This window comes from Pelmatolapia mariae, linkage group LG18 (assembly GCF_036321145.2).
Source record: "Pelmatolapia mariae isolate MD_Pm_ZW linkage group LG18, Pm_UMD_F_2, whole genome shotgun sequence".
NCBI lineage: Eukaryota > Metazoa > Chordata > Actinopteri > Cichliformes > Cichlidae > Pelmatolapia > Pelmatolapia mariae.
In genome coordinates, this window is record NC_086243.1 from 17,143,419 (window position 1) to 17,709,852 (window position 566,434).

At 40.7% G+C, this 566,434-nt stretch overlaps 14 protein-coding genes and 1 long non-coding RNA gene across 37 annotated transcripts; 6 read left to right on the forward strand and 9 right to left on the reverse strand.

Annotated features, from left to right (window-relative positions):
* The first annotated feature begins 21,657 nt into the window (after positions 1-21,657).
* LOC134616715 (histone-lysine N-methyltransferase 2C-like) lies at positions 21,658-107,118 on the forward strand. 6 transcript variants are annotated; one of them, XM_063461672.1, is made up of 61 exons: positions 21,658-22,401; positions 37,733-37,921; positions 48,582-48,670; positions 54,195-54,339; positions 55,131-55,337; positions 56,564-56,673; positions 56,832-56,941; positions 57,653-57,815; positions 57,943-58,114; positions 60,099-60,213; positions 63,010-63,185; positions 63,339-63,691; positions 67,151-67,228; positions 67,434-68,149; positions 69,498-69,620; positions 74,616-74,732; positions 74,888-74,992; positions 76,297-76,401; positions 76,492-76,673; positions 77,062-77,226; positions 77,328-77,434; positions 77,553-77,624; positions 77,750-77,962; positions 78,699-78,818; positions 79,038-79,163; positions 79,261-79,391; positions 80,402-80,594; positions 82,363-82,455; positions 82,741-82,788; positions 83,834-83,974; positions 84,513-84,545; positions 84,788-84,931; positions 85,026-85,167; positions 85,269-85,504; positions 85,709-85,782; positions 86,863-87,060; positions 87,295-89,283; positions 90,016-90,323; positions 90,422-92,010; positions 92,181-92,292; positions 92,394-92,460; positions 92,580-92,640; positions 92,783-93,015; positions 93,615-95,252; positions 95,514-95,702; positions 95,954-96,118; positions 96,231-96,360; positions 96,477-96,624; positions 96,716-96,900; positions 97,334-97,470; positions 98,862-99,141; positions 99,520-99,659; positions 101,075-101,188; positions 101,279-102,395; positions 102,492-102,628; positions 102,717-102,859; positions 102,975-103,149; positions 103,260-103,376; positions 103,471-103,544; positions 104,930-105,038; positions 105,188-107,118. In XM_063461672.1, exons 2-61 carry the CDS (start codon positions 37,734-37,736, stop codon positions 105,278-105,280), a joined length of 14,940 nt encoding a protein of 4,979 aa, XP_063317742.1. In that variant the 5' UTR covers positions 21,658-22,401; position 37,733; the 3' UTR covers positions 105,281-107,118. The 6 variants fall into 6 exon arrangements, with proteins under 6 accessions (XP_063317742.1, XP_063317743.1, XP_063317745.1 ...); XM_063461673.1 differs by having other exon boundaries at positions 95,957-96,118; XM_063461675.1 differs by having other exon boundaries at positions 86,863-86,961.
* Positions 107,119-111,256: 4,138 nt separating this feature from the next.
* On the forward strand, positions 111,257-137,589 carry LOC134616550 (5'-AMP-activated protein kinase subunit gamma-2-like). 4 transcript variants are annotated; one of them, XM_063461412.1, is made up of 16 exons: positions 111,257-111,490; positions 112,769-112,834; positions 114,465-114,720; positions 124,270-124,496; positions 126,785-126,836; positions 129,217-129,323; positions 130,966-131,047; positions 131,569-131,627; positions 131,711-131,756; positions 133,075-133,129; positions 133,236-133,362; positions 133,749-133,914; positions 134,015-134,052; positions 134,135-134,281; positions 134,371-134,464; positions 135,514-137,589. In XM_063461412.1, the coding sequence occupies exons 1-16, from the start codon at positions 111,407-111,409 to the stop codon at positions 135,543-135,545; spliced, it is 1,638 nt and encodes a 545-aa protein (XP_063317482.1). In that variant the 5' UTR covers positions 111,257-111,406; the 3' UTR covers positions 135,546-137,589. The 4 variants fall into 4 exon arrangements, with proteins under 4 accessions (XP_063317482.1, XP_063317483.1, XP_063317484.1 ...); XM_063461413.1 differs by lacking the exons at positions 111,257-111,490; positions 112,769-112,834; positions 114,465-114,720 and adding an exon at positions 117,606-118,164; XM_063461414.2 differs by lacking the exons at positions 111,257-111,490; positions 112,769-112,834; positions 114,465-114,720; positions 124,270-124,496 and adding an exon at positions 126,226-126,286.
* Positions 137,590-139,352: 1,763 nt separating this feature from the next.
* Positions 139,353-166,880, reverse strand: LOC134616706 (apoptosis regulator Bcl-2-like). Its single transcript, XM_063461658.1, has 2 exons — positions 165,763-166,880; positions 139,353-142,981 (listed from the first exon to the last, which is right to left on the reverse strand). Exons 1-2 carry the CDS (start codon positions 166,309-166,311, stop codon positions 142,844-142,846), a joined length of 687 nt encoding a protein of 228 aa, XP_063317728.1. The 5' UTR covers positions 166,312-166,880; the 3' UTR covers positions 139,353-142,843.
* Positions 166,881-167,569: 689 nt separating this feature from the next.
* kdsr (3-ketodihydrosphingosine reductase) lies at positions 167,570-174,266 on the reverse strand. Its single transcript, XM_063462646.1, has 10 exons — positions 173,811-174,266; positions 173,083-173,172; positions 172,762-172,818; positions 172,480-172,545; positions 172,311-172,406; positions 171,345-171,536; positions 170,907-170,990; positions 170,674-170,757; positions 170,458-170,559; positions 167,570-170,359 (listed from the first exon to the last, which is right to left on the reverse strand). The coding sequence occupies exons 1-10, from the start codon at positions 173,997-173,999 to the stop codon at positions 170,240-170,242; spliced, it is 1,080 nt and encodes a 359-aa protein (XP_063318716.1). The 5' UTR covers positions 174,000-174,266; the 3' UTR covers positions 167,570-170,239.
* A 288-nt stretch (positions 174,267-174,554) lies between these two features.
* On the reverse strand, positions 174,555-184,185 carry vps4b (vacuolar protein sorting 4 homolog B). 2 transcript variants are annotated; one of them, XM_063462868.1, is made up of 13 exons: positions 184,071-184,185; positions 181,270-181,381; positions 180,903-181,003; positions 178,956-179,067; positions 178,493-178,640; positions 178,336-178,394; positions 178,037-178,156; positions 177,742-177,898; positions 177,442-177,590; positions 176,692-176,773; positions 176,390-176,609; positions 176,169-176,309; positions 174,555-176,067 (listed from the first exon to the last, which is right to left on the reverse strand). In XM_063462868.1, exons 1-13 carry the CDS (start codon positions 184,089-184,091, stop codon positions 175,966-175,968), a joined length of 1,524 nt encoding a protein of 507 aa, XP_063318938.1. In that variant the 5' UTR covers positions 184,092-184,185; the 3' UTR covers positions 174,555-175,965. The 2 variants fall into 2 exon arrangements, with proteins under 2 accessions (XP_063318938.1, XP_063318940.1); XM_063462870.1 differs by lacking the exons at positions 180,903-181,003; positions 181,270-181,381; positions 184,071-184,185 and adding an exon at positions 179,960-180,210.
* A 1,160-nt stretch (positions 184,186-185,345) lies between these two features.
* On the forward strand, positions 185,346-244,106 carry LOC134617573 (laminin subunit alpha-3-like). Its single transcript, XM_063462863.1, has 77 exons — positions 185,346-185,826; positions 186,390-186,542; positions 197,667-197,784; positions 198,994-199,112; positions 199,218-199,388; positions 200,931-201,031; positions 201,773-201,888; positions 202,676-202,794; positions 203,181-203,271; positions 204,613-204,744; positions 206,485-206,535; positions 206,652-206,699; positions 207,693-207,827; positions 208,352-208,486; positions 209,175-209,309; positions 209,449-209,501; positions 210,003-210,102; positions 210,896-210,948; positions 211,041-211,146; positions 213,336-213,435; positions 213,543-213,699; positions 214,314-214,452; positions 214,613-214,755; positions 214,889-214,992; positions 215,083-215,239; positions 215,689-215,852; positions 216,012-216,120; positions 216,210-216,307; positions 216,799-216,997; positions 217,170-217,296; positions 217,557-217,705; positions 218,140-218,255; positions 218,496-218,707; positions 218,833-219,037; positions 221,182-221,326; positions 221,422-221,562; positions 222,028-222,189; positions 223,052-223,153; positions 223,243-223,326; positions 223,545-223,775; positions 227,704-227,817; positions 228,495-228,613; positions 228,705-228,785; positions 228,901-229,001; positions 229,088-229,141; positions 229,241-229,392; positions 229,810-229,920; positions 230,013-230,115; positions 230,323-230,484; positions 230,614-230,810; positions 231,080-231,196; positions 231,441-231,595; positions 231,761-231,902; positions 232,027-232,126; positions 232,206-232,322; positions 232,424-232,594; positions 232,711-232,862; positions 232,991-233,182; positions 233,262-233,410; positions 233,544-233,706; positions 233,802-233,929; positions 234,206-234,350; positions 234,460-234,555; positions 234,701-234,867; positions 234,965-235,082; positions 235,181-235,321; positions 235,440-235,570; positions 235,779-235,913; positions 236,029-236,149; positions 238,459-238,592; positions 238,727-238,904; positions 238,989-239,150; positions 239,239-239,404; positions 240,441-240,595; positions 240,850-240,943; positions 241,040-241,159; positions 242,878-244,106. Exons 1-77 carry the CDS (start codon positions 185,563-185,565, stop codon positions 243,018-243,020), a joined length of 10,230 nt encoding a protein of 3,409 aa, XP_063318933.1. The 5' UTR covers positions 185,346-185,562; the 3' UTR covers positions 243,021-244,106.
* On the reverse strand, positions 238,748-244,975 carry LOC134617577 (uncharacterized). The gene is made up of 3 exons (XR_010091545.1): positions 244,934-244,975; positions 242,859-243,016; positions 238,748-238,845 (listed from the first exon to the last, which is right to left on the reverse strand). It is a non-coding gene; the product is annotated as an uncharacterized LOC134617577 (long non-coding RNA).
* A 422-nt stretch (positions 244,976-245,397) lies between these two features.
* LOC134617574 (tetratricopeptide repeat protein 39C-like) lies at positions 245,398-255,541 on the forward strand. Of its 4 annotated transcripts, XM_063462864.1 has the most exons (14): positions 245,398-245,765; positions 248,472-248,520; positions 250,011-250,139; positions 250,310-250,424; positions 250,920-251,319; positions 251,798-251,966; positions 252,082-252,175; positions 252,255-252,362; positions 252,452-252,561; positions 252,651-252,774; positions 252,854-252,951; positions 253,129-253,233; positions 253,344-253,382; positions 254,814-255,541. In XM_063462864.1, the coding sequence occupies exons 1-14, from the start codon at positions 245,623-245,625 to the stop codon at positions 254,901-254,903; spliced, it is 1,773 nt and encodes a 590-aa protein (XP_063318934.1). In that variant the 5' UTR covers positions 245,398-245,622; the 3' UTR covers positions 254,904-255,541. The 4 variants fall into 4 exon arrangements, with proteins under 4 accessions (XP_063318934.1, XP_063318935.1, XP_063318937.1 ...); XM_063462865.1 differs by lacking the exons at positions 245,398-245,765; positions 248,472-248,520; positions 250,310-250,424 and having other exon boundaries at positions 250,034-250,139; XM_063462867.1 differs by lacking the exons at positions 245,398-245,765; positions 248,472-248,520; positions 250,011-250,139; positions 250,310-250,424 and having other exon boundaries at positions 251,185-251,291.
* Positions 255,542-256,361: 820 nt separating this feature from the next.
* On the reverse strand, positions 256,362-281,877 carry LOC134616285 (oxysterol-binding protein-related protein 1-like). 2 transcript variants are annotated; one of them, XM_063461024.1, is made up of 27 exons: positions 281,743-281,877; positions 281,543-281,628; positions 281,367-281,441; positions 281,028-281,139; positions 280,825-280,910; positions 280,237-280,381; positions 279,973-280,040; positions 277,980-278,024; positions 277,570-277,643; positions 277,197-277,260; positions 276,944-277,045; positions 276,730-276,849; positions 276,385-276,463; positions 274,702-274,808; positions 267,721-267,889; positions 265,680-265,869; positions 263,327-263,402; positions 262,412-262,546; positions 262,084-262,181; positions 261,779-261,961; positions 261,571-261,678; positions 261,245-261,334; positions 260,921-261,047; positions 258,766-258,882; positions 258,553-258,676; positions 258,375-258,465; positions 256,362-257,547 (listed from the first exon to the last, which is right to left on the reverse strand). In XM_063461024.1, exons 1-27 carry the CDS (start codon positions 281,864-281,866, stop codon positions 257,445-257,447), a joined length of 2,898 nt encoding a protein of 965 aa, XP_063317094.1. In that variant the 5' UTR covers positions 281,867-281,877; the 3' UTR covers positions 256,362-257,444. The 2 variants fall into 2 exon arrangements, with proteins under 2 accessions (XP_063317094.1, XP_065325610.1); XM_065469538.1 differs by lacking the exons at positions 274,702-274,808; positions 276,385-276,463; positions 276,730-276,849; ... (9 more) ...; positions 281,543-281,628; positions 281,743-281,877 and adding an exon at positions 273,894-274,152 and having other exon boundaries at positions 265,680-265,925.
* Positions 281,878-294,127: 12,250 nt separating this feature from the next.
* Positions 294,128-299,493, forward strand: LOC134617464 (histamine H3 receptor). Its single transcript, XM_063462713.1, has 3 exons — positions 294,128-294,374; positions 295,041-295,207; positions 298,741-299,493. Exons 1-3 carry the CDS (start codon positions 294,128-294,130, stop codon positions 299,491-299,493), a joined length of 1,167 nt encoding a protein of 388 aa, XP_063318783.1.
* Positions 299,494-308,123: 8,630 nt separating this feature from the next.
* On the reverse strand, positions 308,124-396,260 carry LOC134617028 (zinc finger protein 521-like). 5 transcript variants are annotated; one of them, XM_063462179.2, is made up of 9 exons: positions 396,127-396,260; positions 388,261-388,314; positions 381,246-381,446; positions 352,369-355,880; positions 352,149-352,233; positions 351,800-351,832; positions 325,215-325,346; positions 319,305-319,420; positions 308,124-308,984 (listed from the first exon to the last, which is right to left on the reverse strand). In XM_063462179.2, exons 4-9 carry the CDS (start codon positions 355,522-355,524, stop codon positions 308,955-308,957), a joined length of 3,552 nt encoding a protein of 1,183 aa, XP_063318249.1. In that variant the 5' UTR covers positions 355,525-355,880; positions 381,246-381,446; positions 388,261-388,314; positions 396,127-396,260; the 3' UTR covers positions 308,124-308,954. The 5 variants fall into 5 exon arrangements, with proteins under 5 accessions (XP_063318249.1, XP_063318248.1, XP_063318246.1 ...); XM_063462178.2 differs by having other exon boundaries at positions 388,261-388,317; XM_063462176.2 differs by lacking the exon at positions 396,127-396,260 and adding an exon at positions 395,426-396,119.
* A 20,983-nt stretch (positions 396,261-417,243) lies between these two features.
* On the reverse strand, positions 417,244-428,353 carry ss18 (SS18 subunit of BAF chromatin remodeling complex). Of its 4 annotated transcripts, XM_063461766.1 has the most exons (11): positions 428,190-428,353; positions 427,631-427,707; positions 427,451-427,535; positions 425,518-425,674; positions 424,115-424,345; positions 423,473-423,643; positions 423,072-423,149; positions 421,523-421,645; positions 420,065-420,195; positions 419,577-419,639; positions 417,244-418,820 (listed from the first exon to the last, which is right to left on the reverse strand). In XM_063461766.1, the coding sequence occupies exons 1-10, from the start codon at positions 428,256-428,258 to the stop codon at positions 419,622-419,624; spliced, it is 1,140 nt and encodes a 379-aa protein (XP_063317836.1). In that variant the 5' UTR covers positions 428,259-428,353; the 3' UTR covers positions 417,244-418,820; positions 419,577-419,621. The 4 variants fall into 4 exon arrangements, with proteins under 4 accessions (XP_063317836.1, XP_063317834.1, XP_063317835.1 ...); XM_063461764.1 differs by lacking the exon at positions 419,577-419,639; XM_063461765.1 differs by having other exon boundaries at positions 417,244-419,639.
* Positions 428,354-428,952: 599 nt separating this feature from the next.
* On the forward strand, positions 428,953-432,320 carry psma8 (proteasome 20S subunit alpha 8). Its single transcript, XM_063461459.1, has 7 exons — positions 428,953-429,165; positions 430,519-430,645; positions 430,803-430,927; positions 431,118-431,240; positions 431,334-431,453; positions 431,695-431,757; positions 431,839-432,320. Exons 1-7 carry the CDS (start codon positions 429,064-429,066, stop codon positions 431,929-431,931), a joined length of 753 nt encoding a protein of 250 aa, XP_063317529.1. The 5' UTR covers positions 428,953-429,063; the 3' UTR covers positions 431,932-432,320.
* Positions 432,321-454,910: 22,590 nt separating this feature from the next.
* On the reverse strand, positions 454,911-467,743 carry kctd1 (potassium channel tetramerization domain containing 1). Of its 2 annotated transcripts, none has more exons than XM_063461597.1 (5): positions 467,527-467,743; positions 461,650-461,828; positions 460,830-460,974; positions 459,353-459,658; positions 454,911-456,985 (listed from the first exon to the last, which is right to left on the reverse strand). In XM_063461597.1, exons 1-5 carry the CDS (start codon positions 467,533-467,535, stop codon positions 456,824-456,826), a joined length of 801 nt encoding a protein of 266 aa, XP_063317667.1. In that variant the 5' UTR covers positions 467,536-467,743; the 3' UTR covers positions 454,911-456,823. The 2 variants fall into 2 exon arrangements, with proteins under 2 accessions (XP_063317667.1, XP_063317666.1); XM_063461596.1 differs by lacking the exon at positions 467,527-467,743 and adding an exon at positions 462,640-463,239.
* Positions 467,744-478,092: 10,349 nt separating this feature from the next.
* On the reverse strand, positions 478,093-481,154 carry LOC134616603 (aquaporin-4-like). 2 transcript variants are annotated; one of them, XM_063461496.1, is made up of 5 exons: positions 481,073-481,154; positions 480,066-480,483; positions 479,759-479,923; positions 479,018-479,098; positions 478,093-478,370 (listed from the first exon to the last, which is right to left on the reverse strand). In XM_063461496.1, exons 1-5 carry the CDS (start codon positions 481,144-481,146, stop codon positions 478,146-478,148), a joined length of 963 nt encoding a protein of 320 aa, XP_063317566.1. In that variant the 5' UTR covers positions 481,147-481,154; the 3' UTR covers positions 478,093-478,145. The 2 variants fall into 2 exon arrangements, with proteins under 2 accessions (XP_063317566.1, XP_063317568.1); XM_063461498.1 differs by having other exon boundaries at positions 480,920-481,126.
* Positions 481,155-566,434: the final 85,280 nt, after the last annotated feature.

Here is a 566,434-nt window from a genome sequence, read left to right on the forward strand (position 1 = left end):
AACCTTTACTGCAAATTACGGAGTTGTAGAAAAGTAGCATGTTACACCTAAAGGTGCACAGTTTAGGTCAGGTCACAGGTGGGCAATTGCAAAATAGTTGTAAAGTTACTTCTTGATATAACCTGCTATTTACAAAAAGTCAAGACATTTCCAGAAAAAATGTCCATATATTCCAGAAAAAAAAATATACACACACACACACACACACACACACATATATATATATATATATATATATATATATATATATATACACAAAAGACAGGTGGAAGTATAAAGAAGGTGTGTGGTACAAGGTATCAAAGCATTCATTTACAGATCTGCACCATGGACGGCAGTCAGGCAGCTCTGTGGTGGTGTTAATGGAAGAACAGGCAAGGGGGCTCTAAAGCCACAGGAGACCAATTACAGTTGTTATGCTGTTGTGGAAATGCTGAAGTGGAGTAGAGGTTTCAGACCAGGAGCTGAGTTACACTGAACCCAAATAAATTGGAAATCAGCGAGATGGAATCGAGTGGGTGGAGGCTGAATGAAGCAAATCTGCATAACAAACATGCTTTATGGTGCTTCTTCCTTTTTTGTCTTTTTCTCCATTTTTATGACCCAGCTTTGTAGTTTTATCACCAGCTGACAGACAGGCTAAGGTTTGAATGAAACACTGTAAAGAGCTTCCAGAGGTCATTCTCCAAGCCTGTTATCACCGTAGTAATCTTCAGTTGTGGTAAATAGCCACACTTTTGGTCTAAGGTTTGCACAAAGTTAATCTATTGTGTATTAAGTTATGCATTTTGTACTGATCATTGATTCTCTGGGTATAACAATGAGAGCTTTACTGTTTTATAGCTTATTCCTACAGTTTCAATAAAAAAGGAGGAAACTGATGGCCATAGCTGTGTAGATAATAATGATAATTATCAACGTATCTCCAGTGATAACTTAATTTATAATAGCTGTATCTTCCTCTGTTCCCCAGTGTATCATGTCAGTTGATTGTTTTTAGCAAGAAATCAGCTGACTATTACAAAGTATCACTGCTCCCGAGAGCCTGTCATCATGAAACCATTTCCTGTCAGATGGTATATGAGAGCAGTGTAAATCCCATGCTGCATTTTCAGATCTTGTTTCAGACCCTTTGGTCTATAAGCACTTTATTTAGATGAGGCTAAAAATGCTGCAGACATTTATCAAAACAGACGTTAGGCAGGACAGGATAAAGGTCAGACAAAGGATCCTGATTTTGTTTTAATCTGCAGAAAAATAAACCAAATTAAAGAAATGAAAAGAAAATCTTTGAGGAGATTTTAACATTCCTACAGTTTTGATAAGGATAAGACGGAGCCACAGATATCTTCTAAGGTGAATTAATTTCCAAGTTGACTTTATGGGTTTTGCATATAGCTTACTTATTCTGTCCCATCCTCTGAAACTGCAATCTACACGGAGAATAAGTCATTGAATTCTGCCTGAAAATCCAATTTTTCTCCTAGCTGGCCTTCCCTGTTTCTTATTAGAATATCAACAAATTTCACCACATGAGCTCTGAGGCAAAAAATAAAAAATAAAATAATTCCCTGTTTTTTTTTTTTAACACCACTGATTTAATGGACCTGAGGGATCTCTGGGGTTGGTGGTGTACATGTGGGCAACACTGGCAGCATGTGGAGAGCCAAACCCTGGAGTGATAACAACCTGAAAGAACAGAGGAAGCAGTGTTATCAGCTTAAAAACCTCCTCCACTTAATTATGTGTGGGCTACTGAAGGTCTGACACGAATGCCATAAGACCGAATACAGTTAGCAGCAATACTGCAGCGCTTAACTTGCCTTTTCACTGTACCACTTCTCCTGGAATTACTTAGCACAGCTGCCTCAGGAACATGGGTCATACAGTGATTATAAAATCCATTCTTGGTGGCTAACTTGGCGAGGGGCACTTTAGAGGTTGACTCACTTCCAAAATAACCCACTTGAACACAGGAGTAGAACAACTACAATTGATCCATAAAGTACCTCTGTTAAAGTTTACAACCGTTCAAATTCAAATATGTTTTCGTTTCCAGTCCAGCTTTCCAAACTTTGCCATCTCCTTGTCTAAATCACCAGACCCTATTTTTCCTACTGAAGTTATAAATTTAAGAGAATGACAGAGAGTGATAAGTATATACATTTATGAAAAGACTATTTAAAGCAGCCTATTTGGGGCATTAAAGAGTATTTACAGCAAAAGGGTACTTTATCAAAGACTGACTCATATGCACTAGCCTTTTTATTAGGTACACCAATTCAACTGCTTGTAAGTCCAAATATCAGATCTGTGCTTCCAGTTGATAGAAAGGAAACAGTAACTCAAAAAAACACTTATTACAACCAAGGCATGTAGAAGAGGATCTACGTGCACCTTGATCGTTAAAGCAGATCGACTATAGCAGCAAAAGACCACACCAGGTGGCACTTCTGTCAGTTTATCGCTATAAACTGATATGTCCATATTGATATGATAGTCAACCGCTATCATGTCAATATGGACCAAAATATCTGAGGAATGTCATTAAGAATTAAGGACCCTTAGAAGGCAAATGAGGGGTCCAACTTGGTACTAGCAAGGACTACCTAAGAGACTAGCTGGTTAATATAAATCCAATCTATCAATAATTCAGTCTATCAATGACTCTATAGAAAAGTACCAAAATCAGCCTACTGGCATGCATAGAGCTCACAAAAATTCTTACATTTAACACTTTGTTTATTATGTGTCCAACTATTTCTCAAAGTGATATGTGTGATGTGGAAACAGAACCATCAAAAACCCAACATGGACTGCTTCCTCAGCTAGAGCAAATGCACACAGTTTCCAGGAATGTCCAAAAATGACTAAATCGACTAGTATTTTAATCAATGACCAAAATATTTCACAGACATAATGCATTCCCTCACCCTCCACGCTGGCTTAAAATATCACAGCTCGCTTTTGCACTGCACTTAACCTAAACCTAATTTTACATTTTATCCTTAAATAGTTCTCTGAAAGCTTTATAACATGCACACACACACACACACACACACACACACACCTTGCATCAGCTTTCAGGGTCAGGTCTCAGACTTCTCAACCACTTTATCTCAGGCTGTGGTCAAAAGACACATGTAAACTTCCTGTGGTATTGCCTTTCAGCAGTTCTACATAGCTTCTGTTTACCAGTTCACCGACTTCCATTACAGAGCTCCTGTTTACCAGCCTCCTGATCTGCATATAGTAATTAACTGACCCCCAAAAGGCAACACTCTCAGAATTTATATAAAAATCATGCACACAGACTGCTACTCCACATCCGTATATTGAAATTGAATTGTGCATCTTCATCTTTTTCTGGTGCCCGGTGGATAGCGAAACCTCCTCTCCTAAGCGCTTTGTTGCAGAAAAGATGAGAATATGTGTGTTTGGGGAGATACAAAATGGGGCTGTCTGTATTAAAATAAACACTTCTCTGTATTAGAGGCAGCCAGAGTTAGAGAAGCATAAAAAGGCACCTCACACAAATAAATGTGGTTTATATCGTGGAAACCCTTCTGAGCAAGTGAAGATGCTCAACTGTATAACAATAGAATTGTTTGTTGTGAGCCACTCAAATTTGCTTATGAGATTTTGTCATTGCTTTCATGCGTCAGTGCCCTGTACGGTACACATTCATTACCTAGAGTGTAGTATGACAATTTTACATCAGTGTTAGGAATTCCCAACCCAGAGTTAGCGCTTCATTGTATTCAAGGGATAAATCATGCCATTAGTGGCTATGCTGTTTCACAACACCACAAGGTATATGCTGGCCCAGATTAATCATCAAAATGAGGCAACAATTCAATAACCTCCACACAGTCGGTGTGCAAACTGTCAGATTTTATTATGGAATTTGTCAACGCACGGATGAGAGGAGACACAAAATAAGCCAGCAAGAGATTTGATTTGAGCAGATTTGTGTGGGCTCACAACATTGTGTTTTGTAGCAAAGAGCTAAGCAAACAACATTACGTGCACACACTCTGAGTAAGTGGCTGTCACGTAAGGTACACGTAGCATGGCTAAATCTCCCCCTTTTCTCATCTAAAGCTGCAATCCCAGCAATTTACTATAGCAGCAACTCTTTTAAATGCTCTCAATTACAGCCATCAAGAGGCCAAAGTGTCATCTACACTCCAAGCAGATCTGCACATAAAGGTAACTGTGGTGCTGTTGCGCCATCACATTATTCTGCAGACACCCACCTTCATGCATTACATGGGTAGCACATTACGTGTGCTTTATGAAGCAATATTATGAAGAGAAAAGTGAACCAAATATCTCACATTGACAGAAATGCTCAGCGCACACAAAGGTCTACATATTCCAAGTCAGAAACAATTACTCATCATCAAAGCCTTTTGTCTCCATGCGCTTTGTTGTTTTGACAAAGAGAGGGGGACCATTCATCACTGTGAATGGATGGATACGCCACAAATGTACACTGTAGCGTACTTCAGCGTGTTCAGCCATAGTCAATGCAGCTGGATCTTTGGATTTGAGACAGTGGGGGTTTGTGGTTTATGATTTATGATTCTCTGGGAGAGGAAAACAAACCTGTCCTGCATGTGTAAACGTTTTAACTGTGGGAAAGAGCAGCTCTGTTCAGTTAGTTAGTGAAACACATAAGCAGCACCACTGCATTGTGTGAGTATATCTCACTTTTGGTGAACAAGTGTAATAGGGATTTATAAACTCAGGGGTTATGAAAAGTTGAGAAAAGGAACAGAAAATATATTGCTGCTACACAAATTTTAGACTTTTCCATCCAGTTATCATGTATATGAAATTTTAATGATTCAGAAACTGAGAGTGAATAAACTAGAGAGCAAGTAAGGCACACAGCGCAATGTGAACAGCATCCAAACTGGAAAAAAAAAAAACCTTTCCCATCATGTATTTCAAGGTATTCTTTGGAAAAGTACTTTGTTTTATTGGATATATAAAGAGGGATGGGATGGTGATGTAGTGGATATCACTGTTGCTTCACATTGCTGGTCATTTGAGGCCTGTCTGTAAGGTTACTTCAGCTCCCAGAGCTGGAAAATGAAGCAATTAATTCACAAGTGACAACAACACTGTAACAACATGTCCACTAGTGGCAATTTGAGGCTGGCTCCAAAAATAAGCATAGTTTTCCTCTCCAAAACAACTCTAGTGAATTTTACCTGGATTGGGGGTGTAGTCACTTTGATTGACAAGTGTCCTGACACAGCTTAGTTTATGCAGTTGGGATCTGCTAGGCCTGATCTCTAGTTTAGGTCACTGAATGGGACTTCTCAATCATGTTAGTGCTTTTTGGGGCATTTTTGAAGTATTATCTGACTAATGTTATGACTCGTGACTATCCACCAATTTTCTTTTACTTATTCAATCTAGGGCCGCAGGAAGGCTGGCAGCTTATTCTTAGCTGTCATAGGGGGAGAGGCAGGGTAGACCTTGAGCAGGGTACCGGTCTGCACAGAGCTAATACAGTTCTGTGGTCAGACAACCATTCATGCACACATTCACAACTTTGGTCAATTTACAGCCATCAATTAACCCATGGATGTTAATTGGTGCATGTGTGTTTTCGGACTGTAGGAGGAAGCCAGAGAACATGCAAACTCCACACAGCAAAGCTGAATCCAAACTCAAGACTTTCTGGGTGCTAGTGCTAACCAGAGCACCACTGTGCCATCCTGCTAATTAGCAGATATTTGTGTCTGTGCATTGCACTCATCTGGACCTAGCTTAACAACAAAGTTAGCTAACGTTAGCTAACTGAGTAAATTACCAACTCATCCAAATAAGGTCACTTAAATTTCAAGATATGTCGTAGCATCATGATCTAGGGCTATTTTCCTGCCAGTGGTACTGCTACATTGTACAAGGTGGGTGGAATAACAAAGAAAGAGGACTAGTTCCAGATTCTTTAACTTCACCACAAATCAACGACTACATGTTTGAAACTTGGATACAACTGAGTGTTCTAACAGGACAATGATCCCAAACACATAGATAAAACAGGCTAAAACCGAATGGAGCGTTTTTGTATTTCTGAACTTGTATGTATGCTTTTGACCCTCTGTGCCCCCCCCTAAAAAAAAGGATTTTAAAAACCCTAAATTACAATAATCATAATTTGGGGCTTGTAAACATTTGACCACAATTGTACACCAACTGAGACAAATTTTCTAAATCATCTCCCTCTTATTGACATAAAAGTTTCAAGGATCCTAGAAATCAGTTTTGGTATTCTCCTCAGCCATAGATTGTTTACTACTACCTACTATTTTCTGGGACTGTTTTTGGTCAGGGCACTCTTTTTGTCTAAAGATTACAGAAGATCTGGACTGTTTTCTGACTGAGATTATATTTAACATTTTAGGTTATGATCTCCCAAACAAGGCTCTGTATAAATTTGTTGTTGCTTTGGGTGAGATACAGGTTCGTTACCTGCCTCATCAAACTTTTAAGTGATCCCTTGGTAGACAGCAAAAAGAATTCTGGCAATTCCCTAATGGACTTGGGTACCATGACTTATTTAGCAGCCTTACTTTCAGTCCAGCAGCTGAATTTGGGATAGTTTTCACCCATTTCATGTCGGTCCACTGCATCTTTCCTTGGACTGTAAAATACCATGTTACATGAAGCCATCCACCTTGGTCTTTGAAAGTAACCTTATTTAGATATCTTGTAGTCCTTTCCTAATCAGTTTATTCTATAGTTTCACTTACCTTTGAGGATTTACTTAGATATTAACTTTACACCAAACAACCAGACAGTAGTTACGTAACTTATATCTGGTTCCAAGCAAAAACAATAAAGCACTATCTATTCCTTTTTATATAGATTTCTGAGTTTTGCTGACCTCAGCATCTTCTCCCTGACAGACTTTGTAGCTTTGGGAAACACAAACCACAAACACTAAAACAACAGTGACATCCAAGTATATACTGGCTTAGAACTGACTCGATAAATTATTGGACTCTAACTTTGTTTGGGGGGGGTTTGCAGCTAGATTAGAGTAACATGATGATGAGGATAGATATTTCAATCCTTGAGTAACATGAATACTTCCTGCAAACCTCATTTCCTAAGAGTAGATACCACATTATTGAAAGATAGACTCTCTTCCCCAGCTGATAGATTTACAGATACATTTGCTGGTTTCAAGAAAACTGGTTTGTTTTGAAAGGGTGGCTTTGTTCCCCTGGGAAACAGGGACCCTTAAATCTGACTGTAAAGGAGAGGCAAAGTTAACAAGATGGAGATTGATGAAAGCATAATCTAACACTCTAACAGTCATTCAACTGTCAACTTGTCAATGAAAGGTCGAGCTAATTAATGTGCTCTGTTCCACAGTCTAGGGGGCACAGCTGTAACCAGAAATTTGGCAAGACTGCAGCAGTAATATGAGTGAACAAATTTGTCCTCATAATTTCTGTCTTATTTTGTGTTTTTTCGCCTCACAAACAGAAGAATATGATAATTACTTTGACAAAGTCAGAGTTTGTGTGTGTCAGGGTTGAGTGAACGGACTCAAGTGCAAACTTCTGATTTGAACCAAACAGTCTTTATTTACAACACCCAGTGAACTATAGACAAATGTGAGGGAAATGGACAGGGATCAACAGGACAGGAAGGGAAAGCACTCCACACTCTCTCGTAGATCCACACTGTTCGTTCCGTGCACTCACTCGCTCCAGTCTTCAACTCGCTCCACAGCTCAGCCAAACACTCGTGCTCAGGTATCAGTATATAAGGGAGGTTCAAGGGACAGGTCCAGGAAATCTATTTACACAAAGACGAGAGATCATCTCTAATTGAAAGCTACTAGGAAAACACGAGAAATTGTTCAGCCTTGACTACACTAACGTGCGTTGTACAACAGTCCAGCAACGAGAAGCACTGAGCCACCATCTTAAGAAGCAGCCAGGGAAAGCAGGATGATGAGCCTGCAGGTGTGTGATTACTCACAGGCGCGTGGGCCAAAGGCAGGAACCTGCAATGAGCTCCGCCCAGGCAGCGCGAACACAGGAGAGAGAAAGCGAGAGAGCAGAACCCAAAACGAAAATGCATGTAGCCTTTCTGGATCGGCCGGGCAGACACAGGGACCGTGACAGTGTGCAGCCAAAATCTTTCATTATCTTGGAAAATCTTCTGGTTCTTATTTATTAATTTAATGACTATAGGCCTAAATAATATATGTTGTGCGTGGCTAGCTAAACTGTCCGCTTATGTGTGTGTCCAGAAGGTCTGTTTGGCATTTACAGCAACCTCCAACTCCACTGATGAGTTTACAGCAGTATAGAAAAAAGGCTTGTTTGTGATCGCTGGAATGTAAGATTAGCCAATAAGTTCAATACCTGAATCTAGTCAGCATGGGGGGGGGGGGGGGGGGGGGGGTCCAGTAACAAGGGGGACTATTCAATAAACGTGCTGAAAAGGCTAGAGTGAGTAGAAAATGTTAACATTGGTAGCTTTGATAAAAAGCTGCTTTTTAAATAGCAAACACCAAATTATATTATTATTAATGGTGTTTACACTGTTAACCATTTTAGTTTATGTAAACATGCCAGGAGCTTCCACCATAATCCTGCTTATTAATAAAGTCATCCTCAGGACCACGAATGTCATCCTGTGGAAAACTAAGCACACTTCACCTTTAGCAGCAATAGCTTAAACTAATTGTTTTCTGCTTGACTATCAGTGTCTCACATTGTTGTGGAGAAATTTTGGCCCATTCTTTACAACTCTGTTTCATTTCATTGAGGTGTGCAGGCAATAATTTATGCGCAGGTCTTTTATGGCTCTTTTATTTTTTTTAATGCTACCACAGCATTCATTCAGGTTGAGGTCTGTACTTTGAATGAGCCATTGAAACACCTGGGTTCTTTTCTTTTTCAGTCAGTCTCTGTTGTAGATTTGCTCCTGTGCTTGGAATCGTCCTGTTGCATGAATCTATTCCGATCGAGCTTTAGTTGTCGGACACATGGCCTCATGTTTGATTTATATTTGATTGGTATGCAGAACAGTTTTTGGTCCACTCAATGGTTCCCAGGTTCCCAGGTCCTGTGGCTGCAAAACAAGCCTAAATCATCATGCTTCTACTACCATCCTGGATAGTGGGTATAAGGTGTTGGTCCTCATATGCTGTGCTGATCTCCACTTTGGTTTAATCTTTCCAAAGGACATTGTTCAAGAAATCTTGTGATTTCTTCACATGCGATGTTGCAAACACAAATTGTGCTGCAATTTTCTTTTTAGAGAGAAGAGCCTTACTGCTGCCAGCCCTTTAACATGCTAACTGAGGCCTGCAGAGTCTGAGATGTAGCGCTTAGGTTTTATTGCAGTTTCTCTGAGCACTGCACAATCTGACCTTGGGGTGAATTTTCTGGGACACCCACTCTTGGGAAGACTGGCAACCGTCTTGAATGTTTTCCAGTTGTAAATAAACTTTCTCTCTGTAGAATGATGGACTTCAAATTGGAAATGGCCTTATAACCCTTTGCAGATTGATGGGCAGAAGCAATTGTTTTTTCTAAGATCACTGCTAAAATCTTTCCTCATTGCTGCTGTGTTAACAGACACCTGAATGCTTCAGAGCAGCAGACTCACAAAACTCGCTCACACTTGCTGCTGATCAGTTAATCAAGTGCATTTCATTAGCAGCATCTAACTTCTACATACCCTCTTAACTCCAATGGAAGCAGTAAGGGTCCACTTAATTCTTCACTTTCTGTTTCTCTTTAATATAAATGGACTGTCTCTGATTGCCATACATGGCTTTTGTCCATTCCTGACATGGAAGACATAGTGGTTTTTGCAAATCTCTTCTAATAAATACAGGATTTTGCACTGCAGTTGAATCATATTATTGCTGGTTTTATTTATCCAATATGGACAGTTTTACTGCCAACAAACAGTAATGCACGCCCTGCTGAGTTGTGATATTTTACTGGGCTCTTATAATCCAGTGCGAGAATTTACAGAATTATTTTGTTTCTTACTTTTAATGGAAACAAAATAAACTGTGCTTACCAAATCCTGAGGGGAAACCAAAGGTGATCTTTTAAAGGCTAAAAAACTGTGGTACAAGCTCTCAATGGAGATTTGGTTGACCACTAAAAGGGACAGCTTTTGACTGGCTCTTTTAAGGGCGGTTTTGCCCTGTGGTAGACTGGCAACTTGCCCAGGTCAGGGCTCTTACCCAGTGAGTGCTTATTTGGATCCTGAGCAGGCAGATGGATGGCCACTGAGATCCTCCTGTTGGATTTCACATTCTCGCCGCAAAAAATGCCAAACAGATGCATTTCTTCAGTTTTCGCTACACATCACAGTTGAATTTAATTATGTTAACATTTCATTAAAATTCAAGAAGCATACACGATCATAATTACTCAATTAAGCACAGAAACTCAGGACAGTTTTTTTCTCTGCATCACCTTAATATCACAGTTATTAAACATTCTTATATTATTTCTGAAACTGTGCTCAGTCCGTGACAGTAATGAGAAGAAACCGAATGCCTGTAAATTTCCAAAACACCACCCACACTTCATCATCGGTCATTCTGGTGTAAACAAACTACATGACAGCTTGATTACACAAAATATGAGCAGCTACATTTCCTGTCTTGTATTCAGCAACACATCTGCAGCAAACTGTGACAGATTTCTCACTTCAGCACAGGCTTATTACCAGGAATCATATTTCTGAGGAGAAATATGATATATATATATATATATATATATATATATATATATATATATATATATATATATATATATATATATATATATATATATAGCACAGAGAAGGATGGATTGACAATGGAACAAGTGTGATCTCCACTCTAATGCTACAGACTTGTTCCAAAAGCATTGACGAGCATTGCTGCAATGAATGCTCAATGAATCTGGACTCGTATTATTCTGGGAAATAGACATTAGACACAGACATATCCAGTTTCCTTTGATGTGTTTGAGTATTTATTAAAATGTCCCAGGTGGTTGTCACAATGGGGAAATAAATTACAGAAAGGTTTGACTGACCTTGATGTTCCTCAAAACTTTAAATAAACTACAAAAAAGGGTCTGAAAATGATGAAGTTTGGTCTTGACCTTATATAGAGTGTGTGACAAATTTATCCTAAAGTTTAATATTTAAACAAAATAAATAAATAAAATAAAATAAAAAAACAATAATAAGTGTGAGAAATATATGAGCAATTGTGATCTGCCAGTGCTTCAGCGGTGGAAATCATAGTCAAATATATAAAAGTACTATAATCTGTGTAAATGTAAAAAAAGAAAATTGAAGCTCCAAGCTCTTCCAAATCCAAGTGTTGAAATCCATCACTATGGATCTTTAGAGATGAGGTGCTTGGGGGAAGGTCCAACTGGGAGGAGACCCTGGTTGTAGGCCAAGAACACACTGGAAAGATCATGGTGCTCGGTTGGCTAGGGAACGCCTCTGAGTCACATCAGAAGAGCTGGAGGAGGTGGATGTCAAGAAGGATGTGTGGGCATTTCTACTTAAACTAATTCCCCCATGACCTCGACCTGGGTAAGTGGCAGAATATGGATGGATGAATGTGAGTCCATAACTCTGGCTGTCCAATCTGTGAAAGATGCCACCATTATAACTCTGACATATCAAAGTAATGTCATATCAACCTACAAAGATAACTTCTTGATCATTTCCACTGGAGTTTTCTTTAAACACTTTCAGGAAAGATTTGTCCTTCTTATTGCAATTTTAACATGAAAGTGTATAGGCATATTAATCAAAATGTGAAAATGCTCCTTTAAGTGTGAGTGGTGCAATCATAAAGCAACCCCTTCCAAAATAAATAAATATAAAACTGAGTTGAATTAGTATGACACTGTTGCTCATGGGAATAATTTGTGATACTGTTTATTGTAATGTTTTTGATGACTAATACTACAATACTGAGCATAATGAGTAGACTTCAAAGACATCTTTTATTGAATAACAGTGCCTGCAGTGGCTGAACACTCTCCACCCTCACCCTGCTCTACCCTGAGTGACTGATAGCTTTGTACTGTCAATGGGCTTGGCATCTCAGGGCTAAGACCACCTCAATCTTTTCTGTCACATTCACCTCACTACCCAATATGGCTGGAGGACATAGCATCAGTTCTGGTGTCTCACGGCTCACTACCTTTTCTCCCAGGATTATAAGGCAACTTGCAGCATAAATTCATCTCCTCTATATTGCTGCAGCATGCTTGAGAAATTCCATAAAGCATTATTCGAGTCAGATAACGGATTTATGGATACAAGAGGCCACCCTATGAGCCACATGACCAAAAACTGTGATATATAAAAGAGATAATGCAAAACAAAAGGTTTTTACGGTTGACGCATTTTCATGATAAAAAGAATGACTATGCAACAACATCGTTAGCCTTCTACCACAAACAACTACTCAAGAAGAGGAAAAATATAACACTTCTAATGATTTACAGTGAAGTGGATTAATGTCTGACTTTTGTTCTCCTTTCTTCAGAGTGCTCAGAGCAAAAACAGAGAAGCATCTCACCTTCGTGCATTGCTACACCACCAGGATTATTGTACAGTGCTCTCTGTGTCTCTGGAGAGTTAGACTGGACCAGAGAATCCAGGATATTAGAAAACTCTTAGAGTGGATACTAGTGTGAAGTGTAGAGCAGAGTGGGATTTGACCTTGGCTTTAATAGGGCCTCTTGGGTGTGCCTGTGAGGGAGCTCACTGCGCTTTGCTGATTTTTTTTTTTTTTTACTATTATTAAAAAAAAGTGGAGAGGGGCAAAGTCTCTCCGCAGCGGGACTTAGGGACAGTTTGAGCAGGGAAGAGAAGAGATGACAACCTGGAGATGCTGTAAAACAGAGTGAAACACAATTTTCTACCAGATAAATTGTTGTTTTTATTGCAGGTCAAATGTTTTCATGCTGTCACATCAATGAATGATTTCTGGAGCAAATCGGGACATTGTTTGTGGATCAGTGCTATTTCAGTTTATACTATTTTTTGTTTCTTTGCCTTTAAATAGGCTCACCGCTTCTGAAGTGCCTTTATGCACTGCAGTCTTTACTTGACATAAACAGTCTAAAAGTGTGACCCGTCAATTTGTTTAGTAAAACAAATTATAAAGCCGCCAGGAGCCCACAGCAAAGAGGATTACATCAAAAAGCCACTCACCCACCATTTCATTAGTTATACCTGTTTGATTGTTCTTAACCCTTATCATATCAATATGGACCAATATCGCTGAGGAATATTACCAGCACCTTGGTGAATCTGTCCCATAAAGAACTAAGGCAAATCTGAAGACAAAAGCAGGTCCAACCTGGTACTAGCAAGGTGTACCTACTGAAGGGTGCATATTTGTAAGTACTGTTTCACCATTTACACACACACAAAAATGTGAAGTAATTTTATTCAAAAAAAATCTTTGTGCAGTTTTTAAGAGTTTGTGCAAATCTGTACAAACACCAATAATTCCAAAATACTGTTTTAAGGTCTGCAGCTCAACGTTTGTACTTTCCTTTGGTTTTCTAGTGACCCTAACATGCGATAATGAATACAATTATGTTGCTGTTAAACATGCTTAGTGGGTAGCTGGACACCAGAGGTTTACTGACTCTGAAAGAGGTCACTGTCGTCTAAACTAAGGTGACTTATACAACTCATATAATAGGAATGAAAACCCATTATATTGACTTGTCTGTCCACGTGCGTTTCCTGCTTTGTCCATGTGCATGTGATGCTTTAGCATTTCACCAGTCTGGTCAGACTGTTAATGGCTTTGTGTAAGTGGATGCTGGGTAGTTCACATTGAATTCACTGAGTTCCCGCTGCTCTTGGTTTTTTCGTTGCATAAACATCAGTGTCTGGCTGCAGAGCACTGACAGCAGAGACTCATTTCTGCAGAAAGCAGTGAAGCAGAGAGCGGTGGGATCTTTGATGACACCGCTGTAAAGTGAAGGAAAGCGGATAACAAATGAATTTTTGTTTAATATGCAAACAGTTCAACACTATTTTATTAAATAAAAAGCTGTGATAGTTTAATCATATTTCCAATGCAGCTCGCTTCTTTGCTCTCTTCCCCTTGTCCTCATGTCCTGATCTTCCGCTTTATATTCCCCCATGAGACTTTTGCATAAGACTACTGAAAGCTTTTGCGAAAAGTTCCAAAACTTGAAACTTTAAAATGATCAAACAGCTTCTCTTCATCTTCTACTTATGCACTTGTGTTACTGAAGTATGTCCTGTAAACTGGCTTTCCACTCCTACAAGAAGAAAAAGGCAAACTCTGTCTTGTCTGCGAAGACCTGCTAATTTGGTTTTGTCTGGCTCCTTGGATGCGAACATCTGAGTTTCAGATATCAGAGCACGCAGACTGATTTCATGGCACACCATCCCCCCCTTTAGCCCCTTCTTTCTTTCTCTATCCTTTCTCTCTCTCTTAGCTCTTTGGCTATATTCCCCTATGATTATAAATAGATTCTAATTAGCTCCTCCAGCCATGGGCAATAGAATTGTTCATCAAGTAGGGACTGCACTCAGAAGACTTTATACATTAAAGCTTTTGCAAAAGTCAGAAGAATAGCAAATCCCCTCTGCCTCAATTTAATTTTTTCTGCAAAGCAGGGATTAATTTTCCCATATTTTATCAGTTCACATATAATTCGCCGGTGCAATCAATTTCCCTCATGGTTCAAAAGGACTAAAAAAGGTCAACCTGACCTTATGATTGAAAGTCATGCAAAATCAGAGAATGCAGATGTGGTACGAGGCTGGTTTTTAGAGCTGTCTTGCCACCACTGACATGAAGGTTTAATATTTCAGTTCACGAAATGTGTCCCCTCATCAATCAGTGATGAATTAATAGATTCATTCTGACTTCTTTTGCAGCTTTTCAGTGTCTGAACCAAGCATCTAAGCACACTGAGTGCACTTTCTAATATCACTGAGACCTAAAACTTTTCTTTCGCACTTCTTTCCACTTTATTCAAAGCTTGTCAAGACCAAAGACTTGATGTCTGAGATATGTCTACAAGAAGAGATAGATTAATTCTTTCCCGCTCTCTCTCATATCTGCATTACCAATTCTGCCTGTTTAATGTATCAAGTCAAACAAATTCTTTCTATAACTTCTTAAAAGTGGACTTCTTTGTTCTTTAATTAGACTGTAATGAAAGCCTTCTTTCTTGTAAGGTAGAAGTTCTTCCACACTGGGCTTCAGCACCAAGTTATCAGAGGAAATTATGATGCAAATTTGTCTGTGAAATATTTAAACATTTTATCTCTTTGAAATAAAAGATTAAAACAGATTCCATATCCAGATCTAACTGAAGCATGTGTACTCTTTGTGGTTTTCGCCACTCACGCTGAGTCTAATTTTTTTTACTACATACTATGGTTTTGAAATGTGTTCTGCGTGCAGCTATAGGAAATTATTATCTAGCTGTGCAGTGAACTATTGTGGGTTCGATTCAACAATAGCTGTTCTTCTGCAGAGAAAGAGCTCAGCCAGCATTTGGTTTCATGTTTCTTCTCTCTTCTATTATATTAATATGATCCATCTGCTCACCTGGTAGCTGTCTGTCCTTTTACTCTGCAGCTGCCTCCTGCTCTACCTTAGGCAGCACTGGTGCTTTGTTTCTAAAAGACTCCTAAAAGAAATACACGGTAAAACTGAAAAGCAGGATGGTTGTTATCTGAAATACTGATATTATCAGCAGTTTTTTTTTCTAGTTGCAGCAGCAAAAATAATGATCTGCTTCTTTTTAAACATTTTCGCAAATAATGTTGGCCTGTTTGTTTTTTAAATATATTGCTGAGTCTATGTCGATTATATTTCTCAGTAATGGTGTCTTTTATATACATACGGGTTGTCCTACATAGTAGCTCATGACACATAACAGTTTGCATGCAATGGTCTGTAAACTGCACGTATAACATGTATATTGAAAACAGCAGCCGACATAAACAGGCAATTATTTTGCAGGAACAACATAAAAAAAAAACCACTGCAACACTTTATACCCAAATGATGACTTGCAAGGCTAGCAATGTGATGGCTGAATAGCCTAAAAAAAAGCCTATTCTATCTTGCAGTCACAGTATTCTCTTGAAAATTAGTTCTTAATGCTGATAGCCAAAGGGCACCAATTAAGCTCAACAACCAGAAAAGAGCTCCTTGAGCATTTATCCATTCGCCATGACATTATGCTTTGTTTTGCTGATGTGACTTATTGTATTAAAGCACATTTATCTGCTAATAATTATATATACCTACACCATAAATGTACACTCGAGATGAGGAAATGTGCATGAAGACAAACTGAGTTTGAACGGTTCACCTGGCCATCGGTTACCTGAAGAGAAGCAAAACTTTGTGAAGATGGCACACAAATGTTTGTCTTAGAGCACATCTAATTATCTCTTGTCATTAATATTGCTTTACATTAATGGACAGGATGCTTGTCATTAAACACCATAAAATAAATAGATAAACAATAGCAAAAAAAATTAAAATTGAAGAAAATATAAAATATGTTGTATTGGTAGAAATAAAACAGACAGGGTGCATTTTTCATGTTAAATTATAGTAGGCAATTTGATCCTGTTACTATTTCCAGTGTTGTATGAAACAGTAGAGCCATGCTGCCCTCTGTCTGTAACATACCAAAATACTTCTTTATCCCACACTAATGAGCTTTTTGGAGCATTTTCACCATGTCTAAGCTTTGCAAATGAAATTACATGCTTGTTAAATCTTAAAGAATAGTTTATATATCTCATATGGTGGTAAAGCAGGATTCTTCACTGTGTAAGTGGCTAGTGTGTGTAGAGCAACAAATATTAAAGAGGTTTTTGTGTTTTATTTGACATAAAAGAGCTGAAAGGGTTGCTTGTTTATTACATCAGGGATTTTTATGGAAGACGTTTTGACACGTGGCAGAAATAACCACAGGTGTAAATAAAAAAATCAGTGGTTTGGGGGTGCTGCTTTTGTTTGCGCTAGCACACTATTACACTGAAACATAGCCAGTGTTTGTCACACTACAAATGCATGTACTTTTAGTGGCATGATGAGTCAAGCTATATGCTGGCCAGAGGGATGATTTTTGACAAAAGCTGCGTGATCTCTTTAAATTTAAATTCACTTCCAGTATAAAACATGATGTTACTGTCATTATTGCTTTCACTGCATACGAAAACAGTTGTTTCAAATCAGTATTAAGTACAGAGTCGCTCTAGTAATTACAGTCTTGAGTCTCTGTGGATCAGTCAGTGCTGGGTTTGTAAATGTAGGAATTAGGCCAACAGGAGTATCAGCGATGCAATGCTAAACAGGAGCTTGGTGTTTTCAAGGTAATTAGGTCAATGGGTGGTTAACGGTGTGAACGTGCACCCACACAAAGGTCACATTTTAGAAAGCGATACCAATGAGTGTCGTGTCTCATCCTTGTGTGCTGTCAGGAAATACTGCTGACCAGAAATTTGACTTCACAAAACCTGGTCCAATATACATTACGTTAAGCTATCTCAGCAACACATGTCCAGTTCTGGAAAAAAAATGTTTTTACAAATTCTTTGAATAGATGAAACTAAGATTATGTAGTACCCAGTAATTACGGAGAAGTAAAGGAAAAGTTCAAATGATCCAAAGTGTAGCCTGTTTGTGTCTCATCTGTCAAACATGTTGGGGGAAATGTTAAGGCATGGGCATGTATGGCTGCTAGTGGAGCCAGGTCGCTAGTGTTTATTGATGATGGGACTGCAGGTTAAATTGTGAAGGATGAAATGTGAAATGTACAGGGCTATACTCACTGCTCAGACTCAGCCAAATGCTGGAAAAGAGCGGACAATGCTTCACAGTGCAAATGGATAATCACTCAAAGAATGCTGCAAAAGAAACCCAAAAGTTTCTTGAGGCAAAGAAATATGATATTCTTCAATGGCAAAGTGAGTCACCTGATCTCAACCCAATAGAACAGCTTCTCAGTCACTTAAGACAAAACTAAAGGCAGAAAGACCCACAATTACAACTATATTAGTTTATCTAATTACATTTGAGCCTTTTGAAAATGAAGGACTACATATAAAAATGGCTCTAATTCCTAACCAGTTAATGCAAAATGTTTGGTAAACCCTATGAATTAAAGCTGAAATCCTACACTTCCATCAGTCCATTTTCTTCCATTTATCCAATTCAGGGTCGGAGGGGGGCTGGAGCCTGTCCCAGCTGCCACAGAGGCAGGGTACACCTGGTATAGGTTCTCACTCCCGGGGCGTAGCACACCGACGTTTTGTCACGTCCCGCGGCATTCCTGAGGAAAGCGAAAGGTGACCTTCCGCGTTCTTATGGTCCGCCCCGGGTTATGGATGATTTCCAGTGGAATGACGGTCCCGCGGTAATACACGTTCCAGCCATGTATTCCAGCCCTAAACCTAACCATAACCATAACCATAACCTAGTCATAACCCTATTCCTAACCTTAACCAGCACTGAAATGACGTAAAATAGTGTTTTCCAAAGCGCTTTTAAGAAAATGAACGAACATGTGTAGATTGAGTCCAAACGGTTCTCATGTTTTCTCATTTTTCCGATCTCGTCATTTAGGAACGTGTTGGGTACCCGAAAGCGTAAAATGTTGACGATTTGTCACCTAGCGTACAATATTACGCTTAGGGAGTGAGAACGTGTTGATAGGTTGCGAGTTTATCACAGGGCTAACACAAAGAGACAGACAACCATTTACACTCACATCTATGAGCAATTTAGAATTACCAATTAACCTAATCCCCCTAACTGCATGTTTTGGACTGTGGGAGGAAGCCAGATTACCTGGTGAGAACCCACAAAAACGCAGGGAGAATATCCAAACTCCACTCAGAAAGATGGCGATAAACCCTGAACCAACAGCATCCCACCATGCAGTCCTGAATAAATATATGTGTATAAGCAAAAAATAATCAGAAACCCATCATTTCTTTGTTTTACTTCCAAGGAGCAAAACTTTTTTGTACATTTTCTTAAGGTCAGTCAATGTTTTCAATCACTTTCAGCCCAGAAGAATGTTATTGTTTGTTACAGCACTTAATACCCACCTATGAATTGTTCATGTATAAAAAAGGCATCTAACTCAAGGGATGAACTAATGTAAACTTTCCAAAGAGCCAGGTATAAATTGTATATTTCCAAACTTTGTTCCTAGCAGCCTGACATAAAAACACATATTTTGTTTATTATTTTTGTTGAATCTAAGCAAAATCCTCAAAGACCAGTTGCCAAAAGGTTGGAATGTGTCTGTATGGTGTGCAGTTTGTTCTTCAAAAAATCTGAGGAAACAGAACAAGTGGAGGACAGCAGAAGAAGTGGCAGACCTAAAAACAAACAAACAAACAAACTCTGCAGCAGATAAACAGTATCTGAAATCCATATTGTTAAGAAACAAGAACAAATCTAGCATATACCTGACAAAGGACCTGAGAGATGCATCTAATCCTGCAGTTGATCCATCTACTATTCACTGAAGCCTCAGAAATTGAAGGGTAGTTGTTAAGGAACAGAGAGAGAAGAACGAGGTATGCAAAATTACACAAGAACTGGACTTAAAATCACTGGCAACAGGAGTGATAAAAGCAAATTTGACATTTCTGACTCAAATTGTTAGAATAATGAATAAAAGTGCCATCAGATTTTGATAGACTGTGCAGTACCATCTGGAAAGCATCTGACTGGCAACTGCTTCTTTTTTTCCCCCTGTCCTGCAGCCAAAGGTCCATCCTACTCAATGGCCTCAACAGACAAAAACATTATTATAAATGAGTTAATGGCACATTTAAAAATGAAGCATCACACCATTAAAACTAGCTTCTCCTTCAGAGTGATCATTTTAGTGCTTGGAAATAAAGACTGTACTTGAAGGCAGTGCTTCACAATGTCCATATATCCATATATTGACCACTACAAACCTATCATCTATCTTAAATTCATGTGAAATCTACTCTCCCATTTGTATTTTCCCTATATTGTAGATGTTCAGGTTAGTCTCTCTCTCCCCCCCCCCCCCCCCCCCCCCCCCCGCCCTTTGTTCTTGTCTATATTTGCTTGATGTATTGTTAGCATTATCAGGTTCCATGCTTTTAGGTTGCCTGTTTAGCTGTCTCTTGCATATGTGATAACACACACACGTATTATAATACACAACTTCTATTGTGCTGTTAGACAAATTATTCTAGATTTCTGACTCTGTAGCCCAGAGCTCACTATTGAGAGTAAACAAACTAATGAGTGATTATGTAAAGGAGAAGCCCAGCTTCTGTGCTGCTTTGCATTGTCTCTGTAATTCTACTGTAAGGACGAAAACCATTCTTACAGAGCACACTCCCTCATTTGGTGTGTTGATACCAGTGATGGTGGCTTGTCTAACATGCAAATACTCTCACTGATGATCAGTGGAGTTAAGAGTTAATTACTGCAAACACAATTGCACATATCTGCGTTATACACACCATAAAAGCCTCTACAGTCATTATATTTCTCTGATTTTCCGAGTGCTTGCTTTAATTTGCCACTTAACCATTTTTTCACTGCGCGATTTATATGAACTATGTCGAAATGATTGCTATCAATAATAATAATAATAATAATAATAATAATAATAATAATAATGGTGAACACGTTAGATTAGCCAGCAGGGGGAGCTCTCAGTTTAGGAAGGAGATGCCAAGGTTTACCATTTAAAGGAACAGGGCTGCGTTTATTTCCAGTTAATTTTCTGAGGGGCTTCACTCGAAGAAAGTCTCGTAAGTTGTAGTTAAGTGAGCCTTAAAATCGAAAGCAAAATCTAAGCAGAGACACAACATTCTCTGCCTCTATTATATATTATGTACAGCCGCTGAAAGCCGACCCCTGGGGGCTTTTCCGAAAGTTAACCCCTGAATGTACGGTCGGTCGGCCGGTTTGTTGAGTACCTTTATCTAACACATAATGCAACGCTTAAATCTGTATACTGGGCGTGTGTGTGTGTGTGTGTTTAGGGGGGTGTAAAGCAGGAGTAGAGACGCCGTCGTATGGGAGCAGCTGAGGTACATTCGCACCCAGCCTAAACCACCAGCTCCATGGCGTATTAAAGTTAATCCATTTTTGTGTATTTTCCCCCGGCTATGAGGAAGCCTTCCGACTGTTGGATTCTCTATAGCTACAGCTGGCAAAGATTTGCATGAGCTCAAGCACCAATGGTTTTTACCAGCTCCAACTCCAACCGGGTAAAAATCCAGACTCCATCTTTTCGGGCCCGCGCTAGCCATTATTTTATTTACTAAATGCTTATATCCCTCCGCAGGGTCAGAGAGTATTTTGAAGAAATTGTAAAATGGTTTGTCTCTCATTTCTCATCGCGTCTTCTCAACGGTCTTTTTAAACACGCCTCACACTCGCGAAACATCCCTTTCTCGGCGAGCCCCGTCGATTCTGAAAGATTTGTGCGCCGTAGTTGTGCTGTTCGGGGGGAGGAGGAGGCGGATCTAGTTTTTGAGGAGCCTGGAGAGGGGGGCTGTGCTTCGGTGCCACTTATCATTAGATATGGCCACCGTTACAGAGCGCCCCGAAGCGTCATCTTCAACTTAATTTTGTGCTATTTCATAGTCATTTTGCAGCTCGGTCAGTGCGGCAGGCGAGATGTTGTTTTTGGCAAGCTAATGTTTGTTTTTACATGTCTTTTGGAGGCGGTTGTTACTGCGTGGCAGGATGACTGTGAGTCTCTCCTAAACTGGCCGCTTGGTCCCGCAGCTTGTCGCAGCTGAAGAAAATAGAACCAGTTGCCAACCCCCAGCGGTCGGCATCCAGCTTTTTTTTCCTATTGCTTTGCGGGTCGCTACACTTTCCCCCGAGGATTCCTACTTAAAGTTTGGCTCACGGAGCGTTGACTTTAGCAGCCGCTTGGATTTCGAGGTGGTTAGGTTTACACGTTAATGGTGAAATTATTGGCTGTAGACTTGGGTGGCTAACACCAACTAGCTATATAAGCCGAACTCGTGCGACGACAGCTGTCATTGGAGAAAGGAAAGTGATCCCCGCAGATGCGTGCGCCAATGAAGCGGTTTTCTGTTGGATTTACATCATCCGCTTCTCCATCAAATGGGCAAAGTTGGGAATAACATTGCAGCGCTGGAATATAATGATATGCGTTGTGCATTTTTGAGAACTGCGGTGTTGCTTCATTGGAGAGAGGCTAGCTAGCTCCATTAGCTTGCTAGCTAGCTGGGTGATAAGTGCGACGTTTCATCCCCCTTATTTTGGACATGAAGAGGATAACTCTCTATTCATAGGGCTGGAAGGTAAGCTATATTTGCCTCTTCGTCTTTTTCCTTCAATGTAAGCTGAGTTTGTTGGGAATTTACCTTTTCACGTAAGGCTGAGCCAACCTTATCCTTCTCCAGTCTGATGTTGGGGGTTTGTCGCCGCCTTGGCTTTCATGACTCAGACTATTCAACGGAACGGCACATTCAATTGAACATTTCATGGGTGCTATATAAGCAAATATTAACACATTTACTGCATTATTCAGTGCAAATACACACAGCTAACGTTAGTTGGAAGCTAAAAGGGAAAAAAATCAGAACCTGGGTGGTTGTGTAACCTATCATTTTCACTTTTTGTGCATCATTGTAGTTCCCTAGAATAGTTCCGTTTCATTGAATAGACCGAGCCTTTGTGTGTGTGTGTTGGGCTCAAATGCTCCCCTTTGCCTTGCACCCGGTTTGAAGCTGACTATAAGGAGGGGTAGTGTTTTTAAGGTTGCTCGACAAGTTTTCTATGAGCCATGGACATGTTTAACACTAGCACTGAGAAACAAAGGGGTGAAGCGTTTTTTAGTGTTTTGGCGTAGGCGTTAGTCGCATGTATGAGTTGGACAACTAACTGCAACCATAGGTAACCTGTTTGCTATAGATGGCCCTCTCTTTTAAAGTTGTCTCTAAAGCCAGTCCTCCTTCGGTTGTTAACTATGATAAATGGCTTCGTTTCTTTTTCCAATTTCTGTTCAATTTAGTCGACATCAACGTTACTTTTATCTGTGGTCGACGAAGAAAAGGCGACAGAGTTGAGCACAACAAGCTAGCAGTCGTTAGCTGGATGCAGCTGCTTTGTGCCCAAGCTTCGGTCAACAAAAGCTAACGCTAGCATGTTTTTGGTTGCTCCCGTGGTGGTCGTGACTGCCTTGTAGTCACCGGATCTTAACCTCAGATGCCCCAAGTAAAGTTCTCCTCATCACCTTTGAGCGTTTGCTTGTTGTATAAAAATGCTCCTTATCCGACGACTTCTTATCATATCAGATCCTACAGTGTTTAAAGAGACAATGTCTTCAGTTGTTTTGTTTTTTTTTGTTTTTTTGTTTTTTTTTTTAAATCTCAGAGGTAACATTCCTAACTTGGCGTTTGTGCAGTCTCAACATTTTTATAAAGGGTTTGTATTTCGTGTTCAGTTTTGGTGTTGGACGACCTCTTAAAGGCTGTTGAAGTCAATATAATTGATAGAAAGATGTTGGATTGCCACAGACTAGCAGCGAAAGGTGGTGTGTGTCAAAATGAGACCTCTTCTGAGTCACTGAAAAAGCCTAACTAATAATTTAAGCCATTTCTGACCACACTGTCTGCAGTGTTTAGCACATGAATAGGCATGGATGGCACTGAATTTAAAAAGGTTTATAATAAATTGTGCCGTGTTAAACACACATATTAAATCTGGAACTGCATGTATCCTCATTGACATTATTATACAGATGTGCAGTACCTGTTACTGCACATAATGGGGATTGATAAGACACAATTTTATGTTTCACTGAGCAAAACACTGTGCTTCTGCAGTTTGGAATGAGTTTGCTTTTATAACTTAGTATGTGTCACAAAAATTTGCACATTTTCTGTCTGTGCGATGCTTATTTAAAAAAAAAAAAAAAAATGACCAAAAGTGTTTGATGTTGATACTATCAGGTACGTGGTTTACCCTAGATATAAGCTGGGGTTTCAGTATACAGTTGAGTGCTTGAGCTCAGTCAAGTTTTGAGTGAGAAGAGCTAGGCTCATTTTAATGAATTATATAATCAACTGCTTCAAATCAGTCGCATCCTGTGGATGCACTCAAAATTGTGGCGTCTTGGACTATAGCTGGAGATGATGGTCTTTGTTGTGCTTTGCTGCCTGGGTAAGCTCAGTGTAGTGGTACATGAATGAGCCAGTTCTTGTAAAAATAGCGCTGCAGTTTGCAGTCGTTTTCTGCAGTAGAAGGACGACTGTGGTTGCCACCTGCAGTCCAAGACAGTGGCGATGTCTTAGTAAGGACTTAAATAATATAAATAACCAGCTTTGTCATGAGCCAGCATGACAAGGAAAACTATGTTGCTGGTTTGAGATTGTCTGCTGGTAAATCAGTGCAAGATTCGACATAACCTGTGGACGTGTAGTCAAAGGAATATTGGGCAAGTTTATTTCCCAGGTACAGGTTCAGTTACGGTGTTTCCACCAGTCACAGTTAACCCATTAACCTCCAAGACAAATTGGCTGAAGTGAATGCTCACTAACAAGTATTTCACTTTTTCTTTCTTGCAGTCATTATTTCCACATTTAGAGGGTCATTAATGAAAACGTATGCAAAAGACAATGCTGGTGGTGCTGGATTAAAAAATGACAGCTTTTCACTCACATTTGTGACTAAAGAAAGATGGATGTGGACTGTAAGGCCTTAAGATCACGTGTATAAATAATAATAATAATAAAAAAAAATTAACATTCAGCCCAAGAACCTTCAAAACTTTATTAAATGGTTGATAAAGCAGTGGAGATGACGAGCGGCATCATCTCCTTTGTGACATTCACAGTGGGCAATAAAGAGTCAATGCTGTGACCAAAGCAATCAAGAAAAGGTGGAATGAGAAAAAATTTTTCCAGAATTGACTGCAATATCACTCGTTGCTGAACTTAAGGAAAAAGAAAAACTGCTCGATCCTTAAATTTGGCATACATTTTGTGAAGTTGGACGAAAGCTCTCTCTCTCTCTCCCTCTCCCTCTCTCTCCCTCCCTCTCTCCCATGATTGTCATATGGCTTCTTCGTAATCCAGTGGTGGTCCTTACTTGGAAAGTAGTATTGTGAGATCCCCATAACTGATACATCGCTATTGTTGTACATTAAGGTTTCCAGCAGTATACAAGGGATTTAAAATTGGCTTATTTTTGTTTTTCACAGTCTAGTAAAATATACAGGGGCTCACTAAAAGACTCATCTTCTAGCCTGGGGGCTAGTGTTGTAAATGAGAAATGTTACGGTTGACACTGCAATGATGTTGTCCTTGCATACATTAAAAAAATGAGTCACTATGTATCGTTGAGCAGTTCTTAATATACCTGAGCAGTCCACCCAAGGGGGGGGTGTGTGTGTGTGTGTGTGTGTGTGTGTGTGTGTGTGTAAAACATAGTACTTTCTCAGATTTCCTCACAAGCCACTTAACTTTGTCCTTGTCCACATTGACAATGAAAGCCATCAGCCATCATTGTGTGAACTTGGTTAACACAACAAGGTATTGCAATGAAGTCAGTTTTTGACAGTGTTGTGCTCACAATACAGTACACAGTACAAGCTATTATACATCCTGTATAGACTGCAGTATTACTTATACGGAAGGCAAGTCTGGTCTTTGTGACCTAAATGGGCTGGGCAGGATGAGCATCTGGAAATGGCCACTGAGAAGGTCATAGCAGTGTAATATTATTTCAGATAAACAAAGATCTGTGCCTCTCGTACAACCATGTTACTTTCAATAATGAGAAAAAGACTTGTTCTGCAACACTTACTGTAGCCAGATTCATGTGTTCATAATATTCATGTACACATGCAGACCAGATCCAGATCTACACAAGCATCTACCACAGCAGTGCTTATGCTGACATGGAAATTTATGAATTTCCATTAAGTCTTAGTATGCTGCTCAACTGAGAAGATTTGTATAGAAGATGTGTGTCCAGGCAAATGCTAGTAACTGGTGATGAATTTATTTAAAAAAAAAAAAGAAAAAAGAAAACTAAAGAGTGGAGGAAGATAATAAATGCAAATGTGTTCTTATGTTGCACTAGTATCACTGAATGGTTTGAAGTGGCAGTCTCAAGTATCTTCATTTGAGTGTCTTTTAATTCAGTCTGGCAGTCCATCGGCTATTGACAGGATGTGCAAAGCATGGCCCTCTGGCCACTGGGCATCCTTGATAACATTTTAAGCGGCTCACAACCACAAGGAAAGGATGCACTACTAAAAATTTAATTCATCCAATTTTCACATTATAGTAGAGCAGCAAAAAACAAGACCAAGGGAGCACACCCCTTCAATTTCATCTCTTTTGCTCTAGTTGACATAGTAGACTACAGCTAATATCAGAATGGAACAGCCACCTCACTCATGATTAAGAAGCTATGAACAAGAGAGAAAAATTTACAAACACCAGGGATGCAACAATATTTGGATCAGATGGATCTAAGGTTGTAAAGCGTCTAGATTAATTGACTTCTTGACTAGTAAATGATTATTACACGTGCACAGGCATATAGTTCACTAGGCTTGTACTGTAAATATGCTCAGCTACTAAAACTGGGATATCTTTTTCGGTAATATGATTATGCTCAAGGTGCAAGGGATTGGTGGCATTACTTTTGATCCACAACATTTTTTCTTTTTGGTTTATGTTGTATTTACTAAAGCATAAAATGTGTCCAGACAATGGACATGGTGCTGTTATTTGGTACACACTGCTCAAGTTGTCCATCTGCTCTGTATTTCAATTTTCCGTACTGCACACTGGACTGGAGTTAAGTGAGAACACACTCGGTAGTATGTTTTAAAGAGAACAGTGCATAATAACGAAGTATTAACAGAATTTAATAAAAAATTAAATGACAGACATGGTCAAGATTATGTGGATTAGAGGTTCTAAATGTTGGTTTTGTTGAATTGCCCAGCCACATATCAGTGTGATCCTTAGATAAGTGATGATCTTTGCAGCTGATATTTTAATTTTTATTCTTGCTTATGTTCTGTGTTTACTCTGTCATGCTGCTGCTGCAGTGCATGAGTTGCTAGCAGTGTAGCTAATGTATCATAGAAGACACTTAAGAGCTGAAGGCGATCAGTTGGACCGCTGCACCACCAGCAGCTTTTCTTTGTATATTTGGAATACTTTTTGGCCTAATTGTCTATTGTACTCAAGCGAGTTGACGCATCTCATGAGTTCAGAACACGCCAGTACGTTCGCTCCTCTCTTTTGCTGTATATTCAGTGTAATGCTTCTTGCATGTATGGTAACATAATGTTTTATCATCAACTCCATTAATATTATTTCAGCACCACTTCACAGGCAACGTATTGGAAAGAAGAACTTAAAGCGCGAAAAAAAGAAACTAGTGTGACTGTAAATGGCCATAGTGCACTGTAATGATTTTCACACTGAACTGAAGTGAAACTAATGCAAATAAATTTGGTGAATATTTTAAATGAATAAAGAGAAAATAAATTGGATGTTGGACCTGTCCTTTATTATTTTACCAATAAATACAAATGCAATAAAACTCTATTCTTGAATGTATTTTTTTCATGTTTTGTTGCAGCATTTACTTTTGCTTGATGTTGGCTTACACATTAAAGGACTTCAGCTTATAAATTTAGCACTTGTACTCTATATGGGCAGAAATCTGAAATCAACCTGTCAGAAATTGAAAAAGTTATCTCAGTAGAGCAGGGCGATATGACCAAAAATATTTATCACGATATACGTTTGAAAATTTGCGATAACGATATAACTGATGATACAATTGACACTAGACACAATACTTCACAACTCCACAACTTTATTAGTGCAAAAAAAAAAAAAAAAAAATCAATGTATTTTCACTTAAACAAGCAGCTGTTTTTTTTTTTTTTTATGTGCATTAAAGTTATATAAAAATTTAACAGTGCAAATGCAAATTCCATGCTGACAGTTTAACCAAAAGGCATTTCCAGTGGAAATTGGCCGACATATCCTCAGCATAACCATGTATAATATCCACAAAACTTAAGAGGTTATACACACACAATACGGTAATATTATGTTGAAGCACAGTACGTATCACTCTGCGAGGCTCTTGCCTACGGTAGCCGTAATGCTCTGACAATTCATCAAGCGGTGCGGGTTCGTAGCTTAGTAAAGTCGTACTAAAACATTTGACAGATTTTCGAGCGCCGTGTACCATGTAAAATCGTTTCGAGGTCAGTAAACACAACCAGAATTCATACATAAGGCACACGGGATTATAAGGGGCACTGTCGATTTTCAGAAAAATCAAAGGATTGATTTTTAAGTGTGCCGTATTTTCCAAAACACACAGTAATAACGATGGCCCGCTAGCATGCTCTACCAAAAATGGTGCTTTGTTGTGTATCTGACGGACGAAAGCCAAACCAGTTCCACACCACTGAAGTTGCAGCATTTTTACAAACCAATTCTGATTCATCCGTTTCATTCAACGTTCCGCTTTCGCCCTTCTCATTCTCCGTCACCGCCATGCTTTTTCCGCCATGTGCGTATAAAAACAAAGGCACTGCGCATGCGTGTTTTACCCATATTCTATCGCGATATTTCATTTTCTTATCATTGCCCAACATTATACCGGTATTACCGTGAAAGGTATGTTATGGCCCAGCCCTATATCTCAGTATATCCCAAACAAACAATGAAAAAAGTTTGATCTATAGATTTAAATAAATGAATACATTTTTCATGTGCCCTTATATCATATTCTGGCTCCTTAAAATGTCAGTCACTAAAAAACTAAGATATGCTGGGCTGTTTTCTGATGGCTTAACCTCTGGAAACATCAGCCAGTGTGTTAGGGGTTCCAGTGTAGCAGGGGGGATGTCATAATTGATTTCCACCAGTGAGTATTTAATTGAGCACTGTCACTACAATTTATTTGAGTAGTAGTAGTAGTAAACATATCTGAACTAACATCACTCTGATGGATGTATCAGGGGACAACCTGAGGTTCAGTATCTTGTCCAAGGATTCTTCGATATGCAGACTGGAGTAACCGGGGAATCGAGCCACAAACCTTCTGATTGGTAGACGACCTGACACAGCTTCTCCGAACTATAAAGTGGCATTTAAAACACTTGTCATAACATATTGGCTGAAGGCTTCTGCTCTTTGGCCAATGCATTTTTTTTTTTTTTTTTTAATTTACTTTCCACATTGATATCACCACATGAAAGCAAAATGTGGTTAGTCAGTATTGGAGTGGCTGTGGCTCAGGACATAGAGCATTTTATGTACCGTATTTTTCACACTATAAGGCGCACTTAAAATCCTTTAATTTTCTCAAAAATCGACAGTGCGCCCTATAATCCAGTGTGCCTTATGTATGAATTCTGGTTGTGCTTACTGACCATGTATGTGGTACATGGCACTCAAAATCTGTCAAAAAAAACGTTTTAGTACGACTTTGGTAAGCTACGAAGCCGCACTGCTTAATGGACTGTCGGAGCATTACGGCTACCATAGTCAGGAGCCTCGCGGAGTAATCTGAGTCCAAAACTCCGTCCGCTTCAGGTACCAAAGTCAAACGAACACTGCAGCATCACAGTGTTAAAAACAGTCTAAATTCGTTCATCTTTAATAAAATTATAAATGTTCTGACTGAGAGATTTCTGAAAAAATTTAAAACGTACAGCTCTGCTATCACTTCCAACATAAATGAAGACAGAAAACTAAACAGCAGTGACTTTTCTTAGGGTTACTGAAGTTGGACTAGCTGGTATATAATGTGCTACGTGATCGCTAGGGACACAGCTATGTTAGCATAACATAAACACAGTGAAGCTGGAGAATGAATGCTAACTTTTTTCCACTCGATAAAAGTTAACGCAAGGGTTCGCGATGGTTAGGGACAAATGCAATCGCATGACAGGATGTTGTTAACGGACCAACCTTCAGTCAGGAGAACAACTGAGATGATCCATCCACAATACGAGGTTTGTCATTAATATACTGCAACAACATGGGAATAGAGCAGCTGTGAGAGAATTGAACATTAATGAATCAATGGTACGGAAGTGGAGGAAGCAAGAAAAATGGGTTGAGTAAAGTTTGAGTTATCTGACTGTTTTGTTTCGCTTAAGGTGCACCGGATTATAAGGCACATTATGTATGAGAACAGACCCGTTCATCGACAGTCCACCTTATAATCTGGTGCGCCTTATGGTCCGAAAAATACGGTACAAATCAGAAGGTTAGTACTTCAGTCCCAGACTCCTTAAGTCCACATGTTGAGGACAATGCTATTGAATTGCCTCTGATGTAGCCAACAGAGTTTGTGTGTGCGTGTAGATACAAAGTAGGGCTGCAACGATTCGAGTAACACACACACACACACACACACACACATATACACACACACACAGAAGAACAAAGAGGCGGAGCTGTTACTGAGATGGTGAGCTCAGGCTGAGTGAAAGATAACAAGTTTCTAGCGTCCAAATCAGCAGTGCTGTTCCTGTAATCGCCATTAAAACCTTCACTGGGAAAAAGCTAGTGGGAGTGCTTCCTCAAAACACCTAATCAACAACCTCTGACTTGAAGAAAAGCAAACTTTGAAGATGCTCCATCCATGGCTGTTTGTTTTAACCTAGTCTGACAGCATGTTAAAACTATACAGCTTGATGTCAGCTGTCCTATTTTACATGGAAGACATACGTGCAACAAACAGTGCTGAGTCTAAAGGGGTGCATGGGGTGTACCAGACCATAAGGCTTTTGTAACATTTTCAGATTTAAAGTGAAATATAATATTGTATTAATGAAATTGATTTAATATTTAAAAATGTGAAAATAAAAGCTTTTTTTCACAAGCCAATAAAAATGTACATGGACCAGTAAAACTCGGAGCCACTGACCTGGGGGTTGTTAGGTTGGCCACAGAATTATTATTAATATGACTTAATGACTACACCATCATAACATTTGTTTGTTTGTTGTTGTTTTTTAACAGATGTTGATTGAAGTTAAACTTCAAAACACTGCAGTTACTAAAATGGAAACAAATGAGCGTTTCAAAACCTGTGGGTTTTTTTCAATAATTATTATTGCTCATTAATAAGAAAAAAAGTATTTTCCTAATTCTTTCCAATTAATCAATAAATAGATTACTCAATTACTAAAACAATCAAATGCTGCAGCCCTAGTATAAAGAGGTTAAAGCTATTGAACAAAGCTATATGAATGTGTGTGTACAGGGGTGAATGTGGTTTGTATTTAAGAGTGCTGAGAGTAGAAAAGACATCTATAACTTGGACTACTTTGATTACAGATGGAAGCGCGAAACTTGATACCTATATATTTCAGAGTCAGCCTGTTTTTTTTATTGCATGCCAATAGATCTTTTCTTTAATTTAGCAGCACTGAGCGTTCCATGATTTGATGTCAGATATATATCCGCCACATTGTCCTGTATGTGCCAATGTGGAAACAATTTTTACAATTTTTTTTTTATATAATCAGGGCTGGCTACCTTTCATGTTTGAATTGATACAGGTACTTGGAATTTGGTACCCCTAACAAATGGTGCTCTTTTTTGGTTCTTGTTTTAAAACAAATTCAAATTCTTCTCTTATAAAATAATTCCATAATTATTGGCTGAAACTTTTTTTTTATTGATAAGATTGTACACGCTACACTGTTGCCAGCTGCCTCGGTTAGTTTTATGACAGTGTTCCTGTTACAGTGTTTGCATATTATATTAAATGGTAATATTGGCCTACTGTTAGTTATGGTCACAAATCAAGATTTTGGACATACTGTACCACATAATGTGTTTACTGTAAATAGCGTGCTGATGAAAAATTTCAGTGCAGCCAGTGAAAAAATGTTATATGATAAGTTAATATGACAATCAATGCAAGAGGGGGAAAAAAGCCTAAATACCTGATTAAGCTGTCAATATCTCTTTTAAACTTTTGGCCATCATTCCAGGGTTCGTAGTTAGCTGCAGGTCCTTTGTTGAATTTGCTTTCAGGCTGTCAAATATAACACACTCTTCAGCTTTTAGATGTATTTTGTGTTTGACCAGGTATTTTCTCAGACTAGAAGTGTTGCCATAACCAGCTTTGCATTGTGTGCTACAGATGTTGTGAGGTTGAGTTTTAAAAAGTGTAACCACGGCTGAGACTGCTTCTAACTCCCCATCGCCATTGTCCTGTCCGGTATCGATTCTTCACATGTCACAGGACTGATGTCATGCACCCTCGCTCTCTTTCTTCTTTTAACCCAGTTATGCTCCGGTGCCAAAATTTACACTGATTTAGTGTGAATCAATACTCAGTAGAGCTGATAAAACTCGGTTGGTACCCTAACAAGTAGTAAGCTGAAAAATATTTTAGAGTATATATAAGAATGGTATTGTCACAGAGTTGTTAGGCTGAATGGCTGTGACACCATTGTTTACAAACTCTCCAATGTCTATAGCATATATAGCAGGGTGTACATCATAGCTTTAGACTGAAGTGTTTGTTTTTTAATTATTTATATTTTAATTAAAAGTTGCTCACAAGTTTTTAAAGTACATTGCTTTAACGCGTTAATGCGTTATTGACTATTTGTTTTCTTTTTAAGTATAACCAAGTGTGTAGAAAACTGCAGAAAGACATACCTTTTGTTAAACGTCTCCACTATTTTAACCATAACGCATGAGAGGTGCTGACATTTTTGATCTGCCACTTCTAAATTCATCTTCCTGTGATCAGCTATATTAATCCTCCATGCATCTATTATTATTATTATTATTATTAATAAAAATAAAAACATATTTAAATAAAACAGCTACTCTGGGACTTTTATTCTTTTAGATGCTGACAGTCAACCCAGTATTTTTGTTCCAGCTGTACAGTTTTTCTTATGAACTGGTTTTAAAATTTACCAGAAACATCAGGTTTGCAGGAACCTAAGCATGGTTATAAATGGTCTATCAAAACTTAAATTCATTTATTTCTAGTCTTACTAGAATTGTAGTCCATTTACCACTACAATCCTGCCATCTCAAAATTACTTTGTATTGTTAAATACAAGTAAAGGGCAGTATTCCCATTGTTTACCATTGAGTGCTTTGTAGTGGCTTTTCCTTCAGTGTGTGGGTTGCAGAGAATAGAAAATGTGGACTGGCTGTATGTGGAGTGATTACAGATGGCTTTGAGTAAGAAGTAGAAATCCTACTGCACTGTACTTACAGTAGTCAAAAGCTAACAAACAATTTTTGGCTCAGCATTGAATTTTTTGATTTTCTCTAAGCCCCTAGTTTGCTTCTACTGAAAAACTGTAATCTTGGTGTGGTTGAGATGTCTCTGGTCAGATAAGCCACCTCAAAAATGCTTAAAACCAATTATTTGAAATTATGTAATCAAAAGTCCTAACATGAATTCAGTTCATTTTTTAAAAATTGATTTGGACACAATAAGGCACAGTGACAACACTAAAGCAGTGTTATTAAATGCTACTGAAGATTGAAATACAACATCAGGCTTCTACAGCTAGATGGGTGTTATAGATTGGAGACATATCCTCACTGGTTGTGTCTTTTTTAAGTTTTTTTTTTTTTTTTAAGGTTTTAACTGTGTTAAAACAGATCTGCAAAGATACAAGAAGTTTCTGGAAAATGAAAATGCCCAAGAGCATTCATCATTCATCACCATTCATTGTTTTTAAATGGAAGTTTGGGTACACCAACCAGAACTGAAGCACCTATCAGGTCTTTATATCAGGATGGGTAGACTGAAGCTGTGCCTTGTTAAAAATGTAGTTTTGCATGCTATACGTACTGGAAGGATACTGCAATACTCTGCTGTTTTTAAAAACACAAATTTATGACTAATACCAGTGTTTGAGAAATGACAGTGTTCCAAAGAAAGTTGTAATTTCTGCATTTTATGTGCAACAGCAGCGCAGTGTTTTCCTGAGCGCACTTACTTCTTTTCCCTGCAGGCATAGTGGGCGGGCTAATGCTGCAGCTATCACAAAACAAGACACACAGTTCCCAAAACAAGTTTCTTGCATACTGTTTACAGCTAGCCAACAAAGTGAATGCATAGGATACACTGAGTAGTAGATGGCAGTTGGGGTAAGCTCACAAACATCTCTGTGAAAGTTTTTTTTTTTTTTTTTAAACTGAGATAGACCAAAGAAGCCAGCTTTACATTCGCCACCTTTTTTTTCTAAAGGATTCAAAAAGAAGAGGGAATGTGATAACTATTGCATATTGTACATGAGTCAAAGAAATTATTATAAGCTAAATCTTCACCATTAAAGTTTGGTGAGCTTATTGGCTAAGGTCAGTGTCAACTGTTTGGTTTCTCTTTTGGCTAAATGGTGAATGAAGCAACCATGTATACAAATCGGGTGTTCGCAGGTATTCAGGTCAAAACAAAAGTTGTAAATGATCAATTTGTGTTCAATAAGTTCTGTTAATGGTTAGCATGTCAGTTTCTTTTACACTCTATTGTATGTTGTTAACTTTCCCGTGTGTGCTTTTTTTTTTTTTCCTCCCCTTTTTGCCCTTGCCTCTCTGTGCTCTTCTTTCCCCTCTATCCCCCCACCAATCACAGCAGATCCCTGAGCCTGTTTTTTGGAGGTCTCTTCTTGTTAAAAGGAAGCTCTTCCTTCCCACTTGTTACCAAGCATGTGCACTGATTCATGGGGGGGGGGGGTCCCCTAATATATTAGGGTCTTGGGTCTTCACCTTGCCATGTAGAGCACTTTGAGGCAGCTTTAGATGGGAGTTGGCACTGTATATAAAAGTGAATTGTCAGACATGCTCTTGTTTATGAAAAAGAGAACATCAGCAAGAATCTAAAAATAGCAAATAATCTAGAGTTGCCTGTAAAAATAACAAACTACGTGGTATTAACTATAAGTCTGGTACTTCACGTTGATGAAGCTCAAACCCAGGATTGTTACTCTACAGACTTAAAGTAGATAAATGACCCGGGGTACCCCCTTGGCAGAGGTCAGTTTTTTTCTTTCAAGATAATTAACCAGGTATCGCGTCATAGTTTTGTTAATGTAACAGTTTTGCATGACCACCTGCTGGAAGTTTGGTTGCAAATCCAGTAGCATGTTTGGTGGAAACTAGGCACTCATTATAACTTAATAATACCTTCATTTTGAAATTGTATGCATGTGCACAAGACTGATTTCCTCTCTCATTTTCAGCCATAAATGAGTATGCATACTCCTTCAATTAGTAATTTACATATAAAAACAGTGTTGCAGTTACAAAACACAATAATGAAAACAAAAGCAAAGATGATGCATTTTCACAGAATTTGTGAAGAGGACAGGAATGGTGTTTATGGGGGAAAAAACCACAAAAGAACTCAATTCTAAGTATTTGGTCTATGTTGAGATTGCAATTATTAAACACAATTTCTACCATTTAGTAATTTGACTGAAGGGGGGGGGGTTGTCAAGATATTGAGGGTTTTTTGGGGGGATTTTTTAAGACAAAATTGTGATAACACTTGGGGGTAGGGGTGGGCGATATAAACGATATACGATAGAAACGATATAAATTTGGCCAACGATAGAGATTTTGACTATATCGCTCTATCGCGATAGCGCATGTTGATGATGTCATCAAGCTGCGCCTGTTTTGGTCAAAAGCATCGCAGCGGCTACAACCATTATCATCTGAAAATTATGCCGGGCGACAGTCATAGCAAAGAAATGAAGCACTTTTGAAATAGTGGGAAAGCCAAAAACTGCGCTTCCTCCACTTCCGTAACATTGATTCATTAATGTTGAATTCTCTCGCAGCTGCTCTATTCCCATGTTGTTGCAGTATATTAATAACTAACCTTGTATTGTGGATGAATAATCTCAGTTGTTCTCCTGACTGAAGTTTGGCCTGTGTATAGCATCCTGCTATGCGATTGTATTTGTCCCTAACCACCAGAATCCCTCACGTTAACTTTTATCGAAAAAAAGTTGGCGTTCATCCTCCAACTTCAATGTGCTAATTTTATGCTAACATAGCTGTGTCGCTAGCAATCACGTAGCACAACATTATATACCAGGTAGTCCAACTTCAGTAACCCTACAAACGCCACTGCTGTTTAGTTTTCTGTCTTCATTTATGTTGGAAGTGGTACTAGAGCTGTACATTTTAATTAGTTTCAAAAATCTCTCAGTCAGAATATGGTATGTCATGTTTAGGTGTAAACTAGCGAGCTAACTTCCTGTTAACTTCTAACTCCGTTAAATTGAATAAATTCTGTTTTCATGGATGCATTTCATGGATAAACTTAATTGTTACACCTGATAAAGCAGCAACGCTGATGATTTTATTAAAGATGAAAGAATTTAGACTGTTTTTAACTCTTAGTGTTCGTTTGACTTTGGGACCTGAAGGGGACGGAGTTTTGGACCCAGATTACTCCGCGAAGCTCCTAACTACGGCAGCCGTAATGCTCTGACAATCCATCAAGCAGTGCGGCTTACCAAAGTTGTACTAAAACATTTTTAACAGATTTCTGCACGCCAAAATCAGTTCGAGGTCAGTAAACACAACCAGAATTCATACATAAGACACACTCTCGATTTTTGAGAAAATTAAAGGATTTTAAGTGTGCCTTATAGTGTGGAAAATACGTTATACAGAAGAAAAGAATATATCGCGATATATATCGTTACCGCACGTGCTTTAAATTATATCGCGATATGAATTTTAGGCCATATCACCCAGGCCTACTTGGGGGGGTTAGTTGCACAGTCTTATTGGTAGAGACCTCCAAGTATTAACAGAGCAGCCATTTTTCCATAGGAAGCCACTTACAGCACACTTATTCAAACTGCCCCAAAATAATCAAATGCTAGCAAATACATTTGATAAAATCACAAAGAAGTAAAATGAAGTAAGCAGTTATCCATAAAAGTATGTTGTCAAATAGATTAATTTCAATAGCTGCGTGTTAGCAGGAAACACTGAAATTGGTGCTGTTTATAATAAGGCAAGGCAGATTTTGCACTCACTATTTCAGACTTAAATTACTCTAAAAGTACAAATGTGTTACCTACACATCATCATCACACTTTTTTCCTTTATCAGTTCCAGTTTATGTGTTGGGAGACGTACTCATTTTTTCCCTTTTTGGACACACCTTATTTATACCCTGCTCCAGGCAGAGCGCAGACCCAGAGCAAATAGAGGATCTCTGGAGAGACTTGAATATAACTATGTGCATCAAAACCTAGGTGTGCTGAGCATGTATCATTCCTAAGTAGACTTTGAGTTTAATATTGCTACCAGGGTCTGATTTTCAGTAACATATCAGAGTAGTTGTATATGAAAAGATGAAATCAATTTAATTGTCTGAACAAAATGCAGAAAATTTGAAAGACTACGAAAGCTTTCTGACTACGCTGTTTGAGTTTACAGATAAATCAAAAATTATTCAAAACACAGGGACTTCCATGTTTATCAGTTAAAAATAGCGTCTTAGACATGTACTATATTAAAACCTGTTAATATAAATTCAGATTAGGTGCAAATCAGCATCCGTTTTGCTTTTTTCCAAACATTGCTTACCTCGTCTTTCTTAACGGTTTTTCAGAATGTCATCAGAGGATAAGACTGTGGAGCCCTCTGACCAGGGACCCTCACCGCCATCAAGCAGTGTAGGGGCCACGTCCACAGGAAGTCCTGCCCACGCAGACAAGCGACCACGTGGCAGGCCGCGCAAGGATGCTGCTGCCCTCCTACCCCAGGCACCACCCTTATCCACGTCTAAGAACAGAAAAAAGTAGGTTTTTACCTTCGACATTCAAATCAGTTTGTATTTTTAAAGCTCAGGGAATTACTTATTCTTGCTGAATTGGTTAGCATTGCTAGTGCAGTAACTTTATGTAATACTTTTTGTAAGCAGTGGTCTGGTGCCGGACCTCCTCTATAAAATGCTTAGGTTTAGACTTTAAATTAGTCTTGAAATACTTCTTGACATTGGATTCGTAAGATGTGCGGAGCCAAAAAAAAGAAGTGTGAATCCCATATTTTTTTCAAACTTTATATATTTTAAATATCTGATATTACCTGCTTCACCATTTCCCCTTAGTGACAGCGCAGGTAAGGGTTTAGAGACATACCCGTATGTCTCTCATATTGGATTTTCTTAATTATCGTCCTCTTAAATCCAGAATCTAATTTAAGATCCTTCTCATTGCATTTAAGCTTTTAAATAATCAGGCCCCATCTTATCTCTAAGACCTTTTAGTACTGTATCACCCCATTAGACCACTTTGCTCTCAGACTGTGGGCTTACTTGTTGTACCCAGGATATTTTAAAGTAGATTGGGAGGCCTCTCTTCTGTGGAACCAGCTCCCAGTTTGGATTCTGGAGATAGATACCCTCTCTACTTTTTAAGATTACGTTTAAAACTGTTTGATCTTATAGATAAGGCTGGATCATGTAACCCTGAACCCTCTCTTAGTTACGTTGCAATCGGTCTAGGCTGCTTCCTATAATGCACTAAGCGTTTCTTCTTCATTCACTTTTTTTCCCTCTCACTGTGTTTATACACCACTCTGTATTTAATCATTAGTTTTGGGGATTTTCTATTTCTGTCTCTCTTCCATAATGTGTTTTTTTTCCTGTCTTCCTCCTCTTACCCTAACTGGTTGCATAGATAGCTGCCTGTCCCTAAGCCTGCTTTTTTTTTAAAAGTTTCATCCTTCTAAAAGGGTTTTCTTCCTTTCCACTGTCACCAAGCACTTTTTCTCATGCAGTCATCTGAATTTGGAATTTTGTCTTTGTTTTTGTAAGGTCTTTACCTAACAATATAAAACACCTTGATGCTTTATGTGATTCAGCACTATATAAATAAAATTGAATAGGGAATTACTTATTCTTGCTGAATTGGTTATTCTTGCTGAATGCAATCACAACAATGATTAAGGGTGTTGAACCTGGGCAACATTTAATATTTGGCCAAAAATAAGCCTTGGGAGTTTGTTGCTGTTGCAATGGGTACAGTGGAGTAGATCTGCAGTGTTCACCACAACCGAGAATTCATATGCGTAAATGATTACAAATGCATGGTTTTCTTCTTAAACTATTCTTGTGATCAAAGTTTAGAAAATTAGGCTACAGTTCTGTAACAGACATTTGCAACACAGAGTGAAAAATAAATTTAACTTGCTGAATCGGACTCGTTGACTTTCGAAAGTCATGTATGGTATTTAAACCCCTTTACTTTTACATAACACTGTAAACTTGATAACTAAACCCCAGAAAACTATGCAAGATGTTATAAGATAGTTGTGGTGAGACTTACCGTTGCACTCCTGCCACCATGTACATCACTCGCTGTGAAATTTTACAGTAAACCTAAGAAACCATAGTAACAGTGGTAACTTAAAATCTTTCACTAGTTATTATTTTTATGTATTTATTATTCATGGTAAGTTAAGTACACAAAAACCAGCTTTGGAAAAATGGGTGATCTTGCCTTTTTTTTATTATTGCTTCTCCTCCAAATTCTGTCAGGTGTCATGAGCTTAAATACCCCATTCTGTGTTACTGCTTATTAAATCCAGTGCTTACCTGGTAAGAGACAGCATTAAAAGTTAATCCCATGTTATTAAACAAAAATATCAAGGTGGTGCATAGGAAGCATTGGGGAAAAAAAGCCCTCAGTTTAAATCTGAAAATGGTCCTTATACTATATGTGGCATATTTAAAGTGGTCTGAACCTACTTTTGGCTGCTCCTATTTGAATCCAAAGGGATTTGTGTTTCCTCCTGGAATTAAAGTGGGGGCCTTTTGCAGTGTACTCAATAGTACAGTGGTTGACCACTTCTTACTTAAAGTATTCTGAAACTACAAAATATTTTATGGTCATTCTAGCATTGCATAAGTTACTACTTTAAGTCCTTTGTAGAAGTCCTTGGGGTTTTAGCAGCTTGATTTCACGTAATTCCACCACAGATGTTTAGGCTCCGTGCAAGGTGTCCTGCTTCTCTGTGACTTCCTTAGCAACATACAATGCAGCTTAGAGCTGTAAAATAATGCCCGCAAGGTTCTTAACTCTCTCCTCAGTCTGTCCTCTCATTCAATCTTAATACCCTGCTCCCAATGGATCGTTTAATCTGCAAGTATCCAGACGATACATTAATGCCACAGTAGAAGGATGACCAGGGACACACTTGAAATACTTAATGTTGTTTAACTGGTCACAAACTAACCATCAGCAGTTTTATTTATATCTTTGTAATGGCTAGGGTTTTGTTAAGAATCAAGAATAGAATTACAATTTGTATATATTTTAAAGTATGTCATTATTTCTGCAGAATAGGCTGCTGATTACACACTTATTTAGCTCTGCCACAATTATTTATCCCCTCTCAGATTTCATTTAATTAGATACAGACACCTCCTGAAAGCTAAATTGCAAGCTCATATTCCATAAAACACCCCCAACACAGTGATTACAGCTTTGTGAATTCAGACAATTTACTCCATCCCGATTTCTAATTACCGTTGGTCATAAAAGCCTACAGGCTAATGAGGAATGCCTGGTCCTCTAAACTGTACTGTAACTTGTAATCGAACCATGGTGAACACTTATAACGTCATTCGAGACCAATGAATTGTTCTCATAGGCTAATCAGCTTATTCTGTGGTGTATGTTTTAATTTTAAAATTGTCATAGATAAGTGTGATAAGGGTATTGACTTGTGACAAAGGTGGACGCTCTATAAATCGCTGTTGTAGACCTGATTGGTTAGAATTTACTAGATTTGCTTATGCTCCATCTGCTAGTCCATCTCTTCCAGAGCAACATGATCCTTGTCGGGTTTTCCAGGCAGCACTGTGCTAGCTGGGACTACTTACCAGAGCATTATTTTCACCTTTTCTTTTTTTTTTTTTCTTCTTTTCCCTGTCTCTCTCGCTCGCTCTCCCTGTGGTAGGACTGTGGGGGGAAGTTGTGCAGGGTATGGGGCCCAAACACTAGTCTTTTGCATTTGTCAGTGACATAACTGGCTGTCTGAATGCTGGAATTTGATCTCATTAGTTCTGCATAATATAATATACAGCTTGATGCTGTGTGGTGGTCTGTGCGAAGACGTCACTGCCAACAGCTATGTTTTCAGGTTGTGATCGTAGTGCTTATAACTGCTCATATCAATTTGGGCTTGGTTTCTGCTATTAGATACTAGAAATATTTGAAAGATAAAAATTTTATTTAATGAAAATTTTACTAGATAGTAGTAGTAGTAGTAGTAGTAGTAGTAGTAGCAGTTGGCCATGTACTAAGCATACTACATGTAGGGCTGCCACGATTAGTCGACTAGTCACGATTACGTCGACTATCAAAATCGTCGACGACTAATTTAATAGTCGTAGCTGTGTCCAAATTCAGGAACCGCTTCCTCCTGTGCCCGCATTTGTAGGCCGATTACGTTACAGCGACACGACAAAGACTGTCCAAATTCGAAGACTCCGACAAATGTGCCCTTCATTTCCCCAGATTTGAAGGATGGGTCGGGTGTATACTTCGTGGCCCAACTTATCCCAGAATTCATAGCGCGGCCCAGCTCAGTTTCCAACAATGGCGGCAGCTAGTTAGTTTTAATATTACTCTTATTATACTTTCTGGGTCACAAAATAAACATTTAACACAGGCGAGAATGTAGCTGTGTAAACTTCAAATATCTGCTCAGTTTATCAAGACACCACATATTTTCAAAAGCGCTCCGACGTTTTCGGAAACGTCTGTTACTCACCAGCTCAATAGCTAGCCGGGGTTCAAGGCTCACTAGAGCCGGTGAGAACACCGGACTCCCGGCAAATCGTTTTCAAACCCACTGCCGTCTTTCGCTACTCAGGTTAAATATGATATATAAGTCACTTAGATAACTTAAAAATGTTATTGTTTGGCTTTTTTTACTATTTTATTTGTTCCTGAGTAAATTGGTTTGGCTGAGATTAAAGTTATAGTTTTTACACAGCTGAATAAACGTCAAGCAGACAACTGATTATCAGAAGTGTGAGATGCTTGAGAATATACTCCGGTGTCCTGTTATATTTTAGATAGCAAGGAGCAGACGGCTGAGTTTATTAAACTCCACCGAAACAATCTGCAAATTTCATTAAAATTTAATAAACTATTATCTTGTCTTTATTTTTAGCTAGCACATACCTTAAACACTTAAAGCTGTAAGCTAATGATAGTTATATAAGAGCACATGCATGCTGGTGCAATAAGCTGTACGTTTTACGTCCAATGGATGCATGATCTGATTAGTCGACTAATCGCAAAAATAATCGGTGACTAGTCGACTATCAAAATAGTCGTTTGCAGCAGCCCTAACGACATGGTCATCTCATAAATGGTTTGATGCTCTTTTATACCTTTATACATCTTTAGCTGGTTATTGGTATGAACATGAGTTTTTTTTACATGTGTTCTTACCATATTGACCAGGTTTGAATAATATACATTCACTGGACAATTTGTTAGGTACGCCTACCCAGTGCTGGGTAAGAGCCCATTTTAGCTTTAGAAGATTTGGTCCATATTGACACAATAGCAGGACACAGTTGCTGTAGATTCTTCGTCTGCATATTTCTTATAGAGATATCCTGTTCTACATGAGACCAAAGGTGCACTTTTGGATTGAGATCTGGTGACTGTGGAGGCCACTTGAGTACTGTGAACTAGGGCTGGGCCATATCATACCCTTCACGGTAATACCGGTATAATGATGGGCAACGATAAGAAAATGAAATATCGCGATAGAATATGGGTAAAACGCGCATGCGCAGTGCCTTTGTTTTCATACGTACATGGTGGAAAAAGCATGGCGGCGATGGAGAATGAGAAGGGCGAAAGTACATCATTTTTGGTAGAGCATGCTAGCGGGCGTCGTTATTACCGTGTTTTTTGAAAAATATGGCACACTTAAAATCTGAAAATTGACAGTGCCCCTTATAATCTCGTGTGCCTTATGTATGAATTCTGGTTGTGTTTACTGACCTCGACATACTGTGCTTCAACATATTACCGTATTGTGTGTGTATAACCTCTTTTTAAGTTTTGTGGATATTATACATGGTTATGCTGAGGATCTGTCGGCCAATTTCCACTGGAAATGCCTTTTGGTTAAACTGTCAGCAAGGAATTTGCATTTGCACTGTTAAATTTTTATATAACTTTAATGCACATAAAAAACAGCTGCTTGTTTAAGTGAAAATACATTGATCTTTTTCTTTTGCACTAATAAAGTTGTGGAGTTGTAAAGTATTTTGTCTAGTGTCAATTATATCGTCAGTTATATCGTTATCGCAAATTTTCAAATGTATATCGTGATAAATATTTTTGGTCATATCGCCCTGCTCTACTGTGAACTCATTGTAATGTTCCAGAAACCCAATTAAGATGATTTTGAAACGTTCCTTGTTGTTCTGTTGAAAGTAGCCATGGTCAACAATAGAACTCGGACAGGCTGTGGTGTTTAAATGATGCTCAGTTTGATACTAAGAGGACCAAAGAGGGACAAGAAAATATCTTTCTCGTCATTAAAACCAGTCTGAACTGTTACAAGGCAGGATGGATCCATGCTTTCATGTTGTTTATACCAAATTGTGGTTCTGTCATCCAAATGTTGGAGCAGAAATCGAGACACATTAGACCAGGCAACATTTTTTCCCAATCTTTGTGAGCCTGTGCGAACTGCTGCTGTAGACCATCTGCCTCAAGGTTTGACATGTTATGTCTTCAGAAATGCTCTTCTGCATACATTGGCTGTAACCAGTGGTTATTTGAGTTAGTGTTGTCTTTCTATCAGCTGGAAACAGTCTGGCCATTCTCATCTGACCAATGGCATCAACAAGACAATGCATTTGATCAACAGTTTCTGGTATACACAGTCTAGGGCTGTGCTAATAATACCAGCATAATTTTTTTATGTGGTTTTTTTTTTTTTTTTTTTTTTTTTAAGTGTCATATCATGATATCATTACTATAGCAGCGTCCTACACTTATATTCCGTAATGCACACAACAATGAGGCACACCCAGACATGTCCGACAGGCAGACAGCCAGGTGTCCGGCTCTGATGACAATTTGGTAACAACTGAGGTCATTGAAAAAAAACCAACAAAGCACAGTACTTTAAAATTATTTGTGCGAAAGCTGGAAACGACAAACTTGTTTCACTACTTGAGCCAAAAAACACAGAGTACGACCAGGCTATGACAGAGGAGATGCTATCAGCTGGTGATGTACGACCCAAATGTAAACAAATGACTCACCCAAGCATCGTTGGAGCACTCGCTAGTTAGACTTCTTACAACAGGAAGAGCAAACGGTGGATGGGAATCACTGATGCAGTTACATATTGTTTAGCCAAGTAAATGACAGCAATTCAAATGGTGGAAAGGGAGGAAGGAAGAAGACATTTTTCATTTTCTATTATGTGGCAATACTGTGCAGGCTGCTGATGAACGACAAGTTATCTTAACTTAGATATTATTAAACTAAAGTGTAAAGCAGTCATATTATACTTAATATTTCCAGTGAAAATGCTACCTAGGCTAATTTTGTGCTTACATTTGATTTGCGCTGTGTCACTACTATTGTACTATAATGCTGCTGCTGGCAGCTTGTTTTAATAGATCCACACTTTAAATTCGATAGTCTGTTATCGTTGACAGCAAGTCATTGGTAAAGAAGAACTGAAAATGCCCTTTAGGTTATTTGTACTAGTAAGTGCTGTTACCTGCAAGCTACAGTCACCACTATAAAGCTCTTCAGTAATTTCTTTTTTTTTTCTCAGTATCCACTGAGATTAATTTAATTTTTATGCTCATCTTATTCTTAAAATAAATGTTGTTCCTTATAAGAGAACCAGATACCATTTTGCTGTAAGTCCACTGTGCATCCAGTGAAAAAATTAACACCGTACCCTCTGATTTATTTATTTATTTATTTTAAAGGGAAAAAAGTGTTGAAAAAATAGTGAATTATGAAAACAAATCAGAAAATGAGCTGTTCTGCTTGTGGCAGAGTTCCACTCATGTTTCATGTTGGGACATTATCTTATTTTCTCCTGTAAGCCAATTTGTTGCTTCTAGTCTTCCAAAAGCAATAAATGAGTAACTACAGACTGCTGTCTTTTGATCTTGCAAGACCAGAAGAGTCTCGTCATTAAAATATCAACATAAATCAAAAATCATCCAAGCTGTGCAAGCCACTCATCAATCCATCTGCTATACTGGGATCCAGGCTGTGACAATCTACTGTAATGCCATCATGCAGACCCTTTCCAGACAGTTGAAGCAGTAAGGCCAGTAAAGCAGACATCTCCTTCCACTCCCTGGTGACATCCAGCCGCTGATACCCTCATTTGTAACGATTTGCATAAAGACAAGCTGACTGCGACTTTTGCTATTGCTTTGTACTTAGCTACTGTTTGATTTTTAAAGATAACAAAATTAAAAACTGAAAAGTAAATTTGTTCAGAATAGCATTAAACAATTAAATTGATATAGAATAGTTACTGAGAGAGGCCATCCACCGTTCCTGATTACATCTACACCGACTTCCATATGATCCTGAACTACAGTAGTTGGTTCATCCTAGGCCATGTAATAGGCTATAACAGAGTTGTCTGTTAAAATGCAGTGTTTTGTTTCTACATTAAGTTATATATGTTTGACTCAAGCTCACAGGTAATTGTTTTTAGCCAAGGTTTGCTAGAGGCTTCTTCTGTCATTCCCCATGGAAGTCATTTAGAAGGAGGGGTTGATTTGGCATCTAGCCATTTGTGATTTTTCTCTCCAGTGACACTGAAAATTACCCACCCCCACCCCCAATCTCCTCCCTCACTTCCCACCCCCTGGATCCTCCTGAGTACCCTGGAGACATACTGCTCTCCTTTGGGCTGTGTTTGTTCTCCCCACTTAGCATGCTAGCACTCGGTGTTGCTATTTAATTTGTATCCATGACAATTATCCCCTCCACATGCTGCTTCCAAGATTAGGTTAACCGAGCTTGCGTTGAAGGGATGCTGACGCTGGCAGATATTTACATACTGTGTGTACAAGCAAGGTATGAGTTGGTGTGTCTGTGCGTATGAGTTGGCACACAACGCCTGTTTGTAAATGTACACGTGGTTGTCTGTTTGCTGACATGGCACATACAGTGAAATATATGAAAGCTGGAACTTTCTTTGTTAGAAAAGTGTGTTGATACTAAGGACTTCTTTAAAAGCTAACATTACACATATTATGATGGTTCATAGACAATCACCTTAAAGGGCTAGAGGTGAGAATTTTAGTTACAGTTAAACTGAGTAATCCAAAACCTGGTCCAGCGTGGTTGTATGTGGGGAAAATGGTTAGGTGTACAGATCTGAGAGGCTGTATTGATAAATAAATGCATTTCTTGGATGTCTGTTTTATTAAACAGCCCTCTTCAGATCATGCCAAAGCATCTTGGTTGGGTTAAGACTCTTTTCGCTATTGTTAAAAAAAGCATACATTTTATTTTTCAACTATTCTGTTGTGTATTTATCTGTATGCTCTAGGTCAATGTCTGTTTCACTATCCAGCTGCTCCCCAAGCTTCAGGTTATTGTCTGCTACAATAATATTCTGTAATTTCTTTCTTTTTTTAATTGCCTCAACACTTCCAGGATGTCAGTCCCCGAGGTTGCAGAGCAGTCTCAAACTTTCCATGTTTCACAGTGACCTTTTTAAAATTTGAGATGTGTATTTTTCTTTTTTTTAAATTTCTGCCCTTTCATTAATTTATTTCCTGTAGAGTTTTCTGCTGGTGTTTTACTTATTCTCTTGACCTCATGTTCAACTGCTTCAGCATTATTGGGCTCGGTGTGATTGGGGTATCTTTGCAGAACACCCTCTCCTCAAAAATTATCGCTAATCCTAAACTAGTTGTACACAATTTAAGAACATGCTGGCCTTAAAGGTACAGTAAGTTGTTTTTTTTGTTTGTTTTTTTTAATTTGACCTTTTTTCTTTTCTTTGTTTAAATTTAATAGAAAAAATTGTGGAATGAGCATCAACTTGTGGAAGCCACCATGTTACTTGACTACCTTGAATACAGTGACCAAGATGGTCATCGTCCTTCTGTCTAATTGGGTTTTATGTATGTGGATAGAGACCAGCCACTTACAAGTTAGTTTTAATTTAAAGATCACAAATAGCTCTTTCAAACTCTATATGACTATTTAACATTTGTACATGAATGCTTTCGTCATCTCTTTCTCATTGTGTCTTTCTCTTCCTTAACTACTGATCTGTCTTCTCCCTCATCTCCACCTCATCCTCTTCCTCCTCACCTCAAGCCTCATCTCCTGAACTGAAGTCAGGGCTCTAACACAAGAAAAGGTGCATAAATATAAACATTTATTCCAGATATTGTTGCAGTTAGTTATTGTGAGTAGCAAACTGAACAACAAACTAGCTAAACGACAACAGCTGGTTGTTGCATTTTGCAGCACTGACCGTGAATGGTTGCTTAGTATGACTGTCATACCATAGTGTATGACTAATTCATGCAGAAATCCAGGTAATTCCAAAAGCTTTACAAACTCTTTCTTTGAGTTCCCCCAAACCAGTAAGTGTAGATTAGTTTTTCTTTAACCAAATTCATCTTATGACAGCCAGCAACCATTCACTAACCAGTTGGGGTAATGCGGATTTCTTCCCTACTAACTGGTGGTTTCCAGGGGGTTACCAGCTAGTCTCTATACTGGTGTGACTGAGGGCCATTTATACTTGCTGTTGTTGCTCTCCTCTTGCTGAAAGTGATGTCACAATGGCTGGTGTGAGACACTTTTTGGTGTCGTTTCAGTTTGCTGTGCACCTCATGTGTCTTTTCTAACCTTGCGTTGGTCATGCAGCTGGTTTGAAGACACAGCTTATGCAGAGTTGGATGTTGCAATAGTGTGAAAAGATGAAACTTTCTGGAGGACAAATTGATTTCTTTGCTTCCTCTACATGTTTTGCCTCCTACTATATGAGGAGGTTTTGTCTGAGTGGCATCACCTATCATTCAGCAAGTCTGGCATGACATCAGCGCCAGTAAAACAGTGGCTGTGATGACGTCACTGTGATGCTACCATTGTGGTTACCATAAATAGGCCAATAGCGCCATCATCACTGAATTGCCCATTTATTTTCATTGCCTCTATGTTTTACCAGAGTTTCTCCTTGCAGCTGTAACACGAATATGTATGAAACACCCCACCAGTACCACCCTTTTGCCTTACCCATGACTTCAATGCCTCCATTAAAAATCAGTGAAAGCTATGACGATATTTAATTAATTCATGACTAAACCACCACTCCCCCGTCTCGAGGTGAAGTTGTGTAGTTTTAATGTCTTATTCCTTTTCACTTCCTCGGTTTCTTTGTTTTGTTTTGTTTTCTTACTCCAGGGGTCGCACCAGAGGGAGAGTTGTTGTGGATGAGGAGGACAGCATGGATGGGACTGAGATAACAGAGTCCATAGACCCTCAGGACACAGGTGAGACTTTGTTTTTGATCTTTTATATACACATTGGTTTTACTGAGAGTGATATATGACTTGAACCTGTACCCCAGGTAGCCTCATGCCGTGCTTTGAAGGGTATGTTAGTAAAGGTAGATGAGTCTCCTTCTCCTGGAGAAGGATGGATGAGAGCTTTTTCTTAGCACCCAGTGCCTTTTTTTCAGGGCTATAATTGAATGGGTTTAGCTTGAGCTGTGAAGCTGTAGTGGGTGTGTATTTTTTCTTCTCCCCTTACTGCTTCCATCTCTCCTCTTGCTCTGAGATTGGCATTGAGGTGCAGAGGGAAAGAGCCCAAGGCTAATGCCCTCTAAAAGCTTTTTAAAATCCCATCAGTCTCTCCAGACCCATTTATGTGCCTTTTTTTATGTGTGTACATCACATCATGTGACCATGCCTCCCATTCTGATACATTTCAGTGCCGCCCTGTTGCTGAGCTGAAGATAGTTGGAAATGTGACGCTGTCAATGACTTGCCTTTCTTCTGGTATCATTTACCTTAGAACAAACAAAGGCAATATTTCAGAGTTTAAAACCCTTCAACATTTTTTTTTTGTAAATGATGTTATGAAATAACCAAGCATTCACTTTGCCTTTTCAGTCTACCGCCATATGCACTTAAAACTCAGTGGTTTCCTCAGTGGCTCTCTGCCTCTGGGCTTTTGGCAAAATGAAATTTGTGACTCTGTGCAGTCTTGTCCTTAAAGTGATATGTGCTGAGGTCAAGCAGAGTATATCAGAGCCTTTTAAATGCATTGTTTATTTTGTCTGTCTCTGTATTGTTATACTTAGAGGTCACATAGCTCACATTTTCAATATACATTACCATTAAAACAGTGTGATTGCATCTAGGGAATGGGTAGAGAAATTAACGACTGTTAAAGTGATAAGCCTTGGCGTTATCAGTTTTGATTATGGTACTAGAGAGATTATAATGCTTCTTCTTTTTCTTTTTTTCATTCCAATCCCCCGAAAGAGACCCCTCTCTCTCAGATAGTGTGGGAGAGGCATGGAAAGCTGCAGTACTGAGCAGAACATACTTACTCTTGGTGACAATGGCAGCGATTTACTTTAAATTTGCTTTAAATTTCCCCCAATTCAATGCTGCCAGGGCTCGTTTCCGCAAGTTTGTGTTTTGAATGGCCAGGTGGAAATGTGTAGTCTGTCAAAACATCAAGAGTATAGTTTTTGAATGCCAAGGTTGCTCCTAATTTTACTCACCCTTTGGTCTATTATGTATACTAGCATCCTATGCCTACATAGTTGTGTTAAAGTAACTGATCCATTAGCATTGGTCAGAGTAGTACTGTCACCTATCAGTTTTTGTAATCTGATCCTACTTAACAGTAGGTCTGCACAGTTGATGAAATTTTAATCTTGGTCACAATTTTATTTTTGCAACAATTAAATGAACACGATTGATTGAATCTGAAAATGCTTGCTTCGCAAAACAAACATAAAGCGAAAGCAGCAAACGTGCCACTAAATCAGCGCCTAACTATATGCCTCCACTCTGGACAAGTGAATAAACATCTTACATGTCTGCAAAGATTATTATTTAATTGACAGGAATCTAACACAATGTAAACGTGAAACTCATACCCTGTTTTAAGTGCTGCTGCAGTTTAAAAAAAAATATATATATATATATATATATAAATACATATATATATATATATATATATATATATATATATATATATATATATATATATATATATATATATATATATATATATAAAAAACACCCAGCACGCCCCTACGGGCGGTTTATCCTTCAAGCTCGGGTCCTCTACCAGAGGCCTGGGAGCTTGAGGGTCCTGCGCAGTATCTTAGCTGTTCCCAGGACTGCGCTCTTCTGGACAGAGATCTCCGATGTTGTTCCCGGGATCTGCTGGAGCCACTCGCCTAGCTTGGGAGTCACCACACCTAGTGCTCCGATTACCACGGGGACCACCGTTACCTTCACCCTCCACATCCTCTCGAGCTCTTCTCTGAGCCCTTGGTATTTCTCCAGCTTCTCGTGTTCCTTCTCCCTGATGTTGCTGTCATTCGGAACCGCTACATCGATCACTACGGCCGTCTTCTCCTGTTTGTCTACCACCACTATGTCCGGTTGGTTAGCCACCACCATTTTGTCCGTCTGTATCTGGAAGTCCCACAGGATCTTAGCTCGGTCATTCTCCATCACCCTTGGGGGCATCTCCCATTTTGACCTCGGGACTTCCAGGTTATACTCGGCACAGATGTTCCTGTACACTATGCCGGCCACTTGGTTATGGCGTTCCATGTATGCCTTGCCTGCTAGCATCTTGCACCCTGCTGTTATGTGCTGGATTGTCTCAGGGGCATCTTTACACAGCCTGCACCTGGGGTCTTGCCTGGTGTGATAGACCCCAGCCTCTATGGATCTTGTACTCAGAGCTTGTTCTTGTGCTGCCATGATTAGTGCCTCTGTGCTGTCTTTCAGTCTAGCTTTGTCCAGCCACTGGTAGGATTTCTGGATATCAGCCACCTCCTCTATCTGCCGGTGGTACATACCGTGCAGGGGCCTGTCCTTCCATGATGGTTCCTTGTCTCCCTCCTCTTTCTTGGGTTTCTGCTGCCTGAGGTATTCACTGAGCACTCGGTCAGTTGGGGCCATCTTCCCAATGTATTCTTGGATGTTCGTTGTCTCATCCTGGACTGTGGTGCTGACACTCACCAGTCCTCGGCCCCCTTCCTTCCGCTTAGCGTACAGCCTCAGGGTGCTGGACTTGGGGTGAAACCCTCCATGCATGGTAAGGAGCTTTCTTGTCTTTATGTCAGTGGCTTCTATCTCCTCCTTTGGCCAGCCTATTACCCCAGCAGGGTACCTGATCACGGGCAGGGCGTAGGTGTTGATAGCCCGGATCTTGTTCTTACCGTTCAGCTGACTCCTCAGGACTTGCCTGACCCTCTGCAGGTACTTGGTGGTTGCAGCTTTTCTAGCAGCCTCTTCATGGTTCCCATTCGCCTGCGGGATCCCCAGGTACTTGTAACTGTCCTCTATGTCTGCAATGTTGCCTTCTGGTAGTTCGATCCCCTCAGTTCTGACTACCTTCCCTCTCTTTGTTACCATCCAACTACACTTCTCCAGCCCGAATGACATCCCGATGTCATTGCTGTATATCCTGGTAGTGTGGATCAGTGAATCGATGTCTCGTTCACTCTTGGCATACAGCTTGATGTCATCCATGTACAGGAGGTGGCTGACAACCGCTCCGTTCCGTAGTCGGTATCCGTAGCCAGTCTTGTTAATGATCTCACTGAGGGGGTTCAGGCCTATGCAGAACAGCAGTGGGGACAGAGCATCTCCTTGGTAGATCCCGCACTTGATGGTGACTTGTGCTATGGGCTTGGAGTTGGCCTCTAGTGTTGTACGCCACATCCCCATTGAGTTCCTGATGAAGGCTCTTAGGGTCCTGTTGATCTTGTACAATTCTAGGCATTCCAGTATCCAGCTGTGGGGCATGGAGTCATAGGCCTTCTTGTAATCAATCCAGGCAGTGCACAGGTTGGTCAGTCTGGTCTTGCAGTCTCGGCTGACTGTTCTGTCTACCAGTAGCTGGTGCTTTGCGCCTCTGGTATTCTTGCCAATCCCTTTCTGTGCCCCGCTCATGTATTGAGCCATGTGCCTGTTCATCTTAGCCAATATGATGCCTGACAGGAGCTTCCATGTAGTACTGAGGCAGGTTATTGGTCGGTAGTTGGATGGGACCGGTCCCTTCTTGGGGTCCTTGGGGATCAGGACCGTCCGACCTTCGGTTAACCATTCCGGGTGTCTCTCGTTAACTAGCAGCTGGTTCATTTGTGCTGCCAGACGCTCGTGGAGTGCAGTCAGCTTCTTCAGCCAGTAGGCGTGAACCATGTCGGGCCCTGGTGCTGTCCAACTCTTCATACTGGAGACCCTTTCTTGGATGTCTGCCACTGTGATTGTTACTGGACCCTGTTCAGGGAGGTCGCTATGGTCTGCCCTCAGATCCACTAGCCACTGAGCATTGCCGTTATGGGTTGCGTCCTTCTCCCATATGCTCTTCCAGTATTGCTCCGTCTCCAGCCTTGGTCGTGCTGTTCTCTTATTGTTCCCTTGCCACTGAGAGTACACCTTTGCTGGTTCTGTGGAGAACAGCTGGTTTATTCTCCTGCCTTCTATCTCTCTGGTGTACCTCCTCAAGCGGCTGGCCAAGGCTGTGAGTCGTTGTTTGGCAGTTTCCAAGGCCTCAGGTATGGACAGCTTGCTGTATTTCTTATGCACCTTCTTTGTCGCACCTTTCTGCAACTCCGTTAGTTGGCTAACCTCCCTCCGTGCTACTTTGATCTTGCCCTCTAGCCTCCTTCTCCATGGAGGGTACTGCCCCTTGTGGCTGTTCAACTTGTAGCCAAGCATCTCACTGATCACTGCTGCCGTAGTGTTATATATATATATATGTATGTATATATATGTGTGTGTGTGTGTGTGTATTTACTTATTTATTTTTTCTTTAGTTAATTTAGTTGAATAAAGAGGACCAATTTTAGTTTGATGCAAAGATTTGTACATTGGTACATTAGCAGAAATGTAGGACGACATGGATGTTAAAGCATTGTTATGTTTACGTGTGGCAACAGCATTATGTCAGTAATTGTGATAATTATCGTGCCCATAATTGTGCAGCCCTGCTAAACAGGATAACACAACTTTTTTTTAATTTAACAAATATAATGAGCTATTATCTAAAAATGAGGCGGAAAAACAACAATCAGTTTAATCAGTTGATGTCTTGTAAAAAATAATTGTAAAACATCCATTGCATATGCACTCAGTTATTAGTAGGGTAAGTAGTAGTAAGCCTAGTATGAATTTTGCCTTTTTTTAATTCCTTTGGATGACACAATCATTGTGGCATTAGCCTAATTACATGCCAATGAAATATTAATAACATTTTACATGGCCCAAAGTCTCAGTGAGAGGTACTGCTGGGAGTTGTTTTGTATGATTAGCAGAGTGAATTGAGGGTTTCGTCAATTAAATTAAAATTAAAAGCAGTCGTGATATGTCAGATAGGAATCTAGGATTGAACTTTTTTTATTCCCCCAAAATATTAATTCTAGCTACTTGAGATATTTTGACAGCCATGCCATCTCTTTTATTCCCTCCTTCTATTGTTATCACTATTCTGTACAAGACCTTGATGTTCCCACTGAGTTTACTGTAATCAGTGCTTGAGCATATGGTCCCCATATTTTACCATCCATCTTGCTAATAAAGGCTGTGTTTCTGACCTGGAGGAAAAAGACTAGAATATAACCAACCTGTCCTGTAACAGCCTGTGTCTGTCAGGGGCTGTATGCTAAACATGCAGTCATAATTGGCAGTGAATTGAGGAGCATTTACCAGCACAGAGGCAGATGCATTGGAACAATTCAGTGCTTAGCTGTTTCTCTACTCCCTAACAGATCTTTTCTCTTTTTTCCTTCCGTGTCTTTTTTATTTTTACCATCAGAAACACAAATCCAGCCGGTGGAGACTGTGGAAGTGACCAGTGAGGTGCCAGAGGAGGACAGGCCCTCTTCCCCTCTGGCCCAGAGCCCTCTAGCCGAGAATTCAGCAGGACCATCTGTCCCAACAAGTAGAGAAGTCAAAAGCAGGTTAAAAAAACTTTTCACTTTCCCAGAATCGCTGTTTTTGAGAAATAAAGAACCGTGCATGCATGTGTGTGTGAGACTCTGTGTGTACCTTTTTACTTTTTAAATTGTTTTTATGAATGAATAAGCACAGGTCTGGCACATACTAGACACATGCATGGATGGATTAGGTGGGAGTCATCAGCAGGTAGAGGCAGCCCTTTTCCTCCCAGGTGCCACTTTGTCAGAGGTTGTAATCAGTCTTCTGGCCTGTCTGTTCTATCGATGTTGGTGATGGAAAGCAGATCAGGAGCCTCTCCTGGGAACTTATTAACAGTACAATCTCAGCACTTAATGTGATAAATATTTGCTGCTTGCTTTATTACTCAACTTTCCAGCTCTTGGCCACTGTTCTGCTGCTTTTCTGTTTACCACTTTGTCTCCAAGATGGCTTTCTCACTTAAAATGTTGATTGTTAGCACATCCAAATATCTGTAGTATAACCGGACTTGTCTATCTGCCTTTTTGTTTTCTTTCTTTTTTAAAAAATTACGAGGTCTGTGTTACTTAAATACATTATAATTTTTACAAGTTGTCTGCTTATAGCAGTATGTGTTTGGGAGACTGTGTGTGTGTCTATGTGTGGTGATAGTCTGTCTGCTTTGCTTTGTGAAGTTTTATGTATATTGCAGCACAGACAGTCCCAGTGCCACAAGAAGGAGGCCTTAATTCATGGTGACATGTATGGCACTGTATTAAGTCACAGTAGGTATATATAATTAAACACCCTCTACCACCCATTTTCTTTCTTTTAGTGAGCGTCTCTGTGCCTTCTGTTACTGCGGTGGTCGTAGCCTTCTGGGTCAGGGGGATCTACAAGTATTCACCGTCACGTCTCAGCTTGAAGCACTCTTCAGCCACAAAGCTGATGGGAGCTCAACAGGCGATGGCAGCGATGGTGATAAAACTGCTCAGCCAAAAATGGCCGAGGAGACCACCTCAGGACAGAAGGAGAAGAAGAAGTAAGTAGGCCTGGCTGACACTGTTGTCACAAATAGTTTGGCTGCCATTGTTGGTTAGGAATAAGACACAATCTGTAATGCTTCCCTGTCATGAGTTAATGAGCTGCAAGAAATGAAAATTTGCTAACAGCTTACTTCATTGTTCTTTTTTGTCCTTGGCTTCTATACACTGATGTTGCTGTGAAATCTTGTGAAAGCTGTTAGTCTGATCAAAAAGATTTTTCTTTTAGTTGACTTGAATTTGTTATCCTGGTAATATGAAGCAGTAGTGGTGGTTAATATGGTCACACCTAACATACACACCCAACTGTCAGTATTCCCCAGGCCATGAGATGCCAGATCAGGCAAAGGTTACACAAGAGCCTTGTGTTTGTATGCACACACATGCAAATCATACAAATAAAAGACCCTCCCTGCGCTCAATTGGACAACTGCCTGATTTGTTTTGGTCCTTTGAAACCAGTTGGTTGTCTCTCTGGGTTCACAGTACTGTAATGGCCAGTGACAGCATTATGGGTTTGGCAACAGGCCAAGCCAACCAGTAGCTGGTGTGCTGTTTGTGTGATTGGTCATTGAGCCCTTAGCTGTGCCTCATGGAGGCAGATGATGGAATCCAAGGGAGAAGGAAATTATAGATATATCATAATATATCATTTAGACTAAAAATTAAGAAAAAAAAGAGATTAGGAGAGAATACCATTTCATATTTGCTAATAAAACTGTAAGGAATAGGTTCCCACCATGTTTCCAGAAACCCCCATCTTGATTTTGGCTGTTAGTTGTTTCCTGGAAATCCTTTTAAATGTTAATGCTCCCTCTCCACGTATTCTACATCCTATGCTGCTCAATAGTTGAAGCCAGGGAGTTGGAGAAACGCATCTCTTTCAACAGATTTTATGAGACAGAACAGCCAGCCTCTTGTGCACACGCTAAAAAAGATGGCCCTCCTTCCCGTCCTCCTCCTCTTCATCCACCTCCCTCCCCCACAGCTTTTTACTTGGACAGACATTTTTCCCCCCAGCTCATTCTCTGTCTTCATTTCTTTGCTTTTGTAAAAACGGCACATCATTCTCTACCTTTATGTCTCTGTCCTCAATTTATTCTCAAGTTGATTCAGGCTGTCCTTCTCTTGCATAGTGCATTTTTAAGCTGTTCTCTACATTAAAAAAAAAAATCTGTGCTGAGATTACTTTTTTTTTTTTTTTAAACCTTTTTCTTTGTTCCAGTGGGTCTGAAGGCTGCGAGGATGAGCCAGACCCAGCCAGTCGATTTTGGAACGAGCTTTCTCATGTCGGCCTTCCAGAAGATCTCAACGTCCAGTCTCTCTTCGAGTCAGGTGTGGCTAATGGACTCAGCCTATTTCTACATCCCATTTTTAACAGTATTTATTTGTACTTTTAATGGAGAGTTAACAAGTGTACATGCTTTATATGCTAATACTGAATTTGTCTCTGATTCAGTTATTTGTTTGTCACATCCGTCTTTAAATTGTAGGGCAATGCTGGGCACATCAGAGTTGTGCCTTGTGGTCCGACGGTGTTTGCGAGGGCGAGGGACAATCTCTGCTTAATGTGGACAGAGCCATTGACTCAGGGAGCACAAAGGTGAGTCAAGGGAGAACATCCGTGGACTAATGGGTGTTAACACCATCTTAATGTGTTGGGGCAGCAGGGGAGGGACTGATTCAGTGAAACACAACAAAGCTGATGGATCAGACTGGCTGGTAAAGGTCGGCCTGGCAGCGTGGATCTCTCAGCTGTGAAATGGAAAAGGTCACACCACTCAACAGGGCTGAGCTCTCATGGCAGCTTGGCTCCTAGCGGCAGAAGTGGTACTACTTAAAGAGCTCTGATTCTTTTTTCGCTGCCCATCGTGTGTGCAACCCATTAGTAGTGCTGCCACTTGATCTCCAAGTGGTTACTAGTACACACTCATGGAACTCAGAGAAATGGAATTGGGGTGAGGTTTTCTAGCCTGATCCATCAGGTAGCTGAAATGGCACTTTAAACAGGTGTCTTAATCCAAATAAACAGTTTCCCAAAAAGATACTAAAGATAAAATAATCCAGAAAGAAGAAGTGCTACACATCAGATCTGACAGGTATTCTTTGATGTGGCAGGTTAAAGTACAAAACAAAAAAAACATAGGAGCGAGCACCTTTCTGTGATGTGGTTTTATTTTTATTTTTTTAATGTGAAATCAGGCATTTATATCATTTATAGACCATTTAAACATTACGTTTGTTAGTGTTTAAGAAATGTGTTTTAGTTGGAGAAAAGGGAGGCATATTTTAAGATTGCTATTTTTCTCCGCAGCACTGTGCATACTGTAAGCGCCTTGGAGCATCCATTAAGTGCTGTGCTGAAGGATGTGCTCAACTCTATCATTACCCCTGTGCGGGGGCAGCTGGGACTTTTCAGGATATCAGAAGTCTCTCACTCTTATGCCCAGAACACATTGAATTGGCCACTCACAAATGTAAGTTCAGAAAAATTTGATGTGTCAACTCTATAGGAAAATAACGTAATGTATATTTAACAAAACTAAGACTAAATTGCATTGTATAAACTTTTCTTGCCTTCTCTTTTCATTCAACTGTCCACAGTTGTAGATGATATAAATTGCGTACTATGCGATAGCCCAGGGGATCTACTGGACCAGCTCTTTTGCACCAGTTGTGGTCTGCATTACCATGGGATATGCCTGGACATGGCTGTGACCCCTCTAAGGAGGGCAGGTTGGCAGTGCCCTGAGTGCAAAGTCTGCCAGACGTGCAAGTGAGTCACTTCCCCTCCCCTCTAAATAACGGTTTTCCCTACTTTGCACTTTGTTTTTTGTCCTTTTTGTTTACTTTTTTCCTTTCTTAATTTCTGTAAAGCTACCAGGCTTCATGCTTACTGCTTGTTTGTTTACCTCTGTGGTTTGTGAGGAGCTGACTGGACGTTGTACCCTGAAGCTCTGTCTTATAACCTCTGACCTTATTTAAACAGCACAAGAGCTCTGTTTGCAACCAGGCCTGTTTGCCTGGGGTAACCACTGTCTATTGAGTATTAAATATTGCATTACCATCCTGTAGCTGCATATTTATATTTTTCAAAATATGTTGAGCTTTGCGATGCAGTTTTAGATAGTGTAACTGATTAGTTTAAAGATCTTTTTACTTCAGCCAATTCATTGGCATTATGGACAGCGCAGCAACTTCTCACACCATCTTTGCACAGCTACATGCTTCAGGCTACTGTAAATCAGCTTGACAAATATTTCAGCATACTAGCATTTCTTTGCTAACATTAAGTAATGAAAAAAATTACATCATCAGCATATAGCTATAGCTTAAACTCAGCACTGGGTATAACAGTACAACTAGCAAAACTAGTAATCAAATGTCACTTCATTTGCTAGTGTGAGCAAAAGTGGTGATAGAGATGACTTTGTTTTATTTAAAGCTATTAATAAATTGGGTGTGAAGCGGTCTTTCCTGTTAGCTATTTTTTTCTTTCTATTTTTTTTCTTACCTTCAGCCTCCTGAACAAGGGGCTTGCGTGAAGTTTCATAATTATTTGTATAGCAATCTAACATGGAAATCTTCCTTTCAGTCACACATCAGTTCTAATTTTGGCTATAATCGGCTAATATTAGCCATTTGCTATTTGTATCAAAATTTGTAATGGCCCATGAAAAGTTACATTGCATAGTTTGTGACCAGATGGCACTCTGCAAATTCGGTGTTGCCGATACTCACTCAGAAACCCGCAAACACAGCACTAGACTGATTAAAGCAAAGGTGGGTACAACGTAAATGAATAAATAAATAACTACACATAAAAAATATTAGGGAAATCTGTCTACCACTGATATCATGCAGAGGGCTCTTACTTCTAAAAATATTTCCAATGTTGTTAAACTTTTGATTAAGTTAATATCCTTAGACGGTGCCACCTGCTGGATTATGTTAACATTAGCTGTCTAAATGCTGACAGTGTTAAGGTTTTTTGTTAGGAAGATATGATTACTTCTTTTCCTTCTTCTTTTTCTTGTCATTCTAACTCAGATTTCACAATAACTGAATATTACCATGTACACAATTTAGCACTTGTAATGTTCAGAGATCCACTGATCATTTGGCTAGTGACCGGAAATAATCTGTTTCTGATCAACCATGACTGGTGGCAACGGGATTTTGAATCACTTTCTGTTTTGATCTTATTAGCCTGCTACAGTCTGATGGGTCAGTGTAATTCATATAGCTGTATGAATTGCTTTGTTTTTTTGTTTTTTAAACATACTTTCAACGTCAACGTAATATCCTTACAATTTATGGAAATGTATGGTTTATAGAAATAAATATATATCTTCACAATAGCCTGTATTTTGCAAGTGTACAGTCTGGAAGTCTTTATTAGCTCTAACTCGCACATAATGTTCCCAGTTTAGTTGGTGGTGTTTAAATGAAGGGAATAGGTTAGAAATCCCCACACCAAATAGTGATTTGGAGGTATAATTGGAAAGTGACCCGGACTTAAAAAGTTACTGCATTTGATTTATACTTGGATAGGAGCAAAGAACTTGTAAGCTAGTCAGGGAGTTCAACTGCAGATGCAGTAGGACAGCTGTGGTCGGGTCTTGCAGGTCTTAGCAGAAGAAATAGATTAAAGAAGGAAGCATAGAGCTATATCATTACAAATGACATTGTCTCATCGTATTAGACAAAAATAAATAAATAAAGCTCAACCCTAAAACCTTTTTACTGTCTCTTTGTAGGAATCCAGGAGAGGACACTAAAATGCTGGTGTGTGACATGTGTGACAAAGGGTACCATACCTTCTGTCTGCAACCTGTTATAGACTCTCTTCCCACCAACGGATGGAGATGTCAGGTAGGAAACAACTAATGGGTAATGTTGAACTTTTTTTTTTTAAATATTAAACCGAAAACAAAGAAAAAAAAAAACAGGCTTGTAAGTAAAAGTATTTGCACTAGATTAAAGTGTTTCAAATAACTGCATTGATTCATCTGGTGCAATCACAAAATTGAACAATACAATTAAATGGAAAAAAAATTAAGTTAGTTGGACCTTGCACAGAGAATATGACACCCACGAGAATGTAACTTTTTGATGGTTTCAATTTGTGCTTTCTGTGGTTACGAATGACTCAGACCAGCTGATCATTTAAAGACTTCAGTTCAGCCTCAGCGCTGGAAGATAACACTATGTTTGTGTGCATGCTCATGCACAAATGGTGTGCTTGCCACTCAGCTGGCTGGTTAGCACACCGCCTAATATGTTTTTTTGCAGCACCAGTTTGAGTAGGGCACGTCAATAGAGACAGCGGGTGATGCAAGGTCTTTACTCTTGGTTCTCTGTTTGACTCAGCACAGGGGCATTTCACCCACACACACACACACACACACACACACACATCCTTGGCACTTGCTTCTCCGGAGCACTTGCCTACATCCTATGTCCCCACTCATGTGGTAGTTTTGTTCTGAGCGTTGTCGTCTCACTCAAGTAGAAATCAATGAAAAATGAGTCATTGTTCCAGTTTCGGTGTTCTGTGAAGTTCCTGTGATGTGGCTTTAAGTATGAACACTAGAATCGTTGACTGCATACCATAGGAAAAAGGCTTACCCGAGCTCAGAGGCTAGTTAGCCGAGTAAGCCGCTAATTTAAAGTAAGTGCATACAGTCTTGTTAAAGGCAAGTTTTAATGACTGTGTCTTGTGGAAAAGTGCTCACAATATAAAATCTCATTTTCAATCTTTTTTTTTTTGTTGTTGTTGTTTCTGAAGATAGAATACAAAAAATTCTACTATACCCCCACCCCCATCCCACAGCAACTCGAACTACATTAATACCCCAACCTCTTAAACCCAAAGGGTCATTTCTGAGGTTCCTGCTCGAAAATGACATCCTCAAAATTAATAGAGTATTTCTCTGCAATTACAAACTCTGTGTTAACAATCTTGCTATCAAAGTAAAGCTAACATTTGCAAGACTTCATCAGTGGTATAAATATAACAGCAGATGCTACTGTGTCAAAGTAATAGAGGATGAAACACAGAAAAATACGATTTTTTTTTCCTCGCCTAATTTTTTTTTCTGCGTGTGTATTTATAGAATATAACCCCTTTAAAAATATGCTGTGGTACACAATAAATTCCAGAAAATCCTGAATCAACAAATGGACATTATCTGTGCTAAGACTGATCTCCCAAAGTGAAACAAACCACAGTTACAGAGTTACAGAGCTAGGCGTTTTGCGATTTGGCACGTCTTGGCAGAATCTATGACAGCTGAAATCTCTGTAACCAGGTAGAAAAGGGAAATAATAATAATAATAAAAAAATAAATATATATATATATAAATTATTATTAAATTCAACTTAATTTTTTTTTAAATTATTTAATAAGCAAATGTAGCCCCAGCAGAGGGGTTCTTTCAGAGAGTAAAAATTTGAATGTTAATATGTCAGCAAAAATTCTATGTGTTGGTGTGTGTTGGTGTGTTGCATGTCAGTGGATAAAGTCAGTCGTGGTGTAATGATTATCTTGGAATACAATAATAGTAATAGTCCTTCTTCATTTCCTGTTTTAAATGAACAATGACACTCAAGTGACGTACTAGGGGAATGGAAACCAAGTGAGCTTTTTTGTAATCCCAACACAACTCTGCTTACTGGTTCATATTGTTGGTGTGTATACTCCCTTAAAAACACTGGCTGCTATTTATTTGCTCAAGTTAAATTGTGTTTCTGTCACTCACAAAGCTGTGCTCAACAAGCCATTCCACTGACTCTTGATGAGGACTGCAGCTTTAATCATAAGTTTCAAGTAATTTCTCCCCCTCATTCAAACTAAACTTTACAGGGGTTACTCAGCGTGCAAGCTTGATTGATTGGCGAACAGTAAAGGCAATGATTGTGTTATCCTGTTTGAAAAAATATACACATTTTCCTGTTATTTTGGGCCATATGATAAACAGAAATGTCTATGCTTGAGTAAATTAAACCATTTACCAAAACTGTGTTGCCAAAAATGTCTTCTCTGCAGGAAAGGGTGTGTGTATCTGTGTGCAGGGGAAAAAGAAAGCTGGAAAATATAAAAGGTTGATTACATCTGATAATTGTCTGTTTAAAAAGAATCAGCCAGAAACGCTGCTCAGATGTCCTTCATGTTTTGATTATTGTAATCCGACTTGGATTCCAGCTCTTGGCCATTTCTAGCACTACTTGGCAGTATCCTGCAGTTTTGTGGCTTTAACCTGAATATTTTGGTGCCAGGATTTTAAAGTTTTGTGCTCTTAATCAAAAATAATAATAAAAAAATATAAATGCTTACTGATGAAATAATTCAAATGTGGAATATTAATAAAAGTGCTTTTTGAAAAGTTGTCCAAAGTATTTTCCTCGTCAGAAAATTGCCCAGTTTATCATTTTCATCAAACACTATTTTTATTTATGTTTTTTCACGGTCTCCTGGTCTACCTTTAGATTTTACATTGTACAAATCTTTATATACTCACACTGAGATTTTTATATGTTTACACTGAACTCTGGGTATGTACAGGTTTCATGCTTGGTTCCCACTCCATGGTTGAAATGTCTAATCAGTGTAGCAGAAGCACTGAATTCATACTACACTTATTTATTCATGTTCATTTTCTCCTCAGAACTGCAGAGTTTGCCTCCAATGTGGAACGCGAACTAGCGGGCAATGGCACCACACCAGCCTGCTGTGTGAGAACTGTGTCCAAAATCAGGACCCTGCCCTGTGCTGTCCTATGTGTGCCTGCATTTTGGACCCTGAGCACCACAAAGACGTAGTATTCTGCCACACTTGTAAAAGGTAAGGGACTTACTCCTTTTTAATCCTTATTTACTATGGTGTACACTGCTGTTTCATGGTAACATGGTGAAACACTTGGATAGCATACTGATAGTTCAAATTTTAGGATTGCCCCATTAGACACTCTCTTAAATTCCTTTGCACTCCTTTCAGATGGCTACACCTGGAGTGTGAGCGTCAGAACTCAGGCCAAGCAGAAATCCACCCCAGAGAGGACTATGTTTGTTCCAACTGCAGGTCTCCTGCTGCAGAGCAGGCGCTACATCCAGAGGATATGGACACCGGCCCAGAGCTCAGCCCTCAGCCAGCCTCCATGCACACAAACTCTGAGACTGGCCTACAGCTGGCTCAAAAGCACACAGACCTAGAACTTGGCAATCAGCTGCCTCCTGAAATGCACAAAGACCCAAAACCGGAATTACTTGCTGTTCCATTGCACTCGGATCCAGAGCATCTACAGGCTACTGTCCAGGAGGAGAAGCTGGCCACATCAGACACGAAGCCTGGTAGGTCTTTGTTCCAGGTTAGATTATACACAGATTACACTAAGATCCTTTCACCTTGTCTTTTGATATCTTGAAATCTTTTATTTTCATCTGTGCTCAAATGTGTCCCTCATAAGAATCTAATCTGTTTATCACCTTGTTAATCATATCTTGTTATTGCAAGGACAAGGAAAGTTATTCTTTTGATTATATGAAATAGCAAACACCTAGGTTATATGATTAAGTATGAAAGACAGTCTTTGTCTTTGTAGTTGAGGATTCATTGACTCAGCCTCTAGCCACGCAGAAGCAGTTGAAAGTCTCGGCTATGAAACATCAATTTGTGCTGTAACATCAGTACTGATGAAGTTTTGAAAGTCGCAGTTGTTGCAGATGAAAGTACTGAAGAGTTGTTTGGGCAAACACTAAAGAGAAGCACTCTCTCTTTTATTTGGAGGCCTTTATGAGGACTCCCAAATAAACAGATGGTGTCCTACCAGCAGCAGATTAAAGCAACTCTATAGCCTTTGTAATTCTGTGTTTTGAAAATGTAAAGTACTTTGTTTCCCCATACTGTCTCTGGGGAAGATTATATGTAAGGCCTGTCACTATTAATGAAGAACTGATCATCTGCTTTACTTCAAGGAGCACCTATTTTTTTCCAAATATTGCTAGCATGCATCAAAATTTAACATAAAACATTTCTACTTGAGACGGGCACCAAGTTGACAGATTTTGCTTGAGCTTTAAATAAACTTTGCAGGTAACAGCCTAACTTATCAACTTGGCAAAATTTGCTAGTGATTCTTCACTGGGGGGAAAAACGTAGCCCATTTACCTTGTGGTTTTCAGAAGCAGGTTATGATGTAATGATGCACAGCAAGCTGTCTCAGCCATGCTGGATTCAAACTGTGGCCTTTGATTTAAGTTCCAAATATGAATGTTACATAGAAACCACTTAGAACATAGAAAGAAGTGCTTGTGTGTATGGGTGTGAATGGGTGAATGAGGCAAGTTGTGCAAAGCGCTTTGAGTGCTCAGAGTAGAAAAGCATTATATATGAACCATTCCATTTACCATTTGTGTTGTAGCTGTACCTCCGTAAGAACTTTCTGTGTTGTAACTGTAACTCTGTAAGAAGAAATTTTTCAACTGATTACATATTGTTTTCAAGTCAACACATTGGCGCCATGGTTAGCACTGTTACCTCACAACAAGCAGGTCCTGGTTTCAAGTCCACCGTCTTTGAAGTCTGGATTTTCTCTCCGTGTCTGCGTGGGTTCTCTACGGGTACTCTGGCTTCCTCCCACAGACCAGAAGATGCAGTTATTGGGGTTAGGTTAATTGGTGATCCTAAATTCCCCATATGTGTGAATGTGTGTGTGAATGGTTGTCTCCCTGTGACTGGTGATGTGTCCAGGGTGTACTCTGTCTCTTGTCCTGTGGCAACTGGGACTGGTTCCAGCCCCCACACGACCGAGGATTAGATAAGTGGAATGGATGTTTTCAAGGCATAACCATCAAAGAGTTTTAGTACTGAACTTGAATTCAAACTTGGTTTTCTACGGACATCCCGAAGCTGAAGCATCATTCATGTAATAATAAAATTGAACTGCATCTGACTGTTCTTCCTGGTAGTTCCATTGTTTGTATTGCATTATGGTGCAAGCTTTATTGCCACTTTAAGTTGCACAGTGTTGGAATGCTTGCATGAAGCTCAGAGCTGCATCTCAATTCTGGTGCCTGTGAGGTTTGCCAGCACTGGAGTGCAATATCAGTGAAATATATGGTTAGCTGGGGTTGCCAGTGGCAGCTCTGCTGCCCACTCTTGTCTAAGCAGCAGACTCCACTGATGAGAGAATGGATTGCAGTAGCATGATGGTGATATCGCTGATCCCCTGACTGCTAACCTGCCTTTGAGCTATATTGGCTCATTCATTCATTATTGCTCACACAGCTTGGCCGCACTGCTCACCATATAAATGTTCTCTCATTTTACTTTTCCTGTAGCTATTCACTGTTTCATTACTGGATTTACCTGGTGAGGCAGTGAGTTACTCGTTGTGGTTTTTAAAGACATGTGGAGTGAACTTGTTATATTGTGCATACATTTTTAATTGTTAACTTTTTAAAGTTAACAGTAAACACAAAACAGTATTATTCCTACCCTTCTCTTAACATGTCATACCCCTTTTACTTAAAAGATAGTGTTTGGGGTTAAAGGCTCTTAAATCAGGTGAACTGAACAGTTATAATTTTTCACTAGGTATTAATAGGACACTTTAAAAAAAGATCTAAACTGTACTTAATTTATGCTCTTTTTTTCTACTTTTTCCTTTTTTAAAAAAATATGTGATGATGACTATGCTGCCAGCTGCCCACTCGTGTAATGCAATTAAAGTCATTAACTGGAGCTGTTCATCACCTGCCAGGATTCACCACCCCTCAGGGTTTAACAACAGGCTTACAGTGACTTAACTGACAGATGCTGTTAGATCCATTCTGTGAATGCAGGCGAGGCCTGACTTTAGGCCTTTACTGCATTAATCAGAGCTGCATGTTTATCTAAACCGTCACCTTATTCACTGTAGGAGATATAGGAAGTAGGGTGTTAATATGAATGTGAATGCGTGTTCAGCTTGGTCAATAGCTGATGGCTGGAGATGGTTGGAGGCCCATCTCTCTAATTGACTCTCTGGCATCAGCACCGGATGAGCACCTGCAAGCTGCACAGTCATGAGCCCAGAGCACACAGACCCTGGGATGTTGGTTGTCATGGTTACTCCCTTCCCTGGCAGAGATGCGTAGCAGGTGCATGTGTGTGTCAGGATCAGTATGACATGGGAACTTGTGGATTGAAATGGTGGGCGCCTCCTTAAGACTAGGCTATCTGTACTGTCAGAGGGTGTCTGGCAGAATACTGGCTCGATGTTTGGATTCCTGATAGCCAGCAATGACTAGTTCTATTCATACCAGACTAGTCAAACGCATTGCTGTCTCTGCTATAAAACCAAATAGAAAGGGGCGTACACATTACAAAACCAAAGTGATGAGAGAAAACAGGAGAGACTATATTAATACCAAAATGAAGTCTGTGATACAAGCTTACCTCATGTGGTTTTTTGCACTGCGACCACTTGTTACCCAAAATCAACTCTTCTGACACACTTCTCACGGTGCTTTCACGAGTGAAAGAAAGTGATATTTGTGTCATTGTCTCAGGAAACTACATCATTGTTTAGTTCTGCTTGTTTTTACCAGCTGATTTGAGATGAGTGTTTTTAGAATTAATGGAAACATAATTTTTAGAGAACTGTCTTCTTGCTGGGTTTCCAAATCCATCCTGTGCATATGGGCTGCTTTCTTTATTCTTTAGCCACTTTAACTTTGTTCACAATATCTTCAGAGTCTTATTCTTGCTTTTAATGAAGTGAGGTGTATTTTATACCTAATCTTGTTAATATTGAATCTGTCTTTTAGACATCTCTGTGGGAGCAGACATAGTAGAGAGGCAGGTTACTGAACCTTCTGTCAAAATTCCAGCAGAAATTAAATCAGGTTTGTACGGGCCACTTATTTATTTACCACTTTACTCATATTGATTTGTATCTAAATAGTTTTTAAAAAGTTTTGGTTAACTACAATGCTTATGGTTTATTATCAAAGATAAAATAATGTGTCAATTGTTTTTTGTTTTTTTTTAAGATGTAAATTTTCTACCAAATCTAAATCTTTGTCATTAATAACCTAATTCCTTCTTCAGAAACAAAACCAGCAGTAAGAGCCCAGCTTGCATCTACAGAGAGTCCTGCGTCTTCAGTGACTCTGAGCCAGGAGTCTATTCCAGCCCAACACTCTACGGAGGGACTACAGACACATGACACCACAGTACAAATCAAACCAGCAAATACTGAGACCTGCCCTGAAAAGGGCATGGTCAACCCCAGCACAAAGGATTTTAAGGCCATCATCTCAACCACCAAAGAACCAGGTACTGCATCAGTACCCTTCACGGACCAACCGATGGTAGTCGCACTACCCCAGCCTTCAAATATGGATGTAGTCAAGGGTTCTTTCCTGGAAACTAATCCAAAAGAACTCAACAGTGATAGGAGAGAGGGTATTTTTCACAGAAACCTGGCAGAGACTGTTAAGCCCTCCACTTCTACATCAGAAGAAATGGACACTACACCGGAGAAGCCAAGTATGCCATTTCCCAGTTTGTCTTTAGAGGAGAAACCCCTTAAAACAACCGTGGAAAGGCTAGCTGAAATGGTTTCTTCACCTTCCCACTCCTCCCCACTGGCTCGAGTGACATCTCCCAGAGAACTAACTCAGACCCAGATTCTAACGTCAATGAGTGACCACAGCAGTGTAATGCCCACCACCACTCTCATAGCATTCACCCCCAAAATTGGGATGGGAAAGCCAGCCATCACCAAGAGGAAGTTTTCTCCTGGGAGACCACGAGTGAAACAGGTAGGAACCTGAACATCATGTCACAGCGACTGTTGATTTTTCTGTCCCCTTCTGTCTGATTCTGTGATGTTCCCTGTCCCACTAATAAACCAGATCAGTGTAGGTTAACAACTGGTGCTTGTATCTTGTGCACTCCTAAATCTATGTGGGTTGGTGTCCTGTGGGTTTATGAAATTAGATTATGTTGGGTTGAAAGAGTTGAAGAAACTTGTGGGGTTGAGTATATGTTTTTCAATGAAATTTTAGGACAACACAGTGAATGGTGCTCTATCCGCTCCTTGCACTCTCTTTACATGAATGTGCACCACAAGATTAGTCACAGTGTTTATGTAAATCTGAGTTGAGTGTGTTTTATTTTCTATAGGAGATGCAATTTTAGAGCTAAATCACATTTTCCTGATGGCCCTCGCTATCTTCCACCTTTGGCATAGCAATCAGTCTCCCTGTTCATCCAATGTCCATGTTGCAAACATCAGTCACTGTCCTATTGAGGATGAGCATTCATCAAATCACATATTACAGTGACCATTGCCATTATCACATCCTATTTATCTCATTATTACACCATCAGTGACAGTGAGTGACTTGTGGCTATATTAAAAAAAACATTTAATCTTATAATATTAGTGTTTAGAGTTTATAATGTAAACTGAAAGCTGACTGTCAGCAAAATAAATTACACTCATGACTGTAATACACTGTGAATGATGCCAGTGAGGGCAGACTAACTCAGTTGGCACCGTTTCTTTCTACATATATCCCATTTCTAAAATCAACATATGAATCCAACTAATTTGTTACACAAGGCCAGGAGAAATCTCTCCCAAAAAATTTGAATGCTGCTTTTCTATTTAGCATGTTTTTATCTGATACACTCGTCTACTGAGGTACTGACGCAGTGCCCCTGTTTTGTCAACATGCCAAACATACTTGGTTGTCATGGCAAGAGGTAACAGGGCCTCCTTTCCTGCTTTATGGTGCCTTGATACCCCTGGCAAATTCTGCTGCTTGAAAAGCAACTAACACAGTGATGCTCTCCAAAGATACTTCTTAAGTTCATGTGCATGAAAGGGTTCGCTTTAACAGAGAATGCAACCTAATAACTCATCCTCTTTCTAGTCTGGCATATCAGATGCTCTCTTGTACCTCTGCACAGTTTGGGTGTGTATTGAGTGATTCCCAAATGGCTACAGTAGGAGCTCACTACATTTCTCTAACATCTTTCTTTGTATGTTTTGTTTCTTTGCTGGCTTGATTTTTAAGTTGCTGCATTTTTTTTCTTTTATTTTTGTCGCCCTCCCTCCCTCTCTCCCTCTCTCACTTTCTCACCCACCCCTCCTTACCTTAGGGTGCATGGAGTCCCCATAGCAGTGTGAGCTCACCCTTGTCCTGGTCACCAGACCAGCCAGAGGGTTGGGACGTCCTAAAGACCAGGCAGTCCTCTGGCAGTCCCGGCTGGAGCATCAGAGTGGTAAATACCATGGCTCACCAGAGACGGCAGGGCAGCAGCTGCCCTCTGTTTGCCAAAGTGACGCGCACTCCCTGAGTGTTCCTGAATGTCACTAATGTGTACTGAAGCCAACAACAACAATTACTGTAATCTTAAAGTGAGAGGGGTAGTCGCATACCAATGACTAAGCTAATGACATTTTTAGGGTGAAAGTGAAATATTACTCTGTACAAACAAGATAATTTTGTGCTTTTACAGATTTTAATTGCGTAATCAAGGGTATGGTATAGTGCTGAAAAGGATTTTATTTTTATTTATTTATGTAATTATTTTTTAACATGCCGCTATTCTGGTGCCAAGCCGAAATTCATGATGTGCAGTTCAAAAATCTCGAGCAGCCTCTTCATTTCTTTATATTTTGCCAGACTTTATTGTTTTTTGTTTTTTTTAAGTGATCATGAACAATTTTTCATCAGCCTTTGTGATCTTTGTTTTCTTATAGTTTGTTTTCTTTGGACATTGGCTGTTTTTTCACTTATTTTCAGTCTAGTGCTTGTACCTGACCATTTCCATATGTTTTTGTTTATTAAGCCACTTAACACTGACCTATGAATCATTCAGGTTTTTAAAAAAGGGACTAGTTCACGGGATGAACCAGTGTTGTTTGCCCACAGCAGATAATTTAGCTAAATGGTAAAAATGGCCTGTATTTGTATAGCGCTTTTACTAGTCCCTAAGGACCCCAAAGCGCTTTACACATTCAGTCATCCACCCATTCACACACACATTCACACACTGGTGATGGTGAGCTACATTGTAGCCACAGCCACCCTGGGGCGCACTGACAGAGGCGAGGCTGCCGAACACTGGCGCCACTGGGCCCTCTGACCACCACCAGTAGGCAACGGGTGAAGTGTCTTGCCCAAGGACACAACGACTGAGACTGTCCAAGCCGGGGCTCGAACCGGCAACCTTCCGATTACAAGGCGAACTCCCAACTGCTAAGAATAAATTTAAATTGTATCTTGTGTCTTAAATTGTATTTGTCAAAGATGACAGTTTTTCAGGCATATTTATGCACCAACAAAATGATTCACAAAGAGCTTTTTGCTAAAATCCTGCCATATCTTACATTGTATGCAGTGTGCCCTTAAAAGCACATTTGAGGAAACTGGTTTGTGGCAAACAAAAGAAAAGTGACAAGGCTAAGGAAGTTTCTACAGTACATGAACAGTATGTGAAAGCCATCTCGCCCTTCAGTTGATCGATATATTGTTCACTCAAGTCTCATCAGAAATGATCTCAGTGGAAGGATGGCTGTCAAACCATTCATAAGGAAGGGAAACTGGGAGAAGAGGTGGAGATAGTCCGTGTTACCTACGAACTGAACTGAAAGTCCTGTAACAGTCTGTAAGTGTAGTCTATAAAGCTGCAATAGGTCTGATGGGGTGATTAAAACCAAATTTTTACATTTTTGGTTCAGATCATTGTCAGTATGATTGGAGGAGGTCAGGAGAGTCATTTTTTAGATGGCTATGGACACTCACTGTTTTACCAGTAAGTGTCCATAGCCGTCTAAAATTATGCAGGCTCTGTCATGGCCATTTTCCTTGTTAAATATAAAGAAACGGGGGTGGCTGAAGACTTTTGCACAGTACTGTAGCTTCTCAGCACTGTATCCCCAATGATGTTTTTTGATACTGCGAGAAGCGCTGTGTAGTACACGGACCCATATTATCTTAGCTGAACACATCAATTAATAACACACAGGATAAACAATGTGGGACACAACATTTTGTAAAACCTAAAATGTAACACAAATAACTCAACATTTTCTAAATGCTGGGTACTGTTAACAGACTATAATGCTATTTTGCTGGTTAATTTTGGAAGGGCTCAATTGCTGCAGTGAATTTAAGAACAGAAAATAAATTTTACGATGAGAATACAGAAAAGGCCAACTAGAGGTGCACCGCAAGAATTTAAGGTCACAAAAGGAGCTGTGTCTACTGGTTTGTTTTCTCTGGTTACATTGCTTCTGTATTTCTTCTATAGTTTGCTTTCTGTGTTCTGAACCTTGTTCAGGTAGATACTCGCAACACATCAAAAAGCCGTTAAGCAGGTGAAAGTGAAGGTAATGCATTACTCAAGGCTTTTTGTTTGCCAGCAGCGGCATAATCCTGGGTGAAGGAGGAAAAAACAAAAAAACAAATGCAGATGGATTCAAAGCTGAAGACAAACAACATTTGAAATGGATATGCATTTGCAGAATAAAGACAGTGGCTAAAACAGTTTAGAGTAATAACAACAATGCATAACTGTTAAATCCTCTTATTTATGCTATTGTAATACAAATAGGTTGTATTTTTGTATTGTACCACTAAAGCTATTAATGACACATGTTTAATGTAACTGGAAAACTGGACATTCTTGTTGTAATTAATAGATCATGGGAGTACAGTCTTTGTAGCAATATGCGGTATTTAACAGGGCTGCACTTGTGCCCCAGAGATAATTATGGTTTGATGGTTAGGGTTAGACATAAATGTCAGAATCAGAAATGCAGTAGGAGCGGACCTTTGCAGAATACAGGTGTGGAAAATGTGTGTGTGTGTGTGTGAGAGAGAGAGAGAAACCTCAAAACAGTTTTTAAAAAAATGTTATAGGGCATTGGGCCCTATAACATAGCAAGGTTTGACACATTTAGCATGTTCTTTTTGTTTTTGTTTTTTTAATTATGTGACATTTAATTATGTGACTGGAGGTATTATTTTACCGTTTTTGGAAAATCTACCTACATTTGGTTCTTGGTGTTAATTTCAGACCTTACACAGAGCAATCTAGCAAGTGTTTGTTTTCGTTTTTTTCCTCTAAAAAATACTTGATGAACCCATCTGTTTATCAACATCAGTCCAAAAGCTAACTTCAAACCATCAGGGCAACATACTGTAGGGCACAGTGCTTGGCGAAGAGGAAAAACCAGCTGTAGTGAGGAGTTTCAAAAGCTCCCACGTAGAGATTTTACCCAGTTGGGTCAGTAAAGTATTTTACATTTATTCGCCAGTTCATTTAGGTGTTTTCTTTCCATCCTCCAGAGCCATCGGCTGTCTTACTTACTTACTTACTTGTAGACAAACCTATCGCTCTCATGTTGATGTTTAGTTTCTGTTAACCAATTTCCACTGGCTCAGTGACCAAGCTACTCTTGTGGAGGACCTTGTATCGTAGCTTCTTCCCAAGGAAGCTGCTACAGCTAATAGTGAAGGTCCTGTCTTGGCAATCAGGTGTAAGCTAAAGGGTGCTGCTATGCTGAGCTCACCAATGCTAGAGAGCAGAATAAGAGCTACCAATTGCACTGAGGGTACGTGTGCATTTATTGGCTAGGTGGTTAGACTTTCATTAGACAATTTTTGCCATCTTTGTAAAGAATACCTAAGAAAACTGTGCAGGCTATCAAAAAAAAAAAGTCTCTTATGTTATGCCTAATGGCACTTTTATGCTCACCGCTTGTCCCCTTGACGTCACATCCGCTGGCGCTTGCGGCCATTTTGGTGTCACTTTGGCTGGTCGTGCACCTCTCGATTTTTGTAACCTAAAGCATTCTGTTGCTGCCACCATGGCTGGGTTAAAGGCACAAGTGTACAATTGTGTCAGTCTTTATCGCCATTTTAATCATATCAGTACGGAAGCTCAGAGGTTCACAGATTATGCAAACAGAGAAAGGGCAACAGTTTGAACGGTAAAGACTTGGTGGAAAAAAACTTCAGTTACAGTCACAAAGCTTAAAACTAGTCAAGATGGATTCTTTTGTGATTGTGATCATGGTCTCATGAGAATCCAGGTGCACTGCACCTGCCTTGTTGCACAGTAGCTGTAAGTGTTACATTTAACCAAACGGGGAGCTGTGGGCAGGGCATTGAGACCACAAAGCGGTCACTACAGATACATCAAAGTTACATGAGAGCCAAAGTAACACATTTTTAGATCAAGATAATAAAATAAAATGGTAAAAAAAATAACTATATAGACAATCTGGGAGAGAGGAGGAACGAAAAGCTGAATATTAGCTCAGATAATTGGCTGATCCTTGCATTGAGTGTTCCATTTCCTCTTTGTCCGCAATGCACTAATTTGTTCTCTGTGTTGTACTTAAACCCATTCAAGTAGCTGTATTTATTAAAGTACATTTTTCCTCTCAGATTTTGACTCTGTGAGAAGTCTAAGCCAGTTTGTTGCCATGGTGACAGCCATTACTCTTGGCAATACTGGGTAAGGGTTAATTTGTACTCTATGGTAGGGGGTATAACTCAGGTTAAATACCATCATACAGTGCGCCTATTAGGAGGAATATTGAATAGGCGGGACCTGAGTTTGGGATCAGGGCCAACTGTGGGATTTTAAGGGCAGGGACTGAGAAGTTCAGTTAAACATAAGTCAGTCATTCGTGATTAGCTAGAGACCTGCTGTCAGAAAGGTGCAAAAGGCAGAGTGGAACTCAGTATTGCTGTAACAGCAGTTCAGAGGCCTCTTTCACTTTCTCACATGCTGGTTGTCTGGCAGAAATTGAAGTGTACCTCTGAAATAACAGTCATTTCCATGAATTATCAAAATGTCAAGAACCAGGTTGATTTTTTTTCTATCATATCGAACACTTACGTGATGATCAAATGTTACATATTTCTGAAATGTAGTTTTGACCCTTAAAACAAGCTGACAGTTCTTTTAAAAAACACATTAAAGCCAAGTATTACTAACAGACTGCAATAGGTAAATTACTCATCGTGCGGGCTGTACTTTCAGTAGCAGCTTTCATCCATCTTTACCTCTCTGGGCAGTAAAAAAAAAAAGATTCAAATAATATATCAGAGGGTAAAAGAAACCTTTAAATCTCTGGCTACTGATCAATTGCGTATGCAAGCATAAAACCAACTTTGGCGCTTTTGTCTGCCTGCTTTAGTTTGTAAAATGTGATGTAGTCATTATCAGAGCTTATATTTTTGGTCTCTTTATCTACAGGGGCGAGGCTCAGGCTTTCCCGGGAGGAGGCGGCCAAGAGGGGCTGGTCTGTCAGGTAGAGCAGGACGTGGCAGGGCCAGAGGGAAAAATGGAGTGAGTCCCAGCATCAACCCTGGGGTATGTGCTGTTTCCGTTTCAGATATTGCACTACATTAAAATTGGTGTTAGTTTTCCCTTCAGCTATAGACCCTAATGAAATATTCCAAGCAGCGTTATCTTTGTTTGTCACACTTTGTTTATTTTGTGGGGGTTTTTTTTCTCCTTATATGCAGGTCACCACAATAGAAAACCCATACCCAATCAAGGAGGAAGAGGAGAATGCAATGCATAACACAGTGGTCATATTTTCCAGCAATGATAGTTTTACGCTAAAACAGGTGTGTTTTTTCTTTATGTTTACACATAAGTGTTCAGACATGGTTCATTTTGAATTTCAGACCTTCAACGTGCAAAAATTCATGGGTTGCAATTCAGTCTGTGCTTAAAAAGATTTTTCCCACTGGAGATCATTAATTCCTGTGGAGATACTGCCTGCAGGAGACGCAGTCAATTATATAACACAGGATCACACTGAAATTTGATTATTTCTTACTTTCTCTACCTCAAATCATATCTGTGTGCGGATGTTTTTCTCTGTAAAATATGAGTGATTGCTGACAGTCTCTGCAAAATATTAATCAAGACTTTGAAGTAAGCAGAAACTATAGGGTTTGTATTATAGTACATTAATTTTTAGAGAATTTTAAGAAGACCGCTGAGGTGCTGCTTATCAGCGCAGCTATTTACGCTTAATGCAATCAGTACTGTCATTCGTGCTTGCAGTCCTCTGACAAAAGAGAGAGGTGTGGAAAAAAATGGAAAAATAAATATGATAAAGTGTGAATGACAAGCTTAGAAAATGGTAAATGGCCTGGTATTTATATAGCGCTTTTCTACTTTACACTCAAAGCACTTTATACAACATTTCTCATTCACCCATTCACACAAGCACTTTTTTTCTACATTTAAGTGCATTCTAGCTAACATTCATACTCATTCATAGCCCAGTGAACACATCGCAGAGCAACTTGGGGTCCAGTATCTTGCCCAAGGGTATTTGGCATGCAGACTGGAGCAGCCAGGGCTCAACCCGCCCACCTTCCAATTAGCAGATAACTTTTTCTACCTTCTGAACCACCCCACCCCAAAATGGCTGCAGTAGGCAGTTTTCTTTCTTTTTTAAAAAAAAATGGAGTTTCATTTCACTTTAGAAAAGTATGTTATTGTATATGTATATTGTCACATCTTTGTTCTGCACTGCAGTAGCTAAGCTAAAGGAAGGACAACTGCACAAACAATAACAAGAACAGCCCAAATTATGGGTTGTTCCACATATTTTGACGCTGCCCCCTGGTGACAGTAGACAGCTACAACATGTAGCTCTGCTAAGGACCAGCACATCAACATGCCAGTCTCTTACAAAAGTTTTGTTTTTTTAAATTTAAATACCTTTGTATGTGACAAGCAGACTTGACAAAATGTTTGACAATAGGCAGGAATTCCTATTCTGCAAAAAATGAAGTTAAGCAGCTGCGGATTTTATTTGATTTCATTTGTTTTGTTTTAAGTGGTAGTGTGTTAGGGGTTTTTCTAACCCTTGCTTTGGGAAGTTGGGAAACTCAGTGTCTTTCTTCCTTTTCAGGACATGTGCGTGGTGTGTGGGAGTTTTGGTCTTGGTGCAGAGGGCCGTCTTCTGGCCTGTGCTCAGTGTGGGCAGTGCTACCATCCATTCTGTGTCGGCATTAAGGTATAGTATGTCGCTATTGAGTTTGTACATTAGAAATGGCATTTGGCAAACTGAACTACATGAAACTGTCCCCTTGTCATTTCCCCGTAGATCACCAAGGTGGTGCTAAGCAAAGGCTGGCGCTGTCTGGAGTGTACCGTATGTGAGGCCTGTGGTCAGGCCACAGATCCTGGCCGCTTGCTGCTATGTGACGACTGTGACATTAGCTACCACACATACTGCCTGGACCCTCCACTGCAAAATGTTCCCAAGGACAGCTGGAAGTGCAAGTGGTGAGTAGCTTTATGATCATTACACCAAAATTTGCTTCAGACAGGCAGTAATTTAAATTAAAACTAAACTTTAATGTGGTAATTACTGAAAATGACTGAACATGTTTATTGTTGCAAGCAGCGCAGGCAATTTACCATGTTTTACCCTTTCCTGTTTGCCTTGTAATGCTTACTTGCTTAAGTCTGTTTAAAAATGGTGTACGTTATCAGATACACAAAGAAACAACAAGTGTTTATGGACTGGGATGGAAACAAAGAAAATATTTTCACATTAGCATCATGAAGACAATGTAGGGAGGAGAAGGGATTTTGCAGCACAGATAAAACTGTGTTATCCTTTTTCAAGTAACCTGGGTTAAATTACCTCCGTCCTTCCTGTCTCCTGCAGGTGTGTGTCCTGTACGCAGTGCGGTGCCACCACCCCAGGCCTAAGGTGTGAGTGGCAGAATAATTATACCCTGTGTGCTCCCTGTGCCAGCCTTTCAACATGCCCAGTTTGCTTGGTGGACTACAGCGAAGGCACAATCATCGTGCAGTGCCGCCAGTGTGACAGGTGTGTAGTTTTTCTACGAACCTATCAGCTCTAGAGGATCATTCTCAACCAATTTTCCAAATATAACTGGTTCTTATCAAGACTTTTTTTTGTGTACGCAGATGGTTTCATGCGTCATGTCAAAGTCTCCACTCAGAGGAAGACATAGAAAAAGCTGCAGACAGCAGCTTTGACTGTACAATGTGCCGAACTTTCAAGACCACTAAAGGTGGGAGCACCATAACTTTGCTAAACATATTTTGTTGTTTCAACAAAAAGAGAAAATCAACACACCCTAATTGTGACATTTGTTTGTTTTAATGGCGGCTATGTTGTGTTTCCTACAGTTGTGACCAAGATTAGAGACACCACTGAGCCACTACCAGTAACACATATTGTCACAAAGGCTAAAGAAATTGGTAAGGTCACAAAAGAACAACAGAAAACAAACGATCAACTTGGGTTTTTTTGTTTGTTTGTTTGTTTTTTTTAGCGCACAACCTCAGTTTATTGACTACACACAAACATTTTTTGGTCGTTTCAGATCTGTCAAGGACCTACACCCAGGATGGTGTTTGTTTGACAGAGTCAGGACTTTGCCAACTCCAGAGCTTATCTGCTACAGCGTCACGGCGTAGGAAGCCCAAACCAAAACTGAAGTTGAAGATCATTAACCAGAACAGCGTGGCAGTGCTTCAGGCTCCAGTCGACCCCCTCTCAGAGCACTCTCGTGATGAAGACATCGAGGACAACAGAGGTACATGTCTTCACAGAAGCATCTTTATTTTCAGATGATTATCCAAGGTTTTAACCCTGTTTTCACATTTTCTGCATTTATCTACTTACATATGTGTAAATATGTAGCAGCCGGCTAGTGTTTTGTATATTTTTGGTTGTGTAGGATAAAAGAAAAAAAATATTAGCAGTAATGCCTAGAAAAGCCAAAGATATCATTTTAACCCCAGTGTAAAATTGCAATCGCTGCATGCCATGTTGCCTAGCAACATGACATATTGTATTTTGATGTGAAGGCTGCTATAACATGAGCCGAGAACTAGCTAGATGTGATTAATGAGTAAAGGTATAGGGAACTGTAGATGGATAAAAGATGAATAATTGCAGATGGGATATTCAAAGCAGGGTGTCACTGGACGCCAAACTAAAATTTAGCCAAAAAGCATAGCTTTTCCCTGAGTTAATAGTAAAAGAATTAGCGTAATATTTACTTACATGTATTGAAATTCTCCCTCTTACTCAGAGTTAATAAAATGTTTTAGGAATGAGAATACAAAAAGAGAAGGTGGGGCCTCACTGGAAATTGCCGTCCTGATTAATGGGACTGGTGAACTTAATTTCAATCCGGCTAATATTCTGCCACTAAGTGGAGTTCACAAAGAATTGACCCTGGCACTGTGCTGAGGGGCCTGGCTGGGATGTTTTCTGCTGCAAGGCTGTCACTCACCATCATTGGGCGCTCTGTCTCTCTCTCACAGAGGCGGAGCTCCTAGATTGTGAGGCAAAGTCTGACTCAAGCCTGGAGCGAGAGCCAGCAGAAGATGACTCCAAGGGGGCCGACGGCGGCAAGAAGAGGAAGAGGAAACCGTACCGGCCGGGTAGGGCACCTGATTGAAGGAGACAGCTCCTCTGAAGCGTAAAATGGTGCAGTACATGGCCGACGCTGTAGCGAAGCACTGCCATCTCACGGCCTCTCTGCCGAAAGCTGAATACAATGGACAGTGTATATTTAAAATATTGAAAATTGAGTAACCTTTATAACTGCAAATAAAATGTTTATATGTATTATAAATATATTTCTTATAACTTCTTAAAAGGCATTGGTGGGTTCATGGTCCGTCAAAGAAGCCGTCCAGGCCAAGGTCCGGGCAAGGCTAAACGATCCCTCTGCAGAAAGGATTCTTCTGGCTCTGTATCGGAGAATCTCATTGGAAAAGATGAAGGTTTGTGCACCAGAATTGTATGTGAATCTGTATTTCAAAATAAGAGATAACTGTAGAACTAGAAGAGAGTGGCTATACTTTTTTCTGTTTATTACAGGCTGGCCAGAGGCACTGCCGGATACTCCTGTTGATGAGACGCCCCCCGGACCGGAAGTTCCAGAAAAAATAAAGAAACGATATCGAAAGAAGAAGACAAAACTGGAGGAGGCATTTCCAACCTACCTGCAGGTCTGTCGTCCATGATAGCGTCCATCACTTTTTGCTTGTATATACAGAATTTGAATATATTGTTACATTTCTATATCACGCTAACCTTGTGGAGTATATCTATCATGGAGGAATTTATTTTATAGATTTAATTCTTGATTCTATTTTTTGTTCTTTTTTTAATTTTGGAAATGGATATTAAGTTTAAAAAAAATGTGTATATATATATATATATATATATATATAGATATATATAGATATATAGATATATGTATAGATATATAGATATAGTTTATTATTGTGCAAACGTTCCTCTCCTGTGCAGATTGTCTGATCACGTCATGAAATGGCTGTTAAATGTGTTTTATCTCACCCTTGGGAAGGTTGGGATTTCAAGTGCATCCAAGTACAATGCCTTGAAACCAGATGCAGAACTATTGTGCTTAGTGCTCCTTCTGTGAGCCTTTTTTATTATTTTTATTTAAAGGGGAAAAGCCTAAAGATACTCATATTAGAGGACGGCGTTTTTGATCATACCCTTTAAACGGCTCCTATCTTAGTTGTGAATTGACACACAAAAGCTTAACATGGATGTAACTCCAAGGCTCTGTGTCCCCAGTTAGTATCTGTCTGTCACCTTGTGTTGGCTAAAACATGGATATGTGATGCATTAAGCCACCGGCAGCTGTCAGTGCTGCTCTTTATCCCACCATGGTACAGGGGTGACGGGGGATATTGAGTCTAACCTAAAGGTCTAACACAGTGAAGCTTATTTCATTAGTTATTAAGACAGCACCAGGTTGGGCTTTTAGTTTCTCAGTGCAGCAGGACAGCAGATGACTTATGGGTGTAAGTGGTTGGGGGAGGTTGGCCCGATAAGGTGAGGCCAACAGTAACCTCGCTGTTAGTTTCAAAGCTTTTCTGTTTCACTTAAGTTCACATGGGGTTTAAATGGATGCGGATGGTTTTCTAAGAATGATGTCAAGAAAAATTAGGTGACACTGGCTGGTGTCCTGTGTTTTCATGTTCAGGAGGCTTTCTTTGGAAAGGACCTGCTAGACAAAAGCAAGCAGAGCAGGCAACAGGGGGTCGAATCAGGATTACTGGAAGACGGACAAAGCCAAGTGGAGAGGAAGCATCCCACTAGCAGTTTTCTGGATCCCTCATCAGACCCTCTGCTTAGCGCATCAACAACATCCATTCCCCCCAGACCAGCAGCAGCACGTATGTATATACATTACTTTGGTTCTCCACAGCGAGAGATGTAATGATTCACTGATTCAAAGCATTGTACTGCACTAAATATTTGATATGACCAAAGACAGAGCATGCTCTGAACTTGGCCAGTGCTTTTAAAGAAACAATGCAGGTGTTTGGCAAAGGGTAAAACAGCATATAGTCCATGTTGCATGAAGTTTTAATGAATTTTGTCTCCCTTGTCCTTACTTGGCCCCAATGAGAGTATTAACCGCTTCATGCAGAACTGAATGGGTTTGAAACATGTTTACTGAACACATGTTCAAATTGCATATTCCCCATTCATACATGACCAAAATGCTGAAGGTTAATCTCTGATAATTAGCATTCAGACCCTCGACTGCTTCTCCAACTAAAGCTAAACTAATTAAAGAATACTTAAATTCCAAAAGTAAAGTAAAGAAGTAAATACAGCGAACTTTCAGTTTCTGTTCTCTTTGCAAGCTCGCTCTGTCTTGCTACACTCACTGTGTGTGTCTTGCTCTCTTGATCTTTCTCTAAATTTTTCAAAAAATCGTAAATGCCCTTTATACTGACCTCAAGGATGGCACAGCCAGAAACAGAAGTGTAATATCCTGAATAATAGCAATGTGTTGTCAGGACTGAGTCCAAATAGAAAAGGTTTTTAGCAAATAAACTGCCATAAAATTAAAGATTAGAAGCTTGCCAGTATTCTAACAGTAGTTTAATTTATTATTTAAAGCGCAGTGCAGATAGTTTGTAACTTGCTCCACAGCTTTACATTATTAGCCGCTCCCTGCACTCCAGTCAAATAGATGTGTCCAAGACTGATGACTGTAGCAGAAGTAGACTTAGATTGTGTTTGAAATCAATCAATCCCACCATTTCACTGACAGGTGAACAGGGATGTGGTATGATTGCTGATTCAATTTTCAGTCTTGTTCCAGCCTGTTTAAATACCCAAACTTGATACACTCTGTCCACATATCTGGACATTTGGTAGCTTCTTATGTTGTCACGAATCAAACAAAACACGCGTCTATGAAGTTCTTCACATTTAGTAATTACCTGGCTCTTAGAGAGAAATATTTGATTTTTATTACAAAATTACTGTTTGATTTGACAAATTTGTCATAAACTAGGGTTAGTTTGCTTAATAGGCTGTCATTGTGTTTAAAGGCATCGTGATGACTTGGGAAGTGACAGTAATGAATACTGGATTCCTGAGAGGGTTGCAGATTTTTTTTGCCATTCAGAATCTGGTGTGCCTCATTTAAAAGAAAGAAAATCAGCAGTTTTAACAGTTCAGTAAAATAAAACACTGGAACCTTGACAACTGTGACTTTAAAAAATGGTGATTTATTTATTTATTACACTTTTAATCCAACTTTTTAAGGAAAAAAATAGAGAATTATTAGAAGAGACTATATTATGAGACAAAAAGCTAGAAGTCGAATGACTCACATCAGTCAAGGCCTTCACTGACGAAATCCATGAAATAGAAAACCTTACAGTTCATATAATTAAACTTTATTCTTTAGTATACATTCTTCGGAAAGATACATCTGATATGGTACATTTGGGGTTTTATTTATTTTTTTATTTGTGACATTTTTTTAATGTTTATTTTTAACAGCAAATTCTACATGAGGCATCCAAACAGATGGTTCCAACTCTCATTCATGTCCGTTCATCATCATCAATTATGATTTGTGACAGTTTGGTTTTCTTCCTTTTTTTGTTCTTTTGTTCCTTTTTTTCCCCGCATCTACAGAGACGTCTGAGGAACCATTAGTTGATCTATCTGATGTTCTGAACACTGATGCAGACATCTTGGGAATGCTCGGAAAGCCAAGCAATGACTCTGGTGCGTTATGTATCTCACAGGCAGTCACAGTGGCAAGATCTTATTAATAGTCACCTAGCCGTGGGTATATAAAATAGTTTCACTCCTCAATTAGAAATTTCCCCAAACAGAAACAATCTTTTGCTTTCACCACGTTAATAATTTTTTAATATCACAATATTTTTTTGTTTGTTCACCTTTTTTGTTTTCTTTTTTGTTTGCATCATCTAAAGTGTGTTGTGCTTATGCTGTCTTCACTATTTTTTTTTCCACCCACTCATTTGATCTGGTTTTGGGTTCTTGTAGGTCTTGATTTTTGCCCCTTCCAGGTTGACAGCTCACCTCCTCCTTTTGGTAAGGGTGCTCTGGCCTACTAATCCCTTGCTTTAGTGCATTCTCCCCCTTTTACAGTGTCTCTGTGTCTCTATTTAAGTGTGCATGTATACAAGCTGCTTCACACCAACCTTTTCTCAACCATTTCAGATTGTTTTAACACTCATGAACTGCTTAGTGCTTACCTAACACCGTGCACGGTATTCACTCAAACGCCTAGGGTGTGTGGGTCTTTGTGTGTGAATCTCCTATATCCTAACGCAAGTTCTTATCTGCCTAATCGAAAATGTCTCCAAGATAGCAGAGAAACAAATTGGCAAGGACATCCTAGTATTCAAGAAATGAGCAGTTTAGAACAAGAGGCCTTGGCAAATGTCCTTCCAATTCCTGAAGAAGGTGAAATCCTCAGTTCTCATTCTTGTGGCTTTATGGCAGAAAGTATCTGCAGTTCATGTCCTTCATTCTTTGGAAGAAGAAAAAGAAATACTTTATTTGTCTGAAATATTCTAAGGGCTTATATAATTTCGTTTTTGTACTGCTGTTGCCAACCAATGTTTGCAACCATCCTTGTATTGGTATTTAGTTTTGTGTAGAAGAAATTATTGAAATAATTTAAAGTGTCAGACATTAGTTGGAGAGGAGTGTGTTATGTTGGTAGTCGTGCTTTGATAAATTCTTATGTAATTCACATTGAAAGAAATGTTTCAAAAGAAGCTCCATGGCTTTCTTTTAAAAAGAAATGTCTTAAATGGAAGGCTAATGTAGGGGTTAGAACAGTATTTTCCTTCAGACTTTGTGTACCTTTAATCAGAATTAGTCTGACCTGTCTGAACTTTCACATATCCTAAAACATTCCTTTAAAACAATACAGGAACCCCAAGGAGCTGTAATCATATAGTCTTTGGTCTTGGTTGTATTCCACAGGCTGTTATGACAATAAACATGTTCTCACTTCAGTTCTATATTTCTGATCTCGTTCTTGCTCAGTATTTTGTTGGTTGCTGTGTATGTGTGCACATGTGTCTGTGTTATGATTTGTTTTTGCATTGACTGTGTGTTTCCACAGCTGGTCTGGACATTGGCCCCCTGGCAGACAGTTCCCCAGTGGCGCCCCAGTCTCAGGCAGGCCGGAGAACACCTCGAACCCTCTCAGAGGAACCCCTGGACGGCATTCTCAGCCCAGAGCTGGACAAAATGGTTACTGATGGTCAGTGTGGGAGACCAGGCGCCATGTTTAGCCACAGTTCTAACACAGGAACTTCCCACAGGGATTAAGAACCATTGTTGGTTGTTGCTTTTGGTTTTAGTTCATTGTGATTCAGTTTAACAACACGCAAGAAATTCTGTGATACAGGCAGCGATGACGAAGTCCAGGCATTGTTAGGGATTTAGGAAAACAAGACATCCTGTGTGAACTTGAAATGAAGAGCTCCAATGGGGAGGCCAAGGTTAACATTTTGTTCTTGATTTTGGGTCGCACAGTTTCCAACAAAAGTGAAGTAAAACAGCTGAAACGTTGTTGTAACCGTCAGCTAACTATTTATCCAATATTTATCGGGCATTTTAGTACATTGGGAGTGCAGAGAACAAAGGATCAAAGTTAGTTCTGTGGAAAGTTTCTGTGCATTAGGCCCGTCTTCTTCTTCTGGCTTTTAGTAGAAATTTGCTTTGCAACTTTAAGGCCCTTTGCTTTGGAACTTCAAAATGAATAATAATCTGTTTTTGTTGATTCTTTCTTTTTTCAGAGTCAATTCTCAGCAAACTTTACAAAATTCCAGGTTTGTAATTTTTATCCTTCTTGTGAAAACTTAAGTTTGGTCCAGTTATTTCCCACCTAGCTTAACTGACCTCTAAACTCATGATGAAGTGTTGTAACCAATTTGACCAATATAATGTTATAAAGATTAGTGTAATAAATGTTCTGGTTCCTTTAAAAGCAGTAATGGATTGTTCTCTGACATTGTACGTTACTACATTTCATACACATGTACGCTGACACTGAGCTGTCAAACTTTTTCAGAGCTGGAAGGAAAGGATGTGGAGGATCTCTTCACAGCAGTCCTGAGCCCCAGCACGAGCCAACCACCACCACAGGTGCCTCACCCCCAGGGTCCAGGGCCCCTCCCTGCCACACCTGGCACTAGCATGCCTCACCCCAATGCAGGTACATCATTAGTCATTTTGCCCTGATCAAATAAAAATATTATAAAATGTTTTTAAAATCTGCATCTACTTCACCTCGCAAATCTTGTGTTCAGGGAATCCCATGTTTCCAAGAATGCCAATGATTAATGGTATGATGGGACCAAACCAACGCTTCCCTACAAATCATGGAGCAGGGCCCTGCATCCCAGAAAATTTCTCTCCCCTCAACCGTATGCCTTTCACTGACAATCCGAGGTAAAGTCATGCTTCCCTTTTAACTGTTAATGCATTTCTTTTTCTTCACTCAGCAAAATCAGCAAAGTATAACTTTGGAGCTTCTGTTCTTTGTGTTACAGGGAAAGAAAGTTTAATCAGATGCCTAGAGAGGCAGTTGGTCCATGGCCCACCCCTGCCCATGGCCCTGGCCCTACACCCCCTGGTTCTTTGCCCGAGGGGGACACTGAAGCCATGTCAAATGCCCAAAGGAGTACACTCAAGTGGGAAAAGGAGGAGACACTTGGAGAACTAGCCACCGTTGCTCCTGTGCTATATACTAATATCAATTTCCCCAACCTTAAAGAAGAATACCCAGGTTGGTATATAGCTCTAAAGCTTGAAGGCATTTTCTCTCCTGTTTATGTTTTTATGGTCCAGTTTACATTGTCATTCCTTTTATTTCTGCTCATTTCTGGTTATTGTTTTTATACTGACTGCATTACCTCATACAGTACAAACCATACCTTGTATGCTCTTTGAGAGCTGCTGACTTGACAACTTTCTCCATTATTCTTCCTAGACTGGTCTACAAGAGTGAAGCAAATTGCAAAACTTTGGAGGAAAGCTAGCTCACAAGACAGGGCCCCATATGTGGTAAGATCAATGATTCAATTATCCCATTTAGTTTCAATTAAATCAAAGACGGTACAATGCAGGACACCAAAGTAGCTGCACAGACTTACTAGTATGCAAAAGGCACACTCGTGTATCTGGCCGGTTGCCTTTTGCCAAACCAGTTTGAAATGCAGCCATTCTCTGATGAACTAATTAACAGCGGAAGTCTTGCTCAGAATTAAAGCTCCCTATTGCCTCTGTAATTAAGTTTACTAGAAGCCATTTTACCTGGTAGAGGCCCCTTTTAAAGACCCAGTCTCTGCTTGGCGAGTTTAGATTTTTGGTTGTTGTTGTTTTGTTTTGTTTTTTTAACACTTACCCCTTATCTGTAAAAGGCTGATGGGATATTGTTGACTGTGTTAAATATGCTAACTCGAGAATGGAGCAACGCATGATTTTCAAGTTGATACCATACATAGATGCATCTACTAAAAATTGAGTTTGAATCTTAGTAATCTCAACCTTCAGGTCAAGGTCAGAGCTAAAATTTTCTGAAAATTTTGTGAACACAATAACTCAAGAATGAGGTGACGTAGGATTTTCTACTACATACGTCTTAGACTAGTTTCAATCTCAGTGACCTCGACCTCATGGTCAGAGGTCAACCTTTCTGAAAATCATGTAGGCTTTTCATATTTATGACATAGGTGCATCTATTAGGAGGCTGAGAGGGTAGCACAGGCGGCTGCCAGTATTTTTTATTTGCAATCTTGTTTTAAAACCGCTATTGTGATACATCATCCTGGTTATGAACTATTGAGATACCTAATTTAACAATAAGAAGTTGACCTTCATCATGCTTCATGCACAATATGTAAAGGCTATGCAACCAAAGGATTAAGCATGGCAATCCCATCCAAAACAAATGCCTGCATATCATAAAAATATTATTTTTACTGCTATGAAATAATTATAATTCAGTATTGCGTACTAATGTTTGTAATAGTGTAAGTGGGGGCTACATGGATAACCTTTATTTTTTTCTATAATCTTGTATTTATTAAATCTCTCTAATCTGTTTTTGTTTTGTTTTTCAATTGTGATTGATTTGCTGTTTAGCAAAAGGCAAGAGATAACCGAGCAGCCCTGCGCATCAACAAAGTCCAGATGTCGAATGAGACCGTGAAGAGGCACCATCCACAGCAACAGCCCCCTGAGGTGTTTGATCCCAACATACCACTAGACACAGATCTCCTGTTTAAAGACCCTTTGAAACCAAAAGAGTCAGAGCATGAACAAGAGTGGAAGTTTAGACAGGTAAGAGTGTATGCAATGAAGTCAGTCAGTCGAATGCAGCGGCAGGTCCACTTTATATTAAGACAGCTAAGAAGTGGTGGTTTAGTAAAACACCCCCTAAAGAACTACACTATCCTCCACATTAACCCTGATGACATTGGTGGCTAGTAGGTCCAGCTCTTTTTTGGCATGAGACTGATAATTTATGCACCCCTTTTGTCATCTAATGCAGCTTTTCACTCTGTCCTTCAACAGCAAATGAGGCAGAAAAGCAAACAGCAAGCCAAAATTGAAGCCACTCAGAAACTGGAGCAAGTAAAGAATGAACAACTTCAACAACAACAGCAACAACAACAACAACAGCAAACTAGTCAGTCAGAGGGAGACGCCAACAACAGTGGTAACCAAAGCCCAGCCTCCCAGCCCAGTAATGGCAGCATGTCCCCTATGCAGCAGGTCAACCCGAAAGAGAGCTTTTCCAGGACGCTATCAGGGACACCCACTTCAGGTCCTTCAGAGGATGTGTTCTTGCGACCCCCTCCTCCCCCTCCCTCTGGGCCTTCCTCCCAACCTCAGTCTCCACAAGTTTTCTCACCAGGTTCCTCTGGTTCCAGACCATCATCTCCATGGGATCCATATGCCAAGATGGTTGGGACCCCAAGACCTCCAACTCTCGGACCAAATGCATGTCGAAGAATGCCCATGGAATCTGGTAAATCACCCACCTCCTTGATGGAGCAGCAGGACAGAGGGAGGCCCTCTCCTGCTCATGAATCTTTTGGCTCTCCTACATCAATGACCAGTGATCCTTACGCCAAACCTCCTGACACCCCAAGACCCACTGGTGAAGTTGACCCTTTTCTGAAGCCCATGGGTCCCCCCAGAGGCAGTCAAGCTGCTCAAGGAAGGCCTCCAATGGGTTCTCCTGGCAGAGACCCATACTCAAGGCCAATGATAAGAAATGATGCCTATCAGCGCATGACCCAGAACAGGATGATATTGTCTGACCCTTATTCAAGACCTTTACTCACGCCGATACCTGGAAGCAATGAGTCTGGCTCTGTCCCTCTATTTAAAACACCTATGCCCCCTCCTCAGGCTCAGGATCACTTCAACCGACCAGGCCCACATCCTACTGACAGATACTCCCAGAATCAGCAAACTGACCCCTATGCACAGCCTCCACACACCCCAAGACCGTCAGCGAATGACAACTTTACCAGTCCTCCCAGGATGGGCCAGCATCACCCACAGGGGCACTCCTTTGCTCAGCCAGGACCAATTACTCAAATGTCAAGAAATCCTTATGCACATGCACCTTCCACTCCAAGACCTGACCACTTTACATATGACCCTTTTGCCCAGCCTTCTGGTCCTAGCAAGCAAGCTGCTGACCCTTTCTCTCAGCCTGGAGCTAACCACCGATCCATCAATGAGGCAGGTGCTCAACCTCGACCGTTTTTTGAGCCCTATGCTCGACCCCCTGGCACCCCACGTCCCCATGACAACTATGGTCAACCACCAAACACCCCCAGCCCATCCTCAGATCCCTACTTGCAGGCTCCAGCTACACCTCGTCCTAGTGGAATGAACCAGTTTTCTCATCAGTCTCACCCTGGACAGAGGATGTCGCCTTCCCACTCAATGGACCCTTATGCTCAGCCACCAGGTACTCCTCGGCCATCTGTGGGGGAAAGGTTTTCTAAGTCACCAGGCAGCCTGAGGGGGTCAATGGAGCCATTTACCAGTACACCCGGGACACCAAGGCCAGGGAGTAGTGACATGTTTCCCCAGCCTGGAGTCCCAAGACCAATGCTGAATGATCCTTACAGCCATCCTCCAGGCACCCCGAGGCCTGGTCCTGATGGGCTTACCAGACAAGGGCCAAGACAAGGACCAATGGGAAGCCAGGATCCTTTCTCCCCACCCCAAGGCAGACTTCAAGAGCCCTTCCCTCACCCAGACTTACAAACACCAAAACACCCTAGTGTTTCAGACGATGGATTTACTCAGTCACCCTCAAGAAGACCGAGTCAGACACCTGTCCATGATCCATTTGAACAAGCACCCATGACCCCTCGTCCACAGTCAGAAAAAATGGAAATGAAAGATCAGTCAGTTGTGGGTAACAATGGAGCTGGCCTTCAGGACCCGGTCCAACTGTCCAACAATCCACAAATTCCTGTTTCAGCGTCAGAGGCTCAAACTGTTGCTCTTGCTGAGTGCGATGAAAGACTCAGACAGGTACGTGAACACTGTTTGTGTTGTATTCTGAATCTTATAGTTTTAAACATTAATGTTAACTGTCTAATAATATTATTAATAGCCAGTACCAAATTGGTAAGAACAACAAGAAAACTACACATGTCACTATATTTAGAATATTCAGAAATTGTGTAAAAATACTATAAAGACAACATATCACATTTTGAAACTAAAATGTAATCTTTTTTTAAAAAGTGTGTAATGCACATTTCAGTCTCTTCTTGAACCCCTCTCCATTTATACTTCTAAGTATTATGGGATTCTTCTTGTATACCAATCATGTTACAGATTAAGTTAATTTCCTGTGAGATGTTTCCCTGTATTTTTAAAGAATTATGAGATTATTTTTATAACTACATTGTTGCTTCTCCTCTTAAATTCATGAGTATATTGGGGCAGGGTCAATGATTTCTTTGAACATTTTCAGGTTTAAAAAAAAATACAAATGAAATCATTTACATATCATAGCATGTGTTTGTTTATACTTTACAGTGTCCTCTTGAAAATAGAGGCCTATTTATAAACTTTATCTTCAACACAACTGTTCCAGACAAAATATGGACATACAGAAAACTAAAAGAAATCTCAAATAAAATACTGTTGTGCAGTAGCTATGTAAAAAAACCAAACAAAACCCAAAACAAAACCCAAATCAACTCTTTGAACAGCTAAAAATGATTTTAAAAACTCTTAAATCTTTCAAACTTACAGCGACAACGAATTAGAGAACTGATCATCAAACAGCAGCAGCAGAGGAGTGCCACCCGACAGGAGAGGGGCCCTCAGGAGCCTGCTGGCAACATAACCCCAGGAACGCCACGGCCATGGCCCCAAGAGGGTCCTGCTCAACCAGGGGAAATATTCACCCGGCCTCCTCCGCCTTATCCTGGACAAGGACCTATTAGAGGGCCGATGAGGTTTCCTGGACATTTTCCAGGGGATCAGCGTGTAGCCTTTCCTAATGAAGGTCAAATGCCCCGCGGCCCACATCCTGGAGATTTGAGACATCAGGGACCAAGGTTTGTTTTGTTATTCTTTTAATAACTTTTTGTGTTTCCAAATTTAAGTCTTCCCTTTATGTCTTTATAAGTTTTTTTTTCTTATCCCTCCCCCACAGGTTTGCTTTTCCACCTGGAGCTCTAGGACCTCATGGGTCTCAAGACTTCTTTCCAAGGGGGCAACACCCAATGCAAGATGTCCCTCCTCAAATGAGACGGTCCATGTCTGCTGAAATGGCGAAAAACATGGGAGCAAACCCTATGGGGATGCCCCAGCACTTCCCAGCTCGTGGTATGGCAATGCAGCAGCACAACATAATGGGCCAGCCTTTTATTGAACTGCGGCACAGAGCAGCAGAAAACAGGCCACGCATGCCATTCCCTCCTGCCAACATGCAAGGAAGCAATTTGGATCCCAACTTCCAGAACCAAAGGCCTGCAGGTTTTCCAGGAGCACCCGATTCTAGGTTCCCCCTAAATCAGGGGCCCAGAATGATGGACCCTATGGCTAACCAAACTGGCCATTTACACCTCTCTGTCAGTATGGACAATCTTCATCAGCAAACCCAGATTCCAGGAAGCACACTCAAACAGTCTCCTCTGATGAGGTCCATGAGCCAGCCTGCCTCAAATGAGACTCCAAATATGTCAGCTTCCATGATCCTGTCTGCACCCCCTGCTGGACAGAGTGAGACTGTCTCGGTGACGAGCAGAGAAACTGTGGAGGAGAAACTGGATACAGAAGAATCTGCAGTCAAAGATCTAGAGGACGTGGAGGTAAAAGATCTAGTAGATGCTGACTTGGAAAACTTAAATCTGGATCCTGAAGATGGCAAAGACCTTGATTTAGAGACCAATGACCTACACCTTGATGACTTCCTGACATCTGGGAAATTTGACATCATTGCTTACACAGACCCTGATCTAGATGATATCAAGAAAGACATGTTTAGTGAGGAGCTGGATCTCAGTGATCCTATGGATGACAATACTGATGCCACAGATATCAACAAAAGCGCAAGCACCGTAACCGAGGCTTCTTCCAGTTCAGCATCTGTACTGGCAAAGTCAGAGACTATGGGTGAGCAGTCTGCAGTTGAAGTCAAGCTGGAGGTCCCTTTAAATAAGGACTCAGCTGCTCTGGCTCCTAGGCAGGAAATTAAAGCAGAGGTCAAAGATTGTCAACAACCACCTGATGTAGTAGACCAGCAAACTGCTGGAAATACCTTAATCTCCGATAAGCAAGGAGTGCTCTCTGACTCCACCCCAGTCCTGTCTAGTTTACTCATTAAGCAGCAGCCTGAAGAGCAATCATTAAACCCAATTGTTGAGTCTGTCAGTCAAGGAGGTAACCTCATAGCCCAGCAGAACCAAGTCGCTGATGCTCAACATACCTCTGGACTTACAATGAGTCAAACAATACCTGACACAGTCACTGCAGGAGAGGTTCCCCTGAGTGGCTTTGGGCCAGACCATCAGGTTGGACTAACATCTGGAGTGGACCAGAGCGGTCTCACCCAGGCCCAGCAGACGGTGTTAAACCAGGCAATGGGCCAGAATTCTCAACAACATCGGCCACTTCTACTGGAGGAGCAACCACTCCTATTGCAGGACCTCCTGGACCAGGAGAGGCAGGAGCAACAGCAGCAGAGGCAGATGCAAGCAATGATACGACAGCGCTCAAGCAGCGACTTCTTCCCCAACATTGGTAAATGAATTTATAGCACCGCTTATAGGTGTCACTTTAAGTTAAGTTTAAGGGATTTTTTTTATTTTTTTATTATTATTTTATTTGTTTTGTTGTGTTTTTTTGTTGTTGTTGTTTTCTTCACGTTTTTTGCAGTGTTTATTTCTGACAGTCATTGTTTTAATCTGCAGATTTTGATGCCATCACTGACCCCATCATGAAAGCCAAAATGGTTGCTCTTAAAGGCATCAACAAAGTCATGGTTCAGAACAACATGGGAATGCCTCCCATGGTCATGAACAGGTAAGAATTCCACAAGAATGCGTTTTCTATAGTGAGTAGAAAATAAGATGGTTATATGGGGAGTATACATAATTGATTGGAATGACTTCTGTGTTTCACAGATTTCCACCTGGTCCAGCACCACCTTGTCCTGAAAGTGCACCACTTCCTCCACAAGTTGTTGGACAGGTAACATGAATGTTTGGGTTTTTTTTTTCTTGGTTTTTTGGGGTTGGGGTGGGGGGTTAAACTGTATAATGCTCTTATCTGTTATAACCTTCTTTTTAATATGTTTTTTTTTATCTCAGGATGGAAAATTGACACAAGTAACAAGACCAAGTCCTCCAAATTTCGGACCTGGATTTGTCAGTAAGTTTTCCAGAATCCCTGCTGCCTCACTGTTTTGGGTTTTATAGTCTTTTCAGGCTAGAAATATTAAGATGTTTGTTTTTTATGTTGTCAAGATTGCTAAGAAAAGAGCTTCTTTCTTTTTTTTACCACCTTCTTTCAGACAATGCTCAGAGGGCTCAGTATGAAGAGTGGCTCCAGGAGACTCAGCAACTACTTCAAATGCAGCAGAAGTTTCTGGAAGAGAAGATCGGCGCTCACAGGAAGTCGAAGAAAGCCCTGTCTGCCAAGCAGAGAACAGCTAAGAAGGCAGGGAGAGAGTTCCCTGAGGAGGATGCTGAGCAGCTCAAACATGTCACAGAGCAGCAGGGTGTAGTGCAGAAACAACTGGAGCAGGTAAATGCTTGGCCTGTCAAGCTCTAGTACTGAATTCTTTCAAACCCCCACTCCTCACAGAGACTGGCATGAGCACTGTCCTTTCTTTGATCCTGTGACCAGAGTTTGAATACTTAAAGTATTTCCTGCATCCAAACTGTTTGTCCAAATATTAGAGCAAAACACAGGGTAATGCTTTAATAAGATCTGAATAAGTTTGGAAAAACTTGAAGTGTTCAATGTTCTGAAAGAGAAACACTCACACATGTGTGATCTAAGAGAAACACAATTGTTGCCTTTTGTTTTTGATGTTCACTACCTTCACTTAATTTTTGAAAAATATGATGTCTTCTATTGCAAGGTATTATCTCTAGCTGTATATTATATTTTAGCAGGCATAATTAGAATGAAATATTAGTTGCGATTTCTCAAACTCTCTATGGGTATAGGACACAAACCACAGGCATTTGCTTTTTCTTCACCAAAACATACAGTCTTATGTCTTCACTGCAGCCCTCTTTGACTCTAAAAGTGCACTTGGCTGAGTTAAAATATGAACTTTGTTAAAAGTTATTTTGTGAATTTATAGAAAATAACTTATTTTTTTGACTTTGTCTCAGATCCGCAAGCAGCAGAAGGAGCATGCTGAACTGATCGAGGAGTACAGAGTAAAACAGCAGCAAAACAATATGACACCTATGATGCCTGCGATGCACCCGTTGCCAGGCCCCACTGGCATGGTGCCCAGTGGCCCACCAATGGTCCAGCCTCCTATAAATCCCATGATGCAGATGCCACTTCATCCCAGCCAGCCAAATGTACCTCCACGTATGCCCAACGCACCACCTGGCTGGCATCCCGGTACTTCTATGCCCATGGGAGGACCAGGAATGCCACATATAATGCCTCCCCAGGTACCTATGGGAAATTCAGCCCAACCGCTTCAGATGCCAATGGGTAATGTACCGCAGCACTCTCAAATGCCTTTGGAGCCCCAAGCACCACCTGCTCCTCCAGGTGCCATAAAACCCATGCAGGCAGGTGGTGTGAAGTTTGATGACAACAACCCATTCAGTGAAGGCTTCCAGGAGCGCGAGCGGAGGGAACGGCTCCGGGAGCAGCAGGAGAGACAGCGGGTGCAGCTCATGCAGGAAGTCGAACGTCAAAGAGCACTCAAACACCGCATGGAAATGGAGCAGCAAGGGATGATGGGATCAGATGGGAACATGGCACCACTCTCTCAAATGCCATTTTTTAATGCAGAGCTGCCACAAGACTTCATGCAGCCACAAAGGCCTCCTCTGCAACATCAACAACAACTTGGACCAATTTTTCCTCAGCAGCAGGGCATGCAGCCTGGTATGGGCTCAGCGGCTGGAACATTTATACAGGGTGAGAGGAGAGCCATGATGGGCAATGGCTTGATGCCACCAGAGATGGGGCCTGATAATGTTGCTCTGCAAGGACCAAACTTTCCTCAAGGTCAGCCCAGGCCTCGTCAGTTCAGTGGACCAGGAATGCTTCCAATGCCAGGTGAGGGTCCACCATTTGGGGGTGACTCGTCAACACCTTTACCGTCCAACTTTCCAGGCTCAGGTCAGTCTCTGATTCAGCTTTATTCCAACATCATCCCAGATGAGAAAGGGAAAAAGAAGAGGAACCGCAAAAAGAAGAAAGATGATGATGCAGATTCAGTCAAGACACCTTCCACTCCCCACTCAGACCTTACAGCCCCTCTCACACCATGTGTCTCAGACACTTCCTCTACTCCAACCAGAAATCCCCATCTCTTTGGAGATCAGGACTTGTCCAGGTCCCCTTTACTGGGATCTTCCACCCCCAGTCACTCAGAGCTTGAGCGGCAACTTTCTGGTGGGCAATCTGGACAACCTGCTCTGTCATCAGAAGCAGCGAGGGCCCAGGCGCAGGCTCAGGAACATGACAGAATCCTCAACAACATAAAGCTGGAGCAGACTGATGCTAGTGAGTGTCACGGACCAAAAGAAGGTTCCATTGGCCCAGAAATGAGCTCTGTGAAAGAAGAGGGTAACAAAGGGAGCGTGTCTCCGTTCCCTGCTGGGCAGAGTCCAAACAAAGGAGAAGCTGGTAATGAACTATTGAAGCACCTTCTGAAGAACAAGAGCACACCTCCACCTGGATTGTCTCAGCAGAGATCAGAGGAAAGCCTGCGGTCAGAGGAGGAGGAAACCACTGACTGCAAAACCTTACTGAGGCAAAGCTCCATGGACAGCAGTGGGGTCAGTTTTTGTGTTAGTCATATAGTTACAGAGTGCCGAGGGGGTGATCAGCATAGTGAGTCATTTGCAGGCTAAGTGATTCAGAGTGATTCAGATGGGAGGGTCATCATAGCTAAATTAGAATGAATCATAGCTGTCAGAATATGAATGAGTCATAGTTATGTGTTTGAAAACATCTAACTTGAAGTCATTATGCTGCTCAAGTAATTTTAAGTTTACTCATGTTTTGTTTGTTTTTGTTTTTTTCTGTCTCACCTCCAGGCATACTCAGATGGCACCCCTGACTTTCCTGGACCTCTGCTCCCCGAGCAGAAGAAGAAAGGGAGAAACAAGAGAGCACCAAAAGCAGGAGAAAAACCTGTTTCTCGCTACAAGAAGAGGAAAAAGGAAGGAGATGAAAGGCAACTGATGCACACTGGACCAGACTCTGTAATGACCCAAATCAAACAAGTAAGTTGTTTTTTATATAATACATTTTTTTTTGTTGTTGTTGTTGTTGTACCTGCTCCTCTTCCAATTGATGGGTGCTGTGTGTTGTTAGCTTGAAAGGCTGTAGTCTGAAGGCAGAATGTAAGATTCATTTGAACTTAAAATACTTGAGCACATTTCAGTGATTGTGGTCGGGATGGTTTGTGCAAGAATATATCTGGTCTGACTTCTCTTCTAACCTTCCACCGGTCTGATTGTCTCTGCTAACACAGCAGCTCTCTCTGCTGCCTCTCATGGAGCCTCTGATTGGGGTCAACTTTGCCCATTTTGCTCCCTACGGCAGTGGCCAGCTCAATGGAGAGAACCTTTTGTCTGGTACTTTTGGCAGCGCCTCACTAGATGGAGTTTCTGATTATTATTCCCAGCTGACCTACAAGGTGAGATCTTACTGCTTCACTAAGGGGATACCGGATAAACAAAGGGTGGGTGTGTGTTAAGTGTGTCTGTGGCACTGTGTGCCTGACATTGCATTGCACTTGACTTCTACAGCAGAGTAACTTGAGCAATCCACCGACCCCGCCGGCATCTCTTCCTCCCACTCCACCACCTGTGAACCGACAGAAAATGATCAACGGTTTTGCCACAACCGAAGAGCTGGCCAGCAAAGCCGCTGCTATGGGTAAGCACTCATAAAGGTCCAAGATGGGCTGACCGATTGTGTTTCCATAATCTTAAAATGGGAGCAGAAAATGGAAGGAGGCATTCATACATATTAACCTTGTTTTCCTGTTGCAGTCTCCAAGGGCCTGGTCCCAAAGCCGCTGCATGTTCCATTTAGGAGTGAGGAAGATCTGCTAGCTCGGGCCATCGCTCAGGGACCCAAAACTGTGGATGTTCCAGCTTCTCTTCCCACACCTCCTCACAACAACCAGGAAGAGCTCAGGTAACGGATAAAAAATAGTAGTTCATGATTTATTTGGGCTGCAGTGTTTTAACAGAGTTGCTCATTTATTTATTTATTTTCCTTGTTGTAGTAATCGAGGACAGGAGCCTTGCAAGGAGAGGGACACACCTGACAGCTTTGTTCCATCTTCATCTCCCGAGAGCGTGGTTGGCATGGAGATCAGCCGTTACCCAGACTTGTCTCTGGTAAAGGAAGAGCCGCCATCCCCTTGCCTGTCTCCTGTCCTCCCCATGCTTCCTGCACCTGATGGGAAAGGTAAACGCATATATCTGTTTTATTTAGTTATTTATTTTATGCAGTATATACACAAAGCTCCACTAAAAAGTAAATTCATGGTTTTCACATTAGTGTATCCTCGAGGGTCCATTTGATGTAAATGTGATCATCTTTCCAGGTCTGCAGGGGTCAGCATTCTCAGCATAAAGTCCAAAATTTAGCAATGTGATGACTTTACACAAACACACCAGCTTTGCATCTTCCACAAATGAGATGTTGCACACACTTAACTATGGTGCTCCTTTTCTGGCTTTCCATTATGTTTTTAGTGTGCATGTGCAGAATGTATATGCATAAGAATCCTTTACACTTTGCATAAAAGTATGTGGAAGATGGCTGTCTATGCCTTTGTATGATCAAATTTGAACAGTGCAGCAGTTTTTGAGAGTGGTTTGCTTTTTCAATTCATTAGGGACCCAGATCAAACTGCAGGATGTCAAGACTGAGCCTTCTTCAATGTTCTTTGGCTCCCCCTTTGGCTCCATGTCTAATGATTCCAAACAAGGGATGGTTTCTGTCGCTATCACTCTGAGACCAGCTGCAGCTGAGGTAACAATACTTTACATTTACTGAGGTTAGACAAAAATCTGACATACCGTATTTTCGGCACTATAAGGCGCATTTAAAATCCTTTAATTATCTCAAAAATCGACAGTGCGCCTTATAATCTGGTGCGCCTTATGTATGATTTCTGGTTGTGCTTACTGACCTCGAACCGGTGCTCAAAAATCTGTCAAAAAATGTTTTAGTACAACTTTGCTAAGCTACGAAGGCGCACGACTTGATCGATTGCCGGAGCATTACGGCTACCGTAGTCAGGAGCCTCGCAGAGTATTCTGGGTCCAAAACTCCGTCCGCTTCAGGTCCCAAATTCAAACGAACACTGCAGCATCACTGAGAGTTAAAAACTGTCTAAATTCTTTCATCTGTAATAAAATGATCAGTGTTGCTGCTTTTCCAGGTGTAACAATTAAGTTTAACATCCAGGCATCCATGAAAACAGAATTTATTAAATTTAGAGTTAGAAGTTAGCAGGAAGTTAGCTTGCTAGTTTCCACCTAAACATGATATAGCATGTTCTGAAAGAGAGATTTCTGAATAAATTGCTGTCAGTGACAGTGACAGCAATTTGTGACAGCAGTTTATTTCTAAATAAACTGCTATCACTTCCAACATAAATGAAGACAGAAAACTAAACAGCAGTGACGTTTGTAGGGTTACTGAAATTGGGCTAGCTGGTATATAATGATGTGCTACGTGATCGCTAGCGACACTGCTATGTTAGCATAACATAAACAGTGAAGCTGGAGGATGAAATCTAATGCTTGTTTTGCTTAATGCGCCTTATAATCCGGTGCGCCTTATGTATGAAAACAGACCCATTCATCGACAGTGCGCCTTATAATCCGGTGCGCCTTATGGTCAGAAAAATACAGTAATTTTTTTCCCAGTTCTCTCATTCTATGTCATATCAGACATGTGCATAATCTGGCCACACAGTAAGAGAAAGATAATTATTGCAAGGGTTTGTTTTAAGGAGGATGCTTGTTTTTATTAATTAGAGTCTAATTCTGAGAAATTACAGAGTTTTTAAATAGCTTAATTTTTCTACACACATTATTTTAGGATTATTCAAGTTAATTGTTAATTCTTGCATGTGCAAGATATTTAAAGCTGCATATTAACTTAGCTATCCTAGTTTATTGGCAGATTTCATTTTACATGAGAAAGTAAACTACTTTTAAATCAGCTGATAAGGGCATTTTAGTTCCTAAGAGATTCACTTCTTAATATTAAATCAGAGGAGTAATACAGAAGTCAACATTTAACAGCTTTAAGTGCCTTTTTACTTGGAGCACTTGGGTGACTATGGTGGACAAATTTAGAGGACAACTTGCATTGCCCTAAACTTCTATTTATTTGTTTTATTTATTTTTCAGAATATTACAGGTGTGGTGGCAGCCATTTCAGACCTCTTGTGTGTGAAGATCCCCAGCAGTTATGAGGTCAGCAGCACCCCAGACAGGGGGCCCCTATCTATGGTCAGTGGTCAAAGGGTGGGCCCACATGGCATGGAGCCACGGCCTCCCATGCTTTTCAATGGACAAGGAGACAGTGGAGGACTGCATGGACGGCCGGGACAAATGATCAGAGCCAGTGGACCACAGGGAATGATGCAGCATCAGGCACATCATTTCCGTTTCCATCCCAACAGCCCAGGTAGGGAATAAAACTAAATTAAACAAGAGCATCTCTGATTCCACCCGGTGCAGTAATACAGCCTGTAATTGAAATGTCATGTTTGATTTAAGCTAAATATAATCACTCCCCATGAAAAAGCACAATTCAGCAATACTCTTTCGATACCTAATCACTTCCCTTTAAACATCCAGAGGAGCGCTTATGTTTTTTAACAGTTTTTCGAGTGTACCATTATTTATCTGAGGCTGAAGGTAGCCTACAGTCCAATTCTATAAAGGCTGCTTTATTTTGTTTGCTAAAGTTTGTTTAGTCCAATTAAAGATTCAATCATCTGTAGGTTACTGTCAGAGATGTTAAAAATGGATCTAATTTTGTATCACTTTTCTGTTACATCAGGCAATGCTGGAGCTCGAGGACCTGATCACAAGATCCCTGGCAGCTCTGGATGTAAACCCCAGTGGTGCTGCCACTGTAAGGTGGTGGTTCTGGGAAATGGAGTGCAGAAAGCCATCAAAGACCTCCCTGTTCACATGAAGGTACCAGATGCATTGGCTGCACAGTCATGTATATATTAACTGTGCACACCACCTGTCAAATAAAGGCTAAAAGTTGAAATTATAACCTTTACGGGAAGCCTGAATGTACTGAGGATGTAGTGCTTCTCCATTCCTTACTCAGAGATCAAGGCCACAGATAATAAATTGCTTCTGATCGTCAGCAGCTCTCATGAACAAAAAGGCTTGGATATCTAACGGCGTTTACTAAAGTACACCATATTTTAATATAGTGCCATGTGACAGTTTTGCCCCTGAGCAAAATTTCTGTCACAAGTAAAAGATGAGCTGATTTCCAAAAGGCATTAAGTCAAAGATGACACATGGCTTTAATATTTTAACAAAGATTACTTTTCTATATTTAGTAATTTATTTATTTTTTTAAATTAGACACTCTGCAGGTCAGCATCTGTGGTGCCACAGTTTCTCAATTATCACCTTGTGAAACAGAGTCTAAGAGTCTTCAGATTCAAACTTGTTCTTGTTCTGTCTTTACAGCTTGAACCTCTTAAGGTAGTAATCATTGTGAATAATGAGTCCTGCAGTAGATGCTTCCTTCGGTTGATCTTAATTTTTTTTTAAAATAACGTTCGATGTATACGTGCAGACTTTGCTGTTCTTTAAGTAAATCTGCCCCTTCCTGCAAATTATTCTGCATGCCGCTGTCAATAAAAGCCAAAAGCATGACTCATCAGTCTGTGAACTTAGCAGTTAGTTAAAGCTTTCATTTATGCATCACATAACCTTTTATAATGATGACTGTGTCCAAGCCAAAGCCCAGATGAGCTAGTTAAAATGTGAATTTTTGGTAAAGTTATCCGAGAACTCGAATTTTAGCTCCTTTCCTTTTTACAGCTGTGAAATTGTACAAAATGCAAATTTGCACTAATGTTGCTTGAGATGTTGAAATTATATTTTTGTTTTAACTTTATGCATTTTGGAGATGACTATAGCTTTGATTTGTGTAATGAGTCCCACTGTCAGAAATTTGGATCATTTCAATGTCATGTATACATATAATATTGAGATTACTATATGAGCTGTGATTGGTTGGCTTACCAGATTTTTACGTTGGGGAAATGAAGTATTAAAACTCCTTTCAGCCTGAAGGGCCACACTTATCAATATATTCATATGCACAGCACTGCAATAATACTGAACATATGCTCTGATTATGTAAATCTTTCCTAATGGAGTTAAATAGATTTCAGATCAGTTAGTAGGTTAATAAGGATCCCCTGTGACTTCACTCTTTAGAGTGTTTAGGTTATTTAAATATTGCATAATTTATTTTTCAACATCGCTTTGCCTTGAGTGACTTCCATTAGTCAGATGTTGTCTTACACCTCATTCCTAATTCAGCTTCTTCAAACTTGGACTGATTTTCTTCTCGTTAGGAATCTGAAGGCCGTTTGAAATCTGAAGACGACTTGGTCTTCTGCAGCCACAACTGCTTCCTTCTCTACTGTTCATCACCACCACTGCAGTCCAGATCAACCACAGAAACTAAGGTTTGTACCACTGTAACCCATGCACATCTCTGAGAAATCTGAGTCTTAAAAAAGCGTTTGACATTTTTTTCCCCCTTGTCATCTTCCCAGGAGTCTGTGTCCCTCCTCCCAGCCTCTGAGCAAACGGAGAGCCTTTCTAAAACTCAGCACCAGTACAGTAACAACATGTCCTCGCTGGATGTCCATTGTCTGGCCCAGCTTCAGCCAAAGCAGTCACCCCCCTCTACACCTCCCATCCCCTTCCCTTCAGCAGGTGAGACACCCAAGACTGATGCAAAATCCGATGCCCTCAAAGTGACAGTGAAGCTGAAGTCCAGGCCAAGGTCCCACGACGGCTGGCACCAGGGAAAGAGACAGAAAGGACTCCGATGGAGGAAATGGACTGTCCAGGTGGTGGTGCCAAGAGGGAATTCGCAGCTCCCGGATGAGGATAAGATTGATGAGCTCCTGAAGAAGCTTGGAGCCTCCCTGCGCCCTCCAGTGTCACTCAAGGACCAGAGACGCTGCTGTTTCTGCCATCAGTTTGGAGATGGAATGACTGATGGTCCTGCCAGGCTGCTCAATCTAGATCTCGATGTGTGGGTTCATCTCAACTGTGCCCTTTGGTCGACTGAGGTGTACGAGACTCAAGCTGGCGCCCTCATCAACGTGGAGCTTGCGCTGCGGCGTGGTCAAACTATACGATGCGCCTACTGTCAGCAGACCGGAGCCACCAGCGGCTGCCACCGCCTGCGCTGCACCAATGTCTACCATTTCACCTGTGCCCTGCATGCTCAGTGCACCTTCTTCAAGGATAAGACCATGCTCTGCCATGCCCACAGGCCCCGGGGAACAGCGGGACAAGCTCTGGAGCACGAGCTGCGATGCTTTGCTGTGTTCCGGCGTGTTTATGTCCAGAGAGACGAAGTGCGTCAAATTGCCACGGCTGTGCAGCAGCCCGAGTTAGGTTATACCTTTCGGGTAGGCAGTCTGGTGTTGCATGCGATCGGCCAGCTCACACCGCTACAGATGGCGTCCTTCCATTCCTCAACAGCCATCTTTCCAGTTGGCTATGAAGCTTGCCGCATTTACTGGAGCATGCGCCATGGCAATCGCCGCTGTCGCTACATCTGTTCAGTTGAAGAGAGAGACGGGATACCAGAGTTTACCATCAGAGTCATCGAACAAGGCTACCAAGACATGGTCCTGACTGACACCTCTGCTAAAGGTTTGCCCTCAGGAAAAACAAATACTAGTGTGTCTTTTTGTGGCTGATGAAACAGTTTTAACCAGTTTCTGTTCTTGTCTCTGCTCTTGTCATTAGGAGTTTGGGATAAGGTGCTAGGCCCAGTTGCTGAGAAGAGAGCTGAGTCAGGCACTCTGAAACTCTTTCCTGTTTACCTGAAAGGAGAGGATCTGTTTGGGCTCACAGTTCCTGCAGTTGCCAAGATCACAGAATCGGTTTGTACCTACTTTGGAGGATTTCATCAGCTGCAAGAATTTATAAACATCAACAAATCTCTAAATAATGCTTTTCATCTGGTTTCAGCTCCCAGGAGTGGAGGCTTGTGACAGGTACTCGTTCCGTTACGGACGCAACCCTCTTGTGGAGTTGCCTCTCATGTTCAATCCAGCTGGTTGTGCCCGCGCTCAGCCAAGAGCAAGCTCTCCCTACACCTCAGTGGTGATAAGGTAACTTTGTTTGAAGTAGACATTAAATTAGCTTCCTGGGAACGTTCTGTCTTAAAGTAAATAAGTCAAAGTTAATAAAATGTTCTCCTTCTCCACCTCCCTTCTAAAAATAAAGGCCTCAGCCACAGGCTGTATCCAGCAGCAGTGCCAGGTCTAACCAGAATGTCGCCCAAGGAGAAGGTGGCGCCCCCCATAATAAGCCTCCGGTGGTGCACCCCAGGTCCTCCCAGTACCGCTGGATGAAGAGTGAGTGGCGAGCCAACGTCTATCTGGGCCGCTCCCGCATCCAGGTGAGTCGACCAGATTTAAATTCCTTTTAAACTGTCAGAGTGAGACTGATGCTTTTGGTTTCTATTTCCTGTTGACTAAATGAAAACCTGCTTATGTGACATATTCACAGGGCCTGGGGCTGTTTGCTGCTAGAGACATTGAAAAACAGACAATGGTGATTGAGTACAATGGAACCATCCTCCGAAATGAGGTCGCCATCAGGAAGGAGAAAATCTATAGGTCTAAGGTAAATATCTGTGCTGCAACATTGTTAGCAGAAATTGTGTTTCTTTAAAATGATCTTTTCCAAAAGCTAAGAGCATTTCTTCTCTTCCTTGTAGAACCGGGCAGTGTTCATGTTCCGCATCGACAGCGAACATGTTGTTGATGCCACACTAAATGGAGGGATCGCAAGGTACTCTGAGCTTCCACGAACTGTTTGAGCATTTTCATAAATGTATTTATGACAGTGTAGCATTTCTTTCATACTCACTTACTGCAACAAATGTCATTCAGTGTAGCACACCGATGAGCCACAACATTAAAACCCCTTGCGGGTGAAGTGAGTAACCCTGATGATCTCAGTGCACTGGTATCTGTCAAGGGGGTGGTTACAAGAGGCTGCAAGTGAAGAGTGAGCTCTTGAAGTTAAAGCAGGGAAAAATGAGCAAGCCTGTTGATCTGAGCGACTTTGACAAGAGCCACATTGTTATGACTAGATGACTGGGTCAGGGCACCTCCAGAACAGCATGTCCGGTGGGGTGTTACCTGTTTCCAGTGGTTAGCACAAGTGATGAGGACCTAAAGCACATTGATGTGTGGGAGTAAAGGGTGGCTCTGTGATCCCACAGAAGAGCACCTCCAGCACAATTTCCTGAAAACTGGTTATGGTAGAAAGTTATCAGAATGCACAGCGCTGCACAGGGTTTTCATACTGACCACTATCCACTGCCAAAGGAGGCAAGGGTGTTAACTCGGCTTCAAAGTCCCTGAAATCTCAAGTCTGTTTGAGCATCTGTGGGATTTTTGAGGAAGGAAAAAGAAGTAGTTAGATTTATGGATGGCCAGCCTCACTTCTTACAGGACTTAACTGATGGGCTGCTAAGATGGAACAAAGGTCTTGTGGAGTGCACGCCTCAACGTCTTAAAAGTAGCCTCTCCATATCTGTCTTACCGATATAATCTTCCAGTAAAGTGGCACAGACTCTGCTTTTGTGTGTGGGAGGCTTGTCTGCAAACTGGTACATATTGCAAATGAGCATCAGGGGGTTTTTTCGTTGCTGCTGTAGATGTTGGCCTTTTTTGGATTTTGTTGTCAAAGTGATGGCAGTTCAATTGTATTGTCAAAAGGGCCCAAACATACATGGAACCGGAACTAGAGACTATGTTGGAACAGGTTCATGCCCTTCTTCATAGGTTCTGAAAGATGAGCACTCAGTAGTCAGTACTACTTTGTTATGAGTTCTTGATACTGTCACTGACAAAATCTATCCACAGATATGAAAACCCCTGTAAGGTACTCTAAACTGCCTTCGCGCCTTATTTTGCCATGATGACCAAACACATACTCACAAGTTGGAAACAAAGCTAGTTTCTTTTGAATGTCATAATTGTTTTGTTTTTTTAAATGTTGACATTTTCATCTTATCACTGTCTGCCGCTGCATGTCTGAATCAGCTCACAGAGGCAGCAAATGAGCCTTTAGTTGCAAATAGAATTTGCAATCATTTAAATGTGGTCGGCTATGTTACAGTAATGCTCTAAACGCTGTTTGACGCGTGACTCGTGCTTCTTTTTCAGATATATCAATCATTCTTGTGCCCCTAACTGTGTTGCTGAGGTGGTAACATTTGAGAGGGGTTACAAAATCATCATCAGCTGCATTCGCAGAATTGAAAAAGGAGAGGAGGTTGGTATACACATATAGATTATATATATATATATAATTTTTTTTTCTGTAATTAGAATTTATCCCTGTTCATTTGCATGCATATGTGGGTGTAAATGATGCAGTTGCGATATAGCCATGGACGTTTCTCCCGTGTTTGTTTTCTGCAGCTGTGTTTCAACTACCAGTTTGACAGCGTCGAGGGCCAGCACAAGATTGCTTGCCACTGTGGAGCTCCTGAATGCAGGAAGTGGATTAACTGAGCAAAACGGAAACGACGAACCCAAACGCATTCCTTGCCATAGCGTGTGGAGGATGCTGTGATCTCTGCACAGAATAAATAAGAGACTTCACACTAAAGTCATTTTACGAATGAGCAGAAGGCCTGAGCCCTTGGAGAAATAAATGAATCGGTGTTGGTTCGTCAACAACGTGGAATTAAAAATAGGCGGAGGAAGGGAAATATAACACAGTAGCAGGAAATGACTCGTGCCATATGTGAGGGGCTCTGTTGACGCCTCCGTCTGTATGTATCCGTGTGTTTGTTTGGTGTACATGGGGTGCGGAATCCACCAGCGAATGAGAAAGCACTGTGTGGGGTGCGGCCTTATTGCTTACTAAGGGCAGGCCCTTTTGTTCATACTGTTAATGTATACCGTTTGACTAAATGTAGACATCACTGAATGAGGAATGTACAGCAATGAATACCGCGAAGGGAATATTAACTTGCACTAAAAATAAAAAAAATAAACAAAAAAAACCCATACACACACCCACACACACACACAAGCTTTTAAATACTTGATTCCATGAGTCAGTTTTATCATAGGTCTCTGTCATGTGATTTGTGTGGAATTCGAGAGGTTTTGTATTTATTACTGAGTGAATGAATTTTATTCTCAAAATGAGATCGAGTTAAAAGAAGGCTAGATTGCTATTGTTTTTGAAGATTGAAGAAGACATGCTGTTACTTTTGTATAAATGTACATAAAAAAAACAACAAAAAAAACTATAGGAATAACCGACCAAATACTACCTTAACCTTCTCGATGTTTGGGTGTTTTTAAAAATTGTTTTTGTTCTGTTTGTCATTGAAATTTATTTAAGATGGACGTTATTTCAGTTTGAGAGTATATATTATGATTATTCTGTACAGAATTTGTAATATAACCACAATAATTCACAAAGTATTTTTGTTGTATTAAAAGTACGGTATTGTAGCGTAGTGTTTTGTGACTTACACTTACTTTGACCACTCTCAAAAAAAAGAAATATTTTTGTTGACTAACGTAACAAGTAATCGGTTACAGAATCAAAAAAAAGAGACTCTTCAGATAGTAAAAGATCATTGTGATCTGTTTGCTGTTAATCAGGTTTGATTTTAAAGAACTGTGAATTAGGTTTTAAAACCCAAAAAAACTGCTTTTTAACTTTTTATCACAAATGGAAACAGCAACATGTGTTAACCTGTTTTTTTTTGTTGTTGTTGTTGTTGTTGTTTTTTAAACTTTACTTTTAACACAAATAAGGTGCGAACGTCTAATAATGTTGTGACTTAGACGAACCATTGCGCGACAGAAAGAATTCTATGGAGAACTGTAGGTTGTTCTGCCTTTCGTTTTTGTTTCGTGTTTTTTGGAAAGAGATGGCATCCTGCTTATAATCAGAAATATTTCTTATACTGACACTTCACAAGTCACATGCTAGAAGCAGAGGAGTTTTTGCGTGCACAATTTCAAGTTGACTGTAAAATTTTGGAGACAGTCTTAGAACTTGTAATGTATATGGCATGTATTTTTTTAACTTTCCGAAGACTCAATTGTATATATTTTTCTCAATGAATGGTTGTAACAAAATTGTTTCTTGGATATTTTTTCTTCTCTTGTACAATACATCATCCTGCCAGTGTGTTTGTGCTACATTTTCTTGGTCGTGTAAAGTAGTCATTTCTTTTCTTTTTGTTTTTATTTTTTTCCTTTTTCGTTTCTTTTTTTTCCCGTTGTTTCTTTCTTTTTTTTGAATTGCCTTTTGAAGTGTACAGAGTATGAGGTTTGGAGTTTGTGGAATTGAATTTAGAAACATTTACAAAAATAAACTATTTTACATGTTAGCAATTTGTTTGTGTTTTCAATAATTGCACTTTCTTTTCGTTTAATTAAAGCTGGAAATAGGAAAAAACCATCTTTAACTTCCCAGTCATTGGTGGTTATGTTTATTTAGCTAATTCGTGTTACCCATAGTAAGCATATAGTGCACATTTACACTCACTGGCCATCTCATTTGTTGCATGTTGCTAGCACTGAGTTGGATCCCATAAAGGTCCGTGAAACATTCCTCGGACTTTTCTCTGTATTGGCATGATGCCAACACCACATCCAAAAGGTGCTTTTTTTTTCTTGAGATCTGGTGACTGTGGAGGTGATTTTCATGGTTGAAAAACCAATTTGAGATTATTTAAAGTTTGTGATGTGGAGCATTATCCTGCTGAAAGTAGATTTCAGAAGATGGCTACACTGTTATCATAAAGGGACATGATCTGCAAACAATACTCGTGGAGGCTGTGATGTTTAAATGATATGAGGTACTAAGGGGCCTCAAGTGTGCCCATTAGAATAGATGGCAGGATGGAGTGCTGTGACTGTAGCTCAGGAGGTTGTTTGTTTGATACCTGTTTTGAGCCATTCTACATGCCAAATATACCTGGGCAAGATACTCTACCCCCAAGTTGCTCTATGATGCATCCATTGGAGTGTAAATGTTAGCCAGAAAGCAGTTAAGCCTAGAAAAAGTGCTCGTAAGAAAGAGTGTGAACTGGTGAATGAGGCATGTTGCTTTGAGTGCTGAGGTAGAGTAGAAATGCGCCGTATAAGAACCAGTTCATTTACTATGCTTCATGCTTTGGCCAAATTTGGACCCTACCATCCAAACGTAGCAAAAATTAAGACTCGTCAGACAAAATTTTTTTTATGTCTTCTATTGTCAAATTTTGGTGAGCCTGTGTGAACTGTAGCCCCAGTTTCCTGCTCAATTCTGACAGGACCCGGTGTGGTCTTCTGCTGCTGTAGCCCATCTGCTACAAGTTTGGGGATGTTGTGCATTAAGAGATGCTTTTCTGCTTAGTCATAACAAATTGTTTCTTGAGTTACTGTTGATTTCTTACCAACTACAAGCAGTCTAATTATTTTCCTGTGATATCAACAATACACTTTTGCTCAGAGAACTGCAGTTCTGCAGGAAAATCCCAGTGGATCAGCAGTAACCATGCCATGCTCACAATTAAATCGCCCTCCCTCCCCATTCTGATGCTCAGTTTGAAGAAAGTGGTCAGAGTGGATGTGTGTTCTGTGTTTAGTTCAACCAAAGCTTCAAACATACTAGCAATTAGGCAAATAATGAGTGATAAGCTATGCTGACTTCTAGATATGTTTCTATTCATCAGCTGTAGAGACTTTCATAAAAATCTTTTGTTATGATCACAGACTGTTTATGACTTTATGGACATGTGATCAAGGAAGCCAAAGAGTTGTTCTTCTCAGATTGTTCAGAGTCCACATTAAATGATCCACTATGTCACAACGACTGAATAAACAAACATTTATAAGAGAGGTATTTTTCCTTCTTGGGTCTTCAGTCATCTTGTAGCGATCCCACTTTCTCTCGGAGCCCGGAACCCCCTCATTATGCTAGCATGCAATCTCGATGGCACTAAAACACATGTTAACTTTCAACCAAATTTAGTTAATTGTATGTGCTGTGCTTGCACATTTACTGGGTATCACTGAATCACTCCTGTGGATCTGACTGTTGGTAAAAAATAAAAAAAAACCTGCTACATCTTTAAACCACTCATACTCCATGAGAAACATGTTATATAAACTTTGAGCTTGAACAAAAAAAGCTGAGTTTAATTATAGCTAAAAGCATAATTATATGTTTCATTTTGTGTTTAAATAACATCTTGACACATAGAAGACATGGTGCTAGGTGGCATCTTGGCATGATGGTACGAGTAAGCGGGCAAAACACACACTCTGCTGTGCTGTGCACTCTGCATTTGATTGGTACTTGGAGGGCTCGGTGCTCATGTTCTTAAACTACCCATGTGGATGGACACTAAAACAATAGTACCTATACACCTCATGCAACGTTTGATATAGAAAGATGCTTCACTGTAAGCATGTGGAAATTAAAGACTGCTGTTTACACACTATGTGTTTTTACAGGGAAGCCAAGAAGTATATAAGCTTTAAAAGTTTATCAAACAGAAAACTAAATAAATTCAAGTCAGCATAAGCAACGGACAGTGCACAAGAGAGGTGGAGGCAGGGTGGAGTGGGTGGAGACGAATGTCAGGGGTGATTTGTGACAGAAGAATAGCAGCGTGAAAGAGGTTTACAAAAAATGGTAGTGAGACCTGCTATTGTATAAGTTTCGGAGGCAATGAAAATAACAAAACGACGGGAGGTTGAGCTGAAGATGCTGAGATTTTCATTGGGAGTGAGCAGGATGGTCAAAGTAAGGAATTACTTCAAGAAAAGGACCACTCAGGTTGGATGGTTTGGAGATAAAGTTAGAGAAGCAAGACTGGGATGCACTGGATGTGTGCAGAGGAGGGGCAGTGGATGTACTGGACAAAGGATGCTGAATATGGAGATGCCAGGCAGGAGGAAAAGAGGAAGCCTGCAGAGAAAACTCCTGGATGTATAGTGAAGCTGGGCATACAGAGGAGCATGGTAGGGACAGGGTGAGGTGGAGTCAGGTGTGGCAATGAAGATGATCAGTGACTGAGCAACTGCTGCAAATCACTAAAATGATCCTAACATGTAAATAACCTCAATGCAGTGCATTTACACCTGGTCCTTTTCTGTCAGTGTAAAAAAAAAAACCCCTGCAACAACACATTTAATCCCCGAGATATCTTTATATAAGAAAAAAACCCCAAAACAATTTCAATAGTAAATCCTAGTTTTTATACGTAACAAAGAAAAATGTCTAAATAACAGAAATGTGTAAGATTAAAATGTAAGAAATAAAATTACAGAAAAAGTTCTGGTAGCTTGCTGCCCAGAAAGTTTATTTATTTTTACTGTGGACCCCTTGGGAAAGGAAATGACATTTCTATAGAAATGAGTAGATAGAGTAGATAGAGGGGTAAAAAGTCAAAACAGGAACTTGTTGGTCATTTAATTGTTTATTTATTACTTACTTAGTTTGGTTTAGTGTAAATACCCGCGGGGGAGGTCTTTATCAATAGCAGAAGCTGAAAAACTTCAGAAAATATACAGCTAAAATTCACAAAATTGTCTCTCCACATTTTACAGAACTCACCAGTGGACCCGATGGAAGTCTTTACCGGGGCGATTCTGTCCCCAGGGCCTTATGTTTGACACCCTTGAGATGCACGTGAAAATAGTAGCAACGATTTATTAAAGTATGAACTTCAAGCACAGAGCTACTACAAAATCAAACAAATGTTTATAACTCCGTTTAAGGACAGAGAAGCATGTTGATATATGTTTTTTTAAATCCCTGCAGCTGTGGAGGTTACCACACAGCTGTCAGGCCTGCATTTAACTTTGAAAGAAACACGGAAAGAGTAAGATAAACACGCTGTAAGATGCAGGCGGTATAAAGTACCGGTCACGATTCCTCCATTTTATTCCCACTAATTATTGTTGTTGTTGTTGTTGTTTTTAAGCTTTTCATTCATGTCCAGCCAGAATCAGAGTGGCACTGACATCTGTCGGTGAAACATCTGCACACGTGAGCTCCGCGCGCTGTTGTGTCAAATATGTTGTTCCCTTTAAAATGTGTTTGTTAGGGTTTTTTGTTGTTGGTTTTGTTGTTGCCTTTTTCTCGAAGAAGTGCGAAAGAATAACGCTTCAGAAAACCGAACAGTGCCTTGAGATTTACAAATTCACGGACAGCAGCTCCCGGGGCTGTGCGACCAAAGAAGCTACAGGAAGTATAGTTTTTACAGCACTTATCCTCAGACGTGAAACAGCGGAGGCGTTTCTTTTCTCTGTAGATTTAATACCGAAGCGAAAAGGACCGCGGGAGGTCTCACTTTCCTCTTCTGGGGAGGGGGTGGGGTTAAATACAGTGTGACATAACACCTGTAAGCAGTCCTCGCTGTTGCACGCCTTCTTCTAATTTTTTTGTGAACGTGTGTGCCCTGCCTCTCTTTTTTCACGGCCAAACCTACTTCCTGGTGGATGAGGCAGCTCCTCAGTGTTGTCGAGGCTAAAGGGAAGGTGGAGGCGGCTGTAGACGGTGTGCAGACGCGATACAGCAGTTTTTTTCCCAGTACACTTTATTAGTAGTATTTTGTATTTTTATTTTTTTAAGGTGTTGCGCGTTTGCAGGAAAAAAAAACCCCAAAACAAAACATGGGAAGCACGGTGATGGAGTCCAGCAAGGGGAGCTCAAAGAAAATACCAAAGAAGAGGAGAAGTCTGCGGATTAACATGCCAGTGAGTCGGTGAAGTATCAAATAATTTGGCTTCTTACTGAGACTCTGTGGTGGGGTGGGTGGGGTAAAAGGCTGGAACTTTGAGTGGGCTTTAGCCGATTTCGGTGCATCGCAGTCTGCGAGCGCACGCGACGCATAAGAGCGTGCGTGACTGACAGTTGTCTCTGCGTCAGGACTTGGTTAATCTGGCCTAATGGCATGCAAACGCTCCCTATAAACACTCAGAAACGTGTTTTGCCTCTTTGCATTGAGCATGTGCAGCAGTTCTACCTTTATTGTGATTGTAGCCAGCTCCCATGTTAGGGCTGCAACTATTGTTTACATATCATGTTTACAAAAATTTGTTATTATGCCAATAATAATTGTGGGGAAAGAAAAATCCCAACACAGAGTCCCTGGTGAGATCCTGTTTTTCTCATGCAAACCCAACATTATTCGGTCTACTCTGGCACAAAAACAGGCGATGACACTGCTGATCTACTACGGCCCTGATTTACAGTTTTCTCTGTTTATTAAACTGGGTAATAACTATTTGCAATTGTGTAATCATTTTCTGCACAAGCTCCACAAAGCCTAGTTGTTATTGCGGGAGGCTTTATAGCTTTATTGTACCTCATGTTTCAAAAAAAATTTTGATCACTCTGTCCTGACAACTGCTTATCTCCTGGTAGCATTTATTTTTGCATGGATCCACTATCAGATCCAGTGTGCTGCACAATTTGCTCGAGAATAACAAATGGACAAGTGCAAAATTTCAGCTTTATAGGCTGGAAAAACCTTCCCAGTGTGGCGTAAACCTTATGAATGCAGCTCTGTTTCTGTGGTTAATGCTCAAGTGTTAGATGTTGGAGCTTTCCATCGCTATGTGAACTTCCCCATTCTAAAAAAAATCATGGTGGAAAGTCTATTACAGCTGCATAAAAAATAAAATAACAGTACAGCTCTGCAAACTCGCCTAGTTACGTCTGTGCAGTTAAAACTGCCTTTCTGCAGCAACATGCATGGCATCATCGGCCTGAAGTGGAATGTCAAAACCAGCCCACAGTATGGGGAAGAAGAGTTTTGCCTTTCATTGTCCTGGAGAAGTTTCCGCAGTGGCGAAACATGTTTACCTTCTTTTTGAATGTCAGGCTAAGAGTCAAAAGCAGGTGGGGTTAACCTATTTTTTTCTCACGTAAAAAGCGGACAAAAGGACATAAAGTGTCAGTTTTATGTTTCTGTTGTGTTTTCAGGTGAAGTTTGCTTTATCTCTGACGCTCAGATCTCTTTTCATGTGCAGGATTTCGGGGCATTTAATGCCCCTCAAGTGGAGACGAGTGGCTCAACCAAAAGCGGAGCCCACACGGTACATTTTGAAAGATTTTTGTGAAATGATTCATTCACCTGCCAACTGTTCTTTTTGTTTTCCTGAGCTTGCTTTTCTTGCCACGCATCTATCTGCTCATTAAATGTGAATTTGCAAGAGCAAAATATTAGACAAGGTCATCCTCTCCAATTCTGCCAACCCGCACTGGCTTACAGTAACATTACTCCCACAGTGTCCAGGCATAGCACCAGCACATACAGGAAATTGATTTTTCTAAAAGAAAGCAGTCTCTTCCTACTGTCTCCTCCAGCTGATTTGAATAGGAACCAACTAACCATCCACTGTTACCTCATATCAGCCAAGATGCATATTATCTCAGTAATATTTGCATGGTGCAGGTAAAAACCTGCATCGCCTTGTGTTTTGTAGGAGCAGATCTGTATCCACGCTAAACCCTGATAGCTGGTTCACTTGCCTTAACAAGCTCTTGCACAATGAAAGGGTGAGATTTGTTGGCAAACAACAAAGATGGGTGTGTGCTCTCAGATAGTTAGGGGATTGGTTTGAATAAAAATGTGTTTGTGGAGCAGGACCAGCCCTTAGCGTACGGCAAAACGGAGCTTCTTCTTGATTTCTTCTTCTTTTTGAATTCTAGTATTAATATCAGACATCTTTTTTATGTCCCATTAGACCCCAGTGTTTATTTTCCTTTTCTCTCCACAACATGCAGTTTATCTGTTTCAGTGGGAGTAATTATTCTCCACAGACTGTTACTGCAACACCCCTGTTGCATTTAACTGTTTTCAGTAATAACAGCCCCTGAGCCGGAGATCCCTGCATAATCGAAAGCCTCACTGTATGGCGAGCCCACAAACGGTTAAAAGATTTGTTGTTGGCACATCCAGAGCAGGCAGCCGTCAGCGGTGGGAGGAGGCCCTCTCTGTCTCCAGCTAGATTGGCTGCCATCTCTCGTGTTTTGTTTTGGTATGGGCACAGCAAAGAGAGAAGGATTTCTCCATCTGTTTACACGATATCGACCTTGCAAAGGCACACTCATAAACACAGAAGGCCCAACTGAAAAATATTGTTACCGCAGTTTTAAGTAAGAGGAGTGCTGATCGTCTGATAGTGAATGTTATGGTGTCCTTACTGATTTGTCATATCACGTGGCGCTCCTCCGAACTGCATACCATGGCAACACAACAGAAAGACAGGTTTTGCACGATAAGGCACAGTTCTTTGTAGAAAAACAAATATCTATGCACTCATGCATCACTTTTTCCTGGTTGTTAGAAAGTGTACTGATCAGTATTTTTAGTCTTTATAGTGTCTTTTACCACAACTGTGTTGTGATTGCACATGTGCCTTATTGCACCTTGCATATGAAACTTCTCGTACTGCTCTTTAAGAGACACCATTAACTGTCACAAAGCGGCCAACTATACAAAACTTGTATTTTTTTTTTAAAAAAGGAGAAGTGACCGAAGAAATGCAATCAGCAGCTGTCATTTCACAATAAATCTCTTCACTACATTTGCTTTTTTCAGTACAGCCCCTTGCTTTGCACTGCACTTGCTGTCTCTCATAACAGTGGCTACACGCTTAAACGTAAACCGTGCAATTGCAAATGTGCATAAATAAATAAATCTGCTTTCTTATTATCTCTCAGGGAGAGCGACTCATTCGTTCAGCCAGCCCCATCAAAGGAGGTTCTGCGAAGAGCCCGGACGTCACCACACTGCCTCCGTGTCCCCAGTCTGCTCCAGTTCAATCAAAGCCAAATTCAGGTTCCCCCAAAAGCATCTTCCCTTATCCCTCCCATCAGAACTCCCCTAAGTCCCCTCGTCGACTGAGCTTCAGCGGTATCTTCCGGTCGTCCGGTTCTCCCTCTTCGACCATCAAACTCTTTTCCAGAACCAGGAGAGGTAAGTAGAAATGCAAACACTGCACTGCCTGCAACCTGCTTGTTCATGAATCCATTGTTGGAATCTTTGTTTTAATAGTTTTAAGAATGCATGCAAGAAACTTGTGCAAATATTTGAAGTCCTCTTTTAATGACTCACATAAGCAGAGTTCTAAGAGGAAGACGCTTGTAAAGGAAGTAAGACACAATAGATGAAACTGTCATTTCAAAGATTATTTGGGTTTCCTGCTGTACGTACATGAGGTAAAACCCCCACACAGGAACCAAGGCGTCTGCATTTTCAGTTCATTAGTTCAGATATCTGACTGTTTGTCACAGAACTCCTATAAAATCTGACAATGTCGGTTCACCTCAGGACAAAGTTCAATCAGGTGAGGTGCAGAGAACAATATTTATTTTGTCACACCAGAGAACGGCACACAAAACGGTGCACTCCTTTTGCTACCCGACTGGTTTCAGAGAACCTTTAATTCTCACAATTGCAGATCTAGTCTCTCTCCTATAAATAAATAAGAAATAAACCAAAATAACAAGAAATTTAAAAAAAAAACCACCTGTATAAATTAGACACTCATTCACCGAACCACTCCCACTACCTCTCCCTGTATCTCCTTTTATCAGCTTCCATATTTTGTAGCAATAAGGAAGTGGAGTTTTTGGTTTTCTCTGAGTAGAAAGAGAAAAAGTAACTTCTTTGTTTTGTGCCGCTCTGCAGCCAACAAGGTCACGAGTCTTGTCAGACAGATGGCCGTCGCTTGAGCGCAGACAGACATTCTTCATAATCTCCTCTCAGATGTTAACAACTTTCTCTAGGAAAAGGAAATGGTTGGCTTTGTTTATTATCAGAATTAAGTTATCATCCCCCCCCCCACCACCAGCATTAAGCCGTGCAGGCAGTTTGTTATTAGGTTTCAAGCTCGGCATCCTTGGAGTTTGGAGTCCAGCCACAGTACGCGCATTAAAAAACTCACGAGCTGCATAATGGTAATACTGGTATGCACAAATGAGTAGAAATGAAACAGACTGGGCAGAACAAGGTCTCATTTTATGAAGACCAGATTTAACTGGCACGTCTTCAGCTCTCGTGTCTCCATTTTTTTTGGTAGTTGGTCATTACATAAATTTAAAAAAAACAAAACAACCCACCCTGCCCGGTCTACATGGAAACAGCCCTGCTGGAAGCAAGCATCAAACAGCTAAAAGGATGAGTCATTGATTTTTTGGCTCGTGCAAGTACCCATTCTTCTCTGTTTCCTCGCAAAGGGTCAGTTTGGCAGAGCTGCTGGAATAGCTCTGTTAGAGCCCAGACTGTAAAAGCCGGTGTGCTCCGTTTCCCCTGGAGATTGTTATGGATAGTAACGGGGACCAAAACACACCCCAGCTGCTCCATCCCTCCCATCCCAGTTGCTGGTGATTAGTAGTGTAAGATGTGGTTTGAGGCAAAGCACGCTTCCTGCTCACTAATGATGTGGCTTTAGATTATTGGTGACTAATAGCGACAGAGTATTTATAACTAAATATAAAGTCACTGAGTGGGCACGTGATCTGTTCACTTTTTTTTTGGAGTCAGATGTTTTTGTAGTAACCCCAGTTTTGCCACAAGGGTGCACTGAAGGCCTAGTTTGTCTTGATTTGACTTTCAAACTAGTTCTAATGAACCTTTGTGGTCACCTCTATTATTAACATATTTGCAAGGAAACGAGTATTTTTGCAGACGTTTGTGTGGTCTCGATCATTTACATATATCATTCATCAGGATGCAGGTTTTCATGTTTAGGTGCACTTGCTGCAAATATGACTAGAATGCTTCCTCTTTCCCCGCTGGTCTAAATATGTGTTTTCACGTCGCCTGGACATTGTCAGTCTCTCGCTGCTCAAGGCAAGTGTAGCGCTTTCATAGCCTTATCTGGAAGTGACCAGACTCTCAGGAGCTCCTCACACAGCCATGCAGAGGTTTTTTTTTCCACCCCTCTCACTCTCTCTGTTGCTACTGTGGGCTGCTTGTTGTCGGTAAATAAAGGAAGTAGGGAGTTTCTAAATTCATAAAATGCAGGCCTTACAAGGGCACAATGACTTTATGAAGTCACAGATGAGATCAAAGGACTTTAAGTGCTTTATGGCTTTCACACTTAACTAGCTTCAAAGTGGCTTGAAATGAGTGATTTTCTCTCGGTTTCTCAGTGGAATGACAGCTTTAGTGGCTTTATTCAGTGGCTGTTAGGTGATAATCACTGATATCTGAAATTCATATCAGCCATTGACCCATTGAGCAGATTGGAACACTTGCATAACATGTTAATTGAGATCTGTGCTGGGCATGCTTCAGCTAATGTGGGCAGCAAAGAGGCGGCCATCTGTTAAGGGTAGGAGAGGGTATTGAATGGAAGCTTTCTGATCAGCTGACAGAACATGGGATGTCCCCCTGCTGTCATCTGATGGGGGCTGGCCTCAGCAATCTTAAATGTCAGGCACCCGAAAATTACAACTGCCTCCACAAATGCCAGTGGTGCGTATCCTCCAGCTCTTTGGTGATGTCGAACTGCAGGTTTAGAAGAATTTTAAATGAAGGAGACGTTTATGCAAGGGAACCTTGAGGTTGCGTTATCCCCACTCTCTGTTACGTTGTGTTAAGACGGAGTGAAACAGATGTTCCTGTGCTGAATTTACTCTGCGAGCAGAGGGAGGGCAGTGGCAGACAGGAGGCGGGGAGATGCGCAGCCCGAGCCAATCGGTGGGGTTTCCTTTCCAGACTGGCCTCCTTTTACAGGCTGCTGACACCAGTGCTATATTAAAGTAACATCACCCACAGCTGCACCTGACAACTCACAGCACTGACACTCCTGAGAGCAGGGGGAAATGCGCTGAAGTCTGGCCACACTTGCAATTTGCATCACTCGCAAATGGGAACATTTCTTTGCCGAGGCTCGGTGGAATTCACAGCTTTTCTACTCTCTTCTATCGAGTGTTAGACCTGCTTGCTGCTGGCTCTGTGGTTTGTAGAGTAGCTTGTACTCAGCACTCGCTGTGATTGTCTGTTTTTTTCAGAACTAGAGAGGTACCTCCAAAAAAACAAATGCAATGTGGAACTTGACAGAACAGCTGAGGTTTGTTTTTCTCACATAGTTATATTTTTTACCCTCTCACTGAAGGCATCCAGCTTCCAGAGGACCAACTCCTCCCTAAAAGACACCTTCAAACACAGGCGGCTGGATTTTTTTTTTTTTTAACCTGTACGATTTTGTTCATCTAGCAAATGGAGTGACTCTTACCTGGGGCAGTTTATGGGGCTCTTTTTGTGATGCGGATGGTCATGGTCAAATTTAGCTTAGAGCCCACCACCCACTGTGTTCCATGAAGAGGTTTGGCAGCCTGAGGAGAAGCAAGAAACGGAAGGAGCAAGATGGGCTAGGCGGGAGGCATCAGTCCGAGGCGTCCTACCTGTCTGGTAATGTGTAGAAACATTAGACTAGACATTCAAAACAATTTCCTCTAACATTTAATTTGCTCATTATTTAGTAATTTAAAGTCAGAAAATAGTGAAAAAGAACCATCAGGATTTTTGTAGGCCAACAGCCCAAAACCCAAACCCATAACCTCATAAATGAGATACTGCAGTAAAGAGCGCTAAGTGTTCCTGTGTATAAATATGGCTATCAGCAGGGTGATGTGATATGAAAGTAGTAGTTTAACCTCATTGTCAGGCTAAAACGGTAAATCAGTGCTGCACAAACAGAGCTGTGCTCATTACCTCAGAATATTGGCTCCTGGGTAGCTTTGCCCTAAAATGTTGTATAAATTACTTTTTCATGGATTTTGTCTATGCTATCAACTTACAACTTTAAATGCATGAATAAATGTCTCAATAAATATACTTAACATTGACCGTTCAGGTTATTCTCTTCATAGCAAATTATATTAAATAAGAGCAGCTTTCTTTTTTTTCTTAGTCTATATATGTATGTGTGGTTATTAAGTGTCATTTCATGTGGCCATTAGAGCTTCTCTTAGTGGCTGGTTTCATGGCTGATCTCTGGTTTCACAAAAGCATACCATGCATTCGTGCTAAATAACTGGACACAGGTCAGTGGTGCTAAAGTTATGCAGGAGGGTCTGGCGTGGGGTCAGCACTTAGTGATCGCTTGGCTAAATTCATATACATGCACGTACTGCATTGTGCTTGATTCACTCTGTCTGTCTTTGCTAATTTAGCGATAAAGGTGTGTGTTTTAGTTGTTTCATGTCTTAAAGGAGACCCATTATACTCATGTCCAGTTCCATGAACTCTACTAAAGTATGTCTGCAAAACTTTTTAACTGTTTAAAAACGTGTTTAAAACGTGTCTTATTTCCCTTTAGCTAGCAATGTGAAGTCTCTCGGTTTCATTCACTACCTCTATTCATCTTCCCTTTAAACCAGCTTGGTTCTCATTGGCTACACTGCAAAACAGAAGATTACATCAGCAGGTCAGTGGGTCTTTTGTGCTCACTGCCAAAATCTGTGTACAGATTAAAGAGGAGAAAAAACTTTAAATAATAAGGAAGTCCACTTTAAGATGAAAATGCAAAAGTTATATGTATTTATTTTATTGTGATCCTGTCGTTATGTCATAACGAAGCAATTTATAGGCACTCAGCCTGATATAGCATCGCTTCATTGTCCTTATTTCTGTCCCATATCCAAAGGGAGTTCAGAGTAGCTGCTCCATTTGGAATGTTTCATTAAAATAGTCAGGAAGCATTTCAGCTTAAAGCTTAAGCAGAGATAATCGGAACACACCGAGCTGAATCGTTTAACACATCTCCTTACGTGTGGGTGAATCATTTACAGTTATGTACATCATTCAGGTTTTCACGATTGAACGCAAGCCGTGGAAAACGAGAAGTAATAGAGATGCCAAACGATACCAGATCACCACTGGAGATGTAATGCAGTTTTTGTGATGTGTTTAGTTTGTGTTAGTAAAGCACTGAGGGTCATTTTTGTGGTGTTCAAGTGGCGCTTTATCGCAAACTTCACAGCTCCTGATTTAGAGCCAGTCTGACCTCGGCTGAGTAGACGAGAGGAGCAGAGTCCTCTGTCGTAATGACGCATGTCCATATGTGGTTGTATGAAGTTCACTGTGGGCACTGTGGGCCTCAGCCTGACCCATAGGTCCTTTGACTACACTGCGTAAACCATGCTCATATTAGTCACCGCACCCTTAAGGAGGCAGACACCTGCATGTGAAAATTCTTGTCAGAGCCAATTAGATACCAGTTTGCTACTCCGTAATGCTGCGTACACGAGTTTCTACTGTCAGTAGTACACTTGAGATTTTGCTAACCTATCGAAGACCCCAATTGTCAAATTCTTCTTGTTCCTAGAAAATTAATTTAAACCCTCATGGGTGATTGGTGTCATGACTGCAAATCCCTACCATCTCTACAAGCTACACCTTATACTTTAGGTTTAAAGAACACAGTAGCAGGGGCTCTAACCAATGAGGCTCATATTGCTCTAAGAGTCTTTAATTTGCAAGCACTATGTAATATGAGTCTTGATATTTCTTGCATTTTGACCTGTTTTGTGTAGAGTGTAGAGTAAGTGTCAGTATAGTTCCGCATGACTGTAAGCTGCTTGTCAGGTGCAACTTTAGGGGTTCACTCAAACTGAGAGGATCTGCTTTGGACAAGACGAGCATTAATTAACACATCGTTGCAGTAATTGGGGGGGGGGGGGGGGGGGTTACTTGTCTAAAGGCTGCAGTGCCATGTTGTTTTTTGGAATAAAACTGTTCTTCAAGAACTGAAGTCTCTATCAGTTGACAGGCTGTAGAATGACAAGAGGTTAAAAATCAGAAAATAGTGAAAAATGTCATCGGGATTTTATAAATCACAAGAATATGGCTTTGCATTTCTCTTTTTCGTCTGACTTGCAAACCCAAAACTGTTAAACTTATTATGATATAAAACAAACAAAGAGCATATTCGCATAATTCACATGCTGGAACGAAATCCTGTTTGGTATTTGTGCTTGAAGATACACAAATCAACAAATTAGTGTGTTACTGTGATAAGGAATTGGCACTTTCATTATCAGGTTAAAGAGAGATGATAAATTACTGCTGCTTTTATCTCCCTGCACACATAGATTTTCACTTTTAGATGTAATTAAAAAAAAAACTGTTAGATGGACTGCTTGCAGCAAGGCATCCATTTCCTGTTTCCTGGGTTTGGGCTAGCTGCCCCTTAATAACTGGACTAAAGAGAAGGCTCCCAACCCCGCTGTTATCTGCTCCTGTGGAATGTGCCACAACAGCGTGGCTAAAATAAGAAGGCTACACAGCGGAAGCAGGGCACACCAGAGAGGCCACGCCAACTAAATGTCAAGAGATAGTGTGGAGTGCGCTTGGACAGGCCGAGCAAAAATGTTTGCTTGAAACACTGAGCCTCCTTTAAGAAAAGATATCTTATAACTTGAGTTAATCATTACCAGTATTAGTTTTTGATTATGAGGCATGTAATTACTGACAGAGGCATAAAAGGTTTTTTTGTTTTGTTTTTTTAACAGGTAAAGTAACAAACCCACACCGACGCCAATACACAGACTTTAAAGCTGACTCATTTGAGAATACAGCTTACTAAGTTTACAGTGGTCATGCTTTATTTCCTAGGGATATTTAAATATAAATACTGACTAAGTCGAGCCTGATGCTTGCTTGAAACCGACTGTCAGTAATAACCGTTCTGGACGTCCCGTGCTGTAGGCCTTGTAATCTGAACTGTTTGCTCCACATCATCCATGTCACTCATTGTCTGGCCTCAGAAATATGTCACTGGGATGAGGCCAGTGCAGCGTGAGTGTCGCATGTCACCCTGCGTAAGATCGTGGGCGCCTGATGTGAAAAGCGTGTGTGGTGGCTGTCATGTGACACACACCTACAATCTGACACTTCACCGGGAGGAGCTGCGTCACGGACAGCTGACTCTCACAGTGGAGTTATGTTTAATGTGGCTGCTTATGTTGTAATCGGCGTGGTTATGCTCGAGGGACACAAAGAACAAAAGAAGGACCATCTTTTCTCCAGTTACACTCCTGACACTTTATTAGGTACATCACGCAAATACTAAGCTGGCCCTCTTTTTTGTCTTCAAAACTAATCCAAGAAAATATTTTGGTTCATATTAACGTGATAGTGCCACCGAGTTGCTGCAGATTTGTTGCCTGTCATTCCACCGCATCCCGAAGGTGCTCTATCAGATTGAGATCTGGTGACTGTGGAGGCCGTTTGAGTACAGTGAACTCATTGTCATGTTCAAGAAAACAGTTTAAGATGATCTGAGCTTTGTGACATGGTGCGTTATCCTGATAGAAGCAGTCTTCAGAAGATGGGTACACTATAGCTGTAAAGGGATGACCATAGAACTGCTGTTTTCCATTTTTCTGGCCATTTGTTGTAAACTCTGGAGATGGATGTGTGGGAAAATCCCAGTAGATCAGCACTTTCTTAAATACTCATACCAGCAGCAACCACGCCATGTTAAAAGTAACTTAAATCACTTTTCCTCCCCATTCTGATGCTTGGTTTGAACTTTAGCAGGTCCGCTTGGCCATGTCTACGGGCCTAAATGGACAGAGTTGCTGTTGTGTGATTGACTGATTAGATATTTGCATTAATGAGCAGCTGAACAAGTGTGCCTAATGAAGTGGCTGGTGAGTGTAGATCTGCTCAGCTAAGTCGAGCTGGGTGCTGCCTTCAAAGGATTTTTTTTTTCCATTAGTAGATGCAGATGTCAGCAGCTGTCAGGTCTCTGCAGTCATGTTGAAGAACATGTCACAGGTTTAATTAGAGTTTTGAGTCGTGGTTATAGAGACACAGCCACTTAATTAATGAACTTGAATATACCTCATGAAAGTCTATGACTTATGAGTTAGTATCATTTATATTTAAAGTGTGGCGTAAACATAGGAGTAAAGAAAATTACATTTTCAGTGTACGTGAACAAAAATTGTATTAAAATAGCATTAAATAGCTTTCAAATCCATTTTTATTCTACTTCTGCTTGTGTTTTAATCTGATTAGTTTCAGACATTCACATTTAATTATAACGACATGCATCAAATTCAGCGTTAATGAGTTTCCAATCCAAAGATAAGTAATAGGAGCTCAGCTTTTGGACTCAGGATTCAAGCCTGATTCCCTCTCAGCACAGCAGACCTGGAGTGTGTCTGACTTAAAGTGAGGACGGGAAAAATGTTAACACCAAATACCAAGACACTAACCAGGCTGAGTTTCAGATGGACTAACAAAAACAAAAGACTTTATGCACCCACACAGGTGTTTCCACTTCTTGCTAATTAGACTTCAGCTAGACTGTAATTACATCCCACACAGTCCCGAGAGGACGTCTAACATGACGGAAGAAGTGAAGCCCACAAACACCACCGTGGTCTTTTGTTTGTTTGTAAATGGATAATTCAGGCATTTCTATCTTAGTACCATCCATTTTCTTCTAATTCAGGGACTTGGGAGGGGATCTGCAGCCTATCTCAGCAATCAGAGGTGGGGTACACCCTGGACAGGTTGTACACACACATGGACAACTTAGAATCACCAATTAACCAAACCCCACTAAGTGCATGTCTTTGGACTGTGGGGGAAGACAAAGAATGTACAAACTCCACACAGATGATGGATTTGAACCCAGGACCTTCCTATTATGAGGCAACAGTGCTAACCATACCATTTAAATGTTTTATGGTTATAATATTTACAATGATGAATAGTGTTTTCTTTGTTTTTTTTCACTGTGACCCACATTAGATCAATGGGTATTTAAATTGTGCTTTTCTAGTCTTAGTGACCACTCAAAGTGCTTTAGGCTACCAGTCATATTAAACCATATATTCATACTTTCAGCATTTCAGCTTCCTCGCATCCATGGCCTATATAGAGTCTTTGGCCTGTGGGAAGAAGCTTGATTATTTGGAGGACGTGTATGCACAGGGAGAACATAGAGACTACTGCTCCACCATGCCACCCAGCGGGTGCAGAAACTCTTTTAAGCTTTTCTAGTTCAGTAACTCTTTATTTGATGTCATTGCTGCTTTTCAGGCATAAACTTGAAGATTTGCAGTTGAATCAGTGTCATATTTTTCTTTAATCTTCAACACGATTGCTCCCACTTGTCTATTAAAGCTTGAATATATTGCTAATTTCATGACTGAGGTCGATTTTACAGCTGTCTTTGAAATGTTGATTTTCTAGTGCTGTGTATCCCTGTGTAAAAAACAGGGCCACTAAAGCTTTATCTCAGTATCTGTGTTATTTCTCAGCTCATGGAAATCTCCTAGTTCAGATCGCTTTTGCTCCTCTGCTTATTGCCTATGACAGCGTTGCTGGCATCTGCAGCAGCCACCACTGTAGCGCCTCCTTCTCCACCAGCAATGCTTATCATAGACGTCAATCAGCGCTGCGTCTCGGTGTTGCTGAAAGTGCGGTATGGATTGACATCCAGAGAAACAAGAGATAAGCTGAGATATCTATTTTGGACTCTGTATCTCTCTTCAGCCTCTGGACTCTCTACACCACCCCACACCCCAACCCAGGCATCCAGCCAACCAGTGTTCACCCAGGAGGCCCAGCAGAGCGGCCCCAGCCCTGAACGCCCGGAGCAAAGCTCTCGCTCTCGTTCCCTTTCCACACCTCCGGACACAGGACAGCGCCTCAGCCTTCCTTCTGCTAAACCCCCAATCCCTTCATTGAGCCCTGTGCCACCTTATTCTACCTCACAACAAGTGAGTAAAAAAAGATAAAAAATCTATTTTAAGAATTTATCTTTGACCCAGGGCAATTCAGCCAATGCCTGTGAGCTTTAACTCTTAAAAGAGTGGAAGTTAGAGTGAGTCTTTCAGATGGATTGCTGCACGTTCCTGCACCAAAATAAACAAAACATAAGCCAGACTTCATGTACAGCGTCTCAAAACTCCAGATACAGATCAATGATGCTATAACTATGCAAGGTAGAAGTTTTTGGAGAGAGCGCTACAAGTTCACAGGCATTGACTGAACTGTCTCAGGGATCAGGATTTAACTGCATGAAATATGTGTGTTTAGGTCAACAACAAGGCTACTGAGCCATATCCTCCTTCCTTGCAGGTAAACTATTTTTTGCACCGGTTCAGTGTTGGCAACAAAAAAAGACTCCATGGGAAGCTGATAACTATTTTTTTCCCTTTGTGCCTGAATAACAGTGGCTTGCATGTCTCCCATCTATGAGTCATGTGCTTTGTTTACTCAGAGTCATGAGTTTATCTGCAAAGTGGTGTACAGAAGGCAGAGATGCAAATCCTTTTAATTCAGGTTCGCTTTTCCTCAAGCCTTGCTCTTGCGTCAGCAGGACTTTGTTTGTACCATAAGCTCTGAGCTGCTCTAGCTGCAGGGGAGAGGGTGTAAACATTGTCTTGACATTTAAGCCATAACTCAAACAGCTTTCAGTGTCAGCTAAGCCGCTGCATAATTGACTGTAACCGGAAAAACAGCTGAGAACAAGTTCAGTCTTTGTCACAAGACTTTTCACTGAAGGTTTATTTGGATTCTGGCAGCCTGTGTCTGGATTTTATACCAGATTTCTTTGAGCTAGAGAGGAATTACTCCATCACTCACTGTGCTGCTTTAATGAATAATTATCTGAAGACCCGTCTACTTTGAGTGATTGTGGATTCTAGCCAACGATGGTAAATCAATATTTCATCACCAGTGTTGTATACGGTTGATATTAACACCCAGGGACACACGATTGTGGTTGGAGAGCGATGAGCCGGTGCGGGTCAGCTCCTCTGTGCTTCCTCTGTCATACCTTAAGGGAGACTTGGAAAATAAACGGAAGTTGTTGCAGTTTACCTTTTGGCCAGAAGTAATTAAATTCATAGATCCGTGCTTGTCTGCTTCCCCGTAGTTCTCCTTTAACACAAAAGCGGTGCCTACGGCGATGCCGCAACCAGAGATTTATGAAAGTGCAGGGGTAGTTCTTTTTTTTTTTTTTTGGACAAGAGAAGCGCTGTGTCACCATTGCAGGGCGACACCAGGGGGGAAGGGAGTCGGGGCTGTTGAACATCCACGAGTAGGCATGCGGATGCTCTCCCGTTATGCTGCAGTGGCTTCTTGTGAATATGTGCTTGCAAATTAGGAGCCAGGGGAAATCAGGTATCAACAAGCGCACTTTGAGTATGCAAATATCTCAGCATGACACAGCATATTTTAGGCTGGCTACTGCACTGTGCTGTGAGGGAGAGGGAGTCGGCACAATCTGCATGCCATATTCTCAGGATCCTACTACAAGGACCCCAAAGAGTTGCTTTAGTTCAGCCATGTGTCTTGTTATGTCTGAAGAAATTATCTCTGTGGATGTGACAAAGGAATCCCCAGCTTCTTGCTGCTAAGCAACACAAGGGATTTCCTTATATGGCGAAGCACCCAGGTTGCGCTGCACGGAGGGGTGTGTCCTGAGCGCACGGTGCTTCCTGCTTTCTATCTGTCCCCCCGCCGACTCACCCCCCCACTCTTCGTGCCAGCGACTGTTATTGTGGTGAGTTTAGCAGATTGAGGCTTTAACAATGAATTGGACCGTTTCGTTGCAGCTGGATTACTGCTCACGCGTCTGTGCAGTGGCTGTGTGAGCAGCGTTGGTTTCCTCCGCTGCAGCAAATGGATCAGGACTGTTCCACTGCGAGTTTTTAAGGGGGTGTGTGCGTGTGTGAGAAGTCTAATATTGTGCCGCTAAAGTTGTACCTCCTCCGCGCGAGGGTTCTTATCGCGTTACCTGCGTATATTTAGCGGACCTGTTGTAGGTTTACGTAATCGGTACAGCGACAGGGTCGCACGTCGCGGTTTAGTTTTGGTTGTTTTGCGCACCGCGCTCGGTGCGATCACAGTCTCCTGGGGCAGCTGGGGAAAAAGTCGGCGTCGCTGCTGCGCTCTCACAATTTACAGCAAAGTTTTTGTGTGTGTGCTGCGCTGCTGTGTGGTGGGCTGTGGGGACTTGCTGCGCTCTTCACTTCGAACTTGTGCCTTTGCTCTCTCCTAGGTCTACAGTTTATTCGAAGGCATGCTGGAGAAACTTGATCTAGACGATGATGGTAAGTTACCAATTGCAATATTTGCTGATCCAGTGCTCACCTTTTCCTGTGTGTGTGTTTGTGCGCGTGTGCGCGCTACCTTCACCTCAATTAGTCCTGGCTAGGTATAAAAGAGGGTGAAGGTGATCAACACGTGTTGCCAGATTCAGGTGGATGTACCAGGTTAAAAAACTGTCCCCCCTGTTCGCAGTGCGCGGCGCGTGTGTAGACCTGTTCCCAGAGGGCTAGCTATTCATCCGAATTGTGTCAGTATCACCCTGTTGATTGCCCCCACAGACTGCTTTCTACCGGTGTGCTCTCAAAACGTGTGTTTGCGCGCGCGTGTTATTTGCTCCCCCCCAATGTCTCCTTGTCGTCACTGTTTTAAATGCTGAGTGTTGCGGCAGGGTTGACGAATCAATGCGCATACATTTGCCCAAGAGGCCGTATTATAACCAATAACCAACCAAACTGCTGGGTGCCAGTGTATTGGGGTAATCAAAGGTTACACACACACACACACACACACACACACACACACACACACACACACACACACACACACACACACACACACACACACACACACACACACACACACACACACACAGTCTTCACAGCATGTAGGGGAGGGCTTTAATTAGTGTGCTAACTATGTCATCTCCTTGAAATATAAAACAAATATTTATCGAAATGTTAATGAAAGCTCCTAAACCAACTTAAAATAAAATAAAGACATTTAAATTGACCTTAAGCAACTGAAATAATTTCCATGATTTTACGCGATGCATTAAATCACTTATGAGCTTTTACTTGAACCAATCTGTGAATTTTCTGTCACCACAACATGTTGCAAGGATGTTATCTCCTGCAGTACTTTCCTGTCCATGTTTTCCCACTGTTTGTGTACTTCTATGTTTAAAGCGTAATTATCTCTAAGATGGAGCACTAAAGTGGCTGTAAGTGGTTCAGTCCCGTAATGGTTAGGGTGTGGGTGTGTGTGTGTGTGTGTGTGGGGGGTTTGTTTCCAAGCTCTCCTTTTATACTCCCTGTGAGATTTCCCCCTTCCTCTCTAACTGCGGTGTACGGAAATTAAAATATTACTTCTGTAGTTATCTTCTAAATATTTACTATTAGCTGACAGTGCTGGAGGAGGTTTTAAAACCGTTAGCTCTAAAACCCAATGAAAGCACCTTGTTACAAATAAAATCATATTACTGGCAAACTGTGATTAAATGATTAAAAATAAAAGAAATTGTTCTGCAGAAAAAGTTCCCCGTGAGTGTTACATGGATATTTTAAATACTGTAGATTAATTTGAACACAAAGTAACTCATCATAGTCTGTAGAATCACATGTTTGTAATGTAGCTGTACTGTAGGACCACAAATCTTGAAATAAATGGCTCAGAAACACAGACATGCCTCTTGATATCGAGTTCAGAGTGTGAAGGCTCTCCCAAGTGACGTAGGACAAAATAAAGGATGCACTTTATCAGCAGTCTGTTGCAGAGTACATTAAATATATTTAAAAAAAATAAAATAAAAAGCTTTAGCTGAATTACAAGGCTTGAGCACTGTCTTATCTACAAGGTGACTAAAACTGTTTATAAAAAAATGAAGGTGGTGTCTTAGCAAAATATCTGGTTAAACTTTATTTGGTCCCCCCCCAACTGATATTATACTGAAGGTGGTGGTGGTGGTGGTATCTGCACCAATTCTCTTTGCTTTGTAAAACCAGACATTGTAAGAGCTGACGTCTGGTCTCCATTATCAGAACTTTCTTTCCTAAGGTGCTAAATGAGTTATTAAAGACTATTTTACATTACACTTTTACCTCCTCTAGATTACACATGTTGACCTCGTTGGTTAGTAAGAGAAAACTTGTATTACGCTGATGAATCAGAGAAACCCGTTTACTTGGGGTTGCTAGCTCTGTTTCTACACAAAATACAGACCCTATACAGAGCAAGCAGAGCCAGCTTGCCTGAGATTTATCCACAATGTGCAAGTGCAGACAACTAGAAGAAGCTGTTGGTCTCTGAGCTTGACAAGCTCAGTCCATTTTTAACAGGACATGAAATAACTATGAAATCTAGACGCAACGGTTTTCAGTGAAACCAGATGTAAGCGGAGTTGCGCCTGTTTCCAGAGACAATTGTGGCCACGAGATGGCGCTAATGTAAAGGATGGATGTAAACGGGCATGTGAGCAGCTTTATGACAGAATGCTGTTTTGAGATGAAAGGAGAGAGATTGCTTTCACTTTAGTATGCTTTAAATGATGCCAATTTTTAGATTTTACTAAACAAGCACAGCTTGCTTTGCTTTTTTTGATAGAATGACACTGGTCTGAAAGTGTTTTCACACTGGTTTTATTTTTTGTTTTGTTTTGTTTTGCAGCTGCTGAACCCGAGAGTGATATTTACATGCGCTTTATGAAATCCCACAAGTGCTATGACATCGTCCCCACAAGCTCCAAGTTGGTTGTGTTTGACACAGCACTCCAAGTAAGCACAATAATATACTCTGTCCTTTTGACTGCAGACAAAGCTGTTATGACTTTTTGTTGTTGTTGTTGTTGTTGTTGTTGTTTTGTTTTTGTTTTTTTGTTTTAAAAACCGAAGCAGGCACTCAGGCTAAGTTAATGTTCAATAAACTTAGCTGAAGTATTTTACCTCTCAGCAGTTTCTGTGAAGTGGCTGATCAAACTGTCATAAAGCTGTTAAACACTAATCCTTGAAAGTCTTTGATGTGTAGATCTTTAACTACTAAATGCACTAAGGCAATCCTTATCTAAAACCAAGGAAAACTAATGTCATTGAGAGGTACACTACACAAGAGACTTTGAGTACTGTTTTACTTAACATGATAATAAGGACTGCAATGCAGGATTAATTTTCATGTATCTAATCTTATCAAGGTGGTCAGTCTGTGAAATACTTGGATAGCTCTTCATGACATATTAAAATGTTGTGGTTTTGACAAAAAAAACACTACAACACCTAAAAGAAAACCTATACACTTCATTAGGTACACCTGTTCAACTATTAATGCAAATATCTAATCACTCAATCATATGCCAGCATCTCAGTGTGTTTAGGTATATAGACATGATCAAGGTGACCTGTTGAAGTTATGCATCAGAAAGGGGAAGACAGATGACTTTAATGACTCTGAAGGTGACATGGTGGTTGGTGACAGATGAACTGGTCTGAGTATTTCAGAAGCTGATCTCCTGGAATTTTCCCACACAACAGTCTCTAGAGTTTACAGAGACTGGTCTGGAAAAAAAGAAAATATCCAATGAGAAGCAGTTCTCTGGGTCAAAATGCCTTATTCATGTCAGGTCAGAGGAAAATGGGCAGACTGCCTTAAGCTGATAGAGAAGCAAAAGTAACACAAATAACCACTCGCTACGTAAAATGTAAGAATCTCTGAGCACCACAGGTTGAACCTTGAAGCAGAATGCCACACCAGGTGCCACGCCTGTTGGATGAGAACAGAGGCTAAAATTTGTGTGGGATCACCAAAACTGGACAGTAGATGATGGGAAAAATTTTGTCTGGTCTGATGAGCCTTATTTTCTGCTGCAAAATTACAATTCTAGTATCAAAGTTTGGCGTAAACAAGATGAAGTTCAGGCTGCTGTGGTGTAATGGTCTGGAGACATTTTCTTGGCACACTTTAAGCCCCTCAGTAACAATTGAGTGCTTAAACAACACAGCGTACCTGATTATTATTGCTGACCATGTCCATCTTTATGGTCATCTTTATGACCACAGTGTACCAACTTCTATTACCTGCTTCCAGCATCATGTCACAAAACTCAAATTATCTCAAAACTTGTATCTTGAACTTGACTGTTCAAGAAACATGTTCACTGCACTCAAGTAGCCTCTACAGTCATATTTCAGTCCAGCCGAGCACCTTTGAGATGTGGTGGAACAGGAGATTTACATCATAGATGTGCAGCTGACAAAATTACTGAGCAATGTTTCCAGCAGATCCAACCCAGTACTATGAAGGTGTAACTAATAAAATAGCCGGTAAAGGTGTATCGGTTTATGATAGGCGTTAACTCCTAAGAGTTCACAGAATAATAAACAGAACAGTCACCACCTGCAATCAAATTCAACGTTTCTTTGGCAGGTTAAGAAAGCCTTTTTCGCCTTGGTAGCCAACGGTGTGCGGGCTGCTCCACTATGGGACACAGAGAAGCAAAGCTTTGTGGGTAAGAAACTTGACAAATAGGCCTTTCTTATTGTTCACTAAATAAAATACAGTTTATTGAAGGAACTGCTATTTTTATTTGTTTTTTTCGACATTTAAAAAGCTTCCCCTTCAACGATGCAGTCAATTGTGGTTGTATTTGACTTTTACACATTTTACTGTGTGAGTATAAGTTCAAGAGTTTAAGTTCTTGTCATAGAGTTGTATAATAAGCTATAAAATGCAGAAAAAATCCTGTGTTAAGAGTTTAGATGGAAAAAAAGAAAATGAGAAAAACATCTCTGTAAACTTCTGTCACTACAGTGGTGTCAAAAGGCAGACCAGAGGTGAATTGGATTTGCTGTGCTTTATTGAAACGACCTGTGATGAATAATGAATGCAGAGTCAGTGTGAGAATAAAGCTGTGGTGTGCTGTTTAGACCACGCCCTTATAAGCGCTGTCTCTACCCAGCTGCACGCAGGCTTGGCTCTGTGTGTTATTCATTATTTCAATGGGATTTTTAATGCCTGTTTTCATTGCAGGAATGCTGACAATCACAGATTTCATCATCATACTACACAGATACTATAAGTCACCGATGGTAGGTGCAGGTCACAGCTAAGGTGTGTGAGATTTACCCCTCGTTCCACCAAGAAGTACAGTTTTCTTTTGGTTCTCTTTCAGGTGCAAATTTATGAACTAGAGGAACATAAGCTCGAGACGTGGAGAGGTAAGTGCTTGTTCTCCTGTGGTGCATGGATATTGTAAGGGTTTCTTTCATTTTTACCAAAAAGAAAAGATCATTAAAAGAAAAAATGAATAAATACCTGACTTGGACTGAGGCTGAAGGAATGCTGTTTGTCTGTTTGGGAGTGTAGAAAAGATTAAAAAAGAAAAGTCAGTGTGACACATGAGAAAATTCCACCCGACCCAAAACTATTTGTACTTGGTTTGTATCCAGTGACACGCTGATAATAAAAATGAACGAATGTGAATAAGTGCCTAAATAATAATGGCATTGTTTTGGAAAAATGAAACCCCGTTAGACCAAATGATACTCACTGGATAAGACAAATAATGTCAAACTTTCCACTAGAAAGAATAACATACAGTCATGTGAATGCAAAGGTTTTCACAGGACTCTGTGCAGTCATGTGGAAAAACTAAGTACACCCTTACTGTGTACATAGGAATTAAGAGTAGCAGCTGGGTGCTGATAATGAAATGCACTTTATTAATTGATGATCAGTAATTTTGATCACCTCTGTAAAAGCAGATTTGCTTTTACTGGTCTGGAGCATTCAGGTGTGTGTTTAAAACAGTGCTACAGTGGCTCTAGCAAAATGTCCCCAAGGTCAGACTGCGCAGTGCTCAGAGAAACTGCCAAAAACCAGACACTCAGACTCGGGTTTTTGAAAACTCTACGAGCCTCGAGTAGCATGTTAAATGTTAAAGTTCATCACAGTACAATTAGAAAAAGACTGAACATTTATTACTTGTTTGGAAGCGTTGCCAGAAGTCACGCATGAAGGCCAGCGGTCCAACAGCTAAAGCTGGGTCATGCAACAGGAAGTGTTCCCAAACACAGCCGCAAATCTGCAACAGAATGTCTGAAAAAGCACAAGAATAAAGGTGTTGCAATGATTCAAAGTCCAGCCCTCATCCTTATTAAAGTGCTGTGGCAGGACGTTAAAAGAGCTACGAGTACCCACAAACATCAATTAACTCAAACCGACGTTATAAAAAGAAAGTGCTCCAAAATTCCTCCCCAACAATGTGAGAGACTGATAAAGCCATAGAGAAAATAATTACTTCAAGTTGTTAAGGCTAACGGCGATTCCACAAGCTGGTGAATAATGGGGTGTATTGCATAAAATCCTGTGAAAAGTGTTTTTTCATTTGACTGTATGAAAAACAATGAGCAAATAATTAAATTCTTGTTTGTTTGGTTGGGTTTTTTTTTTTTTTTTTTTTTTAATATATGAATGCATATATTGTCTGTGTAGAAGTGATTGTAAGCCACCATTGTTTTGTTTTCTTCCTTGCAGAGGTTTACCTTCAAGCAACATTCAAACCTCTGGTGAACATATCACCAGATGCAAGGTATGTTTTCAGAAGGAATAAAATATGTAATGTCTCGTTACATATTTGTGAGTGAGAGGATTTTTTTTTTTTTTTTTTTTGCAACTAACGTCTGCTGTGCTTGCAGCCTATTTGACGCCGTCTACACTCTCATCAAAAACAAAATTCACCGGCTGCCTGTCATCGACCCCGTTACAGGGAATGCACTTTATATTCTCACACACAAGAGGATCCTCAAGTTCCTCCAGCTCTTTGTGAGTCCAACCCATCAGCTTGCATTAGCATGCATAAGATCAACGTGGTTTATTGATTTGTTTATTTATATAGGTACAAATGCGTATTATGAACTTTAGATGGGCTTTTAAACTGCATACATGATTCAATAAGAAACAAACCTTTTTTTTTTTAAAAATGTTTTAAGCATGAAAAAATCAGAACATAACATATAGACAGAGCAATACAGGGCACAAACTGATTAAGATTATGCAGGCTGGGGACCTTCAAGGTGCTTTCTCTAGTCTTCTCTCACTTTCACTTAATTGGCTCCCCCTAGTGGTCAATTCTAAAAAAAAAGAAAGAAATTGGATGAATTGTTTTGACGTCTTCCTGCCTCTTCACTACGAGTGTCTGTGTTCCTCAGATGTGTGAGATGCCAAAGCCAGCTTTTATGAAACAGACTCTTGGCGAGCTGGGCATCGGAACATACCACGACATTGCTTTCATCCACCCAGACACACCCATCATCAAAGCACTCAACATCTTTGTGGAGCGGCGAGTGTCTGCTTTGCCTGTGGTGGATGACTCGGGTGAGACCACAAACTTCAATACTGGCATACTGGTACCTTTTTATTAACGCAACCTAATCAACTTTATACTAATTAGATTTTTTTGTTCCTTCTCTTATAGGCAAAGTTGTGGATATTTACTCCAAGTTTGATGTGATTGTAAGTTTAAACATACCACATTTTTTGCTTTATCAAATACTTGGGGCATACTGTTGTTTGTTGATTGTGTTGTTGAGTGTAGAACTTGGCTGCTGAGAAGACGTACAACAATCTGGACATTTCAGTGACCCAGGCTCTGAAACATCGCTCTCAGTACTTCGAAGGAGTTATGAAGTGCCATAAAATGGAAACGATGGAGACCATTGTGGACAGAATAGTCAAAGCTGAAGTAAGACACAGAGACGGTGGATTCAGTTCCTCAGGTGTAGCCCCACTGCTGATTTCCAGCTCACCTGTAACTGTGCGTTATTGTTCCAGGTACATCGGTTGGTGGTGGTGGACGAGCGCTCCAGTATCGAGGGCATCGTTTCCCTGTCAGACATCCTTCAGGCGCTGGTGCTCAGTCCTGCAGGTATAGATGCTCAGCATTGCTAGCGTCAACTCCCCCTCTGCCCTGGACCTTGAGCTCTCTCTCCCCACCTGCCCTCTAACCCTGCCCCAGGTAGGAAACACGCCTGTTTGGCTCGCAGCTGGCTATCACCTGTAGCTGGCTATGAAGAGGCATGGTGGCCATCTGTCCGGTGTCCTGTTTGTCCTGCTGGCTGCAGCATTGTGCAGCAGTGTTGTGTGGATTTTTGTGTTTGGACAGAATGCATAGACGAAAAAAACTTGCAGCCGGTTCTTGAGCAAAGTTAAAAGTAAATGCAAGTTTGGTGGTTTTCAGTATACAGTGGCTTTTGTTTAGAAACGAGGAATAATGTGTAAGTAGGATAAAGGGAACCTCTGTTAACAAGGATGAGTCCACGTTAGTATCACACTGGAATTCATCGTACACTTGTGGTACTTCAGTTTTGCAAAGGACTTTCCACTGCGGTCCAAATGTTTGCTCCCTCCAGACACTTTAATGAACTATGTATGCTCTGCTTTGCTGATGTTTGGCTTGTTTGGCCTGCAGCAAGCTCTACATTTAGTATTGATGTGCTTGAAAGAAACTAACATGCTTGCACAGTTATTATTTTATTTTTTTTGTGTGGTTTGTTCAGATTATAACCCCATCAGATAAGAGATGGTGCAAAGTACTTGAAAGAACGCGCAGCACACAGGCCTTCGTCACCTCATAAATTCTGTTTTTTAACCCAGCTCTTATTGACGTCTCTCTCAAGCCGTTTCGGGTTCTTCCTGAGTCTAAACAAAGTCTAGCGGGGCAGTTGTGGAGAGTTTTAAGGAGAATAAAAAATGTTGTTTTGATAAAACAGGAAGTTCAGTTGGCGGGATGTTGTAACAGCAGGCAGAGTTGTGCTCACACACCTGCTTTTATTGACCTTGGTGTGTAACTGCAGTGTGAAATGGTTGTTAAAATGCCAGTCATTGGTGTCGAGCCTAATTCCAAAAATCAAAAGGAATATAAGGATTTAATTAAAGTTTAAACTCCTTCTCCCCCTTCTTTCTTCTGCTCCCCAGATACCTGTAAGGAGGAGAACGCGACTGAATAAGAAGTGGATGTATCAGCTTAAGTGGAGATGTGGTGGGAGTAATTAAATTGAAACATTAAGGTAGGGAGTGTAAGGCTGAGTGGAGCCAGGCTGAAGGTCCCAGATACCCCTGAAACCAATGCACTAATCAAGGCTTGGAACCCAAAGAGCTAGACTGCTGAGTGAAGTGGACTTCTGCATTGAAGATTGATGATTTTTTTTTCTCCTGAATTTCTTCTTTGTTAGTTTTTTTTTTTAACACTGATCAGATACGCACATGTTAAGGGTGTAGACACTGATCAGCTGCAACATTAAAACCACTGATGGGCAGAGTAAATATTGAGTCCAGTGTGTTCTAATTGTGTTTTGGGTCCCGACATTTATGAGGTACATAACATTCCTTGCTTGATGATTCTGCTAAAACGAGACTGATTAGACTCTAAATTAGAAGAAACGAGAGTAGGTCATAGAAAAAGTGTTTGAACGTTTTTAAAAATCTGAGTTTTCTGCATGTTATTGCTGCTTGGGGCGTTCTCATAAACCGAACAATTCAGAGATGCATGAGAAATGTGCGGTCATTTTGTCGTGCATGCCTTCCCTTTAATGAGACCATGCAGTGCAGGTTTGGGTTGTGCTGAAACTGGTTTACAGTTGCTGGAAATTTAACAAGAAAAAAAAAAAAAAAGTGCCAAAGATGCTCATGAGTTGCGTACAGATGCCTCAGATTAGTGGAAAGGGGCTATAGCCATCCACCAACCACCTGAGCAGTTTTGCAAACCAGCCCATCTCTGACCCCCAAGGCAAAAATTCTCAGGAACACTTCAGTAAACTGCTTCCAAACTTCCCAGATCCCAATCTAATCAGTCATCCCTGGGGAGCACAGGTATGACCCTGATCCACCAAGGGTTTGCCCTCATTGTATGATGCCAGATAGAACAGGACACCCAAGGGTCCTCTCTCCATTCTCAATACACTACAGCAGGTTTGGTGGTGTGACGGAGACCTGCCAACAGTATTGGGGACGGTGGTTCTTATGTTGTGGCTGATTCCTGTTAACACAGATAAACTCCATTATGGTCTCTTTCTGGGGAAAGTTTGGAAACGTCAACACGGGTTCTGGCGGGTTTGGGATTCAGTGTTTCGGGTTGTGTCGTTACAATCATGCTGCTGTCATCACAAGTTTAAGTCATGTAGGAAGGCGAGCGTTAACTGGTAGCAAAACCACACGTCACCTGCAATGTGGCCACTTGACGCCATTAAAGAAAGTGTTTGCCAGTGCCAATACAGACCTACTCAATGCCCAATATTTATTTGTGCCTTTATTTTCTTCTCTCTACAGAAATGTATGTTGTAAAATGGGTGCAATGATGAGTATGAATGTGTAATATTGAAGTAGAGTGCAAATTGTACCTGCTTCTTCAAAGGTGTGCATTAACTTGGTTGGTTTGGGGGCGGCATAAATTTAAAACTGTGTCAGAAGCGTCAAGAAGTTCTGTTAAATCTTATTCTTGAAAGAAAATCCTAAATCATGCTGGCGCTGTTACGCAGTGCTCAGAGGGAAGATGCACCCTTCTGTCAGCCAGGAGTGCTTTAAGTCACGAGTGATCAATAAGAGTTAAGTATGGATTTTTATAATGGTAACACCTGGTCCGGGAAAAAGTCTTTTTAAATATTTGAAAAGGCCCTTTTTCTTCCCCCCTTCCCATTTATTTTCAGTAGTTTTGAATCTTCAAATCAGTCTGGTTATCTCAGCTGTAGCTCAACAGGACTCATCTCCATCTTCGAGTGTAAATAGGATCGTTTTCGGGAAATGTGTCACAGAAAGCTTTATTTTTATGAACGCTGATGTGTTTGAAGAGAGACTGCAGGTTTAATGTTATTTTTGTAAATACATTGTGGCAATATCTGTAGGTCAGAGAAACTTTGTAACGGATCAACATGTACTGTAAATGTGCAAGCATGAGAAACTACACTTCAGCAGTATGAATGTTTTTTTGTTTTTTTTCTTTTACTTTTTCTATTTTTCTGGCTGCAGAAAAATAAAGAGACACTGAATGTACTTTGAGCCATGTTTTTCTTTTTTTTTTGAGGGGGGTGGGGGTTTTCATGCGTGATAAGGGTGAAAAAGTAAGATCAAACTTACTTGTGGAGAGGCTAGATGCTCCACGACGTGAACTCTCACAAGACGTATTGATCCTGGAACGGTCGATATTGAAGCTCAACTCGGCTGTATTTTTATAGCATTTTTCATGCGCACATTTCTAGTGCTTCCTCTAGAAATTTAATAATGCAAAAAATGTGAGCTTAAAAATGCTAACATCAAAATGAGACAGCGGTAAGTAAATAAATACAAACTTTCAGCAGCAACAAATGGTAAAATGCTAAAAATGCACACCAATAAAACATGATTTTAAAAATGTATTTAGTAGGCTTTGAATGTAATTACAGGAACTGAAGAAATACAGTTCAGTGTGAAAAATAAGTTGGACAAAAGTAATAAAATGGTGTAAAAATGCTTTTCATTAAATAGTTTGAGTCCTTGCATTCTGATTTAAAAAAATAAATAAGATTTGTATTATTTGTGTATTTAAATATATTTAGATTAGCAGTAAAACTTGTTCCTGAGAAAATGTGTGCGCTCCGATTTGGACACAAGCCTTTGGCACTATGCAAACACATGATCACCTGACCTCTCACACATTTCACAATAGACCGATGTTAGCTCTCAAAAACACTGTTGCAATAGTGTCCCAATTTAACACCCACACCCCTCCAGTGAACCTAAACCCTGAAGTGCAGCATTCCAAGTTGATGTGCTACACATGAGGACGATGCACTCACCGGCCACCTTGGATTGCTTGGACCCCCCTTTTTGCCTTTAGAACTGCTTTAGTTCTTTATGGCACAGATTCAACACAGTGCTGAAAAACATTCCTGTGAGACTTTGGTCAATATTGATATTATGACTGCATTCTCTGTGAAACCTAAAGATGATTGTGTTGGGGAAAATCCTAGAAGATCAGCGGTTTCTGAAAGCCAGCCCAAATGGCTCCCAACAAAGATGCCAAGCTCAAAGTCGCTTAAATCATCTTTCTTCCTCATTCTGATGCTCGGTTTGAACTTCAGCAGGGCTTTTTGATCACATCTACATGAATAAATGCATTGAGGTACTCTACTGTGTGCAGCGTTTACTTACTTGTACACTTTAAAGAAATCAGTAGTTAATAATACCAGAAACTTTGAGTGTCTTGTTTCCTCCTTAAATGAGATTTAGATTCCTGTCTCTCAGATTATTTTTTCCTCTCCTTCAGCAAATGTTTCACTGACCACAGACAGCTGAACTTCCCCAGTGCTGGATGCTGTTGAGGTTCCAGCACTGGAGCCTTTTCTCTTTGTGGCACGCTGCCCTGAGGATATTTTAGAGCAGGGATAGGCAGCCATATGTGCCAGAGTGTGCCCGGAAAAGGATGACTCGTTTTAAAACACAATTTTAACACCCCAGCAGGTGGTGGTCCTCCCTGTATATGTAACCCACTTGGTAAAATCAGCTGCCATTTTTCTTGTAGATGAAGAAACTGTCTGCAGACACACACATCACAAACCCACCGTTGCCTGCGTTGGAAGCTAGTTGAACATATGTGCTGCAGCCACAAGGTGACACTGTAATACAAACTGGCAGCACGAGGCTTCACGCAGTATTTCCACAGTTGATCCCATCCTGGTATGAACAGGACCTCCTCTGCCTCATTCAATATTTACATTTCAATAACAGATTAATGATTTCCACACTGTCTATTTTTATAGATTTATTTATTTATTTGACCTCTTTTGAGGAAGTGGCTTGATTTCAGCAGGAAGTTTTTAATGGTTGCCTCTAAATGAGGCAAAGGTATCATGTGTGGATCTGATGGACTTCCAAATGAGGGGTAAAGCTGGACCAGACTTAATCCAGACAATCTGCTTTGATCTCCCAATCTCCCCTGTGATATCCAGCTCTGGGAAAGCCTCCTTTACACCTTGTAGCCCTAAAGCAGAAGAGGCACAAGGGCTTCACCAACCTCCCCCTCCTCTTCTCACTGCCCATCTTTCTCCCCTTCTTTACACTCACACACACACATATATTCACCATCCACACCCACACTGGACTCTCTTTTGAAAGTCTAGGACTTGATTTAAAATTCCTCTTCAGAGCATGTCATGCATTTTATATGCATGGCGAGTGGGAAAGAGAGAGGAGGGATTGTGGGGGTTTGTGAGGAGGGGGGTTTGGGGGATGATGGGGCGGGTGGGGGCATCCAACCCAAATGAACTTCCCTCCGCTGTTGCTTTCCTCGGGGATATATCTGTACACACCACCATCACCGCTCTCTTTTGCTCCTCGCCCCTCATTTTCTCGCGCCCACTCAACTCTTTCAACATTAGTTTTACTGCATCATGCTTTTCACAAATTCCACCGAACAGCCCGGGCGCCGTAGCCTTTGAAGACAAGTGTGATCAGAACAGAGGCAGGGGGTGTACAAAAACCTGGCCGCAGGGCATTTGGGGTTTTTGCACTCGTGTTTAGCGGCGTATGGAGCAGAGGAGGGAGGCTGACAACTGCAGTGTTTGGGGACAGCTTTGATGTCTGATGGGGTGCGGCTGCTGCTTCTTCTGCACAGTCCTTCACAAGGAGACTGTCACGTTGACACAGCCAGGCTTTATGCAGAGCAGAGCTGAGCCGAGCCGTGATGGATAACAGATAATCAAAAGAGCACAGCCGGGGCGGCTGCTCTTCACCTAAAACATCTCTCTTATTCTGTTTGCTGACTGGCTCCGACACCAAGACGGGAATCAATAAGACACCAAAGCAGCATCAACTCGGACTTCTGCATCTGCTGGAGAAAAATCTGGTTTATTAGGAACAATATGATCCCACTAGCTTATCGTGGATATAGCAGTAAACAACAGAAACACAATTCACTTTTCTTTTTCTTTTTTTCTTTTTCTTTTAAGTGCTACAGTTTTGCGATTATAGACATAAAACAGCACGGAAACCATAGTGCTACATTCATATATGCACAGAGTATAAAAATTACAGTATATTGCTGTTAAAGTCTTCCCATTCCTGCTCATAGCACCCTCAGTTTCTTACACACACACACACACACACTCATACACACACGCTCATACACACATCACAAATCACACTGTGAGCTGTTGTAATGAAAACTGGGTGGTTTTAACGTGAGAGCTGAGACAAGGTTTAGGTCTGGTAGGTCAACATTTTTTACAGATAAGCACTGAGTTATCATTGGAGCACAAGGCTGACAAAAGTTAGGCTAATATAGTACAGTAACACAAGACAAACCCTCCACAGAGAGATCACAAAACCTCACTGGACAGACTCTCAGTGAACTGGAGCGACGTGTTTTCTCCTTTTCGCTATTATGTATTTTTTTTCTTCATTTTTTTTCCTTTTGAAATTAAAGATTAATACAAGTTAACTTTGGTTTCCAGCTCTCTAGGATACTATACTGAAAAATTGTGGCAGTTTAAGCTGTGAGTAAAATCAACAGTATAGCAGCCTTAAGCCGATGATAATACAAAACAGGGGAAAAAAAATCACTTTTTAAAACATGTCTTTTTTTTTCTTGTTATAATAGCAGCCAGGAAATAACATTGTTACAGTGTGATTCCTTAGAAGAAACTGTTAAAAATCTGTGATCTGGTACCTCTGAATAAATAGAAAAATGCTACCTCTTTGTTGTTATTTCTTGCCTGTTCTGTTATAAATATGGTTACGCGTAGCAGATATGCATTGTGTTAAGACATTGTGTCTTTCATCCATGCAACGGCAAAGAAGTTGGAGAGTTTTAGTGATAGAGAAATTTAAAGAAAAAAAAGAAAAGGTTTTCCTCAAGTGACTTGCTGTACAACGAAGTATTTTGGAGGCCTTGAGTGCTTCCAAATTTTCAGTCGGACTGTAACACAAGACAAACATCGATTACAAAAACAGGCTGAAAGGAACCAATCAATGATTTGGGATGCATTTGCAGGCCGGAGAGAGGGGACATCTCAGGTTTCAGCACATGGGACTCCCTGGCTTTGCTGCTGGCATCTCCTCAGTCGTTTGCGAGAAACTGTCCTCGGTTCAGAGTTCATTCTGTGGCAATACCGAGCCACTGTGAGACCTCAGCCGGGGCGAGGTCTGAAACCTGAGCGAGCCCATTCGACAGTAAAAGCAAATTTAAAAAATAAACGATGTCGTGTGCTAATAGTACGAGCTGTGATTATTTATAATTTGTAGGGCAGTGATTTTAGAAAAGGAGTGTGTCAGGAATGCACTCTTAAAACTGTTTATGCAGCAGGAACCCTACTACAGGGTTTATTTTACTTCTGCCTCTTTCTTTTATGCTGTGCTGCACATCTCTCGTTCATCTTTCAGGCTTCTTTTGCATATTTTTTTCTAAAACACTCCACATGCAAACCATTCGATTTGGTTTGCTGCAAAAATTAAAACCCAACACAGGAGCTTTCAAATCGCTGCAAAAGAGCTCAGTCTTCTAGCAGCCTGTCCTCCATCACAGGCCAGGGAGAGCATAATGGAGCAGTGTGTGCTCAGAGTTCACTGGAGCGGTCTGAGGGGTGAAAGCAGTAGACACACACTGCGCTGGTTGTAGCGAGCTGTTTCCATTACACATTCTAAGCAGCTGCTGTTTGGAGGAAGTCCTTTGAAAGACGGCTTATGGGGGTAACTGGAGTCCACAGTTCAAATGGGGTCCTTCACCCTAACGACCAGGGGTCGAGGCTGAGGCCTCGCCCTCCCTGGCATCATCGTCACCATCATCCTTGCACCCCCCCCCCACCCTACATCCTACCGCCACTACTACCACCACGAAGGCCTCCAAACCGAGGACCTACACATGCGACGTCTAAACTAACACTCAACGTTCATGCTATAACTCGTAGAGAAGCAGGCCGAGCAAAAAGAAACAGAAAAAAAGCAAAGGCAAAAACATGCACTCCTCGTTTCTCCGCTGTTGTAGTCAGCTTAGTGCGATTCCATCTAAAATGCATCCTTTGCTCTGTGGGTTTCGCCTCTGGTTTCTTCAGTTGTTTTGATTTGTGAATGTTTTGACACGAAGAGGCAGGGAAGAGGGAGTTTTTTCTGGGAGAGGCTTTGAAGAGATTCAGAAGAGTCTGAAGGTTGTCTCTGAGGGGTCAGGGGCATCTTAAAAAAAAGGTGCAGGGAGGGGGGAAAAAAGAAGGAGAGGCACCAGGAAAAAGAGGAGGAAGATGCTGAGATGAAAAAAGTCGAGCTGATTGAAAAGAGGGCTTGTTCACTTTTGTGTAAGGTATGCTCCGATGGTGAGGCTGGCCGCTCCGAGCGCAGCCAAGCCGAAAACTGTCTTGATGGAGGGCCAGGAGCAACTGAAGACGGAGTCCCTCTGTCTGTCGTACAGCTCCACAAATGCATCCTGAGATGAGAGACAGAGACAACTGATTAGGCTTCTGAATAACATGGTTACCTGCGCATGAATTCTTTTCAAGTTCTTGAATAAGGTTTGCATCTCATAGTTCTTAAAGGAGACATGAGTCACAAATAAATCATTCTACCTTAAAAGAAGGGTCAGCAACTGCCTCAAACAGCCGGTCAGTGCAGGTTTTAACCGAACGCTGCTCAAACAGGGGTTAACTTTGCATTTGACGGGGACTATTTTTAGCAGTCGCCTGAAAGACATTGATTGACTGATATGTGGAATTGCATGTGAAGCTGTCTTAAAATAATCTACAGCTTTCATGCTAGCAGCAATATGGATTGGTATTTATATAGCGCTTTTCTACTCTAATTGAGCACTCAAAGCAGTTTTTATGACAGCCATCATTCACTCTATCATATAGCACTGCCTAAGTGCCTTTTCTAACATTCACACTCCAATGAGTGCATCAGGGCTAACTTGGGGTTCAGTATCTTCCCCGAGGATGCTTCAGCATGCTCTGCAGCTTATTCGGGATTATCTAATCGCTTCTTGACAAGAAAAAGTTGCGGGTAAGAGGCACAAACAAATAAGGCATACTTGAAGGTTGGCTACACATGCATCACTTAAAGGAATAATTCATTGTTGTCTTTGATCTTCTTCCTGGAATTTGTGTGATTACAAGAGAAACACAAAACACTGCAGGCCATATTTAATATCTCATTTTCCTGCCTGTAGTTTTGGTTGCATTTGTCTTAATAATAAGTTAAGTTTCATTCACTTCCATGTATTGAACATAGATTTTATAGGGAAAAAAACTGGTAAATATGATTTTTTTTTCTAATCTGGGTGAAATGACCCTTTAAAATGTAAATCCCTTGGCTGGTGCCAAACATGGGTGGGAAAAGAATGTCATTACACTCATGCTGCAGGCAGATCCACTACTGTTCATCGGCTCTCACACCCTCCTACGCTTTTCATGCACAATGACACAACCCACTCGGAAACACATACTACCCAAACACAGGAATCACCCAAAAAGGCCCATTCGCAATATTTTTTTCTTTCTCTAGCATGCGGATGAACACTCCAGTGCTCAAGCATAAATATATAAAAGCCGCTCACGGTGTCTCAGTGGGTTCTGCTTTCTGCCGCTTAGAGGAGTTTTAAAGGAGGCCTGTTAAAAACGTGAGTGTACACGAGGAGCATCTGTGCAGAAAAGACCGTGGCTGCGTGTCTTAGATGAGGAAATACAGACATCTGCTTATAAGCGGTGACAGCAGGAACAGCTGGACAGGAAGTAATGGTGCTAAGCTAAATGCTCTCCCACACACAGACAGACACACACACGCACACACACACGCACACACAGCAGATTATCTTGAACCAAACGACAATAGAGGAAATTTTAGGGAGCTCTAGGGGACACCTCCTATTGAATATTTTTCTTTTGTTATGAGGCTGACCACATTAGAAGGTGTGTTGTGAAGCTGTACATCTGAGCTCCTTTGAAGTCTCCATCTCTTGAAGTCTCTATCTGTAATTTGATCAGATCTGTGAACAATGGTGAATTGTTAAGTTTGATTCACTACAACATTACTGTGTCAGTTCCCATGGGGATCTATTACCAGTCTATTTTAATCTGTCTGGTTTTAAGTCAATTTACCTACAGTAATTATGCTTTGTGTTACTTTTATTGGAATAAATGTTTTTTTGACCTTGATCTAGTAGAAGATTCATTATACTCTCTTTCGCTAGTGTCACGTTTTAATACACAGCTTCCTTTTTATCAAACAAAAAGCCCACACAGGACTAAAAAAAGGAGGCATCTATTCTGAACTGCTGTAGGGAGACAAAAGCATTTCCTGCTTCCCTTCCTGTCCTGTGGCATTCCTGAGGCTGGGGGCTGGTGACAGAGGGGAGGAAGGATCAGCAGTTTTTTTTTTTCTAGGCCCTCTGATGTCAAAACACGCTGTGCTCCGTAAATCACCCGGCAATATCTTTTACCACACAGCATTCTCTTTGTTGCAGCTGGGCGTTTTAAACTACGCTCCGGGCTAGAGACAGTAGTCTAGGGGAATGCTAACAGCTCGGTGAAACTGTAAGGCTCTTATAAATTAGCTAAATGCTAATTTCAAAAAGTATACTCACTCAAATTGGTAAAGCTATGGTGTGATGCTTACTGGCTGCATCACACTAGAGTGAAATCAGAATGGCACTCAGAATGCATGTGTTGGAAAAATGTACTTTTAAAAGTACTTTTATTGCACCATGTTCATTTATTCATGAGCTGCTGTAACAGGATTCAAATGGCTGAATTGCCACCTCAGCATGCAGTCAAGTTCTATAGTCTTGCTAATGACCTACTAATTTTATTCAGGTGTGTTGCAGCAGGGACACATGTAAAAGCTTGAAGACACCGGACTGGAGTTTGACACCTGTGGCCTAGAGGCTCAGTGTGCAGCACCCTAAACTGACCACTTTAGATTGCTAGGGGATTGCTTAGATTGCTTGGTTGGAAACAAATTGTCCCCAGACAATTGTAGTCTCACTCAACAGACTGGTGAAGGTTTGCTAATTATTTATAATCCCAGATAAATTGCCAACAGGTAGGAATCAGTCTGAGATTAGTCTGTGGTGCTGAGCGCAACTTATCTGTGATGCGTCTCTTTGCAATAGGGAACTTGACTCAGCTGGTTTTCAACTGGTTGTATTCAAAGTTGCCAAACGCCAACTGACTCAGAATAGTCACAGACCTGCTCACCATCTTCAAAGCAAATATTTCAAAGGCAACAAGATTGCAAGTTCAGTGCAAATAGTCACAATAATTTTGGTCATGCCATGTTCTCCGACTGCTGTTTTCCCAAGTGTGACCGTAGCATAACCATCTAACGCCAGGCTGTTAACGTAAAGTAGAGCTGAAGCTGGTTTTCCAGGTTTTCACCAAACAGAAACCAGCAGAGCTGAAAAATGAAGTCAGTAACCACATACCAGGTCAAGACTGTCATGCTAAAATGGTCAATTTTGTAATAGAAATAAACATATTTAGAAACTGCTGCAAAAATAAATGTGATGTCTGTAGGTTATTAACAACTCTATGGCCATGAATTTTTTAAAAACTCACCCTTTAAGTAATATTAAGGCTTAAATTTAAGGCATGGCTGCTGCAGATAACACATCAATGCAAGCAGTATGAAATTATTTTGGCTTGCTGTGCAATTAATTCATTAATTTGACTGTATAGTCACTTAGCAGCAGGTACCTAACACACCCAAATAGTCTACACTTGCACTTTGCTAAGCTAGCTTGCTAGAATAAACTTCTCACCTATTCACCCTGTCATCCAAATACAATCAAACAATCAGCTCCAAACACACAAACAACAACATACAAAACAAGATGGTGGCAGTCATAGTGTTAAAATCAAGCTATGTCCATCTTTCACATACAGTCCATGTAATCTATGTAATCCAAAACTCTGTGTCCATCTATCCAGTAAGTGTTGACACATTTATCCTCTGGGCATCATGAGTGTCCGTCCTAAATTTCATGGCAGTCCATGCAAATGTTTTTGAGATATTTCAGTCTGGGCTAAAGCAGTGTACCAACTGCCGCCATCATCCCTGGAGCCTTGCTGGTAGTGTGGAAAGCAAAATGTCAGGGAGCATTTTTTATTTTGGAGCGCTCTGAACAGTCTCTGCTTTTGAACGATGACACCCGTCTCCCTCTCAGGGATACAGGTATTAATAAGCGAGCAAGCTCTTCAGTCACACCTCTAAGCCGAAGGAAATGTGCTGATTGGCAAAAACACCATCGTGTGTTTTTCCTCACCTACGCCTGGAAAATAACAGTTTGCTGAAACTGTAACTCCAGCCAGCAGCAAGGCACGCATGTGACCAGCCACTAGCAAAGCTCAACAAAATGGCAAACTCATGATGTGTGTCCTTGATATGTCCCAGACAGTCGCCATAGATTATCATCTATTTAAGTCTGAAACAAAAGCTGGCAATTATAGTAAGAGGTTCATATGAGCTGTGATGGATGTTTAAAAGAATCCCACAAGGGCATGGGTGGTAATAACTCCAGGTTGACTCAGGGGAGAGCTGGAAAGCAGGAGGGGGGTGGGGGTGTCAGGTGGATATCATGAGACTGAGGCATGCTCCACTTCAGCTCCTGGAACTTTTTCATCCCCGCATTAGCGAACAGCGCTGCCACAAACATGTGAGCAGTGTGGAAAAACAAACCTTGGCACTTTGTATTTTGGCCCCATTTCTGTTGTTGTGTTGACTGTCATTCTGAAAAGCGGAGTCTTTACAGAAAAATAATGATAAGCAGGTGGGAAAGAGGACACAGGAAGTTGACAGGGACAAGAGAGCACAAAAAAACACGGCCAACAAAAGACTTCATAATCCCCAAAAGCTCATATTTGCCCCGCAGCAAAGCCATCTGCCATCAGCAGCAGGTGTGCATCTGGGAAATAAAAGTCCAGGCTGCAGTTCTCTACAGTATTCATTTTTTCGATCAGTGGCTTTTAAAAGGTCACCCCCAGCCTACAGAGACCCGGGAGTCAATGGGAAAATGCCTAGCCAGGTTTACACACACCCTTTCTTCATTTTTACTGCAAACAATGAATCCTGTTGAGAATTACAAACAGAGCAAAAGAGTTCGACTGAGCAGTGAGGACTTGAGTCTCCCATATGCAGCAGAGGGGTGGCGACTGACTGCATGAGTGTCACGGTTACCCAGGCTGGAAGCTTCACACACAATTTGCTTTTCCCACCAGCGGGAGAGAGTCTATCCTCGACCTCTGATTTGTTTTTCACATGATTTACACCTCTGGGTTTTGCTCAGTGTCTTTCTCATGGACACAAAGAGATTTTACACAGCTGTCTTCTTCGGATGGCCTTACGTTATCTTATGGGCAACAGGAAATACCAAACATTTACCAGATCCTTTGGGTATCACACCCCACACACTGACACAAACTTTTGGGAACGATCCTGCAGCTTCTGTGGAAGATAATGAGTGATCTTGTGCGCTTGACTAGCTCCGTTAAAACTGCAAGCAGCACTTTGCCAAAACAGAAAAATGATTAGACAACTGTCTCTGTTTTGGGAAGCTTCTCTGGGTAATTGCGGGCAGACTGAGAGAAAGGGATGTAGGTTAAAGTTCAACTTGTAATTAAAGTGCCCGTTGTGGCTTCACTGCTATATTCACCTCTGAACTGAGCTTCTCCCCACGCTCTGTTTATTTCCTAAGCGTTCACATAGTAGCGTACTTATAAAATTACATATGCTGCTCCTGCTGCCCTTCTTTCATTTTTTTAATGAGCCTTTTGCAGACTTCTCCACTGCTAATTAAAGTCAAACAAAACTCCCATTTCAGGGGTGGGGGTATGGGAGAAAAAATGCAAGGAAGGCATTAATTTTCTCATAATAGATCTGTTTTGATCAAAATATACACTTATATCGCTCTCTCTTTCATGTGCATGCATTATTATTTCATGAGTGCGAGCGCATATACAGATTCAAAACATCTGAAAAATAATAATAAAAATAAACAGGTCAGACATTATGACAGTGACAGTACTGCAAGCACTTGTCCTGGAGCAAGGTCAGCTTCGATCAATTCTCCAGAGTGGCATCCATTGACCAAAAATCAGATGACGGAGGAGTTTGTTGCAGTACTCATTACCCGTTGAATCCCCTGTGTCAGCAGCAGCAAACAGCTTGGAGCTGAGGACACTGAGCCCTTCACTGCCCTGTGACAATACTGCAATACATGGAAACCACAGCCTCGCAGCCCAGCGTGACAAAGTGGGATGTCGAGCTGTACAAATCCGGCCCAATCAATGCGCAAGTATTTAGTGGATCAGCCCGAGTAACAATAACACTTGCTTCTTTGAAACAAAGGACATACGTATGCAGTGACAACAGATACCTAACTGATGAGTCGCTTATAAAAAAATCGCTTTGGTTTGGCAGCAGTCTATAAAATTAACAAACTGTCACTAATGGTCATTTACCATTGGCTAGATTTGAATGTCATTAATAATAATCATCATTTTGAAGTCAGCCTGAGCATCTTCCATTGCAGACTGCCACATCTGTACATAACAGACTGTGATGTTCGACATCCTTTGAGTCTGAAAAATTAAAGCCAGTGAGGTGTTTGCTTTAAACCTGCATTCTTCCAGGTGGGCACCAGGGTGCGACTCTAAAACATCCAGATTATGTTAAAGTTTATGAGACAATGACCTACTTCTGACTTGATTTATGATGTCAGTGAACAGTTACATGATGAGTTTATGGTCTCAGTCACCAGTGTGAAGTCTTATTTAACACATTATAATGTTACTTTTGTTAATTTTGGCCCTGTATTTAGTAAAAATAATAATTTTTAAAAAGCCAATTACGCATCTGAGTTGAACGTCTTCAATTCCTCAGTCAGATCCATGCCTCATCTGTCATACTGGGTCCAAAAAACCAAGAAGACAATGACCAAAATGCTCAATTTGAGGCTTTTAAACAAAACCTCGAGCAGGCTGATTATGACACAGGGGCTACATCCATTTTATTTTATTTATTTTTTTAATGATCCACGTGTTTTGATTTGCCCGACTATTTATGTGCGATGCCATTCCTGATGCAACCCTCCCCGTTTTTCTTAGCTTGGAGTGCTTAGGAGTGCACAATTGAATTAAATACTCTTGAATTATTGTAAGGTACAATTATAGACCCATAGACAGTTAATTAAGCAATGAAGGCAGTAAAAAAATAATAGAAGCTTTATTCAGTTTGTGCATGCAGCTCCACTAACCTCACCTTGAACTGAATATTATTTTGGTGAGAAAGACTCCACGAAGCTTGTGTAAGAAGCTTGAGTAAACTTTGAAAGTGAAGAGCGTTATTGACTTTCCACACGCTTTTACAAATGAATTGCCATCCTTTGAAACGGCCAGCCAATATGGAAGCCATAGAATACAGAATAATATTGGCCCGACAGAGCGGGATCATGACATGGTACAAGGGAAATTGGAAACCTTTTTTAATATGCCCCCCGCTTGAGCTTCACTGCAAACTCAGGTTTCATACCTTCCGCAGTCATTACGTTCGAGTCAAGCGTAAAGAGAGAAACAATTTTGACGTCGGATGCTACCCCAAAGGCTCATAAATATTCAAATTTGCATCAGCAACAGCGGCTGCAGCATTTGTGTGTTTACAAAACAGCTCCCGCTCCCGTGGGAGTCAGCCTTCTCCACTGGAACATGAAATGTGATCGGCAGTAAATCACCCACACTCCTCGTGACACTGTTTTTTTTTTTTTTTATTGTCTCCATTATTCATTGTCTAAACTTACCAGATAAATGAGAACCGTAACTTTACACAGGAGACTTTGGTTTCTCTGAAGATATGTAATGCTTCAATAAACTTGTTTTTTTTTTGTTTTTTTTAAATCCCATCAATGAAGAGAAGGAGGAGGTGCAAAACCATGGTAAAGCAATTCCAATTTGTACAGGGGGAAAAATGTATTCAGAGGATTTTGGGGAAATATAGACAGATTTTGAATTGACAAGCATTACACGGCCTTGACTGATCAGTTATGTACTCCTTGATTCTTGTTGAGACTATTGATTTTTTTTTACTGAACAGCTTTGATCCAACATGAAATGAAGGACAGGATAACCTTGCAGTCTCAGAAGACTGAAGGCAAGTGCATAGGAGCAGACTGCACTAGCTTTCCCCCTGCACCCAGGGTTTATCAGCAGACTACACCTAAGCTCAAAGTGTATTATACACAATCAATCACTTTTACATGTAAAGCAAAGAGACATCAAAGCTAAGGGAAAGCCACAGAGAGACAATCCTTTCCCCCCCTCACAATAAACCTCTGCAGCTCAGTCAATAGAGTTTTTTTTTTTCATTCTTTAAAATGAGCCAATCTTGTGGTTTGACCTTGAACATTTGATTCAAAATCCTTCATAGCATCCCAAACCTAGGCACAAAGGAGCCCTCAAATAGATACAATGCAGCTAAATGAGGATGTCTGCCTCGTCTGAGGATGTCTGCACTGAGCGCATCCGGCCTACCACGGAGGAGGAAGTGACAGAGTCCTGCCAGATAGAAAGAACGCAACTGCTGTGCAGCTATAAATAACGAGAGGCTTCATCCTAGCCCCTAGTTCAGGGCTTCCCAATCTAATAAAACAAGTCTCATCTCTGCTGCTCGCTCCATTTAAAAGGCCACAGATGACGAGTGAGAGCGCAGAGGATGAAAAGGGGCAGCTGAGTCATCGTCCACGTGTGTGGGTGTGCTTGAAGTGCATTAAACCTGGCTGGAGTGGCTTTTTAGTAAAGACAGGATGTCTGCCACTTGGGAGTCTAAGAGCTCTGTGTTCTTGTCAAGGAAGCTGTGCATAGCACACCCAGCGACACGGTTCCAAATCCATGTAAGCAGCACGCAGGCCAATAAACTGTGGTGCTTTTCTTTTTTACACTATGTGAGTCTTTCCATCCCAGGTCGTGTTGTTCAAATGTTGCACTCACAGGACTGTTAAAGGGGACTTGCATAAAGACCCACTTTGTAAGTGAAAGTGGCATTTAAAACATGCAGAAGGCCTCAATGGAACAAAAGGCAAGGTAAGTATAGGTTAATGATTAGACAGAGAGGCAAAGCTTTTCACCATTCAAATGACTCTATCGGCTTTGAGTCAGCTTTGTATTTGCCGCTCTCAGGAACCAAAGCACCTCTTACTCTAGGAGAGCATGAGAGCCCCTGCAGTTCCAATTTCAACTGTTGAACTATCACTGATTAGTTCAGATAGGAAGTCCTGATAGAGACCGTGGGAAGCAACAGATTCCCAGGTGGCCTATTGCTTCCCCACAAGTCCATGGGAGAGGCCCATTTCCTGTGACGAGGGCAGCGCGCCGCTTCAAGCCTTAAAAGTCAGATCTGCCGACCCCTTTAGACCTTGAGAGCACACAACCAACCTCTTAGAAAGCCACTCCAAAAATAGTGGCTGACTAATCCCAGCTAAAAATGACTACTGTATATGGAGTAATGAGCGGGACGTGCGGGAACACCATCTGCAGCAGGGCTTCAAACTTCACGTGACACGCGTGTGGTGACTAATTGTTCTGAACTTGACCCCCCTCCCCAAAAAATGGAGCCATCTGAAATAATGTGCTCTGCTTTCAGTCACTGTGGTCTTGTGTGTGCAGCTTCTTTGTGTCGAGCCCCTGATGTAACAGAATTACATAATCCCAATGTTCAGAAAGGGGCTTTTCAGACAGCAGTGATAGGCGGTGTAAAGGACCTCTATGGCGTAGTTAGCATTAAGTCACTTTTTGTGCTTAGACGCTGCAGGAATGACATCACTGTCTAGTATGAGACTATGACTTCTCTGTGGTAGAGCCAAGCATGGCTAAATCACAGAGTCTGTTCGGGTAACTAGGAAAGACTCGAGGCAAGCCAAACATGTAGTCATACTAATACCGTGGAGAAAGGGAGGGGGAGCAGCAGGGGAGAACCACAGTTGGTTAGAGACTGTAACTAAGAGATTTGTATTTGTTTTGAACCATTAAGCGACTCCTAAATCTTAGCCCCTAGTATAAGAGGAGGCAGACCATAAAAAGGCAAGTTTTAGAGGGAATGTGATGTTATTTTTCCTTTGATGAAACACCAAGTTGTAATTTAGGAAGCACGGGTAAACAAGTCAAGTGTAACATCATCTAATAGAGAATTAAACGTGTCAGTGAAGGAGAAAGTATTAGAAGATCAAAGCTAGACACCCAGGGCCTCCCGTGGTCTCCTCTTTCATACAGGAGACATCTTGTAAAGTCGGCCCCTAAATGAAAGCTTGTCAGTTTTGGCAACAAGATACCGGAGCGGTTTACGTGATTAGAGTACACTGGGCCAGGTTTCAGGTGTAGCTGGGTTCCCCGTGTTGGCCATGTAAACGAGAGAGGCCAGAGTCTGGGACAGGGCATGCTGTGAGGAGAACAGAGAGCAGCAGATTAAGCATCTCAGATGTCCGATAATGTCAGAGAAAACAATCATCCGTTTGAGGTACGGCTCCCTCAGGAAACGGCTTTGAAGTGGAAGAGAATGGAGCTGAAAAAGCACTGAAAACTTTCCACAAAGTCACAGAGAAGGTATTCACTGCCGGTGGTGGAAAGCACAGCTACATACAGTATGCTGTCACTTCTTAGACTTAAAGCCTGCAGAAAATACTGCAGATTCCTTTCTCTTTAACAATAAAAATAAACAGTTCATAAACAAACAATTCAGCTCTTGCTGCATTTTGATTAAAGTACTGCAAGGCTCTGATTGGTGCGCAGAAATGTGACACTGCCTCTCAGAACCCGTCTCCGGCTCTCCTCAATCTAATTAGAACAGAAAAAAAACACAGAAAATGTGAAATGTGCCTTGTTGAGGTAAACACATTTTCCTTTTATTTCATTTTCCTTTCCGTGTGGTTCTAAAAGCAGGATGTTCACTTTACAGTGTTACTTCAAGAAGAGGGGATTTAAAAAAAAGAAAGTAGAAAAATCATGTGGGGAGACAAAGCAAAACCCGATAAGGGAAGGAAAGCATATTTCCCACAGGCTGAGAGTTAAAGCTCAGAGATGCATGACAAAACTTCTCTAAACATGGACGATGAGGTCATTTTAAAATTTGAAAGGGGGGGGGGGGGGGGGGGGGTGAAAGGAAAGCAATGATTATTCTTACGCAATTCCACTTCCACTCAGAGAATCTGAGAGCAGAGGCCGTATCATGTTTGAGCGTCACCTCTAAAAACAATAAGTGAAAGAAAGAATTCCACTCTCTTTCTTCTCAGGACGGGAACACTGGGGGAAAGTTCATTGACCTCTCTCAGGCAACCAGCTGATTTTCATCCAGGCTGGGGGAGAGGAATGAGTGGAATGCATTGATGTGTGGAAACAAACAACCTCACTTGTGTGTGTGTGCATTTGCCCGAGAGGCTCGATATGAGAAGGAATGAGCCTCGAGTTGAACCAAGTCAGCTGCGAGAAACACGGCTACAGCAAAAACCCTTTGAATTATGTAATGAAAAAGCTTCGGCTAAATCCTTCTCAGAAAATAATTATGCAACGAAAACCCAATCAAGCAGGCAAAGAGCAGAGGTGGACATTACTTCTGTTCTTTTTTCTTTCTCCTTTTACTTTTCATTGCTCTGAACTCAGCATGACTCACAAAGACCTTGCAGAGAGCTAGGGCGTGCTTTTAAAAGACGCATTGTTTGAACTATCTTGAGCAGCTTGGCTCATTCAGAGCTGTGTGACCTTCCCTGTCTGTACGTAAAGACCAAAGGGAAACAAGCACAGCCTACCCGATGAATGATAATAAGTTGCCTATTGTGACAGTGAAAGTCTGGAGTGAAAATGCACAGAAAACTAATGAGGCACATGTCAATTTTATAATGGAGGAGAGTTTCTGTTTCTCTCTGGACTAATCCATGGAAAATGTCATTAATGGGGTTCGGTGCCTGCCTACTGTGAGCTGGCTTGTCTTGAAACTGCACTGCAAGGATAAGATACTGCACCAAAGTCGGGCTTTAAATAATGCGGGAGAAAAACAAAAGCAAACATGCAATATAGGTCCAGCGTTTTTCCACATGTACAGTATGTATTTTTAGGTTTCGGGATATGTAATGCCCATGCGGATGTTTCACGAGTAAATTCCTCTGCTTTAAAGTCAGCAGATGGATCAGCTGAGGATCAGATGATTGTTGAGTCAGATGACTTTAACAAGCAATTTCATCCAAGTGTGCTCTGTAACTTTGGATTGACCTTAGTCTCCTAAATCTCCTTCTTTGTATTTAACAGCTTGAATTCTATTAGCGTCATTATTCTTTGGGCTTTAAACCCCGGTGGCCTGATGTTAATCTTCTGGCATCTTTACTCGTTTTCCAGATATTACCCTCTCCGTCTCAACCTGGCTGCGGCAGATGAGGCCGTAAGAGATAGGATTGCTTTTTTTTATAGCTTTATAAGCCTCCTCTTATTTCATGCCCTTCCATCTGTCCTCATCCTCCTCCTCCTCCTCCAGAACCCTGTTAGCCTCACCTTCTGATCAAAGACACCTTCTGAAGTCCAGGCTTTTAAATTTTTTTTTTTACCCAGGAATATTTTTTAATCTCCTGTCCTCCATGAAGTGCAGGAATGTGGACTCATTATAATTCAAATCTGGAAAACATTGGCGATCAGGGGGTCTGAGCGTGATGGGTTTGGTGGTATCAGAAAATGAGTTGGCTGATCAAATAGTGCCTGCTGAAATTCAGCTGATTAAAAAAAAGAACAAAAAAAGAAACATATCTGTACTTATTTCTTCGTGCATCAGTCCAACCGCCAACTGACTTCAAATGTGAGCAATAAATTAGGCAGTTTACAAGTCAATTTGCAGAGTTGATTAAACTTCTAGTGGTTAGATTTTCCGACATGAACCTCGTCTAGACGGGAGTTAAAACCTTACTATAAAAGCAAAATGAAGCCTGTCACCACTAAATCTTGGCACCATAAAAGTTTGCTCTGGCATAAGTCATCAAATGAGTGCATCCTTAGAACATACACAGACATAAATCGTCACTGTATTGTCAAAAGAAATAGCAAAAAACATGAAATAAAATCCCTAGGAAGAAAAGGAATCACTGTCACTACTACGGTATTCATTTCTCCATGTTTTCTTTGAAGTATCTGTCAGTATTTGAAGATGTAATGACAGCCCAACAACCAATTAAACGTAGAGGCAGAGTAGATTCTGTGAAATTGCTGCAACATAACACCTTGGCAATAGTGGGTTTGCCCCTACCGGCGAGATATCCGTGTCAAAAGTAGCACTCAGCTGTAATATTCCGCGCCAGCTGCAGCATCCTGACAGAAGGTGGTTGTAGATTTGAGAAGATGTCAAGAGAATTTAGGATGGAGACTCTGAAACAATACGTAGAAGCCAGAACAATGCTCCCTTGGAAAAGCTTTTTATCTTCCAAGCGTCATGGGTTTATAGTTTTCTCTGCACTTCAAACCTAATCAGTCGCCATCAAAGGCGATTGCAGCAGGGTGGTGCTGTATGAGCTGTGCCAATAGGGAGAGCTCGCACACCAGCTGAAAGGAGTCAGGAAATTTAAAAAAAATTTAAAAAATGTGCTAAAAGATCTCACCCAGGTCTTTCCACAGAGACACTCTCCTTCAGGATGCATTTTGATAAATCACATGCACATACAATCTGACATTCACAGCTGCTGGTCTGCTGTGTTAATTGAGCCTCTGCTCAGAGAACCATTGCAAACCATTGGAAATGCTGAATCTATACCCCGTAGTCAAATAGATTTCCAAGCATCGGCTGACCTCACTCGATGTCGACTGAAACAGATCAGATTTCCTGTGGGATACTTGCTCTCATGCCAAAAATCATGTTTAGAGACGGGGTGCACAGAATTATTTACTCCAGACCTCCACAGACGAGGCAGAGAAATCTATTTACCATTATCTGGCTGTTGTCATTTTTGGAAGAGCGAGTACTCAACAGTTCAGAGAAGAGTCAATAATGGCATGCTGTTTGGTAATGGCCAGTGGTGTAGCTAGCTGCACCGGGGGAAATCCCAGTGGAGATGGTTGTGGTGTCTGTGTGAGCGTGCACGAGCTTGTGTGCGTTGAGGCTGTATGGCATGGCTAACAGGAAGCTAGGCACCCCGAGGCCATCTGCTCCCTGCCATGGCTCACATGTCACCCTGTGACAACACAGCATTATTGATTCACACTACCACATCCGCTTCTTTGTGTACACACTGATGTGCCACAGCGTATGTGTGTATGTATATGCCCGTGAGTGTGTACACAGCCATTTTGTTGACAGCAAATAATTGATTTCCACTAGCACATCCGCTTCTATCTTTGCCTGTACGTGTGTGGATATCAATGCTTTAAACCTTAAAAGGTCAATTTACCCTGAACCACAAATTAGCAGCTAGCCATGGAGATAGTTTCGCTTTTGTTTTAAATTTACACTTTTCCATGTTTTTGTATCAATAGTAGATTAAATGGCTGCGTGGGATTTGAAAGGTTGAGATTTTACTGTCTAACTTTGCAGTTACCTTTGCCACTATGGAACATTTAAGCTCACTGTTTTGGTTTTGCAACCTGCTCCTTTACTCTTCATTTGCTCCCATCCACCTTGCATCACGAGTGTTCAGTTTACATTCCTTAGATGCCGGAAATATGAGTAAAGACCAATGCTAATCCTGCTTTCTGTCTGCTAAATTTGTAAATGGCAATTAATAACACATTTGTATTGCATTTGCAGCTTGTTTCACTGCTTCACGGAAACGCTGGTAATTATTGCTTTAGTCTTTGCTGCTGCTTTCTATGCCCCAAAATCAATAAAACTGATAAAAAAAATTGGTCTCATAATCTTAAAGTGAAATTTCATAAACTACAGGTCGAATCGCTATTTGAGGGTGCCTTACAGGGGAAGTCAGTTGCTTCTGACTCTCATGTCAAAAAACCCAACTTTCGAGCAGGTAAACATGTTTACAGCCTGGTACAGAAATACTTTGGGGCTTTCTGCCTAATTTCCTCTCTACTGTGTTTATGGCGTTGGTTCTTTTTGGGACATTTTAAAAGCAGCTTTCTTACGTAATGTGACCTTCTGCTTGGTAATTTGTACTAACAACCTGTCCTCTGTGCTTCAGCTTTGGTGAGGGAAATTGTAATATAACCCATACAATGGACATAACTTACTTCCTAACTTAGCTTGATAGCATTAGCATTAGTCTGTGGAAAAATCCAGCAGTAATTGTTGCTAGAGAAAAAAGTCACATGTTTTTCTTTTTTTGTATACCTGTGTTTAGATCATAAACAATGTAAAAGAGCGTGACGTCACTCACTGGTGAGTCCTGATACGAAGCCTTGTACTGAGTGTCTTTTTTGGCAGTGTGTTGAAACCCGATGTGATGATTGAGGGGTGGATTGGGCTGGGTTGTGAATATTATGAGACAATGAGCATACCATGAATATTCCTCCTTTCTGACTCAAATAATGATCATAGTTTACTGAATTGACTCAGTGATTTATTCAAAAGAAAATGAAACTAGCGATTTAGCTCAAAAACTCATCAGGAAAAGGTTTGTTGATGTCAGAGGCTGGGAGAGCTGAGGGCTGTTTTGTCATAGACTCTCACATTCAAGAGTTGGCCGCCATATTGGATGTGACAATCATCGATTGCTAGTGAAAAATTTGTATTCTCTCGTTAGTTGGCTATGGTTACTGTAGTCGAATCCTCAGATCAGTTGCAAAGAAGTTGCAGCACAAAAAAACCTCCTGGTGATTGTTAGGCACAACTTTTACTTTGGATGCAAACCTTCTTCATTCCTGGATTGTGTTGTACTTTTCACAGATTTACTACCGCTTGGAGTGTAGCTAGTCAGTATTTGTAGACAAATCTGTCACTTCATGCAAACTATGGGCAACTGAACCAACATGAACCAATATGCTTGGGACCAAGGAGGTTTTGTGGTTGTCTGTGTCTGTGTGGTTGTGATGGTGGTGGTGGTGGTGGGGTCCATGTGACAGGGACTTTCACAATCATTTTCCCATAAACTCCCATCAACCTCTAGCAATCACTCACATCCTTTCAGGCTGCCAGACGGCTGGTCTGCGTGACTAGGGCCTTATCCACTTGATCCTACTTTGTTACCGTGATTGTCACCAAAAATAAAAATGTTAACATCAAAGTGAAACATCTTCTGCAGCATGTCTTTGTCTTGTCTTCCTCCCCTCACCCCCAACTGGTCGTGGCAGATAGCTGCCCGGTTCAGCCTGGTTCTGCTAGGGGCTACTTCCTATTAAAAGGGAGTTTTTCCTTTCCACTATCATCAAGTGCTTACTCATAGGCTGTTCGTCTGGTTGTCGGGGCTGTCTCTATATTATTGTAGGGTTTTTACTTTACAATATAAAGCACCTTAAGGCAACTGTTGTTGTGATTTGGTGCTTATAAATAAAACTGATTTGATTTGGACTGAATTGAATCAAAACCTTCAAAACCTCAATAGAACCAACATTATTTTGTGACCAGAAGAGACAGCCCCTGTTGGACTGATGGAAACTATTTCGCTGTTGGCTTAAGTGCAACGAAGCAGACAGAAGGGATGGATGTAGTGAAAGAGGAGATGCAGAGGATTGGTGTGACAGAAGAGGATGCTAGGAATAGGGTGAACAATGGAGGCAGATGATCTGCTGTGGTGACCTCTAAAAGTGAACAGCCAAAAGAACGAGACGAACTCCTGGGATTGCTTCGCTTTTCAGATCCAGATACTACATCTGTAGTTCAGATCTTAGATTCTCAGGCTGGAATTAATTCACAGTGAAAGCTGCCATTCATTGGGGGAAACTTAAGACAATCCACTACCTGTTCAACAGGCTTTGTCTTTGTGAGGAGACATACTAGACTTCAAATGACAGTGGATATCGCTGCCCTAGAAATTAACTGAAAACATCAAATCTCTTTTTAAGCCTTTTGGGGGTTTGACCCAAAAATATCTACAGTAGCTAGACAATGGGAGGAACCATTTAACCTTGCCCTATATTGATATGCTGCGCTGCTTGCAAGGGTGTGCCTAGTGGCAAAGTCAACTTGCGTCTCAATAGGCTTCTCATTATCCGGCTCCCACCGTGACAGGAAAGGTGGAAAACTCTTTTATCTGCCATCTCAAATGGTTCATTAGGACATTTTTTCCATGGAGGACGGCGGTGGGTTAGTGATGTGACGCTATCACAGAGGCACACAGGGCAGGGATTTACGCGTAACATGACAATTAGAAGACCACACAAGAGCAGTGATGGTAATGCTTCTATATTTAGAGGCCTCTCACATGTCCCTGCATTTTTAAGGGATCTGGAACGTTACCTGACACTGAAAGCCAGGTCTCTGGGTATTAGTGTGTTTGGGCACGTGTATGTGTGCAAGTTAATACGTCTCAGGTGGTGGGGGTAAGAGGAAGGAAAAGGATGAGGGAAAAAAGAGGAGGGGAAAGAGGATATAATCTCTCAGCTGGAACCCATAAAGCTTTCGGGACATCCATTTAGTGTCCAAGTTTATCTGCTCCATATATTATTTATCACCGTATGCTCTCAGTGGGATGGTAGCGCTTAGCTCAAGCACTTGTCCCTCATAAAACAGGAGCTTAGAAGGTTGAGGTGACTGCTTATTTGAGCAAAAGGGATCAAAAGGAAACAGTAATATGGATGAATTCTCAACTTTCAATCTGTAAACTCGCATAATCCTAGAAGTCCAACACAAAGAGCACAAAATAAAGAAAAAACACTGATGTTAGCTTATGTTCATGAATAACGCATGGTCCACTGACATGACTATCCAACTAAAAGAGCTGGACACTCAGGAAAAACAAAACAAAACAAAACAAAAAATCCAGGTTGTCTCCGTTTTTTTATTTACAGTCCCTGTTTCCCAGCAGACATTCTGCCAGCTCTCCCAAGAAGGCCCAGAAATAACCACAGCACAGGATGGGGTGGAGGGTCTCTGGGGTAAAGGTATGTTGCGGAAAGACGCAAAGCATTAGAATTATATCCCCTGCAAGTGCAACAGAACAGGATTTGTGGCCTGCAATCATGCCGTTTGAGTGTTTTCCATAAACGGCAATGAGACATGCAGCATAGTTGGAAAGGTGAAGATGGAGTGCACGTGACTTACTGCGGGCAAAAGAGTATAATCAGATGAATAGAAATCAAAATGAAAAGTAATTCAGTGCTTCTCAGGGGTTAAATCCACACACGGGACTAAATGCTTGGCTCAAACGTCTTTGAGATGCAGATAGCGAAGAGATTGCTGGAAGAAAAATGTTCTTGTTGGACTGATTGAGAGAGCTGCGGCCCGCAGCAGCCCACGTCTGTAGGAAATGTTCCTGAGATTACAGATGCTGTGCTGATGGGTGTAAACACAGTGGCAGATGGTGAGCAACCGAGGCCTCCCAAGCAAGAGGGGTACAGTACAGGGGAAAATCTTGGCTGCCTCTCGCCACATTAAGCTCCTTTGTGGTGTACAGTCTCCATTACAGAGCTCAAACACATCCAAGGGTAAAGTTGTTGTCAAAATCTCCAAGCTGATTCTTATTTAGTTTGTTTCTTTGTTTGCTATTTACATTTTTGTTGCGTCTCCAGCTGTAGAATGACAGTGTTAATTGACGGGGTGGGAGGGAGAAAGCCTAAAATGCTATTTGCGTGAGTAATCATTTATTCCTCGGTCTGATTGCTCAGAACTAGAAGGCAGCGTTCACACAGTAATGACAGACCAAAACTGATAAACAGCTACAAATTAACGGATGAAAAAAAGGGTGTAACTGAGTGTGACAGCACGCTGCATGACAAGAAGGGAATACTAGCTCAGAGTGGATGTAAGTCAGTCATGACTTACAGAGCTCATTACGCTGTAAAGCATGTGTCCTCAGAGGCAGCGCTGCTTTCACCATCAACATAGACATCTTTGTGTTAGAAAAAGAGCTCAAAGCTAAAAGAAGCATAGCTGAAACAGTTCCTGAATGGCGCCCTGATTAGTATTGACTTGCGTTTAACAGGCTGAGTTTGCATCTAGGAGACGCAAATTGGATGTAAGTGAGACCTGGTCGAGAATTTCTTTTGCTCTCCTGTGAATGGCTGCATGTGCCTCCTTTGTGATTTAGTTTGTTTGTTTGGTTTTTTCCTGGGTTTTTTGTCTCTACTCTGCTGAAACGTCACCTAGATGGAGATTAATGACTTCCTTGCTGTCCCACATCCAGTCAGCCTCAGCAAGGCGCCGTAGCCAGATGCCTGCTATACCATAGCAACATGCTGGTCCCACCCATCGAAGAGCAGACTGTGCTCTGGGAATCCCCCACAGGATGGACCCAACCCAAACTCACATTGTCTTTCATAACACACACACGCACACACACACCTGGGAGACACAGAAAATAGACCACCTGGTTAGCAGCATTCCACAGACACCTGATCTCACTGTTTGAGGCTTAAAAAAAGAAAGAAGGTTTTTCAGTGATTTAGCTCCTTCCTCTCACTTGTTATACAAAAGCAAGGATTTAGAGGCACGTTAGCATATCTGAGGAATATTTCCACAACTTAGCAGTAAATACAGGGAGCACAAAATCATGGCAGTTCCCTCTGATGAATGTGTGGACCCAATTTTACGACATTGTGCAACTACAAGAGAGGCCATGATCATTATTCTTCTGTGGCTTCGACAGCTGAATGTCTGCACAATGACTTGATGCAAATCCATCAAAATAGTGCTGATTTCAAAGGGTAAGAGATAACTTTGACCTACTGGTGGCCACAGGGAAGACTGTAAGAACAATGAGATTCATCCATAACAGCACATACACATTTTTTTTTTTTAGGGAGAATTCAAATTAGGGTTGTTGAGAAAGACCAAGAAGCAATGCCATCTTTAGAGCGTGACTAAAAACAACAAAGATAAAGAAAAATCATTTCTCAACATCATATCTGACACTGCTCTTGGTTAACCTCCAGTTATGAAACTGCTGTTTTTCTCTTGAAGCACAATTTGGCATTTCGCTCCGTGCCGCCCTCTCAGCCAGTCAAGCGTCTGAGGTCAAGCATGTAATTTCGGAACTCGGACGCCGTCTGCCACTTTGTTCAATCACTTGGTATTTACTGCAAGCGCCTGCAAATAAACACAGGTGCGCCACGTGTGGGTGAGTCTGCAGCTTAAATGCAATCGTTCCCTGATTGAGTGCAATTTCTGTCAACAAAAAGGCCGAGTTTCTAACTGAATGTTAGGGACAATGAAAGGACGGTGTGTCACATCCCGGGGTGTGGGAAGCAATCTGTGCTGAATGGGAGCCATTTGGCCCCTCAGCTGAGATTTTGCAAACACAGTCGCCGCTTTGTCAGTTTTTAAAGGGAAGATTTTCGCTGAACTAAAAGTGTATTTGACTCACTCGCAACACTTAGACTCAACAATGATTAGCGGGTACCGCTCACACTATTTTGGGCTTAAATTGTCTCAAAAACAACAGGAAACAGAGGGTGGCTGATAGAAAGCTGTTTCCATACCACTCTTACATGTCAAAATGTCAGTGATAGGCTGATTAGCCACCCACCTTTGTTTTTAGAATGGTGGAAAACACAGCACTCACCTCTTCCACACAATAACACAATGGACAGGGTAAGTGACCATAAATGCAACCTGTCTAAACACACATTTAGCCGTGTTTACCGAGTGTCTTCATTGTTTGGAAGATGTGTAAATGCCATTTAAAAAAGTTTTATTTAGAATTATCAGGTTGAACACTATAACAATCGACAGTGAGCTCATGAGAAACGACTGATTTGTGAAACCTGCTTTATCCTCATTCCTCGGCTACAGCCACCCAGCACGTGAACAGAGTATGTTCCTTGGACAACAGGCGACCCAGGTGAGGTTAATGCAGAAATGTAGCACATGTGTCTCATTGCAGCAATGCAAAGCTTTCACAATAAAACATAATGGATACCAGATCATTTGCAAACAGTGGCAGCCATTGTTTAGTCCCCACTGAGCTCTGCAGCTACAAATGAGGAAACTTAGGTCACATCCTTTCCCCCCCCCTTTTTTTGTACTTCATAGGCTCATTTATAGACTCCTCCTACCTGAAATTTCACCTTTTGTAAAAAAGCTTTTTAAAAAAAAAAAAATTATTAAAAGAAAATTAAGAACTTGCATGACTAAAAAAATGAAAATAATGAAAAGAAGTGTTTAAATAAATGTTGCTAACCCTGACCCTCTGGACAGGTTTTCATGATCTAAAACATCTCCAAAAATCCCCTCTATGCCCTTGAGATCCCTGTTGAGAGATATCTGATTAACAGTCTCTGCATATCCTCTGTGAATTCATAATTCAGGAAGAGGCCAGAACAAAATCAACCCGATGTTTAGCAGACATTCTCAAAAACATACAAAAACACAAACACGTCAGTGTAAAACAGGCCGCCGTTTCGGCTCCGGAGGAGACAAAACATAGCAAAAAACCCCCAGCTTTGTTTCACAGACTGAAAACACAGTTGACTTTTATTACATTTCAACATCTGCAAAGCCAGTTTTCACAAACCCAATCCAGAGTACAGACAACGCTGTGTTTGCAACGTCAGTTATTAAAGGTCATGCAATAACTGAAGCACACACCTCAGGAAATTCCCTACCTGACACCCGTTCAGATGAATATAAATCAACACCGGTGCATGGCTGCATATGCGGAAGCTACAACAGAAACTGAGCCAACACTAACATATTCAGGATTAAACTGTTTTAAAGCCTACTTTGAGCTTAAAACTAATTGGATGAGGTTATTCATTCCCCATACTGCAGACATATGCTTTCAAATAATCCTAAATAATCCTTTGGATTAAAGAACTGTGCCCTTGCTCTCTCTCTCTGTCTGTCTCTCTCCAGTGGATGTAGAGATACAGTCATCTCCACCCAGCTGTAAAACCCAAACTATGATGACCTACATTATTCTACAGTGGGCTCCAGAGACCCCGAGCAGGCATCTCTGCGGCCCCAGTCTGCGCCAGCTTCAAGGCACAGGTCTGAAAAAGGCAGACAAAAGAGTCCCAGCCAAGATGCAAACAGAGGACGGCATGTTAAACACAGTGGCTGCAGATTAGCACTCTGTGTTCTTGGAGGGTCCTCCCTCTGTTGCCTCCCTTTGATATGTGGCACAACCTGCCACCTCCAGGGGCAAGGCAGACTCAAGGGGAATGTTAAACGGTCTAATCCTTTGAGATGAAACATTCGATATGAATCATTGATAAGCCCACTCAACACACGCCCCGTTTTTATGATACCTTCCAGCTAAGATAACCAGGCAGTGCAAACGTTATGCTCTCATTAAGAGCACCTCGGCTAATTAAAGGTTAATTCATTGCAAGTCAGTTTTGGTGGCTACTGAGGTGCACAGGAGGGTTTGCAGCTGTAATAAAAACCTGAAAAATGAATATGACAATGCATGCTTGTTTTAGATTCAATGTGGGCATGCATTCAGCCAGGTGTGTGTTGTGCCCTCCAAAAAAGGCCTCTGATAAGCTGAACCCTGTCCAGTTATGCCCAGAGGCCTAAACACATTAATTCAATAGTTTGCTCTTTGCTGACATGTGTCTGACCTCCTCCCTTCTGCAAGAATGAGGGCCTGCAATGCCTCACGTGACAGCGGGACTGAAGCACTTTCCTGCATGAAGATTCAGGTGGATGGTGAAATGGCCTCTCTCTCCAACACCACACACAGAATCCTGTTTCTTTTTATAACTAAGCTTTTACTTCCCCTTAGATAATAACCTCTGTGCTCCAATGACAGCTGCGCGTCTGCCTCTGCTCCTACAGTTGACAGGGCGGGTTTTTTATAGAGACGCGTCGGGAGGTGTGATAGAGAAACCGCTGTTTGATTGGTCGAGTAAGTTTAACAGTCAACGAGATCAGCCAGTTAGAGCAAGTAAAGTAAAGCCGTTCATCTCGCTCGTTGCCTGACGTGCGTCACGAGATCACCTTAAAAGGGACTTTTAATGATCAGCTACTCATGTGGTTTCGATATTGAGCCCCGTTAAGCCAGATCAAAATGCACTTTTCAGCTCAATCAAACATGTAGGCCTACACTGACCGAACTCACTCACTGAAATTCCTTTTAATCACAGTTAAAAGAGGACTTTTGCGACCCCTTGGCACACTGCTGCAAAGCGCTCAACTACACGGAATCAGACATACCCATCCCCCGTTATCTTGTATCCAGCTGTTAAGAGGTCCATTTAAATACTCCGTCATCCAGTCTGCGATGTTGTCCACCTGGGATGACATCCCCTCGTTGGAAGCGCACTCCACGCACACCGTGCCCCCAAACTCGAAGAAAGCAATAATCCGGCCCCAGTTCACCCCGTCCCGGAACAGTTCGTCTATCACCTCGGCGAACCTCCTCTGCGCCGTGGCGGAGGTGAGATGCAGCTGCCGCGACATCTCCGTGAAGTCCGGCTGGTACAGTCTTTCAAGTTCATCTCCAGCCTCGCGCAGGACTCTGTGGATGCCTGCGTGTGGGTCGGACTGTGGGAGCCGTCTGCAGAGGTGGGTGTTGCTCTCGCCGTCAGGCCCGGTGCTGGCTTCTCGGCACCGGTGGACCAAAGTCGGTGGAGGGTCAGTTATCGATCCGTTATTAGCAGCATCTTCTTCTTGGACAACGCGAAATCCCCACACGTACCCCCGCTTGGAGAGTTTATGGCAGATATACTTTTCCACAATATTGCGATTATACTCGTTCGCCATTCCGGCTCAAATTTGGCACTTTGTATATCCAGTGGTTATCCTAAATAAAATGCATTTTGACCAAATGTGTGCACTGTACAATGCTCTGCACAGGCTCGTCCAAAAAGCTGGGGCTGTATTCAAATAGGTAATGCAGCGAATGATCCCACACAGAGAGGAGATACTTTACTCGTGAACTCGGGGAAAATCCCTTGAACAGCACAGAAACACGCACTAGAAGTCAAAACAGGCTGGTTCCGTGTCAGCAGCAGTCTTCATTTCCCGAATCCTTGGAGGGACACTGGCGACCTTCTCTTTGCATAGAAATCCAATATGCGGAAGAGGTTGGGAGTAGTGTTGTTCTATTTCTGTGCACATCACCCAGACGTGGATGTGTTGCGATTAAAAAAAAATGAATGAAAGCCAAAGTTGTTCACGCCTGAAGGGGTTTTAAAGGCGGCCAACTGTTTTAGCAGCCTTACGCACGAACCAGACGCGGGACTGTGCGCCAGACAAGGTCGGACTGGAGTCCTCTTCCACGATTGCTCCACATATCCTCCGAAGCAGCTCCCTGTTCACCGCTAGTGGGCCGCACTGTTTAGGGAGGTATGCCTGACGTCAGCTGCGGAAAGTCTTTCCTTTGGCTGCTCCAAGTGCACACCAAGAACTGCGCTCAAACCATTTATAGGCCATATTATTATTACTGCATACTGCGTCCTCGTTTTAAGGCAGATCACGTTACCCAGAAAATTATATAAACAAGAATATTTTTAAGATTTAGATATTTTTTATGATCGAAGACAGAAATCTTAAAAGATCACAGGGTTAGGGGCAGAGGACCACCCTGGCGAGGGATTGCTTTGATGTAGTCCAGCCACCCCCTTGTGGACTCACATTTAACCTTACAAGTGCAAAACTGATGCACCAGTCTACATTTTCCCTGTCTTCTTTAAACTTTTCTCATCTTTTTTAAAGCATCTCCCCTATTTGTCATCTACTTATTCTCCAACAGGTCTAACGAAGCATCTAAAGTCCTGCACTCTGCAAACCTGAGAGCTGCTGCTGCTTTGGGAAGTTCCCTTATGAAAAAATTAAATGTCATCCTCTAACAAACAGAATACTTAAAGTCCTCAGTCCTACACAAACCCTGCACTGTCAGAACTTCTGAACCTCGATCATGCTGAGATTAATTTAATTCCCCCCCCCCCATAAGGCAAGTTCAGTCAAATGTGTTTTGAAGCAATTTAAGAAGAGAAAACGACACCCAGGAGTAAAAGGATTTAGGTTTTCTTCACAGGTATTTATTTAGTTTATCATGTAAGAAAATAAGACAAAGAAATGTTCCACTCCTCACATTTTCTTTCAATGGCACACAAGGTGAAGGTGTTAAGCTTTTTTGGCAGAAAGAGTATAAAGCAAAGAAAACAGAAAAAAAGCGTGAAACCAAAGAGTGCAGTATGACTTTCATGTTCAAGACTTTTAAATCCATTGAGCATCTGACAATGACACCATTAAACGAGGGAAACTAGCGTGACTCTTACAGAACTTAAATCTTTACTGTATGTTTAAACATATTGTTAGCAGAGGCTTCATTTGCATAGCTTAAAGTTGTGTTAGTGAAAACAAAACTGCTTTTACGTGAGCTACATGTTCTATCCATCAATGTGTTGCTACCTCAAGGTAAAAAAAAAAAAGAAAAAAGAAAAACCTTCTTAAAGCAATAAATGTACATTTATGGAAAGCTCTCAAGTGCGGGACAGTACGCCTTTAACCAATATCAAATGAGAACATCATCAAACATGAGTCATCCATTCTCACTTTCATGTCTTGGATTTCAGTAAGGCTTCTTTTGTCATAGAAACACTAGAAATTGACCAAACACACACATACACACGCAAACACACAAAACCCCCCAAACAGTTGGCATTTCACACCAAATAAGTCACAAAAAAAATAAAATAAAAAAATCACCCAGTAAACCAATCATCCACTAACGTATGAAGTCACACGTTCTGCGGACGGGTCCACTCTCATAGCGTTCGCTTCATCAGTAGTCACGTCTTAAGGCTGTAGAATGGGCCACATGCTGCTCTCCAGCTTTTATAAACTAACACTAAGATCAAAAGAGCAGCGACATCAAAATAAACCACAAATAAATGTGCTGCGATCTCAAGAAATTGTCTTAACACATTTTGGCATTCAAATATTGGTGTATTTAAAAAATAATGTTCCTATGTTCTGATTTGTATCGCTTTGTTATAAAGTACATTCTCTCCGACTGGACCAAAGGAAGACTTGCGAGAGTCAACATTGTATTTTCTTCTTCCTTTTGCATTCAAAACAATAAGAAAGTCAGATGGTAACTAAGACTTGACAGAAATCAGAAGGGAATCTATATTTTGTAATCTAGAGTTTTGAAGTCCCAGCAGTGCACGACAGCGTCAGTGCATGTAAAAAACAAAAAACAACAACAACAACAACAAAAAAAGAGCATCATAGAGATGAGGGCTAACACTTCCACTCTTGTTCCTCCAAAAGTTTGGCCATTATATAAGATGACTCACCAGCGCCCTCACTAGACGTACAGAGACATGACTCGAACCAGCGAGTCCCGCCCATCTCTGAGTTACACCAACCTGACAGATTATGCATCTTCACTGGGGGTGGCTGAGAATGTGCACTGACACACAAAACTGCAAGTAAAAAATGATACGCTTCATGCTTCCTTTAGCAACTTATTAGTGTTTTTTTTTGTTTGTTTTTTTTAAATTAAACTGACAAGTGCACGAGTGAAACTTAAAATTATGTGCTGGTTTATTTGTTTGTGTATCCCCTCCCACCCTAATCTTACGACTTCATGGCTTCAACCCATAGTACCTGCTTTACTTTCTTCACTTAGCTGGAATGACGAGGAAAACGTTTTTGCTGTCTTTATTCCCGAGACAAAAACTTCGAATGGCTTTACTCTTTCCGGAGGTGGTCGGCTCAGTCACAGCAAACACACTTGCACATCACACGGTTTTCAGCGACAACGCTGCATGTAAAGTTTTGGAATATTATCACTATTATTAATAATAATGATAATAATATGTGGAGATTATTTTATGAATTATAGATTTAAAAAAATTAAAGACAAACATAAGCTCTCTCCTGCCCTTTGATATCACGGAAGAGTACTGTCGTATAATGTATGACCTCAGTTCACGCACAAACACAAACAAAAATATCCCGCAGCATAAACAAAACACTGTGGGTCACGACCGCGTTTAAACACAAAGGTTATTCAGTCAAAAAAGAGAGAGAGAAATAGAAAAAAAAGGGAGGGATCTTTGCCTGCAAAGACCTGAAGAATGTAAAAGGTGGGAAAGAAAGGGCTTATATAGTGAAAACTGTAAAAACTCTCTAAAAGATGGAATCTCTGATACATGCGGCACAATATGACGAAAAAGAGAGTAACAACTATTCTGTTTTCGCTATAGCCTCTGGTGGGGAAAAAAATAAAAAATTCAGGCCATATTTGGCACAACCGGTTAGACGGGCTGTTGCTTTTCTTCTCTGTGGGAACAAAAAAAAAAAAAAAAAAAAAAAAACTGAAGAAGGGAGGCCTAGATACTGGAAACCAGGATGTGAGATTTTTAGTCACCCCTCTTTCCTCTAAAGTAAGACTGCTTCCACAAAAAGAAGCAGGTGGACACATTAAACTGAAGTCACCAGGGGAAAAAATACATCTAAATGGCTATCAAGTCTGTGGAGTAGACACGTAAACATCTGCCACTTTCTTCCATTCCATCTGCTAAAGTTGACATCAGAAATGCTGACATGGCCTTTTGTTTTTTAACCCCACCCCCACCTACGGTTGTGCACTTGTACAGCTGGAGGAAGGGACTAGCTGGGAGGGCAGTGGGTAGAGGGTTGGGGGCATCGGGGTGAGGTGAAGGTAAGGCTGCAGTTACTCCCTCTTATTGGCCGCTTTTGACTGCTCCCTTTGAATCATGCAGCGGCGCACGATGCTGTCAAAGCTCCCCAGGTAAAAAAGTGCGATGGTCCGAAACAATCCCATGGTGACGATCTGTGCGGGAATTTCAAAATAAAAAGGTTAGGCTTAAAATTGCAGATCTGCTGAAGAGCGCTACCTCCTGCAATTTCATATCATGTACAGGGCTGTACCTGCTGGAGACCCTCTGTGATGGAGGTGACGGGTGACATTCCACAGGTGAGCGCTGATAGCATGTAACCATCTGGACCGACAGAGCTGTTGAAGTTCCCCTGCTGTGAGATGAACGAAAAACAAGCAGATACATTTGCCAAAGGAAAAAACAAACAAAATACAGAGCACACATCTCATTTTTAAACTGGGCGCTGAATGTGATCCGAGCTTCTTACCACTGCATCCCTGACAACGATTTTGGCCACTTGGTCTGGTTGACAAACTCCAGAGGTTTCAGAGATTAACTTGGTCTCCAGAGGCTGGGAGAGGAAAGCGGAGAAAGAGAGAGAGGGGTGGGGTAAGACCACGAGCATTTAAGCAGCAGTCTAAAATGTGAAAATAAAGGGAAAACACCTCCAAGAAAATTTACATAAAGAAACAGGAAGTATTTCTCTGTACTGTTGCATACCTTTGTCTTGTTCTCTTCAGCCAGTCCTGGAGTGTCAGTGTCAGGGGGGTATGCCACAGTCACGTAGATATTGTAGGGCTTTATCTGCAGAAGGAAAACAAAGCAATAACTGCCTTAGCAATTCCACTACTGAGACCATGACAACTAACTACATATGTTAACATTTCAACAGCTCTTTGACAAGCAATAAAAGTTAGCCTGAATGCTACCTGTATGTAGAAAAAGTATAATCATTACAGCACTGACGCTAGTGAAATGTCCTTTATCATCATCTTCACTCAAGCTGCAGACACACTGCAAGAGATATGCTTGTTGCATATGATGGCTGGGTGCTTGTGGACACTCCAGGCTCTGGCTGCTTAAGTAAACCTCTAATGCATTTACTCCCAGATCAAATGTCATCATCATGTATGTAGACCATTTTTGCAAAACACATACCTCCATCTGCAGCGACTCTGCAAGGCCTCGCAGGGCAAACTTAGATGGGGAGTAGGCAGTGTAACCAAACAGACCAATCTGGCCCGCCTGGGAGGAAACGAACATGATGCGGCCCATTCTTCGCTCCTTCATGGTGGTTATGACGGCTCGTGTTGGGTAAACGCTGCCCAGGTAGTTCACTTCCATCAATTTCTGGAAACGAAGGCTACATTAATACATACTATAACCAGAGTGTCCATGGTACATTACATAATTGTGGGCAGCTTCAGTCACTTTAAAACCTGAGCAGTTCACAGTGTCTTGATTCACAGCAGGCCAAAGGCCATAAATTTAGCCACTTCTTCAGAAATTCTGACAGTGACACGATTTCTTACCAAGTCACAAATCAAACCTTTTCTAATAAGAACTTAATGTATGACACTCATTTCAAAAGAGCCCATTCCTGCTTTGGTGCACATGTATTATGTCGACAGCCAATAATTTTAGGTAATTTTAAAGAAATTAATGCTCTCGATCAAACCTATTAAATTCTCTGCAGGTTTTTCCATTCATATAAGAAAGAATTGTGAAGCTTCCCAAAGAATATAATGGCCTTCCACCTCAGGTTATAAAAATCTATTTAATCATTTATTTACGGAGGATTTAATTTGCTCATTCATAAAATACATTTATGATTAGCAAATGCCCAGAAGTAACGAAAAAATACACTGAACAGTCCACATGTGTTTCACCTAACCAAAGGCCCATTATAATCAAGGAAAAACCATTCTCATGTGTGATTCAATTTGTAAGAAACAAAACAAAACAAAAAACACACCCCTGCAACACAGCTTTATTATTCTGATCTTTCACCCTGTTGTAATTATCAGCAATGAATAATTGTATACTTCTAAACAGTTTTTAGCACCACTATGAGAAGCTTAAAGTCCTTGGAACTTAAAGAATACAATGACTGCAGGTACTTACTTTAAAACGATCTACCTCCACTTCCTCAAACTTTCCAGAAACTGAAGTTCCAGCGCAGTTCACAAGCATATCAACGGGACCGAGCTTTTCTTGAGCCTGCACGACAGGAAAAAGTCACTGCTGTACTTCTTAATTATTAAAGCTATGTTCCATTAGAGGGTAACACTACCTGTTTTATCACGTTTTCCACTTGACTGTAATCACTGGAAACATCAACTGAGATGCAGAGCACCACCTAAATAAGGAAACCAAGATTTTAATAATGCAAAATGCAATCACTTTTCACAACCTACATATGCGGCGTTTTTAATGATTTATCTTCACTTTAATCATTTCTCTAAGCCTACACATCTGGAAAATGTGTGCAGGAAAGATTATGCATGTAGAAGATGCTTTTAATGAGTTCTTTAATAAGAGGCATCTTTTACTGAAATACATACTGAACCCATACCTGCTTGTCATTGATGGCAAATTTCTCCACTTCCTTCTTTGCCTGAAGCAACTTCTCCTACAGGAAAAATAAAATGCATGTTTACTGTTATACACACAAAAGCTTGCAAATATCATTATGAATGTCATGAACTCCACAACTAAATGAAAACATGTAATAATGCTTCTATGCGGGTCAACTCACGTGCACTTTTGCATGTGAGTGACATGGAACAAGTTCACCTTTAGAGTTTGACTGTGTTTAACAGAGGCGCTCGGACAACAAACAGCCTGTTGACGAGGCTACACGCGAAGGTAGAATCTGCTAAATGTTTGTGCTTACCTCGTCTCGCGCCACCAAAGTGATGAACGCTCCTTGCTTGTAGCACTCAATAGCAATGCATTTCCCAATCCCACTGGAGCCTCCTGTCACCTAAATCAAAGGTCAAACATAGGGTAAATGATAATGCAACTCAGACTGGGGCACAGGTTAACCTGGAAATGTTAATTATGTTACTCAAAAGGTAATGCAGCTTTAATAAAGTTAATCGTTTAAAAAGTCATTTTTGCTACTGTTTTAGCATTAGTGCATAATAAAATTATCCTAACCCCACAATGCTGTCTCTGAGAGTTCACTAGGTACATCAAGGTAAAGCAAACAATATTTACCTTTAGTGGCCTGCCTGCGAAGTATATCATTAACCAAGCTGAATTACCTGAAGTTAGTGGTTACTGCACTGGTTTTATTTCAGTGGATTATACTTTATCCAAGTATAAAACAGGTTGTGAAGTAAGATTGAAGCATTAATTAAAGCAATATTCCTTAGCTCATATGTGGGCGTGTCACGACAGACACCTGACTTTCGCAATAAACTCAGCTACTATTAAATTAAACGATGAAAAAGAAAAAAAAAGTTACGACTTCTTGTTGTCCTTAGGCCAAGTGCGAATACGCCACCTAACGTAAATATAAAGCTATGGCTAACCTTAAACTCAGCTAGGCTAACTTAAACCTGCAGGTATGAGTAGCCGTTAGCGACCGTTACCAGCCAGCTAAACCGTAACACTTACCACGACGTGGGCCCCGTTCAATTTCAGAGGCTTGGGACTAATGAGGGGCGATATCATATATAACAGCAACACAAAAGCAACGATGAAGGCAGCGACAACAAGCAGCATGATGAACGGAAGAAGGAGCCACCAGGAATTGATAAAAAGCCAATCTGTTATCGCTGAGCTGAACCCTTCTTCAGAGGACATGGGTGAAATCTGGCAATCGTTAGCTTGTTTGCTAACTAGCAGGCCAGCTTCTGGGGGTCCGATAAGAGAGCTACGAGGTAGGCGGCGGTGCTGAAAGAGGGGGGCGGCGAAATGCAAACCCCGGAGGAGGAGTTTTTTTTCCCCCCAGAGCTCGGTAGCAGGTCACAGACGTGTAACAACCAGGTTAAAGTGCAGCGGTGAATCTCGGCTCCCCCGTGACAAAGCGCAGTCTACATGAACCAAAACAAATCGAAGTGTTAGCGGACGCCGAACTGTGCTACGTGGTACTTGTAGTTCTAAAGCGTGCAGTTGCTCTCTGGAACCTGCAACGTTGGCTCATCGGGCTTGAACAGCAATTCCCATAATGCAACGCACCACCACTTTTATTCGTAGTATCCGTTTGAGCAATAGCTACACACCCAAATGAACTTGCAGTTTTTTTGACACACGCAGCTTTACATTCATCAGGTAGGCTGACTCTGTGACTTTTTTTTAAACTGGCAACAGCACAGTTGATCCATTACAGGAAAAAAGTAAACAGCTTCTCTTTGTTGCTTTACCTTTTATTTACACTGTGGAAATGAAAAACAGAAAATCATATGCACTGATAACCTCTTCACAAAGAAAAGGCTTGAGAGTTGGCTATATATATATTTATACATTTACAGTAAAATGAAGATATTCCCCATCAAAAGACAGTTTGCACTTCTGAAGGGAAACAGACTAAGGTTGTATATAGTCTCTAAAAGAACTTACACGAAATGTACAAGTAATATACATTTCTTAGCTGTAGTGACAATTCACTTGATACATTAGCAGTAGGACTAAGAAATTTAGAAATAAACCAATAGAAATAACCATTCAGTTGGAACAAAAAAGGCCCTTGCAACTTTTGTAGAAGGCACACGGTGCACACTGCCACTTATGGCTATTTAAAGTTCATGGTTGGAAATGCATTCTATGTTGTCAAGTACACAAGATTTCTCCGTCTGAGCCATCAGTGTGAGGCTTCAACATTTCACGTGGCTTATTAGCTGTGAGGTGCTAAAGCTGTCATAATATAAGGCTTAGTTTTTCGGTTGCTATTACAGATAATTAGTGAATCCTGTGGACAGAAATAAAAAATATGTACAACAGGTATTAAAAAAAAAACAAAAAAAACCTAAACAAACAAAAAAACCAAACAAAAGAAACAAGCTGTGAGACAAAGCAATTCAAAGCTAACAAGTTCTTGAGAAATGAAAGTAATGCTGGTCTGGCACCAATAGTGATCCACCCTAAAAGCCATGTTTATTTCAAATGAATAAACACAATCATAATTTGTGTTGAAAGTGGATAAACAATCCAAAACTGTCACAGAGGCTAATGAACTGCTCGTCCTGAGTATCTTTTTCTCTAAATTGTATCCACCACTGGGAGCCAATGACACCAACAATGCCACAAAATATTCTTTGAACTCATACATATGTTCCTCAAAGTACCACATAGCCTATAAAATGCTTGTTTCTTATTTAAAAAATAGAGACTAAGTCCTTTTCTTCTGAGGTGTACAAGAGAAAGTCTTTCCGTAAAATACATGATTTTGTTTTCAATCTTACTTAGAATAACTGCAGTTAGTTTCTCTAATTTGCATGAGTATTTTGCTCATCGAAAACTTTAATGAACAAGTTAAATTATCTTCCATAGTTGTGTTGATTCTTTAGTCAAGTCAGATGTAGGTGGGAAATCTTTAATCTTCTTTGGAAAATAGTGACTAACAAATAAAACCGAGTCTTGCACCCTTAGTGTGGTTATCAGACTGGCAAAACAATATAGTAATCTCACCCAGTTGACTAACCCTCGTGGTCATGTGAATGGTTAGGATGAGAAAGAAAGAGTGAGGAGGGGGAAAGGGACAAGAACAGTAAAGACACACAATTACAATTCCTTTGCTTTGGTTTCGCTTGGTTTGGCTCAATCACCCAACCTAGCCTTCCTGTCCAAAGTCCTCTGTGAACTTTTTCAGTTTCTCCAGGTCTTGTTCGTTAACTGTTGGCTTCGTGTTGGACAGAGACCTCAACATATCAGGCTGAAAACAGGGTGGGAAAAAGGAAAAGAAAAAATAAAGAAGATTTGAACATGTTCCAATGCGGAAATGTGTGGAAAAATTTGGGGTTTTAATATTCCTACCATGGATACCACAGGTTCCAACAGCTTCTCCCCAGGGACTTCCATCCATGTCATTTCAATTGCGTTTGGATCACCCGGTGAGCAAGGAGTCAGGAGGTCATCTATAGTAACTTTGGGGTCATCTCTTGATGGACCTCGTACCTTATTGAAATTAAATATTTAATTACAACATTCACAGCATGCTACAGTTTAGAATTAAACAGACATTTTGAAAGGCATACCCGTTTGAAGTGGGTTGCTGACTGGACCTTTCGAACAGGCTGCATTAGAGCGTCTCTGACAATAATGCTAATATCTGCTCCTGAGTATCCGTCTGTCTTCTTGCCCAGAGTGTTAAAGTCAGATTCGTTGAGACTGTTGGGGGTGGAGCCCAGATGGAGCTTGAACATGAAGGCGCGGGCGTGCTCTTCAGGCAGTGGGATATAGATCCTCTTCTCAAATCTGTGATGGTTTTATTTGACATCAGTGAGCACACAGGCGAATGACAGCAGAACAGCAACTATAAATGACTAATAATGATTACCTCCTTCTGATGGCTGAGTCTAGAGTCCACGGAATGTTTGTTGCACCGAGAACCAGGATGCCTTCGTTGTCATTTCCAACTCCTGTACAAAAACACAATCAGTGCAAATTAAATATGAGCTTCTCTTACTGTCAAACACCTACTAAAAATCTGCAATCCATAAGATTTCTATTACAGGCCAGCCAAAGAGCAAAGAAGTGGATGTTTAGATACTTCATAGGTTAGAGACATAACATCTGTGCAGCTGGATCAAACCAGCTGGAGTTTAAGTCCAGATTCAAAGCAGATTATGGAAAATTTGTACTAAATGACTTCTAAATTAGACCAGATTGAATTACACTGTTCATATTTCTGTGAACACGCTTTATGCAGTCATCCAGGATTAAGTGGAAACTTTAATATTTCTTAGTAATTACTCTTACCTAAAAGGTAACGTAGCTCTATTATTTATTTTAAGCTATAAAAGAGGGATGTATGGGGTATGATTTTCTTTCATTTTTAAGTTCAGTGTTCAGTAACCTAAATATTTTGAATGCTTATAAGTACCTTATAGTCATTCACCTGATTATAACAACAATTTACATACATTTGGTTATCCCATCATGGTGTCAGTAAAATTTTAAAATACAGAAAGATACTGAAATAGAAAAGTTACTTTACAGGCACAAATATTTCAACCTGAGTGACTTTTTACTGAAAGAAAACATTCATTTCTCCTATTATTTATACATAATTAGTAATCCCCCTTACCTTGCATCTGAACCAGAAACTCTGTCTTAATACGGCGAGCAGCTTCACTCTCATTCTCACTTCTGGACCCGCACAGCGAGTCAATCTCATCAATAAAGATGATAGAAGGTTTATGCTCTCTTGCGAGGCTGAAAAGGTTTTTCACCAACCTGGGAAGCAAAAGGAAAGCTTTTAAGGAAATGAAATGGCAGCCAGAGCTGGCTGCAGCATAGTTTTGTATATTATATTCCAATATTCCACATTATATGATAGAAAGTAAAATCATATGGTTAATTTGTGCTTCTGTGAATTGCTGCTCACTTTTCACTTTCTCCTAGCCACTTTGAGACGAGGTCCGATGAGGAGATTGAGAAGAAGGTTGAGTTGTTTGCCTCTGTGGCGACTGCTTTAGCCAGGTAAGACTTTCCAGTACCTGGAGGGCCAAACAGCAAGATGCCCCTCCATGGAGTTCGCTTTCCTGTCAGTCAAGCAAAGAGGTAATTTAATCTAAATTAGTATGACCACAACATCACTTACTACACTCTGACACACAAATATTTCTTCTATCATTTAAGAACCACACAGTGAAGTGGGTTTCTTATTCACAGAGATTTACCTGTGAAAAGGTGGGGGAATTTGATTGGAAGTATAACGGCTTCTTTCAGCGCCTCCTTGGCTCCTTCTAAACCAGCAACATCATTCCATTTAACATTTGGTTTCTCCATAACAATTGCACCTGGGAAAAGATAAACAGTACATTACTGATAAGCCTTATATTTAAACTAATAAACATGCAAAAATATACATACTGTACAGAGTGGTTTAACATAGAAGCATGCAACACCAGAAGGTTGAAGCCATCAGGTTTCAGTGGTCTTTATATTGATTTATAAAGATTTAAGAAATGTTACAAACCTGAGAGTTGATTTTGGAACTTCTTTTTCTCTGGATCATCACCCTCGTCACTTTCATTTCTGGAGACAAAAGCATATTTTATCTTGATTTTCCAATCATATGACATTAACAGCATCACATGAGCTGATTTGCTCTACTGCCCCGCCCAGTAACACACCCTTTGTCATCAGATTGCGACTCTTTGACAGGCTTAGCAGGGGCCTTATCTTTCTTCTTGAGATACTCTTTCAGCTTTTCTGCTCTGTCCAAGTATTCTGCACATTTTGCCCGGATGCTCTGTTTTGCTTTGTCACCCTGGGCTTCATCTGTCAGAAATCAGCACACACACACACACACACACACAATATACATTACAAAGCAAAACAAAAACAAAACGACAGAAATTATTGAGCAACCTTTTTGCTTTAAAACGAAACCCTTCTTTTAGTACTTTTAAAATTATACAACTATTAGCATTATTCTTACTATCAAAGTGTACAAAACGGCCCACGTTTTTTTTTTAAGTCACATGAAGTCATTTGTCATCTGACCCACAAAAACATACAGGTATCAATGACTATTATCAAACTATGATTTCTGTCATTATCACACATGTGCCATTGTGCTGCCTCATGCCTCACATTTCACCACATGAAGGAAGTACTGAACAGCAGCCTGGTATAGGCGTAAAGCCTCCTCGTAGTTCTGGGCTTTATCCTCCTGAGCCGCCTTGCTGGCAAGATCGATGGCTTTCTAAAATAACAAAGGACAATGTTAGTTCAGTTGAAACTCGTGGCTGTTCAAAAGAATAAAGAACACACAACCTACAAGTCATGTCTTTGGATTATGAGACACATATAGATAATCAAAATAAACATCAAGACAAGAAAAGGACAAGTACCAGCACATAAAGTTGGAACTTTAACTGAGTAAGGAAATAATGACAACAATATTAAAACAATCTACTTAATGTCCCCTAAAGCTCACGTTAGTAAATATACACAGTGGTCGTAATCTACCGTAAAGCTTCACCTGTGCAGCGAGGTGACGCCGCGCGCACACACACAAACACAGTCAAAGCTTTCTTTCACTTCCTTTTAGTGAGTTTATCTATAAAGAGCAACTTCAGCAGAATTTACACGTTCAGAGAACAACCCAGAATACCCCATTTTGCTCTTTAAATTTGATATCTTTTCTGAAGCCATTTAAAACTAGCTAGCAACGTTAAGCTGATTAGGTATCTTGTAGTCCAGTTGTTAGCAACTCACTAATATTATGAGGCTTCCGGCACAATTCAGCTGAAAAAAACAAAACAGAAACGAAAAAAACCCCCAAACCGAATCTTTATAATACACATGGACCAAAGTATCAGGTTTGAGTGGTCAGTATCTTACTTACTACAACACTGACGTCTTGTGGGATAAGCTAGCCAAGTATGCTAATTAGCAGCTAATGTTACTAATGTTGTGTTTTTTAACACCGATGGAAACGTTGAAACCAATCGCAAACCTTAAAAACTAGCCCCGAAGTGTTCCTTACTAGCACCTAGTATACTGTAGCCAATTTATTTCAACGTTTAAACAACTTTATGGCGTTTTTTTTTAGCTATTTTTTAGCCTCCTCTAGGGTTGGTCCCCCAACTTACCTGTAAATTGTTGTTGGCAGCCATAACGGCGGATCACTTGACCAGTAATCAAAGCGAACGTAACACCACCCGAGTAAATTATTTTTTAAAAACTCTACTTAAGAAATCAGCTACACGCGTAGACTGTAAACACGAAAACGAGGTTTCAAGCTGACTTCTTTTCGTGTTTTCGTATCTCTGAACGCTCCCTTCTCAGAGCCGAGGAGGATACTTCCGCATTGAAAAGTCGATACTCGCGTGCACGAAATGTAATGACGTCAAGACGTAGCCTCGATACAGTCATCGTAAACACAGGTCATAGATGCAATTCAGTAACTGCCACCATTCAATGCTGCCTTTTTTTCTAAAACAAAAAACTGCGCTTGTCCTAACTATTTCAGCCCGGTAATTCTCTCCATTATGGTCACTCCCAATGAAAATCTTAACATCTTCAGCTCAGCCTCCTGCCTTTTTGTCAATGACAACACTTCCAAACATACATCATAGCAGTTTTTATATTTCTCTGTAAACCTTCTCTGTTACTGTTATTGCTATCCTTGTCTTAAAAATCACTCTAATCTCCACCCTCTTCACACTGCCTGCACTCTCTTCTTCACCTCTCTTGAGCACTGTTTGTTGCTTTGAATGGCTGACCCAAGGTATTCGACTCTTCCTGACTTAACTTCCTCCACTCCTTGTATTTTAAGACTATAAAGTGAAGACTGGGTATGGATGAACTTTTTCACGTTTCTATAAATTTTGTGCTGCTGTCATGTGGTGTGTGTGTGTGTGTGTGGTTTGTCCTCTTTATATTATTATTATTATTATTATTATTTTTTACAACAAATAAATGTCACTTGAAGTTTTGAAGTGATAGGCAGGACTCTCACACTGCCCCACCCCACTAATTTTTTCATGATCCATTTGTAAAGGGAATATTTTGTGCTGTCATTTCTGTAATGACCTCTTTATTCACTAGGTACTCTTGTAGTTCTTCCGCTCTGTCCAAGTACTGTTTACATTTATCTCTTATCTTCTGGTTGCCATCTTTACCTTGAGGTTCACCTGAAAGAAGAAAACAACAATGAAACAATGGTTTCAGCAAACACGCAAAGATTTTCTCATCACACGTCACAACTAAAAAATGTGTCGGCCTAAAACTATGTAGCTGTTTATGTTTCAGCCAAATTCAGCCAAGAGTTGAGTGTATTCCTTCACTGATGTCCAAAAGTGCAGCTGCCTTCAGAGTGAAGGGACGGCGTATACTGTAATATTTCAGATAACAGTAGGGTGATATTAGCTGCGTGATATTAGCCACAATGGTGACGCACGTTTCAGAATGTGGAGAAAGTACTTGACAGCATGTTGGTAAGAGCGGATGGCCTCCTCATAGTTTCCAGCCTCGTCCTCCTCTGAGGCCTTCTGTGCTACGGCAATAGCTTTCTGAAACGACAGGACATGGATCAATAGTTCAGACCTTGTGTTTCTATTAAATCCACCAGCATAGTTCATTTATGAACCTTAAAAGGTCATAACACCAAAGTGTTCTATGAAGTATCCTGATGTTTCACTATCTGAAGTCAGAAACATGGATTATGAAGGAACACTAACAATAATAAAAACATTGAGGCTTTGAGCTAGTGCATAAACTGGGCAGTTCCAAAGCTGAGTAAATGGAAAGGAAAATATAATTAAATTCTGATACTTTTAAATGTGAAAATCCAAAAAAGTTCATGGCTTTTAAAGATGAAATAACTGTATCTACCCATCTTATTTTAAATTTGGTAATCAATATGCATGCATTCTCTTCTGACTAACTGAGAAACTGTAATTTGTCAGTGTGTTCTCTTAACCTGTGCTGGGTATTAACCATTTATGAAGTAATGAACCATCAGGTTCACACTGCAGATAGACACCCTGAGAGCTCCCTCCATAACCTTGGTCTGAATTTTCTATTGGAATGAACTTCCGTGCATTATTATCATTCTGTAGCTGGAAATGTTTCTTGAATTTATAGAAGTGTTTTCAATTTTGTGTTTCCTGTTCAAAACTGCCAGTGAAACTCAGTCAAGACTGTTGCTGTTATCTGACAATCCCTTAAAGAAATCTCATAAATACAATGTGACTGTACTGTCTTTCATCTATGTGAACAGACCGAACCTTACAATGTAAAACTATGTGGAAAATTAGCAGAGGCTATTGTGTGCCATCCACCTCTAGCTACCCATTCATGTATTATGAAAAGCAATATACACTCAATGGACACTTTATTAAGTACACCTTGCTAGTAAAGGGTTGGACCTCCTTTTGCCTCCATAGCTGTTCTTATTCTTCATGGCATGGATTCAACGAGGTGCTGGAAACATTCCTCTGAGACTTTGGTTCATAATAACGGGATTGTGTCACACAGTTACTGCAGATTTGTCAGCTGCATATCTATGATTCAAATTGGCCATTCCACCCTACCCTAAAGGTGCACTACTGGATTAAGGTCTGGTGACTGTGCAGGCCATTTAAGTACAGAGAAGTCATTTTCATGTTCAAGAAACCAGTTTGAAACGATCTGAGCTTTGTGACAAAGTGCATTATTCTGTGGACATAAAGGGATTGACATGGTCAGCAGCAATGCTGGTGCTTAAACGATGCTCAGTTGATACAAAGTGTTGTAGAAACATATCACACACCATTATATCACCATTACCAGCCAGAACTGTTGATACAAGGAAGGACAGATCCATACTTTCATTTTATTTATACCAAATTCTGACCCTACCACCTGAATGGCAGAGGACACGGATACTCAGACTGGGAAACATTTTTCCAATCTTCTTTTGTCCAGTTATGGTGAACACATGAGAATTAGTATCAGTTTTCCTGTTCTTAGCTGACGGGGGTAGAACCTGGTGTTGTCTTCTACTGGTGTAGCCCATTTGCTTCAAGGTTGGACATGTCTTGTGTGTTCAGAGAGGCTCTTCTGCGTACCTTGGCTGTAACAAGTGCTCATTTGGATTACTGTTGCTGTCCTATCTATGAAAAGCAGTCTGGCCATCAACAAGGTGTTTTTTTTTTCCTGTGTGGTAAATCCCACTAAATACTCTGGCCAACGAGTCTGCCTCCAACATCTACGCCATGTTCAGAGTTGTGTAAATCACATTTCTTCCTCATTCTGATGCCCAGTTTGAACACTGCTGTGTCAAAAGGTGATATCAGATGCTTTTATGTGTTATGCATTTTCTTGTATTGTTAAATAGACTACAGTCAACAAGATTTGTCAGGTGGTTATATATAAAATAAAGAAATTACCTGTTTTGTAAGTATCTCTATGAGTCTGCTTTATTGTACATATGTTATCATATATTTTAAAATAGCAGTGACTAAAAGAGTCTTTACAGAACCATTATATTTGTTGTCATCTCTGCTGCCCTCTTGAGCAGCTCACTCTTAAACATGACTTTTTAGTGTCAGTGAGACTATTTATAAAGGATATATAAAAGTCACTTTGCCAATAAACTGATTGCAGCTTCTACCTCTTGACAGAAATGTTGGTTGTGGCTCAGAATGATTTCACGAGAGACAGATTTGACATTTGTTCCACAGATTATAAACCAACACGTCATTTACGACCGTTTTAATACGGGCTATCATTTTGTTTTGCTCAACACTGCCCCTAAATGCACTGGGTTGCTGCCGTGTGACTGGCTGATACGAGCAATTGAGCAGATTTATCTAATGAAGTGGCCGGTGAGGGTATTTACTGCCTTCATCAGATTTACCAAACAGGAGAAAAATACATTATTAAAACTAGTTAGTTCACTGATTATAATTAACCCTGACTAAAACACCTCGTTACTTCTTTCACGAACTGCCTCTGAATCTGCGGCGCTCATGTCAACCCTATTTTGGGGGCAGTGATGCAGTTAGCTCTGGAAGTGACCTAATGAGGCACACAAATAGAGAACTTAGAAAACAAAGCACGGATCAAAAAGTATCAACAAAGTCAACCGTGTCAAAACGAAACCTGCAAAACTGCAAACATGAAACACTCTCTGTGATTTCCCTCCAGTATGAGAAGAAGCTGCAAACACGTAAGAAACACGACGTTTTCCAGCCTTAAAGTTTTTTTTTAACCTACCTGTAGATTTGTTGGCTCCATGAGGAGTCCCGTACGAATTAAAGAAGCAAAACAGATTCAACACCCGAAACTCTGTTTCGTTTACTCGGCAATGCCAGAAGTTCCTGTTTGCTTATCACCGCCTTAGCATTGTGACACACGCGTCTAACAAAGTAGCCTTGCTAGTCAGCCAGTCAGAAGGAATGGGAACGATGCGGGACACCCCTCCTGTCACTGAGTCACTGTACTTAATTGTTGTTGTGCTGGTTAAAGTCAATACGTGTTGCTGAATCACAGAATCATTGTCCAGCAGCATGAAAAAGCTGGTTCAAAATTTTATTATCTGCTTTCACTGAAAATACTTTAGGGGCGGCCTCACACATAAAAGAAAGTAAATAAAAGTCAGATAAAAAAAGATTTAGATGCAACTCGGTTGCAGTAGTTAAAAAAGGCACATAAATCTGGACGTTCGCATGTGCGAATACGCACTAAAATCCCCTTCTCTGATGCCACATGTGATATATGCTCCACTAGAGGTCGCCCCAAGATCACCGTGCAAGCGTCAATAAGTTCGAGTCATACTGTATAAAAGTTTGTATACGGTCATTGTGAACTCCTAGGGGGGCACTTCGTAGGTTTAGAGCGCGCCAGATTCTGCTGTTCTATATTCACGCGAAAACTATACAAATAAAACATGATATGAGGTTCCGAGTGTAGGCTTAATGTTTTCACAGACAGTTTTTTTTTCTATAAACAGACGTATTATTCAATGATCAGTCGTAATTCAATTTTTCCCTTTTTATACCACACTTCAGAATCCAAAATATTGGATTGTACCCCGCATTATTTAACGAGACAATAACATTAACTGGTGGAAAATGAGATTTAGTGGTCAGCACACTTCACGCTAGCTAAGGGTTGCTACAAAAAATATAGTATATTAATTCCCTGGTTGTCGGCGCTCCACCTGCAGCAGCTCTATTCTCCACCAGCTGGGACCGCCCCACGCTTAGGTCTGAATCTTTCATGTGTTTGGAGATGTTTTGGTTTAAAAGCTCCTAGAAGTCTCACAACAGGGTCACACACAGTGACGTTACACTGTTAAATCCTTTTAAAAAAAGTTTTACACCGAAAAAGGAAAGAAAAAAAAGGGACAAAAGATGAGCTTCTGGTGAATTCTGTGACGGCAGACCTTTGGCCCCACTCAGCGGACCAGCGTCGAGCTCAGACCATCGACCTGACACCTGATAGCTCCAGTGTGCCGCACCGTCTGGTTCAGAGCACGCAGTGCTGTCTGCGTTGAGTTTGGTGACATGCGATGGAAAGAGATTACACCTCCAAGCAGCAGAAGATCCACTTAAAAGCGTCGTTTTGGGATTAACAGACGCGTGAACCCGCTAAAAGAGAGCCCCCACGCGTAACTCGTAGCTCATTAGCGCATTTCATGGAGATCCTTAGATGACAAGACACGCTGCGGGTTGCGCTCAGCAACACGGATCTGTAATTTTGGAACATGGCGAGAGGGATGAGAGGAGCTCATCTCCTCTTTGGATTTTTTATTCTTGGGTTGACGCTTTTCAGGGACGCGGACGGACAACAAACTTTTAATGACTTAACAGGTTTCAGTTTGAATCCACCATACTTTAACCTCGCACAGGGCTCCGGGATCTCCGCTACAGCAACCTGCGGACAGGATGAGGCTGGCACACCGAGATATGATTTATACTGTAAACTAGTCGGAGGGCCTACAAATGGACTTCTTACTCAAAATATACAGGTAAGGAAATAAGCGTTCGTGCATGCGTAAAAGGATGAGGACGTGGTGATTACATTGTAATGTGGGAACTCCTGTAACTAGCGATCCACTCGTCCTTTTAATGGCCCAGTCCAATGCTCCTATTTGTGAGTACTACCAGGAACCCCTCCGGGAACCGTGACAATTAACTGCCCGCCCTGACCAAGTTGCACAACTGCCAGAAATAGTTTTACACCATTGTAGTTGAGTTCCACATTTTCTAAAGGAAATGCCCTTTCAACAGGGGTCTTATTTCCGCAGGAGATCTCCCAGGGCAATAAGGCTTTTATAGCCCTATAATACTATAAAATGTACAGTTTAATAAGAGCGTTCCCAAGCTTTTTCGAGTCAAGAATTTCATTAATCTACATTAAAGATATCATACTTATATGTTTTTTTGTCGTTGTTGTTATTTTGTTTGTTGTTTCGTTGGTTTTTGTTTTTTTAACTTTTGGCAGTACAGGTAAGTCTTTTGCAAGCACCTCCACCATTATTAAACATGTCTGCTAATTGTTTCTGAATACTAACAACCTGATACCTTTTAGGGTCAGTTTTGTGACTACTGCAACTCCGTTGACCCAAACAAAGCCCACCCTGTGACCAATGCCATTGACGGGACTGAACGGTGGTGGCAGAGCCCTCCTCTCTCCAGGGGGATTGTCTACAATGAGGTGAATGTTACCCTGGACCTTGGACAGGTGAGATTATCATAACTTACACTACACATGAACAGATGTCTCCTGGCTGATACCAGCTGTGTGAATAATGATAGCTCAGTGGTGTCAGTAAAACATAGCACCTGAATGTTACAAGGGGAGAAGAGGAACATTTATGTCTTCCTTTGCCATTGCTTTGTGGCTGTGAAATAAGTTATTCCATTTGTGTGAGGTGACAGAGCACCTTTGCTGGTGTGAAATGGGAAGTCTGTTATATTCTTGTACCACTTTATGTCTTTTTGTTATTGGTCTTTGCTTTGTTTTTGCTGCTGCTGATTTATTTTCGATATGCCGGCAAGAAATCCTTTTTTTTTTAAACTGCTCTTTTTTCCCTTCATAAGTATTCCAAAGGTGTAACATGATTATGTTTTCAGTGTGAGCTTCATCACCTCAGCTAGCAGTAATCATGTGAATAATGTGCTGCAGTTGGACTCTTGCCAGGAATCAGATTCACGCCCCTTTAGCTGGAGAGTATGCTTCCATCCTGAGCTGTGTGTCTCTGGCAGGAGTTTGGCTAACGGCCCATAAAACAGCACCTCACGCTCAATTATCCACTGTGAGGAAAGAGAGGAATGCTGTCTCTGGATTAGGGATCAGGAGAATGTAAAATCGAATAGGAGAAGTTCAGGTGGAGGCGTGGACCTCTTACGTGATCAGGGTTTTGACTAGCTTTGGAGAAGACTTCAAAAAAATAAATGAGAGAGAGGAGCAAAAGTGCTCCCCTCCACACGTGTTGCATCTTTGGCTCCCAGTGGGCACTGTGTCAGACAATGGGTGTGGGCTTTTCTGTCTCTGTTTTTAGACAGACTGAGCTGAGCAAAGCTCCTGCATGGTTAAATATAGTCCAAGCTTCCAAGAGGATGGACACATGCAGGGCTTTTAGAGATGTCTGCCTTTAATACGTGGTAATGCTCAGTTTATTTGGGAGCAGGGAAAGCAGTATTATTGCATTATAGGGTTCTAGAAGAGTGTTGCTAGATCTCGGACTGTAACTCAACCAAACAAAACCCTGCCTTCCTTCAATACAACACAATCTTAACTACATATGCACACACAACACACCCGTTTCACCTATCTCACAGTTTTTTCTTTTTTTTTTATCTCAGTATAAGAAGTGCAACTTCAACAGCACGCTTAAGTTTTACGACATGATAAAGAAATGCTGCTCTATTTAATGAAAGAAATCTGTCAGCACGACTCTTTGGGCTTAAATTGTTCAAAAATAAATGTGTAAAATTACAGAAAAAAGTTCTGGTAGGTCGTTGCCCAGACTGTAAATATAAACCAGAAAAATTTTGTTTCTTTATTTGACCGTGGACACATTGTGAAAAACAACAACAAAAAACCCCAAAACTTACATTACTATTGTAGATACTGAAATAAACAAGAACTTTTCTTTTACTTCATTACTTTTTGTAGTATGAAAGACTGTGGGGGAGGGCTTCATCAGTAGGACGAGCTGTAAAATGTATGAAAATGCAGTTAAAAGTCCAAAATGTATGCCTTTCTTTATATTTTCCAAAGATGTCCAGTTGGCTGGGCCGATTCTGGTCCCTGAGCCTTATGTTTAACACCCTTGCTCTAGAATACCAAATCAATTACCTGACCAGGTTACTTACATTCATATATGTGATGTTTGGGGTGTGCTTTATTTACCCTATTGCTGTGTTTCATGGCTTTCTTCCACCATACAAACATAAGCCTGTGCATCATCCAGAAAAGTGCTCTAAGCTGCCGTGTTCTTTGAGTGTTCTGTGTAAAACTTTAATAGCTTTGTAGATTCTTTTTAAATCCATAGGATCAATTGTGTATACAGTGAAATATGTGGGCTAAACTGAGCTGAAAGGGTGCTGTGGTTTCTTTCAAGAGCAACGCAGGTGGCTGTACAGCTCTTAGGAGAGATATTAGATAAAGGTACACTTGATGTTTATGTTAGAATAATGAGGTTCAAAGAGGGGGGCTCTTTTGACAGAGCTGTTTCCGGTCTGTCTCTTTCAAAGACGACCGTTTGAAGCATGGCTTGCCAAGTTTGAAGCTAGACTAAACTGATATAAAGTGACCTGAACGGTTGCTATGATAAATTACACCAGTATCCTGCTGCCTTGGCTTTAATGGCAGTGTGGTTCTGTTGGATACTCTGTCAGTTGGACTAAAATTTAAAGTTTTTATTTTTGCTAACTTATCTAGATTTTTTTATTTGGCTGGAACATGTGTCATCACTGCAAGAAGCAGTCAGGGCATAACTGGGCATTTTCATTTATTGTACTAATAACAGTCTCAGAAACAAAGATTCGGACAGCAAGCGTTTTTTTTTTTTTATATGTAACAATCCAAAGGAACTCGTTATTAGCTGTTTGATAACAGAGTCAAGTCAAAGATTCCTGTGGTGTTGATTCATGGCAAGAGGGGGGAGGCTATATTCAATATCCCGCATACAGAGGAGTCACATCTATACATACAGCAATGTGCAAAAGTTTTGAGCTTCCCCTTATTTATTTATATTTTTCTTACCTGTGTTGCAATTTTTTTATTATTATTATTTTTAGCAATAGTGTTTCAGGCCTTCTGATGGGCTCTCAAAGGTTTTCTTTGAAATCTCGTCCACTCATTTTAAATTCAGTCATTGTTCCTGACTCTTTTCAAAAGAATGTGTTTTGTTTGTTTGTTAAACTGCCTATCGCTGATCTATGAATCATTCAACCATAAAAAAGGCACCTAACTCAAGGGATGAACCAGTGTTGTGTCTACACATAGCAGATAACTTAGCAAAAGGACAGTTTTAAATTGTATTGTATTTCCTTTTGTTACTGTATAAATTGTGTGTCACAAAAACACACAATTTATAATCTACTATCAACAGTAGATGGATTGTGGCTGTCAAGAAGCCACAGGGAAACAGGGAAAAAAAGATATGTCAAATTACAGAAGAACTGAACTGTAAAACAATGGCGACAGGCCTGATGAATCAAAATTTGATTTGAATTTGATTCAAATCATCGTCAGTGTGAGAGGTACAAAGTGAGCATATACAACCATTTGTAAAACCCAAGCTCTGTCATGTTTTGGATCTGCATTTGGGTGTTGGGATCTTATCAGAACTGATGGAAATATTTTGAACCACCATGCAATGCCATCTGGAAAACATCGGATTGATAACAACTTAATTTTTTAGCGTGAAAACTGATCCCAAACATACATTAAAAGCAAAGTGGTTTGTTAGTTGTTTTATATGTATAAAACTGGTTAACTTGAGCAGTAGGCTAATAAGATTTTGGTTATAGTTTTTGTTAAAAACAATTACAAAAAAAGTCCTGGTGTTTAGGACTGATGGACGGTCAACTTAGGCAAAAAAAAGTTTTTTTTGTTTTAACAGCTCCATTGTTGATAATATGTTCTGTGGCCTTTTGCTCCCCTGACCCACAAAAACAGCATCCTCTCCAAGTTCCTCAACTTAACAAAGCAAACACTTCCACAGAGAGGAGCAAGGCTGCGTCTCCATTCATGTAGCAAGTTGGTGCGGAGAGGAAGAGCAAAAATGGGAATGGCTTGCAGGCAAGTCGAGATGAATTTGCATAATATGTAATATGACATTTTTTAAAATAAATTAAATGACTTTTTAGAGTTTAACCATTGCCAGGATTGGGACATTGAAATCCCGGGGATTTATTGTCTTATTACTGAATGAGATTATCCCTGGAAAAATGAATATTGCCTATGCCATCAACAGGAAGCTGACGTTTTTGGTTTACAATAAAAGTCTTGACAGTTATGGATTGTCCTGATATTTGAGTTTTGTCTCAAGACTTTTGTCGCTGCATGGGCATTTCTTTGTATTAAGCCAACTTTTTTTCTCACTTTCTTTACTAAGATCTCTTTTGTATGTTGTATCCCCTCACAGTAATGATTTTAGAGATGTTGGGAAGAGAAACAAGAACTAAGGAACAAAGTTTCTAATGAGAATGTGGAGGTGCAGCATTTACACATCGTGATAAAAGATTACTGATACACCCGTGTTTCTTGGTCCTGACCTCTTACTGCCATTGTACACTTTAAAAATCTCTTTCGATTTTTCACCTTTGTTTTTCAAAAACTCTGGCATGCGTATTTATGACATTATTTATTTTTCGGAATAAGTGACTGTGATGTTTTATCGCTGTATTGGCCTTGGGTGAGGTCTGTGCTGTTTAACTGCCGTTCTGGTTTATGTGGCGCTGTAATCAGGTCACCATATAGTTTGCTTGGGTTGATGATTAAAACTGACTTACAAACTAATCTGAGTCTAACAGACAAAACCAAGACTGAATATTTGGAAACACAATGTGTTTTACCTTTTACCAGTTCTCAGGCAAACATTTGCTAAAACTTTGCACCGCTTTCGTTAACGGCCATAGAGGTCAAATGCTTCTTGTAGCAGGATCGCTTTCTAAATTGCCTGCAGCTAAGCAATCTACACTGCACAGGCCCCCTGTCTCAGACAGGCCAAGGCAAGCTGCTCCCTGTTTTTGTGACTTCTTGGCTTTTTGACCTATGACCCATGACAAATCCTACCTTCAATCAGGAAACGACCACAGTGATCTTCAGTTACTCCCCCTAAACACCTTAATATGATGTTTGGCATCACTTCTTTACTTACTTGTTTAGGAAATTGCTTAGAGTGAATAACTTGGACTATACATAGGCATGTGCAGGTTGCACAGATACACATTTTGTGTTGTGCATTTTTATTTTAGCACATTTTGTCAGAAACATACTTATTATGAATTGATGACTGCAAAAAGTAGCTTCTCTTCCTAGAACCTTTTTCCTTGTGAACCTATTTACAGGGCACAGTAAGTAAGCCATTGTTCCTCTAAATATTTATGCCATGTATCAGGCTACCAGTCACTCCTTTTTTCTGGGGAATGTATTTTAGGAGCCCTGACCACATGTGCTTATCTGCCTGAGTGAACCCAGAGTAGACCATGTGAGGCAAACATTATAGGCCTTGCAGCAGTCTGTCTGATGAGAGTGAGCTGCTTCTCATTGGTAGAAGTCAGGCAGTGACTGAGTGAATATTGGATCCTAGTAGTTTAAATTAGGTTCTGATTAATTGCGTGTTTTGTTTCATTCTTTTTTAGCTTTGAGGCATTTCTTAAGTCGTCTGGTGTTTATCATATTTAAATAGCCCTTAAATAGCCTCTGATTGCAGAATGTCTTGTTATTTGTGATTTGAAGGTTATTAATTTAGAAGGCTTTGGTAGTGTGCACACTGAGACCTTTCACTTTTTAGAAGATGTGAATAAGTTCAAGACCTACGATTTAGCTTTGTAACAAAGTGTTAAGAGAGTGACTCAGGTTAATGCAATGTTTTTGGTTCTGTCTATAATTCAGCAATCGTCAAGAGATAAAGCTTCCAAGAACTCAATTTTGGAGACATTCCCCTGGAACCTAATCCTCTTTCTCGGGGGTTCACCTCCCACAAAAGTTGGTTTGAATGTTTTATTTGCAGCCGTCGCCCCCTTTTGTGTTAGAATCCTTCTAGGCGGTATTGTGTGACATCCTTTCTGTGCTCTCAGACTCTCACAAAAGTTTGGCCCTTTTTAAGCCTTGCTGAAAGTGACCTGGCCTTGTCTTTTCACAAGATAAATGGCTAGAAATAGAGAGGTGGTGTAATTTGGTGGTGAGAAAAGAGAAAACACATAGCATAGAAGTTATATCTGAAAACATTTAATTTTCCTGGCTTGTTGAGCACCCTTGATGCCGTTTAATCTAATAAACATTAATGTACAACCATGCATGATGCTTGCTTGTGTGCATGGATGACCTTCTGGGTCCAGATTCAGTTTGCATGGCTGCACTGCATCTCTTGAAACCATGTTAGAAGCGGATTTGTACTTTGTATAGGCTGTAATCCTAATTGAAGCTGTGATTTGCCTATGTAATCCTGAACAGTCAAAGAAGTGAGTAAATTGCTGTAGAAGAACTGCCTATCTGTGCTTTGTAATAAATATTTCTTCATACTGTATAGTTGGCTCACCCCTGAGACAACATTGGCTGTTACATATCCCGTTTGCTTCGGTGACGATGGAGGTGATGTAAGTGCCTGTCTTTAGCTGGGCTGCCCGAGGCGCCAGGCCAACCCAGCAGATATTTACAACTACACTAACAGTCACACTGCGCTAGTTAGCATTAGCAGAGTGCATCACGGGTGACTGTTGGACAGCAGCTCCTCTTAAATCTGGAGCTGTGATGTGGAAAAGCTTGTGGGGGTTAACGTGGGATCTGTTCACCTTTTCAAGGGCCACGCCACCAGTTTGTACATAGTGATGTTATTCAGTGGTCACAGGTTTACTGACGCAGGCATTGATGCAATGGGAAGTTTCCTAGACCCATTTGACAGGGCTGTTTCATGAATAGCTCACCCATATATACACCCATGTATACTGCAGCACAATGCTGCAACATAGCAGCAGACTTTTACACATCACTACTAAAGCACTGTGTTCCATAAATATTTTTTTTTAGTTTTTTTGCTTAGATTCCAATTTTTGCAATCAGATTCTATCACTTGGTTATTAGATCGCTGATTTCTTCACATTACAGCCAGTTTTGAATTTGCATTGCTTTTAAAACATCCTCCAATAAATAACTACTGTCACACTGGACCCCCTTTTGCCTTCCGAGCTGCCTTAATTCTTTGTGGCACTGAGTCAACAAGGTGCTGGAAACATTCCTCAGAGATTTTGATCCATATTAAAATCGCACAGTTACATCCATGATGCGACTCTCCTGTTCCACCACATCCCAGAAGTGTTCTTTTGAATTTAGATCTGGTGGTTATGGAAGCCATTTGAGTACAGTAAACTCATGCTCAAGGAACCCGATTTAGATTATTTGAGCTTTGTGACATGGTGTGTTATCCTGCTGGAAGCAACAATCAAAAGATGGGTACACTGTGGATATAAAAGGATGTACATGGTCAGTAATTAGGTAGGCTGTCTTTAAATGAAGCTCAAGTGGTTATTTTCTTGGCAAAGTGTGCCTAGAAAATAACACGCCCACCATTACACCACCATCACCAGCCTGCATCTTTAATACCATTCAGGATGGATCCATACTTTCATGTTGTTTCTGACCCTGCCAGTAGAAATTTGAGTTCATTAGACCAGACAACTTTCTTCCAATCTTCTTTTGTCCAACTTTGTTGCTCTTGTGTGAATTGTAGACACGGTTTCCTGTGGCACTTGTTGTGGTAGTGTTATCACCCAACACTTCAATGTTCAACTAGTTGTGCTTTCAGAGATGCTCTTCTGCTCATCTTGGTTGTAACAAGTGGTTATACAAGTTACCGTTGCCTTCCTATAAGCTCAAAGCAGTCTGGCAATTCTCCTCGAATATCTAACATCAACAAGGCATTTTCAACTATGCCTACATGGCTAAATGCACTGAGTTGCTCCCATGTGATTGACTACTTATGTATTTAAGTGAAGAAGCAGTTGAACAGATTTACCTAATAAAGTGGCGACTGAGTGCATAATGTTCAAAGCAGAAGTAGAAATGTACGGCATTATTACCAGAAATACTTCTCGTGCAATTTTTAGCCAACTGCTCGTCGTCACCATATAACTTCTGTCATGGAGACAGAGAAAAACATACCAGACTACCCCCTTCTCCTTCCACAGCCCACCTGTTGCACACAGACAAACAGTTGTACACTGCATTGTTACAGACTGGAGTGCAACTGCTCCATCCCCACTGCACTACAGCGTGTCCTGTCTGGCACGGGTGATCCACTGTAACAGAAGCTGATGCCTCCCCTCCTTTAAATTGCATTCTTCTGATTTTATATCAGATTTTCAGGCGCTCACTGTCAGGATTGTGCTCTCAATCTAGATTTAGTTTTTTTTGGTTGTACCCTTTGGTTGGACTTTGGGATCATGATGTTCAATATTGCTAGCAGTATTGCTAGCTTATGTTTCATTTCCTACCTGTTTAACATTAAAATAAAATAAAATAAAAGACATGGAAATGTTTGACACAACATTTTGATGATTGAGGAAGCTGTGAGAAAACCCTAACCAGTTCATTTTACAGTACACTTCATTTGATCTACACAAAAAGATTATAATTGAAGAGATCCATGTGGCAGGCATGCCTAAAAGGAGTATAACAACCCAAGGGTCATGCAATCACCTCTTTTCTTTTGAGATCTTGTAGTTCTTTGTGAGTGCCGCTCCACAGCTCTAATACCTGAAGGGGCAAGCATGTGTGAAGTTAGAGGGTAGAACCTCTGTGTAGAGGCAACAGTGGGGCTGCAGATCACACTGAATGGTGCAAGTATATCACTTCTGAGCTGTCGCACATACAAAATGGGTTATTCATGTGGACAGTTTTGGGCCTGAAATGTTAAGGGTTGATGGATTTAGGAATGATCTGTGTGTGTGCATGTGTGTGTGTGTGTGTCAGAATTCATTTACACATTGCTACAAGCCCAACAAGGAAAGGAAAATATGTTGTTATGCTGTTAAAAAGGTGTTTGGTCACGAGGGATGTGAATGGCTTTGTTGTTCTGTTGCGTTAATTAGGAGGTTGGAGGAGATCTGGATGCTTTACACCTTATATATATGACATCAGGTCTAGGTCAAGAATTTAAGAAGGGTGGTAAAAAGCGAAGAGGGTAGTTGTCAAACCTGTCAAAGCTAAAACTCTGACCTTTTTGACACCCACCCACACAGTCCTGTGTTGTGGGTGTTGAGAAGTCAGACCTCACGGCAGTACGAAGCTGCAGATGCTGGGAGGGGGAGAGGATGGTGCTTCTCAACTGCCATTCCAAGTGTTTTTTTTACCTCAAGCTTGTCAATGTGTTTCATGTCTTTCGTGCCACTACTCATGCACTTAACATGCCGTTACAGTATTTCATGGTTCCTTCAAACAATACGTAGGTGCTGGACATATTTCAAGAGCATGTGTTTAGACTGGCAGGACACAGTTGGAGAGACAGGCCTGAAATTAAGCAAAGCCATGCCAGGACAGGCATGGCTTTGCTTAAGCAGTTTCCAAGATCACACTGTCTGTTTCTAGCTGTGTTTGTTTCCGGAGAATTCATCTTGCCAACACTCAGTGTTTGGCATCAAGTCAATAATAAGTCCCTGAATCTTTGTGTCATCATCGCATTACTTGTAACTAAACTTTGAGATTGCATAGCGACTTGCAGACTACAGCTCAGTTTGTATCCCAAGAAGCTAGTTTAAATGTTGCACTACCCATCTTGAACCCAAATCTCTGTTGAAACACAGCTGGTGTCCGACTGTTTCAGCACTCTAATTTGGACTTTGGCTTCTTTTTTTTTTATTTTTTGTGACACTGGAGGATCTTGTTGCCATCTTTATCATCACAAGTGGTGGAGGAGATTTTCACTGCTGAACGTTGATGTCAGCAGCAGGTTCCTGTAAGCAGGGACACGCTCTGCTTTGGGGGCATTAGGGGGGAAGGGGAATGTGGCGCTATGTTTGGAATCTGAGATGGGTCTGCGTGCCAGCCAGCAAGTCTCTCGCCACTGCACCGACCCTTTTTCTTTTTTTCTTTCCTTTTTTTTTTACACTCGTGCCATCTCACCCTCCTGACATCTCTTAACGTCACTGCAGCCCATGTGAACCAAACTTCCTGCAGGTCCTCATCAGAACCAGCATGCTGATTACAGGCAACTCCTGCTTCTATTTTTAGATAGCAGCCTGTGTCTCGTGCAGCCGTGCATCTTTTTTTTTTGTTAGTTGCGCATCCTGTTGCATGCGGGTGGAAGTGTTCTCTGATTAATTTTAGGACACACCCTATTCAAAGCTGTGGTTGCAAGTTGTTTTATTTACTTTCCGCTTAGACCCTGATTAAAGACGTTTCCTGATTTGCAAACTGTTTTGTTGTTTATTGGTGATTGTCTGCAATCTTCAGGCAGAAAAAAAAGGCGGACGTTTCCGTAACTGACCTCTGAACTCTCTCACAATCCATCAACCTAAGGGCTTCTTGAACTTGAGGTTTTTTCTTGTCAGTATAATTGTGGGTCCTTTTCGACACAGTAAGTCCACAGCAGATGCATTGCCAGACTTTGCTCTGCTTTGATATGTTTGTATTAGAGCTCCTCGTCTCATGCAAGTCAGTAACTGGAATATTTCAAATGCTTCCTTGGGCTTTCATCAATGTGCTGTGGGATGCTGGACGAGTGTGGGCCTGCCTTCATCCGCCTCGAAGACAGACAGTCTGTAGAAATGTCTGTTATTGAAGTAGTGCACCGCATTATGTAGATGCAGTTACATTCATGAGCATTGCAATGAGTGCAGGTACTGCAGGTTATATGTTTTTGAACCATGCAATGTTTCCGCGTGCCAGCTTTTAGATAAACTCTTTCTAAACCATGCTAAACAAGACGTGGACGGGTGTGGTAGTCAGGTGTAGGCAAGGCCTTTTTGTTGACACTGCAGGTGTCACGTGCAGGATGGTGTCAAAAACGTTTGCGATCCAAGCTATGGCAAGTCCATGCCAAGTCATAACAAAGAGACCTTTGACTGGCGCAAATTACTTTTCTTTTGTACAATGTTCAATCAAGCTGAAGTCACCCGCTTTTAGGGCTTGATAACGATGTTGACGAACTGTAAAGGAAATGTACTGTGGTGAATATCATGGGCCTGACTGAAAGCTCAGTGTTGGCAGAAACCGTCATTGACATCATTCTCTGGCCTCGTGTGGACTGAGTATTCTGATGGGAGGTGAAGATAGAAAGTTCGGGGAAGCATAGGGATCATGTGGGCTGCACCTGCACCTGCACCAGTTTATACACTCTGACAAATGTTGGCCACACAGATAACGCTAAAGCTGAGACTCAAGAATAAAAGGGCTCAAAACAGGAAGTTCTTCCTCGTTCAAAGCCATTAATTCTGTGGTGATCATTTACAGAGATAATACAGCCAAGCTGTTGTTGTGTCCATACATTCACAAGAGAGGAAATCTTCAGAGCTCCAGGTCAAGCAGGGAACTTTGACAGAGCAAGTACAGGAAACTGTATTTTGCCACAATTCATTCTGAACACTGGGCGCTTTTTTATTTACCCTCCTCTTTCCTCTCTCTCTTTTTTTTTAGCTCTTCCATGTCGCATATGTCCTCATTAAGTTTGCGAATTCACCACGTCCTGACCTGTGGGTGCTGGAGAGGTCTGTCGACAATGGGAGAACCTTCACCCCCTGGCAGTATTTTGCACGTAAGTTCATATGTTAATGCATTAAAAAGCTTCTCCTGCGAGCTGGTGCAGTTTTTGTGCTGTGAATCAAATATTGAATCCTCTTGATTGTGGTGCCAACTTGAATCAATTACTCAATTGAGTTTCAAATCAAGGAAACGTGCAGGTCTGCAGAATGCCTTTTAAAATAAATACGTGCCGTTTTCTATTGTTGTCTATAATGATGTAATTAGTGATGACAGATTCTTTTAGACTCTGTTCTCATAAAGGTTTTCTCTGTGGATTAAATAAAAAAAAAACAATTTCAGTCATAAATACACAGATAGGGCAGAGTTTCATGTCTCTGCACTACACAGCTTTGGGCCTTTTTATGGAAAGGATTTAAAATTCAGCCTACCAAAAGCTATCACAGCAATCCAGGGTATTATACATTTCTAGAACTGGCAGAGGCAAAAAGAGTGTGGTCATCATTAACACTATTAGTTATACACGTGTCTTTCCTGCCATGACAAGTCAAAGTGTTTCTGTAAAGAAAAAGGCCTGCGGACAGAGTTAAAACTTTGTACTGCAGTATGTTTAATCAGAGACAGATTTAGACAGGGAGTGGGTGTGAACGAAAACCTTTGATTTAATTTGACTTGTTGAAAACATGCGAGAATGTCAGCTTAAATCTGATTTTGGTGTATTAAAAGTGGCAGGTGGTGACACGCTGCAAATCTGACACTGAACTGCTACCATTTTACATACTTAATGCATATTTTGTATGTGCTGATTGGGGATATCTGAGGGAGGGTGGGATGCGTGCACACAGCTTGCCAGGAGACACAGCTGTGACTCATCTGTTTTACAGTCTCAAGGTTTCTCTTCAAGTTTGTGTTCTTTCAGGAGCTATCATGAGTTAGAGACTATTAGCTTAACCTTGGGTTTTACCTTTAAAAAATATTTATTTCTAGCTGCATAAACACTGCAACTGCATATTATATTATTCCTTCCAGTGTATATATAGAGAGAGAGTTGAGATTATTTAAAATCCCAATTTTTCCATTTAAAATTATACTTCTTTGGTCTTTTCCTTTTGCGTCATGCAAAAGGAACATGATCCTTTTGTGAAGATGCCAATGTAATTTCTTTACATTGACAAGAGAACTAATTAAATAAATAAATGATTTATTATAAAAATATAAAGAATAAAGGGTGTCTTCTTCTTCTTCTTCTTCTTTTTTTTGGCAGATTCAGCACGTGAGTGTATTGAGAGGTTTGGAAAGCAGCCCAATGCCCGTTTATTAAATGATGACGACCAGCTCTGCATCACAGAATACTCGCGGATCATCCCTTTGGAGAATGGAGAGGTAAAATAAAAATGTATTTCTTTCTCCTTTTTTTTTTTGGAGTAAATCAAATAGCTTGATATTGTAATAAGGATTGTAAATGGATTGTAAATTTGTATTGTTTAGATTGTGGTATCTCTTGTCAACGGCCGTCCGGGTGCCAAAAACTTTACCTACTCACCTGCGCTGCAAGACTTTACAAAGGCTACCAATATCCGCTTGCACTTCCTCCGCACCAACACCCTGCTCGGCCACCTCATCTCCAAGGCCCAGAGAGACCCCACCGTTACACGCAGGGTGAGATACACTGAACAACCTCACACTATGGTGTCATGCTGGCAGGCTCTTGTTTCCCATTTGGCCTTTGCAGCACCCACCTGCCAGCTTGTTTTTTGCTGAAACAAGCACACAGGCCTGCCCACATGTTCACCTGTGTTGAGACCCACTGCCAGGTCTGTCTGTTATCTATCATGTGAGTCATCTTGGTAATTCCCTTGATACAGAGTGTAGTGTACAGGACTGTGCAAAATATCTGAAATATCTGTCATAGTGTTTCTTTGAACACTGGCTGGTTTTTCACTTGCTTTCAGTCAAGTCCTTATATTTGACCATTTTTAGAGGAACACCTATAAACAATTCAAGCGTAAAAAGGCACCTATGTTGCAAATAATTATTTGTTTCCATTTCTTCAGTTGAATATATGTCAAAGATAACACACTCTGACAGGAAGAAAAAAAACATTTTATCAGCAACAAGGTGAATCCCAAAGCTCTATTACCCAAAAACTTTGTATATCTCAGCATGGTGTGCAGTGTGTCCTGAAAAAAACTTTGAGGAAACTTGTGGAAGACAAAAGTGGCAGACCTAACGATGAAAGTTATCTGAAAGTTGTGTCCTTAAGAAGGAAAAATATCCTGACCTAGGACCGGAGAGATAGATCTAACCTTTGAGTTGATCCAGCTATTGTTCACTGAAGCCTCATCAGAAATGGTCTTAGTGCAAAGGTGGCTGTCAAGAAGCCAGAAGTACAACAGTGTCTACAGCCATCTGTAAAACATGGTGAAGGCTCTGTCATGGTTTGGTCTTGCATTTCAGCCAGAGGGGTAGGGGATGTCATGTCAAAACTGATAGAATTATGAACTTTAAAAAATAATATCACATTTTGATCCATCATGCAGTACCATCTGGAAAGCATCTGATTGGCAGCAGGTGCCAATGATGATCAATGATCCTAGACACACTGCCAATGCAGTAAAAGCATACCTGGAAAGGAAAACATGCAGTGGAACGCTATCAGTCATGGTTTGGCCTTTCCAGGAGCCTGGACCTCAACGTTATTGACGCAATGTGAGATCATTTAGACAGAGAATGAAACAAAAGGCAGCCAAAATCCAAAGAAATGATAAGAAAGCTTCAGGCTGTGATGAAGAATAAATATGGTGCTACCAAATACTTACTGTCAAGCCTGTTAGAACTAAACAAACCATTTTTTTTGGTTTATGTTTTGGCAAAATATAAAGACATGATGGTTTTGCACAGCACTGTATCTTTGTGATTTACAATTGTGTCTAAAACATCTGTTTAGTTTTCCTTATTCGAACCTTTGGGAATCAGTGATGTTGGCTGCCTTATCTTGTGTTATCTCACGCACTGATTCACCCCATAAAACTAGCATTATCTCATGGGTCATGGTTTAAGTTTGTACTTGTCAGCATGTGTGACTCACTTCTGCTGCCAAGCAGAGCCAGGCATTTGTTCTGGTGTGACTGATGTCGCTAAGTTGCTGATAACATGCTTGGAAATTATGCTGCTGATAACATATTCTTTATTTGCTGACAGTATTACTACAGCATCAAAGACATCAGCATTGGCGGACGCTGTGTTTGTCACGGGCACGCACAGATGTGTGGTGGAGGCCGTAACCCTGACAACCCAAATAGGTTAGTAATACGTACTTCACCTTCAGCTCTAAAAGATACTTGCCTTTATTCAGTGAGCTTTTTGTAGAATTGGGGCTCTTGTGTACAACTATTACAGTAAAGTGGATTTAATTCTGAAAGAAAAGAGGCAAAGATTACAAATGCTGCCTCTAGTGTATGAGGTATAGCATAGATAAGATCAAGAGTGATCACTTCTTTCTGAAAAGCACAATTATGTTGTTTGTGCAGTGACTTCACCATTATAAAAAGCAGTAGATTGTTTTAGTTCCCCTGATTACTGGCTGTGATAAGATTTGGGATAAAGTGCTGCTTTGAACCATTGTAAGCATTAGTACTCTGAAACAAAAAAGTCCAAGAAAAAAGAAGAGGGCAGGATTCGTGGATGCTTCACTAAGTTGGTTGTCTCATCGCTCTCATCGCTGTAATTTCCAGGTGCTGTAAGCGGCTGTTTTCACCTACACAAAGCTTGAACATCAAACGGAAGACAGGAAGAATTAACGCTGAATAGCAGCTGCGCAGATACCAAAACAAGGCTTAAAGCGAAGCAAATTTGAATGTCTATTTGTCTGACTGTCTGAAATAAGATTTCAGAATGAATGTTAGTGCTCCGCTGTGTGTCCTTGAGTTTGTAGATACCCGACTGTGTGTGCCAGTAAATATCAATGTACAGTTGGGACTTTTTCTCTGAAAAGCCATCTTGGCACTACTACTGAATACAGGCGTCTCGTCTCCTTTCTTTAGTCGCCAGTGCGAGTGCCAGCACAACACCTGTGGAGAGTCATGTGACCGCTGCTGCCCAGGATTTAACCAGAAGCCATGGCGCGCTGCAACTGTTGACAACCCAAATGAGTGTCAGCGTAAGTATACATGTACAGTACTTCATTTAGTGTGTAACCAAAACCACACTCTGCTACTCCCCATGCTGTTGGCTCCTTGAATTACTACCCCCAGAGAGGACTGAAGTGTCCTCTTGCCTCTGATATTTAAGCCCTATTGTGGATGCCCTGATATGGTATTGTGGTGAGCCTCAGTGAAGAGCTGGGAGGACATTCCTGATATGGTATGTGTGATGAACAGCACGGTGCACAACTTGCTTCAGGATAACTGGGTTTTGTCTCTTTAGGTAGCTGGTCAATGAGCTTAGTCAACCCTGCGCCGACCTAGATAGTGAGAGCTTATCAGCGAGCCATTCAGTCCATCAGCAGAGCCTTTGCCAGCTGGAATCTAATTGCTTTGCACTGTTGACAACTTTGGCCTTCATGAAACATAACCTTGCATCAGCCACAGAAGTAAAGCAAGGAAGGAAACTTGTAATCCAGTCAGTGCACTCATGCAGTACAAATGCACCCAACCCATTCATAATCATTAATAAGACAGGGTGGATTACAGGAAGAGGATATGCCATCTTGTTTAGTTTGGATTTTATAGTTTCTCTTGATGCTTAACAACCTTGACTTAATATTCCTTTTAAGAGAATGAGTAGCTTAAGGTACTTACAGGGGGAAAGGGGGAGTCAGAGGTAATTTACTGACAGAATAGAATAATACTTGTCTGTGTGTGTGCGTGCGTGTGCGTGCGTGTGCGTGCGTGTGTGTGTGTGTGTGTGTGTGTGTGTGTGTTTGTCTTGGGGGGTTTCCTCCTCAGCCTGCCAGTGTTTCTCCCATGCCTTCGACTGTTATTACGACCCAGAGGTGGAAAAAAGGGGAACAAGTTTAGACACCTTCGGCAGGTTTGATGGAGGAGGAGTGTGCATCAACTGCCAGGTATGTACTGGGTATCAAGTCTAAACTGATTCTTATGTTTGCATGTGTGTGGTTGAAAACAGGATAGAAAGTGAAGTAATATTCCATACTGCGCGTCTCTATATCATTCAAGTCTTTTGCAGAGGATTGGATATTGCATACTTCAGTTTGAAACTTGTGCAACTTGCTGTGTGAGGCCAAAGCAAACGTTCTTTTTGAAACTTTCTAGGAACTTTGTGACCTTCTTTTTGCCAAGATAAATTTGAATTGAGTGTTATGTTAAGATGGAGTGTTATGAATATCAAGTATTGCGTAATGTCCACATAGATTGATGCAAAGCTAGAATCTTAAACTAATATTTTTTTTGTTCAAGACTTAAGTTAATTTTGTTCTGTATCATTCTTTAGCACAACACTGCTGGAGTGAACTGTGAGAGATGCACTGAAGGCTTCTACAGGCCTTACGGTGTACCTACTGAGTCTCCCACCGGATGCATACGTAAGCCACATTTTTGTCTGTGTCACATCAAAATGCTGTTTTAATTTTTTGCATGGATCTGATTGCTACCAGTCTGTTCTGGAGCCAGTGGGGATAAACTTTGGTTAGATGTGTTTAGGCTCATTCTGAGAATTTTATATTATGTTAAATATATTCTGTTTTATTTACAGTGGGGGTGGCTGGATATGGCTTAAACTGGTCTGAATGAGTGAATCAAAATTCCCAGTGCTGCCACAGTTGTAGAGCCATGCGTGAGACATCCTAACCAACATACTGATGTTGTAAAACCTTACTATGTACTGATGAAAAAGACTGTGGAAATATAAGCCTATACTGTTTATGCATGCGTGTGTGTATTTTTGTGGAATCCGTTTTTGCAGCTTCTCTGACATTTTTCAAGATACGACAACAGATAGTTTGGGAATCAAATATTGTCCCACCATGTTGTTATGTGACCTACAACATGTGTGAGCAGTGAGTGAAGCCAAAGTGTATTTTTATTCAAAGAAAGGCTTTAGCACCTCGCTTTAGACTGACACAGATGGCACCACTGTCAAGCACCACTGGCACCGCCGCTTGTTTTATTGCTAAACTGGGCTCTGCCATTGTTTACACTGCTTTAATGGTCCATCACTATTCCTCTTGGTATAAATAGCTGACAGTTGTGTTTGCACATGACAAAGTAGTGGAATTAAAGCGGTTGACCCGAGAGCTTTTAATTTCATCATAAAATACACAAACTCAATTAAGTAGCTTAGTAGCTGAAGGTGTTCAGAGTCAGTAAACGTTCATCATTATTAACTTTTAAGAGCTCTCGTTTTGGGATTTGGGATGGTTGAAAGCTTTCTGTACGTGTTACTTTACTTTGTGAAAATTTTGGGTATTTAACCTCAATTTGTGCTCTGAGTGGGCATCATCATCAGCACTGTTGCCTCACATTAAGAATTTGCTGGTTTCGAATCGACCATGTGGTCGGGGTCTTTTTGTGTGGAGTTTGCAGGATCTGTGTGGGTACTCTGACCTCCTCCCACAGGTTGATGATTCTCATTTGCCCATACGTGTAAATATGAGTGTGAAAGGATAACTGTCTCTGAGTCAGCCCTGCGACAAACTGGTGACCCGTCCAACGTGTACCCCGCCTCCCGCCCAATAGCAGCGGGGATATGCTCCAGTCCCCCCACCCCACCCCGTGACCCTGAAGTAGATAACAGGAAGAAAATAGATGGATTTTACTCTGATGATGCATGTGTTTGTCTATATGTGTATTTTACATCTACATTTTGCACATGTTAACATGGGCACTTTCTTTTTTCTTTCATAAAATCACATGACATCTACCAGCCTGCGGCTGTGACGAAAGAACTACAGCTGGCTGTGAAATGGGCTCTGGATGGTGTATCTGCAAGCCACAGTTTGCTGGAGAAAACTGCGATCGCTGTGCTGATGGACACTATTACTACCCAGACTGCTTTCGTAAGTTTAGTTTTGTTCTCAAATGCTAAGTTAACATTTTGCACAAATGTGCTAAATGCATGATTTTGGTGTTGCATGTTCAAAAATCACAAGACACAAATCTGTCTGCAGTTGCTGCAAACAACAAAAAGGTACAGTTAGTCTTTCCTGTACCTCATTTGAATCTGGACTTGAAGGGAAGACTTTGCTTTTTCATAGAAGGGTACGACTATTCATGGTCAGTTAACCTGAACCTGATCTTTAACAGCTGGAATCATGAATCAACATTGTTTTACTCTCAGATTTCCCCCTGAACAAACACATTTGTCCAAAGCCTTTTGACAGAAGTACATCTTGCAGGAGTACACTTGTGAAGTTATTTCATGATTGCGTATGCCTTACAGGTAGTGGACACATAAAAAAACTTCCCCATCTAATCTCATTGATCTGATCTGCCAACAGATTCAGGAGTCTGCTATGACTGGAGATAAGCTGCTCGATGTTTCATTTTACATTTCTTTCTTCAAGGCGCTAAAGCCATTCTTACAGTAATATTGATCTTTTTCTCTGTCTTTGATTGATAAACCTGCTTAAAACCGGCTTCTGTTGAATTTCCTACAGCACTCGATTTCTCTATTCACACATCTATTTTCAAGCTAATTTAAAGTTATTCATATTTAATTGGAAATTAACCAGTGTGACAACAAAGAAATCTAAAGACTCACATCATTTTTGTCTTATCATCTAATGTTGATCGTCGATATCATCGAAACCTACAATCCTTACACAAACACAGCAACACAGGTCTGTAGTCTCGAGATATGTTTTACTAACACAGAATTTTTAAACATTTGGTCCTTATCATCAGCATGTTAGCACTGCCAAACTAGACTAAACATGTTGACTCGGTCATGAGAGAATTATTTGGGTTTGAAGAGGTGCTTGCTTGGTGTTTTCCGTCACGGCACGAAATGTTTGCAGCTTGTTGGATTTTAAACTGAAGATGTGTAACTTGTACACATAAAATCTGACAACGACAGGTTAATGGCAAACTGTAAAAAACTGTGTAACTGCAGCACCAGCTGAAACATTAACTGCACATCGTCTGCAAATGCTTGAGCTTCGTGTCTGAGTAAGTAAGTAAGTCTGAGTAAACAATACCTAAAATAGTTGAGCGGTTTTACAGGACAAAGGAGCCTATGTCATTCTTTTGTCTGTCCAAAGGTAACAAAGTCTGCCTACCAGTTCCTTTGAAGCTCAGTATTAAATAGGTTACAGTGTGCTTTTTTAAATGCATACACATCGTGTACTTGTAAGAATGGATGTGACAGTGGTGATGTGCTGAACTGTTCAGGCCTTATTACTCCTCCCAAGCCAAGTCGGTGCTTAATCCTTTATAAAATGATGAAAAGTTGTTTTTAGACTTTGTGCAAATCCAGGCTTGTTGTTTCCCCCCTGTGTACAGTTTACATTAAGCGGAGCTGCCTAACCACTGACTTTACTATTCAAATGCAAACATTGCTTAAATCCTCTCGTCTATCTCTTGGCAAGAAAGTGAATAACTTCAAAACGCTGGCGTGGGGGGATGTTTGTTTTTACGTGAGTAGTTTTTGTTATGTGGATTTCAATTACTGCACCAAGAGAAATCCCCCCCCCCCCCCACCCCCCGCAGCAATAAATAAAGTTGACACTTGAGGTTTTACTTCATTACATTTTCCCGTCACTGGAGGTCTTAATTTTGTTCCTCTCTTTTGCAATCAGGATATCCAGTGTACCCAGCGACCACCAAATCTCCTGCAGGTCCCATTGTGGGTAAGATCAGTAAACAGACTTTTGCAGTATGTCATATCAGACTTAGATTGATAGGCATTTTTAAACATCCGCTTAAAATGCTGTTATTACATCCTCTTTATTTTCTCCCTCTATAGGTCCCACTGTTTGCCCTCCAGGCTATTTTGGCGCGCCCAGCTGTCAGCGTGAGTGTGATTAGACCTGATGTGATGTGTCTTCATGGCAGTGCTTTTATTCTCATTGCAACATTGAAAACGTTACTGAAACTTGGCCCTTTACAAAGGTCTTTTATAGGGTACCCTTTTTTAAAAATTCCTGACTTACTTTACTTAGAGGCTTTCAAAAGAGCTTTAGTGGTCTGTATGTGGTGCCACTGAGTCGGACTCTGTTTTGTCTTGATTTAAACTTTAAGAACACGTGTTAGAGGTCAGTCAAGTTGAAGGCTAAATTTGTAGCCCATGTGTAACCTGGCATTTATTGTGTTTAGCTGGTCAAAATACTGGTATAATACATGCAGATAGCATGCAGTTGTTCAGAATAACAGTTCAGTGATCTTACATTTTCTCATCCATCAATGGGACTTTATGTTCAAATAGTCTCATGATAGCAGTGGCCATTTGGGGCTATTTAGTGGAAACTAATAATATTTATAAGTTTCCTTCAAGCTGGGAAATCCATTATCAGTAATATGGCATTGCTATTAAAGTGAAAACCATCAGCCCTTGATTTTTTTCCTCCCACTCAATTCAGCTGTCAGAGAATGTATGCTAACACTGACTTACCTCTAACGTGTAGGCTCAAGAGCCTGTCTTTCAATCAACAGCCTTTGAAAAGCTGGTTTCATGTTTGGGAGCTGCTTAGAGGCAAAGAAAACTATGGTAGTCTCTTGGGTGGCTGTGCCAAGCCTATTCAGAAACCCCTACCGGGCGGGGCCTGGCAGGGGGTGGGGTGGGCACCAGCATAGCTGTGCCACTGTGTGCCACACTATGAGAATAGTTCAACTGAAGGAAGTATTTGTCAGTCTTTTTTTTTTTGGAGTTCCGCTAAAGAAAGAGCTCAGCCTCAATTATAAGCAAACATTATTGTTCCACTAGGAATACACATTTGAATTTCTGTTAAGATTTAATTTGTTTGCTGTTGTTGTTAAATTAAATGCTTCCACTGTGTTTTGTGCGCAGCATGTATTTGTGACTACAGAGGGACTCTGGGTGGGATATGCGATGCTTTAGGCCGCTGCCTGTGCCAGCAGAGCGTAGAGGGCGAGCGCTGCGACCGCTGTCGACCTGGATACCACTCCTTCCCAAACTGCCGGGGTGAGAGAGACGTGTATGCCAACATAGAATTTGAGCCCCGCAGACTGTAAAGAAACACAAAGTCATCAGTGTTACTGGTTAATGATTAGGAAACAGGAGTTTTATTTTAAAAGAAGTGGCCACAAGTGGTTATTATGTGGACAGGAACAAAGGCAGCAAATCAGCGCTGTAAATGTTAATAGGTGTGACTGGAATGACTTAATTACACAGCAGGGATTAGTTTGTCCAGCAATCTTTTGCTTTGCTTCATATTTGGCCATTTTTAAGTCTTCGCTCAAGGTTTTTGACACTTGAACCTTAAAGCTTTAAATGGACCCTCCAGACAATGTGATTTCAGTAACAACTATCAAAGTACATTTGGAAAAATTCGTATTATGTGTGTTTTAGTTGATGTTTACAGATTTTTTGCATGTAAAGATTACTTATTCGGACAGATGTTTTTATAATTGGGACTTTTCTGGGTAAATGTTTATACAGAGCTATAAAAATAGAATAAATTTTGCTTTATTATTTTATTTCTTCAGCATGTCTCTGTGATGGGGCCGGCGTGGCCGACAGCGTGTGCGGTACAAATGGTCAGTGTATTTGTCTCTCCAATTATGGGGGACGGGAGTGTGATGAATGTGCGCCAGGCTACTATGGATATCCCGACTGTGCTGGTAAGTAGGATTTATCCCTCTATGTCTATCAGTATAACTACAGTAGATAAACCACTTGTATACTTTTGACCTCTGCTGATGAGAAAGCTGCTGGGAAAAAAATGTAGCTTCTGGTTTGGTTGGATTTATGGTGGCTTCTTCTCATGACTTTGAAGGAGAAATCCTCCCACGGCTTCCACAAAAATCCCACTCTGCCCTCTCAATTGATTTTTTTAATGCAATTTGCATGACACGATGTTTCACAGAGAGATGGAATATGTGATATTTATAGACCTTTTCCTTCTATGGACTCATATTCCCAAGAATAGACAACTGGGAATCACTTAAGACAATCTGATTCCTAAAATAGACAAGGTCATCTCAAGAGTTTCAATTCCTGTTCTTTTCTTATGAGATTCACTTATCCCTAAGGACAATGGCTGGGGCTCTGGAGGTAGAGCATCATCTACTAATCTGAATTGTTGATGGTTTGATCCCTGTCTCACCCAGTCTGAACCACATGTTACTCTTTGATGCATTCATCTGCATGTGAATGTGAATAGTAGACAGAAAGCACATACATGTGGAAAACAGTGCTTGTGTGAAGGGGTGAATGAGACATGTTGCAGAAAAAGGGCTGTATAAGAAACAGACAACTTACCATAATAATGCTTAGAGTTCTTATGTCTGCTTGTGTAACTGTCCCCAGCCTGCCGGTGTTCACAGGAAGGCTCATATGACGCAACTTGCGACCCGTTATCGGGTCAGTGCCTCTGCCTTCCAGGTGTGGTGGGTCAACTGTGTGATCGTTGCGCCTCTGGTGTGAGATTCCCTCAGTGCTCGGGTAAACACTTGAAATCATCAAACTCATAAAAGTAGTCATTTTTATGGACAGCGGATAGATATGTTATTTAGGTCATTATTGTTTGCTGTTGTTGAGGCTCAGTAATATTACCTTTTCCTTTTTCCTTTTGTCCTTCCAGCCTCCATCAGTGTGTGTAACACAGCAGGAACTGAAGCGTCTGATCCTCGAACGGTGAGCCGCTCTCTGTAAAGTTGCATTTTTCTGTGCATCATGGCCCTATCTGGAACAAGCTTTTATTTTCCTTGCTGATAGAAGTGGTCACAGTGTAAATCCAGTTATGGGTGTGGGTTTGCATTGACTAACAGCCCTACAACTGATAACACAACTCCACATCATCCTGTGCGGTTTCACAAGGAAGTGTTTTTCTGGTGAAAACCAAAGGAAATTAAAAAAGGAAAAGAGGCTTCCTTCCATTATAAAGGGGAAAAACAACACGTAGTATTTATTTAGGCATCTATTGAAGCATTTCTGAGAGTCACCTTTCAGTTTGGAGCATAATGCATACTTAGAAGAAAGAAAGAAATGCTGCCAAGTTTCAGTGTAAAGAAACATCTTTATAGAAAATGCAGGCACTTGCAGTTGATTTTATCGCTCTGATTTTAAGCAAATATAAGGCTTTCAACAGTAGCTACCAGTCTCAACAATTCTCAGACTCCTTATCTGTTGTTTCAGGGCTCTTGCCGCTGCCTAGCAAATGTAGAGGGAACCCTGTGTGACAGGTGTAAACCTCTATACTGGAATCTAGCTGTAGACAATCCCCGTGGCTGTATAGGTAAGTAAAAAGGAATTTGAATAATAAAGGAAAAAGGGAAAAAAACGACAGAAAAATGCTTATTTGGCTTCCATACAGGCAAAATGTCTTAATTCTGACCATATATTTCTCAAGGCTTTTAAATTGCCAGGAACAATCTGACAAGGTACTGATATGAGCTTTGTCCTGTCTTACACGTCAACGTACCTCTATCAACAGGGCTGGTTCTGCCTTTGAAGAATAACACATTATACAGGCAAATCCCTGCTGCCTGCTTCCACTGTGAGATTTCCTCCTGAGATTGCATAAAAAAGTATCCAGTGACACATTAAAAACAGAACGTCTGAACATCTACTTTTATAACCTCTACAAAAACTGCTCCTGCTTTATTCAATTGAAAATTTTTAATATAGTGGAAACTAAGGAGAACAGCTCCTGGCTTTGTTCACATATGTCTGTTGTTACTGCTCTGCTCTCTTGCAAAACTGTTATCGCTACCACGTTCCCTCAATGCTCAAGAAGGAGTGGGGTGGGGTGTTTTTAATATCCCAAGAATGCATCTGGTTGACTGTGGCTGGACATTGAGGGAAAAGTTTTCTTTTTTTCCCCCACTCGGCTGAACGCAAGCTGCGGCCTGAAAAGCTCCTTTGGACCTTTGATGTGCAAATCTCTGAAGGCTGGAGGGTTTTACAATGTTGTGTTTCACCCATGAATTTTACAAAATCCTGCAATCAGTGTCTATTCACTGTAGAGGACCCCCCCCCTCTCCCATTTACATTTTCATAACCTCACCCATTTTTGTCTCTCATACCAGAGTGTCATTGTGACCTGAAAGGGACTCTGAGTGGTGTTGGAGAGTGTGAACAGGTGAGTGTTTTCATGTGGTCGTGTTAATGTCAGCAGTTTGAATAACCGCACATTTGCAGCATTAATCATCTCTTGATGGTCTGCTTGCACAGAAAAGTGGACAGTGTCACTGTAAGCCTAATACATGCGGGCATGCGTGTGACTCCTGCAAAGATGGATACTTCCTGCTGCAGAAAAAGAATTATTATGGGTGTCAAGGTGAGAATGTGTTTCTTTGCTGAACTTCCAACCTTGTTTCTTGCTTACATGTGCTGTATTATTAAAGGATACACTTTAAGAAAGAAAATAGCAACCAAGCATACTTCCTTTTTCGCTGTAGTGAGCCAACCTCAGTGCAACACTGACTATTGTTAGAAATTATTGTGTTGACTGAAAAACAGGTGCCTTAGTGCTGTTTTAAGCTTTTATCTTAACTAGCCAAAAGACTGGTCAGCAACAGCATAATTAATAAGAATTGCTACTCCTGCCACAGTAGTGGGCAGCATTCAGCTAAACTTACAAACAGTGATGACCTAGTGGCTCTTCACTCAAATTTTTAAATTGATATTTGTTATTTCTTGGGGGCTTTTACAGGAATCCCTTCTTGTCCTGCAGTATTGGTTAGATTTTCGTGAAATTAGACTAAGTTACGTTGATTTGACTGTCTGTTAATCTCCTTGACCTCTTAGTGGACTTTAATTCTCATTTCACTAGCTGGGCCCACGTCCTCATTTTAGGTTTGACGGCGTTTTAGTAGGTAAAAGTGAATGTTTTGACATGAATTGAGCTGCGGTTTGAGGAAGGCCTTGAAGGGGACTGGCGATGGCTCCCGAGCCTGGCAGATCCCCATGTACTAAATAGAAGTGAAGAAGTTGAAGAATGAAGAACAAGGAGGGAGGGAGGGTGGGGCACGTAAATGAGAATGATCAGCTTGCAGAACTGGGGGAACCTTTGTTGATGACAGCCGGAAGGAGCGTGTTTGGAGGCGTGGTCCTGCTCCTGAAATTCCTATACATAATCTCCAATCATTTCTGCAGTACAGCCAAGCAAAGACAGCAGAGCTTAAAACTTTGTTTATGTGCATCACATATTACAATAACCTGTGAAATGTGATGGCTCATGTTTTTTTTAGCATAGAAATGAATGACAACATTCAGGGAAATCAGTTAAGAAGCAGATAGACCAAGGCAGGAAGGCACTATGTCTAAAGCTCAAGCTGTATGTTCTATATTTATATTTTGTATATAAAAGATAATTTGTGTATGTAGCCAAACAGGTTTTGGGCTATTTGGTTTGGTATTACAGCCATATCCCTTTTTCTTGTGTGTTTGTTGCAGTTGAAATATGTGCATAATGCACTAATTCTACTTGCTTACTTGCTTGACAAAACTTTTAATAAAACCTCTGTTGAAGATAAACAAGGTTGTTAAGTTTCTCTGTTAAGCCTGAAACTTTTCATTGGATACATTTAAACATTAAATGTTATTGTCCTTTAGTAATAAGAACAACTACTTTATTAGTACATAAGTACTAATACATAGTACTGTACAGATCTCCTCTGAAGTATAGGGACACCAAGACATTTCAATCATCAAAGCTTTTTTTTTTTTATCTTACATTGTTGAAAACAATACTGAATGCAGAATAAAGTTCTTTGATGAAAGTTTCTAAAGGTTAAAATGCACAAATCATCCTTTCTTATGGCTTAATGTGTTAAATATATATTATAATAAAAATAAACGGCAAAGTGCACAGAATATTTTTTATAGGTGAGGTCTGAAAGGTCATGCTTAGTGCAGTTTATTAGGAGTGCAGTGACCTAACCCTGGTGCCGTCTTTGTGGTTTCTGCTCAGACATCCCTTATTTTCATCTCGGGAGGCCCCAAGGTCCGTCAGGGATCTTCTATCTAAGGAAGATAACAGAGGACCTTCTTTTTCTTATGTAAACCAAAGAATATTACAAAAGTATAAATTCTCCCTGTTGAAGAACAGCCTTCAGAAATGTGTGATAGTGCATCCAGTGAGGGCTTGTGGTCGTCTTTGTCCTTCTTGATGCCAGGATGTAGTAAACGTTACTGCTTTGACACCTACGTCTCCTAAAGAAGTACTTCTGTGAAAAGATAGTCTCACAAGGATTTCAAGAACATAAAAAATGTTTTTTCAAAAGACAACCAAATGCTGACATATTTAAATAGTGTAAATTATGTACTTTCTGTAACGCCGGTGATAAATCTTGGCATCTGGTTGAGTGTAAATATTTTCATATTCAGAAGGACAGTTGCATAATATGTGCCCCAAAACAAATCAAACGTATGGTCAGAGAAGAAGCACTGATTTTCAGTATAATATCACATAAAGGAACATGTTTGATGTAGAAAATGATTGCTTTTTTTCTATTCCCTCAAAAGGTTGCCAATGCGATATAGGTGGTGCCATTGGCATGGCATGCAATGACATATCAGGACAGTGCCAGTGTCGGAGGAATATCATTGGCCGTAAATGCACCGAGTAAGACATGGCAGATTTTAATGTCATTAAATTGGGTGAAAATGGTTCTTTTTAACATATTTGCAGCATTTAATCAAACGATTTAACTTTTTTTTTTTTTTTACCAGGCCAGCACCTGGCTACTACTTTCCCACTCTACACCAGCTGAAGTTTGAGGTGGAGGATGGTACCTCACCAAATTCCAGACCAGTACGCTTTGGTTATAGCTCCCAGGAGTTCCCAGACTTCAGCTGGAGAGGTTACGCTGTGATGTCCCCCGCACAGGTTCGTCCATTCAAACTTGTGCATTAATGTATCGGATGCTTTAATGTCATTGTTGTATAAATTACATGAGACTAGTAGAGTGTCTGCCACTTTTGTACTATCACAATTTTCCTTTTCCAGTCTTCTCTGTTACCACTGTGATTCTTTTGCTTTTGCCACTGCACAAATAATCTTCACCTGAGGGCACAGCCTTTTGTAATTTCAGTGCTGATACACGATTGAGGACATCAGCTCTCTTAGCACTAACACTCTCTCTCTTCAGCCAGAGGTGATCTTAATGCTTACTGTTGGCTTTTCTGGACCTTTCCATATTCTAATGCACTACGCCACCCCCCGACATAAGGGGAGAGCACAAGTGCGAGCTTGGATCTTGGTGGTGGATGAAACTGGCTATCAGTTTTGCTGTGACTGTAAGTGAAGGGTCTGCTTTGCTCCTCCTGTTATACTTTCTTCACCTTGCTTGCTGCCTGTTGATTAACGCTCTCTCTTTGCCTGACTTCTCCATCCACCTAACTTCATTTTTAACTTTTGCTTTTCTTTAACATTATTCCCTCGTCATCTACTCAAACCCCTACCCTCGCAGTCAGCTGTGTGTGTTGTTGTCCTCCCCGCAGACTGAAGTCAGAGTAACAGTGCATGTTGAGCCGAAAGATGGGAGGCAGCATTTGTTCCGTGTGGTTCTGCGGTTCAGTAACCCCAGCAGCACCCGTGTGACTGCTAGCATCAAGGCGACCAATAGCAGAGGCACTCCAGGTAAGGCTGCCTCTGAAACTGAATCATCTCCCATACTTCACCATTTAAATGTCATCTCTCACCCGTCATGCATTCTAAATCCGGGCGTGGTGTCTTGATTTGGAAGATGTCTGTTTGTCAGTGTCTGACATTAAAGCCATCTGTGCTCGATGCTCTGCAGGGTCAGAACAGAGTAAAGAAGTAATATTTCCCGTTAGTCCGTCCCCATCCTTCCTCACTGTGCCTGGAGATGGCTTTGCTGAGCCCTTTGAATTGACTCCTGGGACATGGATCATGCACATAAGAGCAGAAGGAGTTCTCCTGGTAAGTTTATAAAGAAATCACTGATGTACAGATGTCATTTTAAAAGTGGAAAATTACTGCTCATTTGGTGTTTTGCATGTTTAAAAAAACAATATATATATGTATTGTCACTCTGTGTCATTGCCTTTATCAGGACTACTTAGTGTTACTACCCCAGGATTACTATGAAGCGCCTCTCCTGCAGGAAAAGATCACTCAGCCATGCACATATTTACCCACCGCAAACAAGGATGAAAAGTAAATTTCATTCGCCACTATTTTTCTCATCTTTCTTGTTGTTGGTAGATTGTTAACTTTTTTCTTTTTGCGTGTGTGGATGTGTCTCAGCTGTCTGTTGTATAAGCACATAGCCCTGGATGGCTTCAGCTCTGCACTGGGCTCACAGGGAACATTCACAACCCGGCGTGGGCGCAAGAGGAGGCAGGCTCGTGTGCGGCGTCTCACCCCCGATCACCCTGAAATGGCTGCTCTCAATGGGAGACAGGTTCAGTATTTTAAAGATGAATGTTAATGTAAAAATTCTGTGTGCGGTGTAAAAACGGTTAAGCTATTAAAAGAAAAAAACAGGTTCCCATTATCTGCGCTAAAGTCCGGAATAAAACCGTGAGACTGCAGTTCAGTTTATAGACTGGATCTTACTTCCCAATGATAATCAATCTGTGAACATTGCATTTCCAATCCAATCCAATTTTATTTATAAAGCACTTTAAAATACCCAGCACAGGAACAAAGTGCTGTACAGAACATAAGTTAAAACAATAGAATAACAGAAAACAGCAAAAATAAATAAATAAAACACATAATACATAAAATACATAAAATGCATTTATATATTGATGTTTGATTTACTTCTTTTTGCGGTTTATGTTTTTCAGTTTTATTATCCTAAAATGCCTGAATGTCTCCCTTAAATAAATGTTCTGTCTCCTCTAGTCTCAGCTGCAGCTCAGCCTGCTTGTACCCCATTCTGGGCCATATATGCTTATTCTGGAGTATGCCAGCGAGGTGGACACTGTCCAAAATGTCAACATACTCATCAGTGGACAATCAGTTGACCCGGTTATGGGCAGGGCTAATATTTACAGCTGTGCCTTCAGGTGAATCCCATACTTGATGCTTTCATAACATTACTTGTAGTAATATTGATTTGATTTAGGTCTTTATTAACTGAATACTTAGCAATATCCTAGAGATAGAAGGTTAAATAATATGTGCACGTTTCATGTACGTGTTGTTGTGTTTCCTAACCCGTGCAGCAATCTGTGTCGAAGTATGGCAGTGGACAACAGAAACCAAGTAGCAGTGTTTCAGCTAAGTCACAGGTCTGAAGTTCTCTTGCAGACCTCCACAGCATCATTCCTTCTGGTAAGTGAAAAGTTTGCCCAAAAGATGCGTCACAGCTTCATATCGAGGCAGCAACATGGAGCCTTAAATACATCTTTTTCTCTGTGTAGTATAAAGTGTACGCGGTTCCTGCAGAGGAGTTCTCCATTGAGTATGTAGACCCTAAAGTCCTGTGCGTCTCCACTCACGGTCGCTTCACCGAAGACACGTAAGTCTTGAACGGACACAGCTGTTTTCCAGGTGTGATTGTATGCATTCCCTGAGGTTGGCAAGCTCACTTACCTCAGGCTGAACTTACAGTCTAACTCAGTCCTCTCTCATACTAAATCGTCTCTGAATGTAATGAGCGGGTTGGATGTTACCGCTTTTCCAGCTGTCAGTGTCTAGCTCTGTTATTTGCTGTGCACGTCACCTTGAGCAGAGAACAGGAAATCTACTCAGAAGGGAAAAATAAGCCAACAAACAAATACTTAGAATTGACTTGAAGGCAGTTGTTGTACTTCAGCGTAAAAATGCCCACAAATTTAAAACAATGAATGCAATAATGGCTTCCGCACTGCTGAGCCTCTAAAATCATTCAGATACTTTATAAACGTTGACCTCTGTATCACGATGAAATTATTTTTTTGCATATTCTTAACAAATAATATGAGAGTGAAAACATGTTGAAGCTGAATTCTTCTTGTTTACTGTGTTTAGCTGGCACTGTGTCCCGAGGCAGTTTGACAAACCCACTTCAGCTTGGATCCTGTATGCAGCCCGCGATGGCCAGCTATTGTCCACACCAGCTGTGGCTCCCCAACAAAGAGAGATTGAGGATTGGAGGCGGAGACGACAGTCTGGGGTGATCCCTGTCCGTGAACCTGAGTGTGATGGGATACTACTTAAATTCCCACAGGTATCACTGTGCCCTTCCTCAGCTGGTTGAATTATTTAGCAGCTTTGCCCCCAAGACATTCAGTTTGTGCTGTCCTGCTGGGTGTTTTTGTTGTTTTTTTTTTATTTATTTACCCAGTCCAAAAGACACTCATTCAGGTTTTCTCATGTTTTTTTTGTTTTTTTTTTCACAGACGGAGATTACTTTCACCCCCAATGTGCCTCTTCCGGGCAGGTATGTGATAATAGTGCATTATCACCAGCCTGAACATATCGCCTTCCCTGTGGAAGTGCGAGTTGACGCGGGCCGTGAATGGAAGGGTGAGTGTTAGAGAGGAATGAAGTCCTTACTGCCTCCCCTTAGATGTTTTTTTTTTTTTTTTACTTTGGCAGTGACTGGGAAATCATTCCCACAGAGGTGTTGATTCCTATTTAAGAGCAGATAAAGTTCCAATGCTCATGAGAAAATGAGCAGAGGCCTTGGATCAGCTCCCCCACATGGCTTTAACAGGGAGATGAGTCACTGTGCGGCGCCCTCTTGTCTTCTCTCTTTACCCATTTAAAATGTCCTTTTCTTGCAGGTATGATAAATGCTTCGTTCTGCCCTGCAGTCTCTGGATGCAGGGAGGTAGTCATCGCTGATGGGCGCATTGCCCTTGACTTTGAGAGAAATCCTTGGCAGCTACCCGTCATCTCTGTGAGGGTGCCACCTAGAAAGACTCTGATTCTGGTCAGTGGTTTGTGTTACGTATTAAACACCATCGCAACTGAATGAGCGAGAAATATAAAAATACTTGTTTACAGTCTGAAGGCATGCGAAGCCTGTGTTTTGCACTAGTGTTGTTCAGGTTGAGGACTTGGCATCCTGAGGTCCTCTCTCCTCAGTGTTATGCCATATCCCCAACAACAACAATGAAACGACTGTATTCTACCTGGCAGTGGCTTGTGGGTTTATAAAGGCTAAGCTTCCAGGCTGTATAAGGCAGGGGGCAGGTTGGGCTATGATTGTGTACTGTTCAGTGTGCTTTAATTTTCCTTCTCCATTAAGCTGAAGCAAATAATAAAAATAGAAATAACTTTAAATCCTTTATCACTCTGTATTACTTAAACAAAGATGTAGGGTATATGAGATTGTTTTTGATATGGTTTCTATCTTTTATTTAGGATTATATCATGTTGGTACCTGATAGCGTTTACACCCCAGAGCTCCTCAGAGAGAAACCGCTGGATAAATCTGAAGATTTCATACAGCAGTGCCGAGAAGAAGGGTTCTATATTGAGTAGGTATCCAACAAATAATGACATAAGCATTCAACAATTTGACACGTTTTTTTTTTTGTGATGATATATAGCTGATGGTTTTAATATATTGATATTCATATATGGGATATTTCATTACCCAAGCTGAGGTAACAGTCTTCAAAACACCAATGTTTTTGGAAATGGTGCCCTCTAGCTGTCATGTTCGAGTATAAAACCACATTTGTATTTAAAAGTAATCTTTGTGTGTGTCATTTTAGCCCAAGAACATCTTCCCAGTTCTGCAGAGACTCGGCCCGCTCTCTTGTAGCAGCATATAACGATGGTGCTCTGCCGTGCGACTGTGACACATCTGGCTCTACAGGAAGCGTCTGTGATGCAGTTGGAGGACAGTGTCCCTGCAGGCCACATGTGATTGGGCGGCAGTGCACAAAGTGTGCCACTGGATACTTCGGATTTCCCTACTGCAGACGTGAGTCAACATTTACCTTTGATTTGTAGTTCTTTTCTTTTTAAGTCATCATTCACTCCTTGTTACTTACTCTCAAAATACAATTTGCATCTAATTTTGTCCTCATTACGCTCCTCTCTGCGCAGCGTGTGATTGTGGCCGCCGACTATGCGACGAAGTGACGGGACGCTGCATCTGCCCTCCTCAGACAGTCAGACCGGCCTGCGATGTGTGTCAGAATCAGACTTTCAGCTACCACCCTTTGCTGGGCTGTGAGAATTGTGAATGCTCCCCAAGCGGCATTGCTGCAAATGCAGGGGCTCAGTGTGACCGCAATACTGGTCAGTGCAGGTGAGCTGAAACCTACACGAAGAGCAAACTGTGCAGGTTACCATATTTGCATTTACCTTGTAAAGGCCAAATAAATCATATTTGAAAGCAACTTTTCCAGCTCTGTTGCTAACTAAGGATAAATGGAAGCTGAGGTTTGTTCTTATGATCTTATGCGATAGTCTTTAAATACTTCATATCATATCATTGACCCCTTAAAGCCTGAAATATGAAATAATTACCAAACAATTCTAATTAAAAAACAAAATGGAGAGTTTGAGCCAAATGTGTTTAAAAAATAATGTTAATTTCCACATACGATTTTTATTTGCATAGTATTTGCTACATGTACCATTTTTTAAAATTGCTTAAAATGTATTGTGCAATTTATGGAAGTTTTTCAGGAAGAAACCCCCCAAAAAACCCAAAATACTGATGATGTAGAAGTCTCAAAAACTCAAATCAGATATGATACAATATGCGTTAAAGGGTTAACATTTGAGTTATTTTAGCTGCTGTTCTGTCCTAGAATCATTGTTAGAGTTCAGTAGGGATGCATCTATAAACATGTGTTCCTCTGAGCAATGTGAAACAACTTCAGCAATTTTTTAATCCACTTAAGACAGAGGCACACACATTGTGTCACTTCATGCCATATTTTCCCCTGTGTCTTTGGACGGTGCCTCCAAAACTCAAAACTTAACAACTAACAAGATCAGGATGAAAACATAATCTAGGCAGAGGTAATATCCAAACTGAAAACTCCAACAAAGTCGAACGGAAAATATCAAACAGGAAAGTGAGTCCATAGCAGAAAATGCTGGAAAAGCCAGGAACATGCCAGTTCATCCATCCATCCATCCATCCATCCATCATCCATCCATCCATCCACCATCCATCCATCCATCCATCCATCCATCCATCCATCCATGCATCCAAAATATTTCAGGAGCACAGCACAATGCTGCTGTGGTTAGCACAGGTTTGAATCCACTTGCCAGCTGTGCTCTTTGGGTGTTCCACTTTGCTTCCACAGTCCAGAGACATTAGTTTCGGTTAGTTTAATTGCTGATTCAAAATTAGTTGCAGGTGTAAATGAGTGCATCGGTGACGTGTCCAGGATGGGATAGCCTCCAGCTTCCCTGCAAACCCTGAATTGGATAAATGGAATAAAAGTGGATAGATATAATTAATTATTTCTTCTTAATTATGTGATTGCGTAGTTTCTCTATTAAACAGCTGTGCTTGTAATGCCTGTCCCTTGTGAGTAACAATCTGTCATGCACTGATTCTTGAGTGGTGCCAAAAAAAGACTGGAATCTGACCTGCAGTTTCCAACAGCAGATATGAAGCATGACAGCAACGTGATTAATGAGATGTTACATCTACAGATGCAGCAGTACATTAGGGGAATGTTGGTATGGGCTGATATCATGAGTATGTGACAAAGAGCCTAATTTATTTTTTAATATTCTTTTTAATTTCTTTACGCAAAATGATCAAAAACAGCACGAGCATCAACTATAGGCTGTTTAAGTTGTTATTTTAAACATTGGTGTCGGCCCTGACTTTCACAGTTCACAGTCCAGTCATGTTGTTGTACACATCTCCTTTTCTGTCAAAAACAGTATCATGAAAAAGCTCTAGGCATTTCAGGTGTTTAGATTCTTATGCAGTGTGATAACATCAGAGAGCATGTCCATGTCCGTACAAACTCATTGTGCAACAGCATATCTAGTCCAAACATATAGCCAGCAAAACGACAACTATGTACAGCGATGAAAACAGCCACGCAAGCTAACAGATAACGCATCTCATTCTTGCCTTAATCTCTAAATCAAATCAGAATGTGAACTGTAAGTTTTTAATGATGTTTGAAGCAACTTGCTTGCCAACTACCTTGAATAACTCCATAAATGTTGCTGTGAGAACTGAAAACTATGCAATGGTTATTTTAAAGGTATCCAGACCTTACTGATAGAGTATTACAATTACACAGTACTGTTTTCACTCTTATAGAAATGTGGAGCTAGAAGTGTAAAGCAATGCATAAGATGTAATCATACAGTTTTCTTTGCCATACAAGCTGTTCAGAGACCATTTCTGTGTTTCAAATGTACACTGAAGATCTTTAATTGTGATTATGTCTCTGCATTTTTACACAGTTGTAAGCCGAGGATTGGAGGCCGGAAGTGTGATCGCTGTGCTCCAGGTTATTATCGCTTCCCTGACTGTGTGCCCTGTGACTGTAATCAAGGTGGAGTTACATCTAATGTGTGTGACCCAGACACAGGAAGGTGTCTCTGCAAGGTCGGTTCAATAAATGAAACGTCTTATTTAAGAACTCCCTGTTTCTTAGTGTTCTTTGTCTGACTTTCTCTTTGTCATTGCCGCCACGTTTGCAGAGAAATGTTGCTGGGGTCAGGTGTGATACTTGTCGGGAAAGGTCCTTCTATTTTGACCCCTCAAACCCTCTCGGCTGTACCAGCTGCTTCTGCTTTGGAGTCACTGACCAGTGTCAGAGCTCCAGCAAACGCAGGGGGAAGGTGTGTTGGCTTTTCTTGCTCCTGCATGTCTACGAATGCCTTTAAAGATTTTCTGCCTGCAGCACCTTTTGGCTGACAGACGTTATGTGGCAAACAATGGGTTTTTTAATAAAAGCTGGTGTTGATCACAAAAGGACCAACTATGGTAAAGCAGATCAAATGGCCACCACGCGATGCAGGTTTTACTGTGAGCTGGGTGCCTTTATAATAGAGCTTTCCTTGTTAGTGTCTCTAAAGTTACTGGATGAACTCATTGACCCATCCACCCGTGTCTTGCGCAAAGTCCTTTTTGCAAGCTTGTCTTGGAAATGGAGTTATCGACTTTGCTAATCTGGTGTTCTGTTTAATAAGTCATCGGTGTGCTCCTATTTTACTAATACAGATAATACTCATTTTACTAACACTACCGTCAAAAATTATCTGGAAAACACAGTTATTATTTTTCTTACATTTCTCTGTTATTAGTTTGTTGATATGCAGGGCTGGCGTTTGGAAAGTCCCGACAGAGAGGAGGTTACATCTGTGTTGAACAAAGCCAGTAACACGGTGGTGGCAGATATCCAGGAACTTTCTCCCGCAGTTCAAACGTTACACTGGGTGGCACCACCGTCCTATCTAGGAAACAGGGTGAGTCAGTGGAGACGTCATGGCGGGGCATGTTGTTTATTGGGAATATGTGCTGCTGTCTAAACAGAGAAACAGATACTAGAGGGCATTTCCACAAAAAATGTTTTTAGTTTTTTTATTCTTGAATAAAACTCTGTTTTATTCAAATCTTCTAATTTTATGATTCTTTTTCTTAACTCTTATCATGCCACCCTGTGTTTTTATTTCTTTAAATTATCTTAATTGTACAGCACCTTGGTCAACAGTTGTTGTTTTAAATGTGCTATATAAATAAATTTGACTTTGACTTTGACTATTGAAAAGTAAACCTATAATTATCAAGATCCATACTAAGAATCTGGCAACCCAGTTGCATTCATGTTTTAAACTTCTTTAACATGATTGAATATGACAATTCACTGAAAATTGTTGTGCATATATACAGTTTTGGAGTAAAGGATCATTGTCGATATTTCAGGTGTGTTCACATTTTTGCATCTTCCAGTTTTTTTTTTAATTTCCAGACATGATTTAATTTTAATTATAGTATTATTATATTCTTTTTAGGTATTTCTATAGTGTTGTATTGCTGCTTTTGCTAAAGGAACATTTTCTCCACCACTCATCATTGTCAGCTAAGACAGGAAGAAGTGCAGAAAGGCTGTCAGCATACATAAACAAAACTCTGAACAAAAATCTTAAACAATTTAAAAGGAGGAATTAAAAGGCCATATGATATCTGAAAAATCACAAGTTTAACCATTACCTCCCAACTGAAAAGGATCTAGGTCGAATATATATATATCAAAATGTCCTTTACACTAACCGTCTATATGCAACTGTCCCTCCAAATTAACTAACAGAAGTCTCTATCCTTTTCTAGGTTTCATCTTACGGTGGTTTCCTGACTTACCAGTCCAAATCATTCGGGATTCCCAGTGAGGGGATGACTCCGATTGGCAAAAGACCTGATGTTGTCCTAACTGTACGTAGTGCTAGTAGTTTTCTTTTCTTTTCTTTTTTTTTTGGGTTACAGTGGCAGTGTATTTATCCATGTCATTATTTTTTCCTCAGGGTCATAACATGACTCTGATCCACACATCTCCACAAGCTCCACTTCCAGACAGGCTCTATCAAGGCAGAGTACAGATGTTGGAGGTAAAGGACTACACTTTCTTATCACCTATTAAATGATGCAGTGTGTTTGTTTAAATTTAGATTTTGAACTAAAAGCAGAGACAGTGGAAAACACATAAAATGTCTAAAATGGAATAATGTAAAATTACTATTAACGCACTACTGTTTTCGATTTTATTATCTCTTTCTCTCCATACTGATTTCTCAGGATAAATCTGTAAACTTTGTGTTGTTTGCAGGGGAACTGGCGACACGCTATCAACAACAGGCCTGTCTCCAGAGAGGAACTGATGATGGTCTTGGCTGGTCTGGTGGGCCTGAGGATCCGAGCCTTGTACTTCACCCAGAGCCAGAGACTCAGCTTGGGTGAGGTGGGCCTAGAAGGGGCCACAACCTCAGGGACTGGAGGTCCTAGTAACTTAGTGGAGAAATGTTCCTGCCCCTCTCAGTATACTGGTGACTCCTGTGAGGTGAGTTTGAAGGCCATCAAATATGTTGTATGAACAGAAGTATTGGGCCACCTCCCTTAATCTTTGCTTAAAAGTTGCCAATGCTTTGCTGACACAGTAACCACAGAGTTCCAGACCTCCTCTCGCATTAACATCAGCACAAAAACTATGTGCTGGGAGCTTCATGGCATGGATTTCCGTGGCAGCTACTCTAGGTGTAATGTGTAGGTGGCCCTGTACTTTTATCCACATAGTGTATTTGGTAGTCTTGCATTCTCCTAGGCTTCCTGTCGTGTTCAGGTCAAATCTGACCGATTTACAACTTAAAACACTCATAAATATTGTGTTTTACATGTGATTGCCTCAAGGCCTTATGACATCCTCCACACTATGCACTTGAACATATAAAAGTGATGATCACCTCTTTCATTGATTTTTCACACACACACACACACACATTGGCCCCTGACCCCCTGAAAGACCCACTGAACGACCTACTGAACGATCCGCTGAACAAGGTCAACTGGGCAAGGTCAAATTTGCTGTTTTATGGACACTTTTCCATTTTCACTCCCTAACCTTAATAAATCTTCACTCCTGATGTACTGAACAATGTTCCATTCAAGTCAGTTAAATTTAAAGTTGATTTATCAGATTCTCAGTGTTGATAAAATTTGTATGCACATAAGGATAAAGAAAAAACGTCATGAAATACCAAATGATGTGATTGAAATATAGCTTTACTATCTGTAGTCCATACCGGTTGTATCCTGTTAAATCTAATATTAAGGAAGGCACGATTGGGACTTTCCTATCATCATTAAGGTAACATGAGTAATATGATCAATGACACACTGATGAGTTAACATATTTTTATGCTTTCCTGGCCATTATTGCTACAAATCATCTAGTGATACAAGCCCAGTTCTGAAAAACTCTGGAAACTGTGTAAAATGCAAATACAAAACAGAACCCAATAATTTACAAATCTCACAATTCTGTATTTTATTCACAATAGAACATATAGAACACAATCTGTTTAATCTGAGACATTTTACTATTTCACGAAAAATATCAGCTCATTTTCCCAACTTCTTTTAGGTGTGTTGCTGCCATAAAGTAGCTCATTTTTTTCTTCAAATAATAAAATGTCTCACTTAAACATTTGATAAGTTTTCTATCTTCTATTTTGACTAAATTATGGGTTGATGAGGTTAACAAATCATTTGAATCTGTTTTTATTTACATTTCAAACAGTGTCCCAGCTTTTCTGGAATTTCTTTGCACTGAAATACTTTTTTTTGATGGTGAATGAGATTAGTTTGGCTTTTTGTAAGCCTCCTTAACTTCTCAGTAGATTTGAATTCAATACAGCGAATCAATGACAAGAACACGTGTCACTTTCTTTCTGTACTTCTGTACTATATAATTTCCTTAGGGATCAATAAAATATTCTGATTCTGATTCACACTTGTGATCGCTCATGAGCTGGGATGAGCAACTACATCAGTAGCTCATCAATTAACTAAGATGTTTCTCCACACGTAGTTTTAACGTTTAGTTTGGCTTTAGTTCACAATAACATTTGTTTAAGAAACAAGAAAGTGTGAAGAAGTGCATTGACTGAAGAGCTGGGCCTCCTTTCATATTTCTAGGTTGCCTTGACATGTCTGGGCCAAGAACCGCACCCTTTACCTCACAGAAAAATGTACCAGGGTGGAATTTGATGGAAAATAACATCCAGAGAGCTGTGCAGTAAAATTATGTAGCCCTGGGCTGGGATACGTGGCGCAATCATGCAGACATAATATTTGTGATTATAAAATTATAATCACTGGTGTGGATACAGCGCAGAGAAATGTAGAAGGGAAAGCTTTCCTTGAATGGAAAGGGGGCTGAGTTGATCCAGAGGCTGATATAGTTTGTGCTTCCCAAACTTGATTTGTGTGCAGTTTTCCACCCAGGAGTGGATTAAACATGATAACAGAGCAAGCGCTTATTAAAGGGGAGTACAACGTGTAAAGGAGAACATATATTATGTGAACTAGGGGAAAAAATGAAAAAGCTTTAGATATGTTGCTTGTTTGTTGAAGTGCTGTTGCCATAGATTACTAACTGCCCTCCTGTGTGTGTGTGTGTGTGTGTGTGTGTGTGTGTGTGTGTGTGTGTGTGTGTGTGCGCGCGCACATGCATGCTTGATCCGCCATCTTGGGTGTGTTGATAGGAAGTTGACTACATGTGCCCAGAGGCTATATGACAACGAGCCTCGCCTTGATGTGTGAGGTGTGTTGCATAGCAACATAGCATTACTCGTAAACCTGAGTGATTTTGCCTTAGTGCACCTAATATACGCGTGTCTGTAAGTACAGCCGGCACGCCTAGTTGTGTCTGCTGTGTGTTTGTGCAGCGTGATTCAGGTGTGAGTTTCATACCTGTGCGGTCTATCGATGTCTAACTAGCCTCCTGGTCATGTATTCTTGCAAAAGCCCTTTTATAAATCACACACGTATACAGAGAATATTACTGAATGGTAATACCGTGCTGAATGTTTTACTTGCTTTTCAAGGCTCTATTACCACAGCCTTTTAACTTTGAAGTAAAGACAGGAATATTGTGATTTTCTTTTTTTCTGTGATGACATCCGATTTCTTTTGTGGGCATTCACATCCTACACCCTGTGAATAGAATAGAATTGAATATAATAGAATGGAATAGAATAGAATAGTTTATTCCAAATATACCTAAAATAACAAGCGAAAAGAAAAACTTAAAAACATTAAGTCTTCATGAATATCTCTATGTCTACAAAATGTGTCTTGAACCATTCTGTGTGTGTGTGTGCGTGTGTGTATGTTCGTGCGTGCGTGTATAAGAGCAGGAATGGGGCAGACACTGCATGTAAGCACTTGCACTTGTGTGTTCTTGTGTCTGCAAACACTCATGCTGAGCTGAGAGGCTGAGTCAGGTAAATGGGTGTGTCTTCTTTGTACCGGTGCGGTTGAGTGCGAGCGTTTGCATTTAAGAGGCAGAGGGAGAGGGTGTCAGATTATTTCACGCGGACTAAACACTGGGAATGTCAGATAGCTCAATGGATAGATATTGGCGTAGAAGGGTTCTGCTCCAGACCCTGATATATTGGACTTTTATTGGACTTTGCTGCGCTGGGCACAGGCCCTTTGACAGGGCAGATCCACCCCAGCACAGCAGACTTCATGACAGATGGGCTCAGAGGATACAATACCCTAAGCTTACTGACCGGGGAACTCAGAGGATTGAGTATCCATCGATAAATGACAGAGGACAGATGCTTCAATATCCTTCTATTGATGACAGTGATGCCAGTTCTCAGATTCAGGTAAAAATCAGAGAGTGTGATGTATGTTATTTATACTTTTACTCTGGGTTACACTGTGTTAAGTGTAGATCCCTAGTCGCTGGAAGACTGTTATCTCTGACCCCAAAGGGCGTGCTAAGAGTTAACCGTTAATCCAAATGAATTCAGATTAACGGCGGTTAAAAGTTAAAGATTGAAAGTTCATTTCTGCCTGAATTTTCACACTCCTTGACACCAAACAGAGCTACATTCATCCTGTGTGATAACATGTTTGCGGTGTTTTATTGAGTTTTAAGTTTTTTTTTTCCATATTGTCCAAAAGGTGTGCAATATGATATGAAATATGGGCAAACAGATTTTTTTAAATTGTTAATAACTAATGGTAGTTTGCAAATTAATGAGTAAGATTTTTGAAAATAATTCTTCAAAAATTACCAAATATCCCTGCCCTCCCCCATGTTTCTCAGTATATTATCAAAGGTATACTCTATGATGTTGTGTTTTAATAATATTAGAGACTTAACTTTAAGTATACTGCCAAAGTTCCTTGAATGTAAAATCGCCTTAAATATAGATGTACTTATATGTCTTCCCATTTGTATTTTTCTTCTTCAGAAATGTCAGCCTGGTTACTACAGAGATGGCAGCAGTCCTTTCCTGGGCCTCTGTGTTCCCTGTGAGTGCAACGGTCTCTCCGATGAGTGTGAAGACAGGACAGGGCGGTGCCTGGTAAGAAATACACTTAACTCTTACCTCCTGGTATGACTCCATGACCACTGGTACGCAGAAAGCAACAGACATGAACAACCAAGAATGACTACTTCAGCCCAGCTGACTCCATTGTGATGCATCGTTTAGTCAGAGTGCAGACCCTCTCACCTTCAGGGCACATCTTTTGGCACACATTTATTACACAACCCTGCTTCCTTTCAGTTGTTGCTGTGTTTGTTTTTAAAAAAAAATCACCATCTAAAGAATTTTTTGTTATGCCTTATTTGATTTCCCATTTTTGTACTTTCTCGCTTACTTTACATAGATGGATTTGCCTTAATGCACTTCCTAAACTAAGCTTTGTCGTATTATTATGATACAACACACTCAAGACTGGGCTTGTGGATACAATGCATGCGTGGATGCACACATTCACAGCCAAATGGACACAACAAGTAAATCAAACACACTACTGATAGTTTTAGCAGAGGCATGTTTTTTTTCCCTCTTTCCCCTCAGATGTTTGCTTCTGTGCCAGTGTAATAAAAAAGGCTTGGTTTCCGGGAGATAAACGTGTCTGTCAAATGCTAGCTGCTGTGTACACACAGTTTTTTTTCCACACATTATATATCCACTATTATCTTTTTAGATCTTCATTCTGCCCTGTTTTAATGGTTACATTATGTGTTTTTCAGAACTGTCGGTACAACACAGCTGGGGATCGATGTGAGCGCTGCAAAGAAGGTTACTATGGAGACGCAGCTCTCAGGACGTGCAGAGCGTGCCCATGCCCATTCACCACTAGCACAAAGAAGTGAGTTAAAAAAAAAATCAAAGCCTAAACTGCTATATTACAATTGCACTTATAATTTTGTGATAAAAATAATCTCCTTGTGGGTCTGCAGTTTTGCGGTAGGTTGCAGAGAGGTGTATGGAAACATCGAGTGTATATGCAGAGCAGGCTACGCTGGTAGCAGGTGTGAGAGGTGAGTGTCCCTGCATAGAGTGATCAGGCTGTTATGTAATTGTGTGCAGTTTAAAACACTGCTGATTATTTCTAATTTGTCTTCTTATTCTTTTTTTGAAATCTCTTTCCCATAGGTGTGCTCCTGGTTACTATGGCGATCCACTGATCCCAAGAGGAAGTTGTCGCCCCTGTAACTGTGCTGGCAATGGCAACAGCTGTGATCCCAGAACTGGAGGTAAGTTTGTGGAACCTAATTTTGAAAAAAAAAAGCTACATTTGAATCATTTTAGTTCGGTTTTTAATGGGTTTATTTTTTCACAGTTTGCAAGAATGCGCTGGAGCCAGGAGACACAACCACAGATGAACAATGCCAAGGTGAATTAAAAGAAAGATTTGAGGCTGTACGGCGTGGCATGCTATTTGCATTAAATTTGGTTTGATTCTTTGCTAATTGCATTTGCTTTTGTATTTCAGAGTGTGATAATTGCGCCCAGACTTTATTACATGACTTAGAGGAGCTAGATAATGACCTGGTAAAGATCAAGGCTGAGCTGGGCAATGCCACTGCCAGCGCCTCCTCTCAGGACAGGCTGAAAAAGCTGGAGAAGGCTGTGGCAGACACCAAGGTAACACATTAGTGTACCGTAGCCCCCGCATATAACTCTGAGAGAGCCATTGGATTGTTTGGAATTTGTCCTTTGCACACTACACACACACACACACACACACACACACACACACACACACACACACACACACACACACACACACACACAAACAATATGGTACAAAATAGGAATATGTTCCAAGATGATAATGATAACCAGTGAAAGTATGTTTTGTTCCACAGTTAAAGACCATTGACGGATTTTTTTGTCATTATTCTTCCACTTATAATTTCTGTGGTACATTTGTCTGCTCCCTTTGTTTCACATATATACAGGCACAAGTGAACAAGTCTTAAAACAAATCTCATCCGCCTCATGTTTCAGTATCTGACTTGACGCCACTGAAATCACATTTTGCTACTGTAACTTTTGCAGGTTCTTGTTAGCAAATTCCGCTCTGACGTCAACACAGAAAAACTCAAAGTTGAGCAGCTGGAAAACGACATGGACACTCTTGAAGACGACATTCGTTCCCTCAAAGACAAGGTATAGGATGCCTAATACGTTGTTAATATTCTTTCATGTGCTGATATGTCAGGAATTGTGTTTGAATGTGTGGGATTGTGTTATGTATTAAGGCTGACCGGAGGGCTTCTGAGGCTGACAATGCAGTCGGAGATGCTGACAAAACCTACAAGAGAGCCGAGGATTTGAAATCAAAGATCGAGCAGCAAATAAAAGGTAACGGGAGCATTACATTCATTGGAAGCTAAACTCTGTCCCTTTTCTTGGCGCTGTCCTGTTGTGTTTTAAACTTTTTTTTGTCCCCCTACTTTGTCCTTTGTTCCGTTTATAATTGGTTCACTAGTTTCTATGATTTTCTAATTTAATGGTACTGTCAGTCCTTTAATATTAACTGCATGTGTGTGTGGTTATGTTTGCTTGAAGATCTACTGAAACAACTTGAGAATCAGGATAAGAGGGGTGATGTGCCTGCTGAAAACTTTCTGCTTTATGAAACTGCTAAGAGAATGGTGAACGAGATGGAAGACAAGAATTTCACTCCTGAGTTGACCGCTGCAAAGAAAGAAAGCGATGAAGCCAAGAAATGTATGACAGACTCAGTAAAACCTTTCAAAATCCCAGAAGCACCTGATTATAACACGTGTTTTCTGAATACTGAAACGGTTAAACATTAACGTCAAATAACATTCCCATTATTTATTCTTTATTCTTCAGTGCTGGACTACATCAAAAATAATGTAAGTAAGCAGTGTGATGAAAATGAGGCTGCAGCGGATCAGATTCGAGGTCTTCTGGAGGGTTACGAAGCCAAACTGAAAGAGCTGGACAAGGCCTTGAAAGATGCAGCGGACTTAGTGAAAAATGCCAATGCCCAGAATGGCCTTAATGCTAAGACACTAGGAGATCTGCAGGTAATAAATAAAAGAGGTGCTAAGAAGCTAATTATTTACAACGACCACACATGCATGTTAACTAATAGTTTGTAACTTTGTGTGAAAGATCCAAGCTGTTTTTTTGTTTTGTTTTAGTAGTTAAATATATCTTGTATAATACTTTGACTCGCATTGTAAATATAAGATATTATCAACACAGTAAAAATGCCTCATGTGTTACTCTTGTAGTATGTTTATTGCAGCAGAGCTGGTCTCTCTAATTGAACTGATTCCTTTGTTACCTACAGAAACGCACCAAAGACTTAAAAAATGAGCGGAAGATAGTCGAGGACCAGATGACCTTGGCCAAGAATGAGCTACAGAAAACAGAAGATTTGTTGAAAATGCTCTTAGACAATAAAACGGTACATTTGGCAAAGCTATATTTTTCTTTTTTTACCTCAAATATTCCATCCACTGAGATTTATGCACTCTCACGCCTTTTATTTACCTGATTTATAATATGAACCAAAACATTTCAACTATGTAGCATACCTTTCATTCAGCTCTTGAACATTGTTTTTGCTTGTGCTCGCGGGTGAGGTCAGTGTTGTTTTGTGGGATTGTGACTTTACCTGCACCCATTCACCTGCCCCTTTTCCTCTGTAGGAGTATGAGCAGCTGGCAGCACAGCTGGATGGCGCCAAGACGGATTTGACCAAGAAAGTAAATGAAATTTCTAAGGCTGCGGCCAAGAAGGACATCGTGGAGGCTGCCGAAGACCATGCTAAAAACCTAGAAAAGATTGCAAAGGATATTGAGGAGTACGTAAACCAAATTTTTAACGAGCAGTTTATTGACATGGAGTCAGCTGTGTGTGATATATAAGATTTCCTGTTTTTTTTTTTTTGTTTGTTTTTTTTAAAGTTTAATTAAATAATTCTCTCTGTGTCTGGGTTGTTTTCTTTCCATGACATCTTGTATAATAGTGCCGTGAAGAATGCAAGCGGACGAACTGAGGTGCGCAACGCGAAAGATGCTATCGAGGCCTACAAGAATATCACAGATGCCATAAATGCAGCCGAGGCAGCTGCTAAGGAAGCCAAAGTTGCTGCAGAGAGCACCTTAAATGTAAGTCAAACATTTAAGTAAATATACAGGCATGCTTTTTGACATGAAGTAAATTCAGTATTAGAAAGGATTTTCAAATGAATACGGAGTCATTTAAAAATATGTCTTTTTTTTCTTGATTTAGAATGTAACAAACCAGAAGCTCACAGAAAAGGCAAAAGAGCTGAAGAGTCATAGTAAAGACCTACTGACTGAGGCAGAGCAAACAGAGAAAGACCTTAATGGTATTCAGTCATCTTCTTAAGTTATCATATTTACAATAACCCAAAAGCGCAGATGCTAATTCTCGGTTTCTACAAACAGACACTGCTGACAACATCACTGACCTGAATAAGCGCATTAATGATGCCAAGAAGAAGAAGAAAGCTCTTGAGAAAGACCTTCTTGATGCACAGGGACAGTTAAAAGACATCACGAGAGGTAGAGTAATGCAAATCATGTGGTTATTTTAATCACATTAAAGTGTTTCTGGTAGATGTAAGATACTTAACTATTTTTTGCTTTTGATTTTTCCCCACCAGATGACATTGCAGCTAAGATAAACGAGGCCAAGCAGAAGGCAGCTTCAGCCAATCAAACAGCCAGTGACACAATGGACAAACTCAACAAAATGAGAAAGGAACTTGATAAGATCGATGTCTCTCCCGGGAGCTCTAACCTAAACGGTATATTGGACGATGTCAACCGGACAGGTGAGATTTGGAAAATTTTCTTTTAGGCCCAGTCAGCAATACTTTTCCATTTTCTTTTTTAATGCACTTTTAGAAAATGTTTACATTTTTTTCTCTCACCTTTCTTGTTTTTCCAGTGAATAATTTGCTAAACACCATCCCATCTCTGACCAATAAGATCTCAACGGTAGAGAACCTGACCTCACAGGTCTCACCCATTAGCAACATATCTGAAAACATCAAAATGCTCAAAGATCTCATTGAACAAGCCAGGGACGCAGCTAACAAGGTAAGGTTGTTCTGTAAATCCAGCTGTGGGTTTTCCTCCCTAGCAAAAGTGAAATATACCTGTTCCCTGTATAATATCTTTACTAGCAGGGCTTCATTTTTCCTTTTTTTCCCATGTGTTTTGTACAGGTTACAGTCCCTATGAACTTCCAAGGTGATGGTCATGTGGAGCTTCATCCACCAAAAAATCTGGATGATCTGAAAGCCTACACAGCCATATCTCTGATGCTACAGAGACCTCCAGGGCGGGGAGATGGAAAACGCAGACGTAGGCAGGCCACAGAAGATGACATGTTTGTGTTATACCTTGGCAACAGAGATGTAAGTATTCCCAACTGCAGATGAACATTTCAAAGCTGTGATGTTTTTTTATTCTGATTTTACAACCTGTGTCTTTCAGTCTACAAAGAACTACATAGGTATGTTTCTGAGGAACAATGAGTTATATGGTGTGTACAAGCTCAATGGAGTTGAGAACGAGATGAAAACGGGAGCAATCACTAGGTCTGGACTAGAGCCTGCAAAATTTGATAGGGTGGACCTGCGCAGGTAAATTGAAAACTTCCCTCTATAAATGCTGTGTCAGCATTTTAAATGGCAACATAAATAAAAAATGTATTAACGATGCCAATATGGTAGATGTGATTAAAATAATTATTTGTTTTTCCCTTTTATGATTTAGAATTTACCAAGATGCAGAAATGATCCTTACCAAAGATATAACCTCAAACAAAGACTCCATACCAATTAAGAACGGCAATCAAGGACGAGAGTCCAAGGATCTCCTGGATCTCAGTCCCGATGAAATTGTTTTCTATGTTGGAGGCTACCCAGCCAACTTCACTGTAAGGAGCACAGATATATAAAACATACTACTATGTATTGGTTTTGCAGCAGCATGGATTTTACTAATACCTTTTCCTGTTTTGCTCCTCATCAGCCTCCAGCTTCCCTCAGATACCCCAATTACACAGGCTGCATTGAATTTTTCTCTCTTAATGACATAGCTGTCAGTCTCTATAATTTCAAAAGAGAAGACAATATTAATAAGGTGACTCCATGCAAGAGGTACGTCATATGATGATTAGTATTGTGTGCAGCTAAACACTACAGTGTCTCTTTCACAGCATTTCATTTTGGGAAACTGCCATTTAACTTGCAGTTTAATCAAGTGTTTAATATCTTTCGTCTTGGTTCTTTATGGCAAAATATAAAGAAATCACGGGTGGCTCAAGACTTTTGCACAGTGCTGCATGTGTTACTATATGCTATTACTCTTAATCAGTGTAAATGGCATTAAGTTTAGCAATAAGTAATAACTGTCTCACTGATTTTCCATAACAGGTATGCTAAACCTCTTGATTCTGACTACTACGAAGGCACCGGATTTGGCCGAGTGGTGGTGGATAATACAGTGGGCACCTTTATCATCAGTATGTCCGTTAATACGCGCTCACAAAATGGCCTACTCTTATATGTAGAAAGTGAGGTAAATTCTGTTCAAGTGAAACTTTAAAAATGGACACACATCTTGATACACTGCAAATAAAATTCTATGTACTCTTTGCAAGAACTTGATTACCTTCTTTGTTTCACAGGACCAGTACTTCTATGTCACCATGGAGGAGGGTGTCATTTTTATACATGGTTCTCTCTTTGAGACATCAGCTTCTAATAAGCAGAAGGATTTCCCGGTAAGATGCTTTTTTTTCTTTTTTTTTTGCAGTCATTCACATTTTGCAGTCATTCACGTTCTTAAGGATTATTACTATTACTTGTCTATTACAATTCAAAGCACTGGTCGTCTGACTGAATTTTGCTGCTATTTGCTTTCTTCAGACAGAAGACTGGGTTGATATACAAGTCTATGTGACAACAAAGAAAGAGTTCAATGTGCGTGTGGGACGTAATGAAGCTGCTAAAGCAAAGCAAAGCAAAGCTGATTTCGACATACAAAACATTAAAGATGTTTATATTGGTGGTGCACCTCAACACTTGAGGGAACGGTATGTGTACGCATGATTCCTCCTTTTAGTTTGTGTTGTGTTCTGTCTCGTTTTCCCACTTTATTGAGAATAACTTTTTTTTTGGTTTCCCATAAAGGCATAACATCACCATACAGCCATTTAAAGGATGCTTGAAGAATCTGAAGCTGAATAGAGGCTTTAAGCCTCTTGATGAAAAAGTGGGCATCATTAAAGGTTGTCCTGTGGAATCGCTGGTATGAAGACAGTTACTGGCATTTATATATCTGCACAAATCACAGCGTGTTCTGTGTAAATTGACACGTTCTGTGTTTTTGTACTTGTGTTCTTACAGAGTGTACGTAAAGCAGAGTTCACTTTAGGAAGCACTCTCTCAGGTAACCTTGAAGGCTTTACTCTGGATAACGACGTGACCATTTCCCTTGGATTTAAGAGCACAGAGAATGAGGGTCTTATTTTGCGAGACAAAAAGCAGGTCAGGCTTCCAACTTATTTTTGACATCTCTTGCAACTATGACATTAAAGACCAGATTTTTTTCACAACAGGTAGAATTAGATCATATACAGAAATGCTTTCCTTGTCTATTTTTCAGGCTAATGGGATTGACCTTGGAATGGAAAACGGCTACGTGACTGTCTATTTCAACAACAAGATGTGGAAATCTACCAAACAGTACAATGACGGACGCTGGCATTACGTGACTGTGACGAAAAGAAGCGGAGGGTATGGAGGAAGCAATGATTTTTCATTCATGATCAATTAATGCAACTAGTTATACTTTTATAGTGAGTGCCGTTTTTGCGATTCAATAAGGACACTGTGGGCACAGCTGCATATACCATGTTGGCGAACACCAGACACATAAATGTAGTTTGAAAAAATATTCTTAATAAATGCTTCTAAAGCATACATGTACAAAAACTTTTTCCAGGATCCGGATGGTTATTGATGATGAGGATGAAGGGCAGGAGGAGAGCAGTGACCACTTCATACCTGACACAAGTGGCTCTCTCGTCCTGGGAAATGAGAATTTCAAAGGCTGCGTTTCCAACCTCTACACAAGACGGTAAAATTCCCTACAAGTTTGAAATACTGTGGTTATGTGCCATGTCATATATATTCATTTTCTTAAATGGGGCTTCTTTTATTTTATAATTCATGGTGATTCCCTGTGATTTCAGGCCAGACAATCTGTACAAGGCTGAGGACCTCAGCAGATTCGAGGCTGACGGAAAGGTTTTAGTGGGTGTGTGTTCTCCCTTGACTCCCGTTCAACTGATGCTGGACCGTAACTCTAAGAAGGTGAGAGATTGTTTTACATGTCCACACACACTCTAATTCATTTGAATAAGTTTGTTGCGTTAACGGCACTAAGTGCACAAGTGGAAAAACCATGGATTTGGATGAAATGATTTCCCTTTTTACAAACCAGATCAACATGTTTTTAAATCCATATAACAAAGCCATATAATGTGATAGCAAAAATGTGACTTTATTAACATGTGAAGCTTGATTTCTCTCCTTGGATGTAAGTTACACCAAGTTTAATATTCTTTTGAAAATTGCTTTAATTGTCTTCACCTTGTTGACAATGTTCACATTATATTTTGCTGCCTCATTTCCAGAGATAAAGAAGAAGGAGTCCTAAGACCTGCTGATGCTGTCAAGAATCTAATACTGATTGAAAAACTGCCTTTGCAAACCACAGTGTTATGTAGCTTATGCACCAGCTCGTTCATCTCCAGTGTACTTCAATAAAAACAAAACTTGCATGAAATGAATGGCATGAATGTTTCAAGTAACCATAATAATTACAAAATGTATTGTATTTCAAAGTTGCTACTCTATTTAATTTAAGTATCTACAAATCTGTTAATAACAACCTTGAAATTGTTTCATGTCTCTTCTCTTTCTTCCACGTAACACTCTAATAATCATTCACAAGCATGTTCCCACTAACTCACTGATGCACAGTTATGACTCGTTATTGAAAATGATGAATATTGCACCCTCACTTATATGATGAAGTGCTGCTTATAATGCTTTAGCAGCTGCTTTCACCTTTAACACCGATAATATCCAATAAAAACAACAGGGATTCATCTGCATTTTCTTGCAAATTCTCCTGTTTAGCTGTTAAAGTTCACGTATTTATTTATGGTATTTGACACAAGGCCAAATAATATATTTCAAATGCTGTTTAAAACACACACCAAACATGAACCCTGGCTGATGTGGACCACCTTAGCCCTGCAACATTTTGTGTGTCGATGTACAGACATGCTGGTCTACACTGTAATAAACTAAATGAGTACAGAAGCATATCCTGGGTTTAGATGAGAGTACCTCACCATGCCATATGTAGAGCTCACTCGTTAGGTACCATTAACATTCAAATCTTTCTTCAAAATCACGAAACTCACACTACTTCTTGTGATCACAGCTGCCCTCGTATGCTCATCCTCACTATAAAGATTTGCCTTTTTTTTTGGTTTGGAGCAAGTCATTCTCTGAAAACCTTCAACCCACAATTATTTTATTGAATAATGAATTCTCATCTGCTGAATGGGTTTAAATTCAGGATAATAATTAATTGACACTACACCCTACACTTCATTTAAAACAAGCAAAAAAAAAAAAAAAGAGAGAAATAACAAAAGGTCAAAATGTTGAAGATGCTGTGTTCTGAAAAAAGGTCATGGTCCACTCGGTTTTCATATTCAATAATTATCCTACTGTTTTCAATATGTAAGCTGGCCCTCATCCATTTTTAAATTTTTATCATATCACAACCTCCTCAGCCACAACAGTGTTGCGCTCCCATTCTCTGCAACTCAAGCGATCCTCTGTTTTTCTTGAATATATGCCAGACTGAAATCACTCAAAACACTGGCAAGCTCCTACTTTTTTTTTACGCTTATGCTGAAAGTTTAATAAGCACAAATCAAACGTGTGTGTAAACAGAAAGATGGTGGGAGTTATGCTACTCCCAAGAGAATGTGGTCATTAAAACTCCAAAATATATCCACCATACTCGCTGCTGTACTTACAGTTATGACCCACCATTTGGCATCAACAGCTACATGTATGAATCGAGTTTTCTGAACTGTTTCTCAATGCGTTGAGTTTACATTCTGCATCACAACAGAAGCCAAACATGTATAAGTAATAATGGATAAAAGATTCTTGACCAAACCATTTTTAATCTATGATTAAAAGCAGATAATGTCGGCAGATTAAAAGTTTTAGAAGGACACATGTGTAATCTTGGAGATTTTTCAATATTTTCTGGCATTTTATTGATCAATAATTGGCTGTAATTAAAGAAAATCAGGAAATCAATTGATAAATAAAGTAATGGTCATCTTCATTCACTAAATTTCACACCTGTGGGTGGGGAAGGACTTTTTTTTTCACTTTCTGAAGATGCAATAAAGCATACATGCAGTATTTTCACGTACAATATAACAGTTATCCTTTTTTTTTTTTAACACATCTTGTACCATCGCTGACACAGTGGAAGCAAAAATCCTGAGACTTAACAAAGGAGTTCTGAGCTGTTAAAAGGAAAACTGTTGCTGAGGGTTTCTGTTGTTTTTGTGTTGTTTTAGGATGATGTGAAATCTGTGAGCAATGAGAGTGTGTCAGCATGTGCGTTACCAGCCATGGATCAACATGCTTATCGCCTTGGAGGGACTGTTAGCAGACTGAGCTACAGCCTTCCTCTACAGGTCCTGCAACCCAGGTAAGTAAACAGTCTGATACACAATCATGCATATGTATAAATCCTTACGTGTGAGATTAATAAATGTAAAGTGTACTTGTTTGAGTTTACCAATTCAAAAGCAGTATTTATTTCTTTTTTTTGGTTCTCCACAGACCGCATTTTTCTCTTGAAGTCAGGACTCGATCGCATGAAGGCATGCTGTTCTTTGCTGCAACCAGAGGAGGGCAATCTCATCTTGCTTTATACATGTCGAAGGGCAGGATCAGGCTTTCTGTGGGCAAACAGAAGATCTTCAACCGAGAAAAGTACAATGATGGAAAGTGGCACACGGTCAGTTCATTGCATTTATATCAACAAAAAAACCCTCCAAATATATAATTGCTTAAAAAAAAGTTAAACACTTTATGATTACAGGTAATGTTCAGTTTGGAAAAGAAGAAATTCCGGCTGGTTGTAGACGGAATTAGAGCTCAGGATGGGCAGCTGACTAATGCAGAGCTGTCATCCATGAAGCAGCAATTCCTGTCCCCTGTCTACTTGGGCAGTACCCCACATTCCCTTCACAAAGAGTTAAAGGTTTAAAACAATAACAATGCAAATTTCACACAACTAATTCAATTTAGTGTCTATTTATTTTATAAATTTGTTATGCTTTCACTTTCAGTCGAAGGGCCTTCCGAAGCACAGTGTGTCTGGTTGCGTACGCAATTTTAAGATGAATGGAGCCCAAATGTCAAATCCAACCGCAAATCATGGTGCTGGCCCCTGCTTTGAGGGACAGACACAAAGAGGCGCTTACTTCTCAGGGAATGGAGCACACGTCGTTGTCAGTGAGTAAATCTTTCTTCACAACAATCTGACAGCTAATCTTTTAAAGTTCAGTTGATTGAGGAACATCATCACAATTTTCTTTTTAATTTTGTAATATCAGATGACTAAATAATAACAATAACAAAATAAACCAGAAAAAGCAATTTCCTAGCAAAAATGCAGTATGAATGCTGAAAATGTGAAAATTGCGCCTGAATTGCTTAAATATATTTGAAATATCAGAAGCTCAACTTGCTGAATGAGCTTAATTGCGTAAGATTACCAAAACATCAGCGGCTTAAGTGTAAAAAGTATGAATACCAAAAACTGAAAAATGTGCTAAAAAAAAAACTAAAAAAGTATAAAGTATAAACTTAAATTTAGAAAGAAAAAACACAACTTGAAGCAGAAGCTCATCAAAATGTCCCCACCTAAAACTCTTTACAAGTACATATACACACGCACACACACTCTCTGTTTCTATGCCAACCAATCAGTCTGAATCTGCTGAACTTGAATCCACCAATCAGGAGCAGCTTGAGTCTGTGTCTGTCTTACCACCAACACACAGAGGAAATTGCTGCTGAGATACCCAGAAACAAACAGGAGCAATATGAAAGTTGTAGATCTGACAAACTTTTGACTCTGTGAGTATAAGAAGATGCTACTGAAGCAGGGCGTGTATTTTTTGTGTCTGTACCGAGAAATGGCAGTTCAAAAAGTGCGTCCATTAGCTTTTTGAAACTCTCTGAAAATGTTGTGAAACTTAAATTGTTACTTTTTGAAAATGGTAAAAAAAATATATATATATATTTTAAAAAATGAGTAAAACCTGAAGAGTCTAAGGTCATGGGATACGTTTAATTTTTGATTTTTTTCTATAGTTCAAAGTATGCTAAACTAGTTTAGTTTCAAAATAGGGTGGGTTTGAAGGGGATTTGAAGATTTCTCCATTCATTTGAAATCACAGAAAAAACAAAAAACGTGCAGAAGGATAGTGTAAATGCTTAAACAGCATTCACACTAATAAATCGTTTTGTATTTTCTGCATTTCAGATGATTCCTTTGTTGTGGGCTCCAGCTTTGAGCTGCTGTTTAACATTCGTCCACGGAGTCTGACAGGACTCCTGCTTCATGTAGGTGTGTACAGCAAGACTCCAAATGGACTGCCGATGGGTCACTATCTCATTATCTATATGCTCGGAGGAGAGGTGAGACCACATATCTGTCATTTCCATATTAATTTTTTTTCAAGCTCAAAGGAACTTATTAGTAGAACAAGGTCTCTTGGTTCTGATATCTTCTGATCTTCTTTATCAAACTGATGTTTTTCTTCCTGTGTAATAAATATGAACCAAGTTTGCCATTTCTGTTCAGCACGCAGAAACAGACACTAAATTCATATTAGACCTAAATTTGCAAGTGTGATTCAAAGTACTGGGTTTGGACATGTTCCTGTTTGTAGGTGGTTGCACGAGTAAACAATGGAAATGGAGAATTCATGGTGTCAGTGAAGCCAAAAGCTTCTTTATGTGATGGAGTATTCCATAAAATTTCAGGTAAAACACCATTAAAATGACTCAAACTGTCTTTAAGACCTGATAGACTTGACATGCATTATACAAAATATATCTATTTATTATTTTTATGTTTAGTAATCAAGAGGAAGAATGTTGTGCAATTGTATGTGGACACACTGGACAACTACAAGATTGGACCACCATTTTCCAATATACCTTTGACCAAAGACCCACTGTATGTGGGTGGCATTCCTGGTAAGTGTAAATCATCTAATTTGAGTGACTGAGTAGTTTTTTTTTTAGTTTTGTTTGAGTCAAACTTGAGCACATATTTAATGAAACTATATTTTTGTACTCACAAGCAGTTCTGGGTTAGACCCTCTTTTGCCTTCAGAACTGCCTAAATTCTTTGTGGCACAAATTCAAAATTTTACTGAAAATATTCCTAATAAATTTTGACCCATACTGCCATGACAGCATCACACAGTAGCTGCAAATCTTTCAGTTGCACATCTATGATGTGAATCTTCAGTTCTGCAACATCCCAAAGATGCTCTATTAAATTCGATCATTTATTATCTGGTTCCTGGAGAAGTCTTTTCAGTACAGAAAACTGTCATGTTCAAGAAACCAGTTTGAGATTATTTGGGCTTTGTGACATGTTATGCTATCCTGCTGGAAGCAGCATCAGAAGCTGGGTACACTGTGGTCATAAAGAGATGAACATGGTCAGGGGACAATACTCAAGTAGGCTGTAGTGTTTACATGATGCTCAGTTGTTACTAGGGGGGGCAAAGTGTTCTAGAAAAATACCCCCCACACCATTACAACACCATTGCTATTGCCAGAACCGTTGATACGAGGCAGGACAGATCCATGTTTTTATATTGTTTATGCCAAATTCTGACCCTACCATCCAAATGCAGTAGCAGTAATCGAGACTCATCAGACAAAGCAACATTTTTCGAATCTTCTATTGTTCAGTTTTAGTGAGTCCATGTGAAGTGTAGCCGCGGTTTCCTGTTCTAAGCAGACTGTAAACCTTCTGTTTCAAGGTTCGACATGCAGTGCCTTCTTGTAGCTTCTGCCTTTCAGTGGACAGCCAGTGCAGTTCTTATTGACCTCTGGATATTTTCTCTTTTTTGTTTCTCTGTAAACTCTAGAGAGGACTGTGAAAGAGAAAATCCCAGTAGATCAGCAGTTTCTGAAAAACTCAGGTTAGCCCATCTGGCACTAACAACAATGCCATGTTCAAAGTCACTTAAATCACCTTTCTTCGCCGTTTTGATCCCAGGATAAATGCTATTTCCTCAGTTCTCAGTCGGAAATTTTTCATAGAATGCCCCTCAATTCGGATTTTCCACTTAAAAAATTTGGAGCTGACCAACATACCATGGGTTATCCAACATGGCGGCACTGAATGTAAACAGTAAAAAAAATGTAAACTTTTAATTTGTTCTGCCACTGTTGTGTATTTTTGACTCACTAAATAAACCAGATGCAGGGCATAGATCAAGCTCTATCCATAAATGTGTTTTTAAAGCACATAAAAATAAGTATTTTGCTGTATTGCTAGTGATATCTGAATGGCTCTACCTTGCTAAGAACCAAAACAAATCCTGTTTTTCCTGGCTTTTTCTGGAACTTCTGACATCCAAGTTCTGAGATATCTGTAACATCGCAGGTGATCTTGACCATGTCTACATGTCTAAATGCAACTGAGTTGATGCCAGCTGATTGGCAGATAGATGGAAGATGTATTTTTGATATGGTAGATATACAAAAAAAGTCATATTGGAGGTACAATACACACCAAGAGATTTGTCAAGACAAATCAAGAGATTTATTGTCTATCCCCTTAATAAAACTTACATCTTTCTTTAAAAAACACTTTAGCTATAGTCTTAAGGTTAAAGCTTAAAATAAAATAGACTGAAACAATAAAATCACTCACCTGTCCGTTTCTGCTGCAGCGATCTTAATGCAGCAGAGGCTTCCTGTCACATCCTCCTTTGTTGGATGCATCCAGGACATGGGGATCAACGGAGAACTGGTCTCCTTCGAAAGGCCGTCAAGCGTGTTTGGTCCAGTCAACGTCAAGGAGTGTCCAGGCTGAACATAAAGATCTCCTCAAACCATCAGTAAACAAACCCTGGGACCATGTCCACCACCAGCTATGTGCAATCTGTTACTATGACAGAGAATGTGTTAGCATGTTGGAGTGCGTGTGTAAGACGATTGCGTTTCAGCGTGAGTGTGTTTGGATGAATGTACGTGAAAAATAAATATATGAGCAGCAGCTTACAGGTTCATAATGTTTGCTGTTAAGTTAAACATGTCTATATTTATTTAGTGTAAAGTCGTGTATTGCCTCACCAATTACAAATGCATATTTTGACGGCTGCAATAAACTCTACTTTGTTGGTCTAGTCAGTCTCTACTGACTATCAAATGCTACTGAATATGCTTGTAAGTGGTCAGTGCTGCGTTACAGTCAGCCCAGCACTTTCAGAAAACAAGTATTGCTTTTGGTGCTGCGAAAGAGATCAAGATTATTAACTGATGTACTTTTGGTTTGCTTGTTGGACTCAATAGCTTATACTAAGAAAAATGATGTTTACACCCATGATTCTCAATTCAGTGACATTTCAGGGGTTGCTAAGCTATTCTGTATTCATAGCCACATGCCAGCATGCAGAATTCTGCATTTTAACTGGCTTAAGAGACATGGACTCTTTGCACATGTTTTCAAACCACATGTTTTTCGCCCCCAGTGTTGTATTACTGTTCTGATGTGATTTTCCATTTTGCATTCCCTTTGCATGAGAATATGGATGTATATCTTACAGTAGTTACACCAGATAACAGCATGTACTAAATTTTGTTTCTATCAGTTAAATAACCAATATACCTAGATGCCATTAGAATAAGTTTGGTCAGTCGTGTTTGGGACCATTGCAAAAGTAATAACAGAAAAAGTATTTTTAGGTACTTATATTCACAAAAAAAGGTGTTTACTTTTCTAAATTGTGCATTTATGCCAGACTTTAAATAACATTATATCTCAATATGATGTAAAATTCATATTAAATTGGGCACACTGTACATGCATTCCTGTCTTGTGGCAACTGATTTGTAAGCCATTATGTAACCTGTCTGATTAATATTCTTTATGAATACCTGTCAGTGCCATAAATAAATAATGGACTTTTGATCAAGGAAACAGCTTGGGAACTGTTAACTTCCACTCATTATGGTTCATACTAAACAATTAATATACAGTGCTGTGCAAACGTCTTGAGCCACCCCTCATTTCTTTATATTTTGTTTCCAAGCAGCCAGACTTTCTAGTAGTTTTTTAAATTAAGGGATGAACTGGTGTTGAGTCTACACATAATAGACAACTTAGAAAAGAATCAATTTTAAACTGTAAGTTTAAGCACTTTTGTATCAGCAGCCTGTTGCAAAACTCATTAGAATTATACAAACTCTGGTTTCGCCTTACTGTAGTTCCATGTATGTTTGTGCATGTTTCAAAGTCCTATTTCCCATTTTCGTAGCAAAATGTAAAGACCAGAAGGTCTCGTCAAGACCTTTGCACAGTGCGGTGAGTTTATTTCTTTTGTAACTATAGCTCATTTTAATATTAGTAAATTATATAGCATTTAGGATACTTTGATTCATATGTGATGTGTTAAAATATGAAACACAATAAAATGTGGCCCTTATAAAATTCACATAGTGTTAGAGTAAGAGCTCACACTGAGGTCTTGTCCTCAGTATTGCTTTAGAGGAAATGAGATATTTTGGGGGGGAAGATGTGGTAAAAGTAAGGAAGTTTTCCTGCAAGTATACTGTGTTAGAAAAGCATTAGGTCTAGCATAAGATTTGAAAATGTAAAAAACCCTGTTAGGGATATATCTGTTAAACGTGTTAAATAAAATGCAAAGTTGAGAAAATATCCATTATTGCCATTGGTAACCACTTGTAATTAGTGAAAAATGTCAAAAAAATGTATGGACTCCTCACCTCTACGTTTTGGCTAAAGACCACGCCCACTCTTATGCTGCCTTCAGGGTCGTTCCTTTTCCTCAGAAATGACAAATAAATTGCGCAAAGTTACGCTTAGCGCAGAAGATACACCATTGCCAGAAAACATAACGGAAAGGAAACTCTAAAATGGCTGCATGTTGAAAATAAATACATAAACAATACATGCGATCTTCCTGATGGACAAAAATGGAAAGGTCGTAGCATACTAAACGCAGGAACAGATGTGTTGATAAATAATTTAACACAAATAAAACCTTTTCTGTTTGTGGTTTGTTTCACCGTTTTCACCTCTGTTTGCATTAATGTATTCAATAGGAGGAATAATCTGTTCTTTTTTTTCATCTAGTTCTGTTTTTCTGCTAAAAATCTTTTTTACGATAGCACATGAAGGCAGCACGTTTCCTGTGCTCACACACAAACCAGCGGTCAGGAGACAGAGTACTGCCGCCCAGCTGGAGGGACGCTGGTTAGCTTCACTCTCTGTTGTAACCGGCTAGTTATGTGAAATAGCGGATTGTTATACGAACGTAAATATGCAAGCATTTGCTCCAAACTGCGCCACCGGTTGAGACTTCTCTGAGTGTAAGTAAACTAACCAGCTATACCGCCCTACCTGCCTCTCTCCGGTCGCGTTCAGTTCCTCACCTCCGATATCGGGTGTCTTAATGGCGGACGCAAAGGAACCAGCCCCGGCGAGCGTGGAGGAGGAGACGGACAGTATAAACGACGCAGAGCTGGCGCTGAAGGGAATCAACATGCTGCTCAACAATGGATTCAAAGAGAGCGACGAGCTCTTCAGAACATACAGGTCTGTGCGTGACTTCTCTTCCTGAATGTAAAAATAAAACAGAGGCGTATGCTTGTGTTAAATGTTATGACATGTGTAGCTAATGTTCCCAAACTTGTGATTGACCAATACAATTACAACTGAAGGCATCAAAGCGTGTGGTCTAAGCTTTGAAAAAACAAAAACAGGAAAAAAAGAAACCCACCACCCGTGTCACGCTTGTCTGGTGGAGAACCATATGATCTGATCACAAGCAGAATTAGTGTTGTTTAAATACCCTGAGCAAATATCCACAACCACAATATGTGACATGTGTGCACATCATTAGATTTGGTGACTGTCTTCATAAATGTCTAAAAAAACAAAGAAGTGCTTGCTTAACAGGTTGTCATTCCTGTCATACCGCTGTCTGGCTTTGAGGTACTTTGTACGCCTTCTTGTGAAATATGTCAACATGGCCCAGCTAGTTCCTCACATCTACAGATGAGTGACATATTAAGGGAAAACAATAACAACAATGTGTCCAGATAAGGTAACCAGGTTTCTGAGATGGTCTCTCGTTTGGTGTTTTGATCCAGAAAGCATACATGAAGAGATCACTGCCATTAAGTGATAGTGCAATATTAAAAGATCCATCGCATCACCTGTAGAGGTCTAGGTTTATATATTTTTACACATACTAATTATTGGATGGCCCCAGATGTCTTGCCATGCTCTGGAAAGCAATGTGTTTGATGTCATTTAGGATCTAAATGCAAGCATTAAACTGGTGAATTATTCTCTTAGTCCAGTAGCACCCATCTCAGCCAAATAATCAGTAGGCATGCGAGAAAACTGCTGCATTCATTAAAAGAGGTCACAAGTTATAAGTGTTGGGAATCCCTGCTCCTGAACCGCACACATCCTTGCAGGATTATACAGTATACACATGCTTCAGCCCTTTGCTTTCAACTTGAATGCTTATGTCATGAAAGAGCAGCTCCTATGGTTCCTGACCCCTGGGGAAAGTGTAAATGTCACCTCGCCCGCTAATTGCATTAAGCTCTAGGTGTCATCCTGTTTTGACTGGATCAGCAAAACGATGGAGGGAAGTGAAAAACACAAACACAGCTGTCTGAGAATGAGCTTTTACTGGCAGTATGTACGAGTTTCTGTTAAAGCTCCCCTGGTACTATTACGTTTGTATAGTATGTTGCACTTATGTGTGGAAGTGGTTCCATTATAAATGATATCCCCATCACAATTACACAGGGATACCTGTACCAAGTCAATTTTCCACAATTGTTTGAAACATTTTGCCGTAATTTGACTGACACGTGGTGCCTCTTGTCTTCAAAGTGAAATATAAGGCTGCTGAAATTTAGTTATCGCACCAAAATGACCACACAGCTACACAGCTACAGATGAAGAACCTAAAAAGGACCTTTGATTTCTGTAAATGATGCAAGTTTTGAAAATAAAATAATATGTGAATTTTTAAGGACAAAGTGTCATAATATTGAATGTCTGTCTAAAAAATGTAGGTCTGTAGCTCTAAAAGATTATTAGTAGTAGCTATAAAATGTGTCAATTGTGACAGGGTATAAGTTTTGACTATAGGGTTGAAATTTCTGAATGTCTTAATTCATCAAAGAGAAAGTTAGTTGATAAGTTTTGCATTAGCTGGCTTGTGACAGTTGTAAAGCTGTGTTAATAGTGTGTAACAGTGTATTATGAGCACCTTTGTTGTGATTATTTTGATGCCCTAAGAGAATTTCAGATGAAGGGCATCTTAAAGTGTGTTAGTTATGAGGGTGAGGCTAAAAATTGCCAATTGGGGGTAGAGGGTAATAGTCAAAGAAAGTCTAATCTGAGTTTCTGCATATTTAAAGGCAACAGCATGCAGTCTGCCTTTTGTGGAAAAAATGGGTCATTCATGGATTGTTTTTCTGAAGAGCTTAAGTGAATGGTAGTGAGTGGTAGTGCAACAGGATACACCATTGCAACAAGTCAGTTTGTGAAATCTCTTCCCTCCTAGCTACTCCACAATCAGCTATAAGTGGTATTATTGTGAAGTGGAAGCATTTAGGAACCAAAGCATTGCAGATGATGTAAAGTTACAGAGTGGGGTCGCTGAGGCACATAATGCATTAAAGTGGCCAACACTGCTGACTCAATAACTGCACAGCTCCAAACCTGCTCTGGCATTACCTTAAGCACAAAAACTGTGTGCTGGGAGCTTCATGGTTTGGGCTTCCATGGCTGACAGCTCCTGTAGGTATAATATGTAGTTGACCCAGTATTATTGTCCATACAGTGTATATGTTTACAGAAAAAAAGATTAATATAGTGACGTTGGTCCTATCTAGTAAACTCAATTTGGTTCCTTGATGTAAAACAACAACAACAAAAAAAAAACTCTATTAAATATCTTTAATCTCAGAATTTCTCAGCTGTTTTTATCAAATGTGACTTTTTTTATTTAGCACTTTAATGTTGGAAAATATCTTGTTTTTTTTCATGAATTAATTTTTCATTGTTTTACCTCTGAATATTCTCCTCCTTCCCATTAGTATTTTTCTAACCTACAGCAGTCCTAATACATTGGCATTATTGATGCATGAAACAGGCCACATACTTTTCATTGTTTCTCCAGTGAACTTTACACTGTCAATCTTTTCACACAATGTGATTTTCTCTAACTTCTCTTATATGTTTGGGGTTGTTTTTTTTTAAACTTTCTTTCAGGAACCACAGTCCTTTGATGAGTTTCGGTGCAAGTTTTGTGAGTTTTCTGGTGAGTGGAAAAGCAACTCGCTGCTATTTTGGTTTGTGGCCAAACTTCTCGAAGATTTTTGTAAATGTTACTTTGGGAGCTTTTGGTTTCATTGTGAGGCTTATGGAAGTTCCCTTGTGTTCCCTTTAAGTCGTTTTAAGCCAGGTCTTATGTTTTGCAAAGAAATTTCTAAATTACTTTTGATCAGCGTTTAACCACATGTTTATATTCACCTATAAAAGTTTAAGAGTTTGACAGTTTGTTCTAAACTTTGCAAGTTTCTGCTGTCATGATTGGATGGCATCATAAACGGGCCAGGTTAGCAGTGGGAGGGATGTCACAAAGTACAAATACTTAATTGCTGTACTGTTACTGTACTGTTTGACTGCCTGTATTTAAACACAAGTATCTTTGTTTGTTTGTTTTTAGTTACATTTTCAAAACAGGCTCGTTATTTTAGTTTTATTTTTAATGCGTTTGGGAGTTATTCTTTCACATCACTGCTCAGTGCGTATGACACAAATGTCATAGAGATGAAAGATGCAAAAAGCATATAATGTATGCATCATTTATAGCCTTATACCATTTTTGTTTAAAGTCACCCATCTACAATGTAGGGAACAGCTACAAATGGAGCTATTTAATTTGATGTGCTTTGTTTTCTCTGCATGATGATTGCATGTGTTGAAGCTCCTATTCCCATCTGTTAATATTATTGTAATATTATATTAACATGACATGAGGCTCATTCATCTTTGGAAAAGGGAGCTGATAGAAGAGCTACTATTTACTTTCATATTTTCCACTTCCTGGTCAGCTGGTAACATCTGAAGTACAGCAATATTTTTTTTAACAAGTCATTAATGACTCCAGAGGACTTCTGTGAGATTGACCCTTAAAGGGCAAAGAGAGAATAAGGTTACACTTGTAGAGCACATCACCACAATGTCTACTCTTGTTTTACTGGGAGAAATTAGAGAGCGAAAGCCCTTACGAGTTGCCAGGCACCTCAGCATGTGAAAAATGAAATTCCCAACAAAAGCTTTGACAGTGGAAAAGGACAGCAGTGTTACTGCAGTCCAAGTAACACAGTCGAAGCAAAAAGTTAGCAGCTGGGTTGTAGTGCTAGAATAATTACCAGAGTTTCTGGTGTATAATTGTACTTCATTAGTAGCCTGACCAATTAAAAATAATCATTCAGAAGTAACTTTATAAATTAAATGTTTTTATTATGTGGCAAAATCCCAGAATTTGGCATTCAATTATTCAATTACCTCTTTATGTTTAAAAAAAAAATTCATTTAGTTTAGCAATAGTGCATACCCTTTATCTTCTACCTGTTTTGTTCTTTCATTGTATGTGTAATTTGTACAAAATCTGTCAATTTGGGACAATTAAATTTAGTTTTCTTTTTTCTTTTTCTGACGCCACCGTCGAGTGTTCAGTGTAAGCGATTTTTCTTGAACCACATGTAAGTAATTGATTACTTTTATCCGGGTTCCTCTTTGCAGAACGCCATGATGACTTTTGAAGAGGAGAAAATGCAAATGGCTTTTGAAGACCTCAAGGCTACAGAGAGACTGTGTGAGAGTGAAAACATGGGTGTCATTGAGACCATTAAAAGCAAGATCAAGCGCAATGTGAGTAAATACTTGATTAAACTGCCTGTATTGTACATCATTATATAGAGGGCGCATTTGTCCCAAAACAAGCATTTCATGTTGGGCCTGTAACGCCAACATGTGCTTGTTAGCTCTCCTGCATGCCTGTCTGTCACCAGCCTGTAAATGTGGGGTGTTTGTGTGGGCAGATGGACTCTCAGAGGTCAGGGGTGGCTGCAGTGGATCGACTCCAGAGGCAGATCATCATTGCAGACTGCCAGGTTTACCTGGCGGTTCTATCTTTTATCAAACAAGAGCTGTCATGTAAGGGAACCTTTGGTATTTGTTGGTTGACAGTGAGACACTCCACGTATCACGTAGGTGGGTGACAAATTAAAGGAAAAAAAACAAAACCTGTCTTTTATGCCTTGGGAAGCTTTTTGCTGGTATGGGTCCACTTGTCCCTTTAGAGGGAAGTGTCACTTGAAATCAGTACAAAGCTGTTATGAAATGTTTTTATTGTGATGGAGGTGGTCTCTCCCAGGTAGCCCCTGTTGCAGGGATACAAGGAGTCACTAGATCTCAATAGCTATGAGAGATTTTGGGCCAGCACTCTTCAGCACCATCATTGAAACACCACATGACAGAAGAATCTTTTAGAAGAGTGGTTTTCAAGTGCTCTAGCCTTCCTGACACTGGCCTCTGATGGCTATGATAGCTTTTCCTTTAATTTGTCATCCACCTTTTATTTGATGTGTTAAATACAAAGAGGTTATAGTAAAGGACTTTTCTCTGATCTGAGCTTCAATCCTCTGACAGCATATATCAAAGGAGGCTGGATCCTCCGTAAAGCTTGGAAGATGTACAACAAATGTTACAACGACATCACACGTCTACAAGAAGGCAGCAGGAGGAGGGGCTCTGAACAGCAAGCGACGCCGTCTTCATCGTCCGGCTCTGCTCTGTCCCACCACAGTCGCTCTCCCTCACCCGGGTCAAGTCCATCACAGAGACTAGATGGCATCAGCCCCGAGGCTCTGGATCGGCTGAAAGGTTCAGTCAGTTTTGGTTATGGCCTTTTCCACCTATGTATATCGATGGTGCCACCGCACCTACTGAAGATCGTCAATCTGCTGGGCTTCCCCGGAGACCGCCATCAGGGCCTGTCAGCACTCACTTACGCCAGTGAAAGTAAGGACATGAAGGCCCCCTTAGCTACGTGAGTGAGTATGTTTGCGTATCCGTATCATGTTTTGTAACATAAACAGTTGTGTGCAGTGCAATAAAATAATGAAAGCATAATTTGTAGAGGACAGAAGGGGAAAAAAAAAGAGATCCCAGTGTGAAGAGCTGTAATAATTGACTGACTCAGGTCCCTGTAGCACAATTTTCCAAATCCTGCTTCATACTGAATCGTTTGAAATTGTTTTTTAGTTCTTGGGTGCCTTGGGAACCATGTTTGTAATCAAGCCTTTAATTAAAATCAAGTGTGTGGGAATTTGGTCATGTCTGCCAAGTTAACAAATCTGTAATATAACCACACTATGCAATATTACTGTAAAATGCTGTGAATCGTATTTCCTCAGTTTTTTAAAAAGCACAACACATTGTGCTGTGTTTTGTGTGTGTGTGTCATTATCATAAATTAGAAATTTGCTATATTCCCTCTCATTACAGTCTCTGTGCTTTTCTTACAGCTTGGCTCTGTTGTGGTACCACACAGTAGTGCAGCCCTTCTTTGCTCTGGATGGCACAGACACACAGTCAGGCCTAATGGAAGCCAAATACATTCTTAAACAAAGAGAGGCTATTTATCCCAACTCCTCCCTCTTTATGTTTTTCAAAGGCAGAGTTCAACGCCTTGAGGTAAAGACATGTGAATACTAAACCTTGTTATCTTTTGCATTTGAAGTAGTCTTCTAACTTGGAGAAGCTCAGTATTGTCTCACTGTAACTCATACTACAAAGTTTCCTTCTGTAGTGCGAGATCAGTAGTGCCTTGAGGTCCTTCAGTAGTGCCTTGGATCTGGCCTCTGACCAAAGGGAAATTCAGCACGTTTGTTTATATGAAATAGGTACTGCCTGGCTCTCATATTTCAAATACGCCTCACTCAGTATTAGTATGCAACATCATTTCTGATCGATTTTTTTTAGGCTGGTGCAGCATGATCGAACTGAACTACAGAGAAGCCTACAGAGCGTTTGACAGATTGGCGACTGAATCTCGCTGGTCCCAGTGCTATTACGCCTATTTAACTGGAGGTAATTACAGCACAGAGCCATAATGCTTTCAGGGTATTTTGTAAGCTCGGTAGTGGATGCTAATCCATATTGTATGTTGTGTGGTGCAGTGTGCCAAGGAGCCACTGGTGATCTGGAAGGAGCCGTTGCTGTTTTCAAAGATGTTCAAAAACTTTTCAAACGCAAGAATAATCAGATAGAAATGTTTTCCATGAAAAGGGTGAGTGTGTAACCAGTTTGTTTCCTGTAGGAATATTATGGTGCTAAGAATGCCACTGATGTGAATATGCACTTTTGTTTTTCAATCAGTCTGAGAAGCTAAAGAGCTCCAGTATATCCAAAGAACTCTGCATCCTATCAGTGATTGAGATTCTGTATCTGTGGAAAGCTCTGCCCAATTGCTCCAATGCCAAGCTGCAGGCGATGGCCCAAGGTACTGCATTCCAAAATAATATCTCGCTTGCATTATGTGCAATAATGCAAAGTGTTTGTAATTTTGATTCGTCCTTTAGTGTTACAGGGGATTGACGACACCTCGTGTGCAGGCCTGAAAAACCTCCTTCTTGGTGCCATAAGCAAATGTCTACATAATACCAAAGATGCCATTCAGGTACTCTTGTGTTAAATTAATTATGCAATTTGTATTTTTGGAAAATTGATACACAGCATGAAGCACGGCCCTCGCCGGCTGCCTTAAAGGATTGTCAAAGTTTGTCCATGCACTTACACAACACAATAATCAATGTTTGTTTTGGTATCATGGCTTTTTTTTTTTTTTTGGAAACAGCATTTCCAGCTGGCTGCAAGGGATGAGGGGGGGCGTCTGAGCAACTCTTATGTGCAGCCCTACTCTTGCTATGAACTGGCCTGTGTGCTGCTGAATTCCCCAGAGGCAAGTTTTTGTGTGTGTGTTTATGTGTGATAGTTAGACAGTCTCTCTTGGCCAAGGTCCTGGAGGAGTTACACTATCGAAATATTTATTTCTTCTTTTTTTTTTTCTAGTCTGCGGGGAAGGGCCGAATGCTAATGCTTCAGGCCAAGGTACAGTAATACTCCTTATTTATTCTCTGCCCTGAAAGGAGGTAATATGTCCTGTTTTTCTGTCTATTTGTTAGCAGCCTAGCTTCCACTGTTTTTAAGATATCATTGTGGCGGGGTGTGGCCTGCGGTGCAGGGCAGGGAAGGCGGACGCGCCTGCACGGCATCCGCAATCATGCCCCGCAGACTTAAATGTTGTACTGGGTCCTGTGGTTGGAGAGGTGGTGTTGATGTGAGTACGGCTGGCAGCGGGAGAGCTGCGGCCGTTGTGTGTAAATGGTGTGCCTCAATAAAAGATGTTGAAAAGCAGTAAAATGCCATCGGGTCTGCTGTGGTCGTTTACAATCATTTTTAAGTTTTGTGTGATGGCAGTTACCAACAGCTTGAGCTGATTTAATTTAGGTGAAAATCTGGTTAAGATCAAGGTCGCACCATATGTGAAAATCAGTACAAAGTTTATATTAGCCATAACTTTTTATTGATCGTCTTCAAACTTCACAACAGCATACTGGGCATTGGAGGACATGAGCACCCATATAGGCTAAGCATTTCACCTTGACCGTCATTATTAGCGCCCAAGGTGAAAAGCTGGTCTTGAAAAACATTTTAAGAAGCCATATCGAGTATAATATGTCATATGAAAGGTCATGAATAGAGCTGTACGACAAACTTGTGATGTCACAGTGATGCCGTAACAGGCTGACATCCTCATATTGTAATGAAAACAGGCTGATGTCAGCATGTTTTATTAATTTTAGTGTAGCCCGTGGTCTTTGGGGCGAGTCGCACTATGAGTGATCTTGTTACTACTTGAAGTAGTTGGTAACAAGTCCTGCCTCATTTGATTAATTAAAAGCAATTAGTAGTGTTTGGATTTCGTCTTATTTCTGCTGCGGGTCAAAGCTTTCTGTATAAAACTGATCAAGTCTTCAGGACGTTTTCATTCTGACTCATCGCTCTAAATCAGATTAAGACACCCACTGTCTGATCAGGTGACAGGATGTCTATTGGAGTCCTGCTTGAACTTAGTGAGCTGAGTATACTGGCTTTGCATTGACCTAAAGTTTGCCAACACTGTAGCCAAGGCTCTGTATAAGGAATGGATTTAAATGGTCTGAATGCTTGATGCAGTCTCGCCCTGCAGAGCAGTGTTGTAAGTATCTCGCTTGCATTAGCATTAACTTTGTTAGTTGATTGGTAGCTGACACTGAATGAGCACAGATCTCACTCTATTAGCCGTAACAGCCATCTCTGCATGTCTGGGCAGATACATGGTGTCTGAGAGGAGCACAGGAGGAGCCAAGCACTGGGCTCTCTGTTTTTCTTACCTGATTGGTCAGCATGTTCATTGATCTGTCTGTGCTGACTGCAGAGGTTGTTAGAGGGCAGAGCACGACCAAAAGAAAATTCATTTTCATTTTGTTTTCTGTGCAGGAGGACTACGCTGGCTATGACTTTGAGAACCGACTCCACGTTCGTATTCATTCAGCTCTCGCCTCTATGACGGCCTCCGCCCAGCCTTGAAGTTTAATCTGTAATAAATGTCTTTGAAAAAGCCACAATAATGAGTATGGATATTTTCACTTTAAAATAATTTCTTTATACTTATAAGATTCTGAGCCAGTGCATCATTTAGAACACAAACATGAATATTTCACAAGAAAACAGGTACAAGAGGTGTTATCGATCTGTTACTGTACGGCACAATACACTAATGTTTGTTTTTGTCTTCGGGGTTCGTTTTAAAACTAGATGCCTGTTGAATTGAATGAAAACCCGTAGATTTATTTTGTAAGATCTTAGGCATTATTGCTTACACGGAGGAAATGTTTCTTCAGATTCTGTAAAGGCACATATCAAGTATTAAGCATCAAAGCAATTACAAGAAATGACTCTGAAAATGTCTTTAAGAAGCCAATATTTCCACTTCAGTGTTGGTTGTTGACTTTGACATTTGTAAAGCTAATCTATAGGCAGTGTAGTAATCTTTTTTTTTTGTTTGTTTTTTTTTAAAGCACAGCCCCTTTTTAAGCAGTCGTTTTTATCAGTGTAAATATGTCTTGCATAAAGGTTTTAATAAATGTGCCACTTTGAGCGGCTTAAATGCACAACGCTCCTTTCTGCTGCAAAGTTTTTCCTGTATATTTGTTATAATAAAAACAACATTGTAAAACTGAGTATCTGTTTTCATCGACTGTTTAAGTGTCATAGCTTAAAGATGACAAATACATTTCTTCACTGTTGGTGAAGAAATGTATTTGTGCTTCTTTAGTGATCAAAGTAATCATGACGGGCCTCAGTCCTTTCCTGTAGTGGCTTATGAGGCACAGACAATGATGAGGAATCTTTTATCATTCCTCCTCAAACTGCTTCAGATGCCTTCATTTTCCTTCAGATCATGGAAATTGGAAATTTTTTCCTTACTCTGTTTTCTTGTTTTGTGTTAATTTTTTTATCCTGTATTACAGAACTTCCGAGCTTCAACTATGAACTACTGCTATTATATTGTTATTACGTCCATCTTCTTCTGGATATTAAATCCAGGGTCACAGGGGAGCTTGGGCCTATCCCAGCTGTCATAGGCGCACAGACAGTGTACATCCTGGACAGGTCACCAGCCTGTAACAGGGCTAATACTTATTACCTGTTTTAATTCATTGTTCCTTGATGACAGGGTGTCTTGTACCCGAGGTAGCAAAGCAATGCTAAACCATGATTCCCCCTTTATACTAGGTTTCATGGTTCTGATTTTGGTGATGGTGTGCACTGTCTTCTGGCCCTCTAAACATATTTAGATGGGCATCTTTTTGCTAAAAAGATCAACTTTCAAATGGAAACATGCCAAACCAGCACACCACAGAAGATAACTTCTGGGTAATCAGATTGCTTGATTTAGTCATAGCAAATGCCACATTCATGACCATAACCATGTACACAAGAATTATTTTTTACTGCAAAAACCCACAAAACAAAACCACAACGTCATGTTTACATTAAGCTTTTATTTAGCAACAATAGAAATTCTGTTTAAATAACCAAACGAGTGACAACACATCTAAAATGTATACATGTAGCAGCTATTGTTACATGAGTAAATGAATATTCAGTGCTTAACTGTAAAGGAGGTAAGGCTTGCATAGTTGTAGTGATGCACATGCGTTTGAGATAGTTAGATTTCAGTTATATCAATGCACATAGTACTAAGACGATCACCAGTTATTCTAATCTATATCAAGACTTTTACACAAACACACTCACACACTAATCTATAATTGAAGAACCAATGTCCCTGCTTTAGTATAGTTAGGAAAAAAAGTTATGTTTACAGAATCAGGTAGACTTAAGCAATGCTGTTAATTGCTATACACATCTATACAGTACGTAGTATAGGGTTTATTTCATCAGATATTCAAACAAGTCTTCTGGCCATCTTTCTTATATGCTGTAAGAAATAGCTACACACACAGTTTCACTTGACTGTAGAGGTCTACAAATTAGGCAAATTTGTATCACATTCAGTTAATCGCTAAATATCTGCAGCACTCATAACAGGAAGTGAAAACAGAGGCCGATATACCAAAATGATCTATTGTAATACTTCGCACTGCATAACAGTATGTATGCACAAGTGTCAATAATCGTAGCCAAAGGTGATTTTAAGAATCGTCACTCCTCTCGATACTGAAGCTAATGAGGAAAATGTTTTCATGACCAAATATGAATTACGGAAAAACTACAAACAGTACAGCTCAGCTTGCTATTTTAACAGTCCGTCTATCTAACATGAAATATTTCTAAAAATACATTTTTTTTAGAACATGCCGGTATCTCAAGTGGTCAAGAAGAACCACAATAAATAAGCGAAAGAAAGTATTGTGCTTTATTACTCACACAGACCTACTGAGGATTATACGTCTCTGGATTCAAACCGAACACCAACACATTAGCTGTTGTTCTATACTCTATTACATAGTTGCTTATGACCCCCAGTATAGCAGATGAAGTCCAAAGGTGAGAAATCTGTACAGTATGAATGCATGTAGTTTTGCTTTGTTTTTTAACTTCTTAGTAAATGTCAGGCAGCTGAGAGTAATTCCTGTCCCAGTAGCCTTTCAAGTAGAGCCAGTCCTGAGCTTTGTTGTGTGGGTTGGGTCCTTGCTGAAACCACCTGAACAGTGAGAAGATTTAGTATGAGCACAGCACTTGGAAATAACAAAAGGATTAAATAAATACATAAGAGAATGACACACATAACACACAAACACACACACACACACACACACACACACACACACACACACACACACACACACACACACACACACACTAAGCAAAGACAAATTGATGGCAAGGCTCCATCCACGGTGTACAACTTTAACCTCCTAAGACCCGAACTCTTCCACAGCATGCATTTTTAATTCCCCTTTGATATTTGGCCATATTGGGGCCCCATGAATGTAAAAACAAAGAATTACCAGATTTTTTTTTTTATACCTGATTTTTGTTTCTAAGAAAAATGAGATCCACATGAGGATATTAATTTAAAATTTCATTAGAACAGTAGCAGTATGTCCTCGTAATTGGATATCAGGCCCTTGTAGCGCAAAATTGAGTATTTTGGTCTAAATAACCCAAAATGTGATGTCCACATATGTGGATGTTAGGTCCTAGGAGGTTAAAAAGCTGAACAGTATTAAACACCAGACTCTTTATGTGACAGTCTGAAAACACACACGCACACACAAAGACAGACAGACCAAGAGCAACAAAAACATGCATTTGTGCATTTTGTCCTGAGTGTGGTGTAGTGTAGTGCAGCACTTCACATGAGAGAAAAATAACACTCAGAAAAAGCGCAGCAAACCTTGGGCCAAGTGCAGCGTTCCTTTTCAATTATAATAAGTTAAATGCATAGTTAATAGCAGAAGACAACATGGAAGCAATCAGTGAATGCCCACCCACAATCGATTTAAATTTAATTTCTCATTGACTAACCTCACTTTCCATTCCTCTGTTGATTTGGTGCGATTCTTCCGGGCCGTCCTCTGTTTTTCCTCAAGTCTCTTCTTCTCAGCACTTGCCAGATCTAACAGCCGTGGATACAGAAAACTGAATACCACCACAGATTACATTCAGCGGGCTCAGCATAGGAAATCAAGATCACACACTGTACCTATGTCTCCCTTCTCCATGGCGCAAATATCTGGTCTGAGGCGACTGTCTGTGGGAGGTATGACGCCCTCCATGCGCTTGTCTAGCTCGTTTAGCTGCATGGCGAATGTCGAAAATGCGTAGAACTGCAACACGCGCATACACACAAGAAAGAAACTTAAAGCAAAATATTCAAAACTGATCTGACCGATGTCACGTTTATTTCCTTTTGTACCTTGGATGAGTTTTCCGGACGTGGCGTTATTTTCCAGATGAGTTCACTGCCTGGGATGACCTGCACAGTCTCAGTATCAGGTGGAGGCGTCTCTTCAGGCTCCTCATCGACACTGGTCTAAGGCCGCAGAGAGAGACATATACAGTACAGAGCAGAGAAACACAAGTACTTCTGATGTTTTACACTTTCTTTAGTTTTTCTTTTAGTTATTTGACCATTTTAACTTGTTTTATTTACAATCTATGTATTTCAGTTCTAATGTACAGCACTTTGTGTCAGCTGTAGTTGTCTTAAAGTGTTTTATAAATAAGGATGATATGGTATGGTATAATAACTTTTGTCTTGGCCAGCTATTTGATATACCCTCCACGGTACGGCGTTTTGTAAGTCAGTTGGAGGCATTGGTGTGCTGTGGTTATCACAGGTTCTGGTTTCAAACCTGCTAGCACCCTGCGACAGACTTTGACTTGTCCGGTGTGATCCCTGCATCTCACACTATGACAGTTATAATAGGTTCTAGCCCTCAATCTCAAACTGGATAGACTGTTAAGAAATGGATGAATCCACGAGGAAACTTCCACGTTGTTAAACAGACTAAAATACAACACAGTCGACAGATTCTGCTCTGCCACACAAAACAGGTACTATGTAACAGGAAGAATTAGATGTAAAAACATATGTCGGTTGACCTGAAATCATTAACTGAAACAGAAACAGCTGGGTTGGGATAAAAAACTGCACAGTGAAAGCATCATTAAAAAGGCAAAGTTGCTGTAGAAGTGACAGCTTGATCATAAATATAAGATGTTTCTCTCCCAAGCAGACAATTGTAGAAACTGAGTGCAACAGCGAAAGCAAGGTGTCCCTGTGAAACTGGAAGAGATTCAGCAGCGCCATCAGCTGCTGGCAGAATAAAATATTGGGACCCTGGAACAATCTGGTCCAGTTTGTTCAGATGTGCTCTTTAAGCAATACTTGCAGACAAAAAAAGAGGTGCTCTAGACATGACCCCAACAGAAGGCAGGCCACTAAAGGGCTCCCTTAATGATGAATGTCTGCAGGCAACAGTGAAGCATTGTCACAGACCATGTTATTTGCAGGGATTTAATGTTGGCTTATGCATAAAAAAATCACAGTGTCTGATTGCCTGAGTGCCCGTGCCTGAGATCATTCTGCACCATGACAAATTCCCTTAAGGTTCACCCAGTGTCATAAGGAACTGTCTTCAGTGACAAGATCAAGAAGTCCAGCAACCAGTTGGTTCCCACAGAACCCTGATCTAAATATATTACATGCAGCAACATGAAGTAGCTGAAATGGACCAAATAAATAGAACTGTAACAAGTTATGAACGATTCCTGGGATCTGCAAATGGAGCTGTTTTAAGGCCAAATATCAACCAAATTTAGGTTCTGCTTTACTGCACTTGTAGGAATTCATAAAAAATACTCATGACCTTACTTGTTCAAGCTTACTCAGTTATGGGGGACTACATATCTAATCTACAGGTATTACTGTAAAGTCCCAGTAGCATGTTTTTTCAATGCTCTCTATAAAACACATGCTCGTCTTTGTTTTCATACAGACAACACTGTACTGAGGTGGTGTGCACTGCAAAGCACAAACCACCAGAGGGCAGTCTCTACAGGTGGAAGATGCAGCCGAGTTCAGTCACCTGTGCAAAATGGAAACTACCAGTAGTTTAAAAAAAAGGTATCGGTGAGCTAACCAAAATGGACAATGCTGTGTACATAAAACACAAGTTAAACACCGTGAACTGAACTTTAAACAGTAACAATGCACAGCTACACTCACAGGGTGGCTAGCAGTTCCAGCACCATGTCATTAATGATAAAGGTATAGAAAAAGTGACACAGACTAAATACAACAATAATTACATTTTGCTTTATGAGATAAGTGTTTACATCCACCTTATAATATTAACACATTTGAACTAGGAGAGTTTGTTGATTCTAAAGTGCAGCACAAACACTATGGGCTGTAGCCTCAGCAGTTTACCGGGTGAAATATTTAAAAGGTATGAAGGAGTGGGGGGATCATCAAAAACAAATAAACCTACAAGCCCAGTGCCCTAAACTCTGGAAACCAATGGAGACAGAACAAAGGCGCCTTTGAAAGCAGTCAAACGTGATACCTGTTTGTTGCCCTTTTTTTCGTCTGGATTCTTTTTTTCAGTCTTTTTGTGGGCATCAAAAGTCGCAGGGTCTACTGTGTAAAGGCATTCAGTCCATTTGCCATATATTGCACAGAGCTTCTTTTTGCTGCAAACATAAGAAGATGAGATATTAATATATCACAGCTTTAGGTGCAGATAATACCAAGCGCTAACATTCCCATCGTGCAATATAAACTGCGCCACTTTAATATACATTATAAAGTAAATCACAAAGAAACGCTTTATGACAAATTGACTTACTGCTTACAGGCATTACTAAACAGCAATAACTCATGAAGATACCTTTTATCTAGGATGTATCCTTCAACTTTATGCAGCTCTTTTCCAAAGAGGCCACAGGGCTTGAACGTCATGCTGCATCTCTCTCCGGTTCTGCAAGCAAATGACAGCCTCTTTACCAATTCTCTTTCACTTTTCTCCCTCTGCGAGCTGAAGCTTTCAAACATTAATTAACCTGCTCATGCGACTGTCCCAGTTCTGCTTCCATGATCAATAAGCTTAAGGTTTATAAAGTAGATCAACAAGGGAAAAATATATTCCTACATCCAAGTCTCTGTGCATGCAAATGCGTTTCACAGATACGGGGAAAACTGCAATAAATATTTTACTTGTGATTGAGCACTTCCACGCTGCCATACTGCTCAATCCAAAGCTGACCGACGATAATGTTGTGGACACAACAGGTGGGGTTTGTCCAGGTGTAGGCTTCGTTATATCTACAGAGACAAAGAAGCGCTCAGCAAAGGAGAAAAAAAACAATTCCTTACTAAAATAAATCAGAACAGATTTATAAAACAGTCTTCAGTGTGAGCTCACTTGGGTAACTCCAGCGTGATAACTCCCTTGGGCTCAGCTTCTATGCTCTTCCCCCAAAACTTGAGTTTGGGGTAGATGGAACCATGAAAGACAAAATCCTCCTTGAGGCCCTCAGCATGAAAGGCACTAACTGGAGGGTGATGGCTCACTTGCTCAGACATCCACCTAAAGCCCAAATCGTCTCTGATGGCAAGCAGGCGTATGTTTGATACAAGACAAAGCTCATTAACAAAAATACACATGTACAGTAAAGAAAAGCTGATTTGTGTATAGGTGCGCTAATACTGATGAGTCTGCTGCCTTACCTGATTAGCTCATAGGTTTCCCCCAGGAGGGGGTTGAAGGGCTTCCCAGTCCGCTCCCACTGTGACGCTACAGCTGACACAGCAAATGCTGCAACACACTACACCGAACATTGTTTTATGTTAATCAAATTACAGGCAACTAACTCAATATTTGATAGTGCCGAGATGCCACAGCCTCTCTGCACTCATTTAATAATAGTTTAGCACTTTAATGAGAGGATAGTGATTTGATCCCAGTCAGATAATTAAATGTATCACTATTATTAAAAATGCATCTGTTTTGGAGTTTTTGTTTAACTGAAGAAAGGATATATGGCCAGAATGGTACCTTCATCCTCTCGACAGAGTCTGTTGTGGCATTCGCCTGGTGGATGAGGTAGGTGTGCTCCATGTATTCTGTTAGTCGCTGGAGGAAGCTCAGAGGCTCATTAAATACCACAGGCATAGCAATCTTTGATAACTCCTGCAAAGAAGAGTTAGAGAAGATAAAAAAAAGACTACTAGGACAAACATGATATGGTTTCTGCTTTATTAGCAGACTTAAGCCTAAGGAGACCAAAGCACTTGTATATTTTATTCACTCGGTGAATTTTTTGTTTTTTGTGTACTGAGATTTTGTTTCAGTACTTGGTAGAAAAGCATTCTTCAAGTTTACGGGAAAACCTTCAGAACACAAAAAGGCTTTTGTTTTTTGGTCTCCCTGGGAGAGTTTAAACTCAAAATGATTCGGTAACTTAAGAGTGTAGCACTACTATTCATAACCTGAGCTTTCTATTTTTTTGCTTTTGCTTATGTTTGTCCCAATTTGCTCTGTTTTTTGTTATCCTATGTCTGTTTCTGTTATACCCAATTTTATCATTTTGGTAACCACGTAATGGTGTGCTTTTTCTGGCCAGGTCTCCCTTGAAAAAGGGGTAAGTGTCAAGGGCTTTCAGCTCTTTTTTGGGGGAAAAATGAACTGAACTCTCTGTGCTGCACAGAGAGGCTGATTATATTTTAGACTGAGGATGATCAAACCCCACCTCTACACTCCTTTTACACTATATTGCCTCACATTTTGCCTTTTTTCTTTATAAAAGCAACTTCAAAAAAAGCCCTCGCTTTTCATAAATCCTACTTTTTTTTTATATCATATCCTGGTTCTAATTCAACAAACTACATTATAAAAGCTCATATCTACATTAAAACACAGCAAGGAAAATAAAACAAAATATCTACCGGACTGAGAGTGATGTGTTCTCACCATGCCAATGCATTTTTTCAGGATACTCCAGATGCTCACGTCGTTCCTGGAGAACATGGGAGCCGGTAGAGATGTTCTGTGCGAAAGCAATATGAATAACAAAAAGAGGGGTAAACAGAGAGGATTTCCTGTATCACGTGATCCAGCTCTATTAACATATGGAAAATTACAACATCGCTTGTTGTCTCAGCTGTGCAATTCAAAGCAGGCAAACACTGTGGCTTCATGCTAGATGATCTGGCCTCGTCCACACTCCAAACAGCTTTTCTTTTAAAATGCGGCACTGAGCTAAATTCTAAACCTTCACGTTTTGGGTAAAGCGCACATTAAAAACACATAAATCTGTCTCCTGTGTGTACGAAGCTGCACTATTTAAAAGCTTCAGAGCAGACAACTTAGCTCGACCCACCATTTGGGAAAAAGGGTTATCCGACACCTGTAAGCTTTCAGCTGGTCCGTTCAACCTCATGCAATACCCATGAATGCATGTACAGCTGTGTGTGTGCGCACGCTGACTATAATATGTTTTCCTTTAATTTTTCTTGTTGCATATGCAGTTGTCGGGAAACATTCTTCACATAAGAAAGCTAAGATGCAAATTAGATTAAAGTATGTGCTTGTTTTTGTTTTCTTGGTCACTGAGTTCATCTTGCAGCCTTGCCAGCATCTGCAGTATGGACTCTTTTACAGGTATAGTAGCTGGAGGCAGATGGTGTCCTTGTTTAAAGAAAAAAAATGAAAAGAGTGCTGGTCCAACTACACACAAATAAAAGCCATTACTTCAGCTAAATAAACAGTGAGCGGGGAGTGGGGGTTTGCTCCATCTGTAGGATGAGCAGAGCAGTGATGCATGGCAGACCATACTCCTGGCCTATTTTTTGTTCCACTGGCCTCTGCTTCAAAATGTATTAAAGCATGGATGGATTTCTTCATATACTTTATCTACATAAGGCTCTTGAATATTATTTTTTATAGAGGCGCTAAAAATATAACACGTTTACCTTTAAATGGGGAGGAAAATGCTCACATCTATCTTTGATTATTTCCAAAATACAGTTAAAAATGCATTTAAAGGACACTGTGCTGGTCAGCTGAGCTTACTGAAACATGAGCCCACCTGGAAGTGAGGTGTGACGTGCTATACAAGCGAATCTTTAACTACTTTGAAGCTGAAACATCTTACAGCTGGCACTGTGCTCAATTTTCAAATCATTATTTCATATACAAACAGATAATCAGCTACAACACTGTGGTAGTATCAATATATTAAGGTGGTGTATTTGGAGTTCTGACAGATAATTGAAAAACTTTGTTTTCATAGAATAATTCAGAGAAAGACTTAAATGTAAACATTCCTGTATCAATTACTGTGGAGACCTGTGGATGGATTTCTTGAGAGGCTACGAAGGTTTTATATTATTGCAATTTGTTTATTGTATATTATGTTGTATTTTTGAGATGTTTTTACAGCTATTTCCTTTCCAGGTCTCTCTCTTGTAAAAGTTTTTGATTTCAAAGGCATGTCCTGGTTAAATAAACTTAATTTAAACTTAATAAATTTAATAATAAACTTAATAATAATCTCCTAAAGAATTCATGGCAAAATGGCTCAACATAGAGAAAAAACACACCAGACTGCAGGCAATCATTGACGGGCATCCTTTGAATGACAGAATTAATTTCAAATAAACAGACACCTCATAAATCTTTCATGTACAACACATACGAGCCCACACATATGCACACAGAGCTAGCCAGGCAGCCCTTTTATCCAACTCTACTCTGAGCCAGCACATGCTTAATTATTCATGGATCACTTGTTGGACTGTGGAAGACAGGCCAAGCCAGAATCAGCATCCACGGAAATGAGAGAGAGTGTCAAATCTTCACGACAACACAGCAAGATGCACTGAGTACTGAAACGACTGTTGGCTTGGAGAGTTGGAACTGTCAGGAAAAACAAAAACAGGCTATTCTCTGTGGACTGGATGCTCGGGCAAGCAAAAAGAAAAAAAAAAACACCTGATGAGAAAAAACAGACTAGGGTGGAAAGCTGGTATCCCATTACACCAGCTCTGTCCACTGACCTATCCTCTTGCTGACTGAGGTCTGCAGCCTGTCATTAGATACCAAACAAATCATATCCACAAAATTTTCATCATTTGGCAAAGTAAACATACACCGTACCGAATCCTGTTATCACCAACTTCAACAAAGCCTCGCGTACAGCAAACAGTGAACACGTTGAATGCCGAGCACTGAGCCTTGGAAGTCTTTGTATTTTCTGCTCTTTCCAATCATTTAATCCAGTAAACAAGCACGACATCATCAACTGAAACAAGTGCCAGCTCACCTGTGCTTAACTCCATTGTACTGGGATGGCTGGTTGCCATGGTTACCCTCCCCTGACATTCCGGAAGGCCCCCTGTACGCGCTGGGATGGCGGAGGGTGTTGTGAAAGGGGGTGTCTCTCCCCTCGTCCTCTTCGCAGGAGTAACTGGCCACAGACAGGAAGCCGCTCAGCGAGTGCTCCGACTCAGACTCTGTAGGGTTAGATGCCAGGTCATACCAAACCGCTTGCACGTACAGGTTCCAGTAGCTGGCTCGGGAAATGAAAAAAAAAGAAAGAAAAAAGCCTCCAGCCTCAACAGTTTACTATCTGCAAATAAGCACTTGTGCTCGAGTTCCTCTCCAAACTCCCCCTCCCTGCTGCCATGCAAAACCCCACCTGAGGATTGTGTTCCAATGAGAGGCCACACAAAGGATTCGCTTCCTGTAACATTTGTTTGCACTGTGTTCACTGGGATGGTACTCCTCCCCTAGAAAGCACTGTCACTGACATTACTGTCAAAAATCACAAAGCAAAGACGAATAAGAGAAGCTGAATACGCTTGAGTGAAATTGGTGCTTATTGTGCATTCACGTACTGCATTCTGACTTATGTGTTGAAAGAATTTCTCATCCACCTACATGGATGGAGAAGCAAATATAACACTGCATAATAAGCATGCTCTATATGAACAGAGGCGCACACAAACTAAAATTGCAGTTTTGTTCATCAGTCTTTGCTCTGTGGCAGTTCAGAATGCTAAAAGTAAAGCAAAAAGAAAAGAAAAAAAGTTGCTTCCTTGTTAGTTTTGATTATCCTTTAAACATGTCCGGAACTTATTTTATGTAATGGAAAAATGTAATAGACCAGACATAGAAAAAGGTGCCTCAAATCACACTACCTATCAGGACAAAAACCAAGCCATGAAGACCTTTCTGCAGACCTCTGCAATAACGCTGTGGAACAGTATTGATCAGGGGCAGTGTGTAAAATTATTTCTAATGATCTGTGTTTCCACAGGAGAACATTTGTAACCACTAGGTTTCTCTCTCTTTTATTTTTTAGAGGCATCTGTGCAGCTAAATTAAGTAACAAGTGCAAGAAGGGCAGTGTATAGTCCACTGCACATTCTACAGGATGACCATCTGTCCATGAGACAGCATTTAGAGGAGCGTGAGGAAAAAGATTTTATAATCTGATGAAAGAAAAACTGATCTCCAGGCACTAAGTGATGGTGAACACTACACACTGAATGCCTCAAATAAACCAGAATGGTGGCAGCATTAATTTATGGAAGTGCTTCTTAGGAAGAACTGACTAATCGATAAATACAGGTGGATGCAGAGAGGTCCTTGAACAGACACTAGAATGATAATTCACATATCATCATGACAATGACCCAAAGCACAGGGTATGCTGGAGTAGCTTCAGGAGAATTCGCAACCTAGACTAAAACCTCTTGGAAATTTTAGGGAAGGACCTCAGGATGGATGGTTGTAATTCTTAGGCATTTTTTCTACACCTCATAGAAAAAAGTCTTAGGCATAGACACACACGGGTGAGTGTGTGTGTGAATTAGTGAATGAGGCTTGTAGTAAGAAGTCTTAGTAGAAAAGTGCTATTTAAGTATGAATCCAGTTAGCAGAAGATGTCAGTTCTCAGGTGCTTCAATTATGAAATATCTGTCCAAATCCAGACGCCTGCAGTTTGATGACTCACACAAAATCTAACAAAAAAGGAAAGTGCTGCTAAATAGGACTCTACTGAAATGTACACTGTATATTGTACTCTGTATACTGAGTTTTTCAGCAGAATAATAGAAAAAAAACAAAAATATTTTACTCTTTTAAAATGCAATTTACAACAAGAAATCTGCAAAAAGCGACATGACCTGCCTCATTTCAATCCATTTGATGGTAAGCATGATTTAGAGCAGTAGAAAATAACACTTGTATTTTCTAGCTTTTCCAACCAACAAGACATGCTATACTGATGTACTTGATTTGTGTGTCCCTTTTGTAATAATCACACATTGATTGATTACTTCCACCAAGAGGCCGCTGACCTGACACGGCATCATAGAAGTCATCTTCATTGAGAGTACTAAGGTTGGAGGACCTCCGCCTCTTACTCAAGGATTGCTTGAGCTCGTGGTTCTCAGTTGCCAAAGTCTGCAAGGCTTCTGTTAGAGCTTTGTTCTTCTCCACTTCCTGCTCTACTTTCAGGCTCCACACCTGCAAACACAGCACAACCAGACAGAAGGTTAAGCGACCGAAGAGAGCGTGCCCAGAGATACTAACTTAACATTTTATTGCAGAAAAACATTGCTCTTAAATATGTGATGATCAAAGCGGAACAAGCAGATTAATATTTTGATGTCAATCAAACATCACTCTCTGTCTGGGGTTTTAATCGCAGGTCATTGTTTTAACCCTGCCCACAGATCTGGTTTCTTCCAGGCTGAACCAAACACCATAGTCTCAGAGAGCTCCGAAGCCCAGGATTGAGTGTCCCTTCAAAGGAACCTGAGCCAGGCCACTGCGTGACAGCCCAGATAAGTCTGTCCTATTGTCCACTGCTGCTGATGTTCAAGCTTTACCAACAGGAGTCGAAAACCAAGCAAATATCCACAGCCTCTAACAAAATGACAAAAATAACACTAAAGCTTTAACAGCAACATATTATTTAAAAACAGGTAACACCCTTTACTTCATTGTAAATTCAGTTTAGTAACTTATTACAAAATAAAAAAACTGAGCACAGCCTTCCCAGTTTGATAAACGTCCAGTGTCACCTTGAAGAAGGCAGCTGAGAAACAGGAGCTTGCAAATCACACTGCAAATCTGAGACTGGACAGCAAGGTCAGTATCTTCGATTAAAGATGAAAAGTTCTGTCTCATCTCTTATAGTGCCCGATGTGTTACAAGGTGAGCACACAGACATGCACAAAGAAACAGCTACTGATGCCTCTAGTTTAATGCCTAGGTAACAATTTATGACTGTAATCATGTATGTGTGGTTAACCCGTTTCCCTTTGATCAAGTGTGTTAGTCCCTGCGAGGATGTTGTCTGATTAACAACATGAATAAAAAATGTAACATTTAGAAGATTTAGAAGAGTGATTTTGCGTCAGACATCAGATTCTCATGATGTCTAATATTTCCTTTAAAGGCATGATTGGAAGAAAACTAGTAACTTTTTTATTATTTTTTAAAAATCCTCTCAAAAACAACTACTATACTGCATATATACAATGATTATATGATTGAACACTGCCCTACTGCAGTTTGCAGCTTAAAGACTTAAATATAAACTGCTTCAGATGCCTTTGTGGTGGAGTCTGATCAAATCAGCCACATACACTTAACAGAAAAGAGGCAGGGAAAACCCAGACACATTTACTTACTTGCTGAATAGCATGCCTACTCCAAAGACCATGATCCAGCCATTTGTAATGAACATTGATTGTTTCCAATTGCCAAATGGTGGGTCAGCACAACCGGAACTGCAACTTCCAGCTGGGTTATTATGGAAATTGCAGGCTTTAAAAAGGCATCACTGAAATCCAGTCAAATCCCATTAAACTGTATGTAAATCCAAAAAAGTGACATGTGAAATTTGGAGATCTATGTATTCATTCAATATCTGATGAGCATATTTCAAGACACCTTGTTTATTCAAATTTATCATCCTCTGTCAAGTTATAGTCCAGCTTATCTATAATGACCGTCTACAGATCTGTACCGATGTACTTTCTCTAGAAACAGAAGAACTACAACATGTTCAACATCCTTTTTTGTCTTGGTAACATGACAGACACTTATAAGCTCCTTTTACATGAGGTTGGTGATGGAAAATGGATAAAAATAAGACAACTGAGAAGTCTGCAGAAGCTATAAACTTTAGATCATTTATTATTTTGCTGTAGTCAGATGAAGATCTGATGAAGCTGTCACTAGTTAATGAAATGCCAGCACTGGCAAATCAGAAAATGACTATTTAACAAAAGGTGATAGCTTGGGTCAAATTTATTGTAATTTGTATTAGAAGCACAATTATATTCCTGTGCTGGTTCCCTCTGGTTTAACGCAAGGGGGACACAGTATTATTAGAAAGAATCACACATATTTTTCAACAATTAGACGTTAGAAGTAACGTCGAACATTTGGCTTCAGCCTGTCAAAGTGTGTGTAAAGGACCAAAAGCGTTTTTAAGAGTCTTGTGTACTTGACAGTTTGACTGTGTGACAGCCCTGAGACCACTTGGTAAATGCAAGAATGTATCTCAAAGTCTGTGCATTTGTAAGCTTGGAGATTGGGACTGATCTAATCTAATCTAGCCCTGGCCAATTACTGGTCGGATCAGTAACGAATCCCGCAGGCTGCAGGTGTAGATCCATAAATTACTGTGTTGGCTAATAGAAAATTCACATATACTTTTCATTGATCAGATCCATAGCTGGGTTTAGCAAAGAGAGCCTCTCTGAGTTCTCAGCACTCTCTATATTCTCCCTTCCTCTGCACTAGGGAACAAGTCTGGCAGCGAGTCTTTAAGTCTGGCACCTACATTTAAGGTTAACGTTTCCATTACAGCTGTGTTTCTGAATCTATGTTCATCTAATTTAGGACTTTAAATGCAGCATCATTTAAAAATGCATAAAAATAGCAAATTCTTTAGCATTATATTTTTTCTTTAAAGTTTGTGCAGTGGGAATGTCTGCTGAATTGTGATTTTATTTTCATCAAACATATTTAATAAATATATACTGTAGTTTAAAGGTGACTCATCTTCCTGTCTAGGAGCCTGTGTTAACACTCCCTGTCCCAGGCACTTGGCGTGAGAGCCCATCCAGGAATGGAACACTTGTGTAACCATTGCAGCCAGCTCTTTCATTCTCACTGCATCCTCTCGCCTGAGCACAAACAGTGCTATTTTAAGCCCTGCTGAGGCTCTGTGCTGTAGCTGTTACTGGAGCCTGGGAGGGATGCTTCTCCTTTGCCAGCACCCCAAAGGGTAAAAATTTTATTCTGTGCTGAAATATACTCTGTTTAAAGAAAAGCAAACCTCAGAGGCAATATTATTATAGCTCTATACATTGGACTGTGACATTAACTCTATATCCAACTGTATTTGGAAAGCCTGCTTCAAAGGAGCCATTCAACTAGAGTGAAGGAAGTACCTTTATAGTAAGAGATGTAGTAAACGCTATGAGGAACCTCTGTCCCAATAATCAGAATAAACAAAAATACACTGTGGTCATGAAAGGCTTGGCCATGGTTAGTAATAATACTCAGGTAGTCAATTAGGGCTGTGCGATATGGCCAAAATCTCATATCCCGATATAAGAATTCTATCGTCCCGATAACGATATAAATCACAAAAATTTAACATTTTCTGTAAATTCTGTGAATCTCGGGCAGCTCGAATTGCGGGAAGTGTTTCCAGCTGCGCATCATGTAGCTGGAGTCGAGTGTTTTAACAGATGCATGAAACGATACATTTTTAGACATAAGTTGTAACAGCCGCCGTTTTCTTTGTGAGTATTTATTACACGACGTGCTGCGGGGAAAAGCCTGTTCTAACGTTTGAGTCTAAGGTTTATTTTTTTTAACACCTGGCGGCTCTTTTTTACTTCTCGTCCGTAAATAATCTGCTCTTTCACGTGATTCAGTTTATTTTGAAAAGTCTCAACAGGATCTTGAGCTTTATTGTGAAAGGTTTATGTGGAACATAAACAAGCGGACACGCGATGGTGTTACCATCGTTGTAGCTAACCACAACGCATAAAAACAGGCGCTTGTCCGTCCGTAGTGTGGTTATATTAAATATAAGAGAAAGAGAGAACTTTAAGAAATTAATACATCAACTACAGTGACCATCAAAACGGTGAAAAAATATTACCGTAAACAGTTTATTTTGCGACACCACGAAGCAAACGATAGCGTAAAATGAAACGATAGACGTTTTTATACTTACAATGATGCTCACTTGGTACTAACCAGCCCAAAGTGTACCCCCCACACCATTACATCACCACCATCAACCTGAATCATGGATACAATGTAGACTGAATTCATGCTTTCATCTTCTTAACACCCAGTTCTGACCCTAGCACCCAAACATCACAGGAGAACTTGAGATTGGAAAAATGTTTGGTCTGATCAATCTACTATTGTCCAATTTAGGTGAGCCAGAATTGGATGCTGGCTCACCTAAATTGGATATCTCAGATATTCTGACCACAGAACTGCTGCTCATTGGATATTTTCTCTTTTTTGGATAATTTACTGTTATAGAAACGGTTGTGTACGGGAACATCCCAGTAGATCAGCAGTTTCTGAAACCTTCAGACCAGCCTGTCTGACACATACAAAGTGACTTAAAGTCACCTTTAAAGGTGACTCTAAAGCCAGCAGACCATCTTGACCATGTTTACATACCTAAATGCACTGAATACATCCATATATACCCACTCACCAGCCACTACTGAAACAAAAGCAGTAAAAAATCTCCTGTCTGGGATACGACAGGAGGTTTGTTACTTATGTGGCAATGGCTGAACTAAAGGTCAACTGCTACACTGTCTTCACACCAACCCCCAAAGTTTTAAAGGTCAATTGGCTTTCTGACAGACTAAAGAAGAAAAAAAAATTAATGTATTACTTCAATCAAATAAATGTACTTTATGCCTTATTCCTGACGTCAGACCAACACAAAGTGACAGATCTGCTTTTCAGCACATCACCACTAAGTGGTTTCAAACTGTAATCCTCTGTTCGCTTTCTAGACAGGGGGGCAATCGTGCTGCCTGACAAACACCAAGCAAAGTGTGGTCTATAAATCTCTGTTGTACGCGAGTGTCGTCAAACCTCCTCATGAAGCTTTCTACCCATTTGTTAAAAGCACAATTCTCCTTACTTTATATGCCATATACTCACATCCTAGTCACAGCGTGCCCTACATGTACTGTATAAATGTGGCACTTCCACTAGCATACTTTACTTCTGCAGCGCCTGCTGAAATGGGTCAGACCACATCTACACTTCTGAAGGACAATACTCTAATTGGTGCAAGACCCTTTGAGCCATTAAGTGACATGCTTCAGTATTAAACATGTTTGCAGTTACAACAGAGTGTGAATACTGCCATGGACTGTGGACAGTAGAAAACAAGTATGACCAACAGAAGCATCTGGGGCGGGAGAATAGAAATGTGGGATTAGAGCTAATACAGCTTAATACGGGCAATCTCAGCACTGTAGAAAATATAATCCATTTAGTACATGTAGTAGCATTAGCTTAACGTGGCACCAGTAGATTTACCATGCTTGTTAAGACATTTTCTTCTTATTACATTCGTTTGTCAGAAATTAATTCAGTTTATTTTATTGGAACGTTTTAATGTTTGATTGATGACATTCCAGTGAATGTCCTCAGCTTTCTTATTTAAAAAGCCCGATTAAGTCCTAGTGACATGACAGTTGTACCAGATTTGGATGAATACATTACTCTTAGTCAGTGTAATACTGCTATATTTAGGTTTTATAGCAAAATATTAAACACCCTTGTGTTTTATTGGTTCTCATGCATGCTTAATTAACAAGAACACTTGAGTCCTTCGTTTTGTCTCCATAAGAAAGACTGTTGGCTTATTAAAGGTTTTCAGGCAGTCTAAGTGTATATCATACAGTAGGCACAGTGCAATAGTTTTAGAGTGATCATTTAAAATCAGCTGCTAAAGGAAGAAAGAAAATAATTTGGGTGCAACATAAAGAATGATTAAATAGTTAAACCCACAAACCTTTGCTTTGAATGCTTCCATTTATCTATTACCAGATCAAATGCATCCTCAGTGCAATTTAATCAATGCCTGTCTATGCTCCTACTTGACAGAATTCATTACTTTATAAGATGATCTCATTATAAAGATGTAATGAGCAGTGTAGCATTCGGTGCCACTTCAAAGACGCTCAGTTTCACACTCCAAATACAGATCATTAAATCCACAGAAATGACCTCCGCATACTGATGAACAGCCCTCGCTGGCGCCACTGCTTCAGACCAACCCTCAAATCAACAATACACTAAGAAACATCAAATTAAATCGCGCCAAACTTCAAAACGCTTTTTGCCAAAGTCACAGGGGATCAGCCCATGGCAAACACAGCTGGTTGTTCAGCTCACAATAAAAGGCAAAGCTGTAAATTTTATACAACAACAACTGCTTGTTTTGTTTTACCTGTGTAGATGCGAGAGAAAAGTGTTGTCGCTGTCTCTTCTTTTCCCGTTCTCGGATGCTCTGGCATGTGGAAATGTACGTGCGAGAGTGTATTCACACTATGCGAGCGTGAATACATGTATCTGCGGCTGAGCCAGTGAATATGAAAGCGCTCGAGTTCCCTCACTAAACGCACAGCCTTTCCCCTAGAGCGGGAGTGTGTGGATTCGAGTCCAAGAGTGTCTGCGTGTGTGCGTCTGCACTGATCTGCAGGCTGAATGCAGACCTAAGCATAAAAGCGGATCTTTCCTACGTCCTTCCTACAGACGTGCCAGTGATTACCACGCTGTTCTGGTGCTTCCCCAAGGGCACAGCACAGCCACCAAGACAAGTGGACAGGGACTGGTACACGCACGCGCCTGCATATGCACACACTCACACACACATTTCAAACCTGATTGGTGTGAAGGCGCTAACGTAAGGGGGAGGGATTTAAGGATTTTGTAATCAGTCAGTATAATTTATTCAGCCAATAGGAAAAGAGTATGCTTGTGAAGGTATATGAATGAGAGGACGATTCATACATGCTCAGTGAGCTGCAGCTAATCTACAACAGTACCCTCTATTTACATCAAGTGGAGGGGTTACAGAAGATTGCATGCAGATGACAGAATCAAAATACATCAGAATCACAGATTACACTGCATTAGATTAAACTCTTACACTATTTTAAATAATCTATAATAGATTTTCAGGTAGTAGAATCCATCCAAAGATGATGGACTGTCTCAACTTGCCCTCCCCAAGAAGAGTAATATGCTCCTCTTACCTCTTCTTGCTTTGACAGCAGTTCAAGGCACAGATGGAGAGCAGAGCATGTTTCACTGGAAAGTTCACTCGTCTCTTTTGCTTTCAGCAGAAGTGTACCAGTCAACTCTTTATAAAAAAATAAAATGAATGTATCTGTATTAGCTTATACTGTACACAATATTATATATTAAAAAAAGGAATTAGACATAATTTTTCATTACTGGCATGTTTGTTTGTTTTTTCACAATTAACTGAGTACATGTGTATTTATTGCAGAAGATGTGTACCCTGTTGAACTACTACTAAAAGGCCTAAAGAATGCCAAGAAAATATTCCCCACACAATTAGCCCAGCAGCACCAGCCTGAACAAGTTATTTAATTTTAATTTAATCTTTATTTAACCAGGAAAAAAATATCCATTGAGATGAGAAAATCTCTTTTACAAGGATGTCCTGGCCAAGACGAGAAGCAGCACAGTTTGCAAAGTGCAAAACAAGTTCCAAATCAAATTCCACCCATTTAAATTTTACAGGTACAGTTGGCGACTAAAACCTCTGTCAGTTTTTATTTAAAAGTAGTTAAAGGGATAAGAGATTCCTGAGCTGCAGATCATTCCAAGATCACGGGCCCAAAAAAAAGATAGACTAAACTTTCCTGACTCCGTGCTCGCTAAGGACACTTTAAACTGCAGCCAGCTACTGGCTCTGAGATTGTAGGTCTTGTGGAGGGCAATGAACTTGGCATAGGTATATGATGGCAATTTTCTTAGAATGGCTTTGCATGTAAAAATATCCCAATGCTTCAACCTTCGATTATTGAGTGAAGTAAATCCAGCAAGGGTTTACAAAGTGCAACGATGAGTCATGAAGTGTGAGCCTGTTATATACGTTACGGCAGCATGGTAAATGGGGTCTAATTTAGCTAAGGTTAAGGTAAGGTTACACAAAGCAGGATGCAGCCATGCTTTCATGCCTCATCCTACCATATGAATGTTACAGCAGAAATCAAGACTCATTAGTCCAGGCAAAAATCTTCTTACCTTCTATTGTCCATTTTTGTTGAGCCTGTGTGAACTGTACTGTGCTCTGTGTTCAGAGATGCGCTTGTCCATAAGTTAGTTGGAATGTGTTTTTATTTTAGTTAATTTGTGTGCCTGTCAGCTCAAAGCAGTCTGGCCATTCTCCCCTGGACTTCAGTACTGTATCAACATTTCTGCCCACAGAAGTGCTGTTCACTGGATATTTTCTCTCTCCCTAGAGATGGTTGTGTGGGAAAATCCCAATAGATCAGCAGTTTCCAACATACTCAAACCAGCCTGTCACACACAAAGTGACTTAAAGTCGCCTCTCTTCCCCATTCTGATGAATAAGAAAGGCTATCTTGACCATGTCTACATGCCCAAATGTACTAAGTACCTGCCATGTGATTGGCTGATTAGATAGTTTCACTAATGAGCAGTTAAACAGGTGTAGCTAATGAAGTGGCTGCAATTTTCTAGAACAAAATTAAATTCAACATTTTGCATTGAGGTCTGGTATCCCAGCCGCACATGCTTTTTCCACAGCAAATGATATAAATGGTTAGTCATCTTGATAATTTTCTGCCATTTACCAGACTGAATAATCATTTTTGAACAAGTCTAAAAATACTCTCCTAAAATATCTCGAGACAGTAATAACTGGATATGTGTGAAGCACTTACCATAATTCTCCTCATTCTTCGCCATGGACAGAAATATTGACACTTCACTCTCCAGTTTTTGCTGGAAGGCCCTGGCTGCCTGCAACAATTTTAGACAAGAGAGAAACTTAACACTAGAACTCTGTACAACTCAACAAAACTGAGGGTTTTGAAATCCTATATGGCTCAAACCCAAAGGTCAATGACATTTAAGTTCATCCGGCGCGTGATCCATCACAATTCGCAGGTTAATGTAATTTTTGAAAATGCTACGTCGATATGAAATGAATCAACTTTTTGGGCTCGGTATAATAGTGATATAAACCATCTGATCATCATCACCTTACTTTTTGATCCCGGTCTTACCTGAAGCGCTTGTTCAAGGTTCCTCACTCTTACATCACCCGCAGCATCATCTACAATCACCTCGTCAGTGTCGTGGCGAGTGCAGTAGGATGCATGCTCTTCAAAAGCATCCAGCCATCTCTAACAGAATAAATGCCGGCAACATTTCCATATTAGTCCTTTCATACAGATAATACTGTTTCTTCCATAAAGAAGGTGACCAATTTTATCTCACTTTTCTTGTTGCCACGGCGTTTGTCTGCGAGGGGACTTTAAAATATTGCACAGAGTCATCGAAGCACCTGAGCATGAAGAAGCAGTGATCCCATGGTTTGACCTGGAATAATAAGAAATCACTAATGACTACACTGCTGCAATAGATGTAACTCAACATCATGCTTGAAAATAAATGAAATATATATTTACTGAGCATCTGTGGGGTAATATAGATAATATAGAAAACACGCCTCTAAACCTCCAGTACTTACCATGCAGTAGGCTTGTGAAAGAGACTTACAGCCCTGTTTCCTAACACCAGCCAGTGCATCAGCTCTAAAAAAACAAAAAAACAAAAATGATGAAAGAGCAGAAAAATCACATACAAAAGCTCACTCACAGTGAAAGATAAAGCAGCATTAACAGTTACCACTGTTAATTAAGTATTAACGGTATAATTGGCAAACCACAGGCGATTTCATCTCCAGTAACAGTTATTTTTATATCCCCTCTCTCTTTTTAAAAAAACAAAACATTTCATTGGTGGATTATAAGCAACATTTCACACAAAGTGAAATATATAATACTATAAATATACATACTATAGCGTTTAGCTTTATAAAATCAGCTGAAAAAGTATCTCACTGTCTAGGGTACCAGGAGACAGTTCCATTCTCAACTACAACCCAGTGGGAACGCCATCCGAGGAAGCGTGAACTCTGTCAGAGAAACAATAATTTAACAAATACCCCATGCAGCAAAACTACACATCATCATTACATATCTAGTTTAAATGACTTTAGGAAGAACAAATATTATCAATTTTAAAGTTTTATTATTATTATTATCCCAGAGTGGTATGACTTTTCTTGTAAATTAAAGTAGCATGTTAAGAAAAACAAAAGAACAATAAATTGTTCCTATAAGTCTTTTTATTTTTAAAGAAGTTCAAATATTCTGTCACGTAATGTGAAAAAAGTCAATTTCATCAAATTGTAAAGGTCAAAGTCTGAACATGGTCTGACCTAATAATAGAACAACATAAATCTAGATACCTTCCAAAGAGGTCCTTCAATCTTCTGCACCACACTGCTCATGTCCTTTATAAGAAAAACCAAATATCAATCTTGTGTACAGCGTTGAATAGTTTGTGTGTGAATCATTCATTTTTAATATACTAACAGCATTAGTGCGCCGTCTTTTTAAAAGAATTGCACCATGACTACGTAGTGCTCCACATTAACGCTGCATTATCAGATATACAGATACGGACGTATTTATTCTTAATAAAAGCTGACTTTTCCCTCCACAGTCACCATAACTGTGTGAACACATGAAGACATACGAAAAGAGAAAGTGTCGATATGATGTAGCTCAGAGAACTGCAGTATCTGTGATTAATGTGATGGACTTTAGATTTTTTTAAAAGTGCCTTTTGGTTTTATGAACACGTTTCCAGTGATGGGCTTTTTAACCCTGTGAGAAACAAGAATGAGCACAGTAAATTTCATCAAGTTGGATTTGCAGTTTTCCCAGATAAAATTTGGTAAAAAAAAATAAAAAATAAAAAATGATGAGACACAAGTACTGCGCAAAAGCCTCGAGTCACATTTCATGGCTAATAAACGGGGACATTTATTGAATGCATTGAAACGTGCAAATGTAAAAGAAATCCAGGATATAAAGAAAAAACTGTTTATAAAAAAATAAAATAAATATTTGGTATGACAAACTTTATTCTGAACTCTCTCAGGAAAGCTTTCCTGTTATTTCTTTAAGTACTCTTCAGGAATAGTTCTCCAGGCTTCTTGAAGAACATTTAAAGCTCTTCTTTGGACCTTTTGTTCCATTCTCTGCCAAGATGATCCCACACTACTTAAATAGTGTTGAGGTCTGGAATCTGGGAAGGTCAGTCCATGACAGATTAAAAAAAGAAAATAAAAAACAAACCAAAATGGAGCACCATCTATGTATGTTGCCAATCAGACATTTCCACTTCATGCATGGTGGACCAAAATCTGACGATATTTTGCTCTGTACCTAATTCTATCGATTTTTATGAGACCTCTAACACCACTGGCTGAATTGCAGCCCCAAACCATGACAGAGGCTCCCGGTTGTTTTACAGACACCTGTAGACACAGTTGGACTTCTCTCCTGACCTCCTCCATACATACTGATGACAATATGAACCTGAATTTGGATCCATCAGCCCATAAGACCCGTTACCTTTAAGTTTCAGCTCACTTCTCTGAGGGTCTTGAAAAGCGCTATATAAATGCAATCCATTATTATTATTATTATTACTTCCTGTGTAACTAGTCATACTTCAACCTTTTCTCCTGGTTTCTCTTTATTAAGACACACGTCTTGACAGCCACCCTTCCAACTTCTTCTTTCCACTTCTGATGAGACTTCAGTGAAAAGTGAAGGGCCGGTTCAGGTCCAGTATCAGGTCTTTCCCAATAATTTTTTAAGAACATAACCTTTAGAAACTTTTCATATGCGCTTAGACAACTTTTTTAGCCTGACATTTTCTCTTTTGTCTTACACTCTCCCAGTCGCCTCATTTTTTTTCTGATATGTCACATTTTCAGCTTATACCTCTTTGGGAATCACTTTGTTGGCACAAAAAAAATAAAATAAATACTATTTTATGCCTGTCAAACTATTATCTATGACATGTTTTGCAGATCCAACTAATGAAATGGGATCAACTGATGCCTCTTGTGACAGGCTGCTAGTAACAAAGTACCTAAAGATATAACTTAAATTATTGTTTATCTGTAAACACAACACCAATTCATCCCTTGGGTTAGATGTCTTTATAAAAAACAGCAAATATCTTAAAAAAAAAAAAAAAACCTTCAGAAAGCATGGAGAACTATTGCTGAAAGTACTCTAATTAATCAAGTAACCAAAAAGGTATCATCCTTTGTGGATCATGACTAAGACACCATACATGTAGTGCAGCTGTGCCAAATGTTCTTAGCAGAACCCATTCTGATCATTCAAAGAGAATGAGACATTACAGCCATTTGAGCTCACCTTATTTTTATAGGCTGCTAGAATCTGTTTCAATTCATCAGTGCAAACCAGGTCCAATGCAGTCTGAGCTGCAAAATCATCAGCCATACAAACAAATTGTTATGCACCTTTTGACACTTCCTAGGAACAAAACCGGTGGACTATAGTATTTACCATCCTTAGAAAATAACGTGTGATTCTTAAAAAACCATTTTAAACACCACTGAACAAATCAAACAGCTGGAATAATAGGAGCTGATGATGAGAACAAGATAAGTGATATACCATTGTTGTTCTTGATACTAGGGTTGGCTCCACACTTGAGCAGCTTTATAACGCACTGCTTCTGCCCCCTGTAGGCTGCACAGTGTAAAGGCGTATTACCCACTGAATCCCTGCAGTGGATATCTGGAGCATCTTTCCCATTGAGCTGAGGGATATAAATCAGAGAAATGACAGAAACAACAGGCAGGAAAATGAGGTTAACCTTTTACATACATCTATCTGAAACATGCATAAAACTATTTAAATGATCAATCTTAAAAACAGCAAGACAGAATGAGATTTTATTTAAAAAAACCAACAAAAAACCAAAACATGAACTGGCTTTTACTGCAAGTTGCCACATGCCATCTTATTTGTGGACTCAGATTTGTCACTTTGTGATTGAACATCAGACCCCCCAAACTCTGTACAAATATTGAATCGTATAAAGAATATTTGTAATAACGGTGGTGCATTTCAACAATCTCTGCAAGACAACTGAAGCGTGTGCAAGGCCCCAAGGCACTTGTTAAATGTGTGAAATTTGGAGAGATGCTCTTAAAGCATACTATTTTCTGCCAAAAGTTCTTTGAAAGGTCAGACACTAACCAATTTAGACAGAGTGGATATATCCCCCTCTCTGGCTGCTTCCAGAAGCTTCTCCTCATGCCGCCTTGCCTCTCTCCTCTCTGCAGCTGCACAAACCAAATCAGTACTTGAGAACAAAGGCAGCTGATCTTCAGTAATGAGAAGCCATCAGACGTTTAAAAAATTTTTTTAAAAAAAAGAAAAACGCTCCCATGATTTCATACCCTCAAGCATGGTAATGATTTCATCGTCCTCTGTGACATCTTTAGGGATTTGAGCGGTTCCATTGATTATGTTGGCACAGGCATCATAGCGCAGAAGCAACAGAACAATCTCCTTAAGGGTCCAAAGGGTGGGGGTGGGGGGATTAAAAAAAAACAACTGACCATCACATTTCACTCAAAAGCTTCAGTGGGAGATGAGAAAATATATTATGTGTTTCTGTGACAGCTGATCCAGCTGACATTAGGTTAGAAGAAGAAGGTACACCACAGTTTACCGTGCAGGCATCGCTTTTACAGACTTGTAAGGAAGCATTACTTTTTTCCCCTTTCTATCCTTACCTTTCGTCCAGCATATGCTGCTTTATGCAGAGGTGTGTCACCCAGGTTATTCTGCAAATTCACATCAGCCCCTGCCTGCAAATGCATTCTTTATTTGGTGAATATAAAAATGTCTCTGGCTGCAAGTTCTGAACGCAAAAAGCATGGTAATGATGTGACTCACACACTGCTCTCACCTTCAGTAACTCCTCAACAACATCTCTGTGTCCAAAGCTGCAGGCCAAATGAAGAGGTGTCCATCCCCAGCAGGTTTTAGAACGAGCTACAGCGAGAGAAAGAAAAAGAAGAAAAAAATAAAATAAAATTAGCAATTTTCTAGTTACATGTGACATTAGGGCAGCTGGATGACGGCATCCTCCCCCACACACCAGCTTACATCTGCAGTTGATGTTGAGAGAGCTGTTTTGGTGAATCCTCGACTGAAGGAGCCTCTGAACTTGAGGACAATTGCCCTCTTTAGCATGAAGGAGAAGTTGTTCTTCCAGTGTGCAATCCTCCATCACTGGACTTGCTAAGTGTGAAAAATGATGTTAAACACAAGGCAGTTAGCTCAAATTGGTCAATTAACCACGTCAAGCAAGGTGCAGTTAATATAGCTTCTCATCTGCAAGTGAAGAATTTAAGGTTTTAGTTAGAGGTCGACATAATATCTGTTTTTATTTACGTTCGTCCAGCTTAACTGTGTTTTTATTGAGCTAAAGCAGCGTTACTTTTCAAACTAAGAGCGGAATTAAGTCTAAATAGTTATCTTACTAACGTTGGCGAGGATAAAATGTTAAACTCAGACTTACGTGTAGCTATGGATTTGAAACTCTTTCACAATCTTTGGTCTGCTTCACAGGGACACCGTACACGGCTGAAATCTGATCGGTTCAATCAGGTGACAGGCAGCTGCCACGTGACCGGACAGCCCCACCACCACAGGGATGTAGCCAGGGTATTTTTGAGTAGCTACTAGCATTAGTCATACCTAGCAAGTACTGGGTTGGACCCCCTTTTTGCGTTCATAACCTCTTTAATTCTTCCTGGTATAGTTTCAACAAGGTGTTGGAAACCCTCCTCAGACGGTGGTTCATGCTGACATGTGCACTGTCTTGCTTGAAGCTGCCATAAGAAGATTGGTACACTGTGCCCATAAAGAAATGGACATGGTTAGCAACAGTACTCAGGTACGCTGTAGTGCTTTAATTGTACTCAGTTGTTGCAAAGGAGCCCGAAGTGTGCCAAGAAAATAACCACCCACACCATTACACCACCATCAGCATGAACTGTTGATACAAGGAAGGCTGGCTACATGCTTTCATGTTGTTTTACACCAAAACAAATCCTGACCCTTACGAATGTTGCTGTAGAAACCAAGACTCATTAGACCATGCAACATTTTTTTCAGTCTTCAATTGTCCAATTTTGGTGATTCCGTGTGAACTGTAGCCTCAGTATCCTGTCCTTAGCCAACAGGAATGGCACCTGGTGCGGTCTTCTGCTGCTGCAGCCCATCTGCTTCAAGGTTCCATGTGTTGTGTGATCAGATATTCTCTTCTTATATGAGCCACTTTTGACTTGGCCTCTGACATAAACAAGGCATTTCTTTCACAGAAAACTGCACCTGATTGGATTTTTTTTTTTTTTTTGGTGCTATTCTCTGTAAAGCCTAGAGATGGATGTGTAGGAAAATCCCTAAAATACTTAAACTAGTTCATGCTACATGCTTTTAACATCTCTCTTCAGTTGTGACTCTTTTCTTAGTAGCGGCATCATACTCTTGACAGTTTACTGTCATGTCTTATGTCCTAGTTTCTGCAACTCAATTTTTCATTCAGTATTTCTGTTGTTGGTTTCTATACTGTCATTATTCTGTGTTATAATGGCATCCACAACAACAGTATCATACAGTAACACAAGGTCAATGTTATTTCAGTAATGCAAGACAGCTATTACTTTACAGGCAAATGATTAAAAAAACTACAACTTCAAAGTAAAACATATTAATCTGGTTTTATTCATATCCACAAACCTCATATGGCAATATTTTTTGTCTTTCTCTACAGTGTGTCAGGTGGAATTGCCAGCCAACATCTATGACATTTGTGAAATAGCACTATGATGAAAATAAATACAAGTAAACAGCCCAGAAAACAATATTTTAATTAAAGATAACACACACGAGGTTGCAGTTAAAGATATCTTAGTTTTCCACACTGACATTTATGAAACACTGCGAGACAGATGTTAACATGAAAGTTCATATTAAAATGATAAACAGTATTAACAGTAACAGTAAACGAGCATTATCAGTGTGGAGTGTACCAACAATTAGACATGAAAATATTCCTGAAGCAGTGTCATACTTTCATCCTTTCCCTTGAAATTATGTGCTTCATTAGGTATATAATCCTAAATCACGCCGTTACATGCAGCGTGCAGTATTTCCAAACGGTGTCCCAGTGGAGTATGTCTGTTCCTGCAAAGTGTTAATGAACTGGTCTGACCAAATTATTCACTAGATGTAGGTATTTGCTGGAACAGGTGAGTCTGCACAAGTGTGTCATTGCTGAAAGCCAGAAACACAAAACAGTTACATTGTTTGAGAGAAAAAAATGCAATGGTACCATACCACTGTTTTAAAGGTCATACATCTTAGATATTTGTTACTTTATTATTCTATATAGCTACAAACATTTTGAGGCATTGAAGGTCAATTCTCTGTGTGTGGCTTTAAAGGCCCTGCTTATCTCGAGCAATTAGGTCCCCTGAGGTATGTGCACATTTGTGGATAGAGGTGATAGGGTCGTGCTGTAATGAAGGTACATGTCTGCGAGAACTTCAAAGATAAGTTGCTTAGTCTTCGGCATAATGGAGGTATATTTAACCTCAGTCACCTGGAAGAAATGGAGGTGTAGGGGATTGGGGGGAAAAACACAAAAACCTAATGAAATAAATTGTGAGGTTGAATTGCATTAATAAAAGCATCGCAAAGTTTAGCCAGTTGAGTTTAAATAACCTCAACAATGTGTTTTGATCTTTAAAAAAAAGTCCGTAAGTCAGGGCTTTGTTATGCAAGTTTTTTTTAAAGAAATGTGGGCAACTCAGCTGTGCCTTAATTGCTGTTGAATCTGTCAGAGCAACAGCAGAAATTATTCAAGGGTAACAAGACATGGAAATCAACACAATTATGTCAAACAAAGACAATCAAAACTTCTCTGACAAAGAGTTGGAACAAAAAAAGGCAAATGTTCTCTGCACATTAACTCTGTGCTCCTGCCTAGCAGAAGCAAGCGCTGCCGTTTCTTTTCATCCTGAGAAAATAGACTCTGCGTTTCACTTGTGAACATATATCCTTCATTATTATTGGTTAATTATAAGGTCTTGAATTTTATGGAAACATCACTGCAGACATTAATCAAAAGCATATTCATCAAATCAGGTCTGGTGAGGGAAAGAAGCGCGCTGGGCTAGTTCCTGCTAATTAGCATGGCAATTATTGTAAGCTGTCACAGCTCTTAAGCAACGGGGTGGACTGTGTGTGCTCCAGAGTGTAATCCCTCACAAATTACAAGATAATGGAGGCAAAGAGAGGCCACTGCTTCAAAAGGAACCAGGAGATAGAATCCCCAGCAGGGACATTTTAGGGACAGGCAGAGAGAGACAGCGAGTGAGGGAAAAGGTAGGGGGAAAAGAACAGCGTGTATTCCCTTCACATACAGCAGCATGAATAGCAGAGGCTTATTTGACTGCCTGGTAAAGTGATTGGCTCCAAAGGAAACAGAGCTCAAAGACTGTTCTTCTTTTAACTCACAATGTGTCATTTTGAATGTTAAACTGTTCTCTGAAATGTTTTTTAAGATAATGGCCATCAATAAGTGACTCTGGATTCTATTGTGTTTTATGCAGTCAAGAATTCTTCAGCTAATAAGGAGAAATCAAAAGTCCCCTTTGTCTGAATGCAACACGTGGACTGCTTGCCTGTGGTGCAGACTGTTACAAGCTTCTTCTAATGTGCTTTTTTGTGCTTTGCAAGCATCAACCTTGCGGGGCACCAGACAGTGCTGTCCACTTTCCCCCTTTGTGTTATTTTTTATCGAACCATTAGCAGGAGCAATCAGATAAAATGTAGATATCAAAGGAGTTCAACCTGAAAATACAGATCCTATGATAAGCCCATATGTTGATGGTGTATTATTTTTCCCCAGGAGCTCACAAACCTCACTTATGAAGACAACCACACTTATACATAAGTTCTCATCTATATCGGAATACTCCATCAACTGGAATAAATCAACAGGTAAGGTAACATTAGATATCTAGGTATAAATTTTTATACCAAGCTCTCAGTCCTGGTACGGTTGAATCATATTCCTTTATTAAAAATGGTAGCGGATGATCTCACATGTTGCAGAATATATCACTCATGGGAACAGTTTCCGCCATTAAAATTATGATTGTGCCAAAAATAAACTACTTATTTTCACTGATCCCTAATAAACCCTCCTATTACTTGGTTTAGATTACTAGATTTCAGAATTTCAAAAATTTTGAGGAAAAAAACCCCTCATGAATAAGTCTCAAAACACTACAAAAACCAAAACACAGTGGTGGTCTAGAAGTACCAAATTTTTATCACCACTTCTTATCCAATAGTTTGCTATATGTTTCAAAATGGATTAAACTAAGCTTACTGAATTACACAGTCCTTGGCTGGACCTGGAACAAGTATTCTGTGGAAAAGTAAAAATCTCTAATCTGCCTTTGATCAGCTACAGTATTAAGCACCATAACTGCTTTAAAAGCCTCAACATAAACATTTCTCTGACAGCCTGGTGGGAATGCTTATAAATAACTAAGTCTTCACTTATCCTATGTAAACTAACACCCGTTTGGAACAGTCTAGATATTTATCAGAAAATGAAAATACTAAATTTTTTATCATGGCATGAGAAAACGATAAAAAACTGGAATGTGTTATATGAGATGGAAAGTTTATTTCATTTGAAGAACCTGTATCAAAATATAGAATCAGCGAAGGTACATTTCTTGAATATCAGCAAATGAAATCCGTCATACAGGAAAAACTGAGTCTAGACATACCTACTTGGGTAACAAAATTTTTAAAATATCTGTACCCCCAAATGGTTATCAGAAATGTATAAGCTGTTGTTTAAAATTGGTGAATCAATTTCCCTCCCAAATGCAAAGTAGGAGCAAGATCTTTCCGTCAGTCCAGATCAAATCCTCTGGACACAAATATGCTTAAACACCTTCAAAATAACTGAAAGCCCCAACGTGCAACTTATACAATACAAAAATCTCTACAGTCTGCCTCTTCAAAAAACCAACTGGATAAATTTGTCTCTCTCTGGCCCCCACTGATCAGTTCCATTACTTAGTGGGGCTGGTCGGCTACACTCTCGTTTCCCTGTATGCCTTGCAAGTGGATGAGGATGCTCTCTGTGACTACGGGTGTCCGGTGGCCTCCTGGCGGCTGGAGAGCTGCGGTTGCTATTTTGGAGGCCAGGTCAATGTGTGCCTGCCTCAGATTGTGGCGGTGGAGGACTGAGGTGGGTGCTGCCTAACATGGTGGTCTCCAGACTTGTTGGTGCTCCAGGGCATTGTCAGTGCGAGCCATAGGCTGACTTCTTCCTGACATGTGGCAGGGTGTGGGGAATGGGTGTACCTACTGAGCCAGTCGTTTGCTGGCTTCCTGCGCCCCTGTTTCACAAACCTGCCTGGGACGGGGGTCTACAGGCAGTTTGTGGTGCGCTTTGGCGTCGTCACAGTTTGCTGTTGGTTCGGGGCAGCATCTGCTCGCCGGCACCTCGAAGGGGAGGGGGGGTCAGTGTGTGTGAATTTGTCTTTATGTCTCTCTGTGTGTCATTAGTGGGTGGGTGAGATTGAGTGAGTGAATGGTCTGTATGAGTGAGTGTGTTGGGCTGGGTCTGGGGCTTTCTGAGCTTTGGCCCCTGTGGGACATGGTCACTGCTCCCTGCTGAACACTCCTGCCCACTCCCTTGGTGGCCCACTTCTCCTCTTGGGACGTGGGGTGCCCAAGAGGTTCTTGGGCACTTGGAGCCCTGTTCTCGACTCGTACCAGGGTGCACGGCCTCTAGTGGGGTAGACTCTCACCCTTTGTCCTTGGGCACCCCATCTTAGGCTTCCCTCCTTCTCCTGCTTGGACGGATATGCAGATGTTGCCAAGATGTGTGGCTTTAGGTCTTTGGCACTCTTGGGGGCTGCCAATGGCGTGGGTTTCCTGATTCCTTCTCTGTCTGCCTCTGCCTCCTGGGGGTCATTATTGCGGCACTCCACCCTCATTATCAAGTACATTCGTGACAAAGACACAGGCACTCTCACTTTCTCGGCTCTCTGTATCATATTCACACTCACACTACAAGAAGATTGTCGATTTATGTATTTGTGTATTTTATAATTTTTGTGTTCCAGGTGCTGTATGTTTGATTTTTCTTAGAGGTGCAGCAGTTGGCGATACATTGTACATTTCTATTCTTACTCTATCCTTTTATTATATTTTCCCCCATGCCCCCCCACCCTTTTTTTCTTCCCTGCCTGTGCTGCCTTAGACATTGTCATACCATGCCACATATAATGTAATACCTGAAATAACATAAATAGAAATAAAGAAAAAAAAGTTCTTGCAAGCAGATGTCTCATCAATGTACAAGACTGCCAAAAATACACACAGCACTTTGCATCTGCAGCATTCCTGCTGTACTGTATGTAACAGTAGATTCAGCAGTATTTAAGAGCATATTAAGAGGTGATCTGTATATCAACGTGTACTCTATCTACATAAGGAGGAATTTTTAGTAACAAGTTGTGGAAATACACACAGGATCCCATCATCAGGATCAAGATCGGGTCAGGATCACAAAGTGTGGACCGCATGGAAATCAAGCCCAGACAGAGCATTTATCGTAAATTATTGCAATCAATTAAAGGATGACTCATCAACCGAGTGCATGCATCGTTTCTCAAAAAAAGAGAAGCTTCCAAATTGTCTCTTGATTGACTGAACCTCAGTGGATCCTTAGGTTCGGCTGTGTTTATTTTCACAACAGTGTTGTCAGTAGCACTGATAGGTGTCAAGACATTTATAATTGCTTTGATAAGACTTTGATATTCCAATTTAGATAGGATGCTATTTTGGGAGAGATGATTACTCGTTAATGCAAAGAACTTGAACTAACAAGCTCACTTTCAAAATAATGATAATAAATATTTACATCACAATAAGCAAAACTGATTTAAATACTAGTGAAAGCAGAAAGTCTTTCCACAGCATCTAAGAGGATATTAAAATAAACCACAAGAGCTGTTTGCATCGTGGTGGAAGGGAACATTTTAAAAAAGGAAAGAATTTCTAAATCACACAAACAGCTCAAAATGTGATGGCAGTATAAACGAGCTCTTAAAGCATTAGATTTCCCCTTAATGTTTGCTTACATACAATTCAGTTATATTTGCAGTGATGACTTACTTGACAAATTTTGACATGTGGATGGGGTAAAGAGATACATGGACTAAACAGCTTGGAGCTTTTGAAAATCAGATGAAAAATTAAACAAGTCCAAATACTGTCACGATGAGGCACACCCACGGCATTTCAATGAGCTTCTGTGGATCTAGAGCATAAGGTAAATGCCAGCACCCTTCATCTCACAGGCAGCTTTGCCAAACAGACTGTGAGACTGAGAAGCCATCCAACTATGAGTTCAGCTCTCTCATTAATGATCAGCATTTATTATGTAAACTCTGACAGTGCTGATGTGATGTGAAGCCTTAGACTACCAGGGGATATATCTGTTGTGCCCAAATGGCAATTAGCCCATACTGGCATATTGATGCAGCCCTGTCCAACAGTAGTTAACAGTTAAGAGTATTATTTTCTTCATAAAATAGAAAGCTGAAAAATAAAAAATAGCTGAAAAGCCATTGTGTGAAATCTAAATAAAAGCAGAATTTAGGGGTTTAAAAATCTCATAAAGCCATATTTTAGTCATGGTAGAACATAGAAAACATATCAAATGTTTACAATTTTAAGAAGCTCAATTTGAATTTGATGGCAGCAACAAAGTCTGAAGTTGGCAAAAGGGCAGCAAAAGGCTGGAAAAGTGAGTGCTGCTAAAGAGAAAAACACATGGAGGAACACTTTGTAACTAATTAGGTTAATTGGCAAAAGGTTATTAACACACTCTTTTTGTGTTATTAACACAAAAAGAGCATCTTAGAGAGGCAGAGTTTCTCAGAAGTAAAGCTGGGCAGACGTTCACCATTCTGTAAAAAACTCCGTCTACAAAGTACAGAGCAATTTCAGAATAATGTTCCTCAAAGTAAAATTGTGATGACCTCAAATACATCTCATCTTCCACAGCACATACTATCATCAAAAGATTCTGAAAATATGGAGAAATCTTTGTGTGTAAGGGACAAGGCTGAAATGAGTATCCCCTCAGGCAGCACTGCATTAAGTACAGGCATGATTCTGAATGGAAATCACTGCATGGGCTCAGGAAGCCTTCCAGAAATGACTGTCTGTGAACACAGTTCACTGTGTCATCCACAAATACAGGTTAACGCTCTATCATGTGTGATAGGTCCATGGTCCTAAGACACCACGGTCTTCTCTGGGCCAAATCTAATTTATAATGGACTGAACTGGAAAGTGGAAAGCTTTTTTGTATCCATCCATCCATGGTCACGGAGGGACTGGAGCCTCTCCCAGCTACCAACCTGCGACAGGCTGGCGACCTGTCCATGCTGTACACGACCTCTCGCCCTATGGGAACAAGTTGAAGTTCACTTTCTTTTTTTGGGTGGGGGTGTGTCTGTGTGTGTGTGTGTGTGTCGGAAGGGGGGGGGGGGGGGGGGGGGGAACATGGCCCCTGCATCCTCTGGACAAAAGAGGAGAGGGATCATCTGACTTTCTATCACTTCTCAGTTCAAAAGTCTGCACCTCTGATGGTTTGTGGGTGCATTACTGCCTATCAAACTGGTAGCTTGCACATGTAGACAGGCTTCATCAATACTGAAAGACACATATAGGTATTAGAGCAACTTATCTAGATCACGTCTTTTTCAGGGATAGCCTTACATATTTGATCAAGACAATGCTAAACTGCATACTGCATTTATTATAACAGCGCTGGTTTGTAGTAGAAGAATCCAGGTGGTAACTTGGCCTGCCTACACTCAGGACCTTTTGTGTTTTTGTTCTGTTTTTATTTAGATTTTTCACAATTTTTTTTTTTTTTTAATTGGGGTTGTGTGAGGCAGATTGCAGTTTGTTTAAATGCTTTTTCAAACCCAAGTTGCAGTTGGCTGCCTGTCAGGAGCTCCTCAGAACTGAGCCAAGTGAAAACAAATCTGCACAGTGGTTTTAGGACCCATAACTATCCACTATAATAGGTCTGTTTAGTGTTCACTGAACATGAGTTCTTTCAGGTAGAAAAATCAGCATGGACAGGAATCAATTTATCTAGGAGATTTAAGATTGCAATTTTGCTATCAGTGTGACATTTAGGAAGACTTAGATCAAGTCTCAAGCTGCCAAACAGTAAATGAAGGCAGCAATTATAAAAACTTCACATATTTTAGAATTTTGAGCTCCACAGACAAAAAATGAATACATGTATGTCAATGCATTTTTCTGATTATTCCTTTGTAATCCACCTACAACAATGACCAATAGTGAAAAGGCCTTTTAACCTTTTTCTTGCCAATCATATTTCCAAACATTTTGTCTTTAGTATGTTTAGTTGAAATATAAATATATTTCTACACATTAAAAACTAATCTGGAATTGACTTTTACAAAATTTCAGAAACAATGTTGTAAAATGATGACTCGTGGTGTAACCTGTGCATGTTTTGGTTAAATCTTGACGGTGATTACTGTGGATAGGCACACTGTTACAGTATTGTAGCATCTGTATTCTAGCCCAGCATCCAAACGCAAACACTTGAGCACTAGAGTAATGGAGAGCCACAGCAGGACACAGTATAATAGGCAACACTAGAGCCTCTGTGTACCCTCCATGATACTGCCTTCTTTTTGAGTGCCCTCCATATTTAGATGAGTCATTTCATTTGTATTTCCAAATCCAGCAGCAGTGCACCTGTTAAACAGATTGCTTTCCTGACACACTTTTGTGAAGAAGAAGAAGAATATTTATGTTAAACAGTTCTCAATATTTAATTGTTTCAGTGCTTCACCAACTATACTTTAGTCTATCTATCTATCTATCTATCTATCTATCTATCTATCTATCTATCTATCTATCTATCTATCTATCTATCTATCTATCTATCTATCTATCTATCTGAAAAAATGAATTTTTACAGGAGTCTAGGACTTTATGCAGTCTGGTCTCTAGTCTCTAACTGCAATAACTTCAACTAATATCCTGTATGTTTATACCTTTTGACCCAGGCTTCTTTAGAATGCTACTCCAGTTCATTGAGGTTTGGGGGATGCATTTATACACAGCTCTCTTAAGGTCCCGTCACAACATTTCAGTCTGGTTAAGGTCTGGACATTGACTGGGCCATTAGAACAACTTCATTCTTTTCTTTTTCAGCCATTATGTTGTAGATTTAATGGTGTGCTTGGGATCACTGACCTGTTGTTTGACATCATTTCAGGAAAGCTTTAGCTGTTTGACACATTTGACTCTAGAATACTTTGGTAAACAGAGGAGTTCATGGTCGACTCAATGACTGCAAGGTTCCCTGGTCCAGTGCCTGCAAAGCTGCCCAGATCAGCCCTCTGCTGCGTCTCCAAACGTCTCCACTTTGGTCTTTTGTACATAAAAGACATTGTTCCAGAAATCTTGTGGTTTGTTTAAATGCAACTTTGAAGATGAAAGCTGTGCTGTCATTTTCCTTTTGGACAGAAGAGGCTTTTTTCTGTCAATCCGTACTATTGTGGACTTTAACATTTAACAATTGGTTAAATGTTTGCTAATTGGGGCCCTGTAGAGTCTGGGATGTACCACTTTGATGTTTTTGCAGTTACATTGAGCATTGCACAGTCTGACCTTAGGGAAAATTTGCTGAGACAACCAATCCTTAGCAGACTGTGGCATTGTGTTAATTAGGTTATAAGGAACAATTTCCCGTATTTGAGTAGTTACAGTCCAAGACTTGGTTCAATTCATATGTAAATGTCCAACTAAAAGCAATTCAGCTGTTCATACTTTAGACCTGTCATTACATAGACTGTATGCTCAACTCACAGTACAATATGAGAGGGTAGCCTCTTATGTAATCCCTAACCTACCCTTGCTGCCGGTGTGCTTTTTGTTATTATCTTTCCACATTTCCACTCAGTCCCTGTTTCTGCAAACTCACAAATGCATTGTCATGTTTGACCAATTTTGAAACATTTCTCACATGATAGCGCACTCATCTTCTTTTAACAATGCTAAATGGACTGTGTGAAAATGTGTACTTACATTACTCTGCTACTCAGTGTTGCATCTCCAACGCAGCTAACTCTGAGAGATGACGGTGGCTCCAGAATAACAGTTATTCAGACTAAATTCTTTCAGTCACTTCTACTGTTCTTTAATGTTGCTCATTTTTCCTGGATCACAGTTGGGGAGCTGGCAAGATAGTATGCAAATGAGCCTTATCATTTTTTTATTGAATCCTCAACAAAAATTGTAAGACTTCTTCTTTTAGAATCAAACCTTAGACGTTGAGGTTTGAAGGAAGATGACACACAGACAGAGAGAGAGAGAGAGAGAGAGAGAGAGAGAGAGAGAGAGAGACTCCATGATTAGGAAAAAACAATATAAGAAGCATTTTGACAACAAAGGACGGAAGTAAACAAGCGAAACAAAAAAAAAGTTGTTTTACAGCTTAAAGGAAATGCTCTTTTGTTAACTCACGTTGCGTTTGGGATGAGGTAATTGTCTGGACAGTTAGCTGGTGTCAAACCCTCAGCATGCTACTGTGTGTGCATGCATCATCCCATAGCGAATTAAATTACTATAACAGCATAGCCTAAATGGGCTTCCTGCGAGCTGCGCGCACACCCACATGCTTTTCACCTTGTGTGAGCCGTGGCGAGGGGAATGTGCGTCTGTGAATCAGATATGAGACTTTTATGAATTTATTTCAGCGAAGAAAATACGAGGGACGGCTATTAAGTGCTTCCTGTGTTGATTCACATGCTGAATATGTTTTAAAGGGGGAAAAAGTCAGTAAGCCACAGACTAATGCATTCAGAGGTGAGACATCTCAATTTACTGTAAAAAGACAGAAACTACCTTTCCATAAACACCGGATAGGATGCTATTGAAATATAAGCTCAGTTCCTTTTTGTTGTTGTTTTTCTTGCTGTCCCTAAATTATTTATTAAAGGCATATCGCACCTAAGTTTAAAGCCAAACTAAAGATTTGTGCCAGTAACGTCACAGACTTTGGTCACTTCTAAAATTGCAACTTAGCTCGAAAATGATTTAATGGTTGTGTGGAGAAAAATTCTCATTTCAACGAAGTGCTTCATGCCAGACAAACGCTGACAGACGTGCGTAATTCATCAGGTGTCTGGGTCGTGTTGTGCGTTGCGCGCTCTCTCGTGGATATCCGTGAACATAATGCTCAGTTCCACCAGGAAACCGGAGCTTTCGGAACATGGGGTGTTGAACGCAGCGTCCGTTCGCCTGGCACCTGTTGCTTATTACATTTAGAGCTGGCCCGTTGGGGATTTAACGACCGCAGCATTCACCTCACATCAGGACCATGTCGGAGGAGCAAACTGATTCCAACTCCACTGGGTACTATTTTGGCAATGCCTCCACTAGAGTCCAGAGCAGCTTCGTGTTCTCGGGACCCATGATTGTCATTTTAATGGTGATGATGGTGACTTTGGTTGTTGTGATAGTTTTGGGCAACGCGCTCGTCATCTTGGCATTTAAAGTGGACAAGAGTTTGAGGAGACAGTGCAATTACTACTTCCTGAATCTAGCAATATCTGATTTTCTTGTAGGTAAGTCCAAGCGCAGTCTGCCTTGCAGAGCCTGGAATATCAGACAAGCTAGTGAAGTTGATATGATAAAATGCACATATTAACTTAACATGTTTTGATGTGATGCAATCTGATAGCATATGATTCATGCGTGAATATTCGATATGTAAAGTTTTGAAATTCCCACAGTATTTTAGTGATAAGGACATGTTTCTTATGGCTTTCATTCTCCCTGCCATGGGGATGGCTGCTAATAGATACCTGTGCCCTGATTGACTGGAGCTAGATTACAAGATTAAATAGCTGCTAATCAGTTAAATGAATGTGACTGACAATAAATAATCAGAGAGCTTGATGCAATTTTTATTTGGCAAGGGTGAATTTTGCCTCATTTATAAGCACTGCTCTCTCACATTTACAGTTTAATCTGCTTTATTAGAGAATGCAAGCAGTATAGAAACAGTCATGCAGAAATGTTGTAATAACATTTAAATATATATTTAAAGTGTTCTTTAATTATCCACCACCATAACTTCTCCTGTAAAGACATATTTTATGTTAGCAAGTGTATTGTGGTATATTGATAATCTGGTTACATGCTTTCCTCCCTAAAGAAATGAAAATATACTAAGTATTGTTATTTTTGCTTTGGTTTCTGCTCCTATTACATCATCACTATTTCTCTAGGAGCATTTTGCATCCCGGTGTACATCCCCTACATCCTCACAGGCAGGTGGACGCTGGGTCGAGGACTGTGTAAGCTGTGGCTGGTCATGGACTACCTGCTTTGTTCGGCGTCTGTCTTCAGCATTGTTCTCATCAGCTACGACCGCTTCCTGTCAGTCACCAGAGCAGTGAGTGGAATATGTCGTCTCTCCATGCTCACAGATGTCAAAAATAATTTAAGGGACTCTGACAGAACAAAATTAACTCCCATATTTGTAAAAAATAATATTGCCACCCTCTTTCTGCCATTCACCCATTTATCTATTTGAATAAGTCTTTAAAGTATAATGTTAAATGATTTAAATCTCAGCTATTTGCAAATACACCAGTGTTTATTCTTCCGCTCTGTGGCTTAGTTTCCAATGAATCTCCCAGGTCATCGGTAGGGGCAATCGAAGCTCAGTCTCCCAAATGTGCCCATCTGCAGAGGTTAATCATTCCTGACCCGTTCAGGCCCAGCGCCACCCCTAATTATAGTTTTTCCACATGATGAAGATAGAAAAAAGTTGCATTATGACTCTGGGACAAACTGGGCTTCAGAAAATATTCAGTATACAATAAATCACTGTCAAAAAAATTGTTTAATCTTAATTTCTGCTTATTGCCACTCATTAATTACGTGATTTTTTTCCCTCTAAAACACAGAAACACAATGGTACATCACTGCTACTCTATGTGCTCTTTCTCTTCCTGCTTCGGAACACACTTTCTGAGAAGTATTTTTTTGTGACTTCTGAAGACGTTAGCCCCATTTAGCGTGTTGTCGGGGCTTGTCTGTGCATTACACAGCTGACTGTGTCCTACAGATATGTGCGATAACTCAAAGGTGGGACAAGGCTTGGCATAGTGGACAAAGAGAGGGCTCTGTTTCCTTTCAGAAAGGAAACACTTAACATCAGAGCAATGAATACAAATAACACCGGAGAGAGAGAGCCTCTTCTTTAATTAGCGAGCTTTGATCATAGAGATCCTCCTCCGTGCCGTGGTCCTTCCAACCTGAAGAGATCAATCGTAGCAGAAACAGGCCACCGGCAGCCAAGCAACATTTTCCTAAAAGCATTTTTCTCTGAACATGGAAAGACAAAGGGTCAGCAGCAGTCACAGACAAAGTTTGTCTTTGAAATGAAAAGATGTAGACAAATACTGACTGTTAAATAGATCAAATGTCAACACATTTCTAAAATGCTAATAGCACAGTGTCAGAAAGAAAACATCGTAATTAATGAGCTAGTTTGGAATGTAAGAGGGAGTTTGCCTACTAAGACCTTAGAAAGAATTCATAAAAAAAACTGATTTACAAGTCTAGAGTCAACATGCCTCATGTTAACACTATATGTCTTAACTGATTAACATGTATAGCTGAGGGGCCATGTTCATGTCATGCAAATTTATGCAAACATAAGTGAAATCATCTTTCATATTCTTTGAAGAAGGTCTTGAGTTAATTAGAAAGACAGAGGGTGACATACATGTGTGCCCAGAGATGCTGCGAGCTGGGCAAGAATGTGGGCAGAGACATAGGATGTGACACTAATTGAGACAAGTGGTGATAAGGGGTACTTCACTGACTTTTGTACTGCACATTGTTACATTGATGTTCTCATTATGTGTTTATTTGGTCTTTCCATCAGTATACTATGACGGTTGGTAAATATAGTACTGTACAAAAGTGGTGAGTCATCCCTCATTTTTTTGGGAAATAGATGTGGTAAATTATTTAAACATGTGCAAATGTGCACAAAAAAAGCATATCAGGCAAAAATAGAGTTTGTACAATTCTAACATGCATGAAAGTCAATATTTGGTACATCCACAGTCTGTTAGGCAGCTTTCTTGTCTTTTCTTTAAGCAGTCTTCAGGAATACTTTCCCAGGCTTCTTCAAGAACATCCAAAGCTCTTCTTTGGATGTTGGCAGCCTTTTCTTCTGTTCTTTGTCAAGATGATCCCACACTGCTTCAGTAATATTAAGGTCTGGGCTTCAGACCATGACTGATAGCGGTCCATTATGTGTTTTTCTATCCAGGTATGCTTTTACTGCATTGGCAGTGTGTTTGGGATCACTGTCATGCTTAAAAAGGAAGTCATTTCCAATCAGATGCTTTCCAGATGGTATTGCATGGTGGCTCAAAATCTTGCTGTACTTTTCTGAGTTCATAATTCAGCAGTTTTGACAAGATTCTCAACACCACTGGCTAAAACGCAGCATCAAACCATGGTAGAGCCTCCCCCCTTGTTTTACAGATGGTTCTAGACACTCACTTTTTTACCTCTCGCCTGACATCCTCTGTATCTACTGATGGCAATTTGAACCAAATTTTTAAATTTGGATTCATCACTCAGTAAGAACTATTGCCACTGAACTGAAGCCCAGTTTTTGTGTAATTTGGCATACATTATTTTTTCCCTGTTTCCATTCATTAAGAAGAGCTTCTTGACAGCGACCGTTCGACCGACATGACGTTAAGACAATCTTCACCTGCTTTGTAATCCTGACACTTCTCTTTCTGTGTCCTCCTCTTGTCCAGTTTCCTTTTTGTTCTTTAACTCTTAAATGAAAATAAAAATGATCAGGTAAAAGACTGGGCTGAAAAGAAATCAAAAAGCAGGCAGTGTCCAAAGAAAAACTTTGAAAGATCTTCACAAAGTCTGGAAAACTATTTCCAAGATCAACTTAAAAATGACAACAAAGTCTGGCTCTTTGCAAGTTAAATATAAAGGTGTTGGTGTTGAAGGGTTTCACCATTTGACTCTAATCTTACAGACACAGTGACCTACCTAGTGTCACTTTGTTGAAGACTGGTTTCCATAATTACTGCCTATCTTTAGCTGAAGCAAGACAGTGAATTGTAAAATAGTGTTTTTAAAAAAACTAAATACATTTTTGGATACAACTTAGGGGAAAAAATGTATTCTTTTGCTGTACTCTTTCACATTATTGAGAAAAACAAATACTACTTGGTACTTAAAAAAAAACTATATTACTAAATATTATTAACATTGCAGTATATAAAACAGTTACATTAAACCCCACTCTGACTAGATATTCATAAACGCTGCACACTTATTCATGCATGACTAAAGCAGCTCAGTTTAGAAGGGCACTCAAAGGGCTCATCCTCTGCCAAGCCAGTGAAAATGATCTGGATCTGTACCAAATTTCAATGTTTTCTTCCTACGGCCATTCTACACCTCTCCACCACATTGTAGTTTTGATAGTTTTTAAACTAATTTTGACAAACCTTCAGACAGACTGACAGATAAAATCGGCTCTTGTTTTGGCTATTTAATAATAAATTATGAAGAAAATAGAATAAAGATTTGGAGAACAATACTGTGGATGCTTAATCAGCGTCCACGCTAAATAGTGACGGACATTTCTTCTTCTTTTTAAACATTATAATCATTTTTCAGTCTAGTTTCACTTGTAATTTATTATCAAGAATATTGTGAATGTGAGAGTTAGGCTGTAATAAGACCTTTTCATATTGTGTCATTCTTCTAAAACTGCATTATACAGCCAGAAAGCCTCATCCTCCAGTATTGCTGCAGTAGCTAAACAACCATTTGCAAATATGTCTACAATAACTGACTAATTGAGTGTCTTTACCCTGGCAGGATTTCTAAAGTATATTTGCTGATTTATGTATGTATTTACTGCAGGTAAGCTACCGTGCCAGACAGAGCATGACTCATCAAGCCATAATCAAGATGACTGCAGTCTGGGTGCTAGCCTTTGTCCTCTATGGCCCTGCTATCATATTCTGGGAGCTGGTGGTGGGCAGAAGCCGCGTGCCAAAGGATGAGTGCTTCGCAGAGTTCTATTACTCTTGGTACTTCCTGCTGAGTGCCTCTATGCTGGAGTTTTTTTCTCCTTTCATCTCTGTGGCTTTCTTCAACCTCAGCATTTACCTCAGTATACGCAGGAGGAGGCTGCACAGCAGGGAGGCTCAGCTTCACCTTCAAGCAAGTGAACCCGCCTCTGCCCAGGGGGAAGGTATCCCCCTGTCCCACAATTGGGGGTTTGGGATAAAACTGGCTGTAAGAGGCTCTATCAACTCCCAGACATCCTCTCCTGGTTTGGGTAAGCTAGATGCCTCAAACAGCAGGGCAGCCCATCCTAGCCGTCTATCCAGGGATAAGAAAATTGCTAAGTCTCTGGCCATCATAGTATGTGTGTTTGCCATCTGCTGGGCACCGTACACCCTACTGATGATCATCCGTGCTGCCTGCAGAGGGCGATGCATCCAGCATCACTGGTACGAGGTCACCTTCTGGCTCCTGTGGCTCAACTCTGCTATTAACCCATTCCTCTACCCGCTGTGCCACAGTAGCTTCCGCAGGGCCTTTAGCAAGATTCTCTGCCCAAAGCGGCACACTACTCCCCCATCATCTGTCCTACGCACTGGCCAGTGACAAACTGATGCCTGTGGATGGATGGTGATGAACAATGCGCCTGAACTGTTGATGGATGTGTTTATAAACCATTGAAACCAATCTGTGCACCATAGTTTGTTATGTAGAAAGTAATTCACAGTTTTCAGTTGTGTTTTTCAGCGTTTGGAAGTTCAAGATTTTTGCTGCAAAACATATCAGAATTTAGCAATCAGTTTTCTTGTGTTCAGCTAAAGGATGTGCTAAGCGGAGGCATAGAAATATCCCCAAATGTATTTTGATAACACGCTGGAGAAGGAACTGAAAAATATTAGCAGTGGTATATCAGTTGTTGAATATGAGGAAGAAAAAAATCATGAGGAGGTGAAACACATATACACAAATATAATGCAAAAAACCCCAAACATTGCAATATAAACTGCAAACTTGCGTGTCAGTGAAATATTGTCAAGAAGTTCATTTTATTGGCAAAACAGCACATTAATTGTCTTTTTTATTAAGCGACAGGTAAGATAGATAGATTATTTTGTGTGAGAATAAATATATTTAAAGGGTTTCCTCAACTGTGGCCAGAGCTTAAATAAACAGATCACTATCACCCTCTACTGTCAGAAGGTTTACTACTCCTGTAATGCCAGAAGCACAGTGAGGAAAATACAAAGTGCCATTCGGTTCAAGTGTGCAATTTTAAAAATGAGATCTGCTTTTAAAGCCTATATTTAAGGTAAAATGTTATATATTAATGATGGATTATATTCCTCCCCACTCTTGAGTGTATTTGAAATTCATTTACAAATTTATTAGTACCAGGTTCTGGTCAGCATGTAGCATATTTATCACTACTAATAATCAAATGTTTATTTTTCAGAAAGATTTTGGCTTCCTATAGGAAAGGGAAGCATACGTGTTTACAAACAATGCCCAAACCCCCATTTTACTGTGATTACCAGGTGTATATATCCGTATGTGCCACTAGATGTCACCATTAACCTTTACAGTTTCCTTTGAGTGCAAAGCTTTATGAAGTGAAGTCGGCCAGTCAGTTTACTGTAAACTGCATATAGCAACTTTAAAATTTTAAAAACCTAATCAGTAGCAGTATGCTCTGTGCTCTGGCTAATGTTAAATATAGTCACCGTGTGATGTAATGCTATTGATGCTATAAATGCTATATATTTGTGCAGCTGTAACAGTTACTATTAGTGACGGCTCGTATGTGATCTTCTTGGCTCATAGGAACCGCACTGTATTAAACATCAGCTTTTTTCTTTTTTTTTAAAGAATGAAAGCAAAAATAAAAACACGTGTCTTTAACTGGCTCATGATCTTTATGCAGGCGCGGAGTGAAATAAATAAAAATTTCTCTCTGCGTTGTGTTGTAAATGACCGCCGTGTGCCCTATAGTTGCTGTCTACTTGATGGCTAATTGGGTCAGCGCCAAATGCAGAGTGGAATTTGTTTGATGTGCAGATGAAATGCTGAGAGTGCGATTCCATTTTTGTATTGTTCCCCAGTCTGGTAACGTTTGATTTGATAGATTAAATGAGTCCTTTCCAGATGTAGACTTGTTAGACCTGTAATTACGCCATCATGTTAGATAGTGAGGTTACATTTGCAGGTGCCTGGGTCCCACAGGGGACTTACATTTCTCAAATTGTTGCTTTTGCCTGTGTGCACATCTGGGCCCCTGGTCAGGTGCTGGGAATAAGGGCACAGCTGCAGGGAAGTGGCCTCTGCCTACTCCCCCACAACCCCCACCCCAAACCAACCCACTCTCTCTCTGCCCGTGGCGTGTTGGGGGGGATGGGGGGGCAGAAGCACACTTCTGACCAGAGGGATGCAGGCACATTTCCCTCGGGAGGGCAGAACTGCATTTATCAGCAGAATGGCAAGGCTGGCTTTACTCTCTGTTTATTTGAATGCGACAGCAAGAACGTTTTTTACTGTGGAGCACTTGCACTGTGTACAGTTATATTAAGAGGAGTACTGCTATTGATTTTGTTGATAGATTGAAATGTCATGGCTTGTGTGCCAAACCAATTGGGGATCATGCCAGCTTAAATTGGTCTAGGAGAGGTAGCGCCATGGGAAATACAGATGAGAGATAATAATTACGAACACATAGAAATGTGTGTTCATGTGGCTCTTAATCCCACCATGTCTGTGTTGTGTGTTAATGGTGGCTGTTTGTGACCCCAAGCAACGTGTTGTGACCTCAAATGGAGCACACCTGTACCCCTTAAGTTTATAGAGCCCCATTAGCAGAGATCAGTAGGTGATCAGAGGGGGGAGAGGGCCTTTTTAACTTCCCCATGAGGGTCTTTGAATAGTAAACTCTTAGAGCTCCTCCTGTAGCACTTTGTTGGAGTGATTTAATGCTGGAATCTCTTGTTTTCAAACTGGATAATACCAAAGAGACTGTGAAAGGTGGCAGATGTGGTATGAAGCAAAGGTATTATGTGGCAAAAGCTACAGGCACTCTTTACAACGTAGAGCCAATATTCTACAGTTTTGTTATTTCCAGGGTAAAGCTGGAATGTAAAAGTAAACCTGCAGACAGCATCACACACTTTATCATGACAGATGACAGGTCAAAAACTGCAACCACACTAGTGAATGCATCATGGTCCTCCACCTCATTCTGTTCTGAGCTAACTAAATGTAAACCCCAGTTAATATTTCATGATGTAATCAAAAATACACATATAAAAAGGCTAATTCTGCTTGATTTTTTTTCTTTTTTTTTTGCTTTCGTTTTCCCTCAGCTTTTTCCTGCAGTGTACTTCCTGACTAGAGATTAAATAATTCCATTGGAATCCTCTTAGGATGGGTTCCCAGCACTTGGCAATTAAACAATTACATTTAATCAGCATGGGGCGACGCTTCAAGTCACCCTCATTTCAGACGTTGATTAAAAGCAATTCTGCAGTGGTTATTGCTGTCGACTTTCGAAACTGCGGTTCACTTAGGTTTACTGCAACTGCGGGGTCAGGTTGGATAGCAATATGGCAGGTTCACTGGTGGTCTAGAGCTGTATCTGCCTCTGGTGCGTGAAACTGTAATGACAGAACTCATGGCAGACCTTATATTGTCCCATAAGTCGGAGCTAGTTAGATTACTTGGAGACATTTTGACCCTGCAGCTAAGAAGACTCACTGAACAATGGAAAGGAGAGGGGCATTAAGTTATGCATGTGGGAGTATAGATGTTTGAGTGTGTGCACGCTTCATTTTCTATTATGTGTCTATACGCGGCTGTTTCTTTTTGCATCTGCATTTAAGTCCATTTGGCTCGAATGAAATGCATCTCGACACGTGCAATTTCATCATGCTATGCAATAACACCTCCCTCTGTGATGGCAAACAAGCTGCGAGAGGGCAGAGGAGGTCGTTGCGAGAGCTGTATTTTGACATTAGGCTTGAGTGAAAGAAGCGTGCTACGTGGCACGGTGCTGGAGCCGACTATCATCTTTGCTGTGCAACACAGATGAGTAGTGATGGATACCCGCCCCCCTCATGTGAAACCCAGGTGCCCCTGTTTCATAAGGCGCCCCACTGGCTCTCCAGCCCTCTTAATTAGCGGCTTCCATCAGCTGGCACCCAGGCCTTCAAGCACCAGTCGCTGGCCTCTGCTGCTGAAGGAATCTAGTTCACTCCAGATCTTTAGCTTGTCTAACAGATGAATGCATGGGCGGTCTAAATAAGAGGCATCAAGTTTTTTTTTTGTAAACCTGTAAATCATCAGTGGATGTTCCTGGTATCTAGATCAAATGCTGCTGGAAGGAGCAAAAATACTGTTGAATGCATTACTCGCTGTGCTTTTTTTTGTGTGTTGTTAAATATGGGTAACTGTGTGAATAGGCCATGAGCTGCAAATATATTTTAACAAGACACTGATGATTTTTTTAATATGATGAAGTCAAATATAGATAAAAGTTTCACCAGGATGCCGAATGCAGCTTTTTTTTCTTTCTGTGCGGTATCATAGCAGCGCTGTAACAATAGTCTCTTCTAATGACATTCCCCAGTAACTTCTTGCCTGTATGAATCTCAGGGGAAAAGAGCTACAAAAAGTGATAATTACATGAAATATACATAGTGAATAAAGGGAGCATGTTTACATAACCAGGCCCATAAATATCTGACTGAGAAGACATTGTTCTCCAACTCCTTTTAAGCTGATCTCTCAGGGATGCCATTTTAATGACATGATGGTTTAAAGAGATGCTGCTCCATCTCGTTCCATATTTAATTAACTTTTGCTTTTCTGACGCAGAGGAAAAAAACAGAATAAAGAACGCGTGATAGAGACAAACACGCACGATAGCGAGGAGACAATAACAAATAGCTGGGAGAACAGAGAAGGGAGGCACAGGGAACACGAGCGGAGACCTTGTCATGCTTATGTGAGCTGTTTACAATACAAAAGATGCAAAGCAAGAGGAGGAGTGGTGGAAGACGAACAGCCAGGAAGACTGACATGGGTGAGAGAGGGTGAGAATAAATGATGAAAAGACGGGAAGGGAATGAACGGGATGCTCCAATGTGAAGGGGGTGGGGTGTGTGTGTGTGTGTGTGTGTGTGTGTGTGTGTGTGTGAATAGGGATAGAGACAAAATAAGAAGAAAGAGAAGAAGAAGAGATAGAAAAAGTGTGGAACACTGGAGGATTGAGGCCATTATTCTTACAAACAAGCAAACAAGAGCAAAATGGGTAGAAAATATGAAGCAATGTGTTTAGCTAAAATTCAACAAAAATAAAGCAAAAAATAAAGATGATCCTTTTTAAAAACAATAAATACATATTGCTCTACATTCTCCTTCTGCACATTTACTTTATGCACACACACACCAGTATTTGCGCCATGTGTTCATTAAATAAACCCAAACTGCAAATAGTCCTGCTCATTAAAAAATGTTAAAAACATGTTAAGAAGTGCAGATATTTTTGCTGACATTGCTGCACGCTATTCCATAAAAGTGGACCATTTGAACTGGTTGCAAAAAACAAACAAAGAAAAAAAATCCCCCAAAACTGAATAATTTGACCAATGATGTGTTCTGGCACTTACATACAATGGACTCATCCCTCCTCTCTGTTAGGCAGTGTCTTTTCCATTTTTACTGTCAGCTGTATACAGTGTACCCTGCATTATTGATAGTTTCTTTCCCTTTCCCCTCCTTTTGTTAGACTCTTCTCTTGTCCTCATATCATCACACCAGCCACACTGGCTTTAGAGCCTGGAGAGTTGCAGTAAATCTGACCCCGCCTGGTCTATTTTTTATTGCTTGGCGTTTAATACATTTTTGAAAATCCTAGCCCATCTAGTGCCTTGTCTATTTCAGGTGTCTGTCTTGGTGAGGCAAAAGGAGATGACTGGAGGGGGATACTCACCTTCACTTCTCCCTGTACAGGAAGCAGGGGGATCATTAGAAGGGGCTACAGAGGAGGAAAGAGTGTGAGTGCATTTGTTTGTCTATACACGCATTTCCTGCGTGACAAACTTTGCGTCCCGCTTTTTCTGCTGGGAGAGACTAAAGTCCCCTGTGACCCAGGACAGGAAAAATAGCTTGGAAATTTCAATTGTGGCCCTTAATTATGCCTGATGAAGCTCTTTTTCCATTCAAACATTTGCTGAAGAAAAGTCTTTAAAGTAACTTCACTCTGAGGAAGACAACATATAATTTCTGTTGTTTATTTTCCTTTTCTCATTACTTTCGTGGCATTTCAAATAAATAGAAACAGGGTGTTCACAAGATTACACAGGAAATGCTCAAACAATAACAGAGGTCGTGGCGCTCTGTCCAAAAACACCCTGGCAGAGCTACATGCTGAGGTTGAGGCGTCCATTTTGCTGACACAGTTCTGAAGTGAAAAGATGGCTCTCTGGATGTGAAGTGCCGGTGTGAGAGATTGGGTTACCTCAGACACTCCCAGCGGATCTCCCGGCCAAATGGATCTGGATCTCACGCTTGGGCGCACATATTGAATGCCATAAGAGGTCTCTGAGGTCTCCTTCAGTGGGAGGAATGTGCAGCCTAACAATGTGGAGTTTTCACCAAACTAAATTTTGCACCAAAGAAGAGCAATAGCAAGGACACTGGAACACAAGGGACGAGCACTGAATGCATACTTAGATTTGTGTGGGTTTGTCCATACAGGGAGAGAAATGACACATTTTGAGCTTCCTGGAGTGCAGCACATTGCACAGCCTCAGTAAGCTCTCTTAATTCTTTAATATAGTCCTTACACAGGCTGACACTTTTACTCCAGAGGACTAAGGGTGTGTGGCTGTCGAATAGAACAGGAAAACAAAACAAAAATCAAAATCAAAAACGACAACGCCAAAAAAGAAATCCCATTTCACACATCCCGGACAAGAACAATGCCATTTCAGCGACTCCCAAACATCTGGCCCGATTGCCCAGTTCCACTAAGGACCGGCCAGGCTCTGAGCAGCATTGAGTGCCACTTGCATTGAGGTTATGTTCGGTACGATGACACCGCAGAGGATCAGCCAGGCTAAGTTATCTCTGAACAAGTCATCCATTCTGCTGCTTTCTGATGGAAGAATACTTGGGGGCTGTGTAATTATATTGCTTTAAATGAACCCATGAGAACCCCCCTGCCAAAGCGCCCACAAAGTCTCACACACTTGGGCGAGTGTCAAAAACACAACGCGTGTGTATGCACTCGTGTGTAGCTGCGCGTGTGTGTGTACGTGTGTACGTTTTGCTGCTTAGGCTGGCGTTAAAAGGGAGGCCGCAGTGGTTCTGATACGCCTCACAAGTGAATTTAATTAAATCATAAATATGAGCTGGAGGCCGCCACCCAATTTAATGTAATGGATGATGTGGGCCAGTCCATCTCTGGCAAAGCAAAGTTTTGGACCTGTTCAAATGCCCTTGAAGCTTATTAAAAGTGCCTGGCACAGGGAGATGCTAGCAAAGTTGTTTAATGGATGCCCAGCTTGCATTTGGTATGACAGTTAATGCCGGGATGTACCACTTTCGATTAGGATGAGGGGTTGCATCTTCATTGTGAAAGTCAGTCATTGTGTGAGGCCCTGTCCACAATCTCCAATATGTTAATGTTGTAAAACCTAATGTGCATTTCATGTTGTGCATGTTTAGGAAAAGCTGAATTATACAGATGTTTGATAAAATTCTCAGATCTTGTGATTGTGATCATGGCACAAATTAGCTTAAATCCCAATCCAAAGGGATCGCATCCTTGCTTTTTAATATATATTCTGGTCTTAATGGATCAAAATAACATATAAGCGTGTTTTTTTCCTCCCATTGTTCTTATAACACAGTTAAGTATGCAGTGTTTTTAGATACAGTATAACTCGAAAGCCGTATCCACTGTTTATTTCAAATGAACCATCACTTTTCAGTCTTGTTACTCACCACAGTTAAAGTGCTTTGAGCTGCAGCGCTGAGCCTTTTCAAAACAAAACTGAAAGCTTCAACAAATGTTATGCTGCTCGTGTGTCACCGCTGATGAATCATCTACTGAGACAGACAGATGTTGTTGCGCGGGTTTTGTCCCATTCGGCAAAGGCAGAAGAATCTTTTCCTCTGTCCCCCGGAGTGCTGGAGGCTCCCTAAATAGACCCAGCGCAAGGGTGTGTAGAATGGGACCGCACAGGGTGATGGGTAATGGAGTCATTAATAACACAGACCTCCCTTAAGATGCTCAGATGTTCGTTAGTGTGAGCCACGAGGGAGGGAGAAAAAATAGGATGCAATTTGATACAATGAAAAAAAAAAAAAGCGGTGTAAGCATCTGATGATGATCCTGTTTATGCTGTCATAGGTCTCGTCTGATGGGTTAATTGTGTTCTCGCTCACTCACACACACACACACACACACACACACACTCACACACACACACACACACACACGCACACACCAACACATTAACATACAGACTGTTAAGATGGAGGGACATGGAGTCCATTTCCTCATACAGTTTTTAATATTTCCATCACATGTGCAACACAAAAAAATGAGGTCTGCCAAATACAGAACTCCATATTTGTACAATACATTTTAATAACATCGGAGATAACTGTCTTTTTGCCGCAGGAGATGGTGATTTCCTGTAAACTGCGTACGAACAATTCTCGATCAAAATGTCAAAACATTAAAGTTTCATACAAAAGTGCATCTCAGGTTCAATGAATGCAAAACATTTACATAACAGAATGGATTAAAGTTGTGTATGATGCCACAGTGGCTTCCAGCTTGAGCAGAGAGCAATGGGACACTGCAGAAAAAAAAGTTAAAGAAAAAAACAAAATAAAAACACAACAACAAGAAAAAGTACTTGGGCACTCTCCAGGAGAGCCAGGGATGGAGTTTTGCAACCACGGTAAATCCCCGAGACAGACCGAAATTGTGTTCAGCGTTCATGATCCCAAATTCAACTGGATTTACTTCCCCCATTGTGAAAAAAAAGAGAACAAGTAGAGATAACAAAACATAAACAAAAAAAAAATATTCCAGTAATCTCCAGGCTTGAACAAGCAGTAAACATTAATAACAGAAATGTACAGGTTGAATCAGTGGGCTGGAGATTTCCCCACGCTCTGAGAGCCACATGGGAGTTTCACGCCTCTGTTCATGAGCCAGCAGAAGGAACTAGCCTTTTCCAAATCTGTGTCACTGCGTTTGCATATATCAGCATCTTGTCCTCTGTCCTGTTTTTTCTGTTCTCTGGGATGATTTTTTAATTTATTTTTTTTCCTTTTCACCTCTCGTCTGAACTCCAGCGCAGGCAGTGGAGATTAGTCGCACCACAGTTCACAGCTGGTCCTCTGGCAGCCATATTAGGACGAACACACAGACAAGGTTTCAGCCTACGCTGGTGAATCGAGCTTTTTTTTTTTTTCACCCAATAATGATTGACCATGTCAGGATACAGAGTGACGTACTGCGCAGTAGGAGTGGCACTGATGAAAAGAGTCTTCCTGACAACACTCACCAGTTCCTACAGTTTCCTATGCTCTCAGTGGCACCCTGTTTCTCCTTCAGTCCCATCTGGTCTGACTGACAATGTAATGAATCTTTTTTTTCTTTCCCTCCCTCCCTCTTCTCTGTCTCTCATTTTTTTTTTTGGACAAACATTTTGAACTGTACATCGGCAAATACTGTATAAGATTGCAATATAGCTGTAGTTAAGCAACACATGAAGAAGTCTATGTACAAACAAGTTGGCTTTTTCTTTATTTCTGAAATAATGGTTAGTAAAGTAGGCCTACTGAGAGGTTTCTTTTTTGTTCTCCCCCCCTCCTTCTTTTATTTTCTTTGCTTTGCTTTTCTTTTTTCTTGCTCTGGCATCGTTTCTTGTGGTGTAACTGAAAATTTCAGTGCAAGACAGTCAGTGGGAAACTGCACTGACGGTAATTGGCGGTCGGGCATAATTCTGTGCGTCATGTGATCCTTGTTCTCGGCCACGGCGCTGAGCTTTGCCATGTTAGCTGCTGTGCTGAGTCAACGTGTGGTTCTGCAAGGACACAAAAAGAAAGAGGGAAAACATTATGATCGCATACACCGCAAAAACAGAAATTAAAAAAAAATCCTTCCCCTTCATTAAAAAGACATAACAAAACCTCCTTATATGGCTGTAGATGTTCTCAAAGCTTACAGTTCTGTTTAAATTTGATGATCCAGACATGAGCACTGCCGTGTGGTCGTCTCAATGTTTGAATATCATCGTCATTCCCTTCTAATTAACTTGCAAGGAAGTCAAATCGGTCTGTGGATCAATAGTATTCAGCTTTGGGCCCATACCACAGTTAAATCTCAGCCTATCACAGACACACAAGACCACTGACCGATAACATCCCACCCTGCCTGTCCAATCAAAAGCGAATCCATAACAACACACTGACAGACCCGATGGAATATCATCCTTGGAGTTCTGTCTGTCCGCTGCTTACGTGCATTAAGCATGCTGTAAATGTACCCCCAAAAAAGGAATACTTCACACGCAGATAAGGCCTCAGAAGATTTGATCCTCCACACTTCTGTAAGTCTCTAACTGTGCACAATTCACTATGACAGGATAACAAGCTGACAATATCGCACTGTTGTGCTGTATCTTCCAAAATTATGCAAGCACACACACAGACCGTCGAGAGTGGTTGTAGTGGGGCAGCTGTGCCAGGTTCTTTAAAGGGAGTGTGGACCAGGGGGTGTGTAACTGGTGTCCCTGGTGGGCTGAATCCAGGTCATCTTTTGAAGTGACTGCTAATCCCTTTAATGCAAACTACATGCCCCACTTGCTGTGCTCTGTTTAAAACACAGCCTTGGACTCTCTAAACTGGCATGGACTAGACACACCTGTCACAGAGACATCACTACGCATGCATGCACAAATACACACGTCCGCCGCACACTCGGTACACACATACATTTTACCCTACACATAGGCACGGAAATGAGTAATCAAAGTATGTGAAATTACACTACTTTTACTGCTTAACTAGCCTTTCAAATACAACCGAAAATGAGTAGCACAACCTCAGACTGAAGGTTTACCAAAGCAGTCACCTTCAGTGGTGCAGAATCCCTCGGGCAGCAGTAGGGAACGACTATTAGCCCCCTTGCATTCATTCCTTCCCTCTTTACCCTTTCGGCTGCCTCCATATAAAGCATTTAAACGCCTCGACAGCTTTCCTTTCAGCTAGGACGATTACTTCCCGACAGGTGGGGTAATAAGCTGTTTGACGGGGAACAGGATTGTGACCCCTGTACGGGTTAGTGTAGCTCACCTGGGCCCTGCGCTCCCTTTTTTAAAGAGAGGCGGCTCCGGACAGCTCCTCTGCTTCCATCTTTCCTCTCTTGCTGAAATAAAGCTCCTTTAAGTGAGTCTGGGAGGAGACTCCCCATGGGATGCTCTCTCTCTCTCTCTCTCTCTTTCTCCTCACCTCACCTCCTCCCCCTCCTCACACTCCACCAACCCCCTACCCCCCGGTGAAGACATCCTTGGCGTTGCTGAGGAGGGACAGGAGCACGGCAACCTTATTAATGAATGCGGCCCATTACCCGTCAGCCTGGCTCCTCAGCGACTCCCAGAAGCCCCTGCAGTACGTGACTTCAAATGGCAGGATATTGACACGGGGAGAGCAAAGCGGCTAGAACTGAGTGTGTGTGTGTGTGTATGTGAAAGAGAGAGAAACACAGAGAGAAAATTTGTGCTCAACTGAGTGTGCATGCCTTTGTGTGAGTGTGCCAGTGCGTCTAGGTGTGTGTGTGTGTGTGTGTGTCTGTGGACCCCAAAGGAATGTAGCTCCTTGGATATAATGTAGGGCTCGTAACAGCTATTAGAGGGGAAAATAACCCCTCTGGGGAATGGCTCCCCCCTCTGCATGTCCCAGCTCTGTCTGACACACACTGCATTCTACCTTTTCCTTAAACATGCCAGGAGTTTTCTCACTGAGGGCTTTCTCAAGGACGGTGTTAAACGACTTCAGTGGCTGTGGCAGCCATGCAGACTAAAGGGAAATAGAGGAAAAGAGGGAGGGAGGAATAAAAAAAACATTAAAAGAAAATGAAACTGATACCTTTATCTCTGTGGATACTGAACTCTGCAGAGTAGCTATAAACTGTTCTGTGTACGAGTGCGGAAGGTGGTAAAAGGGAGGGAGGGTGAAAATTCACTTTCCCGTCTTCATCCTTGTCAAGTTCTTCGAGTGCCTCGGCGCAAGTGTTGGATAAGTAAAATACCCACGGTGCGCTTCAACAAATGTCACGTTACATAGAAAATCGCATTATTCACATCAAAATGACCAAAATGTCCACTGCCCTAGGAAGGAGGATGTCACTAATGGTGTCACACTAGAATCACTGCAATTTAGGATTAGATGCCCTCCATTAAGCCTTTTAGCTCTCATCTTAACTCCCTCCTTCAATGCCATCCTATTCCCCCTGAAACTCTGCCATTCCCCTTATCATCCATTTCCTTCCCTTATATCCAACCCTTAATCTCCTCCTCGATCCTTTCAACCACCTGCTGGCCACACAGGCCTGCTGCAGGGCCCAGTTACCAGCAGTGTTCAGGTAAACCATAGCAGTCAATTCTCCACTAAATTAAATTTTGCACTGATCAATAATGCGCACCCGCTTCTCCCTTATGAGCACTGGCTGCACTGGCTCGGAGCGAGCCTCTTCCTCCTCTCCCGTTCTCTCACCGACTCCCCACCACCGTTAAACCACCACTTTCATCTTATTACATCACCCTACTGCAACGCCCTCAGGGGTAGTAGAAGAGAAGGGAGAACACCCGGCAGGGGTCTTGTGTACCCATGCAAACAGGTGCAACATGTCTTAGGAATTTAACGCGGCTGCAAAGAAGGAGAGAGCGAGGGAAAAAAATGGGGAACGATTGGGGAAGAGAGGAGACCGGGAAAGAGCAAGCAGGCTAGGGAGCTGATTTATTAACTAATCATTCTTTATGTCGTTCCCCATTGCTCTGGTCTCCATCGATAGCACCCGGTCTCCAGTGAGGCAACAGAGGTGCATCTCTTACATCAGCTCTGCAGAGGAAGGCCAGTGGACTAGCAGACACGTTCTCCCTTTCATCTGATCTTGCCGTATTAAAGACAATCTTCAGATTGCCCAACATCACAGAGAGAGGATGTAAAGCTTAATCACAAAGCTAACAATGTTTGATTAGCATAATGTTAATACCTGCTGAGCACATGTTAAGTACATTGTATCTGCTCTTCTACCTGGTGTTATCCGGCATGTAACATTAAACCCGGGCTTTATTGAGTGGTTAGAGAGCTGAGCGAACAATAATGACTTTATAAGCTATGGCCTATTTAAGGCTCCTTAAACAAATAAAGCATTGTGCAGCGCTGACTAGTGAATAGACCAAAATCTGTCGCATTATGCCACCCTCAAAAAACAAGTGCTGAAAATGTAACTGACCTGTAATTAAATGGCTTAACTGCTGCTATAAGCTACAATCTTAAGAAGTTTATGATAAAGTCACATTTACACTAGCAGCATAATTACTATATTAGTAATCCATACAAAGGTAGGAAGAAATGCAGCTAGAAAACAGTATGATAATGTTACTCACTTATGATTTTGAGTAAAGGAAGCTCTAATAAAAAGAAATAAAATAGAGTTAGAGTCTTGGAGTTAGAACATTTCTTTACATGATTGGAGATGCTGGTGTGACAGTAATCCATAAATCAAACTTACTTACAGTGGAGATTAAAGATCAGATTAAAGAAACTGTTTATTTCAAGAGTTCAGCACATCCATTTAACACCTGCAACCCAAGTGCCTTATTTTATTTATCTATGATGAAATATTTAAAAAGCTAATCAAAACTATAAACACCGCCCTCCCGAAGCTCCGAATGAAAGCCTCTGCCTTTACATCACATGCCTGGCATGCAGTAAGTCTGCATAGCCACATCTGGAGCACAGGGACGGCGCACAAAACCACTGAGACCTACGCATACCCGTAGTCATCACTCAGGAATTTAATTAAGGCATAAGAGAGAATGTCACCAAACGATACTAAAACAAAGAACCTGCATTCGTTTCTGCAGCCTCCACATTGTAGACTGACTTGAAGGAATTTAATCACTTGGTTATTTAGGCTCATTTATGTTTGCGTAACGACCAAAAGATGTACAGCGGCCTTCGATCAGTAATGGCTGCTCTGTTTCTCGGGCGATTTTTGCGGTTGCAATTCACGCTTTGCTGCCGCGTAAAATGTTTTCTCGCTGTTCAAAACTACCGTGGGGATAGACAGGAGCGTTGCATTCCTTCTTGATCTTTAATGGTGTGCTGAACTCGGCCCAGTATTGACTCAGTCCTCCCTTTGTGCATTCTCTGCTGTTGACCAGTCCACTGAGGGAGTAATCCCTTCCTGCTTTGACCTGAGGCCAGGCTTACTGCTGGCTAGTTTAGCCAATGAAGAACACAATCAAATAAATAAATAATACAGCGGTTGGCATTCTCCACAGTCATCACTTATCAGGCCGTAGGGAGGGTTGACCCCAAACACTGTTATGCCACAACCGGCCTGGTCTCCTTGGTAACAGACTGCCTTGTTTGAAGTGAGGTGCCCGGGGAGTCATAGTCATACAGTAACAGCAAAACGCTAGGGTGGAGTTGACAACAGCAATGGATTTCAGCGTCTTCCACGTGAGTCATTTCCACACCGAACAGTTGTAAAAATATATAATAAATCCATAATGTTCAAAAAAAAGCTTTGATTAGATGTCTAACTACCCCAACCAAATACTTCTGAGGTGTAACTGGAGATGACTGACCACCCTTTTTTGTGAGCTGGTGCTTTGTAGCTCCAAATGATACTCATTACCCTGTCTAAGTAGACAAGTGAATGGTACTAGAAACACACTATGCAGTGATCCCGCTGTTTGACTGAGGTAGCAAAACAACTGCACAACTGCTGTGTTATTATGGGGCCTCATTAAGTGAGGAGAGAGTGGGAGACGGGGAGAGGGGAGAGAGGAAAAGCAATAGAAAGAGGGCCAGCAAGAGGCAGAAAAAGAGAGAACGAAAAAAAAACACAAGAGAGCGATACAAACTGTATTCTGAGGTGATAGCAACACACAGATGCCTTTCCAGCCAAAATGAAGACTATGACTAAAGAACCCAATTAAGGGCTTTCTTAGGGGAGCCATCTTGGGAGGGGGATGGGTCTTCCTGGGACATGAGCCCTGGGCTACATCCTCTAATTAGACAGAGCGAGGGGGGAGGATCTCTGCCTGTCACTAGGAGGGAGATGGGGTCCATGGGGTTCCACATGTCAGTCCCAGAAACAAAACACAATTACTTTCACATTTAACCACTTCAGTCAGGGACAGACTTTGACTAGGGATACTACAGAGCGCCCCCCCCACCTCTCCAGCGCCGCTGCAGTAGATATGCCACTTCACAAATGCAGCGATTTATTTGAGGACTATATTTTCTCTTGCACTTCCACGCTTTCACACGAAGGCGACAGTCGAGCTGCGCTCCCCTGTTTTCCTCGCCAAAATAGAGGAGCGGATCGCAAAATAAACTTTTAATTGACCCACAATTGGTGCCATTCAGCCTGCTTTTCCAGAGCTGAAGAGTCAAATTACTTGGCTGTTATGATGTGCGAATATGAAATTCGAGGGGGGAATAATTGTTCTAATGCTGTTTATTTTGGCCTCTGTTGCATTTTGTTAACATCAACAGCATAACAGACACTTGAAAAATCAGATCACCACGGAGAGTAAATTAAACCTGTAGTGAGTTTCCTGGGAAGCGCTTGAAATGGTATTTTATCAAAGTTGCTGGAAAAAGTCAACTAAGAAAAGTAAAGGAGACATGTTTGAGGGAGAGATCCGGTGATGGATTCTAGCACAGTACACCAAGCGTCTCCTCTTTTGTTTGGATTTAACTTTCCCCAGTGGTGCAACAGAGGAAAAAGGAAAAAAAAGAGTGGCTCAAAGGCTTCTGGGAGTTTTTGTCATGTCTCCCTCCAGACATTGTGTTTGCATGCACATATCAGACCCTGGGAGAGATGGAGACAACGACAAATACATACAGCACGCACGCAGATGTATACACACAAACATACTCTTGCACCAAGAAAAAGAATATCCTCCTAGGATCATTAGGTCTGTCATGCTGTCTAATTCTGATCCACCTACAAAACTAGAACACCAGTGATTCATCACGAGTCGTCTAAGAGTGTTTATGTCCCCGTTTACAGTGCGGAGCCGAGCCGTGTGTGTACAGTGTAATTACAAATACGCTAAAATATTAATGATGGCACCTCACAAAAGCCACCGTTACTTTCTTCCTAATTCCTTGTTCTTTTATTTTGTAGTGCAACTTTTTTTGAAATGGTGACAGGATGCGGAGCACCTGGGGTGATGAAGAAGAAAACAAGTTGTCATATGAAAGGAAATATATATAAATATATATGCAACTTCCAAAAGCGTGAAGAGCTGTCACACTTGGCAGATCAAGATATTCAGAGAAAATTTGGTGTTTGAGCACCACTTAGGGACAAACACATGAAGCTTTGCTTTTTTTTTTGCCGCACGTTTGGGACTCGGGGCAGTTAGGGCATTTTTTCGGGGCATATTTTAAAATTCATGAGGCAAAAAAAAAAGAAAGAAAGAATAACTTCTGGGGAATTGGGTCTCTGTGCTTCAGACTGAAGAATGCTTCATGAAAAGGAAGGAGGGAAATAAAAACCAAAAATATTGTTTTTGCTTTTTTTTTTTTTTTAAAGATCCATCACTCAGAGAATCAACTCCAGACATTTGCTGCATTGTAATGCGCAAAGCATACACTGCGCTGATTTCTTTGGCAACAATTATTTCCATCTAATACAGCTACCCCCTTCTTCTCACCCGGTGTCCATCAGTCCACTTTTTCTCCCTATTTTCTATCCTGGACACATGTTATGACATACATAGCTGTTTACAATGACCTGGTGACCGCAAAGCCTATAAATATGCTTAATTAAAACAGCAGAATTGGACACAGCTTGGCAATAATGGGTATCACACGGGGAGAGGAGAATCTCATTTGTGTGGGGAAGTAGAACATGATGCAGATGTGCTCTTGTCACTTTCAGCACTCATTAAGGCCAGGGAGCTTTGAATTGTCTTTGAAGGAATCCTTTTAAAAGACACTCCAATTAAGGTATGTGTCCTGCGGGCGTCTGAGGAGAGAGGGAGAAGTCATGCAGCATCCCAGTCCTTCCACTCCTCCGTCGATCACGGCGCGACTTAACACATGACTTAAAATCTCATGTCACTTCCAAGGAATGATAATGAAACTGGAGGATGGAAGGAGCAGAGACAACCCCAGCTTAAAAGGAACAAGGGAGTCTCACGCAGAAAATGTCATCTTGACTGTTGTGTAACTTCAGCCTCATTGTCTTGTCTTTGGAGAAATTGAGATCATTGGGAGAGAATCCTATGATTGCAGCCCTCCAGTATACTGTGGTACGAGAGCTGAACTTGTGCGTTTCTTCACAAATGAACTGCACTCGGAGAAATGTCAGATTTAAGCTGTGGCTAATACTGCGCATCCATCAGTTAATGAATCTGGCTAATTAATCCAGCCTAGCAGCATTGTCAGTGGCTCTGTTCTTTCTGCAATGTGAAAAGCTACTGTATCCGACGGCAACATGAAGGGGAAAGGAAGTTCATTATGAAGTTTCACATTGCAATATGGCCTTTATTAGAACCCAGGGACATTTTTTTTGTCTCAAACGGGGATGCTAGCAACGGGAAGACAGTGGATTTTATTTTGGTGGGAGTGTATTCTGAAGTGAAGCTATGTCTGTTTGTTGCTCAAGGGTGGGCAGAAGTTGAGGGTCAGAGAGAGCAGTGCACAGCCAGCCTCCTTGCCCTCCCTATCAGCACTTCATGAAATATCTAGACTGCTCCATATTTGAGGGAAAGGGATGCGCAGGGTGCAGGCTGTGTGAGTTTGTGATGGTAGAGGGGAGTCCTCCGGAGATCTTCGAAGGGAAGGATGGTCTATGCGTCTCACAGCTTATTTTTGTGAGAGAAATTGAGAAATGGAGGGAAGGTGAAGAAGAGAAAGAGAGATTATTCTCCATTGGAATATGGATTCTGGGGCACACAGGCCCAGGAGTCAGTCAATCTGGTCGGTCTGAGGGGGGTGGCTGGGCGGGGGGTCCTAGGAGGGCTGATTAGACGGATGCTCTCCCATCATCCATCTCGACAGGCTGGCGAAAATTGGCTAGCCCCTTGCAGGGTAGAGTTCACAGGGGGAGGTGGTGGGGGGATGATGTGGAGTGGTGCGCTGGATACCTGTCACAGCCTTTGGTCTGTTTCAGGATCTCAGCAGCAAATTAATAAAATATCTTTCCTGCTTCCCTTTACCTGCCGTGGCAGCTCTCCCTCTCGCCGCTCCTTCTCCCAGCTTGCACCGGCCCTTTGACCCCTCCGACTACTGTGAGAGATGAGGAGCCCAGGCAGCCGGTGAGTGGGCCAGAGTGTCAGGGAGAAATAGGGAGAAACTCCAAACTCAAGACCCGGCGAAGAGAGAGAGCTCTCGCGGCTGGAAGACAGCTCCACTTCTGACAGACTGACAAACGACTGCCCTGTGTCAGTGAGACATTTTGAAGTGTGATGCATGGGAAATGGCAACCGCAAACAAACAGCAACTAAAAAACAAGCCTCCAACCTGCACTCTTTGTAAGGTTTTAACTGGGCGATGCAGCAAATCCAACATTTACTGAATCGATTTTTAGCATGCTAATATAAAAATGTGAAAAAATAGCTTGAAGATACGAGCTGGCAGTGGCATGTATACAAAAAAGTCGCTGTTTTTGCATAAGAAAGCAGCGCACATATTTGTATCTATATGTGCTCCGTATATGTTTGAGACTGTGAGCATGCAGACACATGGGACTGCCTTGAGAGCATGGCACATGTTGAGCATAATGATCGTCTTATCCCCCAAGCTCGTTCCTGCTCTCCTTTCATAACCCTCTGTTTCACAAGAGAGTGCCATAGGTCTTTCATGTTCTGCTCTTGTCTCTTCACACAGAGTAAAACAATATAATCATGCATGAAACATCACCTCCGGGAGGTGGAGATCACTTCATTCCAAAAAATGTCAGACAAAAAAAAAAGAAAAAAAAAGTAGGAAAACATCCCCAGGTTATTTGAGATTGTTTACAGGTACCTGCTACAACCCTCGCTATATAGAGAACATTTGTACCAATGAGAGATGAAAATGTGATAAATAGCAGAGCTTGAAGTGAATGAAAGGCTTCCACATTGGCAGTTTGGTGGAGTGCGAGCCTTGTTAAATAATCTTCTCTGCAGTGGAGTTGCATGTCAGTGGATCAGGCCTTGTTTTATTCATGTTTGTATGCTCAAATGACCAGCAGATAATGATCGCATTCACCTTCCTCCTGGCAGACACACACCTCTGCGTTTACAACCTGAATCTCAATATGAAAATCATTGCCGATCAATCGCCAGCCGAGCCCTGGATATTTCCACCAGCTACCCGGCTAATACATGGTGCAGCTAATCCAAGTTTCAAATAGATGCACATAGAGGATATGGTCAGGGGCTACTGGTTTCTCTTAGCACTTTAAGGTGAATTAAAATACTTTAAGTGATTACGCTGAACACGGTGTTCTTTTAAGACTGCTCATATTTTAATGATTTAGTTTCAAAAAGGTAAGAGAAAAAAATGTGGATATGAGAAGTGTGCCATGTGTATGATAAAGAATCCCCCAAACAAAACAGAGCTGCTTGAAAGCACCTCCACAGTGAAATAATATAATAAGGTTTGTTTCATTTTTTCAGGTTCTCCAAGGACCATGGAAAAAGATTGCTAGAAAATGGATTATCTCTCTAACATTGCGAGTTCATAAGTCCAACTACTAACTTTGTTGAAGGGCAGATACGGTCTCCCAGAGGACAAAGCTCATATTTAGCCACGAGGCCTCCTTTGTGATTAGAAGGGGAGATGCAGGCATATTGACTCAACTGTGTTTTTGCCTCTGCACCGTATGTAATTACCTCTTCAAAAACGAACATTCCACTAATCCTCTAATTCCAGATATTTTAGTGCTCTGCTGGTCTAATAAGCAAATCAAATCATATCTGCACATCACAAATGAGTTTTGGAAACGGACTGAAATAATTCCTTCTGAGTCTCTCATCCCAGCCGGGATGGAGGGGGATAACCAGAGTGCTGTGAGCAGTGTTTAGTGTTTGTTAAGCTGTCATGTGTGATTAGCAGTCACAGTTTCTGCTAGAGGCCCCTTCAGCTCCCCCAGGCCCAAGGCTCACCTGTAACTCTGTCTGGAAGAAGAACTTCTGCGGGCACTGTGAGCAGTCATAGATCTTATCCTCCTGTCCGTGGGCAGAGAAGATGTGCTGCTGGAGCTTATTGGCCTGGACAAACACTGCTCACATACACGAGAAGGTAGGGGGTCAAAGGGTAGAGAAGAAATTGATAAATATTAGCATACATTTTACACGCTGCAAGATTAAGACTTTTTTTTTTCCTGATTCTTGTTATTATTGATGGGGCTAAATTAAAGAAAGGTGCTGCCTCCATCGAGGCAACATCCTGAGTGCTTTAGCCCGAATAAAAATCAAAAGCAGACTATGTCAAATGGCAAGAAAAATAAGTTAATCACAAACAAATGCATGTGCTATGAGCCCCCCAAGACAACAGAGAACAATTTAGGTGTTAAAAGTAAAACTGCAGTGGTCATACGCATGGCGCCACAGCTAGCGGATGCATAATGTTTTGAGAATAACGATGCTCTTTATTTAGCGCTACTGTGGGGACAACAAGCCGGAAAATAAACAACCGCAAAAATTGGCATGGCTTCAAGTGCAAAACATGGCCTCCATTAGTCTACATCGCTAATTATATTGACAATATAAATATTCATGGTGTTGCGCTATTTATTCATGCAGACTACATTCACCATCATGGAAACACACAACTTGCTGGTACTTAAAACATATACCATACATTTGTGCTTTAATTAAGCCACAGTCCACGCTGAGACGCCAAGGGGGACGCAACTGTGTGCCTCTTGAGTGTATGTGTCTGGCACGTGTGTGTGTGTGTGTCTGGATCCTCTAAGGAGCACTTCAAACATGCCGTTTGTTATCCCAGACCCTTGTGCTTTAAGGATGGCTGTCTAATCTCAAAGGTCTGGATGCTCTGGAAAAGTTAGCATGTGGGGGCTTCATTTGAATTTCTTACAGCTCGAAATAACTTTTCTTCTAATGCATGCACTGAGAGCCACAAGGAGAAAGAGGGGTGGGGGAGCAAAGCCACAAAAGGTGAGGTGTCTGCTGGCGATTGCTTTGGGGAGGTTGCTGCAACCCCCTTGGCGAGGCCCCGCAACTTCAGCGTGTCCCAGTTTGAGCTCACGTGAGAGTCGGGTTATTAATTACTGAGTCATATAGACTTGAGACGCATCGAATGTCACACGCCTGACCTGGGAAATAAAAGTTTAGATCCAAAGCAGACGCAGTGCTGTGATGCCTTCCGACTGCTAATGCCTGGGTGACAGCTGTCTCTGGAACACGGCAGCATGTTAAACCAGAAATGAACAAACCTCCTCTAATTGACAAACAACTCCATGGTCCATTTCTGAAACTAATGGCTGCGGCGATATGAGGATAAACATAACTGCGGCTACATGGCTGCTTTTACAGTCGGGTTACAAAATATTACCGCTCAAGGTTAAGGCCTCGGCTATCATGCACATTTGTGCCTCTGTTATGCTCCAAAAACGATGACAATTTTCTTTGTGGGGAATTCACAGCTTGGAAAGGAAAAATAATGTGCTGATAAACAATAGCCTATTTCTTTAGCTGTGTTTTGTCTGCATATACTGTACAGAAACAGGTCACAGCAGCTGCAGGAAGCCTTCATTATGTCTTTGGCTAGAGGAGGAAAAAGTCAATACAGCAAAAATAAAAATGGATTTGAGACTTGGGGGGCCTTCAAATACTGTACAATAGGGCCAAACACAACTGAGATGTCAAGTTAGCTGTTTCTTGCTATTTACATGCATCTCTGGTCCACTTCCAGTAAGAGTTACATTTAATCAGCAGCGCATTTATCAATTTATAGCTTGGCAGTCACTTACACACAAGTGGCAAGTGACAGTTGATTTAAAGCACCGGGGGCCTAAAATGTTTTAATGCCAGTGTAAGTCCAATAAATACTTTTCTGCTAATTTATATACGTCTGTTTTGACATTTTTAAAGGCTCCGTCTGTATTTATGTTTACTAAAGATGATTGCAAGAATCAGCGATCACTAATATTTACTGTGGTAAACATTTAATTAACAGCAGGGTTCAAATTTGGAGTCCTTTGTCTTCGTCGTTGTTTTTCAAATTAGCATGCAACGTGTAATAAAGGGATAAGCTGAAATGGGCAATGGGGGGACATTGCATTGGCATTTGGCAGCATGAGTCAGATATAAAATATGCCATTGCATTGCCCATTTAGAGGAGGAACACAGGCATATCTTCCTAGAGGGTTAAAATGAGGACATAGAAAAACAAGGAAGAAATAATCCAAAACCACATCCAAACAGGATCAGTGGCTGCCCATTGTGTCTCTCCCTGCTGAGTATGAGCGAGGGAGCGAGAGTGGGAAAGAGAGAACTTTGTGGAGTTTGTTGGCTGTGGAGCCGGAGCAGAGCAGAGCAGAGCTGAACAGAGCGCTGAGCCGGGTTGGGCGTCAGGGGTGTCAGGGCTGAGGGGGCTGAGGGGCCAAGGTCTCCTCGCTGTGGGGGATATTAAGCCCTCTGATTAGATCTCAGGGGCCGCCCATGGCAGACGTCTCCTTTACTACAGGCCCCAGCTCATCTTTATTTTGGCAGGGTGGTGCTCTCTGCAGGCTGCACTGCACCAATACTAAGCTGTTTGTGCAGAGAGGAAAAATAAGTTTATCCTCCCCCCCCCCCCTTTCTCCTTTTTCATTTATTTATTCATCTAGCCTACACGTACTGGTTCCTGCTTAATCCAAGGGTTCACAATGCAGAGGCCGATACGAGAGTTTCGAGGCAACACAAATAAGTCGGCCGCGCGAGTTGATATGGAGCCGATAACTGCGAAATTTCGGGAAAAGGCTAAGCCCGTGTGTCTTATTTGTTTTTGCTGGTAAGATGTCATAATTCTAACATCAAGCACCAGCGCAAACATGCGCAGCAACTAAACACAAAAAAACTAATTAAACTACTGTAGTTGTCAGACTCGTGTGGATTCTAAAGCAGCGCCTTCTCTAGTTTTTTAAGTTTCTACTTCACGCTGTGACATAAGTAAAAGAAAAGTGTATATGTATACACACACGTACAGACACACACGCGCACACACACATACACAGGACTTTCATCAGGCACACTTTCTTCTGTTTTGTTTGTCTTAAGCACATATTCCCAATCACAATTTCCACACCAGCCCTCACTACTGCTCCTAAGGGTGCAGGCAGACACTTCTAGCTGCAGGCTCCCCCACTTCTGAAACCTGTCAAATCTGTCCTGGGAGAGTCAGCCTCTCTCTCATCATCCAGGGGCTTATGGACCTCTCTCCATTTACCCTCCCTCCCCTACACAGTTCTCTTTTCCTCCTCCACTTCCCTCCTTTCATCTCACATCCAAACTTGCCAGTTGCAACCTTCTCAGTTTCCTCTAAGTTTTGTCTCCTTTTCTCCTCTATTTTGTCTCTCCTCATCCACCATCGACAACTTACTTTCCCCCTGCTCCATACTTCTGCTCCGGTCTGTTTTGTGCTAGGCTTTTTTTGTCCTCTCGCCATTCCCGTTGGTGTGGATTGAGAGTAATCAGGTGTGTCAAAGAATGACATTCATTCTCTACCTCCCGTTGCGTTTTTCAGGTCGCATGGGGGTAGATCAAACTAAAACATGGGCATCACGGGGGGATGATCTTTTAAACAAAGAGTAACCTTGTTAATCAAGCGGACTCAATAACCCAGCAACTACTACCTCCACCACCTAGTTTGATCAAAGTTTTGCTTTCATGTTCCGAATCATTATACCTAAAATGGGAATCCTTTTAATATGCAAATATGGATTTGAAATGGTGCAAACAAAAATGGTTGATTTTAGAAAGCAGTCACTGAAAACAAAACAGTTTTAATGACCAGAAGTAAAAAGTACTTAAGTCTATTTGGTAATACACTTAAGTATTGTTTTAAAGTGTTTGATGTGAATATAACCGTTTCATTTACCATTATCATTTGATATCTGTATATTACAACTTTATGTATGAATCACCGGATAATCTTGTTATATGTTAATGCACTAGTGGACCTTAAACTATCAGTTAAAATTAGCTCTACTTTGGACAAGTATGTTGCAACATATGTATAACAACTCATTCATAAATGTACATAATAGCTGTTTTTTTGGTTTTTTTTTTTTACCTTTTTTCAAATTTTTGTACTACATTTTTCTGATAACACTGAAGTACTTTTTATTTACTTTAAAGTACTTTGTGTGGTACTTTTTAGTAGAAAACAAATTTTTACATCATTACTGCCTCAACAGTGCAACAAAAGTACTAAAGTGCAAAAGTTAAATGGCTTCTATGGTTTCCATTAAGTGTCAGTAAAACACAAAGAAATATATAGAAAACATTATTTTATTTTTTGCTGCTTAAATTTACTGGAATCTTAACTTAATATGTATGTTGCTATTAATGAAAAGTTGTAATTCACTTTTTCTACTATTCTGTGCAGTGATAAAAAATCCAAAAAAGTCCATGAAATGAAGCACATACAAAAACGAACTTAGTGCATATTATCTGACAATATACTGTAAGTGAAGTTATGTTAGGGTGTTAAACAAGTGTATTTTCTTTACTTTATGTCAAGCTCAGCTTGAAGAAATAGATTCAAGGACAGCTGTTTAGCCAATTCTCAACTGCTCCTTTTTCTCCAAGTGCTCTGACTTCAGTCTGCCTGTCCCCTGCATCCCCAACAGAGGGAGGCCTTTCAGTTCATCCCATACTCTCCACAGCCTTCCTTCCCCGCTACCATAGGCCTTCGCCCATCTGCCTGTCTGCACTGCGACCGCTGTCCTGAGGGTGTACTCTGTCTCTCCCTCCTCCCCTCTCCCTCCCAGCATCCCTCTCTCTCATGCGCCGTGATCGATATGGACGCAGAGGGAGAGGGGGGACCTGTCTGTCAAAGCCGGCGGTGGAAAATGAAGGCTCAGATGAAGGAGGCATGCTCTGTATATTAAATGCCCAGACCCCTGTGAGGGGTGGAGGGGGGGGGGGGGGGAGTTTGGGGTGGGGAAATATCAATAGGCCTCTCCTAAAAGAGAGATAAGGCCAAAACAGCAATGAGAGAAGTGGAGCAGACTAGAGGGAGGGGAGTGGAGAGAAAGAAGGAAAATGAAGAAGGAGCGGCGATGTGAGGGGGATCTGGAGTTAAAAAAAAAAAAGATGTGAAAACAACTTTGAGCAACGCGCAAAATGTGAACTAATGATGTTAATTGATGTAACAAGTGAAGGAGAGACAAATTAGTTTTTGTGCAATGGGTGGATGGGGGGTTACAGGAAGCACAAGAGGGGGAAATGAGCTGAGGACCAAAAAAGTGTTAGGAAGAGTAAAGAGCTGAGATGGGAGAAAGAGTGAAGAGCTGAAGTTAACGACTTTGCAGATTTCATTATAGAGATAGTTAACCCTGTTGACACTGAAGGAGGGCGCTATCCTCTCAGGAGGAGTCCGGTCCTTCCACCTCCACGCACAGAGACAGATGAGATCATTACAGCTATCAGCACCACTGCCATCCACAATTAGCACATCTCCTTTTCTTTCCCCACTCCTCAATCCCCCATCTCCCCTCAGCTCACACTGCCTTCCCCCCTGCTCTCTTTCTTTCTCCCCCTCTCACCTCATGACACTTCTTTGGCCTTGATTTGGAGGCAATTTGACTAAATAAAAATCCACATGCAGCAAACTGCTCTTAGCTTTAGCTGGCCTGCTTGATTGACCTTTCCCAACTCATTTAGAACCCATTTGCCTTCAAAGTGAAAAAGAAAAAACATGCAAAGAAGCTTTGTTGAAAATGTAAATGTGTTAGAAAAGTTAACATAAAAAAACTCTTACTTTATAATCTTTCCATGTGTTCACTGGGCTGATACTGCACGATACACACACGCTTGCATGCACACAAACACATGCACAATACGCACCTGTAAAGCAGACCGGGCACTTGAAGGTTCCACCCATGCCCTCAAAGCTGTGCTCAATCAGGTGGCATTGAAGCTTCGCTGGTGAGTCGAATGACTGACTGCAGAGCTTGCATTCATGGTTCAATCCTTCCTCTGTAGAAAAGAAACAACAAAAAAAGAAAATACGCAGAAAACCATAAGAGGCAGAACAAGCAGAGCATGAATGGCTGAGAAGTTGCAGAGATCTCACTTTGTCCTGGTCCTTTTTTCCCTCTTCCCTTTTAACATGAAATTTAAATTTAACAAATTTATAGGAACACTCTTGTGTCTGTGATTTTCATGACTCAAACAGGAAAAAAAAATATTGTGTGATCTGCTCCCATCAGGCATAAATTGGATGACCAGCTGGGGTCCTAATAGCTCAGATGAGGGCTTGCACTTTGAACATGGCGAGTGTCATCTTTTTTTCCTTTTCTTTTTATCAACTTACATAAAAATAAATCTGCAAAGTCTAAATGGAGGAGGAAAGAGTCATATGTGCTTCGCAGACTGCGAATCGAAATAAATCAACAATCGTCAAACAGTGCATGTCAAACGGTGCAGAGGGTCATTATCAGTTTTTCAAGGACAAAAAACCCCCCAAATAACTGAAAAAATGCTTCTCAAACCTTACTTATATGTCCCTGATCTTGGCTCTCATCAGCTCTTTGGCGTATAAACCCAACTCTCCTTTACAGCACGCTCACTTGCACGACAGATTATTGTTTTTGCTTTAAAAATACCCAAATGTCTATATCAACATTTGACTACCTCAACCACAGCCAATGATAGCTTAAATAAATGTCATCGTGGTAGACCTGCACATTTTTTTGCAGCACAGCAATCTGCTGACTAGGACTTTTAGAGAACTGCCCATCTCCAGTGTGTCAATAAAAGGCCTATACACTCTGCCAGACTAGTGCTCGATCAAACTCTTGCTACTGTACGGCAAAGGGGCGGGGGTGCATACCTCTGGGACTCAGCCATGGTTTGTCCCCAGGTCTCTGCAGCCAAATGCCCACCGCATAGACCCTGGGTGCCAGAAGCATGTATACATAATCCACCTAAACAGCTGTGCAGAGCTTGATTCCTGGTGGGTCCAGGTAGAGGGTTAGTTGAACATGCTTTAGGCAATTTTGGCAAACAAGTAATCTGAAAAGCAAAGCTTTCCAAGAAAATGGTCACCTTGACCACCACATTTTAAGCTATTTAAATACTGGGCAATTATTTCTAAAATATTAGAGAACGAAAAAAAAAAAAAGCCTTAGCCCTAAAATGTTTTTTTTGAATTTCTTAAAGCTGAAACTAGACATAAAAATAGGTAGTATCTCAGTGTTTGCACTCATGGACTGATACTGACAAATAGAGACAACTGTGACCCAATAACCCCAATATTCTGGAAAAAAAAAGGAATGAAAACATCTCCTACAGTTTCAGGCTCTTTGCAGTACACACTGCAGTTTTTACTGTAACACATTTTTGCCATTTTTTTCTTCTTAATCTTCTTTCTTCTTTCAGTATGCATATCCTTATAATATGATGTCTGAAACCTAAAAAAACAAATTAGTTGTGCATCAGCACAAGCTCACAGACAACATTCCTGTATGTCTGTCTCGCAAAAGGTAAAAGCTGATCAAAGCAGCTCATGGTAGTTTGAAAGGAAAAGAGTTGATGCTGTGTTCTGCAATCATGCATTTGACAGATGAGATACTCTGTAGCCTACATGTGCATCTGAGTGTAGCAGCAGGCATCAGCGAAAGAGGGGAAGGGGAGGGGGTGTTTGCCACGAGCGCATCCACGCAGCCGTGCAAGAGGATCACTGTCCTCTTTGATCACCATTCAGTTTGCTTATCTGTGTGACGGTGTACACTAAGGTCAACCTTGCTGCAGCGTGCACAGATCTGTTCTTCTGCCATATGTGCAGCCCTCATTTGACCCTAGTGCACAATGCGGTCCCTTTGGAGACCTGGCCTGCTTCATTATGCAGATAACTCTGCACCTGCCTGACTGACCTTGCATGTGTGCATGTGTGTGACTGTGTCTGTGAGCAGGTGCATCAGGTGAAAATGACAGATATAAATGAAACAGAATGTTCACAATTTAAAGAATACAGCAGCAATTTTGTTTTTTTTCTTACTGTTAGCAAATCCATGCCTTAGAATGATTTCTCTACTGGCACTTTATGTGGCCACAATGCTCACAAGGCTTTTGGCCACAAAGCCACTTGTACTTGTGGAGTCAAAGTATTAATTTTCACATGATTTGTCGACATTAAGATGACGCCACTGTTGATATATAATATCTTTTATTGTTGAGGATATGCGACTGAGAGCAAAAACGAGGTTTAAGTGAGGGTCTATCACAAGCAAATTCTGCTCTGTTAGCGCCTCTAATGTAGCCTGTTTAGGGCTGGGTTTGTATTCAGCAGTGTAACAGGGGTTGAATCAGGCTGGCAGCTTGTTTCTTAGTGAGAGCCAAGGGAGGAAGTCGGCTTGCTCGCCCCTATAGCTGCCTCATTGGGCTGAGGTCACTTCCTGTTGCTCCCTCAGCCCTTCTCTTGGGCTGCCCAATCAGCGTGGCCCTGCGTGAGCCCCCACCCCTCTCTATCCACCGAGCAGACTCTGGATATAGTTACAGGGCCACAGGGGACTGTCAGCTCTCTCTCTCTATCCTCATCTCTCTCCCTTTCCCTCCTCCCACTCTCTGTTTCAGAGTCTCCCGGGTGTTCTCCACTGCCACCACCCTGTCCCTCCGCACTCCTAAGAAAATCCTTTAGATGAGAACTGCTCCTGTGTCTGCTCCCTCTAAGCATCCCTGACACCAGCAAAGTAAGCCCATCTGCATATCCACAGGGCCTTGCGTTCCTGTGGCTCATGGTTTATGTATTTCACAGCTCCTTAAAACACAAACGCCTAATATCTCTCCCATGTGGAGGACAGGAGAGGGGGAGAGGAAAAAACTACTCTCAAAAAGAATGGTCTTTATTTCTCTGCGCTGTTTACTTTTTCCCCCCTTTTTTTGTATCCAGGCTGAAGTTCATGTGCCGTTGAAGGTTGTTTGGGACGCTGGGGCTTGCAGGTCTGGCTTGCATAGTTTAGTGAACTCTTTATGTAACAGCGACACAGCTGCAGCATATTGAATTTTGTAAGGCAGCGGTAAAAGCGCCTGCGATTCTGATAGATGTTTTATTGTGCTTAAGAGTACAAACGCACAGCCGTCAGCTGACAGTGACTGAAACCGATGTAACTAAAGGCGCTCTAACTTTCTGACAATAATGTGTAATTAAGTATATCGCAGGGCATTGCTTAATTAAAAACTCTCCCTCAGCTTATTCCGTTCCAACGCCACCGCTTCCCTCACCACCACTGCCCCTTTCTCCCTTTAAACAATTCTGCCGAGGAGCAGTGAGAATGCGAAGGGAATTCAGGACCACTTTTAGCATTTGACTTTGGACAAGAAAAATCTGATACTTAGATCTGCGCTCCTCTCTGGGGCATAATGAACAGTTCTCTGAAGCTCACGCTCACAGGGGCCCGTGTTTCTCGTGTCGCCAAAGCAGATGATATTAACGGCATCAATCAAGGCACTTCTGCGCCGAAAGTAATGAGTACACAACTGGGGGAACAAATTGGGAATATTTAGTGGATGTTTTAAACAAGATACAGGCACAACAACCATAGTAATCACAGGGTGATGGGTGTGTGTGTGTGTGTGTGTGTGTGTGTGTGTGTGGGGGGGGGGGGGTCAATTTAAATTAACAGGTCAGTGCTGAGTATCTAAACTACCAAACCTAGCCATAAAAAACAGAAATGCCTTTTTTAAAAATTTATTTTCAGAACAATCTTGTTTATGAGGAATTTCACCTTTAGCAAGAGTTTGGTTTCTATTCCACCATCTGTCTCCTACTATTCAGCCACATATTGGAGTTATATGTTAATAATCCAAGAAGATTCGTTTTTCAGCGGACTTACTGCTGTATATACAACCCACCATGGGATTGTGGATGGTAGCAGAGTAGACAGCTTCAGGCCTGTAAACAGTAGGTGGGTTTACTTCTCTCTTCTCTCCGCGGGAACTATCCATTAACAGATAATGGGAGGAAAATCAGAGTGATTAAGGCCCAGGGAATTATGGGTGAATACAAATTGACTCCACCTCTGTGTGGTGCGCTCTCTTGAGGTGGATGCACTGCTCATAAGGAACAAACTCATTTCAGAAGTACTGCAACACCCATTAGGGCCTGGTGAATGCAGCATGTGGGGGTAGGGAGGTTGTAGGTGGGAACGCAAAGGGATGGACTCCCCCTGGACCGAAGCTGATTGGAGAACTGGCGCCCGGGGGGAACAGCACTAATATCTATCTCCTGCCTCCACAGTTTTAGAAGGACAGAGTAAATCAAGTGCAAAATGTTTGAGATTCAAGTATAAGATTTAACCCAGGCATTGTAAAATCCCCCCAACCCCTCCACACACTCCATCAAAGACCTAATGTATTACACAAACAGTGATGGTAATGTGTTTGAGATGTGCTAGCTAATGGAATCGAGATACTGGAGAACTTACTACAATACAAAATGAAAGGTGTTGGTACTGTAGTAAGACCTGCGTGGAAAAGATATAGCCTGTGTCTGCAAGAAAGAAGTAAAAAAAAAGATAAGCTGAGCCCCATGTCAGGGTCCCAACGCTGGAGCGCGGCTGATGCTGCTTTCCAACCTCCAGAGGGAGAATGAGAGGTGAAGTGAGATTGTTGGCTGTGACATGTCAGTAGTGGTGACGCCCTCGCACAGCGAGAGCAAAGGATTCTGGGGGAACATGACTCTCGGAGAATGTCAGCTCTGATGCATGGCAGCTCGTTGGAGGTGCTAATCAGAGCAGGGCTAGGCTCCTGCTAGGATCAGCCACTCTGCGCCTACATTAACCGCTTCACAGCTCCCTTGGCTACCACGCCAGAGGTAGAAACACCAAACTGGCAGGTTTTTGTGTCGAGATAAACATGCGTAACGCTTGAATGGGTGTTACAAAAGGTTTAGCCGACTAGAACACCTTTTGGGTTTCACAAAACAAGAGGGACCGAAGCATAAGGACTTTTCTCCTTCTCCATAAGCACATCGAGCAGACATTTTTAGTTGAGCTATTTGCTCCGATTCCCTACGCATGTATATAGCAATGCTCAGATTTTTATATATGTAAATAAAATTGTAATATATAAAAAAAGGCTATAATTAACAGTCATTACTGAATTATTAAGGACACCGCTTCGCTATGGATTACTACAATACATTAAACCATTTTCTACTAGAATACCTGAGGCCAGTTATGCAAAAGAGTCTGTGTGCCACTGACTACATGAACGCCAGTATTTGTGCAGAGCCTTCTGTGCTTTGCTGTATCTTTAATGACTCACCTTTATGACAACTTGACAAACAACTACATAAAAGAAAAATCGGAAGGAAATTATGCTTCCAGACCTGTTGCCTGTCATCCAGGAATATATATATATATATATTTCAAATAAGTCCAGATATTTTGGAATACCTGGTGAAGTGGCCAGAACACTGTCTATTTTTCAGTTTTTGTGCTTACAGATTATTTTAGATTTGAAACAGTTGAATTGAATGTTTCACTCTGCAGTCTGCCAAAGGGAGAGTAGCTGGTAAAACCAGACGAAGCTGGTGTTTCAGCAGGATTTGGATCTGCAGTACCGTTTGAAGAATGCACTGCCATTTTGTGTTTCCACGCTACCTGCAATTCTCGCAGCTAAAGCCCACAATGGCTAAAACTCGGTCAAATGAACAGTGTGCAGGTCACGGAGACAGAAGAGAAGAAGAAAGAAAAGGGAGAAATCCACAACAACAAAGGCAAGAGGCGAATACTTGTTAACGAATGATATGTAGGCGCTGCAGCTGCAGGCAGGTACGGAGGTCCATTGGGGACAAACAGTGCAGGCTGCTGAGATGGATTGCATGGAGTACCGGACCCCCTGCAGCCACACAAACACCATTCTACACTGAAATGCTCTAATTTACTCTATACGTGCCTATTCTAAACTGCTGGGCTTTTTTTCTTGTTAGAAGGAAACAAAGGTCAAGTGACTATGCCCTGACTTTCCAAGGATCTTGTACTCTATGAAAGTTGCTTTGCAAAGTGAGGAAAAAAAATTACAAAGAAGAACAGAAACACAACAGCGAGGAAAGTAAAAGTAACGTAAAAGAGCAAAAAATAAATACATGAGGTGTGAATACAGACCAGACTCTCTTTCAGGTCTCAACAGAGTGAGTGGCCTGAATGTAAAAAGTTAATTATGGGCACATGACCGGCTTTTTTTTGGGTAGCCTCACTGTGGCATTGTCGCGCCGAGGTTTGTGGCTTTATGGGGTTTGAGGTCCGCACAATGGAGCAGGGAAGGAGAGCGTTCAGGAGAGGCCCCATGGCTGGGCTCGCGGCATGGAACACTGTACAATTAGCCAGTCTCTGCGTTCTGCCGGCTTATAATTATCAGCGCTTGCCTTAATTGACTCCCTTAGCCTGCTGCAGAGGGACCCCCCCCATACCCCTTTCCCCCCTGCTCGATGGAGGCCGCCAAGCGCCACGCCAGGCTCTCCAAAGTCATTTAGAAAAGCGCTCATATTTTCGACACAAAAAAGGGGGAACATTTGGTGAGAGAGAATTCATCATCAGGTGTCTAGAGGTTTTCCTTAATAGAAAAGCTGAGTCCCACTGAGTGCGCTCCATGTAGCGGCCAGCCACGCATGCTCAGGACCAGCAAGCCGCCATTCGCAGCGGGCCACAAGACATTAACATAATTTTATATAACACAGGCACCCGCACTGGAAATTTAATACATCTCAGCAAATACGAGACAGCCGTTTTGCATAATTTTTTTTCCCCTCATTCTCCACCTAGCTTTCTCTCTCCCTTCTAGCTCTATCTGTCCTCCTTCCATGTCTCTCTCTCGTCTCGTCTTCCCTCTCTTGCTGCCACTCTCCTTTGCCCCCACCCCCCCTGCACAACCACCCCATGGTGCTGCTCTCACTAGGAGAGGGGAAGTTCATTACCTCAGCTAAATCAGAATTAGTCCCTTCATTTTGACGGGGCGAACTTCATTAGAAAGGCCCTTCCTTAATCCAGCAGGGAGAACTGATGAATCTACATGGGGGCAATAATTTGCTTCACGCAGCACATTCAGCCACTTCCTCCACACTATCTCTCCCTTCTTTTTTCGCCGTGTTTCTGGCTTTATGTACTTTGGTCACATTTTTATTAGATCTACAAACAAAAAAAACAACAATGAAAAAAAGCAGAAAGGAAAACACCTGCATATAATTAACTAATAGTGGTGGAGATGGTGTAAAGAATGAGTTATGCTGTTTGGAATGTCCTGTCTCCCCAACAGACTTCTGGGTCTCTGGAGCAGCCACGGCTGACTTGGCTGACACTCAAATACAGACTGAGTGAGTACAGCCAAAAGCAGGCTTGGTCTGTGGGCCTGAGGTAACTGCTAAAGATGATTTTTAATGCCATGATTATGCTCCAGAGTTTTAGGATATACAAATCTTTCACGAGCATATGATTAGAGGAAATAAAAAAAGAGAGCGGAAGAAGGATAAATATTTGCCGTTATGAAAGTGAGACTCCATCTGTCCTTTATTTTTGGTTTTCTTTTCCAAAAACCTGCACAGTTTTAAGAAGGATTTCAAAAGAGATAGGCTTCAAAAGTTGTCCAGATCCTTACAACAAACTAGAGGGCGAAGAGACGTGAATCGGGACAGACAGCCCCTGACTGCCATACCACAGCGCCTGGTGTCAAACAGATGTGCAGCTTGGCAGCTATGCTCCCCAGAAAACAGAGAGCCCATGGATTCCAGGGTGGTGCTGGAGTCTTGTTGCCCTCCCCCTTCCCCCATCCTCCATCAGCCCCAACTCCCTCACACTGTGCCCCTGCAGTCGCCCTCCCTCATCACCTCCACACAGGGGTCCCCTGACTGGTAATCTCGTCCCTCGAATGTGAAATCTCCGACAGCGCTGCCCCGCACTTTTACCCCCTACCTCCACGGCTGATGGGTAAATTGGAATGGCGCACCCTGCTGGTGCAGAGAGCTCTGAACAGACAGCAGTACACTCACGCTGAGGCACCCCTCGCACGCTCCGTCTAATATAGTGGACATGCACACGCTCTCCAAGCTGCAATATCCATGCACAGACACATAAGAGTCTCACACTCACAAAGCTTCAGGTAAATAAAAAAAGAAAACAAAAAAAAGCCTCATAAAGATACACACATCGAGATGCAACCTAGGTGTGCCATGCATGATGCGTTCACCCTCATCTGCATAAAGATTGAATGTATGATAAATAAACGGAGAACTCCATAGTCAATATATGTACAAATTTAAATGCGCATCATCTGAAATGGCTCAGCTTGGGTCCTCTTACAGACACTGCATCTGACTTCTGTTACCATGGGGTCTCTATAATGTGCACAATGTAGGACAGAACACACATAACAGATAAACAGCATAAACCGCAGAATAAATGTGCACATTGCTAGGCTCCCAGTGTGTACAATAAGCATAGCCAACTTGGTGTTTTCAGTAAGCGTACTGTAAAACATTAATAAATAGTAACAGGATAGAGGTTATTTGTTATAAAATGCAGTCGGGAATCAGGGTAAAATTTCCCACAGGGCTTGTTTAGCTGTCCAAGGCTCCCACACTCATCTCATCTATCTGTCTATTATCTGTCTATCACTTGGTGCTCTGAAACATGTGTGGACGGTTGAGTCCACCCTCAAATCACAGGGACGTCCTAAATAGTCAGTGGGACCTGAAGGGGCTAAAGATCACTGCAGCAGAAGCCACAGAGGCCTTCCTGTCAAAGGCAGTGCTTTCAGGGGGCCAGGGGTGAGGGGAAGCCAGAGGGAGAGAGCCAGAGACATGACATACATTTCATTACACTTAAACCAACTGTGGGTTCAACTCAGAGCCCTGGATTTCCAATGGCGTCTCAAAGGATGGAGTAAGTGGAGGTGTAAGAGAATGGTTTTTACAAAGAACACAATGGGTAGGTGGACAAAGGCAGGCAGCTGGACTAATTGCTTGGGGGCTTGCAGGAATATTTTTCTAAGTACTTCTGTTTAAAGCTCAATTTAGTGGCTTATGTCATGCATCTGCGAACGAAAACAGTATTTAGGATTCATATTTGTTAATGCATTTGCAATTTATCCTTTAATTTTTAAATACTTTCTGTTGTACAGTGCTTGTTTGACATTAAGGTGGCATCAAAAGCATCTCCTCTCCACCCTTGTTTTCTGTTTTCATTGCTCTCTGAAGGCTCGGTTTAATTTCTGCCCCTTAAAAGCAACCTTAGATGGGTTTGGGGCAGAAGAGGAGAGGAGAAAACCGTACTTATTCTAGCGATGACGAGAGCAGTCTTTCAGCGAGAGCTCTCCGATCCTCGTAGAGAATACTTGTCCATTAAGACTGTCAGAGGATGCTCTCAGAAATGAGAATCCATATCTCTGGAGAGGACAGCAGGGAGCATGCTCAGATAGGGGTTAAAGGAAAACAAGCAGGATGGGCGTCCTGTAAAAAAGGCCAGTGTGGCCTAACTCTTATGGCGTCGTCACATGCAAGCACTGTAAATACATGCTTGTAGTCACAGCTGCTTCATTATGGAAAATATAATTTGCAGTCTAACCTACTTTGTTTTACAAAGAAATGTCTATTTAAAATTCCTTAGAGTATCATTATAATGGCGATAGAATTACAAAACACTATTATTATTGCTCGCTTGGGGGGAGCCCCCACTCATTAAGCTTCTAAGATGTCGTGGGTTTTGATTATTCTATCAGCTTCATGCTCTTATTATAGTGACAAACTCCTGCTATTTTGTTGCCAATCTCCTTCCAGCTGTCATATCTTTTGAAAGATCAGAAAACCCTTCAAACGCACTTGTGATATATCTTCAGATTCACCAGACATTGCTTGATTCCCCCATTGAATTTGCAGGATTAACTTGAGGAAGAAACGTCTCATATTTCTTAACTGGTTGCTATGTCTGACATCAGAGTGTATGAGATTCTAGCATACTGGTATTGTCCAGGGGAGGTAACCCTCACTCTAACCGTCAGCGCTTCACCAAGTGGGACAGAGATGATTAAAACACACCATGGCTGTGACTGACAGACTCCCCACTGCTTCCAGAAGATGACATGTCTCCAAGTCACACAGAAAAGCAACTCCTCTAATTTTAACTCTGACTATAACACCAACCCCCTCTGTCAAAACCCACAAAAACAGCCATGCTGAGATTCTTAACCACAATAAAAGTGATAACAACTAAACAGAGAAATAAGTTTAAAAACAACAATGGGGAGGGAGGAGACAAAAGGGCTGAGAAGGCGCCATTTCCCTCTGGTGCACACAAACAGCAGGAACCTGTGAGCTTGTGACAACACCTTCAAACATTTCTGTTACTTTCACAGAAATATCTGATGCTGATGCTCCAATGTGATGCTTCTGCAGCAGTCTTGTCCCAGCGCACATTCGACTTGGCAAGCTCTTGGTTACCAAAAAGAAGAAGAAGAAGAAAAAAAAAAGGGTTAGAAAAAAACCCCGCTCTCCTAACTGACTGTGTTTGACATTTGTCATGACAGGAATACAGTGAGAGGAGGAAAGAGAAGAGGAGTGAGAGATGGGAGGGGAAGAGGAAAATGGAGGAGTGGCAGAGGGTGATCGATGTGTGAAATTGTATGTGTGAAAAAAATAATTCTGCATTCTCCGGGTTTGTTGCAAGTCTCATTTTTTCATGATGAGGAGGACAGAGGGGGGTTTCCTGTTATTGTCACGTTGTGTAGAGAGCTCAGGGTCGCTGTACTAAATGATTCACAGAAAACTGAATCTTTTACATTGGCGTCAGCAATTCAGCCGGGCGCCCTTGTGGGGGAATTCTTTTTGTGTGTTTTTATTGAAGTCTGCATTGAGCGCGCCCAAAAGCTCTGACAGGGGGCCCCCGAGGGCGCTTGTCTTCACCTCCAAATCATAAGATGGAGAGACGAAGCTCCCTCTGTGCTCTAAATTATACCCCTCAACACCCCCTCTTGCACACAGACTTGCAACCCTGCCCTCCCCACCCAAAAAAATAAAACACAGAGGCAGAGAAGAAAAGCCTTCAGTAATACACTCCCAGTGGAGGGCTCCACGATCGCTTCGCGCTGCCGGAACAGCTGACAAGCTCGATGCGGTGGGTCCGTTCCCTGCGGTCTGTCAGAGTTGGTGCTACAGCATGACGGTTAGTACTTCTTCTCTGGGGACGGGCCTTCTTTGACTGCCCCTATGTGCCCCTCATATGACGGGCCCCTCCGCTGACCCATGGAAGCTCCGTGGCTTTGACCCAATTACTGTTGCGGGTAGGTAAAACTCTAGGTTAGGTGCCCCCTTTTGTCTCGTTGCCTCTCCCTTGCTCCCCGGTGATGGCGAGACCCATCTGAGGCTCCTTTCATATTCAGAGGAGGTCAGGGGGAACAAGCAGAAAGGGCAGAAGGAGGCGAGGTTGTTACAAGAGGGTTGATGTAATTTGATCGCTGGGCACAGCTGCATAAACATGGGTATCGAGAAATTTCTGTCTCCTTGATGGGATTGACTTTGCATGAATGGCCCCTATTTCCCCTCCAAAATGGGCCATTTTCCACATGTCTCAATGAATATGACAACCTCTCCAGCAATACGAGTGCAGTACCGAAACTGCAAAAACCAGCTCAGGGTAGCTTGTGCCTTTTTTCGAGCAGTGAAACTCACCCTCTCTGGCTGTCTTTGTTAAAGACCTTATCCAAGTCCTGCTGCCTGAACTGTCAAAAGCAGCCCCATCCTCTCCAAAATGCCCAAACAAAATAAACCAACAACCGCTGGCAGGGTCAGAGGGCAGCAGCTCTGGGTGCCTGGACTCTGGCGAGCCCTCTGATTGGTGGAAAGGGCAGTGAGTAAAAGGGAATCTTTTCAAAGTGAAATCTCCAGCTGATGGCTTAGAGCTCCACACCCCACAGTTTGTTTCTCTTGCTGCTGTCAGGAGTTTTGCCCGAGCCATTTGGAGGGATTAGAAAAAGTAGGGGAAGGAAAAAAAAAAAAAAACTCAACTGGGCAGATCGTGTGTACTGTAGGGTCTGAGTGATGGCTCCAGGACCCCTTGGAGAGTGATAAACCTTTGACCTTGACAGCCCCCTGTGGTGACCCCTGACCTCTGGCTTTTTGCCACAGACTCAGTAGGACAGGTGCAGGCAGGAGAGTGACCACAGCCTCACTGTCTTGGCCAAATTTTCCCTCATTCGACCTACAGTACCTGTCCTGGAAGTCGGCACTCTGAAAACTATGTAAAGGAGTAGAAACAACTGAAGCTACGATGTAACTTAGATTTAAGCAGGAGTGCATAGAAATATTAGCAAAGTGCACACAATATGTATTACATAAACCAAAATCTATGTAAATCAGTAAATTATTCTAAGAAAAAAATGCTAATAGGAAAAATGGGGGGGAAATTCAGGCAAGAGTACAGAAGCTCTAAACTAAAGCCAGTTTACAAATGGAACAGTTCCATTTTGGAAAAAAAAAACCCACTTTGTGAAATAATACATAATGTTGTGCAAGAAATCTAAGCGTGGATATTATTAAAGACGAGGCACAGTGACACGTCACACAGTTTTCTGCTCCACAGCGGGCACTAGCTCCAAGGTCGCGCCAGTCCGCGCCAGTCTTTCTGCAGATCCATTTCCTCTCCCTAGGCACTTCCCTCATGTTGTTGGCCTAGTGATTCAGTGCCTTGCATTAAGAGCAATTCACCTGCCTCCGGCGTCCCAGCGGCACAGGTCCCCTGGGGAAACCAGGTGGAGCATAAAAAAGTTCCACATATGGTAAAGTCAAGCTGCTTGGAGGCTGCCGTGTGTCTGCTGTGGGGATAGAGGCTCCTAAAAGGCCCAGCTGGTACTTGGAAAAGGGCTTCTGCATTACTACACCTCAGTGTCTGTTTGGGCTCCCCTTTGCAAAGTGTTGGCCGGTGCACATGACCAGCCATTTTAGATTTCTCCCTCTACCCCGCCTCATCCCTCGCTCCCTCCCGTCTTCCAACTGGTTCTGTATCCAATTGAACATTTGGTCCTCCACTGCTGGTTAATCAAATTCCTCCATCTGGCCCCCTTATCCCTGTGGAACACAAAAGGTGCAGCCTGAGCCCGGGTCCAAGTGCATATTGGGAGGGAGGAGGGGGGATGGAGACAGGGACTGCCTACCTAACTTACACAGCCCAGTCAACTAGATCAGGTAGAGAGCACGAGGCCAGGCCTGATCGTTTTGGGCAAACAGGAACAGCTTGGGACTAAGTATCAGAGCCCTGCTGTTCATATAGAGCTCAGGGACTGCAGTGGGTTCATATGACAGTAGGAGGGTTTTATGAGCTAATACCTCCACATACACTGTAGAATACAGAATAGAGTGGAGCCTAAGTACTACTGGCTACAACAGAAGGCAAGCACTGCCCTGAAACACTCATGTTATTCAGTCTCCATGGCAGTAGAGGGCACTGCTCTTGTCTAGGAACAAAGAAAAAAGAAAGAAAAGGGGAATAAAGACATTTATGTTAAAACTGCAACTTTGCTTGTTGTCTTCTCACACCGCTTCCTTGAGTTCAAAGTGTATCAGCAGCTAAGCAGCGTCTTTACTCTGATCAAAAAAGAGCTATCTTAAGATATCACACAAAGCCAGCAGGGATCTTTTAATTCTCTAGAGAGACTATCCAGCCTTCACAAAATATCGCATTAACTACACATTTATTAGAAGAGACCTTTAAAAAAGCAGTCCTGCCTTCCAAAGTTAAACAGGTTTCAAAGTGCGCTCACTTCCACATAAAGCTTCCCTTACAACTTTGACACACGCAGCCGATCACGACTGCTCTTTGCTCTGATTCAGGAGGAGGACCTGAGGCGAGGTGAAGAAGGGGACATAAAGTGAGTCACAGATACGGAAACACATGGCATCTCAAGTGCTAGCTCTACCCTTCCATAATATCTATTGTTTGATTTCTATTCATGTCCAACCATCCTCTCCCCTGCCAGGTGGCAAAACATGTGTCAATAATTAAACTGCTTTTACATAACAGGATACAGGAACACAATGCAATTTGCTCCCCATATTTCATTGGGCCTTTATGAAAGCACATGAGAGAGTGTAATTAATCAAACCACTGGAATATGTGAACGGCAATTTCCACTTAATGGCACTTACAGGGATTGGGTCCCTTAAGCACCACGTTCTATCTACCAAACGAGCGGGCTTCATTTTCATCTTCATAGTTCAGACAATAAAATCTGGTGTGGATGTTAAACAACACCCATTTGACATTATGAAGTCAGAAAACAACATCAGATTGGATCCGTGTAGCCATGTAGGTCTCGTGCTTTTGGACACACACACACTGTAGCAGTCGTGTGTGCTCCGGCCAAGTTCGGGGTGAATGCGAATGACTGTTGTGCTTGGATTTCAGAAATTAATATTGTTTTTAATGATCTTGCTTTGACCTCAAACCTGAGTGTATTTTCTGTATTCACTTAACCACGGGAGGCTAACCAACTCCCAGCCTGGGACAGGAAGAGGATCATTCACTGCTTTTAGTGGCTTTCTGTGAGAAGATGGTCCTAGTCTAAATGGCACCCATGTCCCTAAAAGTGTTTCTCTCTCCCCCACCTCTCTTTCTCTCCCTCTGCCTCTCCAAAGACTCCTCTAAGTGCAGCATCTTGTTTCAGTAATTCAGCCAGGGCAGAGACAGTGGAGAGAGGAAAGTAATCGATTTCTCTCTCATTTGGTTCCTCCTAGACTTGCTGTAAGGCCTCTTAGGGGAGTTCTGGACTATTGGACAGGACAATGTTATGGGAAAGAGTGTCATTGTGTTTAAGGTCATCGTTACACCAAGGTTTCATTTTGAGTGTATTTTTATTGGTGTATGGAACCAAGTAGACAAACAAACAATGCTGCCGCCATTTCCAGGATGGCAGACATCAAGATAGGCCAGTGCTGTTCATAATGGCAACACCATTTGAATGATAGAGAGAAATATCATGCTCCACAGCAACATGATCCACTGTAGAGATATTCTCAGAAAACTGCAGCTAAGTACCAAGCTTTTAGGTCCATAGGTAAATTTGCGTCTATAAAAAGCCACCCTTGCTAAATAATTTAGAGGAAATGACTTTACTGTATGATCACTATTTCTGCTTCATGCTTCATATCATCTTTCCAAAGGAGGAATAATAAAAAAAAATGACATGGAAGAATTGGGGAGGACTTCATAGTTTCAGGAGAAACTTTAAAAAGGTCAAAACAGAAAAACTCATTATTTTTACATCTAAATAATCATCATGGCGAAAAAAATGTTGGTTTTTAACATCTTATGCATCTTTAAACTGTGAGCAGGGGTACAATTCACCTTCTCTGACCCCTTAGGGTACCTTTGCTGGGCAGTAGTAGCGAAATCTTTAGCCTCTATTCGGCGAGGCCTCATCAACAGGTCGGTAGCTGCTTTAGCCAGTCTGCATCTCTTTTGCATCTGGGGCTCTTTACAGTGTCTAATCATTCATTCTGTGTTTCAACTCCATGCCAGCCTCCTAAATTCTTAATAACAGTCAGTAACTCTCAGGTTGGGCTTCCATTCATTTACATCTGATTGAGATATTCTTGCACAAAACCAATTAAAAATGCAGTTTTACTACCTGCACCTCTTGGCATGCATTATTTTCAAAATAGAGACCAATCTCGTGTGTCATTAGAGTGCAGCAGCTGCAATATAAACAAGACAGATCTATCTATTGTTTATTACCACCTCGGGCTTTTTACCCAGAGGGCAGAATAAGAGAGGGAGGGGCAGAGGTCAGCGTAATTACCATTCACTTCTTCCTTAGAGTCAGACAGTGCTAAGACATGCATTGGCAAATTCCATGGCAGCATCGTATATCACATTACCATAAAGCCCCAAAGAGCTAACCTTTGTTCAATTCCATTTGATTCTAAGAGAGGAAAACACTGACAGCCTCATCCAGGCCCGGTGTTTCAAGAGTTCAGTTGTTTGTCTTTCAGTCTTGTGACTGTTCTTGCTAAAGATGTGCTATTCCAAAAATAACGCGTCAGGGGACACTGGGGGATCACTGAATCATCCTGGGTAGAATATCACATCATCTGGAGAGATTCAAGGTTCAGTCTCAAATTACGCCTGAGAAAAAAAAAGAGGCAGCTTGCCTTAAAAACATTACAAATTATTTATTTCCAAGCCTTTTTAAATACACACCCTAATTTAATAATTGTGTATTTTTATTCGTGTCAACATCATCTATATTTCTAATCACAACAGCTTTATATTTTTCTGTGATGCCTGATACTGTGCCCTTAAAGAATTCACCTGAAAGCACTTTCCATTTCAGCTTCTGTTAACAAACAGCAAAGCACGAGCATTTGCAGCATCGCCTCACTCTAATATGCTTTTTTGACTGAAAATACGAACACCGGTGCTGACAGAACGTGAAATACTGTTTCTGAGCAGAGGGGGCTTACTCCCAATGTCTTCAGTCATGCTTAAAGTCAATAGCTCCAGTGCTTTGTAGCAGTCTTTAGGTGGCACAGAAGGACAAATGTTGCCATGGAGGATGAAAGAAATGCAAAGATGAGAAACGAGTAATAGACCACGCAGGAGAGAGAAATGCAGACAACAAAAAATAAAGAAATACAAACACAGGAATGGGCAGAAAAGGGGAAAAGAGAGAAAAAGGCTGTGAGGAAAGAAAGAAAGAAAGAAAGAGAGAAAGAAAGAAAGAGAGATCTGTGAATTTCCTCTTCCTCCCCTGAGACCTCCCTTGATGCCAAGCATTCATCATCCAGCCTCTAATATCAGTTATTCTGTGGCTCCTCTGCTTACAGCAGAATTAATTTCTGCTTTAATTACTCTCATCGGCGGAATGCTGATGAAGGAGAGGGACGAGGCATTCTGGGACTCGGGCCTCATTCCACCGCTTTAATTTGAATGAATTCCACCCGGAGACGCTGGCAAACAACTGGCAGCCGAGCCCCGGGAGCCACTCTGGGACTGCGCAGAAGAGCTGCAGCCATGGCCCCCACCAACCAAGCTACCTTGTGTGTGCGCGCGCCTCTGTGTGTTTCCGTACTTATGTGTATTATGCGGTGTGCGTGGATTGTGCGTGATTCCGAGTGCCGAAGTGAAAAGGCGTGGAGGAAGAACACACAAGATGAGGAGGAAAGGAGGGGAAAAAAAACAGATTGAAAGATTAAACGATGAGTGCCTGTACAATGTGTAAACGCGCTTGCAGTGTGTGAAGTTGCATGTGTTTTGCATCCAGACGTAAATGTACTTGAGGATATGGGGCGAGAGAGGAGAACTTGTATGGAAAAAACAAACTGTAAATGATTTCATAGACACACACACACACACACAGATTCAGTGCAAACAGCTCTGTATGGACGCAAAACATATGAAATATGAACAACACCACTGACTGCAGCCCACTGTGCAACACAAGTGTTAGTTTGAGAGCAAAAATCATTAATACTTAATTTGATTATTCTAGATATGGCACATCACACTCTCCAACAACCCCCCCAGATCATGTATCATACAAGAACTGCAAGTATAAAAGAGAGAAGCAGGAATTAACCACACGAATAGGAAAAAGGTTGCGCATGTGAGATGCACAGTCCAGATTTGCATAATGAAAATAACTGCAGAAACGGTATAATATCACACACAGCTACGTCGGCAGAGGATGAGAGAGAGTAGGGCCATAATTGACTTCTCTCCAAGCCAGCTTGGTAGTTACAGAATGTAGCATATTGGATAAGGATTGTGATTGATTATGTTGGTCTGCCATACCGATTCGTTTGATTAAATGTAACCATGGGTTTCTTTTCCAAGTCCTAATGAAGCAGCAATTTGAAACTGAGAGACTGGAGGTGGAGCCAGTCTGGCTTGCACCATCTATCTATGGTGATGATGATATAAGGCTTCAAAACAAGAGCCAGTGCAAAATGTAAAGAATTTTTTTTAAATCCAGTTAACACAAACGTATTTGTAAAACTCTAATTTAATGCAAACAAATTTAGCATTAGTGTAGTGCCTCTAAAATGGGCTGAAACACGATTTAATGCCACTTAAGAATTAAAGGACATATTCCCCATATTGCTATTTATTTAATATGTATATGTAAGACGGGGGATGCACACAGTCACGGTCAAGACCGAAACATAGCCCGTTCCATTACACTTTTTAACATCATCCCACATAACACAATTCATCTCCTCCAATTTTATGTTCTGAGCCATCCCTCCGCTAGTTCAGCAGAGTGCAGAAAGGGAGGTAGGTGTGACCTCCACCGACCCTGAAACCTCTGGACAGGTGGGCGGTGGCCTATGTGCACTGTCCATTTTGGCAGCAGCTCACTACCCTCCCCCGGCAGGTAGCTCGGGCCATGATGAGCAGCTGGGTCGCAAACACTAAGCACATTAATATCTTCTTAATGATAATAATCATTATGGCATAAGCACCTTCCCCAAAGTGGGAAAGAACACGAAATGTGCCAGAGTAGCATCGTCGTTAAGGTAAAAAAAAAAAAAAAAAAAGACAAGAAAACCTGAGATGAAATGACTCTTTTAATGGGCAGCAACTTACAGCCACCAGGATAACGCAGACACTAATGTAATAATGTGATAATGAGATACACCGATGACATTAGGGAGACCAAAAACTCAATGAAACCAGTGTGAATTGCTGCATAAAATCTGCACTTGAAACTGGCTTTGACACAATTATCAAATCAGATATAGATATCGTTGCATGTTAAATACACAGCGCATATATAAAAGTGACGTTATCAGAGAGCTACATGCATGCTTTAATTAGTACAAACTATTTCTTTATGCCTCACATGTTTTTTTTTCTGGAGTTAGTGGTGCACTTTACCACCTTGTCTCTGCATGGCTTTTTGAATCCATGCTGCATTTCCCATATACTCGCCTCATTTAATATAACTGTCAGTATTCACCTATCATAGGCCATTATCTGTCTCATCCGCGTTCATTATTGAAGCTAATGATCTGTTGTCCTCTCTGCTCCCCATTGAAGGAGGACTACATTAAAAGTCTCTTACTAACTTAATTAGTAATTATAAATGTTAAAAGATTAATCAGCGAGTGAGTGGCTTAAGGTTTACGTCTCTAGGCAGCAGTGGGACAAATGGAGAGACAAAGAGGCCATGTCGCTTCAGTGTTCACACTCCACTGTCATGCGAGAAATGGAACAAGGTATCTGTAAAAGGAAATTGGAAGTGTGATCATTTTTCATTTTTTAAAATTCATTTTTAATGAACATGTTTGCGTATGCAAAGAAGTATGGCAAACAACGTGCTAGCTCGTGTGTCTTTAGCCCTCGTCTTTAAGCGACAACTGTTTCAGATAAACATAGCATTTCCTTTCTATAATCTGCAAGCACCACTCTAGAAGATATAATGCTGTTACAGGAAGCAGCATTTAATATGGTAACCTATGATGCATGCGGTACTCACATTATCTCTTTCTAACAAGATGGAAATAGATCCGCTTAATTAAATCCTGGGTGTACACTAATTCCTTACTAAATCTGCACCTCTCTGACAATTCTACATCAGCAACACCGCGCACTCCAGTAAACATATAAGCACTGATATCAACATTAAACCTTAATAACGCATAAGGCTTTCATCCAGGGAGTTCCTGTGTGATTTCCATTAATGTGAGGGGAATCGCCCAGGACCATCTCCCTGTTTTCCGGAGTGTGTTGATGCTCAAGCCGGGGGGTTCGAGAGGAAAACAAAAAGGAGCGTTAGCTGTGCTTAGTTGTGGGATGGTGGAGTTGCTAATTTTCTTGTCTGAACTTGAGCCACACTCGCGAGAGAAGCTATACTTTTATTTACCTCGCCGCTTCGGTCAAAGGAGATGGAAAACACTCATATATAATAGAGATGGGGAAAGATTTCGCATTTAGCTCTGCCCTCTCTCTCATGGAGGAGAAATGCTGGTGCTCTGACTGTTGAAGTCTTATCACACAAGACACGCAGAGTGGGGTGATGGTGGGGAGGCTGGCGGGTGGCCTGCAGCACCTGAAACCTATTAGAGAGTTTTGGAACATTCCACAGGGTTCTTCCACTTTGGCCAGAGGGCACCATAAAGGTCCTCGCAAAGAAGGTTCATGCGACTCAGATGCTGACAAACAGCCAGCAAGGTGAAACACTAAAAACTGGATATGGGAGAGTTTAATGAAGAAAAAAAAAAACAGTGTTATGTTGCTGTGTTTAGGAAGAAAAGACGAGTCCAAAATGGTCTACATTTTCTGCACTTATATTCAGAAGGAGTTTGCCTCCATAAAAGAGCTGATTAAACACATTTACCGTTGGCAAGCAAAGCGAAACTTTTGTCAACTTTTTATCAAATGGTTTGCCATCTGGATTTAAAGCAGTAGGGGCCCAATAGTGTGCTGATAGTAAAAATAAACATGCATAAACACAGACATAGCCTACTGCCAAATTTCTTGACTACAGCCTTGTCTTAAATATATATATATATATATATATATATATATATATATATATATATATATATATATATATATATATATATATATATATATACATATATATATATATATAAATAAATATGTATATATGTGCATGTGTGTATTTTAGTGGTACCAATGCCCATCACTTTGGCTGGATCTGTGTTCATGCCTCAGTGTTATGCTCACTGGGTTTAGCTCTATGGGTGTCTGTGGCCTCTCCTCTGGCCGCCCGTGTCCATTTGCTCTGCGGGTATGGCAGGCCTGAGCTGACAGATGGCCGCCCCTCTCCATTCCGCTCCAGAGTAACACAGTAACTGGTTTTTCCTCCGCCGTTGACCTTGCCACAGCCAGCCAGCAATCCAGGCTGGCACTCGGCCTGTCGAACAGGAGGGTAATGAAGTCCAGCGCTGCTCACATGATTATTAAGGCTTTGACGCTGGGGGGCCTTTCAGAACCCTATTCCCCTCCCCGCTCCTCCCCTGTCTACCATTCACACAGCCAAAGTTTGATGAGGATAGTCATTTGTTACATGGTACTTTGGAAAACCACCATTGTGGTCCATAAAGCTAAAACTTTTTTGCGGCACTCTTTTGTTCTCTGTTTGTTTTCTAAAACAAACCTCTCTACACCTATGAAGCGTGCTTAATAACAGCTTTGAGAACAACACTGGAAGCCATTTCTATTCAGCAGCATATGATAGCTACAGAATGACATTCCAAAAACACGCCAAGTAAGAGCCCCTACAGAAAGTTAGGTCATATCTATCACACTACTATTGGTGCTGACAACCTCTAAAAGCAGTGCAGTTCAGTGGTTGCACTCCACTTCATTCTCACTGCAAGTCTCCCTTACCACAAGCATCTCTAGGCACGCCTGGAACCCAGGTCCCATCAGGGCCAGAGTGGGATTTGAGAGGTGTAGGTTGCAGATCTGACCTTTACTAAGGCAGGACTGTCTGTTTGCACTTCTCCCATAAGCCCCCCTCCAGTCAGACTGCTAAGCAACCCCAGCAGACCAGGGGTGTGCATGCACCTCCGGCCTTGGTGACATCTTAGAGACCATGGGGAGGTGGAGTAATGCAGAGGTTAATTCTGATCATCCAGTATTTATGGGCTTCACTTCAGAACAAGGGTTGGCATTAACACTCTAAAGGAGACATCTCTCCTGTATATCAATAAAACATAACAGAAGGACAGGGAGAGCCTACCTTTATTCAGGTCGCCAAAGTCCTTAACTAAGCCTAGGATGGGAAAATTGGAAAAGTATGCCAGTGAATGTCTTTAAATTCAAGGTATTTAAATCTAAATGCTCCTTTTAAACTATTATTAGTCCCGTACAACGATTAAGTCAACAACTGAGCAGATTTCAGCCAATCACTGGCAGGAATTTGCCCCAAGTCACCATGGTGACATCAACCTACCAATTGCGATGCAGTCAGGGGCAGCAAGAGTTCGCCCGGAGTTTGTACAAACAGGCTGTATGAACTGAGAGCATCAGATATTTTCTCACATGTTGGCCTAGTCTGTGAGGTGTGGGGAAATGTCAGGAAAATCAATAGATAAGGACCACATCAGACTGAGCTTGTCTGGCCTAGCAACAGAGCATCCCCATGGTGATGTCAATTACCTCTGCTTTACAACAAAAACACCAGGAAGAGCAAAACAGTCTCTGCAATGCTGTTAAACTTTTAATACAGTCTCCTGGTTACATTGAGGAATTTGTAAAGGAAAAAAAAAGAAAGAAAAAAAACCCCAACTTTTTTTTTGTTTTCCATCCAGACAGGTAAGTAACACAGTGGGTGCGAAAATCTTATTGATAGCTCGTTTTTTTGCAGCTCGCTCTGATTTCTATTCTCCTCATGGACCCCACATTAGTCAGGGAGAGGTATAATGTAACGAGCAGTAAGGTGCGCATAATTGCATATTAGCAGCAACACACTTGGCTGCACGGGAGGTGACTATGCTAACGAACAGAGAGGCGTTATTAATCACCAATTAATAAAAGCAGGCAGATATCACGCTCAGCATAAGGCATGCATGGTTTCCTTTGTTTCCAGTGGCTGGTCCAAACCTGTTCTCTTATTTATTTCATAAGATTGATCCTGTTCCTCTGCTGTGTTGTTTATTGAGTTCTGACTCTGATTCAGCCCCCTAGGAGTCAAATGAGGAGTGTTTGGTCATGTTTGTTAACAGATTACATGTGTATGTGCTCTATGAATGAGCTCTAGAAACGGAGGGAACACCATCAGACGCACCTAATCAAAGAGGATTATAGGAAAAGAAACAAAGAATTAAAATACCACATTCTGCTTATGTATCAAGAGGGAAAAAAAGCACTTAATGGGGTAGTAAATGTGTTTCCACCAGGGCAGAGACAGTGATGGAGACCATATAATCAACATACACTGGCCAAGCTGCTCTAGGGGCCCAAGACAAGAGGATATGTGTCAAGGATAATTTGCGGCCCTTAGCAAGAAACAAAACAAGGCTTTCAGCTTCAAATACTGTTACAGTGTGCCTCCTGTCGGTTCTTCCAATAACAGCCAACACAGTTTGTTTTGCCAGGTTGGAGCTCAGTTAATATGAAAATGCGAGCGCTAGATACTGAGACAGAGGAAAATTGAGAGATAGTGGACAGGGGGAATGAGAACGAGAGAACAGAGCGGAGGAGGAGAAACTAGCGGAGAGCTAAAGGCCTCTCACTCGCTCTCCTCTCCAGCTCTGTAACGGCCCACAGTGCCTGCTTCACACAGAGCGGCCAGCTGTACAGCAAATGTGCCTTTCCCTCTCCGCCCCCGAACCTTTCCACCCCTCCAGTGCCCCCCTTTGCCTGGGCCGACCAGGCCACTGGCTCCACTCTGAGAGAGAAGCCTCCTCCCTGACTTGGCTTCAAGCTCTGTGCTGTCACCAACCCAAAAAATCTGTAGAGGTGACCCCAAAAAACACTTTTTTGGGGGGGATGTGGTTTGGTTTGTTTGTTTACAGTTGTCCTTCTCAGTACTGCCACCTTGGCAGTAGCTACTTGGAAAGGACAGAAGTGAGATGAGAATGAGATTGAAAGCAGATATCACAAAAAAAGCTAAACCCTCTTTCACCTTCAGAACCCTTTAAGACAGAGCCCATGCTTCAAAACATGTCAGGGCTCTGAAAATCCACACAGGGACATTTGAAACAGTGCGATAAATGGGCCAAACGTGCCCCCCATGAGGCTCCAAATGTCATAGTTTACACTGGGGTCAAAGTGAAGCAATGGGGTGGCATGATGGCATGCTGATAAAACCAAACAGGCTTTTGTGTCAGTGAAGGACCTTCAAAGGTCCTCTTAAAAAAAAAAGAAAAGAAAAAAATGAACGGGGACTACTATTTACATTTTTTTTTTTGCAATGCAGTTATTACATCTCAAAATGAGAAATTTTTATTCACGAAGAGGCCTTTCTTCTAATCTCAAAGAAAAACAGAAAATTAAAGAATTGATAGTGACTGCGACAGCTGAAAGCTGTATAAATCTGTGTGTCTCTGGAGAAAAATCGGACACCCTCAATTCTGTAAGTGTGCCATGCCAAAAAAACTCTAAACTAAAGAGTGGCCAGCTGTCTTCTGGCCTGCTATTAAATTGCTCCTTGGATGGTGGCGATATCATTTTTTTCTCCATAGGAGTATCACACCAGGTCCCCAAACAGAGCGACCAGCTGTACAGCAAATGTGTACTGATCCATCTGGGCCCTAGCAGGCTGCAGCCTCCATCTTAAGACACGTGGGGCCGTTCACAGGCTTGGCTTGGGCTGGTCCGCAACACACCCTTCTGCACCCACGGCTACCTCCATCCCTTTCATTTACCTCCATTATCATAGTAAATGTTGAGTAGCTGAGCACCAGAGCTGCCCTTTATGTCTGAACCAGGAGCGTCATCATCTGAGTGTAATATCCATGCATCAAAATGTGCTGGCAGTCAGACAGAAGAGGCAGCCGCGACCACTTCGGCCTGATGGGAGGAGGTAAGGGGTGGAGGCTCATTGCGCTGGGTTTGAGGGAGACTATTGTATTACAAAGGCAGCTAATGTGGATTCGTCTGGATGAGACGGGCTCAGGTTTTGTTGTTCCATACACTTAGCACTATGGTTATGTCACGGCACATCACTATATATAGAGTTATCAGTGTGAACTGACACCATGGAGCGGGGCATGGATGAAAACAACACCCCTATGAATCCAGCGTCTGCTCCATTACCTACGCTAATAACGCTGACAGCTGAGCGGAGATGACCCCAGCCCCCTGTTTCCCCTCTCCTGTGCAGATGGTCATTAAAAGGAGAAAGTGTCCCTCTTTTTTCTGTCGAAAAGATATTTAGAGCTTTTCCAAATGTGCATTTTTTGGGGGGTTGTTTTTGGCCCAAATTGGCTCTTCAGTGATTAAAGTGTGGGTTGAATTTAACCATGCTCCAAATTAAACAGAGCAATTTTTCAGAAGGTACGTAAAAGAACAAGATCAGCGCTTGAAACACGGCTCACATGTCGTACCTCACGCCTTGTCCATTAAAGACATTTCCTTAACTTTACTTCATTCTGCTCTGTTTTCCTCTTGTTTGTTTGACAACTTCACATTACAATGAGTTTTGTTTTCTCCTTATTTTAGAGATCACAAAGCAAACGTATCTAACAGAAACCCTTTTGAGAAGCCAGATGAAACCCGTGATCATGTTGAATACAAAGCGATGGCATATCAGAGAAGTAAGACATCAGACAATAACCCAATCACCTATCCTCCTGTTATCTTAAGCTGTCTGAATTCCACTATTACGGGGAAACTGTGTGCTTGTGCGGCTGAAAAACATAAAATAACCAGTAGGGGGGTTTGTTTTCTACCCTCCCAGTGTGCTCCGTGCCTGCCTTTGCGAGAGAAAGGACTAATGCTGGCATGGTACTGTATTAGGCACCCCCAGTAGACTAGTGGGTGAGCAGATCGCAAAGATGAATACAAAATACACACCTACACACTCTCAGCTCATCTCTCTCTTTTGCAAATACACCGCAGCATCAAAATCACAAATCACATGCTTCTGATTGTTTATGCACAAACAGTGGGTCCCTGATAGAATTGCCTACCGGTCCTGATAGAATTGCCCACCGTGTTTAAATTCACCTGCGCCTAGAAGCGTGTCCCAAACAGAGAGGCGGTTTGGTTCCAGATCAATGAGTCTCTCTCCCACTGAAGACAACAGATAATGCAGTGTAATGAAAGAGCCGCCAAACGAGCTGAATAAATGAATGAATAAAGGAACGTGAGACCGGAATTCAGACGCCTACTTACTGCAGGCAAGAAAACCTGTTTTCCAATTGTCTGTTCCCTATAAATTATTCTGCCTGCATACAAATGACAACCAAAAGTAGAGACATTTTGAAAATGTGGAGCTTAGTCGTACACCAGCACTCTTAGCTGAGAAATCTTGCGAAATGAAATGCAAAATTTGGAATATTTCTTTTGATATTAAACACCGAAATGGCAAATATCCATTTTTTCAGTTGATTTGACGTCATAAAAGGAGAGAGCATGAAAGTATAAAATCTAGTATGCAGATCTCAGTCATCTGAAAACAGTACTTGTGTGACAAAGTACAACAGACAAACAAACCAAAAATACATATAGAAGAACTAGAGAAATTTTTGTCTTTTTTTTTTTTCAGAAAATTGATTGATAATCTTTGGAATGATCAGAATGATCAAATCTGCTTGATATTTCAATATTTGAATAATCTGTGTATTTTATTTTCCACTACTTCAAACTACCTTAATTACAGAGTGGTTTGAAGTGGAGAAATTCAGCTTGAAGCATGCACACGGACCATATTATACCATTCACATGCATGGAGAAATGAAGCTTGTGGGTTTATGAAAGCACAACACTGGGGATGCAGTTGATGGTCAAATAATAAAATAATTCCACCTATTTGGTGATGTGATCCAGATACTTGTGAGCCTGAATGAGACAGGGTCAAATATTTTATTACATATCACATTTATTTTTAGTATGTGATTCATCTTTAAAAAGGTAGGAAAACACTGAAATTGGGTGAATTTTTCTTAATAATTTGCACACTGCGCGGATGAGATTTTAACACTTAAATTGCATGCCTAAAAGATATGTTGATTAAATTTACGCTAGATTTTAGAAACACTTGGGAAATTTGGACAAACATATTTGTATATATTACACAAGCACTGTATTTAATGACTCTTGTTTCTGGAGTATAACAGAAACCATAATAAATGAATCAGAAAGTGCTATCTCCTACCCAGCATGTGGTTGGCCACATGAACTTGGATGTCCCATTCACTGTAGAACACCATCTGACATTTGATGCACTGGTATGTCTTCTTCTGTAAATCAGACAACAGGGATTACACTCAAGTGTGAATAAAATATATATGGTAGAAATATTTGTGTCATTTGTAAATTGTAAATTCTCTGCATGTTTTCATTTACTTATTTAGTGCGAGGCTACTTAGCAATACCTCTTCAGTTTGCGATGGACTGGCTCTTGGCATGGGAGACACCTGGGGGGTCTTCAGCTGTCCACTGTTGCTGTCCCCAGCCTGTTCCCGATGCACTGTCTGGACATGGTTTTGCAACTCTGCCTCAGATTCAAACTTCACATTGCAGCTGGAACATCGTGTCTTGGCTGCAGACGAGGACGACGTGGAAGAGGATGAGGACGATGAAGAAACACCTTTGCCTTTTCCATCTCCAGGGCTGAGACTCTCCCCTTGGACCCATGTGGCTGTAGTTGTTGCTGGAGTGGTGGCTCCCCCCTGCTGCTGCTGTTGCCTCCCTCCATTCACTGTTGGGCTGGAGCTCTTGGAGCCGGCAGCCGCCACACAGGACGCGCAGAGTCCATAAGGCAGTCCGTTGATGTCCAGCTTTACCAGGTCTAGTTTGGACCGGAAATCTTTTAGGCAGGAGGCACACTTGAAAAATTTTGGGGCATGGTGTTGCTGCTGGTTTTGAGACATGGCATTGGTGCGGCCCATGGGTTGGTTTGCGGACATAGTGCCTGTCTTTTGCATGTGGAAAGTACCATGGATCTTGAGCTCCAATGTGGAGGTGACCGTCTGCATGCAAACAACACAGCGGAAACCTGTAAGGGAGTTCCTCAGGTCAGGGTGCATCTGGCAGTGCTCCAGGAAGTCCTCCTCACTCTGCAGTGGCATCTTACAAATGCGGCAGCTCCCCGTGTCCAGACTCTTGCTATGGGTGACCTTGTGCTCTGTCAGGGTGAGCAATGAGGGGAAGCGCTCCCCGCAGATGGGACACATGTAGTGTTTGACAGGCCCAAGGTGGGTCTGCATATGTTCCCTCAGCCCAGCCTCAGAGAAGAAGGTACGGGAGCAAACATTGCACTTGTGGTTACCCTTGATCATCTCAGCCTTTCTTTTTATCATGGCACTCTCACCAGGGCGTATATTGTGATCTCTCAACTGGTGGTTAGTGAGCAGTGACTCCATAGTATAAGATGCCCCACATATGTCGCATCCATACATGGGGTCTGCAGTGTCCACCTCTTCCTCACTTCCATCATGGCTGTTCTGGGACTCCACCACAGATCCACCTACTGCCCCTGAACCATGGCTGTTAGTTAGGAGACCTTGTAGATCAGCATCTTCTTTAGGCTGGCTTTCCCCACCAACTACAGTAGAACCATTGGCGCCACAGTTCTGTGTCTTTCCCTCAAACACACAGTGTTTCTCCCTCAAATGTTTCTCCAAAAGAACAATGGCATGGAAAGCCTTGCTGCAGAAGCGGCAGTTATACTTCTTGCTATGGGTGGTGATGTGGCACTGCAGCTCCACTTCCGTTCCAAAGGACTCCCCGCAAAAAATGCAGCGGTGGGCACGGCCTTGGTTTTCCAGGTGGCTGTGTTTGACGTGAAGCTGCAGGTCAGTCTCATGCCTGAAGTCCCAGTTACAGGAGGTGCAGCGGTACACTTTCTTCTCGTTGCTGTGCTTCACAGCCAGGTGGAGCTGAGTAGACACTTTTGAGTCGAACACCTCTTGGCACAGAGTGCAACGAAAGAACACAAAAGTATGCATGTCGAGTAGGTGCTTCTGCAGGTCATCCACTGAAGTGAACTGCTTGTCACAGCTCTCGCAGATGTAATAAGTGGATGTAATAGTGAAGTGAATTGTCACATGCTTTAGCAGAGATTCCTGGTTGGGAAACTCCTTGTTGCACTGCGGACAGGTAAGCTGAGGCTGCAGACCATCCAGATGCGTTTTGAGGTGAGTCTGGAAAAGGTCTAAGCTTGTATACTTGGCACCACACTGGTTACATATGAACTCACTGGTGGCACGGGAGGCTGAGCTGCCTTGTTTCAGCACGGCAGTTTGTTCCACAGATATTGGCGAAGAGGGGCTGAGAGTGCGGAGGGATTTCTTCCCATTGTTGATGTAGTTCAGGGCTAGTGGAATGTTCTTGTGATTCTCCTTGATGTGCTTGTTAAGCTTTAGAACACTGTTGAATATGGGGGAGTTGGTGCAGTATGAACAGGAGTACACTTCGACTATAGGCTCCTTGGGAGTTACAGCCAAGGGGGAGTCAAAGCGCAGGCTCCCCCCATCACAGTGAGTCTGGCGAACATGCTCCTCCAAGGTAGCCTCTGTCAAGAACCCCATGAAGCACTGGGGGCAGAAAAAGGCATTGCTCTCCTTGGCCACTGGACTGGGAAAGCCATGAGAGCAGCGGATGTGTTCCTGGAGGGCATTTAGGTCATTTAACACCTCGGGGCAGAAATTACACTGAAGAAGGGCATCAGGCAAGCTCGCTAACAGGGCAGCGTGGTCTTCTGCATTGTGGACCTGCTTAAGATGTTCATTTAGATTTAGTAAAGAGGGCAGAACTTCCAAACAAAACTGGCAAGTGTGAGCCTGCTCTGGCTTGTCCAGATGCATGGTTCGCAGGTGAATTTGAAGCACAGCCAAACTGGAGAACACTTGCTTGTTGCAGTAGATGCAACTGTAAGAGACTTTAGGCTGCTTAGAGGAACGTCCTCCCATGTCTGAAGTGTTCTGTGCAGCCCTCTTTCTCCTTCCCCTGGTCTTGGGCACAGGTGGTGCTGTCTCCACCATTGTGGAGCTGTCAACGGAGAGGTTGGAGTCTGGAGTTGTGCTAGACACAGAGGTGTAGCCTACAGTCAGCAAGGAAGGGCTGTTACTATGGTTACTAGATTCAGGGAGCTGGTGGATGTCCATATGAGCATAGAGGTCCTCAACAGACAGAAAATGCTCTGAGCAGATAGCACAGGTGTGGCCCTTCCTATCTCTGCTGTGGGCTTGGTCAATGTGGGTCAGCAGGGTGCCCTCATCGCTGAAGGGCTCGTGGCAGTAGATGCACTGCAGGGTGGCACTCAGGCCTCCATCCTCTGATGGGGAGCACTCAGGGTGGCATTCCGCGATATGCCTCTGGAGCTCTTCTGGAACATCGAAGCCTTCCTCACACCGGCTGCATTTGCGGGTTTCTTTCAGCTTCCATTCATCAGCCCTAGAGAAACCGGAGCCCGTGCCATCTTTGCCCCTTTCGTGTACTTGCATGTGGCCGTGGAGAGAGCTGGAGGAAAGGAAGCCTCGACGGCACACAGGGCACTTGTGGGGTTTGTTGGAGGCGTGGGTTTTCATGTGGATTTTGAGGTGATCGCTGCGGGAGAAGGCAGAGTCACACTCTCCGCAGTGGTACTTCTTATCACCCGTGTGTAGCTTCACGTGTCGATCTCGGCTCCGCTTGTGTTTAAACAGGCGGCTGCAAAAGGTACAGCTGAAAGGCAGCTTATCACCGTGGCTCTGCTCGTGACGCTTGAGGAAGCTCAAACGACTGAAAGACTTGTCGCAGAACTGGCATGGGTACGGTAGGCCAGGGCCTCCTTCTTCCTCGCCAAAATCATAGTCCTCACAGTGTCCTGGAGAAGTCTGATCCTTACTAGAGGGAGATGATGCTGGCCAAGAACACGATGGGTCATCCTCAAGATCAGCACCGTCTGGAGAAGAAGACAGAAAGAAATGTAGAAATGAAGGCATTGAGGGCAGGTGAGAGGGAAAAAGATGGAGGAGGAAAAAATGGAGAAAGTGAGTGAGTTAGAAAGGTGTTTTGTAAGCTAGTCACTATATTAGCAAGTCATTAGTCTTGAAAAGGTAGGCCACCGTGGCGTTATTTGTCATAGTAATTATAAGGTTGTGGAGTATGATTTTCGAATTCTTTGCAATGTAGACCATTTTTTCTTCAGCAGAAACAATACCTCTCCTTAGGTGTTATCTAAAAAGTTACATTAAATATGCAATTTAAAGTATAATTAGAGAAGAGAATAAGTGGAAATACTTTTACTACAATTAACCTTGTATGTGGCCATGTAATGGCTTAGCCCACTGTGACTCAAAACACAATCTCTCTGACATTTAAAGCCAACACAAGACAATGGGTCTACTCTAGGATGTAAGCCCTGCATGAGGTAAATTAGAACATTTCTATTATTCCTGAAGAATTACTTGAATATTTTTGAATAACAAGAGCCCTTGAAATGACCTTAAGACAAGAGAAAAACAGGCAAAAGCAGTTTTAAGGATGAAGGAGAAGATTAAATATGCAATTTAAACCACAGCTATGCATAGCCTTTGGGAACGCTCTGCTGCAAAACGGATGATTTTCATGAAACATAGACCCATCAGAACATCAGTCAATAGATATCAGATTATAGAATATGCATTATTACCATATTTGTCTGTGCGGTCTGCGTTAAGCTGTGAGGCAAGTGATCGTGGATGGATGAATGTGCCATCCATGTTCTGATGCAAGGAGGGGTGGGGGGTAGGTGGCTAGTGGTGGCTTACTGTCTCAGTCAAGGACATGCAGGTGCAGAGAATGACCAACTTTTTTTTTTTACAATCACTTTAATGTGTTCCTATTCAAATGACTCCAACATTCCAATCCACTGGTTCACTGTGCGGTTATATGCATGGAAAACAGAGCACCACTTTCCACAGGTTCAAAAGGTTACAGGCCACTTCTTCCCGCTGCTGAAATCTAAGTGCTGTGAACTTCCTTACCTAAATAAAACAACATAATCCCAACCTCTTCAGAAAAAAAAATATGTCAAAAGGCCATAACTTGGAATGGGAAAAACAAGAGGAAGCTGCAAAGATTTATGAGAGGGACGGAGGAAAAGCATGAGCTCTTTCCAGGATCCAACCTCTGTACTCTCCTTCAGCTGACAAATCTAAGTCTTTCTCTCTCTCTCCCCCTTTCTGTTGTTTTTGCTGGGAGATCTGCCCTTTGTCAGGATATCATGCCCTCTCTGAGCACTTACCCCCATCAGGGCCTATCTTCAGGAAACAGATGGGGTCGGAGGCCATTCCCTTGCCCCTCCAAACTGCTGAAAGCGGCACATTGAGAGCCCACCTCCACACCGTGGCCCTCCCGGAAACCTCCCACCCCTGGCAAGGCGCCCACTCTGTACACACATCTCACTGAAGGAGCAAACCTTGCCTGATTTACTTGCTTTATCTTTCATACATGTCTCAATGTTTTCTCTCTCTCTCTCTCTCTCTCTCTCTCTGGTTTGAGGGAGGATGGGTGACTCAGTGCTATGCCCTCCTCCACAGAGGGGGCGGATCTGCCCTATCTCATACTGCCTCTCCGGGTATAGGAGAAGAAGACAGTGCAAGAAGAATGACCCCAGCCAATGCCTTACAGTCAAACGTATTGGCTTCGAGACAATAGTATAAAACAAACAAATAAATGGTTCTGTATACAAGGCTAAATGAAATTCTGCTGTCTTAAATGAGGATGTCTTGATGCCTTGAGACATTACTAAGCTGTCAGGACAATCTCATTCCATTCTCGTTGTTTGTTTGCTCGATGTATATTATTTATTTAGGGCCTTACGGTGATGACATATATAGAGTAATATCTGATTCATATATATGGAAGTTGCAATGAAGTGCTTTGAATAAGTAGCTATGTTAAAATTTGTGGCTGGATAGCAAATGTAACACAGTTAGTAATAATGCATCATTTGATTTCGAGTTGGACTGCATAGGCTATAATCACACTGGCCAACAAATACGTTATAGCCATGCTGTAACCAGTAGACAAAGGTTCTCCTTTTGTGCTTCTTCACCTATTTTTTCTGGTGAGTCGATAGATAAAATTATAGAACTGCAGTAGTTTTACTGTCTACCGCTCACCCCCACCCAACCTCACACCAAACACACGCGCACACAGAGCAAGAGCACACTTGTGTGCATACACTGACAAGAATATACATGTGCACACATAGCATGTACACATAGAATACACAGATACAAGTCCAATGGCCGAAGCAAGTGTGTGAACAACTGCAGATGAAAGAGCAATCTTCCTCGGGAGACCTCAAGAGGAAAAAGAGAGAGAGACTTGTTTTTTTTCCTTCTTCACCCAGACAAGAAATGCCCAGGCCTCAGCAGCAGCCTGAGTAAATAAAAGAACGGGCCTTACTTCCCTGTCTCTCGGGCCGGGGGCCTGTGCACGCCAGCACTCTCTGTGCCGCTGCCAAAGGGGATGCTGGGGCCTGAAAAACTACACCCTGCAGCTGAAGGGCTGTCTTTGTTGGTCTGCCAAGGCCTTCCTGAGCATCCTCCAGCCAACAGCCTGTCACGTCCTGGGAGGAAGACCTCCATCTTAAGGCCTGTCCCTCTCTGGGAGTTCTGTCCCTACCCCCCTCCCTCCTTTTTTTTAATGTCTCCTATATGGAACAAAACAACCTCATTTGGAGTTCCCCTATAGGGAATGGCACAAAATGTGCCACAGCCACATTTACCAGAAAGATAAACACTAAAGTCGAAGCTAAAGTAACTAAGAACTTCTTAAAAGTCACAAAAATATAATTTGGCCTGTGAAGTTCACTGATCAAAATATGCTAAATTAATAAAGACGTTTTCTGTTCTATACAAATTATGTTTTATTTTTTTCCCCCCTGGTACTGCAGAAGTAACCACTGAGAATTCCCGATTCACACGCAGGTCTCAGTTTCCTCTAAGCCAGTCTGAACTGCCTTTTGTGCAGCACTTCCTCTGTGTTCATTTATAGCACCCTTTCCCAAAGTAAATACCCCTGTTCAAATAAGATCCCTAATGCTGGGAACAGGTACGCTTACCATTTTTCTGCACAGCAGAATAGCTTTCCAAGCCCCTGAAGAATCTTTTATTTATGCAATTAATGCATTTGAAAATTAGCATGCATAAATATTTTTTGAGAGCAAGTCATTAATTTTCATGATGACATTGTTTCCCTTTGGACTTTAACACATATGGTGGCAAACTGTGTCTATGTTTTAAAAGCTAAATGATACAAAAAATGTTTAAAGAATAATGTCTGTTGATTTCTTTGTAGACAAATACTATTGTGTCTCAGTATAATTTGAGCGTAAGACCTCAAAAGAAGGCAACAAAGATGGATTTTCACATAAACTGTTCTTCAAATGTATGGATGTATGCTGTGCTTAGCAGTGGCACAATAAATAAAATATCTAAGTTATTGATATTCAAATCTAATAAAGCTCTTTTCCGTTAGAGACTGCAAAACGGGAAACAAAGGTATATGTTAAAGTTCAACTGGCAGAAAAAAAATATTTAAAATGGGATTATAAAAATATTTTAATGACCATTAAGTATTTGTAACAGGAATGAATGCACACAAATGTAACTGAGTCTCCTGTTAAATGTAATTGAGATAAAGCATGGGTGCTTGGTTTGACATTTGGTATAATATTTAATGCTTTTGCATGCATATCCTAAAAAACTGCATATTGCTTTGCAAAGGCATTTTATTGCTTTCATACACATGCACATAGATGTCTCATACAATATGAAACACCTGAGCAAAAACAGCTACATTTATATTCAAGCTGATTTTGTGCAGAGCTTTTAAAATACTGAAAATATCCTTGATTATTTTATTCCAGCTGGCTCAAAATACAAACCATGCCTCAGTTGACGAAGCATTTTTTTAGGGGTGGGCGGGGGGGGGGGGATTTATTTATTTTTTTTGTATCTACACTTTTTTAGTCCACATTATGAAAAGTACAAAAACAATCAATAAAAAAAAGCAATTATCAACCTTTTTTGTGTTTCAGAAAATGTAATTTTTGCAGTTACACTCTTTTTAAACCTTTCAGGGACCGCATCATTTGGGAACAACTCACTTCTGGTGCCCAGACCTTCGTGTCTGAGGCGCTGGAAGCTGTTCATGATGCCTTATCACCGTCTGACAGCAACAGAGTACATCTCCTCTATTTAGGAAGCCAAACTCTTATCCAGGTCCAGGACCTTATCTTATCAGAAAAAGTGTTTTTTTCCCCCCATCACTCATCTGCCACTTCTATAACAAGCTAGACTTTGTTCAAAAGCCATTCTAGTGAAGCAAAGCATGGCCAGGCTTTCAGTCGCCAAACCTTATCTTCCTGTGTGTTGTACCAGAGATCTGTACATAGTGGTTGTCATAAGAGATGTGTTTGTGTGAGTGTATTTGTGGCACATTGGGGATTGGGGATTCATTGAATAAACAAAAAGCTGACAACTTGTCTGATGTAACACCGTGACCCCACTTCATATTCAGAGAGGGGATCTTTTTACAGTTACTGGGAAAAGTAGTGAGCCTTTCCCATGAGATGATGCATGTGTCATCTCAACACTTTTCCCTGTTCTGATGTCCAAATAGCAGTGCGTGTTTGAACAACACGTATTCATGTACGCTGCTTTGTGACACAATCACTTAAGATCTAATAGAAGAAGTGGTGTAATATACATATATATATTTTTTTTTTCTATATTAGCGCTCTTTTTCCTGACAGAGAAGCAGGATGAGGTGGGCAAGGATAGCTTTTTTTTTTTTTTTTTTTTTTTTCGGGGGGACTAATTCTAGTCAGATGAACAAATGACTCAGTTGATTCAGGACAGAGAGCTCAGAGGACACAGAGCTATTGGAAGAGGCCCAGTGCTGGGCTTTACTCACAGTAGTCCTGCTACATCCCTGTTTTAAGACATCAAATCCAGTCAAAATGAAACACTGATAATTCCCAGTAGCTGTCAACAAAAGTACCAGGTGGCTTGATGTGGCTTTTTGCACCATGCAGCTGATTAACACACACAAATAAGCACAAGCACAGCTAGTTAAAGAGGCTGCTTTTTCACCACTTTTTCCCCCAACCTCAGACATTGTGTTGTGTATGTGTGTGTGTGGGTACTAGTGTTGTGTGTATACTGGGTTTGTCTCTCTCTTTTCCTCTTTTTTTTTCTTAGCAAACACAATATGTTTTTACACATCACTGAGAAATGTCAGGTCCCTCTCCCCCCTTGCTACAGATCAATCAAATCCACTATGCTACAGGATGAGAAGGAGGGGTGGTGGGAAACGGCTGGAGGATCAGCGAACAAGGATGCTGTCTTTTACTGGACAAGGTAGAAAAACATTAGATGGAATAAGGATTCACTTCCCGCGGTTTCATCAGTGCCGTAGCAGCAAGTTACTCTGGCCTAACATCATGTACATGCGCAACACAACACATATCCACACACACACAGACACACACAAACTTGAAGGGAAAATTGCAGTCAATGGGGATTTTTTCACGCAGGGCCTGACACAAAGAGCTGGAACATCAAGCGCTGTCCTGACTCTGTGGTCTGGGTGTCCATTATTCTGGCCCTCATGGCTCTGTCTCTCAACCATGGGGAAGCGGCAAACTGTCAACTACTTTGTCCACATTACCCACGTCCCCCAGCTCAGACAGGAGCACTTGGTCACTGTCCCAGAAATCACAGCGCCCCAGTGGCAACACAGGAAAGTTAGACAAATGGAAGGCCAGAGCAAGAAAAGTAGGGCGGCCAGTCATCCTTTACTATGCTTTTTTCTCTCTGTGACGGTGAGACACAGCCAAAGAGGAATTTTATTACTTATTGCAAAGATGTGTCACTGCAGCACTAATGCGTCTCTGCCAAAATGGACAAGCTGAATAATAATAATCAATGATAAAGTTTCTTAAAAAGAGGGAGGATGTTTAGGGCATGATCTGACTCATTGCATTTCCTGTGAAAGTTAACATCGTACCATAATCCATAACCACAGTGAACTCTAAAAGCATGTCAGGGCTGTCTGTCTGCTGGATAACACATTTATCATTCTGCATACTATTAGATATCTGAAGCCAGCAACAGACTTTAACACTTAATATTAATAGAAGATGTGAACTTATTTATGAAAATGTTATTAATTTAATAATTTGCCATTTGATGCTTGTAAAAATGTGAATTCACAGCATTTGCAGGGATGTCGTCTTGTATCGTTATTTGGCCCTGCATGCGCCCTGTTGTGTTTTTTTGCCAGAAAAGAAGGTGTTATAGCAGGATGAGGCAAGCTAACGTAGAGCGGAGGAATTAAATTGTCAGGAGTGCTTCATTTTCCTCCTTTCAAAATTAAGTCAGTTTTTCAAATGAGAAAAAGGGAAATTAACGAGAGAACGGAAAATCAAGGCATTTAATTAAACTATTATTCAAAAAGGTGAATTTGGGGTTCATCGCAGGTTATTATTCAGAGTAGTAGTGGGTGGGCTTGATGGCTCATGTTGGTGTTCTATCTATCTATCTATGATCAACGCTGTATTTGCGATGTAGTTGGAGCAGTTTGTGTGTGGGAGTGCGACGGTGGCAGCGGTATCATTTCCTCTTCAACTGAGCAGCTGGTGGTGTTGGTAAGGTAGGAGGACCGTTGACCACTTCAGGTAGACTTCAGCACAAACAGGAAGGAGGCTGTTCCTCAGGTCTTGGCTGGACCAGCAGCCACAGTGAGCCTCCCAGGGGGAGAAAGGAGGATGACAATCTGTCCCCCAGCATGGCCCTTCACCGCCTGCCTCACTGCACTGGCTCTAAGGGAGTGCTGGGCCAGGCGGGACTGGACTGGGCTGGGCTTCAAGGGTGCCTGCGTGTGTGCGTGCTGTTCCCTCAACACTGCGGCAGACCAGGCGCAGGACCCAGTGGACAGTCAGCTAGCCAGCCAGCCAGCCAGTCAGCCAATGTGAGAGATGCTGCAGCACTGTGCCGCTACTATATTTTCTCACTGTGCGGGAGTTTACTTGGATGCTCTTTTATTTCCCCCTCCCCCCACAAACACTCTTAGTTACTCACAGAAATGTGATTTATGTGATCACTGTGGAACAGAAAAAAAATGTTGTGCATAGAGAAATATGCTGAGTTACTGTATGGTTGCTTCATTAAAATAGGGTTTGGTCTGCAAGTTTCCAGAGACGCTATCCATTACTTAAAACCCAACACAGCACTGAGTGAATTCAGAAAATAGGGTCTAATTCTTTTTAATCAAACTACCTCAGAGTGACCCATAAAACTTGGGCTAGACTTCAAGAAAGGATCGTCTCACTTATTAGTTTAAGTTGCACTGGAAATATTTTTAAAAGGGCCAGTTAGTCTGCCAAATGCCCATAAAAATACTTGTATCCTCATCTCTCCCTCATTTTTCTTCCCCTCACTGCAAACAACGAAGAGAATCACATGCGTGTGGACAAACAACCTGGAAATGAACTTGTGTTAGGTTTAGCATTAGCATTTATCAGCGAACTCTGACTCTGTCTTTTGACCCATGACCTTTGGTTCCCCCGATTAATACACTGTGGCTTTATTTGATATCTCCTCAATACCAGCCCAGCTTGTCAGTGGTAAAACAACTGGAGACAGCCCAAGAGGGAGAAGAAAACATGCATCGTGGAGAGGAAAGCGGGAGGGGAAGAAAAACAAGCATCAACTCAAGCAAGACGATGTATTTTCATGCATCCCTGTCTTAAATGTCAAGATTTCTTAACCCTCAGTGACTGCAGTGCTGACACCTCTCCAAGGTTCAACAGAAACCGCATTCATTAATAATTAGCTTAGCTGTGAGGACAGGGAGTGAGAGTGAGAACGAGTGCGAGAGAGAGAGAGAGAGAGAGAGAGGGAGAGCGAGCCAGCTAAAATTCAAACTTCTGTCCTTTCCCGAGAGAATCGAATTTCACTACAAGTATTTTTTCATTCTTCTTCACTTCTTGTTTTCCTGGTGTGTGTTGGCCAGAATCCCAAAGGCGGCCCAAGAACGAGCATTGCAGACGTCGCATCAGCCTTACTACTCCCTCCCCTCCTTAATCATGGCTCTAATACCCTCCAGATGAATAAACATCTTCATCCCTTCTCTGTTAAAGCCAGAAGGCTCCTCCACTCTCGAATCCAACAAAGGAAGAAAGAACGAAAGAAAGAGAGATACAAATGGAGAGTTGAAGAAGGAGCACAGGAAAAGGATGACAGATGGAAGGGTGGATCAATGTCGGAATGAACCAAACAGCAAAGTAACAAAGCCATGGCAAGATTTTGTGGTTCTTCCCATAATTCGTCTGATCTATTTCCCCCTTGACACAATTATCACAGTCCTTCTAATTATTTTCCTTCTTTAACAGATTTCTAATGGCAGACTGTGTTTTTTTTTATGATCATCTTTGCAAAGTGAAGGTTTTGAGAGCTGTTGTGCAACCTTGTCGCCTCAGACTGCGTCCACAGACTGCACAGGAAGGGGGAAAGGGGGGGGTCGAGAATGAGGAGGCGAGGGGAGCTGGTGGGGTGGGAGGTGGTGGGGTGTCTCTGGAGAATGGGCCAGGCCCCAGACCAGCACTTCCCTGGCCCAGTAACTGTGCCAAGATACTCATGACATGTGTGTACAGTATGTGAGCGCAAATGGCAGACAGATTTAGGGGTTTGCTTTGTTTCCCCTTCTATTGTTTTCTGCTGGTATCCAGGCAGCTCGTCATCCTATCTTAATTCTAAAAGATGATAAAAACGCACACACAAGACGCCGATACAGGCAAACAAACATGCCAACACCTCACCGAGCGAAGCACGTTCTTCGCTGCCCCTCACCCTCATCTTCATTTGCAGAACAAGGATGGAATATGAGGCCTGAATACAACTAGACAAATGACTACAGGGCATTTTACTTATTCATCCATCACTTCACATTGATTTATTCATGTTTATCTATTTATCAGCTGAAAAAAAAAACACTTTCCCCTAGATTGTTTTGCTAAAAGTTTGCATGCTGACGTACTTAGTGGAAAACTTTCAGGGTCACTGTAGAAAAATCCTTAAAAGAGATTATTGAGGTTCATCTCACCCTTGAATACCATCCCCTCACTCCAACACCTCAACAAATACTTATCTCCCTATTTACATAAAACCAGCGATTCTTGGGTTAGTACCTGTTTACTAAGTAAAAGCACCACCTGGGGAGGTTATTTATCTTAGTCTCAGAAGAGGAGCTTGGCATGCCTGCCAAAAAAATATCCCCCACATGAATTACCATCAGTTCAATACAAGAAAATCAGAGGAAACATCTCAGATGCCCTGTATAATTTTACATATGATTTTTGCATCTGAAGCAACATATGGCGAGTAGATCGACGGTCACAGGCGAATTCTGTGATATCATAAAAAGGAGAAGAAGAAGAAGAATATATTCGGTCCTTTAATTTTTGTGGATAGTGTGGCCGTTTTGTGACATCCTCTTGGAATCTTTCTATCCTGCTGTAATAACAAGCTGTCCTTCTTACATGTGGCAATCTTAATGTCTATCTGAATGTACAGCTTACTGTGATGAACTCATTTCAAGGAGAGTGAATGTAATAATCCGCCAATATCAGCTCTCACTGACAGCAACATCCATATCAGCTAATTACTTTTCATGAGCGGACATCAGCTGTTATCAGTATATGGAAGGAGCGCACATTACTATTTTACTACTCGCGCGGATGAGCTAGTGTTACAATACAAGTCCTTAACATAGAAACTGAACACAATGAGATGGTAATAAAACCCGTGTCACTCGCCCAATTCCTTGGCTATTTTAAATAACAAGACCATTTCAAAGAAGGTGACTTTTAATTTCCAAGGGTGTCCTGATGACATATACATGGAGCCTTACCTGCCTTAAACCAGTATAAAACCAGGACAAATGGGGTATGCCAATAGGTCAGAGTGACGCTTCTCCCCTAATTTGAAATTTTCTCAGCATTCCTGGGTTAGTGAGGTGACTGTCATCTCTGCAGCTGTTCATTGTCTTAGAGAAGAGCTAGAGTTGGGGGAATATAATCCCACACACTATGCATACAGCAGGGAGAAAATATGGGCACAGAGGTGATGCACGGCCCTCTGGGTAATTTGTAAAACATGAGCCTTGGCACCCGAGTGGCATGCCAAACTTAGGGTCAGCTAAGTCAGTCACAGCAGTATTTTGTTCGTTATTCAAAAAAGTAAGGCACTGGGCACTACTTATTTTTAAATGCATTTCTTTCCTTATTTGCTGCCTATATGAAACTATTTGTTTGATTACTTTTGTGACAGTTAACTGCATTAAGTCAAATCTGCATATAATGTGCAAATTACTAAACCTAATAAGGAAAGCAAACCCAAGATCTTTCTGGTAGTATTTCAGCTTTTATCGCAAAGCCGACTAAATCACACTTCATAGAAAAATGTAGTGACAGTGTTTTGGCTGCAGAATACACAGAGCTAAAAGCCTGTTCATCTCTGCTTTTGTTAGCCTTGACTGCTTGGTTGAGGCCGTTATACACTCACTTCTGGGTTGGGTGGTTTGCTATTAACCTTGTGTTAGCATGTCACGTTTGCAGCGACTTGGAGAGCCTCGATCTTGTGTTTGCAGCAGTAGATAGCTGCTTTTGTCCTGGACACAGTGTGCAAACGAAATTCAAAGCAATGTGCATAGCTTAACAACTCAAAAGTCATAAACTGCCCTGCAGTTTTGCCATTGCCATGTTTTCACCCTCTTACCAATTAAGGTGAGGAGATTCTGGTGTGCGCACACAAAAAAGCTAATTAGGTTTTTTTCTTTTGCCCTCTACTCGTCATGCAGATAATTGAGGAACTGTAACAAAAGCAAGTTCAGATTTGTTTGATTAGTGATTATCATATGATTACTGAATTAAGTCGCAGTTTTGTGTTACATTACTGTGTCATGAACAAGCTGATGAGATTACAGTAACACATTACATCCGACACTGATCACACATCACATGGGAGACTCCTTGGCACAATTTCCGCCATAGAGCACAGTGGGCAACAGTGTTTTCTCAACATGAAATTCTCTAGGAAATTTCTTGGAATTGAAACTCTAGCAAAGCCTGTTCTTCGTATTTTTTTTTTTTTTGAAAACTATTTTTTGTTTTATCAGCATGTGTCTGCAACTGAAAACAGACAGTCAAATATCATAGTGCCTTTCCTCTATCGATGAAATACCACTCTTTTGTAAAATTAGTTCCCGCAGGAACACAGATTTTAGAAAATAATATCACAGACATAGCGTACATATAATGCCTGAACCCGTACATGTTGCTTCACCAAGAAGTCTTGATTAGGATTCGTCAGACATAACATCCTGCATGCACGGCCTCTGCTTTGCTAGGCCTCAGATAACCTTTATCCTATAGGGTTTAATTAATGTCAGCCAGTCTACTCTGCCTTTCAGAAGGAAACGACTTATTCCTCTGCCCTCATGAAGCCCAAATCCCTCTGTTTCACTGGTGAGGCCGGCTGCCTTGTTTATCCCAACTACAGGTACTGCTCCCTATTAAGGCCAGCACTTGTTACAGGGAAAGGTTGAATTATTTACCAACAGCAGAGGGGGAGGAAGACAGAGGAAGTAAGAAGCAAGGAGATAGGCATTTTATACATGGATGAGATTTTTATGTTGTTGTTTTTTTATAGGTTATGAACATGGCAAGGTTAATGATGCACAGACATTAGATACAGGTTCTGATTAAAAAGGCAGCCGGATTCAGTGAGTAGGAACTATACAGAGATGAGTAAATTGCCCCCAACACTTTGCTCTAAATCTCCTTGATGAAAAATATACTGCACTTTGCACCTTAAAGGTAGGTGGAACTTAAAGAATTTGGTCATGTATAAATAGAATAATGTGTTTTGTTAAATAGATAACAGCGGTGCTTGTGCACACTCTTCACCCAGGGCAAACTGTCTGCATTCTATCTGCATCTCAGCCTCTGTGCACAATACAACAAAACATACAGAAAACAAAAGGGAACACAGAGGGGGAGAACGAAGAGACAGACCAAACAATAAACTCAACCACAAGAGAGTTTAACTTCGTGTGTGTGTGTGTGTGTGCGTGCATATATGTGTGTGTGTGTGTGTGTGTGTGTGTATTTATGTGTTTGTGAATCAAAGAGGGAGACAGAAAGCAAGAGAAGGACAAGGGAGATGAAGACAAATGCAGAAAGGGAGAGAGACAGAGGGCGGCAGAGAAAACGAAAGACAGAGGGAGAAATCAAATTTGCAAGAACATAACAAAAAGCTGTATCTCTGACAAAAGAGAACACACAAGGGTATTTGTCTAGCTGTCTGCACCAGCAGGATCCTCTGAAAGTTTATTAAACTAGAACCCTTCAAGAGAAGGCAGAGAGTAGTAAACTATACTACTGGGGAGGAAAGGAGAAAGGGAGAGGGAACGAGAGTAAGAGAGGAGGGGGTGAAAAATGAAGAAAAAAAAAGCTAGCTTTTCAGCCTCTGTCTCTCAGAAATTCTTTTATTTCAGCCATGCATTAAGTAACCTCCCCACTGAGTTCTGCTCCCCTTCCTGGTGTGGATAAAGCCGTCCCTCGGGGGAGCCGCTGGTAATTTCCAGCTTCGCCAGAAACTCAGGTATTAGAAAAGACCGCTTGGGGACCTGCCACAATATACCTTCACAATTTCATACGCTCTGAAAAAGAGGGAGCCCCTCCCTCGCAGCCTACCCCCACCCTCCCAGTAAACCCCCTCGAGGGTCCCCAGTTCAAATTTCTGAAGTGCAGACAACGGGTGTATGTGTGGGGGAGGAGAGCGTGGTGGTGGGGGGCCCGTGGGACAGAGCACCAGCAATAGAAAATCCACTGCATAGAGGAGAAAAAAGCATTTCCTCTCTGGTCTGGCAGGAGTGCCTTTTTTCCCCTGGCTCCCACCAGAGGCTTTTTACAAAACATGTGTTGCTGACATGTTGACAGATTGCTCAGTGAAGTGTTAGGCGCATGCACACGGCTGGCCATTTAGGGGGACATGGCTTCCTACCCAACATCCTCTACCTGAGGCACCATGTTTTATACATCATCCCCCAAAGAAAAAAGGAAACAATAAAAGGTAAGGGAGTTGCTTCCTTTGTGAGCATAGCAGAATATCATAGAGCAGAGAGAGACTGCGTATAATGCTGCCTTAGCTGAACTGCGGTGATGGGGAGGAGCAAAGGAAATGAGAAAAAGGGAGGGAAATGGTTTCAGGCAGGAAAGACAGAGATAAAGCATAGAGGTGGGAAAAAAAGCTCAAGGATGGATGCATGGTATGCTTATGTGCAGCAGGTGAGCTTGTCAAACCAATAAAAAACCCACAAGACTCCGTCTTTGTCTTCCTGCACTGAAGCTACCAATAGCAGGCAGGAGGATGAAATCTGATCAAAGGCCAGCTTCCAGATCCAACTTCTGCTCCTATCAGGGTATCGACAGCACACGTCTTAATCGCCCTGCGGCTCCAAAAGTGCTGCCGTGGCAACAGGATGGAAATGGGGATCATAATGTATTCATGGTGCTGGCGACCTGGGGGCTGCGGAGCACGCTCTCTGGGGACTGCACTTTACCCAGAGCCAGACGTGTCTGGGCAAAATCACTCTACACAAGACAGCAGCAGAATACTGAAGAGCCATGACAGGATGGAGAAAAGAAGGAAAGAATGCAAGAAAGAGAGGAAGAGAAAGTGACAAAGGAAGAGAAAGACGGAGATGAAGGAGCACAGAAAGTGGCAGAAATGGGAAATGATAATAGAAATCAAAGAAGAAGAAGGGCTGAGGCATTAGAGGTAAACAACACATGCTGAGTGGTGTCAGAGATTACTGTAAAGGAAAGGATACTCCAGTACTATTGTATAAAACTGAAACTTCAGAACACAAAAGACAAAAAGATCTAAGGCTTGAGGACGGAGGGGGGGAAAAAAAAGGCTGTGATTGGTGGGAAGGGGCTTGCTGGGATGAGTGGCTCTACCTTGAGAAGCCTGATGCTGCTTGACCAGGTGGGTGGTTGGCTGGGAAATAAATTGCAGAGGAAATTGGTCTAGATTATCAGGGCCACAAAGAGACATGGCCCTTTGGCCATGGGTAAGGCTGGATAAATGGGTGGATGAGTAAATGAACGGAGGGCTAGAAAGCAGGAAGATTGATGGCTGAGCAGATGGATGGTTCAGGTGAACTGAGAATCCAGTTACCCGCCATCCACCATCCCCATCACTGACCACCCCGCCCTCTCCTGAAAAATAACTGCTTACATTAGATTACATTCTGTGTTTTTCTTAACTAGCTGAATGTAATGCACTCTCCGACTATTTCTATCTTAATGATCTTCCCCTCCTCTTCACATACATGCAAACTTACGTGCGCACAAAAAGCCATACACATTCACAAGCCACACAATACACACGTGCGAGAAAAACACACACCTGCACAAACAAACAAACACAAAGCTATACCCTGACCTGCTTTTCCTCAACAGGAGGGCAGCTACAACAGGCACCATGCCAGGTAAACATCCTCAAGCCTTGTGCACTCACTGCAGAGGGTAAAGCTCAATGCTGGAAACATACTCCAAAATACAAGAAATAGTCAATTATGTTTAGGACTGGAAAGACATTCTTAGAATATATATATTCCTCTTACAGGCCCTCCTGCTGTATTAAAAACACAAACCACACATACACACACAACCTTTGCTGCATTTTATATCAAGGCTCATTCTGTAACAGAAAGTCATAAGACGTCCCCCTAGAGGTGATGATTCAAATGCATTAAGTCTCCCAAAATGAGAGAATTCACCTGCAGACTGTGGTGTGTCCTTCTGCACTAACTATCCTCCACACGTAGTACACCCTCAGGCATTCAACCTAGGGCCACAGTCAACTCCCCTGTCTCTCTTTCCTCCTTCCCTTTAGCTGACAGGTTCTTCGACTGCTAAGCTCCAACGCGGACTTCTGTGTTTGTGATGACTGTGCAGGGCAATCAAGGGAGTGAAAGAAAGCACGCAAAAAAAGGAATGATGAAGGGTGTGAGGGGGGATACGGGCAAAGAAGAGGTAGAGACAAACAAGGACATCAACAACGTGTTCACACAGAGAGATGACCCCTGGCCATCCCGAGGCATCTGGTTTATCTGGCTGTCTGGGTAAGCCACGCACACACCTAATGACTCCAGACTGGTCTGCGTCCCATAGGTTTTATCCCGGATTACGGATGGGGAATGACAATGGGCTGGTAAACTACTGTGCCGCACGTCTAAGAGCTCATATCAGACAAGGAGCTCTCCATGATGAAAAGACTAGGCTGAGTTTGAAACAAGGTTCAAAGTTACTGGAAACTTGCAGCAGAAGTTTCTGAATTACATTCACAACATGATTAATGTATCCTTTCAAAAACATGTACAATATAGGTTTAAGACGCCTGCATTTTTATTGCCGCTCTATTGCTAATTTGTATGCATCATAAATAGTATAGCACTTCCCAAACTGAAGGTCAGCTACACCTATAACTCTGAATTGTGCATAATCTTGGCAGCCAACATGGAGGCGAAGTTTGGACTCTAACCTCTCTATCCCCCACCCTCATGCTACATGGCACTGCTGAACAGACCTCAATCTACTTCTGCGGTGGAGATTAGTAATCATCTAGGGTCTTCATATTGATGGCCAGGCTCAGCTTGTTTGCATATTTACTGGCCTCAGAGCCCAGTCGCCTGAGGTGAGAAGCAAATTACATTTCTGCTTACCCCCACGCACACAACTCTCTCGCGCTCTTTCGATTTCTATCCCTCGTTTTCTCCTCTTTTTTTCCCAACCTTGTTTCTCTTAACATGCTGATCAGTCATCTTGCGGTAAGCATCCTTGCCTGCCCTGGTTGCATCTGAATAGCAGTCTCATTTGGCTAACATCATCACAGCGTAATCTTGTTGGAGAGAGCAATCAGTTTACTTTGGAATTAGGTATTCCGTTGGCGGGCCCAGAGAGAGGGAAGGCTCATAGGGTTTAAAGGATGCAAACGAAAGCATGCTCTCCAGAATACAGTCTTGAGCCTGATTGGGTGATAACAACCCACACAGGCTCCATGTGAGAGTAATGAATGGCCAATGGGAGGCCTGAATAATAATGCAATTGGATTAAAATCCAATCATAAGATGGTTTTGTCTGTTGACTTTGTTTGTGGGGTATGTTCTACAAACCAAGTTCATGATGAGAAAGATGCATCATGCTTTGACTGGGGGCACATAATGTCCTAATATAAAGATTACCACTCTGTTTACTACGGCCTGATCTCTCTTGGCTGTCAGTCAGTCTTGCAGGATTTGTTGATGTGATTTCACTGTACACATATTGCATTTATAATGAGCCTGATAACACGATGGAGTGACAGCACCAGTAGATGTTCTTTGCTGTCTTAAATCAGTGGCTTATTTAGAGAATGGCTGCCACAGGTGGTGAGTTACTATTTAATCAGGGATTTTAATGTCTCGGTTTATCGCGGAGACATGTTCCAAGCTGGCAGCCTTTCGCAGAATCCTACCCACTCCTTGGGAGGTCCTCTCTAAGGAGAGGCTCTCTGATCAAATCGATTGACTCTTCCAGTATGATTGATCAGCCAGGCAGGTTGGAGGTGGAATAGATCAGATAACCTTTACATTCTCAGTCCCCCCCCCCCCCCCCCCCCACCCAATCTGTCCACTGCTCTTAACATTAGAAGGACGTCTCTGTGCTACCTGACAGCATGTCTTTACTGTTGAACCATTACATTCTGTTATAGCACATGGTGCTTTCACTGCCAAAGCATAGTCCAGCTGGTGGCCTTGGAGACCTTAAATGACACCCATCGTGCCCATAAAATAACATTTATGAACCTACCTTCCAGTCTGAAAATGGCAATTAGCGCTAAGGAACAAATGTGCTACTTTACACGATATTTGAGAATCCCTGTCCTTGCGGGTGGTTCAACTTCCCATATCCTGAAGTGTAGGAGTGGCTGTTCCACAGAGCCACATAGCAGCCCCCACCCAAACACTGCCCCCTGGCCAACAAAAACAACCCCTGGGAAGGGTAGAGGAGAGGGGGAAATGTTGAGTCGGTGATAGTGTAGCCCCAAAGCTCCTAAACCACAGTGGCTAGCAGGATGCCGTCACAGCTGGCTCCGTTCCTTCCTGTGGGCCAGGTCCACAGAGCTCAGCCTGCAGGGAGACATAAACCTGTCGGACTGGTCACTCTTTCCACCGCCCTCCGTCTCCCTCCTTCCTTTCCTCCCATTACTGGTGAGTTTGGCAAAAGCCATGTAAGGAAAAAGCCCTATGGGGATCAATGTGCAGTACATTTCCACGCAGACATGAGCAAAATCCTAAGACTTTTTTTTTTCATTGGGGGGAAATTGCAGAAGACGATTCAAAAGCCTGTTTCATTCAGGTGTGCATTGGGGTGAGTGAGGTATACACTGATTGGTGCACCCAGGTCACATCCTCATAACCTGGGGGTGATGCCACTGAACAAACGCTATTTGGCATATTTCACATACTAATACAAAATGATAACTGATAACTGTTATAGTGCCATCTGATTCAAGGTCAATAGATTACTGCAAACTAAAAAAAATGTAATAAATGCATTACTAATGCTCTATAATTTAAAGGAGCATGAAGAAGACAAAACTTTGAACACCTGATTGAAAGATGCAGGTGAGCGAGAGAAAAAGAAATGGAGAAAACTAAGCATTTTACAAAGCATGTGTTTAAAAATGAAACCCTGGATGTCCGTAAAGTTAAAAAAAAACAAAAACATTTTTGCCTTTTCTTTGTGTCTAGTTATGTTTCTCTGTATCTGCTTCATCATTATTCTGGTGAGTAGTCCCACGTTTGAAAGGGAAAAAAAGAAAATCATTTGAATTCTGGGGACCCAGAGGAGAATGAGCAAAACCCAGAGGTAAGATCCAAGCTCGCTCTCCGTGCCCTTCCGTTGGCTGCCTACCTGGTAAACATCTCCACAAGCTCCTTGCTTTCAAAACACGTCAACCGATGCCTATGTACTTTAGACTGGCCAGCCAAGCAGGAATTGAGACTTTATTTGTTTTTTACTTTTTCCCGTCTCTCTTCCGAGCCATCGCACATAACCTGTCTGGCATTAATGATGTTGTTAATAAAATACGGCAGGTCTGTGGGTGGATTTGCCTGGCAGGCCTGGTGCCTGTCCTTCTCAGAGATAAGCCCACTGCTGGCCTTATCTACCTCCCACAGCCCCACCCAGCAGTGCCGAGCACTGGACACACAACCCGTCAACTCATCACTGGCTAATTACCACCTCTGACTGCCTTACAAAGAAGGCCTGGACTCACATTGCTGCTAAGATTGGCTCTTTCCTACCTTTACTGTGTCTTTTCTCTACTTCTTTGTTATTTTTTCTGACTGTATTCAATCTAAATATTCTGTTTTTTATCTCCTTCTCTTCATACATTTCACATATCCCTCCCAGCTAGGTTACTCCTGCCTCCTCAGCCACCAGTTAAGCACAGAGTTCTACGGCAGCATTTTTCAGCTGTCACTTGGAACAGGGAATAATGCGACGGCTTCATTGTGGGTGGTCAGGTAAATCCTCTGTGCACCTTCCACATATGCATCTTGAAAAGTACAAATGTTTATTTTACAGTCTCTTAGTAAGGGCTTAAGCCATTTGTGAGCTGGAGTCAGTTCAATCTCATAGTTTCAGCAGAGCAGCCGAAGTCACTTGTGTTACAGAGAGAGAGAGCGGTTTCTTTTATTCAATTGTTTTCCACTTCCACAAGCGTGTGCCAAGGGGGAGGAAAGCGCCGGCTTAACACGCTCTGCAATTCAACACGGCCAGACGCAGTCCTATTAAGATTTAATGTGCCATTCTTCTGCTTGTGCCGCTGAAAAAGACTTGCAGGCTGAGGAAGAGAGTGAACAAAGAGCAGGCAGAGCCAGGGCCAGGGAGAGATACTGAGTGTGAGAGAAACCGAAACAACCGCTTCTTGGGCTGGTCATTGTCACAGAACTGAAGACAATAGTTTCAAAGGACCGCTACACAGCAAAAAGGGGAAATAAGAACACTGTCGTTGGTATAGGTTTTCGCTCAGGTGCTTGTAGCTTGTAGTTCTGGGTGAGTGCAGGAGATTATCTCTGTTTTGTCCACATGTCATCTCGGCTTTTGTGGCTACCTACTTAAGAAAGAGGTCAACTGGATGAAGTCCCGGCATGTGTTTAGCCTCCTGGGCGATGAATTATGTGTCGTCTAAAATGCAAAGTGCAGGCACGCAGGTGCTGAGAGGGAGCGTGTGTGCTCGTGCTCGTTAATAAGTGTTTGTGTGTGCACGGATGACTGATTGAACAAGCGAAAACGTGAGAGACACAGAGTGTTAGATAGATGGGGGATGCGGATACGAGAAAAGCAAAGAGTTGCAGTGCTAGCCATTGTTGTTTATGCCTTAAACCCACAAACCCGAGCAAAAAAACACACAAGAAAACCCTGCAAGTTCCTCTATTCTTATTTTGATGGTTTTTCTGCAGAAAATGCAGCCCTCGTCTGACAAAGACCAATAAATACTTTATACAGTGCATAATATGTGCCGTGTGGAGCACAGGGGAAAGAGAAAGAGGGCGTCCTCACGAGGGCATATGCTTTGAATTCCTAATGACATTCCTGTTAACGTTGCTGGCACTGTTGCACAAAGAGGAAATGCACGGGGACTCTATACCACGGAGTCAACATCTACTTTAATATCTTTTCTACCTCTTTCCCTCCATACCTATTTTTCTTTTCTCTCAGACGCTCACGTAGAACATGCCCCCCACACAAACACATACACAGGAAAGACTCAAGCCCAATTGTAAGAGCTCACTCTAGCATGAGGTCTCTTTTCAGTGGCTGCGTTGTGCCAGAAGTAGCTATTCTCCCCTGACCGCCTCTCCTCCTTTCAAAGCCTTGTAATCAGTGTGCTGCTCTTTGTACCAGGATGTCGCAAGACACCCCGGCAAAAACACAGCAGAATTTCTGATGAACGGCGGTGGCTCAGAGTTCGGCTAATCAGGTCTTGTCATGTCGCTTTTCTTCTTATGTGAGCCCTTTTGAAGCGAATAAAGTCTTTGCAGTTTGGCACATTCTTCTTGGCAGCCACAAAGCAGCTGTTGGATCAATACACAAAGTTAGTAGAAAAAAAACAGTACAACCAATAGGAGCCTGTTGGAAACAGTTAGTATAAAGCACGGACTGCCAGGAGTCTGTTCATAGTTGAGGGTATTACTGAATGTTTCCATGCTGCTGACCCAAAGGCTTGATGTAAATGAATTCAAACACTTCAAACAAACATGTTGTGGTTGGGAATAGGAGGGGGGAACATATATCAGCAGGTTTAAAAAAGAAATGGTGCCCATTGCAAACAGAGAAAGAGTTTCTATCATATTAGCATGTTCTGCATTGTGAGGAGATGTTATTGTTTTTCAGTGAGTATTAGTGTTTCATTTGTATTTTTCTCATAAATCTGAAATGTGTTTTATTGAAGCTGAGTGCATTTTGCAGTGTCTACAGGGATGGGGAAAAGGGGAAATCTACATAATATAAATCCATATATGGCCCAGTTATCTCTCTCTCTTTCTCTGTTGCACCCACTCTGATTGATTCCTTTATCTGAGGGAAGCAGAAGACATGCTCTGTTTGCTCGCACAGTGGCCGGCAGGAAAGCAGAGAAAGACACTTATTAAAAAGGTCATCTCACAGAGGGTTAAAATAGCAGGGCACAGATCTCTCTGGGGGGAGCAGACATGCCCCTCCTCTAGTGAAGGACACAAGAAAAGGTGTTGCTCAAGGGAGCTGGACCCATAATGAAAGAACGGCCACTAGGCTGACAGCCCATGTGTGCACTAGGCTATTCAAATACCTTCAGAGACGCGGAATTGAAGAATTGACCGAGTAAGGCTGTGTGAAAATGCAATCTTTTGAATTAAACTCTGAGCTAGAGGTGTTATTTTTATTTACAGTGTGGGCTAGTAAACACAAGCTGAAATGAGATGAGAAGCAAGGTATTTCTTTGGCGAGTAGGCCTGAAGGCATGTTTCCTTGCCTACCACTGCAATCTCATACCTGGCATATGAACATCTCTTGTGCCAACTGAGAACAAAAGTCAAACTACACACACACTGTTTCTCTTTCTCCATTAAGGATAGGTAACAATATAAGTGTGCGCAGACAATGCAGCATGATAGTGAGACAAAGCATTTGTGAAGTGTTTTTGGAAAGTCCTATGGAATAGCTATGCCTCCAGCCTCCTGTCTCTTCCCTAGGGTAGCCTAAAGCCATGTCGGCAGGATGCTGATCCCCACACGGAAACCTGATCCGCAGCCATTCTGGAGCCGAGGGGTGGGGGTGGGGGGGTCTCCGCCCACAGAGCCTCTCTACTTCTGCCCCAGAGTTAAAGGGGTGCTCTGGGGGAACATTCTTCTAGCCCTGCCCCAGCCAGCCTCCACTCTCAACTCTCTAGAGGAGCATTCTTCCAGCCCTGCCCTAGCCTTCACTGGGATCTCCTGGGGAGCATTCCTGAAGCCCTGCCCCAGCCCAAGACGGGCTCCCTGGGGACACATTCCTGCAGCACTCTCTCTCTCTCTTTCACTCTCCACATCTCCCTTCTTCTCCCTTGCTCTCTTTCTCAGGCGCTCGCCTTCCTCTGCAGTCCAGCATTAGTGCGATCAATAGCACCGATCGCATCGGGGACACGAGGCAATCCATACCCATGTGCTCCCTTAGCGCACTGCAGTGGCCACAGCTTAAGTGCATGGGAAGGTGTTATACCTCTGCCAGATGGGGAGAGACAATGGCCGCCATTGATCGCAGTGACATGTAACATCTTTTTCTTTCTCTCTGTCCATCGGGTGTGGTCGACACACAGTTAGAATCTGTTTAGACTTTATTTCACTTGCCTTATCCGACTGCTTTTATAATATGTATTTTTTAAAGCTTACTGACTGTATATGGACTGTCTGTTTTGATGGGAGGTGAAAAAATGCAGAGTTGTGTCAGCATGCAAATCTTCATACATGGATTGGTTCCAGTCAAGCTCTGCAATTTGTTTACCAAAAATAAAATATTTGAAATCGTAAAAATGGAGAGTTTAGCAGGTGCTGGTGGTTGATTAGAAAACGGCTCTAATAAAGGATCCATCTGTGAGTAGAGACTTGATGTAAGGCAGATTAATTGGTCATGGATGTCTACATAATGCCACATAGGAAATCTCATATCCCATATTCCAGAGAATGCACAAACACATACTCACACACACACACACACACACACACACACATTCAAAGTACTTAGTATGCCATCTAGAAGTTTCTTTTCTCCCACTGTGTTTGAATACTAATAGAGTGTTTCTGCACAATCACAATACCCTAATGGCAATTAGAATCTTTTGTTTGGCTTCCACAGGGGCTCTTATCCAAACTGTGTTTTTTTTTTTTTCATCATTGAGCAATTAAGAGTTATTTGTCCATAAGATTGACATTTTTAAAAGACAGGCTTAATTATAGAAAAAAAATATGGCTGAGTCAGTCAAGACCACAAACTGAAAATGATGCTGAACATTAAAGACCTGTCCCTGAATCAAAAACACAACTTTATAACATTATTGTTTTCCTAGTGTTGTGCAACAGCATAAGTATAGGAAGAACTTTAATTAATTAAGTGTTAGATGTCCCAATCTGGCTTAAATAACATTCTTTGTGGGGTTTTTTTTTCTTTATGCATTCCTCAAACTGTCCCCAAACAAAGACTGTCCACACATCTGCAACGACTTGATTGAATTGGGTGTCAGATTGAAGAAAAAAAAAAGGGTGACAGGAGACTCTGCACTTTCTTTGCCTTAGACCAGTCATTTTTTTTTTTGTTGGATGGCAGTAATGCAGAAGTGAAGAGTGCAGTCAGTTTTCACACCTTTAGCTGATTGAGTGTCGCTTCTTCTGAATTTAAACACATAGCAGGGCATAAAGTCAATTGTGCAATGCACATGTATGCATTTCTGCTTAAATTAACACAGACAGGAGGGTAACAGAAGGCATTTTTACATACTGAGTACACAAAAACACAAGACTTGAGGCTGTCTCACAGTTAATGGAAAATCTTTGTAAAACTCATGGGATATCTAACCTATAATTTGTGGTTTGCTAACTGTGGGTTCCAAAATATGAAATCAAACTGTGCTTGAATGTAAACAGAAAAGAGACTATTGCTGGGCACACACAAAAGTGCTAGCTGAAACATTCTAAGAGGGGGCATAACACACGTAAATACTATTTCTACCAGCTGGGGAAGATTCCTTACAGTCAGAGAAGCGCATGACTCCGACAACTGTGTCTGTCAGCTGGTCAGTAAAAACATCCTGCTGGTGAGTGACCCAACAAAAAAATTAGTGTTAAAAAAAACAACAACCTCAGGTTACAATATGAGGTTTATACAACACTTTCTTGCAAATTTGCACAATAAAAGCCTTGTTAGGAAGGGTTTCTATGTACTGAGATGCTCCAAGGCTTTAAATTTGAAATGGATAAAGTAAGCTGTGACACTGAACTTGGAGCACATAACCACAAGGCTTAAAGGACTACCTCTAATAGAGCACAACAGTGATGTTCCAGAAGCAGGGGTTTTGATTATGAGCCATGGTGTTGTAATGTAGACTTACCATGAGCTACAACACTGTGAAACAACAGTATGTGTTCTTGTAGGAACCACAAGTCTGCATGATATCAGTCTTGTTTTATCAAAACCCATCTTATTTGCAATGTCACGGAAAAGAACTACCCTACAAAACTTAACTGAAACAGCGAAATCTCGAATTGGTGGAGGTTGTTGTTTCCTGCAAATGTTAAACGACTTACATGAGCGCAAGACTTCACATTGTATAAAAGCTAACATTAAAACAATCTTTTTTCATTAGCAGCTTACTTTTTATGTTGCTAGTGCAGTTGAGGTATTTTTTTCTGTCTTATGTTATATATACATTCATTTATATATATACGCATTATACATACATTCATTTTCTTTTTAAAATTCAATGTGCTATCTATTCCACTTCAATTATCAAGTGTATCTTTAAGCCATAAACTTTCTTGCTTGCAATTTCTCCTCTTGTGTCCATTTACCATCCCTGGGGCATCAATAAAAGAGTCGATTACTGGGTTCAGTGAGAAATATTAAACATATTAAAGAGAAAAATCTTCATGATAACACAGGCAATGACTGTCATTAAAGAATTATGACTGGCATTTTTACACACCATGCACTACATGACTTTATTGGACTTTGAGCCCAAATGAAACAGGCTAGTCATCATACTTAAAGACTGAATGCAACTCAATCGTACGAGTAGCTGAAAAAGACGTTCTCTCTAAACATCTCTGGGCTTTTCTTTTGAATGACAAACAATAGCGTCTGTACTACATCTGAAACAGAAATAGGACATTTTAGTTCACTTTATTTTTGACAGTAGAAAGAGACGAGACATGTGCCCAAACACTAGGAAATGAGTATCAGATGGTGTTTCTCAATACGGGCCTGTCAGGGCATGTAAAGGAGGACAGCAAGTCCAGGAGAAGCACATGGAAACCTTCAGTTCACATCATTAGTTCTGTCTGCCACCTTGTCAGGGTATTTATAGTCCTATTCATCCATCAACAGGTCAATGACACAGTCTGCCAATGGCATCTTTCTCTTTCAATCCCAGAAGGTATTACTACCGCAGCTAGCTCGCACTGGGAGCAGCTGAGGGACTTTCCTGGAGCAAAGATCCATTTCCAGTTGGTGGTCTGGTTACTGTGGGACCTTCTAGCTCCATGTTACTAACACTCGCTGTTATTGAAACGTTTCGAATTAGTATGGTGCTGTATAAAACCTTACACTGACACATGCAAGGACACGAGGCTCATACTATAAATACATATACTGCTATCTATTTTAATGGGCACGTGTGGGCCTGTTTGTATGTCGTCTCTGATGATATTAACGTACAGCGCAATATAACTAATGCGCTATGTGTGTGAAGGCCTGTGCTGCTGGATATCTACCAAAGAAACTGGTAGTCTGGTGTTGTGCTCCCCTTGGTGCAGTGTACTAACACACATAGTGTGGCATATTCTCAGATGAAAGCATAGAGTGAGAGTGGGAGAAGAGCTGAGTGGCAGAGTGGAGGGGAGGCTCGGTGGGCTGAACGTTGTTTACCTGTCAGCTGGCATTGATTAATCTTGTGTTCGGTGAGATCGCTCAGCGACTCGAACACCTGCCGGCAGCTGTCGCAGCTGTGCAGCGCGGGCTCCTCGTCCTCCTCCTCTCCCTCCTCTCCTTCCTCTGGAGAGAGCAGCCTCTTCCTTAGATGCCCGGTCTCACCATCCTCCGCCGCCCTCTCGAGGGCGCACTCTGGATCTGCCGAGCCACAGGAAATGACAGCACCACATAGTCAGAGGGGTGACCCACACAGCGAGGTACTACGGCTTCCTCTGGGTGACAATAAAATGGATTTCTAGACTCTGGATTTAATAAAAACAATAATAAAAGCTGTAATAAAAATGCAGGTTCAATTTGGGCCTCTGTAACTCAACCACTCATGCCATAACAGAACTGTTGGGCAGGTGCGGGCGAGAGATATACAGGCGGAGAAGGCGGTACAACGCTCGCACACACAAATCCGACACACACATTCAAACACACAAGCACGCACCCTCTGTTATTAGAAATGGTTTTACGTTGTGTTTGCCCTGCTTCACCCAAGCAAAACTTCAGTATATGAAACTAGACTGATGGGAATATGTGTAGTTAATAAATCCTGGATTGCAGTTTTGGCTGGACCAAAGAAATATGAAATTCTGCCAGTGAGTGCTGAATTGCATCAGTCAGCATCTATCAGAGGAGAAAGACCTTGCCATATTACTCAGACATTTAGACCAGAACTGTGGATGTATGTAGCGTAGCGCAGGAAGACACACAAAAACTGAGATTGGTGTGTGTTGGGCTGTCGTCACGACACACTTCCCTAAATTATTCAGCTTTGCTCGCAGGCAGCTGCGGGTCGCGCACATCAATATTCTTCAATCCATCTGCAGTTTTGTCTCTCGTTGGCTTTGTGCTGCAGCAGTGCCAGGGGTGGGCAACTTACTACCCTGAATCAGGAGGAACCATCTTTCAAATTACCACTCTAATCTGAAGTTCTTCACGTGATACTAAAGCATTCCGACAGCAAATCAAACCTTGCATCGCTCACTCGCAGCGTACCACGCATATCTTCATTCTGACACGTAGTTAAGCCAAAGCGGCTTGGAATAGTATCTTATTAATAGGCAGAATGGCCCGCAGCCCTGTCTCCCTTCACATTGCGACCTTTACACTTCACAATACATCTAATTAAAACACCATACTTACAATCAAACAATCATGCCACCCTGGTTAGGCTTTTGCGGGGTGGAAGAAGAGCCTCTGCACTTCACTGGCAGCCATTTTAAGCCCCACTCCAATAAGTGTTCCTCGGCTTGTCTGGAAACTCCGGAGGGGAACGTTAGGAGTAAGCCTGTTTTTTTCACTCCGCACACAGTTAACAGAGCCTGAGGACAAGGAGTGTGTGGCACCAAAAGTGTGCAGGTGTGGCTGTACTGGCGCTGGGTGCATGTACACTGGGGCGGCCATTTTAGGTCCTCTTTCTGTTAGGGTGCTCTTAAACTGTGAAATTCCTTGAGGAAAGGCGGTCGAGAACTCATCAAGGCCACCCAGGGTTTTTTTCTTTCCCCCACTTGCGCCAAGTATTGATGTAACATCACACCCTCCATTGTCCTTCCCTCTTGGCGACTGAGGCTCTCGGAACATGCCCTCTAAAAATATCAGCACTGTGGTCCCCGGTGGGACCATGCAGAACAGAACAGAAGGTGTTTCAAGAAAATGAAAATCCCAACCCAATCCTCACAGATGCAGGCCTTTCTTGCTCTGGGGGGAAACACTTCTGACTGAGGCCAAAAGCCACACAATATAGAGTTATGATTCATCTGCACACAGCGGCACAGAATTCACAATATGCACAGGAATATGAACACTTCATGTGTGTGTGTGTTTTTTTACAGGGTGCCTGTGGAGGAGGTTAAAACTTTCTTTTTTTCCCCAAAGGCCTTCATGAATCATTAATTTCTCTAATATTACAGCATGGTCCTGTCAGGGAAAACAACTGATGGCTACATTTAAGCATTTTATGTCTAATCTGAAATAGAAATACATTCCTCTGAGCAGAGCGTGGATGAATTTCACTGGTATTCTCATATTATTTCATAGATCCACAATAACGACCAAATAAAATACATTTTTTTTATGATTACCGGGGAAAAGGATCAGCGTTATGCATTTGTAAGTTTGATTTCCAATCCCTTGCTTTCTCTTGGTTTAGGTAACAACTTTCTGCTCCAACTTTCAGCGAATCCGAGCTGGGTCATTGTACTCAGCTGAGGTGAGCGACCTGAGCTGTAGCGATGCGGCACTGGAAGTGTAAACTGTTACATGTTTGGGGGAAGGGGATGGGGGGGGTGGTTTGGAAAGTCGCTCTGGGGGCGTGGGGGTTTAGACACGGCAAGGTCACGTCCAACCGTGGGATTAAAGAGCCACATCAATACTGAGGTTCCTGTGCCTCTGGGCCTCATACAGTAATCCATCAGATCAGGACATTCTCTTCTACCAGCCTCTACTGGCTGGACAGCAGATCGATACCAGTATGCTCGGGATGGCTGTGGAATATTGGGCGAAGATGTGTAAGATATTGAGAATTTTTCATCAGGCCCAACGCCCTTGTTAATTTAAAACAAAGGTTCAAATTAACACCCTTGTTAATTTCCGATAAGCATCTTAACAGCGTCGGCGTGGAAGGTAAGGACAAGAGAGAGGCTACACTGACCGCTGATCCATACTCTGATAAGGGCGGCTCAAAGGGAGATGATCATAGCTGCGACTGAGAAATTATTCATAGGGGGGATATAATGAAGATCTAACAAAATGATTTCTAAGGATAAATTTCAAACCTTTATTGTACTAAAAGCACATTAATACTATACTAATAAAATGTGGGGATCTGAATGGTGATTGACGTCTTTAGAGCCATGTAATATCTGTCCGGGTCCAAATCCATCCATCACGCGCACACTTATGGTCTCTTATGGTGCCTAGTGACATTTATCATGCCACAACTTTCATCTTGTGAGTTGAAGACTCTCCTGGACCCCCTACCCTTATATTATTGAATATTTTTTGCTTTTAAATATTTATAACCTTTTAATTGATATTCTCTTCGCTGCTCCATTAGCCCCACCAGGGACCCGTGGTCCCTAGCAAGGAAGCGTAGCCTCATCCCCCACTGTCTGGCCCACACACTGTGACAGGTGCAGACACTGACCACAGGGAGAGAGGGAGGCATGAGCACAGAGGGATAGAAGAAAATATAATAACAAAAAATAATAAGAATATAAAGTGAACTGTCTGGCCAAGCCTGTTAATAGAATTTTAATCTAAAAAGTTTAACTCTCTGCGTGAACCTTAACACTGGAGATTTAATATCTAACCTTAAGCTAGAAAAATTCATAAAAACTTGGTGGGCCTACAATAAAGAGAAGACAGAAAAGTAGTTGTGGATGCTAGGCACAAAATTTAACGGATGTCAGGGTTTTAATCTGAATTTGACTCAAATGCATCTGAGACATACTGAGCACAAAAAAGTGTGAAACCACTGAGGGCCATGTTCTTACTTGCCTGTAGATACAGGCTCCATCAGGGTTTAGCCTGACGGAGCCTCCTTTGTGCAGTGAAAGAACTTGGGTGTCAAAAACATCATTACCAGTGCACCCATCTCCTCATTTCCCCATGATGTTACAAAGATCCTGATCTTACGATGCCCCCACTCCACCACCCCACGCCCCTCCCCTCTCTCCATGGCACCCCGTCCTACAACAACCCACCCCCAAGTTCGAATTAAGAATTTATTCCAACCAGCAAGCAGCTTCTCTCGACACGTGTCGGCAGGCCTGATCAAAGGTGGGCACGCTTCTTTATCAGAGTGAGGGAGGCTGTCAGAAATAGGAGGACATTAAGATTGAATAACCTTCACACGCTTGCCGGCACCTCATTATTTAAAAATCTGAAACTTTTTTTTTTTTTTTTTTTGCCGAGAACCCACCATATATAGGTCACACTACATTCTAATGCCACATGTGCCTCCAAGTATATCCTCCTCTGTGAGGATGGGACTCGGGGCTCTCCGCTTAAACCGTCACATCCACTGATTCGCCATCATTAAAGAATATGATGCGGCGACAGGGCTGTGAGCTTGACACTTGCCAGATTGTTAATAATTGTCAAGAATTTACATGTGTGTGTGTGTGTGTGTGTGTGGGGGGGGGGTCCTGTATCTGCGATGTAGTATCTGCTTCTAATTCTTCTGATTCAAATTAAAGTCTAATTATTAGTCAGTCATTTGATGCATTTTAAATTTGAAAACCGATTAGCAGAGGTGTTTGTCAAAAGCCATTTCTCTTAGAGCGCTAAAGACGAGCTTAAAGTGGTGCACTGGCAGAAAGTGTTTGGCACCTTGTTATAAATTACAAATAAACATGTAGTATTTTTATGAAAATTTTATGATGCACGCTGAGATGAAGATAAGAGTAGCAAAGGAAGGGAGAAAAGGTGTCAAACAATTATAGGAGAGGCAAGAACAAACAACGGAGACAACAGAGAGCGGCTCATGAAGCAAGCAGCACATATAATCACAGGTATACAGATGGCATCATCCGCCATTAAAATCTCTGCACCAGAAAAGATATGAGCACACAAAGAAGAATCAAAGAAGCTGAATGAGAAACAACATTTGAACACACCAAATGCTCTTTCTCTTGTTCAGCCGTCTCACTCGCGCTCTCACAGGCAGTGATAATATTGCACGGAGCGCCTTGCTATGCCATTAGTGCAGTAAAACATCAAAGGAAATGAATAATAGAGAATATGATTTTCTGAAGTGGTGTAGTGAAAGAGCCTTTTCCTCTTCCTGCTGTTGCGAGCCCTGCAGTACATTGATCTGTGGGCAGCCTCAACCTCAGCCAGAGCCAGAGTCTCAGACACCACACCAATACGCTACACTACTCCACACTAGAGCACCTAGCCACCCAGACACCCCTTCAGATCTCTGAAACTCTTCTATTTGCCTCACTCCACTCCACTTTGACAGAGCTGACACAGTCTTCTAAAAAAAAAAAAGAAACAAAGAAAGAAAAAAAGCTTCAATCTGTAATAGCCAAGAGCAAAAAAAAAAAAAGAAAGAAAGAAAAAAGAAAGGGATGTATATATAAAAGAGAAGAAAAAGCACTGAGCATGTGGTTATAATTACACACAGGCAGCGCAGTGGTAAAGCCAAGCTGCAGATCTTAAGCCTGCTCCAGACTCTCTGGGTAAAAAAGCACACTGCCTCATTAAATCTCAGATATCACACTGTTCCTGCCCCTCTATACTATGCATAATACTGTCTATCTTTTAGAGGGCCTCTTTTGTTAGCATTTCTCCTTTGCCTTGCTACATATCAAACATGAATAAGAAACAGGATGCAGGGTCTGCAGAATGCTTGCAGAGTCACAGAAGAGCGCAACTGGGGGTCTACTTATGAGGCAGATCCTGACACCATGTCTGGTGAAGCCCTTAGCTTGTCAGAAGTCTAATGGCTATTGTGGCCCTGTCCGTCAAAGTAGTAAACGCATGAAAATCAGGTAAGCTCTTTCTGCTGCTTTTCAGTTTGATTTTATAAGGACTTGTTGGGGCATTATGTAGAATTACTGCATTTTAAAACTCAGACAGGTGACAGATAGGCAAAACGAAAGCTCGCTGTATCTTAAAAGTTCATCGCTGCAAACAACTATTTCCTCATTGACCATTCGTCAAGCTGCATCCTGAGAGGAGGTTAAAAAATAAATCAGTCAAACGAAGTCAAATGAGGAAAGTGAGAAATTAATTTGTGCGCCCTCCTGATTTCTCCACAGGCAGACATCGATCATGTGGCGGCTGTCTCCCCTCGCTCTGGAGATAGAGGCAGTGCAGAGACGGGGAGAGGGGAGATTCGTGTGTCTGAGGGGGTCGTTGTAATCAGGCACACTCATTAGCTCTGCTTTGGCTCTGGATGACAGGAGGTCTCCGAGGCAAGTCTGCCTCTTATGCCCAGTCCTTCATCCCTTGAGCCGGGGTTAGATGGGCAAAGGAGGCAGATTCTTTTCAAAGAACCACCCACCAATAGCCATCAATACAAATTAACACAGCAGAAGATGTATTGGCCCGGCTATTTAGTTTAGCTATACACAAATATGTGGCAAAAGAGTCTAATAGTAAGTCTGATGAAGAGGAAAAGCTCAGTCAGAAACATACAGGACAGATAGCAAAAAAATGTATGTGCAAAGACTGCTTCTTTCTAAATCAGTGCAAGAACCTCACATCTACCTTAAGATACCAGCTAACAAACAAGACATCAGACAAAAACACGAGTTACTGAGTACTAGTGAGCAAGTGAGTTAGGCCAGGATTTACTGCAGTAATGCATACAGCTCCTGTATTTTACACAGAGGCACTCAGAAAGCTATGGGTAAATGCTGGACTAATGTGGCAGCCTAGGAGTACCCAGGGTCCCCAGCCTGCTGGGCAAAACCATCCATATCGGGTTTAAAATAACCACGCCTGAGACTTAACCTTTACCAGAGACAAATGAAATGAAAATATACAGTGTGGTGCATCAGGAGCAGGCTTCATTCATAGGGGGCTTTCTGCTAGCCTGACCTGAATTACCGCTCTGTTCCTGGAGGGCCACTGTGAATGGCACGCGTGGAGACAGGACACATTCATCTGCGTAGCTCTATTCTACATCATACAGAGGGTTTGGAAACAAAGAGCGTAAAAAAAAAAGAGGCAAGAACACACAGAAACACAAGGACAGCTATAGGCACACCTGCATGCGTGCACACAAACACGCAAAATGCACTAAAGCACTTGAGTTATAAAAAACACATGCAACCATTCGGTTTACAGCAAGAAAACCTCAGAAACAGGAAGCACATACTTTATTTCATTCTGGTCCCAACAAAAATTTTACAGACAGACGCACACACATAGGCGCACACACACAAACGCACACAGAGACACATGATCCACTTTCCAGCCGAAAATGATGAAATATGAAATGGAGCATTACCGCTTGGAATGGCAGTCTGCCCAGGACTGTGCTGGTCCTCTGTCACATTGTCTTCTACTGCCAGAAAAAGAGAAGGGGGAGAAATAGAGGGAAAGAAACAGTTAACAGCGAAAAACAATTTAGACACATTGAGATTTCCTTCTTTTCTATTATTTACTATTGAGATTTTCTATATGGAAACTCCAGGAGATTTCAGCAGCTTTCCAAAGCTCAACCTGTGGTTTGGCAATCCGCACAAGCCTTTCATATGTATGAGGTTTGGCAACGAGGCAAACAGCCACCCACGTAAATAACATATTGGACTGAGTAATGACGTGATGAATTATGAACGTCTCCCATGAAACACACTCCCAACATCAACAGTGACCAAGTGAAAAATACCTTGATGACTATATTAGTAAGAAGGTTGCACGGTGCACTGGTTAGCTACGTTAGACTGGCATCATGAAAAGAGCACTGCGGCATAAATATGTATCTTCCTAAAGCTGTGATCCTGTGATCCAAAATGAAACCTACAGTAAAGTATACAAATGTAATAAGACGCCAACAGACACATAGAAAATAGATGCAGCCAAAGTGGCTGCAAAGTGTTTTTGCTCTTTAACAGGGTGGGTGACAAAATAGTGACGGCTTGATCGGCACTCGCATCTGCTCATTAGGTGCATGGCAGCTAAACCACTTTTGACTTTCTGACAACAGCACCGGCCTTGAAAAACACGACTTGTGTTTAGTAAAAGGTAGGAACCTTTTACATTGGAGCCTCTTTGGAACTGGTGAGAGTTCCTCGTGGCATGTCAAGTACAAGAAATGAAATGGATTTTAACAGCGGGAAGAGAACAAAAGAGTCTCCCACCTGTTCCATGTAAAATGAGGGTCTCACTGAGGACTTCTTACGCCTCTGCGTTCCACCCCTGCAGTTGAAATGCATTCTCCATTATGTCTTTTCTTTCTAGCCTTTCATTTTCCTGGGCAAAGAGGAAGGGGGAGTCTGACAGGACCTCCCAGTAGGGGAGTGTGGCAGTGACTGCCAAAGCAGAAACTGGCGCACTTTTAAAATCGCACAAAATATCCTGTACTTTGCATAATTAAGCCAGGATCCTATGGTGGCAGAAGCCTTTTCCACAGGGGAGCACAAGTTAGTGTCAAGTGGGGTGTCAAACTTCAGTGAAAAATGAAGAGGAAAGTGTCGAGCTGTTTCTTATGAAGACGGCAAACGATGGAGCGACTATGGTTCGCTGTCATCCAGTGTCCAGCCAAAAGTGAATTTTCAAGGAACTCCAATATAGAAAAAAAGAAGCTTTTATTCAAAATAAACTTGTAAAGAAACGACAATGTAAATTCAGTTACATATAGGGATATTTTCCGAATATCTTGAATATTTCCCCGAGCAACAATTATAATTGATGTAGGAAGAAAATATGCAAAACAAATGGTCATGGGTCTAGCAATTAATTAGCTAAATCAATTAAAAGTGATGGAGCAGACATAGTTGGACACCGTGGAGGTATATATCCCTCAGAGCCTCCAAAGAGGACTGTTTCAGCCAACAGAGAAACCTTGTCCTCTTAAAGGAGGCCTTAGTGGCTGGCGCCCTGAGAGTTTAATGAGTTTCTCTAACACCGTTGAGCGCCTTGCATCTAGAATCATTTAAATGGGCTAGAGATAGGGGGTCCTAATAAATCCCCCATGGTTCTATCAGAGATTGGTGGTGGGAGCCGGAGTTTTTGTTTTGATTACCGTCCCTGTTGGTGAGATGAGGGAGTTCAGGCAGAAAATTCTATTTTACAATGCCATAAGAACTTAAACATTACAGCGCTTTGCGATGATTTGTCACCACGGTGAACTTATTAAAAGTTTTGCCATTTAAAGTAAACAACTTCCATCACCGTGCAAATTCTTTTCTCATTTGCACCTGTCTGCTAGATAATTAATAGCTAGCTAGGAGCAATCATAGAGGGTAAGCTGTCAAGTCAGGCCAAACTCCTGTGACGTTTCCTTCTAGCTGGACATTTGATGAACAGTCATAACAGTACATATATAAATAGGGTGGGCACTTTTAATTAATATACTCTGAAGCTCATGATTACCTCATAATGACTTCAGCTGACTGCAACTCAGTCCACACTGCTGTAAATGCATCACTGCTATCAGTTAATTAATGTTTGACAAGGTACAGTGTATCACTCAGTCAGTGACAAACTGTAATCATGCTGCAAGGTTTTGTTGATACAATACCAAACACACATGGGACCATTTCAGCACAGCTCCTTTGATTTTCAAAATGCAGAGCAGGAAAAACATAATCCCACAACAAGTGGCACAGCATTAAAGGCCGCTAATTAACACAATGGCCAAACACAAAAAAAGAAGAATGTGGAGTAACTGTCATTATATCGTGAGTGACAATTCCCAAGACGGGACGCTTACTTTGTAGGAAATGAATTCATTTTGTATCGGAACAGAACGAGGAGCAAAAAATAAAAAAATAACACAAAACGAAACAAAACAAAAAAAAAAACCCTCACAACTGAACAACTGAAAAAATACCCCACGCTAATTTACATGCGCACAAACCATGACACGCCATAACAGCAACAACTAATGGCTTAACAGAGATGAATAAGGCAGAGTCGCAGAAGCTTGGACTTTTTCGAATCCATCAAATGAATTCCTGCTGCTTTGGGAAGTGTGTATGTGCACAGATACGTGTATTTAATGCCGTACATGTCTTACGCTTTTATGCGAGCATTGCCACAAATTTGGTGTGTCTCTGTTTGTGTGTGAGGGTATCTCGCAGCACTTCTCAGACATTTAAAAAAAAAAGCCCTGAGTGTGTTCCTGGATATGCGTGACTCATCTGCTTGGTTACAGCCAGCTTGGACGATAAAGTGCCGAACACAATGGCTGTGTAATCCGCCCTGACTGACCGGGAAGGAGACGCTCGCCACAGGGACTACAACTCAATTTAGCTTGGGTCACGAGGTCAACGCTCCTCAATTAGGGTTGGGGAGGGAGGGAGGAGAACACACACTGCACATGAATAACTTTCTTAATGAGCATTATTTGAACTGGTGATTGGTGTCATAAATAATTTGCAATAGAGGAGCGTGTTAATCATGTTGCATAATATTTATAATCTATATTTTGCCTTGCATTGTAAGCAAAAGAAAAAAGAAAAAGAAAAGAAAGAGAGCGCGAGAGAACTCCACTAGCAGCACTATAAAAATGTCACGAATCAATAATCTCATTATGCAATTATTGCAACTTCAGCTTCCAAAAATATTAATGCTATTCATAAATGCAAACGAGACAAGAGGAGAGGAAAAAAAAGACAAGAAAAAGAAAGAAAGAAACCCCAGAAATGTAGCATTTCATTTGCGGCAGTGGAGGAAATCAGTCATTGTCTCTGAATCAGAACTCTTTCTCCATGTGGCAGACAATCCATGACAACAAGAGAGACACATGCCATGGAATAAGAAGACATATCGGCCAGCTCCCGCGACGCCCAGTCCAACACGCTGAGCCGCATGTCAAGAGCACTGACAGCCGTGCTAATGGGATTTTTCCATGCCTCCATCATAATTTCCTTAATGATAATACTATCCATATTTTTGTGTCACATTAGAAAAGTGTTAATGGGTGTTATGCCACAGATCATTAATTGTGAACAGCCTGGAATACTGCAGCTTGCTGTAAACTAAGAATAACGCACCTGTTAGACATGAAAAAAGAAAAAAGAGTGGACTGTAGCATGCGTCCGCGTTCCAGCTGATAAAATTAAGATTAGACATTCAGACCATTTAACGGTGAACATACTGCGAACAGGCTGCCTTAAAAAATAAATAAATAAACAGGCAAGTGAGTTTTTGACTTGTTTCCGACTAAACTACAGAAGCTTTAACCGCCCCTTCACACTTTAATTTATTTATTTTTTGTAGATACACAGACCTATGCTTCAAAGTACTGAAGAGAATAGGAGTGGGAGTGGTTATGCGTGTCAAATGTTCAATTTTGTTTTCACCAAAAGGAAAAGCTTCAAATTTTATGGCCAATTTTTTTGATTAAGCAAGTAAATATTTGTTTCAGTTTTTCCCGAAAGGTCTGGTTTCAATACCAGAAAAATGTCAATAAAAACTTCAAATCGAATTATTATGCACAAGCTTAGGAATTTAACCCCTCCCCCAAAACAGACAATTTAATCATTAATTTTATTTTTACAGGCCTATTACAGATTTTACAAATCCACCCAGTGCATGAGGGGTATATTTAAAGTGTAAAGTGATATTTCCTGTCAAGTATATTTAAAGCACGATAACCTCCTGCGATCACTCGTCTGGTGATGAATTTGAGTTTCTTAAAATCATCAAATATTTACGGTGTACATGGCACAGCCCTGATTTCATGACAATCACCATACCTAATGGAAATGGTGCAGAAAATATATTTATATATGCAATTGACAGACCTGGAAACTTCCTCCTTGGCCAATGAACACATCAGTGCTAAGACCTGAGAGTGTAATTTGCGCTCCAAATGAAAATATCAACCGCGTCTCATATTATTCAGGAAGTAGTGGAGGACAGGCAACGTGGCAGTCATCATGCAGGATTTGGAGTGAGATCCTCCTTCCTCGCTGCTCACCACTGACTGAGGCAATGTGCTGACCCAAAGCCTCTGCACATCAAAACAAAATTACAATGTGCCTACAGTTGAGAAATATAGATGGCTCAGGATTGAGTAAATGTCAGTGGCTGGGGTGAAGTGTTTGCATATAAGCGAATGATGTATGGTCTCGTCCTGTGCCATTTATTCCCCCAAGCAATAACGTAGCCGGATCTGTCTCTCAGACTTAATTGAAACGGGACTTGTAATGTTGCCCTTTTCCTCCATGGGACCAAAAACATAACCTCTGACTCCCACAAGCAGCCAATACTGAGCAAGTGGGTGTGTGTTGGAGGTACACAAGGGAAAAAGGAGTGCCAACTGTCACAGCATTATTTTCTCATCTTCTCTACATGCACCCCACGTCCATACTATCCATACCAGTCCCTCAAAACGCTGCACATGATGCTCGTTCTACCTTCCCACCACGTTCCATCGGCATCTCTGTTCATTCTCTCCTCTGCAGAACAATGCGTTCTTTCTGAGCAAAGGGGAAAAAAATTGGACCGTTCACATTGACCACTGCCTCAAGACAACCTATAAAAGTGAAATCTGAACTCGGAGATCCCGGTCTGCTCTCGAAAAGACACAGGAATAGGAGACACGGGCTCACACATGTATGAATGTGAGCGACACAAATTAGGAGATGCCACAAAACAAGAAACTACAAATAAAATGACCAATCATGTCTTCTTTGAACAATAGGGAAGAATAAAGTGTCAAATGACAATTAAAAAAAAAAAGACAAACAAAGTTATTGTGGACATCTGTACAAGTTTATCTCTGTCCCCGAGGAAATAGATGGACAAAGAACAATAAATAACATCTGCCTGGCCTTCTTTGGGTCCGATCCAAAACAAGGGAATATCTATGACGTATCTGCATTTCTGCTCCGGTTGAGCAGCCGGAATGAAGACATAAAAGTCACGATGTTCCGTGCTCCACATTTTCCCAATTTAAATTTTAGTGACAATAACAAAACAAACAATGTCATCACTCTGACTTCATTTGCATACTGATTTGCTCACTCTGCATCCCTCTCTGCCGCACACTTAGATGTACACAAATCTTAACAGATGTTCTTCTGAATGCACACACACACTCACACACACACACACACACACTTGTAGCATGTAGGCATGCTGGCAGGAGACGATTATATGTGATATGTCTTTTGAGAATAGCAAATGTCACACCAACTAAACAAAAAAATAAAAAATAATGCCAATGCCAATCTGCTCTGAGAAAATATGGAGCTGTTTACCGCAAATAGAGCAGTGCAGGTCTGGAAACAGAATGTGACAATTTTAAGATGTGCATGCACTCACATTTCCACTCTCTCCTGGGTATTGATTTAAAATGGTGGCTGCATGAATGTACCACAGACCATGTAATCTTCCTTTGAGATGAAGACTTCCGAGAACGAAAAGGGGGAGAGAGAGAAAGGGGTCCACAGACCACAAGCTGGGAATGTGAAATTGTGGACAATTATTTGCTGAGCAAAATACAATGCCTGCCAGATGAACTGGAGCTCAACCTCCAAAAACCTACAGCTCCCCCCACTAAAATGCTTCAGAGAAAAGTAATGTGTGAATATATGTGTGTGTGTGTGTGTGTGTGTGTGTGTGTGTGTGTGTGTGTGTGTGTGTGTGTGTGTGTGTGTGTGTGTGTGTGTGTATGTTGCTCTCCCTTTCTGTCTCTATTTCCCTCTCCCTCCCCCTTTCTGAAACTCTCACAGACATGTACACTCTGTGACAAATGGTGGATCAAATTACCACCAAACCAACTGTTTAAAGAAGAAGAAGGGAAAAAGTGACCAAAAAGGGGAGTAAGAAAAAAACAAAACAAATAACATCATAGACGTTACCGATGAAATTCAGCTGTTTTCAAGCTTTAAGCAACCTGACTGATAAATCCAGAACTTTTTCTTTTTCTTAATGAAAATGTCTCATTAGTATTAAACGTTGGGTAGTATTTGCACCTCACCACACACTTGCGAGCACGCACATCACAGTCCCCCTCCCCAACGTATAAAATGTTTCCTCTTTGAGTTTTCAGACGGGGTGAGTCACGTGACTGTGCACCCCATTCCATCAGACGGCTCAAGTTCCGACCAGGAGCGTCTTTAACGCATCCAGATGTTCGCCAGCGTCGCGCTGCACTGTTGCTCTTTAAACGTATCCCTGCCCCTTCTTTAACTCTCATCAGTATACATTGAGAACTGAAAGCCGAGCATGTTTTTAATTTTTTATCATTATTAATATTATTAGTATTATTATTTATCCCCCTCCGATGCCAAGTACGTAAACAGTCGATTTCATGCGCAACACAAATAGGAAGGAACACTTCGAAATGCGTAAAAAAGAAAGGAAGAAAGAAAGAAAGGGGTGGGGGGAGAGACAGTTACATTTCACGAGCATTCAGTTCATGCTCGTCCACATTTTGTGTCATGTCCTTAAAAAGCAAAATGTTTTGAGAGCCACCAAACAGGCTTATCACTTACCTTTCAGTGATCTTGGTTTAGCTTGCTTGCGGCGCGACATCCTATAGAAAACGCTGAAGTTGCTCAGTTTCTGCCTGACAATTTGTGTAGGACGGGATAGTCTAAAGGTATAGTCTCTCTAAAATTGACTGACCAAAACCGCGGCTGCCTTTTTACCATTACATAAAGATGCAACTTAGCCCCGGCCGCGCCGTCTGTACACGAGTTTGCTGTTATTTTGTGATGAGTAGGTGGATGTTATAAAATCCAATTAGCCCGATCGCTATAGGCGACTTTATTTAGTTGAGCTAGGTATCGGGAAAAGTGTGAGAATATAGTAATCCCGTCATGCGCGTCCATTCTCCGGGAAAACACACACGCGTGTAGGCATGATGTTCGTTTAGAAACAAAAGCGCAATATTTGCTTTTCGCTTCTCATCTCAAATGCATCCGCGTGAGAAAGACATCAGCAAAACGCCTCCCGTGAGTGTGCAAAAATGCAACAAAACCCAAAAAAAAAAAGAGGAAAAAAAATGACAATAACACTTTTCACTTCATATCCACCTAACAGCATCAAAACTATTGCAGACTCTTCCTTTTCTCACTCCAGTCAGCTAATCATGAATTAGGTTCGGAATCTGATCTAAGTCTACGTCTAAATTGCTCTTAAAAAGAGGATGAAGAAGCAGAGAGAAGATGGAAGCTCCCTCCTCATCACAAACCTGCAAGGTCTTGGACTGCGCTGTCGCTCCGGTAGTCCACATAATAATGGAAAATGGAAGCAAGGCCCCCAAAGCCATCAGGATGGCTCCAGAGGGGGCCCCTACCCCGCAGGGACTCGCTCTGTACGTAATCACTGAGGAAATCATTGTCAGCCTGCCTGCACTCACACACAGACAGAGAGGCATGATTAAAATCCTAGGGATCATGGCAAGATGCGGATTGCTGGATCTGCTTGTCCCCGGATCCGGAGTCGAACTCTAAACCCAAAGTCGGCTTGCTCACCCTGGCGTCTCCTCTGCCTCAGCTCGCCGTCGGCCACTCTCCGTCTACGGCAGACGGACTGGTCCCCCTTCTGGTAGAAATGGTTAAGCAGAAAGACATTTTCTCTTTTGCCGTTGACATATATGACATGTAACGGCACGCGTGGAAATTTGGGATATCGAGTGTACTTTAAGATTGAGGGATTTTTAATGTACTACGGACTAGAACTATTACAGCCTATCCCCTAATCATTTCAGTGTTATTCATGAGAAATACATTGTTTTCTTCCATTTCAAATAAGGGGCTACATAGAATGAAAACAACCCACTATAATATTAATATTCTGTGATTTCTCTTGTTTTATCATTTCTTTAAGCATCGCTTTAGTGTGTCTTAATTTAATGATGTTTGAAATTGCTTTCTTTCTTTCTTTCTTTCTTTCTTTCTTTCTTTCTTTCTTTCTTTTCCCCTTTTATCAAGATGTTCACAGCGGTGCACTAGAATACACCCTCACCTGCATGTGGAGGTCCATGCCCCAAACCTACCCCTGCTACGTGAAAATGAGATCCAGAGAGGAGCCCTGCAGTGGGCTTCTCACTCTGCACTCTTCCCCTCTACAGGCTGGAGGCTGCCTCTGCCAGGGGCCCCATCTAAAAATCACAGTCACGCAACTGCTTTCCACCGCTTTCAGTGCATTCTTATTTGGACTGATCCACAGAGCCAAATATAAGAGGAAACCAAGGTGGGTTTTTTTGTTTTGTTTTTTTCCAACTGCAATCCTAAAGGGAAGGAGAGAAACAGTCAGTCTGGATATACTCCCGAATACGGGCTGGTGTAGAAGAAGAAAATTAACAGCAACCTTTGATAGCCTTTAGTGTGGCCAAATGTAATGTTGTTAAAGAAAATTCACTATAAAGTCAGCTATAACTATAAAAGTTAATGATGTGGTTGTATAATAATGCTGCTCTTATTCTATAGGGCATACCCAGTTTCTCGTTGGAGTTCATAATGAGGCAATACTGTTACAGACATTTAAGGTAATCATCTAGTGAGAAGTAATGCACAAGTAATAGAAAATTTAGACCTACATGAGGGGAGAAGATGTAGCTATTAACTGACAGCCATTATTATGCTCGTGTTTTAAAGAGGCCTTGTTGTTTTCCTTCGTTTGTCCCCAATCAGTAGTAAATGCAAGGCTAAAATATTCTAAGATATGGCTTTCGATGTATATGTGATGTCAAAGCTTTCCTCGGTTTGTAATCGTAGTCCACACCTTTTGCTTTTGGAATAATCTCCCCACCCACATGGTGCCATAAAATGCTCGAAGAAGATCAATAAAAGGTAGTATGACACAGATTGACACGAGGTGCTTTGGTAAATTCAAAGCCCTCACAAACTACAGTAAAGTTGGTAAACACACTCATATAAAACATCTATTTGTAGGTGCTTGGAATCTGTCAGGAGGTCTCAGCTGCCTTAAAACTTCAATCTTAACAATGCTCCAAAGTTCCCCCCTCGGTGTCTCAGCGCTCTGTCAGGCGGCTCTCCCAAAGTTTTACCACCTTGCCTTCCCCCCCTCCCCCCCCCCACACACACACCTCCTGAATACTCTCACAAACACAAACAAACAGTGCTCTTCAGTCCTCGAGGGCTCTTTGCTACTTTCATTAGTGACAAAGCAAGGCTTGACTCAGAGCTTGCACTGTTAAGTCTCTAAGTTACAGTACACTTTTCCTCAGAAGTTGTTTTTTTTTTTCTTCAAGTAGAAGAAACCTCGTGTGAGGAATGTTGCTCAAGAAGCTCCAAAAAAAAAAAAAAAACATGTCTGACATGGCTTCCCTCTTAGGGATACCCTTATAAATAAGGAAAGGAGAACCATGTGGAAATTTTGGGAGCAAATAGGCACAATGAAGATCATCACAAATGTTTTTTTTTTGTTTGTTTTTTGTTTCAAGTCTCATCTCTGAGGAGAATGGAAAGGGGAATCAAACAAAGTTATACAGAAAAGATGACATGTTTGCAATGAAAACAACGCAAGACAGGAAATTTCTATTCAGCGCATAAGGTCATGCATGTACCTACACGTGCCTTCAATATTCAACTATTTTGTTTTGTTTGCATAGGCCTGCATTGTAGCTTCACATGAAGCCATTTGCATAAACGTCAATCCCCAATATTGTGTTGTGCTTCCAAAAGTCATTATGTGGACTAGAAGTCTTTGAAATGCTATCGAATACACAAAAGCACAGTCTTTTCTTCCATTTTTATTTTTTTTGCCACGGTATTTGTAGTAAAACTGAGCAGTTGTGCAGAGATTTTTTTTCCCCCCATCTCCCGTAGATTTTAGCTAGACATCGAGGCACCACAGCGAGCGAGCGTGTGCTGCTGCATCACAGATTTCACTCTGCCTCTCAGCAGGGTGAAATGTTCCCCAGTGGAATTCGTGGTCCTCGGGTGGTGGGATTCTTCAGCAGTTCCTTTTGACCTGTGGCCTCTTCAACCTCTGTCCATTTGGCTCTAACAGTACACTGTCAAAAAAGGGAGAAAAAAAGTAGTAACTGAAGTTTAAAACTCAGAGAAAGTTTTAATCCCAATGAAGTGTCTCCCGTAGAAATAATAATCACTGAAGGCTATTTAGTAGAATATTCTCACAAATGGTGAAAAACGGCGGCTTAAAAGCATAGTCGGTCAATTACGCTCGTTAGAAGAGGGCAGATACACAGACGTACATGTACACCAACCACGCACAATCACACACTCACACACACACACTTGACTTGCCTCATTAAAACCCGTCCAGCTACTAGAACTCAGAGATGTGAATGTTTCCCTTGAGGAGTGGGGCACGTTCATTTTGAGAAAGGCAGAAGACTCGACTTTTTTCTCACTTGCTTATAATTACAGAGATTGCTGGAATGCATGACCCTGAGAATAAGGCTGAGTCCTGAGAGAGTCCACCAGAAGCATCACCATCTTCAAGTCTTGCTCTCCATTGTGTGTCTCCCTTGTTGGATGCCACCCACACCAGGCATGAGTGAGGTCGAGGCAGTGCCCCCAACACCAGAGGAGCTCCTCCCCAGGGACTTTACACTCTGCTCCAACAAGCCAAACTCCTGAGGCTGAAAAAAAAGTCAAGATAGCGAGTGACTGAAAACATTGCCCTCTCCAAGCAATGAGGCATTTTTTCTCACAGTAAACTGATTAAAAAAAAAGAACAAAAACTACATGGAGAGCTAACAATCACAAGGCTTCAGAGTTGGCAAGCAAGGCGTGAGTGCTGCTTTCCAACTTTACTGTTATCCAAATTGTCAAGCAATTAAACTCTGGAGCAAAAAAAAAACATCATATGCATGCAGTTCACATAAACATTGTGTCCCTCACTACCCAAAAAAATAAATAAATAAATAGTGCATGTCATTTCAATAACTGTGCGGAAACGGCATTATTGTTTCATAATTTGAGAAACTGTGTATTATATTGGAAAAAAAAATACAAAGAAACGATGACAGCCATACTGTGTCAACCTCCTTGAAAATTGAAGGATGTCAACGAAGTAGAGGAAATGTGGAGTGAGTGGACGTCGTCAACGGTGACCTTCCAGCTGGATATCCACAACTTCCATCTTCGTAAGCCAAGGAGCCCCATGGTGCAAATCCCAAACCAGGTCATTAGCACAGTGGTGTCACCAGACAGCAGATCATGGGCCAGAGAGGGAGTGAGAGAGGGACTCCTGGCACTGCAGTGGCTGCTGTGCAGTTTGACATTCAGGGCTGGCTGATCTATGGGGCTGGGGAGACAGTGCCCTTGCTCTGGGTCTTCATGAGGAGAAGGTCCTGGCAGTTTCCCCCCTTACTTACTCCATCATAAAACCGAGGGCCACGAGATGTTAGATTCACATATATCTCTCACGTGGAACGCTGCAACCTGAATTATAGGGTCTTAGCATGGTTTGATAACTAAATTATCACCCGTGGCGCTGGATCAGGCAATGAAAGGTGGTTAATACCATCAGCTAGCTAATTGCTAGCATGAAAAATTAGCAGACAAACTAAAGCTCTAGCATTCACCAGCTGGCTGCATTGATGTCCAGAATATACACCGGCTAAAATTACTTTTCTAACAATAACCTCCACAGTGATGCGTTACTGGCCTAAAGAATACTATTTGACCACAATGGGATGGTTTCATAGTGTGATCAAAAATTATTTTAGAGGTTTTATGTCCTTCTCAAATGGTTTTGACCTCAGCAGCCCATCTCTAGCAAATGGTGACCACTGTGAACATGCCAAGAAAGAGGATCCCCAGGGACGTTACCATGAGCCAAGGTGAACATAAAAATCTCCCAGTGAAAGATGGACACTTTCCACTTGGCACCACCACATGAGACGAAAGGAAAAGACAGCATACCTTTCAACACTTTTTTTTTTAAAGAGAAATGAGAGTAATTTTTTTTCTTGCTCATTACCACTCTCTCATTAGGAGATCTTCACTTTAAGATGAGATCAAGCATGCTCACCTCTCTATATGGTGCTGTTAACTAGGCTGCCACACATAGCTGTGCTAGCCCCTTCTCATACAGAACATTTTACACAGTCAGACAGACACCTGGAGGGGTACCGGTGTCTGGTTATTCGGTTCACTGGATTTCACACTGAATTAACAAGTTAATGAAGCATATAAAATTAGAAATAAATGTATATCATGTATTACTCAGTGTGTCCGCTGCCTCTATACTGCTTATAGTTTTTATAACCTGGTGAAGAAACACAAACATGCACAGTTCGAAAGTTGTTGTTTTTTTGTTTTCCTGAAATGTCACACACTTGCAAATTGAGTGACTAAACAACAAATTAAAGTTTTTTGATTATCCTGCAGCCTTATGAGTTATAGTGTAAATTAGAAGTAGTGATCTTCTCATCAGCATGTCCCATTTACTTCAGGATTTTCCCTGGAAAATAGCCAGTTGTTGTGTAGAGTGACTGGTGTGTTGCAGTTATGTGAAGGCATGCAGATAAAGAAGGCTCTGAAGGATTAGAAGAAGCCTCACTCCCAGGCCATGAACGCATTATTCATCCCACCTACTCCTCCTCTTCCTCCTCACCCTTCTCACCTTCACTACTCCCACCCACCCACCACCTTTTCATGTCCCCTGATGATTCCTTGGCTTCTCTGACAGTTGCAGCCACCTCTCTCTGGACTATGGTTGCAGGAGCTGGGAGTTGGGACAGTGTTAATTAAAAGAAAAGGTTAACACACTTGGGGTTAGCAGAAGGTGCATTCAGCAGGAGGCTCCCTTGGTAGAGCAGCTGCTCGCTGTTTCCTCCCACAGAGACCCCAAGGAAGGGAGTTGGCAACCTGGGACAGAGGCCAGGTGAGTGGGGGACACCAGAATGAAGAAGTGACTGTGGCATAAAGGATGGATTTGACCCTCAAACTAAAGATCAGCCAGTAGGTGTACCGAGTGGTTCCGCTCACCTGTCCAGCGCCTCCCTGCCTGGGCTTTGGCTTTGAGCTGATTAGTGTGTCCCAGAGAAGGTCTCACCTCCCTAAACACCTCCCACACACACACACACACACACACACAAACCTTCGTTAGACAGCGGGATGTGTGCCAGGCCCATTTAGAGGAGAATGTCAGAGAGGTAAGGAGAAACAGATAAAAAAGGCAAAATGAAGGGAGACAGAGAGGAACAGAAATGGCTTTTGGTGGACACCAAAGCATGGGTCAGAGGATATGTTGAACCTGAACGTGCAGAAACGTTGAATCGCTGAGATTAGAACATCGCCATCCCGCACAGCTGTTGTCACTGACTGCACAATATGTGATGTACTGTCTGTGGGAGATCATTAAATAATGATAAATTATCACTTGATATCGCTCAACTTTGCCGCGTTATTTTCCAAAAACTCCAACGTTCACTGGGGAAAACTGTTGACCTAGTTTAGAAGAGTTAGGTGTTTTGCATCAACTGGGAATAAATGATAAATGGATTCCCATTTAGCAGCAATATTTTAAAGATTAATTCATTAAATTAAATTAAGAACTCTGCATCTGTTTAATATTCCAGTAATAAGACTAGATTTTTTTTTATTTTACAGACATTTTATGTTTGGATTTTGGTTCTTAATTTTCACAGTGAACACAACAACGCACTAAGTCATTTTAAGTCTTAACGCAAACGGCTCCCATCATTCACCATCTTAGGTCAATACATTGTGACGATCAAACATAGCTCGCTGATTGCCACTTTAATTAATTCCAATAAATACTCATGAGCTTTTAAGACAAACAAGAGGGAGTGAAACAGTTTTTCCTTCCTTTCCCCCCCAAACAAGCAGAGATAATTAAACATCTATCCTCAGAGAAGAAGTGTTCCCACTGGAAGGTTGTTTGGTTTAAGGATTTGCTCAGTGGTTTGACTCACTAGGGACTCTCCATTTGAGTCTCAAGGTTTTATATCTCTAACAAGGCTTTAATTGCCAAGGTAACAGACCACCTGATTAAGCCTGACAATAAGTCTGCTTTATCTGCGAGGTAGGAGTGAGCAGAATAGACTGCAGGGATGAGGAGGAATATTCAAATTTAGCTATCAGAGAGTCATGCATTCACTGTTAATAAGGTTGTGGCCAACAAGCAGAAAAAAAAACATATTGTATGGTCGTGCACTTGCCTAAAACATTCTATTTACTGCACATCAACTTTAGAAATGCACACTTCTTGCAGGAAAGATCCTAATTCTACTGAGAGTGTGGAGGAGGCGGCACTCAAAGCCTCAGGTCCCATGCCATGTGCCCTCCTTATTGTAACGAGTGCATTTCTCTCCTCAAACTCTGACTGGTGAGTGTGTCAGGGAGGAGGGGTATTCTTCAGAGGAGACAGGGAGCGTATGGTGGTGAAAAACTCTGTGTTAAAGTCCCATCTCTCCTGTCAGAAGGCTGACATGGGGCATCCAGGGACACGGGGCCTTTGGTGCTCTGAGTCTGGACAATGGCCTAGTTTCACCCCCCTCCACTACTCCCCTCCTCTCCTATTCCCTCCTACAATATACCACCTACAACAACACTCCTCAGCCTCCCCATCTCATCTGTTCTTTACTGTCATCCTGCCCTCAATGAACTGCCCTTCTCCAGCCCCTCCTTTTCATCTTCTCCCTTTGCCCTGTCCTTCTTTCATTTCCTGTTTTTACCTCTTCTCAGAAATCTTCTAAAACCTTGGTACAACTTAAGTCATTTTATAAATAGACATAAAACAAGTGCTGCTTCTGTATTCAGCAAAAAACTGGTAGAGAATCCCAAAATCAGAGCTCATACTAATTTGGTTTTGAGAACATGTTTTCACTGTGTTCGCCTTGTTTTTCCTTTAGATGGATCACCTATGAGTCTCTGTGTGTGTGTCATCATAACAAAATTTCCTTCTGAAGACACCTGTAGCAAAAGTTACCAGAAAGGAAGTTTTTAGTATTTGTCTATGTGAAATAACCCTGTCACAAACTTTACAGGATGGCAAATTCGATCAAAATTAAGGCCAAATTCAAACTGGTCGTGGGCAGTAATAATTCTACAAAAAAAAGAAATACTTTAGTTATTTCTAAAATCTGGGAAATTACAGCACAACAGCCAAAACATGAAAAGACAATTTTAAAAAAAGAGAGAAAAAGTGAAATTATGAGCAGAGGAAGCCATAAAACATCTAAAGTCCAGGCACTCAGAGTAGGTTTGAAAAAGTAATAAGTAGGTCACTATTTTACAGGGATAAAGACATTAAAAATTAACCAGTGCACATATTTAAACAACTTAACTCAATTAAATAAATACAATATCACAGAACATAACAGCACTGGGTACTTAAGTACTAATGACTTCTGAATACTTAATGTATGTTGATGGATGACTGAAGTGATCTCATGGCGAGATGGTGAGTTGAGTTTGCTTTTGGTTGTCTCTGCTCGTATGTTAAGAAGTAGAAAACCCAGAAAATACAAAACAAACAAACTCATTTACTCTTACTTTTTTATGTTTCATTTTCAGTAATGTCTCACATATGTTGCTGTCCAGTACTGCACGTTTATGTCTATGCACTGAATTTAGGAACACTATACTATACATTTTCATAAACTACATACTGTATACTGTAAACTGCTTAGCATTTTGTCAAGTTTCGTGCACTTACTTTTTAATTTAGGTCCACACATTCTCTTTCAAAGCTTTGTGATATTATAAAACTGCTACTGTATACAAAGGACTTATCTTATCAACCCAAAAATAACATTCAAAGCACCTCTGTCATGTGAACATGTTGTACATGTCACTTTGAAAAATTCAGTCTGACATGGAGCTTCAACTCTTGCACTTCACATCAGGTGGCGCGTATGTGGCTATGGAAATTTCCCATGTTAGAATAACGCTCCCTCTCATTCACTCTCTCTAACGCTCTCTCTATCTGGCAGGTGTAAATGGTGCAAGTTTCTGTCTTGTTCAACACCCATGCTATTTTGATGTGTTGGCAATTCCTTTGCCAGACCAATAACTCCCTCACACCAACACTACTCTTTCATGCTGCCTGCTTTATTCTCATTCTTGGGGGAATTCTCCTGAGATACATAGTGTGCCTCTTAATTTCCCCGGGGATGCATGCGGGAAACATACACTAGTGATTTTCCAAGGATGAAACACAGGGAAAACATTAGACCACAATATATCATGACATCTACCGCTGCTGGGTCAGATAACCAGTTAACTGGGTTCCGCAACTTGTCACAAGTCCGCATTATGCACTCCTTTTTCTTTCCTCGTCACCCAGTTTAGTTTGCTCTTTTGTTTTCAGGCCGAGGGTAGAACAGCAGAGCGCTGAGCAAAATGCAGCCAGTCAGTGCTGCATGGTAAAGGAAAATCCCCGGGAGGCAATGTGGCCCGGTGGGTTTGGTTTGTACACCCGTCACACACATCTGAAGGGGTGACGTGCATCACTGCTCCACTGAGGGAGAGCCTCTGCCATGTTTACTGTCATGTTCCAAGGTATGCTGCGTGGCTTCAAACACATCAAACACATCTACAGGAATACAGATATTGGGAATGCCATGGGGATCCACACGAAAGGGTACAGACGTACTCCTCAAAACACACATGCCCACAACTCTGTTACGAGCGCTCAAAAACCGCACAAAAAAAACAAATCCACTTTTAAAAATGCTGTTTTATGTATTAACAAATAGTAATTGTGATGCAGACTGTTTATCCACAGTGTGGCTTAAAATTGGATAGAATCGCCTCTATATTTCTAAACATAGTCGAATACAGATAGGATTGTATTGTGTCTCATTCATTCCTAGCATTGTATCTAAATTTGACAATATGCCGCTTTTGTCTGTATAGTTGTTTCCATAGTAACAATGGCAACAGTTACACCTAGGATGTAAAAGGAGATGATACAGCCAGTTGAGCCTTTGTTCAGATTGTGATGGCTGAGTGGAAACAAAAACAGTCGTCTACAGCTACAGTATTTGACTGTTTTTTGTGTGTGTTTTGCGCTAATAGCAGTGTCGCTTATTTCCCCTTACATCCCTTATCTTTACTATAGTTTCTCATCAAATTAACAGGTGATATAAGATGCAACTGATACCAACAGAATATCGACATACGGTCAAAAACTTGTTGTCTTTTCAGCTCAATCACGAGGCTTTTGGAGTGCACTATCACACAGTTGTGCTTGATTTATGAAGAGTCGTCCAGACTGATTTGACTAGCAAAGTGCTCCCCTCCCGGCCTGCTGTGTGTAGTGTTGAAAAAGGCTGAGTTGTTTGCTGTGCCTCTAGGCGTGAGGATGAGGGGGAGCAGCCTGGAGTTCCTGCCTGGCTCAGGGGGAGGTTGGACTGGATTAGACGGCTGACAGCTGGGCCACATCTCTGGAGGCGCAGGGCGGAGAGGCCCCCTGTCTGACTGCCTCTGCACCAAGTGTCAATTTGAGCATGAAGGAAGGATGGAGTGAGCCAAAGAGTAAGTAAGTGAGCAAAGTGGGGCCACTGGTAGTCCTGGGTGGATTGACATCAGCTGTGCATGGGCCGTGCACACCGTTAAGCATCAGGAAACACACTGTTTATTTAGTGGGTTTTGACTTGGGGGCACAAACGTGTGCACACTCGAACAGACACACCGACACAAGACAAAGTACTCTTACGAGGTTGCAGCTCTTGACCTCTCTAGTTCTGGCCGCGATGTTCGTTGCCACCGCTGCATGATATCGGGAAAGCATATTAAACAGGTTGAGCTATTTAAGTTGGAAAAAAGAAAAAGTGGGTTTTGCTATTAGCTGCATTTGCTTCAAAATCAAAGTGCAATCTTTTCTTCACCAAATCAAAGCTGTTCAGTAATGCAGAAATGGCAGTGAAACTGGCTCGCCTCAGGTGGTATCCTGTACAATTAAGTGCAATCAAGAATACAAACTACTTCAAAATCAAACCCACTCCTATTTTATTTCTATTTTCAGTGATGGAATATGTAATTAAATCTGACTCCTCTAAGTAGTTGCATTACTTGATAGGCTGACTTTGAACATTTGCTCCTACTTCCAGAGGAGATTCTTGATAGATGATTTGATTGTATCATGCACAACAACTGGCATAATTTTCTTCAGCAGCACAGTGTTAATATGAAGAATGTTCCAGTGCCTTATGAGAATTTTCTATAATAGGTTTTCTCTAATCCTGGGAGACTGCTTTGTGTATTTCCTGCACTGAGACTTGGCTATCACTGGGACGTGGGATGTGGGCCGGAGTCGACTTTATTAGCTGGTGATGTTCTAATGTGATTTATTTTTATAAATGAGAGAGGGGTGGGAATGCAAGTGGGGGTGGAGGCCAGTATGCAAATGCGGACCCTCATTAAACACCACCACCACCACCACCACACAACATTATCTGCTGCTCCTCGGATTGTTTGCGTGCATTAACGAGGTGCAACCGAGTCGGCTAACTAATGACAATGTAATGATCAGAGCATTTATGATAAAGTCATCAGAAGCCGTGACACTTACACTTTTGATGTATTAGGATGAGCTCTACCACCCATACACTCAGGTGAACCCAGGTTCCGCCACACTTTTATCCATTTGAGAAGTGGGGAAGTGATTACACATTCAACTTTAGACTTTCTAACAGTGACCCTTAGAGGCAGGAAACAACTTATCCCGTCTTTACTTTTTAGCCAGAAACTTTGTGTTTCCACTTTTAGTGAGTTAGAATTACAAACTCCACTGAAACAGCTGAAATCTTTGAGGCCAAGAAAAAGTCTCATTGATAAATATAGGGACTGCTATTTGTTACTCCACGGAGATATTTTGCTGCATGTATTGTAAATATCTTGTTCTTGCCTAGGGTGCTAGGGCCCATATTTTTGGACTTTATCGAATAGACTTTTAGCATGCTTAGAATGATTTAAATTGCGTACTACAAATATTTAATAATATACATTTTCATTTTCGTTCCGCACACATCAAATAAAATATACGATGCATGAAACCACCACCCACATAGAAATGTAATTAGTGCATTTTCTTCTTAGAGTTTGTTGCTTTGTTTTAAATTTATTTTGCAAAAATGCCCATGCAAGTCTTTACAGCAGTTTTATTTTTGGTCCTTCAAACTTTCCTATGAAGTTGGGATACAGATCTCTGGGGATCCTCACAAGCCCATTTCTGTGTAAAGATGTTTATCTTTATGGCTTTTGCGAGAATGAGGAGATTAACCCCATAACTAGCAGACATCTTATAGTTGATCTGAGCATCATTAGTCCACATTAATAACCCATGGAAGTGCAAATGGGCTTTTTTTTTATCATCTTAATTACATGACATCTGAGCTCTCTATCTAAAGATGAGTCTCTTCAGAGATGAGACAGGCCCTGTGACTTCGAGGTACTTGTTTTTGTCTGCGCATCTGATGAAAAAAAAATCCTGGTGCTAAAGAACGTGGGCCCATGCGCACACGCACACACATATACACACACGCACTAAACTAAAAAGGATGCCATTGCCCATTAGAGAGATGGATTGACAGGAAAGCAGAATAAATCTTTGTGGCAGTGAGTTAGAAATATAAATAGAGCACCTAAGATAGATTTGTCTCTGGTGTTGATGAAGTTACCTTTGGGGGTAGAGCTCTACCTTTTTAGTAATGAGGACAACCACAAACAGTTTGGTCTCCTAACGAGAAATGATGTTTTCAGAGGTGCCATACAAAAATGCCATAGAGTAAAACCTCGCTTAAGCATTTTCTGTGATTCTCCACAAAAATAGCAAAAGTGAGATGTACTTGTGAAAGAATGAGCCCCACCTGGTGGCTTTGATGTACAATATACCCTGCTATAAATAAAGAGGAGAAATAGCTTAGATTAGCCTCAGTTTTCCACAGTATTTCAACAACAACGTAATATTTTCAGTGAGATTTTTGTTTTTTGAGTCATCTTGGGTGGATGGAGAACATTATATCTGCTTCAGACTGACTTTAGAAAATATATATTTTAAGCATTTGGGCCTGCAGATGGTAACAAAACAGAAACACATACGGTTGAATAGAAAATAATAAAAGAATTAAAGTCTTATGAGTGTTAAAACGGAGACCACATGTTATTTTTAAGTATCTTTAATCAAAACTCCCCTTTCAATAATGACGGCTATAAAAAATACACCATTAACAGCTGAATAATTTTAATTAGATCAATGAATTATGGTAAAATCAGGTAGGCAGGGGAGGGAGGGGAATGCTCTATTACCCTTTTTATCATCAAAGTGAGTGCTGTGCTAATTATGCTAGTAGCACCCAGTCAGAGCCCACAAGAGACTGATAACAGAGCACTGCCCAGGGTTAGAGTGATTGCACTCACTTCCTCTTTGCCATCTCATTGGGCAGGTTGAGGTTGCTGATATTTCTGCATTAATAGGATGCGCGATGATACAAAGCAACGTTAAGAAGGTGTGATGTGCAATGCGTGGTTTTTTTGTTCCCTTTTCAACCCGAGTTCAAGAGCTGGCATCCCATTAGAGCTCTACTGCTAATCAATGTGAGACATTATAGGTTGTATAAATCACACTCTGACACCTGCTGTATGGGTCGTTAACAGAGAACTCACCAGGGAGGGATAGACAGAACAAACATGCAGACAGGCTGAACACAAATGTCTGAGGCTCAGGATAAGGAATTGATATTAGACCGTCATTATGGTGACCAAAGAGCTGATCAGTGAGGGAGAAAAACTGGTACAAAAGGGGGCCATACAACTAAACAACTAGTAGTGATGCGTCTGAGTTAGTAAAGAAAACATTGGTTTAAGTTTCTTACAAAGATGCACTCACAGACTCACTGCTTTCTAATAATGGTATGTAATCTAGGCTCAAATGATTATTTGCAATTTGCAGTTCCCAAACAACCACAGACCACCGGAGGTGTTTCTCAAATATTAGGAGGAAAGATGAGAGAGGTTCCTGTGAAAAATTTTAATTGAGGATGTAGATATTCTGCCCGAAAAGGCATGCAGGAAAGTGCACACGCAGGCATTTGTAACCTGAGTGTGGTACAGAGGGGGACCATCTGAAGACTCGCAGGCCCTTTGATGTCTTGTGAATACGGGCATAATGCATGTGTAATTAATAAGCCATTTGCATATGATGAACTAGGGCACTTAGTCAATGTTCTCGGGATACAAATACCTGAGGAAAACAATAACAACTGAGAACATTAAAAAAAGGAGTCTACGCAGAAAAAGACAAATCTATGGCCCGCTTCGGATTAGAAATACATTAGCAGCTAATTATGTCCTAATTGCCAATATTTTAGCAGGTGTTTGTACTTAACCAGTGGTAATGCCCTCCTGGAACAAGCTCATCAGGAGTATTCTCAGGTGAATCTCTGCAGTCCTGTGTGATTATTATGCGACAAGATGGACTTGTGGACAAAAACATGGATAATAAAGAGGCTGCCGAACCTGGTGATAGTAACAACAACAAAAACAGCAACATAATAATAATCATCATCACAAAAAAATAACCAAAACTCACAGTGACACTGCTACTATCACCACCACCACCACCACCACCACTACTACTACTACTAATTATAAGAAGAAGAAAAATAAATGACGTAGGAAAAAATAGGAGAAGAAGAAAGTACTTGAGTCCCATCTGTGATAGAATACCAATGTAAGCTTGACAATTATAAACTGTTATTCATGCTGAAATATTAGTGCTGTGAGCACGCAGTTCAAAAAGAAGTATTAATTTTTTTGGCCAAATATTTTCAAAGCAATCAAAGACTCTGGGAGGTGGAATTCTCTCACCTAATCAAACAGCAAATGTAACCCAGCGCTTGATTAAATATTGAGCTACGGAGTTTCAGATATCTTTTTTCATTGGCCTGCTGGCATTTGGCAGCAGGGGAGCATCAAACTCCTATAAGTCCCCAGAGTTAGTTCACTCTGGAAAAGTGCTGAGCCAGCAGATCAAACTGTAGAAATGTCACAGAGTGAAAGAAAATGAACTACAAGCGTGCATCGATTGAGAGTCTTCTCCACATCTTATAGACTTCCATGATGTTGATATGAGCGAAACCAAAGTGAAGCTAGAATTTTTAATGTGCCTGATGTTTCATAATAAGCCATTCAGTCAAGGACAAAATTAGGGTTTGCTGTATGTCAGTGTCATTGCTTATCACTGGGAAATAGTATCACTTATCACTATTTAATAGTAATTAAATAAGATTGTCTTTAAATCAAAGTTGATTTTTGTAATTAGGCCATTTTCAGTAATTCTATACTCTTATTCTCATGGTTTTCACTGATAGTGGCAATGCAGCTATTTCTCTGCTGTTCTTCTGCAGCATTATCACAAAAACTACCTTATTGCTGTTGGGAATCCATCATCTCCCCCTGTGTCTGCACATTAAAAACATTAATCTGCCAAAATACAGAGTCACTATCTTTTATTTTTTCTTCCTGTCACCCTCCACATCTTCCTCCTGGTTCTGTCAGAGACTTCTTCCTGTTAAAAGTGAGATTTTCCTTCTTGCTCTCGCCAAGAGTTTTCTGGTTGTTGGGGTTTAATTTGTATTATTCTAGGGTCTTTACCTTACAATATAAACTGCCTTGAGATAATTGTTGTTGTGACTTTGAGCTATAAAAATAAAAGTTGAATTGAATTCACTATTTTTGGTGAAGATGAAATCCCACATTTTTAACTTTTTTTAACTAGCAAATTACCTCTTTTTTTTCTTTTTAAAATGAAGACAGTAAGAACAACTGAAATATGCACTGCCAGACAGAAATAGTTGCAGCCAGAGAGAATGTACAAATCCACATTCTCAGTGAGGTGACCTGCTTTTTTTTTTTTTTTTTTACCTGTGCCCCTCTGTTGCTTAGAAAGCGCTTTGCATTACGTGACGCATGAAATCGGATTGTGGTGACTCATGGTATGAATCAAACGTTTTGTCTGCTATCACTCTTCTGTTACCTGTTCAATGCATTTCAGCCTTATCCAACTACACTTGCAGTTACCAACACCAACCATAGGTGTCGCCAAATCACGCAGCACTGAAATTTTGAAAGATCATATCTTTAAAGTTGTTAGTAAGGCCTGTGCTATTCCAAGATAACAACACGCGATACCTGTTGTAAACATCTGGTGCTCATGTCGCACAGATTCGCCCGACATGTCGGTAGGTCATCTTGCTCTTCATAAAAAGGCAGATTTAGGCTATGCTCTCAGAGTTGCAAATCCACATATCGTTGTTTGTTATTAAAATGATCCTAAACAATCATTCAGCCCTTTGCCTCAGTTTCACAAGTCTGAAATGCCATTTTGACAGTTCCAGGCTCAATACCCAGTCTTACATCAAATATCTGTTCAACTTTTTCCCCCATATTTTTTTTTTTTTGTTCTACTCCCCACACTCACCATTGTATTGTTCGACCTTGAGTGAGATGCTGTCAGGCGCTTTTTAGAACATAAGCGTTGCAGTTTCCCATAATCCACTGGGAGTGTTGAGGTGAGAGCTGTGGCCCAGTAGCACTCTGAGTGGCTGGCAGCGGATCAAAAGCAAACGAGGTTCCTGAGCTCATTCCAATTATAACAGCACACACTATCAACTACAAATACAAACAGCACATAAGTGATAGCACTGGTGGCCTGGAGGACTGCTGCCAGAGAGCAGGCAGCATGCTAATCAGGATACCTCTTGCCATGGGCTATTTAGGGAATAGCCTCTCATCCCACCAATTCCCCATGCCTTAACCAGGGAAACGAAAGAGAAGAAGGGGAGTGAATTCCCTGAGTGCACAATCCAAGGACAAAATATTAGAAAATGGATCTTTATCTTTGCTCTTGGCCAATATCCATATTAATTGCGAGAAAAAAGAACAACAATACAAATGCACTGAATAAAATATAAAGAGATTTGTCAAATACATACAGCTACAAATTAAGACCACCTCCTATACTCTGCTCTTATGTTAATTCAATCAAAAGGCCGACATAAAATAATGTCTAAAAAATTATAAAAAAATAAAAAATAAAAAAAATACCACGACTAATTTAATTTTCGTCCCATTTAATGCAAATTCCACACAGGCTTTCATTGACTTCACTAAGTAGGAATCAGACCGTACCCTAAGGTTTAACCTTTGCAAAAGCAGAATGTGGAAAAACAAGCTCCTCATTCATTTGCACATCACTTCACACTGGTTATTGCAATTAGTCTGATTATTCATAACAACAATCTTCCCAAGCATCCCATTGTAGTCCGCCAATCCAGCAAAGTGATTTATATCCGGTCGACTGTCATGGGGAAAAAGGAAGTGAGATGTTTAGAGTGGTTCTGTGCTAACGTGCGCACGCCCCCACCTCACACGGACATCCCCTCAGAGCTTGGCAACTCTCCAGAGCCATGCAGGGGCTGCGGAGTACAGCGGGAGCCTGAGTGAGAAGCACACATTGTGCACTGCGGGACCCCACCAGCCCCGGCCCGAAGGCACAACTCTCAAGGACATGGAGAACTGGGGCAGAGAACTTCCAAGCTTCCCACTGTTAGGGCAGGCTGAGAAAAAAGGGAGAGTTTCCAAAGTGTCTCTATCTGTTTGAGCATTACTAGTGAAATGTGTTGTTAAAAGGGATATCATCAGTTTTCTTGTTCAGTAAACAATAATCAGGCAAAAGCCCGTTGTGCACAGAATACCTCTAGTCTGTGAGACATTTAAATGTAAAATATATTATATAGAATTCACAATTAAACCCTATTATGTGTTAAAGAAGGGGTTAGACTGGTGTCACGTCTCATATAGGTGGGATACATTCCAGAGGAAAATGGTTAGAATAAAGTCCGAGTAGAAGTATTGAAAATGTGTGTGTTAATACACAGAGTCTAATCTCCCACTCAAAAATAATTACTGACCTGTATGACATTCGAGCAAGTGATACATTTGAATCAGCGGCTGATACAGCCTCGTGATCTCCATGTTGGGAAGTGTTTTTTGCAGGCAAAGAAATATATAATCTGAAAACGGAGATATGAAGTTCTACTGAATATTTTTGTGAACAGTGACAGTGATAGATACAGTCTGGTTTTTATAAAGTGTATTCAAAAGCAGGGGGAAAAAGGCAAGGTCTTCAACACTGCTGGAAGAAACAGTATTAGCAGCAGCCCTTTACCTTATTGTCCTTCCAGTCAGGAGCTCGGGATTACTGTGGGTCAACCCCCCTCTTCCTACAACAGGGAGAAGAAACCACACTGATCTGAGATGGAGTACCCCCAACAAAACCTTACCACATCGACCCATGCCACCATCCTGGGCCTCTAATGGAAGTCCTGGGCATCCAGATGCCTCCCCCGCTCTGACATGGGCGTCAAGTAGCGCTCTTCTCATCACTGGAAGCAGCAGGCTTCACAGCTCTCCTTTTCTCTCCCTGGGACTGGCTTTTTTGGAACATTGCAGGCAGATGTGTCCAGATGAGCACGTTCTAATTTGTAGGCCCAGGTTAATGCTCTGCCAGAAGCCCTGGAGGATCAATAGCTTTATTTCCCTAAAATGCCGGCATGGTGAGAACCAGCTCACGGGGTGCTTTTAATACCGCCACAGTTCCAGCGATGACTGGGTTGTATTGATTGTGCCCATGTGGAACTACGTGCGCCTTCTGGGGAAGGATCTATTTGTGTCACCCTGGGCCGGGATGGGGGCTCCACTGGAGGAGTTGAGAGCTCAGCCAATGGAGGATGCCAAAAACATCAAAACAGCCATGTTTACAGATTACCCAAAGGGAAAGCAAATTACAGCAATTATGCAGGCTGTGGGAATACTAATATCAGCATACCTGCTATTTTACCCAGAGACTACTTTTTTGAGGCTAGAACACATACAAAACAGCTCACTCAATTTGATTTGATAGCTAAACCCTCAACAAACGATGGGATTTAAGCGAAGCTCTGCACATCAAATGCATGCAAAACAATGTCTTTCTAGGGGATCACCCTGTTTGTGTATCGTCAGGTCCAAAAAATCTTTTCAGTTGTTTTGAAACTAGATATAATAGCTTACCCAAATATGTGTGAAGCGAGCGTGTATCTGGCAGGCGTAATGCGATACTAAACGTTGTCTCGACCATATTTATGTTTTCTTCTAAACAATGACAATTAATCTTTCTTTGTAAACACAGCAAATTGCTCTACGGAAAACTCATTTACTCTTGCAGCATTTATCTCATACATCAGTGCAGAGACAACATACAAAGGAGTCTTATCCAAATCGCGGGCCTTTTGTTTGCAGCTTTCCTGACATATTCATGACTGGGGCCATAATAGTCAGATTTCTGTTATATCCCCCAGGGAGAGCAGAGAGAATGGTGTCACATCCAATTACCGCAGCACACTGTAGAAGTAAATCAAAACTCGTGCCGTGAACTCTGCAATCTGAGGTGCAAATGCACGCACACACAAACAGACAAGCAAAGCGGTCCAACAGTTATATCAACATTGATGGAATATCGGAAAACACATTCTTCTGCTAACTTGGAGGTCATTTATGGATTACGCAGGGAAATGGGATTAGCTGGAGGCTGTTGGCTGCCTTCTCCTCAAAACATAAATTGACATATATAAGATCTAGGAGTAAGTGAGGCAGACAGCGCTTACTCAAGACTTTTCAGTTATGGATTTGTTTGCCGGCGTTCAGAAACCGAATGAGGACTATGATGTGCTCCCGTTTGGACGAGGAACAATCGGGTCACCATACTCACCCACACCTTCTCCTCAGCACCAATTTTTTTTTCTTTTCTCCCCTGCAAGAGAGAAATGGATGCCTTTGTCTTTTCCTCCACAGTAGTCTTTGGGAGGCCTGGTGGTTTGGTGGTTGGAGGGTATCTCAGCAGTGCATAGCCCCGTTTCACCCTGGAGCGGTGCAAAGCTCCTGCCCAATAAAACAGGCTGCATCCCCAGGGCCCCTCCCTCAAGCCTCCAGTCAGGGCTTGTTTTTGCACCATTTATTTAGTGTGACACATCTCCAATTAAACTGTGGAGGCTGCTGCATTCCCCCCATAACTACCTCTTATACCTCCCCATAGACTTTCTGTCACACTGAGAGTGTGGGTATGAGAGAGTGAAAAGGAGAGCTAGTGTGGAGACGGGGGGGAGAGAGAAAGAGAGAGAGATCACATCTTGCCTGCCAGCTATGATCACGATGTCATTTTCTCCTCAGTGGTTAGGAGCCTCCTCTGAAAGGTGCCCTGAATTATAATTATCAAAATATTGAACAAGATAATCATCCTCTTAAATGATGCTGCCACTTCACTATTTGCCATCACAGAACATGCATGGTGTAATGCTCTCCTGCAAGCTTTCTTGATAACTTATTTAGATCTGCACAGCCAAAGACATCTTCTTTTCTTTAATGGAAAAACAGGTGGATTTTTGGAATGTTAAGCTTGTCGAATGTATTTCCAACCCTTGAGCATCCACGAGAGCCTTAAAAGCAAAGCCTTTATAGGAAGCAAGAGTCTCCTTGCCACCTCTTCATCCTCCCACGACGGCCCGAGACACAGTCACAGGAGGAGTGACTTTGTCCGACCCCAATACCGTCTGCAAGAGCGCAGCTGAGGGCAGCAGCTGCCAGGGAGGACTGGTGGGGGAGCGCCCAAAACGCCAGCTCTGCCAAGCAGAGGGGCCAGGGGGAGCCCCAGTGGCAGCTGGGAAGGGTGGGGCAGCCAGCTGTGGAGCAGCAGGGTGGTGGGGTGACTAGGCGACGCCACTAAACCTGAGCAGGGATACACAAATGTGCACACAAGCACATAAAGCAAAAATAAAAACAGGCACACTGCAAAAAAAAAAAAAAAGTTCTCTCTCGCTTTTCTTAAAGCACTTCTGCTGCACTCATTAATCCAAACACACATTTCATCAGCACTAAGGCATCCCAAGCAGTCCGCAGCGCTCTTAATACCACACCGCTCTCCCATCACGTGCTTTGGCCACACATCTGGTGTACCATCTGTATCACTCCCCCCAATGTGACAGGTAGTCCCTCTCCCTCTCTGGAGGGAGCAGAAGGGGAAAGAGGGACACGGAAGGTAATTTTGGGTGTAAATGTGGTCTGGACCTCTCTGGATGCATCTGGACAAAGCAGACACGCTGCTGAGCAGGGCAGGGTCATTATCAGTTGGAAACTGACTACCAGATAGCAGATGAAGACAAAACAATTATATCATACTGTCACATTATGACAGCACCAATAGTGCACATCTTGTTTATGCTGTTCAGGATGAATGTTTCTGGTGTTATAAACAGTCTCTTGATAAACTGTCAATATCTATAAATTACACACGCCAAAATATATTAAAGATTCTTCCGATTTATTATAATGTACAGTTATACATTGCCATGACACAAATGTGACCACCACTTGAATGGGGTGCAGAATGAAAAATATTAAAACAACCATATAAACAATACCAGGAGGTTACTGAATTCCTCTTTTTATGTCGCTGTACACGTGGGAATCAATAAAATATGCACCATAATACAGATATCAAGCCAGTAATATAAAACTGCACAACCAGTCTTTACTGTGAAATTAAGGAATCAATTTCAGAACATTATTTTCACATCTTATGTTACATATTTGACAGTAACAATCATTTATTCACACACAACACTATTTGAATGGCATCAACTTAGACGTTTATTCAAAGGGGAGAAGGGATTCCAGCACTGTGAACAAACTAGCGTTATCAACTAACAAATGAAGTACTTGCCAGATATATTTGTAATACCGAGTTGGATTCTTTCCCCATTCACTAATTTGCAGTCAATGGACAAGACTGAGGTGCATGTATAGAAAAAGTAAAAAATAAAAACAGGGCTCCAGAGAGCATTTACTCACAATTTGCAGTGGCATCTGCTACATATTACCTCTTCGGGCACATTTATCAAATAGAGGCCAACAACCATTATTCTGTCAAGTACTGTGGGTTTGAAAAGAAAAAAAAAAAAAATTACTCGCCCACTTTTTTAAGAGAAAAAAAAAATCTAAAGAACTCACAGAATACAGCAAATTTCTGATAAGTATGATGTTCATATTTGTTTACTGATGAATTACTGTGTATGACAAAAAAAAAAAAACTCCTGTTCTTGTATTCCGGTGTTCACGCTGCTGATGTTGCAGATTTAATTTAATTTTTCCACAATTAAACAATTAAAGGAAATGTGCTGGATGAGATCTTAAAGAGCATTAAAAAAAAAAAAAAAAAAAAAAAACAAACAAACAAAAACATTGACACATACACTTGATGAAATTAACAACACAGCTTTAGTACTAGTTTCCAATGTCTTATACAAAGTTAGCTTGATCTAAAAAGCATAAAATATATTTTTACATCATCACATACATCAAGACATGTACCATGGCCTAGCTGGAAGTTCGCTTGGTGCACCATTTCATCTTTCCCTGTCCCCCACACAATTACCTACTGCTGGCATTATTGCTTCTGATGATCGGGGAGCTGAAGGATCGAGAAACAATGCACCACGTAGATTCAAACTGTACATTTACATCATGTGTTATCCAAAATTTTGTTAGCCCATTTCACAATCTGCAATGCTAAAGGATAAGGCAGTTCCATTTTTAAGGCATTGCTGTTTTGAGACATACTGGACCAGAGGTGACTCACTGACTTTGACGTAATGTCAGCAAACATGATAAACATGACTACATCTTATCAGCAAAGATAAAATCCCAAAGAGAGGGGAAACTGTATCTTGTATTTTTGAGCATTGTGTGTTTGTGTCCGAGAGATTAAAACCATCATTAAAGTCTGCTTCGTAACTGACCAGAGGTCAGAGCTTAGAGATCAGAGCAGAGCTGTGTTGGTTGCTGTGATCACTTCTCATTGCTGGTAATTTCCATACTGGCCCTGTGGAGAGAAATGCAACATCCTCGTGATACTGACCTTTTCAAAACAAACAAACAAACAAAAATAAATAAATAAAAAATAAAAAATCAGAAGTTTATGTTCACAAATCTCAATAAGGTGCAGACAAAAATCTGTGGTTTCAACCATATCATACTGCAAACCGTGATTTATGCCTGCACTGACTGGTTTTGACCAGCAGATGGCAGCATAACCTCACAACTTGTGAGCTCTAAATTCGAACTTTTTACCTCAGATTTCAGCAGCAGCATGGCTGAGGACGATAATCCTTTATTAAACAGTGGACACTAATTTTCAAGTGAGACAAATTCAGTGGAAGAACAGCAGTATTCTCTTTATTCCTACACAGGGGTCGAAGTATGTGTTTGACTTTAATGGAAAATGCAATGGAAGCAAATTTGGAAACAATGATTTGAAAGATAAAATTTAAATCCAACAAACACACTGGTTATGAAGACCAGTGTCATACATTGTAGAGATTAAGGACAGTCAGAGAATGTGAGCTCCTGTCTGTCTCATTACAATCTAAGAATGCTGTGTTTCTGGACCTCATATCTTTACAATTCGACCCCTGGTTAATAAAAAAAAGAAAAAAAAATAGAAAAGGAAAAATTTAAGAAAAAGAAAAGATGGGTAAAGAAAGACAGACGAGAGACAGAAGAAACAAAACAAATGCAAATTAAGGCTAGGTGGTCAAGCGTCTAGATTGGACGTTGAGGTCTTCACAGCAACCATTACCTTTGCTTCTTACAGAGCTAGTCAGGGGTTCAAATCCCCGGGTCTTTATTTCCTCATGTGCCCCTGAATATTCAAAGATAAAGATATCAAAGTGTAGCTGTGGTCCCCACATAAGACCACAGGAAATACAGGGCAACAAACAGATCTTCCTTTAAACACTGGAGCAGTCTGCATCAAGTTTAAGGAAGAATCTTCTTTAAAGCCCTCATATTTCACTGGAATGGCATACCACATTAGCCAGAACACAACAATATTAACATAGAAAACCCTTTTAGGAAGAACACATTTAACCACCGAATATGATGACAGCATGCATAACGTACTACTGCTTAATTTTTACCATCGTACTTCACTTACATTAATTACTGGTCTAACTGAGAGCTATATATAACATACAACTTAGCATGGCAATAAACACAGTAAGAGAAAGCCTAAGTGCAATGTACAGACAAGCCTCTGTCACTGTCCATTGTTGGGGTTATACTCACCTGGTCATAACCATAAGGGCGCTGCTGTTGGCCCTGTGGGGGTCCGGGTTGTGGAGGGCGATAGCCCCCGTACTGCTGTCCCTGCCCTTGAGGATAGTTAGGATACTGTCCTGGGGCACTTTGGGAGGGACCTACAAACAAAGACATTAATAAATAGAGGACTTTTTATGCTTGTCAGCCTTGAGTGAACCTAAAACTCTTTGATTGCTGGGCACTGTTAACAGAGAAATGAAATGCTTCCACACAGTGCAGTTTATTATGAACACAGTTTATTAAAAAGAAGAAGAAAGGATATGGAACAAAAAAAAAAAAAAAAAAAAACTAATTTAGGTTGAAGCACTGAAGCATGCAGTGCAGGAAAATTCTATAAAAACTGGCTGTCAACCAGTGTTACTGAAGTGTTAAGGTGCAGCATCAAAAACAGGTTTATACTTGAAGTCCTAATCCAGCTCTGATTCTGCCAAACTCATTTCCATTTTTCTTATGCTTTGGACTTGTTATTGTGAAAACTTTGGGGAATACCTGTTAGTTTACAATAACTAGTGGGCTGCAATAAAAAAAAAAAAGTGATGGATGACAAAAAGAATAGCGGATCTGTCAGACCCATTTGTTACGGTTGCCTCCACCACGCCTGACTCGGTGATGAATGAGAGCGAGTGAGTCAGGCTGGAGACAGCCAGTGGTTCCCTAATGCAAGGAGACATCAAAGAGATTCTGTTGGTCTTCATTAGAGGAGCAAGCATCATTTTAAAAACAAACAAACAGAAAGACAGAAAAAAAGGAGGGGGAAAGAAAAGGTTGTGTATATATTATTATGTTATATACGCTCCTGTACAGATGCTGTGAAGGACTGGGCAAAGTCTGACTGGAGTTGAAGTCAAATGAGGCCCACGCAACATCATTAGGCGCTCATAATGCCTTATGCTGTTGAGCATAACCTTGTGGGGGCCTGAGAGAGCGGGCATGTGTATGTGCCAGATGGATCTCACCTCACAACCTCTGCGTCTCCAGTAGCTCATTACTTGCATGAGCTCTGGCTCAGACAGAGGGTGAGTGATGGAAAGTTGCAGAGAAAAATGGGATGAGGAAAGAAAAGCCTAAAAGCTGCAAGAGCTATACTGAAAGTGCAAGCCAAACATTTTTAGACTAATTTATTTCCAGGTATTGTTGTAAAATATGAATGTTTCTACCTTCAATTATATTTCAGATGGTTTCTATTATCATGTATAATTTGCTAACATGATATTACACAGCACTACTAAAATTAAGTAACTGTAATCATTAAGAACGGTTGTGTCATTCAATTCTCTGCTCAAAATGATATCTTGATATGCACAAAGCTTAGTTACATCAAGCAACAGTGTATAAAGGATCAATGTTTTTTCAACTGTTATAAGGCACCCAAAGAGGGCTTATAGCGCCTCCTACAGGGGAAATAAAAATTTTGCCGTAACTCACCATATCCCTGTTGTTGGGGTGGATAGCCCTGTTGACCTGGGTACTGCTGCTGAGGAGGATATCCCTGTTGCTGAGGTGGGCCTTGCTGGTATGCCTCCTGCTGCTGGCCATATTGAGCATTACCTTTGAGGGGGAAGGGGGGCAGCAGCGAATGTGAGCAACATGTTATTGACTACAGCACAAAAGCAAGGAAGACTGTGAATAAAATATCTTACTATCCAATGGAGATGAATTTGATTTGTAAGAGTATAATATGTGCCAGTGCTCTTATAGAGGAAATAATACTCAGACACTACTGCTACACTACGGCTGTAGTAGGGAGTGTCAGTGTCAGAAGTCAGTGTCCAGCCACCATATCAGATTTGTGTGAAGTATGAAGTCTAACATCAGTTTTGTATGAATAAGTACAACTACAAGTACAAGTTTACATATTAATAATTTCTTCTAAGATAGGAAAAAGAGGTAACAGGTCATTATTGTGAATTTCAAACATGCACAATCATATTTAATAGCAGCACATTTTTAACATACATATTTTTCCTCATTTTTGCCATTAAAACGACTAAAAAGAAAAAGAAACAAACAAAAAGAAAAATCCCAAAGCAAATCACTTGTGTTTGAAAGGTCAAAAGAGAAACAGTGTAGAAAGAGGGAAAATCAAAACAAAACGAGGAAAAAAAAAGGTAAATGTTAATTGAAGAAAAAAAAGAAAAGAAAAAAAAGCTACATTTTAGTAGGTAATCTTAAAAGTGTGTTTGCTTATGCAATTAATACTATCCCTAAATACACCAACAACAAGAAAATCTACTGCATATGAGCCGTTATATTTCGACAAGAATGCAAAGGTGCCATACTTTTAAAAAAACATTTGAAGACTTCAGTGTCGCTACTGTGGCTCTTAAACAAACCCCACAGTTTTTGATTTAAAATGTCAGTCTGCTTTACGTGAAATGGACAGAGGCACACCTACAAGTGCTTATAAATATGAATAAGGTGGCTGTGGTTCAGGAGGCAAATCGCAAAGCTGGCAGTTCGATCCTCTAATCTACATGTTGAAGTATCCTTGGGCAACATAGTGATTCATAAGTTTCCCCCATAGCATCTATCGTAATGCGAGTATGTGAATGGGTAAATGAGGAAAACTCTTGAGTGCTCAAATAGAAAATATATATAAACACATATGTACTTATCAGCTACTGCACCAAATAAGTGCAGTAGCATGATTTCAGGTTACTTCTGCACAACTTTACCGTAACGCCTCAAATAAGACTGTCCCTGACTTTTCTTTCACCCCAACTGGTAGAGACCCGTTCACGAATAAGCGGAGTCAGCATTACAAGAACTGTATGACTGCTTAGATCCCGATTTATCAATGGACAGCAGAACCTTTGTTTTTTACTTTGATTTCCCCAGAAAATAATGAAGAAACTGAAGTGTTTGCTTTGTCACAGTCTCTTTGCATCATTTGTGTTTTAACACAACTCCTGGGTTCATTTGTTGAGGTTTTTGTTTTTCCTTGTTTTTCCAAGCGGCTGGAAGGTTCTCCTACCTTCTGATGCTCCCTGTCCTGCGTGACTGTACTGGTCCCCATAGTAGTCTTCCTGCCCTGGATACTGCTGAGGGGGTCCTACATACACATACACACAACATACACACAAGTAGATTCAAGGTGTTGTTGGATTGGTTGTGTGAGGGGAAGAGTAAAGAGGATGGATTCCTTGCCACTAGTTCCTATTAGAAAGCTTTCTTTTGGTCACTTGACTAATTTTTATAGAGGCGGGAGGCTTTAGGTTACATCTTTAGTCGCCAACATCTCTGTGAGCAACAGTGGAGGAAATAAGAGGAAACTGGGAGGAATGAGAATAAGAAATACAGGAGGGTGGGTTAGGGAGAGGAAAGACCAACACTCACAGCTCGCACACATAAGAGACACACTCCAAAAGAATATACCTTGCTGTGGGGGTCTGTAGGGCGGCATTGGCCTTTGCCCCATGACATGATTCCCCTGGTTGACTTGGCCAATCATGCCCATTGGGTTCTGTTGTCCTTGGTAGTGCTGTCCACCACCACCAGGAGGCATGTTATATTGCTGTGAGGGAGGCTGCTGGTGCATCATTGGACCTGAGGTAAACAAAATAAAATAAAATAAAAATGAGCTGTCAGAGAAATGACAAGGCACTGCAAAACCATTTTCAACATGTTAAACTAAAGACTTTTCTTTTGTGAATGTATTTTAAGACCCATTTCATGTCCACGCTGACTAAAAAGAAAAGAAGGGCGAACAACATAAAGGAAAATTGGTGTCACTTAAAGTATAGTTGCACCAGTATGAATCATTTAACACCACTGTGACAAAAATCAGTAACCAAATGCATGAATTTTAGGAAAAGTGGCAGCACATTAGCCCACAAACATCAAGGGCCATCACTGGGATCTGAACCGATTAATTCTTATCAGCCTTCAGTTTGCATCACTGGTTAATGTTCCATGTTGGCTTCACGATGTTATAAAACTCAGACTATTGGATTTTATACAATAATGCAACTGGAAATTAATGCAATTGAGTAGAAGATAACAAGTTTGCTGCTTTACCTTGATTGGGCTGCATGTTCATGTTTGGACGAGGCCCATAGTTTCCCATGGGTTGGCCTTGGGTCATATTCATTTGGCTCTGAGATGGCATGCCCTGGGAGGAAGGGACAGCGTGATTGTAGCCACCCATGGAGCCGTGGCTGCTGGGGGGCATATTCATAGAGCCACTGGGCATGTTTGGGGGCTGGTTGGGGCCTGGACCAGGACCTTGCATGGGCATGTGATTAGGTCCTGAAAAATAAGAAGATCTTCATGATGCTTTGAAAGGTAACAGAAAAAAATATATATATTCTGAGACTTCCAGTAGAATTGTAAGTTACTATTGATGCTATTTACATCCAGATGACTTTTCTAATAATTTCCTCACAGAGTTGACAATCATGGTTTTCTTGTCTCTATATATTTCCCTTGTCAATAACAACAAGAACGAGCAGTCATCTTGAATGATTCATTCCAGCCTGCCAAATCTAACTCTCTTGCAGCTTTAAATAACCAAACAAACTGGATAACAGTAGCAAGGATCAGCTGATCCTGGATCACCCAGTTAATACTGGATCTTCTAAGCAATGTATGGAACACGGGGCCCAGATATCACAATTCAAAGGAGAACAATAACAGAGTGTTTTCTATGTTGTGACTACTCCATTTCTGCACATAGTGCTGAACAATCAGGTCAGGGGATTGTTCACTGTTGCATTTTTTCATATCTAGCACACAACAAGAAATAGTCCACTTAAAGTTTGCTGCCTGAGTGTGCAGGAGGCAAAGGCACATGATGCCCACACACTTGCTGTGAATAGCAAAGGACAAATACCTAAATTTTCAAATGGCTACAACAGGACATTACCCAGATTTTGTGCTACGCAGCTGGCAAGTTAAAGACTGTTTAATGTCTGATCCAACTGTGTATGATGTTACCTCTGTTATGTAACAATAAGAACTGCATAATGGATGAAACATGGGACACACAGTATGCACTACCAGGGTTGTCAAATATATTTCATTTTTCCTCAGTTAATTACCATGTGGTACAGACATTTTGTTTTATAAAATTGTTAATTCAGTTCTTCTTCTTCTTAAAAAAAAAAAAGAAAAGAAGAAAATGCGCCAACCCCCAAAAAACAATCAATAACAGGAGAAAGACAATGATGCATGCATGAACTATGCTACTTCAGCAGAGAAGGATAACCACAATCAGATGGAGAATCAAGCCCAAGACCACCACAGCTGGCAAATGGGTGACATCATCCTTCAGCATGTTTGCCTATGATACCTTAGAGCGACCTCCCTCACAGTTCTGTGGTGTTGCTAGGCAACCCAAGTGAGACAGGAACTGAGGGAAAAGGAGAAAGAGAAAAGAAAGACAAGGCAGGGAAGTTAAGGTGGGGGGGGGGGGCACATACCAGGCATCTGTCCATTCATCTGGTTCTGCATATGTGGGGCTGGAGGGCCGCCGCTGACCATACCCTCAGAGGGCATGTTGTGACCGTGAGGAGGCTGAGGAGGGGGGCCACTTTGGTTCATGCCACCAGGACCCATGGGCATATTTTGAGTGGGCGGCTGTAGGTGCACAACACAGACAAAAAAATAAATCCACATGATCTCTCTGAAAACAGATCTCAACCTGAGCCACTCGAGATAAAAACTCCAGAAAAAAATATGATAACTCTGATATAGAGATTGCGGCATTCATGTAGAACCCTAATGTAAGGAGAACAAAATCTATTAATATACATTGAAAGGAAAAAAGTTTTTCAATAAAAGGAACAGCTAGAAACCTTCAATGATTACAAAAATGCATAGATAGACAAAGTTGCAACAAACTGAACAAAACTGGCTTAAAAAACTAGCCTGAACAAAGACTGTAATACATGCAGCAGTTTAAAAGGTTCATGGCTTAAAAACAGCAATTAAAACCGTTCTCTAGTCTGCATTTCTTTTAAACAGCTGGTCCTAATCTCAGCTGTTTGAGTCATTGACTACCCCTCCAGAAACATGCTCACCATGCAGCATATTAAGAAAATGAATGTGCCCACACTCATCATCTGAGTTTAAGGTATGTAAGCAACATTTACTCATAAGAATACACTCACTCCTTTACTATATGATTGTTAGCAAATCAGTGACTTCAATCACTTTTGTAACCACTGTGCTTCTTCGCAACTAGGGATGAGAATGCAAGAACAGTTTCAGTTGAGAATCGATAACAGATTTTAATGGAATTAATCAAGTCTAATAAAATTCTATGCCTCCAAGCTTATCAATTCTTTTTATTCGAAGCCGACAACTGTTTTGCGTAGATGACCACGCCAAATAAATTACAAATAAAAGCCTTTTTTGGGCCATTTCTACACTGTGTTCAGACACAGTGTACACAGTGTTTCTTGTTGATGCTGGGAACCTTAGGGCTGAGTAATTGATCAAGTTTTAATATGAATTAAGTTTTGGCTTCCAAAGGTAATCAAGACATAATGATGACTCTTTATCCCCATTTGCCTGCATCCACTGTGACTGGCAGTTGCTCTTGCGAGATGGGCTTTCTCGGGCTAACTTCACATTGCCAACCATTTTTTTCCCCCTCTCTCTCCATGTACCTATTTACATTTTTCATTGGAATTCGGTTATATTTAAAGGTCAAGGAAAGCACACCTTTATTTGAGGTTTAATAAATGTTCTAGTTGATAAACACTCTTTTGAGTTAATCAAGATTACATTTAATGACTTGAAAAAAATAAATTGTGCTTTTAGTTTTTGACATATTTGACTCTCGTAGCCTACTTGTTCTTCAAACAGGTAATTGTTATGGAATGATTAGGAGCATGGATAATCCAACTATAAGCAGACTCAATAATTACACTACTACCAATAAAAATAATATCAATATTAAACACCACTAACAAGTGCCTGAGAGCTTAATCAAACTGAGAAATGAATGGATTTTCACAGCAAAGGATTCAATTTGTTCACCCAAAATATTTATTCTACTTAATGAAGCCTTGCGAATGAGCACTACTGGCAATAAATCCTTACATGGCAGCTACAACAGCTCAACAGATAGCACTCATACATAAAGAAATACTGCAGTCTGTTTGTACTGAACATCCATAACAGTGAGGGTTTTCAAAAGACTTATTTTAATTTTGCTGACAGGGGAAAAAAAAAATCATGACTTTGTTCAAAATTCTTAATCTCATTAAAAAAAATGTTTCTTTAACATTGATGATTTATCTAAAACACCCAAGTGACTTGAATTGGGTATGATCGAAGAAGACAGGTACAGAGAAGACAGTCAGACATTTCAGTCATTCACAACAACCACTAAGAATTCATACTCACAGCAGGGAGGAGAGACTGCATGTTCTGATTGGAGTCTGCTATCGTCGCCAAGTACACTAAATTTCTGTGCAGCATCTGTTGATACCTAGGCAAGTGAACAGTGCAGTGTTTGAGTCAATGGGAACTTAAAATAAATGTAACGTGAAATTAAAAAAAAACTTAATAACTCCAATAACTTACTGTGAACACTCAGCCGTTTTGCCTTTACTCTGGAAATCCATTATGCACTGGATCAGCTGGTTGTTTTCATCAAGTAACTGCAATGGTAAATTCAGATATTTCTATTACGTGTGTTACTCATTCTAACTCCAAAAAATATTAATAATAAAGCAGACGGACACGGTCATTTGGCGTGACAATTAATTTGCTTGCCGAATGTTATTCTGTCTTAATTTTAAGACAGTGAAGTGTCGTGTTTTGTAAAATGTGAGTGTGCGTTTCTAGCCAACAAAAGACGCGTCTTGCTAGCTAGCTGTGCTTTGCTAACAAAACCACAGGCCTCCATTAACCTAAAACACAATTATACGTTAGTCCGATAAATCCACCCAAGACTCGTACTCCACACGTGGAGTGCCGTTTCCAGGGAGGTTCATATTCACCGCGCTCTGACCCTGTAACATTGTTCCTGAGCTGCTCACAGTTGGACTTGGATGGGCACTGCTACATTGATTATCTCAACGGCTAGCCGCGTTTGATGCCACAGCCTCCATTCTGCGACGCGCTAAAAAAGATGAATTACCTTTTGTATTCCAGCGGGTGTTATATCACCCTTCCCACGCTGCCTGTGAGGTGCAAATGCCACCGACATGGTGATACTATAGAATATTAACGTAAGCTACAGCATATAAGTTAAAAGTAGCTAACACACTGAACAAATCGGTAGAACTCAGATCAAGCAGTTGAGAATACGATGCAATTTCGTAATGCGGTGGTCCATTTTGGGGGACGAAGTAGCACATTTTAACTCATAGTTACTGATTTCTGCTTATTCTCACCATACATGAGTAATTGATGTAAAACTTAAGATCACATAAATCATAATATATAAGAAGATTTATTTAAATAGCTAAAATCACACACATTTTGGCTTAATTAAATTACAATTTCACCTATTTTTCATATAATGGAACAGTCTAGAGCTAGACCACAAGATCATATAAAATAAACTGCCAGAAAAAGGGGGAAAGCGGAGCGTTTAGTGTATATATATCTAATTAAAAATGACATTGCATAAATTTTGGTAGTAATAACTAATATCAGTCCTGGGATTTATGTGCTCTTATTCACTCTTATAGCATCCGTATTCAAAGGAGGAACCTCTCTCAATATGTAAAGTAAATAAAACTTGATATTAAAATACCGTATATGCTCGTAGTGTAATATTCTGCTTTTTACGATTTCTGTTTTTCGGAGAACCAATCAAATTATACAGAGTATTGTGTTTTAATCACAAGTTCCCTCCGGGTGGACTCCACTTTTGGTATCGTCTCAGTTCACAGGTCATGCGCAGGCGCCCTTTTCAACACACGGAGTGAATCGCTTGTTGCTAGCAAGCTGAATCATTTGGTAGCCTTTTCTCCAGTTTATTGCTACAGTACGCGTCTTGCGGTGCAATGGCGGCAAGATATGACAGAGCCATTACTGTCTTTTCCCCCGATGGTCATCTTTTTCAAGTGGAGTATGCACAGGAAGCTGTAAAGAAAGGTTCTACAGCGGTAAGTATTTAAATGAAACTAATGCTAAAGCTAACGATAGCAACATGGGTGACGCTAGATTAGCCGATCAACGCGCGGCTAGCGGTTTCCTTTATGTATTTAGCAGTTTTCTTTCTTAACACCTTCTGTTATGGACCAAGGCTTTGTTGCAATTTTACGAGCTTGTTGGCTTGCAAATCTGTAATACATATTTTTAATGCCGGAAATGGCAAACAAAAAGCAGTCATCGTTAGCTAGCATTTTGTCGCTGTGTCACTCTTCACACTTAACTTTCATTTTCGTTGTGTTGGTACTAACTGACAGGAGTTTGCAAGTACCCATGATTGATTATTACCTGGTCTGGAAAGTTGAATTTTACTCTGCATATTATATCTCCCTCCAAATCACTGAAAAGCCACTGTAGTAGCCTAATAACTAATGGTAGTTATGTTAAGGTTTAGTGACAAAAGTTATAAACTCACAAAGCTACTAAGTCGCAGTTCCCCTGGTTACAGGTAACAGCTGTCATAATAGTGGCTTACAAAGGATATTGAGGAACGATGAAGGCGAAACTAAACGGTTTATATTTATTATATGAAAATAAATGCAAAAAAAACCCTTCTAACTTTAGAGTATGTGTTTGGAAGTAATCTTAAATAAGTCCTAATCAGGTTTTGTTGAGTAAACTTGGCTATGATAACTGATTACTTTGTAGAGGGCTCCTTTTTGGACAGGTGGAGCACAGAAAAACCTCACATAAAAATAAAAAACCAAACACACGTGTGACCTGAGCAGAATTTTTACTTGGCTAAAAAAACTGAGGTTGTAACTGAAAATTGTCATCACTCTCTTCTAATTCCTCTTTTGGCTGCTCCCTTTAGGGGTCAACACAGCAGATCATCTGCCTTCGTCTCACCCTATCCCAAGAATCCTCTTCTGTCATGCCAACCCTCTGCATGTCCACCTTCATTACATTTATGTATCTTCTTTTTGCTCTTCCTCGTTTGCTCCTGCCTGGCAGCTCCATAGTCAGCTCCCTTGTTCACTGTATTCACTATCTCTCTTCTGCACATGTCCAAACCATCTTAACTTTGCCTCCAAACTGCTTAACCTGAGCTGTCCCTCTGATATACTTTGCATTGTGTACTTACTTTCTTTAGTCAACTTATTGGGGAATTGTTCATTTACAGCTGGACACATAAACTTATTTGGAGCCTTACAGCTTAAAACTCTGCCAAATCAAACATGCAGAGGTATCCGCTTTGTAGATTTATTTGGGAATCTGAATATTTGCTGGATATTATTTACTCACGTCAACTGCTAGGCCGTGGGAGAAAATTAATATTAATGTTTTCATTTTTTTTTTATATGCAGGTGGGAATCAGAGGTAAAGACATTGTTGTCCTTGGTGTGGAGAAGAAATCTGTTGCAAAGTTACAGGAGGAAAGGACTGTCCGCAAGATATGCGCACTGGATGAGCACGTCTGCATGGCATTTGCAGGTATCCCAGATAATACTTTTCTTTCCATAACTGAATAATGTGTTCATTATTTAACATGGCATAGTAGAAGACAGCTGTGTCATGTGTTAGTACTTGGCTTTTATATTTTTGTTGTAGCTTTGTAATGTGTTGAATGGCCTCATTCATTGTTTTATAGGTTTGACCGCAGATGCTCGTATTGTGATAAACAGAGCTCGTGTTGAGTGCCAGAGCCACAGGCTAACAGTTGAGGACCCAGTCACAGTGGAATACATCACACGCTACATAGCTACACTGAAACAGGTATGGAACCATCTGAGCAGTCGTTTACTGTTAACACCTTCAGAAAGGCATGTGTTAGCTATTCCTTTCAGTGGGCAAGAGTGTTTTCTGCATTTGTGCACTGCACCATGGTTGCTAGCTGTTTCATTTTCACTACAGAGTCATGAATAACCTGTCAAAATTATTTATTTATTTTTTAATGTATTTGTAGCGCTATACTCAAAGCAATGGTCGCAGGCCGTTTGGCATCTCTGCATTAATTGTTGGCTTTGACTACGATGGAACTCCCAGGCTGTATCAGACGGACCCGTCGGGAACGTACCATGCCTGGAAGGTCAGTAGGATTTCTCTGTGTCCAAAAGGTTTCTTGTACAAGTATGAAAATGACTTTTTTTAAAAATTTCTTTTTTAAAAACAAAAAAAACAGGCAAATGCAATCGGCCGTAGCGCAAAAACTGTGAGAGAGTTCTTGGAGAAGAATTACACAGAAGAAGCCATTGCTGGGGACAATGAGGCAATCAAGTTGGCCATCAAAGCTTTGCTTGAGGTAAGGTTACCATTAGTTTCTGTATTTCCATATATGTTGACCTCAATGTATTTACATCTTCTATGATGTGAAATTAAACAGTCATGGTTTCATCAAAGAGCACCAACTGCTGCCAAATAAACTATAACTTTCGCTTTCCAGCGTTTTCTGTGTAAATGTGTGCATATGGTCTTAGCAGGCGTAATAAATGTGTCCTGAATTGGTCACAGTATTCTCTTTATTTTTTGTTTGCTGGTCACAGGTTGTCCAGTCAGGGGGGAAAAATATTGAACTTGCTGTTATCAGACGAAATCAGCCACTGAAGGTAAATAACAAGGCAAATATTACTTTATTTTTTCTACTAGTTCACTAAAGTGCTAATGGGTTTGCATTTTGTTCTTTGCAGATTTTGGAATCCAAGGAAATTGAGACCCTGGTGGCTGAGATTGAAAAGGAAAAAGAAGAAGAAGCAGAGAAGAAAAAGAAAAAATCCACATAAAGCAGTTGTATAAAATCTTGTCCTTATTGCACTTGGATGATGATGATATCATACTTGGTTTCCAAATATTAGAAGGTTTCAGAAGGTTTATTCATTTATTTCATTGTAAAGAACTGACTCATAACTTGTGATTTTCACATATTGTGTAGATGCTATACCAGTTGTAAAGACCTTCAGAATTATACATCCAACTGTTGAGCTGACTATTGCGAAAACACACAGTCGTAGATCTCAGGTTAGGGTTCAGATCTTAAACTATGGTCACATTTTTTTTTTTTTTTTATCATTCAGTAAACAATTCTAATAACTCCCCGGTGTTAAAATAAACTGTACGTGATACTCAGAACCTTAATGAAACAAAATACTCAATAAAAGCAGACTTGTTTGTATGATTTATTATAACAGTTGTTTCACTCCATTATACCAGCTTGCTCTACTAAATACAGCCATTGTATAAAAATCACTGAAATTATTAGTAGTGACACTTCTAGTAACAAAGACTGTTTTTTTTTTTTTTCAAGATGAGGCTTGGGAAAAGAGCACAAGATTTCCTCACTCTCTTTATTGATTATTCTACTGCAAAGCAAGTAGTGTGATAAAGATAACTACAGTTTAAAAACGCCACCAGCAGAAGTGAAGCGTGTGGCTATAAAGTGTAACGTTTTTCATTTATCAGCATTCTGTTGCACAGACCTGAAAATGGAAGGGGGTGGGGAGTTGCTGGAAGCTTGGATTGCTTTATAAAGTGCTCACCTTTCCCTCAGTCATTTAAAACGAATTAGTGATGAGCGAATGAAGTGTCTAATGGTGGCCCAACGAGACCCCCTTTTTTGCCTCTCCTTTTTTATTTCTCCCTAAATTCGCTTATCAAGCAACCACTGCTCTGAATTCTCAACGACACAATTATGGCCGGCGGTGTGGTAGGGCTGCTTAATGGGATCCTGGCCTCAGACCCCAGTGGGAACTTTCAGTGACTTTAATCTGGAGCCCTTTGAAAAGTTGTACCGTGCTGTGCTGAAGAGCCCCGGGGGTTCCCTCTGACTCTTACCAAAGACATAATGGTGAATGGTAAAGTCCTTCATTTAGAGTCATCTCCCCAAGCCAGGATTTCCTGAGTGGGTGCCCTGGCTGCCTTGACTAGAGCAATTGCACTTTGTCTTGTTTGTGAGTCTTTACAGGTTGGTGTTTCGGCTGATGTCAGAGATCAATTAGTGCTCTAATATCTTTTCCCATGTAATAAGTTAATAAATCGTAGGACATAATGGGTTTTGTGTAACTCACTCTCAGCCATTTCATCCATACCCTAATTGCTCTCACTAATGCATTTCCAGTTGGATTTTAATATTACTTGGCTGTAGCGGCCATTCGTTTTTTGGGGGGTGCTCATATTGTGGACAGAGAGAGACGCTAAATTAGCCAAACGAAAAGCTATAGGTATAGTGCATTCTGGGTAATCCTCTAGGTTATCTAATTCATCTTGCCAATAAGGCAAATGCAGCTTATTCTTCGCTAAGACTCCGAGTCGTTTGAACTGCTTGTGGGAAGAGTTTTCCGTCTTTCTTTTTGCTGGCATTGTTGTTGCCCATAATCGGTGCTACTGTGCCTCAGGACTAAGTCCATCTCTCTCATCGCTGGCTGCTACTCATCATTAATGCAGAAAATAATGGCTTCACCAGAGGTCATTGACGGAGGAACAAGGCCTCAGGACATGTACTCTCCGAGCAAGAATGCACACTGCTGCAGGCTGTCGACGGTGCATTATTTGTATGCGCACGCATACACACAGCTTACAGGCCAATTGCACACACACAATGTATTAATGTGAACACGTAACAGAGCTTTAAAAAAAAAACAATCCTTGCATCTCTTCCATCTGCGTGCGTTCATGTACACTTTAAGCGTCATTCATTCGTATTTTGTAGATGATGTTAAACAATAGCTGGATAAGATTTAAGTAATTTGCTGGATCTACTTCAACAGTCAGAACCTTTTGTTCAATGCTATCTTCTCTAGCTGGTCTCCAAGTCACAGGCAGATTTCACTTTAAGTATCTACATTTTTGTCATTCTGATGTTCCACCCTGTGGCCATATTTCAAAGTATGCCCCTCTTGGGATATTTAAAATTTGCCAGTGCAAAATGTCCTTAGGTCCAAATGAGGTAACTGCTTCAAGGATAGAAGCACACACACACTCGCATCCTCGGGGAACTAAGGTTGCATTAGTCCTGCAAAGCCCGTCTCCCTCCTTGTGCCAAATTAATCAACGTGTTAGCAGCCTCTCTACCAGCAGAGCGCAGTGTTGCATAAAAGCAGTTTCCATCATATCGCTTACACTTTCTCTCACTTTTTGTTCTACAGATTGACAGTATGACTCCTCTAGCTAGCAGCGAGCAGAATCTACTGGCCACTGTGACGTGTCTCTGTACTTTAACGTACACGGCCACAAAGGCTCTCTGAAACAATCGAATCCATCGAGGGAGAGTTGTTTTGCTTAAAATTGTCACATGAAAAAGCAACATTGCCTGTGTCCTCAAGCGATGGCCAAGCTGTCAAAGTGTGTTGGGTCATAAAAGGCTACGCTCTCAACACTGTCCCTTTTCTGCATGTCACATGTCGACAGTTACACACACACATTATTTGGGTATAGCAGATTGGCCTGCCTCCACCAATGCCCTTTAGGGCTCTGCGTCAGTATGAAGTAAAGTTCGGGCGTATTGGTGTACTGGCTTACATATCCATAAGTTATCCAAAAATGTTTTCTTTTAATGTTCTCTTTTAACTTCTAGCTCCAGGGATATATTTTGAATATCATTCTATTATCTCTTATCACACATCTTATCTTTTTCTGTCTTCAAATCTCTTTCCTCTCTCTCTCTCTCTCGCACACATGCACATCGCACATTGACTTTCAACTGTTTTCTTTCTCCAGCATACCCCTACCGCTCTCACCATCACAGCACAGAGAAGCACATACAGTCAAGTAACAGATACCGCTGTCGTCGTTAGCCGTCATTACCTTTGTAATCTCTGAAAGGTGCGGGGATACTACTAACAGTTTGTGTGAAGAGACTAAAGGCATGGTTTTAAGTTACCCCTCAAGAGTCACCTGTCAGTGGTTTTGTCTCACAGAAGAATAGAAGTGCATCCTTCTTTAATTGAAAGTAGACACCACTGGGCAAGAAGGAAAGAGAAACAGAGAGAACAGGAGAGATGAGGAGAGCTTAAGTGAAATGATGGGGGGAGAGGCAAAAAAAAAAATGGGGGCAGACAGAGCTAAAATAAACAATTCCCGGGATGCTGCAGGCCAAAAGCAAATGGCCCTAGGGCTTCATGGCCTCTGAGGGCCGTGGCAGAAGCCAGTCACACACATCACATAGCATTACTCGGGATGGGGTTACAAGAAAATGTCAGCCGACGCATAAGGAGGAACCATCGGCCCATAGGATAATTTGATTGCCTGAGGGAGGTGCAATCTTGCATTCCCACGATTCCTCTCTTTCCACCCACACCCTCTTTTCATTGTATTTTTTTGAATCTTAGTTCTTTAATGTTTTCAATTCTCTTGTTTGCCCTGGTAGCCACATAAATTTACAAAAGTCCCGTTTTATTGTAAATAGAGGCTACTTCAGGGTTTTCGCAGTGAAGCCTCTTCTATCCTCGTGGAAATTTTATGGACCGCTGGTTTGCAGTGTGGCCTCCAAAATCTCGATTTACAGCCTGATCTTTGTCAAAATATTCTCCCCCACTTGTCTTCACAGACCCTATCAGTGTTGGGGTTGGGGGGCTACATGTTGCGTCTCTGGTCCCGGAACAATTCACGTCCCTTCCAGTCTCACTCCCGCAGCAGGCACGCGGTCAAGACACTGATGTTGAAATGTGAAATGACTCATTGCATATTGTATATCTAAAGCAGATGTTTATGGTTTACCGTCATCTGTTTTGCATAGTCTCTATTATGCAAATGTTCTTCTACCTTTGTTGCTGTATGGCTCTTCGAGCACAGAGTTGTTGCGTGTGCTGGTGCATGGACGTGCAGCTGCATATATGCGCGTGCATTAGATAAAGACGGAGAGAAGGATGGAAAGAGGAAAAGAAAGAGACAGCGGGAGAGTTCAGCGCAGATATCTGAGTGCGTCTGACAGAGAGGACAGCCCTGGAGGCAGGTCCCAGCCCTTCAGCACTGAAAATGACACATGACTGCTTTGACTTTTGTCATCCCCTGTCTCCCTACGCCCCCGAACCCAAGCCTCCAACAAACACCGAGGCTAGCGTAGATACACACACTCAAAGACACACAGTCACACACTGTATACTGCTTAGATTACATTATCTTTATCCCCGGGACATGAGCCCTCCTTGTTGGATGACATTTGGGCTTGTGCAGCACTAAGGTTACCTTTCTTTGCCCCTGAGTTAAAGATGCCTGTCTGCAGCATGCATTTGAAATGAAGGACGGGAAAAAAATCAGATGAGAAAGATTTCCAAAAGCACTTTGATCAGAGGCATCAACAGTCACGCACAAACTTGTTAAGCAGTATGTAAATTTGGGCTGATACTGAATAAAGTTGCCAGAATGGCATGAATCCATTGTGCTGCGATGATCAAAATAAAAGAGGGCTTCATACGCTGGAGGGCAAGAAAGTCACAGACATGAAGGTTTTTTTCCTTCCTCTTTTTTTCTACAAAGGGGCTGATGGGATGCAGAGAGGAGAGAAGAAGGGGAGGGAAATGAAAGATAGGGGAAAGCCTGGAAGGATCTCAATCTAAATTAGCCGAGTAGAAGGAAGACTGTGCTGAGTGAGACATATAATTAAAACGAAAGTGATGAAAACATCAGCACTCATTCAGTCACCCAACAGATGAATTTCTGAAATTGCTAGTAGGATGATCTGAAGATGGTTAAGAGCTAAAGGTAAATCACACCTTCGGTTAAAACACACCAATCTCCCGTTTACTCTTTACTGGACTTTCTTTTAGCATCTTTCCTTCTGCCTTCCTCTCTCCTTGTCTCTTTCTGCCTCCCTCGTTCCCTTTTTCTCTCCAACTGACACTCTGAGATGAATAGACGCTGTCACCGAGACTCTTGTAGCCTGTCACTTTTTAAACAAACAGTTACCAAAAGGATCACTTTCACAGGAAAACTCCCAGTCTGAGATGAGGTTATCGGCTTTAGGTTCTTGGCTTCTGCCTGTATGGGAACACCCACCCTGTGATTGAAGGAATATGACCTCACGCAGGGACCGGTTTCATGCCTCATCATACCATAGGCTGCTCTTCATACAAAGTGACTAATTAAATTCACAAGACGGTTTTAGTACCAGCGATAGTGCTGTCCTGCATTATGTTCTTTATGCTTTATTTATTCTGGCAGGCTCTATCTGTAAACAAGTATCTCTGGCAGTCAGAGAGGAAGCATTTGTACTGCAAACCCTTTCCCTCCCTCTAGTATAGTGCACCTCCAGTAAATAAGTCCTCCAGACAAGAAATGTCCCTGCACTAAAAAGGCCCTCAAAAAACAAGTCTGACTTTTGTGAGGAAAAAAAATAAAAAATCAGCCCCCTCAGGTGTGTTCCCTCTCACTCCTCCTCTCTGCACCTGCACTGAGTCTCTCAATGCCTCTGTGTGTCTCTCCACACAATGGAGACAGTGCATAGCCTCTGGCGCCTCTCTCCAGCTGAGAGCCACCTCTCTCCAGAGGACAGAAGAGGAAAACTGCCAGCACTAACAACTGATCCCGGCAGATAAAGGAGCAGATAAGCGAGGAGAGAGTGCCTTGGACAATACTTGCCTCGCCCTCGTCGTCAGCACTGCTTCCCTTAGTTCTGAGAGCATAACTCTTAGGGCAAAATGCTGATAATGAGAACACCGACAACACCAATCATTCTGCAGCCGCATACATTTTCTTTCTAATTCAAAATACATATTAGTTTGCCCACAATGTGCTTTTGCTTTGCACATATGTTTTATGCAGAGAACAGCATTCAAAACCTCCAACCCCCCGCCGACGTTGATTCGATTTGTGAGCTAAACTGTATCCATCACCATCAATTGCATCAGGTCAGATACAAACACTGGGTTGTTTAGGCCTTTGTTAATGCGCTGTAATGTAGTAGTGCCAGGCCAGATGACCCAGCACCAGATCAGTGTAGCACTCACGCTCCTGAGGGCAGCTGACTGGAACAGCAGTTAGGCGAGACAGCCATCACAGGTCGCCCAGGCCACAGCTGGGGAAGCCCTGGGCCAAAGTGTTGATCTGAAATGATTAAGTGTACATCCAGCTGCACAAAGGAGAATAATGCATTGAAATAGCATTACACCTAAAGACGTGCAAGCCCCTTCCTCTCATTTCGTTCACTCATCCATTTTCAGTGTGTGTATGTGTGGTCTATAAGAGCCAAACTCCTGGTATTTGTCCTGAGAAAGACCTTGATAAGAATGGGGTCTGAGTGAGAGTGCTTATTTTATTCTCTTCCATGCTGCTGCAGGCTATGGCTGTATTAATGCAATGGCAGGGATCTTTGAAGTTGTGACTTTATGAGACAAAAGCTAATTTCCTTTCCTTTGTTCATTATCGAGAGAGACTTCCAGCCGGGCGGAAAGCATGCTGTGCTAATTATTCCATTCATGAGTCGTCTCTAAAGTATGTAATGGATTTCACTGGGCTTTTCACAGGTAAGCAGGGTGATGTGGCAAACACACATCTGTCAACATGCTGGTTTCGAGTGATTATACCTGTTAATTTTTTTTTCTTTTTACAATCCTCACAGCATAAAGATGAGCAAATCTTCAAATACAGCACTTATTGCACTTAAATGACTTAGAAGAAGAATAGACCTGTAGGTCTGGGTTTCCAGGTTGCAAGTTGGTTGTAAGTGAACTTTTTAAACAGAGCTGACGCATTGCCACATTTTCCCGTAACGTCCCCACAAACATATTCTCCGCAGACTTATACAGCCAAAACCACTTTGCAACTCATTAAGATTTGAACCCAATTTCACAAATGAGTTTCAGAGTTTGTATGGGGCCAAGTTAGACATGTGACATAATGGGATTTCCATCTTTCCCTGAAACACAACTTGGCAGAGCATGAAGGGAAAACGGTTCATTTCACATTCCATCTTTGCCGGGGTACCAGGATGCCACCCACAACACCTGAGCACTCCCAATCAGAAAGATGTGTGTGCCTTGTCACTGATGTGCGGCATGTATCCTGCCACCCAGAGTCAGATCAGACAGCAATAAAAAAAGAGGTGCAGAAAGGTGATACAAGTGAAGCCATATACCTCCTCCGCTGCTGCTGCTGCTGTTGCTGCTGGCCTGACACCCCTCCTCTTCCTCCTCTTCTCTTCCCCCGTTTTGTTTGTGCTCATTTCATTCCGTGTGCAGCCTCCTGGCAGGCAGGTCAAGGTTTACCCTCGCACCACACACCATTTCCCTCACATGGCGCCTGAGGGAGGAACACTAGGGGCCCGAGGCAAGGGCAAGCCAAACAGCTCGCACAACATTGCCGCCATCACCACCTCTAACCATACGGATAGGAGGACAGAAATACTGAGCTCAGAATCGCCTCATTGGATCTTCTGTCTTTCTTTTTTTCCCCCTACTTATTCCTTCTATTCTTCACTTCTTCGTCGCCCTTTATCTTATTGTACATTATTGATTTCTGTCAGTAGTAAGGTATATGTCTATTAACCGACAGATTTAATAGAGCGAAAATAGAAAGCTACTCATTTGTTCCCCCCGTAGTGTTAGTGTTCATTTTGAGAGTCTGATACTAACCGTGGCTAGAAGCTAGTGCTGGATTTTTAGCTGTAAATGGAAAACGCCTGTGGGCTTTTCATTTTCTGGGCCCAGACGTTCCCTTCATGGTGTCGGAGCCCTTGTGTTCACAGAGTTCATGTTTTGCTGCGGGGCTTTTTTTTTTTTGCTTTCTTTTTTTTTTAATTTTGTTTTATCTCATAGCTTAGACTAGCAGGGTTTTAACTCCCAGAGGACTCCTGCGTAGCAACAGCAGAGATCAACAAAGTAAGTTTGTTTATGTTGGCTGTGTCCGCATGTTGTCGACTTATACATTTCTCAGTCTCCATTTCCTGCCTCTCCTTGCCCCAGGGGAAAGGAGCCCTCTAATTGGATCTTGTTCTAATTGAGCCTAATACTGGAGCTAACCGGAGTTGGGCCCTGTGGCTAATGAGGAGCTGAATCAAAACTAAGCACTAAAACTTTGACTGTGTGTGTGTGTGTGTGTGTGTCTATGCCTGCAGTTTTTTTTGTCCTACAGTCTATCATGAAAGCACTGTTACTCATTTCACTTTAACAGGAGCTCTGTTTTAAATTCTTTGCGTCACGACTGTGTTTTTAGACAAGGAGCAGTTGTTAGTGTGTGCCATAGACGGCGCAATAATAGTTTGCTTTTTTTTTTTTTTTACCTTGTCACGCAAATAGAACAGCACTGAATTGAACCCACAATTGTTCAAGCTAGGTGGCACATTGAGGTTGCCCCCTACAGGCAAAGACAGGTATAAAATGAAACCATCTGCAACATCTGCAGACAATAAATTTTACAACTGTTCCCTTTTTTCTTTAAACCCCCCCCCCCCCCCTAAAAACTACAGATGCAATTATATTTTCATACATGGTGGGTACATTTCAATGAAAATAAATCTGTCAAATCTTAGTGTTTGTATTCTTTTTCAATTTGGCTACACAGGTGGGCCTAAATGCACAGATGTATACTCACAAATAAATGATTCATTGCTTGCTGCCTCACTCGCAGGTGGCATTATTGTCAAAATTGCAAATGGAAGTAATTTTTTTGCCTGTAGGCGGGCTTTTTTATGAATACTTTTTGATATGTCACAATAGAGGAAGAACAGCTCTAAATAATTAATGACAGTTGAACTCCATTTAGCTGCTTCACCTTCCTGGTATTACGCTTGTGGCTCACTATTAGTGCTGTGCCATACTGCAAATTTTGGTCCGATCTTATATCTAGTAAATACGGGGCCAGCATTGCCGATACTCTTAACCTATATATTCAATTTATGTAGGGGAGAGCAGTATGTCATGATTTGTGAGATAAATTATCATGAATTTGCAAATTCTGACCACATTTTAATGACCACTACATCACCACAATATTTAGTTGACACAACAAAACACACTTTTCACCTTTTCATTGATTTTAAAAACAGTTGGGTTTTTTTGGACCGCTGGGATGTAAATGTGTAAATGTCTCTTAAGCGCTTTGGGTCAACTACTCTTGTTTAAACGTGCTATATAATATAGATGTGACAGTCAACACAAAAAGGCCCAGACATTTTTCATAGTGCATGTTTGAGGTATATTTCTTTTCTTTTCCGAAACATATTTTATATAACACAATTCAGTGGGATACTTACTGAACTTACGGGATAGAAATAAAGTGTCGATCCTATTGCACTAGTGTCGATCTGATACCAGTACCAATTGGTATCGATACTATTGATATTTAGATCTATCCACCCACCTCTATTCACTGTATTGGCTTACCTGGACATGAAACAAAGCAGCGCCATAGTTTGTAATAATCACTGTGTGTTTACTAAATCAAGTCAAAATGTCTGCTGCGAAAACAGCTTATTCCGCAGATCTCCTGCTCCTGTAGATTTAAAGTTTAAAGTCTTCATGATGATTCAGAGGTTGGGCCCTGCAAGCCTAAAACTGTTGTCATTGCACTCATGTAGATTTCTGCTCCTCTGCATCAGTGCCACTCTGCCAGAGTGTGTGGTTGTGCTTTGACATAACACAGACATCAGACACTGTTTCCTTGATGAAAAGCAATTTTCAAAGGACTGATTTTTAAACTCATTCTCCTTTTCCTCTGTCACGCCAAGTGTCAATCCACGGAAAATAAAAGGAAACCAATAATGAAGCCAAGCATGTGATGCAGCTTCAACAGTTGCGTAGGCAACACAGAAATGGAAATGAATGATGCCATGTTTGGAGCTAGAAGGCTAGAATAGAAATGACTTCCTCTCTTGCCTTTATACAGTATATGTATATATCTACCAATCCTCTTCCTTCTTTATGTAAAAAAGAACACGTGTTCTCACACTCAGTGTAAGTATAGCACACAGCCATCATACATTTGTGTCCGCACTTCAGTGTAACGAATATGTGTTATTTACATTGTTCCTCAGCCAGGTACCAGAGAGCCGAGGCAGAGGTATGTAACTGTTACCATCTGTTATTCAAAAAGTGCCAATTCAAATTTTTATGAAACTCGTGGAGACAATCCATCATTTTGGTTCAGATACTGATCCCTTTCATTTAAAATGACAAAATAACAAAAAAGTGTACTTTAATTTAATTTTTAATTTGTACATTTCAAATCTGAATTCCAGAGGACCGTTCTAGTGGATCCCTGCCTTTAAAATGCAGAAATGTATTAACCCGTCAACAGATTTCATATGAGTGTTATTTTATTTTGTTATTATTATTTACTTATGTATTTACTTGTTGTTCACTGCCAGATTGCGCAACTGTTTTCTTTGTTTGACACACTTTTCTGCAAAGAATTAATACATGATCTAAATTATTTTTAACTGTGAGAAACGCATATCACAACAAAAGTAGAAATATATTAGACTTCAATTAGTATTCAATTTCTGGTACAGCATAAGTCATTTTTAGCCTGTGCAAAATCTTCCGAATTTGGCACTTGCAAGCAGCCTAATCACATGTGGCTCAACTTAAATCTTATTTTCTAATGAGGAAGCTGCTTAGCTGTCTTCTGAGTGCAAGTCCATTTTATGCCTTCTTTGCATGGATCTTGAAGGTTATTTTAAGAAGTATTAGCTGGCAAGATAAGTTACCTCTAGGTGTTGCTGCAATGACGCTAACTGTTAGCCAGTTGGTACCAGAAATAAACGAGTGTAAGGTGTTTATGCACTTCCAGCATAAAGTTCGGCTTCCTTTTTATTTTACTCGGCAACAAATCCCTGCTTTAAAGGTTTGACTTGTAAACGATAATGGGTACCGTCTTAACAAAGCTTTGCCTTAAATCCATTCATTCACCTAAATACATAAGAAAAGTATGTTTAGGATCTGGCTTTGTTCATCCATGATCTTCAGATTGTGATGTCTTTCTAAGCAGTTGCAGTAGTTGGAGGCCTGTGGGACAGAAACCAATGCTGCACACTGTTTTCCCTACCACCAGAGGGGGGTTGGGTGGAGACACTCCAGGTAGGCTGGATTGAAACCTCCCTTAGGCACTCTGCCATGTCTTGAGAAAGAGGAGGGCAGAGTAAATAATTCCAGAGCAAATATAGCCTCCCAAACTTTGCCTCAAGGACATAGCCCAAAGGCCAATCGGAAGACTGGAAAGAGATGAGACAAAAAAACTTAGGTGGGGCTTTTATGTTCCTCTTATGAAACCCAGCTGAATGAAAGAGTTTTGGGAACACAAAGATACATTTGGGCAAACACTTTCTTTTCCGGGTAATAACACTCGGACATGTGTAGACTTGAGAGCATATGTGTGTTTCATGTGCTCATACTCATTCAAAAGTGGCACTGCATTGCCTGAGTAGCCCTCCAGCTCTTGTCTTGTTTGTTGACTGTATTAAACAAATGGTCAGAAAGCCCATTACTCACAGGGTGGATGAATGGAAACTGTGTGTATATGTGTTTGTTCTTGTGTACACACGGTCCCGCCCTAGCCCTGCAGGTTTCTCTGGGGTTTCTTGTCACCCCGTGTCTTGGAGGTGAGAGGGCGGGTGATAATTGAACACTCTCTGGCACTTTTAACAAATGTATTGAAAGGGGGAATCGAAAAACCTGTTAATGAGATTTGCCTCCTCGGGCAGCGCTCAGGGTTATTATTCTTATAATTTTCCTAATCTAATGAGTTACTCAAAGTTTATTTTCAAATGTATCTCTCCCACTCACCCTATAGGGATCCTGTTTTATTAGCCTCTGTTCCATGGCAGCACACAAACTTTATTAATAAATCAGTTTACAGTGCTTTGCAGGAGGCCCAGATTGAGACGTGAGCTTTTCAAACCAAACAAATTGTAAGACAAGGGGATCACAGAGCACGGAATGAATGATGGAACAACACTGGCCCCATACCAAGGTGAGCATCTTTGTACTTGGGGTTTGTTTACCTCATAAGATGGCTCCTGGCTTAGGGAATGGACCATGAAAATGGCTGCTCTCTTGTGCCTGCAGCGCTCTATAGATTGGAGTTTTTCATGTGGCAGTTAGGCTGCTGGGATATACACCCCAGGGGATGTGCACTCATTAAGGACGGTAGCTCGGGGCTCACTTATACACCGCTTCCTGTGGCCAGTGACCTCCTTTTCACCCGTGGGCTTGCAGCTACATCACAGCTCTGCTTCTTGGTCTCCCTGTCACTCCCAACAACGCCCTGGGGTTGTCACATGCCTTGACTGACTCCTGACCTGAGTGGCCTCTTGCAACCCCTCTCCTCCTCTCAACGAGTCAGTTAGAATGATCGCAAACAACATAAGGGTCACATGTGCCCCCCCAAAATGGCGGTTATGTCCTTGGGCTTTCGGAGGAAGAATTTTCCAAGTTGACAGTGTCAAAACATCATGTCAGAAATGGCCAACTTTATGTGTCATCTTAAAGCAGTAGAGCTGCAATATTATTCAAGTGGAAAGAGTTTGAGTGCTACAGTAAAACTAAGCAAGTAATTTATCATTTATACTGATGGCAGTCACTGAGAGCAAATTTGTGATTGAAAGCACCTGTCTTGTCGGACCTTTACCTTGAGTTCAAGCAAATACCGAGCTGTGCTGCTTGAGTGGATACAAGTGCGATAATAGCATTGCTTCATCAATGCCCTCCCTGAGCCATTTCTGCAGCCATTTCCTTCATGCTGTGGTTTATTTTAGCCGTGATACACACTAGGTTGTGTTAAGCACCTAAAGGTGATCTGAGATCCTGACTAGGGTAGTTAATCACTGATCAGAAAAAAAGAAAAAAAAACATTACTGTGAACTTAGGGCAATATAGCACTGCGCCTGAAGTGTGCAGACAAATATCAATAAAAGTGCCCTTGATCTTTCTTTCTGTTTTTTTAATTGAATGCTAAAAGCCTGATGCTCCCTGTCGCTTCCATACTCGAGTGGGCACTCTTACACCCAAATACCTTTTTACCCTAGCTTGGCTGATTCAGTCCTAACCCTATGTTTTGGAGAAATACAAGTTGAAATGTTCATTCTACGCATGTAGAGAATCTTCTAGTGTGGGCTTTAGGGTTAGGTCATTGTTTATGATGACTTGATCTCTTGATCTCTTGAGGGTTAAATCGCCCTTACTGTCTATTTAAAAAATGCTCTCACAAACACCCTATTTGTAATATGACTGTCACGATTTTAAGAGGTAAGCTTTGGGGCGGCCCAGCTTAGCTGATTGGTGGATTGAGATATCAGATGAGTTCTCATCAGCACCACCCATACTTATACCTGCAGGCAAAACAATTTTGTCCTCCACTAGTAAGCAATTAGATTATATTCAAGCACACGTACACACACACACACACACACACAAAGCCTCCACAAACAGCATTCCCCCTATGTAGCATTCTCCCTTCCTCAGTATGACACTTGCTTCCTCCATATGTGTGAGTTTGTGTTAGCATGAGGATGCGAGGAGACACACACACACATAGATACAGACACACACCCTGTAGGTATAAGGTTCCAGTTGGTATATCTCTGTCTCTAAGCTCCAGTTTGATGCCCTAGTCTCATGGTATCCAACCCCCACTCTTTCTGCATCCCCTCAGGCTTCTGTGTGTGTGTGTGTGTGTGTGTATGTGTGTGTGCGTAAGATGGCTACTGAACCAAGAGGGCATTGTTTCTCTCCAGCGGGGTTTCATAATTGAACATTCACGTTTATGCACACATTCAAATAGATACTAAAAGTAGAAGTGAAGCACGTAGCCCCGTTCCGCACTGGAATTATCTGTGGCGAAACTGAAAGTCGAGATTAAACTCGAGATTGTTATTGCGAGGCATTGTGCATGACTCCTGCAAGCTGCAAACGTTTTGGTGGATGAGCATGCAGCAGATGATTGCACATGCACCAATTGGAAGCTTTCCACAGGAGGTGCAAACTCCAGTCAGCCTGCATCAGGTTGTGTGTTTCTTAGGCACATGTGCGAGCGAAGCAGGGAAGTGAAAAGACAGCGGGCAGCAGGGACAAACCCGTCAGCCACTCAGATCACATCAGGTCTGTCGGGACACATTGGAGCACAGCAAGCCTGATGGGATATGCCCCCCAGGGGTGCGAAGCAGTCCAGATGACATACAGACACAGGGGCAGGAAAAGAAGGAAGGAAGAATAGAGGATGGCACATCTTGTCTCCAATACGCAGTATGTTTTAATAACATGCACGCAATTATGAATGGTAGCCCTGTCTACATTGTGTACTAACTATACAGTAATGCTATGCAGTTATTGCTGTACTTTTACATGTTAAATTCCTACCCCCACCACGCTCATACTAAAATGCATAATCGCTGATATTGACAGAAACATGCAGCCTGGATCTCACACCAGATAAACTACATCTAAAACAACACGGCAGATATGCTAATGTGAAACGTGAAGGCATGATGTTTATGAGTTGCACACAATGCATATGTTTCTGCGTGTGGGTAAATGCACAGACACGCTTGGATACATATGTCCGCAGGGGCAAAGTGGGAAATAGACACTTCTCTTCATGCCTGTTCTTTAATTGGGGCATTTATTGTTTTGTGGTGGTGTTTACTTCATTAAATTAAGGCACATTTAAGAAATGCAGCATGTTTCAAGGTTTATATAAGCAAAATTATGCTTTCAGCCATTAAGTTGCAAATTAACATATCTTTATGACTGTGGGATATGCCAGTTGAGGATGCTTTTACATTTCCACACTAATCAACTTGACTTTAACATGTTGGATTTCAGTTTGATTTGCTTTCATCACATATATTGTTTCCCCCCTCGGCTGTGTGTGTGTCTGCACGTGTATTTAAGTGGAACTGTTTCAATGTGTGATTGCAGCCGAGTGTGTAAACTTGTGTGCTTCTGTTAGTTAGTCCATGGCACCTTCATGTCAGCGCAACGGTTTCTTTCTTAAGAAATCAAAATATGCGCGTGTGTGTGTGTATGTGTGTGTGAGAGAAAAGGGGGGTGTTACAAGGACAAAATGAACTAATGTTGAATATTCCGTATTGGTTTTACTGTAATTCTTTTCTAATTCTTAGTTTATTCAATTTCATCTCCTTGAGGCTGGTAGGTATGGAAATGAGGTCTGTTCTTCTTCTTCTTCTTCTTTTTTTTGCCTGTGTAAATTGCAGCTATCACCTCAAGCCTTTTGAACAAGATTACCCAGATGGCCTTGCGTGGTGTGCCTGAAGTTTTATTTTCCTTCTTTGCCTGCTTTTCCTTCTTGGCTTCAGGGAAAAGGAGAGGGAGCTGGGAAGCCTCCTGAAGGCTCTGGGTGAGGCCAGGAGGCAGCAGCTGTGGCAAAGAGAGATCTGGGGGAAGAAGAAGAGGAGAGAGTGAGTTGGGGAGGGAGCGCTTGGGGGTGGATGAGGCTGGTGCGGGGGGGGGGGGGGGGGGGGGTGTTGTAGTGTGTGAAGGGATGGGGCCACAAAAATCTAAAGCTGAGAACACCAGCCATTATAAACACAACTCTCTACCTGGCTTGGCTGTCAGCGTGACTGGAATAACCCTTGGAGAACTCAGAGATGGGCTGGGGTTTGTAGGTATGCTCTGAGTGGGGACAGGAAGAACTTGGGTTAGGGGTGGAGGGCCGCATACATGAACATGTGTTTGGAGAAAGGTGTTGTTTACAGATACAGTGAAGTGTGTCGCAGTGTAAACACGGCATTACCACATCACCAGGCACTTAAGCAATACTTATAATTTAAACAGCTCGAATCGCACCTTTGAAAGCTGGGGTTTGGTGAAAAGCATGATAAATGGCTACCTCCTGCCCAGGTGATCATTGTTGTGAGAGTTGTGAGATTTGTCATTGGGTTTCCACTCACCGTGCCCCGGACATAATCTGCTGCTGGTTTTCTGCCCAGAGGAAGAATATGATTTTAATACATTAAGGTGGCGCAGAGATAGAGAATTATGCAGAGCTAAAGTCTTCACCTGTTTATTATTCCAACAGGCAACAGCCTCCATCCGCACTAATCTCCAAAAGAACACACCCAACTCCCAGATTGCTGATCTTGGCTTGGAGGCAACAGTGAAAAGAGATTCTCACCTGAGATAAGATGAGGAGGGGAGGAGGAGCTGCATACATCACTTAAAATATATTTTGAAAAAAAATCCACAATATTGGAGGAAGAGCTGATGGGAGACAGTGATGTTCCACTTCTTCCTCTAGGTGACATCTACCCACCAGACATTTCTTTTATTAGCACACACACTTCCACAGGGATGTTTGTGAGAAATTTTGATATAGTCGTCCATTGCGGTACACAGCAAAACAAATATCTTGGCATGTAAGCCTTTTCAGTCAGCTTTTCCCTCATATTGAAGTGTGCTGTTGGATCAACATCCCTGTGTTATTTCAGCAACAGCTCTTTTTTTTCGTTCAGATGCTGTTGCCAAAGAGTCAATAGTGGGCTATCACTGCTTATTTTCACTCCCTCGATTTGTTTGTTTTGTTAAGGTTTTGCACTCCATCATAATGAATCACCATTTTTTTTCATCTTGTTCTTATTTATTCTCATGGCTGGAGGTAGAATGTGGTGGTTGATGAGGGGCTGAAATGAACTGAGCCTTAGCCTTAGCCTGGGGGCTGGCGCATATCTTAGCATAAGTGATGGCCAACCGGAGGGCTAGAGCCTGGCTGAGAGCGCCCTCAGGATAGCAACTCTGACAGATCATGTATTTATAGGTCTGTTGAAAGACCTCTATTGTGTCCCACATAGCCTCAGAGCATATCTGTCCTCTGTATTATAATAAAGCCGCTGGCCTTACCACTATGATGGATGGGTGGCCCTCGAATGGCAAGCTCTAGAATCATTAGAGCACTCCGAACATGCAGGTCTACCCATGTGAAAGACTGGTGCAGGGAGGTGTGCTGCTTGTGAACAGTATAGTTACAGTATAGTTCAGACCTTTTGATCAAGGCTAGCTTTTCCTTATTAACTCTCAACCAATGAAAGGAGGGGGGGTGGGGGGTGGGGGGTGGAGAAAAGCTGTGATAGGGTAACTTTGCTAGTGTTTTCGCCAAAAAGTAGATTTTGCAGTTCTCAGCACAGGTTAAAATGTGTCAGCTTTAATCATGTAGCTCCACTGATCAGATTTCCGTGCTGCTGAGCATTCCATCAGACCTCCACTGAGACACTAGGCATGGCAATGAAACTGGACACAGCCTATATATGAAGCTTTTCTTTTTTAGGAGGAACAAGTTTAAAAAATAGAAAAGAATAACACAACTTGCTTGAATGTGCTTTGCAGCCCACAAGAAAAAAAAAAACAGCTTGACTTTTCTCCGCCTTGAGCCTCACAAGCAGAGTGGTGTTTGAGCTGTTTCCCAATCTCATGTTCTTCTGTTACCTCTGGAGTAGAATATAAATGATTCCCTCTCAGTGTACAGTGTATGCCAAGGGGCCTGCAGCGACCGTAGTCCGGTCTAAAATTCTTCACTGCAAGCAAACCATAATTCAAGGCCTGACTGATAAATAAACAATACAAAGCACAGCATACTGTGAAGCACTACCTCAGTGTCTCCACTTGGAGCACTGTCACACATTAAAGGGCAAACACCATGGGGTACATTGAGGTCTGATAAAGGTGGGTCTACAGAATAATATCTACTGTTTTTGACAGTATTCCGTATATCATGGTGGAGGATACATGTGTACAACACTGCAAAATCGAAAGAAATGTACACACAGTAAGTTAAACCCTGCTACCTCTCAGCTCAAAGTACAGTCTCATAGAGCTTGTAGCCCAACGACTGACTGGACATGAATAACTTGCCGGGACCGTGTCATTTACATAAAGATGAATCTTTGAAATTCAGCAAATAACTCCAGGTAAAATGCTATGTTCCATATACAATGAAAAGTATCATGTTTGTGTGGATAGATACAAAGTTGCCTTGTGTGTGAGTGTTTTTTCCCTTTCTTTTTGTGTAAACAAGGATCCTGCAACAAAAGTAAGAGATTCTCTATAGAATTCATCATGCCTTAAACAATTTTGTATCTAAAACACACCCCAACACACTGTCACTCCCAAATCCCACACACAGATGCTTGGTCATCAGCCTTTCTTGTCACATTTCAGTTACACTGGGTACTCCTTTACCACCAGTTTTCAATACGCAAAGTATTTCTCTTTATAAGTAAAAAAAAAATCATAGATTTAACTCTGTAAAGCCATATTTAAGAAATAGTTGTTTAGAGTTTTTTTTTAAAGTATGGCTCTATGGTCTAAATTACTCTTAGTACATGTAGTGTTTCAAGCCCACGTTATCCTAACGACCCATTTGAACCTGCCAATTTTACACATTAATTTTCCTTAACGTATAAGCTAAAATGGTATGAGAAGTCTCAGGGTATTATGAGTTGGGAGTAAGATCGGGCTTTAACGATGCATCCATAAAGATACCAAGCTACTCTTTCAGATATAAACACTTTTCAATTAATCTAAGACATTTAGCTTCAGCTATGAATGAGCACCAGGTTACTTTCTCCTAAAAACTAAGGAAGCAACCTGTCAGACTTAGCAAATTTTACTAACTTCTATCAACATTTCAGAAGTCTGAATTGGATGTTGTCACATTAATGGATAAGCACTCGAAAGACTGCAACGTTTAGCATGTATTTCACATATACAAAATGGGACCTAATTACAGACTCCACAGTCAATATTAGCTGCCACAAGTGCTAGAAATCTGCATACAGTGCTGTGAAAAAGCATTTATCCCCATACTGATTTCTTATTTTTGCTTATTTGTTCATCAGATCATCAGAGAAAATAGTTGAGAATAATAGTTTAATTTATTATGGGAAAAACGCTATCCAAAACCTGCCTGTGAAAAACTAATTGCACCCAAACCTGTATAACTGGATGTGCCATGCTGTGGAGGAATTGTTTTAATTCAGCCACACTGGAGATTTTTTGAGCATGAATGGCCCGTTTAAGGTCATGTCTGGGCATCTCAATTGGCTTTAAGTCCCGACATTGACTGTGCCACTACAAAATTTTAATAATTTGGAGGCACCTACTGTAGAAAATATTTTTACAGATCAACACAGAACAAGAGACAAGACTACAACTAAAGGAACATTGGATGGGTTTTGAGCATGTTAAGGTCATGCCAAAGCATCTCAATTGGATTTAAGTTTGACTAGGCCATTCCAGCACACACTTTTATCTATTTTTTGGTGCCATTCAGCGGTCATTGTCTTGTTGCATAACCCAAGTGTGCTTGAGCTTTAGACCACAAACTGCTGGCCCAAATTTTCTCTTTGAGGATTTTCTGGTAGAGGGCAGAATTCATGTTTCCATCAATTATGGCAAGTCATCCAAGTCCTAAAGCAGCAAAGCTTTTTTTTTTTTTTTTTAAATGAAATTCTGTGTTAATTTTATGCCAGATGCAGTGGAAATCAAATCTTCCAAAAAGCTCAACTTCAGTTTGGACAGTGCACATACTGTGTTCCCAGTAGTCTTAGGGAACAATTACTTTCACACAAGGTCAACTAGGTCTGGATAGATTTTAACCCTGTATAAATGAAATAATCAAAAAAGAAGAAAATATGAAGTGGGTAAATACTTTTTCACACCTCTGTCAATAAGCATATGGTATGCACCTGAACCTTCGCTCCATTATAGTTGTGGATATGTCTGGATCAAGCTGAATGCAGCCATATGAACCTAAAAAAGCATTCTATGTCTCAAGTACTTGTCATACATTACTGGATCATAATTCTGTTAACTCTCTCATTAATGTCTCTCATAGCTTCATTCGCATATACGCTATATAAACAAAAGAATTGGGCCACACCTCTTCATCTGAATTCAGGTGCTTTCAGGCTCATTGCCATAGGTGTGTAAAATCAAGTACCTAGCCAAGTAGTCTGCCTTCACAAAAAATGGAAACGATGAGTTTTTCTAAAGAGCTCACTCAGTAATGTAATAGGATGACAAAACCGCAACAAGTCAGTTTGTTTAATTATTGGCGAGTGGTTTTATTGCAAAGTGGAACCATATAGAAACCACAGTGATTCAGCCACAAAGTGGCAGACCACAGTGGCAGAGCAGAGTCATTAAGTGCAGCTTTTAAAACCTACTTTGACATTAGCATCAGTACAAAAACTGTGAACCAGTCTTTTGTGGATGGATTTACATGACTGGGTGCCTTCTGTACTTGTAATGTGTAGGTGGCCCAGTACTCTGGTCCATATAGTCTATGACAGTGATGGAAAGAGCTAAGGTCTGCACATGATTCTTTGGAAGTGCAAATGGCTTGTTGCACAAACAGGAATAGGAATTGTCAGTGTTCACCCTAATCAGTGTAATTCACTCGATCAACATTGTCCATAAATGCAGAGTCTGTGCACTGTGTACTGCAGCAGCTGCCCGTACACCTTGCACACTGCCTCATGGATTAATGTCTTAATCTTAATTCAGATTTGAAGGGAAGTTGATTAGACTTGAGATTGTTTTCATTCCATAGTGGTAATCTTGTACATACCTTTTCATTAATGTGAGCACATGCAGTCAGGCTTGTGCCAATGGGAATAGTGATACATAAATGTTACCAGGTCTGCCTCATTAGGATTGTCCATCACTCCTCTTACAAAAGGAAAAAAGGGATCAGAAGACTCAGACAACATATTTACATGCTGCCAGATTACTGGAAAGTAGGCATGCCCAAAACCAGGGTCTTGTGACTTTAACAGATAAATAAGGCCAACAACATTACACATCCAGTGGTTGAGAATGGCTATTAACTCAAGCAAAGCCACAATGCGATATCATTATACTAGCGAGTGTCCATTTGAGATATTATTCTACCGGCGATTGTCCAACTAAAAACATTTAAAGTACCAAAGACTGTGAGACATTCATCACACCAATGAACTATTCTTTTCCACCAGAAATAATGGGTGGAAATATGTGACCATTATATTATAATAAAGGTATTTATGAGCCTTCAATCTCACAGCCTCACTATGAGATATCTTTGAAAATTTGAAATCAGCTCCTGAGGCTGAGGTTGGGGGAGGAAGGGAGGGAGAGAGAGAGAAGGAAAGAGAGAGAGCAAAAAAGAGAGAGAGAGAAATGGCAAGGGAGAGATGTGGGAGTTGTGTTTTTCTTTTTTGCCATAGGTTACATTTATAATTATCTTGCTGGCATAAAATGGCCAAGAGGCTTTTTCAATAAAGGTGGGAGGCACCTACAGTAGAAAATATTACCTACAGATCAACACAGAACAAGAGAGAAGACTGCAGCTAGAGGAAGATGGTGTGCAGCGCACATGATCTAATAAGTCTGTTTAGTTTGTACATTCATTAGGAACTGGAGCCATGCTTGCACTATAGGCTGTAGAACTGAGCACTGCGAGGGCTGATGATCTGAAGATGAGGTGAATGAGTCCATCCACTGACCTTCACTAGTGGTGAGTAAGCAGAGCCTCGGGATTGAGGGAAAGATGGCCACAGCCACTTTCTCCAGGCCCTGCAATGCCTTTTGATGACTGGAAATAATCACTAGAGAGAAAGCAAGTGAAAGAGACATAATCACAGAGGCGCCACAGAAGAAGGAGGAGGATCCCAGATTACTTTATTCTCCTCCAAACTACTGCCCTTTAAAGAACTGGAAGTCAGTTTTTAATACTATTCATCTTTTCTTCAGCATAATGCGTTCTGAGAGGAGGATATCTCTAATTCCTTTTCAAGTTAGTCTAAATCCAGGAAGTGAAAAGCGATAGGGATGGACAAGGTCTCATTATACTGAGGCTGCCCCACAGGTAGTAAACTTAAAGAACAAAAATCACATATGTTGCACAAAAAGTAGGACTGCTACAGAATTTAAAATAAAGCTCACTGGTTTAGTGAGTGACACTACCCTTAATAACATTTTATTTCATAAAATTGCAACTTATTTAAGAATAGCAACTTATTTTTAAAAGAAAAAATGCACTAGTTACTATAGAAATACTTGAGTGACAGGCATACCACTCTAATGTAATCTCTCATGCGATGCATATGAGGCTACACCCAGTAGCTGGTTTGGTTAGCTTAACTTAGCTTAGCTTAGCGGTAGATACAAAATCGATCCAGCAGCACCTGTAAAGATAACTACATGCCTATATTTACATGTTTTTACGTGTAAACATTTACATGTTAAGTCAATCCTAAAATGTAAAGATTAAGTTCTTTGTTTGGCCTGTAAAGTAAAAACAGGCTTTTGGTTTTACAGGTTTTTGTACTTTGTGGTTGCAGGTTGTTGCTTTATGCTATGCTAGGTGTTAAATGTTATAACCCACTATCTGTGTGAATATCCAGACCCTGTAGGGGAGGGACAAGACTGGTGGTAGTGGAAACTTTCTGGTTTGTAGTGTGTTCGTAGTCTGAGTGTTATAGACCAATCTGAGTAAGCTTTGGTTGCACCAAAGTAAAGTTCCTGTAAATTGGGTGATGCCAATCTATCTAGAAACCAACAAGGTCACCGCTTCCAATCATGATTTAGCTTTTAGAAATGTATCTACAGTCACTGGTAACAATATATCCTGGCCAAGATGTCACCTTTTCACTTAACTTTCAAGAACAAAGCAAATGGCTCAGCTTAAAATAATCAGTCATTTTAAATAATGAGTACTGAAATAAAAATTAAAAGAGCTGAATATTTAAAGCATTATATTTAGCTTTGCTAAAAGAATGATCAGCCAATGATGTATTGTCTTAAACACAAACTTTTAATTGAGTGAATTCTAGTGCTTTTAATTGAAAGTTGATAGTTTCTTCCACGTGCACAGGAATTTTTTTGATTTTATGACTGAGAACAGAGCATTGCTTTGAACCACTCACAGTTGCACCTCTAGCCTATGAGCATAACAGTCAGTCAAAAGGGAATCTGGGGCAAAGGGGCCTGAAAGGGAGACATATAGCATAAACTGTAGATAGCCAAAGAAAGTGGAGATTCTGCCAAAAGGGATGGAGACAAGACGACAGGGCTCCGTGTGGGATTTCACTTTGGATTTTGACCCTGCAGGAATATGTGGAAGTACAACTGACAGGACTTGCGTGGAGAAGTCGGCTCTATTCAATATAACTAAGTAAAGAATGCCCTGTGTAGTCACTGATGCACCAGCATAAATCCTCCAAGGTATAATATTGCCTCTGCAGTTTGCTTTACCTCTCTGGTTGGAAAGAGCAAAGACACTACATAATGTTATGTTTTTTTTTTTTTTTTTATCATGTTTGCCATTAAATACATTCAGGTTTCTTGAAATAATTGCGAGCGGTACAACAGATGCAGCAAAATCAAATTTATGGAATTACTAATTAACCGCTGCGAGACATGTGAAAGCAGTCCCTGCAGCAAAGTAAAAACTGTGAACAGACACCATAACTACTTTAGCTGAGATTTATTTCACTTTTTTCTTTTTTTGCTACATTCTTCTTTACTCAAATCTAGGGAGTATAGGTGGGTCAGTTATTTAAGAAATACTTTATATTCAACTTCATATGAATATGTGCTACAAATAAAAGTGATCTTGGAGTGGGTAGTACAATAAGCTTTTAATCTGTTCAGTGATGTCTGAAGCAACAAAATTTCCTTTAAAAAGTTTAAATGTAAAAAACACAAACACATATACGATGAAAATTTACAGGTCATGACTCAAGGGAATTTTTTTTGATCCAATTAAATAATTCCCAAAGTAGGACGCGGGGGGTTTGCAGCTCATAGTCCCTGATGAGGCAAATGGTGTGTCATAATAATTCTCAAAATGATTTCCTTACTGCATCTAGCGGCTCCATAGTGTAGTGGTTTACACATTTGCCCAAAAAAAGAAAGATCCCCAGTTTGAGGAGACACAAATCCCTTTTGGGGTTGTGGCAGGAAGGGCATCTGGAATAAGAACAATCTGTCAAATCAAACATGCAGAGCTACCTGCTGTGGTGACCCCTTGTGAATAAGAGAGCAGACGAAAGTAGCTTCTTCTATTTCCTTACTGCATATATATATATATAAAAAAGTCTTTGAAGTTAAATTTTGATGTCAACTGTATTTTTTGCCTTAAGCCAATAAAATAAGCAATTAAAGAAAAAACACTTCATTGGTATCGTAATTATTTAACGTCATGTTATTATATGAAAAACAGATGCTGTTGTTGAGACTAACTGTTTATGACAACGAAGACATTCTGCACTGTAAGCAACACATTAGTGACCTTTTCAAAACAAGGGGTAAAAACAGACTTAACCAATATGCCAGCGAGACTGAATCAAGTCACTGGTTGAAAAAATAAAAAAGCTATGCAACACATAAAATCAGCAACAAATTCTTTTCTTTTTAATTTATATGGGAAAATTAGGACTCCTATTCAACCTAATGTAGGCTCCAAGTTTTAAAACAAACTTTGTTTGGGGATCCAGCATATATAAATCCTTTTTTAAACTGGTTTAGGGGGACTCTCAAACTTATCAAATATCTTGTATCTTCTTATGGCAAAAAAAAAAAAAAAAAAAATCTCCTGTTGCACTTCATTTTTATTCTTTAGATGATTCTCAAGTTTAAGAAAACAAAAAACATCAACAAGGGAACAAAGAAAAACAGAGTCCACAGAGCTCTGCAGCGTCAAGCGTTTGGCTGCCACAGAAAAGTCTAGCACCTCCTGCTGCTTGGGAGGCTTCTAGTCTAGCTGCTCCTGCTTTATCCTGTTTGAATTGGGCCCTCGCTGACTTGTCCTCCTCAGTTCCCTCCTCAGGACGTACTCGCTGAACTGGGATGAGTCCACGCCTCCGCCGCAGGAGCCAGCGATCTCGAAGCCACGTTGCTGGAGACGCTCTAGAACCTGGGAAATGTGGAAGATAGAAGGGGGGAGGATGTCAGAAGCAAGATATTGATTATAGAGGGAAATGCACACGGTTGGTCATTTCTTGGTAAAAGTCAGTGTGATAAGCCAGTCAGGGAGTCGCTACAACAGTGATGCTAAATTGTTAACCACTAACCTTTTGTTTACTGCTGCAAAGCTGAAAAGCATTCAATCACCCGAAACTCCTCCAATTATGTGCTGCTGCCTTAGTCTAGCATTGGAAACAGCTTTGGGAGTAAGTAGCAGCAACATACGGCTTGTGACGGGAATTTGGATGGGACTTTCACAAGACTTTCACAAAACCAAGAGCCTCTCATATTGCCTCATACCTCATTTTCATTGTTTTCTGGTGTATATGTGTGTTTGTCTATGTGTGTGTAGCTGTTCCTGATCCCACAGCCTCGCAGACATCTACAGACGTGTCCAGGGGGGTTGTAGGATCACATTCCATCGAAGAGGCCCCAGGGAGCAGTGAGGCTTTCTCTCTGCCACTTGGCTCAGTGTGGGCTGCTCAGGAAAAAAAAAAACCCTCTCCCCAATTCTCCCCCAGGCCCAAGCCTTCACCAAAACTACAAAGGTCCCCCTACTGCTGGCAGCTCTCTCTGCTCCCCTTCCTTCTCTCAAACCCCCCGCCCTGCCTCCATTAGCCGCAGATACAGCATTCACCGCCGGCGTGCTTTAATAACCAAACAGGATTATGGGCCCTGCCTGGGGACAACCTGCTAGGGAGCATGCTCACTCTCTTGCTTGCTCTCCACGACTCACACACACACACACTCCAGAGTCTGGTTTGTGTGTGTGTTTTTTGGGAAGGAGGCGGTGATTTGACTTCCTCAGACGGAGACATAGTCCAAAATCATTGTAAAATCTTTTCAAATATGCCTCTACTTCATCATTTATGGATGCATGTCTGAGGATTTTACCATCAATGAGTTATTGGAGTATGAATTTATAATCTGGGAAATGCAGGATTGCCAAATACATGCAGACAATAACAATGGAGGTTGACACAAAAAGAGTGTTTTGTTGAGTAAAGGCTTACTTGTGTGTGCAGCATACACTTATTTGTTTAAAAGCTTCAGTTTTGCATGTATTAGTTTCAGGTAAAAACACAATTCCTGGGAAAGGATCATATTTTAATAGAAAGCAAATTGAAACTTGACCTCTAGTTCTTACAACAAACTTATTTTCTATCTCCTTATAATGAATGGTGTTCGAATAGACTCCCAACCCTTAGATTTATAACACCCCTAATAACTTATAAGAGTTTACAAAGGCAAAGTTAACTTTAATAAACAAAGATAAACTAATATATCAGAAGTGCACAACCTCAAGATATTGCTGGTATTCATTCACTAAGGCATCCAATTCTTAGTAGGAAATCTTGCCAAATGCTTTTGGGATGTTATACACAGAAACAATACTTGAACAGAACACCCTCAAAGTCTTGATTTTATTTTAAATTGAACATCAATCTGTTGATCCACTAAGACACTCAGAGTTACTGACTTGTGTTTTCATTACACCCTGAACTTCCTCTTTCTTCTTCCTTACAGTTTCCTTTTGCACCACTGATAAAGGTCTCAGCTGTTCCAGTATGTAAAACTCCCATCATTAACAACTTTCTCATCACTTTTCATTAGTTTGGCCCTAATGCCCACTGTAAGCTGGCGTTTTGGTCATCATTGTTCAAATAATTCACAACAAACTTCCAGCATATCGTTACTGAAATGGGCTGAGAGGCTCCTTCAGCTTCTCTGGTCTCTGTTTTCAGTCTTTAAACCATCTAGGACATGATGGAAGACTCTGGCCAATGTAATGACGTTTTAGACCAAGAGACAAAAATAAAATGTTTATAGGTTGTGAGACATGGTTTCACCTGAAGTAATGGGTTGAACTGAGATCTTTCAAACTTTATGTAAAACCAAAAGTCCAGATTAACTGATTTTTTTGGCATATGAAGCACATCTACACCTTCATTTTTGTGTAATGCAATGTTATATGTTCAAAACCAACCAAAAACATAGTGTTACATCAGTGGCTAGTACTGAAGCACAGCCCTTTTTCAGCTCTCCAGTTACAGTCAACATTATTATTCCATACAGATCACAGAAAGTAAAGATGGTGGTAGACTTGTAATGATAGCTTTCTAAATTAGCGCTTTGATGAACTCATCAAAGCACCCATTTTTCTGCGAGGCTGTTCTTGTGATTTGATTAGATTAAAAAAGATAAAAAAAAGAAAGCCTGCAATCAGACATCACTAATTTTTATGACAGAAAAAGGCTAAATGAGCACAACATTACTGCAATCAATTATTATGTTTTCAAGATAGATAGATACAAACCTGGACAGAGTTGAGGTGACAGTACCCATTCAGTGGGAACCGGATGACGTGTGTGGAGTCGTGGTTCCAGCCGGCATTGACGGAGTTGCACATAACGTCTCCAATTTCTGGAAACACATCTTCGATCAGGGCCTTGTCACCGCTGAGTGTGATCCTCTCGCCCAGGTCGGGTGCAACACGCACCACCAAGCACTCGCAGGGACGGGACACCCGACCTAGCTCCTGGTCCTGGCGCCAGCGCTCCAGCTCAGCAAGCATGGGCTGCAGCTGGAAATATCGTGCTTCCTCATACAGCAAGCTGTAGTCCTGTAGGATATAAAAGTTGAAGGGTTTTCACATCATTGCATTCTCGAAAAAGAAATGTGAAGTTGTCGGCCTTAATGGTTTACACATTAAAACCATGGTAAATATGGTATATTTTTTCAGGGTTGCATCAAATATGTTGTTCCTGTTGATTATTCTGTTTATTCAAAGTATTTTGTAATATTTTTTGTTTTTTTTCCTCCTAGATCGATGCTTAATTGTACAATATTATCTTCTACACAGGTAGACTTGATGCAGAATTCAGAACAATCTGGATACTAGAGAGCAACATAATAAAAGACACAAAAAGCAAAACAGTTAAAAGTTGTCATTTTCTTTCTAAAGCTGAGATATTCCAAACCCCCCCCAGAAAGAACAAGGAAGCTTTAAAAGCACTGTTCTACATGAATGAACAATAAACCCTAGTCGAGACACCACTCAGGAAAAATTACAAAAGATCCAAAGTAGAGAAGATACAGGGCGACGTGTAACACAGGGTTGCATGGGGTAGAGGAGCAGATCCTTTACTCACAGCACTGCAGGGCCTAAACTGCACCACATTCCAGTTTTCACATGATCCTCTCAACATCTACTCACTGAGCATATGGCCTTAGCCTGAACTTGGTCTTGTCTTTTGCCTCTGCTTATTTTAACTGACATACTTTTTGCACAGTGGACAGTCCATCTGATAATGTGGTTATTTGTTTTCTCCCAGGGCAAGTTCAGTAATTATTGCTTAACTATTTGAGTGGGGGGGGGGGGGGGGGGGGTGTGTGTGCTTATGTGCCACATACAGTGACAGGCACCTTGGATGGACACTTGGCACAAGAACATAGAGAGCTGCAGAAAAAAGGATATCGTATGGCCATGGGTGTCAGTATAATTGTTTCAGTACGAGCCTACTTTTTTACTTATGTATTGCAAAAGAATCTTTGCCAGTTTGTAGCTAGAAGGGATCAAACTGCATCTCTTGATGAGGAAATGCTTTGCAATTGGGGTTTGTTTGGTAGAGCCCTGATATTTTCTCTCCAGCATGTGAACCATTTTCAGTAACTCAGGGAGGACCAGTGACCAAAGGCGTTCCACGGCCTTAGCATTCATTGTGTGTGTTAAGTTGTAGGACTGCTGACTGGCTGATGGGAATTTACAGTTTCTAGGATGGGCATCAACTTACTTTGAAGTCGTCGGGGATGAGGAGCTTGGACGTCCTGAGGAAGTTGAGGATATAGCGGAACATGTGTCCATCCCTGTCAATGAAGTAGTGCTGCTTCAGGCTGTCCAGGACTATAGGCTCTGTGCCATCAAAGAGACGACCAATTCTGCCCGTAAGAGAGAGAGAGGAGGGGTGGTGATTTAGGCAGAAAGGGAGGTAAGGAAGGAAGAAGGAGGACAACATATCAGGATTAACAATTCTATCCTTTGTTTTTGTTTTTTTTGTTGTTGTTGTTTTTTTTTTACACTCACAAACAATACTTGTAACAATTTTTAAAGCCTAAACTTGATCTCACTAAATCTATCTTAAAGAAAGAAAGAAAGAAAGGTGGTCCTGAGAGGTCAAGGCCAGCTGGTGCTTGGTTGCCTGAGGCAGGGAGGCAGTCACCCCCGGGCCTGTGCTTGGAGCGACAGTGTGGCCTCCCAGCCTCCAGATGGCTCCATGCCCTTTGGCTCTTTACTGCCGCTGTGACATCTGTCAGAATAACCAAGTTGCCTTTGTCTGCACTCTGCATTCTGCACTTAAAGCGCTCACAGATTGTTTACCCCTTTAAAATAGCAGAGTTTTACGAAATGTGACATCTGACCGTCGCGTTACAACAATAACCAATAAACAACAAACTGCGAGGAAATTCTGACAAAAAACATCAGGCTCCATCAGAAAACATCCCTGTAAAACACACAATACATGCAAAAATCCTGCCACAAATGGTTACCCCTGACCCTGGATCTTAACCTTCCCCCTCCACTTAAAATACATCTGTATGGCAGGGCAAACTCACCGAGATTCTGGAAATTTTGTTAAGGTGGCCAGACTGCTGGTGTACATGTGCCCACCTACATCGATGTGCACAGGAGCATTGGACTTGGTGAGCTGAGCAGGTGTTGGGATGCCCTGGTTACTCAAGGGAGACACCGGTGACCGTGTGATCATGGGCCTGGACATGCTGGAGCGATTATCCTGAGGGAGCACAAAGGAAATGCATGTAGGAAGACACATTAGATTGTAATCTTCTGCTGCAAATGAAACAGACAATTAAAACAACTCTAGGGAAGATCGAAAAAATTAGTATATTAGGAAAGAAAAAAGAAAGAAAGGCTAATAAGAGACAACAATCTGTGCATTTCTTTATCCAATATATTCTGCAGTCAGGAGTGGAGAGGAAGGGTGTTTTTTTTTTCCTTCTTGTTACCCTTTTCTGTGCAAGATAGAGCAGCCCGACCTTGACCTGAATGTTGCCACAATCCACAAGCATCCACTCCTGTGGGCCATAATCTCCAAAACCAAATTAATTTGGAGCATCAATCTCAGTCATGAAAATGAGCAATAATGATTCCTGATTTGAATACTATAATAGGATTTGGAGAATAACGTCTCACGATAACCTACAAACACCATTAGGAGACGATTTCTGTTAAGCTCTGAGATGAAAAATGACTTTATACCCGAAAAAGTTTGAGACCCCGAGTGAAGATTGGAGAAAATCTCAAAAGTGTCCCGATCACTAAGGAGTGGGCAGGACATTAGACACATCTTCTTTAAAAAAAACAAAAAACAAATAAAAACAAAACAAAACCGTGAACTCAACACATACATCTGACACTATGTGCGCAGTCTACGGTTGAGGGCACCGAGGAGATGATTTCTTCGATTCGGTAAATAAAAAAAACAAAACTACCAAAAAACAAAGTGTCCGGCACTTCGCCCCATAAAGTCGAAAGTTAAATCGCTCTCCCCCTCCCCAGACAACACGACACTTTTACGCGTTTACCTGCGCCGGCATCACTGTGGTTGGAGAGGAAGTCACCGAATGGTCATTTTGCTTCAGAGATGCTGCGGGAACGGGCTCTCCTCTGACAGCGAACATCAGCGAGCTCTCCCTGCACTCCGCCGCTCGGATCGGGAGCCGTTTGAGGGAAGCGTGCACGGACTCATCCACGGAACTGATTGGACGCGGTCGCTTTCTCGCCTTCTGATGCGTTAAGTCCATGATATCCGTTTCGTCCATTACGGCTCAGACGTTTAGGGTTAAAGAGATAGGAGAAAGCAGCGAGGCTTTTTTTCACCCTCTCCAACACACCTGCCAAAAATGAAGAGGCGTGAAAAAAAATAGCGAGCACCGGGGGTGAGAGCGAAAGCCGTTGCTGTCACACGGAGCGGCTTCTTTGCAGTGGCTGGGAGAAGTCAAAGCCCCCGACAACATTAGCATTGTAGCGCCCGCGGCTCTTTTGGGCTGTCGCTGTTTCAGTGGCAGGTATGTGTGTCGCATTTTCGCGGAATGAAACAAATCCTGCCTTAGCCTGCAAAATGCGATCGTCTGCTTATAATGCGATTTGGGGTAACACGCCACATCTGGACCTTGAACAGCTGGCCTTTGCCCCCCTTTTCGGAGCAGTGTTTCCACGCGCGACCACTTCCCCCCCCCACCCTACACGTTGCTGCCCATTGTTCAGCAGCAGTTTTTGTTCAGCCTTCCAACACATCAGTCGAACAAAGTTGAGCCTGTGACAAAGCCGAAACAGTGGCCAACCTTCTCAATCACATGGACAAAAAAAAAGAAAAAAATACCCCTGCAATAGCCCATTCAAAAAAAAAACAAAAAACCTCCCCCCACCCATACACACACTTACCAGCCATAAGCACCTGATTGATTGTGAGCTTTCCAGTCACACAAAAGCAGTCAGGAACATCACTTTTTTATTTTTTAGATGACCAAATGCATTCTGAATATGATGTTTTAAGGGAAGAGACTCTTCACTATTTACAGGCTGCAAGATGTTATCAATAACTAAACGTCCTTGAGCTCAGCAAAGAAACACTGCATGTGAAGTACCAGCTAACACCCCTTCAAGTCGAAGGTATGACCCTCAGAGCAGCTATAAAACTTCTTCATCTGTTTCTCCCTGGCTCTGTGTCTGACAAGTGTAAGAGCTGCGGTGTGGTGTTAACACCACCTCCAGTGACCACATCAGCATTGCAAAGCTACCACACTAATGATATCGTGGAGTATAAAACCAGACCACAACATGTCCAATTGCGGTTAAAAGTACTGCCACAGCACTCTCCTGGGTTGTTTTTTTTTCCGCAGAAGAAATGTAGGGAATCCACAATTTTTAATAACATTCAGATTAAAATTAATTAGTTCAACCACTGGCCTTAAAACATCCACATTCCTGTTTCTCATTGGCAGTGTGAGTTTCACACCTAGATACCCAATTAGCAATTAAGCTTGCCTTTGAGTGTAGGCCTCCAATGCGGTGTGTGATCCTGGTCTGATTTGCATGCCACTTGTGCACGCGCTGATAAGCGCAGGCAGCAGCCATACATAGTTTTAAAATTCAACTCCAGAATCCCTCGCAGAAGGCAAAGGGGCCTGCGGGGCAAAAGAGAGAGAAATCACATGGCTGCTCTTCAAAAGGGGACCTGTGTAAGGCAGCCGGCAAAGTGCGTGGGATCACACTCAGAATGCAGGTAATTTGTTCCCTGACTAATTTGTGGAGATGGTGGTGTGTGCGTGTGTGTGTGTGAGAGAGAGTGAGTGAGAGAAAGTGTGTGCCTGTGGAGAGTAAGTTCTGAAAACAGCTTGGTGGAATTGGATTTCCTCAAAGCCTTGTCATTGCAAAGGTGGATTGAGTGTAAAATCTGTGAGGCATTATGGAAAATTGCAGGGGAGAAAGAAGAGAGAGTGAAAGAGAACCGGTGGCTGGGTGGGTGGGAAGTGGAGGGTTGGGAGCTGGAGGGAGCCAGTTGAGGGAATGAGCTCTCATATCACAAAATCATCCCAAGTTACTGGAAATAAAGACATGTCGTGAACCTTTCGTTGGACCCGCGTCTACGTCAAATTTGTTGTAGCTCAAAATCAGTTCAAAGGTCACAGCGTCCTCAGAATCCACAAGTACGAATCCTGAGATGTGCCACACGAGCACTTTTCCTACCTGTTGCCATTTTGAATTTGGCACAGCGCTACAGAAGTCTCCCATGCATGTTAGGATGTTTGCGAAAGAAGTCAAAACGTATGTGTTTAGGGAATCTGTTCGTTTATCCAGCTCGTGTAATTTTGTTGCACCACAGTATGCACAAACAAATCTAAAACAGGCGCAGAGCATCAAAGCCCGGAGCAGTCGAGCTACTCCCTTTTGTTTCTGTTGTTTTTCACCAGTTTTCTTTCAGGCCTTTAATGCAAGACCATCTTTCTTCAAACTTTAAGGAACTAACACCATACAGTAGCTCGGGTTGAATATTTAGTAAGAAATAGCAGGGTATGTGTTCCACTAATAATTAATCCAAAAACATAGAAAGCAAGGATCTGTCTGCTGTTGTAATAATTGAAGGGCCTTCTGGGGTTCAGCATATGTAACAGACTAACTTTAAGTTGGCCATCCCAGAATGCAACTCTTCACTGTTTCGACATATCTCACAAGATACAATTAGCATTTCAGATCAGAGCATTAACATTCAGTTCAAGGCAGGCAGACTGGTATTTACATAATCTGGATGGGTTGTCTCTGCTTTGTTGCCTGTGGCCATTTGTTTGAAATGTCCATACACAGACAGCTACAAACTCTGGGTTAACATCAGTTGCCGCTAGCTGTATATATAAAATATATATGAAAAAGGTAATGATGAACTGTTATAACAGCATGGTTTGGGTAAAAACTGTAAGCTAGATCAAATGCATATCCCACTGGACTTTGTATACTTTGTAAATATAAAGTAACTGCATGCTGCAGCAAAGCTAAAATACCGCATTTCAATAAAACTTTTGTCATTGTCATTAATGTTTTTGCTTTTCACATCTCCCCTCTTTGAGGGGTTCTGAACAATGACTGCAGAGACTTTGTCTTCAAACTGACTCCACATCTTACACTTAACAGTGAAGGGATTATTTGGTATGTTTCAGATGACCCGTGGAAATATGTTTAGTATGAAAAAGTACTAAGGCATTTAATGAAAGAATGAAGAGGTTGCCCACACAAACACAAACACATCACCACATTTGAACAGACTACGCAAACCTGTACTTTAAAGCATCTTGTTGAGTTCATGTGTAGTCACCTTTTCAATTTTTGGCTGTAACTTGCATAAAAAATAATCATTTCCAGTAGAGCACGGTGGTCCGGATAAGCTTTGATTCTCCACACGATCAAGAATTTCATACACAGCTGTTAACTATAAAACAAGCCATAGTAGTGCTTACTTATTTATCAACCAGGAACACACAATTACTCCTTCAGTTTTCTCAGACGTACTTATCTACTTGAAAATGATTCTTTGTGGAGTTACTGGAGCTGTACATCAGCATGACATCACAAATAAGGAAGTGTGATCAGTGCTATGTAGCCGCAGGCTGTTAGAGACTGTAGTGCATGTTCACTGGCACAGAGCAAACTATCCCAGGGCACAGGAGTGGCAGAGCCACTACAAAAATACAATAACAGCATTTCTCTCCCAGCGTTCCAATCGAGAGCAAGCAAAGATGAAGTTCAAACCGATCCTGTAGTTTCACTAATGCGATTCTGGCCTGTTTTGTTAAGTGTCTTCTTTCAGCTCAGAGCTCTGTTTGTAAATCTACTGTCACTGTGAAACAGATGAACTGAAGCACTATATACAGTTCTTTTCCCCCCCTTTTCCCTTTTTTTAACAGCGCCATCAGGTGATCGGTCCTGACAACCAAACATCTCAGTCCCATTCTCTTTATTCATTCACCCCCTGGAACTCGTGAAACTGGCTAAGGGCTTCATTACAGGTGACCAGAGCTGGATTTGAGTATTCTCCCTGGGGTCCAGTGGTAGATGTTTAGTAATCAAACACAATCTTTTATTTTATTTTTTAAAAAATCTTTATATTTTAGGATACCACATGCAATACTGTAGAAAGTACACACTTTAAACGGAGTACATGTCTGTTTACAAAGTATAATCCTACAGGCGAAATAAGTCGATACTGTTACTACTACTGAGTAAGTATATCTGTGCCGATTCGCATCCGGACCTTGGAGTTGATTACGCACGGCGCGGTCGTAAAGCGAGGAGACTAAAGACTAAATTCGCTCCCATTTTCGTCTTTAAATGCATAAATGTGAATCTCATAACGCGGACATGGCTTGCATTAACGGATGATTCACAGATTCCGCACTGACGTGTGTAAAAGGTACATCCTGTCATACAGAATAAGAAATACGCCCTCGGCAAAATTACTCCACAATGGCGTCTTTCATTAGAAGATCTAGGGCAGCCAGGAAATGGAAGTGTTTCACGACAAAACTCACTTCGAAAAACCTTTACGAAAACGACAAACGCGGGTTTAAGTAAGTTACGAGCAAGTTGCACAGCAGCAGCAGACACGGAGACGGCGATGTTTTCCGAGCTGAAACGCGCCAGGAGCGAATTCACACGGTGGATAAGTAGAGTCTTTGCTCGACAAGATCACAGTCTGAGCCCGCTGTTCGTTTAGATTGGATGCACCAGAACGTCCTACATTGTAGTCACGCGCATACATTTGTACAGTAAGTAAGGGACAATAGTCAGGAAGTGGTTAAATATTTTTTAAGAACTGTACCGCTCGAATCGCTTGGCACATGCGTAAAAGCTGCTGCGCCTCTATGTCCCAGTCCATCCAACCTCGGGAATAAAATCAAACCAAATAAATCTTCGCTTACCTGAAACATAGAGCGGCATAAAGTATCTTTTTGGGCACCTTTTCCGTCCGATTTGGCCCACGATCTGCCTCTGTTCCTACACCAGTGAGAAATGCAATAGCTTGGCTAAGGTAGACAGAACAAAATACAGAGAATACTTGCTCCAGGGCTCCGAAACCCCTCAAGGCAAAGATCAGGATACAATTAGCTCATGTCTCTGCCCCAGTCTAAACCAATCTGCAAAATAAAACCGCGAGCAAAGAAAGAGATCACAGCAGCAGTGCCTCAGTCTTTGTTGAGTTTATGTTTTTATAAAATCAAATATTTTTTTTCTTTCTGCATTTACAACACCCTCACCCCTCCTGCCTCCAACTTGCCTATTGCCTCGGTCTCGCAGAGAAGCTGATTTTAATCGTTATGATTAGTTTTGATGTAACGTTCCCCCGGGCGATTTCTACAAATGGATGGAGTGTTTTTCTGCCAGGGAGGAAAGGCAGCAGATGATGATAATTATATAGATTGTTGGTGGAGTCCTTTGATTTTTTTTTCTCCCCCTTACTTTTCAGACATCTAACCTGACTAGTTTGCTTCTTTAACGTATACACGCAGCATGTGCTCCCTGACAACTTGTTGATTAACCTTGAATCAACGAAATTAATAGAATGTGCTTAAATGAAATTCTCACTCGAGTTTGGTCTTTGTGATCTTTTCAGTCTCTTTCCTCCCTTTGGACAACCTCCAAATGACGTAGACCAGTTGTATAAATAAGCACTTGCAGCTTGCCTTGCCTCAATCAAGTCTGAATCAGTGCCCGAGGGTGATGTGCGAGCTCATTTCAAATGTTCAACCATGCATGATTTCAGGAAGATTGAGGCACTTCTGAGGCTTTTAGAATTACTTTGGGGATGCAAACAGTAAAGGAATTACATGTTCAAAGTTACAAGTCAACAGGCATAATTATTCTTTCCGAGTTAAGAGTGCTGTTTTGTGCACATGTGGGCACAGGGTTGACAGTTATTCCTTTAGATTCTTAATAGTTATCCCCATACCATACACTATGAAGGAAGGCTGAAATATCTCCTGCGCCCCCTACTGGGCAGAACACAAACTTTCTTATATGAAAGCAAAGCTGTTAGTGTAACTTTATCCAACATAAAAAGCAGAGAAACCAGAGAGAAAAAAAGCTGGATAAGACATCAATTTAAACTAAATATTTATAAACATGCCATGTAGCCTAATGTTCACGCAGAGACAAAACTGAATCCAAGCTCGTTTTGAAGTTCAAGCAACAGTGGAGAAACAATGCCACGTCACTAGGGACTGATGGACTGAACCATGTGAAAACATATTTCAGCTCTTTTCATCAGGAAAGTGGTGTCCTCAGATCTTTTATAAATTACAAACAAAATCGCCTTTTGAGGATGAACCGTCCAATTCGGCCATGAAACTTTCCACTTTTTGACCAGCACGTCCCACAGGGACAGGGGATTCAGTTGTTAAGATGAGATTACTTTTTCCACAGGTTGCTGGTTTGGGCCACAATACTTCAAGAATCAGGTGTCAGCCATGATGCCACAAGAATGAACAACTTTTATAGAAATCCCATATGTTATTTTTTCTGCACGAGTGAAGCTATTTTTAATATGAACTTCAAAGCATTCAAAACACGTATCATGAAACTAACCAGGGTAGACTGCTGAATGAGTGCGGTGTTGATTGCCAAAAAAAGGAACCTAAGCAATAGTTCCAATGTCCCTGTGAATGGCAGGTATCTAACTTGGATTTAGACCTAAATAATGGCAGCAACAGCAGGCCTGCACTCACTGGCTGTACCACGTTTTGGTGGAGAAATTATCCAGATTGGTTGCAGATGTTAAATTTGCCCCAAACAGAAACTGCCGAACCTGAATGACATCATAGGGTTATAAATGCTCTCACTGGAGAAAGGAGAGAGGAAGCCTGGAAAACTCACTCCGCCTGCTGGAATTTTTCTTTTCTTTTATTTATTTATTTATTTTTTTTAACGGACTACAGTAATGTCTCAGAAGCACTAGGTGTAATTACTTGTATGACAATCGGTCTCTACTGTTAACACTTAGTGAGAGTAAGTTTTGAAAGAGGAAGTTCAATAAGCATTAGAAGTCCAGGAAAGCTTTTCTTTAGACTTTTCCTAATTGCACCCTAACTTGCTAGAATAACTACTGCCTTATGGTGGCTAAAGATTGCAAACTTCAAATAGTACTGGTGTGTAACATTTAGATTAGTCAGTTTGTTTACTGTGTGATTATTTAATTGTGCCACAGCTACACTGCATTTCAACATTTTAATATTATCCCATAAGTTTCTGTTCTGGGCAAAGTGATAATTTATATAACTTTTAAGCGACCTCCATTTACCATTAATAATTCACTGCCCTCTGCATATATATTTTATTACCTACACACATGACACTCCCCCCTACCCCTGCGCCAAAACCCGTTGATAAACCTAAATTGTGTGAATTACCACTGCACTTATAGTACATTACTCGGCTCTCTTCTCTTTGCAATTCAGTGTTGACTAAAAGAGATGTTGGTTTTGCCTGAGACCAAGTTAATAACTGCTGCTTTACCCGCCACACCCCTCTCATGGCCTGTGGTTATGTAAGGGAGTGGGATGGATAAGGGAAAGTGCTGAAGCTGCTGTAGCTCCTGACTCAGTCTGCCCCGCAGGGTTGCACAGTTTGAGGCCAGACCTGTTCATCAAATACAGTATTATCTTTGGCACAATGAAATTTAGCTTTGGAGAAGCTCTCCTTTGCCATAATATAGTCCAAGTCACATCAGGCTTTGAAAGGCTAAACATGAATTATAGTAATTGTATAACAGAAGCTCTTTTATTCAATTAGCAATAGCAAACAGAAAAAGACAAGAAACAAGTGTCTGCATAATAGTTGAGCCTTTGTTCACTCCCTTCAATAGAAACTTTCAGTATGCAAACTCTTTTGAGTTTGCATGTACATGTGCCTCCCTCGGTGTTGCTGTGGGGCTGTTACGAGGGGTGAAACTGGGATTTGTAGTATGTGTAGACCTTGTTACAGGGTTGCCACAAATTACCCGCAGTAACAAATACATCTTCATACATACTTCTTCCTGGATTTGAATCCAAAAACAAACTATAAAGAGTAGGCTTATGATAGAGAGCATGTGCCAGACTGTACATAAATAACTGTAAGGTCTGATGCGCACTGCTTGTAGTGTGAAAAAACACCTTTCTATAAGTGTACACTCTAGTGTGTTAGCACACAGGAATAATGGTGTCAGGCTATCATAAGTAGGAGACAGTAATATGCATCAATATCATTTTAAAGAAAATTATATTAATGGATTATTAATTTATATTATACATTCTAGCAAAATATACACAGACAATACTAAAACTATAGTTCAGACTATCTTGCATTAACAGCCTGTTTGACTTGCTATGATATTCTGTTCAAACCATGCTAGCGTGGAAGGTTAAATTGAGTTTGAGCTTACAAGCAACCCATACTGGATTATTTCAGCTAGGCCTAAAGCTTGGTAAAAGGCATTTAGTAAAAAGAGAGACGTTTGTAATTTAAGCAGACTTTTTTAACAGTTTAATTCCAGTTACACAATTAAGTTTAATCTTATTTTATTTCAGCTAAGCTATATTTATAGAGTGCCACTTCACAACAACAGGCCAAGTTTGCTTTATGTTCAGGTAAAGACTGTTTAATACTAGAGAGAGAATTTCACAACAGTCAGATGACTCCCTATGAACAAGCATTTGGCAATGGTGGGAAGGAAGAACTTTACTTTTAACAGGGGAAAAAAAAACCTGGCTTAGGGAGGTGCAGCCATCTGCTCCCCTTGGTTGAAGGCTGAGGAGAAAGAGAAGACAGAAAATAGGAATACATAGAGACCCCAAATAGGGTAAAACACATACTATGAAGGAGGTGGGAGTAGAGAAAAAATGAATGATTGTGGCATGGGGAGTAAAAAGACAGGAGTGGAGGAGAAATGCTCAGTTCATCATGGGAAGTCCCCAAGCAGCCTGAGCCTACAGCAGCATAGCTAAAGGGTGGTTCACGAACAGGATCATCTAACTATAAGCTTTATGAAAAAGGAAAGTATGAAATAGAGAGTGTGTCTGTCTCCCAAACTGGAAGCTGGTTCCACAGGAGATAGCTGAAGGCTCTGTCTCTCATTGTACTTTTGGACCTACTTTAGGAACCAAGAGTAAGCCTGTACTCTGAGACCAAAGTGCTCTATTGAACTAATATGATACTATGAGGTATTTAATATATGATGCGGCCTGATCATTCAGGAATTTGTGAGGAAAAGGATTTGAAATACAATTCTCGACTTAACATTGAGCCAATAGAGAGAAGTTAATATGGGAGAAATATCTTTCTAGTCTCTGGTAGTACTCTAATGTTATGCCATCCAGAGTAGATATCTGGTAAGACATCATGTGAAATATTTCAGACCTAATATAATAGCTTCAGGATGGCCCCTGCCAGATTTCCATGTCAGCTTTTGAATAATTTCTCCCACTTCCTAGGCATAGGTAGCTTGCATCTATCACATCACCTGCATCATCCGACTAACAAAAGGGGGGAAAACCACTGCAAGTAGAACTGGAACCCCTTTCTTATACCCCTCAGCTGCAATTAGCTAGAGCTATTAGAGCTAATGGTCTTAGACAAAATGTAATATAGTAATGTGTAAAAATATTAAGACAGAGAATTGTAACAATATATCAGCTATGATGTGGCAGAAGAGTGATGAGGTAGAGCCCTGACCAGTGTAACCGCTGATTATTAGCCTACATTAAACAAAACATGACAGAGTCTGTTATGTTCATGAGATTGTTCAAGTTTGTTATGCAAAAATTAAGATTTTACCACAACGAGTTTCTTTTTCAGTAACTGAAGAACAATAGAGATCTCAACTCTATGGTGTCATCGGTTTCCCCACTTGTTGGCTTCCCTCGCAGCCCCAAATGTACCCTTCCCACCCACAGCGGACAGAAGTCAGTGACACTACTATGTGGGGAAGAGAGACAAGAGGAGGGGGCTGCTTGGGTAATGCTGGGAGGCTCTAATAAAATGTAATCCTATTATATGGTTCCCACTAGAGGGCAACAATAATAAAGGTTTCCCTAATAACATGAGCAGACCAAACCCAAATGGAAAACAGCTCCTCCGGTCAAGTCCCACACTTGTACATATATCCTCTCATTAACCCAACTGCTGTTGGGCCACATTACAACGACAGGCCTTCGAGATTTAGCCATGATGGGGAGGCAAGAGTTAAGTCAAACAAATGTGTTTCATCAAACTGCAGTTTGGGCTGCTCTGCATAAAGGAATTGAAGGGGGAGGACGGGGAGGAGTGAGGGAATGTGTGCGGGTGGGAAGTTGGAAGCAGAGCCCCGAGGAAACCAATCAGAACTTCTCCACCCTCCCTTCCTGTGTCAAAGCCATTGGGGTCTCAGGTGTGTGTTACATGAGCTAATACCTCCCAAACTTGATTGTTTGTGTTAGAGTAATCAGAGTTTTGTAAATTACCATTTTGGAAATGATAGTCCTATCATTGGTAAACAAAATCACAATATAGTTGTAGTGGAACAACACAAACTAGAAATCACATGATAAGAGTTGATAGCCTAGCAACCCCCCCCCCCCCCCCCCCCCCCCCCCCAACCCCCCCAAACAATTATGGAGTTTAATTCTTCCTCATGGGCCAAATAAAATTAAAGCTTTCCAAGTGGTAAAGTTACCAAAAAAGCTGGGCTGTCATCAGATTAGCCGCTTTACAAACAAACTCTTTTGCACAGAAACATTTTTTGCTTGAGTTTCTTTGACTAATATTAGGAAGAAATGACAATCTCCCTGCTAGAAAGGGACATAAACACAAACTCTCATATTTGTGTGATATGATAATGTAATGAACGAGTTATTCCACTTCCTAGCCATCTCACATAAATGCAGCATAATATTTATCATAAGTGACAAGGTGAGTGAGAATATCAATCATATCCTCTAGACAGCTTGAGTTATTAAGTGAGCCAATGTAACAGTATTACAAAACCCAGAATAACAAAATTATTTCTCTCTCTCTCTCGCTCCATTTCAGCATGTGTGTATGTACATGTACGTGGAGTTTTGTGTGTGTGTGCGCGTAGGTGTGTGTCTGTGTTTATGTTTCTGACAGCATCAGACAGAGAGAGTGTCGCATGCCTTCCTGTTCCTGTACCACCCTCCAACCCCAGAGCCGCAGACTCAAGGCAGTTTCCAGAATCAAACAATTTCACGCAGCTACTGGAGGAGGAAATGAACTGAGCCCAGAGCAATAATAAAATTATACAAATGTTATTACAGACTCGCCTGCTACTGTCCTACTTTAATTCAAATTTGGGCACTCCAGGCAGTGCTGGTGGCAGAGACCTTCCTGAATAAATCAACATTAGCTTACGTCTAAATTATTAAGGAAGTGGGAGACTTTCTTGTTTATAGTATGAATTATTAAACAAGTGTTTAACGCTGTTTTTCTTCACGAATCCCCAAATATTAATTGCTAATGATCTTTAAGGTGTATGTTTTATCTTTTGCCCTTTCTATTCTATGCTGGGAACGGGGAATCTGAGGTCGCAAGAAATTGGTCTGTTTTCAATTAGATAAGGACGAGGTGCACTTTGAAATATAATTTGCTGGCATCTATGTGATGTGCAAATGAATCTTTGGGTATAACAATATTCCCATCATATAGCCATTGTTGGTATTTGAATGTGAATGTAAATTAATGACTCATGGAAGCAGACGCGATGAGGGCTAGCCATGCGTTATCAGTTTTCTGTTCAACATCTTGCTGACAAGCCATTCAAGATGTTCACAAACAACAGCTGAAAAAAAATGTTGGTGTATTATTTGCTATCACTTTTTATTAGCTTTTCCTAATTGAGGGGTCTGAGGCAAACTTTTGAAAGTTTGTCAACATGGAGTGAATATATATTTGTTTGCTATGCTTTCGTGAGGCGTTGTAGTGCAATGGTAAACACTGTTGTGTCACAATAAGAAGGTCCTGGGTTCAAATCCTCCAGCTGGCTGGCATCCTTTGTGTAGAGTCTGTATGGTGTCTCTGGGTACTCTGGCATAAAAACATGTATGGCTCGGGCATTTGATGAGAATGGCTTCCTGTCTGTTTGTGCTAGTGGTTTGCTCAGGATGTTTTTTGGTAATTTCCAACAGTCCCGCATTTATCTAAGAGTCAGTGTCTTCGCTGTATGGAAACAAAAGTCACATATACTTTCAGGTCACAAATATTCATCAGGAAAATGTCACCTGTCTTCTTCAATGTAATCTGCAGATGAGTGGGGCCAATAAATCCAAACCAACCAACGATCAATTTCTCATCGTCTGTCTTGAGAGGAAACAGTCAGTGTATAAAACATCAGATGTCTGTACTCATTTGTTTGTGCTATATAAATGAAAGGGTGCTGGACTCAAACTACTGAAGCCTTAAGGGACATAGCCCCATGCAAGCAAGTAAAGGATGGTGCTGTAAATGCTCAACTCCAGTACACAACAGTATCTGAAGAGTCACAGTTGGAGTTAATTTGGTAGCACTTTCTATACAGTTCAGTTACAGCTACAGTTCAGTTATAGTAATAGTAGGGCAATACAGTGGAAACAAGAAGGTACTAATATAGAAACGCAAGTTATTACCACTTAATTACCAAATTAATATCGACTACTATCCAAGTAATGATGAATGATGCTATGCTGAAATCTATGTAATTGGGTAAAAAAAGCCAGAAACCACAGGTAACAATGTAGAAACAAATCAATTAGTGACAGTATAGTAATATATTGGTAAAAATATAATAACCTGCTAGCAACATAAGGCAATATTATTGATGCTTTAAACATTAGTGTATTATTACCACATTATAATGCTGGTATATCCAATGCATTCTTTTTTGATGATAACGATGAAAACATTATATTTAATCTTGTGGCTTTTTACTTGAAAACATTTGTTGTAGTTTCTCTGTAATAAAAAGGAGGCAAGGCTTCAAAATCAAACCTTTCCCCTTTCTGTCTAATTCCACATTAATTAATAACCAGTTAAAGCAAAGTTCAAAAAGTTTGAGCTGGAAAAGTATGGATATTTCTGTGCCTGATTCCTAGTTGTAAACACATAAACAACCACATATCTGCAGGTACTCATCAAATTTCTTGAAGTTTGCTTTAATGGGACACTAACATGGACTTAGTTGAAAATGGTCACTTGGGGTTTGCAGCCCTGCTCTTGGCTATTACACAGAAACTGCTGCATTTGTTCTCAGGTAATAACCACAACATGAAGCATCATTTTTGCATTGTTAATTTTAAAAAAAGAAGAATGCTGAGGACATAAGGTAGTATTGATTCCAGCATTATAATATGGTGATACTATCTTCAAATGTTAATCAATTTAAACTTATAATTGTGATGTTGCTATCAAAAGTCAGCATATACAAATTCTAATGCATACATATTACCATTTTATTATTATCAGGTTATTGTTTTGTTACCAGGATATTATTATACTATTACTAATTATATTCTAATTATACCCAGTTGTACATATTTTAGTATTTTCATATTACTCAGCTATAATGGGTGGTGAGAAAAAGAGTTACCTAGGCATTACTTTGGAAATTAAGTGGTAATAACTTGTTATTTCTACATTATTACCTTCTTGTTTCCGCCTCATTACCCCACTATATTTATTACTGATGGTAACACAAAAAGGGTTACAATTCATTCTTAAATGCACACAATAAATAAATAACTAAATCAATTTTTAAACTTGTAATACAACCCTTAAGAGAAAAAAATCATTATCAACTTACTGGGACTCTTGTTGTACTAATACGGGGGCTGTACGAGACCTAATACTGCTGTTTACTTTGTATTTGATGATCTAGATCGATTTAAATATAGAGTTGTGAAAAAACGAACTTTTGTCTACCCACTACGGCAGTGTAACCTGTCCATTAAAAGCTCGTGGCTGCCCTCCCCTGGAGAAATGCAAAAGGGAACCCTTCTCACACCACGGCCAGTAGATGATGCTGTTGTCCCATATAAAGGTTGTGCTGAACCAGTGACTTTGGCATGATCCTATCAATATGGGAGTAAAAACACTTTTGAGTCAGTATCTGACTCATACTTGTATTTTCACTTTGCAAATGCAATCTAGTTGCACCATGTAGACAAATTCAGTGGATGCAACAGAATCAGTGGGGCTGATCATTTCCTCCATGTTGTAGAAAAAGATGAAATAGCGCCTATTTTTTTTGTGGGGTTTTTTTCAGTTAAGAAAAAAAATCCTATAATAGATCACCTCTATTTCCTATCAGAAGCGTTATCATTTCCTGTGCTCTGTTGATGAAATGAGATTACTTGGAGATATTCTCAGCGACTTAACTCACAAGGAACACACATCCTAGACAGTTATTGGACCACAGGGAGACATTATCCATGTGTAGATGAGCCAATACATCAGTGATCTGGACTTATCTTTTCCCCAGAGTCTACCACCTACCATAAGAAAGCAGTGAGCCAAGAGGAATGGATAACAAAAAAAAACAACATATAGGTATCATTACTAGTTTTCTTATGGAGGCTGTAGTGTTTTGAAATATTAAGAAAGATGAATTATTAATGATAACTGAGTAGTAGAAGGTTTATTATTGCAACTTCACAGTTTTACATGTTCCAGATTGCGAGCACAATAACTGAATAATACTTGAACATAAACATAGATTAGCCAATTATCCTATAAAGAAAGAGAAGATATGATATACAGCCAAGCAAACACTTACAAGAATATAGATCTATAAAACAAAAAACAAGAAAAATATTTTATAAATATGACATTTTTATGAAATGGAAAATGATAAAAATAAACAGCAAAAAGTGGAGTTTAATTTTTATTTAACAAAAGCAAACAAAAGACATTGTGTTTCAAACAAAATGAGCTGTGTTTTATTTTTCTCCAACTTAATGCACTGAAAATAGAGAGCACTGTAACACAGCTCTGGCTCCAATAATAATGCTTGTCAGAGCTGTCTTACTTTGCTTGGGATCTGTAATGTGATTAATGATTACAAGGAAATCCTCTACTTTTAATTACATATAAAGTATGAGGACCAAATGTGACACTAATCCAAAAATAACAAGGCTGCATTTTCTTCTTCACGTCTCCAATTCACTGTGATGACCTCACATAATTGGTTGACCCTACCCACGTTTCCTTAACTTCATGTACTGTGGGCTGTACAATGTATGCCACATGCCAACACTGTTGCTAAATCATTTATAGAGGGTGCAGATGTTGAGCCATAGCATCACGCAAGCTTTATGACAATGAAAGCAGTGCAGTTTGGGTGTGTCACAGACAGAATTTTTTTTTCCTGTTTTAAAGACACAGTCTTTAGAGGGGGAGGGGGTTGTGTGTGTGTGTGGTGTGTGGTGGTGGTGGGGCGGGGGGGGGGGGGGGGGGGGGGGGGGTCTTAAGTTGGATAACCCCAAAGTTTGATTGTGATTGTGCTCTACAAATTAGTCTCCATTTCCAGTGCACGTGATAGTCATACTTCTCCTGTTAACATAACATCAGCTTTCTCCACGCTGATGTTATGGATGGAGCCGGGCTTGACGGCAATGTCCCCTGCCTCCACTTCCCTGTATTTCCCTGATGGGTCCTTCTTGAAGACTTGTTTCATCCTCTTCTTTATCTCAGGGTCGGGGCAGTACAGATACTCATACAAACCAGCAGCCAAGATACCTCCGAGAATAGGTCCCACCCAGTAGACCTAACACAAGCAGCAAGGCAAACACCTTAATTAGTCAAATGGTTAATCGGTGCCTTGTTAGAGGTAGGTAAGTTTTGTGTCTGCAGGCTGAAGTGACTTCTGAATATGACGGCAGACACAGTGAGAATGAGTTACACTCGGTGTCATTCACATCATGGAGAAAGTTAAGGGAACACCCAATTTTTATGTCGCTAGGCAAATGATTTTAATTAGCAAATACTTACACATTAATAAACTGTGACTTGACGCCTTGAAGGCTATGATGAGTTAAATAAATGGTCTGGCAAGGGTTCACTCAACTCATTCAATTAGGATTATTGTTCATGTAACATGAACAATTCACGAACAATTAAACATTCTAAAAATGGAAAGCAAACCACTTCATTGATCTCAGTTCAGCATTTCTAACACTCACAACTAACTAGTCACCCTCAGTTGAGCATTTTGTGTTTTACATTGAACCAACTTAAAGAGACAGTTCACACATGAAAAGGATGTTTATACTGTATATTTAACATGTATAACATGTAAATTCCACACGGAAAGACTGACCTTTCTCTGCTATAACAGGGAAGAAATGCTGAATTAAATTTTGCTTGCACAAACTCCTTAAAGTAAGAATAACGTCATACAGAAGGATCCCTCACCCAATGGTTCTCGAAGTTAAGTGTGACCATTGCAGGACCAAAAGAACGGGCAGGGTTCATGCTGGCTCCTGTATATGGGATCTGCAATATGGATAATAATACTGATTTTAGTCTAAAAGGACTGTACATCATAAATTTGCATATTATCAACATCAAAGCTAGGATAGGTACAATGTTTTGTTTTATAGTTTTACCTACAGAAAATGTGTGGAAGAATATATATATATAGTTGTCTGATGCATGTATGATGAATTTACGAAACAGCCCAAATGAGAAATCACTTGTGCGGTGTGAGAGATGATATCTGTTTCCCTGTGCATTCATTTTCTCTGCAGGTTTCAGGAAGCCCCCAGAGATTGGTTGCCATGCGATGGCAACCTCCAATAAAGATGAGCGTGTGGGTGTGAACACTGACAAGTGTGAGTATCACACATTCACGAATAGATGCTTGATCCACCTGCTCTTTTTCCACTGAAAAAGCTTGCACTTGGAAAAGAACTTGCTCTGAAATTCTTTAATTTGGGAATGTAATGTGAGCTTCAGGTTAATCTTTAAATCTGTTTCACTGCTGGTTGTAGGAGTACTAGATGAGTCAGCTGATATGTAGATGTGGTTGCAGAAAATTTCTAAGGCTCTGATGTAGTTACATTTTTTATATAAGTGATCTGATTATACCATTTCTGTGAATGTGACATTGTTTCTATCTATATGTATTTATTTAACTTGCTGAAAGCTACTTACTGCAAATAAGTGCCCTATCACTACAGCAATGCCAATAGCCAGGCTTGCAGAACCACCTAAGTCTGTGCGTTTGGGATCACAGGTGGCGAAGACGGTAAAAACCAGTTCAAATGTGATCAGGAGCTCCACAAGAAAGCCGTGTCCCACTGATATGGTGGAATTCACCTAGGATTCAGAATCAGAATACCTTATTAATCCCTGAGGAAATGATGCGGTTGGGAAGCAAATGATGAAAAGAAACAATAGGAACAATAGTAAAAACCTATTTTACATTTATCATAACCATAAATAACAACCAAGTTCTTACTGTGGTCACACCAAAGGACCCTCTGACAGCAGTAGGTGTGACTAAGTAGAGAATCCCAGCTCCTGTAATAGCTCCCAGGCACTGAGCTGCCACATAGAAAACAGCCTTTGCCAGGCTCAGTTTTCTAGTTACAACCATAGCTGCAGTGACTGCAGGGTTAATGTGTCCACCACTGATGTGGCCAAAGCATTGCACCATAGTGGCAATAGTAAGGCCAAAGCACAGGGAGATAAGGACTAGGTCAGCTGGCGGAGGCTTCTCCTCCCCTGCAGCCCAGTTGATGGTGGAGCCCAGGCCAAGAAGGACAAAGATGAGTGTGGCTAGGTATTCTCCAGACACAGCCCTCCAGAAGTCCTTGGTCCAGATCCCTTTAAATGCCGCCATTATGTTCTGACAGTTACACCAGGACAGGAACCTCCTGGCAAAAAGAACAATGAGAAAAATGATTAGCCTACTTGTGGATTCCTAGTGTGTGCATGTGGCTAGAATTGTACTGAACCCTATCAGAGCAGCTGCCTTTGGGCAAAAGATTTATAACTCCACTAGGGATTTAAGCAAGTGACTTTTCCATAACAAAATGCAATTGAGAGCATTCTTTAAACATTGTGCATAAGGGCAAATTATCTTACAGTCAAAGCATACAACTTTTAATTGCTGCTACTCAGTGAACTTTAACCAGGATGAGGAAAGACTGTACATTGTTTGAGTATTAATGCTAAATGGAATATGTTTTGTACAAATTCAAATATCTGCAAAAAAATGTACATTCAAAAAACAATATAAGACCTGCAAACCTGCAGGACAACAAACAATAACTTTTCAAAAAAAACTACAAACAAAAATCTAAAACTTACCGAAAGCAATAATGTATTCTCTCTCTCCTTGTCCCCATAACGTGAAATATATTTCATTCATGCGTCCTGATGATCTTTTCAACCAGCAGAGACACTTGACTCTTCATTTTATCTACTGTACAAGTTGTAATTGCTGTGACCTGCAGTACTTACAGAGGAGCAGCAGGTTGTGCGTGCGCAGGGTTGTTGGAGAAAACAGGTCTGTCAGATGAGCATGATCCACTCATTGTGCCCTGGGATTGCATCCAGCAGCTTTATTAGGTTACTACCCAAGCATCCCCTCACAGGAATTAAACAGCCTGCTCAGGAGGAGGAGTCAAGAGATTTGCCTGCTGGGCAAACAATATCTTTGATGCACACAGTGCAACTGCACATCTACTCATTCAGTGTCAAATCGCATTCATATTGGAGCTTTGAAAACTTGCAGGAGTAAAAAGAATATTTACAAATGATTATTTTTTTAAAGTGCAAAATCACCAGTTCAGAAAAGTTGTCAAATAAAAATAATAAAACAAATCACTCACTCAACTTAATCTGTTACTGACCCAAAAGTGTTAGAAACAAAAAATCCTTTATGTCATTAAATTTTACTTCTTCCCTGCTGAGTGTCCACTTATGTGTACACACACTAGGTGGAGTTTGCTCATGGGAACAGAAAACATTCCCATCAAAAGTCATGACAACATCTGCATTCTTGCACTTTACAGATGAAGTCAACAGGATAGGGTGTGTGTGTGTGTGTGTGTGTGTGTGTGTGTGTGTGTGTGTGTGTGTGTGTGTGTGTGTGTGTGTGTGTGTGTGTGTGTGTGTGTGTGTGTGTGTGTGTGTGTGTGTGTGTGTGTAATTGGACAATTGATATTTACCACAAATGCAAAGAAACAAATATTATTTGACACTTCTGAGCTCTTTAACCTTCATTTGGCAGCTGGGTCAAACTGACCCAAACAGTATCTATGCCATATAAACATGCAGGAGGGTTTGCAAATTTCTATCTTTTATGTTGATTACACTGAGAGACGAACACAACAGGAGGGTTAAATGTGTTCAGTAACAAACAGACAAGCACTATTTAAAACCCCTTTACATCTCTTCTTCATTCCTCCTCACTGTTATCTATCTCACTGTGCTCACTGTCAGAAATGATTTCCCTAACATGCATTTTATAATATGTCATAACATTCAAACCAACATCAAATACGTGTTAGAAAAACATCCATTACTGCAGAGTGTTGCTCTGAGTCGAGGAGAAGTGAATTTCTAAATATGCAAAATTAAGTAAAACTGAAAAATCCTGACAGGAGGCTTCTCTGCACCTTTACTACTTCTATTACTTTGCTATTACTATTATTATTACTTTGGCTTCTCTTCACTGGTTGTCAATAAGTTTTAGGTTTCATTTTAAAATTTCAGTTTGAACTTTTAGGGCTCTACATGGTAAAGCTCCCCAATGTATCTCTGACCTGTTGAAACCTCATGCTTCTTCCCCAGCACTTAGGTCTTCAGGTCTCTTGGTCCCATGTACTCAGTTCCAAACACGTGGGGATCAGGCTTTTCAGGCAGTGGCACCAAGGTTGTGGAATTCTCTTCCACTGTCTTTACGCTGTGCTCTGTACACTGACTCTTTCAAAAAGCAGCCAAAGACGTTTCTATACAGATCAGCTTTTAATTAATTTGTTGTTTTATATTATTAATTTATTTTTATTTCTGGTATGGCACTTTAAAGAAACGTTCCAAAGCAAATAATCTTACCTTCTTCTTACACTTTATGACCATGTGTGAGAAAAGGCAGTTGAGCCATTGGTGCTTTGGTTGGTGCAATGATTTAAAGAAAAAAAGAACAAACAGCTTGAAAATCTTCAAGTTGCCTAAGCTGAACTCTTGCAGGGGAACGTTAAACACAGACATGCTGAGTAGGTTACTGTAGCGGAAATTCTGACTGTAGTTCCGTATGTCATTCAAATGTTAGCCTTCATATCAGACAGCATACCTAACAGTGGTTAAATATGAAGCTGTAATCGCTAAACATAAAAGCAGTACTTTACTGATGTAGTCTATTGACACAACGAAATCAAACATGTTGATTAACTTTCTCTGACAGACAGTCTTACAGTAGTTCTGGATGTCATTCAAATGACAGGCTTATCAAGCAGAGAGCATACAAAACAGGGAAAACTATTAAGCTGTAATCGTTAAACATAAAAGCAGCACTTTCCTCCTGTAGTTTATTGACACAATTGCATCAAACATGTTGATTTAGTTTCTGTAACAGACATTCTTACAGGACGTTAGGATGGCATTCAAATAATACGTTTATATAGTAGGCAGCATATGTGATAGAGGTCAAATATTAAGCTGTAATCATTCTTGCTGTGCAACTGCCCATTTATAGTCACTTTAGCTGTCCACCCGTTTATCACAGCCCATTTAAACAATAAAACAATAAAACCCCTCAACAATAATAAGGTATGGTAATCCCAAAATAGCTTGTTATGGGAAAAAATTGCCATATTTAGATATTACACTGGAATTATTGTAATACCTTGAACGAAAACAAGGTATATCAGGTTAAAAAACTATTCAAGCAAAATGTTTTGGCTAAAATGATTTTATACAAAAATACATCATACTTAATATAAACACTATAAATACCATACCATAAATACTTCTTAAATATCTGCATTGAAATGAGACAAAATTACCCTGATTCTATCAACAGTTAAAAATGTTACCATCATAACATAAAATGAAGATGTGAAAAGGATCATATACATAATTTACAGTTTTACTTTTGGTTCATTATGCTTCATAAATCTTATAATTTGTTAGTTTGATTTTTGGAATTTAGTTTTTAGATTGCAGATTTGCTACTGTATCTACTTCCACCATAAAAAAAACATGTGTACAGATCTCACACACAATATTTTTTCAAGTGAACTCATTCAGTTAGTTGGGGTGACAAGAGCAAATTAACAAAACAGGAATAAAGAGTGCTTTGTTTTGTCCTTTTGAACATCACCTCATTGTTTAAACAAGGCAAGACCTTTGACAAGACCACTGTGCAAAAGGTTTTGGGGATTAACCCCATTAACACTGGCCTACTTTGCCAGTCTGTTGGTATACACACATCCAAGTTATCAGCTTAAAATGATGTGCAATGACCACTAAAACCATAAACCGTATGTTTACTTCTGTAGTAATAAAAGCAAATATAGTCCAAATTCCTGTTTTATCTGGATGAAATGCTCAAGTGTTTCAAAATCAACAAGCACCTGCACATGCACACCCTTGTCCAAATCACTGTTCCATGATAGGTCTCCAGAAAGAAGTGGGCTAGATTTGGCATTTGGAAAGACAAATATGTCATATTTATCATGCTTGCATTACCTTTGCCGATGTTGACATAGCTGTCACTGTACAAATAGTCCCTTCCTTTGTTTTTATATTGAGCCTTTGCAGTCTCTCTTTGCAGTTTGAGTGACCTCAATCACAATGAGTAATTTTATGGTTGGGTGAATGGGAATGCAATAATATATAGAATTGAAAAAATTTGTGCAAGATAAGACTAAATTAGGTAATTAAAATGATGGCTAACAGGTGTATTTTTCCATTTCCGTGCAGCTAGCCAAACAATGGGGAACCACTTACTGAGATAGATATTGAACATGGACAGTATATCCTGATTTCTTAACATAAAACTCATTTTTGCAGCCAGGGGCAGTGAAAAAGTGATCCCCTTAGACTGATTGCTAGTTTTGATCCCCTTGTTTTCCACTGACTTATCAGTTCTGTCACTAGTTAGTTAACATAAACTAATGTAAGTCTGTTAACAGCAACCATCCAACCAACCCCATGATATGATGTTCTGTACTTTAACAAGATGGAAATAAACATCTCCTCAGAACTTTAGGTACTTATATCCTCAATCCAGCTTCAAAGACAGCATTAAATCACTGACAGTTTTTGGGAACAGGGCTCCATAGTGTAAATTAGTCTTTATACATGTAGTGCTTCATGTCCACTAACAAAGTATTTGTATTCTGTTACTTCCCACTTCTGGGAATAAAAAAAGAACTTTTATAACACTTTTCCTTCACATTCTATCCTTTCCTCATCCCACATCCCTCAAGGCAACCTTCATTTTCCTCTCTCTCTTTGCTTCCATCGTCCTCTATCACATCTTCTTGTTCTCCATCTGCTACACAGACAGACTCTGTACAAGAATGAAGCATACAGAACAGAACCTGCTCCACCTGCTTGCAACCAAACACTGTTCTCAGCGGTCAAACCAGATCATCAACTTACACCACAATAACTATAGATGATGGTCGCACTTTACTATAACATAACACTATTAAGCATTAGTAAGGCTGTATAAGGCAAGTGCTCAAGTCATCATTTATATATCACTACTCGGTCTTCATATGACATTTACAAATACAGATGTTTATCCAACTGTTACTGTTATGCCATTTATAGCTATCACTGCTGTACATGGTGTGACTATGTACAGCTATCAGTGCTACTATATCACTGCTAGTAATAATCCTAATCATAGGCATAATAATATATCTGTATTTATAAATGGCATATTAAGGTTGTCTAATTATATATGAATGGTAGATTAAGCACTTTTTAATGCCTTATCAATTAATAGTGTGACATTATTATAAAGTACTACCCAATAATGTTAATATGCAAAAGCTTAAATATGTGTCCAAACCTTGCTATGTTTTTAAAACTGTAATGCTGAACTACAGTACTTGCATGTTAAAATGCATTAGGTTACATTAGATTTATGTTATCTGCAGTTACATGAGATATCGTATCCATTTTTTGTTCGTGTTAGTGTTCATGTTATCGAACATGAGAGTTATGCAGCAGTTTAAGAGTCACAGCACACGGGCTGAGAACCAGTGGTCCAGATTACAATAAAGCTGAGTGCTACTTGATGTCAGCGATGTAAAAGTTTAAGCTGAAACTGCTATTGATACAAATAATTGCTTGGAATATCTTTTAGCTGCTGCGATATGAGCTCATCTTCTGTCACATCATTTGGAGAGTGACCTGCTGCTGCCTCACTTTCCCTGGCTTTTTCTGAAATTAAGGGTTTCATGGTGTTAAGCTGTGGCATAGCTCATTATGATGAATACGGTGTCACATCTAAGATTGGATCGCTGTCTTTAACAACTGCTCATACTTAATCCATAGCTAATCCATTCTTAACACGTTATCTATGAAGGTTGTTAACAACTGACGTCCCCCAGTTTACGTTCTCTTTCTCTTCTTTCAGTGTTTTTTTTTTTTATATATCTGAATTTGCTTTGTTGGTGAGAGACATAAGACAGATACGCATTAGCAGTCACATAAATTATCTATCCGGTGAAGAGTCTAAGTGCGGCATGGACTAAACCATTTTATATTATTTGTAAGGGATAAAAGTGGCATCAGAGAACCTCCACTTATTTTGGGAATCAAGTTTAGTCATTCAGCTGAACTTTTCAGACAATTTAATTGTTTACTTTGATTATTACTTAGAAATAAAAAAAATCATAAACTAAAACAAATATATGGATCCACGGTTGTTATAACCCCTCCTAGCATTAGGTTCTTAGGTAGTCTGTCCCACTTTACCCGCCAACTATGACCCCCAGCTAGATGCTGGTGGCATTGAGATGGAGTAGTGTGTGAGCCCTGAGTGCACATGTACTAGTACTGCACATGTAACAAACCTAATGATGCATTCAGTGACCATGTAAGTGACCTTGCTCTAGAAGGACTTTCCCCAAAATTTTTCAAGTGTTAATATAGTTCATGTGTTAATATTTGTCTCAAAGATCCTTCACAGGCCAACACACAAATTCTGCTCCCTATCAACTAACAAAAAGGCCAACAACAAAGTAGAGGTGACTTTGACATACAGTAACATGTGAGAATGTAACAAGAAAACACATTGCTTCTTTAACAAAGGAAAAGAAAGAAAAACATACACTATTTATCAAAATATATTACAGGATTTTGTTAACATAGTACTAGTTTAAGATAAAATTCAGTTAAAAGTAACTGACAACATCTCCTCTTCATCTCTCTTCCCATGTCTGCCTCTCTGGTGTTATCTGTGTTAATGTGTCACTGAGTTGCAATATAAATAATTCAGATAAAATCTTTTGACCTTTGTGTGTCCTACACACACACACACACATGCAATAACATGCAAAATCTCATTTATAGATGACTTATTAGTTGTCCTGCAAACACAACCTTTGAAGGACAACCTTTAGCTGTTTGGGCATGAAGGTTACAACTTGTAGAACTTTATCATGTTAAGGTGCAGTTGGGGGTATTTTGAATTACTGCTAATCAGTGAACATGTAACATGATTCATCCACTATTCACTATAAATTTCAGAAGTTAATTTTTTTGTCTCTGAATTTAAAATCTCATTCATGACATAAAGCCATAAAGACATATATTGTTATTGTCATTCATCACGCTTAAGTAATGCCAGTAATTACTTTCGTGCAAGTCCAATCAAAAAACAACACAGAAAAAGTAGTTTCATAGAAGAAGGATTTCTCTTATTTTAATTACTCTCAATTAAGAAAAACAAACAAAAAAAGTCACCTTATGCATAGTCTGATAATTATGCATGCATACAGTATTATTTACAATACTAAATATGGCCACCAGGCTTTCTCATTTTACACTGAAATTTATATCTGCGCACTATACACACTTGAATATTGATGAGCTACATAAATCGTTTAAAACAGTTACTTAGTATCATGTGGGGTTCTTTCCTGGATCGTGTTTCAATAGTTCCTCCAGGCATCACACACATCAGAGGAGTCCCTTCTTTACTAATTAAAAGCTTGCTTTAATTCTTCAGATTTGCATGTCTTTAAATTGCAGTTGAGTCGCTTAATGTTTGTTGATATAGTATGAGTTGTGTTTCATTAGGGAACTGTCCCCTAGATTATGCAGTTCAGTTTCAAATTAAGTAATCTTTAAAGAAAAGAGTTCTTATCGCACTTGTGAAAGTAAAATGTGGATTGTGGGAAGGGCTTTTTTGTTTCGCACACTACTCTATACAACTTTTACATACACATATATTCCATAAGATGATACTATATTAAAATATTTGAGCTTTTAATACTTTGCGTATTCAATTTTACTCTTCATGTTTGTCAGAAGCGTCTCACTGTTAAACATGTGCATACAAGCCATCAAACAAATAGAACAACTAAGTGGATCCTTATCACTTTGGGTATTATTTACCATTTACACATGGGCAGTGCTATATAATACTAATATACACATATTTATTTCAGCTGTAACCTTGGGAATTTATGGAGAGCAACACTGGCAAACTGTCTCTAGTAGTGAACAACTTGCTCGGTAATGTTGCCATGCTTTGTTAGGCAGAAGCTACTGTCTTTGTTATCACTGTACCATGCCAAGTTCTCTACATGTCACAGTGAAGAGAATCCCAACACTGTTATATAATCTATAGGCTTGCCTGGGAACCAAATGTGAGGCCTCTTTTCAAAACTTGTGAAAGGGTTTATTCTTATGGAAGTAAATGAAACAAATGAATGCTTGTAATGCTCCTGGACTTTGGACTCCCAGTGTTCTGCTTTTGGACTTTGAATTCATTATTAAGCACTCGCTCTTTGGTTATGGTTTTTGTGTTTTGTGGTTTAGAGTTATTTACTTAAAATCTGGGTTTGCTTTACTGCTGTTACCATTTGTTACTTATGGTTTTACGTTTATGTTTCCTTGTCTCTGCCCCTTTTATTTTAGATTAACTATAATTTCTAGTTAATTCCTGTTGTTCGTTAGTATTCTGGGGATTTTTAATTCATTTGTAATTCTGTATGTTCAGTTTGTGTTGAGCCAGTTGGTGTTTGGTATTCCTAGTACCTTGCTTTTAATTTTAAATCCCCAGGTCTCGTCTAGTTCAGGTGTGTCTAGTTTCCCTGGTGTCTCTAGACTGCCCTAATTAGTCTTCTGTGTATATCTAGTCACAGTCTCCCTTTGTCTTTTGTCAGATTTTCTGTTTATCCCTGTGGTGTGTGTTCTTGCTTCCTGGCCTCATGCCCTTTCAGATTTTGTAGCTTTCTCAGTTTAACACAATGAAAGGCTAGTGTCTGTTACCTAACACTCTTTCTGGGTGCTCCAATCATGACACTGCTTTAAAAGCTTGTTTGAACTTTGAAATGCAGAGAAAAATGTGCAACGAAATGCATTCATGCAAGTGAATGGTGCAGCTAGTACATGCATGCATGCATGATACAGCATAAATGGCTTCTCTGGGATTTAAACCTTTTCTATCCAAGTCAATGTGCTGTATCTTTTCTTATTTCCCCTGAAATTGTATCCTAGACTCACAGACCAGAGAACTGGATATCCAGTTTCTGCTGTTATTTTAAAGAAAATGGCAAACCAGTGAGGTGAATCAGCACAATATGCCTGCGCAGTATAAGTGGCTAGAAGCTTAACAGCTTAAACAGTTCTACTAGCAGTCTGCAACTTTGACAACATAACCAGTTCGGGCTGTGAAATCGAGTTTCATTGTGGCCTTTTCACAAGATAGGCTCTGTGACATATAAAATCGGTTTAAAATAAGATACACTTAATCTGTCATGACTCTGAATACGCATTTGGTATCACTATGTTGTTGTAACTATACTGAACACTAGCAACCATGGGTCATCCCTAAAGCTCTGCCTCTAAGCCCTTACTGTAGTTTTCCTGTAGGAGTAGATTTTGTTTTGTCTCCCTTTGTGCAGGCTTAATTGTTTTCTACAGGGCATGATGAGGATAAAAATTAACTATATGTACTCACATTTTTGATATGATATGTTTTTTTTTCATATGAGTCAGCTGACCCCGCACACACACACACACACACACACACACACAGATGGACACACAGAGAGAGAACAGATATCTTCTCTTTCTTTATCATCTGTTCTGTTTCTCCCTGTCTGTTTCACAGAGGGACCTAAAAGACCTTGAGATTATAGCGCTGTTAGACAAAAACAACTTGAAAGGATCCCACTGTCTTCTGCTCTGGGGAGAGAGCACATTCCATGTCAGCTTCATTACTCCTATTCAATCATGCAGAGAGCATACTCAGATTTTCTACTTGGGCTAACTTTAGCAAAAAGCCTCACTGCTGGGGCAGAAATATGGAGCTAAAAAGCAATGTTTCATTTTTATTTTATTTATTACATTTTTAAACTGAAAGACAAAAATAATGTTAGTTGTTTTTTTTTTTTGTTTTTTTTACCTAACCAGAAAGATGTCCCTATAAAACCAGCTATTCCCTTATCTCACCTGCCAATGCATGGTTACAGCTTAGCCAAAACTACTGTGGTTGAGTGAATCTAGAGCTTTGGTTTCCTCAACTTTAACACAGTGCACTTCAGTTCCCTCTAGTGGTAGATGGTGGTTCAGACTCATCCTGTTATTACTGATGTTTGTTTCTACACACTTTTCTACCCTTTGAAAAAAGGAAATCTTCATTATAAATGAATCCATATTTGTGGAAGGACACAAAAAAATCAATTATACAAGTTTTGCAAACTGGATACTCCTAGATGAGCACTACAAAGTTTATGGAACACAACAGCCATTAGAGAACAGATGACTAATTGTCCTGTGTTTACCGTTACACTGCAGTAAATGCTATGTGATTTAAAAAACAAAGCAAAACAAAAAAAAGATGAATGTAGCTAAAATCTAAATTTAGAATCCAAATCTTCTTAATTAAAGGGGAGCATCTGAGGGGGGAAAACCCCTCACTTGTGGTATTTTTCTCATATATTACTAGGCTAGGGTAATACATGTCACGAGAAGCTTTTACAGGAAAATTGCATCACCTTCAGCATAAGTCACTGTCACCTGCCCTGGATTTAATTTTAAGACCTTTTTTTACCTTTACCCCTCTTTTTTCCACTATCTGTCTCATTCAGTTCTATTGACTTCAAAGAGATTCAGTAACTTCACCAGAATTTTCCACTGTTAATACTGTCATTGGAGCTACAGAAAAACTGTATATAAACATGATTATCAGAAGAAGCTGGAAAACAACTGAACAGTCTGTCTAACACATGTAGTTTGACACTTAGTTTCACTCCCATTTTGCATATTTTACAAAAAGTAGTGACACAAATGCTTCAGGTTTTTAAATCTCTGTCAGTCCTGAGTATATCATGTTGTCTTTCCACTTCATTTGCAAACTGAGAGACTGAGAAAATCCAGCCTCACTAAGCATGTCATGTACTCTCAAGATCAGTTTGGGACCTACCACCCACTCACCAAAGATCATAAATATCTTGCCTTCACAGCAACAACTGTGTGTTTTGTTAAGTGATTTTGCCTACATTCTTCTGTTTTTCATTGCAGCAAATGGCAAGATCATTAGAGGGGAACAAATTCTTCTGTGTTGTGGAAGTGTAAGGAAATAATGAGAGAGTGGCTTTCAGGCCTTTTAGATTTTCCACAGTGTCAAGGAAAGATGATTCAGGCTCTTGTAACACTGCAGAAATGAATATCTCACAACTGGTTACTGCCTACTGTACACACACACACACACACACATACACACACACACACACACACACACACACACACACACACACACATACATTTAATTCACAACCTGGAGTTGAGCTTCATAACATAGATTATAATATAATCGTTCTGTCTTTTTTTTTTTTTCAGAAAGAAAAAGTTGAAGCAGTGAATAATCTTGTTTCCTAAATTGATGCCAAATGCAAAGCTGATGATGTATGACATGATACCAGTATATGTCTAGATACAGCCACCCTTTTTATTTTTCTACTAAGAGAGGATGATGTGCATCGTAAAAATGTCTTAAAGAAATAAAAGAAAATCCCAATTTCCTCAATTCGCTTCAGCTCTGCTAAAGTTTCCTTATCTTTAAACTTTGGTTATTACAGTCTGCAAGTTTGTGTTCTGGTTCAGGCCCACTGCTCTTATCAGCCCCATTTCCAGCTGCTAGAAAAAGGAAAATTTGGGAGTAGCTGTTGAACATGAAATTTAGCAGTTAAATGTCTCCTTAAGGATGGTGAAGATCAAAACAGGGCTAAGAGGGGAATAAATGGACAGAATCCTGGTACATGGATGCCGATGGCTCTACATAAGTAACTCATGCTGAGAAGCTCTCTCTATCATCTTACTGGTGTAAGTCAATATTGAGTTTGTAGCTTGTTGCACGGCCTCCACTTGGGCAAAAATGATTGACAATTTTACATTTGCAAAACCTGATTTTAACCCTTTTTTGGGTTGTCCATTTGTATGACTATAAAGCTACTACAACACTATCATAGCTACTCTAACATTACATTACAAAGTCTAATCAATTTTGTTCAGCCAGCACTGAAAACATCACCCAGAGGGGGGCTGAGATTTGTACCACACTGTTGTCATGTCTGGATAAAATTACACTCCAAAAAGCCTACACCATCTTCACACATCTTCAGTCCTGGACAAGTAGATGGTTTAGATAAATGTCTGAATATTTTTCCTCTTTTTTCGGTCGCTATACTTGTCAAGCAATTTTAGAAGAAAACCACAGTGCACACAAGCTCCAAAAACACTCGTATATATGTCATTCTGACACATGTAGACAGAATGAACACGGTCTTTCTCATTACCAAGCCTTCATTGAGGCAAGCTGTCAGGTTGAAACCCACAAGAGCCTACTGCAGATGCTGCAAACCATCAGCATCAACTCCCAAAGTGAAGGAAATAGGATGTCTGCAAGCATCAGCATTAGAGGGAAAAGAAAATATTTACGGGGTAAGCATTCAAACTGAATTTTTGATTATAAGCTTACTCTTCCACAAGGTGTTGGTCCATTGGGTTCAGCTTGAGTTTACAATCTGCTGTCAGAGCTGCCAGTGGACAGATTTAACTATTTTACTAATATGCTCATACTCTGAACAAAAATCTGAATGTCCCAGTAGTAAAACCTTCCTTCAATAACACAACACTGATGCTCCACATTTTTTAGAGTTAGACTGAATGAGAGAAATCTCCCAAGACTTCCACTGACAACTTCTTTATCGGCCAAGGTGATCAATATATTATACTCGTGAGCTATAGAGCTTCCCTCCTCATGAATTGATCCATACCATCCATACTCTTGCTTAGACCAAGGTCAATCAATAAATCATAATAAATGACTGTGAATATTGTGCAAAAAGGGCAATAGAGAAAAAAAAGAAGCACTAAGTTGGCCGATTATTGGTTGTTTTTTTTTGTTTGTTTTTTTTTTGGGGGGGGGGTTATACCAACCGTTTTTTAATATCTTTAAACTGCATCATATTCACGCCACATATCAGGGATGATTAATGTTTTACTCTATAACCTATTGTTTACAGTCAGAGTACAATCTGAAAGTGGAAACTAAAACTTGTCAATGAGGAAAACATCTTTAAGTTACTCAGGCAAATAGGAAGACATTCACTTTTTTGTCAAGTCAAGAGGTGAGGGCTTTACCACTCCACCAGTGCCTTAATACTTATGTGACACCAACTCTCAAGGCCAGCACTTTTTTGAGTCATGAGGTCTTATATTAGGGGTTTCTAAGAAAGGCAAATCCACACAGCAAAGAAATAAAAAGTAGAAAAGACAAAAGACTTGAAAAAAAATCAAGCCAACTTCAATAAATGAGACTTCTACAGAGCAGAAAACCCAAGGGTGTGATGGAGATTTTTGTCTGTATTCTGTAGCTTTTTCAGTAAAAATGCTTCTCCTTTATCTGCTGTTTCATAAAACCTCCTTTAGGAGTAGACCACAAAGAACAAAAGGAAAATACCAAATCTTGTCAGCTAGCTTATGTTCCACCAGTTTCATTTAAAAATTGTAATTCATTAGTTATAGTTATATTCTCTCTTTCTCTCTGTGTGTGTCTCTCTCCTTCTTTTGTAATTCTAGGGCACTTCCACTTATAAATTAGCCTCTGGCGGATTTGCTACTGAATGTTGCCTCTTTGGCCTCAGTGCCAACTCTGCTCTTTTCATTGTGCTCCTTTTTTTAAAATATACTCTTTGATGGCAGTCATTCATCAGCTCAGTCCTGGAAACATTTCACTCCTTTCCATTTGCCAAAAACAGGCTGGTGTTGTAGTCGGGCCAGTAGAAAGAAATATACCCGTTGTTTTTTTTTTTCATCGATCACCTCACTCATAGAGAAAGGAGCTGCCTGTTGGGCCTAAAAGAGCAGCAAGGTAATGTATGGACTGCCCACAGGTCAATGATTACCCTGGATCCCAGGCAATCAGGCCAATGATAAAACAACAGAAAACATGAAAATAGATTAAAATAAAATGGATGAGATAACTAAAGTAGAGTGTTCTTTTTCGGAAAGGATTATATCACGAGTATAATTGTGAAACTTTGCAGAGAGTCTGCATACAGAGAGGAGATTCACAATTTGAAAGATGTAAGCTCTGCTAGGCAGAGGAAGATGCAATTCAGACGCAATATTGGAAGTGAAAGATCCATGATTTCTACCCTTGACTTATGGACTTGACTCAAACTCCAGCATACCTTAGTGTCTGCTCCACCAATTTTGAGCTCTTTTTAGTCTGATCAAAGCAAAACAGTGGGATGCTCCTTAGATATAAACTGTAGTTACAAGAACGTATTTGGTGTATAGACTAGACTTTAAAAAAAAGGATACACTCCCTACAGATGTTAATTTTTAAGTTCTGGTTTTGGTTTAGGAAACAGAGCGTGCAGAGTTTCTGTCTGCATGCATCATTTACAATATGGATTTTGCTTCAGGCCAAGAAAGAGAAGTCACACCTCCAGAAAGACAAAATCATCTAGCACAACACTGTAAAAAGCAAAACCTATATTTTTGTCAACACGGCATGAATAATAGTAGCTGTACAATAAATGTGCAAAATATTTTTTCATTTGGTGTCACGCACAACCGAGGTTTTTAGAATCATAAAAGAATGGGTATTTCCCTTGTTTACAGCAATAGACCTGATGAAAACGTTTGTTGGGCTTTTCTAAACTGATGTAGGTGCTGAGTGAAGCCTCAGGATGGTGCCAGTGTGCTTTGAAACACTGAGACCATGGCCACCTACAGATTAAAAACAGATCCTCAGCTTTACAGTCTGAGTGACAGTCTTAGTGGCATCATACAGTATGACATTAACTTAACAGTGAATGCTGTGACACAGTATGAGCTCTCTTTCAGCTTTCTGGGGCTATTAATATTTCTATCAGTCTTATCCCAGGATGATGACTTCATAAGAAAAGCATGCTTAGAAAAAAAATCTTCAGAGCTTTTCCAGTTGTGTCAACATCCCAGCTTGTGGCAACTCAAGCAATGGCTGCATGCAAAAATATTGGGAAAATGGCTTGAGAAGTTGCTATAGATACATAGATAGATCGATAGATAAGTGTGAATCATCCCTGTAAGAGTAATAATCTTTACTGCTCAGTTTTGCAGTACAGGAACAGGAGACGTTTGTTGAGTGTGCTTCTCTGCCTGACCAGTGTTACGTGGAAGGGGGGGGGGGGGGGGGGGGGTCTGGGGTTGCTGAGGATGACCTGCAACATGATCCTTATACAGCTCTCCAGCACAGCACGCATAAAGTCCAGTCTCTCCTAGCTGGCTCCTAGCTGAGCTGGCCATTTTAACCAGCTTGTTCCACTTCTTACTGTCTTTATCAGTGATGTTTTTATCCCAACAAACCAAAGCAAAGAAAAAGACACTGAAAACAAGTGCATGATGAAAGCAGTATAATTTCAATATTTCATGACGCACATTAAAGGATTTAAGTCTCCTGAGAATAAAGCTCTACCCTTTTTTACAGAGGATATCAGTGTTGACAGACCAGTCCGTTTTGTCATGAAGGTGCACACTGACATATTCATGACTGCACCAAGTCAATGTCCACCCCTTGAGTGCATCTATATAATAGCTGCATTGATGTGACATAAAAACACTTGTTGTTGTTGTTGTTGTTTTTTAATCTTGTGGTAATCAACAAGATAAAACAAGCCAAGCCAACTGCCAACACCTGTTGGCTGGGGCTATTGTTAGGTAGTTAAATGGAAAGCATTAAAATTTAATAAAGCACCCTGCTACAGGTTACCGCAGTTTGTTGGGTAAACCAGCACAGGTGGGGAAATGTTCTTATTGCTTTCTTGATTTGAATATTATAATTTCTGTATTGTTAATGTAGGGTAGAGCCAGTGTCTATCTACTACTACTACTACTAATAATAATAATAATGATAATAATGATAATAATAATAATAATAATGATAATAATAATAATAATAATAATAATGATGTCAGACTATTCCTTTAACAAAGTCAGAACATTGGTGAAAATTAATCTGACAGTAGTAGAGATGACCACACCTTTGGCACACCGTTATCGCCAACATTAAGAAGACAGTGTGGCTGTGGAAATTTAGATGCATGTTTATCTGAGTTTCCACAGCCACACTGCCTGCCTACATTCAAAATGCATAATTGTGACCTTAGAATAAAAAGTTCTCGAGAGGGTGCATAGAAAGAATATGAAGTAGAAAACGTATTTCCTTCACATCAGTCGCTAAGTCAAAACAACTTTTTCCTGGAGAAAGAGCATGCAGCATATTTGTACACAAAAACACACACACACACACCCGTGTGTATGTATGGTCATTGCTTAAATCTAACAGATCTTCCAGACACCAGCAGAGTGACGTTATTCTATGTGTATTAATGTTATTTCTGAGTGCAGTCACAGACTTTCCAATAAACTTTAGGGTAGTTTGTCAGGATTTTCTTATCATATTTTCTGAGGATATTTGTGCACATAGTAGACTTTGCTGAAAAAAAAGAGGAAACAGTGTGAATTTAAAATTGTGAAACTATTCAAGAAAAGTGTGGGAGTACACTGAGTTTTGGGAGGGGGTAGGGGTGGGGGTGGCATTGTTCCCTCATGTAAGTGAATGTGACAGATCCTCACCCAGGAGAGCACTTGTACTGAGCACTCACTAGAGGCCAGCAGGGCCACCTGTCACATAGATCTGTGACTAAAGAACTCTATTAGCAAACAAACACCCAGGGATGGCACACACACATGCACAGACCACACACACACACACACACATACACACTTACACAAACATGCATGAACACAAGCACACGTTCAAAGTGAATATGCGAATGGAGCTGTAAATGTAAAGCGACTTGGTAGGAAGACAATAAATAGGGTGAGGCGTAAGACAAGAGTAGATTGAAAGCCCCATTCGACATCAGTGCACATTTTAATGATCCCATTCTCCACAGTATACCCTGCTTGTCACAACAGTCCACATTGAACATTTCCCCTTAATATGATTTACTTTACATATAGGTTGTGTATTGTGATAAAACAAAATGTCCTTCTTAATACTTGCGAGGTGGTGCATAACCATGTTTCATCCTGTCAACACTCCACTTGGCATATGACAATTATTAAGATGGATTGGCAGTAAATTGTGTACCCTGCCACGAACGTACAGTGCATTTGATAGGAAAAGTGTTCAAACAGAATCATCTGTATTACAAATGAGCTTCAAGTAGAGGTGAAAGGCACACTTAACTTGCCTTTAAGGTCTTCTGCTTGTGACTTTTTCTTATCTTATAGTCTAAAATAATGACCCGTCAAACACTGTTTATACATAATATAAGTTATTTAATGTGCAGGGATACCCCTCTGGAATAGGACAGCCAGAGGGTTTTTTTTTTTTTTTTTTTTTGTCAACACTGTCACTCTGTTGTGATCAAAAAAATAATAATTATATTTGACACAGCCACATCAACTTGAAAACCACTAAAGTTATGCTGTCAGGGCTCTTTGGTTCCTGTCCTTGAAGCCTTTTTGTCTTTTTTTAACTTCTTGCCCCCCGTCTCTGTCCCTGCAGAGAGAGTAGTGATGATGTTTGATTTTTAAATGGCTGCAGGAATAATATCCATGAAATCAGGGATGATCGTTGCTGTCTCACAAATCACTACCCCTCCATTACTCCCGTTCTGCAGCCTCTCACGTGATGCTGTCTAGCTGATCCAGAGAGAGAAATTCATTGGAACAGGTGGTGCTGTGGACCATATCCCATTAGTGAGGCTGCCAAAGGCCGGTCCCTGTAGGAGTAAACCCTTCCCTTAATGCACTATAGGCGCAAGCTACTGTATATAGATATGAATTTATGGGCTAAAACATACTTCTTATGGGAAAACAGTCAAGGATTGATGAGCATCTGTACCATATTTTTATTACTGTATAATGCATTCTTTTATTTTTCTTTTTTTCAAATCCTTTTTATGTGAGCTTGAAATTAGCCTGGAAACATTCAGAGAACACTCATTTGCAGCAAAAGTCAGTGGCTGAAATGCACACGTAGGCCTGATGTGTGTATTGTGGGTGCATGTGAAGGGCGGACGTGGCTCTGACTTTGCCTTTGACGGGCTCGGCTGTTAGCCCCTGGCTTCATGACTCTTCCCACATGGCAACACATTATGGCAACACTTTCCATCCTATCCGCAGAACGAGGGGAAATGTCAAAACAAATGAAAGTCACTGTTCACAGTGATGTGATCAAACAGTTTAAGAAAATGAAATGGACAACACTTCAGACAGTAACAAACTAGAGACCTCTATTCAATCGAATTTAACCAGCTGCAATGCTCATGCAGCGGGTTAATAGAACTTTATGCATTCTGTTATACATGTTTATGCACATGATAAATCAAATTTCTATACTAAAAGTATAGTGGGTGCTTATAAATATATTAGAAATGTAAAAAGAACAAAGGGTTAGGGTTAATGCAGGGGTGCCACTGCCCCTATGGCTTTCCTCGTCCATCTCCCTGTTATTCAGTATCTGTGGGTCAGACCACAGCTATCTTCAAGCTTGACCTTCATTTCGAAAAGTAAGGTAATGTAAAAGTTTTGCGACTGTTTCATGCTCAGTTACAGTTCTGTCTTGATAACAAAATCTGTCCCCAGAAAGACAGAGAATGATAAACATCAACCACAGAACCACAGTGCTGTGGTAGTTCCTGCTATACAAAGTGTCTCCAGGAGCACATTAAGCAATGAGGAATTATGTCCTAAATATGACACATAACCTAGATGAATGAAACTTTGAAGCAAGAAGCCTTTTCTTGGGCAGCAAATTTAATGTGGTGTATTTATATGGTGTCGTGGGCTAATCTTTGTGGCCGTTAATTAAAAAAGATCAAGGAATGATGTTCAAAATCCTATCAACAAAGGTCATCATTTTGTAAGAAAGGATGAAAAATCAACAGCGTTATCATTTTTCAGTTGAAGTTTACATTTTCTTTTTATGGAAATTGAGAGCAAGAGCAATAGCACTAACTTACTGAAAGTAAAAATCAAGTAGAGAGCAGCTGCTTGCACCACATTGGAACAGGAGAAATTAAAGGAATAACTTCCATCATTTTATTTTCACAATCTTGTTATAAGTGATATTTGTTTAAATAACATTTCAAACATAGCACGCTATTTAATTCCTGTGGCTTGTAGAACTGACTTGAGAAGTTTCTACTTTATCTGCTAAAATAAAATTGTGAACTTCAGCTCAGATTAGCCGATCTTAACGCTAGCCCAAGTTTCAGCATATGCTTCAGCTGATACCTCTTTCTGAATCCTTTTATCAGATTTCATATGGGCCGTTGCTACAGCCTCTGAAAGCTGCTTTACAAACTCACCTCCATTCTAGCGCCTCCATTTCATGCTAATTCTCACTCTATCAATATGATGTCATAAATAGTCAGAATCAATGATGAAGTCATGATATTGTCTCTATTTAAGGTTCTTCCCAGCACAGAACCATAATTTGAAATATGTAGATACAATAATATTCCTATTTTGACCAAAGCGGTCCTGATATAGTAAAAGTACAAACTCACATCACCAGTGTACATCTTCTATTGCATTAACTACAGTAGATGTCTGCTTTAGCAACAGACTATGCCAGTGTGAAATTATTAAAACATTAAGAACTGGTTCTCACTGGCTGTATTATTTCAGCTTACCATATAACAGTTTTTGGCTTTCCTACAGTTTTGATTTGTTTGTTTTTTAATGCTTTATGCTATCTAGTCAAATTGATAATGTTTGCCTTTATTATGATGGACTCCTGTTAAATGTTTCAGTGAATGTAAAATCGGTCCCTTGCCTTTTTGGACGAGTAACAGTTCCTGACTTAAACTGGTGCAATATCTGCTGGCCACAGTTGTTTCTGTGTAAAAAAACAAAAAAACTTTGCATAGCTTAGACGAGGCATTCATGGCGATGCATTTATGAAAGTGCCAGTGACAGTTTTACCCCTGTCTCTGTTGGCTGTGTTGCATTGCCACAAAATGGTTGAAGAGGAGCCTGTCTCTTCAGAAAAACAATACCAGAGTGCTGCAGCACATTACTGTGTCCTCCTGTTGAGTTGTGCTCAGTGATGCTGTTTATTTAGGTTAGCTAAGTACCCTGTTCCTCTTATGTCAGTTGCTCACTGGCTGAAACTGAAAGCTGTTGAAAGGCTGTGAAAAATTCATCCAAGTTAGACTCCTGGGTCCCATGCTGAGCTGAAAAGCTGATTGAAGAAAAAAACAAAAAACAGTATAATTATCCTCATCAAGGAAAGTGCCTATTCTGTATTTATGTTCCAAAAAACAGTCTTACTGAGAATGCGCCAATAATCCCCCTCTTCCCTTTATAGTGTCATATACTTCCTTCAAACTTCAAACAAAAGCTACACTGCCTTTGGATAGCTTGAAGTTTTCACCTAACTGTAAACCTTTAGTATCTGATATTGCAATAATAGAAACTGTATATAAATGTTTTTGATTATTGCAATAATGTAAAACAGAGTGTCCTTGAGCAACAAACATTAATGCAATCAAAGTGTTGCATTTCTCTCTTTGGAGTAGTGGTGACTATGGATTCACTAAATGGCTGGACATAATAGGGACTGTCAGTATTATAATAAGAAAGTTCTATTTCATCTTTTCTTGACCTTTTGTTTGAATACTCCCTCTGAGTGTGTGCTTTACAGCAAAATCAATAAGTACGTCACTGTGGTCTTTGTTTCCATGCACAACAACTGCCAGTGGCTACAAGCTGTGCTCAGCATGCTATGTACCATAATTCAGTAATTTGTTTACATCTGCAATGACCAGGTGAAATAACACAATTATATGGAATTAGAATCACATAAAACAGAGGATTCCCCTGGGCTGAAAAATCAATCAATAAGGCTTATAAATGTTAAGCAGCAATACCAGAAGTGTTAACACCTACATGATGGTTTCAGGTAGAGTAACACTCTGTTGTACTATGTTCTAATCAAAACAAGTGGGCAAGACACTGCATCTAATAATATGTTTAGATTTTTTTTTTCAAACAATAATTTTATGTCTGCCTGTGCATCATTAGTCTTGTTAGTGCTTAGGCCTACACATATAGATAGAAAGATGAAGTTAAGACATTTGTATATCATAACATAAGAAAGAATATGGAGGTTAAAATAAATGTATAATATCTGATATGTGAGTTTTTGTGAATTTTTGAGACCTCTATGTCATTAATGTTATTTTTCTTTTCATGGGCTTTATATTTGTGTGTGCATATATATATATATACATATATATTTATATATTAGGGTAGGGTAGGGTAAGAAAAATAGACTCTGGTGCCAACTTGTTTTAGATGTGTAACATAGCATGTGATGTCACTACAAGAAGTAGCACTATAAATAAGTCAGCAGTGAAGCAGCATTCCTAAGTAATGATGACATAATACTATGGAAAATGCATGCCCTGTCCAAACTAATACTAGTAACAGGGTTCAGTATTGCACCAGTTGTGATTAAATTTAGTCAGTAAATCAGTCAGAACCTTTAGCTGTCCTTTAGCAGTGCTAAAGTCACTGGAAATATTGAGAGGGCCTATAGTTCTTCTTTTTGCATGTTTTAAAAGACACTGTAATAAACTGGCTTTATTTCAGCATCACACATCACATCTATCTATGAGCTCAAAATTGTAGTCATAAATATTTGGTACTTGGAAATCAGACTGTATAATTGTGAACTGAGTTTTTTACCCTTGTAAACCAAAATATCTGCAAATTTTATGTTTGTGCATCCATTTGTGTGTGTGCAAAAAAGATTTCTTTGTAAAAAATATTTACACAAGTTACAAGGTTTTAGAAATACAAGTTACAAATCCATACGTAGCCAAAAACTACGCGTGAAAGGGCCTTTACCCTGCCAGGACCTAAAGCTCAGTAAAGCGCCACCCCGACATACAAACCTATCTGTTCTCCGATTGGATTATTGAATTTGCGATTGACATGACTTGACTAGTCAGCTGAAAGGAAGTAAAATCTGGTCAAAATTCATACTTGCAAGTTGAAACTCACGTGCAATGCAGGGAACCTGAGGGCAGAGTTTTACACATAGTTTTTTTTTTGTATCTATAACCAGACCTTAACAAAAAAAAATTGTAACTTGTGTACACTGGTTTGTCTGGTTTACAAGTACAAATTATTTTTCACCACAGTTTGAGCCCATAGCTATCACACATCACACAGATCACATGCTATAACATAACACATCTAAAACACAAGATGGAGCTAGAGCCTCTGTAAAATTGATTTTCATTCAATATATTCAGACTTTCATTTAATGTATTCTAGGTTCATTCTATATATTCAGTGTTTATTTTATATCTTTGAGGGTCATTCTATATTTTCTATTTTCATTCAGTATATTCAGTCTTTTATTGTAATACATAAATATGTAATCATTTGTGTAGTGGTAACATTCTTTGGAACAATAGGTTGGAGATTTGAATCCCGTCCAGGGCCCAAGGTTGGATCCCCCCATGTAACCCAAGCTTACCTCAGACTATCAAAAGGCAACATTGCAGAAATTGAGGATAGCTACAAGTACCTTTGATTACCACAGGCAAATAGGAACCACAAAGATGTTGCTAGGAAAATACATGCAGAGAGTAAGGTAAGTCCTGAGGAGTCATCTGAATGGGAAGTACAAAATCCAGGCAATTTCCACCTACGCCCTGACAGCCACCTGATACCCGGAAGGGATACTAAACTGGCCAAAGGAGGAGATAGAAGCTACTGACATGAAGACAAGAAAGTTCCTTACGATGCATGGAGATTTCACCCCAAGTCTAGCACCCTGGGACTGTACGCTAAGTGGAAGAAAGCGTGTCAGAACCACTATCCATGATGAATCAGCACAGATCCATGAGCTTAATGCTTAGTGAATACCTCAGGAACCAAAAACCCAAGATAGAAGGTGGAGGAAGAAAAGGAACCATCTTGGAAGGACAGGCTTTTTAACAAAATTAACGCTGACAGCACTAATTAAAAAATTTTTAAGGTTCTATGATGTTGCTGTATCCCTGTTTTGCTTCCCCAAGCTTTAACAATTGTGTTGACTAGACTAAGAGCATTGCTACAATTGCAGTTCAAATACAGTATAACCCAGTCAGTTTCAGCACTACTATCCAACCCTAAGCCTTAACAAACTGTTCTCTTGCCATCCTTTTTGAGTATGGCATTCTGTAAAACGGACAGTGTTGAATCTTCAAAGACAGCTTTAGTCAGCCTCCCCCTTTAGACAATGACTAGCTCATGACTGGTTAGAAATCAGCATACAGTATGTGCTCATAATTGCATCACATTAACCATGCAAACCCCACATAGAGGGAATTCAACCACATTTCTCAAAGATTTAAACATGCATTGAAAAACCAGCCTTTCTCTTTGGATTACATATTTATTTACATTCCACATACTCATGTCACTCACGCTCCTGTTTCACCTTTAAGTAATGATAACCACACATGTTTAGCCCTGTGACATTAGCATGCATTTTAGACAACTAGCTCCATGCAGACTATCTGACATTTGGGTTCTTAAACCTTGACTGCAGTTTTAAACATGAACGATAATTAAAACATCTGTTCTTGATTAAAAAAAAGTGGTGCTAGAGACATGTAGACTGAAGTTCTGGAGCAGTCTCTAGAGCAGTGTGACTTAAACATATGTTTTGAAAAGATATTTTCAGCAAAAAGCATTGCAGAGAAATGTTAAAAATGTTACAAAACATGCTAATATTTAATGAAAGTAAATGTACAGAGACAAGTTTTGCAATGGCAATCACAAGAAAAAGATCAGTCACATTTATGAAGATAGCACTTATCATCATGTACATGCACAGGAAGAGGACTATATAAAAACTGTAGTCTTTTTTCCTTTCCTTTATTTCATATCTCCTTTCATTTTTTCCCTTTATTGTCCATATATCTAGTAATTATATATATACAATATACCCAGTCACAGCTTACTCTCTGCACTACTTTGGGATGAAAAGAGTTTGAGCTTGTTTTAAGACATAGCTGATGGATCATTTGCTGCAACAGTGATGGTGTATCCAGAAGATCCAACTCGGCTTGTGAGAGGAGTGAAATCAAAGCAATCTTCTTGGCTTGACTTAAGAAGCTTTCATTTTGTGTAACTGACCTTTCTGTTGGATGATTTGAAACACTGGAAAGAGGAAGATTTCTAAAATTTCCCCCCTAGTTTTAGTTATGTAATGTGCACACCTACAAAATGTGTACGCACTGTGTAAAGACAAAATTTGAGAGTGGCTGTAAAGTGTAGAGAAAGGAGGAGAAACAATCCTCCAATAAGGGTTAGATATCTCATCCAACAACACCATAGTCTGACTATACATTGAAATACACTCCATTTAAATCCCACCCATTCCTTCTTCTCAATACTATGTCTAAATTTTTTAAAATCCTGAATTAAAAACTTGTTATATAGTATTTAAATAAATATTTAAATAAAAAATGTGGCCACACCCTACAGAAACCAGATTTCTCATAGATGGAAAAAAAAGTGTTTCACTGCATAGAAAAATAGAAAATAAATATATGTCAACCAGAAGCCACTTCTCTATGCATAAAGTTTTGGTACCGAGTCATCAAAATCTATAGTTTATAGACAATACAGTCAAGGCTGGGGCAGACCCCAGCTTAGCTCTTTACAGGAGGGCATGAGACCAGCACAGGATAAATAGTATTGTATCAGATGTGAAGAATATAATAGGAAATCCTTCCTTGAGTATGGTAGGTGTCTTAAAAATCCACATTGTTGCTTTTTCAGTGACTCCAATACTAGGATATTTTACTAGTTAGGTGTTCAAAACAGGCATTTCCAAGACTCAGAGTTAGTTCCAACCCGACGGACTAAACCAAAATAAGCAAATTGTAATTGTACAACAAAATAAAGCCAACAAGAACCCGAACAAGTCTTAATATCTTTTCTCTTTAACTATTTAGCCGAAGGCATTTGGAGTGTAAGGGTTTGTTGTTTTTGTTGCAAGTGATTTCTTCATCCGTGTGATAGCATAAGAGAAATGACAGACAGCACTAACAGCCAGCAATAACAAAGGCGCAAACGGTTTTAGTTTGGAACTATATGATAAATTGAACTCACCTACGAATGCACAGGATGCCTGTCAGAATGACTCTGATCAGCACCTCGTCAGGGAGTGGCTCTACTCTTTTTCTCACATGAGGCATCAGGGTATAAGATGAACTAGCTGCGCTTATTGGGGATGACAAGTCATGTTCACTTTAATTTTTGTAGGCCTTTGTCAAAATGCAAGGAACCTTCAAAGGATTCATCGTTTCCCAGGTTTTTTTTCCTGCAGTATAGGGACTGATTTATTTTTGCCTATTCAGAAAATCTGTTAAAAAAAAAGACTTAATAAAGACCAATGGCAGTATCATATGATGAAGAAATGCCAGTTATGTGGCTTTCTAAATTTCCTGTGACAATAAGTGTCTACCTGTCATAGCTTTCATTATCATATTCACAGTGTTGCCTTCTAGGAGCTGTGAATAACTGATTGATATTAAAGTGTACCCCATACTGGTTTTGAATTCTTTTTTTTCTTCTTTTTTTATGAGCCCTGAAAGTCAAACATGATAAAATGCTCTGTGATTGCAGATTGTACCAGGAAAGAAATGTTGAACAGAAGTGTGTGTGAGCATAAGGCAGTTTTACAATTTGCAAATACTCACCAAACAAGCAGCTTGTTGATGAACACCAAAACAAACTGGCCGGCAAAAGCTCTCTTTTTTTTTCTTCTTTTCCTCGCAGCCACTTCAATAATGGCCAGTTAATGGGCTTGCAGCACATCATAAATTGGTTTCATAGCATTGCATTGCTATTAATGTCTGAAAAACAGTTAATCCTGTGGTAAATGCAAAATATGCTGTTTATGTTGTAGAAAACTGACTATTTTTAAGCCAGGATTAAACAGTAGATCTGTAATGGGACTACAGCAAAATTTAACACCACAAAACAAATGTGGCTTATTGGGTTGAGATCTGGAAACCAAACTGGCATCTCTGACATTTCAGGAAATGTTTTAAAACGATATGACTCGTCATCTTGCTGGAAGCATTCCTTTTAAAAAACAACAACAAAAAAACCCAAGTGTGAGCTGTGCAAAAGAAAATGAAATGAATTTTGTCAGAAATGTTTAGGCATGCCGTGTCATTAAAATGTTGCTCAGTTGGCACCAAAGAGACAGTGCACCATGAAAGCACCGACAAGCAGCCTGCACAGCCTCCATACAAGGATGGACCCATGGTTTCATGTAGTTTATGCTAAATTGTTACCCTGCCGTGACCATGTCTCAACACAAACCGTTATCCTTGTGGCAGAGCGTCCCACTGTGCAGTGGTGATGACATCCCCGCTATGGCTTCTCCTCATTTGTTTTGAGTCGACAGAGTGGAACCTAGCATCATGTTTTGCTGCTGTAGTCCTTCCATTAAGATTTGTCTAGTTGTCTGATTTAAGATGCCCTCCTGCACATCACCCTGGTACTGAATCGTTTTTTTGTGGGCCATCTGTGTGCTTGAACAAATCTTGTCATTCTTCTGTGACCTCGCCTGGCAACGGGGCGTCTTTGTCCACAAACCTGTCACTGACTGGACACTTTCTGTTTGCTCATAGGTTTTGCTCACGGCACCGTGCCGGTTAAACTAAAGCTACTGTAGTGAGTAAACTTCCCTGAATGGTGAAGGTGTTTATGCTGGAATTAGCACATGTGGGATCACACATCACACCGCATTCAGACTTTCTTAGATCATATCCTGCCCTTTCTACGGTTTAGTCAAACAGTAACTGAACCTTTCAACTCTGTTTGCATGCTTCACACTCATGCATTATTAATGTACATCATGACTCACTGTCTGGAGGAACAAGCTGTTTGTGTTTCTGAGAATGTGTTCTTAATAAAGTGGATACCATGCGTACTAGAGACCTTTTCTACCAACCCTGCCATAAAAAAATCTAGGCACATTAAATTTTAAAACTTACCTTGGGGGCTCTACCTTTTTAAATGTTTATAGAGTATCTTAGAGCTTTGTTCGACCTTAATGTTAGTGATGACTTATGAAATTAAAACCTCTAAATATATAACAAAAATAGTGTGCATGAGGGGCATTGGTTGGCAAGGCTTTAAGTAAGAAAGGCGAGCAATTTGGTTTGCACCTAAAAGGCTAAGTAATTCATCAGTGTTCTACCTTTGTAATTCATCTAAAACACAACTTGAAAATACCTACATGTCACTAAACTTAGCAAGTCATCTACTCACAGTTCCTCAAATGATGAGCCCATAATTGCTATTGCAAGAAAGAGGATTCGGTCGCTGTGATGACCTACTGAAATTGTTCAGCTGTGGCAGGAAAAAGACTAACTTTGCAGTATGTATGTCCTAATGTCGGGAATGGGCCTTGAAACTGAAAGCACGTTGACTCATGCAGCGATGCCGCTGAATGCTGACATCGAAACAAACCGACAGAGGAAATAAGCCGTGGCATTGAATCAACAAACAGCTGTCAACCATCCCTGCGTTATATTGACGGGGCTCAGCAGTGGTGAGAACAACATACCATAAATGGGAAGGGACAGATGGACACGCTCTGTTTGGGTGACACACTGCACAGCCCTGGGAAAGGTGTGGGACAGACAGCTTTTTATAAAGAAATATGTTTGACACAGTAGACGCTTGGTGCAAATCACATCAGGCTTCCTGAAGAGGGCTTTGTAATTCTGAAGTATTGAAATCATTTGCAAGCTGCAGAGACATCCACAAGTAGTGTTTTTTTTCTGCATGACATGGAAATTTGATGATCTAATTAGACTTAATAATCAAAGCCTCAATCAACCGTTGCTCATAGTTTAAACTCATCATCTTCCTCAATTTTATCATAATAGATGCATTTCACTATGAGGTTTGAATGTGCACGATTACAGTCTGAATGTTTTCTCTCAGTGAATAGAACGTAATCAAACTGAATTGCACGGGTGAGGTTGTCACAAAAGACAGCAGTCCTCTAATAATGCAGCAACACTGATTGCATGTGATCTCTGCTGTGACAATGATGAATATTATACTGCATATCTAGAGGCTTCCCCAAGTGTATTCTGCATCATTTGCCTATCTGGCTATGAGAATATGGTCATGTGACAACATTGCTTGTATGTTATGGTGGCTGTCATTGATTTTAGGGGATGCTATCAGGCAATATTTTGTCCATCCTAGCATTTTTTTTAACGAAGACTATAAAAATACCTTTCAAAAAGCAACACCATCAAGCTATAGGAGTAAGCTGGACACAGATTACATCTTTATTTACGTCTGTTGGGAATAGCACCACGTATCTGTCTCCATCAACACAATAGATCTTCCTAAATTTGACAATTCAACTCAATTGCCCCTGTCTAATGGCTTGTATTCTGATATTGAAATGCAGAACAATATGTTACAGTTTCTGGGGAAACAGATGCAGACTATCTAGGTTGGAAAATAACTTTATATGAAATGATACATTTGCTTAATAGCAACGCCACTCACACACTGCAGATATGAGTGATCTAGGATGAACTTTGATATTCAGAGCTGTCAGAAGCCACCAGAGACGTCTGTGTTACTGTGAATTTTTTCCGTCGGTGGTGTAAACAAATGTGGCCCTGTCGATTCTCACAGATGTGTTTGATGTGTGTTGTTGGAAGAGCAATACACACACCTTACAGGAAAACATCAGAAAAAAAAACTATAAAGATGTTACCTACAAAAATATACAGTGAAGTTTATGTATCTCTGTTACTGTTACGCGAGATAAAAGGAAGGTTATGGAAGCCATCTGTGTTGGTAAATAGGAAAGAGGAAACTACCACGATCACACAACCATTCAGGTGAGACTGATGACTCATGTTTGAAAATGGAAATGTCAAACATGCTCGAAAACACTGTTGAATCATACATAATGTGTCCCAGATGAGCAAAAGCAGTGTTTTCTGATAAGACAAGAAAACTAGTCTGATGTATTTTGTCTGTAGGAAAGTGGATACATTTTTTGGAACCTGGCAATTGAATGTGGATGTCTTCAACTGTCATTTTCTGGTTGGTTAAACAGGTATGAATACTTCCCTTTTATAACTAATATACAATTAATATACCACCCTCCTGGGAGAGACGTAGACTGGATCAAATTCAGCAATAGCACCACAAAAAATTTTTGAATTGGAAAATTGGCAGATGCAGTCTGTGGTTTTAAATACTTATTTATTCTACATCACAATATCAGCGAGACTCAATGTTAAAGCTGTAAGAATCTTTATGAAAACCTCCATTTCAAAAATGAAAATTTCTTGTTGCACATTAATGGTCCACGAGATACCAGTGTAGCTCATAAAACTATCATTTTGGCAACTCCTGTCAGATTTTCCCCATTTTCAGTATAAAATAAGCTATTACATGGATTAAGATAACTTATTCATAAAAGATATGACAAAATAGTGTGGTTTTGTTTTGACTGTGACAACTTTATTCCCCCTTTTTTATTTTATTTTTATGTTTCTGCATCTGCTAGAATTGCACAGGCAGTTCTGTCTTGGTTCCCACTGAGAACCAGCCCACATTTCAACAGATCTGAGAACTGACATTTACAAAGTGGGAGGTTGGGGTCGTTTACATGGGAAGAGAATCTGGGTCTTTTTTTTTCTTTTCTTTGAATCATGTTTGAATTTGTTACTGTAGCTCCTTTCACATCCAGTGGTACCAGTAGTGCCAACTTAATGCGCCGGTGTTTTTCGTGCTGTACTGGTGCCAGCTTTTTGGCAGCAGTCTTTACCTTCTTGTGTCTGCTTATATGGGAGAGTTTCTACAAGAATTTTTTTTAGTTCCCTGTCTCTGTTCTCAAATATAAAATCTCTTAAACTTCTGTTTCTTAGTTTTGGGTTTTTTAGGTTAAAATTCATCAACATTTGACCTCAGATTGTATTTTTTTTCTAGTATTTGCAAGATAAAATATTTTGCCACTGTTCAGACATTTCTGTTATCTCTCAGTATTAAGTCAGAAAACAGTGTCTACAGTGGTCTTTCAGAACCAGGATCTAGGTCCTGCTGAAGGAGCTTGATACTGCAATGGTGTCCTGTCCTTGATGGACAGAAACAACTCTAAACTGCACTCTCGCTTAATTCCTACCCTACCATCTGAATATTGGAGCAGCTCATCTCAACATCAGTTATAGATATTTGCATTAAAAATAGTGGATGTGTTACAAACAAATATAAAAAAGATATTTAAGTGCCACAAAGTCCATAAAATATTTTGCAACACTATCCACAAAGATTTTATTAATAAATTTTATTAATTCAATAAGAAGAAATTATTTGGAAGAAAAAGTAAACATTTTTTTCAAAAACATAAAGTTGTAAAATTAATTATTTCTTATGAGGATTAACATCATAGATCAGAATCCCAAATGAAAGTAAGAGAAACTACCTGGATCCCCTGTGGTCCAAATGCTGGTGGTGGCAGGCACAGTAGGCAGATGGCTGATGGAGAGTTTGGCTCAGTTGCTCTGGACAATCCGGATGAGGCAGAGATGGGGAGGAGGAGGACTGCACAACAGACAGCCTAATAGGGAAAGTGACGGATCACAATGAATGTAAGGAATGGCAACTAGAGGTTGTCTGGTTCAGAAAATGTGGGCAGATAGATTATTGAACAAGGACTGGTGGTTTTTTAATTTTGAATAAGGTGAATTTGTTGGGAAAACAAAGTGATGAAGAAAATAAAGGAACAAGAAGAGGCCCAACTACCAAGATTAATGCGACAGAATATGAGAGAATGTAAAACATCATTATATTCTAATTATAAATATTCTATTATGCTTTGTGCTGTAAAAAAATGTGCTGCATTTGACTTTAAATGTCTTTTCAATTGTCTCATGATGGAAATGCTAAAATATGTGACATAAGGCTGTGTTTGTCAACTGTCATACATCTATTAATGACAGTCTTCCATCTCGCCTCTTTTATATGGATCTGTCAGAAACAGCTGTTTCAAATATCCACATTAGCAGGAACTTAATGAAGATTTAGACTGCCTATTTTACTATTGCTCTAATTATTTTTAAAGTACTCAGTCTTTGAATATCATTTGATCTTCACCAGAAACACACAGAGGTTCTATAAGAGCATAAAATCTTAAAGGAACTCTGCCTCTTCAGGGGATAGAGACTTAACGAGCTCAACAGCCTTTGAGTTGCCTGGAGACAGTGGCAGGGTTATAAAGCATTAAGGAAGGAAATCAAGTTCTCCTGAACACAGAAAAAAGAAAGAGAGGCTGCGGAGATTCTGACTAAGCTGTGGGTGGTGGCTATACAAGCCATAGGGCTACCAAGGACAAATGATGAAGGACCCTGAAGAAGAAGTAAGATCCGAGATCAATAATATAATCAACAATCACTGAGGCAGTGACATTTAACTAAAGCTGGTTTAATACCAGATCCAGACATGTATCTTTGGGAAAACAAATTCCCAATAAGACACTGTTGAGTGAGTACACACTTTCAAAATGACATTTTGAAGCACAATGCTATCATGCAGACCATTTCCCGTCTTAATTACAGCATATGCAGTGTCAAGCTCTGTCAAGAGGCATATTTTTGTTAATAATCCTATTTCTCCTTTTTTTCGCTTCTCTCCATCTTCCCACCTCATCCTTAAGAAGAAGTCCCAAAATTGACAGTTGTGTTGATGGGATTGTATGACTAGTTATTGCCCACAGGCTAGTGCTTGCTTTGTTTGGCAGTCTTCTTTCTTTCTTCCTTTCTGATGTCAGCATGGAATGCCTCAGGTGAAAAGTTTAATCTTTTGTCCCCTCATCCTGACAGTTGTCACCATTTGTTAATCAGCATCATAAAGACCCAGTAATGATATTGTCATGGTCCGCTGGTCCTCGCCGGTCGACCTGCATTTTTGTTTTCTTTTTATTTTGTCTTGTTGTTTGCTCCATGTCCCTCGTTTCCCCCATGTGTGTTTGTGTGTGTGTGTGTGTGTGTGTGTGTGTGTGTGTGTGTGTGCGACTCAGTGTGCCAGTTTACAGGCTACACTAGGCCTTGAGAGTTTCCCGCCCTTAAGCCAGCCACACCTGTCTAAAATCAAGCTTACCTGCAGTTGGTTATCCTCATCAGGAACTCACTTTTTAACAGAGCTTTAGTCAAAGCTGGATTGTTGAGTGACACAGTCAGTAAGGCCCTGGCTCACTAAGGTGAAGCTGTCTTTGGCCTTCGTTTTTGAGAAACGTCAACTAATCGCCATGTCTTGTTTTTACCGGGAAACCTGTGAGGAGAGTGTGGCTGGAGCTGAGCACCATCTGTAAATATTGTGTCTGGAATTCTGGAATTCAATGCACGGGAACTTGTCACAGAGGAAACCACGTTATTGGGAAACTGTTTGTACTTCATTGATTGTTTATTCAGTCTAAATAGACTTGCCGTCACTAACCAGAAAGTCCTGCGTTTGGGTCCAGTTTTTTTTCCAGTTTTTGTTTTTAATCAGGATCGTAAAAGTTAAACTTTAGCTGTTAACAGTGGCTTATGGTCAAAGCAGCTATTCATTTTGCTTACTTTCCCTCCCTAATCCATCTATTTTTTTTTACCACATTAATTAATTACACCTTCCTCTCGCTCTTCCTCACCCTGTTGTTGGGACAGCTGTCCTTCCTCCTTCACTTCTTCACAGCTAGTGTTAGCAACAACAGCTCACTGTGACTGGCAGGGTTTACTAGTTGTTACTGGTGCTGCCGTTATGCAGTAGCCCCGACAGCTAACACGACGGTTAATTTGACACATTTTGCTGCATTTAGTTCTACTTTCTTTTTCTCAGTATCCTGTAGCTTTTCAGCTATACCGTTTTGCTTTAGTTTGTCCATCTTTACCACTTCTTCTATGCTAAACTCTATTTTGCAAAGTGCAAGAGTGCACAGGGAAAGTAGGGGAGACATGGGTTGCATTAAGAAATTTGATTGGGCAATTAGGTGTCAGTAAAGAAAATGAATGACTGGGTTACAGTCAGTGCTTATAGGGGCAGTTTAAGCAGCCTTTAAGTTATATTGACCCATTGGTCTGCAGTGCATTGTCCTAATGGCTAAATGCCTAGTATGTCAGGTTATAATAATAATAATAATAAACTTTATTTATAAAGCACACTTAAAACCAAGGGTATACCAAAGTGCTTAACAAGTAACATAGAGAATAAAAGGAAGATAATAGACATAGAAATAGGACCAAAGCAAGTACTAGGTATGCAAGCAGATAACTGTCACTGATACATAGGAGAAGCTGCAGATACAGAACAAACAAGGAATTAAATGAGCATAAAAGTGCATAATGTAAAATCATAAATTAAATGTTAACTAGAAGGAAAGGCAAGATTGAATAAGTGGGTCTTTAGTCATGATTTAAAAAGTGCAATAGAATCAGAGGCGCGGATAGCGAGAGGGAGGTTATTCCACAGTACCGGGGGAGCCAGAGCAAACACACGGTCACCCCGAGACTTCAGCCGAGGTCTAGAAGTAGTTGAGTAGTAGATTTAAGTGTTCTAGCGGAGTATGTGGCCTGAGAAGTTCACTAAGATAACTAGGTTACCAGTCCATCCCTGACTATAATGGATCAGAAATCTCTATTGTGGACACAGATAGCTGGATAGCTCACCACGGCTGAGCGGTCATTCCTGTTATACTTCATTGAAATCCACCTCTTGAGGTGCTTGCATGTCTAGTGCATTATAAGGTAAATTCTCCATGAACAAGAGCTCACAAAAAATGGTTTGACATGTGGGCAACTGCACAGAGCTTTGCGCTCACCATATGATGATGATGTTTACATCATCATTAACCAATCGGACACACTTATCTAAAGTTAAACACATTTTAGAAAAGCTCTGTGTATTCTTTGACTGCTTGTTGTGTGGCTTTTGCTGGGTGAAATTGTTTACAAAGAGGGTGCTGTACCAAAAACTTCCATGTGATTGCTTAGGCCACTAGGAGGTGGTTGCCTGTAGTTTGCATGGAAGACAATGAATAATCTGCTTACTACTAACTTGAAAAAGTGCAAACCAGAAAAGAAGAATGTTTACCTTCAAAGTGAAAATTGTGCCTCAGCCCTATCGCCAATACCTTTCAAAAACCACAACTGGCTTCATTTCCAGTTTTTGTCACATTTTTCAATTTCACCACTGCTATGAGAGTATTTGGTCAGTGTTTCCAGACAGGTCAGTGATTTTCATGCAAACTATGGGTGACCACGGAGGAGGCTATTGCCAAACATTGAGGGAATAAATGTTTTTTCCTAGCGACTGGTGGTTTCCAAGGAGTAACTGACCACTCTCTAAGCCTCTGTGACCAGGGCTTTGTTAATTTGATCCTATATTATAACGCATCCAAAAGGCCGGGAAGTTAATGTCACGTGGTTAGCGGTCACAGAACTACAAAATAAATAGGCTTTTGCAGTGCACAGCCACTAGAGCCACTTTAAAGAGTAGATCTTAATAGCAGTTTAAACAAGGGTTTGTTTTCTGGGGGAGGATTGGTATCGGGCTTGGTGACATGTTGCCATGATAACATTTAGTTCAAACCTTTCCTAAGTATTGCCTCACAGATGGTCAGCTCCAAGTCCTGTTCCATTGAGTCTTCATCTATTTTACACATTTAAATGAAGGTTTAAGGCTGATGCAAATCCTCAGAGCATTTTTAAAATGTTTTATTATTATTATTAAATCTATCAGAGGCCGTCAGTCGCTGTGCTCTCCCAGAGATGTCTCAGCTTTCTCTTATATTTATAAAGACACTTTCTTAAAAGAGGTGTCTTTCTTTATTTAGATTTTAATATATTATAAAGTTATTTTTGATGACAGCATATTGTCTGAAGAAAATGAAAACAGTGAATCAGAGTGATAAATCCTTTGGATGATTGTATAGGCTTGTCTTTTGGGAGAAAAACAAGGGAGAACACAGACCTTGGCTAATGTGATTGGCATCTATTTTGATGGCTGCTGAAGTGTCCAGGTGCCCTCTTATCTAATTCTCTCTTCGGCTGGGAGGCTCGAGTCTATAATAGCCTCGTTATGGAAGCTTGTTAAATTCATTATGAAAGAAGGAAGCAGGAGCGGCAGTGGGGGCAAGAGCTCAGTTGTTCTGACATTCTTCTGGCGTTGACTCTGCGGGGGGAATAGTGTTTCTCATTTTCATTAGATTTCATTAGATAACACCTCGCTTTTCACAAGCAGTTAAAAAGATGAAATGCTATTTTGCACTTTTGCTGTGTCCTCTGCCCACACGGAGCTGCTTCCAAGATGGTGTTGTTACAGAAATGGAAAAAATAACATTTTAAGACTCATCTCCTGCCTTTGCTCGGATGTTATGGGGGAAGATTTACATTCCGTTTTCATGTAGCAGATTGACAAACAGTTTCTTTGTAAGCATCATAACTTTAACTCAAATATTAAGATTTGCAAATATTCCAGGCAGCAAAATGTAAATAAATAAATAAATAATGTTTAAAAAGATTAATACAGCCACCCACATTGTATCACTGACTACGTGCCACAGTCTGCAGCACCACCTCAGACACTGTATAAATTATCATGGTTTATCATTATCATTACCACATGAAGATAGCATGCAGCCTCGATTTTTGAAGAAAATATGTTAGATTAAGTTTGGCATGATATAATACAATTTTGTATGAAATCTCTGGTGCAGTTTTCAGTGCTAAAGCATGCCTCCCCTTTAATATTTGCATTTGCAGATTTTAAAGTACAAACATTCACACCTATGGGCAATTTAGAATCACCAATACGTAACTGCGTGTTTTTGGAATTCACACATTCAACATAGGATTTGAATGAAAAATGTATTGTTAATGGTAAAATTATTAAAAATAATTAAAATCACCAGACATAATAGCTTTTCCTGGTCATGAACCTCACTTAACAAGTTATTGCCTGTAAAATGACAAATCTTGACTTGAAGCACAACAAAAGGACCCATCGGGTGGTCACTCTGCACAAGTTTCTATAAAATTTGACCAGCCCTCTAGTTGGAAAAGTTAAAATGAAAAGAAAATGACAAATGTGATGCTGATCTTGAGCACAATTTGGATAAAGACCCATTGGGTGATCATTGTACATAACTTATATTCTCAGAGTGGCAGCGATTCTTGTGAATTCTTGTGAATTGTGGACAGAAACGGATGGAACAAATGAAAAATTAAATTCATTAACAGTGAATTTACATTGAATTGATCCAATGTACACTGCCAATCAAACAACTGGTTTTGTCACAGCTTTTTATGTCTGGTGTTAAACCCTTTTTAAAGCTAAACATACATTAGTAGGTCATTTTTAAATTATTTAATGATGACTTAATGATTGTGCTCTCTTTTGTAATTGCAGCTGCTTAGCAAAAGTCCTTTATGATTTGCTACACTTTTATACAAAGTCACCTCTTTTAACCATAATTAACCTTTTGCAAATTGAATATAATAGCAGTATAATTTATGTGTAATTTTGCAAGTGACTGCTCTGTATTGTTGTACATATTAATGTCAGTAACTGAATGGACACTGTCCTCAACCTCTCCTGCTGTGGTCTTATATCTCTTTTTGAGTATTGCTTTGCTGTAATCACATATTCGTGTAGAGCAGAATATCAATCAATCCCGCTGCAGCACGTTTCATGGCTCTTCAACTCAGCCTTCTCTACTTTAGCTTTGAGCAATCAACTGATTGTACTTCAGCCTGCTAAACCCATCCTAAGTCTCCCAACAGACATTAGCTGAAATGTCAACCAAATTAGAAACAGGAAACCTGCAAGCATGATCTTTAAACCAAGATACATTTTTATAGCTCAAATCTGTGAAAGACGAAACAACTCCAGAACTACAACGCTGGTCTTCAGTAAAGTTCCTGACAAGTTATTAATGTCAAAAGTGCAACTGCATGACAGTCCAAATAACCCAGCAGATTTTAGAAGACACCTTTTCTTTTACAACGTTTGTTTGTGTTGTTTTATGATTATGATCCAATTTGAGGACTGTTTGCAGTACCCCCTGCGTATTATTTATTATGTTATTGCTTTTCTATGCTGCTTTGCCATGTTGCCTCAGCAGGGAGCAACACAAAAAGCAGAACTATATACTGCCAAGTCAAAGTGTGTTTATCTCTTTGTTTTGTTTCGTTTTGATTTGTTTTTCAATGCAGCATAAATGTTGCTGACAAGTAAATATAGTAAATACAGTGTAGCTATAGCCCGTTAAACTATTTATTTTGCTACAATTAAAAAAAACAGAGCATAAATAGAAATATTTTACTTTTTGCCTTTTGTTTATATAAGATAGTGGGTTATTGAACATTTAAAGTGAGGGTACAGTGCTGTGAAAAAATATTTGGAATTCATTTTTTTGGCAAATTTTTCACACTGACATGTTTCAGATCATCAAACAAATTTAATAGACATTATTTTGCCCTAAACCTAATAATTGGTTTTGCCTTGCTTGGCAGCAAGTACTGCAATCAAGTGTTTCTGAAAACTAGCAGTAAGTCTTTCACATCACTGTGAACGAATTTTTGCTGAGCCTTTTTTGCAGAATTGTTTTAATTCAGCCACACAGGAGGGTTTTCAATTCAATTTCAAGAGTTTCAAGGTCATGTGAAAGCATCAATTAGATTGAAGTCTGGGCCTGACTGGGCCACTTCAAACCCTTCTTCTTCTTTTTAATCTTTTTTTTTTTTTTTTTTTTTTTTTCAGCCATTTAGAGGTAAACTTGCAATACCCAAGTGCCCACGTGCTTGAGACACATGGGCACATACTAATCACTGAATATTCTTCTTCACGATTTTCTGGTAAAGAGAGGAATTCATGGTTCCTTCCATTATGGAGAGTCGCCCAGGTCCGACCATCACACTACCATCACAATGTTTGATTTTTGGTATGGTTTTCTTTTCACAAAATGCTGTTAGTTCTATGTATTATAAGAATCCCAAAGCCTTAGAAATGGCTTTGTAACCCTTTCCAGAATGATGGATGTCAATGACTTTGTTTCATATTTCTTTTTCACAGCCAGGTAGGTTTGTCATTTTCCCCTAATAAATAAAATCTTTTTTTTTAATGATTGAAAATCATTTTGTATTAACTTGGGATAATGTTGTCTGATATTAGAATTTCCATGTCAGTTATGAAAAAACTAAGATATCAGGAATGAGGCAAATACTTTTTCATGGCACTGTAGATATTTTATAAAATGAATGGGAAATGAAATCATCATGTCAGCTTTCATCTTCTCAGGTGTAATTCTTCTATTTTTTTTTTTTACCTTGCTGAGTGCCAGTGACGAAAGTCAAGAAAAAGAAAAGAAAAAGTAAAGAAAGTGAACTACAGGTAACAATTACAAAATAAGGGACTCTCCCATCAGCAGGTTAAATGCAGCAACAATAGAAGCTATGTTTTCTTTTAAATTTGTGGCGCTAAATTATTCTTCCCCCAAAAAGAGGAAGTATGTAAATGGTTCATTTTGTTTGTTTGGCATCTTGATAACAACCACAGTTTTCAAGATGCCATTTTCAAATTTTGTGTGATGGTAAATGCACAGTAAGTACAAGTTTTATATTATCCAAAATTTTCTATGGATCGTCTTCAAACTTTACAACAATGCAGGCCTTAGGGAACATGAACACCTAAGTGTTTGACCTTGACATTCATTATTAGTGGTGTGGCTTCCATGATGGAAGTTGACCTTGAAAAAGAATTTCAAGAAACCATATTGAGTAATACTGTCATGAGGTGGCGGTGTAAAGAACAGTTTGGACCCAGACAGAGTTAAACTCAAAATGCAGCTTTATTTAACGCTGGTCAAAAAGTAAACACTATAACTGAGCTTAGTATGAACAGAGAGGTAAAACAGACTTGCAGAGGCTACACTCATACTGAAGGAGGACATGACAAAGAACAGAGAGACGCAGACTGGGGGATTAGGGCAGAGTGAACACACCTGGGAGCACAGCTAAAACATATTACTTCCCCTTGCAACTGCAACTTCAATGTACAGTACTGCAACTTTTGCATGGACATGGGGGAACTGGTGTATCTGTTAAATATTTTGTCGTGATACTGGGTTGGACAGATACAGGGACACGACTGCGGTGACAAAAGGTAAACAAACTTGGGGAGAAAGACTGAATACCACAGGAGATGCTGAAGACTGGGAAAGACTGGATATAAAGGGCAACTAACATAATCACAAAAGGAACCAAGGAACAACTAACAAACAATAACAAGCAAAGAGCTAGAGAATACTAAATTCAAGATAACTAATGCAGAACTTGAACACAAGCATTTCATAACTCCAGAGGACTCCAGAACAAAAAACTCAAAATACTGGGTCAAAGATCCAGGACAATGAAAAATATATCAAGTGAACGTCATGGAGCGAGATGTACAAGACACTTTTTAAAAAAAAAAAAAAAAATTCAATACATTCCCCTACAATGCCACAGTGATGCCATAACAAGCTGACATCATCATACTATAATAAAAACAGACATCAACAATTCATGTTGTAATAAAAACATCATAAAACATCAAAGTTTTAGGATAACCCTTGCTCTTTCGGGGGAGTTGCACTCTCTGAGTGCTTTTGTTTTATAGACTTTATTTAATACTTTTTCCCACTGGGAGTTACAAGGATTTGCTGAAAATTGCAATTTTTCTCTGTAATAAAAGTTTAAATCTAATGGAAACCCCAGTAAACAGTTACATGTTCAGCTATATATTGTTGTATATATGTTTTCAGTATTGTTTAATTGAGAAATAAATCTAATTGTGCTAACCCCTTTATAGTGATGAAACAGTAATTACAAATAAATGTTAAACATCTCAACCTAGCAAAAACGCAATGAGAAGACACTAAACATGATTTTGTTGAATAAAACCGCCTTCAGTTCTTTAGGAGGTGAAAGGATGCTTTTACTTCTCAGCTTCTCTGTAAACCCTTCAAACAACCAACACAATATGTTTGTGAGGCAGCAGTGATAATCACTTCACCACTCCATGTGGGAACAGTTCATAATACTTACATAGCTCTAAATAAATGACATAGATACTTTTTTATGATTAAAAAAAGTGCTGTAAGATAATATTAGTCTGTGTGCGTGCAGTGGACATCATGTGGCTGTTAACTATTTCAAATGTTGTGTTAATAAAAAAAAAAACAACAACACATCTTTGCATTTTAAAAATAATGACTAGATGTAATCAAGGCAGTAATTTAACTTTCAACGTTCAACCAAATATTATGCAACTTTTACCCTGGATATACTATTTAAACGTATTTTAGACCGCTAATCAATGGGAATGAATGAACTGGGATATTTGTAAATGGAACTTTTCACATCTCACAAAAAAAAAGAAAAAAAGAAAGGTGAACTTCAAAGCAAAAGAACATCAATGGATGTCTCTTTCTTTGGGGATAGGTAGAAAAATATTTGTTATATTAAGCATTAATTACTTGCAAAAAACCTCATTAAATATCAGGAACAGACATGATTGAAAATAATCTCATGCATGGCACAATGTAAAAGCAATACCGTAATTAATGGAACCAGTAAGGTATTTCAAACATCATGATTTACGAGTCATTAATCATTTTCACGTCTTCTTCACAGTGAAGTTTTCAGTGCATGGGGCAGGCCAAAAACTCAACAGTAATGACAGTCAGAGTGTATTCTGATGAATATTCCAGACTTTTGTCATCATAATTTAATTGGTGTAACTTTTTCATGACTTTGTCATATTTGTTGCCGCTCAGATTCAGGGCTGACCTAGTTCTTCTTTAACACTGTTGAATAATAAATATTTAACAGGAGCTGAAAATTAATTATATTTGCCATTAATAGAATGGGTTAACAATACCAAAGACATAAAAATCTTCATATTGTGACGAATTCTCAGAAGATTATTCCATATAACTGAACTTTACTTTTAAGTTACAGGACTTTCTGTGTGCTTTGAAAATAAAATAAAATAGACAATAATGATCAGTTCAGCAGAATAGACATCCACTGCCATTTCTACTTTGTCTTTTTACTCATCCCATGAACCATAGATGGATCTGAATCCATTAGTGTCTTAGTAGTAGTAGTGCCTGATATAACTTTACCCTCAACATTTTGCATACAGTGTAGACCTTTGTTACTCACCATTTTTAGTGGAGATTTGTCTTTGGGCAAAGATAAAGATAAAAACTGCTGTAACTAATAACTTAAATTTTTGTATTGTGTATCTGTCCAGTATAATTTTACAAAATATCACAAATGAAGTCTTACTTAATAATTTAAACCTAATCGTCTGTTCCTATAAAATCACAGTACTCCAAGTTTTTGTCCCAAGATTTTTTTCAGCTAAATAAAGAAGTGCTCTAGTATTGTATTTTAATTAATGCTAGCCAGCAGGGACACGTTTTCTTATGTGTTTATGATTGTGTCATAATTCTCCAAAGCCCTGTTCAGCCCCCTCAATATGTCATGTTCAATCATCAGTTTATGCCATGAAGCAGACGTAGGCCGGTGCTTACCCAAGACAAATGGTGCTTCTTTTATCCTTAACGCGCATCCTCTAAACTGGCACTCAAACCTGTTATGCTACGCTATCACGTTCTCCACTGATGTAAACAAAGTTATCCTAAGGCATTAGTTTCTGCCATAAACTGTCTGACAGCCCCTCCAATACTGTGTTTTCACACAAATAGCGATTTCTTGACAGGATTCGTTTATAATGACGACCATACTGCACAAAGATCAAAGCTAGTATCAGGCTGTGCAGGAACATGGTAGGGAAAAAAAGCTTTTCATGTTGCCTGTTTCAGTGAAAGCTGTTTATTGCTTCATTAGAACATCAATGGTGCTATATGACAGCAACTTCACATTTTAAATGTTGTTGCTTTAAATAAATAGTTGTTAAAATTTGTTACAAGAGCAAATAGTTACTATTGTACATGTTGAGGTACTAAAATGTGTTCAATCTGCAGCTTTCCTTTTGTTTATTCCATATTTTATTTTATTTCCAAAATAGTTTTTGGTGCACTGGCTGAGCTCTTACTGAAAGATGATTCACTCATCAAAATAGTTGTTTCTGTGGTAAAAAAAATAAATAAATAAAATGTAACAATATATTAAACATTTAAAACTCATTGTAATCAGTTATGTTTGAACTTTTGTCTTCTTTTATTTTGTCTTGATCTTTATAAAGGTAAAACCTAGTGATGGAAGAGTTGTCTGTTAAAATGTGCTATGTAAGATGGGTATGGTATTTTCCGCACTATAAGGCGCACTTAAAATCCTTAAATTTTCACAAAAATCAACAGTGCGCCTTATAACCTGGTCTACCTTATGTATGAATTCTGGTTGGGCTTACTGACCTTGAACCGATTTTATGTGGAACACGGCGCTCAAAAATCTGTCAAAAAATGTTTTAGTACGACTTTGGTAAGCTAGGAAGCCGCACCGCTTGATGGATTGTCGGAGCATTACGGCTACCGTAGTCAGGAGCCTCGCAGAGTAATCTGGGTCCAAAAACATTCAGGTCCCAATGTCAAACGAAAACTGTGGCATCACTGAGAGTTAAAAACTCTCTAAATTCTTTCATCTTTAATAAAATGATCAGCGTTGCTGCTTTACCAGGTGTAACAATTAAGTTTAACATCCAGGCATCCATGAAAACAGAATTTATTAAATTTAATGGAGTTAGAAGTTAGCAGGAAGTTAGCTCACTAGTTTTAACCTAAACATGATATGCCATGTTCTGACTGAGAGATTTCTGAAAAAAATTAAAACGTACAGCTCTGCTATCACTTCCAACATAAATGAAGACAGAAAACTAAACAGCAGTGACTTTTGTAGGGTTACTTCAGTTAGACTACCTGGTATATAATGATGTGCTACGTGATCGCTAGCGACACAGCTATGTTAGCATAACATGAGCACAGTTAAGCTGGAGGATGAATGCTAACTTTTTTCCACTCGATAAAAGTTAATGGGAGAGATCCCAATGGTTAGGGACAAATGCAATTGCATGGCAGGATGCTGTAAATGGACCAAACTTCAGTCAGGAGAACAACTGAGATAATCCATCCACAATACAAGGTTAGTCATTAATATACTCCAACATCAATGGTACAGAAGTGGAGGAAGCAAGAAGAATGAGTTGAGTAAAGTTTGACTTATCTGACTGCTTTGTTTCGCTTAGTGCACCTTATAATCCGGTGCGCCTTATGTCTGTGGGAAAAATATCCTAAATGTATGCATGAAACATTTGCAGCAAAATATTTATAACATGAAACATTTATATCTAAACATTATTTAGATTTAAATGGCCTGGCCTTAAATTTGTACCTAATTGATGTTCAGGCGTGAACAGTTTTGAAATGAGAAGGTTTTCATTATTAAAATGAAGAAGAAAAACTTCTTCTCAGGATACAGGGCATTACAATTCTTTGTCCAATTTCAAAACTAAATTTACATAAATACTGTTTTAAAATGTAAAGAGCGTTACGGTTCAACGTGGGGGACTCAAGCGCAGGACTCCAGAATCAACAGTACACAAGAATTTATTTACAGAATCCACCAGGTGTATATACAGGAAGTGCAGGGCAGTGCTATATACAACAAAGTGAGGGCTCCGGGGAAATTCAAAGGGGTAGTCACTCGTTCTCCAACTCTCCACACTCACGACTGCAGATCCACTCTTCACACTCGACACAAAGATTCACACAGGGAGGGTATCCAGGAGGTCTGTAGATGAGGAAACGAGATTTAATTACAAAGTTCACAATAGATTCTTGACTTAGCTGTGCTGTAGCTTTGACTCTCACTGACGCGTGGCACACAACAATCCAGCGAAGACCAGCTGTCTCCTCCTGGCTTAAATGCCGATCGCCTTGATGGGCATCAGGTGTGTTCCCCTTCCGTGGGCGTGGGCCGAGGACGTGAACCCACAATGAGTTCCACCCCGGCGACAGAGAGGAGGAGAGAGAGAGCGAGAGAGAGAAAAAGGTAGAAATGGCCAATCAGTGTCCCGTTGATCCCCCAGGCCGTGACAAAGAGGAAGTTGTCCATCAGGGTCAAACCATTCAATATGATATGTAAATTGCTGTTTTCTTAGATCTGTGAAAGGCTCCGGTGCCATAGTTTCAGTGTTGAACTTTTTAGAAAATTTGAATTGCAGTTTGTAGTGTGGTGGTTAATCATTTTCATCTGCAGCTGCACAACAGTGTACCTAAGCAAGAAGCACATACTTTAATACCCCAGTATTATTAAATATTACCACCATGGATAATTAATTTGGTTCTCTAAATTTGCCTTTAAAAAATTAAAAAAGAGTGTAACACAGCTTCAACAAGTGGTCATTGAACAGTCTGCACAATTTCATGCTTCAGGCAAATGAAGTTCAGAATGAAATGATGCAATAAAGAGTAACAATGTTTTCATTATCAGTAACTGCTGATTTCTAATCTACTGTATGAAGGAACTATGATTTCCTCCAAATAGTTTCTACATAAGAGTGCCTAATTAGTAATCAGTATGAGTGCTCAGTGCTGATCAAATACAAAACGATGATCAGCGGAATACCTTTCATTCTTTATGCTTTTTCCACTGGCTGAAGCTGGGTCTTTCAACAAAGTGCTGCTATTTAAATCAATACATCCCTCATTACAGAATGATGAATATTTCATCAGCAAGACTATTACTTCAAATGAATAATTTAACTGTGTTATATCAGTCAGGGTTGGGGGTTCAATGGTACCCAGGTCCCTCAGCTTTTAAACTCAATCAGTCATTATGGAGCTCTTTAAAACATCACATAGCTCCACCGGAAAAGGTTTGGGATTTGGTTCAGAGATTGTTCTCTCTGAAAATGCCAGGTTCACAGTTCAAACTACTGACAGTAGAGGTATTGTCACCTCCAATTAGTCATGATATACATCGAACTCTGTGCAATTGTCAAAAGCCTTTCTATTTATTATAATAAGCTCCATGCTTGAGTAAATTCCACATAGATATATGGCTCTTGTGCTCATTATAAATCTGAAAACTATGCATGACCATCTATCAAATATTCAAAAGGACAAAAAAGAATGAATAATAATGATCCAATACCTAATCTGTAATGGCAGTTCATTTTTGTTTTTTATAATTTCACCATCTGACATAGTACAAAGTGTCTTATAAATTATGCAACCGCATTACTTACAATAATTGTTACTGTTTTTATTATCACACCACATTACACACACTGGTCACTTCATTAGTTACAGCAATTCAACTGCTTGCCAACGGAAATATCTTGGCCAGTCACGTAGCAGCGACTCAATGCTTAAGCGTGTTGAAATCATGAAGAAAATCTGCTGAAGTTCAAAGCGAGCAAAGGTGATTTAAGTGACGTTGAATGTAATATGGCTGTTGGTGCCAGACAGCCTGGTCCGAGTACTCCAGAAACTGCTGATCTGCTGGGATTTTCCCATACAATCATTTCAAGGTTTTACAAAGAATAGTACGAAAAAGAGATAATGCTTAATGACCAGCAGCAGTTCTCTTCAACAAAATACCTTGTGTGTGTCAGACATCAGAGGAAAATGCCCAGGATGCTTTGACCTGATAAGAAGATAACAATAGCTTAAATAACCACTTTTTACAACCAAGGTTTGCAGCGTCTCTGAATGCAGAAGGCCACGCCAGGCCCCAGAACAGAAAAATGAGGCTACTATTCACATGGTCTCACAAAAGAGGACTTGATATTTGAATGGTTTGATCAGAATTTGACGTAAATAACATAAAGGTATTGATCCATTCTGTCTTGTATCAACAGGTTAGGGGTCTCTCTGGTGGTTATGTAGTGGGGTAGGGGATATTTTCTTGTCTGGTGAATGTATATTAAAGATTATCTTATGCCATATTGTTTATCTTAGTTTTTTGCGGTTTGTCCTGTCTTTTCACCATTTCACATGTTTCAGCTTACATAGAAAGTTTGCAGTGTCAACTAAAGTGCTGTAGAAATGAACAAAGAATTTAAGATTTTGTAGAAAAATCTTTGATTATTACTTTAAGACTTCAAATACATATACATCACCAGTGTTTCACCAATGGAACAAATTCTGGCTACCTTAAAATGTACTGAGCTCCATGATATTACAAAAAGGATATCTTTATTATCTGTGATATCAGATTCACTATCATATATTAAATATCAAGAGAGTAGATTTAAACCTTTGGGATTTACACAGGGGAAAAGGATGTATCCACTTCCCCCTCTGAAATTCATCAAAATCGAGATAAGAGTTCTTTCAAGTGTTGAGCTGTGCAGGGTATTAAGTAACACAAGGTCAAATTCAGTGTTCATGTAAGATTATGGAAATGTCAGTCTATTTCCTTCCTCTCATCTCGGTAGTTAAGAACAGTGAGAGCACAGTGGTTAAGTATGTCATACACAGATAGATGTGTTAATTGTATGACAAGCACCTATTTCAGCCACATGCCTGCTCATTTGTAGTCTTTCAATCAGACAGGTTGTAATTTCTGTATAATTACTTCCATTAGCATGAATTGCTCTTCTGAAACTTGAGTATGTGATGACATATAAATTGTGAATGCAGATAGTGGAGCATGGGCATCAAAAGCGCTGGAATCTTCCCTTTCAAAAGAGTTCGACGCCATTTGAAGAAAATAAGGTATTTATTGAGTTTATTTGTCGTTATCAGAGCACAAAAAATGAATATAATGTCAGCTTTTGGGCAAAATGTGAACTAAAGTTGATGCAATTCCCCAGTAAACTGTTCAACCAGCACAAAAAGAAGTTTAGATTGTTGCCACATTATCTTCAATGATTTACAGCAATGGCCAAAATGCCACATCTGTTCTGAATCTTTTATTTTATCACTGAATCCTTGCTTAGGTTGATCTTCTTGTTGCCTTTGAACCATGAGTGTTAGAAGAGGAAGATGGAATAAATTCTTTATCATTATTTTCTTATTTTCAGTATTTTCTATTTTCAGCAACTTGAAGCATTCAAATATTATATATTATATCTCTTCCTTCTCTCTCTTTAAGTCCCAACTCAAAACTCACTTGTTCCAAATAGCTTATCCCACATAACCTCTCCACTCTGCTATTTTAAATTTGTTTTATGTCTTATGCTTTTATGATTGTGTAAACTGCTTGCTTTTATGTTACTTTTATTATTCTACTGTGTACAGTGTCCTTGAGTGTTTTGAAAGGCGCTTTCAAATAAAATGTATTATTATTATTATCATTATATAAAATATTCACTCAACAGACTCAAAAGGCAGCTCTAACACAACGTGTTGTTTTCTCATTTGTGAGTACTTTATGTGGTGACCTTGGAATTCTGCCTCGAAAGCACGAGGATTACAATAGCTTCTAGGTTTCTACAATTAAAAAAAACAGGAGAAGCTCATAGAAACATGTCAAAACACCACTACAGCAAAACATGCCTTACATTTACTGTATTTCACATCAAAACAGTGTTTTTATAACCTTTGATGAGCGCTGCTACTATCTTCTCTTTTTTTAAAAAAAATCCTCGCATCTATAAATCTTTAGTTAAGCAAGTATTTAAATAAAACTAGTGAGCCATTTTAGAGAAAGATTAAGAGGGGGGGAAAAAGCATTTAAAGCATCTCTTGGTACAAATTAAACCAGTATAAAATATTCTAAATGTAGACAAATAACACTGGCAAAACAGCTTTAAGAGCCATGTCATTTGCTTCTTTTTTTGTCAGACACTGTGGATTACGATCTCAGCAGATAAACCAGTGGAATTAGCAATGCAGGTAAACAGTTTTTAAGCACTGAGACATTCTTTTTAGCTGTATCTCCTAGACTGTGCTGATAGCTATTGTGGATGTAACCTGCCTAGATCGAGCTCTCCCTGGAGTTTCCACTATCTCTCCATCCTCTGTGCCAGAGATCTGCTGAATGACAAACTATACCGTTCTCTGTGGATCAATGGCTCATAAGTATAAACCAATTTCCTTTACAAACTGTACTTTGGGAAATAGACAGACACTCTGCCTTGGGAGCCTGACACTGCACAAGCTTTTGCAGCCCATTATTCATTTTAATGTTGTGGAACTTTGATAGATGCACAGAACTTTCGAGATTAGGCTTAGAAGTAAATCTTGCAAAAGTAAACTTCACGTCAGAAAATGTTTCACATAAGAGGCATCAAGAGAAATCTTTAGACAGCCGGGGTTTGTTTGTTATATATATAAAATAAATATAATACATTAAACAAATGGTAATAGCAAAGAGTGGTATATTTCACATTGTTGCCAAGAATCCATTTTATGATTGGGCTGTTTGTTTTTCTCTTTCTTCATTATGAACTGCAAACATGTGAAAAATCTGAAACTTGTTTTGAATGGTTATGTTATCATCCATCTTTTTGGTTTTGGTTTTTTCTTTCGTATTATAAAGCCTTCACATTGTGAAAACAGAAAATTTGTTGACATGTTCAAGGATGTTTAACGTGAATAAGCAGAAAGAAATGAACTTAATTCATGTCATTCTCATAGCAGTTTGCTGACTTCATTTGAACATTTTCTGATAATAGAGCCTATGAGCTCCTTTTTAGCCAAAAAAGGTCTGCTTTGGGATCCGCAAAGTCCTTGAATGCATCACTAGATTCTGATCCTTTATAGCAGTGTAGATATATTCCATTTAACTTTTGTTGAGTTTCTACAGTATAACAGGATGAACGTAAGCAAATAAAAGCACTATAAAATCAAAAGGGTGAAATGTCTGAAAACATTAAAAACAAAGTATCAATTGAATCACATGGAAAGAAATGTATCAACACGAGGAAAGAGTGAGGGCATGCACTTGCTGCTGGGCTAATTGTTTCCTGAAATAAGGGGTATTTGAGGGAGGTTTCTGGGGTTTGCCTTAAGTATCTTCTCTGTATTAACTCTTTAATCCTGTGTCAACAAGACGTGCACCTGGAGGATTAAATTAGTTAAAGTGGTTTTTAAGTATGTTTTGGAGTGATCCTGACACAATGTTCCTACTAAGACTGTTCAGTTAGTTAGTTCGTTTGTTTGTTTGTTTTTTAAAGTTCGTGCATCTTTGAGGACTAGTTCACATGATACACCATGCTAAGAAATGCTGCTGTTGATGTTCTTATTGTAGACAGTATAATATACAGGGTGGGCCATTTATATGGATACACCATAATAAAATGGGAATGGTTGGTGATATTAAAGTCCTGTTTGTGGCACATTAGTATATGTGAGGGGGCAAACTCCTCAAGATTGGTGGTGACCATGGTGGCCATTTAGAAGTCGGCCATCTTGGATACAACTTTTGTTTTTTCAATAGGAAGAGGGCCATGTGACACATCAAACTTATTGGTAATGTCACAAGAAAAACAATGGTGTTCTTGGTTTCAATGTAACTTTATTCTTTCATGAGTTATTTACAAGTTTCTGACCACTTATAAAATGTCTTCAATGTGCTGCCCATTGTGTTGGATTGTTAATGCAACCCTCTTCTCCCACTCTTCACACACTGATAGCAACACTGCAGGAGAAATGCCAGCACAGGCATCCAGTATCCGTAGTTTCAGGTGCTGCACATCTCGTATCTTCACACCATAGACAATTGCCTTCAGATGACCCCAAAGATAAAAGTCTAAGGAGGTCAGATCGGGAGACCTTGGGGGCCATTCAACTGGCCCACGATGACCAATCCACTTTCCAGGAAACTGTTCATCTAGGAATGCTCGGACCTGGCACCCATAATGTGGTGGTGCACCATCTTGCTGGAAAAACTCAGGGAACGTGCCAGTTTCAGTGCATAAAGAGGGAAACACATCATCATGTAGCAATTTCAAATATCCAGTGGCCTTGAGGTTTCCATTGATGAAGAATGGACCCACTATCATTGTACCCCATATACCACACCAAACCATCACTTTTGTTGGTCCAACAGTCTTGGAGGGATCCATCCAATGTGGGTTAGTGTCAGACCAATAGCGGTGGTTTTGTTTGTTAACTTCACCATTCACATAAAAGTTTGCCTCATCACTGAACAAAATCTTCTGCGTGAACTGAGGGTCCTGTTCCAATTTTTGTTTTGCCCATTCTGCAAATTCTGTGCGCCGATCTGGGTCATCCTCGTTGAGATGCTGCAGTAGCTGGAGTTTGTAAGGGTGCCATTTGTGAGTAGCTAATATCCGCCGAAGGGATGTTCGACTAATGCCACTCTCCAGTGACATGCGGCGAGTGCTACGCTGTGGGCTCTTGCTGAATGAAGCTAGGACAGCCACTGATATTTCTTCATTAGTGACAGTTTTCTTGCTTCCTCATTTTGGCAAATCCAACACTGAACCAGTTTCATGAAACTTAGCAAGCAGTTTGCTAACTGTAGCATGGGGGATGGGTGGTCTCGTAGGGTGTCTTGCATTGATATCTGCTGCAATGACCCGGTTACTTCATTCACCAGATATCAACACAATTTCGGTCCGCTCCTCACATGTTAACCTCTTCGACATGTCAATGGCTGTGAACACAGAGAAACTTGTAAATAACTCATGAAAGAATAAAGTTACGTTGAAACCAAGAACACCATTGTTTTTCTTGTGACATTACCAATAAGTTTGATGTGTCACATGGCCCTCTTCCTATTGAAAAAACAAAAGTTGTATCCAAGATGGCCGACTTCTAAATGGCCACCATGGTCACCACCCATCTTGAGGAGTTTGCCCCCTCACATATACTAATGTGCCACAAACAGGACTTTAATATCACCAACCATTCCCATTTTATTATGGTGTATCCATATAAATGGCCCACCCTGTATATTAATTTTCACCAATTATGGACTGCTGGTAATATGTGAAATAGCATAATATGAAGAAGTGGGTTATATTGCAGTAATTATTTGGATAAATATTTGAGGTCTTTTTTGTATAGCATTTAGAAATAATTTAAAAAGCACTGTTTTTTTTGTTTTGTTTTTTTTAGCTATTTCTAATGTAACATGGTAATCTGGCAGCATTTGTATTCAGATAGCTCAGGTTGTGCAGAACAAACTGGTTATTTGCTTGTATAGATATATAAACATTTCTGTGTACTGAGAGATTTAAGGCTCTGGTAAAATGAAAACAGAGGCACCAGAGGCTTAAATGATGGCTGGTATGAGGAAAGCCTTGTATTGTGTATGACATTATTTTTTCTCTGCTTCCTCTTATTCTTAAATTACCTCGACACTAATTAACAGGAGCTTTGTGGTCTTCAAAATCCATAGACACTTGTCATCTCTCTCCTTAATTTTCATTGTTTCCTTTCTTAGTGTGTTTTACAGCGACTCATACTTCACACTCATTTATTTTTTTGGCTCTCTTCAATGCAACAACTGCTAATGACAACTTTGGACTATTAAACACAATCCCGTGTCAAATGCATGTCTGATCTTTTATCAAGACTTCATTATCTCCAAATTCAATATGGATTCCGGATAATAGCTTTGCGGCCGAGAGGCGGGGGATTTTCCATATTGATTGAAACTACTCATACCTTAACCATCAAGGCTGTTTGTTCATGCTGATGAAAATGCAGTTATAAACCAAATTGATTTCAAATGATATCACTCCACTTGGTCATTTTTTACCTCTCATTTTAGAAATTGGGTTGGCCGAGTAATGATCAAATTCTTCTCTGTGTTATTGAGTTTTCCAGTGATTTTTAGCACTTGACTTTTTCAGGCTGAATCTCTTTATTTTGCTTAAGACTACAACATTTTAATTTAAAGGGGAAGAGCTTCGACACTTGTGGCAGTTGTTGAAACTGTATCTCTCGTCCAAGTTAAAAATATCAACCAGTTAACCGCCTCTCAGACCTACCGCTGATGATTTTTTTTTTTTTTTTTGTAAAAATGTTTCATTAGCTAGGTTTATCAGTAAGTTGAGTGGTACAACTGTTTGCTAGTGCTTGATAAGATACTAATAAAATGATAAATTGTGGAGCACAGACGGGTTTTTAATACAATTAACTACAGAGCAAGCCAAAATCTCCAGTGTTAAATTAACACTAGAGAGTGTCTATATGTGTCCACTCCTCTGAGTGTTAAATATAACATGCTGAGTGTTAAATGAACACTTTTGACAGTGTTATATTTTTTAAAAGTAACCTAGTCAGTTTTGAAGATTAACAACGACCAACACCGAGCAGTGCTGATTTTCTAACACTGGAATATTTCTAACATTTTGAGTTATTTTCCAGTGTTAGAAAATCAGCACTGCTCGGTGTTGGTCGTTGTTAATCTTCAAAACTGACTAGGTTACTTTTAAAAAATATAACACTGTCAAAAGTGTTCATTTAACACTCAGCATGTTATATTTAACACGCAGAGGAGTGGACACATATAGACACTCTCTAGTGTTAATTTAACACTGGAGATTTTGCTGTGATATTAACTGTGCTGCAAAAATGCTGCAAAAGGTACCAGAAACACCATCAAGACATAGAGTTCAATGAGTAATATCTACAGTAGACACCAGTCGGTAACCCCTTGGCAACCATAGGTTGCTAAAGAAAAAGAAATGCATTCCCTGACTGGTTGACGAGGAGTTGCTGGAGGGCTCTGCCACATGTGACACATAGTGCTACTATGAAAACATGATTTTGATTGTTTTGGTCATTGCAGAACGGACTTAGATTTGCCTACAAACTCTATGCAACTGCTCTCCAAGGAGTAGTTAAATAGTGAACCAGAAGTATTGGCAAAATACCTTCAAAGTAAAAGTTCTGGCTTTTGAAATATGTAGTTTGAAGGTAAGGTGCAACTTATCTTACAAACACCAAAGCAAATTTTTTTTTGTTATTTTTGCTGAGAATTTAGCCGTTTTAACATGAGAGTCTATTGGGTTTGACTTACTTTTTGGGTTGGCTTCATTTTTCAGCCCCAGGGCAGTCAAGTAAAAGAATCTCACTCCATAGAAACTGCAAAGCAAACACGAGGAAAAGCACTGGTTTGAGGAGATTTCTGAAGACATTTGTGATGACAGCTTAAGTTGTTTTGACACATGCTCTATAAACACTGGACTATGCTTAAGGTGCATAGCCTATTTTATTCATAGTGTATCCACAACATTTTTTGAGGTTCTCTGACTGTGTGACAGGTTTAATGCTGTTCAAAGTACTCTGTGTGTAGCCTACCATATGCTAACCTTTTAAATGGTTTCCCAGTCTCTTATACACTCGTCTACTTCTAAAGGTTTAACTCTGCATCAGCCAACAAATTTACGGAAGCCTTTTAAGCCCATTTTCTCTTCCAACACTACTTCAGGGCTTTCGCTCACTTCTGAAGAGTTTTTTGATTGCTTTAACATCACTTGCATCAGTTCTCTTGATGCTGGTGCTCCTTTTAAAAATGAAACGATCAACAACAAAAATCCTTGTCATGACTAAATGAAGCCACTTCAGTCAGTGGAGTGTAGAGTGGATGGCTTAATGTTATATCACGAACCCACATAATATTTTGAGTTACTTGTGAATACTCATCAGCAGCAGGATTTTTGGAGTTCCTTGAGTTCAAAATTCTTTTGTGTATTTGAAAGCAAACAGTGCAAACATTTCCACTCCACAGTTACATCTGCTTTTCAACAAAGCCATTTACATAAATCAGGAAAAACACTTCCTTCTCATTTACCTACTGCTGTTACTTCTAAAGATGATAAGTGTCTTTCTAACAATGTTAACCCGCTCCAAAAACAGACACATCCCTCATTTCATACTTACAGAATTTAGAACCGCTGTGTGACAATTCGCAGGGACGTGTCATAACGTGATCACAAGTTGGCATCTTAAGTTTAAAATGAATTCAACTCTCTGAGTAAGACAAGGATATAAATGTAATTACTTTTGGTCCTCATCCCTGGATCTTGGATCTTGGATGGCACTAAATGGAAATACTGTTTAACGTAGAATTTTGGGAATTAATATTACGCCCCTCGATGCAGCAGACAGATGTTTTCAGTGACAAAGCTGCAGAAATCCACTCTGGACCAAACTGCAGACATAAAACATTAGCAGTAACTTTTCGCTGACAGGTAATTTCATGAGAAGTGAGTTGAGACCAAAAGCAGGGCTAAAAGGAAAGTGACTATAAATAAATGCTAATGCTACTCAGTTCCTGATGGATGTGGAGTAAAGGGTGAGAATATTTTACTGTTTTCATCACAGCTTATTTAGATTGCTTCCAATAGGCCAAAAAAAATAGCTAAAGCTGGATCATTCTTTTATTTTCATTGATCTTTCTTCTTCTTTTCCTAGCTGCAGATTTCAAAGATATAGACGCCTCTAGTTAATAACATCACACTGCCAGCCTAAACATCATTGTTTAATGCTCATGAAAGTATTATTAGCTTGGTTATGTGATGTTGATGTTTCCTGTTAATTACTCATGCGGCATGAGCTCCGCGGAGAAGTGAAACCTTAAAAATCTCATAAAAAGGTTCGTTTCTGGAACATATCTAGGTTACAAAACACACTCCTAGGCTGCAATAGAGACATATGGGAAAACCAATTCACACAGAACAGTGAAAGGTTTTCATCTCCTGCAAGAGCCATTTTCTCTGAACCTCCTACTTAATGTTTTGACACCGTTATCCATGTAAATGCTCTGCACAGTGCTTATGAATACTGAGAGCTCTCTTTTGCACATGAATTGTCAGCATGGTTGGAGATCATTTAATTCTTAGGAGATAGTGATTAACACATGCATTCATTTCAGGTTATGCACCTCTTTGATGCCAGCAAAAGGGAGACAGACCAGAAGAGGAAAAGAGCGAGAGGGGGAGGAGAGACGAAGCGGGAAGGGAGGGAAAAGACGAAAGAAACACAAAGAGACAGGCAGAAAGCCACACAGGGAAGGGAGAAGCAAATCTCTCATAGCCATGTGTTACTGATGTGTGGCAATGTGCAGGAAAGAGGCTTCATTAACATTGTTGATTCAAGGCGCAGGCGAGAACACAAAGAGCACTTTGCATTACAAGCCTTTATTAAGAAAAGCCACGCATACAGCAAGCACATATTGTACAACACAATTTATGTTAGATTTTCTATTTAACAACATTGTCCTTCATTGACGTCATGTTCACATGAAAACCAGATTTGTTTACATTTCCGCACACACTTAATGTTTTATTAATGGTAAATGTTTGAGAGGGGGATGGGTCATTTTGAAAGCTGGTGAAGATGGATGAATAAATTATGTACACATGATGATATGGAATGAAAAAAAGGAGGAAAATGGTGAAAAGAGTGAGATATAAGAAATGCGAGGGAGGCTTTATGTTATAATTGAAAGATTCGGCCGTTTAAATGGCTATTTAGACAGCCATTATCTTTAATTCCTTCTGCCAGTCTCATACTGTATGCGGATATTTTCATCTCTTTAGTCCTTCTAATATGCCAGCACCTTCCTTTGGGTAAATATCTCATTGTTTTTAAAGGTCATGTTCCAGATACTGGCCCATAGCTTATGCAAAAGGGCAGATGTTCTTGAATGAGAGGTCATTTGCACAGAGTAATATCCGTCAGTACGTAGTGTCTGTTATCTTCCTGCCACCCATTCGGCTTATCTGTTGTTATCTATCTAAACATCATCTTTTGAACATCAATGCAGGAAACTGCTGGCAGAGCTCAGAAGAATTTGTGATAAAACAAGGACTACCTAAAGGCCTACACTTTGTCAGCCTCCCTAATATAGATTATCCTGCTGAAACAGACCACCAGTGGCCACAAAGATATGCATTTTATGACCCTAGAGAGCCATCGGATGGGACATTATGACACCTCTTATCAGGAGTAAATTCAAGAACAACAAGACGGTAAAGCTGCATTCCTCCCCCATTCAGCATCTAAAATAAAGAACCTTAAGTTTCCCACTCAGACAGAACTGTACAGTAGATGTAGAACACTGAAATATTACTCAAAACTGAGAACATCACACTCTTTTTGATTACAATGCCTAAAAACTCGTTTAAACCTGTTAACAGCTACACACCCCAAACCCCAGAAACAGCACAGCAATTAATTTAACTTCTTTGTTGTTTCTGTTCTTGAGCCTGATTGTCTCCTCTTCTTTGCTCTAACCTTTTTCTACAGAAATGTATATAATCCAGGATGATATTACTTCATGACTTTTATTTGTTTTTTTATATGTTGGTGTGCTTCAAACATGATGTTTTGTGTCATAAGAATCCTGCTGGTATCAAGACAGCAAATATGTACTCACTGAAATTGTTTAAAGTGTGGTTAAAATTCTCTAACGGCTGCATTAAAAGTCACCTCTAAAGCCATCTTTTCTTGAGAATAGCCTCTGAACCCTTCATGGGGCTGTCCAAAGAAGACAGTCAACACGAACACCTCCCTTGAATGATAAACACATTTGTCATTGCTCAGATGCTTCTTTGAATTTGCCCCCAAAACTTTGCATTTAAAATGCCACCATTATGTATGCAACTTTGAGTTCCTTTGTTCAGCAACAGCTAGAAAGTCTCCGGCCCTGTCCTCCTGCCTAGCAACCTCCATCGAGATGCTGACGCTCATTCTGCTTCACTATGATTCGGCATCTGGCTTAGACACCAGCTTTCTGAAAAATGGAGATGCATAGTGACACAGACTTTCAAGAACGAGAGTGATATGCATACCTGTAGTAACTACAGAGAGATAAAAATGATGAGCCATACCATGAAGACGATTATTTGAAATTATATCAAAGAGTTGTTGAAGATAGGTTAAGGAGAGAGGTGACAGTCGGCAAGCAGCACTATGGCTCCATGCTGAAAAAGAGCACTGTAGATGCTATGTTTTCTATGAGAGTGTTGATGGGAAGGCATAGAGAAGGTCGGCAGGAAATACAGTGTGTCTTTGTGGATCTAGAGAAAGTATATGATAGAAAGGAACTGTGGTAATGTGTGAGCAATTCAGGAGTGGAAGAGAAGTATGTGAAACTAGTGCACAAAATGCATTAGGACAGCAAGACAGTGGTGAGGTGTGAAGTAGGAGTGACAGATGGGGTCAAGGTGGGGGTGGGATTACATTAGGAATCGTCTCTGAGCCCCTTCTTGTTTGTGATTGTGAAGGACAGGCCGAGACATGAAGTCTCCATGGACTAGGATGTTTGAAGATGACACTGTGATCTGTAGTGAGAGCAGGAAGTAGGTTGAAGAGAGTCTGAAGAGGTGGAGGCATGTTCTGGAGAGAAGAGGAATGAAAGTCAGTAGAAGAAAGCAGTAGAAGCGTTCGACAGGGTTCAAGAAAGGTGAGGGGAAAAGTGCAGACAGGGTGGAGAGAGTGGAGACGACTGTCCGGTGTAATTTGTGACAGAAGGCAGCAAGAGTGAAAGGGAAGGTTTTGCAGCACAGTAGCAAGACCTGCTGCAATTTATGGTTTGGAGATGGTGGCAATAAGAAAGACCAAAATGGACAAGATTAGACATTAGAACACCAGAGGGACAGGTTAGGATGAACAGTTTGAAGAGGCAAGGTGGAGATGATTTGGCCATTGGACAAAGAATGTGGAAGATGGAGCTGCCAAGACCTCAGAGGAAATTTGTGGATGTAGTGAAGGAGGACGTGAAAGAAGAAGATCAACTGTAATGCATCAAATGTGTCTTACTGATAGATCATTATTATTCTGTTAACTTACACTTACCGACATTCCCTCCTGACTTCAAATATAGTAAACTTTATTAATATAGTAGCTCATTTCCAGTTTTACTGACCAAAGCATGTAAAGCACACACCCACTCCTACAACGTTTTTAAAATGATACTAGTGTGCAATGCTTTTCCTGTTACAGACAGGCTGATGTGTCTGCATCAGTTCTGTTCTTTTCGGTCTGGTTTATTTGTTTAACATCTTCATATTTTTTGCAGTATTAGACTTTCATCTTCACTTGTAAAATCATTTGCTCTGATTCTAGTACACTTATCTGTGTTTTTGATTGGGCAGATGCCACCAACACCACCCGAATCATGTGAATGTGCTAGTAGCTAGATTGATAAAGCCCAGGTTAACATTTTGTGCTTGGATTTTAGTGACACTAAGTGAGATTTTATATGTATCCCCCAAAAGTGACCAGCAAAACCACCAAATCAAACAGACTGCTCATAACTAGATGAAGATGAACACACACACACAAACTGGAAGTAAGAAAGCAAATGAATTGAATTTCTTATTGTATTTTAAAATGTCTATTAACAATATATTAAAAAATGAACACTTAGGTAAAGAAAAAACAAACAAACAAAAAAACTAGCTATTATAAATTAAAAATGATGTTGCAGTTCTACTTAAGGTGGCGAGCAAATAGCAAGTAAAACTTATTCTAATGAGAAACATATTAGCAAAAATAAATCATAAATTCATTACTTTCTAGCCGTTGCTTGCCAGGTGAAAATTACTTTAGTTATATTCAATTTCATTTGTTAAAACTTAAAAGCCAACTCTAAGATGCAAAACAGCAACAAACAAACAAAAAAAAAAATCAGACAAAAATACTATCCAGTAAAGTTGTGGTTAAATACTTATTAGTGTATCGCAAGATACTATGAACATTATACATTTAATAAACCTGATCAGGTAAACAACAATCATTATGTTAATAGAATCATTCAAGAGTTTAATTGTTACCAAGTGTGTGATTTCTTTTTATTCAGTAATGGTTTCTTAGTTACCAGTGTATATTTTCCTGTAAGCTGTGCTTTTAGTTCCCATTAGATTTTTAGTCTTGGTTACAGTTTCTTTTCTGCAAGTGTTTGTTCCCTTTATTCTCCCTCCTGAGTCAAGGTCTATGTATTCAGTGTTTCAGTTATTCACTTCCTATAGTATTTCTGTTGTCATATGTTTGTGTCTTGCATTTAATTTTGCTACCTTTTGTCATTGCCGTGATTATTTTGAGCTATCTCTTGTTTCCTAGGTGTTTCTTATCTCCCTTTTTTGCCTCATGTGTGTATTTATAGCCTTAGTCTCCTTCAGTCTTTGTCAGTGTGTCTGTTTAACCTCCCTTGTGATGACCAGTTCCTGTTTTTAAATTAAACTCTACTTAATTCAGTTTTTTTGTGTGTTTTTTTTCTGTTTCTTTTTTTTTTTTTTTTTTTTTTTTTTGCACTTTGGGGATTTTTGATTTCTACTTTCATAAAAAGGTCAGCTTTATGTTTCCCTGGTTTGCTGAAAGTCCTGCTTTCAGGTCCTCTTTGTTCCTGAACCTTGCCAGTATATTCTGTTTTTTGTTTTGTTTTTTGTTTTTTTTTTTATCAAACTTTAAACAATAACAGGAAATGAAGAGTTGAATGTTTTCTAAGGTCACAACATGAAAATGCATTTTAAATATTTAAATTAAAGATTATATTTGAACTATTGCAATAAAAATAAACCAGAATCACTTCAGAGGTCTCTTGCCAATATAAATGACATTGAAATGATAGACAAAGTACTGTAAAAGTATTTAATAGATCTACATTTTCTACCCTTCTTGTTCTGGATGGATGGACTTAGACTGCCAGTTCACAAAGTTAGCCTAATATCCCATAAAATATTGCTCTATTATAATGTTAATAATATTAGCACACAATTTTCTAATAGATTCATTTTTTATCTGCATGATTTAATGCAAATCAAATATCTAATTTAATCTGTGTCAAGGTCATTTAATAGTATATTTAAATACCTTAGACGTTGATAACACATCTTGGCAGTCGTTATCTTTTTCCCTAATTTGTGATATCCAGTCCTTTCAAAAACATGCCCCACTCACTGTTGTGTATCTGTGTCTTTCCCAAGGGTTACTTAAATCTACAGCTAATATATTAATTTGTAAGTGCACCTTGTAGAAGAAAGAAGCCCTCGATCTACAGCAATCTTTATAAATCAAATTATCCAGTGTCCTTGAATGCTGATGGCTTGTACAGAGAGAAAAGAATGTAAAATGAATGCAAAAATTTCCAGTGTGTGTTAGAGTGTCGAACTATAGCGAGTGTTTGCAGAAGAAGTCTGTGCAGAATATTTTTATGACTTTAGAACAGGGAAAATCCAATTTTCTTTTATCGGCTCTACTTGCATATATCTGTATATGATGGTGTATTGGGGAAATAAGATAGTGACTGGGATCCCGGGGAACATGAGGAACCTGATGATGCTGGTATGGCCATGACTGGTCTGTCACTATGTATGGACAAACCGTGTGGGGATGATGGGGGACAAAGGAGGCAATTAGTTGGACAGAGCACTCGTAATACATTCTCAGGGGACCAGCAAGTCAGCCAGCTCAATGCTGCAGCCAGGTTCACTGAGCAATTAAGCGAGCTGGTAGAGTCAAAGTGGCTTAGCCTGATGCACTGCAGCATTGCACAAGTGTTAAGAGCAGAGGGTCACTTTCAACCCCTATCAGTCCACCTGTGTCTTAATGTACCCATCTGCACTGACTAGAAGAGCTGAGAACAGAGCCAAAGGGACAAGTGGGGCCAAATCAGTACATGGAAGGAATTATTCACCCCTTTCCCCATAACTATGTCTGACATATCCTTTGGCTGTACTCCCAGATCACTAGCAATGCATATATTTTTTGTTATATCCTTGCTATCCTCAGTTCCTTAATGAATTATTTATAGTACGGAGCGCAAGGGGGTAGCGCATTTACCTCGGAGTAAACATACCAATAAAAGGAGCGATGACTGCAATAAAATGATATGGAAAGCATCATTTGCCCTTTTACCAAAATAGGTTTTAAAGTATTATAGGTCGTGCACCATCTTAAATTTCAAAATTTTGCAGCAATTGTTTTTTTTCCGAAATGGAAAACAATGAGCTACATGAATTTTGATTAAAAAGATTTAGCATCACTTTGTTATTTTATGAATTCCGTGCAAACAATTGATCTTAACTGTAATAATCCACTCTGCTGCATAAATTAAAATCGATCAAATCCCCTTAAGTATTTCATTTTCAGGTGCAGTTTGACCTCAGTGGAGTAAGAGCAAACATAGTCATTATATTTCTACTCCAGTTTCAGGTTTCTGCCAGTTTTAAGTGGGTGTCAGATATTACCCATGGCTACCTGGCAATCAGAAACAACAATAAAATCCACATGTTACTGGAAGCATTTTAACATTTGCCCCAGGATAATCCTCAAAAGGTATTTTTTTTCCTATTTTCTTTTTTTTTTCTTTTTTTCCTACCAGTCTGTGAGACAAGCGAAATCATGAGAATGAAGGCAGTGATGCCCTAAGGGGAACAATTTTGAGCGTACCTACAACACATTCACCTAGAAGTCCTTAGAGAAATCTGTGCTCCAGTTTACTGCTTCCACAAGAATGTGCAAAATCACTGCCCTAAGATGAGGAATCAGCTCTTTGTTAAATTTCATTAATTTTGGGTGAAAACCAGCTTCAGGCAAAGATCACAGTGTCCAAATAGAACCGCATACAACTCTCAGTGAGATTTACACGTGTAAAAGTGGCGATTTCTCCCAAATAAGAATCTGCATGAACTATTTGCTCTTTGAGATATTCTTGCTTCCAGTGTTTTAGAATTGCAAGAGAGGGCAGTGATGGGTCAAAGCAGCGGGACTGTTAATTGAAGTTGTACATAATAAAAGAAGGGGTTGAGGGGTGTGGGTAGGGGGGGCAGGGATATCTGTTAATTAATAATTGATCAAAGAGCCGTTAAATTGAAATGTGTTTGCATCAATTAATCATGTCCACAGATGCCACTAATCAGCTTTTTCTACTGTAGTATCATAGCAATCCTGCAGACTACATATTTGTACTGAGCCTAAGCCCTCATTCATCATGTTTTAGCGTGCTCTTAAAGCTGGCTTCCAGTCTGTGACAGAGTGATTAAAACAGTATTGCCATTGAGCGCTTTAGGCTTTACTCACAATCTCCTCTGAAAATTGGTGGCTGTCTATACTATGTGTACAGTGTGAAACTTGATTACCATGTTTCTACGAGCTATTGATATTCTTTGAACCTTAACCGGGCAGTGAAGCAATCTGTTACAGTTGCCAGTGACAGTTTTACTTCTCACACTGTTTAGTTCAATCAGTGTCAGGCTCTGCAAAATTACCTGTTTTTTAAGGGGGGGGGTGGACTTCCATTAGCAGTTAATGAATGCTAGACAAACAAATTCAAAAGAATATAGTGATAAGGATGGCTTCTTGATTGCACCTTTTACAATTACCATTAATAAACACTGATATATATGTATATATATATATATATATATATATATATATATATATATATATATATATATATATATATATGTATGTATATATTAGGGGTGCAACGATACTCGTATCGATATTGAACCGTTCGATACAGTGCTTTCGGTTCGGTACGCATGTGTATCGAACAATACAAAATTTTTAATTTATTTTATCAACTTTTCTTCTGACGATGCTGTCTGTGTTGAGAGCTCAGTGGATCTGCGTTCGACTACTCCGCCTAGGCTGCACTGTCAAGCGCAGATCCACTGAGCGCAGTGCAAGCTAGCAAGACAGAAGCTAAGCTCGTTGGAACATGGCAAATTGAACCTCCCCCGCACCCTAATTCAGATCTGGCCTTTGGAACTATTTTGGTCTTCATGTGAAGTATGACCCTGAAGGTAAGCGCGTCATGGACAAAAGTAAAACAGTATGTCAGATGTGCCACGCAATGCTCAATTACATGGGTGGGAACTACTGCGTTAGCGCAGTTAGCTTGTTAACCTGTTGACGCTGTCCAGCCCCAGACACGGGGCGATCCGCGGTAGCTCGTTAACGGAGATTTGCCGTGTTGTGGCGTTAACGTCATTTCAGATTAACGCTGACAGCACTAGTGGGAACACAATGAATATGACTGCACATTTACTCCGACATCATCCTAGTGCAAAGACAAGTGGAAGCAGACAAAAACAACAAGCACGCATGCTACAGACTTTACCCGAGTCATTTAGACAGCCGTTAGCACATGATTCTCCTTATGGGGACCTGATATGTTTAATGTGCTGCTGAGAGTATACCCCAGAAGAAGTGTATAGTATAGCTTTTATTTTGGAAAGAGCCATTTCTCTGTAATAAACTCTCTTTTCCAAAGATAAGGGATTTCTCGATCAGATATTTATTTTTTTATTACTTTGTCGTTTCAGCAACATTAAATTTAAAAACTGTACTTTTGAGTTAAAATATATATTTATAATTTTAATAAATGACAAATTAAAAAAGCATGAACATTTTTTTGTATCGAAAAAATATCGAACCGTGACACCAAAGTATCGAACCGAACCGTGAATTTTGTGTATCGTTGCACCCCTAATATATATATATATATATATAAACACCCAGCTCGCCCCTGCGGGCGGTTTATCCTTCAAGCTCGGGTCCTCTACCAGAGGCCTGGGAGCTTGAGGGTCCTGCGCAGTATCTTAGCTGTTCCCAGGACTGCGCTCTTCTGGACAGAGATCTCCGATGTTGTTCCCGGGATCTGCTGGAGCCACTCGCCTAGCTTGGGAGTCACCGCACCTAGTGCTCTGATTACCACGGGGACCACCGTTACCTTCACCCTCCACATCCTCTCAAGCTCTTCTCTGAGCCCTTGGTATTTCTCCAGCTTCTCGTGTTCCTTCTTTCTGATGTTGCTGTCATTCGGAACCGCTACATCGATCACTACGGCCGTCTTCTTCTGTTTGTCTACCATAGCAACCTCCCTGAACAGGGTCCAGTAACCATCACGGTGGTAGACATCCAAGCAAGGGTCTCTAGTATGAAGAGTTGGACAGGCCCCGACATGGTTCACGCCTACTGGCTGAAGAAGCTGACTGCACTCCACGAGCGTCTGGCAGCACAAATGAACCAGCTGCTAGATGACGAGAGACACCCGGAATGGCTAACCGAAGGTCGGACGGTCCTGATCCCCAAGGACCCCAAGAAGGGACCGGTCCCCTCCAACTACCGACCAATAACCTGCCTCAGTACTACATGGAAGCTCCTGTTAGGCATCATATCGGCTAAGATGAACAGGCACATGGGTCAATACATGAGCGGGGCACAGAAAGGGATTGGCAAGAATACCAGAGGCGCAAAACACCAGCTACTGGTAGACAGAACAGTCAGCCGAGACTGCAAGACCAGGCTGACCAACCTGTGCACTGCCTGGATTGATTACAAGAAGGCCTATGACTCAATGCCCCACAGCTGGATACTGGAATGCCTAGAATTGTACAAGATCAACAGGACCCTAAGAGCCTTCATCAGGAACTCAATGGGGATGTGGCGTACAACACTAGAGGCCAACTCCAAGCCCATAGCACAAGTCACCATCAAGTGCGGGATCTACCAAGGAGATGCTCTGTCCCCACTGCTGTTCTGCATAGGCCTGAACCCCCTCAGTGAGATCATTAACAAGACTGGCTACGGATACCGACTACGGAACGGAGCAGTTGTCAGCCACCTCCTGTACATGGATGACATCAAGCTGTATGCCAAGAGTGAACGAGACATCGATTCACTGATCCACACTACCAGGCTATACAGCAATGACATCGGGATGTCATTCGGGCTGGAGAAGTGTAGTCGGATGGTAACAAAGAGAGGGAAGGTAGTCAGAACTGAGGGGATCGAGCTATCAGAAGGCAACATTGCAGACATAGAGGACAGTACCTGGGGATCCCGCAGGCGAATGGCAACCATGAAGAGGCAGCTAGGAAAGCTGCAACCACCAAGTACCTGCAGAGGGTCAGGCAAGTCCTGAGGAGTCAGCTGAACGGTAAGAACAAGATCCGGGCTATCAACACCTACACCCTGCCCATGATTACGTACCCTGCTGGGATAATAAGCTGGCCAAACGAGGAGATATAAGCAACTGACATCAAGATGAGGAATCTCCTGACCATGCATAGAGGGTTTCACCCCAAGTGCAACACCTTGAGACTGTATATGCCAAGTGGAAGGAAGGAGGCTGGGGACTAGTGAGTGTCAGTACCACATTTCAGGATGAGACACCAAACATTCTCAAAAAGATGGCCCCAACCCGACCGTGTGCTCAGTGAATACCTAAGCCAGCAGAAACCTAAGGAAGAGGAGCAAGAGGAGGAATCATCATGGAAGGACAGGCACCTGCACGGTATGTACCACCGGCAGATAGAGGAAGTGGCTGACATCCAGAAATCCTGCCAGTAGCTGGACAAAGCTGGACTGAAAGACAGCTCGAGAAGATGTGGAGGGTGAAGGTAACAGTGGTCCCAGTGGTAATCAGAGCACTTGGTGCAGTGACTCCCAAGCTAGGCGAGTGGATCCGGCAGATCTCAGGAACAACATCCGAGACCTCTGTCCAGAAGAGCGCAGTTCTAGAAACAGCAAAGATACAGCGCAGGACCCTCAAGCTTCCAGGCCTGTGTTAGAGGACCCAAGCTTAATAAAGACTGGGGGGAATTTTTTATATCCAAATAGTAGGTGGATTAACTGAAGGGTCAAATGCATCTCTTGGGTCCTGTGACCAGACTGTGCTGGATTGTTCCTATTTCTTATAGACATAACTTTCAGATACTGTTCATCTGATGTAGGTACTGTTTAAGTCTGCCAATTCCCATTTTCCTCAATTTTTAATGACACACTCCAAACCATGCCAAGATATACCTTTTTTGGCTAATAGTTCTTTGGGAATTACCTTGTTGGTCCAAAAATACTTTTTTGTGCCTGTCAAACTGTGTAATTTGGGGGGGGGGGGGGTTGCTAATTTGGCAAAATAAGTGGGAACATCAGGCTACCAGATACCATTTAATTTACCATTTAATATTTGCTAGGTTATTTGTGGACACAACACTGGTTAATCTCTTGAGTCAGATACTTTTTTATGCTTGAATGATTCATAGGTCAGTGTTAAGTGGCTTAACAGTTTGTGCACTGCACCTGCAGTGTGTGTTCTGTCTTGGTTTGATGATATTTATTAGAATGTGTTAACTGTAGTGAAGCTATGAGGAAGTCTTTAATTAGTCATATGCCCAAGCTGCAAAGTGCCCATGTTTGTAAAAAGAATCAATATTGGTTTAGACAAATGTCTTTGTAGTGCAGTTTCAATTGATGAATTGATCTCTTTTCCATATATAGAGAGATAAATATATCAATTAGCAATATCTCACTTTTATTGTTATGCAAATTTTCAATATTTTCTCAATTCTCTAGTCTGACTTAAACTTCTTCACTAAGTTACCTGAGGTCATAATACATTTCATGTGATCCAACGTGTTACCTCCGTCTAATCTGCTTGAAATGTGAACCCCCATGTTTAATTAAGATGAAAGCACAAACTGCCTTTTCATATTTACTACATCAGTGAACATTCAGGTTAATCCAAGAAGGGATTATCTCCCCTCACCGAGAGTGACCATTCATGTAATACATTCACAGTCCTGTTGAGTTACAGGATAGCCCGGTCAAGAGTCATAATAGTCACTCCCATTAAGTAATGTTAAGAAATGCTCCCATCGTCTTTATTTAAAGTTTAATATTTCCAGGCTGAATTTCAGGCCTGTTGACATGAAAATGATCAATGACAGTAGATCGGCCCCATGGGAAGTGCAAGATGCACATCACATGATTAATGGCTTTCCAAGCTGTCATGAACTATACTGGACCAACAGAGTGAAGGCTTCATAAATCATAAGTGTTTCGACACATGAAGTTTGGAGCATTTTACAAAAAACATTTGGTAAATATCTGCACTACTCTCAGGAATGTGACAGGATCAGCCTCTTCTTTGTGCTTACTGTCTTCCATTGACAGTATTGGTATTGCGAAATGCCTCTAGTCTAATGATAAATTAAACATAAAATTTAAGAGTACAAATAAGATGTCCCCCAGGAAAGTCTGTCATGTACTGTCGTGCACTAATGAATGTCTCCTAAATCTGCATTAAGTTTTTACCACGAGAGAGGGGAGCCTCCAAAACAGAATCAACAGAGCCTTGATATACCATCGGCTTATCAAGTGCTTAGGGCTAAAGTATTAGCAGAAATTTGGCTGTTTACACATTCAACAAACACCGAGCTACCACAGCATCCCACTGGAGTCTTTATTTTCCTTCTACCTGTCAAATATAAGCCCAATATTGAGTCACCACATGTCAGTCCTGGTTTGGTCCATGAATCCCTGAAGTGAAAAAAAGAAGAAAGAAAAGAAAGGAGTACTGCTGGGTTTTCACTTGAAAAATAACTTTGAAAGTTCTAATTTTAGCATTTTAGTACCAGTTGATGTTGCTATGGCTACCTTGATGCTGGTCTTTGTGAGTCGTTATTGCCTCGCAGAAGAAGATCATATGGTTTATCTTTATAACTATTTTTATGAAGCATCTATTGTAATTTATATTTAGTTTGAATCAGAGTTTGTTTCACGCTCATTCGAAAGGAAAAAAAAAATCTGGAACTAGTCCTGTAGCAATCTCAAAATAAATAACAAGCCAGTCACAAAACAACAAAGTCATTCATATATTAAACCAAGATCTTTCAGCAGACAATAAAAAACAGTTATTAATATGAAGGAATCAAGAATTAAATCAAAGGTGCCATGGTGCATTACAGTAATCATGTTTGATTTAGGATGGTCACTGCACTCAGATAAGAACTGTTCTTTAATCTGTTGGTCCTTGTTGTGATGAACCTGTAGTGTCTATCAGAGGGCAACAGGTCAAACAGTAAGTGTCCAAGGTGAAAACTGCCTTTGGTGATTTTCTTTTAGTCTCCTGAGTGGCATCTCTTCCAGGGAAGATAGAGCACAGCTAGTGGTCTTTTTTCTGTGTTTAGTATGTTCTGGATAGCCTTTTCATCCTCTGCAGAGCATCTGGCATACCGCACAGTTACATAGTAAACCAGGATACTTTCCATGGTGGAGCAACAGAAGGCCACCAGCAGTTTCTCATCCAGACAGCTCTTCTTCAGCAACCTCAAGAAGTGAAGGCACTGCTGAGCCTTAAGTGCGGCTGTAGAGTCAGCAGACCAGGCAAGGTTGTTGGAAATGAGGAGGTCCTGAGGAATCATGACCCCTCTGTTTCTCCATTGATGATCATTAAACGCAGTCAATAACAATAGCATCTTATGTGGTGCCCTTAAATTGAAGACACAGTACAGTTGGTCACTTTGGCCCATGACTTTTTTACTACAATATTTTTGCAACAAAATCCCCCAAAGTGCATTTAATTCTCAAAATTTCGCTGGTGAGTACAAGTTTCTAGAATAAACTTGTTGCATTCTCTCCATGTCTGTTTGTATTTCTTTGAAATGTCTTTACCTCTTGTTATATCAACAATAATAAACTTGAAATGCCACACCATTCATTTTGTTTTTCCTGCACTGGCATTGCACACAAATTATTATGGTGCCATGTGTTCACAGTAAATCTCCTCCATAATGACCGGGAAAGACAAATAAACAGGGGTAACGGCATATCCAGCCACAAATCATCTACACATATTTATGCACAAGTTAGTCAAACATATGTGTGTGGGTTCACATCCTGTGCACAGAGCAACACGAGGAGATGATTTAGAGGGAGGCACAAAAGAGGAAAGTGAGAGCTGGAGGTCAGAATTAATAGAACTCTGAACCTTTATTAACACTGTACAATAGTGAGGCCATTATGATTGTAATTATACTCATTAGCTGTATATCGCCTCTTCCATCCTCTACAGGATGATGTGCAGCTCTATTGAGAGCCATCAGCTTCTTATGTGTTGTGAGCATATGGTAAATTTAATGATGGGGGGAAATAAAATCATAAAAAAAATAACAGCATAAATCTGCAGCAGTTGTTTATCTGACCAAGCCTTTGGGAATACATATGCTTCCATTAATAGTGTTAAATATTCAACAAAATGTTACTCTTTATTACTTTTAATTGCCCATATTTCTGGGAAAGCCAGAAAGCCAGGTTATTACTTTCCTGGGATTTAACTGTAAACATTACGTGCGTCACTCTTTATTATCCAAAGTCTCCCTGAGAAAGGTGAAAAGTGATTCTTCTTTCAGAACTCTGTAAAAAACAAAACAAAAAAACAAAAACAAAGGAAGGATATACTATCCCGACTTTTATTTTTTTAACACAGCTAAAAATTTGCCTATTTCTTTGATGGCTTGATGAATAACCTTGCACCTTCCTTCTACCCTCTACTCAATCCGAACAATGGCTTGTGTGAGTTTATCAGTTGTAATCGAACACGGCAAGGTCAGCACACAATGAAGAGCAGCTACTATCACAGAGTAGATCTGCAGGAATGTTTGACAATGCCAAGAGGCAAAACACAAAAACACAGGAAAGACATCACAACTATAAACACTGCATGTCAAGATGTGTAAAACGCAGTTTACAAAGACCTGGGAAATAGAAAACCATAACCTAACATGCACTTTTACTGCATTTTTAACATGTGCTTTCATGTCAAAGGTCCATGGCTGATGTTTAGTGAAACCAAGTCTTTTTCACATTTCCTTATGTTTATTTTTAGAACACGGTGATACAGTTGAAACCTGAGGGTATCCAGTACTCCATTGGCCAGTGCATGCTGAGGTGGATTCAGCCCTGCTGGGATCCTAAATAGATAAGCAGATATAGACAATGGATGGATGGCTGAAGTCTCCATTGAAAGAAAATGTGGGCTATCTGTCATGAGAAAGGGATTTTAGCAGACATTTCCAATCATAAAATGTATATTTTGGTTATAAAGGATATTAAAGACCTTCTCTAATCCTAGAATCATTATTAACTGGCTTTTGCTGCAGCTAGTTTAAGCAGGAAGCAACATAAAGCACTGTGAAAGCAGAAACTAAGAGTTTGCTTAGGAGCAGATCATGGTTTCATATTACTAAGTGCAAAAAACATAGAAACAGAGCAAGGCCGCAAAGACATAACCGGTTTGGTAAAGTGAACTGTGCTTGATCTTGATAAGAAACAGTGGCGATACCTGGCATCTCAGTAAACAACCACTTGTTAGCAGCATTGATCTCAAATGACACACCAATGACAGAAAAACAGTCCAGTGGCTTCTAAAGCATCCTGTGGCTGAGAAGTAATAAAGAAAACAATGAATGGTGTTGTGGAAGTCACAGCAGTGGCGAGCAAGGTCCAAAGCATTATTATTCCTCGACATCTGTTTTTTTTTTCCTCCCTCTTTTTTTGCCTTAAAGTCACACTGAAGTTGGTGACATGTCTTCTTTTGAAAGCTAACATGAGAAGAAGCTGTAGCAGCAAGTGTTAGGGAAAACTTACCAAATGGGCAGAGCAGCACAAAAAACTGTAGCATTAAGGCTGCACAAAACAGATCTTTGGCTACAGCAAAGGGTGCCTTGGATGTATACTTCAGCTAGGAGTGTAAATCATGTGGGAGGTGGCACTGCATTTTAAGTTGCCTGCCAGAAGTGGCTTACAGGCTTTTTTAGCTGAAATAAAACAGGATTGTTTTTTAATAGAATTGTTTGAATTTTCTCTTAAAAAATTAAAATTAAAATTAAAAATTAAAATATGTGTGTGTAAATGTGTAAATACACACTTAAAGGGCATATTTCTTGTGAGTCACTGGCAGTTTATCCACATGTAATTTATTTCACTGGATATTTAAAATTCCTTATGTTTGCTGTTAACTAGAATGTTAGCAGTTCCCTGCTATTTGCACAACAAAAATTAAAATTCTTTAATTAGCACGGATCTCTGTTCACTGGTGCAGAAGTCTCTGAAGGAGGGAGCCCGGACACAACATTGTCAATGAGCACTGTGTCTCAGGCTGTCAACGACAAAGCCTGACCGTTTGATTAGAGAAGAGTGGAGGACAAACACAAACCAAAAACATCTCTCAGTAATGATTAATACTGAAGGAGCTTGGACTTCCATCTGCTTTTTTTTTTTTATCGTATCAGATCATTTCTGTCAGACTGAATTCCAAAATAAGTGAATCAATAAAGCTGAAAATGAAAATATAAAAATACCGCAGATGAAACCAGGCAACACAGAGGGAAGAGAGTACGGTCTCTTGAGATGAAACAACAGTCAGCAGCAATGGACACTTAATGCTGTGGAATCTGCAAAAAAATGTACTTTCAATGTCAAGTGCAATATAATGATAACTTATATGATTAGTGTATTATACACGGGCAGTGTTACGAGTTCTCTGCCTCTTTTACAGATTCTAACTTGACCTCTGAACCTGCCACTAGATGCCACTACTCACCAGATGCCCCTAGCATTTCTGTTCCATTCCCCACCCACTCAAGCACTTGTCTTGTGTGTGTGTGTGTGTGTGTGTGTGTGTGTGTGTGTGTGTGTGTGTGTGTGTGTGTGTTTGCGTGTGTGCATGTGTGTACATGTTTAGACGTCTTTGTGAGGACAGCTAATTGGCATGCCACTACACTTGTGGGGACCAACAATCACTTATGGGGACAAAATGCCCGTCCCCATGAGTTTGAAGAAATTATTGAGGCTCAAAATGTGGTTTTAGTGTCAGGGTTACAATTAGGTTTTGGTTAGGTTTAGGCTAAGTGTTATGGGTAAGCATTCATTTTTGATGGTTAGGGTAAGCAGCAGATGTCCTCACTAAGATATGAAAACAAGTGTGTGTGTGTGCGTGCGTGCGTGCGTGTGTGTGTTAAACAGAGTGAACTTGCTGGTGGTTTGTTATATCATTTATAGTTTTTCTTATGACATGGACTGATTTTTGCAATCTAATACCCCCTTGGTTGCAATCCAGTCTATATCAGTTCCCGTACATTTATTTGCCTTCATTTATCCTTAAAATTAAGTCACTGCCTGCCTGACTGTCTGCCGTTATATCCTTTTCCTGCTGCCTGTAAACTCATCCATGGCAGACTGTGCATGTCATCCAAAATCCAAGACACAAAGACAGAAATCATATTTTTGTGCTATATGACCATAAAAAGGGACTAATAACGCCTCACTGCACTCCCAAAATTATATTATTCTTCCATGCATTTACAGTCCCATAAATATTATTTTGTTTTCCTCTTCATAAATCTGCTTTATATTCACAGCATAATTGTGTTATTAGAGACAGAAAACATACATTCATAACATCATATTCTATTAAAATGTTATTCTTCTCTACAATACTGTGGAAATGTGTTGAGCTACTCCTCATTTCTTTATATTTGCTTCTAAGAAGTCAGACTTAGTTTTTTAGTCTTTTGATGTGGTGTTGCGCAATAGTTCTCCAGGCTTTCTGCAGGTCTTTTAGGTTTTTAGACACTGGCTGCTTTTTCAGTCCAGTCCTGATAGCTTTTTCTGTTGTTGTGTTGATTTGGTGCTATATAAATAAAATTGAATTGAACTGAATTATGAACTGATAGACGCAGTATGACATATGGTGTCCTGTTAACAGTTGAAATCTCTGCTTGGAAAAGTCTAATAACAAAGTGTTTGAAGTGAGATTAAGAAAACAAATGAGTGTAAACCTTTAAAGTCATGTAATGTCACAGAACAGGGCCCATATCTAAAATGACTTTTCTGATCTTGAATAAAAAGAGAAAATTGAAATAAAAATGTAATTTTACTGAAATAAAAATTTTTTGAAAGATTATATACGAAGCTGTCATTTCATTAAATTGTGCTGTTAAGTCATTTCACCCAGTGAATAGCCTTAAGACTTACTGCACTTTGGCAATTAAATTTTGCATTTGAGTGAATCCCCTACATTATTTAATGCCCTAGTATTTAACATTCCCATCAGACTTACACTGCAAAGAACAGGTATAGAAACAGGGAACCTAAAGGCAGGCTGTACTTATGTGGATTGATAATTTCAGTCTACAGAGAGAAGAAAATGAATGAAATGAATGGAAGGAGAGTTTTTTTCTGCCTGCTGCTGTGAAAAATGATCTGGGAACCTTCTTCTGAATGCAGACAAACAAGATTAGATCAAACTGATGAAAAATGTGTCATGGCTAATGCTTTGGGTTGTTAGCACTGCTGATTCTGGTGACCAGACTCTGCCCCCGGTTCACATGTGGCTCTTATTATGAGGGGCCTTGTGGTTTTGAAAACTGGTGACCCTAAATGCTTAAAAGCTGTTCTGAATCAAGAATGAGGAAATATGTTTCCCAAAGTGTGTATTTGCCCGCTCTTTGCTACATGTTCTAAAATATCTTAATATCGTCACCAAGAGGCTCTGAATCCCACACCGCATGCACAGTTACTGAATACATTAGAGTGCAACATCTGGAATAATTAAATTTCACTCGTGTGTGTGTGTGTGTGTGTGTGTGTGTGTGTGTGTGTGTGTGTGTGTGTGTGTGTGTGTGTGTGTGTGTGTGTGTGTGTGTGTGTGTGTGAGTGTAGGTGAGAGAGTTTTTGAATTGGTGCTGCACAAAAATGTAACTCAATCAGCAGGTGGTTGTGATGTGATATGTATGCTAATCACTGTTTCGCTGTATGAAATCTGAATATGGAGGAATGACATCTGTATTTCCTATTTCAGGACACCTGGATGTTATGCTGTCACATCACAACTACTAACAGAAGTTTCTTGAAAGTTGCATATGTATAGACTGCACAGCTTTAAAAAGCAATAGAGAATCTCATACATTTTGCTACAAGAATAATCTCAAGGGTGTTGCATAGAGGATTAGGATGAAAGCTACAATCTTGGAATGAAGGTTTACATAGTGGAAGTTCATATACTACGCAACACATCAGGCAGTACACCAAAGACAAGCATACTTTCTTCTCATTTTTATACTCCGTTAATCACCAAGTAATCGGGTGTTTTCTTTTGTTTGTTTATTTTTTTGTGGAAAAAAAACGTTCAAATATCTGAATTGTTACTTAATAGAAAAATGATCATTTTGGCTCAGGATCTAGACACCACAGAACTGACAGTGCTCTCGCCAAGACAATAAAAGCACAGATGCACATGAATGTGCTCAAAACAAATGCGCACACAATGCAGATGCAGGAAACAAGAAGGATGAATGGGTCCAAATTCCTCCTCTAATCCTACTGGAATATTTTGCCGTTACTGTCTCCTGTGTGAGCGAGGTTACGGGAATTCATCATCCAGTGTGTGGTGCCCTATAGCCAGCGCTGGGAGAGCCTCTGCCAACCTGATGTGTTCTGCTAGCAATCACAGCACTCCGAGTCACAGGCCCGTGGAAAATGCCAGATAAACATCAAACTGGGAATGAGCTTCCTCCCTCTCCCCGTCTTCTCGCTCTGGCAGTTTAAGTGGTTTAAGAATAGCACAAGAGATGGAGCTGCTTATTTTAAGTGACACCATGAGAGCCAAAAGGTCAAATGAAACATACAAGGCTGGAACAGACAAAAAAGGTGCTCAGTAGATTAGATGACTGAGGCACATGCTAGGGTAATGCTGTGGGTTGTGCTTAGATTCAAATGCCACTCTGCATGTTATGCTGTCTCACCAACGTCTTTGCTGTCATCTTCTATTATGTACGACGCAATAAAGGAAGCGAGTCTGTGTGAAGCAGAAAGGAAATAGAGCTGAAACCTGAGTCAGTGCTCAGAGTCCTGCTAGAGCTACACTGCCTTATGATTTTACCCTGGCTTCCATCCAATTCACACTTTCACACAAACATTCACAAAAGCTTATCGTAATTTCCTGTGAGACCTTAAAAGACACAGTCAGGAATAGCTCTTACGGCAGTCTGCTGTTTTAAATCACACGAGGGCAGCTCTGATATTTCATTTTTGTTGAACATCTCTTGGCTCATCGACCAGTGGGAGAAAGTATCCTGTGAAAAATTTCTTCTAATTTCACGACATATTGCACAAGTTCTAACCTTTTGTTTTTCAGAGATAGTAGATTAGCGGATATTAATACGTGTAAAAGAAAAAGAAGACCCAGCAGCTGAAAGTAGCCTTGATGAAATCACAAATCAGTCACATCAAAAAAATCTTTGGATTAGCTGGCAATGATTAGTGCCTCCTCAAGGAGTAACAGGTGGCACGCATTATATCTGACACTCTGACATCTAGGCTCTCTTAGTTCTTCCTTAGTATGCTGCCATCCACCATCTGAGAAAAAGGCTGTGGATGCCCATGAGTCTAGCAGAAGATTAAAAAATTTATTTGAAATAAATCATTCCACTGTAATGAATAAACTACAACTGGCAAAGATGCCATGCCAATTTGTCCCTGTCTGGCCATTCCAGCAAATTCAGCCCTAGAGCAGACAATTTGATGTAAAAAGAATTTTCAAAGGGCCCTCAAAATTTCATCACCAGATCTGCACTGAACCCTTGGAACTGTTAGTGTCAACACACATACATCTACAGTAAGAAAGAGATTACCTAAAGTTGACTCGAATTGTTGATGTGCCAAGAAAAACCCCGCGCCTTCCAAATAACCATCAGAGCAGAACTACAGTTTTGCCAATGAGCCAATGAGGGGGAAAAGAGCTTTTTTGGAACAAACTTTGCTGTGGAAAGTCAAGTCAAAGAAAGAGCAGTTTGACAACAGTAACAACAGACCAGGAGTATACAAACTGTGCATTTTGCTGGTGGAAATGTTCTCATCTTGGGTTGCTTTTCTGCCTTAGTGGCCGACAACGTCATGGTTGTTGATTCATCTGTAAATTTATGTTAATAAAATGATTTTTTAAGCGTTAATATGAGATTAGCGTGGAATGAAAGTGAACCTTTCAACAGGACAATTACTCTTAGCACTCTGGCAATCCATTACGTATCATGTCAAAAAATAAGAAACAGACAGGTGTTGTGGAAACACATAGTAAATAAACATCTTGCAGCTGAAGAGCTGTGACAGCTGTTTTCGTTAAAACATCCATACAAGTTTTTCCATAAAAGAGTTCTTCAACTAATGATTAAAAATAGTCACTTGCAATGTAGAGTGAGATGCAAAATGATAGTTTTCATGTAAGTGTAGCTGAATGACACATTAATAAAAATAACACACACAACTGAACTTAAGGTTGTTAACTGTCAATAGCAATTGGCTCAACTTGCCTGATGTAAAGGATTATGTTGGCCAGCTGAGACAGTAAGATAAGCCACCTGATTTTTTTAAATGATCAGTGTCACTCTAAATTACATGTTTATTTTAAGAAAAGGTGTTTTAGCTGATAAACACAACATAAACAACAATGCCTTTGTATGTAGATCTTGGCCTACAGAGTTCTGCCTTATTTTGCCCACAACTCTCATTTTGTCAAAAACTCAATTTTTACATATTGTTAGTTCATCACCACTTTTGATATAACTTTATAATGTTAGTAAATGAGATAAATACCTTTTAACATGACACTAATTAAACCTGTAATGAAAAGAAAAAGCTTTAACAGACAAATGGCTGCCGTGACTTCTCTCTGTGTTCTCCTGCTTCCTCTCACAGTAGATGGTTAACTACCAGTTCTAAACTGGCCATAGGTGTGAATTTGAGCATGAATGGTTGTCTATCTCTGGGTTAGTTCTGCAACAGACTCATGACTTGTCAAGGGTTTACACTCCCTTTCACTATATGACAGCTGGGATAGGCTCCATCCCCCCCAGCAGCAATTCTGACCTGAATAAGTGGAAGAAATGGATAAATAAATAAGCAGCTTAACCAGCAACATTTACAGGCTAACTCATTCCAGCATTCAGGCTGAGACATTCAGTAATTTTTGGCAGCTATACTGTAGGTTTAAGCAAAAGGAGGTATAATAGTTAGTTAAAATCTCTCTTAAACATGGGCAGAATTTAAAAAGATGAAGTTTTTTCCCCCCCTAGTATCACAGATATAGTAATTCAATTTCGAAACTTGTCTAACGCCTTTAAACTTCTAACAAAATCGCATGTTAGGTCTTTATCCCCAGATTCAGCTTTCTTTTCCAGTCATAATGGAAGAAAAAGCAAAGTCCTAGGTCCATTTCCTCAGGACTACCTCATTAAAGTGCTGACTGAGTGCTGTCCATAGCTGCTGCACAGAGCAGGAATGAACTACTGTATATGCCTTCCGGCTCGTCCTCCTCTTTCTTCCTGGCATTCACTTGCTGTGGCAGCCGGTGATCATGGCAACGAATAGTCTTTGGCGGGACCGCTCAGGTCTAGACCGGTCCAAGCTGCAGCAGCCTGTTAGGTACAGTGCTTTGGCGCTGTGTTTAATTAGGCCTGTCCTGCTGAGCTGCTGCTGTTTATTTCCCCTGTGACAGTCTGCTGATCTCCACTGAGCAGCAAGGGAGAGACAGAGAGACAGACAATTGTTATGCATACACTTCTGCACTAAAGTGCCTAAAGACTAACTGCTATATAGGCACATGAACCAACTCACACTGACACACATTCAAACTGCACAAATACATTCATATGACCTATCAATGCTTCAGCTTGTGGAAATTTTTATTGTGTGCACTCGCCATTACTTTGCAGGTTGACATCGTAGCGGCTCATTGTGCTCATCAGTGATGCTCTAGTCTTTGTCTGGAGCCTAGCTTCACACATCTCTAACCTCACACATCTAAAGGAAGCCCTTTAAAACTCCTTGAAGTTGAAGTGAAAAACAGATTCCTCTTTATTATCACTTGCAGTCAATCAGAAAATAAATTAGCTGCGCCATGTTTTCTGCAAAACGAAAACCATCATTAAAAGACTGACATTTCAGCAAGTTTTTTAATTCACTTTCTCGCTGAAAGTTAGATGAAAGCATCAAAACCAATGCCATGTCTGTACAGTATATGAACCCACTATAGCCAGCAGCAACTTAGCTCAGATTAGCACAAAGACTGCAAGGCAAGCAGCCAGCCTGGCATGTCCAAAGATAAAATGTTATCAACTTGCAGCTACAAAGCAATCAGGAGAGACTCTAAGAGGTGACTGCCTCCAAGCCAAAATTCTGTTCTGTGCATAACCTTTTAAAAACTCACAGTGGCTTTAACACTCTTCTTTTTGTAGCTACATATTAAACAAACAGGATATCATGTAACTAGTGAAGCTTATAGGTGCTGTAGTGCAGTTTACTTTTGGACAAAGTGAGTCTTTCTGCTAAGCTAAGATAACAGGCAGCTTATTGCTTTTCGTTTAATGTACAATCACAAGTCATGTTATCAATTTCTCAGCAAGAAGCAAACTAAGAGTGCTACTTCATATTGTGTTGTGGGAAATATGGTGTAAATGCGAAGATGTTTTGGGGGCATTTTTTGGTCGACAAATGCATGTTCAGACGTTACTGTGACACCTCATGAAGAAAAATATCAGAAATGCTTGTCTCACACACACAACTGAAAATGGAGTACAAGTCGCACGGGGGAAAGGGCAGTAGCCATGTCTCTGTGGTACAAAAATCAATCCAGCAAAAAAGCAATTGCCCTGACAGAAGTTAAGTTGCGTCTGTGAGTTTCTCAGGATCCCTGCAGGCCACAGACTCCACTGAGTTCTTTTAAACAGTAGCTGTTTAATTTAAGTGTGGGTCCAGTGAACTGAAAGAGAATTACTGTTTATCTCGACCGGGCCTCTATGCGGCAGAGAGAAGCATCAGGTCAGCACAACACTGCAGCCAAAAGGATAGACAGAGATATATGGATTGTCAGAATGCCTCAGTACCAAGCAGCTCATAATGTAGGACAAGTTTTCCCTGTGTGCACTTTAAGCTGCTTAGTTCAACAAATCTGAGAGAAAATAAGGTAGATGGACAGGATAATGTGCTGTCTACACATTTTTTTCTTCTTTTTCTTCCCTTTCTTCATTGTGTTTCAGGAATTGCAAATTGAGAACAATTGGATCGCATGGCACAGTAGAAATCCGTTTGACTACTCTGGCAATAACGAAACTGTGAAACTAGGACTGGCAGAGTGGCCATATGCTCTGTGCCAGATCATTCTTGTTACACAAGCACAACTCTGCACATGCACGCGGACACAATTATTTGGAGGAAGCACGATTGATTTCCAGTTTTTAAATATGAACCTCTGCAACTTTATGCCCTTTAGATTTAACATAGGCAAACCTGCAGCCTAATGTGGAATGAAAAACGCATTCGCCACAATAACAATTCTTTTCCGCGGTTACAATATGGCATTTATTGATATCAAGGTCATTTTAAGCATTTAGTTGCAGATGAGTGACTCATGAATCTGTATTTCAGCTCCAGGTGCCTAATTGTTATGACACTTCGAATAGCATTTGTGTTCGTGCACGCGTGTGTGTGTGTGTGTGTGTGCATGTGTGTGTATGTGTGTTTTCTGGCTTCTGGCTGACACTTTTTTTTTGGTCCGCAAGATGAGAAGGGAATATTTTCCTTGGTAAATGGCTCAATTTCTCCTCTTTAGGCTAAATATATGTGAAGAATAATTCATGAGACACGCTTTTATAGTATCCGCTTTTGCTTGTAATTCATTGGCCATATGGTGTCATTGTGTCTGGATGATAAAGTGACTGAAAGCAGCAAAAAGGACAACCAGGATTTTTTTTTTTTTTTTTTTTTTTTGAAATTCGCAGCTGTGTGCTCATATATGAAGTATAATGAGGGATCTCCTTGTCACCGTCACCTGTGATAGACTCATCACACTCCAAATCACAGGGCTAATGGAGAGATCGCCCATCGGGTACAAAGGAGAGAGATTGTCCGAGGTGACGGTGGCACCTGCACATCGAAATAGGATGCATAATGGCAGATTTATTTATGGTGTTAATGTATCGGAGAGGAGCTCATTTGTCTGTCACCGTGTACACTTGACTGGAGAGGATGGAGATTAGCTGTGGAGTCAATGTGACCTTTCTGTCTTACATTCCTCTTTCCTTCTTCCTGACTGTTACATCCAGCTTTGGCATTTTTCTCAAGCTGTGTGTACACAAGGTGACCATGAACTTGCATTGGGAAAGGTCCAAAGCACTGGTGTTTCTTGATCATGTGCCTTGGGCTGCACGATTTAGAGTAATAGGAAATACACTTGTCGTCGCACAGGTACTAGAATTGGTACAATTTCGTGTACTGTTTGTTTTCTTTAGCCATGACCCCAATATATAAAAGGAAGTCAAGAACAAATAGATCAATATTGTCACTTGTAGTTATCGTTTTATTTTTATTTTTTTTTTTTTGCTTTCTGAATATTTTTTGCTTAAAATATTCAGAAGTAACAAAGACTCTTTTTTTGAAAGACAAGCTGGCATCACAACCTATTCAGTAATTCATAACACAAAACCTTCTTGCCAGATGTTTGCAATGACTCCCCACAGTCTATCTGACAGTTTAATTATTTTTTAGAATGTGCATTATTAGCAAATCTCCTAATACTTATTGCTTCTGCCTCTTGTTTGGCTAATGGGGCCCACTGTTAATTTCTATTTCTCTATGTTACCAGAGTTCAGGAGGACAGCACTGCTGACACTGAAATGATTCAGTGTGGGGGGGGGGGGGGGGGGGGGGAAGAACTGGGACAGGCTTGAGCAAAACAATCTCAGCATGATCAAAGCTGCTGAGTGGAAGAAACACTGATTGGAGTGGGGGTGTGGAGGACAGTATGTAGCGTAGTGAAACAGATCACCTCGACACAAAGTTTCTCTTGCGCTGCAGTTCGTGGGATGAAATGGGCGTGCTGTTGCAATTCATTAATCATAACCAGTCAATACCCTTATAGTCTCATGGCGTAACCTCACAGCCAGTCGAGGTGTGATACTGTGTCTGCAACTGCGTTGTAATTAAACAGTAGCCTCTGCGTCTTAAGTAATCGTATTATTACCTGAGGTGTGACAAAAGACAGGAACGTCAACAGAAAAACGCATGTCAGAGTGTGAGGCCCGGTCAACACTGTACATTGTAATCAAAGTGACAAGGGAACAACCTCCATTCTGTAGCACACTTGCAATCTCCCTCTCCATTTACAGTCTCCCTACTTGTACATAATTACCGCATTTCTCCCCTGTAGTGAGTATTACCGGTAGGAGCTGCATCCCTGTAGAGGGAGATAGACGTGTGACACCAACCACTGTCATCAGACACTGGGTGGAAGCAAGGATCAGCAGACAGCTACCACGTAATGGCTGTACGCTCAGGAAAGGAGCTGAATTGGACGGGGCAAGTAGAAACCCGTAAAGGGTGGTGGAATTAAATGGAGCTAGTTAAATGGGTGTAATTTAGAGCTATCCAAATTGTGTTGCAGACTGCAAAGCTGTAAGTGATGCTCACTGATTTAAATCCCGCTGTATGACGTTATTGTTCCTCCTCACAATGGAGCAGCGTGGAGCTTTCCCCGTGAATCAACGAGCCACAGAATTAGTTTTGTTTTCACTCTGTCAGTTATCAATGTTTGTTTATTTTTTTCTCTATTTAAAGGAAAGACAATAATGAAGCAAATGAAAAATAAATTCACAACGCAACAATGGATCTTGCACATTTATTGACTGCTCTGTTGATAACTGGACAACAACATTTTGTAATCATTTTCCTTGCTAACGGTTTGTTTACATCGGAGAGCGGGCCCTTATGCATATTTTAATCTGTGAATGAAGCTTTTTTTTACTGTGAATACAATTACAGAAATGCAACCAGACAAAATTCAGCCTCAGAACTGATCAGCTGGTCTGATGACTTTGGCTCTTGGCTCAGTTTTTTTCAGGACCTCTAACATAGCCATCTAGAGAATAATGAATATCCAGTTCAATAAGGATAGAGATCATTTGGAAGAACTGAACACGATTTATTGAGATGCAGAATTCAGTTATTTGGTCATTAGACTCAGATGACCCATCACAGCAGAACTGGATACCAGAGGTTTTAGGAATTAGGACAGGACCCCCTGGAGTCTAGATGCTGCTGGTGGTGAAGATTAAGATGAATGCTTGGATGGGGCTCTGAGTCACCCGGATGAGGCGGAGACGGGGACGAAGTGAGTTGCACGAATGACAGTCTGAAAGGCAGAATGGCACAAGCGCGCTGAGATTTAAAGCATGCAGATCGGAGACTGATTGGCTCAGAGAAAGTGGGCAAGAAAATGATTGGCCAAGAGCAATGATGTCAGCACTGAGTTTGGCAGCGTGGAAAACATGGAAGTGTTGAAAAGAATAAACAAGAAGGCGAACGCCCATGAAAGCAGGCAGATGAGTGATTACAGATCTTCCTTAATGAACTTTGACATAATCTTCATTTCAATACTTTCTTTTTTTTTTTTTGTCATTATTATTTACAAATGCACTGACCGCAAGCAGACACCAAAAAGCTTCCAGTACCAACAAGCTTGTCCCTTGCCTATAGATTGTGCACATACAGATACCTCACTGCAATGAAATGCATTGAAATGTAGAATTTCAAACATTTGTGGAGGTTCATGGTAAATATTTCAAACACTTAAAGTTGTAGGTGGTTTAAGGTTTAACAAGGTAAAAAAAAAAAGTGATAATGATAATTTCAGAAAACAGTGGTTTGACAAGTTAAAAAAATGCTTAAATAATATCACAAAAATGCATAAATGTAACTCACTGTGTCACTTACCTCTAATAGTTTTTGTTAATACCAGTCTGGTCCTGCTGGCCTTCATTAGGTACAAAGCCAATAGCTTCAGAATCAAATTTGTTTCTACCAAAATGCCAGAAGCATATCTGTTAATTGATTACTTAAAAAAACACAAGCTGTCACCACACTTTTTTTTTTCCTCTCTGGTCTTTTTTGATGGAACACTTGGAGAAATATAATTGGGACACGGTGTAGTATTCCTTACTTTTGTCTTTCTTTTAATTGTACATAGAGGGAATGGACTACATTTGAATCTGACACCTAAGTGTCTGTTTTGTTCTAACATGCATTATTGTGTAAGTGTCTGTGTGTGTGTGTGTGTGTGTGTGTGTGTGTGTTCATTTTATCTAAGCTGGCACAAAATTAGACACTCCAGTGTCAGATTCTAATTTAGTCCATTCCCTCTATGTACAATTAAAAGAAAGACAAAAGTAAGGAATACTATACCGTGTCCCAATTACTTTCCTCCAGATGTTCCCAGCAACATTTCTGCAGTGTGCACTCTACTCCCTCTCCTTCCTACTTCTAAGTTTGGGTGACAGGCCTCTGAAATACCTTGTCTGTAGAGCTTTTCACAATGCCCCAGATCCATCATTGCAGGGCCATTGAGGCTCATTGTGTGCATCCATTAACTGTATCTATGGTGAAGCCTTACAAAGGGCCAGCTTGAAGAGGGTCACTGGTGCGTGGGCCTCAGCCATCATAAATCTGGTGCGGTCCAGACCTCAGCCCCCCCTGTGCTCTGTTAATGGTGCTCTAATCGCTGGTACCACTTCTTGGGTGGGATGGAGGGGAGGTGTGTGTGTTTGTGTGATGGGTGTTGGGGGCTTAAGAGGGGGCAGGCTGTATCAAGCATTATTCATTTATTTCAAAGCAGCTCAGAGACCAATGAGCCCTGACTAATCACCTAGCTTTTAGTTTTTTCCATAAAAGTATTTCCGAAAAAGTGCAAATTGGTCCACTGTTTTAGTACATTTCCTTTGTCAAGATATTTATATTAATCATTGTCTCTAGCCCCACTCTAGCACAGCGTTAATACCCATATTAATAAAATATAGGCTGCGCACAAGGGATGGTCAAACCCCCTCCTTATTATTGAAGTGGGTCAGTGCCTCCTCACCTCTTTGCTTAACTGTGGAAAAACATATAGTGCTGGAGAGAACTGCAGGGTTAATGGCCTCCTATAGAAGAAGAGACCTTCAGTCACATCTTACCATGAATACAGGCTTGTGTTTTGTGTCTGTGCTTGCTCTACTAGACCTGTAGGTAGTTTTTTCTTGCTGTACAATTCTTAAAAATTTTAATCCTGCGGTTTAATATGTTGATTGATGTTCATGCGTACTGACTGCTGATCACAGCACCAAATTTAAGCTTATTATAAAAAATTAGCCAATTCAAACAATTTTAACATTTTGCAATATCCTTCCCCTCAGCATTTCATAGTTAAAAAAAAAAGTTTAAAAAAACCGCCTATCAGCCCAAAGATTAAAACCAGTTACCTCCCCTTATTCCACCAAAACAGATCGGAATTGTCTGGACATGGACATCTAAGGATGTTTTATACCTGTGGAACGACCTTGTAATGGCACACTGAAATGTACAATCTTGTGGGATGTTTGGTCTGTTAAAGTTTGGTACATGTCTAAATACAATCTAAATGAATGCCAGGACTTAGCATTCCCCAGAAGAAGGTTGGATTGTAATAATGTGATCAATATTAACTGTGAGTGGTTTTAATGTTGTGGCACAGGCTTCCAGAAAAATGGACTTTTCAGAAATGTTTTCCACTGTCTTTTTATGAGAGCATTATGAATAAAGCTGTGCAAAGAATGAAAACTGGCATTCGTACCAAAGTCAGAAGTTACCTTGTTTAATGTGTTTCCCTGTGCTCTGAATGCTGAGCAGAATCCCTGTAAGCATTGCCATGCAGGTACAAGTGTCCCACTAATTTGCCTGCAGGGCCCGATTAATTCCCTTGTGCTGTAGAACATTGTCTAAACTGGGTTATTTTGAGAAAGCTAAGCAGGATGTAAACTGATTTTTAACACCCGGTATCCCACAGTCTGTCCTTTTTTCAAATGAGCAAAAGAATTTACATTTCTTTGCTTTTTTTTTTCCTCTGCTCAACACCTCCAGCTTTGTAGGCATCTCACAGTCAGAACATCTCCCACTGGAGCCTGTGGGTGTCCTCTCAAGTAAAAGGAGCTCCTGTTGGTGCATCCTACCCACACACATCCAAAGGTTCCCCTCTCTATCCCAGGCAGTACCTGTGAATACTGGCAGTCATCACAGTGTCTGAAACACAAAAGAAACGTGTCTACCTTAATACTGTCTCTGTGTGCCCAGAGATGCAGCTGGTACTGGCATAAAGAGAAAAGTGCCCCTGCTCGAGCCCCCCTCCAGTCCTCCTCTTTCCTTCATTGGGAGGGTGATCAAACCTCAGAGGAAGATTCAAGTCAAGTGCTGGGAAAACAAAGGCTTTTTTCTCAGAAAAACTGCAGGGTTACTGGTGGACTGTAGCCAGTCAAATTCTCACATCAATTACACCATTCAGATAACAGACTATGTACAATGCTTGTTGTCCAATCATGCGTTTTGTGAAGCCCCAAAGAGCAGAGTCCTGTACTAATACCAATTATTTTTGGAACATTTAAGAAAATCCTCTCTTAACTTTTTGCTCTTTTTGTTTTGGCATCTGTACATTTCCAGTTAGATTTCAAATTAGAAACTTTTTTTCTTATAAAAATGTATTTCCTATAATAATATATTATTTAAAAAATTACAGTTATGTAAAATATGACCTATAAACTTCAGCTTTTTAGCCACATGGATTCTTATTAATAAGCAAAGTTACTCGTTACTCTGCCTGTGTACTCTGTTTAATTGGAGGGGCGCTGTATTGTTGGTTGATGCAGAGTTACATTGGCATTGTTGGTTGTCCTAGCTACGGGCTAACTGGCTAAATTTAGCAGATGAGTGACAGGAACAAACAAGTTCAGCAGAAGCAAAGCAGACACGCTGCCTTCAAGCTTGTTGGCCTCTCTGTACAAGTGTGTTTTAATAGCTGTTTTTTTTTTCTTCACAATATGTCATTCAGAGCTTGTTGAACACTGTTTATTCAGCGCCAGATGCCGCCCAGTGAATAAAAATGGTGGTCAAACACACCATCTTGAGTGGAGCCTGAACACCATCTTGAGTGGCACCGCGTGACACCTGGTATTTCTCAAGCAAAAAAGCAAGCTGTCATTCAAAATCTGCATATGAAATGTGTTCCTTTGTTTTCTAATTTCTGTAGTCTGCCCCTCAACAGCTGTATATTTCTCCCAAGTACCAAGTAACGCAGGTATTCAGCATAATGTAAGCCAGCGGTCCCCAACCTTTTTTTGCGCCACGGACCGGTTTATGCCTGACAATATTTTCACGGACCGGCCTTTAAGGTGTCGCGGATAAATACAACAAAATAAAACTAGTACCGGTACCGAAAAAAAGAAGATTTATTCATAACA

Coding starts and splice junctions, on each gene's coding strand:
- LOC134617464 (XM_063462713.1), top strand. CDS start 294,128: ATGTCGGAGGAGCAAACTGATTCCAACTCCACTGGGTACTATTTTGGC. Junction 294,375..295,040: donor AATATCTGATTTTCTTGTAG/GTAAGTCCAAGC, acceptor CTATTTCTCTAG/GAGCATTTTGCATCCCGGTG. Junction 295,208..298,740: donor TCCTGTCAGTCACCAGAGCA/GTGAGTGGAATA, acceptor TATTTACTGCAG/GTAAGCTACCGTGCCAGACA.
- LOC134617574 (XM_063462864.1), top strand. CDS start 245,623: ATGGCGGACGCAAAGGAACCAGCCCCGGCGAGCGTGGAGGAGGAGACG. Junction 252,176..252,254: donor CGTTTGTTTATATGAAATAG/GTACTGCCTGGC, acceptor GATTTTTTTTAG/GCTGGTGCAGCATGATCGAA. Junction 252,952..253,128: donor ATACCAAAGATGCCATTCAG/GTACTCTTGTGT, acceptor TTTTGGAAACAG/CATTTCCAGCTGGCTGCAAG.
- LOC134616715 (XM_063461672.1), top strand. CDS start 37,734: ATGTCATCAGAGGATAAGACTGTGGAGCCCTCTGACCAGGGACCCTCA. Junction 60,214..63,009: donor CCAACGGATGGAGATGTCAG/GTAGGAAACAAC, acceptor TTTTCTCCTCAG/AACTGCAGAGTTTGCCTCCA. Junction 77,963..78,698: donor AGACATCGAGGACAACAGAG/GTACATGTCTTC, acceptor TCTCTCTCACAG/AGGCGGAGCTCCTAGATTGT.
- LOC134616285 (XM_063461024.1), bottom strand. CDS start 281,866: ATGGAGGATTGCACACTGGAAGAACAACTTCTCCTTCATGCTAAAGAG. Junction 276,464..276,729: donor ACCTTGAACAAGCGCTTCAG/GTAAGACCGGGA, acceptor AAATTGTTGCAG/GCAGCCAGGGCCTTCCAGCA. Junction 258,466..258,552: donor CATGGAGAAGGGAGACATAG/GTACAGTGTGTG, acceptor CACGGCTGTTAG/ATCTGGCAAGTGCTGAGAAG.
- kctd1 (XM_063461596.1), bottom strand. CDS start 462,876: ATGGACGAAACGGATATCATGGACTTAACGCATCAGAAGGCGAGAAAG. Junction 459,659..460,829: donor TCATCCCCGACGACTTCAAA/GTAAGTTGATGC, acceptor TATATCCTACAG/GACTACAGCTTGCTGTATGA. Junction 456,986..459,352: donor GTCACCTCAACTCTGTCCAG/GTTTGTATCTAT, acceptor CACATTTCCCAG/GTTCTAGAGCGTCTCCAGCA.
- LOC134616706 (XM_063461658.1), bottom strand. CDS start 166,311: ATGGCGAACGAGTATAATCGCAATATTGTGGAAAAGTATATCTGCCAT. Junction 142,982..165,762: donor TACAAGATAACGGGGGATGG/GTATGTCTGATT, acceptor CTCTCATCTCAG/GATGCATTTGTGGAGCTGTA.
- LOC134616550 (XM_063461412.1), top strand. CDS start 111,407: ATGGGAAGCACGGTGATGGAGTCCAGCAAGGGGAGCTCAAAGAAAATA. Junction 134,053..134,134: donor ACTCCAAGTTTGATGTGATT/GTAAGTTTAAAC, acceptor TGTTGAGTGTAG/AACTTGGCTGCTGAGAAGAC. Junction 134,465..135,513: donor GCTGGTGCTCAGTCCTGCAG/GTATAGATGCTC, acceptor TCTGCTCCCCAG/ATACCTGTAAGGAGGAGAAC.
- psma8 (XM_063461459.1), top strand. CDS start 429,064: ATGGCGGCAAGATATGACAGAGCCATTACTGTCTTTTCCCCCGATGGT. Junction 430,928..431,117: donor ACATAGCTACACTGAAACAG/GTATGGAACCAT, acceptor ATGTATTTGTAG/CGCTATACTCAAAGCAATGG. Junction 431,454..431,694: donor CCATCAAAGCTTTGCTTGAG/GTAAGGTTACCA, acceptor TGCTGGTCACAG/GTTGTCCAGTCAGGGGGGAA.
- kdsr (XM_063462646.1), bottom strand. CDS start 173,999: ATGTCCTCTGAAGAAGGGTTCAGCTCAGCGATAACAGATTGGCTTTTT. Junction 173,173..173,810: donor TGAACGGGGCCCACGTCGTG/GTAAGTGTTACG, acceptor CCTTTGATTTAG/GTGACAGGAGGCTCCAGTGG. Junction 172,819..173,082: donor CTTTGGTGGCGCGAGACGAG/GTAAGCACAAAC, acceptor TTTTTCCTGTAG/GAGAAGTTGCTTCAGGCAAA.
- LOC134617573 (XM_063462863.1), top strand. CDS start 185,563: ATGGCGAGAGGGATGAGAGGAGCTCATCTCCTCTTTGGATTTTTTATT. Junction 221,563..222,027: donor CCAGCAAACGCAGGGGGAAG/GTGTGTTGGCTT, acceptor CTCTGTTATTAG/TTTGTTGATATGCAGGGCTG. Junction 230,116..230,322: donor GATCGAGCAGCAAATAAAAG/GTAACGGGAGCA, acceptor GTTTGCTTGAAG/ATCTACTGAAACAACTTGAG.
- vps4b (XM_063462868.1), bottom strand. CDS start 184,091: ATGGAGCCAACAAATCTACAG. Junction 178,157..178,335: donor GTTCCAAAATCAACTCTCAG/GTTTGTAACATT, acceptor ATCTTTTCCCAG/GTGCAATTGTTATGGAGAAA. Junction 176,310..176,389: donor CAGCAACCCACTTCAAACGG/GTATGCCTTTCA, acceptor AATTTCAATAAG/GTACGAGGTCCATCAAGAGA.
- LOC134616603 (XM_063461496.1), bottom strand. CDS start 481,146: ATGAGTGGATCATGCTCATCTGACAGACCTGTTTTCTCCAACAACCCT. Junction 480,484..481,072: donor GCACAACCTGCTGCTCCTCT/GTAAGTACTGCA, acceptor TCTTTTTGCCAG/GAGGTTCCTGTCCTGGTGTA. Junction 478,371..479,017: donor TTAACTTCGAGAACCATTGG/GTGAGGGATCCT, acceptor TGCTTGTGTTAG/GTCTACTGGGTGGGACCTAT.
- LOC134617028 (XM_063462175.2), bottom strand. CDS start 395,465: ATGTCGCGCCGCAAGCAAGCTAAACCAAGATCACTGAAAG. Junction 381,447..388,260: donor GCAGACTGCCATTCCAAGCG/GTAATGCTCCAT, acceptor GTGGCTCGGCAG/ATCCAGAGTGCGCCCTCGAG. Junction 355,881..381,245: donor TAATCAATGCCAGCTGACAG/GTAAACAACGTT, acceptor CTTCTTCTCCAG/ACGGTGCTGATCTTGAGGAT.
- ss18 (XM_063461764.1), bottom strand. CDS start 428,258: ATGTCGGTGGCATTTGCACCTCACAGGCAGCGTGGGAAGGGTGATATA. Junction 420,196..421,522: donor ACCCCAACAACAGGGATATG/GTGAGTTACGGC, acceptor CTTTGTTTGTAG/GTCCCTCCCAAAGTGCCCCA. Junction 418,821..420,064: donor GCCCTTATGGTTATGACCAG/GTGAGTATAACC, acceptor TTCTCTCCACAG/GGCCAGTATGGAAATTACCA.